Raw genomic sequence first — 506,910 nt, 5'->3', positions numbered from 1 at the left:
TCTGGGTTTGATTTCTGGGGTTAGGGAGAAGTACGCTATTTTTATTTTTTTGGTGGGATCTGTTTTTCTTCTTTAGGTCATTTTCATTTTGTTTAGTTAGAAAGCTGGCATTATCTATTCTTGCTTATTAGCAACACTCTCCTCTTGTGTACTTTTATAAGCATATTGTTATCTGTTTTCCCAAGTTACTTTTATATGTTCATTTCATTGGATGTAGGTCTGATGTGCAAAATGTATTTCACATCATTTATGCTATCATGTGCCGAAAGTGTCCGTCTGCTATGTAGATTGGACAAACGTCTCAGACACTTCGCCAAAGGATCAATGCCCACAAAACAGATATTAGACAGGATCACAAAGAAAAACAGTTTCTTGCCATTTCAACCAGAAAGGACATTGTCTCAACAACTTAATTACCTGCATCCTGCTTCAAAAGCCTTTTAAAACTGTACTTGAAAGGGAATCCTCTGAACTATTATTCAAGCTAAAATTCGACACTTTACGTGGGGGTCTTAACAAAGACTCTAGTTATCTTACCTATTATAAAGATAGCTTCCCCAATTATCACCTCTAATATCATTAGCTCACAGACATTTACCTCCCCTTCCCCTCCATGCCCCTTCTGTTCTAAATTTGATTTGTCCTTTTCATATGTGTTCTTTTTTTTTAATTGTATCCTTTGGTATATATGGTTGTGACTATTTTCTTCCATTATTTGATCTGAGGAAGTGGGTCTGGCCCATGAAAGCTCATCATCTAATAAACCATCTTGTTAGTCTTTAAAGTGCTACATAGTCCTGTATTTTGCTTCACCCCTCTTACCAGTGAGCTTTGTGTCAGAGGTTCTATAGCACTAGGTTCTGTTTCCCAGTATTGCAGACTCTTGAGATATTAAGGCTACGTCTACACTGGCCCCTTCTTCGGAAGAGGCATGCTAATTTAGAACTTTGGAATAGGGAAATCCACGGGGGATTTAAATATCCCCCGCGGGATTTAAATAAACATGTCCGCCGCTTTTTTTCCGGCTTGGGGAAAAGCCGGAAAAGAGCATCCAGACTGGCGCGATCCTCCGGAATAAAGCCCTATTCTGGAGGATCTCTTATTCCTACTTTCAAGTACTTTCAAGTACTCTTATTCCTACTTGAAAGTAGGAATAAGAGATCCTCCGGAATAGGGCTTTATTCCGGAGGATCGCGCCAGTCTGGACGCTCTTTTCCGGCTTTTCCCCAAGCCAGAAAAAAGCGGTGGCCATGTTTATTTAAATCCCCCACGGATTTCCCTATTCCAAAGTTCTAAATTAGCATGCCTCTTCCGAAGAAGGGGCCAGTGTAGACGTAGCCTAAGTGTTTTTCTCAGTGTCTCAGCTCCTAGGTTCAGATTCTCAAAGGTATTCAGACTCCTAACTCTGATGGAAATACTGGAAGGTAGGAGCCTATATTCCTTTATGGATTTGGATCCTAGAGATGAGTGATTTAATAAGAATCTCAGCTTGCATTAAAAAAATTGTTTCTAGCCCTCAAGAGTTGTGAAGAAAGCCTAAACACGATTGACTGCACACAGAAGACTCAGAAATTGGAAGACAAAAATAACCCAAATGCATTATTTAAAAAAACTTTATTAATTTTGAGCCAATCTCATAATCTTTAGAGACCTGACTCATGATTTTTGAAATTTGGCTATTTGCAATGCTGCATTTTAGTCTTCCACCTGGTGATGAGAATAGTGTTTTGAGAGAAGATGAATAGGGACAAGAGAACACAGCAGGGAGGAGTGTGTCTGTCCAGTTTTAGGGCGTTTAGTTGTCCTGAATAATAGCTGAAGCATCTTCCATAGGGGTAGCTGTGTTTGTCGGTATCTGCAAAAGCAAGAAGTCCTGTCACACCTTAGAGTGTGTCTGCACAGCACCCTAAACTTGAAATAAGATATGCAATTTGCGCTACGTAAATTGCATCTTATTTTGAATGTATTTCAAAATAGCTTATTTTGAAAAATGGCGCATCTACACAGTGCCAAATTTTGAAATAACATGCTATTTTGAGACATCTCTTAACCCAGGGTTACCAGGATACCAAAATAGCATGCCTGTTATTTCTAAAAATTTTGTAAATAACAGGCAGCTTGTGTAGACACGGAGTAGCGTGCAGAGCAGACGTTTCCTTAAAAAGACTAACAGATTTATTTGGGCATAAGCTTTAGTGGGAAAAAAACACCTTATCAGATGTGCACCTGATGAAGTGTTTTGTATCCATGAAAGCTCATGCCCAAATAAACCTGTTAGTCTTTACAGTGCCACAGGCCGGTTCATTGTTTCTGAGGCAGCTCTGACTCCTTTCCCAGCTGTGCTAGTGGTGGGCAGAGGTTTTGTGCCCAGGCTGTCTGCTTCTCTCCGAGTGCTCCACCCTTTTGCCGCCCTCCCCGCTGCGCGGAGCAGCTGGCGCCAGAGCTTGCCGGGGTTGCAGCGCCACGGCAGGCTCTGGGGTGGGGGAAGGCGCGAGGGGGCACAGAAAAGACCACGCAGCATGGCAGTGGCAAATGGAACGTCAGGGACTCGAGCGGGGAAAGCAATGACATCACCGTCAGGAGGCGTTTCAGAACAACGGAAGTACTTCCCCCGACCAATGGGAGGCCAGAGCTAAAGGTCACGGCGGGGGGGGGGGGAGCGGAGAGAAGCCGGAAGTCCTGGTTTCATTGCGGGTCTGACGCTGCTCGGGTCTGTGGCTCTGTTCTCTGCCGCTTTCGTCTCCTCCCCCCCGCGCGCCGCCCCGCTCTCTGGGTGCGCAGATGGATCCCGTAGGAGTCGCCGAGACCAGCCCGGGCCCCGCCTGGCAGAGCAAGGTGAGGGAGGCGGTGGCGGGACACTGAGTCCATCCCCCCCCCCCCCCGGCGCTGCTCGTGGGGAGCGTCAGCTTAGGGAGGAGCCGCAGATGAGTCGCCGCAGGCCCCCGCTCTCCCCCCCCCCCCCAGCGAGCGCCCCACGCTCAGGGCTGACCCGAGTCCCGCGGGGGAGGAAAGAGGGTGCCCGGGCCTCCCTCACCGACTCCTTCTAGAGCTCGGGAGAGAGGCGGTTCCTGGGGCTGGGAGCTGCCCCTCCTCTCCAGGGACGAGTGAGGTTTTAGGCTTAGAGCTCTGTAGGGAACAAGACTTCCTCAGGGGCTAGTCTGGCCTCCCGAGGCACGTTGCAGGCACAGAATGTCAACCACCTACTCCGGTAATAAATACACACTGGTTAGTCTCTGAACGCCTCGAATCTTTAGCCAGTGAACTAATTCAACGGGGTTTTACATCCCTAGAATCCACCATAATAAAGTCTAGTTCATACCATCTAGGTTTATCGGTGAATTCAAGTTTCTACACAGAACTTCCCCCCTTGCTGCTATCAAAGGCAGCAAAGGAAGGGGAGGCAGGAGCCGGTGCCCACAGGGAGCCAGCTACCTGCCCTCCTCCCCCAGAGGTAAATGTAACCGCTAATATTTCAAGTGGTTACACATTTACACAAATATCCAATAATGGGTTAACGTCCCTAGTGGTTATTTCTGAATAATAAAGTAGATCAACTTTGCAGTGTGTCATTCTTCAAGACGCTCTATATGCCTTTTTGTATAAGTGGGATTTAACAAGTAAATTGCTGTTTGTTATGTTGAATGTTTTTTGGGGGGGGGAGTTTAGCTAGTCTGTATGGCTTGTTTAATTAGGTAACTTGGTTTAGAATCTGTCACCCAAGTATACAGTTCAGGAAATCTAGTGTTGCTAGTAGCCACTAACTGTTATTTTTTTATTTTATATTACATACTACATGCTCCTTATTTTAGAACATCGTGGTAACAGACCATAATGGTGATGCCATAAGTCTATTCCCTATTTCATTTCAGCCCAACTCAGCTTTCACAAAGTTACCTCATCCTATACTTGTTTTCTATGGGGCTTTCTCCAAAATTAAGTGCACTGTAATCACAGTCAGGGCATCACTAACACAACAACATTATTTTGAAATAGCGTAGTCTGTATCTATATAGCAGGCAGTTATTTTGAAATACTGTCAAGCTGAAGGACTTCTTACTCCAACTTCTGTAATTCTCTTTGTATGAGGAGTAAGGGAAGTTGGAGGAAGAGTGCTCTATTTTGAAATAAGTGCTGTGTAGACGCTCCCAATTTTGAAATAAGCTATGCAATTTGCGTATCTTAATTTGAGTTAAGCCCTGCTGTGTAGATGCATGCTCAGTCTTAGGGTTTTTTGGTAACTTGGAAACAGATCTGCATCATAATGACAGTGGGGGTGGAGCAAAGGAGAGCTAGTTATAGAAGTTTTAAGGAAATTGTAAATTTAGTGTTCCAAGGGCTTGTCTGTTAGAGTTAATAAACTTTGAATTTTTTTGGTAAGTTAAGGACAGCCAGCAATTCAGGAGGGTGCTATAATTGTAAATGTGAAACATTTATGTAACATTTAAGGTTTAATTTAATAAAATATAAGTGGTGTATTTGTGTGTATGATTTAATTCTTACCATTCCTAATGTACTGCAGCTGCAGTTTGACACAGGTAATGAGTATTTTGCAGTATTTCCTACCTCAGTCAGAATCAAGTTATCTAAAAAATGTTGTAGACTGCTGTTCTGATGTGTAAATTAACATTTTTTAGTGATCAGATTTAGTTAATTGTTTGACAGAATGTGTGAAGAAGTATCAGTGGGAAACTTGATGTAAATCGATTTTGGTGTTATTTTAAATCTCCTTGATTTAAATCAATCCACCCTGAATATGCCCTAAGCAATATTGAATGTACTGTCTTAAACTCTGAAAGATGGTGATGTACCTTTATTAACTTTGTCTTCACTGTAATGACACATGTTTTTAGACCAAAAAAATTTAAGAATGCCCACAGAAGGACATGCCCAGGCATGTTCAACTCTCACACAGCAGATTGTGTGCATGCCAATGAAGAAAAGGACATAGATGAAATTCGTAAATCTTTTGGAACATTTTTTTAGTGCACTATTTACTCTACATTGCCTGAAGAAATCAAGAGTACAGATCTTTTCTGTGAAAAAGAGGCTCAGAGTTGGTTGCCAAAACTGATGAGCAGACCTTTGTTCTACAGCCTTAAGTCAGCAGTGAACTGAAATTAATGTTTCTGTTCAGCTAACTGCTTGCTGGATAAAGTTCCTGTTGGACTCCTAACCAGTGGCACAGTACACTCACACTTTGACTCTGGGCAAAATTCTACTTGTGAAAGTCAGTGACAAAACTCAGATCAGGTTCAGAATTTAGATCTATGAAATCTTTTTTGGTTACATCTCAGATGTCTCTCTTGGTTCTGAGACAATGTGTTGTGGCTATTACCCATCTCAGAGACTGGAAAGGAAACATTTGGTTGTGATAGTAATTATTTGGTGATTTCCCCTACCCCACATGGGATTTTATATTGACTGACTAAAAGTTGTCAATATATTTTCCTCTCTATTGCCATTTGGCAAACACATCTTTCCTTTTTGATATTTCAAAGGGTATTGAAACAGCTAAGTCTGCTCTCTAGTTTTCACTTTTTCAGTCTAATATGTTGCTGAGAAGTAGTAGTGGTAGTTTAACTGTACTAAGTAGTCTATCTATCCAGTTGCCATATTTCAACACTTTTTTTTTGCAGTGTCCATGGGGAACCCCTAAAACTGCAATAGTATCATGTTCTCTTGCTGATGTGATGAGTGAACAGTTGGCAAAAGAATTGCAACTGGAAGAAGAAAAAGTTGCTTTTCCTGAGGTGGTTACGTAAGTTAAACACCCCTAGCTATAAATCCTGGGTATGATAACTTCTCCAGAAATGTACTGTGAAAACCCCTATATTGGTGCTTTTCTGATGTATGAATCACGTGGGTCTCTTCATGAGAGATCCTCTCATAGATCTCATTCTCTCCCAAATTCATATTTCTTTCCTAACTGTTCACTTTCATGGAGAGGGCTCTTCAGACTAGTGATTTTCTACCAGATTTACACAAAGGTCTTTCAGGGATATATCATCTCATGTAGATAGATATCTGCCTAGTTTTACAAACAGCTACATTAAAAAGCATTAGCAAAGTCAGCACAAACTAAAATTTTATATAAACAAAATAAGCAATGTTACAGTAATAGTGTGCTCTGACACTAATATTTTTAGGTGTGATTTTATAAACCAAGTAAGTACTTTTAAATGAGATGAATCTTGGGGTATGTAAGACAAATCAGACTCCTGAAGGGGACCTAGTAGTCTGGAAAAAGTCAACCACTGGGCATCTATGAACCATAGTTCAGGAACTATTGCTATAGAACACTATTTTCTTTTGTCACTTCCAAAGAGAGGCTTACTGATGACAAATTACAAAATGGAAAAACTTATTATTATTTTGTATTGCCATAGTTCCTAGGAGCCATAGTCATCGACACTGACATACTAGGCATTGTATAAACATAGAACAAAAAGACAGTCCCTGCCCCAAAGATACATCTTTAGGCTTTTTCTGAAGCAGAGTAATATAGTTCTGGTGTCTCAAGTGCAGTACCTTTTCTGCTGTCTGCTGGAGGACTTAACCAACCTCTTAAAGTCACACTCCAATATTTCTAATGCAAGTATAAGTGAATACAGGCAGTCCCCGACTTACGCGGATCCGACTTATGTCGGATCAGCAGTTACGAACGGGGCTCGCCCCGGAGGACACGGACTGCGGGACCTCGCGGTCCTGCCGCCCGTGTACTCCGGGGCTTTCTCCGCGTCTCCCTGGTCTGCAGACCAGGAAGACGTGGAGCAAAGCCGCGGAGGGGCTCGGGCAGTGGGGCAGCCCAGGCGCGCCTGGGCTGCCCCACTGCCCAAGCCCCCCCGTGGCTTTGCAAAGCCTCGGGGAAGCCGGCAGCAGAGCAGCCGAGGCGTGCCTGGGCTGCCTCGCTGCCCGAGCCCCTCCGCGGCTTTGCAAAGCCTCGGGGGAAGCCAGCAGCGGGACAGCCCCGACGCCCCGCGGCTGTCCCGCTGCTGGCGTCCTCAGAGGCTTTGCTCCCCGTCTCCCTGGTCTGCTCCCCGTTTCCCCAGCAGACCAGGGAGACTGGGAGCAAAGCCACGGAGGACCCAGGCGGTGGGACCGCGGTGCATCTCGGTCCGCCGCCCGCGTCTTCCTGGTCTGCTGGGTGGGGGGGCGCAGCTAGTACATCCCCCCCCGCCCCAGCAGACTAGGCTTTTCTCCAGACGCCTGTGGCAGAGCAGCTCGGGCGCTGCCGGTTGGTCCTGCAGCGCCGCTCTGGGCGCTACTGGACCAACCCGGCAGCACCCCAGCTGCTCTGCCCCAGGAGTCCTGATTCAGCCGCTGCTGGTCAGTTTCAGCAGCGGCTGAATCAGGACGCCTGGGGCAGAGCAGATGGCCGAGGAGCGGCGCTACTGGAGCAACCCAGCAGCACCCCAGCTGCTCTGCCCCAGGCGTCCCCAAGTCAGCCGCTGCTGAAACTGACCAGCGCTGACTACAGGAAGCCCGAGGCAGAGTTGCTCTGCCCTGGGCTTCCTGGAATCAGCTGCTGATCAGTTTCAGCAGCAGCTGACTTGGGGACGCTTGGGGTTCTTAAGTTGATTCTGTATGTAAGTCAGAACTGGCGGTCAGTTTCAGCAGCGGCTGAATCTAAACGCCAGTTCCGACTTACATACAGATTCAACTTAAGAACAAACCTACAGTCCTTATCTTGTACGTAACCCGGGGACTGCCTGTACATAAGAGGTAATCTTGGATCTTTTATAGTGAAGAGAAGAGTGAAAACAAAACGAGACTTCTTGTGCTGTTCAGTATTTTTGTCACAGGTTCCTTGACTTTCAGTGACCTCTGTGATAGCTTCAGCTTCTTCTCCTTCCCATTATTTTACGCAAAAGTCACAGATAGGTCACAGGCTTATGTGAATTTTTGTTTATTGCCTGCAACCTGTCTGTGACTTTTACTTAAAATAACCATAACAAAATCTTAATCATAACCAAAGTTAATTATTGAGAATGTTTGCATTTAAATGCAGTGTCTTAACGATTGTGTATTCAATATTCTCTGGAATAAGTTAAGGGGAATTCATTATTCTCTGTGCGTGTGTGCGTGTGTGCGTGTGTGTGTTTTAACAGAATTTATTTCCTTTTTTATTGTGCTTAGTGTTGCTGAAGGGCCATTTATTACAGAAGAAAATACTGACACCTCAAATGACTTAGTGCTAGCCCAGATGCTACAAATGGAGTTTGACAGGGAGTATGATGCACAGCTTCGACGTGAAGAAAAAAAGTTCAATGGAGATAGCAAAGGTACTAACATCTGATGTGACAGTCTTGTTAGAAAAACAAATACTTTTTTTTTTTTTTTTAAAGCCCCCTGAATTGATTGACCTGCAAGGGAGTGGTGAATGCATGTAAATTTCAAACTATCTAATTTGTTTTGTTTCCCAAGTCTCCATATCCTTTGAAAATTACCGAAAGGTACATCCCTATGTGGATAGTGACAGCTCAGAAGATGAGGTTGACTGGCAAGATACCCGTCATGATCCTTATAGAGCAGGTACGGATTGCATTTACCGTGTGTACAAAATGTACTATATAGGTCAAAATTCTCAAAAATGCATCCTGAAATTAAAAATGAGAGATATTGAGTACTTGCACTTCTGAAAATTATGCTGCTTATTTATTGGGTGCCTAATTGGGAATGTAAGAGCCTAGCTTTAGGCTCCTATTTTTAGTGTGTTGGTCTCTGATTAAATGTGACCTTTATAAAATTCTTATTTATTAAAAGTTAAGTTGTCTGTGGTTCTGTGCGTTGGAAAGACAGTGCATTGTAATGAAGATTTCAATTTCCAATATGTAGCATAGATACTGATTGGTTAGTCTTAATATCAGAATAATTGAGGTTACCTGTTTGGGGGATTTATGTATTCATCATCTGTTCATTCCCAGAATATGTGCCAGACTTTAACATAGGGCTTATTTTATAACTCCCCAAGGTGTGCAGGATTCTTCACAGAAGGGACTTCTGTTTGCTTTTTAATTAGTTAAAATAATGTAATTGACTTGCTTATTGTGGGCATCATGAAATATATTATACCTATATTTGTGTATACATAAATTTTGACTTGCATTGTTCGCTGTTGGCAGATAAACCCACTACTACTCCAAAAAAGGGCTTTATAGGAAAAGGAAAAGAAATTACCACCAAACATGATGAGGTTGTATGTGGAAGAAAGAACACTGCTCGAATGGAAAATGTAAGCTCCACCTTTTTATGCAAGCATAATATGTATAAATGTCTTAATTCAGTCAATATTTGTAGCATTTTAGAGAAGTGTATGTTGTTCAACCTGTCATTTTAAATGAAGATCGTGAAACATTTGGATCAGTTTTTTTGACAGAGATAAGTATTGGTAGAAAACTGAACTTCCAGACTGTTCAAGTAATAGTGTATGTAAGTGATACAAAATGTTTATGTACAGAAATAAAATATTTTATCACGAAGATATCAGTAAGTTCAGTAACAAAAGGGGAAAATCATCAAGCTTACATTGGTAAACATGGCTATCATGTAATCCAAATTACTTAAAAACAGGAAAAGAAAATCTTTCCTGAGGTCAGGCAAACTGAATTCTTGTCACTTAGTGCTGGACATTGGCTTGTAATCTGTTTATCCTCAGCAATTTGCATTATCGTAGTTGCATCAAAGAAATTGGAAATACAGAAATGCATGCCAGTGCTATCTTTATAGGATAAGTACTTATTGTGAATGAGAGTAATTGCTTAGCTCTTAATTTAAAATGTATATTACAACCTTTTGTTAAAACTTGATTGGTTGAATGCTTGAATACTATCACAGAAGCCATTAACTGCAGCAACCACTTTTCTATTTCTGAAGCTAAGTATTGTAAAAGATGGTTCTTGAATATTGGAATCAAAATCTAGTTCATTTGCTGTATCTTTCTCTGTCTTCAGTAGTAGTGTTTTTGTAAATACTTTGTCTGTTTCTAGTTTGGACCTGACTTCCAGGTTGGAGATGGAATTGGAATGGATTTAAAACTGTCCAATCAAGTCTTTAATGCCTTAAAGCAACATGCATACTCTGAGGAACGTCGAAGTGCCAGACTCCACGAGAAGAAAGAGCATTCTACTGCTGTATGTTTTGATGCTGAGCCATTTTATATACGAAACCTTCTGTACCAACTTGCATGTCATTTTGAAATGTTTTTAAAAGAGTAATCATTTTGGCTAAACCCAGTGAGCAATGCTTGAATTAGGGAATTACTGAGAAGCTTGTATTAACTCTTCTACTGGGAAACTTTTGCTTTCTTCTAAGCCTTATGTATTGTGCTTAGATACTGTGATTGCAACTGCCATATAAATGCATGCAATATTTTGGTAGGCTTCCCAAATGAGAGTAATCAAGTTTTATTACCAGCTTACTTCGGGGATGTTAGAATTTAACCAGTTAACTGATCAGCATCAGCTTATCAATTAATGGTTAAACTCTGAATAGGATAGCTCGTTGAGTGGTTAACAGTGTAACCGATATAATTTTTATTGGTTACGTGGTTTAATATTTGTATTCCTGTTTTTATTTTGTAACATTGCTTGGGTTTCTATATCTTTTAATTCCTTAGAGCTGATCATGTACTTTACAACTAAGTATTACAGTAATTTACTGTAGTATTTAGTTAAGGAAATCCTGAGAAGTTGGGATTAATCCTAGATTCCTGGAATAGACTACTTTAAATTCTCTTAATAACTATAGATTTGGGAAGACAGGTTGACAAATTGATGAAGTTCAAATAGCATTTGGAAAACAGTCGATATTCCTGATTGGCTGAAACAGTTGATTTTGGGAGGGAAATGAATTCTAGTCTGGTGTCCTTGATATTTTTGGTTTTTTTTGTTTTTGTTTTTTGTTGTTGTTGTTGTTGTTTTGCCTGAGTTAGGTAGATTTGGGCAGATCTTTTAAACTTTATCTGCCATGGTGTTAACAGTCAGTAAAATGGGTATAAAACTTCCTCATCTGAGGTATTTAGGCTTCATGTTTGTAAAGCTGTCAGACTCAAGTGTGAAGTGTGCTGGAACTGCTCTTCTCTGTGTATTACAGAAAATATGTGGTCCTTGCCCCAAAAACCTTAAATTCTCTGTAAAATTATGGATGTGAAAGGTTAACCAGTAAGCATCACCTTAAATGGGTGATGCTTACTGGTTCCAGGTAACTGGTGGAAGCTGGAGTAGCTCCCTGCCTGCCACCATCAGAAGGCCTGCCATGGACGGGCTGCTACAGTGGACCTGAGAGCCCTGCTGGCAGAGGCTGCTCTGGTATAGTTTGGGAGCTGGTAGAGCCAGTCCAAGTCTCCATGGGCCGGGGGCTGCTCCTGCTGGGCTGGAGTAGTCCCCAACCCGGATCCTGCTTTATCGGTTAAATGTTAGGTTAACTGATTAACTGGCATTTTACATCCCTAGTTTAAAAAAAAAAAAAGTATTAAGTAAAGTAAGTCTTGTTGCTCTTTAGTGTAAAATCAGACCAACCTACTTTTGCTTTTTTTTCTCTTGGATTTGTTCATGAAAACACGTTTTTGCCAGCTGATTCAAATCAGATTATCCTTTAACTGAGAAATACCAGTAGGTTTAAGTGAATGTAGATAAATTGCTCACATGTTTACTTTTATTTCTCCTTTTCTTTTGTAGGAGAAAGCAGTGGATCCTAAAACACGTTTACTTTTGTACAAGATGGTCAATGCTGGGATACTAGAGACCATCACTGGCTGCATTAGCACAGGAAAAGAATCTGTTGTTTTTCATGCTTATGGAGGAAAGTAAGTATGTGATTGTCATGCTTTGGGGTGCAAACATGGGGTTGTCACTATTGCTTAGGTTTAACTGGTTAACTGATTAAGCAAGATCCTGCTCTCATCCCTCCAGGTAGCTGCTGCCACCCTCTCTCCAGCAGGAGGTGGCAGCAGGAGCCAGCAGCTGTGGCGGAGAGGGAGGTAATTGAGTCGTTGATGGAATTTCCATCGACTCGATTAGTTGATAAGTGGGGGAACTACAGAGCTGCAGCAGGGTTAACTCCCAGCCCAGAAGCTAACCCCACTGCGGCTCTGCCTTTTAAACGTATTAAGAGCCACTAGGCTCTTAATACATTTAAAAAGCAGACACGCAGCTGGAGGCACTGGAAGCAAGCCAGGAATCAGCTGATTCCCAATTTGCGCCAGGTCCCCCGCTACGCCTCTGCTTTCCCTGTTCCCCCAGACATGGTGCTGGAGGGAAATAGGTTGTAAGATGGCTCCCCCCAGTACAGCTCCTGCTCCTCTTCTCCTCTTCCCCCCTCCGGCTTGGAACTGCTCTCTGATAGAAGCAATGGGGGAGGGAGAGAGTGACTAGTTGAGCATATGCTTATCAGGTAGTCAACTAGTCACTTACATCACTCGGGTGTATTTCATCTTCTGCTCCTAGCCAGCAGCCATGGGGGCGGGAGGGGGGAGCTCCAGGTGGGGCTTACAGGGTAACCAATTACCCTTTCACGTCCCTAATTTCAGCCACTGCCCAGTTGGTTGAAGGAGCCAACTGACTCAGCGCCAACTGTCTTCGATTCCCTTATCTATCTAGTGATGAATGTGAAAATGGCTTCTGTCTTTACTTATCCCTCAAAGTTCAATGGCCTTGTTTCAAAAGGCAGAAAGTTTTCATGCTGTTCTTTCCTTCCTACACCCTTCTGATTTTATGTAAATATATCTTCCTTTGTGTTTGTTCACACCTTGCTTAATGTTATTGGAGACAGGAATATAGCTGCCTTCCCTCCTGTCTGGGTAAACTTGTATCTCTCTATTTGAACATAGACAATAAAGCATGATATCCAAGTGTCCTTATACAGTATTAATACATAGAATCTTTTCCCTAAATGGGGCATCTTCCCCCATCTTTTCTTGCCCCTTTATATAAAGTAACCCATTTTTGGCTGACAGTCTTCAGGATATATCACAGTATCCATAATTTCACCTACAAAATTCTAGCACACATTTCACCATGACGTTAATGACCATTTTGGTGTTAGCTTTCAAATGATATATCATGACAGCAGTGTGGGAGCTGTAGTGAATGTCAGGTGTGATGAGTTGCTGGCACAGAGCAGTGATCTATTACTGACACTGACCTTAATGGGGAGTATAAAAGTGGAAAGAAGCAGCAAAGGTCCACTAGCCCAGTATCCTGTCTTCTGACAATGGCCAGTGCCAGGTGCCCCAGAGGGAGTGAACAGAACAGGTAATCATCACATGATCCAGCCCCTATAGTCATTCCCAGCTTCTGACAAACAGTGGCTAAGGACCCCAATAATTGTTTTTATTTAGCGATGGAAACAAAGCATTAGAAGATTTTACAACAAATTAACATCAACAATTGAGTCTCTTCCATAAAGTGCTACCATTCATAAAGGTGATTAAGCACATTCTTAAAGGTACCTGAAATGTCCTTTAACCCTGCAAGAGGTCCTTGTACTCCTGCATCTGGGGTTGGCCTTTCCAGGTCAAAACAGTTTAATAGGCTGACTGGAGACAGAATCAGCAAAGCTAATAATTCTGGCATTGTCCCTTAACTCTTAAATGTGAGCCATTCTTCTTCTTCCTGCCTATATTCCAGAATAAATCAGTTTACATAAGAAACATATTCATGCGATAAACATCATCCCAATAACCAGGCCTACCATTATTATAGGGTAGCTCCATAATTATCATAAAAAGTTATGTAAAAATGGACTTAAAATTTTAACCTGGGTTTTAACACAATCCACTTTACAATAAACATCAACAAAGGGAAGAAAATAGACCATACAAGAGGGGCTAGTGGGTTGGTTGACTACAAAGATTTCCTCGTCTCATCTTTTACAGAGGTTGCATTTAACCAAGTAATGCTTAGACTATCAGTTCAATTTCAATCTAGAAATGAATAAACTTATTTGATAAACTTTCAGTCTTCCTAACTGAAGTTCTTCACAAGCTAATGCTACAATTAATTTAAGAACCAGGTTTAGCCAGGGAGCTCTGCAGTCTTTTTGTGGACAACTTCCATTAAAAATTTAACTTCAGTATTGTGTGCAATGGTTTTTTTTTTTTTTCTGCGTGATCTTAGAACACTTTTTTTTTTAAGAAAATCATTGATTGTGCTCCTAGACCTAGATGTAAATTAAACATTAATTTTGTCCTATGTTGTGGTCTTTTTCTGTCACAAGTACGAGTGATGAGGCTGATAAAGCTGTACCTCCAGAATGTGCCATAAAAGTTTTTAAAACTACCCTTAATGAATTCAAGAACCGTGACAAATACATCAAAGATGACTACAGATTTAAAGACCGCTTCAGTAAACTGAATCCACGAAAGATTATCCGTATGTGGGCAGAGAAAGAAATGCACAATCTGACAAGGTACAAAAATAGTATAGTTGGCATTAGTGTCTGACTGTTTTTGTTTTTCAAGGAAGTTTTGATGTGGGGGCCTTCATATATAAGTTAACTCGTACATGCACTAAGATGTGAGAATTTAATTTTATTCATAAAGTTGAGATACTACAATGTTCATCCCCTTATTCCTTATATGTTTTTAAATTCATGATTATGTAACTTGGAGTAAAATTAGCACATTTATTTTGTTTGTTGAGAAATTTTTAAAGTAAAGTGTCCACTATTGGTAATTTTTAACATCTGTTGCCAGACCTCTATTGTAATCACATCTTTGAAGCAACTAGTTTCTAACACTGAAAATTGCAATCTGAAATGAAACCAACAGATGTGTGGATTTCAAGGCATAATGTTGTTGGAATCCATTGTATGGCTCCAGTGCTTTCATGTGTATTCTATGTGAATTGCTACACTGATCCAGAATAATCTTGCAAAAGCATTTTAGAACTAGAGAAGGGCTAGTATGAATTTGACTTACTCTTGCAATTATCTATTTTCTGCTCTACAGAATGCAAAAAGCAGGAATCTCTTGTCCACAAGTGGTTTTGCTTAAGAAGCATGTTTTAGTCATGTCTTTCATTGGCCAGGATCAAGTTCCAGCTCCTAAACTAAAGGAAGTAAAACTGAATAGTGAAGACATGAAGAAGGCCTACTATCAGATTCTTCATGTAAGATGATGCCAGTGTCTTTATTCAACATCTGCTAACAATTTGTGGTAGAGTAGTATAGCTAGCAAGCTGTATATTTGTATTCTTTACAGTATATAAAACTTCTGAACCTCCATATCAGCAGTGTTTTGCACTAGATATATTTTGTGGCATATGAATAAACAGATAAATCAGAAATTATGCAGTAGAGAAAAATTAGACTTGGAATTAACTTGGGAAGATAATCTTAATGCTGACCAGTGGCAAGCTGGTCCTTGGTAGAAAACAGCTATTCCTGGTTAAAATGTCTTAGGTTCAGGAAAAATCAGTCTTGGGAATTCTATATCACTGTGTACATGCAGAATTCATGTTCTCTGCAGATTTCTTTGTTTTCCTGTAGAAAAATGATTTTCTGATGGGAAAACAAAAGAAAGCCACGAGCAGTCACATGTCCCTCCCCAGCAGTGTGGGCATGTCACTTTAAGTTCCTGGAGCAATTTCTGGAGGGCCAGTAACTGGGGGTGGCTAGGGTTATGGTTGGTGGCTGATACCCTGTGCTGGGCTCAGCTGCTAGTCTCCCCTAGGCTGAGGGGACGGGACTTGTTCTTCCTCTTCAAGGGGCTGGTGCTGGTTCAGACCCATCTCCTCTCCCCCTTTCCTGCCCCGATCACTCCTCCTCTGTGTGGGGGGGGGGAGGTCTGATTTCCCATGTGTCCAACCACTATACACTGGCACCCCCCACCCTGCTGGGATGCATACCCTACCAGGTCAAAACCATCTTAATCTGGAATCCCCATGTAGAGTCCCACTACCCTGCACCCAAACCCTCCACCCCCAGCAAATGTCTGTGTATCCAGATTGTCCCATACAGAGCCCTCTTGCCCCACACCTTGATCCCCACCACACTATGCCCCTCCACACTTGGATCTTGCCAGGCTAAGCCTGCCTGCCCACACCATGCTGGAGCTTCTGCATTTATTTTATTGACAGAATTTGCCAAATTTCAAAATATTGGGCATAAACTTTTTGGTGTAGAATTCCCTAAGGAGTAAAGAATATTAGCGATTTAGTGAGTGGCTCCTCTTAATTAGGTGTTCTGATCCTATATAAATGTATTATTTTAATCTCTTTAATATACCTTTGCTAAATAACATTTAAATGGCTCCATTAATCAAACAGTCTTGTTGATTTTGGGGGGGGGGGGAGGAAAGCAATGAGGTATTTGGGATGAAAGTTATTGTGGTTTAAAAAACAAAAACAGAGGAGAACTTTACTCTAAAGCCCTTTAACTGCCTCAACCAGTCTTGTATACCCATTAACGTGAGTGCTAGAGAATAAAATTATAGCTTTTAACGGGTATTGTAAATACTTAATTGCTTTATTCTCCACTTCAGCTTGATCAAATAATACATTGTCAGCTGTGTACATACTCTCAATTACTGTTATGCCTTGTTTTTCTATAGTTCTAGTGAGAGAAACTAAATGGAAACTAAAAATGTCTTATAGTTAACCCTGAGACTTGCAGAGCTATACAGGTTATTTAAACTGAAATTAATCTGTCTGTGGATATAATGTAGATGCATAAACCTGTAATGAATAGTGTAAAGCTGAATCTTAAAGGTTTCTTTCTCCTAGTTAGCATTGAAGTACTTTGACTCTTATTGGTGAAGTTGAGGAAAAAAATACACAAAATGAAGTTGTCATGATTGGGTGAAAAGTCATCTGTGACTGCTTATCTGTTTGATAGAGGGTGGAGTAAAAGTGTAAGTCCAACATACCTATCTGTCTGTTGCAGTGGGACTGGTGGACAGAATTCATATAAGTTCACTAGTTTTAATTCATTTCTTTACCATAACTGTTTTCCTTGAAATTCTGAACATTTAGTTTCTATTGAACAGGAGTAGAAGACTTGAGGTCACAATTCCTCACATTAACCGACTGCATGTAAACTTGAAATGTGAATACCACTTGGGGTGAAACAGTGCTTTGCTTTGCCTGGTTGTACAAATCGTGCTGATTAATAACCACTCATTTGAGTATTCTTTGCTTAATGGATCATTTTTCTGACTCCTCCCAGATGATGCAACAGTTATATAAAGAGTGCTGTCTTGTCCATGCTGACCTGAGTGAATACAACATGCTATGGCATGACGGAAAGGTGAGCATATTCTTAAGGTAGAAAAAAGGTGTACTTAATGTTGTCTATATGCACTATGTCAGGGGTGGGGACATGCAAAAAAAACAACTGTGAGACACATGCAGCCCCAGTTACATGGTTACTTAATTATATGCATTTTAACATCAATAGTGCAGTCTGGGAGGAGTGTGGGGAGCATAAGGCTGTTCCAACCTTCCAGACACAAATTGGGTCAGGGTGTGTGTGGGGGAGGAGTTGGAGTGTGGGGGTTGGGATGGGGCTGCAGGGTCTAGCTGGGCGGGCTTACCTAAGGCAGGATTCCCTTTCAACGTGGCAGAGGCAGGCTCCCTGGTAGGCTTGTCCTGGTCCCATGCTGCTCCTGGAAACAGCTGCACATAGCAACTGCTTCTAAGAGAGGCCAAGCAGCTCTGCGTGGTGCACGCTACATGCATCCACAGGCTCTGTCCCCACAGCTCCCATTTGCTGCAGTTTGCATTAGCAGTTGGGGCAGCATATGGAACTTCCCTCCTCTCTCCTGCACCTCAGGGCCACAGAGATATGCTGGCAAGCAGAGGCTTAGGGCTTCCGGCCAATGCTGAAGGGATTTGCAGTGGCCCAGATGAAATTAAGCAATGGGCTGAATCCAGCCCACAGGTGGGAAGTTCCCCACCCCTGCATGTGTGAACCAGTATATTTTTTCTGTTTACTTTAGATCTGGTTAATTGATGTAAGTCAATCTGTGGAGCCAACCCATCCTCATGGACTTGAGTTTTTGTTCAGAGACTGCAGAAATGTTTCACAGGTAGGGGTTCTGCAGTTGATTTTTGCTTGTGTTTTTTCTGCAGTTAAACTCTGATGTAAAAGTTTTTTTTGGGGGGGGGGGAGCTGATTTTTAAATACATTAAATTGATAAAATCATCAGTTTCAGTTTAAGTGATAGCTTATCTATACAAATTCACTTGTAAATGCTGAATGGTGTGTGTTAGACACAGAAATATGATATTGGACTGAAATTTACTATAGAAGAAGAATAAAATAGTGCTCCTGGAATCAAAACCTGCTCTGGGACCATGATGCTTGGTTGTCTAGAGGAAAAAGAGTCAAAGCTGAAGTGCTACTTCCATACTTGATTATTAATTGTAGTTCATAAAATGCACTGTGCAATATTTTATAAAATGTGGTTAAAGACACTGTAATCTTTTATTTTTAATAGTTCTTCCAGAAGGGAGGTGTATCAGAAGCACTTAATGAACGGGAGCTCTTCAATGAGGTCTCAGGTTTAAATATTACAGCTGACAATGAAGCTGATTTTCTAGCTGAGGTAAGATTCTCTCTCTGGTTGATATCTAGTTCACTTGAACCTCTTTAATTTGGCAACCTTTGGTATCAAGGTTTGCCAAGTTAAAGATTTTTTCCAGGCTAGGGAGGGCGTAAGGGGGATAGGAGTGGGACACTTACTTGGTGCTCTGTAACAGGGTTGCCAAGTGTCCAGAATTGGCCCAGACAGTCTAGTTTTTTTTGAGCTTCTGTTTGGTTAAAAAAAAACCAGAAAATACTGGACATGCAAAATGTTTTTCTCGGATGAAAGGCTGCTTGGGACATTCTTCCTCTGCCACGTCTGGTAGGGGCGGGGGAGCATCGTTTTTTTTGTGCAGTTGGGGGTTTTGTTGTTGTTTTTTGTTCAACAACTTTGGTCCCCGAGCTGCTTTTTTTAAACTCAAACCATTTTTTTTCCCCACTATGTTCGGTATTTTTTGTGAAACTATCTGGCAACCCTACTCTGTAAACACCAAGCAAGTTTCTTGCTGCTCCCAGGCACCACCCCTGCCACTTTGGGAGTGGTGGGGGAAAAACATCCAGCAGAGTGCATCTCTGGTCTGCTGTTCCCCCAACTGGAGGGGGGAAAGAGTGGTAGCATGCAGAGCTGCTTCCTCGTCCCCCTGTCAGGGTCCATGCAATGAGTCTTCCTGAATTAGGGACACCTGGAGTAAGAAAGTTACTGTGTATTTGTCAATTAAGATCATCCAGCTAACTATCTAGCAGCCAGTCACAATCCTGTTTCTTCAATATTCTTGGTTGTCTTGTTAGGATAGCTGGTAAAAAAATATTAAATTCCAATTTTTTTAGGTTGACATAAGAGCAGAGGCTGATACTTACATATAACTCATATTTTGTTTTAATTAAGATCATGGAAAGAGTTCTTAACATATGATATGCAAATAAAATGTTACCAAAAGTTTGTAAATGAATTTGCTGGTTCCTGGTATCAAAAAGGTTGGGAAGCCACTGTATTAGAGAAAGTGGTGCCCCACACTAGCTCTTCACGGGCTGCAGACCAAAATACAATAGGACTGTACTACTTTAATCATAAAGCATGTGAGTGTGACTCTATTTACTGCTCTGCTAGTACCATCAACATCATGGAGAAGGTGTCTACTTACGATGAGGCTGCTCTGAACTCCACCACAACCATTCATGGAGGAAATGAGGTTCAGCAGTGGTAGATTAGGCTTGATAGAATTGACATGGAAGTGTTTTTAGGGAAATTCTGGTCACAGACTAGACTCTGAGGATCTTTCTCCCCTTTTAAAAACCATGTCCCGCAACCTGAAAACATTGTATGCACTTCTGTTCCATTAATCTGCTCAAAGTAGATGTTTCTTAAAATGTTGATATTTCTAAACCTGGCATATTCATATCCTTGATTTAAGCTGGTGTGACTCAATCATTGGAAACATTATATGTTCAGGATATGGATCATACTGTGTGCACCAGTTACTCCTCTAAACTTGCTGTTTTAACACAATATTTTGAAGCAGTTGCTTTCATGTCTGTTTTTTATAAAAAAAAACTTAAGTGGATATATTTCTGTCCTACAGATTGAAATGTTGGAGAAAATGAATGAAGATCACGTACAGAAGCATGGAAAGAAGGTGTCTCCATTTTCAAGTGATGGAGATCCTCCAATAATATACAATGAATAGCACTGAGTGCATATAACACTTTAAAAGAAACAAGGTTCACTGCTTCTAACCAAACTAATGCAGTGGTAAATGTTAGCTTCCAAGGTCAAGGGAATGTGTGGTTGACTTGGAAAACCAAAAAGGAAAGCACAATGAGTGTACTTTGGTGCTTCAGTGTTATTGATCTGCAAGTCAGGCTCTTGGAATTTTTAGAATGGCACTGTGAGAATGGAATGTCATCCCCTCTTCTAATGTTCTGATTTAACCAACCTTTCAGTTACATTAGATTATTGTAGCTGAGTTAATAATATTTTACATGATTGAGACTTTAAATATCCTAGTTTTATTTTTAATAATTCCAGATTGGTGTCTACAGTGTAAATGGTAGGGAAGAGCAATAGTCTTCCTTCCCTTTGCCACCCCTAAAAACCATCTGGTTTAAAATTCTATTATATACACACAAGTGTAGCCCATTTTTCCATATTTAAAATTAAAAAGGAATTAAATTATGGACAGTAGTCACTTAAAAATCTCATTTCTCAATATAACCATGTTTCATACTTTTTAAAACCTAGGCTGTTGTTTTTTGGTGGGGTTTTTTCCTTCATGTAAATGGAATGTGGTTTAAGTTGCCAGTCCAAATATAATTTGATGCATATATGGTTGTGAGTATGCCTGAACTGTCCAGAGTGCTGCTCTGGCAACATGGTAGCCTTCTGATGGCTGCATTCAGTTTGTGAAATGGAGCAGATAGCTATAATCTTTTTCTCTGTAGAAATCCTTCAGAGATTGCAGGCTGGCTAAAAATGGATCCTCTTCATTCAGACTGTTGAACTCTGTGGGTTGTACTTTGTACACTCTTGATTCAACTAAAGTCAAATTAGAAATTGTAACAGAACCAAAGGTGATTATCAGAATTGATTTATTACACAAAGGAACTGAGACAAGAAATAAAGGTGAACATGTATTGAGGTTTTTCTCCTGCTGAAGTAGGTCAAAACTCAAGAAAACTCCTGTGGGTTTTCTTTAAATACTTTCTAATCAAAATGTCAACCTTTGGTTTCTTTTATATTTTATATATAAACTTTTAATCCTATCTAGATTTTCCTAGAATTTGTCTGACAAAAGCTTTATTTCTGTGAAACAATGCATTTAGAACTGATTTTATGGGGTGGTACGAAATAGAAAATCTTGAAGCTAAATACTTTTCTGTATATTTTATTGCCCTTTGTGTAATGCTACTTGTTAACAGGCTGGATATTTTGTTGCTGTGTGTGACATTCTCACAGTGTGCTGTGAAAGTGGTGCTCTTCCTGCTGGAAAATTAAGGGTGAAGTAAAAACTTGAGATCTTGTGGCTATATTCTTGTGCTGGACAACATAAAGCAATTACAGTGACTTGAGTTAAACTTAAAAGCCTTGTAAGTAATAGGTCACTTGGAATTAGTATTCAAGGCAGGACTAAACTGTGTCAGCATCATTATACAAAGCAGCGTAATCAGGTGGCTAATTCATCAGTCACCTAAGAAGATTTGAGTAATCTCGCCTCTAATCTCGGATGTTTCCAAAGGTTTAGTGACCATTGCTAGCTGCCTCCTTCTGTTTCCAAGATCCAGAGCATTGATTACTCCTAGGTGAATTCTGTACCAAAAATAATTTTCTACACTATTTCAAATTGTGCATATTTTGTCAAAATAACACAATATCACACCAATTTCAATTATTTTGGTAATTTTATTTCAAAATAGCTGTCAACACCTATGTAAGTATACAGACACCAAAACGTTTCAAGAAAAGTCTTTTGACAAATAGATTCCTTAGTAAACATGACTATTCAAAATTTTGCATTAATAATTTTAAAGTGCAATGCAGAACCTTATTTCCAGTGTCAGTCAGCAGTGCAAAGGCTTGGGGAAGAAGCTGAGGGAGAGGGAAGTAATTGCCAGGAAGGAGCCTGAGGGTGAACCTGGACAATTGTTGGGTATTGACAGAAGTAGTATGGTATGAACAAGGTTTTTTGGAAGGGAGAGACTATTAAGCTATGTCTAGACTGCCCCCTCTTGTGCAAAAAAATATACAAATGAGCCGAAGTGTGGAATATCACCATGCCTCATTTGCATAACTAATGAAGCTCCGTTTTTGCGCAAAAGCCTTTTTTGTGCAAACCTCCCCTCTTGTGCAAGAGCTGTTCTTCCTGGGAAAAAAAGAGGAAGAACGGCTCTTGTGCAAGAGGGGAGTTTTGTGCAAAAATGGAGCCTCATTAATTGTGCAAATGAGGTGTATCAATATTCCACACTTTGTCTCATTTGCATTTTTTTTGCGCAAGAGGGGGCAGTTTAGACAGAGCCTTAGAGTTGGAGAGCCTCCCACAGACCCTAGATGATCCTTAGCCTTCCACATCATCAGGCACATCTGTCACTGTTCCCATGTGTCTGCCCTACTACTCTCTCAATTCAGCCAGGCATATCTGCACGTCCCCATGTAGGCTTGCTTCTTCTCCCAACTATGCCCATGTCCCTGCACACTCAGACAGGCATAGCTGTCTTCATCTCCATTTATCTTTGCACTCCTACTGCCCATTCAGCTAGGCAAAGCAGACCCTGCCAGGTATCCCCACTGCCATTCAGCAGTGGTTCTGTGGTTGTCAGCCCACTAGCTCCTGTGTCCCTCCCCCATGTGACCTAGTCTCTTTCCACCTTATCTCATGCCTCTTCACCTGGTTAGGGAGGCAGACAGCATCTCCCTCTCCACAGCTGGCTACTACTGCCCATGAATCGGTTATCTTTTCTGGTGGCATATAAGCCTCTCATTGGCAAAAGGTGTAATTGCAGCTACCCTTTTCCTCCCTGCCAGAATCAGTTATTCTGCAGAGGGTGTTAATATGATGCTTGTGCAATGGCACAGAATTCCCCAGGCATATAACAAACACGATAGGTCACAAAAATATACCATTACAGAATCACATCTTTCTGAAAAGCATGATTATAATGCTTTTTTACTACATTCTGCCTACTGTTGTATTCAAATGGAATAAATGGGCCAAAAGTGTTAATATAACACTGTTTAATAGTGGTCAATAGATTGGTTAAATGAGGTTCCTGACTCCAGAGATTTCACCCTGCTGAGTACTATGGCACAATGCACCATTGAAAAATTCTTTTAACTGGTCAAGTCTCCAGAAAGGAAGGGGAATCGGTCAAAGTATTTGAAATGGAAATGTAAAGGCTTTCATTCTAATATTTTTGTTTCCTTTCCCTTTAACTGGAGAGTTTTTAAAAGAAAAAGACCCATGTTTGAATCTGTTAGATCAGTTGTGGCCAACCTGGGGCTCGTGAGCCACATGTAGGTCTCCCCACAGAAGTTGCCCCAGCACCCCTGAAAACAGCCCCTGGCTCCCTGTGCTCACCGGGGTAGGGTAGCTGTCTGTAGTGGCCATTCAAAATGGCGTCTTTAAGATGGTGGCAGCCAGCAGGAGCCTCATGCGGCCAAAAAAACTTTAACTGTGTTTCTTAAAGGGGCAGTCCCCTTTTTTTTGCTTGATCAAACGCAGTGGGGGGCTTCTTTATTTTCTTTGCTTGACAACTCTTCTTCTCCCCCCCAGCTCTTTGTGCTATATTATTTTGGCTCTTTGCCTGTAACAGGTTGGCCACCCCATGTTGGATGATAGCAGAGATGATAACTCTCCTTTTGAGTAAAAAATTAGTTGAGGTAGGCTGGAGCTGTTGCTGATGTTAAAGTCCAATCCTATTACTTCTCAGGTAGTTGGTGGGGATTCAGTTGGAGTTGGTAGAGGGGATGATGATGTAATCTTGTATCTCTCTCTGACTTGATTTGACCAGAACACTCTTCGGAATTAGAAAAAATGAGATGTGGGGATGGGCAGCCATGATGGTGAAGCTTGCTCTACTACTAGCTTCTATTCTATTGCCCCACCTGCTCCCATAAGGTCTTTCTTTAAGGATCCAAAAACAAAGTGATGGATAGAATAGCCTATCCCCTTGTTTTGTCCACCAGTGAGGCCTAGTGTCCAACACACCAATTTTGGTTCATTAATTTCTGGTTCCATGCTTTGTTTTTACCAAGTATAACTTCAGCAGTTCTTGAGTTATAGCATGAGGTCTTTTTGTTTAAACTTAGTTTAATTTGTCTCCTTTTCATACCCTTTTCCCACCAATATTTGTTATAAGTTATTGTGACATGAACTTTCATGTACTTTTTTTTTTTACAGTTGAGCTTATAGTTAGGTAAATTTATAGTCAGTTATTTCAACATTACTTAATAGAAGTAACTGCCAAAATGGCATTGTGCTTATATGCTTCTCTTCCAGTGATTTATTCTGTTCCGGATTTACACTGGGGTGGTGGAATTTCTAAATCACTTTAGAAACAGACTGAAACTGTACTGCATGTAAGACCAGAAAGATCTGACTCTGTAGAGGGGCAGAACAAGGATCCCTCTACCAAAATGTAACAGGTGCAGCAAGAGGCATACTTCTTTTATTTAAAAACAAACCATGTACCGTTTTCCAGACAGTATTATTTTCTGCTGCTTTTTGCAGCTAACTCTCGACAGCCTATTTGTACTGGTTGTGGAATCACTGATGGACAACTGCGTACATCCTGTTTCTAGGATGGGTTTACTTTCTGCAGAAGGACTGGATGTACATGTGTAGTCATTTCTGTACCATTGACACACTGTAAACCCTAAGAACAGATGGTCCCCTAGCCCCAGTAGTTCTTAATCTTTGGCTGGGCAGAACGGGCTCTGGAACAAGGCGGAACCCGAAGGCTTCCCCGGACCAGATGGGTCCGCTGCAGCGGCGGGCTGTAAAGGGACAGGAGGAACCGAGCAATCAAACCAAGCAGGGGACGAGCTCGGCAGGAGCCTGGAGGCCCGAGGCGAGGCGAGCGGGGGGCAGGCGCTCAGGACTCTCAGCGGGAGGGGCGGGGGGAGCTGCGTGGCCAGGGGAAGGACCCGCCCTCGGGCGGCATCGCGCCCCGTACTCGTCGCCTCGTGCCCCGGCCCCCAGGGCGGAGACGGCGCGCGCGCACGTAAGGAGGGGGGCGGGGTTCCAGTCAGTTCCAGGCTCCCTCAGTCCCGGCCTGTCGGGACCAGCTGTTCCCGGGTCACGTGCCAGAGAAGGGCGCGCGCGCCGGAAGCGGGCGCTGCTTCTGCTGCATCCGTGCCGGGGTTGCTCGCGCCGCCATGAGCAGCGGCTGTTACCTGGCGCTGTGCGCGCGGCCCGTGCACTTCGAGAAGGCGAATCCCGTCAACTGCGTCTTCTTCGATGAGGCCAACAAGCAGGTGCGAGGCCGGGACCCCTCCCCCCACCCGGCCCGCTGCCCCCGGGAGCCGCCGCTGGCACTAGCCCGGGCGGGGCGGCTCTCGGGCCTGGCGCCGCCCTCACACCTCCCCGGGGCTTTCCTCCAGGTCGGGAGCTGCCCCAGCCTGGCGCCGCGGCCTGCAGCCCCCTGCCGGGCTCGCGCGGGGAAGGCGGGCTTGGCGCAAACCGCCGCCCGGCTGTTCTCCTGACGGGGGGCGTCCTCGCTCCCTTCCGTCCTGGTGCGGAATAAGTTTTGTTACCTGCCCCGAGGCACACGCGGATGTGCGCGTAATCAGCGGGGGCGCGGTGTTTGACTCTCCCCTGGGTGGCCACCCAAAGTGCCCAGCTTGCAGGGAACGCTGCTGAATCGGGCATGCCCATGCCTCTGTGGTAGGGGTGGTGGTGCCACCAGATGTGGTGTCACACCTGGAAAACAGGTGCTGCAGCAGACAAGTAGTGAAACTCCATGTCCCTCTGGGCAGTTCTGGTGTCTGCTCCTTTCCCTACAGGACAGGCCTCTATGTATAATTTGACCGTTGATATAAAAGTTAAAGCTTATTAACAATGATTAGGGCTTTGGAAAAGCTCACTCACCTGTGGTGACTAGGCAATTTAGTGAATAAGGGTGGTGAACATACATATATGCAGTGCAGTTGCAGCCAAGTTGGATCCTAGGATATTAAGCTATGTCTACACTGTACACTAATTTCAAAATAAACTATTCCGGAATAGTAATTCTGAAATAGCTTATTTCAAAATAGCATGTCTGCACTGCAGGGAAGCCTCAAAATTAGTCTGAGGCAGGCTTCCCTAATGTAGATGTGCTATCTCGATTTAGAGCCCCTTATATTTTAGAATAGGTGCTACTCTTCATAGAATGAGGTTTACAGATTTTGGAATAAGCTGTCTGTTATTTTCAAAATAGTGGAATGGCCATGTAGATGGTCTAAGTGATCACGTAGTTATTTTGGAATAATAGCCATTATTCCGAAATAACTTTGCTGTGTAAACATACTCTTAGAGAGCAGTTCAGTGAGGTAATATATTTTATTTGGCAAACTTCTGTTCTGGAGAGAAAAGCCTTTGAAGAAGATCTTGCTGTCATCTTGAAAGCTTATCTGTCTCACCAATGGAAGTTGGTTCAGTAAAAGATATTTTTCCTACTCATGTTGTTTCTGTGATGGTCTAAATGATCAGTTTCTACATGATTTAAGCTTTCTCTTAAAAGAGAAATTAAATTTCCAACAGTGAACTTCACAAGTCATGGCAGAAAATAGGTACTGGTCACTAAACTTTCCATATGCCTCTAACTGCAGCCAGTGTCTTTGCATCTTCTTTTTCATATGGACATCCTATGCCTCACTCTTCTTACAGAGGCCTTTTATACACTGACCCTCCCACTGTTGATCTAATCTGCATGACTTCAGCTATGAAAATGGCATAGCTGAAGTTTAAATGCTCACCAAGGCATCTTCTGTGTGATAAGTTTGGCAGGGGTTGCTCTTCTAATTATTCTCTTGGCTACTTTTCTTGTCCCACTGAATTACTAGGGTTGATAGGAGAGTGCTTGGAGATCAGTTAATTGCATCTAAGCAGGCATTTCTTACAATATCCATAGACAGTAAGCTGTGTCTAAGCAGACGTGATAAATTGACGGCTGATGGATCGATTCCTGCAGTGTCAATCCACCACATAGTTGAGACAAGTCCTCAGTGCTCTATCCCAGGCACCTTGTACCTCATTTCTCACTTCTAGTAATAAGTTCTGCATCCTCTTCTTTGGTAATAGTGACAAAAGGTTATCCTAATGTCAGCCCAATTAAAAGGAAAAAAAAATTAAAATACCAGCTTTAGAGAATAAAGAAAAGATTAAAAAAATGAAATTAATTAAAGGCATTTTGACTAAGGTAACAATCTTGTAGGATAGGGTAAAATATTATAGTAACGGTGAATTTCCACTTAGGATCTCTGGATATTGTAAGAAACAGGAACTATGTTTCTTTGAGTGGGGGCTGGTGCTACTCGAATAATACATCTTGGAGATTCTTAGGTCTCATTTCCACTTAGGCTTACTAACACATCTATTCAGGGATGTGAAAGGTTAACCTGTTAACTGGTAAGCATCACCCTAAATGAGTAATGTTAACTGGAACTGGTAAGTTGTAGGGCTGGAGCAATTCCCCACCCACCCCAGGCAGCGGGCTGCTCTGGCCAGAGCAATCCCTGTCTGTGTCAGGCCCTGCCTGGCCCGGCCGCTCCCCCACCCTACAAAAGGAGTCTGGAAGCAGAAGTACCCCACCCCTCCCTGTGGGGGACCAGCTAGTAGGGATCCCAGTTAGTAGGGATTTTATATCACTAGCATTAATCTTGAAGATGAACATGTACATTCTTAAATGCATGCTCGCTTGATTAATCTGATGTCTACCATTTGTACACTTTTAGTTGTTAGTAGATACATTTAAAGATCTGATACTCTAAATTGGGAAGAAAATGGAAATCTGTATCAGAATACATTTCAGATCACAAGGAAGTATTCCAAAGTGTTTTAAAAAAAATCATGCTTAAAGGATAAATTTGAGAGTATGCACTGCAGATGGTGAAGTCCAGTTATTAAAGGTAAATATTTATAGGCCAATAGTTCTAAGTCTACAACAGTAAACTATTCATTCAAATGAAAAGTTTCATTTGGAGATACATTATCTTTTTTAACTCCATTGTGTTTTGAGTTCAATCATGAGCATTAATCCGTTGAATACTTTTCCCCTCTATCCTTCCATTCACCAAAATAAACTCCAATATTTATCCAGAAAAAATAGTAATAGTTTTTTCCACCATTTTTTAACCTGTATTTGTTTTGGTAATAAACACCAATACATTTCTGGGGAAAATTAAATAACTAAAATGAAGGGTTCTAATTATTACTTAATAGAGGCTTATTGATTTCCTTTCCATTTGACAGACACAACTTTTCAGGCATTTTTTGAAACTTAGAACTAGGTGACTGCATTGCCCTTTTTATATATCCCCTGTATGATCTTTACAAAATGCCTAAATCCCTTGGAGCACTGTGAACAAATGCCTCTTGTTGTTTAAGGTAATTTTAAATGTTAATTGGTGTGTCTCCTACTGGACTGTTAAAGAAAATATATTTTTCCTTTCTTTGTAATTTTTAAGACCACTCTTCACTTCCAAATATGACGTCTGTTGAACACTATGCTGTCTTACTAGCCTTTACGATGGCGACACCCTTCCAAATATGAACATATGTACATATCTTAGTTTGTGACAGCTCTAAAGTCTCTGCTGTGCTTAGATTTTTATAGCTTCAGCAAAGTCAAGTCTGCAAAAGTGAACAAATATGGTTGTTGTAGTTCAGCATGTGCTGCAGATGTAAAATTAATGAGTTGTAGCTCTCTAAGGACCAAAGACCTGCCAAGTTGACTTCAGATTGCTCTTCGATAAGCTCTGTTGTTCTACTCTGGGGAAGAAGAGTAAGGGAAGTTGACGGTAAAGTTTCTCCCATTGATGTCTTCTCCTTCCTCTAGCCCACGTACGAGAGTGTGAAACTTTGGCCATTAACAGGGGCAGGCACTGGAGCTATTTGTGGATCAGAATGTATCTATTACTTCATCAATTACAACTTGACCAAGTTGCCATTCTTCTGCCTTCTGTTTGGTAAACTGAAGAGATTTGATAGGCCAGCCAGAATAGATTTCAGGAGCTTAAATTTGAAGTGAAATACAAATGTATGAATTAAAATGTTTATTTTGGTGCAAGTTTGTATATATTTTTAAAAGGGTCTAAAGTTGATTTAACTTTTTTTTACAAGGTAAGTGTCCACACACACACTTGCACCAAAATAATAAAGCCTTTTAAATTCATATGTTTTGCTTTTTTAATGCAAGTGTACATGCAAACCAGCATTTGAGATCTATTTCTAGATCTCAAATTATTGTAATTTTCTTCTGAATCCTCTCTGCTTGTCTACATCCATTTTCCAGTGTGGAGACTGGAACTGGACACTATGTTCCAGTAATGGTCTCTCCAAAGTTGGAGGCAGAGTAATATATTTCTAATTTTATGAGCTATTTTCTTGTTTACATGTCCAGCTGTTGCACTGGACCATTTAGCTACTACGTCTGGAGTTTTTGACAAATGACTTAATCAAAAATTGAATTTAAGACTCCCATAGCAAAAATTCAGCAACACGCTATATTGTATGGTCTCAACCAGTATAGAATTGCTGCTATCTTTTTATATAAGATTATTTCAATGAATTTTCTTTTAGAGCTCTTCGCTTACAAAATGCATGGTTTTGCAGAAATAAGAATTGTTGAGATCATGATATGACCTTGAGTTAGCTTTGAAGTTGTGTCTTAATATTGCATTTAAAAAATATATATTAACTGTTAGGTTTTTGCTGTTCGATCTGGTGGAGCCACTGGGGTGGTGGTTAAAGGCTTGGAAGACAAAAATCCCATTTCATTCAGGTATGATCAGCAAGGTATTTTCATTTGTGTTCTGTGCTGCTCTAGGATACCATATGTGATATCACAGCTATCTTATACTGTATATATCTCTTGGTTGGACTATAGTTTGTCATATAGATACAATATTTGTGAGGTACTGGAATATCCTGATCTTGTTGCTATGTTTTAAAAAACATATTTTCATTAAATAACAAATACACATGGTAATAAGTATATTCATTGTGATCACTCAGATTTTTTTTACAACAAAAAAAAAAACCTGCATTGAAGAAAGTTATTAATATAACATTATGGTTGAAAATTCAAACATACCCCAAACTTCAGAGTTTAAACCAACCAAACAAAAAAACATGGCTCACATATCAACTGACTTAGCATAAGTTGAAATTTGGCATAATTGAACATTAGCAGTCAGATGTATTTAAAACACTCAAGGGTCAATTTATGGCTTTTTTTGGGAACCATGATGTTGAATTTACCTACTTGTGCATTTATAGTCCCAAGCCATATTTCCTTAATGTAAATACTGCATTTAATATTTTTGGCTAATATCCAGTGTAGTGTATTTTCTACTGTATGTAACTCAGACCTAGTACATGATGTAATGCAATGATGGGACGTGTAAAGTGATTGCACGCACTGAGCATGGGCACTATGTAACTGACCATGTTCGTTATATACCTCACCCCCATTAACCCAAATTTGTCCCCAGATCTCCCATTCATTTCATACCGCTTAAACCTATAATGTGATTTTATTTTGAAACATTTGCTCAATAAAACTTGTCAATCTGTTCTTATCAGTTTAATATCTTGTCTAATCTAACTACATTTCTGTAAAATAGATGGCGTATTTTGCTAATGCACTTTAAACTTCCATGAGTCACAAATTTTCATGTGCCAATGTGGCAGCAGTAGCCCAAAGAAACTACTTAACTGTGCAGTATCAGTGGAAGAACACTTCTGTGGTTAAAAGCTCTGTCCTTTTCTGACCTTATATTTATGATGTGTTAATAAAAATAAACAAATTTTCCTACTGAATACAACTGCACTCTTAATGTCATTATTAAAGTTTGTGGGTCATACCATGCTGAGAATAGGATTTAAATTCAAAATGTTCTAGACTAGCTGGAGAAATGGTCTGAAGTCAGTAGTAGAAATGTTAGATATTGTTTATTTTAGTAATCGTGTAGCTGCAACAATTTTTAGCAGTTACACAGTTACTAAAATGCTTCCTCCCCTTCCTGGAGGCAGGGCTGGCAGCCAGTGCACTCCTGGCTCCCTGTCTCACTCTCAGTGAGCCCCCAGCACTCCATGGTGCTGCTTCTGTGTCAGAGGAGCAGCATGGGGTGGCAGGTGGGAGCCAGTCTGCAAGGAGAGCCAGTTTAAAAATTAGCACCCCACGTAGACCAGCTCCTGCCTACTGTCTCTATCCACGGGAAGTCTGAGCTCCTTGCGGACACAGGCTGCTCTGGCATCACATGGAGCAGCTTCTGTTGGTGGCAAGCCCACGTCCTCCATGGACAGAAGCCTAAGCTCCCCATAGACTGAGACTGCTCCAGCATCCTGTCTGTCCGCGCCCTCCTCCCCCCACACTGCTGCCTCTGATATAGAGGCAGCAGCATGGATATTGGGGCAAGGAGCAGGTGGCTCTGCGGGATCCAGTGCTTGTGGGGAGCTGGCTTTTAAGTCAGCTCCCATCTGCCCCCTTTCTCCTGCACTGCTCTGTCTGTGGGAGGCAGTGAGGTGGGGGTGGGGCGGCAGGCTGCTCTGTAGGAACTGGCATGTGGGAGTTAAAAGCTGGCTCCCCGCAGCCACTAGCTCCTGCCTCCCCTCTTCTCCTCTCCCCGCCCCCTCTCTTATCTGTTAATCTTGTAAATGAGTAAATGGTAACATCCCTAGTAAATAGGATGAAATACAATCAGGACAAATGCAAAGTACTTCACTTAGGAAGAAACAATCAGTTTCTCAAATAACAAAATGAGCAATGGCTGTCTAGGAAAGAGTATGCAGAAAGGCATCTGGAGATTACAGTATATCACAAGTTAAATATGAGTCATCAGTATCACAATGTTGCAAAAAAAGCAAACATTAGCAGGAGTGTTGTAAGTAAGATATGAGAAATAATTCTTTACTCTGATAAGGCTTCAAATGGAGTACTGTGTCCAATTCTGGGTTCTGTATTTCAGAAAAGAAGTGGACAAATTAGAGAGAGTCCAGAAGAGAGCATAAAAATGATTAAAGGTCTAGAAAATGTGGCAATGAGGAAAGATTGAAAAAAATTGGATTTGTTTTGTCTCCGGAAAAGAGCAAGGGGGGGTTGGGACACTTTGAAGTATACAAAGGAAGAGAGTGAAAAATTTCTCTAATGCTTTTTGTAGAATGGAAGACAAAGGGGAAGTGAAATGCATCAAGTTTTCCTTGGGGAACAAGATATTGGCTGTTCAGAGAACCTCAAAGAGTGTGGTAAGAAATTTTGCTACTAACACAGGGAGCTGGAATTAGGACTCTGGCTGATCTCTGCCATACAAGTTAAAAGAGTTCCTCTGTTTGACAACAGAAGTAATAATTCCCTGACCCCTTCAGGCTCTGTCACAGAAGAGATCACTATCTTTACACTCTGATGTACAAAAAGCCAGTTTGTTTCTTAAAATCTGGTGACATCTGTGGACAGTTGTTCTTGCTGTCCACTCTTGAGAGGGACAAACCCTTCAGGATAAGCATTAGACAATTCTGAACTGAAATTTATTACCTAGCTCTTCCAGGACTACTTTTTTTTAGCCTTATAAGTGCAAACTCTTAAAAAATGAAAATGGATTTCTTAGAATTAGCTAGGAGATAGGATTATTTCTCCAAATAAAAGAGCATTGTAATGTTTTACACTAGTATATCTAATCCAAAATAGATAGCTGGTAAACTTACTCAGTTTCTGGTTTGTGCTCATCAGATTAAGTGCTTCATAGTTGCTAATGTTCTAATATTACCTATTTCAGGACTTTCTGAACTTTATTCCAGATAGCCCTCAACTAGAATATACACAAGAATGCAAGGTATGTTGTGAATTTTCCCTGGGCACTTCTTTATATTGAACACTGCGTACAGATGTGGTCACCTCATCTCAAAAAAAGATAAATTGGCATTGGAAAAGGGTCAGAAAAGGGGAACAGAAATGATCAGGGGTTTGGAACAGGTTCTATATGAAGAGAGATTTAAAAAGTCTGGAACTTTTCATCTTAGAAAAGAGGAGACTAAGAGGGGATTTAACTGAGATTTATAAAATCATGACTGGTGTAGAAAAAGTGAATAAAGATAAGTTACTTACTTGTTCCCATAACATAATAACTAGGATCTGGATTTCTAATACTCCTGTCATCTGAAGAAGTGGGTTGTGCCCACGAAAGCTTATGTTTTGTTAGTCTTTAAGGTGCTGCTAGACTATTTGGGTTTTTTAAAGTTTTTCCTGTTACTAACTCGGTGGCTACTCTGAAGCATAAGAACTAGGGGTCATCAAATGAAATTAATAGGTAGCAGGTTTAAAACAAATAAAAGGAAACATTTCTTCACACAGAACACAGTCAGCTTGTGGAACTCCTTGACAGAGGAGGTTGTGAAGACCAGGATTTTAACAGGGTTCAAGAAAGAACTAGATAAATTCATGGAGATTAGGTCCATCAATGGCAGTTCACCAGGATGGGTAGGAATAGTGTCCCTGGCTTCTGTCAGAGTTTGGGAATGGGAGCCAGGAGAAGGATTGCTTGATGATTCCCTATTATGCTCACTCCCTCTGGGGCATCTGACATTGTCTACTGTCAGAAGACAATATACTGGGCTAAATAGACCTTTGGGCTGATCCACTTTGGCCATTCTTTTGGTCTTTAGTTTAAATGAAGTGCTAATATGAAGCTGGCTATTTTGTATATATTCTTTGAACCATTGATGCACATGAATATTGACAGGAGTGAAGTGAGGTCCAGACAGCATGTTCTGTTCTTAGTAGCATCTGAGTTTCAGAAGTTAATTCCCTAGTACATTTTTTTTTCTACACATGTAATCAAACCCTGTGTGGGCTAGGGATGTTAACGGGTAAGCATAGTGGTAAGCCTGAGGTTTACTGGTTAATCGGCCCTTACTGGCTAATTGCCAGTGAACTCTGACAAGCAGCATTGAGAACGGTGGTGGGACACTGTGGCTGCGGCTACAATAGGGCCAGCAGTGGGACTTAAGTCAAAATGGCCAACTAGTTAAATGTTATCATTTAACTGATTAACCGTTTTAACATTCCCAGTGTGGGCTGCCAGTATAGGCAGGACTTTTAGACTTTCAGTACAAAAAGCATAAACCCTCCATTGCTTGATTTTAAAGGACTAATGTCAGAGATTGACTTTGGTGGATGTTGGAGTAGGCTCTCTTACGTCCTTTAGCAGGAAGCAGAAATGCTCCACAAACTTTTTATATGAACCTCTAGCTGCTAGAATGGAGGAGAGGACTACACATTCCTACTGTACAGGACCATATACTGCAAGATGGTGAGTGTACCTTAGCTCTGACGTGAGTGGAAATAGAGGATGCTCAGTACCTTGCAGGGTTGGCTCCTCATTTTTCATTTGACTGCCTCAAAATACAATTTCTCTTTCCATTTAGTGCGTCCCTCTGCATTTCAATTCTAATGGAAGTGTTTAATAGTTTTTGTTTTTGTTAGCATACTTAGTGGCAATATGACTCAAACTGGTAACATTTTACAGTTACAGTGGAGTCTGGATTAACCGACACCTGGTAATCCAACACTCCGCTTTATCAAAGTCCCCGGGAGCTGCAGGGTCGGATACTTGCTGCCCCGTCGCTCTCTAGGAGCAGCTGCTGCCTCTCCTGCCGGGGATGAAGCGGCCCCGGCAGGAGCGGCAGCAGCTTCTCCTAGAGAGCAACGGAACAGCTGATGCCGCTCCTGCGGGGGACGTCCCCGGCAGGAGCAGCATCAGCTGTACCGTTGCTCTCTATAGTAGAGTCCGTATCATCCGACATATTTGGTAATCCGACCATGTGTCGGTCCCGTTTAGGTCGGATGATAGGGATTCTACTGTATTATGATTGAATGGGCTTAGCTCTTAGAAGCTATTGTTTTAGAACTTGCACTAGTTGTCCCCTTAGTGGTGGGTATTGGAAACAGGAAATTGCTAGCGTATTGGTAATGCTAAATAGGGATATAAATGGGTGAGGTTTACTGGTGCTGGTTAACTGGTAGGGGCTGGAGCGGTGCCCCAAGCTGCTTCGGCTGCCTGGAGCAGCTCCTCTCTGTGGCAGGAGCAGGGCCAGCAGGGGATTTCGAGGGAGGTGTCTCTTCATGATGCATTTGCTGGCCCTGCAGCAATGAAGCTTCCCTGGGAGCAGGGCTGGCAGTCTCTGCTGCCTTGTTCCCAGGGAGGCTTTGCTGTAGACTCTGCAGTATAATTTTACCCTGGGAACAGGGCTCGTAGCAGTATTAAAAGAGCCAGCAGTGAAGCCTCCCCAGGAGCAGGGCTGGCAGCTAAACACTAGCATTTTTAGCAGTTACAGTTACATTTTTAAACAACTTTTTATATCCCCAAAGCTAAGTCACTTTAGTATTATGATCAGCTAGCTAATATGAATTAGAGGAGTGTAGGTGGTTGTTTCTCTCAATCCTATTACTTGGAAACTATTATCCATATTACTCAGACCACCACTATGTTTGGCTCTAATGGACATGAAAGCTGAATTTCATCTTTCCTACAAGTTGACCCTCAATTAAGGTTGTGAGGATAAGAGAATGACAGAAATACTCTTTTTTTTTTTTAAGTACCTTTGCTGTGTCTTTTACAGATTTTTACCAAAAATAGGATTTCAGTACCTTTAAGTGTAAGATCATCTCTTCATAATAGCTTTCCAATATTAATAATGAAAGAATGGCTCAGCGTGACATCCATGTGTTACTCTGTGACTGTGCAAGAAGATGAGCAAAATATCAATAGATAGGACGAAGAAGTATTTTAGGCCGGACTGAGTATTTTAATATACATGTTGTTATGATTTGGTACCTTTCATGACAGCACTTCCTGCAGTTCGACCAGTAGTAGCAGACAAAACCAATATCAGGCAAACCAAACTTGAAATGTACTAGGACAGATGCAGTTTCCCACACTCTTCACTCAAATGTTATATGTTTATGTATATGGTTATTAATTTCTACTAAAAACTGTTTATATCTTTTAATTAAAGACAAAGAATGCCAACATTTTAGGATTTTGCTGGACAAGTTCTACAGAAATTGTTTTCATAACAGATCAAGGAATTGAATTCTATCAGGTAATCCAAATAATTGTCTTTTAAAATGCTGTTTAGTGCATAAATGTCTTAATTGGCTTGTAGTCCGTGATTGTAGGACCGCTTGGGAATAGTGACCATAATATAATAACATTCAACATTCCTGTGGTGGGAAGAACACCTCAGCAGTCCAGCACCCTGGCATTTAATTTCAAAAAGGGGAATTACACAAAAATGAGGAGGTTAGTTAAACAGAAATTAAAAGGCACAGTGACTAGAGCCAAATCCCTGAAAGCTGCATGGAAACTTTTTAAAGACACCATAATAGAGGCCCAACTTAAATGTATACCCCCAATTAAAAAACATAGCAAGAGACCTAAAAAAGAGTCACCGTGGCTTAACCACCATGTAAAAGAAGCAGTGAGGGACAAAAAGGTATCTTTTAAGAAGTGGAAGTGGAAGTCCAATCCTAGTGAGATAAATAGAAAGGAACATAAACACTGTCAAATCAAGTGTAAAAATGTAATAAGAAAAGCAAAAAAAGATTTTGAGGAACAGCTAGCCAAAAACTCAAAAAGAAATAACAAAATGTTTAAGTACATTAAAAGCAGGAAGCCTGCTAAAAAACCTGAGGGTCCCCTAGATGATCGAGCTATAAAAGGAGCAATCAGGGACGATAAAGCCATTGAGGAGCAACTAAATGATTTCTTTGCTTCAGTCTTCACGGCTGAGGACGTTGGGGTGATTGATCTGAGGAACTGTCCCGGATTGAAGTGTCATTAGAGGAGATTTTGGAACAAATGGAAAAACTTAATGTGAACAAATCTCTGGGACTGGATGGCATTCATCCAAGGGTTCTAAAAGAACTCAAATGGGAAATTGCTGAACTATTATCTGTGGTTTGTAACCTATCCTTTAAATCGGCTTCCGTACCTAATGACTGGAAGGTAGCCAACGTGACACCAATATTTAAAAAGGGCTCTAGAGGCGATCCTGGCAATTACAGACTGGTAAGTCTAACTTCAGTACTGGGCAAATTAGTCGAAACAATAGTAAAGAATAAAATTGTGAAGCATGTAGAAGAACAGAATTTGTTGGACAAAAGTCAGCATGCTTTCTGTAAAGGGAAATCCTGTCTTACTAATCTGTTAGAGTTCTTTGAAGGGGTTAACAAACATGCAGATAAGGGGGATCCAGTAGATATAGTATACAGGCAGTCCCCGGGTTACGTACAAGATAGGGACGTAGGTTTGTTCTTAAGTTGAATCTGTATGTAAGTCGGAACTGGCGTCCAGATTCAGCCGCTGCTGAAACTGACCAGTAGCTGACTACAGGAAGCCCGAGGCAGAGTTGCTCTGCCCCGGGCTTCCTGGAATCAGCCGCTGATCAGTTTCAACAGGCTGAATCTGGACGCCAGTTCTGACTTACATACAGATTCAACTTAAGAACCCCAGGCGTCCCCAAGTCAGCTGCTGCTGAAACTGATCAGCGGCTGATTCCAGGAAGCCCAGGGCAGAGCAACTCTGCCTCGGGCTTCCTGTAGTCAGCGCTGGTCAGTTTCAGCAGCGGCTGACTTGGGGACGCCTGGGGCAGAGCAGCTGGGGTGCTGCTGGGTTGCTCCAGTAGCGCCACTCCTCGGCGCTACTGAACCAACCCAGCAGCACCCCAGCTGCTCTGCCCCAGGTGTCCTAATTCAGCCGCTGCTGAAACTGACCAGCAGCAGCTGAATCAGGATGCCTGGGGCAGAGCAGCTGGGGTGCTGCTGGGTTGGTCCAGTAGAGCCCAGAGCGGCGCTGGGGGACCAACCGGCAGTGCCCCAGCCTCTCCACCACAGGCGTCCGGAGAAAAGCCTGGTCTGCTGGGGGGGGGTGGGGGGGCGTACTAGCTGTTGTGCCCCCCCCCCCCCCCCAGCAGACCAGGGAGACCAGCAGACCAGGGAGATGCGGAGCAAAGCCGTGGGCAGCGGGACAGCCCAGACGCACCGCGGCTGTCCCGCTGCCGGCGTCCTCAGAGGCTTTGCTCCCCGTCTCCCTGGTCTGCTGGCCTCCAGCAGACCAGGGAGACGCGGAGCAAACCCTGTTCGTAACTGCGGATCCGACATAAGTCGGATCCGCATAACTCGGGGACTGCCTGTACTTGGATTTTCAGAAAGCCTTTGACAAGGTCCCTCACCAAAGGCTCTTGTGTAAATTACATAGCCATAGGATAAGATGGAAGGTCCTTTCTTGGATTGAGAACAGGAAACAAAAGCTAGGAATAAATGGTAAATTTTCAGATTGGACAGGGGTAACTAGTGGTGTCCCTCAAGGGTCAGTCCTGGGACCAGTCCTTTTCTACTTATTCATAAATGATCTGGAGAAAGGGGTAAGCAGTGAGGTAAAGTTTGCAGATGATACAAAACTGTTTAGGATAGTTAAGACAGAAGCAGACTGTGAGGGACTCCAAGAAGATCTCACCAAACTGAGTGATTGGGCAACAAATGGCAAATGAAATTTAATGTGGATAAATGTAAAGTAATGCACACTGGGAAAAATAACCCCAACTATACGTACAGTATGATGGGGACTAATTTGGCTACGACAAATCAGGAAAGAGATCTTGGAGTTATCGTGGACAGTTCTCTGAAAACTTCCACGCAGTGTGCAGCGGCGGTCAAAAAGGCAAATAGGATGCTAGGAATTATTAGGAAAGGGATAGAAAATAAGACCCAGAATATCTTACTGCCCCTGTATAAAACTATGGTACGCCCACATCTTGAATACTGTGTACAGATGTGGTCTCCTCACCTCAAAAAAGATATTTTGGCCTTGGAAAGGGTTCAGAAAAGGGCAACTAAAATGATTAGGGGTTTGGAACGGGTCCCATATGAGGAGAGGTTAAAGCGACTGGGACTTTTCAGTTTAAAAAAGAGGAGACTGAGGGGGGATATGATAGAGGTCTATAAAATCATGAGTGGTGTGGAGAGGGCGAATAAAGAAAAGTTTATTTATTAATTCCCATAATAGAAGAACTAGAGGACACCAAATGAAATTAATGGGTAGCAGGTTTAAAACTAATAAAAGAAAGTTCTTCTTCACACAGCGTGTAGTCAACCTGTGGAACTCCTTGCCAGAGGAGGCTGGGAAGGCTAGGACTATAACAGAGTTTAAAGAGAAGCTAGATAATTTCATGGCGGTTAGGACCATAAAAGGCTATATTAGCCAGGGGATAAAATGGTGTCCTTGGCCTCTGTTTGTCAGAGGCTGGAGAGAGATGGCAGGAGACAAATCGCTTGATCATTGTCTTCGGTCCACCCTTTCTGGGACACCTGGTGCTGGCCACTGTCAACAGACAGTTTACTGGGCTAGAAGGACCTTTGGTCTGACCCAGTACGGCCATTCTTATGTTCTTATTGAATTTTTTTACCTCTAGCCCTGAATTATTTAATATGATTTTACAAGGAAACTGACACCTAGAGATAAGGAGTAAGTGAATATTTTATTTTGGAGAATTTTTTGATGTGTTTCTCTTTGAGTGCTAAGTGCAGTTTTTTTGGACATTGTGTATGTTGTGGTTTTATGGTCACAATAATCTATTTATGCAATTAAGGGAAAATATACTCCAATGACAAGGATCTACTCAATAGATATGGCTGAATAAACGTCTTTAATTCTAGTGAAATTAATATAAATGTTAGCAAACTTGAAATTTTTTATTTATGCAAAGTAAAGCAATATATTTTAGAGTAGGGAAGTTAACATGTAGTTATTTACATGATTAACTGATAAGCTTGGGCTTATCAGTTAACCCTAATGACTACATATGTGCACACACACAACCCTTGCTGCCTCTGTATCAGAGGCAGCACGGGGGGGAGGGGGGGAACAGGGGGAGGCGGAAACGGGACAGGTGGGAGCCCAGTCCCTGTGGGAGCCAGCTCTCCAAGTGTGCCAGCTCCACAGAGCTGCCTGCCTCTCCATGCTGCCTCCCACAGAGGCAGTGGGAGGGAGGCAGTTGTGAGACAATGCTCAAGAAATAGAGGCAGCAGTGTGTGTGTTTGTATTTGGGTGGGGGGGGGGGCTGGGCAGGCAGGAGATGGTACACGCAGGAAGCTGGCTTTCAAGCTGGCTCCCTGCATGTATTGGTTCCCACAGAGTCGCGTGCTTCCCCTCCTTGCTGCCTCTGATAAAGAGGCAGCAGCATGGGGCAGGTAGGAGTCAATGCTCGTGTGGAGCCAACTTAAAAGCTTCCCAAGAGCACTGGCTCCTGCCTACTCTCCGCCTCCCCACTATGTGTAAATGTGCAATCTCTTAAAAAAAAAATCCAGCAGTTACATGCTTACCCAAATACACGTTCGTTAACATCCCCATTTTAGAGTACACAAATTCAGTGCTAAGGTTAACAGAATTAATGCCCCATAGCTAATACCATGCCACACCTGCCAATCCCTAACATGTCCAATATACCACCTTAAACCCATCTCATCCTAAGTTCCCTAACTGCTGAATTCTTCTCAAGCTTTTGTATTTGTGTCCTCTTGGAGTCACATACTGGATAAACGTTCTTCCTTTTAGTGACTAGATGAAAATACCAATGGAGTGTGTTGTTAAGGCAGTGATGGAATTTATTAAAAATTAAAAATCCATAGAATAAAGCTATGGACATTGGACTGCAGAAATAAAACCATCTGTTCTCTCACTTAAGTGAGGTAGCATTTATACTAAGAGTCTACTCATGTGAAGCAAGTTGTGGGATTCCAGCCCACTATCATGAGAATTTTGGAGTAGGGACTGTTTTCTATATGTACAGCATAAGGTGGATTGATTAAAATCAGTAATTTTAAAGATTTAAATCAGCAATCAGGGAACCTGGATTTAAATAATTGATTTTAATCTTTATTTTGTGTTTACACTACTTAGAATCTCTCTTTAGAAAAATAACTTTCTCATTGATTGCTATAGCTGTTAAAACTAAACTGTGAATATGCTATTGACTGTAATCTTTCCACTAAATTGGTAACCAGGGGGCTATTATGTTTATATGCATTTATTTAAGCAGTTATACAGCTTAACATACCTTTTTTTCTGATTCTTATTTTCGCAAATGACACACTACTTTTTTACTCATTTTGTTAAGTTGCATTTGGATGGAAATTGGAATTGCATTAAAATGCGCAACAGTGTAAAATTAATTTTATTTAATAAAACCATCTTAAGCGTTATATACATAAGACATATAAGCTTATCAAAACACATTTTCATTTAAAACGGATTTATTGCACAAATGAAGTATTAACTATAGTTTAGTAAATTGACAGATTGTTTCTAATTATCACAGGCCAGATTTTCAAAAGTATTTAGGTGCCTAAAGATAGAGATATGTGCTTAGTGGGTTTTTCCAAAGCACCATGGGAGTTAGGTACCTAACCTGCTTAGCTGCCTAGAGGAATTTTCAAAAATGCCTATGTATGTCTTCAGGTGCTTTAAAAGTGTATGAATATCTGGTCCCATGCATGTCTGATAGAGTTTAGAACTGATAGAGCTCATCTTTTCCCAACTGTATTTTTTTAATCCATACTTAATGTTAGATAAAAAGCTTTTCTTCTTTCTTTCAACTCCCAATCAGTTTCTCAATTTTGAATGAGCTAGTCCAAATGAAAAAAATAGTTTCTCTCCACCTGTTGTCTAAACTGAAACCAAAAACAAGATGGAAGCTTTTTGCACAACAGAAACTGAAAGTATTTGTGTTAGGAAAAAATGTAAATATCAGCATTTGTTGCATTTTAAAGACTGAAAAAAACTTTTTGCAATATATGACATGGGCATATTTGTAAATGTTGAGTTGACCTTAAAAGAAAAGATGTATTTCCCCAATCCTGCTATAAATAAATAAGCATGACCCTTTAATGCCTTTAGGGCTCATTGCTGCATATCGATTTAAATAGGTTTTAAAAGATAGTAAGTTTAGGCTTTAACATAGAGTATCATAAATTAAAACTCAATGAGATTTATTTTCAAAAAGAAAAATGAATCTCTTTTTATTTAAGAAATCATCAATATTTAGCCATCTTGGTGGGGCACCTAGTTCAGCTGCAAGCCAGTACTGGAATAGTAAGGTGCTAGTACTTTGTGTCTTTAGGTATTACCAGAGAAGCGAAGTTTGAAACTGGTGAAAAATCAGAATATTAATGTAAACTGGTACATGTATTGTCCAGAGAGTGCCGTCATTTTGTTGTCGACTACAGTACTTGGCAACGTTCTCCAGCCATTCTATTTCAAGGTAAGGGGGACGTTCCCATTCCTAAATTTCGTATGATACATTGATTTTTCAGGTGACTGTCTTGTTCTTCCTTCACATCACATATCAGTCTTTTATATTTTTAGTTCATTCCTAGATGTGTAATGTATTCAGTGCCTCATACATACAAACAAAAATAAGCAAGCAAAATGAAAATCTACATGACAATCTTTCTCCTATGAGTTGAGAAGGAAGAAATTTCTATTCCTATATACTTATGAGACATTAGATGGACTTCCCTTCAGAAGGAGGTGTATTAAGATGATTCTGGATAGCTGACATTAGAGGAGTAAAGCAGCAAAAGAAAAAAAAAATCAATTACAGTAAAACTCCGATGGTCCGGCATCTGACGGTCCGGCACTCCTGATGGTCCGGCACCATCAGGAACCCGGAAGTGCTCTGGGCAGCCGGACCATTGGAGCTGCTCTGCCCCCAGCTTCCCCGATTCAGCCGCTGCTAAAACTGACCAGCGCTGAATCCGGGAAGCAGGGGGCAGAACAGCTGGAGTGCTGCCGGATAGGTCCAGTAGCGCTGCCCCTCGGGGCTGCGGGACCAACCCAGCAGCACCCCAGCTGTCCCGTATTCAGCTGCTGCTGAAATTGACCAGCGGCTGACTCCAGGAAGCCCGAGACAGAACTGCTCTGCCCCAGCTTCCTGGAATCAGCCACTGGTCAGTTTCAGCAGCAGCTGACTTTGGTACACCTGGGACAGAGCAACTGGGGTGCTGCTGGGTTGGTCCCCGCAGCGCAGAGGTTTGGCGCTACCAGACCAACCCAGCAGCACCCCAGCTACTCTGTCCCAGGCGTCCCGATTCAGCCGCTGCTGCAACTGAGCAGGGCTGACTCCAGGAAGCCCAGGGCAGAGCAGCTCTGCCTCTGGCTTTCTGGAGTCAGCCACTGATCAGTATCAGCAGCGGCTGACTTGGGGACACCTGGGGCAGAGCAGCTGGGGTGCTGCTGGGTTGGTCCAGTAGTGCCGAGGAGCGGTGCTGCGGGACCAACCCGTCAGCACCACAGCTGCTCTGCCCCAGGCGTCCCCAAGAGCAGCTGGGGTGCTGACGGGTTGGTCTCGCGGCGCCAAGGGTCGGCGCTGCTGGGTTGGTCCGGTAGCGCCGACCCTTGGCGCCGCGAGACCAACCCGTCAGCACCCCAGCTGCTCTGCTGCAGGCCTCCCCGATTCAGCCGCTGCTGAAACTGACCAGCAGCGGCTGAATCGGGGACTCCTGGGGCAGAGCCGGACTATCAGAAGGGAGGGCTACGAGGGGGTCTGGGGTAGCATCCCCCCACCCCACCCCAGACCCCTCATAGCCCCCCCCCCCTTCTGATAGTCTGGCATATCTGATAATCCGGCACCCCCTGGGTCCTAAAGGTGCCGGATTATCGGAAGTTTACTGTATATATATATTTTGGTGACACAGTGACCAATGTTATCTTTTCCATTCATGTGTGGATTTTTCCGTTCATGTGCAGAGTGCATTTTCTATGTCCTGAGGCTTGTGTGAATGTGCAGACCAGTAGAACAAAAGCTAGCTGTGGGTGCTCTGTTAATCAGCTAGACAACATTTGAATCTCTCAGTAGCTGCACAACTTACAGGGAACACTGACAGTGACTGTGATGCTATCTTTCCAGAAATGTCCCTTTCCATTAAATATATTTAAAACACAACTTGTAAATCTAACCCCAGTAGCAACTGCAGTAGCCTAAGCCTTCAATTTCTGCAGAAGTGATCTTTCATTTAAAGGAAAAACTAAGTGTATAATACTTGTGCTTTTAACAGTAACCTTGCAAATGTGAATGAGTGCATTGTTCTTATCTTTAGCCTATGGAGACAACTGCACAGTTGTTCCCAAGCATCACTAGTGGCACAATTTTGTGATGCTTGGGGGAAAAAATTGTTACTTCTGCAGCTGCTGTTTCAAATCCTTTAGTCAGCATCTCAGTCTCACGAGAATCAAACCCATTTCATGTTGCTGAGGGTTGAGGAAAACTGACTGAGCTCAGCAACTGGACACTGGAAATATTCATGGTAGAGAGGGATTAGATGGGGATAGAACTGCACAGATCCTTTTTCTTTCCCACCCCGTCTCCAAAGAAGGCATACTTTCTTCTTCCAGTAGTCAGGGAGGAGGTACAATGGGTGTTTCCCATGTATCATGTTTACTGGCTCCAGTTTATATGGAAGGCATCCCCAAGCAGGCTCCTGAGACAGCAGTGTTCCAGGAGTCTTAGCATCTTCCCAACAGGTGGTTGAAGGCTTGGGCTTGTGATCATGGTATTGCCAAGGACCTTGCTTACTAATAGGTATCTGGTGAGTTTTTTCAGTTTCTCATTTAAAATGTTAATATTGTTTTAACTTCCTCAAAAGACCTTTGACAATATAAAATGTGAAAAAAAATTTTCAGGATAGGTCAGATGTAAAACAAAAAGCTTTCATGATCTATGTAAGTTATCCATGCCCACCCCAGAGAGGCTCTGTGTAACTGTTCTCATTAGAGATCTGTGGTGGTCAGCCCCTCTGAAAATCAGGCCATTCTGGTCTAGAATTCCATACTCAACTGTAAATGGGTTTGACTATGATTCTTATATTGGTTTAATTATATTGAAACGGAAGCCTAAGGTCTTATTGACTATAATTGGTGAAGTACAATGTTAAAGTAATAACTCTGCTCTTTATAAAGTGCCTACCAAAACAGGGATTGGGACACACTACAGATAGTAGTAAATAAATAAGTTGATTGCACTAAAATCTTTTCTTTTTGGAACAGTAATCACCCTTTCTCACCACTAGTTGTCATTCATATTATCACAGTGCTTCACAGAACGGAAAGAAGAAACTTTCTTTAGATTAGACTCAGCAGACTTTTTTTTTTTTAAATAGGGAGGAACAATGTCAAAATTATCCAAGTTTGAAATTGAATTACCTGCTGCACCCAAGTCCTCCAAACTCAGCCTTTCCGAACGAGATATTGCTATGGCAACAATGTATGTATCGCTGAATAATCAGTCTTTTCCTTCATTTGAAAAGTGTTAAGAATTTTTTGCAGTGGAAGTCCAGAGGGAGGAGGATGTGGTTCAATAATGGTAAAATGACTGCAGCAATTGAGTCTGCTTTTTTATCTCTTAGCAGAATATTGTTAAAGTGCATAGTACTTGACTGAATGTAAAGGAACCTGAAGAACTCTTATAAAAAGAGAGAACTGATTAGGAGACAGATAAATCTTTATCACTCTAGATTAAGGATGTTAAAGACTAGTCGACTATCAGATAAGCATTTGCTTATTGGATTGTAATGTCAACTAGTCAATTCCCCCTCTCCTTGCTGCCTCTATGAAATAAAGGCAGCAAAAGGGGAGTGGGGGAAGGGGTACTTCAAAATACACTTTGAAACCCCAAGGCGGTAGCTGCACAGCTGATCCTAGGATCAGCTGTGTGGTGGGCTGCCCCTTTAAAACACCACCTCTGCAGTGTGTGGAGATTCAAGGGGCAGCCCTAGAGCCTGGGGTTCCCAGCTGAACCCCGGGTTCCCCTGCTGCTCCTTTGAATTGTGCGGAGGCAGCAGTTTTAAAGGGACAGTGGCCGCACAGCTAATCAGCTGTGCAGCGGCTGCCCCTTTGAAACTGCTGCCTTCTTGCGATTCAGAGGAGCAGGGGAGCCCATAACATGGAGCCCAGGGTCAGCGGGGGGGAGTTCCAAGTCCCTTGCTGACTCCAGGCTCCATGGCTTTGAAATGCACAAGAGCCCACACTGGGGACTCTTGTGCATTTCAAAGTAGGCACCTGCATGCAGCCCAGAGTCAGCGGGACTTTCCACTGGCCCTGGACTGTTCCCCATTCCTACTTTGAAATGTACAAGAGCTCCAGCAGGGTTCTTGTACATTTCAAAGGAGAAATGTGGAAGTGCCTTTCGTTGACTAGTGATGGAAATTCCATCAATTAGTCGACTAATCAATTAATCAATTACCTCCATTTTAACATCTTTACTCTAGATGTAAAACTAAACATTACAGAAGGCTGGTAAATGTACAATAGAGAACAATCTTGTATGGACAGAGCTGGCCTGAATGATAGATATTTGTCACCTTATTTAGATTCTGTAAGCAACTTTACTTATGTGTAACATCACGTGAGTTGCTTATTGAAGGTAAACAATGTGACCAGGACAGACTGAGCAGACACTGTATTCATAGAAAAACCTGCTGTTTTCATTGCAGAAAGAGTCTCCTAGGTACCATTTTTCTGCTAGTACATTCATTTGTTTGATGGATAACATTTTAGTCATGTTTTTTTAGATACGGTCAGCTTTATGTTCTCTATCTGAGGCATCATTCAAGGACTTCCAATAGTACAGGAGCAGAAGTAGTTCTTTATCATTTACCAAGGTAAGTTGTGTTGTTTTTTATGTCTGTAGATATAAATGATCTTGCTGATCAGTGCATGTTTTCTCTGATGATGATGATGATGATGTTTTCATAGGGAAGGCTCCTGTAAGAAGATGCATATATTAAAGTTGAACAGGACAGGAAAGTTTGCATTGAATGTTGTAGATAACTTGGTTGTAGTTCATCATCAGGACACTGAGGTATGATCTGCCTACAGATTATTTATATTTTGTCTTTAAAGTTTGTGCTATATATTCTGGAGGCAATGGCCCATTCCTTCAAATATTTTGCATGTGCTTAGCCTTTTTTAAGTAAAGCTAAGGATGTGTGTAAATATCTTCCAGATCAGGGTGCGAGTTCATAATGCATAGGGGGGAGAAAATCTCACTCCTAACTCTAATGCATTAGAATGAAAATCATAATTCATCTTTTCAGTTTCTCATTCAAAAAAATTGGGGCATAAAAGTGCTTCTTTCAGCATAAGATTTATATCTACAGCTGGAGCAAAGCTAGTACAGCCACTGAAAGCCCTGTCACCCTGTTATTAGAAACTTTGCATTTTAATAATTCACATAGTTTCAGCTAGAAGATCTTCCCACATATGGGAAGAAAATAATAGTTCACGCTTTTAAAAAAAATTTGAAGTCGTGTGTACAAAATAATTTTTCCATTTTGCGTCGGAGCATGTGTTTATAGGATACAATTAAGCTGGTGCAACAGATTTTTATTTTGTAGCATAGTTGGTGTTGAGTACTTTTCAGATTGCAAAACAATTACCATTCTTGCACACTGTCATCTTTGTGGTCTTAACTCTACAAAACGTTCACCTTTTTAGAGGCTGTCTTCAAAAGTGAAGTTTATTTTTAGGAAAGTTTGAGAAGAATCTTACTGCATGTCTTTGAGTTAAGAGAATGGTAAAACTATTTCCGTATTGTGCGTGTTTTCATAAAATACAACTTTTAAACAAAATTGTAGCAAAAATGGCGGACGTTTACAACTCACCATGGTTATGCAGAAGATCATCAAAGGGCAATTATATGGCCAACTCCCACTGAATAAGAGTTGGTACTAAACCGCCCTTTGTGCCTTGAAAATCTATCGCATAGTCCTTTGTTTCCCAACTGCCGGGCCATGCCTTGATGATTGGCTCAGCGGGACTTTGGAACAAGTTCCAGTCTGCCCAGAAACTCCCCTTCTCCTCTCCCTGGGATTGTCTCTTCTACCTGCACCCAGCACCGTGTTGGCTTCTCTGCATGATGCTGTGTTGGTGCGGGGGATGCTGCCTGAGCCCAGGGGTGGGAGGGCCCCCAGAGGCAGGGACTGCATCATGGTGGGTTGCTCGCTAGGTTCCAGCAGCAGCGGATGGGAGTTCTGGGAGCCAGGGCTAGGTTTGGCCCCTGCAGCAGGTAGTAACTTGCAGCCACTGCTCGTGGTGACTCTGGGGCCAGACTCCATCCAGATGCCCAAGTACCAGTGGGGGCTGCTGCTGGGACCCCAGAGTCCTGACTGTAGCTGAGAGAGGGAATCTCCATCAGCACCAGTCTTGCTGCTCCCCAGGAACCTCTCTCAGGGCAGCACCCCAAGCCTGGCCAGCCCCTGTCCCAGTGCAGGAAGGGTAAGAGAGACCCCTGCTCTGCCCTGGGAGTGGTGACCCCAGTGCCCGGGGCTGCTTCCAGAGGAGCTGGCTGTGATTCTTGTCCGGGGCCCAGGGAAGCTGCCGCCAGTTCCCAGCATGTGCGAGGCGGTGGGGTTGGGAGAGGGCAGAAGAGGGGTGGGGGCAGATAAGGGGAGTGAGGGGGAACACAGATGTGTGATGGGGGCAGGAGGAGGATGCAGGAAGTGCTGAAGGGAGGTTGGGGGGATTCAGGGAGACTTATGGAGCGAATGGGGGCAGGGGTGCAATGGAGGGAAATTCTGAGGGGCAGGTCACAGGGAGGGAAAGGAGGGATGCAGGGAAGGGAGGCTGGGGGAAGGTTGTGGGAACAAGAGCAGCATGGCTGGGGAAGGGAGAGACATAGGGCAGGAATTGTACAGGAGGAGACGATGGAGATTACAATGGCAGCTTCCACACCCCGTGGGGCAGAAGTGAGGGAGAGCAAAGGTGACTGGTGGTAGCTCTTGGGGGCACCAGCTCCTATGCCTCAGACAAAATTTCAGTTGCTAAATAGGGTGCCCCACATGCCCCCTGCCCCTCTCTGCACCCCTGCCTCTGCAAGCACCACTCACCCCTGGGGAAGGAGATGCCCCACTCAGCAGCCAGAGGGGAATTCTTTTTGTGAATTTTTTTTAATGTTGTAGAGATCTGCAAACTCTGATCAATCACATATATTGTGTGCATACAGATGCAACTTAAAATAACACGTGACCACTAAAAATTAATTAACATAATAAATATGCAAAAACAATGTTGTCTGCCAAAAGTTTGTGAATGAGTTTGCCGATCTGTGGTATTAAAAAGTTGGGAACCACTGGCATAGTCCTCATTAGACACCCTGCTTGGTTTTGGGAGGAAAAACAACTGGAGATTGCTTGTGATGAGAAGCGATGTAGGTGATTTACTTGTCCCAGAGCTCAATAAAAGCCTGTTCCTGTTTTTGTCATCACTGTACATTCTCACTGATCTGGAAGCTTAGCTAAGCTGCTCCTCTGACAGTTGCTGGAACAGTTGGCATGAGAAATTGTAAACGTCTTCTTGAAAAACACTTTCATTACTGTCTAGTATAAAATACTATGCCATAAAATAGAATATGTGCAGTATGCTGAACCAATGCTCCCTTTGGAGCCTTAACTACTCCCTGAATATTTGGAGCATTTTCTGTGTAATCCTAAAATAAAACAAAATACATCAATACTAATTTAGTTGTAATTACTTTGTAGTATTTGACTGAAATAGAGACTTTAAAGACATATATGCAAGAAGGGCCTGAGTTGAGTATTAAATGCTAAACGTTGGGAATTTCCTGAGACTTGAGTGTCTGACTTCCAAACCTTAATGTTGCATTCAGGCTAGTTTTTAAATTATAGAGCCCTAGTACAGGAAAAGCTCCTAGGCAGATGTGTAATCGTCTGTACATAGTTGTCCAGTTGAAAGCAGAGCTCTTGCAGCATTGGAGTCTCAGTAGTTAATGTGTCCATGAGGAAGTACTGTATATGGTGGCTAGATCTTTACTTGAACAAAAGATCCTAAATGAGTTTCTTCCAGGCAGATTAAAAAGAATTTGCCCCATTAGAAGATGTTGCAGAGCAGGATTTTTAATTGTGGTTTTAGTATAGTATGTTAATTTAACATTTTATACAATGTGTTTATTCTCTGGTACTATCTGGGTCAAGCAGCAAGTGCTGGCGTACACACACGGAAGGCAGACAATACTCAATTTGAATAGGATTCCCTGAAAAGCAAGTTTAAAATGAATGGTATGTAACCTATTCAAATTGAGTATTGAGCGTGAGATGTCTCTAATACAGGTCTCTTACAGAGAATACATTCTCATTTGTGGCAGAATTGCATCATCTGTATTTTTAACTAATAACAAAACTCAAATCTGGCTTTAAAGTTAGTGAAAATCTTGATACGTTACATGGTTCTGTAATAATTTTGAGGAAAACATACTTCTGGTAATTTGAAGCACCTGTAAACCAAGTGGAATAAGTAACAGTTTGTTATAAGAGTGGAGGATGAAATAAATGTAAAAGCATTTGAACATGGATAACTTGTGATGTGCTCTTATATTTGCTTAATATCTTATGGACATAAAAATGAGGGGGAATTTTCTTTTCAATTGTAGACATCTGTAATATTTGATATCAAGCTAAAAGGAGAATTTGATGGGACCGTTACCCTTCATCAACTTGTTCTTCCAGCTCGATCAATACAACCCTATCAGATCCCTGTGGCAGGTAACATTATTAAACACGGTGAACTTTTTTTTCCTGTTGTGGAGGTGAGGGTGAGGATGTGTGTGGCTGTGCAAGGACTTCAACCCAGTCTTCTGAGCCCCAGCTGAATGTCCTAATCACTGGATCACCCTTCTTCTCCTCTTGTGCTTAAACTATGATAAAATGCACAAAAGTAACAATTACTCCTTAAGATAGATATTTATTCACCTACAGTTGTATCTTGAGGTACAATTTAAGTGGTGTATGGGAGTTGTGTTCAGTGTCTGTGAACTATTTGCTTACTTTTAAAATTAAGGTACTGAATTGTTACTGTAGGAGACACACTTGTTAAACTATCTTCTGATTTCTGTATGCCACATAGTGTGCTACAGCTATAAAGCTATGGTGGTGTAAAGTGTGCTTTTGCACACCCCTGTTTTTAGAGCTTGCAATGTTTAGAGTTGGTCCTTGGGCATACATTAGAACAACTGAGGTCCTTTGTAATAGTCTGTAACTGCTAACAGCACCAAGATCCTGAAACCATAGCAGAGGCTCAACGTAGCAGCATGCAGGTTCCTTATGCTAGTCATAGGTGGAATAGAAACATCAACTTACATAAATACTTTACCACCTGACGATCCTTCCAGCACTGGGATGTTCACCCCAGGTCAGATACAGTATTACCACAGCTACGATTCTACAAGCAGTGAAGCACACAGTAGCCTAGACTGGACTAAAGGGATCTTGTAAATATTTTGCCTGGGATGGGATCGTCTACTTTAAAGTGCTTAGTTCTGACCCGTTCTTTTTCATAATGTCACAATGGAAATAATGACTGAGAGAGACCTGATTTGGCAACTGGCATATATGTGTTTTGAGTACATATGTAACATAATACTATGTAACAAACAGGATTGCTTAATTTCAGAATGCAAAAACCACTGTCTAATTTGAGGAACTTAAGAAATACAGTAATGTGCTTGCATGCAGTATCTAGCAAACAGAGCAGGATTTTTATTGTTAGCATAGGTTGTGACCTGTTTTTGTTTTGTTTTTTTAACTGAGTTGTGGAATACTTGTGTGTTGTGTTGAAATCATAACTTGCCACCTAGTGTTGCAAAGTCTTTTAAACATATATCCCTAAGTAGCTTGTTGCTGTGATGTAGCTTTATGAACAAGAAGTTATGTATCATGGTTGACTGCAGAACTTGTTGCCACTTGATTCTGCTCATTCTGCCTCTCCACTTCTCAAACTGAAAGCTAATCATTAGTGTGGTGTCATAAGTAGGTAAGGTTTATTAGATGATTAGCACACATTCTTATTCATGCAAAAATTGTGTTTTCCTTTCCAAGATACAGTATTTCAGATAATAAAATGTCATGATTCACACTTGCTATTGTCACTTTTTAATAGTAGTTGCATAGTAATGCACTAAAGATACACTGTAAACTCTTTGTGACTTCAGCTCTTTAGAAGCTATAATTTGTGTAGCATTTAGCAATCCAGAAATGCTGTCACTACAGAAACCAATCTGTCCTGGAACTTTTTATTTCAGATGTTAACTTTTTCTCCCCATGTGTAGGTCCAGCATCCGTGACTAATCAATCTCCTGTTCCCTGTAAACTCTGTATCCTTTGGTTCAGTTATATTCTGGAACTTTGTCCAGATGTAATAATTTCTCTAGGCAACTACAAATTTGGAGTATTTCTGCAATTAGAAATAAAGTGAAAAGCAGGAATCAAATATTTGTTCTTCCTTTCTTGTTAGACAAGGCTGTTAATATTCTTTTTTGGTGAAAGAATAGAGTGTACTGGAATATTTCAACAAATATTTGAAATGTAGTCCCATTCTAATTTGGGATGTAAGTGACTAGTTGACTGACAAGCATAGGCTTATCAAGTAGTTGAGTCACGACTTGACTAGTCACTTCCAACCCCCTCTGCCCCACCACCTCTGTATCAGAGGCAGCAAGGGTGGGGGGGAGCAGGAGCCGGTGCTGGGGGAAACCAGCTGAAAAGCCAATTCCCCCCAGCACCATCCCTGCAGGGGCAGCAGCGGCTCAGTGGGGAACCCAGGGCAAGTGGGGACTGTTTGAGTCCCCACTTGCCCTGGGCTTCCTGCAGTGCCTCTGCCTTTTAAATGGTGGTGCAGAGGTTCTCTTACTCAATTTAAAAGGCAGAGGTGCAGCTGGGATAGCAAGCACCCCACTCTCCCCCTTATCAACTAATCCAGTAGCTGATTTATCAAAATTTAACATCCTAACTCTAATGTAACTAAGATGGCACTGTGTGATTCATAGTTTCTCTCTCATTTTAGATAAAGCTTCTCTGGGAATTAAATGGCGGTATAGAGTTTTTGAAAGCAAAAGTCTGTTATAGCAGCAATACAAAATCAAAATTAATGTTAATATTAAGAGATCTAGTAAAGAAATCCCTTAAATGTATTCAGCTGAAATGTCATAGGGAAATGAGGAAATCATCTTGTGACAAATTACAAAGGGGACAGTGTTGGAGATCTGAATGAGGCTGTTTGAGTTTAGTCATAATCAGCAATTTCTGGGGGCTTGTTTAAGCAATGCTAATATGTGAGTTTATGAAGAGATATGCTACTTTTCATATGTAAGGCTGGTGTGTTATTTTTTAAGAATTTTCTTTAACGTTTAGATTCCTCTTCTTGGATTGTCTTTCAGCCCGATATTATAATCAGCGCCAGTGAAGGTAAATTGGATATTATTTCTTACTTTTAGATTGAAGTACAGTATCCTGTTAATTCCAGTATCAGTTTTTTTAATAGTCTAAAATCAGCAGTTTTTTGGCATCTGCCTAAATTTTCTGGACCCCTTTCATTTGTGATATAGAAGTGTCATGTTGCTTTACTGACTGTTTAAAAATATTTTTGTAATTAAGACTCAAAGGAACATAAAATAAACAGTCTGCAATAGTTAGAGGTTATTTGTTACGCCATTAAACTGTATCAAAGAAAGACCAGTGCCCTTCCCTGCACGATCTCTCTCCCACCGTGCATGCAAAAACAAAATGGCATACTTCATGTGGCAGAAATGCCTGCTGCAGTATGCTGGCTCTAGGCATGGACCTAGAGTGGAATTCCATGGGTGCAAGGACCCCACTAAGGGAAACACCGATCTAAATGGAAGTGGCCAATATGAAGCTCACTAATAGACATCAGGGTTAAAGAAGCATAACTGAAGGTAAATTACATGCTTATCACTTTAATGAATCTATTTTGGATATCTCTTAAGAGGCAGAATAAGATTTTGAAACTAAGCGTAAAATAACTTGTATGGATATGGAAGATTCATCTTATGATCATGTGGCCTCACTATATGTATAATAAGTTTTGTTTATGTAAGGCTTGATGGTTGATTCTCTCACACTAGGTTATCTATGGAATCTCGAGGTGAGGCTTGAGCCTGTGGTTAACCTCTTGCCTGATAAAGGAAAGCTAATGGATTTTCTTCTCCAGAGAAAGGAATGCAAAATGATTATTCTATCTGTGTGTTCTCAGAGTAAGTCTTACTTGTACTGGTTGTGTCTCTTCATCTCATTCTTGAAGCATTTCAGGTCTGCCTTCCTACACTGTCCTCCTCATTCAAGACTAGTTCTCATACAATCACTGTCTTATTGTGAACTACCAGGGACTAAAGTGTGTGTGTGTGTGTGTTGGGGGGAAGGGTGGAATTCTGTGCATCGACTGAACCATGTTCTGAACTGAGTTTCTTATTTGTGATAATGTCTGTGCTGCCCAGCATCTCTCCCATAACAAATTGTTTGATGGCTATCGTGTGTGTGCACACTTGAAAAATATAAAATGAATCTGGTTCCTTTTTTAAATCCAATTCTTGATTTTACCAAATGAAATTTCAGTTAAGTGTAGCTCCTACTGTAACCTATGTTTAATTTAGATTTAGCTGTGTTCACATATCTGAGCTCCAGTATAGACAAGGCTACTACCACTTGGGGAGATGTGGGAAGTGTCTACACTACATTTGCTTCAGCAGCACAGCTACAATTCTATCACCTATAGTGTAAGCATGCCCTTAGTGAAAAGGGGAAATATAAACATCTTGCATTCTAAGTCATTTGATCTACTGTGCTGTGATTCAGAGCATTTCCTCAATGTAACATTCACTTTGTAGAGAATCTGTGGTAAATGTACAGAGCTCGGTAATAAATCAAGGGCAGTTCACTAGGGCTACCCCTGGTAGGCGGCTGCTGCTATTTACCTGTGCCTCCACAGGCGCAGGTGACTGCGGTTCTCATGGGCTGGGAACAGTGATCCACAGTCAATGGGAGCTGTGTGCCCCAGTATCAGCAAAGGCACAGGTAAATATAGCAGTGCAGGGGCCCACAAAGGGCTAACTCCAGCAGGCTGGTATTTGCCCACCCCTGCTCTAGTAGCTAGGGACAGACTGTTTTATCAGTGTGTCTTTGACTGTTGTCTTTCAGTGTTAAGTGAACCAGAGAGGGGAACATTGGCTGTGGTTGCTACTGTTTTTGATAAGCTCAATCATGAATATAAAAAGTACTTGGAAGCAGAGCAGAGTTATACCATGGTAAGTAATCTTCACCAATGGCTACGTAGACAGTGACTTTCAAAAAATCCTAACCCTTATGGTTATCATTTGAGTGATGAAAACTTAAGTCAGTTAGCTGCAGCAAGTGTCTCTTCACCTTTGCATGCATACAGAGTTTCAACTTTACAGCTTAACTACTCTTTATATATATTGATGCAGAACCAATACTTTAAACATTTTTAGAGCACAAGTCAGAAAATTCAGTCCTTTTAGGTGCTACTTAACTTAAGTATTTCTGGTGGACCTATTGAGTAGCTGGTTACCACTAGAAATAACCTAGACTGCAATAAAGCATCATTTGACAGTGTGTATAAGCATTAAGCTCTGCCAAAACTTGACTTAAAGTTGGGTCAAGAATATTTGTCAGAGTTAAAACAGAATGTTAACCTTTCCAGCAAAGTCACTGGTTTGATCTAAGGCTAATAAATGCTCAATTACTTAACCTTGTGTATGTACATAAAGCCTACTCAGCACAAAATAGCTTCCTGTTGTAAGACTATTCATCTTCCCTTTGCCTTGTTATAGGTGGTAGAAACAGGTCAGAGCCGAGGTAATCCCCTTCTGAAACGACCAGTTCGTACCCAAGCAGTTATTGATCAGTCTGACATGTACACACATGTTCTGTCAGTATTTACTGAAAAGAAGGTTAGTAAAGAAACATAACTTGTACATGCAAATAGATCAAATGTAAAGAACTAATAAGGCTAGCCAGGAAAATTTCCTACAGGGAAGGGTGGGATAGATGGGGCTATGGAAAGACTAGTGGTACTTATTACACTTCTTCTGGAGGACAAAAACTGTCCTTGGTAACAGACTAGTCGAATATCAAAACTATGAGGAGTAAAAAATAGGGTAATCTAGTGAGTGTTAAGTCATAAAACTTCTAATACTGGACATGAAGATCTGATGCTAATCTAAGCCATTTATCCAGAGGTGAGGCCCCTAATCCCTGGGGGCTTAATGTTGCTGCTGGATCCAGGTTCCCCCTCCAGCATTGGGGCTCCAGCCTGTAATCAATTAGCCTGGGCCCCATTAAGTGCTGGTGTATGAGGGGAATGGAGGGAGTGTCTATTCTCAGTTTTGTTTTTTGCTGTGCACGTGCAGCCCTGACTCATCCATTAATCAGATAAGTTGCCACTTCAGGATTTTAACAACCATAATTTTTCCTGTTGCTGCATAGGAAGCACCTCACAAGTTCACTATAGCAGTCTTGATGGAGTACATTCGCTCTCTTAACCAATTCCAGATTGCAGTCCAGGTAAAGTTCCTCAAACAGTAAGAAGGGGAAGTGCTGCCCATGCTTTTAAATCTTGTGTCCAGGACAAGGGGAGGAAAGTGGTGTGGGCCTTGAAATTATTATAGTAATAGAAGCAGTGCCTTTGGGTTCTAGAGACTAGTCCAAAATAGCATCTAGATTTTCAAAAAGCAGGAGAGGAAGAATCAGTAAGATTTAGAAGCATATTCACCATATGGTGAGAAGTATGTCTGACCTTAAAGTTAAGCATCTTATTTCTAATGACTACCTGACACTATGATTCTAAGGTTGCTTTTAGTACAATTCAGGACACTCAGACCAAGCAGAAGCATGAAATAAAAAATAAATGTACCATCTCCATTGGTTACTAAAGCTGGTAGCCTTGGTATTTGAGCTATAGAATGAAAACACTTAACCAGGCATGGGGGGGGGGGGGGGGGGAGGAGTTAGTATTCAACTAGAAGCCTTTTGTTTCTAAGTTCCACCTTCTAGAACATGTAAAAACCCAAAAAAACCAACTGACAACTTGATTTCCCCCCTCCCTCTCTTGCCTCCTCAGCATTATCTATATGAACTAGTCATTAAAACACTTGTTCAGCACAACCTGTTCTACATGCTTCATCAGTTTCTGCAGTATCATGTACTAAGTGATTCAAAGCCACTGGTATGTATGTTAATACAGATTTCATGATAGGATTGATAAGTAAAATTAAAACAGCTAAAAGGGTAATACTTCAAAGTACAGTTTCAAAAGTTAGGCTATTGCTACTGTTTCAGGCCTGTCTCCTGTTGTCTCTTGAGAGCATTTATCCACCTGCACATCAATTGTCTCTGGATATGTTAAAGGTAAGAATGTGTGTAAACATTCTTCTATAATCCTACATTATGAAGAACCCTATCCTGTTGTACCTGATCAGTGTATAAATGAGGCAACTTAAATTTAGTACTGTAATACAGCATAATTTTGTTTTTCCTGAAATATTAATCACTTTGTGATTATCTTGTTTGACTGTGCAGAGACTTTCTACAGCAAATGATGAAATAGTAGAGGTTCTGTTGTCCAAGCATCAGGTGCTGGCTGCCTTGCGATTCATCAGGGGTATTGGAGGACATGACAGCATTTCTGCCCGCAAGTTTCTTGATGCAGCAAAGCAGGCAGATGACGACATGCTTTTTTATACCATATTCAGGTTCTTTGAACAAAGAAATCAGAGGTTACGAGGGAACCCTAATTTCACCCCAGGTAAACTTCATCCTTTAATGAGTTGATCTAGTTTACATCTGCTAGCCAGCATCTGACTTCATTTACTGTAAATAGGTGTTAAGTTAGTAGTAGCTTACAGTTCATAATGTATGAATAGGGCTTTTGGCATGTCAGGCTGTCAATTTTAGCTGTAAGCGATCCTAGCACACTTGATGGGGCAACAGGCAGCTGATCTTCAAGAGGAGCTGTTTTTTAAACTGTCTCCCTTTGTGGACCAACTCCTGCCTCACACCCCACACTACTGCCTTTGTATCAGAGGCACCACTGTGTTGAGTGGCAGGGAGCTCCAGGGGAATGGTGCCAGCCCCACCTCCTGAAACTAGAATAGCTTCATGAATTCTTATTACTCAACTAATTGGCTATTGAGTTAACATTTAATATCCCTAAACCCACCAACAACAGAACTCAGCTTTCCTAGGGTACAGATTCCTGTAATGCTAGTTGGTGGCAGGATTTAAGTTACCATGAGATCAAGTATTTGCTTGAAAATGACAAATGTTAAAGTCATCAGTACTTTAGCAGATAACTTCTTAACTTTAATCAGAGGCTGGGATCCAATGAATGCTTATACCAAAATGAATAAGCATATGAAAAGAATAGCACTTACATGTTTTACCTGCTGTGGCTACACTGTACCAGGGAGTGTGCCTCCCAACCTACATGGCTTGACTAAATAGCCATGGAGACACTAATCTAGGCCATCAGCCACCTTTGTACACAAACAGCTGCAGCACCCCCTCTGCTCAAGTTACCATGCATCTGTCACACCAGCTACAGTATAGACATCTTAAGATAGTTTCCTGGAGTTCTAAGCAGTAGATGTTAAGTTACACATCACAGTATAAACAAACAGTCTCTTAACTTTATTAGAAAAATGCAAGTTAGGCTTTTCAATGCCCTTTGCCCCAAGGTCAAGTTTACAAGAGTGTGCATACAGAAAGAACCTTTCAAAGTTATAGTTAAGTGAACATTCTCATCAAGATGTAAAGAAATCTGAAAAACTCCACTGCATACAAAAGTTGACCTAAACCATACATAGCCCTACAGTCTCATTCCTTGTGTGAAATCATTTGAACGGAGGATGGAATTGTGGATTAGTGACTAACACTTTTAGACCCCAAAATGTAAGTCTCAACCTACCCCCAACCTTGCTAAACTAAAGACCTACTATCAGTTTCCATTTAACTAGGTGAATACTTCCCTTACCATTACTGCAAAATTTGTGCTACATGTACTTCTAGCCTAGCAGCTTTCACTACAGGCAATCTTAAACCATATCACCAAGCTGAAAACACAATTAAAAACAAAAGCTTGACAAAGTTTCCACTTTGTGCTAGATCACAAAATGGAAGCTCACGCTAAAAATAGTGGCTGCTTCTAATGAAAAAGCTAAAAATACAAGCACAAGCAAAGACAGCTTCCATGTAGGAAAAAGCTGAACACCAGTATCAGTGCAATTGATTTTTGTTCTGAATTTGTCACCCCATTTGTTTTAGCACAAAATCCTATTACATTGTACCTAAAACTTTTATCCTGTCTTGTAGGAGAACATTGTGAAGAACATGTCACCACCTTTAAGCAGATTTTTGGAGAACATGCTCTCCTAAAGCCTACAACTTTCTGAGTGTACTGTATTCATACAAAATGTATAACTTATTGCATTTAACAAGATTTTGAACTACAAATTTTATAATAAAGTATATATACAGACCATTGTGGCAAATTACTAAAAATATTACACAACCTCTTAAGTGATGGCTTGTTTTTCCCCTAAAAATAGAGCCAAAAATTGCATTGAGTTGCATTTAAAAGTAGTGTCAGTGGTTGGCAGTCCATTCTCGTACACACATTACCTTGAGTTTGCTGGAAAAAAAAAAAGCTTTCAACTTATTTCCCAGTCTCTCTTAAAATAGAAATCCTGTTAGTTTTAGTAATACTAGTCCTCGAGTCACATGTACCATTTCCTGAGTTTGAAAGCTTTGTCCAAAGCTGCTTTATCCTGTAGTTGGATTGAACCACAACTCAACCAGTGGTTACAGTGTGATAGTCATAGAACATTGCTGCAATCAATTCAGTCTTATGCTGAATGGGGCCTAAGCCACAGTTCATGAAGTCCACTGAACACTGTTAAAAGGGCTAGAAGTAGAGAAGTCTCTCTCGTTCTGTACCTTTGTATCTTTCTTGTGCAGCACGAGTCTTAGCTTTATTTACTGATGGGCCTGAGTAAAAGAAAAGGGACAGTTACATTCTGAAATCCTTCAGTAATGTGGGCAGTATTGTTAGTCAAAGTCAAACGGGATTATCTGCTTTCCAGTTATGTATTTCCCCTAAACATTGAGTCTTGGCAGGAATTTTCTTTAAGTGAGCTGATCTTAACACTATATGCCAAACTAAATTTGATTAAGTTTTATATTCAGCACAGCTGCTACTGCCCTACTAGTTAATATACACTTTCATAACAGAAGTGATCTACGAAAGCATAGATTTAAAATTCCCCTTTCTAAAACTGGTAAAAAGGAGAAGCAGAATTAAGCATTTTTCCTTTAACAGATGTTCTTGCTAATTATGACGGTTTGATAGTGAACATCTGTACCACAGGGTAGAGTGGGAAGGAGTCTCATTTAAAGATGGAAAGGAAACACTAAGAAATTAGACTTAGTAGCACTTCAGCATTACCACAATGTGTGCTACTATAATTAGACTCCTGAAAAGGGAGGGTGAAAAGTTCGCTGTAAACAGACTTAGACAGTTGTCTGTAGTAATTTGTCCTCTTACTCTAAGTAGGTGATCTGAAGTAGCTATACCAGGTATCCCTAGCTATTTTTAAAGACAGACAAGTTGATATAAATATACAATTGTGGGCTTATTTTCTCACTGAATGAAAGGGATAATTAGCAGGAGAGAATTTTAAAATCCATCTTTAACAGTCAAATTTATCCTTACCTATATAACTAAGCAGAACAGGAAGAAATATTAATCCATGGGTAGCTCCAAGCACCACCATGGCTAGATACATCCTGAAGTAGAAGATCTGAAAGATTTGGGATTTGGAGAAGAACAACACTACAATTCCTCCAAATTTTGTCAGCGTGATACCACTGAAAACCTGATAATAGAAGAAATTAAAAGTAAGTGCTTATGCAAAATATGGTAGTGACTGAGTCAATAGCAAAACATTGAGTAGGAAAGATACTCTGCACGTTGAAATATTTCAATATTTCTTGAAAGTACAATCATCCTTATACTATATCTAGAGTAGGGGTAAATTTAACAATAGAGGAAGAATAATAGGGATCAATCTTAAAATAAGTGAAGTTCAAAAAAGGACAGCAGGTAATCGAGGAAATAAGATCAAGAAAGTCTACTTGGCATCTGTCTGTAATACTACTTCCTCTTACCCCCTTAGTAATTTCACTTTATATTTAGATGTTAGAGGAACAAAGACTAGAAGAGGGAATTCTGATTTAGCTAAAAGTTTTGACTGTTTCCCTTTCTATGTGACATGGTGTGATGATCACAATAAGGTTCCATTTAATCATGGTATAGCTAGCTGATTTTAATTTCAAGAGCCTCATGTGCTTGAATTATATTTATGTCCCTAAAGACATCTGCATGGGAGCATCTTCCTTAGAAAAAAAAAAAAGTCCTCTGGTTTATCTTGACTTGCTAATAGGTGGGAAAACTGAAGTTGCCCTTATGTTCACTGAGAATTATTCTGTGGGCATGACTTCACTGCAAGTTCTTAACTCAGGCTGGGGACAACATCCAAAAAAATAACCTAATTCCCGTTCACAGAGACATCAGACCCAATTTCAGTGATGTTTCCACTCCAGGCTAGTGGTTCACTAAAGCTTGTAATCAGGCTGTTAACCTACCTATGTTAATAGTGATGACACAGGCTAAACCATTGTAGTGCTGTCTGAAACAGTTCCCTTTGTACACTCAGAAGGATGGAAGATTTCTCTTCCAGTGAATTGTGTAAGAGCCACAGCAACTCGTAGTGCTAAGAGCCATGCTCCTGGAAGTCCTAGTGACATACATTGAGTAATGCACCACCAGTGAGAACACCTACTAAGATGTTGCTTTGCAATAAGACTGATCCCAAGTAACTACAGAGATCCCCACAAAGGTATGTTCATAACATGTTTTAGCTGAAGGCAAGCTTTACTTAGGCTTTAGCCTAACTAATTTTGGTTGAAAGCACCACCAAAAGGTTAACTACATTAAAGACAACCTAAGAGAAGTTAAGAACCGTTTGTACAATTTGGAATTCTAGAATGCAGAGCCAATAAAGTGACAAGCATTTTTTTAAACTATAGGCAATGACCTCATTAATCTAATGAGTAGCTAGATTAAATTTTCTAAAATTAAGCATCACAATTTACAATCAATTCCATCAGAAGTTACAGGCTTGAAAACAAGGGTTAACAAATCTAGACTAGGGAACTGAAGCAGACACCATTATAACAGAAGTTTAACCATTGCAGAATGACACTCAGTATGATAAAAGTTGATCCTACAACATAAGACTGTAGTAAGATAACTTCCTCTTGATTAATACTGCAGTGATGATAGGAAACGAACTTCTGTTGAAGTGATTGTCTACACAAAAGGAACATTATTTACAAAAGGAACAGATACTTACAGAACTGCCCATGCGGGAGAGTGCTTCTTCTGCACGCTCTGATCTGCTACCCTTAGTGCTAACAGTGAATGCTCTTGTGACATGACTGCAAAACTCCACTGAGATACCACAGCTCTAAAGTAAGAACAGATCAATTAGTTTCCAGGTACCAATGTATCACTTCAGCCCCCCAACTGAATACCTGAGAGGCTATAACATTGTTAGGCATCTTGGATAACAAAGTGTTTTTTAAAAAGCTGGGAACAATGAGATTCCAGGGCAAATGGTGAAAGGGGTTCTGGTGATAAAACCGTGAACACATAGCTCAGAGAATGAAGTATAATTTAATAAAGCACTTAATATGCAAGAGCACCAGAGTATTGACCCCCTAGGAAACTTACTAGTGATTGATGATTACTGACTGAACAAGGGAGAGGGAGGAAAGATACACAATTAGTCTGATTCATTCTCTAATGCATCAAACCTTGAGATGTTGATCTCACTCCAAAAATAGGTCCAGTATTTACAGATTAATACCCACTGAGATCCTATCTAAATTGCATTATGAAAAAATTCAGAGAGAGAGTTCTAAGTCTCCACTGAAAAAAGGCATTTAGAATTATGTTCCCTCATTGGCACAACCTCAGAAGAAAGTGCTAAGTGCATCTCTTGGTTTAAATCCTTCCTTCAGCTGTACGTTTAGTTTACTCCATCAGTAACATTGTCTAGCATGGACAGGACACGAAGCGTCAAGAAATGAGCTGCACGTACATAGTTCGTGGCTGTCTGATTCTCATTCGCCTATAGGACAAATACAGCTAAAAAGGGTTTTTCCAGGCTTTCACTGATTTGCCACATTTCCATTACAACAGACACGGTCTGGCACAAGAGTGCCAACTGCCCTTTTCAGCTTGCTTTAAACCCATTGTTTAAGAAATGATTTATCTACACTTAGCAGTTTAAAGTGCTCCCTTCCACTGTTTTACAACCTGTATTGGTGATGCTTCTGTATCCCTTAACTATGATTGGCCATGGGCATTTTTACTTGATTCAGCAGCTGTAGTGTTTCTAGTGCACATAGATCTATTCTATAGAGGCATCAATTGGATAAAGTGTTAACCTTGCAGTGATTAAAGGTATAGATACAGTATGGCATGTGCGTGCATGCACACAAAAGACCAGGTCTAGACAATGAGATATGCATTCTGTTTTTACTACAGATGTACGCTGCAGCAATTGTTGTGGAATGAAGTTAAAGACGACATTACCAAGCTCTGTTCTTTTGTGCATGCATACTGCCTGTAAAAGAGATGGCGCACATAACCAATTTCACCCTGTGCAGTTATCCATCAGTATCTGTACACATGGGGGACTTTGCAGCTTTTCTAAAGCACAATATAAGAAATTAACCTTTTCACTGTCAGAACATCTAAGGCTATGTCTACCCTACAGCTTATGTCAGCATAATTTGTATCACTCCAGGGTCAAGGGAAAGAGCACTCTTTCAGCTTAGGGTGGCTACGAAGTCTGCAGCAGCTCAGCCATGCCACTGTAAACTCTCTTGTTTAAACGCCCTTAGCAAGTTTTGATTAGAAAACAGATATTAAGTTGCAATTGTAAGGATGTAATTCAAGTCGATTTTCCATCCATGCTCTGTACAGAGAACATTATAGTCTCTTTAAATACACAAACACCCCTTACCATGACAAGGTTAACCAGTGAAACAGCATTCAGGCTTATGCCCCAAAGCCACATCATTCCAACCATGTTGACTAGTATCATAGCAATAGTAATGGATACCACCATAGCAGCCCACACTTCAAAGCCAAGCAACACAGTTGTCACCAAAAATATTGATCCCAGGGAGATGCAGAGGTTAAAGATGGTGTCATGCACAATTGTCAGATACTGTTCATAAAAGACATAAAACACACTGTGGAAAAGAGAGACAATTAGCCATCTATTTGGTTAAAACTGTTTAGGAACTGATTCTTGGTTGCATAAGTGAGTTACTGAGGTTTGTACAAATCCACAATATATTTTTCCTAACTACATTGAAAAGTTAGATGAAAATCCATACCCTGAGAGCTAGTTAAGTTGATCTAAACCTGGAGGTAGACCACAGTAGGTCAAGAGAAGAATTCTTCCATCAACCTAGCAAATACCTCAGAGATCAATTAACTACAGCTACAGCAGCTCCCCTCCCACCTCACATCACCATACTGCCCGCACTGAAGCGCAACAGCTATGCACTGTAACATTTTAAGTGTAAACATAGCCAGAGAATACCAGAGGAACCAGACTAAGAAACAAACTTGTTTTCTTAAACTCAGGGGTATGGGGGGACGGGGGGAGAGACTATTTTCCTCACTGCTTTTTAAAAAAAAAATTATTTAAGAACAGGGCAATAAAGATTATATCAAATACAGATAAAGCTAAATCTTAAACTGAATTTCATGAAATACTAATGTTCTGGAATTAAAAGATTCTTTCAAGTTTTTTTAAGCTGGCAAATGAATCACAGGAATAAGTTTTACTGCAAATTGTCAATTTTAATTTCATTTCATCAGCTGTTTTAAACAGGTTTGAGGAGCAAGAAATTTCTCCTCTAGGCATTAAAAAGAGGTCTTTTGTTTACATACAAAGGGACTTTAGAATGAAGAAAGAACCCTGATACTTTTTCCAAATTGTGAGGAAAAGGTCAGGAAAGTAGAGGAGAGCAATAATTAGCAAGCAGGAATTTAGAGCACTGAATCATGTGAACTCAGAAGTTCAGTACAAGTAATATAAAAGATACAGGTTTTAAAGGACTGGGAGCAGCAGAAGATAAAGTGAAGAAATAGTGGCATCAAAAGGAAAATCCTAAAACCATGCATAAGTTCCTGAATGGGTGCTCCAGAGCCTTCTAGAGTTTCAGATAGGAAAAAGAAAATCATAGGACATATGGCTGAGAAAGATGTTAAGGACTAGTTGACCTCTCCCCCTCTTCTCCCCACCTTTGTTGCCTCTATCTAACAGAGGCAGCAAAGGGAGTGGGGGGGGGGAGAGAGAAGGGGTACTTAAAGCAGCAGCACTGCACAGCTGAGCTAGGGATCAGCTGTGCAGCACTGCCACTTTGAAACCCCAAGGCAGGATTTCAAAGGGGCAGCCACCACACAGATGATCCGCAGCTCAGCTGTGCGGCGCTGCCCCTTTAAAATACCAATGTTAGCTATAGAGTCCCCAGCTGATCCCAGTTTCCACTGAAATGCTATGCCAAGCCCCTTTGAAACACCAGGGTGGCATTTCAAAGGGGCACTGCCACACAGCTCATCACCAGCTCAGCTGTGCGGCAGCTGCCCCTTTTAACACCACCTTGGCATTTCAAAGGTGTAGCACTGTGGAGCCCAGGGTCAGCTGGGGAATCCCCAGTTGGCCCGAGCTCCACATGGTATTTCAGAGCAGCAGTGCAGCTCTGAGTCCCCTGCTGACCCTAGGCTCCATGACTTTGGAGTGCACAAGAGGCTCCACTTTGGACTCCTGTACATTTCAAAGCAAGCACACTCGCATGCAGTGTGGAGTCAGCGGGACTTCGTGTGCAGCCCAGGGCCAGTGGATGAGTTCTGCATTCCTCCTTTGAAATGTACAACACTTGGAAAGTGGCAAGCTGATAGGGAACAGCCAGCACGGATTTGTAAAGAACAAATCATGTCAAACCAATCTGATAGCTTTCTTTACTAGGATAACAAGTCTTGTGGATAAGGGAGAAGCAGTGGATGTGGTATACCTAAACTTTAGTAAGGCATTTGATACAGTCTCGCATGATATTCTTATCAATAAACTAGGTAAATACAACTTGGGTGCATAACTGGCTGGATAACCGTACTCAGAGAGTAGTTATGAATGGTTCACAATCCTGCTGGAAAGGCATAACAAGTGGGGTTCTGCAGGGGTCTGTTTTGGGACCGGCTCTGTTCAATATCTTCATCAACGATGTAGCTATTGGTATAGAAAGTACACTTATTAAGTTTGCAGATGATACCAAGCTGGGAGGGGTTGCGACTAATCTGGAGGATAGGGTCATAATTCAAAATGACCTGGACAAATTGGAGAAACGGTCTGAGGTAAATAGGATGAAGTTTAATAAAGACAAATGCAAAGTGCTCCACTTAGGAAGGAACAATCAGTTTCATACATACAGAATAAGAAGCAACTGTCTGGGAAGGAGTACAGCAGAAAGGGATCTAGGGTTTATAGTGGACCACAAGTTGAATATGAGTCAGCAGTGTGATGCTGTTGCAAAGAAAGCAAACATGATTCTGGGATGTATTAAGAAGTGTGTTGTGAGCAAGACACGAGAAGTCATTCTTCCGCTCTACTCTGTGCTGGTTAGGCCTCAATTGGAGTATTATGTTCAGTTCTGGGCACTGCATTTCAAGAAAGATGGAGAAATAAGAGAGTGTCCAGAGAAGAGCAACGAGAATGATTAAAGGTCTAGAGAACATGACCTATGAGGGAAGGCTAAAGGAATTAGGTTTGTTTAGTTTAGAAAAGAGAAGATTGAGGGGGGGACATGATAGCCGTTTTCAGGTATCTAAAAGGGTGTCATAAGGAGGAGAGAGAAAACTTGTTCATCTTGGCCTCTGGGGATAGAAGAAGCAATGGGCTTAAACTGTAGCAAGGGAGGTTTAGGTTGGACATTAGGAAAAAGTTCCTAACTGTCAGAGTAGTCAAACACTGGAATAAATTGCCCAGGGAGGTTGTGGAATCCCCATCTCTGGAGATATTTAAGAGTAGGTTAGATAAATGTCTATCAGGGATGGTCTAGACAGTATTTGGTGCTGCCATGAGGGCAGGGGACTGGACTCAATGACATCAAGCTCCCTTCCAGTTCTAGTATTCTATGATTTCCATCTGCTAATCACAGTAAAAAGTAAAAGACTTTAAGACTCTTTCTTAACTCTCAATACAACATGCACCTCCTCCTGTTTTCTGTCCAAAGTTACTATTCACACACATTCCTAGAGTGGAAAAAAAAAAAATCCACATATACCTGTAAGGGAACACACGGTAATTCTTCTCTTTGATACCCATGGTTTCAGTAATGTTATCTGCTATCATCCGTGCTTTTTTCATGGCATCAGTGAAGTCAGCTGAGGTTTTTAGCACTGTATGGTAAGTCATAAAGTAAGTAGCTCCAACAGAATTATTGTTTATGAAGTTGACAGCAGAGCTATATGCAGCATGTCCTCTATAAATGAAATAGAACTGAATTACTTCCTGGACAAGCAACAGGATCAGCCCCCACCATTGTGATGCCAAGAAGTGGGATTTCTCAATATAACACAAATAGCAGAGGAATCCAACTCTCTGCAAACCTATATAATACAGGCTATGGGTTATACAGTCATATGAGAAGATATTCCTGAAATACAAGATTACCCCCCAACACACAAAAAAATCACTTAAGGATCAGATTTTCTTTTGTCTTAGTTATCTTGTCTGGGAAACTGTACTTAATTTGGGAGGAGGAGGGGGGGGGATTAAGGATCATTTAACTGATAGCAGAACATTTCTCTCTTCCCACAACTTTGCTTCACAGGGGCACAACAAGGATTTGCTGGTTTTAAGTCTGTATTTCAGCATGTTTTTAAAATAAAACAAGACTGTACCCAGAGGCTTGGATGTGGAGTATACAATTCATAAATACAAACTCATGTCACTGTTGGATCCTATTTCACTTGTTCATTTTCAACAGAAATTAAACTGGTTCGCTATATTGCCACATACCCTTTCCCACATTTCGGATTAGGGTTATCAGACAAGAACATTGGCAAAAATTTCATGAAGTCTTCACCCTGAGGCCTCTGCTTGCCTTCTTGGGTCAGTGGACGGCAACGGACGCAAGATATATCGACAACTGGAAAAAAAAACCAAGAGCAGAAAACAGAAAAAGCACTCAATATCAGCCAGACAACCAGCATGCAGCATGTTGTACTATACTCCGTTTCACTTCAGTGATTTGAAGGGCTCATCCAACTCTAAAAACTCTAACTGCTAGAGAATGTAGCACGCACTCCCTCCCCATCTCCCTCAGATCCTTAACTCAATTTTCAAGTTTTGGAAAATAAAATGAAAATGTGTGTTTCATTTGAATCACTGCTGTGGGGTAATATGGCTCTCACTGCAGCCGCTAGGGGCCAGGTGAGAAGTGCCTCTCCATGGCAGCTGCTGCTCCAGCGAGCAAAGCCAGAGGAGAGGTATATGACCAAGTTCATCTGGCCCCTGTGTTCCCCAGCCAGAGTAAGGAATGCAGCAAACTGTGTACTTTCCCCTGGCTCCCTGACAAATGAGAACACCCAGCCATATTCCTGTATGAATCGGGACAGAGCGAGGTTTCAGCCTCCCCCCCCCCCCATCTTCCATAAAAGGTGTCTTGGGAGTGAGAGAGGGGCTCAGGGCTTGGGCATTCCCAGACTGGGGGTGAGTGGGGGGAGTGGAATCTCCTCAGCCAGCCCCTTTCACTTGCCTGGTGATTGTTTCTCTTTTCTGTATGGTTTATGAGAAGCTATCCCACTCCAGGTACATCCCATTTTCTTGGTATAACCAAACCTTTACCTTGCTTTAAGTTATGGTAAGAGGAAGCTGTATACCGAATATGGTGGTCCTAGCTCTTACCAATTAGGAGTTCTTGAATAGACAGACATAGACAGACAGACATTCTTTCATTCAATTGATGCAATTTTCAAGACACACGAGGGCAATAAACTGCTGACTGTATTAACTAGATCTAGTAAGGATCAAAGCAGCTCATAAGCCAGTTAGTTATTTTGGGAACAGTATTGTCCAAAAGGCATCTTCAAAAAAAAAAAAAAAAAAAAACCCACCACACAGCCTTTTAACATTTAAACTGAATTAAAATTTACCCTCCTTCCAGAAATGGCAATAATTCCAGAATGGAAAAGAATTGAAAAGCACACCTCACCCCATTAAAAAAAGTTGCACAAAGCAGGTTGAACACTGACATCAAATAAAAGGCAGATTCTAGTCTTTGTTTGGAAGAAAATATTTGAAAAACTTTTGTAAATATGATTAAAACACCATCAGAAACATTAAAAAGGAAGCACAGTACCTGATGCATTGCAAAACTGTCCACTAGTGTTGTAGACTCTGCAGCAGGAAGACTGCGGTTTAACCCAATCAAAATAATCATCGATCCATGAAGAAGGGGGAAAACCTATTCTTGTGCTGAAACACAATACAAAGGAGACCATACCTATCAATGGTGTAAGTGACACAATCTTAATTCTGGCATTTCCTAAAAAGTGTTTGACTTCACACCAGGATTCTTCTAACAGGAAATTATACACAAGCCAGGTTTTAAAAAAAGGAACACACAAGTTTCCAGCACTGTGGAGGTAAATATTTCACATGGTTCAACATCATTAGATCCACAGCACAGAACAGCCCTCCGCCACTGGAGCCCATGGGAATACCAGGTTATATTTTACAAGGACTAGCATTAGTGGGGGAGGGATGGAGATGTGAAATTTGCTGACAGCAGAGGTGTGGTGAGCAACAGGAATTTTGGGTTCCCCTCCAGATTCTGGAGGGGAGAATGTTCTAGTGGTACTTAGTGTGTTCTGCCCTGTCCCCATGTTCTCTTCTTGCCATCCAATTCTAGCTCCTCATCCAAGACTCCTCACCCCGCCAATCCCCATCTCACCCACTCAAGATACCTCATCCTAGTCCCTCTGCTTCAAGGCTCCCTATCTAGACACCAGTCTCCCTCCCAGGCTCCTCATAATCTCAACCTCTCCCCACCACAGTCCCCACTCTTCTGCTTCCCAGTACTAGTCTCTTTGGGCCTGGGAGCATGCAGGCAGGGGAGAGAGAGGACTGACTGGGCAACAAACACCCTCCACCACGCTCCAAAACAGTCATTCTCTGCTACCGTGGGGGCACACAGATATGCTAAGGGAGACTTCAACTCATCTAGATCAGTGTTCCTCAACCTGCAGGTCACAGAACAGGTGATGGGAGGTCCCCAAGTGCAGGGCCATTGCCCGGGACCCCACCCCTTAGGAGGCTGTGCAAAGCTAAGTTACATGCTTCAGCCCTGGGGTTTAGGCTTCAGACATCTGAAAGGGGTCCAGACCCCTGGAAAGGCTGGACAACCACAGCCCCAGTTGCCTCTTGTCCACTTTGCATTTGACACCAGACCACTTCCTTCTCCATGCTGCCTAGACATCAGCAGATGAATCAAGAACAGAGGGAAAAAATTCCTCTCGGTTCCTGAGACCAACACTATGCAAGCTGGGAGCAACAATTGCAGGAAAAGTCCCGCTTAGCCCCTGCGGTCACAAGCTGGAGCATGCAAGATATAAATGGAATCTTTGAAGATTAAGCTGCCATGCTCTAACTGAGCAGGTCTTAACTTTGCCAAACGTGGGATTTTTCATGGGATCAGCAGGAGGGCATGTCTCGGACATCAAAGCTAATGCATCACAAAATTTTAGATACCCACTCGAAAGCATGGAGGCACTGTCATTGTAGTAGGATTTTATAAACAAAAAAATTCCCCTCAATCTTGTTCTGGAAAACTGCAGAGCATTTTTTGTTCATGCTTTCCAAAAAGTTCAGTACAGAGCAGCATCCCACCATGGAAAACTTCCTGTTTCCGCTTGGGTTGCAGTGTTCCTTGTAAGATGACGTGCTGGGCAATGTAGCTATAATACTTATTCTAGAGATTAGTAGGAGAAAAATGCTGCACTTACTAGCTGTCAATCTCTGCTGCACTGAAGATTTGCTGCACGAGTGAATTGTTATTACACCCCACTCCACCACACACCATGTTTTGCCCCTCCAAAGACGTGTAGTTGTGCCCTTTTTCTAGAACAAAATACACAGGAGGACCAGCATGCAGGTATTTGCTGAGATAATTGAAGTAATCCATTACATAGGAGTCCTTAGAAAAGAAAACTTGAGTTAAATCTCTGAAACAACTCAGTCTGTCAATAGTTGTCATCTGTACGTTGTTAATGCTGAGGAACAGTTACATGATAGCTTGTCTAGTCAGAGGTATAAGATACGTTTCAATTACTTGGTACCGATTAAATCATTCCCTTCTGCAAAAATAAAATAAAATCACTTACATCTGGCATTGAAAGAGACTGATCCAAGCCAATCTCTACTTTGTGAGCAACTGCTATGCTGAATGACAAAATGCCCACAAACAAGGATATCTGTAAGAAATAACACACCAGTTTTAAAGTTTTCTCCAGCCCTACACAATGACTCCATGCCTTAATACTTCTAATTTTAGAAAATCAGTCATCCATTATATTTCTGCCATGCTGTAAACTTCCAGAATAAGTATACTATGTTTGATTTGTATGCAGAAACATGAAGAGTCATTTTCATCTCACAGGGAAGGTTGTGTCAAAGCCCAAATTAAATACACTACCGTATTACTGACTATGGAATGCCAACGACACACAGAGTTAACCATATCAGTAGTAAATGGTACTGGGGACTAAGATTTAGACCCTCAGGGTATGTCTACACTACCACCCTAGTTCCACGAGGAGTAACGGTAGTTCGGAATAGGAAGCCTAATCCGAACTACCTAGTCCGTGCCGTATGTAGCCGCGGGGAACGGAGTCCGCACTAGCGGACATTTAAAAATGGCAGCGCCCGGCAATATGCAAATGAAGCCCAGGAAATTCAAATCCCGGGCTTCATTTGCAACTCCGGTTGCCTACATTACCACCCTAGTTCGAACTAGGGTGGTAGTGTAGACATACCCTTAGTTAAGTCAATGGAAGTCTTTCTAGAGAGTTTAAATGGAAGTTGGCTCAAGTATCCAAATCCAAAAGAAAAATGTTTACTTCTACTTGTGACAAATGCACCCAATATCAATTACTAAATACTTTATACAAGAGCAACAATTATTTTTGGAAAAGTATACAATACTGTAAAAATTAAACAGCAACTCTAGTTCTAAGACAGTTCTCAGTTTTCTTGAATTATCTGTATTTGGTTCAAAAAAATTTATTGGTCAAGTCTCACTATAAGAAAAGGTGTACATACCACCATTGGTCTCATCCAATCTTTAAGCAGAAGTGGAGAATATATGTCTTTGAAGAATAGCAACAAGATGCTCTCAGAGGGCTGGACTCTTTCTTCTTCCCCACCTTTGAAACAACACAGAATATCCATCTGATTTCTCTGGAAAATAATTAGAATTAGAAACATATTAGAATTAATGCAGTCACCACCAAATATTGTGTAGCAATATGTGGAATCGGAATGACAGTAGACTCACCTCTTGACGCTTAATGTCCAATCCCAAGAGACTTACAAAGCAGGTAATTTGAAGAAGGAAGTCTATGAACACAGCCATTCCAGCAAAAAGAGAGAAAGTGCGGACAGCTGGCATTGTGGACAGAGTCCCTGAGAGGAGGAGGAGGAAAAAAAAAAAAAAAAAAAAAAAAAAAAGAGGGTCAGAACATTAGCTCTGTCCCAATCCCAAAATAACACACATATTAACACACAGCCAGCCTAATTCACCAGTATGTGGGAGTAGCCCTAGGGCTGATTTGCCAGTGGATGATTTTCCTAGAGTAAGGGGTAAATCAAGTGGGATACTATAAGGCAGCTCTATGCCAAGCCTTCCTGTCCACTCTCATGCAGGTGCTGTGGGAAAATATTGTTAACAGTCAATGGAAACTTCAGTCTAATCTAGTGGCTGCACAAAATAGGACCTGAAATATCCCTTTACGCCAGTTAAGGCATCCCTGTTATAGTGTTGGAAAAGGCTATAAACTCTACAGGGAGTTTGTGATGAGAGGGAATATTTAAGTTCTTTAAGACAGAAATAATGAGTTTAAGAGTCCATCTTCCCACTCCTGCAACTAACTATACATCTAGCTAGCCAGTTTCTCCACTCAAAGGGCAATTTTCTAAATCTGTATTTTGTAAGTGCAATGATGAGCAAGTCACTTTGCCTCATGTGCACCACAGTATTCTCAATGCAAATTGAGGATAATGCCTACTTTGCAGAGGTGGAGTTAGATATATTTCACTGTAAGGGTAGGTCTTCACTAACCACTGGGTCGATGGGCAGCAATCAATCCAACCAGGCAGGGGTGTCAATTTATTGTGTCTAATATACTTCATTTTACTTGGATAAGCATTTTACAAACAATATACAGTGCAACAGGTACAGTGCAGCATCTCCAAGCACAGAAAAAAAAAAAAAAAAAAAGACTAAATTTTTACCTAAGAAAAATGCTACCGTCTCTGAAAAAGATGAGAGCAATATACTAGGAGCCACGTCTCCTAGGATTCTGCCGATCTGCTTATCCAGAGTTTCACCTGGAAGACGCTCATCTCTCTGTTTAAGGAAAAGTAGTTCACTCATCAGGGATTACAGATGCATTTTATTAATATCAGCAGAACTGACTTAAATGGAGCGTGGGTGTTGTGCAGTCTTGCCTTAATCTTTGTATTTATGCCCGTAAGTGTGAAATAAGCTATTTGCATATATATTTGCATGTATATGCAACCACACTTGCGGCTCTCGGCATGTGCTGTGAATATCATTGTGGCCCCCAAGGCTTCCAAAGTTGAGTAGCCCTGCCCCAAGGTAAGAGCCAATATAGAATGCACACATTACAAACGGAAGGGGTCATCATAATACCTGAAATGCCTGGACTATAATGAAGATGTTGTCTACCCCAACAGCCAGCACCAAAAATGGAATGACTTCAATGACAATTAATGTTAGCGGGATTCCAAAATAGCTGAAGATACCCAGAGAACATGCTACTGAACTCAATACGATCAAGATGCCTGCAATGCCCAGAGAGATTTTTGAATCCACCTGACAAGTGAACAAAAACAGAACATACACCGTATTAACTGTAATTAAAATATACACGTCAAAGCCAGTCCAATCAGAACATTGTGAAAAGTATCTCCCATTCTCAGAATGAGATTAATTAGTAAAACTACTTATTTTCACTGAGGCTGCCTTGACCATGGTCCCTTTTAAACACTCAGGATGTTATTTGAAACTGAAGAGTAAAGCTGAACTTAATTGGATAGGTCTTGGTTCAAAAAGAACTAAAATACCTTAATTAATTACAACATTTTTTAAAGGGGAAGATAATGATGGAAGGAAAAGAAATTAAGTGGGACAATGATTTCCTAGTTCCTTCTCTCAAGAGTCATTTAGTCCAGTAAAAGACTAGAGGTCGCTTTTTAGGCCTAGGATTCTTAGAAAGATAGAAGCTATTTGTATCCCAGAACACTCTGGTAAGACACAAATAAGGAAACAAATGGGAAGCTTTCTAATAATGCCAACTCCACTAACCAAAGGTGAGATTAGACTATTTAAGAAAATAAGTGTTACAAATATTAGCATTTAAAGTAAGTTAAACACTGGGTGCTACATATACACACACAAAAGTTATTATGATTATGTTTTGTATTATTTTCAAGATAACTAAGCATACCAGAAATCTTTCGCAGCTTTTGATGTGTCCCAAGGCTAGTGAAATGTACAGAAACATGACGGCATAGCTGATTACAACAGTATAGATATCACTTTTACTTTCACGGTTTATCTCATCTTCAACACTCCGTTCAGCAGAGAATGAAATGGTTAAGTTTGGATTCTGATAGTTTTTCACAAAGCTGATAAACCTGAAAAGAAAAATAAGTATTTTCTTACAAATGCCAAGCTAAGGAAGAGACACACATTTCAAACCAAGGTATGGTATACCTACCCCTTGAAAGAGTTGAGATGATAGGGAAAGGATTAAAAACATCAAGAGAAGTCTTTAATGTTAAGTGGGACATATCAACCCCTTCTGAAGAAGAGCACATAATAGTCAACTCACTTCCCTATATCTCCCACTTTTATCACGAACATCTCAAACACTTCCCATTTTCCCCAGCCCCCACTTTGTAACAGCTGGTGCTGTGCAAGAAGTGGAAGACATGATTTAAGTATCTGACAAATCTGTATCCTAAAACTTTGAAACATTTCCTAGCACCAAATACCTGACTGTCAGGCTGGACTACATAGAATTGCACCAATTTAAATAAATTGGTTTAACACCACATCTTTATAAAAACGGGTACAACTCTGTGGACATTCATATCAGTTTGGCTTGCATCCGTAAGCCAGGTTTAAACCAGTGTAAGAGTGCTTATGCAGAAAGTTGCATAAGTTAAACATCTCTCTTGGTAAACATGTGTTTAGAGAAGCCATTTGCTTCCTCAGCCCCAAAACCATGAAGTTGAGGAGTTTATGAAGCTAAACCACTAACACACCAATTAGAAATGCACTCTCCTTCCCAGTCTCATCTTCCACAAATATACTTTTCTTATAACTTATTCTCTCAGTGAAATGTTGATACAGAACTGACATTTGTCTTTGTAAATCCAATCTCAGTTCCTTGATGTGACAAGGACAATTATTCAAGGAGAAAGCAAACTGGCCTTTTGCTTCTTTATATTATGGCAGAGGAGAAATTTAATTTAATTTCAAATATAGACAATTTTAAAAAGATTCACAAGGTTGATTGCTACAACCCATTGAAGTAAATCTGCCTGTGAAACTGCAGTAGTCTGAACTGACAGTTATTTCAGTGAGACATATATAAATGTTTTCACAAGAATCAGTTACCCAATAGCACTTTGCTGACAAGAGCAGATACAACTCATCATTTGTGTTTGCCAAACAAGGATCTCATCAGAACTAAACAAGTTACACAGAAAGTGAAAGCTCATATTTGATTCAGCTTTATATGATTGCTGATACAATTGATCCTAAATCAATGTGACACTTCACATTTATTCACAGAAGCATTCTGTGCTCTCAGTGTATATTTAGAATATTACTGTGTATGTTGAGAACTCTGCTAAACTCAGAGCTCTCTCACTGTCGCAGTCTAATCTTAATTATAAGAAACTTACTCTTTTTCCCAGGCCAGAGCTCTCATCAGCTTGTGTGTATCATTGTAGTAATTTCGGACAGGGAAGGTAATGACAAGAGCTGTCGCATTATTGTAGTTTTCACCTGTAAGTAAAAAGGAAGAGGTTGGAGGGAGAACACAGATCTCTCTCTCTTTGTGTAGAAGTCAAAGCACTTTTTGAAGTTTCTCTATGATTTTAATGGGGGGGTTTCTCTTAAGCAGCTCATTTCCTGTCTCTGGTATCCCATTGAATCCAACATACCAAGTCACGTGTAACCACTCCTCAGATGTCTGAAGCACCCATAACTAGTGCAGAGAAAATCTACAGCAGCACATGGGCTTGAGAATTTTGGAGTTCATCCAAAGAGAAATGTCCTTTATTTGCCACGTGTGATATCACAAACTAATAAGAAAGGTAATCCTGGAGTAGTTCATAACCTAAATAACCAATTCAAACGGGTATTATGCCTATAAATCTAGCGCATAAGTGACCAGCACTCATTCACCCCCATTGAAATTGTGTCACAATAGAAAATAAAATCAAAAGGAACAGAATTATATATTATATTATATTAACCTGTACAAAAACTGATTCCTTAGCAAAGCTACCATTTATCTAAAATGAACAAGACTGAGCAATTAAAAAAAATTAAAAAAACCACACGCACACACACTTCTCAGCATGCACATTTATCACATATATGTTCTTGGCAGAAAGGACTATGATCAGATTCTCCTTGATCCTACCTTATCACACTCACTAAATATTCAGAAGGGACACTGGGATAGTGAATAGGCCCAAATTTTATTTTGGAGGTGCCAGAGTGCTCTTTTGGAAGGAAAAAAAAAAAAATCCATCCCTCCTAGTCCCACGTGTCTATAACAGGGATCGGCAACCTTTCCGAAGCGGTGCGGCAAGATTTAACTTATTCAATTCTATTTACGAATCTGTGCACTGGGGAAGGGGGTAGGCAGAGGTAGGCTGGGTACAGCGACCATATTTTCTGAACCAGCTGCAGCTAGGAAGAATGGTTTAATTTAAATTATTAAACAGATGGAACATTTTAACTCATGTTTGATAAAGTTAGTGGATTTTATGGACCCCCTTAGGATCTGAGGTGGGGACAAAAATGCGGGGTTCAGTGTGCGGGACAGAGCTGCCAGTGTGTGGATAGGGATGGAGTACAGGATCTGGGTGCAGAAGGGGGAGAGGTTGCAAGGTCTGGGTGGGAGGTAGAGTGCAGAAGTAAGCTGGGAGTAGGATGTCTGGCCAGGGAAAGAGTGCAGTAAGTGAGGCCAGGAGGAAGGATACAGGAGTAACAGTGGATGCAGAAGCAGGGTACGGGTGGGGGTCCTGGTGGGGAAAGGGGTGTGGGGGGGGCACGCTTACCTGGCTTTGTGCTCCTTTGCAGCAGGGAAAGCCTCCAGACAGCATGATGCTGTTTCCACAGTAGAGGGGGAGCTCAGCACCCCCCCTCCACACAGCAGGGATCCTGGCGCAGTGTGTGGGGGAAGGGGGGGGTAAAGAAACCCTGACCTTCCCTGCCAGACCAGGCTCACTGTTGCTCCCCCAGCAGGGTCGAGAGAGCAACAGCAATGCATGAAGCACACCTGCTGAGACCAAGCATGCCCCACCCTTCAGCACCCCAGATGGGTTCCACGTGGCCCCTGCCTGAGCTGAAGCAGCAGCTCCAAGGCATGGAGGTCCAGGAGCAACTCTGCTGGGTTTTACTTTGGACCCATCTGCCCAGTAACAGCAGCTGCTGGAACAAAGAACAAATGGCCTGGAGAAGGCAGCAGCAGTGTGGCTGGACCAGGGGCCCCCCACTGCCAGAGTTGGTCCCGTGGGGGGAAGGAAACGGTCACGTGGCACTTGGTGGTGGGGCAGTGGACGGTGGAGTGGCCGAAAACCGTGCGCCACCAGAAGCTGACCTGGCTGCCTGCTGGCAAAGCTTCAATGGAGCTGCCTTTGAGTTCTGCTGCTGTGCCACACGAGGAACAATGGCAGAACACAGAGCCATTTCTCAGTAGCTTCTCTCCCCCTTCCTCCCCCAAACGATGGGGAAACAACAACAGAGTATTTAAAAATCCAAAGAGTCCCATATGGATCCGGTGCAAGGATCCAGCGCAGAAGCTCGCATGCCAGTGAAAGTGGGCTTGTGTGATACTTATGGCACATGTGCCATAGGTGGCCTACCCAGTCTATAAACTTCCCTAAAATAATTACTTTTCCATCAATGTTAAAACAGAGCAGAGGAGATGGTGTAAGTGATCCAAAAGAACAGAGCGTATCCCACCATCCCTCAAACACTTGTCTACTTCATTTCTTCCCTGTAAATCTTTTAAATATTTCCAATAAACCAAACACACATGCAGAGACCTTTAAGAGGCCAGGTGAAATTCAGGAGACATCATATGTCCCCTACAATTTTTTTGCTAATATGCCACAATATTAATGTTCTTCCTGAAACAGTTTTTTTCAATCTCTCCTGGTGAAAGTCTATGAGAAAGTCCTGAGATTATATTGACTATCTAATCATTCTGCAAGCAAGCAATTTACCCAAGCCTAACTCTCTGGAGTACATTTATACTGTGCTGTAAACTGGCCACGGCACAAGTAAATAGAAAGCATTCACAATGATGAAAGACAAGGGGAACAGAGCACAATTGTACAAACGCACAAAGGCAAAGTTCTAATTTAAGAAGCATCAACCTTAAATCCATGAATATCATTTGTGTCTCGGTTCTCAATTACACCTACCATCATAGCCTCCTAACACTAGCCATGGAAAGACAGGTCCACCAAACGTTCCCAAACAGGGATCATGAAGCTGGCTCGTATCATTTAGAGACGCTGGTGCCCTGCAAGATTAAAAAAAGTCAGTTTATTGATTTTTTTTTCCTTCAGAATCTGATCACTGGAGGTGGGAAGCAGCACTGAAAGTTTACACACTTCTATACAGTTTATAGTGATTACTTCGGGTATCTGAGCGACTGAGCAGTAACGCCTCACATTTATAAATGGAGCACAAAAATTTGCTTTTCTCATTATGTAAACTGCAAGGTGAAAAGTTCTGTTGGTTATTTATCATGATTTAAAAAATAATATGCTGAAAAAGTCTTCAAAACCACAACTAGATTTCTCAGGGTGAAGGCTTTTAAGATTGTTAACATCAAAGGTAAAATACTTTTGAAAGACTCTTCTCTCTTTAATGCCCTGAAGAAATAAAGACAGGAATCTACAGGTTGTTTATTTGAAGAATATTCAGCATTACCACCAGTAGGTAAGGCTTGCTCAAGCCCCTGTACAAGATCTCTGATTCTACACCCATCACTATTACACAGAATAACCCAAGTGGAGGGCAGGTAAATGTGGAAATGCAGAAAAAAGATGCTGTACTAAGGATGCTAAATATCAAGTAATTTACTAGTTGAGTAGTGGACGGATGATCAATAGGCACTTCCACATTCCTCCTTTGAAATGTACCAAGTCCCTGCTGGGGCTCTTGTACATTTCAAAGGAGGAATGTGGAACTGTGCGTGCAGCCTGGGGCTAGCGAGAAGTCACACTGACTCCAGGCTGCACGTGGGTGCCAGCTTTGAAATGTACAAAATCCCCCGGGGGGCGGGGGAAGAGAAGAGTACCCATATAGAGCCTGGGGGAGGGGGCGGGGAACACCCACATAGAGCTTGGGATCTATGCCTCTGGGATCCGAGTCCCCCACTGACCCCGAGCTCTATGCTGCGCTGCCACTTTGAAATGCCACGTGGAGCCTGGATCAGCTGGGCACTCCCCAGCTGATCCCGGGCACCATGCAAATGCTGCCGCAGCAGCATTTCAAAGGGGCAGCACCACATAGCTGAGCCTGGAATCAGCTGTGTGGCACTGCCACTTTGAAGTACCCCCTTTTTCCTCCCCCTTGCTGACTCTGATACAGGCAGCAAGGGGGCTGGGAAATCAACTAGTCCTTAACATCCTTATGCTGTACTACCCTTCAAAAGTACAAATCCAGATGGCACTATCAAACCAGGGGGCAAAAATTCAGGCATAACTGGCATGAGCACGGATACAGCATGACAAATGGAAAAAACCCCCACAATTTTAAGAGTCCATCAATACACAAGTATTTTTAAAGAATATACTTAAGTGCTCTGCTTACCGGACACAGTACAAGAAATGAGTGTGGTAATCAGCAAAGACAAAGAACTCATCCCCAACTGAATGGTTTAGAACAGAGTAACTGTTCTGAAAGTAGTTGAGCACACTCAGGATAGTGCAGTTGTTATTGTAGGGAGCAAGAGGAGCCAGGCAGATATCCTTCAGCATTACAGTCTCATTGTCATAAGAAGCAGTTATGTTTTCAATAGCATTCTGCAAACCTAACACCTGAAACAAGCAAAACTTGGGTTGATCAGAAAGAGCATTTTTCTTCTCTGTATAAGATCAAATACTTTAAAGAGTCACAGGACATTTTGGGCAACTTCTCAGCTGGATATCGTGCATTTAAAAATAAGCAAACAGCAAATGAAGCAAAACATGGTTTTCATTTTAAGTACTAGAGGAGTATGTGTCACACATTATAGGATGTAAAATCCCATTTAATCAATTAACCGGTTAAACATTATGTTTAACTGATTAATCAGGATCCCTAATACATACTGTGGTCCAGAGCAGTTGGAAATGAAGGTACATAAATTTAAAACATGGGCTGGGAAGTGGGGAAAGGTGATTAGCTCTTTGCTGAAAGGCAGATCAGAAGTTCTTGCAGTCTTTTGCTAACTCGGAGGACAATGCATTTTAGAAATGTATAATATTAGCATATATTATGAGTTTCCATGAAAAGCTAATCATGTAAGGGAAATAATTAACAGCATGCAGCTGGGTTTTAAGCCCTTTTAACACCCTACAAGTTTTGCAAAACACTCTGCATTCACCCCTCTTCTGCCCAGACAGGCATACAAAACCCAGGTTACCTGGTATAAGATGTCTTTGTCAAGCGGAGGCCCAAAAGGTACATCATTTCCTGATGGGTACGGTGAGTAGATGTGTGGCTTACTGTGTGGGGCTCGGATAATAAGTTGTTCAGTACGGAAGAAAGGTCCAAAATAAGTGTCAAAGTACTGCTTCTCCTTGCGAGCTTGGCTGTTTGGGGACGACCAGAGGTCCACAGGGTTTGTAGTGATTTTAATATACATGAGGCCAGAACAGCACATGGCAACAAAGACGACAGAGAAGAGAACAACAGGCCGTGGATTTCGAACACAGAAAGCCCCCCAGGACATGAATGTGAGCCTTAAACAGTTCTCAAACCTCTCACCAAGTCTTTCACCACAGGAAGCCTCGCCTGTAGGAACAGGAGAGACAAGAGTAAACACGAGATACAAGCACTTAATATTAACTACTTTCTTGCCCAGTAATTTTGTGAACCAGTCAGATGCTTCCAGACAATCTTAGAGAGCATTAGACTTTTTTAATTGGTTTATGGTTAAAAAGAGATAGAGGTCTTATCAACAGAGGGGGGCAAGCATGAGAAAGACTGCCAAAATACTGTTCCAGCTACAGTAGTTTCTAAATGTGGAAGTCACTGTGGCATAATTAGATTTAGCATGTCGTCTATAAACATGGCTCATAGTGGACCCATCTACTCTTGGGTTGCCTCTAATCATCCCAGTCATGGGTATTGGAGATTTTGCACTTATTTGAAGTGTGTCTGGGACATCTGTAGAATGTTACAGTCACATTAGGTCATACAGGATTCTCTTTGTCCTGTGATTAGGACAGCATAGTTAAAGTAAAAATTATTCCCAAATATGCCAAACCACTATCCATTGGCCCCATCCACAATGATGGGCCAAATGAGGTCAAAAAGTAGTTTAGCTGGGTCTCTATAGAGAATTTAGGAATAAGATTTAAAGTCAGCTCAGACATGAAGAGTATCAAGAAAGTAAAGAAAAACTAAATTGAGATGAACTGGGGCAGGAATGTTGAACTATGTAGTCTTTTGGGTTTCTTAAAATGTCTGACTCATGTGGGCCACATCTCAGAGAAAGAAATAACTAAATCAAACCCTAACATTATAACCCCAGACGTACCGCTGTCATGGCGAGAATTAACAGAAAAAGCTATATTGCTGTCGATTGGCGTGTACTCGGATACAAAATGCCTTTTTCTGTAAAAAAAAAAAAATAATAAAGAGAAAGAAAACAGAGCATATATATGGTTCTCTTGCAATAAATAAAGACAAGTCTCCCCCCCCCCACGCCCCGCTCCCAAAAAAACCCTACTCTGTACTACTCTCAAACACTACCATTTAAGCTTTCCTTGAACAGACCCATATTTACACACTTTCTTCAAGAGCCAACTCTGATGCAATACCTGGAAGACCACCACTATCCTGTAATGGCTAGGTGGAGAGGCAGCTAGGAAATGTCTATACACATGAAGCTGCACACATGAAGCTAAACAAACAGCCAAGCATACATAATAAATATTGTATACATTCCCTTGTGACTTTAGCCATCCACCCTTTATATGTTGTGCATCTTGTTAGATAACAGGAACCACATCTATTTCCATGTTCAATAGCTATTTAAACCTTTTCCACTTGTGGCTATCAAAATAATCTTAGCATAGTAGGAACATTAAAAAGCTCTCCCCTGAAAAGTCTTCCTAACCCCAAAATGAATTTCACTTATACACGCACACACAAACTGGGGAAACATAATATCGCAGCATGTCCCAAAAGTAACCAAATCAAAGCTCAAGACGACCACCGGGGATGTAAATTCCATCCGTCATTCAACAGTCACTATCCACACACAGTTAAATCCACAGGCTATTTACTAGGCTGCCTTAGAAAACAGCTGCAATACCATATGGGGAGGGGAGAGGGGAAGAAAAGATGGTTTTAGTGAGTTGCTAATTGCCTTCAGTGAATCAGCAAAATCCACTTAATCCTGTCACAGTCATCAGTCAAGATACTTAGAGTTTTGTAATCCAGAAGTCAACGAGTAGCCAGTATAGATCAGAACATTAATTTTTTGTGTTCTTTCCTACACTCAATGTGTTGCAAGCACTTGCTTCTGTTGTAGCAGATCTTGTCCAAATACAAAGTTCTATTAAGATTGCTGATCATATTCAGTGGATATATGCAAAACCTACGTCAGACCTAATTGATCAAACATCCCTGCTGGGGACTCTTCTGCTGCAGTTTGTTACTCTCAAGCCCTACTTTGCAGAGTTCTCTGCCAAGGTACAAGTTTACACTTGTCAGACGGGCTAGTCTGTTCACACTGCGCTACTACAAGTTTCAATGATTTGATTGTACCAAGGGTAGAAAAGCCATTTGTGAGATAATGCTTAGTAAGCCAGTTATATTTACCATCAGTTCAACAACTTTTGTTTTTAGTTCAGTTCAGGGTATTTTTTAGAATTCAACAGAGATGAAATCAACTCATGACCATTTGTCACAGGGCAGTTATTGTTTATTACACTATCCACTGTCTCGCATTGTTACGGGTCAGAGATTTAGACTTCTACAGCTACAAGAAGAGCTTTTGTGAAACGTTATACATGGAGTTCTATTATTCCCACCGCTAGGCATCTAGAAAGCCAACAAGGACAAAATTCCCCTACTGTTACCACAGTTCTTTGTAACCAGCCAGTGACGACAGGTCTCTAGAGTTTTCCCTCTACTGAGTGGGTCCAAATAGGAAACCAACAACTGCAGATGGCCTTGCTCAGAAAACTCAGACTTGCAAGTTCATGGCTGTGGGGGGACATTTGGGCTCAGGTTCAAGTATGAGGTCTAGGACCATCCCCTCTGCAGGGTTCCACAACTCAAGCTCCAGTAGAAGTCTGAATATCTACACTACAATTTTTAGCCCCACAGCCTTGGCTCTGTGAGCCTAAGTCAGCTGGGTCAACCACAGTTCTTCCAGGAATTTTTTATTTCATTGTAGATGTACCCACTATGTCATCTAGACATGCCCTGTCACTGTTGCTATAGCATAGTTATCAATGGTGGCTCTATAGTCTAGATGAAATGGTGAAAGTCTTTTGGAAAAAACCCTAGACAGGTTTATTTTTACTTGTGTGTAACTTTCTGAAGAGTTCCTCTTTGAGCTTGAAAAATTTCCCAAGCTTTGTCTCAACCCTCAGGTGACTTATTTTTGAAGGAAGTTCGTAGGTAGGAGAGAGCACTGAGTTTAACAAAAGTTTCTTTAGCCATATGTCTATTATGGGAGAATTAAACATATATACACTTTATACTGAAAGTTGTCAGATTTTAGCTCCCTCCCAAAAAACCCAACTACACTGGAGAAAAAAAGCTAACCTATAAATTTAACACTTTGCTAGTTTCAGTGGGAAAGAGTATCTACAAAGGACAACAAACTGAAAGTGTAAATAATTTTTAATTCATGTTAAGAGCTATTTACTGAGACTTCAGGATGTATGCCAAAGATATACGAGGTTAGATAACCTCCCTCTCCATGGCCTGACTTGGCACAACAGCTGCTGCTACACGTGTTTGTTAGTACATTTCACTGAGAATCTCACAAGGAGATTTTGCACTAGCCTTTAATCTTTCCCTTGCAAGGCCAATGAAAAATCAAGTTCCTTAAAATAGCTTGTGGCCTGATATTTTTTAGTTCTTTGCCATAACTGCAACAGAATTCCACAAATTATCTGAAAATTCTAGCATCCCCTCTAACAATTCCCAACTTTTTTCCTGTTAGAAGTATGCACGCATCCCAACAAGAACAGCTTCCTCACAAAAATCTAGTGTTTTGCTGCTATTAACCTCCCCTTGCTGAAAACCGTCCTCAGCCAAAACAAAGCTGTGAACTAGGGATGTTAAATATTGGTTAATTGAATGATCGATTAATCACATGAATTCTTATTGGTTAGTTGAATATTCTACATTTACAAGCAGCCCCTGTCTTGGGGGGGGGGGGGGGAAGGGGGCGCAAAGAGATCCGAGCTCCCAGACCTGGCACGAGCCAGAACTGATTCAGGCTGCCTGCTCGCCCGGCTCCTAATACATTTTAAATGCAGAGCCACAGAGGGGGTTAAGTCCAGGACTCAATGCAAGCCGGGACTGAATTGGGCTGCTGGCCAGTGTGCTAAAAACAAATTTACTGGCAAGGGGTGGGGGGAAAATGCATGTAGTCTATAGCATTAACCTATGAGCTTTCGCTTATCAGTTAATCGACTACACTATTACATCCCTACTGTGAACTTATCCCACATTCACTTCAGATTCCAAACTTATTCAGGTGGGCAATTTGAAATAACGAATGCCTTCTGACCCTGATGCTCTTAAAAAAAGAAGAAAAAAAAAGGAAGAAAGCTGAATCCAACAAACTACACTAATGCAAATTTAAATGCATTAAGTCAGGAAATGAAAAGAGATCAAGGTTATACAAATTAATGTGATGAAAACATTCGACAGCACATATTTATAGGTTTAAGTTTCTGACAATTTTCAATTTCTAATCCAAGATTATTTTTAAAATATACCTATATGGGGAATGCTATCAACAATGTAATACACTTTTCCTATACACTGTACATGAAAAACAAAATTGTTAGGAACATAAAATACTTTGCTTACTTTCCCAGAATACAAACTAAGAAGAGAGTAGTTTATTTGCATCAATGTTACGTTTTTTGAATTGTCTGTTTACCTGTAACACCAGACTCCAAAAATGACTGCAAAAAACACAAGTAAAAATCCCAGGTAGGAGATCCACATGATGACATATATAGCATCCAAACCAAGCAAAAGCCAAGGGGCAGCAGGTGGAGGGGGTTCAGGCTTGGGACCACAAACAATGGAACAGTCCTGACAGCTGCATGGTCCTGTAACATCATCTGTGGATTCATTACAGCCCTTGGTAGCATTGTTCATAGGACTCATTCCATGGAGAGAAATATCTAAGAGAAATTAGTTACAAATGTGAAACTTTCATTTTGTTTCAGTGTTTATTTTTGGGAATAGCAATATGGCTTCAAATATTGAAAATTCACAAATCAGTCCCCACCAAAATAGTTAGCTATTTGCCATTTGATTTTTGAGCCTTCAGGATGCACTTAGTTTACATTTTCAGAATATTCTCCACAACCATGAGGGCCAAACATTTATTTTAAAATATGAAAGCTAAGATTTTCATATAAACAAATGACCAAAGAAGCAGGGGCTTTAAGTATCCAACATCATAAAACAATAAAGTTGTTAACTTTGGCAATACAGATTATTTATTTTATTTTTATATACACACACACACACACACACACACACCCCCATCAGACTGCTGTAGTAAGTTAAAAAGTTAAATTTGTTAAGAGTAATTTTGGTGCTCAAAGTGAGAACATTAAGACAAGTAACATTTTACAGTGTACAAATTCAAGATACCTGGAAAAATTTGTACTCCTATGTAGGGGGGAAAAAGTGCTTACACTTATGGTTCTAGGGATGTTAAATATTGGTTAACTGAATAGTTGGGTAAACCTCATGAAATTCTTATCGGTTACTCAACTATTCTACGGTACGGGGGGGGAGGAGGGAGGAGGAAAGGGGAGCCAGCAGCCAGCCGAGGAGCCCCCTGCCAGTCTGCACTGCTGCCTCTGTATCAGAGGCAGTAGCATGGGGTGTCAGGTGGGAGCTGGTCCGTGAGGGGAGTCAGTTTAAAAAACATAGCTCCCCTTGCAGCCCAGCTGCCTGTCACCCTGTGCTGCTGCCTCTGATACAGAGGCAGCAGCACAGAGTGGCAGCAGCCCCTGTCTGGGCAGAGGGGAGTCTAAGCTCCTGGACCTGGCATGAGCCGGACTGCCTGCCCACCTAGCTCCTAATGTATCTGAAATGCAGAGCGACAGCCGGCGTAGGTCCTGGACCCGTCGCAAGCCAGAACTAAGTAGGGCTGCTGGCCAGCCTGCTAAAAAAAAAAAAAAAATTACTGTCAGGGGAGGGGATGAATGCATGTAGTCTAGAGCAGTGGTCTCCAACCTTTTGGGGCTGCCGGGCGCGATGGCCACGTGTGCACCAGGCACCTGGGGTGCAAGAATGACTCAGGCCAGCCCTGGTCACTAAGCAGGTGCACATAAGTGCCCCGGCGGACGCCATGGCGCCCACAGGCACCACATTGGGGACCACTGCTCTAGAGCATTAACCTGTAAGCTTTTGCTTATCAGTTAATCAACTACACTATTGCATCCCTAAATGGTTCTCAATCCAAACACTGTTTGCAGCTGAATCAGCATACAGCTGTGATCCATGCGACATCGTCCAGGACATACAGGTGGTAAATATTGCATGGCTGCATAACAAAGAGAGCTGCATATGTGCCTCAGAATGCTACACTGGTGAAAACCACTAGCTTAGGCCAAAAGTTGCTAATAAAATGGGAGAAACCCTCCCACACACATTTTTAGCACGTGAAAACCTCTAGAGAATAAGGGCCAATTTGTTCGGTCTGTCTTCACTAAAAACACCCTGATTAACCACTTTTCCTAGCTCAAGTAAACCCTCTGAAATCTAAACTCTTAATAAATACTGCTGATTTTTAAACTGCTTGCCTTTTAAACAGCTCAGCTCTTACTACTGAATAAAAAGGACGCAATTAGAAGGACTCAAAGTTTGCTATCAAAAGAATTATCTACCATTCTATGTTGTTTCAGCGTAAATGTGATCGCTCTCAACACAACACTGAGAAACACTCACCAACACGCCAAGACAAGTGCTTTACTTCAGCGTTATAAAGCTATACCGTGTATACTACTGTGATATACTATTCTTATGTTATTCTAATACATGACTGGATATACTGGCACAACAGTGTAAACACCTGCGCTCAAGACACACATCATCCACAGAAGAGAGAGAGTTCCATTTCTTACCTGAAAAAAAAGGAATGATGCTGAAAGGAGTCTGTCCATTTTCCTTACTAAACATGTACTGAATCCAATTGGTAGCATTGCAGTCTTTAACATCCTTCCCACATAGCAGCCCCAATGCTTTATCATTACTTGATGGTGCTTCCACATCTTTGCAGGCATTATACATAGCTAGAAAAAAAGTGATTAGGAAAATATAAAACTCCATGCTATTACAACAAAATGATGCAATTTGTACACCTGATTTTACATTTTGAATTCTGGAAGTCCAGATGTATTGTAAGTTCTTTACAGAAGACATCTTAAGCTTTCAACAGCAGATGCAGAGTTTACATCTAGACTAGGGAAGGAGGAATGAGATAGAACTGATGGAAAACTGTTTATCAATCCTAATGTATTTAGCAGAGGAACTTCTAAGGACATTCAACCCGGAGTTTCTAAAAAAAGGGGGGAGAGGTGACATTTCAAGAGGCCCTCTAACTACCACGAGGCACATTTTTATCATTCAACCTTTTATCTATATTATAGAGCGCAAGAGCACTCAAGTGTCTGTCCATCTGTCTGTCTTTGAACAAATTCACAAACTCTCCTGAACAGTAAGAGCTGGGGCCACCAAATATTGGAAACTAACAAAACATTAGTACATTTTATCTTTTGTAAGTAGCAATGCTTTATGAAAAGCAGAGCAACTTTACTACAGCAGTATCTAGACTTCATTTCTTACACTGAAATAAATTTGCTATTAGTCCTATAATAAACCTTGCAGCCACTATATGTTCATTGTTCCCCACAGACTTAGTTTACAATTCTTCGAAAGCTTGCAGAAGAGGGTCTATTTCTTTTTAATATCTTATACAGTGCCCAACACAATAGGGGCCCAATCTTCATTGGGCCTTTAGGCACTACCAAAATATAACAATAATGCAAAACCACTTCAGAAAGACCAGAGGTGGTCATTTTTTATTGTAATTCTACATTCACATTAATATTTTAAGCAACGTCTTATAATAAAATTTCTAAGGAGTCTATCGCTATAGTTTTAGGCAACTGCATGAGCCAAGAAAGATATTCTAAGTTACAGGCAAATGTCAAATGACCAAGAGGAGCATCTCTGTGCTCTCACACACATACTTATCGTATTGAAAGAAATCTATGATCAGAAAGACAATAGTGTTTACCTGAAAATTTACATGGCACATGAGGAATTCACAATACACCATACCCAGGAATTATAGTAACATAACTGGGTTTGCTTACCATTAGCAAAACTCTCTCCAATATAATACTCTAGTTCTGTGATGCTGGTTTTGTTCTCCTTTGTAACAGGATCATAATAAGGGATAGTTTTTGTAACATTCAGAAAGTGGACTTGATGTGGACTGCAGGTCAACTCACAGAACAGGTTAATTAAATTATAAAAACAGGATGGGCATCTGCAGGAGAAAAAAAGCCACTTAAACACCATACATGTATGTACACATAAAACACAAAGATTCGATTAAGAAACATTTACCTTTCCTGGTAAAAAGTTTCCTTCAAAAACTACTGAAGACCCAAGTTTTAATAATTCATTTAGCCTTGCAAACTATTCTACCTATCAAGACTTAAGTTTAAGTAGTGCAGTTACCAATTACAGGTTGGACCTCCCTGGTCCAGCACCTAACTGGTCCCGGATTAGGGATTTTTCTGGACGAGGGGAGGGCATTTCAGGCTCCCCTGCTGCCTCTCCACAGGCTTCCTGAATCCCCCCACAGCCCAGCTGAGCCATGCGCTGGCTCCTGGCACTTCCTCTCCCCCTTGCAATCCAGCTGAGCCACAAGCCAGCTCCTGCTCCCGCACTCCCCTGCAGCCCAGCTGAGCCACACACTGCCTTGAGCTCTCCCACCCCCTCACAACCCAGCTGAGCCATGTGCCTGCTCCTGCACCCCACTCACAGTCCAGCTGAGCTGTGCCCCATTCCCCTGCAGCACGCCCGGACTCTCTGATCCTGGAACATCCATGGTGATGCTGGACCACGGATGTAGCCGGACCAGAGAATCCTGGATTTTAGAAGTGCAAACTGTATACAATTATTCTAGCTTTTCCTTATGAAATGTCACTCCTAAGAACTCCTGTCATTCCCAACTGCAATTCACCACTCTTGTTTATTCCTTTCTTCTGTCCTCATACAAGTCAGAAAGAAACTTAGGGAATTGTCCGGTTACCACCAGAAATGGTGGGAGCTGTAAAAGGGGAAATTTAAATTTGACTCACTGTCATTTGAATGCAGTCTCTTGTCAAAACAAAAATATCTGTGATGGTGGGAGTTTATGAGGGGGAGGTTAAGAAACAGGGCCTTAAAATAAATAGCCAGTGGAATGAAGTCTCCTTTGGGTGGCATCCAGACTTGACAAAAGGGAGCTCACATTCCCATAATGTGGAACAGTAGAACCCCTCTGCCTGAATACAAGTTTCTCTTAACCATTCCCATGAAGTTTTTTTGGGGACAAGCTTTCTCCATTAACATCAATGTCTCAAAAATGCTACTGTAGGTCAGCTCAAAAAATAGCTAATATTATTTTAATGAATTAAAAAAAAGTACAAAGTACTAGTTATTTCAAGCTGTTTGTCAGCATACCTGGAGAGAAACTGCAGAGGCAGCTGCAAGTTATTTTTCAAAGTCTGAAGTTGCTGAACATCACAACAAACGCTAACGTTATCAAAGAATAAACCCGGGCAGAGTTCCTTAAATAAAAAAGGTCACAAAGTAAGTAGGGGAAAAAAGTATGATTAAGGCATTTAACTACTTCATACATCGATGTCAGTAGACGGTAACTTAAAAAGGTCACTTAAGAGAACTAGTCACTCTGTTTCTGTGACAAAGAATTGATAAAATTACCCTCTCAATTAAAAAGTTGTCAGGATATTGAACTAGACTTAACAATTTGCCTGCAAGGGATTGTGTGCATCTTTTCAGAGCTGCATAGACACTCTCTGGTCCATTCATCAGTACAGGCAGTCCCCGGGTTACATGGATCCGACTTACATCGTATCCCTACTTAAAAACGGGGTGAGGCAACCCCTCACTAGCTGCTTCCCCCCAGCAGACCAGGGAGACGTGAAGCTAGTGCCTCCCCCAGCAGCCCAGGGAGACGCGGAGTGGCTTTTCTCAGCAGACACCTCAGCTTAAGAATAAAGGACTGAGGGAAGTGAGGTGTGGGAGAATAAAACTGAGCTCTGGAGAAATGTTTGGCTAGAGTTTCCCCTACAATATGTACCAGTTCCAACTTACATACAGATTCAACTTAAGAACAAACCTACAGCCCCTATCTTGTACGTAACCTGGGGACTGCCTGTACATAAATATAGTATAAGGGTATCCCAAATTAAATGATTTACTCCTGCGGTTTGGTGTAATTTGATTGTAAGCGTCAAAAGATTTTAAAAGGCAAATTTACAAACCAACAGAAACGGACTTACTCTCATCAGCCACAAAAACATGAAATATACACAGAACATTTTGTTCAGATTACCATGAACACTGTGGTTACCTCTACAAAGCAAAAAAATAACCCACAGCAGTGAGTTTAAGAGATGTAATCAACTGTTGTAGGTTCACACTATGGGGCTAAAAATAGTAGTGTAGACACTTGGGATGAGGCTGCAGCCACCCTGGATATTTTGAGACCCTTTCCAAGTCTCAAAACTAGGCTCCAATCCTAACCTGAGCATCTACATGGCTCTTTTTAGACCCATGAACCCAAGTCAACTAATCAGTCTGAAACTTGCTACAGTGAGGTGTTGGTAGAGATTGGCTGGTTTTTCTTGAGCTGTCTAGACAACATACTCCGGAGGCCAAAGTTTAGATCCGTTACAGAAACACAGAAGCTTAGTTTAGTGATAGACAATGTACTGGCATGAATTTGGCAGAACCTAAAATCATACAGTGATGCATGCTTGAAAGTGTGCACAATTTTATAACGCAGAGTAGTAAGTATGGGCGGCTCACCTAAACATTATTAAACAAAGATGTGAAGTCACTGGCACCATTACCTAGGACCATAGTCAGCTCTGTACTGTGTGCAACCATGCAGAAAGTTATATTTAGGTCTTATTCCCCACACATCCCACCTCACAGTCTAATTACCTTCTAGTTTATAGAAGAACAGTCCAAAAGAAACATACCTGCATTAAGTCATATCCGTCCTTTGGTAATGGTATTGGTAGTCCTGTGTATTTGCAGTTGTATCTTTTATCTGCAGAAGCTATTCCACATTCCCCATACCAAACACATGATTGTGGAAGTACCTAAATAGAGGAAGTTGTGTTAGTTCTTTACTGCGTAATTATGTATCTAAAACAAAATACTTTGTACCAAAGTTGCATACGCTTCAAACCACAGGCTTTCCGAGAATTTTAAAAAATGATGGATACAGAAAATATAAAAAGTAAATAGGAGAAAGACCTCCACCTACACACTTTTATTTTCATAGTACCAAAAGCAGGGTACTATCAAACTAGAATCATATCAGTTCTGTAGATACTAGACAGTGAAAACTTTTAAATATCACAAGAAAAAGCTAACATAGGACCAGCAGACAAGATAAAAATAAGTTTAATTTCTCCCCATGTACAATATCGTTTTCTTCCTCCAGCAATAAACACACATTGCCCTGGCTTGCTGGCCTCACACACACGGGCCTAAGTGAGTGGTCAACTAGTTGACTAACTGATAAGCCTAGTCTTATCAGTTAGTCAAGTTGAATCCTTGACTTTCTTCCCACTTCCACACCAGGTGCCCAGCTCCCACTGCCTTTTAAATTAGAGACACTGCAGGGTTTGGTCCCAGGCCGGGTGCCAGTCAGGACTGAGCCCAGGCTGCCTTCCCTTACCAACTAATTGACGAGTTGATAAAAATTCTATCGACTACTCAAATAGTAAATTAACCTTATTTTAACATCCCTACTTTGTATTCCCATGGAAAGCACATCTCTTACCCTGTTAGTAGACAGGGTGACAAGATAAGTGTGGGAAACCATATTCCCAGTGTTAGAATATGTAATAGTTTTAGGGGACTCCCTATCCCACATGGGTGGTACTTTTCAAATCAAAGAACACCAAAAAATAAATTTTAATGCTGGGTAATACAGAAAAGCACCTGCACATATTAGGTAAAATGTTCACAGGTGACAGCAGTTCACAACCATTACTGTTATAAACCCTAGAGAATAGTGTGAATCAGTAACATTTATATTAAGGATGTGAGTGTGTAACAGTTTACACAGTTAACCGATGAGCCTGAGCTCACTGGTTAACATGCACAGTCACACACAGATCCCCACCTCCTGCGCTGCTGCTTCTGTATCAAAGGGAAGCAGGAATGTGGGCAGGAGAACAGTCGGCTCACCACATGTATTAGCTCCTGCCTGACCCTCCCTCCACACTGCTGCCTCTTATACAGAGGCAGCAGTGCAAGGCAGCAGGCAGGAGTTGCCTGCTCCCTGCTTTCCCTCTCTCCCCAGTGTTTAACTGCTGAAATTTTCAGCAGTTACATGATTACATAATTAAATGCACTTTAACACCCCTAATTTGCATGCTGCAAAAATAATGTGACAAGTTGATTTAAGATGAGAAAGCTGAAATACAAGTTTGCTGTCAGTAATTTGCTATAATTACAAATTCAGAAAAGATGCAGCAGCAAGGATTGTGTAAGCAAAAGTTTCACATGCCTCATTCATCACATGATTGAGACACACGAGTCATCTGGTCATGGCAGAAATTTAGGGATTTGTGCTACCCATCAGCACTTCCAATTTAAGCAGACTGTCACTAACATAAAAGCAGTACAGTGTTCCCCCTTCTCCGTACTGCTTTTAACTAGCTACAGAAAAGAACCTGAGCTCAATACTAGAAATGCAGAAAAGTTTATTGGTACTAGCTCAAAATTTACAACGCAGTAGTATATCAAGGAACCTCTTTTTGGGAAGCTTAGCCTGACGTTCTTAGAAGACCACATCCAACTGTATGCTTTTCTTCCTCCCTTTTGTTTTTTTAAATCATGAATTAAATACAAATCTTTTACTAGCCCTTTGGATTCTACTATATGTAAATAAAACTCTAGGAAACCAGCTTTCTATCACTAAACAGCTAAACTGACAGTTCATCTACTCTGGCAAATTCAACACATGTATTAATGTACACTACAATATACAATCATTCTGTTATTCCAAACAGTATTTTAAACAGCCTCTAAGTCTTTGCAAAAGCATTTGTGCAAATATATAATAGAAGCAATGTTCAACTAACACCACAAACATACCCTCAGTACATATTTCTGCAAGTTTTTCCATTCTGAAAGTTGCATAGGACAGTTTTACAGATAACTTATGCCCCATCTTTATCTTCTAAACAACCTTTACTAGTGTTTGTCATACATCACATGCTTACACTGCCAAGGACAGACTCCTCTATGCCTTGTGCTTGACCATGAATAATTTTGTTCACTAATCCGTAGGACATCTGACAATCTCCAAACGTAACAGCTAAGGACTACTCAAAGTTACACTTAAGGGTTCCACAGCATTCACTACACTACACTAGTGTTTCCCAAATGGTGTTCCACGGAACCTCAGGGTTCCGCAAAGTGAAAATAAGGGTTCCGCAAGAAAATTCCATTATAACAACATTTTATGATTTAAAAAAATATTTAAGCATTTATTAATTTTATTGAAAACAATTTTCATTTGTGTTGATCTCATGACCTTTGTTTATTATTATCCTTACTTGTGGTCTACTTTTTCAGCTCCATATACAAGCCTTATAGGGGTTTCGCAAAATTCTTTCGAGTTTAAAAGAGTTCCATGGCCAAATAAAATTGGGAAACTACACATTTTTGTACTGGATGGCTGACCTAGAAACCCACCCAAAAGATAATGGAAAAAATAGTAATGCAACATTTGTCAGGTGGAGAGAAACTGTATGTACATTACCGTGACACTGGCAGAGATGAGCAGTCCATATATTTCACTACTGGCATGCAATCAAATCTAGATGATTTTGCTCAGAAGTGTCTGTTGGAGGAGCTGCATTTGCATACCCATGCCTTGGGCCATGGACAGGAAAGGTCTGGCAGCCCCAACCTCCTTTCAATTCCCTAGCCATACAGAATCCAGGTTAGGGATATTAGATATTGGGTAAATGAACAGTTGTGTAATGGAATGAATAATTATCTGTTACACAACCTTCAATAGTCCCCAGAAGCAGGGACAGCAGCCAGTGCACTTCAGCCCCATTCCTAGGGAGCACTCCGTGCTGCCACCTCTGTGATTATAGCAGAAGCAGCAGTGCAGGGCGCCAGGCAAGACCTGGTCCACGAGGGGAGCCAGTTTAAAAACCAGCTCCCCACACAGACCAGCTGCCTGATGCCCCACGCTACTACCTCCAATAGAGGCAGCAGCACAGGGTGGCAGCAGCCCCTGTCCAGGGGGGTTGGACTCCCCGCAGACAGGGGCTGCTTCTGGGGACCAGCCTCAGTTTGCAGGGGATCCAGGTTCACCGCAAACAGAGGCTGTTCTGTGAAATGCGTAGCAGTCTCTCCTGCCCTCCTCTCCTGTGCTGCTGCCTCTGCATCAGCTCCTACTCCCCTCCCTTTGCTGCCTTTGATACAAATGCAGCAAGGAGGAGGGGGAATGCAGTATAGTAAATAAGCCTAGGCTTATTGGTAAACTGTATAGTCGACTACACACTGACATTCTTAATCCAGATACGATCAGACTCAATAACAGGGAAAAGGGTTTGGTCATGGAATCTATCTAGAAATTATGGCTCAAAGACTCACAGTTATTGTAGGTTAAATAGAAGTTTCTTCTATTGAGTGATTATAGTCCAGCCTTTCTAAAATTAAGGTCAAATCTGGATGCTTTCACAATAAAGCAACATTGGGCAAATACATGTCCTAACACCACAAAGCTACTCTGCAAGCATCCAGAATGGGAACATTTGTGAAGGCAGCAATAGAGATTGCTCATGTCCTAGTTGAGTGAGCTTACAAAAAACAGGTCTATGTAGCACTTTAAAGACTAACAAGATGGTTTATTAGGTGATGAGCTTTTGTGGGCCAGACCCACTTCCTCAGATCAAATAGTGGAAGAAAATTGGCACAACCGTATATACCAAAGGATACAATTAAAAAAAAAAAAGAACACACATGAAAAGGACAAATCAAATTTCAGAACAGAAGGGGGATGAGGGGAGGGAGGTAAATGTCTGTGAGCCCCACCCCAATGATATCACCTCTAATATCATTAGCTCACAGACATTTACCTCCCTTCCCTCATCCCCCTTCTGTTCTGAAATTTGATTTGTCCTTTTCATGTGTGTTCTTTTTTTTTTTTAATTGTATCCTTTGGTATATACGGTTGTGCCAATTTTCTTCCACTATTTGATCTGAGGAAGTGGGTCTGGCCCACGAAAGCTCATCACCTAATAAACCATCTTGTTAGTCTTTAAAGTGCTACGTAGTCCTGTTTTTTGTTTCAGCTACACCAGACTAACATGGCTACATTTCTATCACTGTAACTTACAAGTGAGGTAACATTAGTAAATTAACAAACTTTGATACAACCCACAAGTGTGCTGAAACAGCGTGCACTTCAACCATGTCTCCAAATGCTATGAATAAGCCAAGGAATGCCCTAAATAATTTTGTCCCGCATATAGAGAAATAAAGCACTCCGAGAGAATTTGTATGCATTTTGAAATAATTGGATCTGATTTAAATGAAAGACTATATTTGGTAGAAATTTTGGGTAAGGACTTAAAGAACCCCATCCTTATGGAAAATTATATTCTGGGGCCTTACAATCGACTTTTGTTTCCCCTCGACACTCTTGAGAGATATTATGACCAAGATGACGGTTTTAATGGAAAGAAGAAACAGAGAACATGTAACCAAGGGTTCAAAAGATAAGCCTGTTCATACTTGGAGGAAAATATTTAGATTCCAGGGAGGGAAAGATTCCCTAACCAAGTGCCTTGGGGGAAGAGGGATTTTATGATCAGAGCCCTGAATGGACAGAAATCAGTATCCACTGATCCACAGTAGGGATGTAATAGTGTAGTTGATTAACTGATAAGCAAAGTTTTATAGGTTAATGCTATAGACTACACACATTTCCCTCCCCTCCGCCAGTAAAGTTTTTAGCAGGCTGGCTAGCAGCCTGGCTCAGCCTGGCTTGGGGGTTCTTTAAATTCAAACCACCCTTCGACAGGGGCTGCTGCCACCCTGCGCTGCTGCCTCTTTATCAAAGGCAGCAGCACAGAGTAACAGGCAGCCAGTCAGAGAGAGGAGCTGGTTTTTAAACTCCAGCGTGGAGTGGCAAGATACTCCTTTTGAGCGAGGCTGGAGCACAACAGCTGCCAGCCCCACCCCCAAGAAATATAGAATAGTTGACTAACCGATAAGAATTCATGAGGCTACTCAACTATTCAATTAACTGATATTTAACATCCCTAATCCACAGGGCTCTACTCCCTGGAGACATTGCGGCCAACAGAGGGGACCCATCACTCTCAGGAGCCAGCATTCCTTGCTGGTAGTTTCTCGCAGCAGTGCTGCCACACCACCTCCTGTCTGGAATTATACAGCCCCACTGGGGGAAGTATAACAACACTGCCAAGACGAGCTGCCAGTACAGGGCGCTAGCTCCCAGGAACAACAGGTACATGCACCAATCCATTTGCCAGTGTCTCCTGGGAGTAGACCTCTGAGGATCAGCAGATACCAATGTGTGTCCATGGCAGTGTTCCCTCTAAGATGCATGGCAGCACAGCTCTGCAGGGGATTAATCAGTCCCGCACAGTTAGAGGCTCACAGTTCCCTGCAGGGAGGGAACACTGGTCCACAGATATCTATATCTGCAGACAGATATTTCTATGCATGCAGGGCTCTATTTGTAAATCCTCATAAACAGGGCTCGCCGAACCATGCTGTCCGGCGATCTGCACATGCGCAGATCGCCCAAACCTGGATCTTTCAGGTTGCAATCTACTCGCCACAGGCAAGTAGACTGCATTATTTGTCGAGACCTGCTCATAAACCCTTTAAGGTAAGGTCAAATTAAGATATGCAGCTCCAGCTACATTAATTACGTAGTTGGAGTCGACGCACCTTAATTCAGGTTTCCCCACTGTCCCACAATGTAGGAAACAGCTTCCTTTACTCTTTGCAGAAGCAAGAGCACCAGCCACCGACAGGGGTGACCTCTAAGTTCGATTTAGGAGGTCTTTACTAAATCAAGCTCTGAAAGATTGATCTGGAACTACCGATCTCCACTGTACTGAAAACACAGCCTAAGTGTAGACTCAGAGTTTAAGGCTAAAGGGACTATCACATCATCTGGTCTGCACCTGCCCACCTCTGTTGCAAAGTAGAGAGCTGCCAGATGTACCCTCACTGAGCTTATGGAAAGTCCAGAGTTCTTTAAATTCAGGAGACAGTTACATACATTTGGAATCTATGGTCAAGATGGCCTACCTACATTTTTCAGATATGTAGATTTTTCACATATCTACAAGACAAGATACATCTATGCCAAAGTAAGTTTCATTGTAGATCATCCCTCAGAGAGGGTATATACTTACATGCACTAATGAGATTCTAACCAACAAAACTAGAAAAAAAAAATGTTACCAAGCTTGTCAATTCCTGCCACCACTTACAAGAAATTTGCTAAACCATTTGAGTGTAAAATCCCAACCCCCTTTCAAGTTAGCAGCATGAAGCCGCAAGTTAAAACTCTCAACCACTGACAAATGACTAGCAAACTGAGTACTCCAGTACTCATGAATACTCCATCTATCTATAATTATGGTAAAGAGTGCTCATCACCTTCAACCAAAATGTTCAATGGATTCACACAAGTCATAAGTCAATGGAGGCTAGATCCTGAGTATTTAAAACCCACACAAGAGATCTACTTCCTGGACACCACAGTGCAAATAAGTAATGGTCACATAAATGGTCACCACCCTATACTGAAAACCTACCAACCACTACGCCTACTTTCATGCCTCTAGCTTCCATCCCAGACACACCACACAATCCACTGTCTACCGCCAAGCACTAAGGTACAACCACATCTGCTCCAACCCCTCAGACAGAGACCAACACCTACAAGATCTTCACCAAGGATTCTTGAAACTATGATACCAGCAGGAGGAAGTGAGGAAACAGATTAACAGAGCCAGATGTGTACCTGGAAGCCTCCTACTACAAGACAAGCCCAAGAAAGAAACCCACAGAACACCACTGGCCATCACCTACAGTCTTCAGCTAAAACCTCTCCAACGCTTCATCAGTGATCTACAACTTATCCTGGACAATGATCCCTCACTTTCACAACCCTTGGGAGGCAGGCCAGTCCTCACCCACAGACAACCCACCAACCTGAAGCAAATTCTCACCAGCAACTATACACTGCACCACAGTAACTCTTAACTCAGGAACCAATCCATGCAACGAACCTCGGTGCCAAGTCTGCCCTCATATCTACACCAGCGACACCATCACAGGTTCATTCACCTGCACGTCTACCAATATAATATACACCATCATGTGCCAGCAATGCCCCTCTGCTATATATATCAGCCAAACTGGACAGTCCCTGCATAAAAGAATAAATGGACACAAATCAGATATTAGGAACGGCAATATACAAAAACCTGTAGGGGAACACTTCAATCTCCCTGGACACACAGTAGCAGATTTAAAAGTAGCCATTCTGCAGCAACAAACTTCAAGACCAGACTTTAGAGAGAAACTGCTGAGCTACAGTTCATCTGCAAATTTGACACCATCAGTTTAGGATTAAACAAAGACTGTGCATGGCTAGCCAAGTACAAAAGCAGTTCCTCCTCTTTTGGTGTTCATACCTCCACATCAGCTGGTAGAAGTGGGCCTCACCGTCTGACTGAATTAGCCTCATTATCTCTAGCCTGCATATTTATACCTGCCTCTGGAAATTTCTACTACATGCATTGACGAAGTGGGTCTTCGCCCACGAAAGCTTATGCTCCAATACATTTGTTAGTCAATAAGGGTGCCACAGGACTCCTTGTCACTTTTGTAGTATTTAAAACAATTATAAAAAAGGAGAATATACCTTACTCTAATCTCTGTTACTGGTATACAAACTGAAGGTCTTACTAATTCCTCTGACATTGGTAGGATTTCTGTACATGTTTAGCAAGTGACATATTACCTTTTAAAATTGTGATAAAAATGGCAAGTTGTCAAAAGCAGGTGCAGTACATGAAACTACTTACAACTTATTTGACAGTGACTACATTTCAAGTTGACAGTGTACCTTGACCCTGGAAAAGTCACTCAACCAATTAACAGATATGGGGAATGGGAGGGTGGGGGGAGGATTAATTGAGCAGAATGCTCTGAAATTAACCAACTTCAGCCAGAGCATAAGAATTACTTTCAGAAACAGTACCATCAGGCTGCCTGATACCACCCCACAGCCAGGACTCCACTTTTATATCTATTCTGAAACAGCACATCCACAGGCAGAGTCTAGTTTTACACCATGCAATGGTCTTAGTTGGATATCAACTCAGACAGAAGCATATCACCTACTAAATCACTATTACCTACAGCTGTTTGGGCTGAGAGATGACAAGTCATAGTTCTACCAAAAAAATCCATTTAATGAATCAGCAACACCACACGGACTATTAGACTTTCAGCATTATATATTATATATATACACACACACACACACACACACACACACACACACATCTCCAGTGAAGAAATAGTTACCACAGAAAGCTTAATATTTAGCTTATGCTGAACTGAACATATTTGTCATCTTACTATTCCAAGATAAAGTGCTAAAATAATTCAGCATATGTAAGGAAACTTGTAGTACTACACTATCCAGGATTCCACAAACTACAACCACTAGCTGCCCACTCTCACTCCAGCATAACGTCTGCATGAACTAAATGGGTGTCCTATATCTCAAACTCTGAGACTAACATCCCTAAGGTCTCAGACAGCCTTGACCATCACAAAACAAAAACTATGATGGAACCCTGAACTTCAAGGCAAACACAGAAAACAATGATTGCTTTGTATAATTAACAATGAGGAATTGTGTCATCCTGCAACAAACATGGGACTATTATCAAAGACTGCACTCAGCTTGCCTTATCTTCCTTATCATTTCTAAGCTAAAATGTTTGAAAGGAATTCAGTGAAAAAAGATAGCAGCACCAGTGAGATACAGCTGTGTTTCCCTCCTTCTGTGCTGCTGCACGCCCTCTCTAATACACAAAAAAGAGCTTGACATGTACCATACCTAACCTCTTTTAATGCAGAATCAATACTCCTGGTGGCACTTCTAATTACATCCCTCCCCTCCCAATTTTCATGTGGGTGCCAAAAAGGAGGGATTTATTACTCCAAGGTAACAGGTCTTGCCCACATGCTCAGGGTTTAGCTGATCGCCATATTTGGGGTCGGGAAGGAATTTTCCTCCAGGGTAGATTGGCAGAGGCCCTGGAGGTTTTTCGCCTTCCTCCGTAGCATGGGGTACAGATCACAGCTGGAGGATTCTCTGCATCTTGGGGTCTTCAAAGTATTTGAAGGCTTCAATATCTGAGATATAGGTGAGAGGATTATTCTAGGAGGGGTGGGTGAGATTTTGTGGCCTGCACTGTGCAGGGGGTCAGACTAGATGATCATAATGGTCCCTTCTGACCTTGGAGTCTATGAGGACACGTATTCACTGGGAGTTAATAGGCCAAGTTTCCCAGCATGGACAACAGGACTGAAAATTGACAACTCCAACTGATAAGCATAATGGCCTTTCAGGGTCAAATAATAAAGCAGACTGAAGTTGTAATCAAGGTTAGGTTAATTTTTTTTTTTTTTTTTAGTAACTTAGGTGGGCTAGCAGATGCACTGTGTTATTGTTTGAGCTGGATTTTAATTTGACTTGGTCACAAGTAAAAATGATTTTAGCAGTGGGAAAGCTGCATGCGTATCGGGGACGCAGTACAAAGCCCCTACCTAATATCCGTCTACAATCACAAAAGTACTAACAATTCAGTACCAGAGGCAGTCCCTGTTCAGATATTCTACATTTGATTAGTGGGTCTATTTCACATCAGGAATGAAGAACACTCTTGGGAGATAACTAGGAAAGCTGACAAGCAGTTTGTCAGCTTGTAACCATATCCACTGGGCCAGTGGTCCCCAGTCTTTTGGGGCCACATATGCGCAGGGCGCCCGGGGTGCAAGAATGGCTCAGGCTGGCCCTAGTCACTATCCATAAATGCCCCAGCGGGCGCCGCGGTGCCCAGTTGGGGACCACTGCACTGGGCATTCACTTTCCCAAAAACAATTTAGCCATCATCCCTTGCCTTATAAAAACCCCTATCCTCACCTTCCACCGGAACACTGCAAAACCCAAATCAGAATCTTAATATACTGAAACAGCCATCTATTTTTTTTTCTGGAAACATTTTGTCTCTTCAGTGACTCTCTTTGTTTTCTCCTCCATTTTGAACAGTATGTCCTGACCAATACTTTTGGAATTACTATCACATTTACATAGTGTTTTTCATCCAGGCATCTGAAAGATGGGTATATAATGTCTCCGTTCTACATCTGGAAAAACGGAGGTACAAAGTCTGAGGTATAATGACTTGTCCAAGGTAACAAAGCAAGTTTGGGGCTGAGCAAGAACTGAAAAACCTGTTTATATTATGAAACACTAAACCAACTGATCACAATGTTACATTAGTGTTTATTAAATAAGTGGGGAGAAAGGAATGCAATCTATTCGAAGAGGTAAATGTTTATTCTGAATGCTTCCTTTTCACACTTCCAAGTAAGTAAAAGCCATATACCACCAACACAACAAAAAAGACCATCACCCTTCTCAACACTCATTTCCTAAAATGTACTAAATTTATATATTTGTATACAGGCTGCAACTAAAGCTGGCTGCAAACTTTTAAAATAAAGGCAAATAAGATTCTTTTTTACAAAACCAAAGGAAAACATATTAATAAACAATCTTGATTATAGACCACATTTATCCATCTGGGTAGCTCTCTCTTTCCAAAACAAAACTGAGGTCCGGTGCAGATGATCTTACAGTGCAGAATTTTCACTAAGCAACAAGTACTCAGTAATATACCTGTAATTAACATACCTCTTCTTTTATTAGAGCTGTGCAAGGCTTCCTAATGCCTCCTAGCCTAAGGCCAGGTTCACACCCCTGAGTGACATAATTACATCAATCTAACTCTCCCCTGGACACAGCTCCCACTTACAAGTATTTCTCAGGAAGGTCAATTAACTACACAGATGGGAGAATTTCTCTGTCATCAACTTAGAAAGGTCTCTACCTAAGTACTGAAATGGTGCAGCTGTGCCACTGCATTTTAAAAACCTGCCCTTAGTTTAGAAGTAAAATCATATATAATGAATTTTAGGTTATAGAGGCCATTAAAGACCACTTTGTTTTGTGCCACTTAAAGCAGGGCTACTCAACTTTGGAAGCCCCAGGGGCCACAAAGACACTCTCAGCACATGCTGAGGGCCACAACTTAAGTGTGGTTGCATATACATGCAAATGTATATGCAAATAGCTTTTTCACACAATGCTCTAGTGCTCCCAACACCTTCTCCCTGGGGGCTAGAAATACTGACGCTCTGTACCTGTCTGTTGCAGCCAGCCCATCCCCTTCCATCTTTCAATGCTCACCTCTCCTAGGAGACGCCTTGGCATTGTGGAGTGTGTTCCTAGTGGAGGCCATGTTCAAAGGATCCCATGCATTGAGCCCAGCGTAAGCCCAAACCACACCTTGAGCCACAAACAGGCTGCGGGCCGCATGTTGAGTAGCCCTGGCGTAAAGCATCATGTGAAATCAGTTGTGCTGTGCTTCATGGAGGATCACTAACCTAAATCTGTACCATGACACCCTAAAAGGTTTCAATGATGATTGTATCCTTTTTGTAATAAAAATGAAAGAGACCTTAAGCATAAAACTGTGTATTTTATGTATGTTTTACACTGAGATATCATCAATAGATATAAATATGTACAACACAAGGAGAGAAAAGACAGCTCTGATTATGGCAGTAACCCAGAAGATCTAACATCAATACCCCACACTACCACATACTTCTTGTGTGACCTTAGACAAGTTGCTTAGCCTGTGTGTGCATCAGCTTTCTTGCTGTAAAAATTAAGATACTTCTCTACCTCACATGTTGAGGATACATATAAAAATAAATGTGAAGGACTTTAAACCTACTTATGAACAGTGCTAAGTATTATATATTACTATATACCAAATGCCAGCATGTCCAGTTGATAATGACAGGATACTGACAGTAGATTACTAAATCTATTTACTGTGACAGAAGATATTTATAAGACTTCCAACAAAATTGGGAACTCAGGCCTTGTATTTGCAAATACTTACACGTTTAGCTGCATGACAACTCACAAGTATAAAGTGTTTGCAGAACAATGGCAGTCTAGTCCAATTAAATCAATGGGACCAATGGTTCATAAATGTCTGCAAGGTAAGCTTGGAGCATAATCAGTTTCCATGCTCTCCTAGTATGGAAAGCCAGCTTCTCTTGTTGGGAGATTTCCATCCTTCCAACAAGCAATATAAACTCTTTGCAAGGGAGGGAAAAGGTGACTACAAATGCACAACTATTAGCAGAACAAAAGGTCCTAACTTTTAATATTTTAATTCGGCAATGTCTTTAAAATAGATTGGATTTTTAAAACCCCCTATTTCAGTAACAGATCTGCGATTGCAGGCATGCAGCTCTGTGGGGGGGCTGGGAGAAGAGAAGAAATCGCTTGCTCCAACAAGCGCTCCGATGGAAAAGTCATCAGCGCTCTCTTCCCCAAGTGCAACTTCAGTGTCTGCTGCTTCACGTGAGCCCCGTTCCATGACTGTGTGGCCTGGCACCACCCGTGCAAACTGCCACCGAGCCCGGGCGTTTCCCAAAAGAACGAGAGTCGCTGTGACTTTCCCACCGCCTAGGGGGCCCGCGGGGCAGAGGGCGCCACGTGTGGGCGCAGCCGAGCGCCGCATCAGCAGGCTCAGCCCGGCCACAGGATGCGGCGGCGGCGGCGGCGGGGGGAGAGAAGAGGGGCGCACGCGGCCCAACAGCCCCCAGCAGCACAGCCCCACATCCAGCCCCTTCCACCCCGGAGCCGAGGGCCCTTCCTAGCCCCTGGCTCCGCCTCACAGGCGGTCATGCCGGAGACACGACTGCGGAGGACGGGACCCCAGGCGGCAGGGCGAAGCCTCCGGCCCCGCCACCCTCCCTCCCTCTCTCTGCCAGCCAGCGCCCATGGGGCTGCCCTGGCCCGGGCGGCCCCTCGCTCACCTGAGCCGGCAGCAGCACCAGCAGCCCGGCGAGCAGGCTCAGGCTGCAGAGGCCCCGCCTGGGGCTGCGCTGCTGCCTCCTCATGCCGGAGCCGACGGGGCGTCTCTGCCGGGGGGCGCGGGGAACGCTGCTACCGGCCGCTCCCGCAGCTTGTCTGGGGGCCGCGCGGGGTGGGGCGGGGCCGGGCGAGTGGCTGGAGCGAGCGCGGCTCCGCCCCCTGCCGGGCTCGGCCAAGACTCCGCCTCTTCCTGCGCTGGCGGGAGGTGCCGCCGCCTCACGCCACCGCCGGGCCTGTCCCTGCCCAGCTGACGCGCTGTCAGCCCGCCCGCTCCGCCCCCTGGGGGCTGTCACGCGCGGCGCCGGGCGCCTCCAGTCACCGCAGAGGCCGGGACCTTTTGGCGGGCGAGGGGAGCTTCCCCGGCTGGTGGCAGCTTGTTCCAAGTATTCCCCTGAGCCCCGCTGCCTGCAGGGCCCCCCATGTTGTGGCAATATCCCCTGCTCTGTGGTTTACGCGCCATGCATCTGCCAAAGTGTTTGCTATCCAAGAAAGCTTATGCCCAAATCATCTCTGGTCTTTAAGGAGCCCCAGGATGCCTCGTTGTTGATTTTTTCTTAGAATATGTGTTAACTGCTCATGCGAAACAATCTGATTCACACTGTATTTCCACACACACTTCAACACCACCTCATCCCTGCAGTCCTAGCGCTGCTGGCCTGAGCGGACCTGGGTCAGACACAGCGATGCCCTAGGGCTTTTATACCCGTGTAGGCATAACTTCTGATTAGTCTCTCAGACTTTAGCAGAGCACCATGTAGCTCCAAAGTTTGATAGAAGTTGGTCCAATAAAACATACTACCTCACCCGCAGCTAGTACGCCCCCCCCCCCAGCAGACCAGGAAGACGCGGGCGGCGGACCGAGACACACCGCGGTCCCACCGCCCGGGTCCTCCGCGGCTTTGCTCCCCGTCTCCCTGGTCTGCTGGAGACCAGCAGACCAGGGAGACGGGGAGCAAAGCCACTGAGGACGCCGGCAGAGGGACAGCCGTGGCGCGTCTGGGCTGCCCCGCTGCCGGCTTCCCCCGAGGCTTTGTCAGATGCACTTTGTACATGACTTAATGCATCCGACAAAGTTCATTCCAGTCTATGAAAGCTTATGCCCAAATAAATTTGTTAGACTTTAAGATCCCACAAGACACATTGTTTTACATTTTAAAAATAGTTTTAATCTCAGTCTTGTGCAAGATGGATAACGATATGTTTTAACACTATCTTCTGAAACAAAGTAGCTGAAATGATGGGGTACTAAATTAATTCATAGTGTAATCCTATTGAATTCACTGGCTCACATACTTTTGTTTACATAGGTGAAACATGATCGTGTACAAACTGATGACGTCAAATGGCCTGATCCATGTTGCAATCACTGGTTTGGGAGGAAGGAGTATCCAATCTGCTACTGTGTTTGTAATCTGACTCAAAGGATACAGATTGAGTAATCAGAGAGTGAGGCACACTCACCAGTAACTCACATAGAGCAACTGCTGTCTTGCAAGAACACTTGGTATAAGTGATACCCCTGCAACAAAGCATGTCAAAAGATAACTAACCATCACCATCTGTTGGTGAAAAGATGAATTGCTATTTATAAATATTAAAGTACAAGCCCCCATTTCATCAACAGTATCACTGGCCCACAGGAGACACTTGCGACCAAAGTGGAGGTGGGACAATGGTCCAGGACCCATCGTGTTATGCTGTGCTATGCTGAGTAGAAAATTGGCTACCCTTGTTGAATAAATGTAAGAAGTGCCACCACCTATCATGCTTCTTCCAGGGCCCAGGCCACACTTTTTAACTTTTCAAAGACATAATGAATCTAGATGCTGCCTGTCTTGAGTGGTACCTCTCCTTCCCTTCCCTCTTGTGGCTTGGCCTGTACAGACATTTAACTGAGTTCACATATCCCACAAAAACCACAACTACTTCCCTGAAGTTTTAAAAGTGGAATCAGCTAAAGAAGATCTACATGCACAAGTGGAAAGGCATTACACGTACATCTGTGCAACATTACTATTTAAATTGCTGGATTTCCACTAACGTAGTATTAATATTTCCATTTGTGATTTGTATTGCAACAGCACCCAAAGGACCCCGGTAGAAAGTGGAAGCTACATTATGCTTGGCTTTACTCAAATAGACAGGAAGGCTTGTTCTCTCCCTGGAGATCTTGCAATCTAGTTACAGACAAGATGCAACAAATGAGTTAGTACTTTTCAACTAAAGTTACACCCACCTCCTACTACAGTAAATCCAAACAGGTACAGCGTGCTCCAAAGCTGATCTTCAGGTTAAATCAGAATAATGATGCCAGGACTGAGAAAATTGGTGTTTGCAAGTTGGTCCTGTACATGTTCCTTGTGAACCTTTTCTGAGTTAACCTTCTTTGTCGGTATTGGAAGAGTTACACCTTTTGTTACTCTTTCAGTATAATTAATACTATGGCCACATGTTAGCTTCTGAGTTTCTAGCTGGAAGCAACAAGCCATATAGACAAGGTCCTACAAAATTCATGGTCCATTTTGATTAATTTCATGGTCATAAGATTTTTTAAATAGTATATTTAATTATTTCAGCTATTTAAAATGAAATTTCATGGTGTTGTAATTGAGGAGATATTTACCCAAAAAGTAGTTGTGGTGGGAGTTACAAAATTACTGTACGGGAGGGGTTGCAATACTGCTACCCTTACTTTTATACTGTTGATTCGGGCGACAGCACTGCCTTCAGAGCTAAGCATCCAGAGAGCTGTAGGTGCTGGATGAGAGCCTAGCTCCGAAGACAAAGCCGTTGCTAGCAGCAGCTTAGAAGAATGGCTTGATATAGTGTTGCCACCTTTAGTTCTGTATGCTGCCTGCAGAGCTGGGCCCTCAATCATCAACTGCCATTCTCGGGTCACCCAACTGTGAAGGCAGCAGCGCAGAAGCAAGGGCAGCATGGCATGGTATGGCCACTCTTACTTCTGGGCAGCTGCTGGCAGGGCACTGACTTTAGAGCTGGGTGCCTGGCCAATAGCTACCACTTACCAGCCACCCAGCTCTGATGGCAACACAGAAGTAAGAGTGGCAATACTGAAACCCTCCTAAAATAACCTTGTGACTCCCCTGCAACTCCTTTTTGGGTAGGACCTCCAATTTAAGAAACACCTGTCTCCACCATGAAATCTGTATAGTATAGGGTAAAAGAACCGAAAAGGCCACATTTCTTGGGAGGAAACTAGATTTCATAGTCTATGGCATTTATTTCATGGCCATGAATTTGATAGGATACCTGATAGAGCCTCTGCTGCTGGCAATCATCTGTTTATATAAAAAGACATAATGGACCAAATCTACAAAGGCACCTAAATACCTCGGCTGATGTGTCCCAGTGCATTTAGGCATTGAAATGTTTTCATTTCCTTAATTTGCCGCAGCCTATGCAGAAATGTATACATGTTTTGCCCAGTGCTGGTGCATCGAATACTGCATTGTGTCTTTGATAACCATATCACACTCTGCACACTTCTGTGTTTGTTTCACCCATCTATGTAGTACCCTTATTTACTCATCAAATGATTGCAGGCCCTGTTGCAATTTGTAAATGTGTCTTCTCTGTATCTGTCACTGCAGTCACTGGAACGTGTTCAACTGTAGTAAATCATGGGTGGGAACCACTTTCTAGTAGTGACTAAAGCGTGGATCTTTGAATCAAAAGATAAAGGTTCTCTTCCAATTCTACTACAGACTCGCTGTGTGTAATGCAGGCAAGTCACAGCCTCTCTGCTACAATTTCACCATCTGTAAAATGAGGCTAGTTTCCTTTATTTTCTCAGTGATGTCATTCCTAAAGTCTGTAAAGCTTTGGGGGATTCTCAGAAGGAAAGCATTATAAGAAAGCAATGTAGTGGAAGTAGTAGTATAATTTTTCACAGCTTCATCAGAGTTTGAGGAATCTCTACTCTTCTGCTGCCCATACTGTACACATTCTGTGGATAAAGAATTTCAGTCTGCAGTGCTGTCAATCTGACACAGTTCAGAAGCATGAAAATGTGAGGAAATTCAAACCGCACCTTTAACTGTGACTAGCTAACAGCTCCATGAATCCTTTCAGTTTGCTCCCAACTCCCGACATGAGGAAAAGGATGTACTTTGACAATGCTCTGTCTGCTTTTCCCTGATCAAGTGTTTTCACATTGTGGCTGTGTCTAGACTGCAGGGTTTTTTCAAAAAAAGTAGCCTTTTTTCGAAAAAACTTCACCTGAATCTAGGCTACAGCCACGTTCTTTCGAAATTAAATCGAAAGAACGCAGTTTTTCTTTCGACGGTGGTACTCATTTCACGAGGAATAACGCCTTTTTTCGAAAGTGCTCTTTCAAAAAAAGGCGCTATGTAATGCAAACTGTGCTTTTTCGAAAGAGAGCATCCAGACTGTCTGGGTGCTCTCTTTCGAAAAAGCGGCTTGCTTTTTCGAAAGTACTGGTTGCAGTCTAGACGCTCTTTTTCAAAAGAGGCTTTTTTCGAAAGTATCTTTTGAAAAAGCCTCTTTCGAAAGAGGCTTGCAGTCTAGACGTAGCCTATGACTGGACTCATGGGTTTTATACCAATTTTATGGGGGAGATGATTTCTTTAATTCTTTAGATTAGCGAATCAGAAACAGCTACTGATTCAATCATAGAAGGTAAGTTTATATGGGCCCGTGGTGTCTGTGTCCCACCAATATTCCGGAACATGAGCCCAGCTCCACCAAAGTTTGGTGTGATATTTTTAGAGCCATCCCATCCATATCTGTGCTTTGGGGGGCCTCACACTTCAGGGGCATTGGGATCCAGGGCAGCCTAGGAGGTTAATGGGGGCCTAGCGCCAGCAGCAGCAAGTGACCCAACCCCAGCCCACTTCACCCCACCTCCACATCACCCTCTCCCTAAAAGCCTTTGTAGCCACTCCACCTTTTCTGCTCCACCACTGCCCTGCCCCCATTCCACCCCTTCCCCCAAGCCTTTGTCCTACCTCTTCTCAGCTTTCATCCCTGCCCCCAAGCAATGCTGAGAGTTAGTAGGAAGGGCTGGATTGCCCACTGCTGTGGGTACCAGGCCCCCCAGCAGCCCTCCAGATTTCCCTGCACCCCACATCTCCTGAAGTGCAGGGTCCCCCAAAGTAGTTGCCCTGGTCTGTCCTATGGATTGAATGGCTCTGCTTGGACTTCTTCTGGGCACCGCCAAAAATTATACAAACGTGGCACCCATGGATTAATAGATTTTAAGGCCAGAAGAGACCACTGTGATCTTCTACTTTCACCTCCTGCATGATGCAAGCCATAGAATGTCACCAAGTGATTTCTGCATCACACCCATCATTTCTAGTTAAGATAGAGCATACCTCTTAGAAAGAAATACAGTCTTAATTTAAAGACTTAAAGCAATAAAGAATCTACCACTTTCCTAGGAAAATATTCCAGTGGTTAATTACAGCTCATTTCTAGTCTGAATTTGTCTATCTTTGGTTTCCAGCCCTTGGATTTATTGTATGCCTTTGTCAGCTAGACTAACTATCCCTCTGTTATCAAAAATCTTCTCCTTGTGTAGGTGCTTATAAACCATGATTGAGTCGGCTCTTAACTTTTTCTGGGAAAAACTAAATAGCTGCTTGAGCTCCTTAAGTCTTTTTTATTGCAGTACTCTTGTAGAAATATTTGATAAGGATGTAGGCAATCTCTAGAAAACACAATTCCTTGCAATAGACAACTGTTGTAATCGGAAAAAATGCCTAAGGCACTGCGCACAAAGGCAATGTAGACTGTCTTTTATAAAGGTCAAAATCCACTGAATACAACAGTATGCATAGCAATCATTGGTAGGCATTTCTTTGAACTGAAATGGGTGTGGAATCAGTCTATAGGGTTTTTTTTTTAAAAGGACCAACTCCTCCAAAAGGTGTATATGACTTACTGAGCAGCAACAGAGTGATCTTGTTCACATTTATTTTTCCTTCCTATGTTACCTCTCCCTGTTTTGGGACCCAATTCAAAATACATTGGGACTCAATCCAAAATACATTGAAGTCAATAGGAGTTTTTCAATGATCTTTAGATCAGGCCTTTCATTTGTCATGCTAAATTTAATCTAGATGCTCTTCAGGGTGGGAACATTACTTTTACTTGTTTTGTGGGGTGCCTAAGTCATCTCCATAGGCTTGAAAAACACTGAAGTACAATGAACTAGCTGGAACAGAATGGTGGTAAGAAAAACAGGACCAGAAAAAAACTTACTACAGTAAAACTCCAATTGTCCGGCATCCAGTGGTCCGGCACTTCCAATAGTCTGGCACCAACTGGAACCCAGAAGTGCTCTGGCCAGCTGGACAATTGGAGCTGCTCTGCACCGCTTCCTCAAGTCCGCTGCTACCACTGCTGAAACTGACCACCTGCGGACCTGGGGAAGGGTGCAGAGCAGAGAAGCTGGGGTGCTGCCGGGTTGGTCCTGCAGTGCCGCCCCTCACCCCCCTGCTCGGCGCCTGGCAGCACCCCAGCTGCTCTGCCCACCCTTCCCCAAGTCCGCCGCTGGTCAGTTTCAGCAGCGGCGGACTTGGGGAAGCCATGGGGCAGAACAGCTGGGGTTGGTCTTGCAGCGCTGTACCTCACCAGCACCCGGTTCGCCCCACAGCGCGCTGTTCCCTGCCCAGCCTCCCCGCCCCAGACACCTCACAGCCCTCCTGCCGGAGTACCTCCTGATACTCCAGCATATCCAATAATCCGGCACCCACTGGGTCCCAAAGGTGCTGGATTATTGGAAGTCTGCTGTATATTCTATAACAGTTTAAGCTTATTCATATTCAAACTCTACCCTGCCATTACATGAAACAAATACACACAGAAGGAGAGTAAATAATGTCTGAACTACAACAGTAAAGGGAAGCTGAGTAGTGTTGTCAATTTTAATTTGAACAATGGCATGGAAAAGTGTGTTCTGACAAAGCAATATACCGACTGTAGACTAGTTATATTTCATTGAACAATATAAATGTGCATAAGTTTTATAAAATGCACAGCCCCAAAGATCAAAGAGAACAATAGAATTCAGAAAAGAATTAAAATTATAACACCTCCTCTGGACCAAATGTGGAGGTGCTATCAGAAGGTGCAGTTCCATTTATCTCTATGTGTGGACCCAGTAGAGTCTTTGGGGATGTTCATATGTTATATATAAATACAGTATCAATGTCTAATGTAGTGCAACTACTGTAAAATAAGGATTCCAAACAAACATTTTTAAAGCTATTTTATTCCTTTCCCGTGTTAATTTTAAATATAATGCTATGGACCTATTTCTGTGCAGCTTATTTGCTTGTGCAATCCAGTAGAAGTCCATTGAATCTGGCATATTTAGAGTTAGCTCTTGATCCATATGGGAGAATTTATATACATAAGTTAACTGTGTGCACCTCAAAAGACCTTGATGCTTGGAATAATTTTGGTAATATACTCTTTTTAAATTCAAACACCATGGCCCACTTGATTAAACTTTTTATTATAAATAAATTTTGTGTGCACCCCATGAAACATTTAGAAATGCCTCTGTAAAAAGAATAAGGAATAAATTTATTATTAAGGTTAGAAGGGTTTCCCCAGAAATCAAGACGGCCCATCATATTTTGGGCATTAGTAATGAATTATCTATTAACTGAGGGCCAGTTTGTGGTTGCAGATGTGTGGGCTGAATCATGTGCTACCACTGTAGCTCTGGCTTTTAAAGGGGAAATGGAATATGATATTAAAAGGACAATTTAATTTAAAATGTAAGTGCCATGCTATTTATTATGGTTGGCTGAGTAAAGCAAGCTAGATTATTCTTGCAGCTAGGTCCTGACTCTGAGGCAAATTAACACTGTAGTTAATAAAATGCATTTTACTGTGGGCTGCAGCTGTACCACCTTGTTCTCTGCTCCTGCCTGTTCTCGTAAACTAACCCAGGGCTGAGTAAGGCCAATATTTGGCGAGGTGACCTTCAGGAAAGACGTAGGTGTTGCAAGAAGTGGTGGTGGTGCTATAATTCAATTGGTGTAACTGTTCCCCTTCTGTCATTACTAAGCATATCCCCTACCACATTATTAGGGATGTGTGGTGGTGGGCTTAAGCTTATGTGTTCACTGAGAGTTCTACATGTCTATGGACTCTAATGCAGTGGTCACCAACCAGTAGATCGGGATCGACTGGTAGATCTTGTAGCCTCTGACAGGTGATCCTGACGGGTTTGGCCAAGAAGCTATCAAGTGCTGGCACTTCTGCTGCCCCTCCCCCTACCGCTGTGCCTCTCCTTCCCTTTGCTTTAGAGCTGCTTCCTCCCAACCCCAGGAGCCTCCTGCTTGCTGTGCAGGGCAGGGGAGGGAGAGGAGGAGGGCGCTGATGTCAAGGTGCCCCCCTCCCACCTGTATACTATCTCCACACAGTAGAGAGGGGAAACAACAGGATTTGAGATAGAGTTTGCAGGCTGCATTTGGGAGTGGTGCAGGAGTGAGCCTGCCTTAGCCCCACTGCACTACCACCCAGAAGCCACCTGAGGTAATCAGTGCCAGTTGGAGCTCACATCCTGAAACCCTGCCCCAGTCATGAACCCCCTTGTACACCCCAAGCACCCCTGCATCTAAACACCCTCCCAGAGCCTGCACCTAGAACCCCCTCCAGCACCCCAACTGCCTGCCCCAAGCTCAGCTCAGAGTCTCTCACCCACTCCAAATCCCTTCATCCAAGACCAGAGCCTGCACCCCAACCCACTGCTCCTGCCTGGTGAAAATGAGGGAGAGGCTGGGGGAGGGAGGATGGAGTGATCAGGGGTGGGGCCTCAGGGAAGGGGCACAAAGGAGGCGGGACAAGGGTATTTGGGTTTGAGGTAGATCTTGGATTGCACTTAAAATTCAAAAAGTGATCTCATGATTAAAGAGGTTGGAGACCACTGCTCTAATGGCACAGTACCAAGGCAGGGATATCATCTCTTTCAATACCTTGAAGCCCTTCCTCCAAGCTCATCCTCTCTTCCTTCGAAGGTGTGACATTAGTGCTTGAAAGGGGTGGTGCTAGAGATGATTTCCTCCTTTTTTACTTTGTGTTTGTGGCCTGCTTCCTAGCTTGCGTGTACTCCCACAGACTGCGCACTCACTCATTGCTGAGAGGGGAGGTCATAAGGGCGTGGAGTTTGAAAAGGTCACAGGTGGAGAGGAGTATTGGAGGGAGCCCCATGAATCTTACTTTGTCTAGTGGCCAAACCAGGGACACTGTATTTCTGGAGATGCTGTCTTTTGGGTGAAATGTAAAAGCCCAGGGACTTGTGATTATGAGAGACTCCTCAGAACTTTTTCTGAGAGAAAGCTATTAGCCATGAAGTCGTGACCAAATTTTAATTCACTTTCCTACTCTCATTTCCATTGTTATTCCAGCTACGTACAGTATGCCTTAAAGCGTGGCCTAAACTGTTGTGTAGTGTTCCTGGGAGCTGTTAAATAGCAGCTGCTCTGTCCTCACCGTCATCCTCCCAGAAAGGAATGCAATTCAGTGGTGGATGAAGTGATTCATATATATCTGCCTGCATATTTCACAGAGACGTTCTGAAGCTAATATAGCCACTCCCCGATTTATGAACACACCAACTTATGACCATCCGCACTTACGACCAACTTCCCATTAACCCATTATAATATTTTCGAGTTGAGAACCATGTACATCAAGTTTTTCGAACAGCGTGGGCAGCGCGTTTAAGGGTATTTCCGACTTAAGACCAAATCGAGTTATGACTAGGTGTTTGGAACGTAACCCGTTTGTAAGTCGGGGTCTGCCTGTGATGTCAATAAAGTGTTTTAGGATCCTGGGGAAAATGCAAAGTAGCACAAAGTATTGTGATTAATATAAATGCTGACTCATTCCAATAACAAAGAGAAAAGAAAGCAGGTCTCTGCTTACGAATAATAAAAAAATTCCATTATTTAAAGTGTGTGCTGCACTGTGAAGAGGAAAGGCATGATCCCAGTGTACAGAACTATTATAACTCTGTGAGGAGGGATATTTCATTGCATGGGAAGATATGGTGCTGCAATTTCCAAGCACCATTTCCTATCTGCACTTAGGCTGTGGGTCTTTGATTGTTTTACTAATAGATAATTGAGATTGAAACAGCCTCCTTTAGAAGCATGGAGCTCAAATAAATACTCAGAATTTTTCCTGTTTTTCAACCCCAATCTGGCTGTAGGCACTTTCCCCCTGATTCTCTCTCTCTCCTTTTTTTTTTTTTTTTTTTTTTTTTAAACACAGCCCAATATGGCTCTATTTTAAAAGGGGAGAGGGATCAAGGAAACTAGTAGTGCTCTCTCCTCTCCAGGATAATGTGCACTCTTTGCTGTTGACATCTCTAAAAGAGGCCCATAGCAGCACGTATCCCAGACATTCTTCAACAGCTATTAGACAGCTGTGAAGGAAAGTGGGAATAGACTCAAGAATCAGAAAAGTCATGCAGTAATGCAGGGAGCAGACACACATGGAAAGGTCAGGAACCGACCCCTCCTGGATTTCTGCCCATCTTAGGCAGGATTTGGAGACAAGCACTCACTGAGAAAATGTGCCACCACCTCCCAGGACTGAGGAGCAACCGGCACAAATAGATCACCTGTACTTTTTGACGTTTCAGTTCCTTTATTCCAGCTGCAAGCAGGGCCGCTACTGGCTACTCTATCCTCTTTACTTCAATCTGACATCAGGAGAGGGTGAAAAAAAGGCCTGTCAGTGCCCAAATCCTTTCTCTTCTGGAGTCAGAGACACTAAATATTCCTCCCTTTGGATGTGTGGCTTGCCCAGTACTGTATGACTAATATGTTTGTCCTTGGCTCACCCACTGAAGCTGGCTGTTCAGAGTTTTACATGATTGTCTGCCTGTCTCACAATTAGCTTCTTTTTGTATGACTTTGGTTCACTCTAGTTGTTTCCATCCGCTGCTGCTCTGAAGAAACTCCAGGGAGATCCTTCCTTGTAGTGGTGGGAGGGGATTGGATTTACTCCTGAGGGGGCAGGACTGCCTTGAATCAATTAACTTCCTCCAAAACAACAAATGTAGAAAACAAGCCCACAGATCCACACTGGGCTATTAATGTACACAAGTCTCACTTTTGCATGTAACAAAGTTGAAGTCCAGTTCTGTGAAGTGCCACACCACTAGAGTCCCTATTAGAGTTGATGGGGTTTGAGGGTGCTTAATACTTCTCAGCTTCTTGCAGGAGCAGATGCTCAGTGTCATGGAGACAGCAATGCTTTAGGTATCTATGCATATAATTCTTTAATCCCATACTAGCTTGTCTACAAGATTCAGTTAGGCAGAAGTATTGCTTTAATTCAAGGAAAGCACAGTGTTAAATAACCAATCCAGCAGATTGTTCTGGTACCATCTCATACTCTTAACAGGAAAGCATTCAGCTTTCTCTTCTACTACCACCATATATAGCAACAGTAACTTGCAAGCAAAAGTACATTCATCACTTCTTCTATTAAGCAGGAGGACCTTGATTGTCCCCTACCGCTCTTGCCCCCAAGAAAAAGAATAATTTGCACTAAGTACCAGGTTCCTGGTTTTTGAATAATTATGGCTATGATCCATATGTTGAAGAAAACAGTTTGTACTAAAGTGAACTATACTCCCTCAAGCAATAGTAAAGTGACTCTTTTTTTATTAGCTAACAGAAGAATGCAGAGATTCAACTAAACGTCACACTTGCAGCCTTTTAACGGGGTAGAAGTTCATGTTTTCTTGGGAGCCAAAGTCCTGTCCACACTAACACTTTGAAGCAACTTGCCATGATCTGGAGGTGGGTCAAATGTATTTTGTTCATGGACTGACTTAGTATTGGTCTGAACTTCCTCAAGGAAAATCTGTAACATGGTTTTGATTAGCGTGACTTGGGGCATATGTATACTGACTGCAATAACTACCTTATAATGATGTAGCATGGTACAGGATCATGGTTAAAATATGTCATGGTCCTATCTACTTTACAGAACCCTTAACCTGATCATGATGTATCAGAGTCCTTGACACAATTACTAGCATCAGTCCCAGTTATACTAGAGGTCTGAATCATAGCAAGCTGAGCATTCTAGAACTGAATCATAGCATTTGAGTATTCTAGAACTATTAATTAAGGCAGCCATTTGTTATGGATACACTAGCAGGCCTATATTGTATAAACTGGTGTAATGTGCCCACATTACATTTGGCCTTCTGACATACCTGCTTATATGGCACTCTCCTATAATTTCAGGCACTGATCCCTGGAGCAGCTGCATTGCATAGTAGCTGGTGAACACTAAACAGTGTCATATACTGTGCACAGTATATACTGTACATTTATAACACTCATCCAGGCATGCTTCACAGCTAAATATATGTTAACAACATGCAACATTTGGTTTGCTCAGTGACAGTTCCCTATGGTTCTGCTCTATCCGTGGAGTTGAGCATGCGTGAGGAGGGAAAGGGCTTCTGCTCTCACAGAACTACACTGCAGAAGGCCACCGGCTGCCCCCATACTCACTGTTGGATGAACTGTGGTACTACATAGGTCAGAGTTTACTCTGAGAAGGAAATGAGTTTGCTCTCATTTGCTTGATAGCTTTTTGGGTGAGTTGTGAAGTTTTGGACCATTTTAAGGAGTTGTTGCTTAAATAACAGATTGTTTTACTATTGTGTCTCCCTCTACAATCCAAACAGAGCAGTCAAGGCCAGTGGCTAGAGAGAGGACTTCCCTCTGAGGTACGCACTGAAATAAAGCCAGTTTCTCCAGTCCTCCTTCCCCAGCTCAGGTAGTCGCCCCTCTAGCAGATGTTCTGATTTCAAGGATAGTGGGGAGAACCAGAAGTTACTTACATCCCCTTGCTCGTAATGAAGAGAACTAGGATTTACTTGAGAAGGGGGAGGGATAGCCTTGGATATGTTTTCATTTAAGTCTCCTTCTCAGGTCTTAAGCAAGTATGAGATACAGATGAAACAGTTACCTCAGCTCCATGCCAACTCCAGAGTAAGGTAGTCCAATACATATGTAACTGAAGATTCTAGTGTGGGATGCTGTGGGGTCTGCACTCACTAACTTTCCCATTGTATTGTGAATTGTTTTCCTACTGGTCAATTAAAATTTTCCTTGTTCTAAATAACATTTTTATTTCAATAGGTTATTTTGTATTCTACATTCCCGCCCGCAGGTGGCTGCGAACAGGGACGATGCTATGGAACACAACTGAGACCAGATGAGCACCCAATATTCCCTCTATTTTTTCCATCCCAGTGTGGAATAAATTTTATGTGCACTGAGACATGTGTGGATGTGCACCACCAACTCAAACACATGTTGCTGACTGTGGGCACTGTAATCAGCTGGGAGGCACCTGAATCTCTCCTGAGTAGCCACCCAAATGCGAGCACCCCAAAACTTTCTCTCAGGCCTGTTTGGAACAGGAAGGTGGACACTGCCAGGTCTCCAAACTGCCAATGCCATCACTGAAGGGTGGGTTGAAGCCTTGTGGGACTATGCTAGGGATATTAACTGACCAGCGCATCTGAGTTTCCCACCCACATCAGGACTGAATGGTTCACAGGTGCATAGAGGTATTAGGACTTGCTCTCAGCTGATGCAATCATAACAAGAGGCGGAATGCCTGTGCAATGGCTAGAGCACTTATTTGTGACTATAAGGTGTACTACAAACATTTTAGGAGCTCATACCAATGCTGGAAACAGTGATTTTCAAGTATGGACAGAACTGTGGTACAAACAAGCCTTTAGGGCCTTATCTTACTGAAGCCCATGGCAAAACTCCTACTGAGTTTAATGGTGCTCTAGTGCACCTCTGCCTTGTGCTGAAGGCTGGCCATGTTCACACAGTGGTATCTTGGACATGCTAAATCAATTCTGCAAATAGGTTCAATAAGCCATTTTCAAAACCAGATTTGCTTTAGTGCCAGTGTGGGAAGGGCTCCTCTTTGTCAAACTACATCCGACAGAACTGTGTTAGCTTTTCCTCTGCTTTTCTTTTGCTCGGAGGAGCCGGAGGATACGTTCATTTTGTGTTAGCTCTGCTGGCAGTTCATTTGCCTGAAACAAGAAACAGCATGGTTAGAAAATGCAGGGCAGAATTTCCAAAACAATGAAGTCCTAGAGGAAAGGTTCGGTGCACTAAAGAATCATTTATGTTTAAATGTAGGCTTCATTCTAGCTACAAAAGGTGAGGATGAACTTTTAGGCTAAGCCCTATGTAACGGTGACTATGACTCAGTCATAGTTCCTTCTCTGTGCTCTTTGAGGAGGGTTAAATTATTTCACCCCTTTTTTGGATACAGCTTATTTTCCTCCCAAAGGTCTGGACAGATGCATGGACATAGCATGCAGTAGAGCTGTGGTCCTACCCATTTTCTCATGGTGGTGGTATTGGCATGCAGCTCCTGTTTAAGCCCCACCTCTACATGCTGTGCTCTGGGTACCCCTAATGTGGCCACACTCACCTTCTTTGCCCTGCCCCACTTCTGCAGCTGCGTGATCTTATTAGGACCAATTCAAATCTACTCTTGAAAGAGTAATCACAATTTCTTTCTTCCTTGTGTTCATGTCCTGTAATCTTGATATATATATGTTTTGAGACCACTTCATCACAAGCTATTCAGGTTACCTATGCCGGGTCTACTCTAGGGCTCCTTTATCATTTAGTGGATCAGTTTTTAAAACTATTTCAAATTTAAAACAGTGCAGAGAGACCTTAAAAGTGAAATTTACTCCCATGCAAAGGGGTCATCAAAAGGCCTATATCATGTAACATGTCAGCTCCATTCAAGACTTCAAAAGGTTTACATGGAATGTGAACAGCTGACAGGCTCTGTGCAGGGTGGGATTTTGAGGTCCCTATGATGGTCCCATAGAAGCAAAGGAGAATGTTGCCATTGAATTCAATGGGAACAGGGTCAGATCGTTAGGACATCAGCCAAAGCCCACAGAAGTAAACAAACATCTAAACATTTATACTGTTTGTATGGGGGAAAACAACCATCCCCCAAATCAGCAGCAAATGGGCTTTGTATTAGGTTCTTAGTGACCAGAGTATCAAAGACTTTTATCTTAGTTTTTGTCCACTGAAAACAAAAATAACAGGACTAGAATTTAACTTTTAAATATAATAGAGATAGTTCTGCTGAATAATGTTCTTGGTTTGGAAATCCATCCAACTACACTAAATGGCACGTTGTTTTCCAAGTACTTCCTAAAGAGGGGGAGAGAAAAGAAATACAGACTCATTTCCTTAAGCTTTCTTCTGTCAGCCTCCAACCACTGCAAAAAACTGTTAGTAACTGCAAAATCTGTCACATCTGTTTGGATAATACTATCAAAATAAAGCACGAACTAGTAATAAAATATAAACTATTGTTTTAAAGAGATGGTCTCTGCTTCCATCTAGTGGAGTGATAGAAATGGTATATGTATTTTTTATATCCTTTATTCAAGATAATTATAATTCCTTTTAAAACGCTTGACAAAATCATGACATTTCCCAATATTAAACCTGCCTGACTATTGAAATATTGTATGCAACTATTCCCTTGATTTAAAATCAGTTTGTTCCACCTCCATTTGCATCCTTTGTCTTCTGTATTTCAGCAGATGAGTTTACTGGGAGGAATGTTCACAGAAATGGCACATTTTAAGGAACTATTAGAGAATACTATGAAAATAAATGATGAATTCATAAACATAAATATTTGTACCAGAAACCTGATTCTGAAACTTTCAGTCATTCAGTCAAAGATCAGCAAACAATACTATGTGACTTGTATCCAATCACAGCTAACCAACCCAACCTGATACAGGCTGCCCTCGTCAGGGCCGGCTCGAGCCATTCCTGCGCCCCAGGCAGAGGGCCTGTGACGCATGCGTGGCTCTGCCCTCAGGCCACAGCGCATGTGCAGCCCTACCCCCCAGCGCGCTGTGCACCTTACAGCTGCAATCAGGTGCACGGTGCCTAATTGCAGCTCTACGGGGTGCTGCACAGACCCCAGTCAGGGTGTGCGGCGCCGTATGGCAGCTCAAAGGGGCGCTGTGTGGCCCCCAACCTCAGGCACGCGGCTCCCTTACAGCTGCCATCAGGCGCCCCCATAGGCTGGTGCGCCGGGCAGCTGCCCGGCTAGCCCCCCCTTAATCCGGCCCTGGTCCTTGTTATAAGTCCAAGATACGTTCCAAAAAACTTGGACTTATAGCGAAACAACTTATAACTGGGAATTTTTTTTCCACACGGTTGACTTCCATTTGTGCAAATTGAGGGTTTTTTTGCGTGACATAAGAGCAAGCATCAGTTACTACAAATGTCAATGGCTTTAGTGTGGAACCGGATATATACCAGGGCGACTTATAGCGAGGATGCCTTGCAACAATTACTTGCAATAAACTTCAGAGGAAGAAATATTTGCACGAGTTATTCAATATATAATGTTAAATTCTTAATGGAATCAAGTAAAAGTTTGTTTGCAGGGAATCTGCAAACATGAAAAGTGCTGAATTCATGTAATAAAATTATGGGATCTGAATGACTTGTTCTCGCTCTCAAATATAATTAATAGAGGGAGATCCAGGAAATTAATTCTTCTCAAGGACCCTTTCCATATAAAGTTGAAAATAACAAGACATGATTTTAACTTGCTGTTTCTATTAGAGAGAAGCCTAATCCAAAATTTCAGCTCCATAGTTTGAATTCAGATCCAAACCCTGTGCCTCAGCCCAGCTTTTGTGCATAAATATCCATAATTTATGATTGTTCAGAATATTAACTGGTCATGGTTTCTCTCAAATATAGCTTCCATACTAATACAGAGTTTATGATTTAGTGAGATTGGATAGCTCAGGGGAGCAGTAATGATAACTGGAGCTTTTCACCTCTAGCTGACTTATGAGAGTTAGTATGACAGAATACTGTTACAATTTAATCTTTAGTTATCTTTAATCTACATATACTGAATAAGTGCACGGACTCCATCCAATTCTTCTTAGGTTCATGTTCACATTTCACATGCCACTTTGCTTAGTGGCACTAATTGGCATCCTTGTAATATGTGTTATGGAGAAACTAATGACTGAGTGGACATGGAGAATGATTTATTTGGATGAGGGTCCAGGATCATTGCAAAGGGGACCAGCAAAAGTGTAAACTACGGCTGTTCAAAATGAGTTTAGTAGTTACATGGAAGAAATAATGTATAATGTTTTCACTGGTTTGTTTTACAAGCTCTGGATAAAGCACCAAAATGTACCTTGTTCTTAAGAGAAGGATCTGCTCCTGCTTCCAAAAGTAGTGCTACTGCTTTAACATTGCCACCCAGCACTGCTGCATGGAGAGCAGAAGTCCCATTCTAGAAAATATAAACATACATCTAAACATTTGTGCTGTGTGCATAGAGGGAAACAACACAGACAAAAACAGCAGCAAAGACAGACCTGTAAATAAAGAAAAGAGAAACAACACTACAGAGATTAGACTATCAAAATGATCTGATCATGCTTAAAGTAAAGACATGGGGCCTTAAGATGAGTCTCCTTCCTGCCAGTGTAAAGGGGCTTTAAAGAGAGTATAAATGTAAATGAGAGTCAGGCTGATATTACTAATTATATTTTCAATAGACTAGAAGTATATTAAGTATGTTAAATAAACAACAAAAGGCTAATCTGGAACTCGGCCTTTAGGAAGAAAAATAAAATCATTAGTGATATATTTAATTTTCAGGCAAACCTGTTTTATTTCTCTCTTTCTTTCTAGATAAATGTAATTACTTTAAAAATATATGAATTGGAGAGTTGGGGATAGGTGACCTACTTCCTTTTTGTGGCCACAAAACTGAAAGAGCAGTAAGTAGGGTGCAATTTTGCACTTGTAGTAAGTGATAGAGTAATAGTTAACTTTATTATTAACTGACATTTATAGTTAATGTCACCTGAATGTCTGCGTACCTGGCTTTACTTGCAAATCTGGTTCTAACATCTCAAAGAGTTACACCCACCAACAGCAGCAAAACATGCCAGTTAATGTTTGAACCTGTAATCTATGAGCACATGAAAAGTGGCCACCTTTTAAAAATCTGCCCCCAAATATCCAATGTAATTTTCAAAGACTCTACATTCATTCAAAGAGAACCAAAATCAAATACAGAATTGCTTTGCCTGGAATAGTGCTCTTAGAATTCTAGTTTGCTGTGCCAAATTCTTCCCTCGGTAACATCAGTGCAATAAAGGGTAATATTTGGCACATCAATCCATTTTATTTCAGAAAAAAATAACAGCAAACAAAACTGAATTCTATTTACAGCACAGTATGCATCTTCCGCCCAAAGTATATGTAAGATTTTAAAAAACAATATTGAATTGAAAAGAATATAGATTTCATGTCTTTTTTGATTTCTCTGGGCCTGGATCTTTACTTCCTTCCCTTTGTATAGTCATAAATACCTATAAAATGGGTGTTAATCAGCACCTAATCAAGACACTCATTTTTTACAGGTGTCAATGACTACTCAAAGGCCTTTTGTTTCTCAAAGTTTATATGACAATATCAAACACATCATTACATACCTTCAACAGGCCAAGGGCGGGAGAGAATTTGAGCAATTCCTCTATAACATCATTGTACCCTTTGTTAGCAGCTTTAAGTAAAGCAGTGGTACCATCCTTTAGTGGAGAGAGAAAGAAAAAGGTTCAGTCATTATGACAGCTTTGCATGGTCTCTGACTGAATGGAAGAGTTATCCCCCCTCTGAATCCATATAGGGATAGTCCCCTCCATGCATGATCTTTGCATATCCATTTCCACAACATAATGCCATCTGTTGCTGGAAATCATGGTGGGTCATCTGTAGATCTAGGGATCTTTGAATGGGAAGCATGGATGGAGAATGGAGGAGAGGGAAAGCTGGGGACAATGTGCATCATCTTCACTTTCATTTCAATCACCACAGAGAATAGATATGAACTCATTGTTCCCCTACTCCAGGGATGGGGAACCTTTTTTGGGCCAGAGGCCCCACAGAAAAATCACACAAGTGAGAAGAAAAAAAACCCACCAAACCCCTCACACTTCCCACATTCTCCTCACTAGAGATGTTAAGGACTAGTCAATCCCCCCCCCCCCCCTCCTTGCTGCCTCTATCAGATAGAGGCAGCAAAGGAGGGAAAGAGGGGGCACTTCAAAGCAGCAGCGCCGCAAAGCTAAGCCCAGGATCAGCTGTGTGGTGCTGCTGAACATGGAGCTCGGGGTAAGCTGGGGACTCCCCAGCAGAATCTGCGGTCAGCTGTGGAGTCCCCAGCTGATCCTGGGTTCCGTGGAAATACCACACTGCAGCCCGGGTTCAGCTGGGGAGTCCCCAGCTGACCTCGGGCTCCATGCACAGCTGAGCTTGGAATCAGCTGTGCGGCGCTGCCCCTTTGAACCGCAGCCTTGGCGTTTGAAAGAGACAGTGCCGCACAGCTGAGACAAGAATCAGCTGTGCAGAGTCTGGGGTCAGCTGGGGACTCCTCAACTGATCCTAGGCTCCAGCGCAGCATTTCCGTGGAAAGTGGGATCAGCTAAGGAGTCCCCAGATGACTCCAAGTTCTGGGGAAATGGCATGCGGAACCCGTGGTAAGCTGGGGAGTCTCCAGCTGATCCTGGGTTTTGCTGAAATGCCACGCAGAGCCCAAGATCAGCTGGGGAGTCCCCAGCTGACCCCAGTTCCATGTGGCATCTCAAATTGGCAGTGCAGCATGAATCCCCTGCTGACCCTGAGTCCCCCGCTAACCCCAGTCTCCATGACGCACTGCCACTTTGAAATGTACAAGATCCCCTGTTGGGGACTCTTGTCCATTTCAAAGCCGGCATGCTATCGTGCAGCCCAGAGTAAGTTGGACTTCCTGCTTGCTCCGAGCTGCACGCAGAGTTATGCATTCCGCCTTTGAAATGTACAAGATGCCCCAGCGGGGGCTCTTGTACATTTCAAAGGAGGATTGCAGACATGCCTATCGACTAGTTGAGTAGTCAATGGAAATGGAAATTCCATTGACTACTCGACTAGTCAATTAACCGTTACTTAACATCCTTACTCCTCACACACCAGAGCCTAACAGGGCCCACACGAATATATTTTGTGTGGTCCAGCCCTACACAGGTTGGGGGGGAGCCTTGAGCCTTGGCGGGGGGAGGGGGGCAGACCCAGGCAAGCCAGGGGCTGCATCCAGCCCCCAGGCCTTAGGTTCCCCACTCCTGCCCTATTCCCACACTAGAGAACCCTTCCAAAAGGATGCATTCAGGGACCAAGAGACAGGGCAGTTCATGCATTCTGGCTCCACTGGAGCTGCACTGCCTGACAAATAGAGGGGATGCAGGGATCCCAAAACTTGCACAGAGGTGTAATGCCTCTTGCAGGTGGCCCTAGAAGATGCCAGAGGATGTAAGTCCTATTTCCATGTCCAGCATAAAATTTGCATATGTGATCTTGAGTAAGCGGCAATGTCTCTGCTTCAGTTTCCCCAAAAGTATATTGGGGGTAATGATTTTTTGCTTACCTTACTAGGGTGTTTCAAGACTACATTAACTGATGTCCAATGTGCTGAGATCCTCTGATGAAAGTTGTTGCGAAAAGGCAGAATGTAACATGGAGATAATCTCCCTTTAAGAGTCACTGCAAAAGTGAAAATTACTCACGTTCCGTGTAGCATCTCGATCGGCTCCCCGGAGCAGCATTACCCTCACTACCTCGCTGTGACCCATCTGAGATGCAATCCACAACGGAGCTGTTCCATCCTTCAAGTAAAACAAGACTGATATAGGCTTTCCTTGGTGACAGTGCACACTCTGGCAGCTCACGACTAGACTCTGGCTACTGGAAGGAGTGAACGTGGGTCCCTTAATAAAATCTTATTGCCATTAAAAGAGTAGCCCCCAAACCATGGGGAGTGCCTTTCTAAAGGAGTAAGGAACATTGTTTGGGGGATGTGGTGGGGCCTCAGCCTGCCTACACTGGGGGTGGGGAGAAAGTGCCACCTAACCCCTTCCCACCCCCAGCTCTGCTGTGGCTTCTGACTACAGCTTGCTCCTGACTCTAGTCTAGGTCCCTGACCATAGCCCACTCGGCATCTGCTCCTGGCCCAGGCTTCAGTCCTCCCCGCAACCTCAGCTCCTGGCCACAGATCTGTTCCCAGCTGCAGCTCTGCTCCCAGCCCCAGATCCACCCCCAGCCTCAGCCTCGTTGCTAGGGTGACCATATTTCCCAAAGAGAAAATGGGATACTATGTGGGGCTAGCCTATGCTGGGGCTGACCCAACCTGCTTGCCCAACCCTGCCCTCCCCACCATGGGAAGGCTGGGGCTGGCATCATTCCTTGCTGGAGCCCTGCCTGCCCCCTCCACGAGCCTCACCTCTCCCAATGCATGGGGCTGGCATTGCTGCTTGCTCCCCCGCATGTTCTTCCACACCCTACTTTTTGACTAAAGTGGGTATTTGTCCCATTTGCTCTTGTTAACCGATCAAGTTGGCAAGAGCAAATGGGACAAATCGCGGCTTCATTTCCCTCTGCAGATCAGCCTAATCTACATGGCTCCACTGACGGAGCCATGTAGTTTAGACACACCCTTGGTAGAATGGGCGGAGCATTCCTTCCACTGACACAAGCCTAGACTTTACATTCCTGACTTTTCTGACGCACAGACAGAACAAAGATACATCCTGAAATCATGGTTTCAAGGCCCAATACACAGTAATAATAAAGAAAAGGAGCTTTTCCCTTTCTTGCATAATTTCTGAATAAGTGTTCTCATTTATATTACACTAGCTGCCCACACCCTAGTATTCATCCTGTTTACACGGTAAATTTTCTTTGTGGTCCAAAAATAAAATTCAAAGACTCTCTTGTATGCAGAGTATATAACTCAAGCTAACAATTGTGATGGCAAAAACTGTCCATCTCCAGTGTACATTTCTCCCTCCCTGCTCAGTGACTCAAGTGATTCATGGTCATTTTTAAACTTTCTCCAGCAGAGAATGTTAAGCTTAAGTACCAGAGCCATGAACTGTAAAAGTTTGGAAAAGATCCAAGTACCGTCAAAACAGGGAAATCTGCACATAGAACATGTATTGTGCAATTTGTGGTTTTACTTACATAAGTAGTTGCAAAATGTGACTTCCAGCTGAGACACGTTAAGCACAGGGGGACATGCTAGCTTTGTTTTAGTTAAGGCTAAGTTAAGGTTTTAGAAGCAGCAGGAAATGATAACATTTTTTTGTATATTACAGTAGTGCCAAAGGATCAGGGCACTGCCAAAGGTAGGTGCTGTTAGAACATATAATAGGAGACGGTGCATGCTCTGAAGAGCTTACAAGCTAAGCTGACAAAAACAAATGAAGTTGGAGGCAGGGGTTTGCAGACTGCAGAGGGTTTGGGTGGTGACCTGGGACAGAGGAATGGGTTGCAGATTCTGGGAGGGTACTTGGGTGCAGGAGAGAATTCTGGTCTGGGGGAGGGTGTAGGAGGGGTTACAGGGTCTGGGAGGGAGTTGTGACCTGGGGCAGGGAGTGCAGAAGATTTGGATGGTGACTTGGGGAAGGGAGTTGGGTGCAGGAGGGGTGGGGGTGCCAGAGGCAGGTTCTGGTTGGGAAGCGCTTCCCTAAGTGTCTCCTGGCCAGCAGCCCTACAGGCTAGGCTCTCTTCCTGCTGCAGCCCCAGATCACTTTAAACTGCAGGCTGTTCCCTCCATGTGGCTCTCGGGTCCAGGAGGGGGAACAGGCTTTCACTGGCCTCATCCCCCAGGCCAATCTCTCAGGAGCTGAGAGACTGGCTGGAGTCAGTTCCTATTGGCTGGTTGTTTCCAACCAATAGGAGCTGGGGATTGAGCTGGGGATGTGGAGATCACACGAAGCCTCTCCCTCCCTGCAGAGTAGAGAGCCCACGGACTGCGCTTTAAACCAAGGCAGCTGTGTTTCTGAGGGTCCTGGCAGAGTGGTCCGCGGGCTGGATCTAGTGACTTGGTGGGTCAGATCCATCCCTGGGATGTATTTTGCCAATCTCTGCTCTAGACCAAATGATGACAAAAGAATGTCAGTGTCACAGTGACAGAGAGACCCTGTCACAATAGCACAAAAAAGGAAATGATGTCTGCGCAGGCGGAAATGATACTGTGAAAGAAGAAACAAATGAATTGGGTCACAAAGCTACATTATTAAGTAATATAAATGCTGAGATGTACATTCACAAGAGCAAGGCAGAAAGAGGGCCAGGTCATAAAAGGAGAAAGAGAAGGATGGAGCCCAATCAGTTTGACTTCACATAAGGTCCTACAAAGCCTAGGGCCAAACTTGTATCTAGTACAACACAGCACCAGGAAATACTCCCTCAGTTATATATATATCTATCCCTCAGTTATGTTAGTAGAGCAATGTTGCTGTTGTTGGGAGGAGGCACAGTTATGAAAATCACTCTTGGATGGATACTTGAACCAAGGCTCATTTTTTGTGGAGGGAGAAATGATGAAAGCCATTAAGCCATTTCTTGAATTATCAGAGTGATAAGAGCAGGCTTTTCATTTGCTAAGAAAACATTTCAGATTAAAGATGGGACCCAAACGAAGACTCCAGGGCTGAGTCTACACTGGGCCACTTATTCCGGAAAATCAGCCGCTTTTCCGGAATAAGCTGCGAGCTGTCTACACTGGCCCTTGAATTTCCGGAAAAGCAACGACGCTCTACTGTACAAAATCAGCCGCTATTCCGGAAAAACTATTCTGCTCCCGCTCAGGCATAAGTCCTTATTCCGGAACGCTGTTCCGGAAAAGGGCCAGTGTAGACAGCCCAGTAGTCTTTTCCGGAAAAGCGTGTCTACATAGGTCACAGACGCTTTTCCGGAAAAAGGGCTTTTCCAGAAAAGCAGCCTGCCAATGTAGACGCTCCTTTTCCGGAAAAACTGAAAACAGAATAGTATTCCGTTTTAAGCAGTTCCGGAAATTCATGCCAGTGTAGACACAGCCCAGGCGTAAACACCACTGAATTTATCCAGAACTAAACTCAGCACCTGTCTGCTATGTACCAAAAGTAGCAAAGGCCAAAAGGTATCTTGAACAAATCTTGGTCTAGACCAGGGGTCTCCAAACTACGGCCCGTGGGCCGGATGCGGCCCGCGAGGCCCTCTCATCCGGCCCGTGGAGACCTTTTTGTCTACGGAAAAAAAATTACGGAAATTTACGTGTATCCTGCCAAGATCAGCCGCCGCTTATGTGGACGTTATGTTTTTACCGAATTAAAATAGAGGCACGCAGTAGTGCGTTATGTTTTCCAACCGATCATTACATTGCATGTTTTGATTGTTTTTTATTTGGACCTCAAGTGTGTAGTCGGCCCCCGAACTGCTGTTTGATAGTTAATGCGGCCCTCGGGCTGAAAAGTTTGGAGACCCCTGGTCTAGACCAATGTTTCTCAACCTTTTTTATAAAGTACCCCCTTTTCAAAAAAATAAATACAGGCAGTCCCCGACTTACGCGGATCCGACTTATGTCGGATCCGCACTTACGAACGGGGCTTTTCTCGCCCCGGAGCTCACGGGCGGCGGGACCGCCCAGAGCGCAGCGGTCCCACCACTGCGTCCTCCGGAGCGAGAAAAGCTGCTCCGGGTCTCCCTGGTGTGCTGGGGGGGACTCCTCCCCAGCACAGCAGGGAGACAGGAGCAAAGCCACAGAGGTGGGGGACCCCGCCGCCTGTGCGGCTTTGCTCCGGGGCAAAGGAGCAAAGCCTCACGGGCAGCGGGGTCCCGCTGCCTGTGCGGCTTTGCTCGGGTCTCCCTGGTCTGCTGGGGGGGAGGGGGCGCAGCTAGTGCGCCCCCCCCCCCCCAGCAGACCAGGCTTTTATTGCGGGATGCCTGGGGTAGAGCAGCTGGGGTGCTGCCGGGTTGGTCCTGCGGGGACCTACCCGGCAGTGCCCCAGCAGTTCTGTCCCAGGAGTCCAGATTCAGCCGCTGTTGAAACTGATCAGCAGCTGATTCCAGGAAGCCGGGGGCAGAGCAACTCTGCTTCGGGCTTCCTGTATTCAGCCGCTGATCAGTTTCAGCAGCGGCTGAATCTGGAGCCAGTTCCGACTTACATACAGATTCAACTTAAGAACAAACCTATAGTCCCTATCTTGTTCGTAACCCGGGGACTGCCTGTAAATAAATAATAAATACTTCCAGTACCTACAATTTTCAGACACACACTTTTTTTTTCTACCATTGCAACACGTTTATTTAAACAACTTAATCATAACCAGGTGGGTGATGAAATTTTTGGGTGTGAAAAGTACAAAAATAATAAAGTGCTGTAAAACTTAAAACAAAAATTCGGTTTTCTCCAAATTTCAGTTGTGTTAATGTACCCCCCAGACTCCTCTCGAGTTCCCCTAAGGGTACTCGTACCACTGGTTGAGAAACACTGGTCTAGACTGCTAAGGGACTTTTACATTGGAATAAAAGATGCACAACTGAACAGAGGTGGGTCCAGGTCACCTGACTCATGGAGCTCAGGCTGTGGGGCTGTAAAACTGCTGTCCAGAGTTCAGACTCCAGCCACAGGCTGAATGTCTACACCATAATTTTACAGCCCCACAGCCCAAGCCAAGTAATCCTGAGCCAGCTGACCCAGACCAGCTGCAGGAGTTTAATTATAATGTAAAATTAATGCTGTCAGAGGATGACATGAGCCACATGGATCTTAACCAAGTCTGTAACAGACTCATCTATTTCTAGGTTGTCTAGGTGTCACTAGATGTACACAAAGTGCCACACCCAGCAGGTGTTTTGTGCCTACCCTTAGAGACAAGACAGAGAAGCTTGGCCTGCACTAGGGTTTAAGAGTGGTGTTAGCTAACATGTGACCTAAGTACAATGTTCTAAGAGACTAGTGTAGACAAGGCAGTGTACTCTTTAACATGGGCTAACATGGTCAGGCCAAAGCTCCCCCCATGGCTTTAACTTGACCAGTTGAGCTCATATTGAAGTATACACTGCCCTAGATATATAGAATGTATTACTTGTTTATCACCTTTTAACAAATCACAGTCTAGACAAATCTAGATAGACAGTACAGTCTCAGGTAGTCAAGGAGTAATTTAAGCAACAGCCCAGGGGATACCTGCCAAACTTCCTACCTATAAAGAGAAATCTTGTGGTTGAGGGAGGGAACAGACAGAGGTGTAGGAGGGTCTTCATGTGGGTATATGAATGGATGGTTCTATTTCTTGTGCTAAGTAACAGCAGAGATTTTTCCAGGGACAAGACACCCCGTGGCCATCAAAGAAGTTGCTGAAGTAGTTCTCTGCTGCCTGACTATGAATTGCTGGGCTCTTCTGGGTATAAAATTTTGACAGGAAATAGAGGAAAAGCTGGACAGCCTATTCACGTGTTACATTCTAGTGTGAATTGGGGCTTTTCCCATCCTCTTTGCTCCTACTTCCTGATTTCTTACCCAGCTGAAACCAGCTGGACATACAGGCTGCGTCTAGATTGGCATGATTTTCCAGAAATGCTTCTAACGGAAAAGTTTTCCGTTAAAAGCATTTTCGGAACACAGCGTCTAGATTGGCACGGACGCTTTTCCGCAAAAGCACTTTTCCGCAAAAAAGCCCTGATCGCCATTTTCACGATCAGGGCTTTTTTGCAGAAAACAAATCTGAGCTGTCTACACTGGCCCTTTTGCGCAAAAGCTTTGCGCAAAAGGGACTTTTGCCTGAACTGGAGCAGAATAGTATTTCCGCAAGAAGCACTGATTTCTTACAGTAGGAAGTCAGTGCTTTTGCGGAAATTCAAGCGGCCAGTGTAAACAGCTGGCAAGTTTTTCCGGAAAAGCGGCTGATTTTCCGGAAAAACTGGCAAGTCTAGACACAGCCACATTGACAATGCGAGAAGAGAACACTATCCAGAGATTTTTAAATGTACAGATTAAGAGTGGTGAAGATTCCGGCTAGTTAGCTTATTTGAACTAGTTCAGCAATCCTTAGATGAGATTCTCGGATGTAGAATCATGCACTCTGGGAAGCCCCATTTTCAAATATGAGTATCTAAGTGCTCAATTTATATTTAAGAGCTGATTTCAGCATCCAAGTGCAAGAAGGTAGCTGACCAATTAAGATTCCCTGTTTGAAAACTGGGCCCACTGTATACAGATATAAGAAGGGAAAATTATGGATATGTTAGGAACCTTACATCTGTCTTTACTTTCTGATGTAGTTTAAAATGTTTGCATTCTCTTGAGTCCACTTGACTTTAATGAGAATTGAATCAGACAATCAGAACAGCAAATCGCTAAGCACATGGTGTAACAAAGCACGAGAATAGCTCCATTGTCTTCAATGGAACTCCTCTCATGCTTAAAGTTATGCCCAGGGTTAAGTGCTTTCTGGCATCAGAACGTAAGTGGAAACAGGGATGGCAGAGTATTATAGAAGTACCAAATGTTTAATGGCTAAACTACAATTTACTCTGATTGTTACAGTATACATAGACAACATGAAGGAAACTCAAAATTAAAAGAGTTTTTTTTAATCAAAGATTAAGATTGATACTAAAGTCATAGCTGTGATAGGGTTTTAATAAGTGCATATGTCTGACTGATTGACCTCAGCAGGGGATATATGGAGTGCTATCTCATGCAAGTGTTTTAAGACGAAATTTCAAAGCGGCCTGAGGACATTAGGGGCATGTCTACAGAGCAGGGCTAAACTCGAAATAAGCTACGCAACTTGAGCTATGCTCCAGTTTGAAGACTCCCTTAGGGCCTTTGAAAATTCCATCAGTAATGTTAATTAAATGCCATGTCTGGTTTGGTAATGCAGAGCCGAACATTACCTGCCTTGGCTGGTTGACCTTTGCTCCTGAAGATAATAATAATCGGATGACATCCAGATAACCTCCCTGGGCAGCCAGAAAAAGTGCAGAAGCTCCATCCTGAGTAAAAATAAATAAAGTTTCTTACTTGGCAAAACTACACTAGATATATCAAAACATATTTCCCTTCCTGTGCCTTTATGCAACTTAATAACATATAAATAGGTACACACAAGCAACTCCTCCCCATCAAAATCTTGACTTAGTCCACAACAAACTAGATATAAGGTATAGGATTCCTCTAAAGTATAAAAATGTAATTTAGGCGATCATAGGTCAAAACTGACACTGAACACAAGGCTCTTAAATCACCAAAACACTTAAAAATTCATACTTCATCCCTATTGCAGCAAAATTCCTAAGTGCTTTGCTAAAGAAAAACACACTTTAGCATGTATTTAAGTTAAAGAATCTACATGAGTGCTTTGCTGAACTAGGGCCTAAAAGTATTCACTTCTACCACTTGAGCTGAACGAGTAACTCCTTTGGGTGACAGCTGCAGTAAACTCATCTCTGTTGATCAGCCATGAAAGGCGGACTTGCAATATAAACAAAAATTACGAGGGGCTTATACACAGGAAGATAGTGTGTGGACTTTGAAAACTATTTCACTGAAAGTTTTTGGGTTTTCAACAAAACCATTTTTTAAATTTTAGATGTTTTTCAGCTTTTGATAACCAAAGCATTTTCTGTGTTAGGTTTTCAACAGTCAAACTGATTTTTGGTTTTTGTTGTTGTTGGGTTTTTTTGTTGTTTTTTTCTTTTTTGGGGGGAGGGGGGGAGGTTGTTTCTTCCAGGAAGCTTTGAAAAAAGGCCATTTTCGATTGAAAAAATGTTTCAAAATGTCAACTGGCTGTCTTTTTATCTGACTAGATAAGAGTGAAAACTTGCAGTGGTATTGGGACAGGCATTCAGACATGGTGCCATCTCTCATGGGCAGTCGGTGAAGGCAGAGCTGGGGGAGGTAAAGCCCCCAGCCCCACCCCTTCTGCGAGGCCCTGCCCCTTCCTTGCCCCCAGGAGCCACACCTGTGCTCCCCCTTCCTACTACGGGGAGGGGAGAGAGTGGGTTTGTGCTCGCCGCAGCCTACCCAGCCCCCATGAAAGGCGCACCACACGGCCCAGAGAATCCCAGCCCACCCTCTCGAGCATTAGGGGAGGGAGGAGGTTGGGCCAGGTGCAGCAAGCCCTGCTCCCTCCCCCGTTGCTCCAGGGCTGGAGAGGAACCGGGGAGGAAGAAAGCAGGGCATGCTGCACCGCCCAGCCTGGCCTGTCCAGCCCTGGAGCACTGGGGGAGAGAGGAGGGCACACCACGTGGCCAGGCCTGGCCTCCCCAGTCCTGGAGCAACAGGAGGGTGGGTGCTGGGGGCACCAGCACTCTGCCCCCAGAACGCCTACTGCAGGTGTTCTAAGGCCGGAGTGTGGGTGGGGCTATGCCTGGCGGTTTGGGAAAGCAGAGTCTCTTCCCCCCTTACATCCCCGATGCCCGTGCTGTCTCTGCTGGTGCAGTTCCCAGTGAAGTGCATATAAAGGGAAGTTTGCTCCCTCTGTGGTTGAGAGGAAATGTTCTGGCTTAAATGGGTAAATAAATGAATTAAATGCTAAAGCCCCCTCCCTCTGCATGCTCCCCAGGCACATGCAGGCTAAAGAGAATATTTTAGCAAAAGTGTCTTGCTTAAATGTTGGGTGGCAAATCATTTACACTGGGACTAACTGAAGTTGTTTATACTCAACTGGGCTACTTAGATCATAGAAGATATTATTTTCCAATCACCAGGAGCCTGAATTAGCATCAGTGAGTTGCAGTGGTCCTTTTTCAGGCCCCAGATTTGGAAAGTTTGCCCTTAATGCCAATATGGATGGGATTTTATTTCCCATATATCTCTTTGGCTGGGATTCTTATGCTTTGTGTGTTTTAGGGCTTGCTTACATGGCAAGCCACAATATGAATCTAAGGTGTATAGCTTACTGTGCAGTAACATTGTGTGTGAACATTACTAAACTGCAGTGAAAGTCCTGGAGTGTGGGTGAGCATACACCTATGTGAAAGGGCAATACACTAAGCCACACACTGGGACTTTCATTGTGTTGTAACAGCATCCGCACAAGATGTTATTTCTTGGCAACCTGGTGGTCTGTAAATTCACTCCATGGCATACCAGGCAGTAATGTGCAGTATGAACAAGCCCTTAGATTATTATAGTCAATTGCACACTGGCTCCTTCCAACATACAAATAATCTATGGGTTCCTGGACACATCAAAGACTAGATTGTATCTGGTAGCTAGTAGGCAGGCACTCAAGGTTGGGTAACTGTGCTTAGCCCCTTTGATAGGCCTTGCACACCAGACAGACATAACAGGAGTCCTTCTGTTCCGGTTCCTCTTTCAGAACAAGTAATGTTCAGTAATCTGAAAATCACTCTTTATTACAGCCCCAATCAATGCCAAATGGGTTTCCATTTTAATTAGAGCTCCTTCTCTTTGCCACACTGCTAACTTTTAGTTATCTTAAACACTGAAAGTAAAATCCTGATGCTTTTGGAATAATTGCTCTGACAAGCGTAGGTTTGAAATCCCTTTTGTATGGAAGCTTGCCAATCACGTAGGCAGCCAGACATCACCACTTTGCAAATTCAATTCTGCAGCACCGTGCAAAAGAAGCTAGACTAATAGTTGTTTTCCTGTGAATTCACTTTTAATTTTTTAATGGCCTGCATAAGAGTGTTATTGCACAACTGGAGTAATCAAAACAAGCTTATAAATAAGACTGAGTGCTGCTCAGTTCCTGGAGAGATGGCAGGGAGGTTACTTTATTGCCTTCACATCTAGGTGTATGCGTTGGGTGTGGCAAATGTTATTTTCAGATCTCAGTGGAAATACTTAGCACTCCCTACTAGGAAGTGACAAACATGTCTAATTACGGCCATGCAGACTAAAAAAAGTAATTACTGTGTAATAGCAAACATGGCACAACCCTTCTGTACAGAAAGTCATAGCCAGGTACATCATACTGTGTGTTTAGGGCTTGAAATGATAAGATGTTGAATACTACTATGAAGTCAGTGGGGATGAAGGCTCTCAGCATCTCATGGGAACAGTCTCCACCAGGGGAGCACCCAGTAGTTAGCTCAGAGAACATCATAACCCCTCAGGGTATATGACTTCCTTTTTATCAGTCTTGATTTACTTGAGTTAGCAAGAATGGTAGAGGGGGAGGAAGTCATGCATTTTTGTTTTATGATAGCCAGGTTGTATGCAACTCCATCACAGTAAATCACAGGGGGATTCATCCAGCTTTCTGAAAATCCAGCTGACTGACATCCATCAGGTCATTTGTACGGTTCTCTGTTTTAATTTATTATCAAAACACTATCAGGTGACAGAGGCACACTCCCCTGATATCTTCACTTTACCTGAGGGTCAGCATGTAATGATGTTAAGAAAAAATAAGTGCAGTTCTAACTTTAATGATATCTGTTTGTCAAGAGAAAAACTAAAGGTCTGTTTCAGCACCGCTTGGTAATTTCTGTAGTTATTTATTCCAGAGTGTAAAACACTATCATTCTGATGTGATAACACTCATTTTGAACAGCTGTAAAAAACCAAACACATTAGGCAAGGAGAATCAGACCACCAGATTTTAAGGTTTTCCTTTCAGCAACAATATACCTAAGAGTATGTATTCACTAAAAGCATTTTACTTCTGCAGCTCTGTAGCATAAACACTTGATACAGTGTCAGAAGGTGTCCATCTATTACTATCTTCTGAAAGATGGTAGGTAGGTCAAGACAAGATTTTTTTTTGACAAGCGGTATCTACACTAGGGCTTAGGTTGGCTTAGTGACATCACACAGGGAGTAACATTTTTCACAGCCCTAAGCGATGTAGGTCAGATGACTTAACTTTGCAAATAGGGTATGTCTACACTACCACCCTAGTTCGAACTAGGGTGGTTAATGTAGGCAACCGAAGTTGCAAATGAAGCCCAGGATTTAAATATCCCGGGCTTCATTTGCATCTTGCCGGGCACCGCCATTTTTAAATGTCCGCTAGTTCGGACTCCGTGCCCGCGGCTACACGCGGCACAGACTAGGTAGTTCGGATTAGGCTTCCACGAGGAATAACGGTAGTTCGGAATAGGAAGCCTAATCTGAACTACCTAGTCTGTGCCGCGTGTAGCTGCGGGCACGGAGTCCGAACTAGCGGACATTTAAAAATGGTGGCACCCAGCAAGATGCAAATGAAGCCCGGAAAATTCAAATCCCGGGCTTCATTTGCAACTTCGGTTGCCTACATTAACCACCCTAGTTCGAACTAGGGTGGTAGTGTAGACATACCCATATAGATTAACTAAATCTCTTTTTCTAGTTTTGTATATATCTCCCAGTGTCATATGCAGTACACAGTTAATATCTATTTCTAATGAACTCACACAAAGCTGATCATGTATGTTGGCACCATGCTTCAATAGAGTTTCCACCACTCGTGTGTGACCATACTGACAAGCTGCTAACAGAGCAGTACCCCCATCCTACAAACAGAACAAAATACAATAAGAACAGAACAAATACAGAAAAGATGCAACAGAAAAGGTGCAACAGCAAGTGCTAACTACCTCCAAGAATTTGGCTCACAGAAGTTATGTATTATCAAGCCAGAAAATGGTTGTGAGTAGTCCTTTGAGTCTTTTCCCTATAAGTTAGACCTCAGCTCTGTCAGTAGGACGATTCTTGTTTTGAGGAATGGGAAACCAGGAAAACTCTGCTCTGTCTGTCCTTTCCCCTCCTATGAGCTTACTTCCCTGTCACTCCTAATCTAGTCTTCTTTCCTCTCACAAATACAAACCTTAGCCCTGCAAGGTGACTGCCGGCACACCCTGTCTCTGATCCAATGGACTAAGCTGCATGCTGTCAACATCAGTTCTAGCAGCCAATAGATCAGGGGTGGGCAAGTACCGGTATGCAGGCTGGATCTGCTCCTGATAGGTCCCTACCACTATATTTATCTTCACAGCCACAGGAACCGACGCTTGCAGTTCCCATTGGCCATGAATCACCTTTCCCGGCCAATGGGAGCTGCAGGAAGCGCCATCTTGGTCCGCTCCACTTCCCGCAGCTCCCATTGGCTGGGAAAGGCGATCAGACCAGAGACTATAAACACAAGCCCCCACTTCAGCTATAGGTAATGTCCCCAGGTGTCAGCAGCAATCTCACATGGTTGTAGTTTCTGAGTGTCAACCAACAGAGGGAGACATGCCCCATTAATTATATTGGTATATAAAATAAGTTCATAATTTGCTCCCTCACATGAAACTTAACTACACTCTGGGAAAGAAAACAGCTGCAGTGCCACCAGTAAAAATAACTAGCAACTTCTCCAGGAGAAACAGAATACCTATCTTGCCATGCTGCTAAACACTGGTGGCTGTGCCAAAAAAGGGTAATTCCCAGGCTGGACATCTCCCAGTGCAGATGAGTAAGAGCTGTTCCTCCCACAGGACAGAAGAGTCAGCCAAGGTGGAGGCTAAGGATGAGGTAGGAAGTCAAATGGGACTTGCAGGACAAAGAGACTGGGCCAGGGAGAAGATGCGGGGAGAGACTGAAGAGCAAGAGAAGAGCAGGAAAGGAGAGGAGACAGCAACCAGGTCTGTCTCTGGGAGGACAGCTTAGCAGTACTGATACAATACATGACTGTGATCCTAAGAGCATTCCAGTTCAGAGGGCAAGGAGATCCCTCATATGGGACAGGGAGCAAGCTCATGCACCCCAACTAACTGTCATAATCTGTACCTAAAATGTGCAAGGTAAGGGATCATATGTGAATTGGCAACACATTTGTCATTAATATCGCTATATGTAGGGGTGTTATATGAAAAATTAGAAACATATAATTAGAAACATCTTCTCAGATTTATCATCCTCGTCTCCTTCCCTGGCCAGTCTCCATATCTAGCTTCAGTGTCTACGTCCCAGTCTCACCATCCAACTCCGACTCTCTCCCCATTCTCAGTTTCCTTCCTCAGCCAGTCCCGGTTTAGGAATGTTAAATATCCGTTAATTGAATAGTCCATTAACCTCATGAATTCTTATCAGTTAGTTGACTATTCTATAGTCCCCGGGGGTGGGGCCGGCAGCCAGTGCACCTCAGCCCCACTCCCAAGGAGCTCCCTGCCTCTGTATCAGAGGCAGCAGTGTGAGGTGTCAGGCAGGAGCTGATCTGCAAGGAAAGCCAATTTAAAAACCAGCACCTCTTGTGGACCCGCTGAACTGTTGCTTTGCACCACTGTGTGATACAGAGGCAGCAGTGCAGGGTGGCAATGGCCCCTATCCTGGGGGGGCGCTGAGCTCCAAGACCCAGCACAAACTGGAACTGTGCCAGGCTGCCTGTCTGCCAGGTTCCTTTAATGCACTTTAAATGCAGAACAGCAGCAGGGAAAGGTCCCAGATCCAGCACAAGTTAGGACTAAGCTGGGTTGCTGGCCAGCCTGCTAAAAAGTTACTGGCTGGGGGGAAGGGGGATGTGTGTAGTCTATAGCATTAACCTATAAGCTTATAAGCTTTTGCTTATCGGTTAATCAGTTAATCGACTACACTATTACATCCCTATCCCAGTTTCGTCCTTCCCAGCTCTTGGATTGATCTGACTAGCTCCCAGTCCTAGGCTACCTCTCCAGACCCCTCATCCAGTCTCAGTCTCTCCCTGCATCTTTTCCCTGGCTCCTTGTCCCAGTCTCTTTGTCCTGCCAGTCCCAGTTGCCTTCCTACCTCCAGCTTCTCATGGGCTCATATTATTTTCCCCCTCCCATCCCTCAGCCAACTGGCTCCCAGTCCCATCTCCCATGTCTCTCTTGGGAGCCTGTCCCAGCCTGTCCACCAGTTCCCAGTCTCCTTGGCCAGCACTCTCCCCACCTGATCTCAGTCCCATCCTTCCCTCCCTGCCTTCCAGCTTTCAGTTCCCTTACACAACCAGTCCCAGGATGCGCCTCCCCTGCCCAGCTCTCAGTCTCAGCCTCTCCTCTCTCCCAGTCCCCGTCTCCTTGCCCAGTCAGTCCCAGTTTCTCTCCCCCCCCCCCAGTCTCACCAGATTCACTGTCCCAATCCACTCCTTTCCTTCCCTCCTCAGTCTAGCTTTCATCCCTCTGCATTCAAATACACCTGAGGGTCAGCAGAGAGGTTCCGGGGCACAAAGGAACCATCCACTACCCTGGATGGGAAAGCTGGGAGCAGCCATTACAGAGAAAGTCTTTCTGAGTCCAGTCTCTCCCCCCCACCACCCAGCTCTTTGCTGTAGCATGCTCAGTTGCTCAGTGGGGATGACACACGCACAAACCAGTCATATGCACAGGAGCTGTGAGGGGATGGAGCATGCTCAACGAGGATTGGATCTTGAAGATTTAAGCTGCTAAAAATAATTTTAAAACTCTCTATTGAACATGTTTGAACTGCAATATTTCAAAGGCTTATCACTTGGCCAGTTTTGGGCAGATTTTCATAGGGATGGCAAAAGGTGCATCCCTGACACTAAGGCTGTCTCCCACCAAAATTTCAAGTTTCTGCTCTAAAGCATGGGGAGGGAATGGAGAGCTAGAGATTTTCAAGGAAAATTTCACTACCATTTAGCACAGGGGAAAAACAAAACAAAACAAAGCTTCACTAGCCTCATTCTTTGAAATAGTTCAACAATTTTGACTATTTTTTTAAAATGGTCTAAGGCAGACAACCATCCTGGAAGAAATCAGCTCAAACAATGAAAATCGTACAGTTATAACAGGATCTTATAATGGGAAGCGTCAGGCAGCCTTAGTAATATATAATGTCACCAGCCAACAATGCAATGCTGACCACGAAGATAAAAATTTCCCTGATTTTTTCCGTGATCATCTTAAAACCTGAAGCAAACTGATTTTATTTCCCCTCTCTCAATACATATACAGTAACTACTTATGTATCTATTTTACACATGATTAACCAGTGCTTTTTAAAATCCAGCTATAGTACTTAACTTTGTAACCACCTACTGCAGTGAATTCCATGGGCTCACTACAAACTGTGTTAATTCCTTTTATTTGTTCTAAATTTGTTCTAAATTTACTTTTTATTGTGTGGCCGCTTGTTCCTATATTATGGGACAGCATGAGAAGAGGGACTGTTCTCTTCATTGTAGCTTTCACAATCTAAAAATATATACTGTAATGAGATCAGATGGTACCAAACTCAATTAATCAAATCTAGACAATACAAATTAACTCTGAAATAATCTTCTGCAGCAGACTGCATTACTCATATAACAGAAAACATGCAAGCAGGGAAACTCTTTTATGATCTTCTTGCTGTAATGCCATGTTTCAGATTAAAAGAAAACAAGCAATTAATACAAGTGAATTTTGGAAGTAAAGCAGACCAGTCTCTTACTTTTGTTGTAAATTCAGTAGAAGCGCCAAATTCAAAGAGAAACCTCACAACATCGTTGTGGCCTTGCTGTGCAGCAAAGAACAGAGCAGTCGTGCCAGACTGTAAAGGGGGGAAGGGAGGAAACACACACAAACAAATGGATCAAATGTCAATAGAGTACACACTTCATTTTCAGAGTTAAAACAGACTGAACTTGAATAACTGAACAAGAGTTGTTGTTGACTAAAGATGATCTTTGGGATTACCACAGAACTTAGGGTAAGGAATCATTTCTTATCTCAATGGCACTGAAATGTCTGATGTTTAAGGATAAGATACTGTCATGGATATTATTAGTAAAAATCAAGGACAGGTCACGGGCAATAAACAAAAATTTATGGAAGCTTGTAACCCAGACCTGGGCAAAATATGGCCCGCAGGCCGAATCCAGCCTGCCAAGTTACCAGATCCGATCTACAGACACAGTGGGGAGCCCCAAGCAGGCTTCCCTGCTTGCCCTGCAGACCGCTCAGAAAAGCGGCTGTGGGGTCATTTCTCTTTAAAAACTGCGGGTCTGGAGGGGAGGAGGGAAGGCTTCAGGTGTAACTCCCACCCCCAGCACAATCCCATTGTCCGGCTTCTGGCCAGAAACTGGCCAATGGGAACTACCTGTTCGAATAACAGGCAGCGCACAAAACACCACGCCTCCTTCCCCTCCAGCTGAGTTATTCACACAAGCACATGGCTGTGCAGCCTGTGTTGGTGCAGGGCAGGCTGGCTGGCTGGGAAACTTTTTAAGCTCTGCAAGCATTTAGCTCTGCAGGCAAGCAGGCTGGTTGGGCTGCTGACTGGTCAGTCTCCTGGCCAGAGCCTGCCTCTGGCACCCTAGCCCCTCACTTCCCCAACCCTGTGCCCCCCCCACTCAACATACCCAAACCATCTGCCCTCCTCCTGCACCCATACCTCCTCCCAGATCTGGAACCCCAATACTCTGTCCCAGATCACAATCCTCTTGTTCCCTAGGTTACAACCCAATCTCCTGCACCCCAGTCCATTCCCCAAGGACACAAACCAAACCACTGCACCCCAGTCCCCTGCCCTAGCTTACAACCTCCTCCTGCCCTAGGTCACATTCCAAAACCCTGCACCCAAGTCTCCTGCCCAAGATCACAACTACCTCCTTCACTCAAACTCCCTTCCAGACCCCATTCTCCCTCCTGCATCCCAATCCCTTACCCCAAGCTCCCTTCTGCACCCAAGCTCCATCCCAGACTCTGTACCTCTTCCATTAATATCGTGGAAGAGTGTGGCCTTCAACCACTTCAAAATCTTGGAGTGACCCCCCATCAAAAATTATTGCCCACCCCTGCCATAACCTGTCCCTGTGTGGACTGGTTTCATCCCTACTGTAATCCTACTGGCACCACAGAACACTACAAATACCCTGCAGGGAGGATAAATAGCTGTGGGGTCATGCAACTGCTCCAGCCCCGCTGCTGCTCAGGTGGCTTGGGCTTACCACTGTGCTCCAGCCCCAGAGCGGGTTGACCCAGGCCTGGCAGTCTGGCTACTTGTCAGCTGCTTCAGCAGCCCGCAGGGCTGACTGCCTTTCAGCTGCTCCGGCAGCCCCTAGGACTAACAGCTGCACCAGCCCTGTCCATAAGAAATTATGGAGGTCCCAGAAAGTCACGGAATCCGTAACCTCTGTGAGAGAATTGTATCCTTACTGATGCTTATCCCATTTCCAGTTTACCTGCGTAAAATCTATATTCCCCATTCCACTCACATAAACAGACTTCTCCATGAAGCCCTGTGAGTTCAAGTGAGACCAGAAAGCCCAAGTAAGATAGGCATGAGTCTCTCTCTCTTTCTTTCTCTGATAATTTTTGTATCCCAGATGATTAAATCTTAAGGGTTACCATGTCTACAAATGATAGTTTACAGATTATTGCTTCTCTTGTCTCACCTTCGCACTGTGCCCGCCCTCCCAATAGTTTTTTTTTCCTTTTGAAAAATTAAGGACCAGATTCTGCAGTCCAGCAGCGAGTCACCATAAAAAGCCCAAAGTGGAGACAAAGTGGATGGAGGAAAAGAATGGAGAATCTCCCCAGCAGAGGAGAACTCCTTACAGTGCACCAGGTGCCACTCTACCCCCCATGCAAGAGGAAAGAGGAGATGTATTGGGAAAGGAGTATCGGTAAGAGCAGAAGGGATGTCACACAGCAAAGCTCCTCTATACTTTATGCTTCTGTGATGGGGTGTACCAACCCTGCACTGGGCCTGCAGGGTTAACTAGGCCTACCTGGCTGAGAGAGCCCCTCCCCCACAGCCCTGTTGGGCATGCTTCAAATGGAAGACCAGTATAAAGGCCAGTGGAACAGCTCAGTCAGGGCTGACCACTGTAGGGAAAGGAGCTGCTGCCAGTGTGCTGGAGAAGGTGCAGTAGTTGGATGCCACGGCAGAGGCAAGCAAGAAGAGACTGGCCGGGGAGGCTCCCAGTCTGGAGGAGAACACTGCAGTGGAGACCAGCAGGGAAAGCACACAGCTTGGAGGATGTAGGTGGGGAAGATGCTGATGGTCTAGAACAGCGTAGGAAGTAACCCAGGGTAGGGAGCTGGCACACCCTGTGGATTCCTTGCTGAGCAAATGGTGGGATACACCCACCACTGATAGGGTCCTTGGCTGGGACCTGGTGGAGAGGGAGGGCCTGGATTCCCCCTACTTCACTCCATCCCATTAACCCTGAAGTGGGGGACACTACATCTGGACTACCACTTCTGGGCAATAGAGCTCACTGCCCTGCAAAAGGGACTGTTTGTTACTGACTTGGCCACTGGGCCCCATTGCCCTGCTGATGGGGGCTGCTACTGACTTGGCACGGTAACAATTATGGGGTGGAGCACCCCAGATGAGGCCTGAGAGGTTCAACTCCCTGTCTCTGAGGGGGCTGGGTTTACCACCCTGTGACAGCATCACTGATGCCTGGTCCCCACCACCAGCCTAAGATAGGGCTGCACAAGGAAGGACAGTAAGTGTAGATATCAGGGAGCTGCAACCAGTTCTACTATGAACTAAGCTCACATACTGTGAAGACTCAAAGCCAAAATATTTTCCATGCCTATTTCTGTCACTAAAATACCAGTAAATCAGGATGGGACTCCATTCTTTCAGATTTAAATGTGCGGGAGACAAAAATTACCAGAGAATATTATTGTTTTTATTAATACTTAGATCTTATTGTGACAATATCTTCCTGTGTTCATACCCTACACAGAACTGTGATAATCTTTATACAAGGTGTGTCTTATGGGGTATCATTTCCTTTAACCTCACCATTTGCTAATCAATATTATCATGGCCAAATGCACATAGCAGCCTTACATGTGAAAAAAGGCAGACACCCCACAGCTACCCTGCCTCTCTCCTCCTGCCAATAGCATTCACTGCACCTGAAGTGACAAAGCATTCACTGGGATCTGGGATCTGGTCATTAAGATTGCTGAAAGTATGTGGGGAGAAACTTTGCTTGAATCTGATAGTTTAAGTTAGATATTAGTGAATGTTTTATCTTTATTTTTGTTGTAGCCATTTCTGACTTCAATTCCTCATTATCTGTATTCACTTAAAATCTCTTTGTCGTTAATAAACTTTTACTTTTTTTATCTAATCCAATGTGTTTAAATTGATGTCGGAATAACTATTCAAAGTAATAAGATGACATATGGTTCCCTTAAAGGAATAATGGACTTAAACATATTGGCTGTGTCTAGTCTGGCAAGTTTTTCCGCAAAAGCACCTGCTTTTGTGGAAAAACTTGCCAGCTGTCTACACTGGCTGCTTGAATTTCCGCAAGAGCACTGACGATCTCATGTAAGAAATCAGTGCTTCTTGCGGAAATACTATGCTGCTCCCGTTCAGGCAAAAGTCCCTTTTCGCAAAGCTTTTGCACAAAAGGGCCAGTGTAGACAGCTCAGATTTGTTTTGCGCAAAAGCGCCTCTAGATTGGCACAGACACTTTTCCGCAAAAAGTGCTTTTGCGGAAAAGCGTCTGTGCCAATCTAGATGCTCTTTTCCGCAAATGCTTTTAACGGAAAACTTTTCCGTTAAAAGCATTTGCGGAAAATCATGCCAGTCTAGACGTAGCCACAGGATATGTCTAGACTACAGGTCTCTGCCGACAGAGGCATGTAAATTAGACATACCAACATAGTCTATGAAGCGGGGATTTAAATCTGCCCCCCCCCCCCCGCTTCATTAGAATAAAAATGGCCACCGCATTGTGCTGGCTCAGCTGTTTTCAGCTCAAAGCAGCAGTCAAGACAGGGATCGGTTGACAAGGAAAGCCGTTGTTGACTGATCCTGTAAACCTCGTTTCACGAGGCATAAGTGATTGGACAACAACGGCTTTCCTTGTTGATCGATCCCCATCTTGACTGCCACTTTGAGCCAATGAACAGCTGAGCTGGCATAACACGGTGGCCATTTTTATTCTAATGAAGCAAGGGATATTTAAATTCCCGCTTCATTGACTATGTTGGTATGTCTAAGTTACATGCCTCTGTTGGCAGAGACATGTAGTTTAGACATACCCATTTTGTACTGTCCAGGAAATGGCTGGGTGATATAGGACATACACCTATAATGGGAAAATGTGGAACTGGAGTTTGTTGGGATCAGCCTGCACTAAAACCAAGGCTTGTGAGAGCTAGAATATAACTGCATGACTGACAGTCAGTCAGTCTCTTTCTTTCTCTCTCTCTCTCTGGCTACATCTATACTGCACACTTATTTTGAAATAAGCTATTCTAGAAAAAATACTCTGAAATGGCTTATTTCAAAATAGCGCATCTACACCACAGGGAAGCCTAAAAAATTAGTCCGAGGCAGACTCCCCTAATGTGGATGTGCTACTTTGATTTAGAGTCCCAGGAGGCACTGGGGAGTAATTAGTTTGAATGGCCCTGGGGTGGAGATATTTTGAAATAGCAGCAGTGGAGCGTCCACACTCTTGCTATTCCAAAATAGGTATTTTGGAATAGATGTTGTTTCTTGTGGAATGAGGTTTAGAGATGTTGGAATAAGCCATCTGTTATTTCAAAATAACGGAATGGCTGTGTAGACGCTTGTATTATTTTGGAATAATGGCCGTTATTCCGAAATAACACTGCTGTGTGGATGCACTTGAGTGTGGCTTGCATGCTGGAAAATTGCTTGTGAGCCATACAGGTGGGAGCTACTTCAGCAAGGCATTGTTAGGCACCCAAGGTTGAAGGGCATTCAGTCTTGACACCTCTAGATTGTATCCTGGTATGTCACACTTTAGCACTTTTCATGAGTAGATCTCCAAGCACTTTACAAAGGAAGGTTAACATCATTCTCCTCAAACTCACACCTTTCTCCCTTGTGGCTTTTTCACCTCATCTGGAAAGGCAGGAAAAAAGGGAGCGACAGGAGGAAATTCACTTCAGTGAAGATGGCCTTTTACAAGGTCTTCTGCACCATTCAAAGGGGTTGTTCCTTTCTGTTTATTTGCTACCTGCCAAGTGATGCACAAAAATGCATTCAAAAAAATCTGTTGTTCACTCTCTTTCCATTGTGGTATAACTTTTGCAGCAGCTTGTTCTCAAGTGCTTTGCTCAATTTGGGCCTTATAGTTATCACTAGTCAACAATTTTATACTGGTTGAATCAATTCCAGAAAACTTATATAATCAACTACTACTTTGAGGCAATGATTTACAGATGTCAGCAGGGGAATTATGTCTTAGTTCCAGGTAACCAAGAGAGGTTAAAAATACATTTTTTATTACAGTAGAGACAACAGTGCCATTATTTTGATCACTGTATTCTGCAGTCAGCCAACATTAGTGCAAACTCTTGTTAAATTACTATTCTCTCAAGACCATTAGCCAGCAGAGTAACATTGCTATATGTCTAGACAGCCCACAAATCAGAATGACTATAGATTTGGCTACTGAAGGGATGTTCACAAAACCTAACCATTGACTTAAAGTTATAATCAATGTTATACAAACAAATTGGAGGCAACTGTCCTGGCCTCACAAAGTAAGGTGTGATTTAGCTGTGTGATAGTCTTCTGCTGCCAACTTAAATGAACACAGTACAAAGCTCACTGACTGGACCAGAATAATTCCCAGGGTAATTCTGCCAAGTCCATTTTAATAGCTGGTCTCTAATTTAAATGGTAATCAACCTCTCCTTATTAATCACTTTCTGAAATCTGAATGTTACTGCATTGTGAATATAAAGATCAATGTATGCATGATGTCAATAGGGTTACAATAAGGATGAAACCAGTCCACACAAACTGGGTGCAATTAGAAACTCTTGATGGATTACATATTGGGGTAGATCCTGCACCTCATTTTTCAACTTAAAATTCCAGAAATCTGAATTGTCAGGAGAACCTACTGAATAGATTCTGTTTATACTTATACTGCACAGAAACTAACAGATAAGCACTTGGTAATATTCCTCTAGGGTTTCTATAATTCCAATCAGTAATGGCTGCTTTTGCAATTCCTTTTTTAAGATGCAGAACTTCTCCTACCTCTCTCTGCAGATTGATATCTGCTCCTTGTAACACCAGTTCCCGCACACATTCTATGTGGCCATAATGAGAAGCTACCATCAGAACTGTTGTGCCAAGCTGGGCATAAAGAAAAACAAATCAGCACTTTAGACTTATCTCTAATAATAATTCAGACTGACAGAAATGGACCGCAACTTTTCAGCAGAACTGGGGGGACATATATAATAACTGATTCTAATTTCCCCAAAGAACAAAACGTGTCCTTCTGTCTTATCTCTTCACATATAATTGCGGGCTAACAATTTTTTAAAATGGATTTAAAAATTTGCCATTGTAAATTCTGTGAAAAGTAAAGAATCAAATTAATTCAAGTAATTACAGCACCAAACATTCACTCACTTGCCTTCAATGCTAATGCCCAAACCTGCAAAAAATTGCACCCAGCAATGAGCTCACTGCAGGATTAGAGTTTAACAGTGAAGTCCAAACAGGATACAATCAATGTGAAAAAGCGACGAGGAGTCCTGTGGCACCTTATAGACTAACAGATTTATTGGAGCATAAGCTTTCGTGGGGAAAGACCCACTTCGTCAGATGCCCAAGAAAGCTTATGTGCCAATAAATCTGTTAGTCTATAAGGTGCCACAGGACTCTTTATCGCTTTTGCAGATTCAGACTAACATGGCAACCCCTCTGATACTAATCACTATGCAGTGATCTCATGTTATGATCCCTATTAATAAATACTAATCAATAATATCCTTAATTTCAATATATGATTTTTTTGTCAGGGAATCTCAAAGAGCTTTGCAAAGCATCATTAACCTGTTTCATAGGGCAGAAAACAGACATTTAGAAGTGACTGATCTTGCTCAATGTTACACAGGAAGGTCAGAGACAAAGGCTTTGTCTACAACACAGAGCTTTTAGTGACACAGCTGTGTTGCTAAAAGTCAGGCAATGTAAATGCTGTTTGTCAGCACTTTTGCCGACAAAATACTTCATGGCAGCTAGAGGTTTTAAACCTTGCATAAGATACTCAAATGACTGCATTAAAATCATTGCCGCCATAGGCTACATCTAAACTGCAATGCTATTTCGGGATACCGGAGTATCCCAAAATAGCTATCCCGCATCTTCTCAGCAAGCCTGTTATTTTGAAATATAACGGGCTCACTATTCCAACGTTCCTGTAAACCTCATTCCATATGAGGAGTAAGGGATGTTTTGGAATAGTGCGTTATTTTGAAATTTGGCACTGTCTACACAGCACCAAAGTACAAAATAAGCTATTTTGAAATAAGATACGCAATTTGAGCTACACACATTGAGTATCTTATTTTGAGCTACAGTGCAGTGTAGGTGCACCCATAGAGGGCTGCGTAAAGTGATGTAAAGCATATGATCTGGGCAAGCACATATTGAGGGCCTACACTGTCTCTGCAGTCCACATCTACTCGCCCACTGTTCAACAACAGCTGAAGAAGAGCCAGGTTTCCTTTTCTTGCAGCCCAGAATGCAGCATTTGCGAGTGGTGTTTCCCTCTGTTAAGACAAAAAAGATTGAAATCTGTTTTGGAACAAGTACAAACATCATATGCTCTCAATACAACTAGCATGTCATTCTTTGATAACCATTTTGGGGCAAGAGTGTTAATTTTCATTGTTTACATTGGGCAGTTTACAAAGGTCAAGGATTCTATCTGGTTTCAAATCTCTCCCGTGTCAATACTGACTGAAAGTCATTAAACTCGATTGACTCTTGGTGGCCTAAATAATGTGAGTTGGAGATCTCAGTCCAGCTCCCAAAGAAAAGGAGTCAACACAGCGGTGAAAGTAACTTAGAATTTCTTACAGGTACTGTCCTATTGCAACCTGGTCTCTGCCAGCTCTTTAAATAGCTCCCCGTAGGCTTTTGCTGCAGCTCAGCCAGCTCTTGCTGGGCACCTGCTTACTTTTACCTCTGAGTCCACACCACAGGAGTGTCACGAATAATGACAACCGAAACTCATATTGACAGTCTCAGCAGAGAAACCAAAGACCATGAAGACTCAAACATACCAGTCTAATGTCCCATTGTGGGACTTCCTGGTTTTCAGCCAATTTCCTGGCCACCATCTTTCCTGATGTCTCCAAGTCCCAAAATGTGTACCATGGATCCGAAATGGAATCCAGCCAGCCAGGCTAATGCAGTCAAGGATAGGCTGCTAGTGAAGTCAGTGACATCTTTGGGAGGTTTTTGGCACGAGTACATTTATTTCCTGGATCAAGTAAGACCTCTGATCAAGTATGGTGTGAGTATTTGTGGAATGTGCCACAGCACTATGGGATCCTGAGTACCTTCTCCGCTTGGCTGCAGACATTGAGGCAAGGGTAGAAGACTATTCTGCTGGGGTGAGGCAGGCCTTTCCTTTGAGCCCTCTGTGCTATGTATTCTTGGTTATCACTTCACCATTCACTTCCAAGAGTTTACTGAGGGGGAGGAGAGGGCAATTTCCTTGATTTATATTCGTTCTGGTTGTGAATCTTGAGGAAAATGCCATTCTTGTTCCCCACATTTCCCATCCACAATGACTTACTCGTCGTCAAATTTAACTTGGCCCCTGACAGCTGCTCAGGCCACCAGTCTCTCAGTGATCTAGTATTTGCACATTTGGAAAGGCTGCTGTGGAAACAGCAGGAAGACGTATTGAAATTCTTGGAGGTAGGATTCTGCTTGAAAGGAGTGACTGTGAGATGGAATTGGGAAACTGGGGAAGTGGGTGGTGGAGTGATGGAAGAGCTGGCAGGCACCTTCCATGTTTTACAGAATGAATGTGATACATATGTACCTGCTTCTGCTCTTTCTTCATTTGACCAGAGTGTGTATATGCTGCCCTTGCCACAACTGATGGGGACAGTGATGGGGTTATTTTGTCTCTTCTTGTGGGGATGGAAGAAGTATCCTTTCACTGAGATGTCTTGTCTGTCGAGAGGTGGAACACTGAGAAGGGGGTTGGAAAGCGGCCCAGGGATAGCCAACCTCAGGGAGGCTGAAGACACAGAGGTCGGGTGGGCAACACGTTGTGGCCTGGACCCCCGCTGAACCTTGACCTTGTTAGCATGTAACGGCCTGGATCCCCGCCGACCTAGTGACTGCAAGGCCACCACTGTCAGGGCCCTGGGCTGGGAGGCGGTGGAGTAGAGAGGGCCCCTGTCCCACCTGCCATCCCTCCTTTTGGGTGGCAGTTTCCCTCCTGTGGGGCAAACCCCCCTGCACTTGTCCGCTCTCCCAGAGCGAGGAGACCCAACCCCCGGTCCGGCTGGGACCCAGCCAAGGCTTTGATTGCTGGTGCCTATTTGTATTAACCCCTTGTCTGTCTGCCCACCCTGACCCTGGGCTGGGCTTCACAAACTGTCACTCAGCCAAGACCGAGGCGTCCCTCATGGACTTGTGGGCACTTTGGGGAGTCAGTGGTGCCCCACCTGCTGACGTGGGACCCTTTTACAGAGTATGGTCTGTGTTTTTTGACTCTTTTTGTTTTGTATGTTATGTTATCTTAACATTGTTTTGGTAACTGAAGTCTTTAAGAAAAGATCTCATGGGGCCAGCTCCCCTCTGACATAGCTATTTGTATAGCTTTTAGCCACTAGAATAATTGTCAACTACATGAGAAGTTTCAACCATTTCATAAATCACAAGACATTTTATAAAATGTTTTGCACGTCTACATACCAAGACATGGCTGGCAGGAGGCAGAGAAGGAGCATAGAAATTAGCACAATCGGATAGAGGGGTGTGTGTCAACAGAAGTAAAGGGGGGCATGAGGTAAAAAGTTTGGGGAATACTGACTTAAGGCATCAATCATGTAACAATCAGAAGAGAACCAATGTTTGCTATTATGTTCTAAGCTGAATGGAATGCACAGAGATGATTCAAGCTGTCTGGCCAGTGTACAGGACATTAATCCTCTAAAAATACCTGGTACATACCAACTGGAATTATATCCTAAGTTAAAAACAAAGTTCTATATCCTTTTGCTTTTTTATTTTCATTATCAGATAATAGGGCAATAGTCATTTGAGAACAGGGCTTTATTAAGGGATTATTGACCAGCTGGATTTAATGACCCTTGAGCAAGGGACTCCTCACTGATCTTTACTTTCCAGGAAATGCTGTAAGCCTTGATCATTATTGCTCACTTCCTGATTCAGTCCTAGCTTTATTATTTATTTGTATGACCATGGTACCTGGACTCCATTGTGTCGGGTGCAGTATAAAAAAAATCAACTTGGATTGGTTTTATTTGGGGGAGGGGCACTATTAACTTATGGGAGATGTTAGATAAAACTGTGCTATATTTCTAACGTGAGTTAAGCTCCAGGAAAAAAAGGATAATTAAGGTATACAACTAATTCCGAACATTGACAAGTGTGATGCAGAATATAATACTGATTTGAAAAGTTATCAGCTGATAGTTTTGGTGAAAATGTGATTAACTTATTTCAATATGTCATTTGTTCTGGCACCATGATTTGATCTCCTTCACTTCATGAAGATGTTTGAAAGCATTATTTTAAACTATGGCTGTGCTGGTATTTTTGATCACATATAATTTCAGTGGATTTTAAAGGCAATATGCTGGTACTGGATGCATTTTAAACTGGCACCTATCATAAGCAAAAGTATAGAAGAGCTGCTAGAAGAAAAGATGATAGTCCCATGAAATATAGTATGGACAAGAAAATCAAAAGCACATGTAATTTATAGGCGGAGATGGAACAGAAGAGGAAAAAGGAGGCACTGTAGCCTTCTGGGCAGGAAAGTGGGAGGAGGGGAGAACACCACAGAACAGGGCAGCCACAGACAAAGGTGGAAGGAGATAGCCAGGGAAAGATAAGGGTGAAGAAAAAGAATTTGCAAGAGTTACATTAGTCAGGCAGTGAGCTAGATAAAATGTCCCAGAGGGAACAGGAAAAAGGGAAGTAGTTATGGGAGAGGAGAGAGACAGCTAAGAGGAGCAAGGTTTGAGGAGCAACGCCTGAGGAATAGGTGAAAAGGCAGGACAAGCAGAGATAGGAAAATGTAGTTACATGGGTCTGGAATTATGTAGAACATCTATTACCAGCGTCCAGGAGAAGGGGGGGGGGAGAGTGGAAGAAGGGGGGAGATTAGATGAATATCTGTGAGGCCAGAAAGGAGGAGATGAGATATCAGAAGGATAAGAAGAATAATGGAAACAGAGGGAGTGATGATGATGATGAGGATAAGGATTTTTGAAAATAGAAGACTGAGGGAAAATGAGCATGGGTGAAAATAAGAGCATTAGGAGAAGGGGTATGCTCTTCAGGGTAGGAATTGATTCTTCCTCTGTGTTTGGAACCCAGCACATTTCAGACACTACCACCACTTAAACAATACAGTGGTGATGCACAAAGGCAGTACATAAGAAAGAGCAGGTGCTGCTGTTAAGGGAGAGAATAGGAGACAATGGAACAAAGAAAAGGCTTTACAGGAAAGAGGAGAAATAATCAATCAAAGCAATGAACTGGTGCTGAGTTGGCAATCAATAGGTGAAGAGTAGGTAAATTATATGAAAATTGCACAACTGGCTATAGGCCATATGTCCAGAGTAAATGTTCTCTAATATTATCTATAAATTGCTTCTTGCTTTCTTCCTTCCTTATTGGTCCTTAAATCTCCTTTTTGGATCTATGGTTTTTTTTCCTATGAGATCAAGGATAAGGGTCAGATCCTGTGATACTTCCTCATGCATGTTCCCATCAGGATGACTCAGGAACAAGGCCTACTCAGATTTCAAATGTAAATATTCCAGTGGGATAGGAAAACCCAATTAAAACATTTTTTTAAACATTGTTCACAAAACTGAAACTGATTAGAACCAGAAAGTGAGACTAAAAAACAGTCTAATTTCACTAACTGAGTGAAATGCATGTTGTAAACAAATGATATAGCTGGGATAAAAAAAAATTGGTTTTTAAAACTGTTTAAAACTCAATGACAGGTGAGGGTTTTAAGATTACAAATAATATGTACACATGTATATTCTGACTGTCCTAAAGCAAAAGTGCAGACTAACATAGTTTTATAACTTATCGAACTATTATGTTAATAAATTTAATATATAAAAAAGTCTCATTGACACTTAACATAAGATGTATATATCCCAAAAAACTACAGAGTTTACTTCTTGTTTCCCTTAAGATCAAACAATCCCTGTTTTTCTTTAAACAAGAACTATGGAGAGTTTCACAAAGAGATGGGCTTTTGTGACCAAGTATAAAACAAGTCAAGAGCTATGATGTAAAATGGGCCTAGTAGCTCATAGATTAGCAAGTGGGAAAAAATGTAGTTCGTTTCTATATTTATACCCCCTTACTTGTGCTCTGTATTAAGTATAACTGTTCTCCTCCACACTCCATTACTACCCCTCGCAATCGGCACTCATGTTCAGTTATCCCACAATTAAACTAAATCTCAAAATGAGTCGCCAAGAGCCACGCAGACTTTAACCACCACCCCTTCTCCTTGCTTCATATACAGGAAGATCAACAACATATGAAATATAAACACTTGCAGCTGTGCCCATTACCCCCCAAGACCATCGGCTGCAAGGAAAGTCGTGGGGAGCGGGGGGAGGGGAATAGTGACTGCAGAAGGAAACGAGAGCCGCGGCTGTAAGCAGAGACAGACCCACACGGCAGCCGAACAACCAGGCCTGCTAAAGCCACAGCATCTGCAGTGCTAACGGGACATGGCAGCGGCAGCAGGAAGAGGAGGACGGGATGGGATCCCCCCCCCCCCCCAGCTCGGCAGTGCAGTGAGCAAAGCTTACCTTGAAAGACATCTTGCACATCACAGCAGCGGCTCATTCCGAGCTAGCCAGGGGGACGGGCGCAGCCGACTTTCCTCTCCAGCACTTTCTAGCCCTTCACCCACTTGGCAGATAGACTCGCTTTGCAGAGTGGCTGGAGCACAGCGTCTGCAGGGGCTGCATGCAGCATCACGGCTGAGTTAGCAGCTGCTCACAGCTAGAGAGACAGCTACACTCTGCACCGCTCACTGACTCAGGAATCCACACGTCTGTCGTCCACCCTCATCCCAGCATAGAACAGTGCAGGTCTGTGGAACCAGTGCATACATCCACCCACGTTTCATGCAAACTCGTGTGTCCACAGATGGACACATTCTCAAGTATGCAGATGCCTCCTCCTTGCCTTACACCCTTCATACTTCTCAGTGAACAGACACGTGCATCTGCTTCACACAAGCACCTGTAATACTGTGTTCAAATGTGCACACGGAAGCATCCTATTACGTTATGTTTAATGATACATATGTTCCAAATATGAATGTATGCATGACAGACACTATAGATATGCAATAACCAAATGCAGACAGACATTTGCATTGTACAAACTCACAAAAATGCAAGCATACTGAGCCAAACTATGCCCTGCTTACAAAGGTGTGGAGCTTTACTACCAAGGGGATGATCAATAAGATCAAGGATAAAACAAGACACAGGTTTTATATATATATATATATATATATATATATATATATATATATATATATATATATATATATATATTCAGAACACAACAAAAATTATAGCATCATATATATATATATATATATATATATAATGCTATAATTTTTGTTGTGTTCTGAATCTTAGGCTTAGTCCACACAGTTTTTACACCAATTAACTATTTCAGTTAGAGCTGCGATTTAAAAAAAACCCACAATAGTTAAATCAGCTCAATTCTCTAATAAGAATGCAAAAGATATAAAGGTACCTTATAACACTATATAGCTTGCTCCCCTAAATGTACAGGAAAAACCTACATAAGCACCTTTATCCAGGTATAACCACACCCATCTAAGGGGGAAAGGCAGTTACCATTTGGCTTTATAGTGGTTTCTAACAGATATAGTTAAAATGGTAGAAAAGCCTTTATATGTCCACTGATGTCACACACACCCACCACCAAATCTTCACTTCTTGACTTCTTTTCCTGTTTACATGCTCACAGTACTTTGCCACTTCTTCCAATCCATGGTGTGCATTTGTGAGTCTTGGAGCTCCAGCCCTCTTCTCATCAGAATTCTTTTATCAGAGTCTTTCCATTGTATTTTCAGTCTTATACATCCTTTCTTGCCATCTTCTTCCTCCCAAACTTTATTTGCTGGTCCTTCTTCTTCCATTTGTAGTCCCCCTCCTGTTCAGTATGAAGGTATTCAACATAAGGAAAATCTGCCTTGTGACTTTTTACACAACTTTGGAAAACTGGGCCTGAGGCTCCTTTGTGTGCTCTGTGTTGTGTAGCCTCAGACCAGACCTACTCAGACAAACCACCAGGTACAAGGTTTTATTCTGTAAAAAACCCCATATAGAACATGGTTGCAGTTCAGCAGATTCCTTTTTACTACTTGTGTCCTACTCTCAGCTTCAGTCAGTGCAGAAACTTCCTGCTGGGAGAGTCAGGAATTCCCCGGCAACAACCAGGAAGCTCTCACAACATGCCACAATGAATAGTTCACAACTTGTTCCCATGGCTACTGTTGAAGTAGACGGACCTTGGGCTATACAATCTTATCACATGTCCAGCACATCTCAAATGTGTGCTACCCAGTCTACATATCTCTGAGGGTATGTCTACACAGCAGCATTATTTTGGAATGACATTATTTTGAAATAATAAAGTGCGCATCTACACAGGAAAACATTATTTTGAAATAATGTTGAGATGGAGGATTTCTTACTCCAACTACTGTAACCCTCACTGTACGAGGAGTAAGGGACGTCAAAGGAAGAGTGTTCTTCCTTTGACTTCCTACTGTGTAGATAGCTTAATTAGGCTTTTGGCGCTATTTTGACCTCAGTTATGCAACTGATATAGCTGAAGTTGCGTAGCTTAATTCGACTTTTGCCCTGCTATGTAAACGTATCCTGAGTGTCCCAAATTCATCTTACCCCTAATTTCTTCCATGCGCACTGCCTCACCATGGCTTGGCAGCTCTTCTCACTTTTCTTTTCCATTTGTTGCATGATTGCCAGTCACTCAGTGTTGCCACTTTTTTGCTGCCATCCATGCATCTTCCATTCTTTGCAGTTTTCCAGGCCTCTCTCTGATAGCACTAATTGTACTTCCCAAGTGCACAAATTCTTTCTTACACTTCAGCTTCTTTTTTGAACATTCAATCAACCGCTCTTCTCTACTTGCATAATTTGAGTTTTCTTTGTTTACCTTCAAACCAGGGTGTTCAAACACAGATGCCCACTTTAATGCCATATTTTGTGTAGGGTAAAGATTTCTGAGGCAGACTGTAATATTCTGTTAAGAACCCCTACTCTAAATTTCAAGTCTGGAATAGGCACACAAACACCTATACCACAGGTACAGTACCTGAAGGTTACCGCCCTCCCCCCCCCTTGCTTAGCCCATCCAAGGTAGGTCATCATAAAGATAACTATCCAATTACATCTCAGGGAAAGGCCCTACTGGTGAAAGACAGGACATAACATATTCAACAGTGTGCAATTGTCAAGTACCCTTTACTGTCTCTGCTTTAATCCCCCAGGTGCAACACCAATGGATCACATCCATGCAAAGTTACCTTCCTGATGCGAACAGACACATCGCCACTTAACAAATAATTGACAACTGATGTTTGCTTTGTTTAAATACTTGATTAACTAGATATAAGGTATTCTGTAAGCTATGGGTGGAAAACACTATGTAACCTTTAGTTTATTGCTCTCATTTTGTCTCATGAAACAAAATACAGGACTATGTAGCACTTTAAAGACTAACAAGATGGTTTATTAGATGATGAGCTTTCGTGGGCCAGACCCACTTCCTCAGATCAAATAGTGGAAGAAAATAGTCACAACCATCTAATAAACCATCTTGTTAGTCTTTAAAGTGCTACATAGTCCTGTATTTTGTTTCAGCTACACCAGACTAACACGGCTACATTTCTATCATTTGTCTCATGGTTAGCACCTATCCAGGGGGTCCGGGATCTTCCCTTCTCCCATCACTTCATCCACCCATTAGCATCCTATATAATCAGTTGTAACCTATTGTCTGGCAGTGTTCACCAAGCCTGATAAGCGAAGTGACACTTCACCAGCACTGTGTGTTAATAAACCCTTCTGCTTGCTTCATACACGGTGTCCAGACTCTGTTCCAACATTTTCCAATTCCTCTTTGCTATCAACCAAAAGTGTTAGGTCGTCATCATCAGCATGCATTATTTCTCTCTCTACAGGCTTTTATCTCCTCCTAAATAACACCATAACAGGATGAAGTAAAGTAGATTCAGAACTCTGCCTTCTCAATTTCATCATCTCAAAACTTTCCGGAACTCCAAGTATGTTCTCACTTAGCTCTTGACTTTCATCTCCACTTCCCCTCCCACCCATTTGAATAATCCAAACACCAGGTTCCGTGGAACCAAGGTATATGCTTTCTCAAGATCAATAATGCTACACAGGAGTTACACCTTCCATTTGTCATTCCTTTAAACTTCTATCTTATTGTAAATCTTGCATCTTTAGTAGTCATTCCCTTTCTAAAGCCATGTTGCTCTGTTGCTATATTTTCCGTCACCTTGCCTTCAAAGGACTCCCAAGGACACTGAAAGGCTGACTCAAAGAGAGTGATGTCCCAATAGGTGTTTGAATCATTTGCATCAGTCATACCCTTCCAAAGAGACATAATCAATCCTGTCCTCCAGTCATAGGGTATTCATGCTTGATTCAAGTAAACATGTAGTAATCGATAAAGCCACTTTACTGCAGTATCTCCAACTGCCTCAATAGTATCAACAGCTATCACATTTTAACCATCTGCTTTACTATTCTTCATCTTATCCAGTTCTTCTGATGACCACCCACATGTTTAGTTTTATTCATAGACTTCCATTCAAATGAATACAGCTTGAAAAGACCTGGCAGAAGATTTAGGAGTATACTCTAAAAAAAGAAATCTAAAATAATCTACATTATGGCGGTAATGTCCCTTCTCATGTGGAGGCAAGGGTATGTAATGCCACTATCTTTTTATATGAGTAATGCACATTCATTAGGGAGAGATGAGACTCTTACTTAAGGGCTTAACTTGAAATCCATAAAAATGAGGAATTTAAAAACTGATGCTGAAATAATGTCCATAACATGCCCAACTTTGTCTGGATGTAGCAGACCTTGCTGAAAACCTGCTTGATCCAAGATACAGAACAGGGAGCACTAAGATTGGAGTTTAAAAAAATTATTTGCTTTTGTTCATTTATGTTAGATCCTTAGAGATATGGTTCTCCCTTTGATATGCACATGTCACTTGCATACATATTACTGCAGTAGTGGGCAACCTGCAGCCCACGGGTAAGCCAGTGATGGGCTACTAGACAGATTGTTTACCTGGTGTCCACAGGTACAGCTGCCTGCATGTTGCATTGGCCATGGTGAACTGCGACCAGTGGGAGCTGTGGACAGCTGTACTTGCAGATACAAGCAAGATAAACAATCTGTCTGGCAGCCTGCCAGCGGCGTACCCTGAGGAGCTGCGTGTGGCATGGGCTGGAGGTTGTCCATGACTGCATAAGTGGGACTTTCATGTGTTTATTGAAAGGAAAGTATATCACACTGAGATCCACATAGTTATTGCTACATGTCAACAACTGCAGCATTTTCTGCAGATTTTTTTTCCCTATGGCAAAACTGCATGTGATAAAAACAAACTACACGCATTTCTAGATAAAAACAGATGTATAATTTCATGCACCAGCCATACTTCCCCTCCACCTTAAAAGTATCCTGTTGTCAGACTAACCTTAAACTTCTTCAGAGATGTATGTATAGACATGGGTGATCCTTTTGGTTCTATCTAAAATATACTGAATGAATAAAGTAGAACATAGAGCTAGAATCATTCTCACTCTGATCCAGCTAATGAGTACACAGTTTTCTTTGCTCTGACGAGGAAAATACTGGTAATTTGTACAAACTCCCTGCTCCACCCCTGGAAAATCCCGGTATTCATATACTCTATTGTTCTGTGACTCTTATGCCAGCCAAATGACCTTCAATAACCAAAACACTAGCTTTCCAATAGAAGAAAAAAAGCAAAAGAATTCCTTTCGCCTGAACTGCAAAGAAACACGGAGACTGTTGTAATCCAAACTTTCTTTGTGACTGTGGTAAATCTAGATATAGATAAGGATGTGCTTTTTGGTGACTGTGGCAGGGTGCTGTTGCAAGGTAACTAAGCAACTGTCTAACATTTAACAGTGTTCAAAGACCATGGTGATAGCTACAATATAAATGCATACATGGGTAGATAGTGTATATCTGTAAGCATGTGTCTCAGTGTTGAAATGTGTTCAAATCTGGGATTGTTGGTATACCACAATCTACATCTACCAAAGACAATTTGAGCAAAATGTATCTTAATTGAAAATGTTTCTGTTCATAATTATCTTCCTTCTTACACTGTCTTTTTACTGAAGCATAGATTTATTTTTCCCCTTGTCCTCATCTGTATGGAGCAATGATCATTTAGATATTACACAGGATGATTTTTCCCCCATACATTCAGTAGTTCCTTTAGGAACTTAAGAGAAAATAGAGATCTTAATATAGCTTTATTGGTTACAGCTGTACTTGCATTGTTGTCTTTCCTGTCATAAATAATAAAATGCCTTTAATTATTTAGCTAATCTAGAATCAACATATTTTTTGGAATATTACAGAAATGCAGAAAAATTGCTTTGAGCCAGAAGTATAAAAGAAAATTAATTTTAAATTGTAATTTACTTAAACTGCTGCAAGGGATCTTTTTAAAGCCTTTCTTCTTTCATTTAACAATATGATTTGTCTTAAGATGCAAGACCTAGATTGATGGAGTATGCCATGGTCAGAATGTGGACTAGCAGTTTGTGCTGAGGACTAGGTTCTGTTTTCATCCGTGAAAATTGGTTTTCATTTACCAATTTGTGATAAATTACAAATGTAGGCACTAATTACATTTTTTAACAAGAGGCAGAAATTTAGGATTTGTTTAATTTTATACCATGAAATCTGCATCCCAGTATTGTATTGGTGGCTAATGCTGGAACAATGGCGTCTAGGTAGTATGATGTTAATCATTTAAAATATATTGTTTCCACTGCATTTTCTCAGTGAGTCAGTTATACCAGACTGACAGGTTACAGAGTCATGCAGGTTACATCAAGCCTAATAATCATCATATGAAATCATAATTAATCTCTCTTCCTCTTTCCACAAAAATAACAGATATAAATGTCCTGAAAGAATATAAATTATAACAAAAATGTATTTTCATTATCCCATCAAAAGTAACTGATAAGTCAGTCAATAAAACACTAGATTTTCTATCTGACCTGTTACAAACCTTTCATTACAAGACTGTAACATTCTGTCAGTGCTGGTATTTCCTGCTTCCTTAATCTTTATAAAAATAAAGAACTATATGATTAAATGCACTATGTCAACAGTTTGTCATTAGGTATTGATTTTGGTATGCTGTTTTAAAGAGTAATGATAACAGTAATAGTTTTTGGAATCAAAACCTAAGGTCTGAATTCACGCAAACTCTAAATTTGAAATCAAATATTTATCCGCAGAGGGCCTAATCCCATAAACACTGCTCACACGAAGTGGAGGGCTGACAAAACTGGACCCAAATAAGGCAACGCTAAGGCAGTTGCTTCCCTTCACTACCCTAAAAATGTGTCTTAATCCTATTATGAAGAGAGTACCTTTAGGAGCAGGCAGACCAATCTATTTGCCCATTGACACCATGGTCCCTCTGCAAAGATTGTCAACAATAGGACAATTAGTGCCAAATTTGGGCATAGTTTCTATGATGAGGATACTTGGCTGCTAAGAACCTGGTCACTATCTCGTATCCAAACTCATTAACCCATTCCCTGTACGACATCTAACTGATGTCTGATGAAGATTGGATATGAGATAGTGACCTAGAAGGGAAAGGCAAATTGGCACTGTATCTGAGTAAATAATGCACAAATAATTGCCACAAATCTTCATTTGAATTTCTGGATGAATTTGCCACAACTGTTTTCTTTCCTCTGGTCTAGTTGCTTTTAACAGATATTTGTGCAATTGAATTGTAATAACACAGGTGTTCATGGAAAGTGAATTTTAGTTTGAACATTCAAATAATCACAGAAAACTACATTCGTTTTTCACGAGCACATATGATAGAAATCTGCATTTAGCATTTTTGCTCCTCTAGTTAGAGAACAGAAACAATGGCAGATTGACTTATGTGACCAATTGCAGCTGAGTGACGCAGTTCAAATAGAAAGCCAAATTGAACTGAAATTTAAAAAACTTTAATAGAAGTTACCTGTTGCAAATTGTGTGTTTAGTTCTAGTTGGAAGCTCCAATTGCGTAATATAAGTGACTTCTATTTTGTTTTCTGTCATCAGTAGGGTTGCCAGGTGTCTGGTATTGAACCAGACAGTTTGGTATTTTCGCCTCCTGTCTGGTAAAAAAGTTCAGAAAATATCGGACACCTAAAATGTCCGGTACTTTTTTTTTCCCAGCCAGGAGGCGAAAATACCGGGCTGTCCGGCTCAGTACAGAGGCAGCCTGACAACTCTAATGCTTTCTGTGTTCCACAGGGGAGCTATCTGGACCGGCGCAGGGAGGCAAGATGGTAGGTGGCCTCTGGCAGCTTGTTAGGACCAAAAAGCCTCACCACATGTTTCTTAAAGGGGCCATGTTGTGAGTGGGGTTTTTTTTTTTTTTTTTTTTTGGTTCAGTATTTTTTCTGAAACCATCTGGCAACCCTATCAGCTGGGACTGTGGTTCTGGCCTGTATTTTCTTCATGCAGCTTTCACTCTGTTGTCAGACTGTAGTAGTAATAACTTGTAAATAGACAGCACCTTTCTTCCAAGAATCTCTAAGATTTTCATAAATGTTAATTAAGCAACACAACAGCTCAGTAAGGTATGTACAATTATCTGCCTCTTGCAGACAGGAAAATTGAAAGACAGAGAAGCCTTACCCCCACTAGCTCTTTTCCCTCGTATTTGTATCTCCACCAATGGTAGTAATGGTGGGAGCGTTGGGACAGACAAATTGTCATTTTAGCTGCCTTTTCATCTGGACCTGATCTGAACAGAGTTAGACAACATTGTGGTTAAAGAAGCTATGTCTGTATGTATTAGTGCTCTGACAGATGATGTCACTGGTGAAGCTTAGTAATCTGCACACCTTCTGGATGTGGTGTACTGTCCCATTTAGTGTCACTTAGACCACTTACAGAGCAAAAGAATGAGTGTACTCCATGGCCTTTGCTGAGAGCCAAGTGGCTTTTAGCTCAAGCTGTAGAGGCTCATGCACTGTGCTCCAGAGGTGCCAGGTTTGGTTCTGCTTGTCCGTGATATTACAGCTGCACCAATGAGAGGTACAAACGGCAAATTTGTAGAAAAAGGCTAGCACTGACCTGGCCATAGCAGTTAACTGACTAGCCCAAGATCACAAGGAAAATCAATGGCAGAGCTGGGAATATAATCCAGAACTAAGGTCCGGTCTCCAATTTTAAACACAAAGGGTATGTCTACACTACAGAGAACGATCAAAACTGCGGCTGTCGATCTTCCAGGGTTCGAATTAGTGGGTCTACAGGCGAGCCCCGACTTTCGACTGCCAGACATACAACTGCCCTACATTTACGACTACCTTGCTCTGGCTGCCGCCTCCACTGGCACAGCCCCCCACCAGCTGTGGGAGCAGCTCGTGCCACGCTGCCTTCCCCCGGCACAGCCCTCCGCCAGCTGTGGGAGCAGCTGGTGCCCTGGACTATAACTCCCAGGAGACAAAACGGCCAGGAATGGAACCCCCATTTTAATCATTGCACCCATAGGGAAAAAAGGGTTTGACTTACGATGGCTCGATTTACGACGGTTCTCCAGGAACCAATTAGGTCGTAATTGCAGGGCTTGCCTGTAGTTAAGACAGCTAATTCAAATGGAGAGGAACAATCTGGTCGATGCCAGTAGTCCTGCTTCCATGAGGAGTAAGGGAAGTTGAAAGGAAAGTGTTCTCACTTCGACTTCCTGCAGTGTGGACAGTGCCAAAAGTTAAGGTACTTTGACTTCAGCTATGCAATTAATGTTACTGAAATTGAGTATCCTGATTTGACCTTATCCTGTAGTGTAGACATACCCTAATTCACACTCCCTCTTTTGCTATTGAATTAATTTCATCCTTACTATATATGTTACTAAATGTCTTATTTTTGCAGATATATAAGGATACAGCTTGTTTAAAAATATTTTTGTCCCTTCCCAGTCCCAATGTTGAATTTTTCCTCATGAATATTTTTACAGCTTTCATTGTAATTCAGGTTGTTACTGCATGCTTCTGCCAGCTTTTCCCTGCCTTCTCCTCTTTCTTCTAAATACAGTAATTACTCGTTTAACACGTGCCCACTTAACACGTTTTTTGCAATAGCACAATTTTTTTTTTAGAGAACATTTTTTGAATAACATGACCATCCCCAAAATAACACGAAAATAATCAAGTGGCGGACTACTTTGCACGGCAGTGTAAGTTGGTAAAACAGTGGTCATATACACGAGTGGATGAATACACGTAGTCACAGTGCTCCTCCGCTCACTCACGTGTTTATATTTGTGTTTTAACAAACCGCAGCGACTTGTGTTGCTAGATATTTAATGTAGATGAACCAGCACCAACAAAACATTGACTTTGCCACTACCACCTGAAACGCAACCCCCACCTTTTCCATACTTTTAATGGGAAAATTGTTCCCGCATAGCATGTTTTCGCTTAGCACGAACACTTTCAGAAATGCATCTATAGTGTTAAATGAGGAATTACTGTATAGGTACATTTTATGACTCAGTCTGGCGTTAACTATTCATCTGTCCTTACTTAGCTCAGCCAAAGCAGCGAATTGAGTTGTCTCTCAGGAGTTTCCTGCTATTGTATTCATACGCTTCCTGATCTGTTGTATGAGTCTGAGAACAGTACATGACCTTATGTATTATATGTGCCCCAAGAGCTAGGAATAATAGCATCTCAGTTATGGTCTTGTTTGCCCATATCCAGTCAGTGGATCTTAACATGCTTTCAGTTTGGAATCAGTTTGAGTTTATGGGAAATGCTCTGGGCCAAATCTTCACTTAGCTAGTAGTATGGTGACCATATTTTCAGAACCAAAAATGGAGACATGTTAGCCACATTCCCTGACCCTATTAGCTATGCTCCTCACCCCATTAGCCATGCCCACCTGTCACATGAAATCCCACCCCTGGAGATAGTACTTCTGTGGTCAATATGGACACATGACTGGAAGTAAAGGGTGACCCCCTGTAAGAACTCCCCCCACTGTCCTCTACCAATAGGGATGGGTTTGGGCCCCATTAGGGGCAGAGGCTACTTTGTGGCAGCCTTCCTTCCCCTCCCCCCACTGCCTCTAATATAGGGGGACAGGCGGCACTGTGTAGATGGTGCTGGGGGGACCGGCTCCTGTCCCCACCCTTTGCTGCCTCTCAGAGGCAGCGGGGAGGAGGAGTGAAAGCAAGTAGTCAATATGCTACTTGACTACTCAATAAGCTTTTGCTTATCAAATGGTCAACTACTCCCTAACATCCCTAATCCAGGGCTTCCCATTAGGCTAGATTTACTTTTCTGAGATTCCAGAGTTAATGCATTTTATGGACTCCCTTAGGCTCTGGGGTGGGGACAAAACAGGGGGTTCAATGTGCAGGACAGGTTGCCAATGTGTGGGATAGGGATGGAGTGCAGGATCTGGGAGGGAGGTAGAGTACAGAAGGGGGAGGTTGTGATGTCTTGGTGGCAGGTAGGGTGCAGAGGCAGACTGGGGGTAGGGTTTCTGCCCAGGATGGATGGTATCTGGCCAGAAGGGAGGGTGCATGAGCTAGGGAGGATGTAAGAGCAAGCTGGGAATGCAGGGTCTTCATGGGGGAGGAGTGAGTGAGGTGCAGGGGTCTAGGCATGAGGGGGGGACGCTTACCTGGCCTTATACTCCGTTGCAGTGGGGAAAGCCTCTGGACAGCGCACTTCTGTTCCCCCAGCCAGGTGGGAAGTGGGAGGGAACTCAGCTCCCCCCCTACACACAGCAGGGATCCTGGCACAGCCATGAAGCTTCTGCACCAGATCCAGCTTTCTGCTGGGAAGGCAGGATGTGTGTGTGAAGAAACCCCGACCTTCCCTGCCAGACCAGGCTCATTGCCATTTCCTCAGCAGGGTGCGGAGGGTTGGGGGGGGGGGAGAGTGGCAGTGCATGGAGCAGAGGGCACTTGCCAAGCCTGAGTGTGTCCTGTGGGGGTGGCAGCACCCTAGCCGGGTTCCACGCAGCCCTGCCAGAGCTTAGGTGGCGGCTGAAAAGTGCTGAAGTCCGGGAGGGGCTCCTTGATGCCTTTTGCCTCTGTCTGCAAATGCTTCTTTCTCTACACCAGCCCCTCTCCCCTCCTGGCAGCAGCGGCCGCTGTAACACCAAACAAGCAGTTTTGTGGAGGAGAAGGCTGTACAGCTGGACTGGGGGCCCTGCGCAATGGGGAAAGTCCTGCAGGGTCAAGGAGGGGCTGCATGGTTGTCATGATCATGAGGGTTAGCCAGGAGCCTGGGAACTAAGGAGTTAACCTTACCTTAATCAGGTAGATTCAGCCAATAGGAATGTAGGTAGGAATTTCAAACTGGGACAAAGGAATTTTTGTTTTTTTCCCTCCTTTGTCCTGGGCAGTTTCTCTCCAGCTACTGAGGGAATCAGACAGAATGTTGCCCTCCAATAATAGACTCTTCTACTTACAGAAGAGTGGGTAAAGTTTAGATGAATCCATCGGGTTTTATTGTTTTATGGTTTGGGAATTGGGATCTGATGTCTGTGCATTTTTTAAAAATATGTTTGCTTTCCTTTGTAACTAAGTTCTAGGGCCATGGTGGAATTTCCCCATGAGTATTACTTGTGACTTTTCCATCTAGTCATGCTTGCAACAGGAACACTGTGGTGACAATAAAAAGTTATTTTTTTTCTTTTTATTAACCTGGTATTGGTTAATTTTTGTGTCCTGGTTTGTACTTTAGGGGTGAGATTTCCCAAGTAGTCTTTATCATTACTTGGGTGGTGTCAGCAGAGTTTTATCCCCAAAATCTAGGTTAAGATTTTGGGGGGAAGTTTTATAACAGAGCCTGGTAGACTAGGTTTTGGGGTACTTTTGCGGGCCCCCACTTCTGCATTTATCATGCCAGAGTGGGGAAGGAGCCTTTACAGTGGTGGTGGGGCAGTGGGTGGCTGGTAAAGAGAAAGTGACCATGCAGGCACTAAGCATAAGCAGGTACCTGTCCTGCCTGAGAGTTGTGCTGGGCTCAGGGACTGCCCAGAAACAAGATGGGATGCGCTTGCCGCTGCCCCTTTAAGCACTGTTTGTGAGAGCTCCTGCCCAGGCCTGTGGAGCTGGGGCTGTCTCGGTGGGGACAGAAACTGCATGCCACTGGAAGCCCACCCTAGCCAGCAAAGCTCCAGTGGAGCCACCTACACATTTGGGGTGGAGGGGGTGGAGGGAGGGAGAGGGAGGAGTCCTACCATGCGAGGAGCAGTGACAGTGCATGGACTCAGTCACTTCGTTCTGCAAGCCGGTGTCCCCATCAAGTAATGAAATGTCCGGTGGGGATTTCAAGACATTTCACTATTTGATGGGGACACAGGGACAGAGTATTGAAAATGAGGACAGTCCTGGGAAATCCAGGTCATATGGTCAGCATAGCTAGTTGCGATATTAGATATTGTGTCATTGAGTAGTTGTGTAACTGCATGAAATCTTAGTAGTCCCCAGGGGCTGGGCTGGCAGCCAGTGCACTCCTGGTCTCACTCCCGGGGAGAATCCTGCTACCCTGCACTGCTGCCTCTGTATTAGAGGCAGCAGCTAGGGTGGCAAGCAGAGCTTGTCCACAAGAGGAGCCAGTTTAAAAACCCACTTCCCTCACTGACCGGCTGCCTGCTGCTCTGTGCTGCCTCTGATCCAGGACACCAGCTCAGGGTGGCAGCAGCCTCTGTACATGGGGGTCTGAGCTCCCCATAGACAGAGGCTGACTGCTGCTGCAAAGCAGCTTCTGTCTGCAGCTGGCCCAGGCTCTGTGGGATGCTGAGCAGCCTCTCTCCATGGGGAGCTTGGGCCCGCCGCAATCAGTCTGCTTCATGGCAGCCTCCTCCCCAGCTTGTGCTGCTGTCTCTGATAGAGCAGGCAGCACCACGGAGCTGGTGCTGGGGGGAACCATCTTTTTTAACAAAAATATATAGTATCATGAGCTTTTGTGGATGAAACCTGCTTCCTCAGATGAGCGCACTGTCAGCAACAGAGGAAAGAACAGGAATGCAAGAGATGAAACATTTTATTTTCCCTTCAAATATTTGGTTGGTTGACTCAGGCCTACAGGACAGGAGTCAACAATAATGAAAATGAGCTTCCCAGACAAAGGAGCAGGGTGTGCCTGGCCGGGATACTCAGAGAAGAGCCTTTCATGTTTTGGAATTTCAAATCAATTAAACAGCTCCCAGTAAAGAAATGGAAAGCCAGGAATAAGAAGGAAATCCATTAAAAACAAATAAACAAAAAACCCTTAGCAGAGCATATAGCACTTTGATCAATGTGAAAATAGCATTTGTAAGTACATCAGCCAATGATTAAAATGTATACATAATCCAGTGTTTTCATACTGGCTATAAAACATTTCTCTTGGGTACAAAAGTACAAACAGAAGCTTAGCTTCCAATCATCTTCCCAATTGGTCATTTGCCTCCCATTCAAATGACAGAAGGGTTGGGCCCTTATGTATGTTCGTGTTAAAATAAAATGGGACCAGCTCTAGTAAGGTCCATAGCCCCACAAAGGACAATCAAATGTAATTTGTTTAGACAGTCTTTGATTAGCTGTTGTGTGTTCTGATTAGAGATGGACACCAGCTGCAAATGTCAACCCAGTCACCATCACTACCAAAGGTTACAGCTGGACATATCTATTGGTTTATTTGGACCCTATCTGTAGCTGGGATAGTTTGGAGGATACCAGGGAACTACTGTCTCTTGGTATAAAACTGTTTAGCCATTATGGGTGAAATGCTGACTCTGCTGAAGTCAACGTCAAAACTCCTGTTCACTCAGTGCCGGCAGAATTTTGCCTTATATGATCAGTGCTGCAAGATACCGAGCCCTCTGACCTGATCCAGCAAATCTCTTAACAGGGCTGTGCTTTGACATCTTTTGAGGGGGCATATTCCCTCCCCCCTGCTCTGGCAGGAACTCACTCTTTCCACCATTAACCCCCCTCAACCTCTGTCCCAGCAGGAGCTTGCTCTCCTCTCTGCAGCCTGTTCCCCTGCTTGCTCCCATCTGCATACTCCTGGCTCTTAAACATGTGCATGGTCCCACTGACTTCTGTGGAATTACTCATGTGCTTAAAGCTAAGCATTTTCTTCAGGCTTCAATTCAGCAAAGCATGTAAGTTCTCCACTTAACTTAAAGCAGGTGATTAAATCCTCTGCTATTATGGTTGCCAGCCTTCCAGGATTGTCCTAGAGTCTTCAGGAATGAAAGTTATGTCATGTGATGAACCCTCCAGGAATATGTCCAACCAAAATTGGCAACTCTGTATCCCTATTTAACAAAGCATTTCAGCTCATCAGAGGATTAAGCCCATTATTCACCTTTTAGTTCAAATGGGGGTACAACTTTGATTGCTTGATTCTGTTCTGACTTCGTAATTTATGTGGAATGTAAAAACAAGTTAATATTAAACACCCATTCACATTTATTCATATCTGATTAGAAAGATTAGTTAAAGATTAAGTAAAGAGTTATTTTTTTAAAATTACTCAGGAGTACCAGTGTCTATTTCTAGTATCACCGCTGAGAGGTGGATTGATTCATCAAAGGTAGGATGATTCAATATGAACATTTCCTTTCTTTTCTTTTTCCTGAATAAATGTAACTTTCCCAAATGAAATTTAGATGGAAAATGCTAATTTATAAGGGTCAGATTCTGTCCTCAGACCTGCACTTCACACTGTCCTCAGACCTGCACTTCACAACAGAGTTAATAAATGACATTAATGGAAGGTGTGGAACATCTGGTCCATATGAAACTGAAGTCAGGAACTGCCCAGACTAACACAGCTGATCTGGTTCTCCAAGAAGTGGGCATTTGATGAGACTCATTGAGATGCATTGGTAAGGACAGGAAGGATGGTCCAGTGGTTACGGTGCTAGCCTGGCTAATCGACCACTTGATTAGTCAACAAGGAGAGGTGGGGCACTTACTATCCTGCTATCCCGGCTGCTCTTCTGCCTTTTAAATGTTGTAAAAGCCACCCATGGGGCTCTTAGTACATCTCAAAGGCAGAAGCACATCAGTCAGAATTTGGGGTGAGCGGGGACTGCCCCATTCCCCACTGTGCCTCTGCCTTTTAAATGTAGCAAGAGCCCCGTGGGAGGCTCTTACTACATTTAAAAGGCAGAAGAGCAGCTGGGATAGCGAGTGCCCCACCTCCCCTTTATCGACTAGTTGATGGAAATTCAAGACTACTTGATTAGCTGATTAATTGAAATTTAACATCCTTAGTTGGCAGTGGCATTTAGTGCCTTAAATGCTGGGTTTGGCAGTAGGGGAACACAGAACCTCCTGCTCCACCAGGCTCTGGGGCAGGCAGTTTGGATGTTCAACTTGGTCAAGAGTACCACCCAGCTTACACCCTGAGTCACTTCTACCAAATCCTTGCCTCTCTAGAAGCACGGTAAAGGCCTGGCTTTCAGCCCCACAACACATGCCACTAGAAAGGAGTCAGTAGTTTCCTTCCTTAACTCATGAGCCTCCTCTACTGCTTCCTCTGCAAGGGTGCCATTCATGTGGACCCAGGGGAGTCTGTAGTCCCCCCTAAAGTTTTAACCCTGGATTTCATACTTGAGATCTGCTTAAAGCTCATGCTCTAGTGGCAGCTGTTAACTGCATTAGAGCTTGCACTGCTCCCCTTGCAGGGTGATTAAGATAACAAAAGGCTTGCCATTAAAGTAATTGAGGGATGGTTAGGTGATCATGAAAAAATTGCCTGGTGCTCCACTTAAAAGATAAGGACAAAAAAGAGTAGGAATAAATAGTGGTGTGCTCCAGGAGTCTGCCTGGACCACTGCTGTTAAACTTATTCATAAATGGTCTTGAAAAAGGGATAAGCAGTTAGGTGGCAACATTTGCAGATGACACACATTTAGGGTATGTCTACACTACCACCCTAGTTCGAACTAGGGCGGTAATGTAGGCAACCGGAGTTGCAAATGAAGCCCGGGATTTGAATTTCCCGGGCTTCATTTGCATAAAGCCGGGCGCCGCCATTTTTAAATGTCCGCTAGTGCGGACTCCATGCCGCGCGGCTACACGCGGCACAGACTAGGTAGTTCAGAGGGACAGGGAGGGGGCATGTGGGAGTACCCCATTTAGCAATTAAAATTTTGGCAGGGGCACAGCGGGGCGGTGCACCTCCCCAGTGCTACCACGAGTCATCTATGCATAGTGGCTATGCATGTTAAAGATACCAACATCTGATAGTTCTAGATTTCTATTGGGTCTAGTGGATACAAGCCAAGCCTCCTAACAGCACCAATAAATGGATTGAAAAGACCACCTGATGTTCTTAAAATAACATGATGTCTCTCCTTCTTTGATGGAGCATTTGAACCAAGAAATTTCAATAATAATTTATATTCCTATGGCTTTTGTGATCCAAACCTCTAATACTGTTGGATAACCTGAACTCTCATAGGAGCTGGTATATAATGAAGAAATGAGACAAAAAAACCCTCTTTCTTTAGGGTGTAAGAAACCTGTAAACTGCTCTTGAGGAGAAATGGTCATTATCTGCGGAGAGAAGAAAATCAGATTTTGTTGTATTTGAACCCAGGACATCCTGGCTACGTCTACACTGGCCCCTCTTCCGGAAGGGGCATGTAAATTTCAGCAGTCGTCGTAGGGAAATCCGCGGGGGATTTAAATATCCCCCGCGGCATTTAAATAAAAATGTCCGCCGCTTTTTTCCGGCTTTTAAAAAAGCCGGAAAAGAGCGTCTAGACTGGCCCCGATCCTCCGGAAAAAGTGCCCTTTTCCGGAGGCTCTTATTTTGAAGTAAGAATAAGAGCCTCCGGAAAAGGGCACTTTTTCCGGAGGATCGGGGCCAGTCTAGACGCTCTTTTCCGGCTTTTTTAAAAGCCGGAAAAAAGCGGCGGACATTTTTATTTAAATGCCGCGGGGGATATTTAAATCCCCCGCGGATTTCCCTACGACGACTGCTGAAATTTACATGCCCCTTCCGGAAGAGGGGCCAGTGTAGACGTAGCCCCTATGTAAATGAATGAGAACTTTTTCTGTGTTAAAAATGAATGTACTCTCCCACAAATGGGTGTTGGCCATCATTAGCACTAACAGCTACAGTGGCAAGCAACCCAGAAACATGTGGGTGGCACTGTTGATATGCAGCCAGAATCATTGACTGTTGGCTGATCTAAGGGATATCCTCAGTACAAGCAAGTGCTGCATGGCATATAGCAAAGCCCTCATAAAGTTTTGCAGTACTTAACTCCTCCTGAATCACTACTGAAGTATTCTAAGTACGTACACATCACGGACCAAGTATGGGGTAAATGATAGGCACCTGAGGCAGCCTCAGTTCGCCTCACGGTAAAGGCAGCCCTTGTGAGGGCAGGGGACTGGACTTGATGATCTGGCCAGGTCCTTTCCAGTTCTAGTGTTCTATGATTCCTCTTCCAAGCTCTATGGCTTGGGAGCCAGATTCCCCCATGGGGAGCCCCATCTCTAGTCATCAGCCACTGTTTTTCCGTCCAGCAGAAAGAGGCCTCTCCCCTCCTGGTCCTCAGGACCGAAATATTTCCTGCATGTCTCACGCCTCCTCACAAGCCACGAGCCCTCCTGCGTCTGCTGCCCTGCGTGCCTCGCGCCGTGCACCAGAGGGGGGTGTTGTCAGTCTCCTCGGCTCCGCGGGCCGGGCGGCAGAACGCGCCTGCCACCTCCGGCTGCCCCATCAGCGCCAGGGAGGGACAAGCGCGGGCAGGAGCCGGGGAGCCCGCTGAGCATGGCAGCGGCGGGCGCCGGGTTCTTCCTCGTGCTCTTCTCCCGCTTCTTCGCCCTGCGCCCCGCGGCTGCCCAGCGGGGGCCGCCCGACTCCGGGGCGCTCGGGCTCAGCCTCCACCCGCCCTATTTCAACCTGGCCGAGACAGCCAGCATCCGGGCCACGGCCACCTGCGGCGAGGAGGAGCGGGGCGGCAGGCCCCGGCTGGAGCTGTACTGCAAGCTGGTGGGAGGGCCGGCCGCCGCCCCCGCGGGACACACCATCCAGGTACCTGCCCTGGCCGCGGCGGGGACCCCCGGCCGGCCGCACGGGCCAGGGGCCTCCGGGGGGGCATGGCCCAACACGGGCTGCCCGCCCTGGGGAAGCGGGACAGGTACGCGCCGGGGCAGCGCTGGGCTCAGCGGTCTCTTTCCTTCCCCTGCTGGCGCTCCGCGTGGCGAGATTTCCCCTGCCCCAGCGAGAGTTTGCGTGGGGATGGGAGCGGCTGGGGGTCGAGCTCTAGGAGGGCCAGGGTCGCGTGGGCCCGCCCTGCAAAGTGCCCCCATCGGCTTCTCACCTCCCCCATAGGCTGGGGGTGGGCGGCCCTCCTCTAGGAAGTAGCCTGCAGCCGGGTTAGCATCGTGCAGCCTGCACTCAGGATCCAGCGCCGCTGCGCTCGGGGAACACTCGGGAACCCCGCTCCTCCAAATTGTATCTCAGTGCAATGTGGTTTGGCCTCCTGCTAAATCCCCAGTCAGCTTGAAGCTGTGCTTCCCTGCGTGTTTGTAAGTGTCTCCGCTGTAGCATCTGGATCCTGGGTTGCTCTGTGCTGAGGGAAGGAGCCCAGTTGCCCAATTCCTCTTCCTTAGTTTTTCTTAATACAGTTTGGACAGCAGTCGTCCTCCCCCTCTCCCCCCAGCCTGCTAAGCTGTTTGGTGCAGGGGTTAGTGCCACAAGATCACCTTGCTCCCCTGATTCCTCCCAAGCTCTGAAGAAGCAAGGGTTAGGCAGAGTAGATCCCATGCATTAAGGCTTTCACTCTTGTTCCTCCCCAGTTCTTCAATGCTGGCAGGGTAATTGCTGCATCAGGGAAGGGACCTCTGCACTGTGGCTGGGAAAGTGCCTTTCTAAGGTGTATGAAGAAACCCTAACACGTGTTCTGGCTTTTGCAAGTTCTGAATTTTGAACCTCATAATGTACCCCTTGAGCAGCTTGTGAGATGATGCCAGTGATTCCTGTGGGAGTTGGGGTGGGGGAGGAGAAGGGAAGGTTTCTGTGAGAAGAGCAGGTGAGGGCAGCGGTGGTAGAAAAGGATGATGATAAAGCTGCAGCTGCTGAATTAGCCTAGTTGGTCATGAGACCTAGGTGCACTCAATGACAGCTACAAAAAGAAAACCAGAAAGGAAAATTCTCATTGACTAGCTAAGAGAAATACACTTTTCCCAGGTGGTTTGGCAGAAACTTGTGTAAACTTGTTTGTCAGGAGGGTAGGAAAAAGAAACATTAACCACTGTGATCCTATGTAATGGACGGGCAGTATCAGCTCTGACGGTACATTAGTACAGGACAGATGGTGGAGAAAGCTTGATAAGCATTCTAGGACTTTGTTATGGAATAGAAGTATGAGGGGGAGAGAGAAAGAGTTAAAATAGAATTTAAAGAAGCTTTTACAGAGTTATGGGCGTGGCTACTATTGATAGAAGGGCTGGGTAAGAGATCAAGAGGGTGTGCTATCCTCAATTTATCAATACTGTATTACCTTTTTTCCATATCACACTATCATCTATTCTCAATTTACTTTGTATTTCTTTAATGTCTTCCATCAGGAAATCTCAAAATGCTTTACCAATACTAACAATTTACACAACATTCTGTTTTACAGATGGGAAAACCAGGAAGCAGATTAAGTGACTTGACCAAGGTCACAGGAAGTTTGACACAGGCAGGAATACCTTGGCTCTTAGTTCTGTGCTTTACATATAAGCCTATCTGTTCTTCATTACTTATTCAGCTGAATCTTTTTGTTTGCTACTCCGTTAACACAGAAACACTACATAATTTGAACAGGAAAATTTAGTAATCTCTCCCAATTTCTCAGAAGTGCTTTAATAGCAGAATAGTGTAATGTGATCTCATACTAACATTCTATGACATATCAGATAAGTAAACAAAATCAGAAAAGTAAACACAGTGAATTTGTGGTGCAGTAGTCTTGCTCTCTTGTCTTTTGTATTTTTGTATACTAATATCCACTTGTAAGTGTGAATTAATGAGATTTTAATGTATGTAGGGAGAGGACAGAGAGAAGCAGAGTTCTCTTTGTTAAATATTTACCTTACAGGTCTTGGGTTAGTGGCCAGTTGTGGTTTGTGCCTGATCCAAATTCCTGGAAGAGTTACTGATAACTCAGCCCTGGCTCAAGAAAACAAGTTGTGCTTCTTTCACTGTTTGTATAAATGTGCATACAGAAGCATTTCTCTCCATTTTTTAACAAAGCTCCATTGAGATACTTAACCTGAATACTTCTGTAGATTACCAGCAGCTGTTCTGGTTCAAGAGGAGTTGAAGATTCTTTCAAAAGGCCAGAAAATCCAGCCACAGAAAATGTGATAAGATCACAATATACATATTATCAAACACCTTTCAAATTCAAATACATGTTACATAAGGGAAGATTGTCTATCTTCATAGTTAGACTTGCAAAAATGGACAAAAGTGAATTAAATACCTATGAAATCTTACCTAATAAGATTAAACAAGCACACTGTTTAAACCTGAAATGTCATGGTATTATAACCATAGGGTCCCGAACCAAAAGGAGATTGGGTGTGTGTGTGTCACACACCTGTTGTAGGGAGGCCATGGGATTGCCACCCTCCCTTCTTTGCTGTCCTCAGAGATGGACTCTGAAGGCAGCAACCACAGAGCTTCCTGTGACCTCAGGAGGTTCCAGAGGTAGAAGTGGGTCTGATCTTCCCTGTGCTGCTGGCAGCACCCCACCTAAGTGCTCCTTGCTCCTAGTTCTGACCAGATTGGAAGAATAATACTTGCTCTCTGCAACCCTTGTCACACACTCAGCTACAGGAACCTCAGGCTGCTGCCCAGTCCCAAACAGTGTCCTACAGCAGGGGAAAGCACCCAGAGGTGGATCTGTCTGATCTCCCCTCATCCCTGGCAGCAATGAAGGAGATGGACTGCTTAGTCAGAGCTAGGAAATCCCCTTTAATGGGGCACTCCCAGCAGCACAGAGAAGATACTATTCAATTCCACAAGTCTCCTCCAGCTGCAGGAACCTCAGGCTGCTGCCCAGTTTCAGACAGCATCCTGCAGCAGGGCAGGCGCTTGGAGGTGGGTTTCATGGGAAAGGACTTATTTCATGGTCCACGAGGCATTTTTCACAGCTGTGAAATTGGTAGTGCCCTAGCTAAGCCTTTAAAAAACTCACAGATCGAGCATCACACTCCTTTAGATAAGTTTAAAGCTTATATTGATAAGAGCCACAATAAGAAGAAAATTCCAATTTGAGGTGGATACTCTGCCCTTAACTCCATCCGTTATGCCTTATTGATGTTTGTACAAGACTTGATTGTGGTTGCCCCTGCACAAGTTTGTAAGTGCCAGGGGAGATGGGCCACGGAGCTCCCATTCTTATCCTCAGTTCACCACAAAGTGAATAGGGACTGGAATCACTGCTCTATGCTAGTGCCATCAGTCGCATCCCCCACAGAGGGTTAGGAGGAACCCCACCGTTGCTCTCTGACACTAGCCTGGCACCCTTAGTGCACAGTTTCAATGCGTAGTGTAGTGTTTACTCGAGTTTGTGCTCTCAGGGAGCTCCATTAAGAATTCTTGGTGAGTCACTCAACTACCTGACATAAGCTGAGTCTGAAAAGCACTGTCCAACCTACAGTATAGTGTACAGTGTATTTCTCTTTCTCAGCATATTGGTAATGGGCCATTCACTAAACTAGGATGATTTTCAGGGAATAGACTTAGTGCAATGCTGTGCATTTCAGTGATTCCAAATAATGGATAAGGGGCATGTCTGGGGTTGACTAATAGGGGTAGTGTGCAGATATGAATTAGTGTTTGGTAGCAGACCTGGCCTGCTGCAGGGCACATAACTGGCAGAAATTATCATGGTATAACCAAGTCTTGCAACCCTATTCTTTTCTATAGGGTAGATAGGACCTTTATCTTCATTGGGTGTCAACTTGGCACATTAGCATACTTCCATAGCTTTCTTGCTGCAATTGCATGCAGCTTTCTAACTGAGATCTCCATTCTGCGCAGTTGGAATAACTGCAAGAGACGAGGATATTGAAAGCACTAGCAAATGCACACCTGTCCTGGTGATGAATTCAAGCCAAAATCAAACAATGTCTCAAGGCTCAATTTCTTGAAATTGAGACACGTGCAGTTGACCCGAAGGATTCAGGGTGGAATGCCTGTAGATCTTGCCAGAGGGAGGCAAGGGAGAATGCTTTGACCAACAATTTATTTTCCTTCATTTCTCACTCTCTGTCTTGTTGGCAAGTCTGGTGGAATGTTCTTTACATAACTGAAACTCCAGCTGTTTCAGGATCATTCTTTGAATTATGTGTTGGGAAAATTACTAAATCTTGAGTTTAGATCTTCAAGTGATGCAGTTTCTTTAAAATAACCCATCTTCCAACAAAATGCATTTTATATTCCTTATTCAGTTTTCTGTTCACTCTCATCTTTAAGGCTCTCACCAGAGCATGAAACTACCCTAGCAAGAATTGTGTTAAAACAAAGCTATTGTTGTATAGTTCTAGTCTGACCAGTACATACATGGAATTTTTTAAAGGCTTATGCTTTAATATTGTAATAAAAACTTGCTGTCTGGTCACTATTGCATATTTTCTCTAATTGTGATAGAAAATGGTATCACTAATCCTTAGTGCAATATGCAAGCTGGACCTACAGTGGCAACAACACTAATGTACAGCCTGAGTTTACAGTAGCACCCTGGTTTACCTTGCTTCTTTGTACATAAGTAAAAAGGTTGTAGCATGAGTGGAGGAGCATCATGTTGTCATGTAATCCCTGGATCCAGTTCATCAGCCTATGTACATGGGGATTTGACCACGTATTTTTTTTCTAAATGACCCTTGACATTCTCAAGAGTTAAGCCTGGACCCAGGCTGAGAAGCACAGTATTGTTTGACACAAACTCAGACTAGTTATTTTTCATGAAGTCTGTAGCATTGTATGCAAAAGCACATTTGTTTCTTGTCAGAATCAGGGGTAGCTGCCGGTGGACAATGGTTTAAATGCTAGTATAGACAGGACTAAATCGTTTTCAACACTGCAATAAGTCTTGGATGAAGAATTCTTGAAATAGTGACAACCTTAGCCTTGTGTCACGAGTGCTAACCATCTGTTGACATTGTGCTGCTGCACCTTTTGTTAATGGCAGGTACAAAATGTTCTGGTATAGACAAGGTTAATGGGCTGCCTTTGTTATAATCTCGGTGTATACAGTGAACTCCATATATGTTCACAACTCTCAGATACCACAGCATGTTCCATAGGTAAGATTGTGTCTACACTAGCCTTTTTTGGGAAGTCTCCTGCCAGTGCACTAACACTAGGTCAACTGCATCTGTGGTAGTAAAGGTGAGGGTAGAAGAGTAGGAATGATGGCATTAGTGTTTTTACCCCTGAGTCAATTATAGCTGAATAGAGTAGGTCATTAGTGGAGCTGCAGTAGTTTAGCATAATCAAGACCTTAGAATGATTGATGTATAAACATTGGTAGTAGTCATTCTCTCTTATTTAGACTGAAATAAATTGCAGTCTGAATGTAAGGATTGCAGGGTGTGGGATACAAGCCTTTCTTTAAAAAATCTTTTCTTTTTCATGACAAAGATCCAGATTCTACAAAAACTTGTGTAAGGCAAAGGGTCTGTCCAAGTTTATTGCTTTAAAGCGATTCAGATTTGATCTGGACAGAGATGACTGAAAGTTTTTTTTTTATTTTAATGTCTCTGTAAGTTCTCAGAACGCATATTTATTGTGTCTGAATCAGAATAATTTTAACTTGAAAGGACACATAAGGGGAAAAAGCTGATGTGTGCATAGTGAAAAAATGTTATTTAAACTTCCTTCTCTGCCATTTTTCTGTTTGGAAAGTTATTTTATACTTAGCTTTTCAGCCAAATTATTATGTACTAATGAAAAAATATACTTTAAAGCCCACATAATGGTCCTGAGTAAAAGGCTCTTAATGCAAAATGTAAGTGAAGTGTTCAGAAAATTAAGTATAGCAGAATTAAGAGGCAAAATGATAATCTGATATATGAATAAGATGGAAAAATTTAGGAGCAGGCAGGTAGGGTATATAAAAAGTAATGAATGGAGTTGAATGTAATGGGGAGAGAAATCTTGGGAAATTTATTTTACTAATTTAACTGACTAACATTATTTCCATAGTTTTATGAAGGAAAAATATAGCTTTGTTAACCCTATTAGCAGCCAAATTACAAGCCAATTAGATTTCTAAAGAGTATTCAGTATTATTCCTTTAATGTACAATAGGATTTATATGATATCATCAGAGAGAGAAAGGTGATCTCCAGAACTTGGTTTTAATTATGTATTGAAAGAGCTGGATAGCAGCCTCTGAAAATAACTGAGGATCTATTGGGACGCTCTAATTGTCCTAAAAGGAATCACTCCAGATTTACATGTTTTTTTTTATGATTGCCTTGGGGTGAATTTTGTCAAAAGTTCATGATTGAACGCAAAAACATATTATGCTTCCAGACCCAGACAGAACTTGAGGAAAATTTTGAGTATAAGTTAATATCTACTTTAGGCCTTGTTTATGCCAGTTTTAACAACATTTCCCACTTTTATTAACACAGTTCACCTTTTTTAGGGTTTTACACTTGTCTCTAAAGTGGTGCTGTAGCACTTCAATGAAAATGCTATCTGCTCTGACAGGAGAGCTTCAGCATAGGTATTCCTCCTCCCTGAGGGGAAGTAGCTATGTCAATGGGAGAAACTCTCCATTCAACTTAGCATTGCCTGCACTGGGAGTTAGGTCAGTAGAACTGGGGCACACTTCAGAATCTGCCACTCTTTAGTCAGTAGAGGGTTGTCTGTAATGTTACCCTGTTATCAGCTAGTTCAGAAGTCCACATGCAAAATTCAGGATGCAACCACTTTGAAATCCCTTTAAAGTTTTGGCTCCAGTGAATGGATTATAATATTTGAAACATAATGACGACACATGATGGCAACTTTAACAAACGTGTAGGATTTGAGAATGTGCTTAAAATTAAATGATTTCAATAAGAGTTAGGTACATAAATACCCTTGTGGATGTAGGCCAAAGTACTTTCTTGAATGAAGTGCAGTGCTTATTTGGGGCTTGTGTGTGTATATCTTAATTAAGAACATTACATAAGTGGGTTTTGATAATTTCACTGGAATATCAGTAAAATTATTAATATCCACTGCTCTACTGCAGATTCTTTGGAAGGAGGTTTGTTTATGATAAATAAGAAAATGAATGCTTGTGGTTTAATTATGCATTCCATTTTAATTATTAGGTAAGTATCTTTACATATAAACCAGAAATATACCATGCAAAAGCAAAGCAAAGCAAAACAAAACACCCCACAACAACACTTAAGAAAGTCTAGTCAAAGCCCTGTCTCAATATTATAGTGCAGTAGTAGCCATCATTCGTTATTTCATGGAGAGAGGTGTCTGATTCTCAGTTAGATCAAACTAAGCATAAATCTTTTGTTTTGGTGTTTTTCAGGGACAGTTTTGTGACTATTGCAATGCAGGAGATCCCAATAAAGCTCACCCAATAACCAATGCTATTGACGGAACTGAACGTTGGTGGCAAAGTCCTCCTCTCTCTTTAGGCTTAAAGTATAATGAAGTCAATGTCACTTTAGACCTTGGACAGGTGAGTACATGAACTTTTCATGGGGAAGGTTAATGGGTCTGATTGTATTCTATTTCAATATGAAGGCTTTAAAGTAGCAAGATAAAAATGTTTGAATTGAGAATCTTGGTCCACCATGTGATTCTTTTGTGGTTTATGTTCTGTGATTGTTACAGATTTAACTTTACTTAAGCAATTATCTTTCTCAGGTATGTTTCTTGGGGCTTCTTGCCACAGACACTATATTGATTGTTCTGTATTGGCATCACTGGAATCTAAACATAATTCATGAATCTTATGCAGCACAGGATCAGCTCCCTGAAATTCAGTCGCTGCCTTTTATTCCATAACCCTTCCCACATGGCTCAAGGGGAAATTCATGCTGCACTGTCTCTTGATGAAAATAGCTGGAAGAGGATTACTTTAGCCTCAGGTGGAGTCCATTAACCATCCACAGGAGGCTTTCTGTTCTCTGGTGGACCCTGTCTTAAAAGAAGAAAACTATTGATGTAGAGCAGCCCAGAAAGAAAGATACAACAGACGCGGATAGCTGGGTACTAATATAACTATTTAGGGCCCGACAAATTCACAGCTATGAAAAATGTGTTACAGAGCATGCAGTCTGGTCTTTTGTGTGCTTTTACTTTATACTATACAGATTTAATGGGGAGAACAGTGTTTCTCAGAATGGGGGTTCTGACTCAATAGAGAGTTGAAGGGGAGCTATAAGGTTATTTTAAAGTGGTCACAGTATTGCCACCCTTACTTCTGTGCTGATTTCAGAGCGTTATACCATCCCAGCTACTCTTTACTTCTGCACTGCTGCTGGCAGCATCTCTATCTTCAGAGCTGTGCTCCTAGTCAGCATCCACCATTACTTCATTCTTAAGGCAATGCCGCCACCAGCAACCACTCAAAAGTATGGGTAGCAGTACCACAATCCCCTCCTACAATGACCTGGCGATCCCCTCACAACTCCTTTTTGAGTCAGGACCCCTACAATTACAACACTGTGAAATTTCAGATTTAAAATATGAAATCATGATATTTATGATTTTTAAAATCCTATGACTTTGAAATTGACCAAAATAGACGATGAATTTGCCAGGGCCCTTCAAATACTCAGGCTTCCTCTGCAAGAGAGGCAAGTAGCTAATACGAAAGACTCGGCATATGTAAATTCAGCTTTTTTACCTGTAGGGCCAGAGTCTCAGGCTATGTCAGTATGGGGTTTTTCCGGGATACCAGTGCTATCCTGGAAAAACTCCACTGCATCCAGGGAACGCATCTGCTCTTCTGCCTTTTTTTTTTCTGGAAAAGCAGACGTGCTCTTTCGCAAGCCCTGTCTTCCTCTTCCCACGAGGAAGAAGGACTCTTCTGAAAGAGGTTTTTTTTTTTTTTTTTTCGAAATTTGGCCCAGTGTAGAAGGGCCAAATTTCTGAAAAGCCTGTTCTGAAAAAACTATTGGAAAAAGGTACACAAATTGCAGAGCACAATTTGCATACTTTTTTTCGATAAAGCCCCGTAGTCTAGACATAGCCTCAGTTGACATATATAGGCACAGCTCCATTAAAGTCAGTTGTGCACTGCCAATTTATACGAGCTGCCAATATTGCCCATGGTTTTCATTCCCATTGTGTTTTTGCTCAGTCCAGATCTGTCCAATGTGGGGTTCTTAGAAAATTTTCTTTGAACTAGTATGGTTGCCGTGTTCTATCATTTTGGCAATAAGTACTTTGGTGTGGAATCTTTTGAATTTCTGATGATTAGAACCTCTAAACACAAAACAAATTTTGAACAGGCACAAATTACTACTGCATTACACATTGTATGGTAAAGGTAAATAGCCATTGTTGACCTTACTCACACTTCTGCCAAACATTTTTTTTTTAATCCAAACTGTGGTCCTAGTCCAGCAAACACTTGTGTGAGTAGTTCTATTGAAGACAGTGATGTTACCCTCTTGCTTAAAGTTAAGCATGTAAGTTTGTAAATATAAGTTTCAGTTTATAGAAAGTTCAAAGAGATGAAAACACAACTGAGAACTGTTCTCTTGGAGTGGAGTTGAAAATAACATTATTATTATTATTTATTTATTTATTATAACCCTCGTCTCGTTCTTAGTTATTTCATATTATTGCTGTTGTCTGAATTGTGGACCCAAACTGATAGCTCTGGGGTCTACTTTTTAGATGCACAATTCTTTTCTCTAAGCTTTCCAACTCTGAAGTAGGGAAAACATTCCTCAGTTTTAGGTGGCATATCTTTCTTTGTGCATGAGATTTTGTAATCGCATCTTAGAGGAAACAATGTAAATCTGCATCTCTACTATTTTATATGCTTTTAAATATATTTTGGTTGCTTTTATTCAGTATAAAAATAGGTGAACATACTATAGACCAAAACAAGAAATAGGAGTAAACATTGAATTAAATATAGTTAGATAACACAGAAGGCTTTTTAGGGGTCGGGGAGACATCTGCATATCACATCTTTTTGTAATCTGTGACTATTAGGAAATCATTTGAAAGTTGGAGCTTCCAGTTTAAAAAGAGATCACTGCTTTTAGTTGCCTGAGTTTTTCTGTGCCCAGGTTGAATTACCATTCCTCCCATTCTTTAAAGTTGCTGATATATCACTGATTACAGCGGAAGCTGCACAGCACTTCTGTAAATCAGGTCCCACCATTGCCATTCTTAAAAGATATTTAGGCAACTAACACCTGTTGAAATCAGTGCGCCTGTACAGATTTTTGAGGATCTGGGACAACATGTCTCAGATTGGGGGCCCACCATCAGAGGCCATTTTTGGAAATTTGTGTATAAAAGTACACGGTGCTACAGAAGAGCTTCTTTTTGACTTCACTAACTGTTCATTGTCATTATTTATATAGGCTGTTCATTTTTTGTTTAATAAATTTTCAAGTTAATGGATTTTAAGGGGAGGATGTGCTCCATTAGTTAAAAACAGAAAGGCTGAGTTTTATATGAGACTCTGCCACTAACTAACTAGGTAATTTTGGCAAATCATGCTCCGTGCCTTAGTTTTATATGAGACTCTGCCACTAACTAACTAGGTAATTTTGGCAAATCATGCTCCGTGCCTTAGTTTTCTCTTCTGTAAAATGGAGTTGACCCTTCTATACCTCACATAAGTGTTCAGGATTAATTCTGCAATGGTTTTGGAGCCCTTTAGCATACTTTGTCAAGTGGAGCCGAAATGCAAGCTGGAAATAGAGGCTTTTCAGTGGTTAACCTAAACTTTTGTGATTTTGGTTTTATAGATTTTTTTTTTTTATTTAAAACAAATGTAAATGAATTACACACATATTTATATTATAATTTGGTTATTTTTCTCCGCTGCATTCTACAGAGAGAGCTATAGGCCATGTCTTCTCTGCAGAGTAAGCTTGGGTAATTGCGACGAGGAGTCCTGTGGCACCTTATAGACTAACTGAAGTGTAGGAGCATAAGCTTTCGTGGGCAAAGACCCACTTCGTCAGATGCATGTAGTGGAAATTTCCAGAGGCAGGAATAAATATGCAGGCCAGGATCAGGCTGGAGATGACGAGGTGGATCCAATCAAGGAGGATGAGGCCCACTTCTAGCAGCTGATCTGGAGGTGTGAATTCCAAGAGAGCAGAAGCTGCTTTTGTAGTTAGCAAGCCATTCACAGTCTTTGTTTAATCCAGAGTTGATTGTGTCAAACTTAAAGATGAACTGTAGCTCAGCAGTTTCTCCTTGAAGTCTGGTCCTGAAGTTTTTTTGCTGCAGGATGGCTACTTTTAGATCTGCAATTGTGTGTCCAGGAAGATTGAAGTGTTCCCCTACAGGTTTTTGTATGTTGCCATTCCTAATATCAGATTTGTGTCCATTGATTCTTTTACGTAGGGACTGTCCTGTTTGGCCGATGTATATAGCAGTGGGGCATTGTTGGCACATGATGGCATATATTACGTTGGTGGATGTGCAGGAGAATGTACCAGTGACAGTATGGCTGATCTGGTTAGGTCCTGTGATGGTGTTTTGCAGATTCAGACTAACACGGCTACCCCTCTGATACTTGGGTAATTGGTAAACCTGTTAGCCTATTCCATGTGTGAATGACTACACTGCAAAGGCATATTCAAGTTACTGTTTCTTCACCAGTGCTGGCAGGATGCAGGTTAGCAGGTCGTTGAGACTGTGTCCTTTCTGGTTGAAATGACAAGCAACTGTTTTTTCTTTGTGATCCTGTCTAATGTCTGTTTTGTGGGCATTGATTCTTTGGCGAAGGGTCTGAGACGTTTGTCCAATGTACATAGCAGACGGACACTTTCGGCACATGATAGCATAGATTATATTTCTGGAGGCGCAGGAATATGTATTCTTGATCTTGTAACTCACTTGGTTAGGCCCAATAATGGTGTCAGCAGAGTGAATATGTGGACAAAGCTGGCAGCGGGGTTTGTTGCAAGGGAAAGTACCAGGATTGGTATTAGTGTGGTATGTCCTGTGGTTGTTGGTAAGAATCATCTTGAGGTTAGGTGGTTGTCTATAGGAGACTATGGGTCTGTCTCCCAGAGCTTCTTGGAGTTTAGTGTCCTGTTCCAGTATAGGCTGTAATCTATTGATAATGTGTTGGACAGGTATAAGTTGGGAGCTGTAGGTGATGACAAGTGGTGTTCTATTGTTGGTTTTCTTGGGTCTGTCTTGTAGTAGATGGTTTCTAGGTATTCGTTTGGCTCTTTCAATTTGCTTTTTTATTTCTCCAGGTGGGTAGTTGAGGTTTATAAATGCTTGGTAGAGATCCTGAAGTTTCTGGTCTCTGTCTGTGGGATTAGAGCAGATGCGGTTGTATCGAAGGGCTTGGCTATAGATGATGGATCGTATGGTGTGTGCTGGATGGGAGCTGGAAGCATGTAGGTAACTGTATGAGTCAGTGTGTTTTCTGTAGAGGGTGGTGTCTAATTTTCCATTGTTGATTTGTACTGTGGTGTCCAGGAAATGGATCTCTCGTGTGGAATGGTCCAGGCTGAGGTTAATGGTGGGGTGTAGGTTGTTGAAATCTCTGTGGAATGTCTCCAGTGTTTCTTGGTCATGCGTCCAGATCATAAAGATGTCATCAATGTAGCGTAAGTAGAGAAGGGGTAAAAGGGGACGGGAGTTGAGGAAACGTTGTTCTAGGTCAGCCATAAAGATATTAGTATACTGTGGGGCCATGCGTGTACCCATGGCTGTGCCGCTGATCTGGAGGTATAAGTTGTTCTCAAACTGGAAATAATTGTGGGTGAGAACGAAGTTACATAGGTCTGCTACCAGGTTGGCAGTGGTGTCCTCTGGGATAGTGTTTCTAATAGCTTGTAATCCGTCTTCATGTGGGATGTTGGTGTATAGTGCTTCTACATCCATGGTGGCAAGGATGGTGTTATTGGGGAGGTTATCGATGTTTTGTAGTTTCCTTAGGAAGTCAGTAGTGTCTCGGAGATAGCTGGGGGTGTTGGTTGCGAAGGGTTTGAGGAGAGAGTCTACATAGCTGGATAGACCAGTAGTGAGTGTGCCAATACCAGAGATGATGGGGCGTCATTAGACAGGATCACAAAGAAAAAACAGTTGCTTGTCATTTCATCCAGAAAGGACACAGTCTCAATGACCTGCTAACCTGCATCCTACTTCAGAAGACATTCAAATCTGCACTTGAAAGGGAATCCTCTGAACTGGCATTCATGCTAAAATTCGACACTCTCCGCACTGGACTTAACCAAGACCCCAGCTATCTTACACATTACAAAGATAGCTTCCCCAATTATCACCTCTAATACTATTTACTCACAGACATTTCCCCTTCCCCACCTCTAATATCATTAACTCACTGGCATTCACCTTCCTTCCCCCCCCCCCCATCCCCCTTCTGTTCTGTAATGTGATTTGTCCTTTTCATGTGTGTTCATTTTTTTAAATTGTCTCCTTTGGTATATATGGTTGTGACTATTTTCTTCCATTATTTGATCTGAGGAAGTGGGTCTGGCCCACGAAAGCTCATTATCTAATAAACCATCTTGTTAGTCTTTAAAGTGCTACATAGTCCTGTATTTTGTTCTAGTATATACTGTTATCTCTCAGTCAAAGGTTTTCTGGACTATGTTCTCCTTGCTGCTCCAGACCACTTGTCAGAGATAGTCCCATGTTCCCTCACATGAGAAGTAAGGAACCCCAAGAACTGATAGGTTGGTGGCCCCGGGTCTTGTGGTATTGGGGAATACTTATAGACATTAGGAAGCAGTGGGGTTGGGAAAGATAGGTTGATGAGTTCTTGGATTTTCCCACTTTACAGATCTAGATCCACTCCTCTCTGTTTAGTGAATTAAACTTCAAACCCAGGATCAATCTGAATTTGAGGCTCACTCGTAATATTTAGGATGATACCCACACATGTGCTCCACACCAGCATAATGTATATAAAACATTCTATATTGGCCATTTGCACAGTGCTGTTAATCATAGAATCATAGAACTGGAAGAGACCTCAGCGGGTCATCAAGTCCAGCCTCCTGCCCAAGGCAGGACCAATCCCAACTAAATCAACCCAGCCAGGCCTTTGTCAAGCCGAGACTTAAAAACCTCTAGGGATGGAGATTCCACCACCTCCCTAGGTAACCCATTCCAGTGCTTCACCACCCTCCTAGTGAAATAGTTTTTCATAATATCCAACCTAGACCTCTCCCACTGTAACTTGAGACTATTGCTCCTTGTTCTGCCATCCGTCACTACTGTGAACAGCCTTTCTCCATCCTCTTTGGAACCTCCCTTCAGGAAGTTGAAGGCTGCTATCAAATCCCCCCTCTCTCTTCTCTTCTGCAGACTAAACAAACCTAAATCCCTCAGTCTCTCCTTATAGGTCACGTGCTCCAGCTCCCTAATCATTTTGTTTGCCCTCCGCTGGATTCTCTCCAATGAGTCCACATTGTTTCTATAGTGGTGGGCCCAGAACTGGACACAGTACTCCAGATGTGGCCTCACCAGAGCTGAATAAAGGGGAATAATCACTTCTCTTGATCCTAGTGCTCCTCCTAATGCACCCTAATATGCCATTCGCCTTCTTCGCTACAAGGGCACACTGTTGACTCATATCCAGCTTCTCATCTATTGTAATCCCCAGGTCCTTTTCTGCAGAATTGCTACTTATCCATTCGGTCCCTAACCTGTAACAATGCTTGGGATTCTTCCGTCCCAAGTGCAGGACTCTACACTTGTCCTTGTTGAACCTCATCAGATTTCTTTTGGTCCAATCCTCTAGTCTGGCTAGGTCACTCTGGTCCTATCCCTGCCCTCCAGCATATCTACCTCTCCCCCCAGCCTAGTGTCATCTGCGAACTTGCTGAGGGTGCAACCCATCCTCTCATCCAGGTCATTAATAAAGATGTTGAACAAAACTGGGCCTAGAACAAATACTTGGGGCACACCATTAGAAACTGATCACCAACCTGACATCAAGCTGTTGATCTCTACCCGTTGGGCTTGACAGTCTAGTCAGCTTTCTATCCATCTTAGAGTCCATTTATCCAATCAATATTCCCTTAACTTGCTGGCAAGAATATTGTGGGAGACCATATCAGAAGCTTTGCTAAAGTCAAGGTATATCACATCTATTGACTTTCCCATGCCTGTTACCTCATCATAGAAGCTAATCAGATTGGTCAGGCATGACTTGCCCTTGGTGGAACCATGTTAACTATTCTTGATCATTTTCCCCTCTTCCAAGTGCTTCAAATTGGATTTCTTGAGGATCCCCTACATGATTTTTCTGGAGAAGACATGCCCGGGGTTGTGACCCCACAAATAGCAAGGTGCAAAAGCAGAGGCCTGATTTTAAGCATTTGAATAGATCTGCTAGTTTCAATGCAATTACTCACCTGCTTAAAATGAGTGACTTGTTTAAAAGTATCAGAGGGGTAGCCGTGTTAGTCTGAATCTGCTAGATCTGATGAAGTGGGTCTTTACCCACGAAAGTTTATGCTCCAACAAATCTGTTAGTCTGTAAGATGCCACAAGACTCCTTGTCACTTTTGCTTAAAAGTGTTGTAGAACTTGGAGCTGTAATACTAAAAGCAAGAGGGTAATATGACTAAACATACTAGGGGGGTAATTGCTCTACCCTTTATTTTAACACAGTGCAAATTTCCGTGCAGATGAAGCTTGCGAACTGTTTCACACTCCTATTACATTGACCAAGAATAAGTATATTAATATGTGGAACAACAGGAGCTTAGTATGATTTGGTCATCAGATACCCACAATTAGAGGAAACAGTGTCAAACATAATACCAAATGTTTTTCAAGTGCTGTGTTCCTGCTATTATAAATTTTAAGACTCTCAGTGGAGTCTCTCACTTCCTGTATTAATATCCTTGTTTAGAAGATATTGTTTTGGTTCTCTGAACAAGGGTATTTTCTGTTCTGTGGAGAACCTTTGAAAGCTGGTCAAAACAGAAAACCACCCAGAGTGGGTCCGTTTCAGAAGAGAGTGATATGGTTTTGGAAAATTTAAATCCCTCCAGAATCTCAAAATCTGCCTGCTGTAGAAAGTAACATTTTTTTATTTTGAGGGCTGCACTTGTGTTTTCAGACTACTTAATGGAAATATCCTGGCACACTTTCCAATCTGGCTTGATACATTACAGTTACATTTTTTCCAGTCAATCACAGTTCTCTTGAAAAATAAGACAAACATAATGCTGCTACCTGAAGCAATCTCTCCCTCATGATAACATGCCTACTGTTACTGGCTGTTTGTAACTTGTTTTAAGTTACAATTTCACTGTTGATTTTGATAATTGAAGCAGGCCAGATTCTTTCAACATTGGTTTCTACGTCTTTTGTCCTTTTGAATGTAGAACGTCTTCCTGAAATTCATTAGTTTGCACTTGACTCTCTGGGATGTTTAATTTTAGCTGATGTGACTTCAGATTTGACATCCAGTTGAGATTAAACTCTTTGAAAGTCATTGCTCTAAGACTGTCCTGAATATCTTTCAAAATTCTCTGTTCTGGAAGGCAGAGGTGAAGATGCAGGAGAGCAACATAATGGTGGCTGTTAAGAAAGGGATGTCTGACAGCTAAAATGATTGTAAAAATTATTTTAAAAAAGATTTATCATTGCTCTTAGTTATGCTTGGTATCTTCACTGTGTTTTATTGACAGTAAAATAAATGTTCAAATGTCCAGACTCAGTAAGATTCTGTGCAATAAATAAAAAATGTTCTATGTAATTTATTCCATTTAATTATATTTTAAATACATTTCTATAGTAAACGGAAGATAAGGAGTGGATTGCTATGTCCAAAATACTATTTTTCCTCTCTATAAATAGAATATAATATATTTTTGAAATCATGGATTCTTAAACTGAGGTTAACAGGCAGGTCTCAGTGTATCATGAGACAATGGCACACTGGCAGATGGGAGAGGCGCTCCAAAACCCTTTATTCTGTTGCAGCACAGAGCCATCCACGGTATGGAAAATGTGGAGAAATACTGTAAAAAGTCGATTTATCATTCACCTGTCAGTGATAATTCTAAGGAAATATCTAGAAGACCAAAAAATGTTGCTGAGATGCCTTTGTGTGTACAGTAATTCCTCATTTAACACTATACATACATTTCTGAAAATGTTCGTGCTAAGCAAAAACGTGCTATGCGGGGTCAATTTTCCCATTACAAATAATGGAAAAGGTAGGGGCTGCGTTTCAGATGGTGGTGGTAAAGTCAATTTTTTGTTGGTGCTGGGTTGTCAACGTCAACATCAGATATCTAGCAACACAAGATATCTTGCAACACAAGTCGCCGCGGTTTGTTAAAACACAAAGATAAACACGTGAGTGAGCGGAGGAGTGCTGTGACCACATGAATTCATCCGCTCATGCATGTTAGCACTGTTTTCACCAACTTATACTGCTGCGCAAAGTAGTCCACTACTTGATTATTTTCATATTATTTCGGGGATGGTCGTGTTATTTGAAAAACGTTCCTTAAAAAAAAATTGTGCTATTGCGAAAACATGTTAAGCGGGCACGTGTTAAATGAATAATTACTGTAGATGCACATGGGTCAGATTTTCTGTGTGCATGTGCGCACACACACAGAGTCATCTCTCTAAGTACAGGAGAGATCTCTCTGGTCCAACATCCTGGGGACCTGAGCTGACCTGAACCAGGGAATTTGCCGGACCAGGGGAGGTCAGTGCTCCCCTCCTGGCTGCCCTGCTCCTGGGCTTCTCTCCATGGGGCCCCTGCCCTGTCGCTGGCCCCAATAAAGCTATCCAGCACAGCTCCCCACCTTGTTGCCTGCCTGCTGCCCTAGAGTCTCCCGGGGTTCCTGGTGGATACCACTTGGCTGCTGCCACAGGGTGTTCTCCAGAGATCCTGGTTTAGGCCACCTTGCCATCGCTGGCCCTGCTGCCACCGGGATTTCCCTCACTGCCGCTGCCCAGCCATCCAGCCCCGCTGCTGGGGCTGCACTGCTGCCACTTGGGATTCCGGCCAGCTGCCTCCGCCAGCCGGGCTTCAACCGGGGGTTCCCTGGTGGAGGCTGCCCAGTCACCCGAGCCCTGCTGCCACCACGAGTCTCTCAGGGTTCCTGGCTGGGGCCACCTGGCATCAGGCAGCCCAGCTGCAGCCGGGGATTCCCTGGCGGGGCTAGGAGTGCGCAGCCGTATGGCCTTTCTAACACCAGGGGTTCCCAGGCCCAGGCAGGAGCTCCCAGGCTACCGCTGGCCTTGCTGACACTGGGGCTTTCCTGCCACTACCTGGCCCCATTGATGCTGAGGGTTCTGGGCCGGGGCAGGACTCCCCAGATGCCTCCTGGCCCAACCTCAGCCCCTGCGTTTCTCTGGGGCTCTTTTGTCCAGCAGCATCGCTGGCCCTGCCGGACCACAGATGTTGCCAGACCAGAGAGTCCCAGATCTGGGAGGTTCAACCAGTGAGGGTATGTCTACACTACCACCCTCGTTCGAACTAGGGTGGTAATGTAGGCAACCGGAGTTGCAAATGAAGCCCGGGATTTGAATTTCCTGGGCTTCATTTGCATAAAGCCGGGCGCCGCCATTTTTAAATGTCTGCTAGTGCGGACTCCGTGCCCTAAGAGAGTCAGGACAATGAAGAATATATGAGGAGAAATGGTTTGTGGTAGTCCTGAATCTCCAAGAAAAAGAATAAGCACAGTGCAGTTTACTGGTTTTTTTTTTTTATTGCTGTATTCAGAATATTACTAGAACATTTGGCACCTCAAGAAATAAATTCTCATAAAAGTAAGAAATTTGTGTGTTGGATTTAGATTTTTTTATTATTTTTATTTTTTTTTCTTCCCAGAAAATCACTGCATGGCAACGTGTTGCATGTCAGGCTTTCCCCATGAATGAGGAGCATAATCCTAAAGTATTCAGTGAAACTAATTGCGCCAGCAAATGTGATGCCCTCAGCTAGCAACGGGGGTCAGGTCCCTGCTTGTCTCCGGATCAGGCAGATATTTTTTAGATTTTATTTTTCCATGATCACAGCTGTACCTTATATGGGCTATGAATAGACCAACAGCACCATGAAAAGTATTACAAAATCTCTCCAAGTAACTGTGTTGCAATACAGTAATTATGTATTTACTTTTCCTTCTATCTTTACTTTTACTATGTAAGCAGATCTCAAATATTATTGAATTAACCTCACATTACCTCTGTAAACTATTGCAGTCCTATTTTATCAAAAAGAAACTGGGGCACACACAGCAATACGAGTGACTTGCCTAAGATCATGCAAGTCAGTGGCAGAACTACAAGCAGAAAAGCTCAGCAACTCATATTCAGCATTTGATTTCCACTTTGATCTTGCTTTTATCCAGTTTTACAGCTATATTTAATGTTAATTAGTATTCATACCTCCTCCAAACCAAAACAAGAACCTTAAGCCAGTGGCATGATCTTTGAAAGACTTGAGGTTCTTACAAAATCTGCCAATAATGAAAATTTTTAAACATTACTCAATACTTGACAAATCTTGTGGAGAAGTGTTTTTACATTAGGTGATTTTTGTGGATTGAATGTGTCCTGTATGATTAACCCCTTTATGTGCTCCAATTAGCAAGCCTTTGCTGAGACTGTTAATCAGCTGTCTGGTATCATGTTGTGATGTAAAATCTCTTCTCTTTTGTAATAAAACTGACACTTTATATTAGTTGTTTCTAGTGTTTTAGCTGTGTTGGTTTCAGGGTACTAGAAAGACAAGGTGGGTAGACCAATTTGTGTTGGTAGGAGAGACAAGCATTTGAGCTTACACAGAGCTCTGTGTTAAATATGAAGTATCCAAACACGCAGTCTTTTTTTCTTAGGCATAGTTCCCACTGGAGATTTGCCTGGTTGAGGACTGTAAAATTCAGTTCACAAAAAATAATAATTGACACGTCTATAGCATCTTTCAACTGAAGATTTCAAAGTATTTAGCCTCCCAACTCTTCTGTAAAATGAATAAGGGATATATATAGGAATCCATTCACCATCATGGAAATGCAGCCAGCTCTAATGTGTAGAGTAGCAGCTCTTTTAACAGTACAGGTGAGTTCTATACATGGCATTAGAACATCAGTGGAAGAACAATATTATAGTCTCTTGAACCTGTGAAGGGATTTTCAGATTAATGTGTGACATTGCTTCCTCACAGACCCACAGATATTCCTGTGTAGCGCTGTCCCCTTGGCTGGCTCTCTCTGGTGTTGAGATCCTTGTGGAAAAGAGTTAGGAATTTTGGGGACCTGGGTGCAGGGCTGTGTATTAATGCCTCAATAATTAGGCAGAAAAAATCACACACTCTTTCCCATCCCCTGCCTCTCACTGCACAAGGGAAACTTGGTTGTGGAGGCATCCGCCTGCAGAGGAAGTTATGGCAGTACACTTCCAAAGGAGCTATGCTGCTTGGGAGTATGACAAGGAACACCAGGGGCCCTAGAGTTGTCATGGAGACACTTCATAGCTCTCCACACTTGGCTCTTTTCTCTAAGGCAGTGATTCTCAATCTGTGGACCGCTTGCACTCAGTCAGCAGACAGCTGCATCTTAAAGGGCCATAACTAATGGGGGGCAGGAAAAGCATCTGCTCCAGAGATGTGTATACAAGTATTGGGCAGTGCAAAATCAGGCCCAGTGGGGGGGCGAGGGGCAGCATGCAAAGTCTCCTCCCTGCACCAGGAGTACGCAGTGCGCAGAGGGAGCTGCCAGCTGTTCAAAATGGCTGGTGTTTCCCTTTAGGCATCATGTGCCCCTGGCAGGGTGAGCGTGGGGGGTAAGAAACTTCACGTGTTCCCCTGCCCCCAGATCGCAATTGGCCTGGGGACAGGGAGCACATGAAGTCTCTTCTCCCCCGCCAGGGGTGTGTGGCAGGTAGAAGTAACTGCCCCTTCTATTTAAGGCCCTGCCCTTTATGCCCGAGGCCCTACTCCTGGCCCCTCTGCAAAAATTATTGCCCACCCCTGGCATAGATCATACTGAGGCCTGTCATTCATCCCTTCCTCTTCTCCATTTGATCTCATTTATTGGCTTAATTACCATCTTTTAGGATGTTGACTCATAGCTCTACCCTTAGTCTCCTTCTGCTTTCTCTCTAGTTTAGTCCTATGTTTCAACATGTCTCATTGACATTTCTTCCTGAATATCTCATTGTCATCTTAAAATTAACATGGTCAAAACTGAACCCCTGATCTTTTCTGCCAAACCTCTCTTCTCCCTCCGCCCGCTCTCTGTCAGTGTGCTGACAATGCTACCATTCTCCCTGTCTCTCTAGATTTGAGCTCTCATAAAATGATTTGTTTTATCTCTTGCCTGATTATGGGTTCAATCCCACAAGTCCCTACTTGTATGAATAGCTTTGCTGTTCTGTGAAGAAATAGCCAATATGTAAGAATTATTGTGTACATTGAGGTTGGCTTTGCTCCAGTTTCCAGTGGAAAAGTGCCTGTATGAAAAAACTACATGGTTATGTCAGTCACTAAATGGCACACTTATCAGCTGTCTCAGCAGAAGGATTCAGGGTTGACTGTGCCTGAATATTGAACTACCTTTTTGCCTCTGGAAGTTGGTTCTTCCAGAACATGGAGAAGGCTCATTGGCCAAGAAGTATGGGAAACCTTACAGTGCTGGTGGGATAGCATTCCTGTTCAATGAACAAAGGATTGGAATCTCTAGTGCTGTCATTGAGGCACATTTAATGAGCACTAGCTGCATACAACAAAATAAAAAAAATACGTGATTGTGCTGTACTTCTTTGCAGGAGTCAAGGCACTGTTATTTATAATCACTGACTTTGTTATCTACACCATTGCCTGAAAGGAGCTTGAAAAGCAAAGCAATTTGTACAACAGCTGCTTCCACTTGTGGATCTCTCTATCAGTTTAGTGTTAGTGGCTAGCATAAGTGGTAAAATGACATAAACGTTGAAAGTGTATCAAGTCTTGTAAATGTAAATACAAGTGGGTACTTGAATCTATGGGAAGAATGATATTTTGTGGTTTTGGGTTGATGGATCTTGGGTTTTAGAATTTACTGCTTCTGGGTAAGCAAGTGTGGTAAGAAATGTGGTTCAGGTGCAGGCTTTTATATACTGTAGTTTCAGCTGCAAAATTTCTGGCGTGGGATTTGCCAGATATTATTATTCAGAAGTAGTAATTACTAATTTAGATAAGTGGTAGCTCTTAGATCTTGCAGAGATGTTAACAAAAAATGATAGAAATAACTTTGATTCCGTCCCTGAAGAAACCAGAAGTTTAATCTATATCAATATCACAGGATTTGGCAACAGTAACCAAAATTCACAGGATCATAAGCTGACCAATTTAAAAGAATGGCTCATTTTAGGGCTCATTTAAAAGAATTGCACACTGCCTAGAGTGATTCCTGGGTGGTGCTGGAGGCTACAATTCAGCAAAGCACTTACACGTATGCTTAAAGGTAAGCATGTGGGTAACACACATTCAAATCAATGGATTTTTAGATGTGTTTTTAAGTGCTTTGCTGAATTAGGACTTACAATTGAGGGCTGTCAGTGCCTCTTACAAGGTGATCCTCATTTTTCAAGATTGGGTCCTTCTCTGGGCTGGATACTATATGTATAGACTTCATATACTTTTCCCTTCTTCACATTCTATAGGCAGCAAATAAAATTAGATCCTGTGACCGCTGGTAAGGAGTTTAGACTACAGTACTCTTCGCAGTCAGCGTTTGTAGAGTTGGGTCATTAGTTTGTATGAGCAGAGTAGACATCCTGTTGTCCTTTGCATAATGTACAGTGCTAAGCACAATAGTCATCACTCAACAAATAACAAAGCACTAAAAAGATTACAAGGAGGATTGCAGTTAGATTGGCAAATTAGCCAGGTTTAGATCCTGAATAGTACACAGTATATTTTTCTTCTTAGTTATATTGTGTGAATTGTAAATATTGTGTTAAATGTGAATTAGAGATTATTTTGTGGTCCATAAATCAAATCACACTGTACGATTCTCATCTTGATAACTGTAAATCACATATCTAACATCAGCATTCCTGGTTTGAAATTAGTATAATTCCTGCTACTATGTAGGCTGCTTGCCAGCTGCAATAGTGTTTATTCCTATTGAAAGATAAATTAGTGTTTAAAACTAGTTTTAAAGGAAACTACTGATTGAACTATATTACAAGAAAACTCTTGTTAAACCCTTTTTTCAAGTGCTGTACAGAGGCAAAATGCTCATTTGGTTCTCACCTTTTTCAATATAAACTCCACGGCTACTACAGATGATTTTCTAATTATAAAAAGCCAGGGTCATTGTTCACAGATAGCAAGCAAGAGAACTGAAAGAGGCCCAACACCACATTGCAAAATCAAGTTGCTCAGTCTTCTGTTTCAGCCCCAAGTGGCAGGGCATATGGCCCTGGGCTTCAGCCCCATGTAGTAGAGCTTTGGCTTTGTGCCTGGGACCCCAGCAAATCTAATGCTGGCCTTGCTTGGCAGTCACCGTGAAAACTTCTTGTGGCCCCTCAGTGGGTTCTGGACCCCTAGTTTAGAACCATTAGTTTATACAACTTTTTTGTTACATAATAGTTTAATTTCAGCATCAAGTGAACAAAGCATTTGATTTAGTTTTCTATCAAGGAAGAAAGAACAAGAAGTTTTTTTCTGCAAATGTTTGGTAAATTTAAAGTAAGATACTGAAGCAACATGGTGAATAAGAAGCCCAGTTGTGCATGCACACGCATATTTAATGCTATGAATTTGAGATGTTCCACTAACGTCATTAGGACTGTTCACATGTATAAAGTTACGCATGTATGTACGTTTTTGCAGAATTGGAACCTACGCCTGTTTTGCCCCCGTCTTTTTATTACGAGAGGCTTACAGGTGCCTAGATAACAAAGAGTAGCATATCTTCCACTCACCTTCAGTGCCCAGCTTTCAGAGAGAGGACTGCAGTTTTGTGAATAAACAGTGTGAGTGAAAGAGCAAATGACAAGTTAGGTGGCTCAGTAAGCAGTTGATTCATATAGTTATCTGGTTTACACATGCAGCTGTAATAATTGCACATAAAATACATAGTTGAGGGTGTACTTCAGGTATCCTTTTCTGTCAATGTGTTTCAAAGTGCAAGTGTATCTTGGGAGAACCTTTGAAGTTCTAAAGAAAAAAAAAGATGTCAGAAATTTTTTATGAAAAATCGAAGAGTCACAGAAAACCTTTAAACGTTGATAGGATAAAATAAGGATTTGGCAAAAAACAAACAAGCAAACAAACTTAAGCAAACAAACAAATTCATTGAGATTCCTACCCAGCTAAAGTCATTTCTTGTCAAAGATTCTTGAACTTGCCTTTATTTTAAGAGTAGTCTTGTAGTACCTTATGCCATGTCTACACTAGGAAATTATTTCAAAATTACTAAATTTGATTTAAGAATGCCTGATTTAACAAATTTGAACTTGTATGTCATCACTACAGGGAAGAATCTAATGTAGTCTGAGGCAGGCTCTGTTAATGTGGATATGTTACCTCAGATTCAGAGCCCCAGGAAGCACTCTGGGGGAGGGCTCATGGAGGCCAGTAAGTTCGAATTAGTGGCACTGGAGTGTCCATACTAATATTATTTTGGACTTACAAGTTGGGAATTAGTGTTATTCTTGATGAAAAGCTGGAATACAGAGTTTGAATTCCATGGCCCATTATTCTGAAATAGTGGGCTTGGTAGTGTGGGGTATTTGTAATGTCAAGTTGGAAATTTCTAACTGTGAAGTATCCCTACCATTTGTGCCTGAAGAAACTTTGTTTGTTTCTGATTTGAATGTTTTTTTGCTTTGTCTGGATATCTGTTAGCATTTCAAGGCCATCTGCATGCATATGTCAAGTTTGAAGGAGGTTCACAGGAAAAGTCTGTATTGTATCTTCCAAGATGACAATGAGGTTTTCCGCTGTTGAAAAAACTGCCACGTTCTTTCGATTTACTTTTGAAAGAACATGGCAACAGTCTAGAAGCAGGGGAAGTTTTTTTGAAAAAAGACCACACACCCTTTGATTGCAACTGGAATTGACGAATTAAAAGCTTAGTCCCATTCACACATTGCCCAATGCATTTAGTTCGCAATGCTGTTGCTAAAATCATTTTGTTCACATTCTGCTTTTCACATCTGTTCACATTTGCTCTGTTTGAATCCCTCCACTGGCTCCTTTTTTCTCTGTGCTTCCAGCTCAAACTCCCTGATTTCACTTTAAGGCACATCCCCGTGCACTGCAGGCTACCTCTCTATTTTTATTTCCTCTCACATTCTTCCTCCTCCTTGTCTCTTCATCTTCATAAACCACTTTCCTTGGCATCCCTTTCTTGCCTTCTTCCTTCTTGCCTCTAGGTCTCGTACCATGAGAACCCCTGTACATGGAACTCATTTTCCAAGTCCAAGTTGGGCCACTACTGATCTTTAGAATATGAAGCTTTTTAAAAAATTAATGCCTTCTTGATATATTTTATTTAGTCTTGATCAGTAATAAAATAATAATCCTTTGTATTCATCCAGTGGCTTGAATCATACAGCTTGTTAATCCATTCCCCATCTTTTCATTTAAATCCATACCTAGAAACTCATTTCTATAGAATTTGTCTATATTCATATATTAATTATAACCTCCAGATGGGCTCTTGGCACTACTGGTCATGTCACTGTATTCTTTGTCCTTCCATATTGATATGGACACATTGCCCATGCTAAATAGAAACAGGCACAAACTATTTATTGAGTAGTGTAATGAACACGTGAGGTTACTGACAAACACACATTCTCTTTTCAAGCATACTTTTCCAGAGCAGATAACTTAATGATACCAGAAATTATTTTAGTTAGATATTTGATCACTTTAATGCAACTTTCTGAGAGTGGTTTAAGAACATTTAAGAGACATGAAAGTGATAGGTAGTATTTTAATGTAGAACTTTCCAACAAGTAGATGCTGAAAGTTGAGAAGTTCATTCAATCTGTGGTGATCTTAAATTATGTCTCTTTGGCAGCATGTCTTAATAAATATAGAAAAATTATACAGTGGCATGTTTTCACCTGCTGTATATTTGGATTTTGTGCAGATGTTCTGTTACTTCAAAGACAGCACATAGTATCTGGAAAGTGACATAAAATATAGTTGCATTGAGGGGAAGAGCAGTTAAAATATAGTTTCTATTTGAATCATGTTCTGACTCTTGATTTATTCAAATTCAGTTAGGTTTTTTTTGAGCAAATCTTTTGATTTTCTGAAGCTAAAACTGATAACTCTTGGTATGAAACTTTATCAGGAAAAAGGTAATTGGCGATAAGTTTTTGAGCAGTTCTAATTGAAATTTTGTCTTGTGCTGTCAGAAATTTGTCTTACAAAGGAAGCAAAAGAAAGCCGAAATGATTAGGTATTATATATTACCTCCTGTTCCCTTTTCTGTTGAAGTCTGTGGGATAAGAACTCTAGAGAGTTAAAGGTTTGCTAAGAATATATAATTAAACTGATCGTTCAAAATTGTTTTTAGAAATAATAGTTGCTGTTTTAGACCTCACTTCAGTGAGGCACTGAACCATGCATCCAATGCTTAATTTGTAATGAAATGCATACCAGGTCTCAAGTAATTAATTAGGTGCTGAGGCTCAAACAGTTGTTTTACTTTCATAACTAAGGCTACAAGGCAAAGGAGCTGGGGCTATGAACAGCCAAACCTAGTGGTGCTAGGGCTTAAATCCTGGAAGCACTGGCATAAATTAAGCACTGGATGGGTCTAGCTTAAGCATGTGAATAGTTCTGGTGCCATCAAGATAGACACATGCTTACATCCCATGCTGAATTCAGACTTTCATATCTCATTGTGAATGTCAGTGCTGTTACTTTCCCAGAAGGAAGTGGAGGCTAAGGGGGAATCTGAGAAACATCAAATACACCTCCATTGTTTGCATTTATCAGAAAAGAAAAAAAAACCACTGAAAATGTTTGTAAAGATGAGTGTGATTACTTGTCAATAAAAGTTATATAATTTATTTAACAGCAGATTAATTAAAAAAAAAGATATTACCAGTTGGCAATTTTTGAAAATCTTTTGCTTTTTTCCTAGGGCATTTAAATGCTGAGATTAATTTTCTGTGTTATGCTATTTTATTATCATTGTCCTTGTGATTTTGCTTGACTACATCATAATGATGTTAAGTATGTGACACAAATATTGCAATGGGATAATCAAAATGAGGCACCGGGGTTATTTGTGGCTCTAGTCAATGGTGAATTGAATCTCTAGCTTTTCACTGTGAATTCTGTTACTCACATCTGTGTAGTTAATCACATGCTAGACTGAGCTAGTTTGATTCAGAAACATTGACATTGAGCATAATCCAAGTGTAGCTTTTCCAGTGCGTTGGGCCATTGTGCCACATGGTGCTACTCTGCTGAACTCACCAGCTGAGAATCTGCTCTGTTGTTTTTGTAGGCATTCAACTGAAAAACCATCTGCTTTCTTACCATTTTACAAAATACAAGTTGTTAATTTAATATTAGTTTTACTAATTACTGAATTTTATACAACTTAAGCTCTTCTGTTTGCTTCTAGCATTACTTATGTTAATATCTACATGTATTTTGTTTCCAGCTCTTCCATGTTGCTTACATCCTTATCAAGTTTGCAAATTCTCCTCGCCCAGACCTTTGGGTGTTAGAAAGATCTGTAGACTTTGGAAGAACGTATGCACCTTGGCAATATTTTGCTTGTGAGTAGTAATTCTTGCATCACTGTGGTTTTTGTGGTTTTAATCATTTGTACAATTTAAAAACAAAAATCAACCTGGGGGTTTCACTGAATAAAGTTTGGCAATGTGACATGTGTTTGAAAAGGATCCAGCATAACTGTTAACTCATAATCCTAGAAAAGCCTTATTCTTAGCATTCATTAGCAAAATTAACACAACATGATTTGAAAGTTAAGAAACTTTTTGATTAAATTAGCCCAGAGACGTACACTTTAAACAGGTTAGTCACTTGTTGCCAGTAACTTTTATTCCAAAGAGCCTTAAGAAGTCTCTGCCTATGTCTATATTACAGAGTTTTTTCAGAAAAATGGCTGTTTTTCTGAAAAAACTCAATTACGTTCACACTGCAGTTGCTTTCTTTCGAAAAAAAAATCAAAAAAACTGAGGAAGCAGTAAACCTCTTCCTACGAAGAAGAACGCCTGGACGGGCATGTCTGGACGGGGAAGAGGGGTTTTTTTTTTTTGAAAAGAAGAAGCCTCCAAGAAATAACACAGGTGCCCTGGTGGCCACTCCATCCAAAGTAATCACAATTCTATAGTTCCTGTCTCCTGTCCCCTCTTAAAGCTCCAGGCACCCTGGACAAACCTTGTGACAGGAAGATGACCCTGGAGCAGCACCCTGACCATAGAAAAGTAGATTTGATATACTGGACTGCTTGATGTTTAGGTGTGTAGATCGGGACATGAGTCCTATTTATGGCTCCCCGCAGTTGGGGAACCCCAGGGCGGTAAATCCTGGGACAGTTGAGTCCAGGTCTCTCAGGCGGATGACCCTGTGTAGCAGGATGGAGTTGATGGCCCTCGCCACCTGCAGAGGAGACCAAAAAACACACAAAAAAGAGCATGAGAGGGAGTCCCTGAGCCATGGGAAAGTGCCTGCCTCTTCCCCTCCCTTCCCCCTCCAACACCCCAGGAGCCACCCCCTATGAGGCTGTCTTCCCAGCAGCAGGGTTGTGTGAGGGCGAGACGACACAACCCCCCTGGGGATGGGGCTTACCTCTCTCTCCAGGCTACCCTACCCCGCTTTCCCTAGGGACCACCTTTTCCAGGTCTTCTCCTCTCCCCCCTCATGCAGGGACTGCAGCGCAAGAGTGCCTTACCTCTATGAGGAGGGCCCTGACGTTGGACTTCCCCATGCCGAACTGGTTGCCCACTGACCAGTAGCTGTCTGGGGTGACAAGCTTCCAGAGGGTGATTGCAACCTTCTCCAGGGGAATGGGGGCCGCAGGTGGGTGTCTAGGAGGGCGGGAGCGAGCCAGGCACACAGCTCCAAAAATGTGGCCTTCCGCATGCGGAAGTTTTGGAGCCACTGCTGGTCGTCCCACCACTCTACGACCAGCCAGTCCCACCAGTTGGGACTGTATCCAGCCTCCAAAAATGCCTCTCGACTATGGTGTGTGGTTGCACAGGTCTTGCTCCCACGCATAGGGAGAGGGTCTCAAGAATGAGATCTGAGTCAAGCTTGTGCAGGGCCAGAAAGGCAGCCTGTACAAACTGCTGCAGAAACTTCAGCATGGCCATGTGGGGCCATTGCATGCCCAGGGGCAGCTCCAGCTCCATTGCATGAAGAAAAAAGCTGTGGCATCCAAAGCAGGCACTGCAAGAGCTTTGCTATCCCTTGAAGAGGTAGGCAAGCACGCAACAGAAACAGAGAAACAGCTGTTTCTTTAAGCACGTCTCAGCTAGGCTAAGGCAAGAGCACTCAGAAGCAACTGCTGACCTAAAGCCCTGCCTGAAGTGGTTCCAGGTGGCCTTATATGCAAGATAGCATCCATTCAGTATGGACGCTATCTTTTGAAAAAGCAGATTGCTTTTTCGATGTGCTTTGGCAGTGTGGACACGCTCTTTTGGAAGACGTTTTTTCAGAAGATCTCTTCTGGAAAAGCTTCTTCTGAAAGAAGCCTGGAGTCTAGACGTATCCTCCGACGAGGTAATTTTCAAAGCAGGGCATACTGACTTAATCGGATAACTAGTGGAGGACACATTATTAAAACTCAGTATAGTACTGCAAAAATGTAACATTGCCCTTGGGTTTTTCTTTTTCTCTCGTTAATGTCTTTTAATAGTGCCTTTCACCCCACTTCCAGAATCTCAACATTCTTTATAAACACATGTACAAGCACCCTAAAATGTAGCCATTTTTGTAGTGATATGTGGAAGCCATGTCAGTGCATTGCCAAACACCAAGGACAGTTTAGGACAGAATGGGAAGGAGAATGTGTTCATTTGCTTTAATATTTTTAATTTTTCTATAGTAATATTTCTGTTTTCAAACAGGCTAGGTCTACACTATGGAGTTTTTTGCGCAAAAACATTTGTTTTTGCGCAAAAACTTGCGGAGTGTCCATACCTCAAGCGTGTTTTTGTGCAAGTAAAATGAAAGACCAGAGGGTTTTTTCCTGTGTAGGTATTCCTCTTTCTATGAGGAATAACTTCTCTTTGCTCAAGAGCTCTTGCGCAAAAAGGTGTGTATGGACGGGAACAGGGTTACAGGCAGTCTCCGGGTTACGTACAAGATAGGGACTGTAGGTTTGTTCTTAAGTTGAATTTGTATGTAAGTCGGAACTGGTACATATTGTAGGGGAAACTCTAGCCAAACATTTCTCCAGAGCTCAGTTTTATTCTCCCACACCTCACTTCCCTCAGTCCTTTATTCTCAAGCTGAGGTGCCTGCTGAGAAAAGCCGCTCTGTGTCTCCCTCATCTGCTGGGGAGGAGGGCGCTAGCTTCGCGTCTCCCTGGTCTGCTGGGGGGAAGCAGCTAGTGCGGGGTTGCCTCACCTCGTTTGTAAGTCGGATCCATGTAACCCGGGGACCGCCTGTATTTGTACAAAAACAGGCAATCAAAAAAAAGCCCAGGTGCCCTTGTGGCCATTCTGTACATAGCAATCAGAGTTTCCTTTTGAGAGAGCATCCATGCAGTCTGGACGCTCTCTTTCGCAAAAGTGCATCGCTTTTTCAATGCCCTTTTGCATTATGGACGCTCTCTTGCACAAGAAGCCTATAGTGTTGACATAACTACAGAGAGATAATTTGATTCAAGGAAATAATCTATTTGAAAGCATGAGGATCCTTCTTTATAGTTTTTCGTTAGCACGACAATGCATGTTTCTATATGGTAAAATTATTCTTACTTTACTAGATTCTAAAGCAGACTGTTTGGAACATTTTGGAAAAAAAGTTAATGCTCGTATTAGGAGGGATGATGATGTTATTTGCACTACAGAGTATTCTCGAATTGTGCCTCTTGAAAATGGTGAGGTAAGTGCTTTTCAGAAGACTGGAAAATTTAATTTTTTACATTGGAAGTAAACACAGTTAAACAGTGGTAGCTTGTTAGTACGGGTTGAATCTCTCTAGGGAACCCTCAGGACTTGATCAGTGCCAAAGCAGAGAATTTGCTGAACTACAGGAGGTCAATATTGTCTAGCAGCATAACCAATACTTCCACTGCTTCCTGGGCTCTTAGAGGACACTTAGGGAGAAGTTGGAGCTAAAAAAACAGCACAGAACACAGAGCTGGGATTGGTGGCTTTAAATATACTTTATGGGACTGCAGAAAACTTGGTCACACCTATGATAAGTGGACATCAGGCTAACTAAAATCATGCTGGACCATGGATGTTGCTGGACGGGAGAGTGCCTGACTAGAGAAGTTCAACCTGTGCATTATTATGGAACATTTGCAATTTCAATAAAACTTGGCCTTTTAAGTCAATTTTTTGAACTTGGATGCCTAACATAAGGTATGTAAATCTATACAGGCAGTCCCCGAGTTACGCGGATCCGACTTATGTCGGATCCGCAGTTACGAACGGGGCACTTCCTCTCCCTGGTCTCGAGCAGACCAGGGAGAGGAAGGAAAGCGGCGGCGGAACGCGCGGCCAGCTGACAGCCCAGACGCGTCTGGGCTGTCAGCTGGCCGCGCGCTCCGCTCTGCTCCCCCCCACCCCCTCTGCAGACCAGGGGGAGGGGGAGCAGAGCGGAGCACGCGGCCAGCTGACAGCCTGGCTGTCAGCTGGCCGCGCGTTCCGTCGCTCTGCTGTGCTCCGCTCTGCTCCCCCTCCCCCTGATCTGCAGGGGGGGGGGGGGCAGAGCGGAGCACGTGGCCAGCTGACAGCCCAGATGCGTCTGGGCTGTCAGCTGGCCGCGCGTTCCGCCACTCTGCTCTACTCTGCTCCCCCTCCCCCTGGTCTGCAGACCTGGGGGACGGGGAGCAGAGCAGAGCAAAGCCGCAGAGCCCGAGGGCAGCAGGATAGCCACGGTGCGTCTGGGCTGTCCCGCTGCCCGCGTGTTCCGCCGCTTTGCTCCCCGTCCCCCTGGTCTGCAGACCAGGGGGACGGGGAGCAAAGCAGAGCAAAGCCACGGAGCCCGAGGGCAGCAGGATAGCCACGGCGCGTCTGGGCTGTCCCGCTGCCCCTGTGCTCCGCGGTTTTGCTCCGGACGCCTGTGGTACAGCAGCTGGGGCGCTGCCGGTTGGTCCCGTAGCGCCGCTCTGGGTGCCACTGGACCAACCCAGCAGCACCCCAGCTGCTCTGCCCCAGGTGTCCCCTAGTCAGCAGCTGCTGAAAATGACCAGTGGCTGACTACAGGAAGCCCCTGCCCCGGGCTTCCTGGAATCAGCCGCTGATCAGTTTCAGCAGCAGCTGACTTGGGGATGCCTGGGGTTCTTAAGTTGAATCTGTATGTAAGTCAGAACTGGCGTCCAGATTCAGCCACTGTTGAAACTGATCAGTTTCAGCAGCGGCTGAATCTGGACGCCAGTTCCGACTTACATACAGATTCAACTTAAGAACAAACCTACAGTCCCTATCTTGTACGTAACCCGGGGACTGCCTGTATTCAGACATTTAAGAAAGTTTCTGAATTTTTATAAAAGTGCTCAACACTACTCACATTGAGAAATGAGTGTTCAGCACATCTGAGATGAGGCCACCTGTTTAGCTTCATGAATATAGTTTAGGTGCCTTGCTTTGGACACCTGAGTGAAAATGTTGGCTTCGTTTTCTGAGGAATCACATTGACTGCTGTGGGTCTGGTTCTGTGAGAATTGCTCGTGGAATGAAAGTTTTCAGAATCAGACCTCTAAATTTCAATGAGAAGTAAGTCTTCTATTAAAAAAAAGAAAAGTAAAATGCTTTAAGTGTATAATATGGGGTGGCCATACTTACTGACCTGCATATGATACTCTTTTGAAGTTCGAGAGCTGGGTGCACGTGCCAAGGCATGCGGCTTCTGCCCTGCGGCAGGATGGAGGAGCTAAGGGCTTCAGTCCTGGCGGAGGCACCTGCTGGCATTGGGTCTTTACCAAAACTGGGGCTGAAGCCCCTCAGCTCTGGTAGGTGCCTCACAGAGGGCGAAGCCCTGAGCCCTGATAAGTGCCTTCCATGTGGTTGAAGCTCCTAGATCCGTCTTCCCACTGGTCAGAAGCCCTTGGCCCTACCATGCTGGTACAAGGCAGAAGCCCCAAGCTCCCCCTACTCTAGTCTGTTAGGTGGAGAACAAATGGGGATCTCTGCAGTGAGGGGTAACCCAGCCTAGTGATTGGGCCACATGCGTTGCCCTCCTTCATTTCAGTGGGCCACAAGATTGTCGTAACCAAGATGATCTCCTGGGATAGGTTAGTTTTGCTAACTGCGCTTGAGAAACTACAATTTGAGGGGGTGTGCCAGTTGAACCACAGCAGCGCTTTGGTTGGAGGCAGAGGGAGTATTCCCTTTAACCTAATGTGTATTAGTGGTTGTACCTGCCATTCTTTCCAACATAATCTTTTGCTGGAGACAGGCTGTGTCAGATCAAAACCCAAACTTCCTCATTCCTCAGGTTTTTGAGAATTGGATATTATGGGATATACCATTATAACGGGAGGTTTGTGATGAACCTTGTATCCAGATTCAAACTTCTTGAAAATTTGGAGGGGCTGGATCTAGTGTTCCAGTTTTGATTTATAATGGTCTATGAACAAGTCTTCAGAATGGTCCAAAAACGTATAGAAAAAAATAGCATTTTCCATTGCATTCTGTGGGGTTTTTTTTATTAATTTCCTGAGAATCCTGTTGAATCATCCCCCATAAAATGCTGCATGACTTTTTTTTTCGTAAGGAGTAATTTTGTAATTGGAAATGTCAGCGATACAATATTATGTACTTAAAGTTTATAGTAGCCACTTGGAAACATGAATCTTAAATCTGTTCAGTTAAAAATAAAAAGTTTTTGCTAAGTTGTAGGCACACTTTGGTGTGTTAATTTAGGTTTCACTTATGATTGCTGGGTTACAGGCATCAATTTATTTTTCTGAATAAGAGCACTGAAGCATATGTTTTGAATTATGAAACAAACCTGTTCTCTCATGGAGGGAAATTCTAAGTAACATTGTGTACTCTTTTTTAAAATACATGAACACACTCCCAAGCACTGTAGCTATTAACAGAAACTTATTCCAGGAATTTTTGTGCCTTAACCTATAAATGTTGGAAAAGGGCAATATCATGAAATTCTAATATAGGCTCTTACTTTGTACTATACACATAAAAATATTTAAATTTTGATTTAGTAGAAGAGTTACTTCTAACTGAAATATAGAGGCCTGACTTCGTAACTTTATTTCCATGAATACTAGACAGGGTTAGAAATGAACAATCTGCAAATTTGTGGTTGCTTCTATTATGGAAACCTGTAGATGATGCCCTATTGTTAATGTTACTGATTGCTATGTTTTGACAAAATAAAATCTTTACTTTTTTATTAGATTGTGGTATCCTTGGTAAATGGCCGTCCAGGAGCAAAAAACTTCACTCAGTCTCCCGCATTGAGGGAATTTACTAAGGCAACAAACATCCGCTTGCGTTTTCTCAGAACCAATACCCTTCTTGGGCACTTGATATCCAAAGCTCAACGGGACCCCACTGTAACCCGCAGAGTAAGTAGCATTATTCACAAATGGATGTTCAATGGCTGCCCTTCATTGTACAGCAGACTTTCGATAATCTGGCACCTTTGGGACCCAGTGGGTGCCGGATTATTGGATATGCCGGAGTATCAGGAGGTACTCCGGCAGGGGGGCTGTGAGGTGTCTGGGGTGGGGAGGTCGGGCAGGGAACGGTGTGATGTGGGGTGAACCGGGTGCTGGTGAGGTGCAGCGCTGCGAGACCAACCTGGCAGCACCCCAGCTGTTCTGCCCCACGGCTTCCCCAAGTCCGCGGCTGCTGAAACTGACCAGCGGCGGACTTGGGGAAGGGCGGGCAGAGCAGCTGGGGTGCTGCCGGGAGCCGAGCAGGGGGGTGAAGGGAGGCACTGTGGGACCAACCCGGCAGCACCCCAGCTGCTCTGCTCTGCACCCTTCCCCCAGGTCTTCAGCTGGTCAGTTTCAGCAGTGGTAGCAGCGGACTTGAGGAAGTGGTGCGGAGTAGCTCCAATTGTCCATCTGGCCGGAGCACTTCTGGGTTCCAGTTGGTGCCAGACTATTGGAAGTGCCGGACCACTGGATGCTGGACAATTGGAGTTTTACTGTATTACAATAAATTAAAGTTCATGAATTTCTTTTGTTTGCAAACCAACAACAAAAATTTATATGGTTCCCTTCAGCTCCATTGGGGAAGGAAGCTAAGTTGGGACAGATCAGCATAGTAAGGTTTGTGTGGAGGGGAGGGTCATGCTTTCTCAGGGTGTCCAGAACTGTACGCTACTGTGTTACCGCTCTGTTAGCAAAAGAGTTTTGCTGGAACTTAAAACTGGTATGATAGCTCCTTGCCACACCAATCTGCCTTGCCAGCAAAATTCTTGAGTCTCTGTCTATCCAAACCTTGCTTTGCAGATACCATCCAATGAATCCCAATTCCTGAGTTCCCCGAATAAGGCTTTTAACAGTGTCCAGTTGCTCTCACTGGACACTCACAGAAATTAATCAGCCCCGCCCCCCATCTTCAAATACATAGAATATACAGCAGCCTGTTAGTTCTCGTGGGGATGCATGCCTTAACTTTAATATAACAGCACTGAGATGGTTTATATTAAAAACCAAGAATAATATTATCAACCAAGAAAGATTTATGACAATAAGCAAGAGAAAGAGGTAAGTTTCTTTCAAACAAAACAAAAATAATGCTTTGTATTGCCATTAATTGAATTCTAGCAAGCCACATCTTCTCCTAAAACAGTGTCTTATGTACATCAAGTGATCAGTAACTCCAGTTCTTCAAGGAGGAAGATTCACCTCTCACATAATCAGAGGGTCTTATTCCCTTTGAAATGCACCCTCAGGAAAAGATTTTTCTTTCCTGCCACTTGTGTCCCATGCTGTTGTCTCATTCTCATGATAGCTCATGTTTATTTCAAACATGAGTGTACTTCCATTGTCTCTGGCATTACCTTGCTCAATTCACCATGATGAAACAGGCAAAACAATCTTCCTTTGTTTAGGGGTAAATTTGTTTTTCAGCTGGCTGCATAACATAATTTTAAGAACATATGATCAGCACATGTATATACACAACCCATGCATACATCACATAATGACTGTCAGGACCCCAATGTGTCACCATTCTCTATATATCTCACCGGACACTGTTCAGCTAAATATTCTGACAGTAGTGTGTCGAGTGTGCCCTTTGCTAGTTAGAACATAGGGCCTCTTAGGATCACAGAGAGGAGTGGCTCAGTAGAATGCTCCCTTTCCCCACTCAGTTCTACATAACTGCCTGCGGGTATGCCAAGGAACATCTAATTCTTTTATTTAGGGAAAGTGTTTTTTAACCCTCTATGGACGGTTTGGGATCCACAGGATTTTCATGTGGGTCTTTTGGGCTGTCCATGTACTTGTGTGACTTAGGGACCCCTTGATGCCAACTAATATGAATTACCAGCAGTATATGGGGTTTTACAGAGATTCCCTGGGTTGGATATTTACATAATAGTTCACTCAAGGGTGGGGTCTAAAGTCCTTCTAAGGGTCAGCAGTACACTGGTGGTTGTAATCATTACAAAGTATAGGTATGTGTGCTATTTAAAAAATTATGTATGTACACTGAACATTATGTACTTAAAATCTTGGCATTCAGGCAAGTCACCAGAGGGTGATACACCTTGGAAAGGCAGGAGGTAACAGACATTATCTCCCTCTCTGGTCATTTGTGTATTGTATCACTCACCGTGTACGCCTTTTTACATAGTGACCCATAGGCCAAACAAGAAATAGCAACATCTGCAAGATGAAACCAATTGCGGAGTTGTGAAGGGTGTGTGGGTGGAGAGCCTGTGTATGAATAAAGACAAAGGATTGTTCTGGTATATCTTGGGATGCAGGGAAAAGAGTAGGATCCTTCACTTAGTTTATAAGTCAGTATGTTCATCTTGGGTCATAATCAACTTTGCTGTAAAGCACTGCAAGGATTTTAGATGAGCAATATTTTAAAACACATGAAAGTATCTAGTTAATTAAGTCAAATCTCTATTTAATGTATATAATTTTTTTCATATGTAACCATTTGTTTTCAAATGGTTTCTGCTTGCTATAACTTGAATCTTTCTGCTTTGTTGAATGAAATTAATTTCATTATAAACTTATCTAAGTGCTGTGTTAGCAGAGCTGTGGTCCAATGTGAAACTGGTGAGCTGGGGTGTACTGCTTCTTTGGATTCACCCAGTGTGTGAATATTGTGACTAGTTGGTGAACCACAGGAGGGAGGCCCCAAGGAGATGCTTGTAAGACTTGATATTTGGGGTGTGCCCACTGCTGACCTGTAGGCTGACAGGTAGTTCTGCAGGCTCTAGAGGAAAGTGTCTGTATTAGTCATGGCCAATGGAGTTGGGGAGCTGATGCATGGCAGGCACAGATAAGACTTCCTCATACTAAGAGAAGATGGTAATAAAGTCTGTCTCAACCCTAGGTGATGGGCAATCACTCATTGCCGAGTATGATCATCTTCCCTGGGAGTTATGTACCCTCAGGTGGCTGATAAGCTGAACCTTGAACCACAAGTTCTATTACAGTGAGGACAGATGTTTCCAGGTATAGCAGGAGGCTGTTGACCATGACTAGAAACCAGTCTCTCCTTCCTCCTGCACCTCTTCTCCTCCTCAGCTTGTCAGCGGGCAAATTCAAAATGCAGGGGGCCATTGCATAGGACTTGTCTCCATTTGGAGCGCTCCTGGGCGAGTGTCTCTCAAGTATCAACGTCAGTGTTGCACTTCTTTAAGTTATCCTCTAGCAAGTCCTTATAACAGTTCTGTTGTCCTCCCAAGTTACCGTATCCTTCTTTCAGCTGAGAAAACAGGACCTGTTTTTGGAGGCAATGGTCTGGCATCCGAACAACATGACCAGCTCAGCGAAGTTGCTGATGGATGATCATTTCCTCGATACTAGTGGAACTGATATTAGTGCACCTGTCTTCCTATTTGATCTTCAAGATCTTGTGGGGGCAGAGTTGGTGATACCTCTCAAGGGCTTTCAAGTGATGTCTGTAGCTTGTCCAGACTCATAACATAGTGTTGGGAGAATGACGGCTTAATAGACAAAAAGCTTAGTGTCTGTTTGAATGTTGTGATCTTCAAAAACCCTGTGCTGTAAATGAGCAAAGGCTGCACTGGCACAGCTCAGACGATGTTGGATTTCTACATCAGTATCTGCCTTGGATGAAGGATAACGTTCAAGATAGAGAAAATGATGGACATTCTCTAGTGCCTCTCCATTGGTTTTAATAGATGAGGTGTATGGTACCCCATTTGGAGAGGGCTGATGGAGCACTGTGCCACAGCTTAGAAGTCCCCTGACCATTTTGTGGGGAAATAAGAGATGTGCAGACTCTCTGATGGAATAATCCATAAGAATCTCTACGCATTGGAATTTGCAGTTTCTTGACACAATGTTTATTTACCTATCAGTTATACTTTAACAACCGTGGCTCCAGTCAGTGCCATTTGCGTAGGGACTGTACCGATATGTATGGGTCTCCTCCACAACAACAAAAACTTACCCATTCCAGGTGCATGGCAGCATACATTATGTAAGCCCATGAGACTTAAGTGTGTCTTTAGGATTTCTTTAAGGTATTATCTACAGGCTAAAATAAATGGAGTACTTACGGTGTTTGGCAAGCAGCTTGACTTCAGCCTAAGGAACTTCTCTTGATATAATCAGCCTTCTTTGATGGTCAGAGGACATATGGGAGGGATCTTATAAAGTAATAAGTTTCATTAACTTGCTGACATGAAGAGGATCAAGCACTCTAGTAGAGAGCCACTGTATTAAAAACTATTGTATACACACAAATGAGCCTACCCTTCCCTCCGTACAAATAACTGCCATACTTCCTCAATTTATGCATTGATTTCATGAGGTTAGAAATTATCTGCAGTACAAGGAATGTGGTTTCTGAATTCTGACAACTTGGAAATAGTACTGTTAGTCCAGTGCAATGCCACAAAGTAGAAAGAATCCAGAGATTGAATTACAAGCAATCATTATGGAGTGAATGCATTAGGAGATACTACCAGATAAAGCGTCAGGGACCATGTTTAATTTTGACCAAGATACTAAAAGCACAAAGGTGGGGAGTTTGGTTGAGGTTAATGTGGGGGAACCCCCCCCCCCCACACACACACTAAATGTGGTTAGATGTGAATGTGTCCATCTAAATAGAACTAATTCAGGAAGTAAAAATATGGATTGAATTCTCGGCTCTACTAAAGCCAATTTATTATGTCTGTTTGGCTCAAAGTAGCCTGAAAGTAGCCAGAGAGGACCAGTGAGGGAGTCCCCCTATATCAGGAACTCTCTGCCAGCCATCTCCGCTCCCCGGCATAAGGAGAGGGAGGGTACACTTGGAGGTGATGTGGGCTACAGTAGAGGAAGGAATGGAGAAAGCTCAGCTGTGCTTGGAATGAAATAGAGGTGACCCTTTAACATGCACTGAGGATCAGGAAGCTGCAACAGGCTCCCTACAGCCTTTCCTAGCCATTGAGCAGAGCAGAGAATCTGCTCCAAAGTTTCTTAACTGTACACAGACATTACTATAAATAGTGGTATTTACACTGAGTGAGTTGAAATGACTAAATTCTTATCTGCCGCAGCCTGGGTGGCTGCAGGGAGTGGTGATGAGATCGGATACTTTTCAACTCTAGGTCACTAGTTCAAAATTTGGCCATGTCAGTGATAAGTGTAAGTGAACGGGTGGGGCTCAGTTCAGTTCCTAGAGTTCCCATGGTCATAACTCACCCTCACCCATCAGCTGGCACCCTTGTTGGCAGATACACAGCAGAAAGGTCAACAGCTGAATGGGAACGGAGATGGAACTATTCATGTGTAGGGGCTGTGATTCTAGAAACAAGACACTTTATCAGGACAGCATGGGTTACTGTCTGTGCGGTGGGTAAGGCTGACCTGGTGTGAATGGCTTTGATTAATGAATCTGGGCCTCATCCTGAAACATGAATATAGGTAGGAGTTTGGCTGTTGAGAAAAACTGGATCAGGTCCTCGATGGTTATGTTTGTTGAATATTCTGAGAAGCAAGATTTAGTGAGGAAGTAATGGTTTTCTGATTTGCTCTGGGCTGCCATCACACAAGTAAAGGAAAGATGTACCCAGACCTCTTGATTTGTTTTACAGTATTACTACAGCATAAAGGACATCAGTATTGGTGGACGATGTGTTTGCAATGGTCATGCTGAAGCCTGTAATGCAAAAAGTTCTGAAAACCAATACCAGTAAGTAAACTGAGCAGCATGCTTGTTTCACAGACTGTAAACCAATACACAGGCATTTTCAAATTGTGATTTTTTTTATTATAAAAAAGTGTGTCTTATAGTATTCTTCATAATGTTTTCAAAGTGAGGCTTGATAATGTGTATGAAGATAGGCTGAGTGATATTCTGTGTGAAGTGTGACAATTAAATGGTCCTGCTTTGGGCCTCTTCCTCCTGAGGTCTCTTCCAGCTCTAGGATTCTGTGATTCTATGAAATGAGTGGGCATTAGGTCTTTTTAACACAAAAGGAGGGTTTGCTAGACCAAGTGGTGTGTTAAACTGGTATTTCCCCAAAGTTCGGTCTCCACCCACCTGTAGATTATGGAAAGATTCTAGATCTATGGCCAGGGGGCCCTAGGCAAACATACGTCTTCTGGCCTGCAGTAGAGGGCAAGCCCAGGGTGCAGGAGGATTGGAGAATGAACCCTGCCAGCACTTACCCTACAGCAGTAACTGCTGTTCCATGGGGATGGAGCTGGTTCCCTGCTCCAAGTGTGAGATTTGGTGCGTGGGATTGCAGTGCCACTCAGGTTTCACCCTGTTGCTCCTCCATCGAGGGGTGGCTGGGTCAAATCTGAGTGACTCAATGACCGTGTGGATCAAATCACAACACTTGAAGGTGAGAGTTGGGACTAGCCCCATGTAACAGGAATCAGCATTGTGGGGGCAGTATGGGATGGGCTTACTAACCAGCCCCCCTTCCCTGAGCCTTCCCTCTGGCTCAGGATTAGTGGGCATTGTGCTAGGGCAGAGGGCATATATATTAAACTGTTGGGTCACTAAAATACATAAGAATATAACCTCAGTTAGTGGATCATCTTAAAAAAAGTTTGGGAACTGCTTCATTTTACTCAACTCGTTGGGATACTTAAAACCTGCAGTTAGATCACCAGTTTATTTCACATTGAACAGACACATAACATAGGCTAGTTTCTGACCAAAGTCAGTGGAGTTACTCCAGTTTTACAGCAATAAACTGAGATCAGAAAGTACCTTTGATTATTATGTTGATCCCAACAAGAAAGTCAGTGCACTAGATCCTATTACTAATCCCCTTAGCCAGCTATACCTTTTCAGAAAATTATGTGTAGATTCCACTGTATTCTACAAATGTCTTCATTATTGTCACTAACTTTGAAGTAAGTACTTTCAGGACTGAGGCCTTGGGTAGGCATTTTGATTAAATCAAAATAAGTACAAAATATTTTTTTTTTCCTTTTGGAGAATGGTTAATATTTAAACAGCTTTCTAGTTATTTCTGATTACATAATTGTCCTCATTTTGCATTATTTTTGTGACTAAGAAGATGTTATGATGTTAAATAGGTGTAAAAGTGCACTCTACTCACTGCACCCTCTTTTGGCAATTCTGGGGATTAGCTCTGCCCAGTTCAGCATCCCCTATTTCTCTTGCACTGTTTCAGCTTTCTTCCCACTCACAGAGGTTATGTCTAGACTACAGGCTTCTTTTGGAAGAAGCTTTTTTTGGAAGAGATCTTCTGAAAAAACTTCTGAGAGAGAGCATCCACACTGCAAAAGTGCATCGAAAAAGTGACCTACTTTTTCAAAAGAGAGTGTCCAGACTGAATGGATGCTCTCTCACATGTAAGCTGTAATTGCGATGGACAGAATGGCAACCAGGGCACCTGTGCTTTTTCCTCTTCTTCTGAAAGAACTCCCTCGTCCCCGTCTACACATGCTTTTTTGCGAAAGTGTTCTTTCGGAAAAAGGCTTCTTCCTTGTAGAATGAGGATTACCAACACCGGACAAACTCCTCAGTTCTTTCGATTTTTTTGCAGAAGAACGCAATTGCAGTGTGGACGTTCCTCTAGTTGTCGGAAAAATGGCCGTTTTTCCGACAAAACTCTGTAGTGTAGACATACCCTGAGTCACAGTAGGGGTTTTTCATGACTCAGCCCTCCAGCCAGGTCACACTTAGTTCCCCTTCCAGGGAAATCTTTCGAAGTCTCTCTTCTCGGGCAGTGTCAGGGAGTCCTCACACTTGCTGCCCTGTTTCTGTCACTCCCACAGTGACCCATGTATCTTCCTGTTCATTGTCCCAAGCAAAACCACACTGAAGTGAATGGCAAGGAAACCCAGTCCCATCCTCTACTCTGGATTCTAGGCCAAGGTCCCAAGCTTTAGGTCTGGGTCTGCAGCAACTCTACTACTTTCTTCTCTGGACTACTTCCTCTCGTGCTTCTTTAAGTTTCTCCTTCACTAACCTTTAGACCCCTCTTAGGCCTAGTAGACAGACCCTTCCTTGTGGATTTCTATTCTATTTCTCTGGAGTTTCTACCTCTTCTTCCTTCTCCCTTACATCAGAGATAGAGACGTTAGCTCCTCCCTGACACTTCCACCCTGATGCCAGCTTCCTGGCTTTCTAGAAGCCCCACCTGTTTCCTCACAGGTGAACTTCCTTCTGATTAGTGCCCTCTACATAAAACTACCTCACCCTCATTTCCAGCTTAATTGATTGATTGGGCTCACCTAGCCTAATTTCACTCTCTGAGCCAGTGTGAAGAGGTCACCCCATCATAATATGTTATAAAGCTCTAATACCTTTTGTAATGAAACATAATGAAAAACTGAGTCCAGTGTATAACGGTAACTAACTTTTTGATATAGTATAAAACAGCAAATTTGTGCCTTGGATCAAGAGCTAAAATAAGATATATTTTCAACTACGGGCTATCATCCTGATTTAATACTACTTAGGATAAGGGTTCTTAAGCCACTGCTTATTAGCTTACTTATAAATGTCCTCTAGGATGGTTGTGAAAGGGTTTAGTATTATTTGTTGACTTCTTTACACTTGATCTTACTCTTTTCACATTACAAGCGGGTTGTGGTAAAATGAGAAAACATATATCCTTTTAACTCCTATTTCAGTTCAATGAGAATTTGTTTCAATATCCAGGTTTCAGTGTGAATGTCAACATAACACGTGTGGAGAAACCTGTGATCGCTGCTGCCCTGGATATAATCAGAAACAATGGCAGCCTGCAACTGCCAACAACGCAAATGAGTGTGAATGTGAGTAGCATGAAAAGAGGCTAGTTTACAAGTAACAATCCATACAATTCAGATATTGATGTACTAATGGGAGGTATCTCCAGCACGTATACTGTGTTGGCTAGCTCCAAAGCTCCCAGCTGACCAGAGACTGCAGGTACCTGGCACTGCCTCAAACCGTCTCCTTCATACATAGCCTTCAACCGGACTGCCTGGAATATTGTACCCTGGAGGAAAATGGCTGAATCTATTTACATATTTATTAGCATTTATCTAAATTGTACCCAAGCAGGGCTCTGAATCCAGCCCCTAGATTTTGAGCCCTGGTAGGGTGGGAACGGTTAGAGGAAAATGAAACTTCCATAGATGTACCTTGCCTGATATTACAAGCCTCATTTTGATGCATCCACTAAAATATTCATAAGTTACTTTAGACCCATGCCACTTTAATATTTAGCAGGGAAACAATATATTGAGTTGGAAGATGAAACAGAGTTATTTATTGTGCATGGTTTTGTGACACAGCTCAGGTGAAAAACCCTTCTTGTCAACCAGGTACTTCAGAAAGAAAACCCTCTTTTGGGAAGAGGTGTGCTTTCTTATTTTAAGAGTGCTATCACATAATCTAAGTTCTTCAAAAGATTCTTGGATCTTCAAACTGCTTACAGGCAGTCCCCAGGTTACGTACAAGATAGGGACTGTAGGTTTGTTCTTAAGTTGAATTTGTATGTAAGTCGGAACTGGTACATATTGTAGGGGAAACTCTAGCCAAACATTTCTCCAGAGCTCAGTTTTATTCTCCCACACCTCACTTCCCTCAGTCCTTTATTCTCAAGCTGAGGTGCCTGCTGAGAAAAGCCGCTCTGTGTCTCCCTCATCTGCTGGGGGGGGGGGGGGGGGGGCACTAGCTTCGCGTCTCCCTGGTCTGCTGGGGGGGAAGCAGCTAGTGAGGGGTTGCCTCACCCCGTTTGTAAGTAGGGATCTGATGTAAGTCGGATCCATGTAACCCGGGGACTGCCTGTACTCAAAACAAAACCACACAGAAAGGAGGGGAGAGTTGCTCTCCTCAGAACACCAGCAGTCACCCTTTGTAGTAACCTAGTCACTGTATATTTGCCTCTAGTAAATGGAGGCAGATATTTTGCCTTCTTTCCTTTTCCCCTATGGGGGACTTCCTTTGCAGCCAAGCTTCCCTCATTTCAGACAAACATTTCACTCTTTTGTTCAGAAAACTGGGACATGGGACCCTTTTCTGGGGCTACGTCTAGACTGCAGGTTTCTTTCGGAATAAGCTTTTCTGGAAGAGATCTTCCGAAAAAACTTCTAAAAGAGAGCGTCCATATTGCCCAAGCTCATAGAAAAAGCAATCTGGTTTTTCGAGAGATATCTTGCATGTAAGCTGTGATGACTATGGGTGGAATGGCCACCAGGGCACCAGTGCTTTTTCCTCTTTCCTCTTCTTCGAAAGAACTCCCTCTTCCCCGTCCACACATGCCTTTTTCCAAAAGAGCTGTTTCGGAAAAAAGCCTTCTTTCTCTTAGAAAGAGGTTTATCAATGTTGGAAACCCCTCTCAGTTCTTTCGATTTTTTTTTTTTTTTGAAAGAACACGATTGCAATTTGGACATTCCTCAAGTTTTGTTGCAATGGCCATTTTTTCCGATAAAACTCTGTAGTGTAGACATACCCTATATCTTGAAGAGTCTGCGCTACCTTCTATACATGATATGTAACCACATGGCATCAAAATTGTAGCTATGGTGATAATAGCATTTGCTCTTCTTGTGTCTTCACCTCTTTTGAACAAACACAGGATTCTCTTCTCTCATGTCAACTAGGGATGTTAAGAGGCGGGTGCTTAACTAACCAAGTAGTTGATAGAATTTTTATCAACTACTTGATTAGTCAATGGGCAGCCCAGCTCAGTTCCGGCTTGCGCTGGGTGCAGGACCAAACCCTGCTGTGGCTCTGTAATTTAAAGGCAGTAGGAGCAGGGCAGCAGCACCATGGAGCTGGTGCTGTGGGGGAACCGGCTTTGACTCTGGCTCCCCCTAGCACTGCTCCTACTCCTCCCCAACCCTTGCTGCCTCTGACAAAGAGGTAGCAAGGGAGGGGGAATGCGAGTAGTTGACTTGACTACCTGATAAGCATAGTCTTATCAGGTAGTCAACTACTCCCTTACATCCCTAATGTCAACTTGGCACGCCAAAAGGCAGATGTTGTGACTTCAAGTTGTAACCCTGTTAGAATGTCAAGCAGATATATATTTATATAACTGAAGAAGTGGGGAATAAAAAGTGGTTTTGTTTTAATCAAAATTCAGAAGTGATCTCCCAAAATTGAGATAGTAAAAATGACATGAAAAGTTGTAAAAGCAGTAGATAGAAACTAGGCCTGTTGCGACTTGGTCATTGAATAAATTATAATTCATAAGGTTCTGTGCCAAAAATATTTAACATCTACTGCCACTTGGAAAAGGGATCCTTTCAGCCTGAAAGGGGGCGGGGAGAGAGAGAGAGAGAGAGTCTGTCTGTCTGTCTGTCTGTCTGTCTGTCTGTCCGTCTCTGTCCCCATCCTCGTCCCCCCTGTAGGTCAGGAGATTAGAGCAACCTTGCAAGGCTTCACAAAATTTCTATCTCTTGCAGAAATTCCTAACTCTTCTACTGAAAAATCAGTAGGTCCCTGGGAAATTGAGAGACCTGCCAAAACCTGCAAATTTTTGTATACATCCATAATATTGTACTTTTTAGCAAATAGTCAAAACTTCAAGAAATTGTATTGTGATGCATGAAGGGTATTACCTACCTGCTGTAAAAGTGACATGACTTCTATCAAAGTAGGTAATGTGATCTTACAGTAAGAGACATAGTCGTGGGCTCAGGATGCCAGTAGCCTTTGGCCATCAATGATATTGAGGTTCTTTTTGACATTTTCCATTCCCTTTCTGCCTTGTCAGAGAGCAGATTAGCCAAAGGTTACCTAGTCATTTTGGAAGATTTTGGTCCTGCTAGTTCCATCTTAACTGTGTTTAGTTTTCTGGAAGAACTTCATGTATGGACTGGAAAACGTAAATCAGATCAGAGCCTGTAGGGTCAAGATTTTGTTCCTGTCAACACAACAAAATGTGGCCCATGACTTTACTCATCACAGCCAGGATGCCACACTGTAGGAGAAAAGGTTCAGGAAAAGTCAGAGACCTTTCAGATATGAGGGACAAGAGGAATATCAGAATATGGAGGATGATCTAGAGGATCCACTCATTTAATTATACAAACAGCAAGACTGGGTAAGGAAGGCGCATTGTTCCCAGGATAGACTCCCACTTGTATCTGGCTTTTAATAGGATTATTTCGGTTGCTCTTTCTGAGCTACAAAGCACATGTGGGTAGGGCTAGGGTCCGTAGCCCTTGTTTGTAGGGTTTCCCTTGCATGGAACCTCTTTATTGTTACCACTGTTGTTGTGTTGATACTGTTCTGCCTAGTTGCCTGGCTAAAGGAAAGAAGACATTTCCTCCCAAGTCTGATGCAGAGCCACTCTGCAAGTGTTCTTACTTAAGTAGGTCACTGATCCCTTAATATTCAGATAAGAGTGGAAAAGGACAAAGCCAATGCCATCTCCATGTTCCTCAGTTATGTAAAAAAGAAAGGGTTTTCCTGTCTCCCTCTTCAGCGAAAGTTGAAGAGATCTAAGCAGGCAGTGCTTAATTTGTGCCAGGACTGAGTCCCACACCTCTAGGCTTGGCAGTTCATAGCCTGGCATCTTCAGGCGTACGACATCAGTTATGAATGTAAATACTTGCTCGAACCGTGCCACCTAATTGCCTGAGCCCTGACACTTTTTTCATGACACATTAAGCACTGCAGGTAGGCTAAAGGTGAGATTGAGAAGTTCAGTAAGACAAAGTCACAAGCTAGCCTTTGGTTTGTTACATCTGTTTGCTACTCTGATTAGTCACTTCTTTGAATTATGTTACAACTCTGGAAAAAGGAGAGGGCAAGGTTTCAGGTGCTTTGAGGGAATGAAGATAAGAGATTATGATAGGCTGATATTGTGCCTGATGGACAGATTTACAGGTGCTGCTCATTCGTTTGCAATACAGTAGTGTAACAGAGCAAGAGAAAATAATTAGATAAGAAATTCTATCCTGGGAACATCCACCACCCTGAACCCTAAACATATCTGCAGCAACTGTCCAAAGTGTTCAGCTGTTTTCAGATTAACCCTCGCCTTGCAACCAAGGCAAGAATTTTAGGTCAATATTGGACATAGACTACTTTTAGCAAAAGGCTATGACAAAATAACAGGAGATTTTGTTGGATTTAGACCAGCTTCATATAAATGGACCTATAATATTTTTCAGATTACCAAGAGGCTGATATTCACACAAGTCTATAACACACAACCTGATGTATCTCATATTTTTTCCAACATGTGAACAGTACTCCCAGGTCATAGAACTGTCTATTGGGCTGATGTTTATGTTACATATGCAGGCAAAATATGAGCTCTGGTAGGCTGTGGGTTCTTCTCTGGTCTTAGGTATTTCACTATGTTGAAAATTACTTCAGTCAGGAAGGGATCAAAAGTTAGGACACAATCTGAAGAGTTGAACAAGATTCAGAACTGGTGTGAGTACAGCTACATTATCTTCAACATAATAAACAAACCCTTATGAACCACACAGAAACCCTTATGAAACACACAGAATAAAAACACATCAGAGCTGAGATTCTAAATCCATATAAACTAGGAAACTGAGTTACTTATCACAGTCATCCTCCCCCTAATCTTGCTACTTTAAGTCAGTTGGAGTTTTGCCACGGATGGGAGTAGGATCAAGTCCATAATGCTAGAAAATGTGACAGGCTTTTTGATTTAAACATATTTGGGCAGTGAATAGTCCTCTGGTAATAGACTAGTTGTGCCTTCTAGCATCACTGCAATTGGGGTTCTGTGAGTTCCTCCACATAAGCCTTGTTATACATAAAAAATACTTCTGCCAAGTGACAGTGTAGCACTCAAACCTCAGTCCAGATGTGAATATTTTTGTAAATTAAAAAAAATATAGAACGTTTGGTCATGTTTTATTTTGAAAAATACCTCACCCAGATTGGGGGTGACCTAGTCAGGAAACATCCCTGTAATTTATTTGAGCCTCACATATATAGCTCTTCATTGAGTAACTGCACATGTGCATTCCAGTATAGGTGTATGTACACCTCTTGTGCACAGGTGTTGGAGGCTTTTCCCTTTGTAGCACTTTTTGGGGCTGAATGAGTGCTCTCTGGTGCCTTGTGCCACTGCAAACAAATATAAAGGGTCATGCTGCCACAGTCACTCTCAGTTCCTTCTTACCACCAGGCACATTCCTTGCTGGAGCTGTAGTCTTTGTTTCTTCATATTGTCCCTCTCTTAGTATAAATAGTAGCTGGAGCATTAGTTTTTAATCGTGTATGGTATATCTGTAAATAGTTATTTATAGGGTTAAGTTTTTAGAATACTGCCTTATAGGGTTATTGCTACTGAACTAGCACCCTATTCTGGATTCAAGGCCTGTCATTCATGTCGTCAGGCCTATGCCATTGAGTGACCCACTCTCAAACTGCCTCTAGTGTTCCAGAGTGGTGCATATAAGTGACAGGTGCCATATCTGTAGAAAGATCAAACCCCATTCAAAAAAGGACAGTAGTACCCGCTTTCGTAGTCTGCACTTCGCCCACCATTGGAATCCTTCTACTCCGAACAGGGAGCGACACCTCTGAGTCGGTTGGAGTGCTCCTCAAAAAGGTACTGCTAAGGGAAAAATCTCTGAGAACTGTGAACAGGGTACATACAAACACCTGCAGCAGAATGGACATGTGCAACACATCTTCAACATATCTTGAAGAACAATAGTTATGGTAAAGCAGTTGACTCTTTTTGGTTTTGAGAGGGGCATAGCCCCTCCCTCTGGCAAGCCTAATACCAAATGCTATCTTATGTCTAGAGATGATCTCAAGTTAATAGATAATTGAATTATTGCATAATGAAAGCTGACTTGTAATATTACTGTCTCAGCCTGCAACTGCCATGGACATGCTACTGATTGCTACTATGATCCTGATGTTGATCGACGCAAAGGAAGCTTAAATGTCAATGGGCGGCATGAAGGTGGAGGGGTCTGCATTAATTGTCAGGTAATAAGGTGCTTGGATCTTATAGACTATATGTAAATGAGACTTGGAAAGTATGCACAGAAGACTTCACTGAAAGGAATTCATGTTCTCTAAAGTCTGAAAAGGGATCACCTATGATTATTACACTTTTAAAATGAATGTACTACTTCAGTGGTTAAGAACATAAGAACATAAAAGCAGCCACACTGTCTTCCAATAGTGGCCAATGACAGATGCCCCAGAGCGAGTGAACAAACAGGTAATCCTCACGCAGTCCCTTTCCTGTCACCCATTTCCAGACAAACAGAGGTTAGGAACACCATTCCTACCCATCCTGGCTAACAGCCACTGATGGACCTAACCTGCATGAATGTATCTAGGTCTTTTTTGAACCCTGTTAAAGTCCTGGTCTTCACAACATCCTCTGGCAAGGAGTTACACAGGTTAAAGCACATGGAGTGAAGAAGGGATCTCTTAATGCACTAGCCAAGTAGAGGGAGGTGCAGGGGATCAGTGCTCTTTTAAGTAAGTGAGAGGAGAGGGAGCTCTTCCTCTGCTGTGGTTCAAGAGGGAGAGCTTGGTCTCCCCCAGTTCCCTTTTCTATAATGACCAGAGATGTTGACTCGAGTCCCACGACTTGAACTCGAGTCCGACTTAAGTCGCCTAGGTGACTTGACTTGAGACTCGACTTGGGTTCATTGTGACTTGAGACTCGACTTGAGACTTGCTAATTTTGTTAAATCGACTTGGTGAAAAAATTGTCCGAAAATGCCAATATTGATGGCTTGTACAAAAGTGACTTGACATTTTTTAAATTAGGACTTGACTCGAAAGTGACTTTAGGGACTTGAGACTTGAACTGTAGTGACTTGAGACTCAACTTGGACTTGACAATGATGACTTGACGACAACACTGATAACTATTATTTTTAAAAGGGCTAGACATAGACACTATGAAGTCCTCTAGAGACTTCGCTATTGCCAATCTATTTTATGTGGCAGGTGCTCAGATATTATAGTAATGAACAATGGTACAAAACTCTAAGATAAATGGATAGACAACTCCTGTTTCCAATCAAGGCTCTCTCATCCCACTGTCTCATCCCAAAGCTCTCGCATCCCTCTCTCATCCCACTGTCACTTTTCTCATTCAAACTACTGGAACTTGTTTTTTAATTTATAAATCATACCTGCTAGGATGAAAATACAGTTACCCAAGTTGAGAACAACATGGACATAGAGTCAAGAATCTGATGCATGTAAAAAGTACAGTTGTGTTGTCAAAAATAAGGAACAAGGAAAGGAAATGTCGAATGCAACTGTAGCTTGAGTATTTTTTTCCATCTTATCATTAAAAAAAGATCAGAGATTGCCCAAAAGGCAGCCAGGAGTCAATAAAAGTTCTTTTTAATAAAAAGAGGATGAAGAGATCTTTGTCTTCCACTTGACATTTCTATATAAGGCTTTGTTCAACCAATGCTGTAAGATTTGACATACTCATACTTCCTGTTAGCTCTTTATTCATGAAAGTTCATGATTTCTAAATTGCCTCCAGTACATAAAAGAGCAAACCAGACCTAAATCCATGAGTCCTGCAACTGATAATTGTTGGTAATTTGATTTTATGGAAATTAAATTGCATTAAATGAATTAACCATGAAATCCAGTTGTAACATTATCTTCATAGATAAGCATATAGATTTTACTTTACTTTTTCTATTTGTGTCATGGAAAGAAAGTGTTGGAAATGCATGCTTGAATAAACAACTAGTGGAACCTGATGCATGAGACATATAGATAGATACTGTTTTTTCAAGTCCGATAATAGTGCCCTATATAGTCTCTTCTACATCTGTGTGTCAGACAATATATTGCTGTTGAAGAGATTTATTTAATTAGAGAGAATTGTGCTTTCCATGTTCCCCTTTACCCCCAATATTGCTTTAAAAGCGAAAAGACACACAGATAACATGAAGTCCACTAGGGACTTAGCCTTTTGACACAAGAAATTAGTTGTAATTCAAATTCATGTGTGCTGTGTTTTCTATGAAACACATTAATGTGTCGAACACATTGAGATGTTTAAAAGACTGTCTCCTCTACTTACATAAAATGTATTTGTGCTTTGAATTTTATTTCTAGACTAACAGTTTAACTTTTATTTGAAGTTACTAATCTTCGTTTGAGACAAGTTAGTCACAAAAGTGTATCTTGCAATGTGGAAACAGCATGATGCTGTTGCAATCAAACTACACGTGTATGTATGTATGTAATTATAAGAAGGCAATATGAAAAGAAAATTAAAGAAATACCTGACAACAGTATAAAAATGGCAGTGCTTTTCCCCTGATATAAATTAGCAAAATGATAAAGGGATTGTGTGCAATGTCTAAAATGTAGTAATCGTTAAAAATTCCACGTTTATGTGAAATTACCCAGATTAATAACATCATAGCTGACCTTACAGATAAGGAACAAGAATTAAAGGCACTCTTTATTGCAGTATTATTGGATTTTTCCCCAAAATTATCCTGATTGTCTATAAAAAGAACTTAAATTAATCTTTGTGTGTGTTTACACTGAAGGGCTTAACTCGAAATAAGCTACGCAAATTGAGCTACGTCAATTGTGTAGCTTATTTCAAAATAGGGAGTGCCTACACAGTACTTATTCTGAAATAGAGCACTTTTCCTCCGACTTCCCTTATTCCTTATACAATGAGGGTTACAGGAGTTGGAGTAAGAAGTTCTCCAGCTTGACAGTATTTTGACACTATTTTGAAATAACTGCCTGCTGTGTAGACACGGGCTAAGTTATTTTGAAATAGCGCTAATTATTTCGAAATAGTGTTGCAGTGTAGAGGTACCCTTTCAGCCCTCTATTTGCTTATGTATTCTTCTGCTTGTTTTTCTTTCTCTTCTTATATTCTTCTCTTACTCCATTCTGCATAGCATAACACAGCTGGAATTAACTGTGAACAATGTGCAAAGGGGTTCTATCGTCCTTATGGCATTCCAGTGGGAGCTGCTGATGGGTGTATACGTAAGTCTTTTGCTGTTTGTTTAAATGTCATAATGGTATTTCCTATTCAGTCAGGGCAAGGGCTGTGTCTTTTGGGATAAAATTTTCTGAAGGGCCTAAGGTGCTTAAGTCTGATTGACTTTTAGTGAGACTTAGGCTCCTACTATGAGGCAGTTGCAGTAATAAAAGGCATGGATGAAGATTTCTGCATAGGTAGAGTGTTGTATAAATACCATTGTTGTCTGGAGGTGATGAGAGGAAGATACTTAATACAGAAAAAGTAAAGCTTTGAGTTAAGGGGTTTGTAAATAATAATACCTATCTTTCAGGGTTAATTAATTTATTCAGCACTTTGAAAATGTGAAGTAATCTGTACCTGTTAATTTCTAGTATTATTTATATTATGATGCATTTACAAGTACAATTGAAACTCCTATAGTTACAATGTGGTTTCTTTGCCAGAACAACAAATCAATGCATCTGAAGAAAAGGTTTTATTGTTATTTATTTAGGCTGCAGCTGTAATCCCAAGCATTCAGATGGTTGTGAGGAAGGATCTGGTCGCTGTCATTGTAAGGTGAATTTCAGTGGCGAAAACTGTGACCAGTGTGCTGAAGGATACTATAGTTTCCCATTCTGTGTCCGTAAGTATTTAATGAGACATATCTCTTTTTCACAGGCTTCTAATCACTTTCATATTCAACTGTATTATAAGTTACACTGTACTTACATAAAAAAAAATTAAAAAACCAGCAAATGGTCCTGTAGCACCTCAGAGACTAACCAAAATATAAATAGTATCATAAGCTTTCATGGGCACAACCCACTTCTTCATATGACAAATATGGAGCAAGGGATCCAGGGGTATGAATATATAGCACAAAAAGTGGAGGAAAGGGGAGGGAAAAAAACCCTGTCAATTAAAGTGTCTGTGCTAAATGAGGCTAATAGAGTGGGCTATATGCACTTATATAAAACGGCCATCATTGCATTGTTTTTCCACATTCATCACTCCATTTTAAAGCAACAGCCTATTTTTTTAAACAATAGAGCTAGACACTGTTTAGTTGCAATTTTGAATGGGGCAAATTTTACATATCAGATGCTTTCATGCCACATCATTTTTAATTAATGTATTTATTTTATTTTCATTATACATACAACCTTGGTCCAATACACAGTTATGACCTAAATCACTCCCATAACTTGTTCTTAAACCAGTAATCAGTGTATCAGCAAAAGTGTAGGAGGAAAATACATGTTTAAGATCATCACAGTTTCCCACTAGAACTTTCCCAAACTGCAGGCCCTGAAGCATCCCAAGGAAGTCAACAAAGCAAGGCCATTTTGAATCATGGGGAGTAAGTTCTAGAACTATTGGACACTAACGGCTCGTTTAGACTACATCCCTCTTTCGAAAGAGGGATGTAAATGAGGCAAATTGAAAGTGCAAATGAAGCGGAGATTTAGGTATCCTACGCTTCATTTGCATAATGGTGTCCTAGTGCTTTTTCAAAAAAGGGTTTTTTGAAAGTGCCCTTCTAGCCTGTATAGGACCATGTCTCTGTGGTTTCCAAAATAGCTGCTCCATAGAGTCTTCTCTAGACAAGCTTGGAGGACCCACTTTCCCTGCACTTTCCCTCTCAACTCACTCCATCTTGGAGGCAGGGAATAGCAGGAGGGAAGGAAGGAACCATAAGAAGCCTAATCCAAACCTACTGAAGTCCATGGAAGACTTTCCACAGGCTTTGAGTCAGGTCCATAATCAAAGTTGGCAGAAGAGAATATTGTGGGGTCATGTCTCCCTTTGCTTACCTGGTGGATTTCCAAAGAGAAATCTGCCCAGGAATTGTTGCAAACCTATGATCTTATTTGTAACTAATATTCCTAATACTATTCTTTATTTTAAAGGAATTCCTGTTTATCCTTTTACTACTCCAAATCCAGAATACCCTGTGACTGGGAGTATAATAGGCAAGTCCTTTCTTTTCTTGTATTGTTTCAGAAATATTTTTTTGATTATGTTGTCATATTTGGTGCTGTTGTAATAACAACTTTTTCAGTATTTGTCTTCTTACTAGAAATTCAACATATATTAATATTTATATTAAACAATCTAGCCCCAGAATGAAAGGCAGGTAAATATATTTTTAGTTGGATGTAGGCAAATTAAGAAGTTGACTTTTTTGCCTGACAGCATCATAAACAAATCCATTTTAGGATTTTCTTATACATGAACAGCTTGTCAACTGTCAGACAGTGAAAATTCTCTTACTTAAGGCTACCTTAAGAAAATTCTCTTACTTAATTCTCTTCTTCTGGTCCCTCCTACCCTGACAAATACTGCAATAATGCCCTTGGCAATGCAGCACTTTGATTTTTATAACTGCTACATGTTTCTTATTTAAAGGACAGTGCAAAACCAATTAAAATCCTTGGAAAGACTCTATTCAATTTAAAGGGCTTTCCAGTAAGTCCTGTCGAAGCAAAAGCCTCACTCAGTTTACGCAGCTAAACAGACAGTTTTATTGGCCAATAAAAGCAAAGTGAACCAAACGTGGTCCCAGCAGAGCTGGGCCCAGTAAGGCTGGCTAATACAATCAATCCTAGTATTTTATACCCTTAACCAAACAAGTCTGACGTCAGGGCAAGAAATCAAAGCGAACTTCAAAGAGGAATTGTTATCAGCAGAGAAAGAAACAGGTTTAGAGGGAGTTCGAGCTTCAGCTCAAAATAGTTCATTAACACATTCCAACAGCGCATCCTTCTGGCCCTTCCCCACCTCGGTGAAGGCCAGTTCACTCCCTCTAGTATACGTGCAGACACAAGAAACTGAAATGGCTTTTGTTATACAGAATGGCTTCTAGCTAAATATGAAATGGTTTCTACAGTCCTAACACAAGTATATATTTTCACATTGCAGAACACTGCAAACATGACTCAAGTGAAAGTATTCAAACTGCATTTTGCTGCTGATAATTTAAAAAAGATCTAGCACCCTTTTTGAGATCCTAAGCAAATACTACATTTTCTTATATTTAGCAATATTAGCTGAGATGCTATTGGTGTTTGAAAAAGGGCTTTCAATCTGTTCAGATTAATCGATATTGAACTAGTGAAATCTTTCACATATAATCAGACAAACATAAATCTATTTACATGTTTACAGTTGCATTCGACATTTCCTTTCCTTGTTCCTTATTTTTGACAACACAACTGTACTTTTTACATGCACAGCGTGCATCATATTCTTGACTCTATGTCCATGTTGTTCTCAACTTGGGTGACTGTATTTTCATCCTAGCAGGTATGATTTATAAATTAAAAAACAAGGTCCAGTAGTTTGAATGAGAAAAGTGACAGTGGGATGAGAGAGGGATATAATAGTATAGTCTTAGATCCTTCCATTCACCCAAACCTTGGTCCTTTAGAGCCAACCATCTCCACCTCATTTGATTGAGCTGAGAAGAATGACACTAGATTTGTGACCTCAAAAATAGTTTCCCTGGGTCAGATGTATGTGGATAAATCTTTCTCATTCATATTTCTAAAATGAAAAGAATAGGAAAGAGTAGGGATATAATAGTGTAGTGAATTAACCGATTAACTGATGAGCTTCTAGGTTAATGCTATAGACTACATGTATCCCTCCACCCCCTGCCAGTGAATTTTTTAGCAGGTTGGCCAGCAGCCCAGCTCAGTTCTGGCTTGCAATGGGTCCAGGAACTACCACTGCTGTGGCTCTGCATTTAAAGTGTATTAGGAGCTGGGTGGGCAGGCAGCCTGGCTCAGATCCGGCTTGGGCCTGGTCTGGGAGCTCAGGCCCACCCCCAGACAGGGGCTGCTGCCTCCCCGTGCTACTGCTTATTTATCAAAGGCAGCAGAACAGGGCGACAGGCAGCCAGTCCAAAGGGGAGCCGGTTTTTAAACTGTCTTCCCTTGTGGACCGACTCCTGCTTGGCACTTTGCGCTGCTGCCTCTGATACAGAGGCAGCAGCCCAGAGTGGCAGGGGGGCTCCTCGAGATGGGGCCTAAGCACACTGGCTGCCGACTCCATCCCTGGGGACTATAGAATAGGTGAGTAACGGATAAGAATTCATGAGGTTAATCGACTATTCAATTAATCGATAGCTATGACTCTCTGTTAGAGATGTTAAATAAGTGAATAAATTTCCATGGAAAAACCCAGAACTACAACTGTTCAAATTTTAGCTAGTAGCACCAGAATTTGAGGCACAAGAAAGACCCTTGTCTCCTGTTAGATGCTCCTATGGTTATGTAAATTGTAAATTTGTATTCCTGACACCTTTAATAAAATAATTTAGCTGAAACTTATGTGATTGCTCCTGTTTTTAAAACAGGATTTGTGTGCAAGTGGCATGTAAATAATTATATTAGTTACAGAACCATAGTGCTGGTTTTTAACCAGTATTAACCCGTGGTCTGTGAGGCTGCTCAGAAATGTAAAGGGGTTTTATGGGTTTGTGCTGAAGCTTTGTACAGCTCTTTCTTCTGTTTATGTTTGAAGATGGCTGTAAACCAGGATTTTTTGGCCCTCCATGTCAGTGTAAGTTCCATTGTTTTCTTTTTACTGCCTGAACTCAAATAATATACAAATGCCAACATTTTAAATCAAAGTGTAATGTGATCTTCAAGCCTGTAACACAGAAAATGTTTTCTTTTACAAAATGTATTGTGTAGCTTGCCAGTGCTATGGCTCTGGAGTGGTGGATGGCAACTGTGATGGAAAGACAGGACAGTGCCAATGTCGAGTTGGATTTCGGGGGCTTTCCTGTGATGCTTGTGCATTAGGGTATTTTTATTACCCTTTCTGTCAGGGTAAGCAACAGTACCCTCTTTCAGTAAATAAGACCCTGATCACATGGATGCATCCTTGTTCTATGTAGACTTTTTAGTAAATTTTTCTGCATAGTCCGATATTAATCAAAAAGTGGAAAAAAAATCCAGAGAAGGCGTTTTTCCCTCTAAATCATTCAGGGCACCTTCAGCTCACTGATATCTAATGCATGATGCATCTGTTGGATTCTGATGTGACTATGGATTTAATAATGGGCGATTGATGACAGTGGAACAAAAATGGGAAAAGTTCTGTTACCTTGGTTTTACAAAACCTTAAGTTTGGGCCTAGTTTGATTTGACAGTGCCCCCACAACTGCTACAGTCAGTATTAGAAAGCTGTTTTTAAGTACTTTTGCTATATGCCTACATACTATTGTTGGTAATAGTCTACAGAGAATGTTTAAAATGAATTTCAGTAGCCCAATTCCAAACTGAGATTATACAACTAGCCCACTGTTGTTTACTTCACAAGTAGGCCTGAAAACAGTGGTATTACTTCCAGTGTAGAGTACTGTCCCATCTGGCCCTGAATGAGAACCATATGGTACTCTCATGACATTGACATTTGGGCCAGATTCTGTCATGCTTATTCACAGTGATTTATACCTTTTTTCCACAAATAATCACTTTGAAATCCATAGAGCTAGTGCTAATCAACAGCATAAGGGTGGCAGAATCTAGCCCTTTATACTGGAGACTAGGAAGAAGGTAATGTTTTTTAGGAAGGGGAAAGAGGAATCTCTCTGCTGATACTGCCTGTAAAATTCTCTTCTTGTTTATAGTGTGTGCATGTAACTCAGCTGGTGTCCTCCCTGAAATCTGTGATTTCCTTGGAAAATGTCTCTGCCGCTTTGAGGTAGATGGACCTCAGTGTGACAACTGTCGCCGCGGCTATCATTCTTTCCCTCTCTGTCAAGGTAAGATTACAGGTGATGTGTATAGCATTGACCTGGCTACTGAGAGGCCAGACTGGAATGACCATACTTTAAGAGTCTGTCTTTGTATCGGCTGAGGTAGTATTCGTTATTGTAAATAGCTAAGATTCTCCTACATCCTGGATGGTGAAAGTTCATATTTTCCCCTTCTCCTGCTCTTGACTATTTAGAACACTAACTGCAGGCAAGTCTCCACATTTAGTAAGATCTTAGTTTTATATTTCTCTATGTCACATAGACAGATTGAACCCTGTAGTGGGGAAGGAGGGTCAATTACCAGCACAAATGCTGTTTTTAAAAATAAATGGCTATGAAGACTCTTTTCATATGGATGTTTACAGCACTAGCAGTACCACTGACATTGAACAAAATAAAATATACAAAGATGTGCTATGAAGGATTTGTTTTGTTTTTTTGAAGAGGGTCTCTGCTCGCTCATTTAGGGTACGTCTACACAGCAGGGCTAAAGTCAAATTAAGCTACGCAACTTCAGCTATGTCAATTGCATAACTTAAGTTGAAATAGCTTAATTCAGCTTTTGGCGCTGTCTACACAGCAGGAAATCAAAGGAAGAACACTTTTCCTTCAACTTCCCTTACTCTTCTTGAAGCGAGGGTTACCATGAGTCCGAGTAAGAAATCCTTCAGCTCGACATTATTTCAAAATAAAGTTTTGTAGTGTAGACAGTGAATTATTCCGAAATAACGCTGCTGTGTAGATGTACCCAGAAGTCTTTTGTTAGAGGGTCATCGATATAAGCTTTCTGTTTTATAAAATTCACAAAGAAGTTGCTTTTTATTTTGTAATTAAGAATCCGTTCTCCCCTTGTCAGTCATTCCTTATGTATTTGAGAGCAAGTGAAGGACCCTGGACTAGTCACTGTCTCATTTCGGTCATAAAAACCTATCGATGTCATTGGGATTGCACAGTTGTTTCTAAACAAAGAATTTGGCCCGGGTTTCCAATTTCCATAGCCTATGTTACTGCCCTGATCTGTACTCATCTGCTCTAAGCTTACACAAAAAGATGGCCATAATGGGTCAGACCTAGATCCATTTAGCCCAATATCCTGTCTTCTGACAGTGATAAATGCCACATGCCCTAGAGAGAATGAACAGAACAGGTAATCATCAAGTGATCCCTCTCCTGTCATCCATTTCCAGCTTCTGACAAACAGGAGCTGGGGACACCTTACCTGTACATTCTGGCTAACAGCCATTGAAGGACCTATCCTCCATGAACTTATCTAGGACTTTTTTGTTATAGCCGTGGCCTTTACAACATCCTCTGTCTGAAGTGCAAAGAGTTTCACAGGTTGACTGTGCATTGTGTGAAGAAATACTTCATTTTGTTTGTTTTATACCAGCTGTCTGTTAATTTCATTTGGTGACCCTAGTTCTTATATTATGAGAAGAAGTAAATAACACTTCCTTTTTTACTTGATCTACACCAGGAATGATTTTATAGATCTCTGTCAATGTCCCCTCTTAGTTGTTTCTTTTCCCAGCTGAGAAGTTCTAGTCTTATTAACCTCTCTTCATATGGCAGCTCTTCCATACCCCTAATAATTTTTTCTGTCTGTCTTTGTACCTTTTCCAATTCCAATACATCTTTTTTGAGATGGGGTGACCACATCTACACACAGTATTCAAGATGTGGAAATACCATGGATTTATATTTATCCCTTTCTTAATAATTTCCAGCATTCTGTTTGTTTTTCTGACCCCATCATTTTGTATGAATGATTGGGATTATGTTTTCCAGTGTGCATTACTTTGCACTTATCAACATGAATTTCATCTGCCATTTTGCTGCCCAGTCACTCAGTTTTGTGAAATCCCTTTATAATTCTTCACAGTCTGCTTTGGATTTAGTTATTTTAAATAGTTTTGTATCATCTGCAAATTTTGCCACCTCGCTGTTATTTGGGGGTATGTTGAATACCACTGGTCTCAGTAAAGATCCCTGGTGGACAACATTCTGAAAATTGATCATTATGCCTGCCATTTGTGTCTTATCTTTTAACCACTTACTGGCCCATGAAAGGACCTTCTCTCTCATCCCATGATTGCTTTGCTTAAGAGCCTTTGGTGAAGGATCTTGTCAAAGCATTTCTGAAAATCTAAGAACACTATATCTACTGGATCCCTTTTTCTACATGCTTGCTAACCACTTCAAAGAATTTTAGTAGATTGGTGAGGCATGATTTACCTTTACAAAAAACGTTTTCCCTAACACATCATATTCACCTATGTGTCTGATAATTCTGTTGTTTACTACAGTTTCAACCACTTTGCCCAGTACTGAAGTCAGACTTATCAGCCTGTAATTGCTGAAATCTCCTCTGGGGCCTTTAAAAAAATTAGCTATCCTCCAGTCATCTGGTACAGAAGCTGGTTTAAATGACAGACTGCATACCACAGTTAGTAGTTCTGCAGTTTCACATTTGAGTTTGTTCAAAACTCTTTGGTGTGTGCCATCTGGTCTTGGTGACTTATTATGTTTAATTTATCAATTTGTTCCAAAATTTCCTCTAATGACATCTCAATCTGGGACAGTTCCTCAAATTTGTCACCTAAGAAGAATGGCTCACATTTGGGAATTTTCTTCACATCCTCAGCTGTGAAGACCAATGCAAAGCATTTATTTAGTTTCTCTGCAATGACCTTATCATCTTTGAATGTTTCTTTAGTATTATGATTGTCTAGTGACTCACTGGTTGTTTATGAGGCTTTCTGCTTCTGAGGTCCTTAAATATTTTGGTTTTTTTTTTGCTACTGCTTTTTGAATCTTTGGCTAGCTGTCTTCAGATTCTTTTTTGGCCTTCCTAATTACATTTCTACACATGCTTCTTTCTGTTTTCCTCAGTAGGATTTAACTTCCTCTTTTTAAAGGATGTCTTTTTGCCTCTGACTTCTTTTACTTTGTTGCTTAGTAATGGTGATGCTTTTTTAGTTCCTTTCCTGTGTTTTTTGATTTGGGGTATTCATTTAGTTTGAACTTCTATTTTGATATCTTTAAAAAATGTCCATGTACCTTGCAGGGATTTCATTTTTGGCACTGTACCTTTTCATTTCTGTTTAACTAACTTCTTCTTCATTTTGGTATAATCCCCCTTTCTGAAATTAAATGCAGTCATGATGTTTTCTTCACCACAGGGATGTTAAATTTGATTATATTATGGTCATTATTACCAAGCAGTACATCTGTAGTCACCTCTTGGATCGGAGCCTGTGCCCCACTTGGGAATTAAGTCAAGATTTGCCTCTCCTCTTGTGGTTTCCAGGACTAAATTCTCCAAGAATCAGTCATTTAAGGTGTCAAGAAACTTTATCTCTATAGCTTGTCCTGAGGTTACATTTACCCAGTCAATATGGATATCATTGAAATACCACATTTTCATTGTGGTTTTTGTTTTTATAGCCTCTATAAACTCCCTGAGCATTTCATAGTCACTATCATTATTCTAGTCATCCTCATTTAATACGAGGCACTCTCAACTACACCCATCGTATTATTTAGACTTCTAGCATTTGTAGATAAGCACTTAAAATGTCACTTTTAGCTCTGTGTCATTGTGTGATGTAACTGCATTAGACTCTTTTTCATCTGCTTCTCATCAGATCCTACTTGTATTTTATCATCTCCTAGCCTCTCCTCCTTACTAGGACCTAGAAAATTTCCATTAATAGAGACATCCCTTAGGGGAGCATCTATCTGAACTACGTGGTCCACACCAATTGGCTTTTTCCCAGTCCTTTGTATAAAAACAGCTCTACCACCTTCTAAATACGTGCAATCTAGTTTCATTTTGGTTAAGGTGAAGCACATCCTTCCTCTATAGGCTCCCCTTTTCCCAAAAGTTCCCTCCTCCTACACAATTGCCTCATACACACACATTGAGACCCCACAGTTCTGTCTAACTGGTTCTGTATGTGGAACTGGAAGCATTTCAGAGAATGCTACCATGGAAGTTTTCTGCTTCAGTCTCTTACTTTGCAGCCTAAACTTGGCCTCCAGGACCTATCCTTCCTTATGCCATGGGTACCTACATGTACCACAATCACTGGCTGCTCCGCAGCACTACACATAGTCTGTCCAGTTGTCTCAAGAGTTGTGCAACCTTCTCACCCAGCAGGCAAGTCACCATGCGATTCTTCTGTGAGCAGAAAGAAGGGGAGAAGCATTTTGGGGCTTCCCCTGCCAATTCTTATAGTTCTCCTTTCGTTTTGAAGATTATCTCTAGCTGGGGTTCAGGAGACAGAAGGTGTGGGAACAGGAACTTCCTGGCGTTTCACTGTAAATATGTAATATAAAGTTCTTTTTCACATCCATCTTCCTGCCCAGAATGGCTGCTTAACCCAGCAATAATCCATTTGATTTTGCTGATACCTTGCTGAGCTGTTGGATAGACTTTTATCTTTGGGGGACTGGTTTGAAACTGTTTCCCCAGACTTAGAATATGTCATATAGAGCAGAATTTTATAATTTTACATACAATGTTGCTACACATATTTTACAAGTATAATAACGTTCAGCAGATTGTAAGTTTTCAAATGGTACCTCACAAGTTGTGCTTTATACAGCATTTATCTTCTAAACGGTTACAAAATGGCACAATCATTATTTTGATTTAGTAAATTCAAGAGACACTTGAATTTACTTGATGTTCTCATTGTATGCCTGTTAAAGGACTAGAGAATTCTTCGTGCTCTTAAAAAAAATCCAAAGTACTAGTTTGAGTCAACAAACAAAATGGATGGAATAAAATATACCACATGGCTCTTTTTTTTTTTTTACAGATCTGGAGTACATTAAAATAGTTAATGAAAAACATCAAGTCAGAGTTCTTCATTGGTACACACAGTTCAGTGGTTTCAAAGTACTTAGACCATGCTATAATTTTTTTTTAGTTGGAGGTGAATCAAATAGCAATCTAGTGTAGCAAATGTAGCCCATAGTGAACTGGTTTAAACTTTTAACCCTGAAATCTGCAATGAAACATCTAAAAGGAGAACTCATGCAAAAGTAAGTCACAAAAAAGATTGTAAAAGATAATTAAACATAAAAGAGAAATTTAAAAGGGGTTGTGCAATCAAAGTAAAACGGGAGACACAGTTTCTTTAACCACTCTGTAACTGTGCGCAGTTATAAAACTGATGTAATGGGACATGGCAGGATATTTGGAAAAAAAAATTTATGTAGTGTAACATCAGCGTTCCTTGGAAAACTTGTTTGGGAGGCGGGGTAAGAAAAACAGTTTGGCTTAGTATAACATTATCAATCTGTGGGCCAATCCCATTTAAGATTAAATCACTGTTCCTCCAGCTATACACACTAGTCTGGGCCAGATTCTCCTCTCACTTACTGCCTGATCCTTTCCCATTAAAGTCAATGGGAGCTTTGCCATTGATTCATTGGAGCAGGATCAAGCCCTTACACCGATGTAAGTGTGTTTAAATGAAATGAGACTTTAACTCTCAACATTTAAATTTTGTGTATTTATTTACTATATTGCTATAGTGGCTAGGAGCCTCAATGACCAAGACCCCCTTGTACCAGATGCAATACAAACATAGAACAGAAAAGAAGGCCCTTACCCCAAAGAATTTACAATATAATGTTCAACTATAGGCATTGGTACCACTGAAGAAGACATGTTTTTGGAAGAGGTGGGATGTGTTTTGCTTTAGCAGCTCTTTCCCTCACATACTGACTGGGCAGTGAGTCCTGCTGCCTCCTTTAATCCCGTGAAAGGAACACAGCAGAGTAAGACAGCTTTGGCAGCTGAACAGAGAGGAACTGAGAGAGGGAAACCAGAAACACATAAATGGAACAGAGAAGCAACGCTTAAAATAGAGGCAGATCCAGTAAAAACACCCAGCTGAATAGCAATTATATACCGACACAGATTCACAAACTATGTGCTAGTTCTTTTGCAGTACTTCACAGCACATAAACTAGTTTTTTTGCACTGTGGTAGAAATTCATTTGAGAGTTTATTGAACTAAAATCAGTCAGCAGCTTTTAAGGTGAACACTATGTATCAAATTGTTGTGCTAATAAATTACACTTGTCATTATGGCATATCATACTGCTCTACTTCCTTACTGTTTGAGGTTATCTTTTCAAAATTTATGTACTTTCCTCAAATAATTTTCCTTCAGTTTTAAGGTGAATTTCTATCCTCTGTGTAGTTTGCCAATGATCAAACTCAGTCTTTTTTGGAACAATACATTGTAGCATTACAATAAGACACTATTATCTTGGCTGACCAGGCAATTATATTCTAAGCTGCTGTTTGCAGATGTTTATTTTTGCTGGTAAAATCATTGTTTTGGCTGAATGCTTTGTGTTTGTGTGCCAAAAGTGAGTTTTTTAGAACATTTTATTGTAAAATAACTGCAGCTTTGGATAACTGCTGTATGAATAGTTATTTATCAATTCCCCCCCTGTGTAGAATGCAACTGTGATGCTATTGGATCACTGGACAATACATGTGGGCCTAACGGTCAGTGTCGGTGTCGTACAAACTATGCTGGACTTAGATGCAACCAGTGTGCTCCAGGTTATTTCAGCTATCCCAGATGTTTGCGTGAGTAACAGCAGCTGCTTGTTTTGCTTTGCTTTCTTTTTGTTTTGTTACTCAGAGAAAATCAGTTAATTCCCCAACAGTGTTTCCATAAAAAACTACAGATAGCAAAGGTGTGAGTTATTGTAGGCAGAAATAGTAAGTAGTTCCCTCCTCTCCCTGTCTTTCTGATATATTGTTATGTAGCTGCTCTGTGGGTCAGGTGGCTGAGGCTACCAACTGTAGTTCTTAAAAGCCTCATTAACCTCTCAGGCCTTGTCTAAACTGGGATTTAAAGTATGATGTTAGCTAATGTGTTAACTAACATGCTCTAAAAGTCTAATGCTTGCTGCCTTTAGCAAGTCTACCTTGATTAAGTCAGAGCCAAAAGGGGATCCTCAGCTTTAACTCAACTAGTTTGACATGTATTAAAGTAGACATTGCCTTGTAAACTTTCAAAGGATGTTAGTGTGTAGTAGCTCTCAAGTGCTAACATCACACCTTAACTCCTTGTCTGCATGAGAACTAAAAGGGCTAGATCCTGCGTATCTTTACTCATCTTAGGAACCTTGCTCACTTGATCAGTTCTACTGATCAGACTAAAAATGGATTATATAATTGATACTACAGAAACCTAGACGGGAGAGTTATCACACAGAGTGAAATATTCTGACCCTGTCTAACATGACTGTGCCGCCCCGTGCCGCCCCGCGGCGTCTCACCTAGAACCTCTCCCCTAACACCTTGAATCAATCCTTTGTCTCCTCTCAGACGTCTTTGTCTTCTGTTTCCCACTCCCTAGTGAGGCGGGAGGTGAAGGGGGGCCCGGGCCCACCCACTCTCACGGGCCCCAGCCCAGGGCCCTAAGGGTTCGGGCTCAATTGGGCCCGACCCGGCTGACGGGGGGTGAACCCTTAACGCATCAGCCCACCAGTCAATTCCCGACTCTGCCCTGGGCTGCTTCCTCCCCTTCCCGCGTCGGCACTACTTGGCACCCGGCCGTACCGATCGGGTCGCTCACCGTAGATGCCCGGCGTCTCCTCGGGGGGAGGGGGAGGTCAGGGTACCGGTCTGCCGCGTACTCCTCCAGCTGTTGCCCTTCGTCAGGGGCGATCGCCTCTGCTCTCCCCTCCGCGCTCCTCGGCCGGGCCATTTTAAAACTGGCGCCGAGGCCGTGACCCCAGCCTCTCCCAGCGGCCTCACCTCCCGCGTCCGGACGGCCTCACGTTACCGCGGCGCCGTATCCCACAGCCCCGCGGGGTCTGGCTGACGTCACCCACCGCGCCGAGGACCAGAGTGTCCTGCGCGGCTGCCGAGCAGGCTGGGCAGAGCTGGCTGGCGCCTGACACCCCGCCGTACAGTGCCGTGCAGGGGGGCGCCTCCGCTCGTTGCGGGTCTGTCCCGTCACAATGATATTGAAATAATGTGTTTGAGTAGTTTAAACATGGTTGTTATGTGCTCGATTATAGGTGTGGTTGTCATGTGTCTGGTGTCACTGACCATCTTGAACGGGTGTTTTTCTTTCCTAAGAATCAGGGTCATTAAAAATTTATTTCAGTTTGACAGCACCAGAGGAGCTATATGTTGCACAGTACGATTATAACTGGCTCTCAGGAAAACATCCAACAGCTGTTAGGGAACCAGCTGCTACTCAACAAGAACTATTGTTATTAATAGGTCCAACTTTAGACCCTGATCCTGTGAAGCCACATGCTTAACCTCATCCATAATGGGTGGCCTTACTCACTTCGGTGAGACTACTCAAAATGTGTAAGTTAAGCATGTATGTAAGTCATTGCAATATTGGGGTCAGTAGTGTGGACAGGAATGTGAAGGTGACCACAAACATGAATGTTCTCCGGGTCAAAGGCAAGACTCAGTTTTTAGCCCTTCCCAATCTGATGTTAGAACATATTGTGTGCTGTCTCCTGGCCTAGGAAAGGTCTTTGCCTTAAACTTTCTGTAACCTTAAACAGGACCAGCAAAGAAAACCCAGACCCCCTCCTCCCAGTCTGCCCTCAGATTGAAACAAAGAACAGAAGAATGATTGTAGAGAATTCCTGATAATCCTACCTGCTTATGTTAAGAAGGGAAAGATCAAGTCATCATGTAACACTTGTGTGAAATAAGGCACTCAGATTTTATACTGAGGGGTGCATAATTAATAAGCTCCTAAGTAGAGAGTGTTTTTAATAGTCTTATTGCAAAGAAGATCAGGAATGTTGCAGACACGTAATATTAAGTTTTAAAATTTCACAGTCCTGAAATAGGTTATTTCTTACTAGATGTAGCTTGAATCTTACTAAATAATGATTTTTGTTCAGCTTGTCAGTGTTCTCCTCATGGTTCCTACCAGACCACATGTGAGTCATCAACAGGGCAATGTGAGTGTCGAAGAGGAATTACAGGGAAGCAGTGTGACACATGCCTTTCAGAAGCCTACAGTTTCCCCTATTGCCAAGGTAAGGTTTATGATGGAAAATACTGTATCTTGATGCAAAATGCATACATTTGTGCCACTGTGTTTCCCAGTGCACTCCACTGTATAGATAACGTGTTAGGGGATCAACTCCCTCAGTCTTTGTAACCCCTTCTCACCCTCGTGCCTTTAGTCCCATTACTAGGGGTTGGTTCCCCAGTCCTTGCAACCCTGTTCCCCCGCAAGTGTGTTTAGTCCAGTCTCAGCACTCCTCCTTGGTATTGGAGTCCCCATAACTGCCGAGAGGGAAGGAGGACCTGGACCCTTCCTCTCTCCAGGTCCCAGCCCAGGACCCTAAGAACAAGCGTGAATGACGTCCTGTTCGGCCGGGGGGAGCCACAACTCACTGGCCCACGGGCTGTCCTTGGCACTGTCCTGGGCTCCTTCCTTCCTTCTGGCTGGGCTCCGTCTGGTCACTTCAGTCACCCCTTGTCAGCCTCTCCGGTCTCAGCCGCTTGGGGTCTCATCACTCTTCAGGACCCCTGTTCGCCTGCCTCTCTGGAGTTTCCTGCCGCCACGCTCTCTCCTCCTCCCAAGGGTGGGCGCCCTCCTTTTCAAAGCCAGCGCCCTCTTCCCGGGATGCTGGTGAATGCGCTCCTCGGCCCTCTGGTCCGTCTGCCAGTGGAATTCCTTCCTCCTATGCAAGCGGCTGCGACCTAACAGGCTCTGCAGCACTGCTTACGTGCCACGGCGCCGGGGCCGGGTGCGGGGCTTATCCCTTCAGCCCCTGTCACCCCATCACATAATGCGATAGAAATCCCATTGAAACATGTACAAGACAAATGAGGGAGATAGAGTGGATGATCTAAAAGATCTTGTTTTGTCACTCACTTTCATGCTTCATAAACTGCTTTGAAGAAATGTGGCACTCTTTAGTTGATGGCATTGTAGATTTAGGAAAAATACTCTTGATTATTCAGTGTTTTCTCTCTGTCTCTTCGCATCCCTGCCATACTTTGCAAATAATCTTGATATGATTACATATAAAACTAAAAGGTCTATGCATTGATGTTAATTATCCATTTATGCTGTCATTATTAAAGACTTCCACTCATTTTAAAGTATCTGGATCATCATTGGGCAACCTTGGTATAAAAAAGTTAAAAATTTGCAACTATTCCATTGTTTCATTAAAAAAATGATCATATGTTTATTTTTTTAATTATATAAAGGAGCCAACAATGACTGTGACCCTGCAGGTACTCTTAGTTCCCATTCTGTAAGTATTATATTTTTGGCATTTACAATAAATGTTAAGAATTGATTTTCTATGTCTGTAATTATTAAATACTTTGACTTGGAGTTTCTAAAAATTATAAATGACAATTTCCTACCTCAAGGAGTGTTGCAATGAACATGGGTGAATTATATACTACTCCTAGTCCTGATAAAGAACTGGTCACAGAACTAAAAATTAATGGTAGCTTTGGTACAAGTGATCATGACTTGCATAAAGTAGAGCAGCAACAAAACCTGATAGAGCTTAGTATAATTGGCAAAAAAGCTAATTTTTTTTGTATGTCACTCTATAATCAAGCTGACATAATATGCTGTAGGAACATAGCCAAGGATTAAAACAGAAGGAAGCAGCAAAAGTACTGCATCCATAAAATAACAAAACCCAGAAACTCGTTAATAAACTTTTCTTAACTGCACATAATTAACACACCAGGAACACACCCATTCAGTGATGATTCCCCATTTATAATTACTATTGATAATCCTGCCATTTAGATCCAGTAAAGTACAATTACCATTGTTTAGGACATTTTTTGTTCTTATTATACTTTAAAAAACCTCCTTATTATCCTTAACTCCGGTGGACACAGATTTCTCATTGTATACCTTTGCTTCCCTTTTCAATTTTCTACCACTTCTAGCTTTTGTCCATTTCTGTTTAATCTCTTCATCAATATTTGGATTATGGCATTGTGAGTACACATACCATTTGCAGATGATACCAAGTTGGAAGGCATCGTAAGTGCTTTGGAGAATATGATTATAATTCAAAGTGATCTGGACAAATGGTTTGAAGTAAGCAGGATGAAATTCAGTAAGGACAGATGTAAAGTTCTCCACCAAAAAAGGAACATTCAGTTACACGCATACAAAATGGGAAATGACTGCCTAAGAAAGAGTGCTGTGGATCTCAGGATCATAGTTGACTAAAAGCTAAATATGTGTCAACAGTGTGACACTGTTCCAAAAAAACTCCATATATTAATCTGGGATGTATTACCTGGGGTGTTGTATGCAAGATAAGAGAAACAATTCTTCTGCTCTACTCCTTGCTGATTATGCCTTAACAGAAGTATTGAGTCCCATTCTGGAACACATCAAAAAAGATGTGGACAAAAAAAGTCCAGATAAGATCAGCAAAAATGATTACAGTCTAGAAAACATGACACATGAGGGAAGACTGAAAAAACTGGGTTTATTTTATCTGGACAAGAGAAGACTGAGAGGATATGATAACAGTTTTCAAGTACATAAAAAGTTATGACAGGAAAGAGAAAAAATATTTTCCTTAACCACTGAGGATAGGACCGGAAACAATAGCCTTAAATTGTAGCAAGGGCATTTTAGGTTGGACGTCAGGAAAAACTTATTTTCAGTGATTAACCCCTGGAATAAATTGCCCAGGGAGGTTGTGGAACAGTGACATGGCCAGCAGGGCTGGATTATCTCTTCTGGGCCCCAGAGCTATTAGATTTTGTGGGGCCTCCAAGGCTACGGGGTGGGGTCAAAATGAGGAGATTCAGTGTGCTTGAGGGTACTGTGGGTTGAGGCAGGAGGATAGATGTGGAAGATGTGGAGTGAGGGCTCCAGCTGGGAGTGTGGGCTCTAGGGTAGGGCTGGGGATGAGGCATCAGGGGTGCAGGATGGGCTTCAGGCTGGGGCCAAGAGGTTTGGAGTGTTAGAAGGGGCTCAGGGCAGGAGGTGGGAGTGTGGGATTTGGGAGGGAGTTAGAATGCAAGAGGGGGCTCACAACTTGGAGGCTGTGTCTAGACTGGCAAGTTTTTCCGCAAAATCATCTGCTTTTGCGGAAAAACTTGCCAGCTGTCTACACTGGCCGCTTGAATTTCCGGAAAAGTACTGACGATCTCATGTAAGATCGTCAGTGCTTTTGCGGAAATACTATGCTGCTCCCGTTCGGGCAAAAGCCTTTTTCTGAAAGACTTTTGCACAAAAGGGCCAGTGTAAACAGCACAGTACTGTTTTCCGCAAAAAAGCCCTGATCGCGAAAATGGCGATCGGGGATTTTTTGCGGAAAAGCATCCTGCCAATCTAGACGTGCTTTTCCGAAAATGCTTTTAACGGAAAATTTTTCCGTTAAAAGCATTTTCGGAAAATCATGCCAGTGTAGATGTAGCCAGGGTGTGTGGAGACTGGACTGAAGTTAAGGTATGAAGGGGGCTCAAGGCAGGTGGTTGGGAGACATGAGGGGTCTGGGAGAGAACTAGGTTATGGGAGGGAGCTCAGCGCATGGGTCAGGGTTGCGAAGCACTTACTGGGGGCAGCTCCCCTTTGGGGCAGGGGCAGCTTCCTTGCCTGCAGGGACCACCACCTGCAGCTCCCATTGACCACAATTCCCAGACTATTTCTTCAGTTTTGCTTGAATTATAATCCTATCCTCCAGAGTATGGGCAACCCCTCCCAACTTGATAATATCTGCATATGCTCTCTGCCATTGTCTAAATCATTGGTGAAGATATTGAACAGAGCTGGTCCCAAAACTGATCCCTGCAGAACCCCACTTGTTATGCCCTTCCAGCTTGACTGTGAACCATTAATAACTACTTTCTGAAAATGGCTATCCAGCCAGTTATGCATCCACCTTGTAGTAACTCTATCTAGGTTGTATTCCCCTAGTTTATTGACAAGAAAGTCAAATTCTAGCCTAGGAATACCATGTCTACCACTTCTCCCTTATCCACAAAGATTGCTATCCTATCAAAGAAAGCTGTTAGGTTGGTTTGACAAGATTTGTTCTTGACAAATCTATGCTGACTGTTACTTATCACCTTATTATCTTGCAGATGTTTGCAGATGGATTCCTTAATTATTTACTCGATTATCTTTCTTAGCGCAGAAATTAAGATGACTGATCTGTAGTTTCCTGGGTTGTCCTTAATTTTGCTTTTAATAGCTGAACACTATATTTTCCCTTTTCCAATCTTCTGGAATCTCTCCCATCTTCCATGACTTTTAGAATTGATTGTTTACAAATCTTTCCTTTGGAAAAGGACCCATGTCCTTTCAGAATGGTTGTACAGATTTCTGCGGACAAAAACCTGGCAGTGGTAGTTGTTACCATCAGACGTCCACTTGGATAATTTGTTGGACTTGCACAGTTCCAAGGGGAAAGACTGTGCCAAGTTGTACTACCATAGCTATATTTTATTATTAAACCGAGCATTCCCCCTCTGTGTATTTAATGTTGCATTCAGTACTTTGTAAGGTTTTGATGTTTTCATAAATGCTTGTTTTAACTCCCCCCTCTCTTTCCTTAAATCACTCATCTTCCAAAGGCTATTTCTCTTAGTGGCTCTGAGCTTGTTTTTATCCTTTCTTTCTGCATTTGTTCTTAAGATACAATTATTGTTCTCTCCATAGTCAGCCATGGGTGTTATTCTTTAAAGTTTTGCTGACATTTAGCAGACTTTTGCTGTGCTTTGCTATACATTCTTTTACATAAGTATCCAAAGTATCTCCCTCTGTTCCCCTTACTGAATTCCTCTTTAGGCAACATTTCTGAACTTTAATTTAATTATTTTTGTTTTTTTCCTTTGTATTTCTTATTTAATATTATTTGCTGGAGTTTCTTTTCTATCCAATTCCAGTCTCACCCTGTCACTTCCCTTGGAATCCATAAGAACCTCCTTTAGATAACCAACTCCTGCTGTGCCCTGGAAAGCACACTTAAATTTGATCCCTTCTAGTGCCTTTGCTAAGGTGTTTGGTTGTGATCCTTGACAGCTAAGTGACACATATAATACACTATATATTACCTGCTCCAGACAAATGGAATCTGGATTGCAAGACTACATCTACACTACAGGGTCTTTGCACAAAAACCTGAGGAACGTCCACACCTCAAACTTGTTTTTGCGCAAGAAAATTTATAGTGAATCGATGGAACAGAGGGGCTTTTGCGGTATAGGTATTCCTCTTTCTATGAGGAATAACTCCTTTATGTGCAAGAGCTTTTGCGCAGTGTATGGACAGGAAACAGGGTTTTTTTGTGCAAAAACAAACAGCCTATCGGAAGAAGCACAGGTGCCCTGGTGGCCATTCTGTTAAAGACAATCAGAGCTTTCTTGCGAGAGAGCGTCCATGTAGTCTGGATGCTCTCTTGCACAAAAGCACATTGCTTTTCTGATGTGCTTTTGCAATGTGGATGTGCTCGTGCGCAAGAAATTTTTGCGGAAGATCTCTTCTGCAAAAAGCTTCTTGTGCAAGAAGCCTGCAGTCTAGACATAGCCCAAGACAAGAAACCACGGTGTTGGGATATTCTTTGAGACCTCTTTTCATTTGGCTTCCCAAGGACTCAGTTCAATTCTAGGTTTTGTCACAGATATTTTTATGTGGCACAGAACAAAACTCAGGATGTTAAGTATCATGTAATTCACTAATCAAATAGTCGATGCATTTTTGCATTGATTATTTGATTAGTCGATAGGGTGGCGCTGCCCCTTTGAAACGACACTGCAGCATTTTAAAAGGGCAGTGCTGCACAAAGCCTGCAGACTCTCCAGCTGACAGACAGAGGCGGGGGCGGAAGGGTGGAAGGGGGGGAGAGGAGGAGACTAGTTGGCTATCCTGTCGACTATCCAATAAGCATTTGCTTATCAGATAGTTGACTAGTCCTTAACATCCCTAAACAAAACTACTCTGAGTTGCTCAGACTCAAGCACAGCTTAGCTATGTGTCACTGAGCTGTTTAGGGTATAAGGCATATCACACATTTAAAGTTACACAGAAATCTTCCTTTATATACATTTATACATTATATTGCATTTACTGTACATCACTCATTAAGATACGCAACTCCAGCTACAGAAATAACATAGCTGAAGTCGACATACCTTAAGCCGAGCTTGGTGCCATCTTCAGAGTGGGAGGTCGACGGGATCATTTCTCTTTCTCTTCACAAATGGAGGAGTACTGGGCTGATCAAAAGCACCAGCAGTGTTCAGTTAGAGGGTCCTTACTAGACGCGCTAAATTGAATGCCAGAAGATCGATCTTCAGCACAGCAAGCGGAGACGTGGCCATAGCATAGACATTCTATTTCTAGCTTGCTGAAATGTTTACATACCTAATCCTGTTTCCCAAGAAATAAGGCCACATCCATTTCTGATGTCTCATGTCAAGCGAGGCCTATAGTGTTATGGGATTTCATTTGGTAGCTAATGTGGGTGCACTTTCCTGGGCCCAGTAAATTTTCACAGTTTGAAGTATACCAAGAAGAAGATGGATGGTTTGCCCAGAAATTTGTTCTGAAATTTGTCTTGGCATCTATTGTTTAAATATGAATATAGTAAAAGTTCTGTATCCTGTCTTATGGCTATAAGTTAGCATGCTTCCTTTGAGAGCTAAGTAAAGTATCCTTTTTGGAAATAAAAGTGATGTAAGCTAGTGCTTTTCCCCCTCCCGCACTGCACATTATTCACATGCCTTAGAATTTCCTGGTAGGAAAAAAATGCCTCATTGTGTATAGACATTCTTTTCATTTTTTAAAAACAATCTGGATACTGGAATGCCTAATGTTTGATTCTTTTCTGCCATTAGGACTATTGTCAGTGTCTGCAGCATGTTGAAGGTCCTACGTGTAGCAGATGCAAACCACTTTATTGGAATCTTGCCAGAGAAAACCCCAATGGATGTACAGGTAAAATTTCACACATGCATTTCTTCAGTATATCAAAGATGGTTAAATTCTTTTTATTCATCTTCATTAGCTAATTAGTGAAAAAAGCCTTCTATGTTGGTTACTGTAACCACTGCTTGATAACAGCAGATTTTTCATACTATTGACGTTTGGTACCAAATTACCCATCATGCTTACACTTGTGTTGAAAGTCAGACCCTATCCTGGCCCCAACATTTGATGGTTTTGGACCAAATTCTTCTCTGAGTTGCACTTGTATGAATCAGGTGTAACCCCATTGTGACTTCAGTGGAAACTTTAACACCTAGCGTGGTCAAATACCAGCCTGTGGGCTGGATCCTGACCCCCCACTGCTATATTTTCCCTTGCCTCTATGGGTACTGGTGATTGCAGCTCCCATTGGCAATGAGTTGCTGATCCTGGCCAATGGGAGCTTCAGAAAATGGTGTCCCAGTACGTGCAGCTTTCTGCCACTCCCATTGGCCAGGAATGGCGATCCATGGCCAATGAGAGCTGTGTTTGCAGCTATCTGCAGAGCTGCAGATAAATATATTAATGGCCTATAAGGAACTGCTGCTGTTTTATTGCCCACCCCTGCTTTACACCATTATAATTCAGAACAGAATTTGCCCAATAATTTGAAGAAAATTTCCTTTTTCCTCTAATAATTTAGTCTCCTAAGTTATCATGAGTGAGAAAGCACTCTTACTCGCTTCACAGTTTGCACAGCCTACTTTATTTATGTCTGGGTAAGATCAAAGTGTGGTTTGTACCTCATCAGAGACCAGTTACAATCACCTTTCTAGAAGTTGCAATGTTAGTAGTGGGACTTCATGGCTTCACAGTGCAACTATGTCAGCAAAAATGGTTCCTGTGATGATATTTGTCTCATTCATATTTCATTAAGCATGCTGTAAGTGTCCCAAGGGTAGCACTGGAAAATAAAGAATAATCAATCATGTTGGCAGGAGGAGTTTTTTTTCTCTTTCCATATAAGCACTTTTAACAATCAGAGAAAACATCAATCTTCATTGTGGGTAGAAAGAAAGGCAAACAATTCCTCACTCTCAATTCAGGCCTGTCTTTATAAAACACAGATTAGAATATTTCAGATTAATGTGTGGATGGCAATTGCCCATTTATGCATGGGAGTGAAGGACACAAGAAGCCCTCCTCCTTTCTCCCTTTCCTTTCCCTCTCCTCTCATCCCATTATTCCCCTGCTATTCAGGGACTGGCCAAAGTTGTATTTCTTATACTCACCTGAGTGAAGGACTTGCTCTGTGCTAGCCTAGTCTGGAGTGCAAGCCATCAACACAGTGGCAGGTGAGAGGCAATGCCCTGGCTTGTCCTTACTCTCTCTAAGCCTTCACACTTTCCATAGAGCTGTGTATTGTGCACCCTTGTGAAGTGTGAGTTCCTCTTGCATATCTTAGAACTCAGGAAGGCACTATGGTTTTCAGAAGAAAATTCACATCAATGCTCAGTGAATCGCTATTTCAGATTCTGTGGCCTCTGCTCCAAAAGTTTCCTAGAAAGAGAAAATTCAGGCCAATGTGTCTGTTTCCACAGAGTGCCGGTGTGATGTGATGGGGACACTAAGTGGAGTCGGAGAGTGTCAACAGGTAAAGAGAAATTAAGCTTGCATAAAAAGGAATTATTCTAATGTTTAGTAGAGCAGAATTGCTAGAACTATCTGTTATCCTTGTATGGACAAATAACTGGTGGCATTCCAGCTATATGCCCCATAAAACTTCCCCTGAAATATTTTTTTTGGCTCTTGAGCACATTCCCTTTAGTCTGTCTGTTCAAGGTGACAGGTGACAAAAGTATTATCCTGAAAATATCTTATTTGTTAGGTGAGGATTTTCCCCCTATTTGCATCAGAAATATTAAACAAAATGTTGAAACCATCTTGATCAAATCATTTTCCCCCAGAACAATGGTGACTGTCACTGCAAGCCTGATGTTTGTGGAAGTTCCTGTGACACTTGTGAAGCTGGCTATTACGCTCTAGAATTCAGGAATTACTTTGGATGCCAAGGTAAAATGGAAAATGAGTGTTTCTGATACAACAGTTAATCACACTTTCAAATTCCAAAGGTCACATTTTCAGAACAAGGCCTCTGTTTGAACACTAAATCGCCCATACTTGCATTTTTATATTATAGCTTGTGAGTGCTCATTATACATGTAAAGGTGCAAACCCCAGTTTGATTGTGCAAACTGAGCTCATTCATGAGCAATTACTTTTGCTTATGAATATTCTGGCATTTTCCTTAAAGCACTCTGCAACAGTCACTTATTTCCATCAAAGGGAAAGGGAACATGGCAGATGTTTCTGCAGCATACAGAGCCTCTCTGACAAAGGCTGATACTTTCCCATTCCCGACTTTGAGCAGGTTTAAATGAAGTGGAAAGCAATGTGAAGTGTCTTCAGGCTGAAATAAATGTTACCCAAACAAAACATACACAAAGACCTAAATATCACAGATAAATAGACTTTAAAACAAGGTATTTGAAAAGTATTTATTCCTTTTCCTTTGCCTTTCAGGACCTTAGATCAGGGTTATTTGTTTCTTCTGAAAGAATTAATAACATCACTGATTCCTATAAAAACTGCAGCTCCATCCTGTGCTTAGCTGTTTGTAATGTCATCAGCTGCTGCAGGAAAAAAATGTGAATTACTGAATTCAGGTCCTAGCAGAAAGTAAACTACTTTCTCCTTCTCTCCCTCCATCTCAAGATTTATGTCATGTAAAGCCTTTTCTGAGACATCCCCGTAGACTACATTGAGATTTCGATTGGTCCTTTAATTATTTGAGGTACATTTTTAGATCATTTCAGTTCTTTAATCAATCCCTTCTTCAGTGTGTGGAGTTGTAAATTATGGTCAAAATGATCAAACCTAGAAAATAAAATTAAATTACCTAAGCAAAAATGGTCAGATTTTCCAAAGGGTTGAGCACCTAAAGTTTCCATTGAGTCCAGGGAGATTTATGGGTACTCAGCACATCAGAAAAATAGGCCACTTACATTTTGTTGTTCAGATGTGAACCTTGAAGCATTCAGCTTTAAAATTTTTGACCAAGATATACATTGAGGGTATGTCAAATTAAGAACATCCTTAAGGGTATGTCTAGACTGCATCCCTCTTGGCAGAGGGATGCAGATTAGGCAGGTTGACATTGCAAATGAGTTAGGGATTTAAATATCCGGTGCCTAATTTGCATAAAAATGGCCACAACGTTTTGCCGACTCAGCACTTTGTCAGCAAAAAGTGGCAGTCTATAGGGGGATCTGTCGAGAGAGAAAGCCTTTTTCGACAGATCCCTTATGCCTCCTGCAAGGAGGTTTACAGGATCTGTTGAAAAAGGCTTTCTTTCTCAACAGATCCACTCTAGACTGCCACTTTTTGCTGACAAAGTGCTGAGTTGGCAAAATGCAGTGGCCATTTTTATGCAAATTAGGCACAGGATATTTAAATCCCTACTCATTTGCAATGTCGACCTCCCTAATCTGCATCCCTCTGCCAACAGAGGGATGCAGTCTAGACATACCCTTAAGGATGTTCTTAATTTGTGCCTGAAGTCCTATTTGCTCTTTCAAGTCTATAGTTTGTCCAATATTTTTTCAAAAATTATGTATAAATAAATATGATTGTATGCTAGTGAATATATAATTTTTGTTTCACAAATCAAAGCAACCCCTCAAAAATAAACTTTCTTTTGTATTTTGCATGCATTTGTTCTTTATTTTCTTGAAAAATAAATTGCCACTGTATTCCCACTATATGCTTATTTTAACCATCATTACAAAAATCTGTCCCATTGAATAGAAAAATTGAATGCTTATACTATTGAACCTTAATCACAGCAAACTGTAAGCATGGCTTATATTTAATATTTTGATCAGGAAAATCAATTTTATATCATGTTTAAAAAAAGAAACCCTGATGAGAAACCAGTAATAACTGAAATATGTATTAACATTTGTTTGAAAATCTCACAAGGGAGTCTGAAGAGGGAAACTTGCATTGCCACTTAATGGCAGCTAGAGGAAGTGAGATGGTTTCTGAGGATGCTAGAGGAAGGTTTCTGATAACGCTTATTACATTTTATGAAGAAAATATGGTATCTTTTCTTTACCTGACAGGCTGCCAGTGTGATGTTGGAGGATCTGTCAGTCTTGTATGTAGTGAGCCATCAGGTGCCTGCCAGTGCAGAAACCACGTAGTGGGAATGACCTGTCAGACGTAAGTCTTGCTGAGACCTTTAGGCTATGTCTATACTTGTATCCACATGTGTGATTCCCAGTTTGCTTAGTTATATTAATGCTAGCCTGCCTCAAGTTAGCTTCCTAAAAAATAGTAGTGTAGCCACAGGGTGTAGTGAACAGCAGGATAGGGTAGCTGCCCTGAGCACAACCCCACTGGGACCCCTTGGGTATTTGTACTTGGGATATCTAGCTCCTCCCATCAAATGTCACTGCCTGTGCAGAGGCTACACGACTATTTTTTAGTGAGTTAATTCAAGTAGATTTAGGGCAAAGATGTCTACACAGTCTGGGAATCGCACCCCACATGTGCAGATATAACCATAGTTCATGCTTCAAAACAATCATTTAAAACTGCCCAAGATTGCTTGGTATCTTTTCACATAACATTGCTAATAAATTAGTTGGTAGGCCTTGGTATCATCTACCCTTCTGATGTTTCCTGCCCACCACTTTTCTTTTAACTTTATATTTATGACTTTTGAAACTCATTTAATTAACCATCAATTCCATCTTTTGCAGTTCCATAGCATTGCATATGTTGTTTTAAAAAATAAAATGAACCAAGTTTCCCTCTCTGTTATGTCAGTAGAGCTGTACCAGTATAATGGAGAATAGAATTTAGCTCATTAATAGAAGCATTTTGAATTCTTCCTGTTATCATACACTCCAGTTGTCACCAGGAATGTATGAACAGGGTTCAGAGGATTCCACTGTGACCAGCCTGCCCCCGCCTCAGTGCTTCATTTTCTGAGAATAAAGTTATATTGAGATTAGCTAGTGCCTTCAAATTGTATGGAGGTGGCCTGGTGGAGGTGTCCCGCTATGCTGAGTATTAGCATATGTACCCCATCCACCTGTGAAGGTAATATCCACTGCAGATAAACTGATGTCATAAATGCACCATGCATCAGTGGCCTACATGGTGGTATGGTGAAATAATGAATTTGGGTTTGTCTTATTACTCACAGATGGTGAGGTAACACATGAATTTGTCAGATGACCAAAACATAATTACTTCCATAGTCATATTTGATGTTCAGTCAGCAGTTATAGCTGTATTTTCTGGTAACAGTATGATAGCTGACAATGAGGTGTTACCATTTTTTATATAAAGAAACTCAGACATTCGGAGAAAATAAATAGCATCCCCTGTGGTTTTTTTTTCCTTTATGAAAGACCCGAAAAGAACCACTTTTTTCCGGATTTACACCACATGAAATTTGAGATCGAAGATGGTACCACTGCCAATGGACGAGGCATTCGGTTTGGTTATGACCCTCAGGAATTTCCTGGCTTTAGTTGGAGAGGATATGCACGGATGTCTTCCATACAAGTACGTCATTGACTAAATGCTCTTGGATGACAATGCAGCCATTGGGGCTTATGATTCCTCAGTATTGTTACCTGCATATAAAGTCACAGAGGTAGTCACAATAAAGTTTTTCCTTGCAATCATCACTGCAACTTCCTACAAGCCCACTCACTCTTCCTTGCTACTTGCAATGGATGAGAGACAGACAGGAGCATACTTCAGTAGGCTTGACACATTTGTATTGTAGCAATAGGCCTGTTGAATAAAGCAACAGCATCCAAGCAAGCATGTGATTATGTGTGAATATTACAGTCTTGTGATTTATCAGAAGAGTCCGAGTGCATAAATCAAAGGAAGAAAATGTCCATCAACTGGCTTTGTCTAGGACAGGAGTTAGAAGATTTGCACTGAATTTAGAGCAAAGGAACAGAGTTATAAAACAGTAAATTTAAGTAATAAAGGCTAGTTGGTCACTTTCCTTGAATATGTGACTCTGTTATTAAATTGGTGCAGATTAGCTTTACAGTTATTAGAAAAAAAATATGTCCAGCTTTGGTAGGGTATCTAAGGATCAGTGGGGCAACCATAAACTGAAGGGTAAGTACATAACCATTGTGCAAGCTAAGCATTTTCTCTCTGTCCCTTTTTTACTCTGGGGTGGCTGTTGTTAATTTCTGTGAAATCACCCCATTTTCACTAAAGCTATCTTTGAAGATCTGATTTCTTAACTTCCACTGTACACCATCCCTTTTTAGTTTCATACCCACTTGACAATGTATGAATAATTGAGATCCTGATCCTGCAAACACACTTGTGCATAACTTTATTTGCATGAATAAAGGCTATACATTTATGCCAGTATTTGTAGGATCTAAGCCTTAGATAATTGTGTCCTTGTAGGATAGGTGAATTATCTGAACACTCCTTATATCAAAGGGCATTTTTTTTGTTTTTGATGTACCTTACCCATGTCTTACAGGGCAAAGAAACATTTATCCCAGGATTTCCTGGGGGCTGAAACATTGTTACATGATATGCTAATGCAACAACATTTTGTATAAAGTGATAATCTAAAAGGTGGCACTGTTGTCATTCAGGTGAAATAATTAGTGTGTGATAATGGCAAGAGCTGAGAGTACACTATCATGCCATTAATGTATTTTAATATGCTTCTGTGTGAAACCCAAATTTTAAATGCTGACAAGCAATTTGCTCAAGTCTGTGTCAGACCTTGGTCTTGCCTCCTCCACCACTCTTCCCTTTGCCTTAAATGCAAAAATGTCCATCCCTCTCACAGGTATCTTTCTTCTGTCTCTTCAGTTTTGCTTTTCTGTCTATACTTTCAAACTTCTACCATGTCTCAAACACTATTCTGTTAGTTAAGCTTCAGTTTCTTTTTCTTTTGCCTTCTCTCTCTCTCTCTCTCTCTCTCTCTCTCTCTCTCTCTCTCTCTCTCTCTCTCTCTCTCTCTCTCTCTCTCTCTCTCTCTCTCTCTCTCTCTCTCTCTCTCTATATATATATATATATATATATATATATTCTTTCAATATTTCCTCTTCTGCACCTCGGTTCTCTGAACTATCACTCTCCCTCCATTCAAAATAGTTGTAAAAGTTTCTCCTGTTTTTCCATCTTTTCTGTTGATCTTTCTTTGTTGCTTCCCTATCTTTCTGCCCCTGTTATACTTCATTGTTTATACCCTTGCCCTCTGTATCATTCCCATTTCTAGATTCTCTTCTCTTCTCCTGCTTTCCTTTTTTATTTTAATAAAGAAGAGGACTTATATACAAATATTCTTCTTCTCTAATGATGACTAATAAACATATATTCTAAAAATGACATGTAAGGCCCTGTCCTGGTGGCATTAGCCCTGAGCTGAGATCAAAGATGGTGAGGCCTTTATAACTGGCAACTCTATCAGGTGTTTTTTGCTTTGGAAGGTAGGGAAAGTGGAATGTATGTGTGCTTGAAAGGGAGAGCAGACCTAAATGGTGGTGGTAGTATAAAGGGACAACCCCCTGGTTATGTTGACAAGGGGGAGAGGTGAACCATGAAGAGAGGAAGCATAAGGTAGAATGAAGGAACAAGGCAAAGGGGATCTTTGAGGTCATGCTAAGTTTGTTAATTTGCTCTTCCTCCACCAATCACTGAACCTCTCTGCTTGTCTGGATAAATCTTGCAGTCTGCTCTTACTGTTGTGCAAGCTTTTTCTACATAATGTGCAGTGTGAATTGTGTCTTCTGGGGGGCGGTTCTGACAGTTAGTGACTGAGAAGAGGTACTTGGTTCCAGAAGTGTCAGTTCATCTGAAGGGCAAAAATATAACCGAGCCATCATTAAAATAAAAGGCTAAGAGGTTTGCTGGGGATCAGAAGGAAATGCAAGGACATTCTAAGACTCATTGTTAGAAATTGTATATGAGATTCAGGATTTAGATGTGTAATTCTGGATTTAATCCACGAATACAGGCGACCCTTGTTACAGTATGCTTGCATGTTGTGTGAGTAATTGCAGGATTCCAGCAGTTCTGTGCACCATTAATTACATAGTATCAATACATCTTGCATCTTGATTCTGCTTTTCTAGGACTAGCTGGCAAGACGCAATTTAGTATCAGTGTTAAACATAAGCGGAATGTTGTGTTCTGTATTCTTCCATTTGCTACCATAACTTTTCTTTCCTGTTATGGAGTTTATCCTTGCTAAATGGTTTCTGTAACTTTTCTCTCTTTGGGTGGTAGTGTGTTAAATAATATACTTTCCTTTCTTTCTTTTTTCTCCTTCTTTTTATTTTTCCCAGCCAGAGGTGGTTGTGCCTGTCACTGTGACTTCTTCTAAGCTCTTCCGCCTAGTACTCCGCTATGTCAGCCTGGTTTCAAAGAGCTCTAAAGGGAGGATCTCAGTTGCTGAGGGGAAACATTTTGACACTAATTATACTTGTAAGTTAATTATTTTTCTTGTTAGGCTTGTCTTTTTTCTCTGATTATACACCAGAATTGGTATTTTTGTACATATTTGTCTGAAAGTGTATGTGTTTATTTTCTCTAGGAATTTAGCATTGTGCTTGCATGGCTTCTAACTGTTTATCCATTTGGCACTTTATGGCTGTTTGTGTTTATTAACTTGCATTTTACAGAATGAAGTGAGGATAACTCTGAATGTGGAGAAATCAAACCTCTACTTATTTCGTGTTATCTTGAGATATATTAACCCTGGAATTGAAATGGTGTCTGGCCACATAACTGCTGGTCAATCTCTGCCTGAAACAGGTAGGTAAAATGTGAGAACTGAGCGAAAACTGAGTGTTAGATCGGAGTTCATACTGTCAGCCACGCTCAACTAATAATATCATTTTAAATGTATTATTTTTAACAACTGTGAGTACTGTGTGTTTTTCTAGTATACTTTGCTGTAACTGATGCTGCCCTTGCTTGCATGATACTTATTGACTTAACTATTAATAATTTTTAGATGTCTACATTACCAAACTTAATATTTCCAATACTGACATAGATGGTTCATGATGACAATACCCTGAAAATTTCATTGAGTTTAACATGACTCAGTTGCTTTTCGATGCTACAAATGATATTTTTATTCAAAAGCTGCTTGGCTGCTGTCTTTACTGAGTCACTAATATTTAAGAATGGGTCCTGATGGACAAATGGTGGACCTGGTTACAGTTATCAACAGAATTTGGAGTGGTTTGTTTTGGTTCACACCATTATGGAGATAAGGACTCTAGATCTTTCATGCTTGGGAGAAGTGGAAGTGCGTCTGATTTTAGGGTTTAGTTCAGGTCTATTTCTTCTCTGTTTTTAAGTATAAGATCAGTCCCTTTTATAACTTGGACCTGCAGGGATTACAGAGTATTTCTACACAGCAAATAACACCTACAGTAGAAGGTCTCAGAAACCAGTTCTATGGACTTAGGCTTGCACTAAAATGCTAGCAATAGCCATGTAGCTGTTGAAGTTTGGGCTATGAAATGTGAAGGGAGTGTATTTCAGAATCAAAGCTCCAGCCAGAGCACAAACATCTATGTGGCTAATTTTAGCATTGTAGTGCAAGCCTGAATCTGTAGACCCAAGCTGAGTCTCACTGCTGCATAGGTTGTTTTTGGTATGTAGCTGTACCCCCTAAAGACTTTGTGTGGCTACACAACAGCACAGACTGTGTTGATTGGTCAGGGAGATTGAGAGCCAGAAGCAAACATAGTATCCTGTCTGTGATCAGTGGCTTCAATAAAGAATGCTCATTATAATAATTGCAATTGATTCCCATTTCTTCTCTTCCATGAGGGACACTGCAACTACAGTGTTACTTGTATATTAGCTTTGTACAATTGAAGAGAAATCCTTAGGTTTCAGACACGAAAATTTTAGATGCTTATCAGATCCTCTTGAGTCTGCAGAATTTGGCTGGAAATCACATAGGAACAGGTGGTCTCCCAAGATTTTCATTTCCTGCTACTTTGGATCAGCTGAAAACTCCACAATGTTGGCCTTTCATTGTCTTTATTAAAATAGTGTAGAGAAAGATGGAATAAAAAATAATGAAAAGGGAAGGTGAAGCAAGCATTTCAGAACCTTCCCAAACTGTGACACAAGTTCAGGTGGAAATAGAGGTGTTTCTTATTTTTCTAAAAGACTTCTCCCGAGCTTAGTAAGAATGGAGAGGACAATAATTACATAGATTTGTAGTTTAACATGCACGTTAGGAGGTGTATTCCCAATGCATGCTGAAAATGCAGCATTGATCTGTTGTCAGTCTTGATTTTAGTGAATGAAAGCGTTGAGCCTTGAGAAAGTGGAATCATTTGGCATAACCATTATTATTTTTAATTTATATTTTGCTGTCAGGGGCTGTTCAGAGCAAGGAGATTGTCTTCCCACCCAGCAAGGAACCAGCTTTTATCACAGTCCCAGGAAACACCATTGCAGATCAATTCTCACTTATTCCAGGAATTTGGATTATCAATATTAAGGCAGATGGAGTCCTCCTGGTAAGAAAATGGCTGGGAAAATGTTTTAAATTTTTGAGAACAAAATGATAGAACCACCTCAGTTTTAGAAAGATATATGTAAAGGACGTGAAGCTCAATACTAGAGGAGAGCACAGTGTCATTTTGGAATGAAAATTCTGCTTTTCACTTAGTTTCTCTTGTTTGAATTTCACTTGCCCTCATTTTGTATATATCAGACTTTTAAATCTATCTAGACTGTGCCTCTCCAATGGATGCACTTATCTTTTAAAATTCACAGATGCTTATACAAACCTGTAGTCACTGCGTTTTGGCCTTATCCAAAATTTGGGTTAGTTCTGCTTTGAAACTCTATAGAATTAGAGTCCAATCCTGAAAAAAGTCAATGGCTCACCTTACTCATGAAAGCAATCTAAGCTTTCATGTGTTTGATGGATCAAACCCCCTGGATATGTTAATGGGGCTCCAATGAAAGGGAACTCTTTCAGAAAAAATGTAAGAGGAATTCTGTCTTTAATAAGTTGTTTGTTAAATACTGTCAACTCCTTGTATTGCCTATAAAACTAGCAAACTATCCTTGATAAAGATTCATAAAAGTTAGTGCAAAGGTCTAATAAAGGTAAAATGTTTCAAGTGATCACTTATGAAACAATTGAAGTTATGCCAAAATCAGTTTTTATTTTTTAACATTTTTAGCATGTATCAAGCTTGTCACTACACTAAAATATATGGAATAGACCATATAATGACTGAAGTACTATTAAATCTTATTTCTTGCCTATAAAAGCAGTATGTATTTGGTTTGGTTGTCTGTTCTATACATAATTTTGAAAGGAGATTTGCTGGTCATCCTAACAAATCATGTTATTTATTTTTTACAATAAAACTTCAGTAAACAAAACTTTAAAATCAAATAAACTTCAGTATGTAGATTGAAATAGATAGATACAGCAGTAGAGCCAGAGTTTTAAATTATATCTTCTTGTTATGCATGCTTGACTTTACTTAATGAACTAAAGTTGTATGCGCAGTCACTTTGGTGCACATGTGGGAATCCTATTTGCATATGTAATTCAAACTCAAGTGTTTTTTGTGCATATAAATTCAACATCTTGCATGCATAGGTGACTAGTGTGCAGAAGCAACTGTGTACTAAAACTTTTTATGTAACTCATGCTTACAACACATGGCACTCTACCCCCCTCTAGTGGTTTGACCACACTGAAGTTTGAGTGTCAGCTGCAGCCCTTTGCTGGGAAACCTAGTTCTCTTAACTCAGTGTCTTGTCACCTTTCTAGATTCAGGGCCGTATACACAGGGTGTGTGTGTGCAAAGGGTGTGAAAGCACGCCCATGGTCTCCCAAGTAAGCATGCTCTGGCCAGCCAGGGAAAGGCTGGGGCTGATTTCCCCACTTACTTGGGGGTTCATGGAGAGTGCATTCACACCCTGGCGGTACACATTTACAAAAAAACCCACGCATCTAAAGAAATCCCTGTGAACGGGCCTGAGATTACTGTACCACTTTCAGGAGTCTGATTTGTCTTACATACTCCCAAGTTTTACAAAATCAAATAAAAATATAAAAGTGTCACAGCATATTTTCACTGAAAAATTGCTTGGTTTCTCATTTTTACCTTACGATTATAAATTAAATCAATTGGAATATAAACATTGTACTGTACTTACATTTCAGTGCATAGTATATAAAGCATTATAAACAAGTCATTGTATGATATTATACAGGTGGTCCCCGAGTTACGAACGTGCGATCCTTGCTTACGAACAGCACGGTCACATTTAAATGAATGGAGTCCGACTTATGAACAGATCAAGTTACGACCAAGTGTTTGGTACGTAACTCATTCGTGAGTCGGGGACTATCTGTACATAGATGAGTTATGAGGTCCTAAATGCAAAACTCCAGTCATCTGAAGAAGTGGGCTGTGCCCACAAAAGCTCATGATACCATCTACAGGTTTTGTTAGTCTATAAAGTGCTACCAGACCATTTGTTGTTTTTTAAGTTTATGATATTATAGTTAGTAGTGACTTCACTAGCCTGTTGTAAAATTAGGCAAATATCTAGATGAGCTGAGGTACCTCCTAGAAGAGCTCTGTGTACATTTTAGAGCTGTAGATATAATTTTCTGTGTACTCTTGAATGAATCACAATCTTTGTTTTTAGGATTACCTGGTGCTGTTACCTAGTGATTACTACGAAGCACCCATCTTGCAATTACAAGTTACAGAGCCTTGTACCTATTCAGGAAGTGCTACAACAGATAAGTTAGTATATCTACACTGTATAATAAACTGATTACCCTAATTATTTTCCTTTCCTGTTGTAATTGGTAATTAGGATATCATGGTGTTTTGCTTTGTTTTAAAGCTGCTTGCTTTATCAGCATTTACCGCTAGCCAGATTTTCCTGTATCTTCGGTTCAGAGGCGACACATTTCTTGCTTGGTGGAGAGTACAGAAAAATAGCTGTCCGACAGCCAACCCCGAAGCATCCAGTGATGTTGCACGTTAGTGGAAGAGAGGTCAGACTCCTGTATCCATACTAACAGATACAAATAAGTTGTATTTTTATTGCTAATTGTAAATTAGCTAACTGTAAATTTGTTGGGATAGATGGAGCTACAAATTCTTATCATTAGTCTCAACGAAGTTTCTTGGGAGTTATAGAAGCATAATTTAGGGCATGTCTACATTGGCCTGCAATTCAGACTAAAGGAACTACATTAGTGAGAACTAAGGACCTTTAATTTTGCACTCACAGCATCCATATGGTGGGATCACAGCCGTTTCGTGAAAGTGCTGACCAGTGTGGACATGCTGTAAGATCAGAATCTGGTATATCAACTAGTCTTATTCCTGGCTGCAATAAATATATAACTGTGATGTAAGTGAGTACTTTAGTCTATAAAAGTCAAAAGATGTTGCAAAGCAGGGGTCAGCAACCTTTACAAACCAAAGAGCCAAACTACATAAAAGTTCAGAACAAATGGTCAACAAAGAGCTGTATAAGAATGACCATTTGCATGACTGAAAATATACAACTTAATATTATTGATAATTGACATAATGATTAATGATAGCACAAATGAAACATTGTACTCACAGAGTTTATTTAATGGGCCTTCTGCTGCTGTATCTTTTAATGTATTTCTTTGAAATTTACATCATAACTGGTCAAATCCAGCTTCATGCATGCATTCAAGCTGTCTTCTGTCAATCTTATAGCAAGGGGTTGGGAATAGGGGGTGCAGGAATCTGGGTTGGCGTGTATGAGAGGCTAGGCACAAGGTTGGGGTGTGCAGGGATGCAGGTGTGTTATGGCAGGGGATTGGGGATGTGGGGGTGCAGGGTCTGGGGATGTGAGGCTATGAGGGGCTCAGAGCAGGGTGTTCAGGTGTATGATGGGCTTAGGGTTGGTATGGGGAGGGTGTAGGAGTGTTATGATGCTGCGGCCAGATGGGGCTGGGCCCCAATTGGGGACTTGTTGGCCAGGATTCATTTTTAAATAAAGTAAAATATTATGTCCATCACAAAGGTTTCAGCAATGTCTTTATGTATGGAATGGGGAACCTTTTTTGGGTGGGGGAGGCAGTTGTGACCCAAGGCATGGGATTGGGGTGCAGGAGTTTGGATTGTTACGTAGGGCAGGGGATTACAGTGCAGGGGTTTGGATTGTGACCTTGGGCAGGAGAAGATTGTGATCTGGGGCAAGGAATTGGAGAGCAGGATCTGGGAGAGGGTATGGGTTCAGAAGGGGCAGAGGATTTGGGTATGTGGGGTAGGAGAGAGGAGGAAAGGGCTGGCGTACCCGAGGCAGGCTCTGTCTGGGAAACTTACCAGTGAGACTCCAGGCTAGCAGCCCAGCACATTTCTCAGGAGCCTGCCCTGCCCCCACACTGGCTGCAGGACCATGTGTTCTGTATATATGACCCTGATGGGAGGGGGGATTGGTGTTTCATGCTCTGGCTGTTCTTGAAATAGGAAGCTTCCATTGACCAGAAACCAGCCAATGGTATTGTGCGGGGGGCGGGAGCAGCCATGAAGCGCCATTTTCCCCCTCCCCTCCTGGCTCACAGTGTGTGAAAAACAAATGGCCCCGTAGCCACTTTTCTGAGCAGTGTGCATGGGCAGGGCAAGCAGGAGAGTCTGCCGGGGTGCTCTCTGCTGTGTTCGTGGGCCAGATTATTTTGAGCAGGCTCCCTGCTATGGGGGGAGAAAAGGGGAGCTGGGCTAGAGCTTCAAAAGAGCCGTATGTGGCTCCCTAGTGAGCCATATTTGCCCCGTGAGCCATAGGTTGCTGACCCGTTGTAAAGAATCGTTCACTGAAATCCTGCAGTTGCAAGATAATTCATGTACTGTCAAAGTGTTTTAGAAATAAATTGCATCATCTATCAGTAACGATAACACACAAAACTACAGGTACTCCCCTAGTTACAAACATCCAAATTACAAACATCCACATATACAAACAGAAGCTCACCTGCAACCTCAGGGGAGCAGGCAAGAGGCACAGGTGGTAGTAAGCAGCACAAGTGCTGGCCGGAGGACTCTTAGGCTACGTCTACACAGCAGAGCTATTTCAGGTATCCCAAAATAGCTATTCCGCATCTTAAGAGCAAGCCTGTTCTATCGAAATATAATGGGCTTGCTATTCTGATGTCCCTGTAAACCTATTGCATGAGGAATAAGGGACATTTCAGAATAGTGCCTTACTTAAAAATGTAGTGCAGTATAGACAGTGCCGGATTTTGAAATAAGCTATGCAATTTGCTTATTTTGAGGTAAGGGTGCTGTGTAGATGCACCCTAAAAAGAGTAGCCAGCAGTTGGAGAGAAGCGACATTCTGAAGAGGAAACCGCCACTTTTCTCCAGCCCCTGACAGCATGGTTGCCCCTGCTCCTCCTGGGTACGTCTACACAGCAGCATTATTCCAAAATAACATAGTGCACATCTATACTACAAGCCTTTATTTCGAAATAACATTGAGCTGGAGGACTTCTTACTCTGACTCATGGTAACCCTCATTTCATGAGGAGTAAGGGAAGTCGAAGGGAGAGTGTTCTTCCTTCAACTTCCTGCTGTGTAGACAGCGCCAAAAGACAAATTAAGCTATTTTGACGTAAGCTACGCAATTGACATAGCTGAATTTGCATAGCTTATTTCAACTTTAGCCCTGCTGTGTAGACATACCCCCTGAGTCTTCTAGTCTGCACTCATGCTGCTCACTGCCTCCTAGTGAGTGGAGGTTGGATGCAGGGGGTGGGGAGTGGCAGCTGGGGGATGCCCAGCAGTCCTGTACAGAATCTCCACCTTTCTCTTCTAATTAAACTTGCCTTTCTTCAAGCACCACCGTTCAAGGTTTAATAAAATCAATTTATACTATTTTTCACTGCAAGTATACAGTATTTCAGCTATATTATGGGTTAAATAGGCTTTTGTGGGCTAGCTTGGGAATCTAACTTCCATTTATAATATTGTTTCTATGTGAAAATGCATTCTCAGTTCCAAACAACTGACTTACAAACAATCTTTTGGAATCCACCCTGTTCATTAGTTGAGGGCTTTCTGTAATGTGAAATTTAGCATTTTGTGGTTTCATAGATAGATAAATGTAGATAGATATAGATAGATATGTGTACATTTGTTTTATTAATGGTTGCATCTGTTTAAAAAAAAGCAAAGAAGCAGAACAATTATGTAAAGTATATCCATTAAAAGAGGATCTCATGCAGTTATACAGTTTTGTAGCAACACATTACTAGAAAAATGTAACATCTGTATGATCTAATTCTGTGCATGGGAATAACACATAAAGGTAATTACTACTTTTGTCTCCTGTTCATACCCTCTGATACAACTCAGTCTTGAAAATTTATATTTAAACAGGAACAGTCAAACACAAAAGGCTCTAATCCTTCTAACACTTAGACATGTCCTAACTTTACCCATGTGAGTATTTCCATTGAACTCAAAGTGATTTTCCACATAAACAGATTCAAATACATACTTAAGTGTTTACAGGATCAGGACCTGAAAGAATACTGAGGAAAATACTAGTTCAGGAGAATTATACTGAATTCATCAGTAACAAAAATGTGTAGCTGTAGAACACTTTTCATGCAAGTATCTCAATACATAGAAATTTTAAATATTTTAAGTAGTTGGCTTATGACTTAAAGGAAAACTTGATGCTTCAGAAAGTGCTGTTGGTTATTTATTAGATAGCACCCTTCTTCTCAGTCAGGACTACACCAATGCCCAGTACTTGGTAAGGAGAACTGGTGGTTTTGTAATTCATTTGAGACATGAAAATAGTATTGACCTGGCATTAAAAATTCCATGGAGGAGGAATGATAATTACCCCATTTCCTGGCAAAATTTGGGAAAGTACAGTCCACCTATAAAAATTGTTTGTCTGTTGGATAGACTAAGATTCTTTTGTCCAAAACTGTGTCATAATATTCCTGGCATTACTATGAGGGCAGGTGTTTCCTGAGATGGTTACATTTGGTGGCAGGCAAAATAATCTCTGTATACAGAGATTTTATTTCTGAAAAACAGTTTGTTTGTGAAAAGTGATATAGGAAATGTTTTTTTTTTTTTCAAATGATGCCCAGCTTATTTTTTTTGTTGAATCTTCAATAGGCTGATTTACAACTGAGAGTGAACATTCCCCAAGTCGGTCGCTATGTTGTTGTTCTTGAATATGCTAATGAGGATGATCAATTGTACACTGCTGATGTGATAGTAAACAGTCCTGGGCCTGTCCTAAATGCCAGAGTCAACATATACAGTTGCAAATACAGGTAGGAATCTCAGAAATAATTATTGAATGGTTACATTATCAGGTGGGATGGAATTTTATACTTTGCAATCAAAGATTTCTTTGCAAAACATGTAAATTGTGGTGTATAGTTTTATTTTCTAGGGGTTTAAAGTTATCTGGTTTTTACATTTGAATCGTACAGTTTATATTTCTTCGGTTTATTTAGGTTTTTCATATCACTCTCCCTACTGTGGCATCTGTGCACTTAATACTACTATTTGGCTAATTGGGCACTGTATCTTCACATGAAATGTTGCTACGTAAAATTAAGTTATAAATCTATGCAAAATATGGCCCACAAACTTATGCAAAATATGGTCCACCCCCCAAACCTTCAGATCCAGCCTGCTACGATCTTCTGGGTCACCACCATCCTGTGGATCAGCGGGACCCTTGGGTAGGCTTGCTGCTTGCCATGCCCCTGCACGTTGCTCAAAGCGGCCAGCTGCTGGGGCCATGTGCATCTCTGCACTGAGTACCCCATGAGGAGGGGTTCCGCATGCTGCTCCTGCCCCTAGAACAATCTCACAGCTCCCATTGGATGGAAACCAGACAGTGGGAGCTGCCTGGGCCATGACTGTGGGCACATGCCCATGGGATGTGCAGCTCAGATGCAGGGTGGCAATTGTCCTGGGGCCTGGTGATACAAAATGGTCTGTGCTCGAGGCAGCACTGAGAGCTAGCTGGGGAAGGCATGCCACTTTCCAGGCTGTGCTGAAGGCTGCCTACCCCTAACCCCGCTCTTTCTGCCTGAGGCCCCGGCCCTTCTGGAAGCACAGAGTAGCCCTCCTGTCTTGCCTATGGGCCCAGCAAGGATGTCAGCCTTGCTGGATGCACATGGCCCAGCAGCCAACTGCTCTGAGCAGTGTTTGGGGCACGGCGGGCAGGGAGCTTGCCCAAGAGTCCTACTGGGAGCTGCTTAATGTAAGTGGCGCCTTCTGGCCAGACCTTGCACCTGGCACCTCACCTCTTCCCTCCCCCCAACTCCCTGCTCTAGGTCATAATACAAACCTTCTGCATCCCCTCCTGCACCCCTACCCCAGGTCACAACCCCCTCCTTCACCCAAACCCCACACTCCTCCTGAACCCCAATCCTCCACCCTGAATTCTCTTCTACACCCAGCCTCCTTCCCAGACCCCACTCCTCCTCCATTAACATAGAAGAGTGCGGTTCTTGACCACTTATCAAATTCTTGGAGTGATCTCCCCCCCCCATCAAAAATTATTAACCACTCCTGTTGTAGGGCAGTATGGGCAACCAAGAGTGTTTATGGTCCAGGCTTTACAGGAGGACAGAAAAAAGCAAGAAATGGAGAAAAAGCAAGCATATTTCTTCTCTGGCTTCCCACTCCAGAAAGAGAGCTGACAGCTTGGTAGCCTGGATGCATTTCAGGGAGATCCAAGCTCCCACCTCTGGAAGGTGAGATGATGGCTTAGTAACCTGGGTGATCTAGGTAACTGAGTCAGCATCTCTCCATAAAGAGCAACCTTGAAAGCCAAAGAGGTGGAAAAAGAGAAGATGTCATCTCCTCACATTGCCGCCTCTATGTCATTCACTTCTCGGCCTGCTATAGAAGGTGAGAAGTCAGTGCGGTTACCTGGGCTGTCCAGGTCACAGAGCCATCATCTCTCCTTCAGAAGCAGGAAGCCAGTTCATGCGAGTTCTGGCATTTCTTTTTTTTTTTTTTTTTTAGGACTTAAGCACTAATGCTTGTTGTGTCTTCCACTACATCAATGGTTCCCATCCTGTGTTCCTCAGATGGTGGTGGTCCACAATGATACTGGAGGAGGCCTGTGGAAAGTTTAAAATAGAAGTTAAAATAAATTTATGGAGCCTCTTGCAGCCAGCAGGTCTCTCAGGCTGCACTGCTACCCAAGCCGCGGGAAGCAACAGGCCTGAGGGACATGTTGGCTGCTGGCATGCAGCTTCTCGGCTCCCATAGGAGCTGAAAGTTTGCATGCCAGCAGCCAGCAAGTCCCTCAACCAATTCTGCTTCCCAAGCAGGCTGAGGGACATGGTTCAGGAAGCAGTACAGGCTGAGGGACATGCAGACTGCAGGCACAGCTGTATTGTTTAGAGGGGTCCATTACATGTTATTAGATTGAAAAGGGGTCTGTATGCTTGAAAAGGTTGGGAGCCACTGCACTACAGTACATACTTCAACAGACAACCTTGTATTTAAGTTTAGACTGATTGGTTATTAACACAAACACAACGATCTAATGTAATGTATTGAATTTTAATTCCATCATCAGTGTGTTCATGTAGATGAGTTGTCCAAAATTGTGGTACAAATCAGTAAAAAACAAATAACTTTTGTAAAACCCTAAGAATTATTCAGTAAAAATCCTCATGACATGAAAATGCTAGGTAAGCAAGGCCTTTCATGTTACACAGCGCTAAAGCTGCTAAAAGTGACTGATTGCTGCTCATTTCAAAGCCTATGTATAATGATGATTCAAGCAGTGACTTGAACTAAAAATGGGTTTGGGGCTATGGCTAGACCATGCCAAACTGGAAGCTCTGCTTTATACATGACTGCTCTTGCTCTCTTCCCTTTTATTTGGTCTGTCTATTGAGATGCTGCATTTTCATCAACGACTGAAGTTATTTGTTGTCCATTGTCCAGAAGAAAAGATAAAACATTGTCACTAGCACATGCAATACAAAATATGGCACTGTCAGAAGTCTAATTTTTAATTCTACTTTTTGCTACAGCTTCCTTTGTCGCAGTGTTGTGGTTGATAATATGAATCGCATTGCAGTCTATGAGCTTTTAGCTGATGCAAAGTTACATTTTAAGGCATCGTTGATAAATTTTCTTCTGGTAAGTTTCTTTTTCTAAAAATTTTCCCAGGAAAAAAATTGAGACTCTTTTCTCCTCTTTGATATGTCATGTGGTGATTTTTTCAAATGGTATATTTTAAGTTCTTGAGGATGGTGATTAGGAAACAATTTGAAGATTGCGATTGCTAGAATTCATATAAACTCAATTTCAAAGTGTTTAAAAAATAGCCTTTCTTGGCCTAGGCATCACCAATAAACTTTTACTTTATTAAATTTCTCCTATGTACAATTAAATGAAGTAACTTCTGTTAGGGTGTGTCTAGACTGCAGGCTTCTTTCGAAAGAGGCTCTTTCGAAAGCATCTTTCGAAAGAGCCTCTTTCGAAAGATCGCGTCTAGACTGCAGGCGGATCTTTCGATAGAGGAAATCCGCTTTTTCGAAAGAGAGCACCCAGCGAGTCTGGATGCTCTCTTTCGAAGACGGCCTCTTTACATTGAAGAACGCCTTCCTTCGAAAGAAGAACTTTCGAAGGAAGGCGTTCTTCCTCGTGAAACGAGGTTTACCGCCATCGAAAGAAAAGCCGCGTTCTTTCGAAATAATTTCGAAAGAACGCGGCTTGAGTCTGGATGCAGGGGAAGTTCTTTCGAAAAAAGGGTACTTTTTTCGAAAGAACCCCTGAGTGTGGACACGGCCTTAGCTTTTACATTTTATCAGTGGGCTTATTTTTTTACTCCTTACCTTTTAAATCTTTATTTCTAAAATTCTTCCAGGGAATTCCATGGCTCTCCCTCAGAGTTTCAGGTTATGAAAGCTTTCATTTTGAAACACGTGGTTTTTTCTAATAGAAATTTTTAAACCTTTGCTGCCATATATTGGTCACATGAACAGTTTTTCTTTCCTGGGTTGACTTTTCTTCTAAGGCCAGGTCTACACTAAAAAAGGAAGTCAAAGCAAGATACTCAATTCCACCTATATTAATTACATAACTGGAGTCAACAAACCTTATTTCATGTTTCCCCGCCATTCCCACAGCAGGAGGGCAACAGGAGCCAATGCTCCTGTCTGCTTCCCTTACTCCTCACATAAGCAGGAGTACCAGTAGCTAACAGGGGCACCCTCTGGGTTCGATTTAACGAGTCTTAACTAGACTTGCTAAATCGAACTCTGGAAGATCGATCGCAGAAGCAGCGATCTCCCATTTAGTGTAGACATGGCCTAAGTTTTTTCCTGTGGTTCTCATTTTAGAGGCACAAGGCCAGATTCTGCTCTCAGTGAAAATCCAGTGCAGCTCCCTGGATATGTCCAAGGAAAGAGAGTAGAATCTAGCCTACAATTGTTATATACAGCATAGGATGATAGTTGCTCTATATCCTCTTGTTGCAAGGCATTGTTCAGTGTTACCAGACACTGTCTGAAATCTTTGTTAGCTCTCCATAGCGAGTGTTGTGTCGACAAGATTCATAGCCAAAAGATGTGGAATAATACCTAGATCTACCGTGCTGACTTAAAGCAGAAGCTTTTTTATCAATTTTGTCTTTAATTCTAGGTATGAGAGTTCTCCCTTTCTGCAAAAAAAGATACTTACCCTACATTTCTGAATACTTTAGTTGCAGAAAATGTAGTTTTCCCAGTGCTCAAAAATGTGTTAGTGCTTGTAAGTGGGGGAAGAGGGACACTGCTGACTGCCAGTAGCATGCAGTTAATGTTCCAGCAGCTTAGGAATTAAAGATTCAGGCTGGTTAGGCATACCAAGGAGAGATCTTTGAGAAGCAACACCCAGTTTTGGAGCACAGAGGCTTTTTGCAGTTGGCAAACAGGCTTTTTGCAGACAGAGTCCAATAAATAAAAAAAATACAAGGGCTTCTTACAGCCTGTTTCCTTTTGTACTACAGTGAGTCAAATGAGCTGTCCAAATCCAGACAGTGAGTAATTGTCAACAGTTCCCTTTTTTATTCCCCCCTAAAGGTGTAATTCACGGCATTTGAGCCTCACCCCATTCCCTAATCACCACTGGCTGGGTTCCCATGATTTCCTACTATAAGGACAGGCTTTTGCAATTGACTCTGTATATGGAAATACATTTTTAACCCTTACCCTGCAGACTCTGTATTTCACATTCACAAGGGCTAAAACGCAGGCTGTGCTGTCCCAGTATTTCTACACTAGACTGCTGCTAACTTTGTTGCTTCTCATTTAGCATATTTTGCCTCCTTTTTAAGTAGCTTGTGCTCAAATACCTTTTTTATTTTTATCCATTTTCTTATGGGAGAAATTAGGTCAAGTTGCCTGACCATATGCCTGGAGATCAACTCTGAACACAGTGGGTAAAATTCAGGACCCAGTGATATGACTTTTGCTATTGTCTTCATGTTAGCAGCTGCTTCTGTCATTTCATTAGGCCGAGGATTTCACCTACTGTCCATAAGGTCATAGGACAGAAAATGGAGGAGTTAAGTCCTTTCCTTCCAAACTGGTGCTGTGTGCTCTGTGGACATAGCTGAAGATACTGCCCCTCTTATGCATCTACACTGTAGGGCTTAACTCGAAATAAGCTACACTAATTGAGTATCTTCATCATGCACCTAGACAGAGCAATGTACAAGATCAAGGGTAGAAGGGATATTGGTGCACGGGATGAGAACTAACAACTTGAGGTTTGCGGATGATATAGTCATCAACGAGGAAGATGAAGAGAAGCTAGCGAGAACGGTGCAGGTGCTAAATAAGGAGGGGAAGCGGTATGAACTGATTATGAATATTGATAAAACGAAGACAATGGTATTTGGAGATAAGGAAATAGGAAGATCAATTTAAATGGGATCAAACTAGAGAACGTAGAGAAGTTCATGTATTTAGGGAGCAACATGACGTATGATCTAGACTGTAAGAAGGAAATAGTGACTAGAATAGTGAAAGCAAGAGTGAGTTTGAAGGCTATGGATAAGATCTGGAAAAGTAAAGCAATTAGCTTAGGAACGAAGCTGAGCATTTTGAAAACGTGTGTATTTAGCAGCATGTTGTACGGTTGTGAGATATGGGTGATAATGAAAGATGCAAAGAGAAGAATATTGGCGTTCGAGAGGAGTTGTTATAGAAAGATCCTGAGAATAGGATGGATGCAGAAGGTCACCAATGAGGAATTATATAGGAAGATATAGCTGAAAGAGAACCTGCTGCAGAAGGTTATACAACGGAAGTTACAGCTATTCGGGCATATCAGCAGAATGAACGATGAGTGAAAAGTTAAGACCCTGGTATTCGGCATAATGGATGGTCTGAATAGGAGAGGCAGACCACACAGAGAATGGGTAGATGATATAATAGATTGGTGCAGAGCTAGTCTACAGAAACTAAGCCACTCCGCATTGGACAGGGAAAGATGGAAGGAAATAGTGAGGGAGGCATCGGACACCAACAGGAGTTGAGCCCATGGTTGATGATGATGATGATGAATTGAGCTACATCAATTGCGTATCTTATTTCGAAATAGCTACAGGAGTTGAAGTAAGATATCCTCCAGCTTGACAGTATTTTGACAATATTTCGAAAGAACTGCCTGCTGTGTAGAACCAGACTAAGTTATTTCAGAATACCGCTAGTTATTTAGAAATAGTGTGGCAGTGTAGACGTAGCCTTAGATACTGCAGTAGTGTAAACACGTAAGCTCTTCACTATTTAAAAAAAAAGTATTTATCTTCACAACACACCTGTGAGGTATGGAAATTCTATGGCAGGGCAGAGGCTTGAACCTGGGTCTCCTAGCCCTGGTCTACACTAGGGAGTTATTTCGAAATAACAAGTGGAGCATCCATACTACCGAGCCAGTTATTTTGAAATAAGGGGCTGATTATTTAAAAATAATAACTCCTGCTTTCCACAAGGAATAACGCTTATTTCAAAATAGTTAGCGTGGATGCCCCACTGCTGCTGTTTCTAAATAACCACTCTCCAGAGTCATTCAAACCAGTTACTCCCCAGTGCTTCCTGGGGCTCTGACTCAAGATAGCACATTCATATTAAGGGAGACTGCCTTGGACTAATTTCAAGGCTTCCCCGTAGTGTGGACGTGCTATTTTGAAATTATTATTTCAGGAGTTTTTATTTTGAAATTAGTTATTATGAAATAATTTCCTAATGTAGACATGTTATAGCTAGTGACCTAACTATGGATCATCTTTCCTCTTTGAGCCTGGCTTCTATATTTGCAGCTGACTAGAAAGATAACAATGATAACTGGAAATTGTACTTTGTGTGTGTTTTGCAGCACAAAATTTGCATTATACCAGCTGAAGAATTTTCTCTAGAATATGTGGATCCTAAAGTATACTGCATAGCCACTTACGGGAGCTTTTTTAATCAAAGGTAATTTGCATACTTCCTTCTTTCTGAAAGATAACTTGAAAGGACAGACATATGTCCTAAGTTGTATTTTATTGCCTTTATATGCCTTTGTTCTGTGACTCAGAGGTGATTGTAGGCCAAGATATTACAGGGTAGTATTTGATAAAAAGCTTACGTGTTAATCAAAACAGTCTGTCTAGGATTTAGTTAAAACCCTTGGTAGTGGATTCCTAGCCTATTAAACTACTATATGCTACAGCTTTGGGAGAGATGTAACGTGTAGAGTGAAATATCCTGGACCTCAGGCTGTAGAAATACATTTTTTCAAGCCTAGCAAATCATGGAATATCAGTTCTTAAATTGTCATTATTCTGATACGAGTTTTATTCTGAACTTTTCTTCACCATTTCATATCTACTTGGATTTTAGCAGCTGCTTCTCATTAATTTAGATATCAACGATGTATGCCATTTCAAAGACTGTAAATGGTTTGTCTTTACACTCAGATCTTTTTCTACTCTTTTGGCAAATGTAATGGGGCTTAAAGTGAATATAACTTGTAATTTACAAGATTTCAAAAGGTAGAAAGAAGTGTTTACTCAGTCTAATAATTCTCAAGATAGGAGCTGCTAAAATAATATTTGAATTGAAATGGAAGGAAGAAACATCAGGATGGCAATAGAATGAAGAGCTTTTAAGGTCCCATGCTTCATCTTTCTTGGCTTCCAAATGGTGCACAACACTCATTTTCAGTCCTGCTGATCCTGGAGGGATCAGTTTTTTATAGCTGGGACTATTTCCTGAGGAGTGAATATAGGAAATCTTGGACTCCAGAGCAATGTAGTTTTGAAACCCTACCCACACAGATCAGAATATGAATAAAAGGATGATTTCAGGTTGGTTAAAAAATAAATGTCTGTGAAGATATTCTGAATACATAGGTTTTGTCGAAATGCATTGTTGTTATGTTTTCACATTTGCTTCGGTTCCAGCATAAATCATTTATCTTTCAGTTTTGTTCTGTTGTTAAATATATAACTGGCTTCATTTTTAATTTTGTAAATGGGTTTAGTCTTCATGAAATTGAAAGATTAACGGCATTGGCTCAGTTTTGTCATTTTATGAGCAGATGCCATATGAGATTTCCCAAACAGGCCTGGCAAATGCACCTCTGTTCTGGGCCTGAAACAAGCCTGCAGTTCCAGTTCTGTGCCTCTCTTGAGCAGAGAATGGTGATTGCCTAGTGCTTAAAAGAAATGAATAAATATCTGTGAGTGACTAGAATGAACTTACCAAATTCATTTTCACTTGGCGCCTTTAAAAAGATTTATTTCAGTCCAGATGGTATGAAGTAAACGTGTCTCCAGATGGATAGTTAAACATATTGGGTGGCCTGTAGAATCCCTTTTGGGGAGCTATGTTGTCTATATAACTACTTGGGCTCTAATCTTGCAAATACTTGCACATGTGTGTAATTTTAAAGTGCGTGAGCAATCCCATTGACTTTAGTGGAATTACTCACATGTTTAAAGTTCAGCATGGAGGCAAATATTTTTAGCAAAAGATATTTGCTAGTAGTCTAGATTCTTTTAATTTGTAACTAATGTAGGGTTGCCAGCTGTGTAATCACACGAACTCAAACAACCTTGCCTCGCCACTTCCCTGAGATCCTGCCACTTCCTCTCCCCTTCTCAGAGGCCCCGCCTTCTCTCATTCCGTCCCCCTCCCCATTGTTCTCTCCCTCACCTTGGATGGGTCAAGGGGTTGGTTGTGGACTCTGGGCTGGGGCCAAGGGGTTCAAAGTGTGGGAGGGGGCTCTGTGCTGAGCATTGGGCCAGGGGTAGGGGTGAAGGAGAGAGAGCAGGATATGTGATCTTGGACAGAGTTTGGGTGCAGGAGGGGCTGGACTTGACGATCTCCTGCGGTCACTTCCAGTCCTAGGATTCTATGATTTTATGATTCTAGGGGCTCAGGGCTGGGGCGAGGGGTTGGAGTACAGAAGGGGGTGAGGCATAGGGGCTCTGTGAGAGGGCTCAAGGCTGGGGTAGAGGTTTAGGGAGCAGGGTGTTAGCTCTGGGAGGAGCCTTGGGTTTGGGCTGCGGGACTATGGGAGAGGGCTGAGAGCTGGGGAGGTGCTAGGGGTGCAGGAGGAGGCTCATGACTGGGACGGGATTGATGCGTGGGATGTTGGATCTGGGAGGGGCTCAGAGCTGGGGCAGAAGTTGGGATTTCAGAGGGGCGAGGTATGAGGTCTGTGGCTGAGCTGTGCTTATTTCAGGCACCTCTTGGTCAGCAGCACAGCAGGACTAAGGCAGTCTTCCTGCCTTCTCTGGTTCTGTGCAGCTCCTGAGAGCAGCTGGCACATTCTTGCGACCCCTGGGAGTGACCAGGTGGCTCTGTGCACTGCTTCTGCTTGCATGTGCCACCTCTACAGCTCAAATAGGCCAGGAATCCTGGCCAATGGGAGCTGTGGAATCAGCGCTTGGGGTGGGGACAGTTTAGGGAGACCTGTGGCCCTGCCCGCCCACCTAGGGGACACAGGGATGTTCTGGCCGCTTCTCAGGGAGTGGCACGGGGCCAGGCAGGCAGGAAAACTGTTAGTCCTGCTGCACCACCAGATATTTAGTGGTTTAAAATCTCAACCGATTAGCTTCAATAGCCTCTTGGAGACTAAGCCCAATTCTGGGAGACTCCAGGCAACCCTAAATAACCTGATCCACGAAAATGTAGTTAAGTGTTCTGAAAACCATTGGTTGTGATTTTGCATCTTGTCTAACAAATATTTGACAGGTAGGCTGTTTATGATACAAAAGTTTTGAGTAAATTTAGCTATACTTTTATTCCGTGATTTAAATTAATTCATCTTCGTTTTCCTTATTTGATATCAATTATGTAGACTGCAAAAAAGTGAAATTAGTTATTAAGTTTTAATGTGTATTCATTCTAATACATTATATTTTATCACTATTCCTACTTTTTTTAATTCATACTTTTTCTGCACCACCAGGCCTAACATTTCATTCCTATTTTATATAAGCAATTCTCCCCACTTTATGAATAATTAATATAATTCTATTTTTAGTTCATCATGCATTCCCTCAGTGTATGAAACTCCACCCGTGGCCTTGATCTTGGATGCATGTAGGGATGGGAAAATTTCAGAAGGGCAGAGAAATGTTCCATACAATCCACTGGGGGTCCCTTTACCTTCTGCTGGTGCAATTAATGGAATAACCTTGACATCATTACAGGTACTTCACATTTGAATGTATTATCTCTAAGATACAAAGTATGTTGTCAGTTATGTTAAGTAGACTGAGAACGACATGAGAATTAAAGTTAAATGCTGTTTTAGGGCCAAAATATTACAGGGTGAAGTCTGATGGATAATATTCACAAACAGAGAAACAAAAATCAGAACTAAGCTAAATTCTATTTGTATGTATGTAATAATTTAATGAAAAACTGTTTTGCTGGACTGTGCACATTAATTAAGGTATTTTATAATGTAAATAGACTTGTGGTTTAGCCATTGAAGTGTATAGTTTTACACTAATATAAGTGAGTGTGGGCAAGTTCTGTGTGTTGTGCTGGGAGATTTGTGCTGGTTTGTATGTTGACAAATGAGAAATGTATGTTTGTGGAGGAAGGTCAGGTGTGTTTAGGATTATTGTGTGTGTTGGTTGAGCTGTGTGAGTGGTTGTGTTGGTTTGTGTGGGGGTTGTGTTGTGCGGTGAGATGTTGATTGTTTTATATTGATTTGTGTGGGGATTGTACTTGAGGATTTTGTGTTCATTTGTTTGCATATCTGGGGTGCATTGGAGAGTTAGTGTTGATTGATTGGTAGGGGTGTCAAATCAGCCTGTGAAGAACTGTGGTAGTTGGTCTAAGTACTTCTTCATATCACTGCCTTCATATCACTGACTTATTACAAGCAATGTAGAGTAAGGGTAGTGGTTGAGTTACCTATGATGTCAGAATTGTCTAGGTCTGTTTGCATAGACAGATACATGTATTATTGTTTTAGTACATAGACATGAGTATAGAAACATAGGACAAATCCTGCAAGATGCTTTTCACCCTTTGGAAGATGCTGAACTCCCTCAACTCCCATTGCAGATAAGAGCAGACCCATAGTAAAAATGAATGAATTAAACAAACTCATAAGCTCATCTGTCCTTGTTTTTGCAGAACCAGCTTACTTTGAGTGGGAGAGTACCGCGTTTGGGCAGATATGTATTTGTGGTACATTTCTATCAGCCAGAGCACCCAACATTTCCTGTGCAGGTGCTTGTGGATGGGGGACACCTGTGGTCAGGTGAGCAATGCTTTATGTTAAGTCAGCTCTTTTCTCTTTGGCTATGTCTAGACTGCAAGCCTCTTTGAAAGAGGCTCTTTCGAAAGATACTTTCGAAAGAGCCTCTTTCGAAAGAGAGGGTCTAGACTGCACGCGGAACTTTCGAAAGAGCAAGCCGCTTTTTCGAAAGAAAGCACCCAGTGAGTCTGGATGCTCTCTTTCGAAGAAGCCCTATTTACATTCAAGAACGCCTTCTTTCGAAAGAAGCACTTTCGAAAGAAGGCGTTCTTCCTCGTGAAATGAGGTTTACTGCCGTCGAAAGAAAAGCCGCGTTCTTTCGATTTAATTTCGAAAGAACACGGCTGCAGTCTAGACGCAGGTGAAGTTTTTTCGGAAAAAGGCTACTTTTCCCGAAAAAAACCCTGAGTCTGGACACAGCCTTTCTGAGCATGTTAGCAAACTAGACTTTAAAATGTCATTTAGGTGCCTTCAGTGCTTCTTTCTGCCCACATGCTTTTGGCTGTCGAGACCAGGTGATCGCAGAACACCAAATTGAGCTGGATATCCCAGACCTTGAGGTTTCTGTTACTGTGAAGATCCCTAATGGAAAATCACTGGTCTTGGTAAGTTTGTTATACCTCAAGATTTGAAAACGTTCTTTTTATCTTTGGAATAGTAGTGCTTTTTTGGGTTAGAAATGGATTACTGTGAATGCAATATTTTTTTTTAAATTTATTACGTATTTTTTTGAAAGAGTTTAACAGAGGGGGCACTTTCTTTTCTTCATAACATTTTGTACCTTATTTAATTGAAAATCTTGATGACAAATTTAATCAAATGTCAATGTTTTCAGCTAGTTCTAAATCTATCTCTCTTTTATGTTATGTTGTTCTTCTCTTGAAACAGTCATTTAAGGTATGTCTAGACTACATGGCTCCGTCGACCGAGCCATGTAGATGAGGTTTCTAGACGTAGAAAAATGAAGCAGCGATTTAAATAATTGCTGCTTCATTTACATCAAAATGGCTGCCGCGCTGTGCCAATCAGCTGTTTGGCAGCACAGCGTGTTAGTCTGGACGCTCTGCGGTTGACAAGGGAAGCTCTTGTCGACTGCCCCATTATGTCTCGTGGAATGAGGTTTACTGGGGCGGTCGACAAGGGCATCCCTTGTTGACTGCAGAGTGTCCAGACTACCGCGCTGTGCTGCCAAACAGCTGATTGGCACAGTGCGGCAGCCATTTTGATGTAAATGAAGTGGCGATTATTTAAATCGCTGCTTCATTTTCCTATGTCTAGTAAACTAATCTACATGGCTCCATCGATGGAGCCATGTAGTCTAGACATACCCATAGGCCCTGATATAAGGAGGAGCTTTAGCACATGGCTGACTTTAACCATGTGAGTGGTCCCACTAAAATCAGTGGGATTCAGCATGGTACAGATGCCTCTGCCCACAAGCTACAAGTCACAGGATCATGGCCAAAGCAAGTCAGTGGTATCCTTACTCCACTGTCTCTGCTGTTATTGCAGTTTGTCTTAGATTGTAAATTGTTTGGAAACAGAATTATATTGTACTGAGAGAGAAATCCTGCCTCCATCAAATCTATAGCAAAACAATTGACTTTAAAGAGGCCAGGATTTCACTCTGAGTTTGTACAACATCTAGCAGAAAGAAACCCCATTCCAAACTGGGGCTTCTGGAAACTCCTGAAATACTGTAATAATAACAGATTATCTTTGGCCCATGACTTTAATCATCAAGTTCTGCTCCTAACTTCTTCTCAACAATAAAGTAGACACCTATTAGTCTGGGGTCTGACCAAGGCAAATGCTTGTGAGGAGATACTGAGATTCCACAGATATTGTGCCTTGCCCTCTTGGCTTTCCTGTGCCTAATTTCAGAGGTTCAGACACATACTTCTACCTACAGACCAAAGAAAGTAAGGGAATGGGCTTCAGAAATGTAGAAATTTGAGTAAGGAATCCAACAACTGTCTCAGTTCAGGATAGCTGAATTTCAAATATGAGTTTGATCTCCCAGATCCAGCTCCCTTGGGACCTGACCTGTGCTGGACATGGGAGTATTCCGGACTAGGGAAGGTCTTGTAAGAAGGGAAGGGCACCAGCCTCTCTGCTGGGGTCCTCTCCCCAGCTACTGGCACCACTGCCCTTGTCCCGATGGCTGCAGAAGTCCTGTGGGCTCCCTGCCCCTCAAACTCCGGTGGCCCTGGAAGCCCCAGCAGCCCCGTGAGCTCCAGCAGCCCTGTGAGTACTGGTGGCACCGCTGGTCTTGGGAGCTCCGGTGGTTGTCCTGCAGGTGCTCACAGCCATACCTTTCCTGGCCCATCAGATGAAGCCCCTCACACCATAGACTCCAGCAGCCTCAATGGCTTCCTGGCCTGCTGAGAGCTCTGCTGCCCCTCCCCCCCACCCTGCAGGCTCTGGAGCCCCTGCCGGCTTTCCAGCCTGGACAGATGCAAGCTCTGGTGCCCCGTTGGCTCTACTGCCCCTTTGGCCATCTCTACTCGCAGCCACCAGCAACTTCTGTGCCAGAGCTCTCTTGTCCAGCAACATCCGTGGTCCTTCTGGACCACCGGTGTTCCTGGAGTAGAAAGTCCCAGACTGCAGGGATTCAACCTGTATGATCTTCATATAAATTGGGGAGGTGAAACCCATCATTATTCTAAGTTATTGAAAATAGCTTAACACACAGGTTGGGAAAGCAATTGTTCCGATGAGTTTTCCATTCTGTCAACTTCTTCTATATGGGGGATTGGATATTATAGAAGAATCCAGGGATGATACTGAAAATGCATTTTACTGTAGATAAACACCGTGGCTCATTTCTTCTTTTTTTCTATGAAATATACAATTTAGTTTTTTTGTTGTTTTAAGGAACATGTTTTAGTTGTTCCAGCAGACAGCTACAGTCATAGCCTACTTCAGAAAAGGACTGTGAACAAGTCATTTGACTTTATTAACCAGTGTGGAGGAAACAGTTTTTATACTGAGTAAGCATCAATTTCTGAGACATTCAACATTTTGCAGAGAATTGTGAATTATTAATAATTGATTTTATATGAAAACATTTATAATATCCCTACATAGGCATGTTTTAAAATTGAAATATGGGTCTACGTTTTTCCATGACTGTGCACTATTAATCAACTCTAAAGGTGAAGTAACATTATGTATTGTACAAAAAAGGAAAAGCCATGTTATCCTTGGTATTGATGAAGTGCCTGTCACCTTGGGATATCTGAACAGAGATGAGTAGTATACTTTATTTGAAAAAATTATTTACTAAAATGGATGCCAGATCATTTCAGTACTAGTAAATTTGTTTAAATATGTCAGTGCATGTATTTTGCTATTGGTATTATGCAAGAGAACTGTGGCAGAATTTCATAATTCATTAAGCTAGTGCAGAATGTAGTCATTTTAACTTCCTAATACCAGTTCTTCCATGATTTATATTTTTCTTTCACTAGCCCAGTAACATCTTCAGCATTCTGTAAGGATTCTGTAAGGTCATTAGTAGCTTTTTACAATGATGGAGCATTGCCTTGCAATTGCCATAAAGCAGGTGCCGCTAGCTCTGCTTGCAACCCTCTGGGGGGACAATGTAATTGCAAACCTAACATCATTGGCCGTCGATGTAGCCGATGCCAAACTGGGTACTACGGGTTTCCATTCTGCAAGTGTAAGTACATTCTAAGTGGAAATATTTTGTGACTTTATGTACTATATGTATGCTGCAGCTTCACTTTCTGCATATGGGACTCAATCCTACAAGATGCTGATTAATGTGACTTTGATCCAGCACTACACTTAATCACATACTTCACTTTAACACAAGTAGTCCCAGTCACTTTTAAACATGCATATAAAGTGAAGCATGCGCTGAAGTGCTTTTGCTGGATCAGGGCCAGTGTGCTCATTGCCTTTCCAGACAGAACCCAAATGCCTCTCTCTCCTCCAGAGTTTCATGTTTTATTCTATACTGCCTAGTAAATCATAGTTTCTGATTTATTACCAGCTGTTGTGTCCCAGCTTATGGCTACAAATCCTTTAATAAATAAGCATGGTATAGAATTAACTGGGTAGCACTGACAGATTTATTGTTTACATGAAGTAATGTCAATAATCTGCATTATATTATATTATATTTATTCTATAAGGGGGCTGCACTCTGTGCTTACTATACTCGCCATACCCCCTCTCTCTGGCCACTTTCGTTTCGCTGAGAGAGCCCATTGACGCTGATGATGTGATGATGTCATTCTGTTGCCCGGCAGGAACATTCTGTTGTCTGGCAGGAAAACCTTTTTTATATAGAGAGAGAGATTATACATTGAATACACTTGTAAAGTATTGATATTCACAACAAAACTATGATTTGCCCAATGTGTAGCAAAAAGTGTTGGAAAGTATTAAATAATAATACTTATGTTGAATTTGAGAGACAATTTTATGGAAAAGGCCCAGGGTACCAGACTACCCTATGAAATTTTGGATGTTGTTACATGGCTAGTCTTCAAAAGTCTGCTTTTCTTCTTACTCATGCTATTGTCTATGTTAAAATCAGCTAAATGACCCAGTGTAAAGCTGATGAAAGGGAGAAGAGAACGAGGCCCCGTATGACTTTAACAGTTTTCAAAAAAGAGCTAGGAAATTCAAGGAGGATAGGTCCATTAATGGCTGTTAGCCAGAGTTGTTAGGAATGGTATCCGCTAGCCTCTGTCACAAGCTGAGAATGGGCACAGGGGTGGGATCACATGATGATTACCTCTTCTCTTCATTCCCTCTGAGGGCACCTAGCATTGGACACTGCATTGGAAGACAGGAAACTGGGCTAGATGGACCTTTGGTTTGACCCAGTATGGCTGTTCTTATGTTCTTACGCATGTCTTGAGTTGAATGGAATGAGAGTTATTTCTTCAAATCGAATTTGATTAATCTGTAAAACATTTCCCCCAACCCAGTGTGCAACTGTGGCCAACGTCTTTGCGATGACATAACAGGTGAATGTATTTGCCCCCCTCAAACGGTGAAGCCCAAATGTGAAGTATGCCAAAGACAATTTTTCAATTACCACCCCCTTGTTGGATGTGAAGGCTGCAATTGCTCAAGCAGAGGAATAATTAATGTGGCAAATTCAGATTGTGATAAAAACAATGGGCAGTGCAAGTAAGTTTGAATTATTGAGTTAAAATGTTATTTACTCGTGTTACAAATATATATTGGAAAATTGTTGTGTTGATTGATTCACTTGTCTTTTTAATTATTGCTGGAGTGGGCAGATGTATTGATATTTTGATGTAAAGAGATTTATGCGATGCTATCCAGGGATTAGAAAATGTGTTTCCCAGGGACAGCATGGTACAAATGTGGTTTGCTGTGGTAACTGATTAGTTGGGACTCATAAGCTTTAGCTTTATTTCTATTTCTGCCAATGACTTGCCATGTGACTCTGAGATAATCATTGAATCCCACTGTGTCTTCTAATGGCTTGTACAATGTCACCTGTTAGATCCATGAATAGAAAGCAGAACTCTGACTCCCAGACATGTACTCTAACTATTAGATACACTTCTCATGGATTCACCGGGTCTGGTCTATGCCCCCCTATAATCAGTCTTTTGGGACTAATCCTGTTATGGTGGTGGGCCACAAGGTTGTACATGCTTCCACATGGCCATGCCTATGTCCTCCAAGACTGGCCCTTTGGGTGTGAGCAATTCCTGTTTCTCTTTCTGGAGCCCTGCAGAGAATCCTGCCAAGCCAGATTCCTTTGATGAATGTACTATACCCTTTCAGAGTGCTGTACTCCCACTACGATATTAGCAAATTTCTGCCTGAGGAAAACTCACTATTTTGCCAAAGAAGTGGAATTTTGTATCAGCTGTCCATTTTGTAAAATCTGTATCAGCTGTCCATAATGGTGATATTTTGTATTTGTTGGTCAGTTAGTGAAAATCATAGAATTGTAGGTCTGGAAAGGACTTTAAGAGATCATCTAGTCCAGTCCCTAGTACTCATGACAAGACTAACTATTATCTAGACTATATACGACAAGTGTTTGTCTAACCTGCTCTGAAAAATCTTCAGTGTCAGAGATTCCGCAACGTCTCTGGGCTATTTATTTGAGTGCTTACTCATTCTGACAGGAAGCTTTTCCCTCATGTTAACCCGTATCCTCTCCACATAAGCAGTACTTGATGGTGGAAAGTAAATGATCAGTACTTGCTGAGGTAGCAGAGTTCTCTGAAAAGCACTAATCATTAAGCTGTCAAGTTAGCCATTACATATTAATTAAAATATTCAGTTCTATGGATTACAGTCAGGTCCAAAGTCCTAATTCTATGTGCAAATTTACTTTCTATTATCAGGCTAGGTAGATCGTGTACTTTAAAAGAGAGTGACAAGTCTGCCTAATATAATACTGAAATGCATAATTGTGTTTATGTGCTGTATCAAATGCAGCCTATTGTATCCAGCACTTTAAAACTATTCATTAGTTGTAAATGTCCAGTGCTTAGGTACACTACCATTCAAAACATGGGTGCTGGGAGCCAAAAACACACCATTGCTTACCAATGGATTTTAAAAACTGTTCCAGCACAGAGAAAACCTAGAGACCCAGATGTTAATATTTTTAGACTTTGGAAGTGTTTTCCTTTACAACCAGCCTTTGCTCCCCTGAAGCCCTGCACAAAAGTTGCAGAGGGAAGAGGCCAGGATGGAGATGGTGATGAGTGGAGAGGTAACAAGATCCACATTAGATCCAGTGGCCTCACCAGACTGTGCAAAGCCATACCTGACACTGGAGCATGGGAGGGAGGGGAGTTGCTGCTTTCATTGAAAGAAATGCTCTGCTATCTCATGTACTGCCTTTGGGGTTGGATTTCATTTTACAATCCCCCACTCCACCCACCGATACCCAGGTAAAGCCAAATGACTCAAGCTTTGTATGTGAGCCAAGGAGATTTCACCCAATGTTAACAGTCTTGTACAAAAAAGGCTTACAGCTCTGTAAGTTATATAATCTTTCCACTGGGAAACCCCATCTTGTTGTTTGCAGCTAGGCGCTTTGGTAAATGGCCACTCACTTCCAGCTTTATAGCTCTTCCGAATGCAGACTCTTGCCTGGTTTCTGACTCCTGTGTGTGCCTCCCTACTGCAGTTAGGGAGGTACACACAGGAGTCAGAAAATCAAACAGGATGGTTAAGCAATAGAAAATCAAACAGGATGGTTAAGCACTAGAATAAATAGCCCAGAGAGGTTGTGGAATCTCTGTCTCTGAAGATTTTTCAAAGCAGGTTAGACAAACACCTGTCGGATTTAGTCTAGATAATAGTTAGTCTTTTTTCAGAACAGCTTCAGAATATGAACCCTATCTTCAACACTTGCAGTGTTGAAAATCACACCATTCACACTGTGAATTCCTAGGGATTGCAATACTCCTCACAATTTGAGAAAAATGTGGAGCTGTTTCATTTGATCCCTATGAGTGGTGTTTAAGACCAGGTGATCACTTCGGGTCCTTTGCATTATTTTGCTTGTGACATCTCCTCTCTGCACAAACATACCTAAATGTTTCTCTTTGTTGTGTTGGTAAAGGTGCAGGCCCCGAATAACAGGGCGACAATGTGATCAGTGCAGTCCTGGTTCTTACAGTTTCCCGGATTGCATTCCCTGTAATTGTAACAGAGATGGAACAGAGCCAGGAGTATGTGATCCACAGACAGGAGTTTGTCTCTGCAAGGTCAGATACATCAAGATACTCGTGCATTTCCAAATATCAATTTGTGTATCCGTGGCTGTTTCATATTGGATGGGTATAATAAAATGAATTTATTTGCAGTTTTTAGATAAGAACTAAATACAGTTGTATAAAAATGGATTGTAGAACATGCCTGGATTGCAAATAAACTGCAATTAAGACGTTTGTAGAATACATTTAATGTTGATCAGTTTCACAGAGCAACCTAGAGTTTATGCAGTACAGGAAGGTACTACATGATATGTGTGCACATATATTTTGAAACTCTATGTACATACACATCTCTGCTTTGCATCTATGGCTTTGGCAGGAGGGGGTTACACCCACCAGGTCTCAGGCTTTTTGGTTGTTGTTGTTGTATGATATAATTGATATTAAGAATGTGAACAGGTAATCAGTAAACCAGTTATCTGGTAGGCATCACTCTTGCTGGGTGATGCTTACCAGGTAATGGTTAACTGGTTCCATGGGGAGCAGCCCACCAGGCTCAACCCCAGCCCCAGCATGGGGTTTGGGAGCTGGGAACCAGCAGAGGCAGCCCCAGTGCAGGGACTTGAGAGCCAGGACCCAGTGGAAGCCTAAGCCACAGCATGGGGGCTGGGAGCTGGCAGCTAGCCCCAGCTTAGGGCTGGGGGGCTGGAGCTGTGAAATCCCGCTAGTGGGTTAACCGGTTAACTCTTTAACTGATTGACTGGGGCACTTAAAATTCTGGGTAGTGTACGATGATTGCCATTGCTGTGATTTGCATAGACTGATTTCTAGAAATGTGAAGTTTCATAATTTACCGTTCACATGTAGCTTTGGAAGAGCCAGCCTGAGGATTTTGGCAAGGAAATCACCTAGTAGTATTCAAATCTGGGTCTGATCAATGTTCATTACTTCACAGTGAGCTACAGTAATGCCACTACATCTTTATACGGTTTAGTGGAATGACTTCTCACAAGTGCCATAGTTTTTCCATGTCGAATTGTATTTTTATATATACCCAATATTCATTGTGCTCATATTCAGTTGGGTCTGAATGGGAGACCTTCCTGTTGTTCATACAAGAAACAAAGCATTGAACAAATTATTGGCATAAAAGTTCCTTTTCAAAAGGAACTTTGCATTTGGAATACCATTTACAGAAGTCCATAAGTAACAATTTCATATTTATATTATCTTATATGTTATAAATATTTAAATATTCCTGTATGAACTTTGCTGTATATGCATGTGCATGGTATTTTGGGGATTAATCAATGACACATGGAACATTTTTATAACCTTATTCAATTGTTCTTTAACAGGAGAATGTTGAAGGTAGACAATGTGACATTTGCCGTCAAGGATCATTTTATCTGGACCCTTCTAATCCTAAGGGCTGCACTTCTTGCTTTTGTTTTGGAGTAACAAACATATGTCACAGCACAAGTAATCACAGAACTAAGGTATATTTAATGTATTTTTTTAGTTACTATCAGATATATATCCGCTCCGCACTAAAGTCATTGACGCTTGTAGGAACTGATGTGTAAGTCCTCCCATTCCCCGTTCTTAAATTGCGCAACATTTTTTTGCACAAATGGAAGTCAGCTACAGGGAAAAAATTCTCTGCTTTAAATTGTTTCGCTATAAATCCAAGTTTTTATGGAAGGTATCTTGGACTTATAGCGAGGATGGTCGGTATCCCATTAAGAAAGTATCAGATTTTGTCCCAAATGACAAACTGTATTTTATGGAATGATGAGAATGGGAAATAGTCTCTGGAAGCCACTGAAAAGTGTTGTGTTTCCCATGAGATATCGTCTCTGCAAGAAACAGTGCAAATTATGGTGCGGCCTCCTTAAGACCCCTGCAGAATCTGAAAGTACTGTCAGGCTAGAGCTGGTCCTCTATTCTGGGTGGCTATAGTCTTCAAATACTTTGTTGAGGTGCGCTATCTACTTACAATATACTTTTCCAATAAATTCAGGAAGAATTCATTTTATATCTGGCTTAGCTCAAATAAGAAATACTGGTGTATTTTGAGACCTAGATTGTGTGCAAAAGGTCCTGTGGGGATGTTCAACATACGCTCTCTATGAGAAGAGGCTCTTTCCTTCCTTTTCAGAGAGAAAAATGTGACATCAGAAGGATGAGGAAAATGGTGATATACTCATGTGGTAACATAAATTAATAGGAGGAATTATTTAATGCTGTTAAGTGTTGAAAACAAGAAGCCTGAAAATAAATAAGGGGCTATTTAAGTTGGACATTGCAAGAAGCATTTCTAGTAACAGACAGGGTTAGTGGAGCATTAGTGAAATTGCAAGTGTCAGGAAGTAGAAGAGTTAGGAAGACCTTTCTAGGCTTATTATTTAAAGAGGGAGAATTGTTTATGGGCTTAAAACAGAACCTAAAATTCTATCCTTCATTGTATACACAGGTTCTATTGTCCTCAGAGGAGTTGTGTTTACATGTAACCAAGGACAGAATTTAGTTCATCATCACAAATTAAACACACTTGTACAGAAGGTCAACAATAATCTTATGCACTATTTATGTCCCACTTAAGCCCTTTTGAGGCATATTTAAGTGAGATATAAGTGATCCATAGGCTTTGTGATGTCTGTCTCTGGAGGGATGAATTTTATCTGCAGTAAATTGTACAGTCAGTATGGTATAGCCCATAAACTGACTTTATATACGGAACCTGAAAAGGTTTTAATAAATGATGGAAGCATGCCCTAATTTCCCTTATATATTTTGTTATTAGTTTGTTGATATGAGGAACTGGCGCATGGAGACACCTGACAATCAAATTGATGTCCCTGTAACCTTCAATCCAGGCAGCAATAGTGTAGTTGCTGATGTTCAAGAATTGCCTTCCTTTGTGCACAGTTTATATTGGGTGGCACCACAATCCTACTTGGGAGAGAAGGTAAAAGACACTTAACTATTCATTTGCATAGTTCATCCTGTCTTTTTTAGAGCAGTTTGTTTTCTTCCCTATGTATTCCTAGCCCTCCTCTGACTTTTCTGAAATCCCATCACTTGGCTTTTGATGACAGCACTGAAAGTATAGTCAGTAATAATGCTGGTTTATTCGCCTTGGTAAGATGGTGGGGAGATGTTTACATGAACACTATGGTTGACTCTGTTCCTGGCCTGGCTAGTGTTCTGGAGCTGGTGTTCATGAGGCAATTTTTGAACCGCAGCTTTATCAAAACCTCTTGCTGATGTCCCAAAGTACCATTTAAGACTCACTAGACATCTTTAGAGAAGATTTTCAAAAGCATAAATGGAAGTTAATATTCCACTCCTGTTGAAAACCTCCCTCTTTTTTGTTGATATTCTGTTGGGACCGATTTAAGAAAGGTGTGAACAGTTGTAGGTGTTATGAATATTAAATGAATGTACTGTTGCTTGTTAAAGTATTATCATGTTTTTTCCTACTTAATGACTGTGTGCTTATTAACTAATTGGAACATGATAAAGTGTCCTTTGAGAACACTGTCTATTCTTTTAACCATTTGTTTCATTGAGCTCCTTGCTGCTCTTTCCACTTCCTAAAGGAAGCATCAACTTCCCGCCTATTAAACATCTCAGCATTCCACCATGGGAATCAGGTTGACCAGTTTACACATTGCTGCTGATTGCTTGCAGCCTCAGTGTCCTATAGCTCTGTCCAACTGCAATCCCAGTTGTGTTTGTAATGGTAGCTGGATATACAGCAAATAGCTTCAACACTGTGGTTGTCAAATGCAGTGTGGCATCCCCATGCCCCATCACAGATGGGAAGCCACTAGGACAGACACTTGTCATAGTCCAGGAGAATATAGTTCATCATTCAAATCCCACCTTGACTCCATTTCGAGGAAATAAGTAGTACATAGTGCTCATGCTGCCCCACTGCACACTGGTGAGTGCACCACAGGTGAAAACAGCAGATTTGATGAGGATAATTATTATTGATTTTATTAGGTTCTCTTTATATTAATTACAACTTTAAAAAGAAAGAAGTGAAGAAATGTATTATGCTAAATGTTAACATTGAAATGGAATAAGTTAAGAATCCAAGGCTCTCTAAACTTCATGCCGTTAATTTATTTTTTTTTTAAATATTGAAAGCGTATTTCTATTTTCACTTTACCCAAAGTCAGAAATTTCTGGAGGTCTCTTTTTTTTTTTTTTTTTTTTGGAAAAGAGAGAAAATCTTCTTTAGACAGGCCCATTCTACGCAAGGGGATAAATTCAAATTAAGATATGCAACTCCAGCAACGTTAATTGCGTAGCTTGAGTCAAAGTATCATAAATTGGATTTTGACACTGTCCACATGGTAGGAAGTGAATGGGAGCACACTGTCCCTATGGCTTCCCTTACTCCTCGTAGAAGCAGGACTACCGGCATTTATGGTAGTGTCCTCTCAGTTCTTCACTAGACCCACTAATTCGAACCCTGGAAGATCGACTGCAGCAGCTTCAGTCTTCTCTATAGTGTAATCATGGTCATAGAGACCAAGTGTGGAACATCTCAGTCTAAAAAAGTCAATGATTTGGAAAGTTGTGGATCTGTAAAACCAGAGTGTTACAATTCAAATTATTTTGTCACCTTAACTACAGTGACCATGGCCACTGTCTACTAAAATACATACTTACACATAAAGGAAAGAAAACTATAAACCAAAAAATAATTGTTTTATTTACAGTGGCTGTGTGTGTGGCATGCATATTTTGATACAGTGATGTGCAGCATATAAAGTATGTTTACTCACAAGAGATTAAAACTGGTGGGCTACGTCTAGACTACATCCCTTTTTCGTAAAAGGGATGTAAATTAGACGTATCACAATTGCTAATGAAGCAGGGATTTAAATCTCCCCCGCTTCATTAGCGTAAAAATGGCTGCCGCTTTTTTTCCGAACGGAGCTTTGTTGGAAAAAAGCGGCAGTCTAGACGCTGATCTTGCGGAAAATAAAGCCTTTTCCGAAAGATCCCTTATCCCTCTATGAAATAAGATCTTTCGGAAAAGGCTTTATTTTCCGCAAGATCAGCGTCTAGACTGCCGCTTTTTTCCAACAAAGCTCCTTTCGGAAAAAAAGCGGCAGCCATTTTTATGCTAATGAAGCTTCATTAGCAATTGTGATACGTCTAATTTACATCCCTTTTACGAAAAAGGATGTAGTCTAGACGTAGCCGTGAAGTAGTTCTGCTTTATCGTACATTCCTTGTCAAAAACAAAAATCTGTATGCTTAGACAAGATGGGGTGCTATGGGAATTGGCTGATAAAATGTTGCTAGCTCCATTTGCAAAAAATCCCAAAACCAAAACTGATCGCATTTTGGCAATAGTGCTCCTTTTGCCTTTTAGCCAAATGAACTTGTTTTATTAATTACTCACCTCCAGAGACGTGGGCTTGAATTTGACTTGTGTAGCAAATAAAATGTATTTGTAAATCAAAATCTAGTGCTACAGGTTGCTCTGTTGAACCTCTCTATTTCAGCACTTTCTGGTCCAACAACATCCATGGTCTGGCATAATTTTAGTTAGCTGGATGTCCACTTATCATCCTGTTTCCTGTGGTCCCATAAAGTTTGTTTACAGCCATCTGTCCTGGCTCTTAGTGTTCTGTCTGTTATTTAGCTCTAATTTACCCTTAAATGTCTTCTAAGAGCCCAGTAAGCAGTGAAAGTGTTGGTAATGCTGCTAGACAATATTGACCTCCAGTGATACAGCAAGTTCTCTAGTTAGGCACAGATGAGGTCTCAAGTATGCCAGACTAGAGAGGTTCAACCTCTACTGAACTTCCATCAGTTCTTTCAAATTCCTTGCTGCTGAAGAGCAACCCAAAATAAATTGTGTTTGATTCTAAAAGCTTTGGCCCGAGCAGGCCTTTTTAGAAAAAGCAGTAAAATGCCTGTTTTACAATCTAGACAAAATTCTTTCCTGAAATCTCTACAACTGGTCTTGATTACTTTAGTGTGCTCTTTTTACGTACATTAATGTCAGTAGGAGCTGAGCTGAGATTTCCTAGTGGGGTCTGATAAGGGGTAAGGTGGACATGCTTGAGAAAACTGTCACTAAACATTCTCAAACTTGCCTCTTCTTGCCCAGCTTTCCTCTCTGTGCAATATGGTTGTCTGTTGCCTTTTCAGTTTTATTGTCAGCTTTACTGCTGCTGTTATTCATAAACCCCTCGGGAGGTCCTGCAGAAAAAAAAAAAATTGTACAAGCCTGTCCTACGAGCCCCAAGGGCATTGCAGGAGAGTGCTGTCATCATGCCAGTGTTTGAGAGACAAGGTGCAGCTGATTTTTCAGGAGAATAATGGAAGTGACTACATGCAGTGCCATCAAATGCACAGAGTAAACAAGCTGGAAAATAGAAAAAAAACCTCTAAACTCTTTCAGTTATTGTCCTTTTAGAGGTTTCTTACAGCAGTGGTAGAACCAAAATCCACAGATGGATGATTTTCAAGTTGATGGTTACCCCATTGTCAAATAAACTGGCTATTAGAATAAGAGCCTCAGAATAATGATGTTCCTGTTCTATTCATTTCAGGTTTTGTTTTAAAAGCAAAGCATATTTGCACATTTAGGATGGAGGAACAAAAATAAAATATGTCCTTTAAAATGTATGGAGGGGTCGGAGGGAGAAAAAATGCAAACTGTTTTTAGCATTTAGTAACATGGCAGTAAACCCTTTATCATCTTGATCATTTTGTCCTAGCTTTCTTCGTATGGTGGCTACCTAACTTATCTAGTAAAATCTTTTGGCTTACCTAGTGAAGGCATGATTCTTCTAGATAAAAGACCTGATGTACAACTAACCGTAAGTATTGCTGTGTGTTGAAATCAGGAAAATTCTTAATTTCATATTTAATTTCAAGAAACTGCGACACAGTGATTTTTTTTCAGTTATCTAAAATACATGATTGGAAAATATTGTTCCTTATTAGTGCATTCTAAAATGAATACCATGATGATGCTACATTTCTAAAATTGCACTTTGTTCAAAAGTCGTTCTAATATTTATCTCTTTTGCTAAAATAATTTCTTATTGCAAGTGTCTGACTTGAGTGCAACAAAAAGATAAAATAGAATTTTCTCCTTAAAATATAACTGTTAAAAAGATAAATAATAACCTGGCACATTTGTTACCAAGGAAGGCCTTGATCTTGGAAGGACTTCTGTATATGCTTAAGTTTATATGTGGAATTAATCCCATTGATTTCACTGGGAATTTTCATATGTGTAAAGTTAAGCATAAACATTAGCCTGTTCTGGATGGGCTAAAAATACACTTCAGATCAACCAGATTTGAGTTAACTAGTTACAGGTCAAAATTAGGTACTTACATTTGTAATTTAAATCACCATGGCTCTGGACCTAGTGCAAAACTAGGAAGAGAGCTTCTTTTCTGGTTCAAATGCAGCTGTAATCTTACAAGATTTCTGTTCTCATGATATCAAGTCCAAACCCAAAGTGTACCTTCTTGGGAATCTGAGGACAGCTTCTTCAGCCCATATTTTATTTTGATTCAACCTTCTTATGTGCTGGATGAGAAATATGTTGTGTGCAGCACTTTAATACTTTCTGGTCTGACCCTCTTACCACGTCAGACTGAAGGTCTGAAATTTTCCTAGATCACATTTATTTACCCCTCACATCACCACCCCAAAGTGCATCTTTTTTATGTCATAGGGTGTGTCTACATTGCACCTGTAGCTCAAAATAAGCTATGTAATGAGCTATGTAAATTGCATCTCTTATTTCAAGTCAATTTCAAAATAGCTTATTTCATAATTTGGTGCTGTGTACACAGCGACATTTTTTTTTAAAAAAACCCACTATTCCAAAACGTCCCTTGCTCCTCATAGAATGAGATTTACAGGGACATTGGAATAGCGAGCCTGTTATATTTTGACATAATGAATTTGCTGTTAAAACACAGCATAGCTATTTGGTATCTCAAAATAGTGCTGCAGTATAGACGTAGCCATAGTGAATACCATTAAAGTATTGTCACTTAAGTTGTATCTGCAGAATGACAGAATTACTGTGCCTCAGCAAATTATACTGTACACTGTGACATTAAAAGTATTCAAATTTCAGCATGAAAGCATTATTCTTACACAGGGTCATCAAATGAAAATAGTTTATGTGGATCCTAACAACCCATTGCCTGACCGACAGTATTATGGCCGTTTGCAGCTCATTGAGGTAAGAGATATCTATGGAACAGTTTAAAATGTCATTGCATAGGTTACAGTACATTGGCATTACCAAAACAGGCTGCTGCTGGGAATTCGGATCTCCTGAGGTCACATTGATTCACATGTTTTGGGACAGTACCAGAATATAATCCTTTTGGCTAGAAATAGGCAAGAGGATTAATATGATAATGGGCACCTCCTTAAAAAATTTTTTTCAGAATGGTGCTATGGGTTATATCCCATCCTCTTGAAAGCCCTCCAAGACATGGAAATCTGGGTTCTCTAGAGCAGCGCTTGTAGCCAAGTGACTCACTCATATTGCTTAGATGGAAGAGCAGACCGCCTCCAGGGGCAGAGGCTTGGCACATTGGCTTGGTTGATCTGGCAGCTAAAGATCTAGTAATATTATGGAAAAGAGGGATCTCAAACACAATTGGTTTGCCCTTTCAGAAATCTTTGATTAATTCCTAATGACAGAAGACCTAGATATAACTCTCCTTTCTCCTTCCTTCCTTCCTTCCTTGTTTTCCTTTCCCTTCCTTTAATTCTTTTTGTTCTTTTTTTGTCTTTTTTTCTCCTCACCTTATTTTTTTTAGGGGGAGGGAGGAAATCAATAAAATAAAAATTTAATCTTTGTTTTTACGAGTTTACTCTTTACTTCATGTGACATTACCTCTTCCCCATATAATCAAAAAATATGGATAACATTTATGCAAAGGCTACTTTAAAAGTAGTTAGGGTATGTCTACACTACAAAGTTAATTCGAACTAACATCCGTTAGTTCGAATTAACTTTGATAGGTGCTACACTAGCGCTCCGCTAGTTCGAACTTAATTCGAACTAGCGGAGCGCTTAGTTCGAACTAGGTAAACCTCATTTTACGAGGACTAAGCCTAGTTCGAACTTACTAATTCGAATTAAGGGGTGTGTAGCCCCTTAATTCGAACTAGTGGGAGGCTAGCCCTCCCCAGCTTTCCCTGGTGGCCACTCTGGCCAACACCAAGGAAACTCTATTGCCCCCCTCCCAGCCCTGGACCGCTTAAAGGGGCACGGGCTGGCTACGGTGCCCGTGCCAGGTGCAAGCCTGCCAGCACCCAGCCAGCAGACCCTGCACCTGGCACGGCTTGAGCCAGCCACTCGATGCCCCCCAGCCCTCCCCCTCTTCCCGGGACCAGACTGGCGGCTCCAGGGAGCTTGCCCGGGACCGCAAGAGGCGGGCACCCGCCTGGTCTAGTGCGGACATCATGGACCTCGTCCACGACCTCTGCACTAGGCAGAGGAAAGTGGCCGTCTAGGGCAGAAGAGCTGCAAGCCTGGCCACCCAGGAGCAGGTGTGCATGAAAATCAAGGTGGTCCACTGAGACCCCCGACCCTGAGCCCTGAGCTTACAATGGCCGTACTGGGTCAGACCAAAGGTCCATCTAGCCCAGTAGCCTGTCCGCTGACAGCGGCCAACCCTAGGGACCCTGGAGGGGATGGACCGAAGACGGTGACCAAGCCATTTGTCTCGTGCCATCCCTCTCCAGCCTTCCACAAACTTTGGGCAGGGACACCACTCCTACCCCCTGGCTAATAGCACTCCATGGACCCAACCTCCATGACTTGATCTCACTTCCCTTTAAACTCTGTTCTAGTTCTAACCTTCACAGCCTCCTGCAGCAAGGAGTTCCACAGGTTGACTCTTTGCTTTGTGAAGAACAACTTTCTGTTACTAGTTTGAAGCCTGCTACCCATTCCTTTCCTTTGGTGTCCTCTAGTCCTTCTATTATGGGAACTAATGAAGAACTTTTCTGTATGCACCCTCTCCACCCCACTCATGCTTTTATAGACCTCTATCCTATCCCCCTTCAGTCTCCTCTTTTCTAAGCTGAGAAGTCCCAGTCTCTTTAGCCTCTCTTCATATGGGACCTGTTCCAAACCTCTGATCATTTTAGTTGCCCTCCCCTCTTCCACCCTCTCTCTTCCCCTCTCCCACCTCCTTTTCCCAGTCTCCCCGAGTTTTGTTCAATAAAGAGAGATTCTATTTTTGACCACAATTGTTCTTTATTTTGTACATCAGGAAGGGGGCTAGGGAAGGGTAAGTGGAAGGAGATGAGGGAGGAATGGGGTACGAGCCCCCGATGGGGAGGACTGTGCTGGCTCTGCGGGCTTCTGGGGGTGGAAGCTCTCCTGCAGCCCCCCAATTTCCCCCTCTCCCCAGATGGCAGCCTGCGGCAAGTGCAGCCGGTCTGATGGTCGAGTGCTGTGATGTGCCCAGTGTAGGCACTCAGGGCACTCCAAGCCAGGACTGCTTTGCAAGCGGGGCACCCCTGAGAACTGTCTGTCCGGGGTGGGGGTCGGGTTCCTTTAAGCACAGCCCTCGGCTAGCCTGAGGCAGCACCTCCACGCTCTAAGTCCTCCTCTGATGCCCTGCCGGCACTGCTTCCGGCCATCCTTAACCCCGGTTCAGGGTCTACTTAATGTGGACATGCTAGTTCGAATTAGCAAAACGCTAATTCGAACTAGTTTTTTAGTCTGGATGCATTAGTTCGAATTATCTTAGTTCGAATTAACTAATTCGAACTAAGTTCGAATTAGCGCTGTAGTGTAGACATACCCTTAGACTTCAATAGTTGATCATGTTGATGGATATAAACATATGTGTTGCGAACTTAAATTACAAGTGGGAAGACAAAAGTCTTTAAAATATAATATATTATTAGTATTGGTAGCAGACCCTTAAAAATTGTCTCAGGAAGTACCATATTTCTTCTCATGGTTTCTCAGTCGAATGTGTTCAGATTACAAATAATAGTAGTTTTCAATCGGGGGGGGGGGGGGGGGGGTGTTGGCTCATGTATCAACAACAAAATGAAGATTTTCCAGCCAAATTTCTCACTCAGTTAAATTTGTGTCCATTGATGGATTGATTCCCCCATTTAAGGTCATCACCTTGAACTAAAAGAACTATGTCCCTGGGCACGGGACTTCTAAAAAAGGCCTACGCTTTAAAAAAACAAAGGCTCTTTTGTGAATATTTTCCTCTTAGAGAGAATTAGCTCTTTCCTGGATCCTTATGTGGGCTGCTCAGTGACTTTCTATAAATTGGGGTAACTGAGGCAACACCAAATTGAGTCTTTAGCTTTCTCGTCTTGAGCCAAATCCCCAGTTGCCTCAGGTCCACTGCCTACAGAGTCTCACTACTTCAGCAACAATCTGTGGCACCATTTCCTTCCTCCACTGTTGGCTTTCAGGCACCAACATCATCTCCAGTTCTTTGAATCAACTCCTTTCTTTCCAGGGGAGAGATCCCTACCAATGCTCTTTCTATACTGCTCTCCAGCCGACTTCCAGACAGTCACTTGAGATCTGATACATAGTCTCAGCTATTGGTAGCAAATATGCAAAGTATGCATATGGCTTTCTTGTGTCACTTTTCTGTGTTCCCCCATTCGTTTTCCAACCCTTGATTTCCATATATATCTGCTACATACTCCCCTTAAATCTGTTTCACCCTCCTTCCCTGAGACAGCAAGAAATGGTGGGAAGTGATTGTTTAACTTCATCCCTTTTTTGTTGCAGTGTCTGTTTTCACTGAGTTGATTAGAGGTTAACTCATCCCAGACCATTTTTACTTTATATCATTAATGTACAGGGAAACTTCAGACATGCAAGTAACAATAACCTGGTATCTAGAGAAGAACTGATGATGATCCTGTCTAGACTAGATGGCTTACACATCAGAGGACTTTACTACACAGAGACTCAGAGGTTAACTCTGGGTGAGGTTGGGATGGAAGAAGCCAGCAGTACAGGAAGTGGAAGCATTGCATATAGTGTAGAGACATGCTCTTGCCCCCCTGACTACATGGGTGACTCATGTCAGGTAAGTAATTTTCTCTTACTCTTCGTTACATCATTCTTGATGTGTTGCTCACAACTATATTGATTTTAGTTAGAGGAAAAAAGACTAATTGTTAAGCAGTATTGGTTAATTTTAAGCACTTTATAGATACATTTACATACAGTTGTGATACGTACAGCTTGGATCTTCAGGCATATTTAGGCACCTACCTCACTTTGAGGATCTGGGCTTAAAATCCTTTCACTGTGTAAAAGGTACTCTGAAGAGAAATAGGGGAATTAGATACCTTCTGTGGAATTTGTGCTCATATTAGCTGCGACTATTCATGTATAACATGCAAATGTTATGTGAATAATATTTTGTGTCAAATACAAGACTAAAGAAGATCAATCTAATTTAGCTTTGCCAAGAGAAAGTTAGGCATTGAATTGATCATGGTTTTTAAGTATGTATGTGGTGGTGTAGGAGGAGATTTCTGATTATAGAAGATTCTTTAATTCAGCAAAGGCATAATGAGATACAGTGGCTAGAAGCTGAAGAGAGACAAATGCAGACTAGAAGTTATTGGTACATTTTTAACAGTGAGGAAAATTGTCCATTGATATTGGGAACAGAGTGAAATATGGAAGAGAGAAACGAACAGATTGAATAGAGTGAATTAGTTTTTTGCTCAGTCAGTCAAAAATGCTTAAGAGTTAAAGTAGCAGTTACTACAGTATACAAACCTGTAAACAATGCATTTTTAAATGAAGGTGAAAGAGTAGGAAATGGAGCTTAACAGCCACTGAGAGACTGAAATAGCTGCATTTATTATTGGTCTGGGTCTTTCATTTTTGTCTCCTGGCCACAGTAATAGTGTGACTGAAATTCTACCACTCCTAATGTACACCCTGCAGGGTGCTATCTTTATATACTACCTGTTTTTTCTCCCCTGTGTTGAGGAAAATACATAGCCCAAAGGAAGCAGTTAAACCACTGACTTAGCATAGGTCATAAGCCCTTCACATTTTTGCAGTATTACTCAATCTATGATTTACTGTTCTAATCGTCTAGCTCTGTCTGACTATGTTAGGTGGGGAGAAGGTGCTGCCTGCCACACCTTACATTAGGTATACATTCACTTACAGGAATTACAGCATGATCGGTTAACCCCAGGAACTGTTCTTGTGCTGTATAGCCTGACTCGTATAAAGTTTAAAGGTGGGGCCCATCACAGCCTCACTTATCTGAGTCAGAAGCTGAACAATAAGGAAGAGTATAAGAGAAGGTTTGAATAGTGAAAGAATACTGTTTGTGAACAGCCGAGCTAAAAGCTAAGCACAATGACGGCCGAAATACAAAGGCCGAAGAAGAAGAAGAACATAGGATGGCTAATTGTCTTGTTAATAACTCTGAGGCATTGCTTGGGGCAAGATGTACAACAGAGGGTAGCATTTCCTCACCTTCAAGGCAGAGATCAGCAGCAACAAATTCATTGGGATTTTAAACCAAGAGAGGTAATTTTTCCTCACTCTCTCTCTCTGTTTCTCTGTCTCTGTTGTGCAATTCTTTAATTTCAAACAATAAGAATGCTAATCTCCTAACCTGGAATTACATTATAATAGCACCCAGTTGATACTTTTTGTAGGTCGTTTATCACCATAAACAGCCAGAGCTCTCCTAAGAGCTGCTGTGTTGTACTTTGGAGCTTTTTGTTCATATGGGTGAATGTTGCAAAATGAAGTTGCTGTCACAATTGTCCTCAAAACAAAGTGCTTCAGTTCTCCAGTGAGCATGTTAGTGTTGTTCCAAATTATAAATATAAAGGGTAAAATTTGAAAGAGGAAAGAGCAGCGTAGATTTGTTCACATGCATGTGGATACGCAATAAAGTAAGTGTATTCAATTTTGCTTTGCCTAGGGCATTTTTGATAAATAACCCTTCTGAAGCAATATTTCTGTTGATTGAGCTAGTTTAAGTAATGAGACCAGTCTCCTCAGAAGGCAAGTGTACCAATTGCCTCCCCACCATTATTAAAATGTATCTGAAGAAAGCCAGAGCAGTGCAGACCCTGGGTTTGGGCCTTGCTCTCAGTGAAATCAGTATTAAAACTCATATTGATTGAGCTGGTGCAGGATCAGGCTTTTTGTGTATTTATTTACATTAATCCAATATACTTACTGCGAGTGGAATTTCCAGCAGATCACAGGAGAACTATCATTGTTTAAATATCAACATCTTTTATTGCTGTATTGTATTAAAATCCGTGTGCTGCTCTGGGGGATGAGGTTTTTCTCTGCCAAATGTACATTTAATAAATATGCTAATTTTCATTCAGAATCCTTCATAAATACTCATGCCAAAAGCAACTAGATCACATCTTATAGTTTTATCCTGCCAACCTTTTCTCCCGTGAGAGTTCCCATTGATTTCATATAAGCAAGAATTTGCAGGATTTATAATTCATATGCCACTTGTTTTATTAAGGCCTGATGGGAACCATACAGAGCTGCAGTGCCTGAGAGGTAACTTCTGGAGGCATTTTGGAAAGCACAGCATGCCCCAGGAATCACAGTCCCCTGTCACCTCTTAGAAGGATGTAGCATGTGATCTCCTGTACAGCCAGCCAGCTTGGCAACCCAGTGAGCAGTGGTTAGCGTGAATGACCATGTTATACCATTTTTGGGTTGCCTGGTATTTCAGTAGAGCCTCCACATGGAGCAGTCTGAAGAACACGGGTACTGCGCTTATCAATGGTCCACACATAGAAGTGTTCAAATAGCAGGGAAAACTTTTTGTACCTGCACCGTTTTCTAAACCCATGCCAGCAATGATCTCATTTCAGCATATTAGTTAGCACCTACATAATATTGGCTAACATTGCTGACAGTTGCCTCTTGCTTCTTTCATTTTTTCCCCTCTGGTTCAGCTGCCCTATTCTCCTATTTAAAATTGACTTTGATCTGATGTACAATATTTCTGCTCATGTGCTTTCAGTGGCTGAACGTTCTTTTCATGTTTCACTGGTCCCTAGGACAAGTCTGTACTTTAAAATCAAGCTGCTGCATATTTTGGAACCTTGTCTTACTCTGCCTAAACATGGCTTCATATAGCTCCAGGTAGAATAATTTTAGAAATCGTGCTGAGTTAATATAGACATTATTACCACAGTGCAAGTGTTTCTACAGAATACACTGTAGTTACCCAGGCACTAAGATTTTATGTAACCCAGTGGTTCTCAAACTGTGGGTCAGGACCCCAAAGAGGGTCACAATTCTATATTACTGGGATCACCAGAGCTAGTTTTAGACTTGCTAGGGTCCAGGGCCAAAGCCCAAGCCTCATCACCAAGTTTCAGCCCTGAGTAATGGGGCTTAGATTACAGGCCGTCTGACTGAGGCTGAAGTGCTTTGGCTTTGGCCCCTACACCCAAGGCGGTGGGACTCGGGCAAACTCAGGCTTTGGTCCCTCTCCTGGGATCATGTAGAAAATTTTTTTGTCAGAAAGGGGTTAGGGTGCATTGAGGTTTGAGAACTGATGAAACAACTAGGTACTATATAAAGTGCCTATAGGCAGCCCTTGCAGAACCTTCTGGTATAAATCTACATTAACATCTTCTTTGACTGCTTTTAAAGGCCAGTTCTAGGCCCCTATGTTTAGCCACAGGAAATGTCTTGCTCTGGGCTTTTCTGTGAGGGGCCATCCCCCTGTCAGAATAGGGAGCACCAGGCCAGCTACTCAGCAAGGCCTCAATCTGGAAATACTTATGCTTAATTGGAGTACTGTGAGTAGTCCCATTTAAATTGTTAGCGTAAAGGTGAGAACATGCGTAAGTGTTTTCAGGATCAGTGCCCAGTTGCTTTAATAGTGATGGACTCGAGTAATGGAATTTTCATCTACCACTCATTCCCTTCCCATCCCGCAATTCTGTGGTTTGGCCAGCAGATCTTTGTAGAAACAAACTCACTGTCTATTACCAGACCCGATCTGCAAAAGCTGCAAGATACAATTCCACTTTGAAAGCTTTCTTATTTTTATAAAATGATTGGAAAGGATTTGACCACCAGTTGATACACAGTTGTGGTCCCTTTTTGCTGATCTGGTGTCACTTTGTAAGCTAAAATAGTTCTTATTAAAAAAGTAAACAATTTACATGTGTATATTTTCCTATATACTTAATAGGACTGTAGCCCTGGATTTTATCGTGAGAATAAAGGATTATTTACAGGACACTGCCTACCCTGCAACTGCAATGGAAATTCAAACAGATGCCAGGATGGTTCTGGAATATGTATTGTAAGTAAGACATGAACACTGTTGAAAGTAATGTAGAAAAGCAGACAACCCACTACTGTATTAAACTGTGGAATGCATAGTTCCTTTCTTCATTATTGCTACAAAGTGATCTTTGTATAACTAGTTCAATTATTTGAATTATGTTAGCCTGAATTTTTTACTGTGTATGCATTTCGGTCCCAATCCTGCAAATACTTTGCACATGTTTAACTTTGCACAGATGTATAATTTCATTCAGTCTTTCTTCCCATGCCTTTTCCCGCAAATGTAGTTGTCCCATGCTATCCAAGTCCCCTCAATTAAGCACATGGGCCAGTATTTGTAGGATCGGGGCTTTAGTTATCTTATATGATGCGTCTACACAGCAGCGCTATTTCGGAATAATGGCCATTCTGAAATAACAATGCGAGCATCTACACAGCAATTCTGTTATTTCAGAATAAATTTGAAATAACAGACGGCTTATTCCAACTTGTGTAAGCCTCATTCCACGAGGAATAATGCCTTTTCTGAAATCTCTATTTCAGAATAGCAGACGTGTGGTCTGCTATATTTATATAGCTCCTCCCCAGGGCCATTCAAAATAAATACTTCCAGTGCCTACTGGGGCTGTAAATCGAGGTAGCATATCCACATTAGGGAAGCCTGCTTTGGACTAATTTTAAGACTTCCCTGTAGCATAGACACATTATTTAAAAATAAGCTATTTCAGAGTATTTCTTCCGGAATAGCTTATCTTGAAATAAGCTTGCAGTGGAGCAAACTTTTACTGTCATTCATGAATAGTCCATAGCACTATGCATGTAAGAGTTTGCGGGAGCTGACCCATATTCAAATAAATAAATAAATAAATACATTCTCAAAAAGCTAAGGCTATTTCTACACTACTGGGTTTTTTGGGATACAGGGTTTTTCCAGGGAATACATCTGCTCTTCCACTTTTTTTTGCAGAACAGCAGACGTGCTCTATCGGAAGCCCTGTCTTCCTCCTTCCATGAGGAAAAAGGGCTCTTCCGAAAGAGGAGGCTTTTCTGAAATTTGGCCCAGTGTAGACAGGCCAAATTTCGGAAAAGCCTCTTCCGAAAAAACTATCGGAAAAAGGTTAGCAAATTGCAGAGCGCAATTTGCATACCTTTTTCTGATAGATCAGTGTAGTCTAGACAAAGACATTGTTTGCTTGTTCACTTTGCAAAGCAAATCTTAGATTACAGTTACACAAATAAAATGTACTGGAGAAGACAGGATTGGGCTAGGGAAGAGAAGTTAGATAAATTACAAATTTTCAATTGAACTGCCTCTGCAGAAGGGTAAATTCTGATCCTGGACAACCATTTTATGTCTGAAGTAACTACACAGAAGTCATGGAACCTCAGTGGTTGTGTGAGCATGAAATTTGACCTGATGTGTTTTTCTAGTTTATACTCTTGACAGTTGAATAACACCCTCCGTTTTTATGGTTTGTTCTGAAAAATTCTTAATTGCACTCTTTTTATGTAAATAAATATCTTGCCAAATTCTCTTTCACGGTTTATATTTTGTAAGTTATTCATGCATACTGCCTACAGTGCATTCCTTTGCATTAGGCAGTACCCTCAGACTTTGTTTCAACAAATCCTTTTGGTTAAATGAGTTATGAGACAGTTCAGTGTGTTCCAGGAAATCACTCACAATGTGCTTCCTTGGGAGACAGGACAAGCCATGACAGGAAAGCACTGCAGAAAGATAGAGATGAGTTTGTTTAGATTAGCTCAAGATAAGTCTAAAAAGTGTTAACATCTCTTTTTTAGCCTAAAATATGTCATTAAGGTGCAAACACGATTCACTTCTGAATATGTTGAGTTAAATCATCCCCTTCACTTGAGACAAACTATCTGATGAGCAGAGTTCATGCAGAAAAACTTGGAGCAGAGGAAACTCACAGAGGGCATGATCCAAAATCCACTGTAGTTGATAGAAGTCTATTTATTGGCTTCAGTAGGCTTTAGATCATGCCCAGAGATGCCAGCTTCTGCCCTCATTGGTGGGGTTTGCCTGTTTGTAGGATGAGCAGGGGCCAGACATCAAAACATTGATGCACTCTCCATTGTGCTCCCTGAGTTCTTCCACCAACAGCCCAGCTTCCTCTGAAGCTATCTGTCAAAGCCTGCCCATTCTTCCCGGTAATATGGATAGGTTGTAGGGTAGGGTGGGCAAGAGAGCCTCTGTGGGTGGGTTGATCCAGCCTGCGGATACCCTCCCACTCCCCCGCCCCCAGGCCATTTCGGAACTGGGAAGCGGCAAATTCTCCTCTCCTGCCAGGGGCGCACTAAGCACCGTGTGCTCCTTGCAGGGTGGGAGCAGGAAGCAAGAGACTTTGTGCACTCCCCCTACCCCCAGGCCCTGATTGACCTGGGGGTGAGGGGGAGGGGGGAGCGTACAAAATCTCCTCCCACTGCCAGAGGTGCAGGCACCTAGAAGGAGCTGCCAGCTGTTCAGAATAGCTGGAGGTTCTCTCTAGGAGGAGGGCGGGAGCAAAGACTTCATGTGGTCTCCCACCCCCAGGACAATCAGGGGGCCCCCTCCTTCCAGTGCAACCCAGGGTGGCCTGGGGTAACTTCAAACATTTGTGAAGTTGTCCCCCTTCTAAAATTATTGCCCACTCCTGTTGTAGGGGAATCGGTGAGTTAATGTTGACAAGGATACTAATAGCTTCCACTGGAGCTTTCCTATGGATGTTTACAGGATGCTGCTGCATAGAGACACTGTCACTCCAGTATTGTCTCATATCTATTTGGCTATGCCCCCTAATTTTTGAGGGAGCAATAATGTGACTGTTGCTGCTTTCGCTTCCCTCTGTCATGCTTTAGGGACATTGTAGGATTTTTGTTCCTTTCATCTGCTAGATGCCATATTGCCAACAGCATGATGCGGCCCATTCAGTCCAATCCTTGCATGAAATCTATAAAAGGCTCCCCAAACCACATGAAACCCTTTTTCCTCCATTTCTGAAGACTTCTCCTGGCTTCAGCCATGCAGGGTTTCTCTACGTAATGTGTTAATACAGAACAGCTGGGATGTAAATTCTGGTGCGCACCAGCACGTCTCCCATGTATTGTACTAGCATACACTAACATTATGGCTACGTTATGTATTTGGGTGCAAGTCCCAGTTTGCAGACACATAGGGCTAGTGTGAGTATAAACAGTAACGTAGTCACCAGTCCCATGGACAGCGTCAGGGGTCACCTTAGTCATGCCGAGTACAAACTTACCAGAACCCTGTGCTGCCACTGTCTGTGTTATCATGGCAGTACTGCTATTTATACTCACACTACTTCTTACTGAGGTAGCACAAGTAGGTGCACCAGTCCTGGGAATCACAGTCCCAATTTGTAGAGCAGATATAGCCAGAAAGTTTCCCAGCATGCATTTACTCCGCACTGTTTCAGACAGGTATATCAATGCACACTGTGGAACTTATAGTGGGCTCCGGCAGGGTCTGTGTGACCAGTCAGTATTCATACCCCAGCTGGTGTGCACTAATATACCATGGAGATAAGTCCCCAGCAATAAGGATGTATACTTTGCAAGGGCCAGTAGTGACTCCAGAGTTAAGCGTAGTTTGCGATTTGAACCTGCAGCAGCATTAAAATCCCTTTCTTTCACCTGTTAACTATTGAATTTAGCCTTCAATTAGCCACAATAACTGGCAGAAGACAGTTGAATTTTTCATGTAATTTTTTAAAGAAAGTATTCATCAGTTTTTGAGGAGGCCACATTTCAAAAAAGGTCCTTTCAGAAATTTTGGCCCTGACTATGTGTTTATTTCATTCCCTCCGGTTAAACAGCCATAGATAGTTACTACAAAGTGCAGCTTCATACTTCCATTCTCATAACATCTCACAAACAGGCCATAGTTTTAATTGTTTTTCTTAAGCACAGAACAAATTATGGGCTATTGTGCAGGAGTGGGGTTGAATGGATCTATGTGGTAGGAGGAATGAATGGAGATGAATCGAGCTTGGGAGAAGATGGTGTGGTGGTGTGAGTGCAAGAAGAGGTGGAAAAGGCAGAGGAGCCTGCTGTTGCCTGTGGGGGTGGGAATCTGCTGCAAATCGGATCCTCAAGGAGTTTTGCTCTGAGCCATAGGAGGTTCATGAGAATGGAACTATGATCTACTGTACATCTGTTTGAACGCAGCCAAAGGTCTGCTTCTCCCTGCCCTCCAAAGTCCTGTACTCCTACTCCATGCCCACAGTTCTGGTCCACCCCTTGCCTCTCAAATCCTCTATTTCTTTTCCACATTTAATAGTTACTTATAACCCTATACTGTCATATACAACTAACAGATTATAGATTTTTCTGCTATGCCTATGTCTATAGATAATGTATCTTAATTTACCAGATTTTGGAGATCAGGTTTGGAGATCAGGTTATACATTTTACTGTTCGGAAATGAATGTGTGCACTCCTCATAGATTGAACATTGGAGTGCTAAGGGGACACTGCTGTGGAGTGGGGTGGTTCGAGTGTGTTAGAAGGTTATGGTGTGTAGATGTTAGGATATGTGATCGGGGTAAATTTGGATACAAATATTGGTGTTATTGTTTTATTTCCTGGATTTCTATCACTGCTGAAAATGAGTTTGAACAATTTCACCTGTAAATTAACAATTAATTTGTGTGTGAGCATTTTAGTTGATGCAAAAAGCAATTTCACCTGTAAATTAACAATTAATTTGTGTGTGAGAATTTTAGTTGATGCAAAAAGCAATGTCACTACATACGCATGTGACTCATTGATGCTAATGGGAATAAGAACGTCTCTAAAATGAGATTTTATTCTCTGGAGTCTCAGCATGGAAAAGCTGACTACTGCAGTTAAATTTGTTTTCTCAACATTAATTATTAATTAATTGTTCATTCCATTTAGTAAATTAAATACAAATTACATGCATATTGGGAGAAAGTGCATAAAATACAAATCTGAACAGAATCTATTAAATACCCTAGTTTTAAAATTAATTTCCTGGGACTTAAGGAGGAGGCTCAATTAGATATGTGGTTTTTTAAACACTGTTCATAATTTCCTGGATTTTGTAAGATACATTAAAATGCAAAATTTAAAAGTGGATTCAAGCCTAATGAATTTTTAATGGATTCACTCAGAATACCAAGACAGATGCACATGTAAGGGACAAAGCTCATTAAGCAACTGCACTGCTGCTTTGGCTATTTTTTGAAACAAGTGTAATAGTATTTACATAGTCTGTTTGCCCTCAACAAGTAATGGAAAAATTGTGCTTTCTCTACCACTTGACAATCAGTGGAACACATTTATTTCTATAGCAAAAGTAGTTTTGAAATAAACTACACTCTTAGGCTACGTCTACATTGGCAAGATTTTGCGCAAATACTTTTAATGCAAGAGTTTTTGTGTTAAAGTATTTGTGCAAGAAAGCGTCTACACTGGCATGTGCTTTTGCGCAAAAGCATCTGTGCCAGTGTAGACGCACTCTTGCACAAGAAAGCTCTGTTGGCCATTTTAACCATAGGGCTTTCTTGCGCAAGAAATTCATGTTGCCTGTCTATACTGGCCTCTTGCACAAGAACAGTTGCGCAAGAGGGCTTATTCCTGAGCGGGAGCATCATAGTTCTTGCGCAAGAAGCACTGATTTCACACATTAGAACATCAGTGTTCTTGCACAAGAACTCCCCGCCAGTGTAGACAGGCAGCATGTCATGCCAGGTAGGCATGCAAAATCATGCCAATGTAGACACAGCCTTAGAGATTTGGAAGAGATCAGCTATAATTTCCTGGGACCTGCTGTGAGGTCAGGGGACTGGACTCAAGGACCTCTCGAGGACCCTTCCAGTTCTAGTTTTCTATGATTCTGTGATTCCTAGTTATAATGATAATAAACCCTAAAATGTCAGGCCATAGCTAATTGTCTTGTTTGTTTTGTTTTTAAGGGCTGTCAACATAATACTGCTGGGGAAAATTGTGACTGCTGTAAAGAAGGTTACTTTGGTGATGCTAGTCAAGGTTCCTGTAGGGTGTGCCCTTGTCCTTACACAAACAGGTATTGTACAAAATAGTGTCAAGTTAAAAAAGAGATATGGGGAGGGGAGATGGAAGTTATTTATGGTAAGTAGGTATAGTCTGGGTTTTACTCTATCTTTGAGGTCTTAATCTTAGTTGAGTCATCTAGATGCTAGCACCATACGCACGATAATACCTAAGTCCTATAACTTATTTCACTGTGGTTTTTTAATATGTTTAAGATGCTAACTGTGAACCTAATCCTGAAATGAGCACCCCAAGGAGCAATAGGGTAACCCCCTTACCTTGATGGGGCTCTGCACAGACACAGTGGTGCACCCACATGCAGTCAGTTACAGGACTGGGGCCTGTTTTGTTTTTAAGCTATGTGCAGAATCTGTTCCCATACATATCAGTTTTCCCAGGGCTTTCATCCACGAGCTATTGGAAACACATGTTTCCAATAAAGATTTCTCCTTTTCATACCCTCTTTCCTTGATAGTGAGGCCATATTCCTGAGACATGGGATGGCAATAATATTTGCTGTACCTTTTGGTGACCAAACCAGAGAGGAAATAATTAGCTATGATGGAATAAGCCTTTGTGGGAGTTCATTGTGAAGCCTGCACTCAGAAAAATAACTTGTAAACATGTAACTGGATTGATGTGGGTTTGACTATGTTTGAACAATCCCACTAGCTTAGCACATGAAACATACATATAAGTGCAAACATACTCACCAAACTGCAGCTCATCAAACACTACTCAATGATAAGAAACAATTATTTTTGCTAGGATCTTAAAAAGGGTTATTAGATTTTGAAAAGTCTCAGAGAGGTAGCCATGTTAATGTGTATGCATCTAATTAAGTGGTTTTTATCCATGAAAGCTTATGCCGAAATGAATCTGTTAGTCTTTAAAGTGCCACAGGACTCCTTGTCATTTTTGTAGATTTTGAAAGCCATTAGCAGGAAAATGAACTGTATTGCATATTGTTTTGAGACATCTGTTTGTGGTGATTTGGTGATTGCTCCATGCTAAAATATGCGTATGCGTAGAGTGTATGTATCATCGGGAAAAAGGAAAAAATAATATCTCTAGTAAAACTTAGGTGCTGCGTTGCTAAGAACACAACACATTATTTGCCAGGTGCAGAGGCTAGGTAGATAGCCTTAAGTAAGAGATTTTTTTAACTGGTAAGCAGTAAACAGGCTATTCATACATAAGAAGATTCTCTGATAGGTCTGTTCCTGATAGCATTGGCTTCTTCTGCAGGTGTTTGCCTGAGGTTAGCAGGTTTTTATTCATCTTTCATTTTAAGAGTCCTGAAATAATTGGAGAAACCATGAAACCTGCATTAGTTTCATAAATCCATATTTGCTCTGATCAGTACAATTCTCTGCACAGTGAATGCTCCACTTAGCATCAGTGGAGTCATCCACTTTCCCTCCTAAGTAAGAGCAATATATATTTTTGGAAGAGAGAGTGGTGGAAGGGGTATTTGATTCTAGTCTTCCATAGATCAGATTGCCTCATCCAGGCATGTATGGCCCAGGTGAATCTCCATCCCACATACTCCATCACACAGCCAAGAAACAGTAATCCCTCCACATTGGACTTTGAAGCTACCTGGGTATGTCAGGAAGAGTAGGCCTGGTCCAACATAAGTTCTCCCCCTGGAGAGTTCTCCTCCTTCTGCCAGGAAAAGAAAAATTGTGTTAGGTACAGTTTCCTAGAAGGTTCTTAGCTTTGTGAGTGCATTGGCCATCTGCAGTCCTGACTGATTCCTTCTTTCGTAATATGCCTTTTAAATATTTCAAGTGTAGAGTAAATCTATACCAAGAATTATCAATCTCCATTATAAATAAAAATGTCAGTTATGTCAGGAAAAAGTAGACATAGCATGTGTAGGCTCTAACCTTTCAAGGACTATTAGCAGAAGACCATCTGATGATTTCCAAGTCAGGGGAGGAAAGGACAATATTTTATATTAGAACTGTTGAGCTTTCAATGAAATGACCATGTTTATATGGGAACTTGAGTACTCTTGAGGCTTTTTTCTTTTTTTGCAAAAAAAGTCTTTTCTTTTGTAGTAAAATTTTAAGAAATTAATACTGTGATTTTACTTTGAAATTTCATGTGAACCTTGACTTTTACATTCATTACATTTAAATAATTTGTATCTATGGTTGTTTAATTTTCCATTCAGTTTCAGCAGCGGCTGAATCGGGGGCACCTGGGGCAGAGCAGCTGGAGTGCTGCTGGGTTGGTCCGGTAGCGCCGACCCTTGGCGCAGCGAGACCAACCCGTCAGCACTCCAGCTGCTCTTGGGGGTGCCTGGGGCAGAGCAGCTGTGGTGCTGACGGGTTGGTCCCGCAGCGCCGCTCCTCGGCGCTACTGGACCAACCTGGCAGCACCCCAGCTGCTCTGCCCCAGGTGTCCCCAAGTCAGCTGCTGCTGATACTGATCAGCGGCTGACTCCAGAAAGCCAGAGGCAGAGCTGCTCTGCCCCGGGCTTCCTGGAGTCAGCCCTGGTCAGTTTCAGCAGCGACTGAATCGGCACGCCTGGGACAGAGCAGCTGGGGTGCTGCTGGGTTGGTCTAGTAGCGCCAAACCTCGGCGCTGCGGGGACCAACCCAGCAGCACCCCAGCTGCTCTGTCCCAGGTGTACCCAAGTCAGCTGCTGCTGAAACTGACCAGCGGCTGATTCCAGGAAGCTGGGGTAGAGCAACTCTGCCCCGGGCTTCCTGGAGTCAGCCCTGGTCAACTTCAGCAGCGGCTGAATCCGGGACAGCTGGGCTGCTGCTGGGTTGGTCCCGCAGCCCTGAGGGGCAGCGCTACTGGACCTACCCGGCAGCACTCCAGCTGTTCTGCCCCCTGCTTCCCGGATTCAGCACTGGTCAGTTTTAGCAGCGGCTGAATCGGGGAAGCGGGGGGCAGAGCAGCTCCAATGGTCCGGCTGCCCAGAGCACTTCCGGGTTCCTGATGGTGCTGGACCATCAGGAGTGCCCGACCGTCAGATGCCGGACCATCAGAGTTTTACTGTACAATAGCAGAGAAATTGTTTTAGCAGAAAAATTTGAAGCATCAATGGATAATTTGCTGCAATTTGTCTAATGATTGTTAACCTATACAACTGGTTGTTTGCATAACCAAATTACCCTTTATTCCTGAAAGTTATTTGGCCCCTGTTCTAACTAATCAGAACAGCTTGATTATCCTTTCATTAAAAGAATCATTTTATCTTCTCACAGTTTTGCAACTGGTTGTGTGGCAAATGGTGAAGAAGTTCAGTGTTTCTGCAAAGAAGGCTATACTGGAGTACATTGTGAAAGGTAAGTGACTTGTCTCTGTGGCAGCGTGTCGTGGTCCCCCGCCTCCTGCACCCCCGTAGTGGCCCGAGCAGACTCCACCAGCCAGTAGAATAGAGGGAGTTTATTGCTTCTCCAGGATACAGCACAGCACCGATGTAATCTGGTTACGGGAACTGGGGCCAGGAGGCCTCAGTGCCCCCACTTGAGATGGGTGGTGGCTGGACCCTACAATCCCAGCCCCTTCTCTAGCTCATTCTCTCCTGCTTCCCAGACCGAAACTAAAAACTGTCCCTTCCAGCCCTGCCCCTCAGCCAGGGGCGGCATTCCACCTCCCTTTGTTCCTCTCCCTGGGGGGTAACTGGTAGAACAGGTTACCTCCCTGTCCCATCAGCTACTCCGCTGGGCCGTGGTACAGACAGCAGCCAGTGGGGGTCACCCACAGCCCAAGCCTAGCAACCAGCAAGGTACCCACACTATGTCACAGTCTCTTAAAGCTTTTTCAAATGGATACATGCCTATTTATTTACCTAATATATTTACTAGAGTACCTACCGTAGCATGTTGCTGCAGAGTACTGTGTAAGCGTTTATATATTATGTGTATAATATACATGCATATATAATTAGGTGGCAACATGGATATAGATATCTATTGTTGGAACATAGAAACAGCCTTACTGGGTCAGACCAATGGTCCATCTAGCCCAGTATCTTGTCAGGTAATCCCGTGTCATCCACTCCTAGCTTCTGGTGAACAGAGGCTATCGACACCGATGGTGCATCTAGACTACATGGTTTTGTCGACAGAGCCATGTAAATTAGTTTATTCGGCATAGTCAAAGAAGTGTGGATTTAAATAATCCCCGCTTCATTAAAAGAAATATGGCCGCCGCACTGTGCCGACGATCAGCTGATCCAACACAGCACGGTAGTCTAGATGCGGCGTGTTCGACAAGAGAAGCCTTTGTCGACCGCTCCGGTATACCTCGTGAAACAAAGGCTTAGTAAGTTTTTAGTAAATGAAAATGTACCTTAGAAAAGGGATGGAAGCAGTTTCAAGTATTTAATAACATATCTATATTTCTTTTGTCTAGCTGTGCTCCAGGATATTTTGGGAATCCGCTAAAATATGGAGGTTACTGTCAGAAGTGTAATTGCAATAATAATGGTCAGCTGGTTAGCTGTGATCGACTGACGGGAGGTATGTGAGAGTAGACAGACAATTTGTTGAATCCTGTTTTCTGTCTTTCAATGAATGAATGCAAAAAGTTTGATGTAACTGAATGTAAGGAAAAACTCTGAGGAATATAGTTCAGACTTAATAACAGTTAAGACTTGAATTCTTAACACTATTGATGATCTACTTCTCCATCCCACAGCAAATGGATGGTTGAGTTAATTATTTATCCTTTTATGCCAACCTCAAAGCCATGTCCTTCCATGCTGTACATAAGCTTACAAAGCATATGTCATGGAAAAGTTCTAATGTGCCTTTATTAAATATATCTGGGACAGAGCAGTTGTAACTTAAAAGTGTACATGCTGTGAACAAGTGTACATTGTTTTATGTGGGACAGATTGTCCCCTAAGATATACAATCATAACTTCTCCTAAATCTTAGGTACCTGTCTCTTTCAGGAAATAGGCTGTATTTTTAAACAGCGTGCAGTCTAGTTTAGTACTTAAGAGTTATAAGTGACTCAGTCAACATTTTTCAAATAGATAATGGGTAAAATTTTTAGAAGTGATTAAGTTCCATTTCCAAGGGACTTAGGCACTTAATTAGACTGAAGATCCTGATTGTCAATGAGATACAGGCTCCTAAAGAACCGATGTACAAAGGTATTTAGGTGTCTGAAAGTCAATGAGAATTAGGCGCCTGTGTCATTTTCAGGCATGTTTGTGTGTCCCCCGAGGCTGCTATCTGCATCTTAAAGCAACTAAACACATTTGTAAATCTGACTTTTTGGAACGTACATCAAGGTAGCGAGATTTAAGCTCCCAGATGCCTAAGGATCTTGAAAATAGGTCTCAGAGCTCTAAATTGCTTAGCAGCTTTTGAACATGTTACCACATCTATGCCTGACATTTGCTTTATCTGTTGCCATTCTGGAATAAAGGGTTTGATTTTATGCACTCCAGGCCCTCTTTAACCTTATTTACTCCTGTTCTTTGGGCAATGGGACCTGTTCATAGAAAGTAGGGCTCTGTTCTTGATGAGATCTACTTTATTTTCATTGCTCCTTGACTCCTCTTCTGATGTCAATAAACACACTACATCTTCTCCCAAAGGCAGCTTTTCCTTCTCACATTTTAGCCACATTTCAAACCAGTCAAAATCAGAGACTACTGATTTTTCCACTCTGTGCTTCTTCTTACTGTACTCAGATTGTTAACTGAGTGGCTGAGATGACTGCTTTATCGGTTGAGTTTGGTCTAAGTTATTACAGAAACAGATAGTAATCTGAGTTGCTGTTGGCACCTGTTAGAATTTTTTGTTAGCTAATGCTAGTTTTCCCGTCCATCATCACAATAATTCCACTTTACTAGGCTTCTGTTTTTGATGGCACTGTTCTAAAGACCATTTATCCTTTTTCCAACCCTCATTCCAAAGTAAGAGTTTGTGACGACAATTTAATTCTTCAGTGAAACAGTTTGTTTTTTGTTTCTGGGTATGTCTACACTACAAAGTTAGTTCGAACTAACGGACATTAGTTCGAACTAACTTTCATAGGTGCTACACTAGCGCTCCGTTAGTTCGAATTTAATTCAAACTAACGGAGCGCTTAGTTCGAACTAGGTAAACCTCATTTTACGAGGATTAAGCCTAGTTCGAACTAGCTAGTTCAAATTAAGGGGTGTGTAGCCCCTTAATTCGAACTAGTGGGAGGCTAGCCCTCCCCAGGTTTCCCTGGTGGCCACTCTGGCCAACACCAGGGAAACTCTATTGCCCCCCTCCCGGCCCCGGACCCCTTAAAGGGGCACGGGCTGGCTACGGTGCCCATGCCAGGTGCAAGCCTGCCAGCACCCAGCCAGCAGACCCTGCACCTGGCACGGATCGAGCCACCCACCCGATGCCCCCCAGGCCTCCCCCTCTTCCTGGGACCAGGCTGGCGGCTCCCGGGAGCTTGCCCGGGACCGCAAGAGGCGGGCACCCACCTGGGCTAGTGCGGATATCGTGGACCTTGTCCACGATCTCCGCACTAGGCACAGGAAAGTGGCCGGCTTCGGCAGGATAGCTGCAAGCCTGGCCACCCAGGAGCAGGTGTGCAAGAGAATCAAAGGAGTCCACTGAGACCCCCGACCCTGAGCCCTGAGCTTACAATGGCCGTCCTGGGTCAGACCAAAGGTCCATCTAGCCCAGTAGCCTGTCTGCCGACAGCGGCCAACCCTAAGGACCCTGGAGGGGATGGACCGAAGACAGTGACCAAGCCATTTGTCTCATGCCATCCCTCTCCAGCCTTCCACAAACCTTGGGCAGGGACACCACTCCTACCCCCTGGCTAATAGCACTCCATGGACCCAACCTCCATGACTTTATCTCACTTCCCTTTAAACTCTGTTCCAGTTCTAGCCTTCACAGCCTCCTGCAGCAAGGAGTTCCACAGGCTGACTCTTTGCTTTGTGAAGAACAACTTTCTGTTACTAGTTTGAAGCCTGCTACCCATTCCTTTCCTTTGGTGTCCTCTAGTCCTTCTTTATGGGAACTAATGAAGAACTTTTCTGTATGCACTGTCTCCACCCAACTCCTGCTTTTAGAGACCTCTATCCTGTCCCCCCTCCGTCTCCTCTTTTCTAAGCTGAAAAGTCCCAGTCTCTTTAGCCTCTCTTCATATGGGACCTGTTCCCAACCCCTGATCATTGTAGTTGCCCTCCCCTCTCCCAGCCTCTCTCTTCCCCTCTCCCACCTCCTTTTCCCAGTCTCCCCCAGTTTTGTTCAATAAAGACAGATTCCATTTTTGAACACAATTGTCCTTTATTTTGTACATCAAGAAGAGGGGCTAGGGAAGGGTAAGTGGAAGGAGGTGAGGGAGGAATGGGGTACGCGCCCCCGATGGGGAGGACTGGGCTGGCTCTGCAGGCTTCTGGGGGTGGAAGCTCTCCTGCAACCCCCCAATTGCCCCCTCTCCCCAGATGGCAGCCTGCGGCAAGTGCAACCGGTCTGATGGCCGAGTGTTGTGATGTGCCCAGTGTGGGTACTCCGGGCAATCCAAGCCAGGACTGCTTTGCAAGCGGGGCACCCCTGAGAACTGTCTGTCCGGGGTGGGGGTCGGGACCCTTTAAGCACAGCCCTCGGCTAGCCTGAGACAGCATCTCCACGCTCTAAGTCCTCCTCTGATGCCCTGCCGGCACTGCTTCCGGCCATCCTTAAGCCCGGTTCAGGGTCCACTTAATGTGGACGCGCTAGTTCGAATTAGCAAAACGCTAATTCGAACTAGTTTTTAGTTCTAGATGCGTTAGTTCGAATTATCTTAGTTCGAATTAGCGCTGTAATGTAGACATACCCTAAGTTAGTTCGAATTAGCGCTGTAGTGTAAACATACCCTCTCTCTGCCATTATATTCTGATCAGCCAACTCTTTCTTCACATTTGCATTAAAATCCCCTGTGATCAGTATCAAAGTGTGTTTTAGTAGGTTGTTTTATGAGTGATGTTCTGCGCTTTGTTGTAGAACTTCTTAATTTCATCTTTTTTTGTGTGGCTACTATAGTTGGACCAGAGACCATAATAAAAGTCATACTTAATTGGCACTTCTTGGAGATTGCTTGCAATATGTCTAATCATGGCTGGATAATGGACTAGCAGGCGTGCAAGTGTGTCTGTATTCAGAATAAATTCTATCCTCTTACAGTAGGTCCCTTGTGACTCCTGTCCCCACTCTGGCATTGCTGAAGTGTCTGCTGCCAATCAGTCGAACTTACCAGATATCTAAGATGCAAATGGGAGGGCCATGCAGTTCCTGAAAGCATTCTGAAATTTCAGGCTATGATTCTTTAGTCTGCTTTATGCTGCTGTTATCGGACTAAGGATCTCATAAAAGTTTTAGTCAAACTTTAACATTGTAGTCTGACCCCTAGAAAGTTGTTGTTGTTTACTCTGGACAGCAGGGAGGCTGGTCCTGAGTGCCTCCTTCAAGGTTTAGGGTACTCACAATTTCCTTCAATTGCAACAGGAGTTGACAGCACTAGCATCTGGCAGTAAACACCTACTAATCAGTTTAAAGAACACTGGTCTGATTTACTGCCAGTATTTTACCATGTAAACTTAATTTAGGGCTATGTGTTTTTATGAAGAGGAAAGAGGGAGATAATGAAGAGGCACCATGTATATTTCTGAATCCTTTTAATTTCACATGAGGTCTAGCACTGGCTTGTCAAGGGCATTGGTAGAAACTCACCCTTATCCTTTGTGCCAACTAGGTGAAAATGTCTGAATTATTTGCATTGAGTAAAATGTCAAGATTTAAGTGAGCAGCTGCATTATGGAAGGACAGCTGCCTTGTGATTTTACAGATAATTAAATCTGCATGCCAGGAAGACATTTAAGCATGCTGCTTTCCTGAACTGGGGTCTGTCACTTGGTTCTACTTTTAAAGTGACCATGTAAAAATGACATCATCTTACACCACACATACCTATTTGTGTCACATTTTCTCTCTCTGTGACAATAAAATGTTTGTCAAGTTTTGCACTCTTTGGCATTGAAGAGACAGTTTTGCTAAGAGATAGTGAATTGGATTCTATTCCTTCCTGTGAATCATTAACAAAATGGTTTCCTGGATAACATCTGCAGGCACAATCAGTTAGGCGTTGACTCTCAAATCTTAGGGTAAGTTTGCAGATCTAGGATTTGTCTACACTTAAAAGTTTAAAGTGAAGCTGAGGCAACACTGTAAACTGAAAGTGTGGCCATGTCCCAAACGCTGGAAGAGACCTCTCCCAGGGTATGTCTACACTACCACCCTAGTTCGAACTAGGGTGGTTAATGTAGGCAACCGAAGTTGCAAATGAAGCCCGGGATTTGAATTTCCCGGGGTGCCGCCATTTTTAAATGTCCGCTAGTTCGGACTCCGTGCCCGCGGCTACACGCGGCATGGACTGGGTAGTTCGGATTAGGCTTCCTATTCCGAACTACTGGTACACCTCGTTCCACGAGGAGTAACGGTAGTTCGGAATAGGAAGCCTAATCCGAACTACCTAGTCTGTGCCGCGTGTAGCCGAGGGCACGGAGTCCGAACTAGCGGACATTTAAAATTGGCGGCGCCCGGCAATATGCAAATGAAGCCCAGGAAAGTCAAATTCCGGGCTTCATTTGCAACTTCGGTTGCCTACATTAACCACCCTAGTTCGAACTAGGGTGGTAGTGTAGACATACCCCCCATGCTCTATGTGAACCACCTTCATGAGGGGAATAGCTAACCTACTGAGAGCATGGCTTCCAGCACTGTAACCTCGTTCACTCTGTGCTTTGCAACGCTGTAACTTGCTGCATTTGGGGAGGGAGAGGGGTTTCACACCTCTGAGCCAGAAAGTTACAGCACTGTACAAAGCAAGTGTAGATATGGCCATAGTGATAGATGGAAAGGAAGGAATGAAGGGAAGGGGAGAGAAGGAGGGACAGAAATTAGTGGTGAAATGATAAATGCCCTACAATGCCATTCTTGCAGAGTTATTTTTCTGCACAGACCCACCAAGGTCAGAAGAATTTTGCGGCTAAAAATCAGCTTCAGGAGTAAATAATTTCTATTTTATTCATTTCCCAGCACTGATGGTATATCAAGTTTAGAGGATCTTTATTCTGACAGTCTTAGTAAAACCAATTCTAAACTTTTCATTTTACAGTATGTGGTATGGTCCCAATTCTCCATTATGTAGCATGGGAATTTGCAAATTGCTGGGGGACTCATCTTGCACAGTGGGGCAACATTGTTTGACAACTCCCCTTCTTCTGAGGTTGCACTAAAGAAGAGCAGCTTTAAATTCTCGCATGTGCTCCATAGGGAGCCCCACCAAAGGGAGATGAATCAAAACATCTCTCATCCTCTCTGGCCATGCCCCTATATCATTGGCACAGCCTACTTTGCCAGTAAGCACCCAGTACCATTGAGACTGAAGGAGCCTCATACTACCAAACCCCCGCCCCACTTCCACACCTGCCCCCACATTTTAATGGCCTACAGTGCAAAGCTTAAAGTTGTTTTTTACAAAGATGAAAACTAAAACAGCAAAATTTTAGTAAAAGTTTCTTGGTTACTGAATATATATATATCTCATTTCAGAATGCTTAAATGAAGACCCAAAAGATGTGGATCCTGATGAAGATTGCGATGGTAGGTAATAGTGGTCATTCACTCTAGATTGCTGGCCTCAGGCTTAGGTGGAGGACTGCTAATTGTTTGCAAGGTCACAAATTAGAAAAGGCAACAGTAAGGGCAGTAACCACAAACCAGTTCAAACAAGAGTCAGCCATGTACTTAGAGATGGGGAAAAAACATTATTGGAGAAAATGCCAGACAAGAAGCAAGTCAAATGGGCCTCCTTATTTCTGGATTTAGTCACTTTCAAATTGTGACTTTTGATGTTGTATTTTGTTATGAATGTAGTGCACAGTGAAAAGTTTTCCATTCACTGTGGCCACAGAAATGTTTTCTGCACAAAACAGCAATGATTCTCATTGTTTTCCTTTGCTTGTGACATTTTCTTTTCAGCTTGTGATAGTTGTGTCATTACTTTGCTGAAAGATTTGAGCACAATGGGTGACGAGCTTCTGCTGATAAAGTCTCAGCTGCAAAATGTCAATGCAAGCACCCACACACTTGAGCAGATGAGGCATTTGGAAACACGCACCAAGGAGCTACAAGTAAGTGACCTTCAATGAAACAAGCCTAAAGGAATAAGCTTCAGCTGAAGTGCAGACTGGCATCTGAACACTAGAATTCATGACAGTTTGTGTCAAGGTGGAGTGCAAGCAAACATAGACAAGTTGCTGACTCTGCAATACACTACTCTTCTTCCCTGGGGTTTACATTGTGGGAGAGCTGCTCTGGGATCCTACTGGGGTTCTTTGCAACATCAGTGGTTCCTTCTTCTCCTAAGCCATCCTCACTTACTTCGTTGGCTTATGCCATATAGACTCTCAGTCTTACTACTTTCAGGCAGTTTACATTAAGGATGTTAAGGACTAGTCGACTATCTGATAAGCAACTGGTGATCCGATAGTCTAGTCAACTAGTCAGTCCTTCCCCCCCCCCCATGCTGCCTCTATCAGATAGAGGCAGCAAAGGAGGGGAAAAGGGGGATACTTCACAGTGGCAGCGCCGCACAACTGACCCCAGACTCCATGCAGCACTGCTCCTTTGAAATGCCGCTTCAGCATTTCAAAGTGGCAGCACCGCGTGGAGCCCAGGATCAGCTAGGGACTTCCTAGCTGACCCTGGGCTCCCTGCGGCATTTCTGCAGAACCCAGAGTCAACTGGGGAGTCCCCAGATGATCCCGGGTTCCATGTGGTGTTACTGCTTTGAAATGCCGAGTGGAGCCCGGGAGCAGCTGGGGATTCCCCGGCTGATCCTGGGCTCCAGAGTGGCATTTCAAAGTTCAGCATTCCTCGTTTGAAATATACAAGAGCCCCAATAGGGGCTTTTGTACATTTCAGAGGAGGAATGCGCAAGTGCCTATTATCTAGTCGAGTACTCGATGGACATTCCATAGACTACTCAACTAGTCAATTACTCATTATTTAACATCCTTCGTTTATATTCGGCATCCCTCAATCAAAGAATATTCTTTAGTTGAGATCACCTTGCTGCTGGTGGAGTACATTGGATTCAAAAGACCAGCTGGTGTAAATTGATTACTTGTGAAATCAATGAGGAGATCCTCATCTTTATACCAGGTGAAAATCTGGACTCTGATGTATTTTAACTTAAAAGAAATAAGGTCCTTATTTACCAGTTCCATACTCTCTGTAGGTGGTATGTTTGGTTCAGTTGTGTGTACTTTTTTTCTTTATTTTCAGGTCTTGTTGAACAATTACCGTTCAACTGTTCTGAATCAGGGCTCAAAGGCTGGTGAGCTGGAGACGGATTTGATTAACCTGAATCGAGAGATAAATGCCCTCCAAGAAAAGGTGACTTACTAAATCAAAGTAAAAATAATCGTTTCTTTTTATAACAAAATATTAATTTGTCTACTTTTGCTAAGTGGCTGATTTTTTTTTCCTTCTTGTTAGGCTGAGATGAATTACAGGACAGCTGAGACATTATTTAATAATTTTGGTCAGACTAATCAAAAAGGAAAAGATTTGATTTCAAAACTACAAATCGTCATCATCAACATTCAGGGTAAGAGTGATTTCTACTATTATGTGATGTTTTACTTCACAAAATCTTGTCACCAAATGTACAGTATTTTTAATTAACTTCTGAAACTGTCTAAAATTTCAGAAATCCACTTTTATAACACAAAAAATTAAACACAATGGACACATTGTGGTGCAATTCTGCTAGCTTCAGTGGCAGTATTGTTGATTAATTTCAGCTTAATGCAATTAATCTAAAAACTCCCTGGTACCCTTTAATCTACTCCTATTACAAATTGGGGAAGATCAAAGCACACTGGGGAACTTTTAGTGCACACCAGTTGGTTGTACACAGACATTTAGTTCATGGCAAGATAGTGCGAGTGTAGATTTACCCTCCAGTTTTCCATGTACTGTATAGATAATCCCTCAGCAGTAAGTATAAGTTTGGACTTTATGTGCTTAAAAAGAAGAGCAGCTCTGGAATTTGTCTCCCTTGTGTACGTCTAAGTACCTTCTCTGTTTGAATGTGATATTTCCTTTTTTCAGTGCTCGTGAAACAGATAGCTGGCACAAGTACAGGAAGTGACACATTGCCTTTGGGGGATGCTGCCAAGAAACTGGCTGAAGCAGAACGGATGATGAAAGAGATGCGAAAACGCAACTTTGTACAACTGCAAATGGATGCGGAGAGGGAGAGAAGAGAAGCTCAGCTCTGTAAGAGGGTCCTTCTTGAGATCTTAGCTCATTCTGCTCAGTTAAAAAATCTTAAATCTTATGTCTGAAACATAAGAAACTACAAATGATAAAGCTCAGGGAGTGCTACAGAATTTTAGCATGGGTTGCACCTTTGCAGCATATTTCAGTGATCAGCTTAGTCAAGTGAACAGAGTGATTCTGGAGGAGGTTAAGAATGTTTAATCATGAAAAGTTACATTGGGAAAAAATCAAAATATTGTATTGAAGTCTTATTTCTAATGCATTATTGGATCTCTAAATGAATCTAAATGAGAAAGTCCTATACTCATCTGTTGACTGGCTAGTTATTAAGCACAGATAGTGTAAACACAAATTTTCTAAAATAATACAATGTGTGTAGAGAGTTCATAAAAATCTACATTAAGAAATTATTAAAGCAGTATAGTTGAGCACTCAAAGGTCAAGAAGGACAAAAGTTAAGATTGTACCCTAATCTTGTATCCTCCATGTGCTTACACATGATGATTTGGTCAATAATTATATGACCGTATGTTATTTCTGAAATAGTATATTATATGTATTTTTTCTGCAACTTTTTATGTGTGCTGTGATACCAAATTCAAGCCCCACTGAAATCAGTGGAAACTCTTCCCTAGCCTTCAGAAGGTATTTGGATCAGGTATTTGAGTGAGATAGGACTTAGCAGGATTCCCTGTGTCATTCACTGAGCAAACTGTACATAAATGATGACCATGAGATCTATTTTTCTGACTTGTGCAGCGGCATGCATCAGAGCAGCGCATGAGGCACATACCTATCTAAGGTGCTCGACAAAAATTGTGTAATAAGGGCACAGACTTCCATCTATGATCATGTTTCCCTTTGCCATGGTAGGAAATCTTTAGAGCCATTCTCTTAGTGGCTGACAGTTCTATTTCTGAGTTATGTGTGACCCATAGTATCCCATGTGTCATGCTGCTTAGTAGGAATACCTCCCACTCCATCTCTTGCCATTTCCACTGGGACATTAGGAAAAGACCATTCTCCTTTGATACCTTTCTTCAGATTGCCCCAATTAATGGATGGGAAGGCAAGGTCTCACATTCTTCTGCTGGAAAGGAAGTGCAGTGGAGAAGAAAGGCAGACATGGTCTCCCTCTGAGGGGTTTTCTCTGCAGGATTAGAACAAGCAGCTGTTGAGGTGCCCTGCAGAACTCCAGGTTATACTTTATCATGGATGCACCTTCAGCGAGAAATGGGCCTGCTGCTTGATTTACCCGTGATAATATTCTCTCAATGCTCTATAGGTGACAGTCATATAATTCATCCATCATGAGGGACAGAACAGATTGCGAAGCCCCAACTATACATTCAAATTTCAGCTGAGTTTGTGGCACATTTTCAGCATCACTTAAATAAATATTTAGATTGTTTGCACCTTTGGAGCTGATGGCTTTACTCAGTTCCACCTGGCCTTGTTTGGTGATGAAGCTGAATTAGATTAATGGTTGTTTTTTTTTTAAATCTAACATTTCCAAAAGTTCACCTTCAGCATATTTAATTCAAAAATATGTCAGTGGGAGCCAATTTCTTATCTTAAATTATCAATAGTGTTCTGTATCCTGAAAGCAGCACATTTATCACTGTTTGTGTGAGGTACCCATTACACACACTGAACTACATATGTTAAGGATACTCAGAATCTCACAAGCCTGGGCTATTTCATCTGAAACACAGAACCCACCTCGCAGAGTAAAGTTAATTTTGTTTTGTTTCTGTGAATCTTTTTCCATTCTAATCTTGCAGTGTTGGAGGATGTTAGGAATAAACGACAAAAGCATCAGCAAGAAAACCATGGAGTTGTTAAAATTATAAGAGAATCATTAAACGAATATGAATCCAAACTCAGTGACCTTCGTGAAGCTCTGAAAGAAGCAACTGGCCAAACAAGGAAGGCTGAAAACTTAAACAAAGATAATGGAGTGCTCTTGGAAGAGATTAAGGTAATAACACTTTTTAAAAACCTGGATTTATTAAACAAAAGAAAATATTTGTCTTACTTTTGGCCTCCTTGTAAAATTTGGCCAAATTTTATTCATTCTAAGCCTGATTCTCTCTTGAACAAAAGTCTCTTTCCACCTCTCTGCCAGTGCAAAGGGGTCTCAAAATGGGTGTAACAACTGTCCTATATGCACACTTAAAGGCCCCTTCATACAACCAAGGTAATGTAGAGGGGATTTCGTGTAAATAAGAATCTGGATACTTTCTGCCAGGAGTATTTCCATTTTCAGCTATAATTATTCATTTTGTCTTCTATGGGTATAGTAAACTGAGCACAGGACAAAGAGTCAGGAGCTCTAGGCTAAGGGAAGGTGCAGGTACCAGGGGATTCTTGGGGTGAAGCAGAAGGGCAGACATCTGCAGGGGAGGGACCAGCACCAGAGAAGAGAGGCAGGGCAGGTGTGTAGAGGGAGGTGTTGAAGTAGGAATAAGATCCTCCGGAAAAGGGCACTTTTTCCGGAGGATCGGGGCCACTGTAGATGCTCTTTTCTGGCTTTTCTAAAAGCCGGAAAAAAGCGGCGGACATTTTTATTTAAATGCCGCGGGGGATATTTAAATCCCCCGCGGATTTCCCTATTGCGATTTCAAAAATTACCATGCCCCTTCCGGAAAAGCCACTGGCTACGTCTACATTGGCACTCCTTCCGGAAAAGGGATGCTAATGTAGCACGTTGGAATAGGCAAATCCGCGAGGGATTTAAATATCCCCCGCGGCATTTGCATTAACATGGCTGCCGCTTTTTTCCGGCTTGGGGAAAAGCCAGAGAAAAGCGCCAGTCTAGACGTTATTTTCCGGAAAATAAAGCCTGTTCTGGAGGATTTCTTATTCCTACTATTCAAGAAATAAGAAATCCTCCAGAAAAGGCTTTATTTTCCGGAGAATAACGTCTAGACTGGCGCTTTTCTCCGGCTTTTCCCCAAGCCGGAAAAAAGCGGCAGCCATGTTTAATGCAAATGCCGCGGGGGATATTTAAATCCCCCGCAGATTTGCCTATTCCAAAGTCTACATTAGCATCCCTTTTCCGGAAAGGGGTGCCGATGTAGACACAGCCAGTGGGTCTGACATGGAATTAATGCAAGGAACGTAAGGGTCTTGGAGTTTGTATTGTCTTAAGCAAATAGCATTTCCAGTTAAAAGAGCACCGCATTGTTTTATCAAAGCTAAGTTTTCAGCTGTTTTGTTAGCACTTCTTCGACAATAGAATCAGCTCTTGTTTGACAAGAGAATCACTACGGTCAACTAAACATTACAGTTGTATGGTATGTTACCTGTTAGTCTAGGTCGTCACCTCTGACCATACAGTTAAAAATATTTACAGACCGTCCTAAACATAGGCGTGTGCAGCACATTTCATTAGGGTGTGCACCCAAAGAATTTTTTGAAAATGTACTTTGACCCCCATTAGCCACACCCCTGACCCCTGTTAACCACACCCTTGACCCCCATTGGCCACACCTTAAGAATCCCCTGGTACCTGCACCTTCCCTTAGTCCTGTGTCCTCATGGTGCCTCCCCCTTCCCTCACTACCCCTGGCCCCTTTTTCCCTGGTGCCCACTCCCTCACCACCCTCTGCCCCCATTCCCCTCATGCCTTGCTCCCTGCCTTCCTCATGCCCACCCCGTCTTTCAAGCCTTCTCCCAGCACCTCTCCCATCCTCCTCTCGCCCCCAGTGCCCTTCCCCTCTCCTCTCCCAGCATCACCCTGTCCCCCCTCCCACTGACACCTCCCCTCCTGCCCTTTTCCTCATTGTCTCCACTTGGCCCCCTGGCATTTGTCTCTCCTCTACCCTGTCCCTTGGTGCCTTCCCCTTTCTTCTCCTGACCTGCCCCCTCCCCTCAGCACAAACCCCTTCCTCTCCCACCCCTTCCTCTTATTTTTCCCCCTTCTCCTCCCATCCCCTCCGTTACCTTACCTTCGGCTTCTGCCTTCCTATTTGCGGGGCTGGAGTGAGAGCCGGCCCAAGCTAGAGGCCGGCCAGGCCCTAGCCCGGGGCACCTCAGGGGCACCGCGTCGTACTGCTGGGCCAGACGGGGGCACCCCTGGGTGTCTCAGGGGCGCTGCGCCGTGCTGCCGGGGGTGCTCCCGGGCACCACAGGTGTGCTGCGCTGTGCTGCCGGGCCAGACGGGGGCGCTCCTGGGCGCCTCAGGGGCACCGTGCCGGGCGGGGGCGGTCCCAGGCACCTCAAGGGCACCGCACTGTGCTGCTGTGCTGGCGTTCCCAGGCGCGTTGGGCACCGCGCCATGCTGCTGGGCCGCGCGGTGCTGCCGGGCCGGGTGGGGCCCAGGGCATAAAAATGGCTCTGGCTAGCTGGCCTGAGACATTAGGGTGTTCCTGGGCACACCCGGCACATCCCATGCACACGCCTGTGGTTTTAAATAGTGAATGTATCTGCACAGATAATTAAACCATTTTTGCCTTTGCTTCTGCCACTAGTTGAAATTTTTGTGTGTTTGTGATAAGATTCGAATTGAGATGATAGATTGAGGGGAAGATGAGATGATAGAGGAGTCTATTATTGGGGTGACTTTCACATACATGGATTCAAGTGCCACATGCCTGTTGTTATGATGTGCGTATGTAACCCACACACCTAGTATGGTTTACTGTCCCATGTAGTGGCACTTAGACCACTTACAGCGAGAGACAAGGGAGCGCTACAGCTTAAGCTGAGAGCCAGCTGGCTTTTTATAGCTCAAGCTGTAGAGGCTCCTATACTAAGCTCCAGAGGTCCCAGGTTCAAACCTGCCTGGTGGTGGTTACACACAGTCGTGCTACAACCACAAGGCCATTGTACTTGATATTGTAGATCTGACCTGAACTCTTTCTCCTGTTGATCCCTCCACTGGGCAGGAGGTTTTCCTTTCATTCCCCTCAGAATGCTTTCCCGAGAGGGGAATCTGGGGAGCCTTCCATTTCCCTCACTGGTAAGGCCCAAAGAAGTAGTCTAGCTCTGGAACTACTGGTTTCAGTCTTTCAGAAGGTTAGGGAGAAGGGGACCAGGTCACTATTCGGTTTCCTGCTTTTTTATCCTCCAGGGTTGAGAGGAGAGAGGCCCAGGGATCAATGCTTCCAGGCTTTGTGAGTTGATTAGGGCTTGTCTGGCTGCGTCTATACACAGATAGCCAAACAAAGCTCCAGTCAGCTCTTTGCTCTACCTGACAAACTGTGCTATACCAGTGTAAATTTTCCCAAATACCTGTGAATATCACTAAGTTATTAGACCCCCGCCCCCCAAGGCATCTAGAAAACACAGCAATGAGAGTTTTGGAAATGCTGCTGCTAACTAGATTGGGGAGATGATTATATGACTTTTTCCCCTATCCCTAATCATTGTATTGATCACATACTTTCCAATCCTCCCATTTTCCTTAGATACAAATTGAAGTGACAAGTAAACAACAGACTGATGTCTTGGATCGTCTCAACTCTGCCCAGTCTTCCTTGACACAGACTAACAGCATACTTGGATTACTGCGGAAGAGCAAAGAGGTATAATTAATCAATGTGTGGCACTTTATATTAAAAAATATTGAGTAGCAACCTACATCATTCTAACTGAAACACAATAGCATGATTGGCTCCTATGAATTGCAGACTGTGAAGAAGAGTTTTCTTTTTTCGCTTGCTCTACTCAGCTGTGCTAGGAAATGGGGATTACTTCACAGGCAGGACTAAAGGCAAAGTGCTGAGTATCAGACACTTTGTTATATGTGCAAGTGAAAATAAGTTCTTTGTTTATAAAACTACAGGAATATGAAAGTCTAGCTGCCAAACTAGATGGAGCAAGGAAGGACTTGAATGAAAAACTGAAGAGCCTTTCCTTATCAGCCAGCAAAGAACCGCTCGTGGTGAGGGCAGAGGAGCATGCCAAATTTTTACAAGACCTGGCAAGACAATTGGCTGAGTATGTTCTCATTTCTGTAGAGGAACAGTTCAAGTACATGATGTACAATACTGTAATGTACTATGCATAATTTCTCTTCCCTTTAAGGTGACCCTTAAGGCAGGAAAAAAAAATGGGGTTTGTGCTTTATTTTGCTGATTTGTGGTGTGTAAAGAAGGCCTTAAAGTTTTGTGGGATTTTTTTTAATCTAAAGTTTTGTTTTCTGCTTGTCTTTTGTCTTAGGGTACGTTTACACTGCATGCTTATTTCAAAATAAGCTATTCCAGAAGAAATACTTGGAAATAGCTTATTTCGAAATAGAGAGTCCACACCACAGGGGGGAAGCCTCAAAATTAGTCTGAGGCAGGCTTCCCTAATGTGGATGTGCTACCTCCATTTAAAGCCCCAGGAAGCACTGGGGAGTAATTACTTTGAATGGCCCTGGTGAGGAGTTATTTCAAAGTAGGAGCAATGGAGCATCCACACTATTGCTATTCTGAAATAGCTATTTTGGAATAGGTGTTATTGCTCATGGATTGAGGTATACAGAAGTCAGAATAAGCTGTCTGTTATTTCAAATTTTATTTCAGAATAATGGAATTGCTGAGTAGACGCTCACACTGTTATTTCAGAATAACAGCCGTTATTCCAAAATAATGCTGCTGTATAGATGCATCCTTTGGGTATGTCTAGACTACATGCCTCTGGTGACAGAGGCATGTAGATTAGGCTACCCGGCATAGGAAAATGAAGCAGTGATTTAAATAAACCTCGTCCCAGGAGGCATACCTGGGAGGTCGACAAATTCCTTTGATGTAGACTGCGGAGCATCCAGACTACCGCGTTGAGCCGACAAACAGCTGATGGGCTCAGCGCAGCAGCCATTTAAATTGAAATGAAGTGGCGATTATTTAAATCGCCGCTTCATTTTCCTATGCTGGGTAGCCTAATCTACATGCCTCTGTCGTCAGAGGCATGTAGTCTAGACGTACCCTTTGAGATTTAAGTCTCTGTTTTTTCCTGAAAGACTTTTACAGGCCCTGGGTACTTGAGTTTGGGCAGTATCTGACACGATGCAGGCCTGGTTGTAATTGGGCCTCGGGCTGCCAATACAATACTGGAGTGAGCATGAGTATCAAGGAGGTCAAATTTGAATATTGAGAAGGAACAGAAATTTTAGTCAACCAGTCAGTCTTGGATGCCTGGCACTGCACAGCTCATGGTGAACTGAGCGCAAAGGTTTTTGTCTCCTGTTTCCCTGATTTCAATGCTGCTGGGTTGCTTCCTGGTACAAGATAGAGCTGCCGGGATGGTACTCTGGTTTATGCTAAGATGTTACACCCTCAGGGCTGTTCCAGTAGCTGGGGATTAACTGGTTGCAACACTCTAACAAGGCCCTTACACTGGAATTGTGATGGGGATGGCACAGAGCTGGCCACTACTGAGCAGTCCGATTGGGATCATCAAGAAGCGTTTTCACTTATAGGCAGAGTTATTGGAGACCAGAACCTGGCCCCTTATTTCAAAATACTATTTGCTGTTGGTCCGTTTTTGTTGTAAAACAGTTGCATTTTTGTCAGTATTAATAAGCAGCTATTCAGGTTAAATGCTGTTTAAATTAACCATCGTTTCCTTTTTAGCTTGCAGTTTTTCAGACAGTTGTTAATTTTCACTCTGTTTTCATAGAATTAAGAAAAATACTAGCAATGATGAGTTGGTGAACTGTGCTATGGAAGCTGCTACTGCCTATGAAAATATTATTAATGCCATCAAAGCAGCTGAGGAAGCAGCCAACAAAGCTGTAAATGCAGCTGATTCAGCTTTACTGGTAAGAGCATTTTGTGGTTCAGTGATGGTAATTTTGTTAAAACAGGTGAGCTTTATAATTACCTGGGCACTGGAGTTGAACCCATGCATGCTCACTGTATACACACAAGACATATATTTTCACAGAAATTATCCATGTGCAGGCACTATTACTTTTCTGTATGTTCAGATTTTGGGTCACAATTTAGGTTCTATCCATGTCTGAATATTGGTCCATAGACAGTACACAAGATAACAGAAAACACAATCCACTAAGAACAAACCTTGCTTTTAAGGACAAGTAGCTGTGTTATTCTCAGGGCTTCACCAGTAGCACTAACGGTGAAGGGAGGTGTCTTCCTTTTTCGTAAATATTTGTTCATTTTATGTTTTAATCTAGATTAGATTATACATTTTTATTCTTTCTGGTTTGATTTTCTGCTTTTAGTTGAATTATAAAACTAATCTCACATTACCATGCTTTATTAACAGACCGTGGAAAGGGAAGACCTTGCAGGAAAAGCCAAGAGACTGAACACTGAAAGCAACAATCTATTAAATCAAGCACAGGTCACACGAAAGACATTTCAAGGTACTGTAAAAAGCGAGCTGATAACAGGAATGTTGATACAGTATTAAACATTCTCATTTAAAAGTCACTGTTTATGGTTCTGACGTAGCAAAGAACTGTTAGCTCATGCTTAACTTTAAGCAGGAGAAGTTAGTGCCATTCTTTTTATAATGGAACATGATACTATCGTTTATTTCTTTCTGCAAGAGGGTGAAGAATGGATTCTTCAAATAAATTATGGTCCACACTGTGCAGTGCTAACTCTCCCATTGCCTCCTCCCCACAATTCCCTTCTACATCAAGACCTTATTTTTAATTTCACAGCTGTCCCACTCTTAGGGTATGTCTATGCTCCAGAGTTTTTCTGGAAAAACAGCTGTTTTCCAGAAAAACTCCACTTACATCCAGACTGCGATTGTGTTCTTTTGACAGAAAGTTGAAAGAACACAGGGGTTTTTCTGACAGTGGTAAACCTCTTTCTGTGAGAAAAAGCATTTTCCCGAAAGAGCTCCTTTCGGAAAAAGGTGTGTGTGGACAGGGAAGAGTTTTTTTGGGTTTTTTTGAAAGAAGAGGCCTCCAGGAAAATATACAGGTGCCCTGGTGGCCACTCCACCCATAGCAATCACAACTTAAATGCAAGATAGCATCCAATCAATGTGGATGCTATCTTTCGAAAAAGCAGATTGCTTTTTCAATGTGCTTTTGCTGTGTGGATGCTCTCTTTCAAAAGAAGTTTTTCCACAAGATCTCTTCTGGAAAAGCTTCTTCTGAAAGAAGACCGCGTCTAGACATAGTCTTAAAGTGCTCAGTTCAGCCTGAGTCTCCCATTGAACCAGAGGGATCTGTCTTCACAACAGAAAATAAGTGTGTTTTTACATCAAGATACCTGTCTGGGAAATCCCAGGACACTGCCATTTTGTAAACATGTTTCAAATTGTAATGAGAGGTCTTTAACCAAGAATGCTACAAAAAGGACTATAAAATATATTGTGGTATTGATAGCATTTGGATGCTGACCAGGCCTTCAGAAGGCAGGCTGTGTGGCCACACGAATAGAACACTGGACTTTGGTTCTGAAGAGATTGGTCCAAAACTGGCTCTGCCACTGGCTTTCTGGGTGACCTTAGACAAATCACTGTAGTTTATCTATGCCTCAGTTTCCCCATCTGTAGAATGGGGATACTAATTCCAATCTCCTTTGTAAAGTGCTTTGGCATCTACTGATGACCAATAGTATACAGTAACTAGGAATTATTGTATTTTAGAGACTTTAGAGACTTTTGTCTCTGCCACAGATGAGATTGTCAGAGAAGTATGCAAATTACAAAGACTATTGTGTTGCTTGATGCAGTGGTTCTCAAACTGTGGGTCAAGACTTAGTGGATCAAGACTCAGTTTTAACGGGATCACTAAGGACTGACATTAGATTTCCCGGAGCCAAAGCTCTGCTGCCAAGGGCCAAAATCCAAGGGTTTCAGCTGTGGGTGGCAAGGCTGAGGATACAGGTCCGCTGCTCTTGGGTTTGGCTTTGCCCTTCCTGCCCACCATGCCCACCGAGTGCAGTGGGGTTTGGGTGGGCTCAGGCGTTGCTTCTGCCTCTTGGATCATGTAGAAATGTTTGTTGCTAGAAGGGGGCCTCGGTGCAATGGAGTTTAAGAACCACTATAGGTTGTACCTCCCTCGTCTGGCACCCTGGGTTTCTCATTGGTCCCGAACAAGGGGATTTACCAGACCAGGGGAGGTCCTTCCCAACATGACCCATGCTGCCCTGCTGCCCCAGGCTGTGGCACCAGCCCAGCCCTGCTGCTGCCTGCCCAGCTCTGGCTCCCCAGTCTGGAGCTCCATGGCTACCGCCAGGGCCAGAGCTCTGCGGCTACTGCTACCAGCCCCAAACTCTGCGGCCAGGGCCAGAGCTTTGCAGCTGCCACTGCCAGGCCCTTGCAGCTGTCCAGTTGCAGAAGCCGGAACAACCTGCTGCTCCTCCACCCCTTCTCCCCACAGGGCTCCTGGCTCAGTTGCCAGCCCTCCTGCCGCTCCTACCCCACAGCCTGACCTGCCTATACCACGAATGTTGCTGGACCACAGAGTCCCAGTTAAGGGAGGTACAACCTGTAGTTTAGTGTACCCTGAATGTCTCAGAAAGGTTGAGCATCATTGTACACATCCTAACAGCTGGCTTCAAGAACAGAATCCTCAACTACAGTAGGAACATTTTGATCTGGTTAAAACACCTATTCAAACAGGGAAAAAAAAGATAAGGCAAGATTTGGGGCTCAACAAGGCTGTATGTGATAGATGTATGTGATAGAAATAATCCATCAATCATTGCCAGTGATCTATCAGCATGCACCTACTCTGAGGGGCCGAATGGATATCTTCAGCCCTGGTTACTACCTATCCTACTCCATTAACAGGGATGGGGAAAGTATGTGTTCAGTGCTCATGATAGGTCCCTCTCTCCCACACCCAAAATGTAGGTGCAACAAGCTGAACGGGGTTACTGGAGTTATGACAGAGATTAATTTTGCTGAACATCTCTGATGCGGTGAACCCCCATTAATTCAGGCAACAGAAGGTGTGAGAACTATGTGACGGTGCAGAGTGCTGCTGCCATGCCACCACGGGGCGGAGGTAGCTCTGTATAACACCTACAAGGCTGATTCATAGTGCATTGTTTTGCAGATATTAATCCAGCACTTGAAGATATAAAGCAGAGACTGGGTACCGTGGAAGGGAAGAAGAATAGGGTGCGGACTGAGCTTGTTACTTTTCAAAGTGATCTCAAAGGCATACAGAGAGGTCAGTCATTTACTGAGCATATCTACTTTGTGTTATTCTGCCGTTGTTTAAAGTATTCACTTGATCTTTTGTACATGTGTGTTTTAGACGACATAGACAGCATCATTAGCAGTGCAAGGAACATGGTCAAAAGTGCCAATGATATCACTTCTAATGTACTGAATGAACTGAATCCAATTAAAGCAGATGTGGAAAAAATAAAGGGCACCTATGGGAGTGCTCAAAGTGCCGACTTCAATAAGGCTTTGACAGAAGCAAACAATTCAGGTGGGTTCTGTGCTTGCTGTTTGCTAGTAGGTGCTATTGGCTATCGTGTGCTGTTGGCTAGCATGTGCTGTTTAACACCTCTCAAATCTCTGTCAGAGTAACCAGCTAGACATTATGATAGTAGTAATTATTGTTTGTTTTTGGTGGCACCCACTGTGTACAAGGTACTGGGGCAAACACAAGAAGCATAGTCGCTGCCCCGAGGAACCTATATTCTGAATATGTTTTCAGTTTTGTAGAATTTGAGTCTGATGGAATAAAATAAAATAAGAGTATGTGAAATTAACCCCCTTGTTAATGATGTAATAATAAGAGAACAGTGCATGAGATGTAAGTGGCTTTTTAAACAATAATGTTATGAGAAGGTGGATAGTTAAACCATAACAATGAAAACTCTTGTGAGTTTTTGGATGGTGTATTTTATGTAAGCACAACTACATTGTTTGAAACACAGTGGACCAGATTTTCTGCCTATTTACAAGTATTTTACTCTAGAATAACAACTGGCTTCAATGAAGCTACTCTTGATTTACACCAATGTAGCCGATCATATGTACAGCAAATTTATGCAGTGTCTAGCATCCAAAAATTATGAGATTGGCTTCAAAATCATGAGATTTTTAAAAACAATAAATCTGAAATTCAGTTCTTTGTATTTGGCTTTTAAGCTTGTAGGCACTAATATTATCTTTTCAGGATTTTTTCCACAACCATGAGTGTTAGAAACTTGGAATGTAAATGAACTTTTGTAAATGAACATTAAGATTCTCATGCAGTCTGCTTCCTCCAAGAGCTGGACCTTTAATAAAATACCAAATATTATGAGACGTGTGATAAAAGTGTCAAATTTGGCAATACTGAGTCTTATATGTCTTATTTTTTGCATCTATATCTCTCCTCCTTTTCAAACCCACAATAATTTTCTCTCTCATCCCAATAACAGTAAAGAAATTAACAAGCAGGCTCCCAGATCTGTTTAACAAGATTGAGCGCATCAACCAACAGCTGATGCCAATAAGTAACATATCTGAGAATGTAAACCGCGTTAGAGAGCTCATTCAGCAAGCCAGAGATGCTGCCAACAAGGTCTGTCACAAAAACGTCTGTGTTTAATTGACAGTAGAGATTTTTTGCACACAAAGATGTTTTCAATCCCATCTGTAAAATATTTTGTTGTAATACGCGTGAAGGATTCGACATAAAAATTAATCCACTAGTTTTAGTGAGCACTTTAGAAACTGTGATGATGGACACCAGACTAAAGCCACAGCTCTATACAACAGTGTAGTATACCTTTCCTCCTGCCTCACGCCAAGGTTTGTCTCCTAGCCAAGATCATTCCTACAATTGCCATTTTGGTATTCCCTCTTCTTTCAAAGGCCCCTTGTTGTGGGTGACCCTCCGTCCCATGCAGGAGGGCTGGATGATGTTCTTTGAAGGTAATCAATGTTGATCAGAACAGAAATTCTCAAACTGGTCTGTAATTCACTGGCAATCCACAGAGAGCTCACAGGTCACATGGTGCAGCTGGTCTTTGTTCCTAACCGCTATATTTCACTAAAAGGCTGCTAAATATATGCTGCGTTCATAGTATAATTTTTTCCATTCACTGCCATGGGATGATGTGATCACAAATAGCAGGGGAAATGTCCACAAGACACTCTCCTTTCAGATGGGATACACACAGAAAAATATTTTGCCCAAACCATGGCCTAAAGAGAACTTCTCACGACTATTGTTACTATAAATCTTTATCAGTGACATGTGGAAGTATCTGACAGGCAGTGAAACTAAGGGACTAAGCACTGGTCCTAAGTTCTGGGACTTGAGTAAAGCATTAAGACCAAACTTTTAACCCAGGTGTCTAATGTGAGGCATTTATATTTACGCATAGGCATCTGAATAAGATGCCTGATTATCAGAGAAGTTGAAAAGTGACAGTTCCATTTGACCAGGACTCTTTGTTTGTTGCCTCATCTGTAAAATGAGAATAATAATTGCAATACAGAGGCTTTGTAGGGACTGATTAATTAATGTCTGAAGACATAAAGTGCTGATATAAGTACTAAGTAATAGTAATAGTAGAGTAGTACCTACACGTCTGTACAATTGTGTTGATTTACAGTCTGAATGAGCGTGGCATTGTGGCAATCCATGGCTCAGTGGTACATTATGACCACATACATGTTATGTGTCATAAGTCACTCAGCACTGACACAAACCAGTGGCATAAGGGAGATGATGCCTTTTTTAATTTAAATGTAGAAATGTCCAACCTACTGTATTTCTTTTTTCTTGGTAGGTTGCTATTCCCATGAGGTTCAATGGTCGTTCTGGAGTAGAGGTTCGACCGCCAAGTGACCTTGAAGATTTGAGCGGCTATACTTCCCTTTCTTTTTTTCTACAAAGACCTCTACAAAGACTAGATGGCTTCCAGCAGACTTCAAATATGTTTGTAATGTACCTGGGTAATAAGGATGTACGTATTTCTTTGTGATTTTCTCCAATAATTAGAACAGAAAATACATTTTGGAGCACAAAGGGATGTCACTGCAGATAACTTCCACCAGCTTAATTTTTATGTGTAGGAATACATTTATTGTGAAAAAAAATGAGTCCTTTCCTCCATGGAACAAGTAGCTGTCTCACAAAATTGGTGATTGGGCAACAAAATGGCAAATTCATATTAATGTTGATAAATGCAAAGTAATGCACATTGGGGAAAAAATAATCCCAACTATACATACAAAATGATGAGGACTAATTTAACTATAACTGCTCAAAAGAGAGATCTTGGAGTGACTGTGGATAGTTCTCTGAAAACATCCACGCAGTATGCAGTGGCAGTTAAAAAAGCAAACAATGTTAGGAATTATTAAAAAAGGGATAGGGAATATCATTTTGCCTCTATATCAGTGGTTCTCAATCACCCATCTGCAAACTGGTGCAGGGCTGTGAACTGCTGACTGCTGAGTGGCAGCTGCTGCTGGAGCTGAAGCCAGCTGCTGTGTGGTGGCTCGGGGGCCAGGATGTACCCCAACTCTGGCCCCCTGAGTCATCACCCATCACATGGCAGCTGCCGGAACTAAAGCCAGTTGTTGTGCAGCAGCTCTGGGGGCCAAGGTACGTATTTTAGTGACAGATAACATTTTATTTGCATATTAATTAATTACATACTGGATATGCAAATATGCAAATTAAATGTTACCAGTCTGCCAAAAGTTTGTGAATGGGTTCGCCTGTCCACAGTATAAATCCACGGTTTGCTGACATCTTGAATACTGCATACAGATGTGGTCACCTCTCCTCAAAAAATACATTACCCTTTTTAACTTTGGAACCTGGAACATACATACCCTGATGGACAACTCAGACAGTGACTGACCAGAGCAAGGTACAGCTGTCATTGATTGTGAATTGAATTGTTTTAACATCAATATTTCTGCCTTGTCCAAAACTAGAAGAGCTGATGAAAGGGTGGATGAAGGACGAGAAAGGAAGATACACTTCATTCTGGAAAGGAAAATCTTTAGATGAACCTCGATTGTATGCAGTAAACTTTGCTATTAAGAACAAGCTCATAAGGTGCCTCTCTGAGCTGCCAGTAGGCATCAAGGAGCAGCTTATGTCACGCCAATTGAGGCTCACCAAAAACCAAAATGGACACCGATGAGGATGTAAAGGACGATTTCTACTCTTACCTGGAAACCATTTTATCAGAGACCCCTAAAAAAGATACGATAATTCTTCTGGGGAATTTCAATGCATGTGTTGGATGAGACTCACTCTTATGGAAAGGAACAACTGGGAAAGGAGGAGTTGGCCAAAGCAACGCAGATGGAATCGTGAACATGAACTTATCACGATCACCCTTTTTGGACAAAAGGACAAGTTCCAGACATCGTGAACACTCCCACGTTTAAAGCTCTGGCATCTTCACGACTCTGTCATAGTTCGTGCTCAAGCTCGTAGTGACATACTTTTCACAAGAACAATGACAAGTGCTGATGACTGTTGGACTGATCATCGCCTCATTTGATCCACAATGAAAATTCAGATCATCCCCAAATGGAGGCTGCAAAAGAAACAGACCAGGCACAAATTAAAGGTTCAAGATCTGAAGGACCCCATTAAACGTGACCACTTCCAATCAGCCTTAGAAGAAAAGTTTCCATCAGAGTTTCTGGAAGAAATTGGGGAACATTGGAGTCAGCTGAAAGCAGCAATCATCAATACCTGTGAGGAAAACATTGGCTACCACACCAGACAGCATCAGGATTGGTTGATAAGAATAATGTTGAAATCGAGCAGCTCATCTGTGAGAAGAGAATGGCATTCTGTGTTTGGCAGAATGATATAAATTGCAAGACAAAGAGAGAAGCCCATGCTAAGGTGAGGGTGGAAGTCCAATGTAAAACCAGAGAATTCAAGAACAAATGGTGGACTGAGACAGTGCAAGAACTCCAACATTTGTGGACACTCATAATACACTTGGTTTTTTTAGTGCCATTAAGGCTATTTATGGGCCAGCTTGTGATGGCATGTAGCCCCTTCACTCTAAGGATGGAAACACACTTTTGAAGGACAATGAACCCATTAATTTTCTCTGGAAAGAACATTTTGAAGATCTTAATCATAACTCCATGGTTGCAGATGAAGTTCCTGAGCAAATCCCCCAATGACATTCTAGGGATGAGCTCGGAGACCCTCCCAATTTTCAAGAGATATACAGTGACATCAAGCAGATGAAGAAGAACAAGGCTGCAGGCTCAGATGGGATCCCCACTGAAATCTTTAAAGATGGTGGACCAGAGTTAGTTCAGCATCTTAGCCTGCTCACCTTTAAAATCTGGATAAAGGAAGAGATACCCAGAGAAATGAGGGACGCTTTGATTTAGGAAAGGGGACAAAGTAGACTGTGGAAACTATTGTGGAGTGTCTCTCCTTGCTGTTGTAGGAAAAGTTCTGGCACAGGGTCTTGCAACACATCTTCTGCCTCTGTCAGAAGAAATTTTACTGGAGTCAGAGTGGCTTTCGACCATGTTGTGGAACTGTGGATATGATCTTCCTTTGCATGGCAGCTGCAAGAAAAGTGTCAGGAGCAAAACCACCCGTTGTACATGGCTTTTATTGATCTAACTAAAGCCTTTGACACAGTGAATTGCTGTGCCCTTTGTACTGTACTTTCGAAGAATGGATGTCCTGAGAAATATCTCAGGATATGTCTACATTGCATTCCTCCTTCGAGAGAGGAATGCAAATGCAGACAAACAAAACTGCAAATGAAGTGTGGATTTGAATTTCCCATGTTTCATTTGCATAATGGCGGCTGGCTGCTTTTCTGAAATAGCGTATTTCAAAAAAAACAAAACAACAGGGTTATTTTGAAAAGAAACCGTCCTTCGAAATAACCGTTACTCCCAAAAATGAGGAGTAAGGGTTATTTCAAAGGAAGGGCTTCTTTTCGAAATAACCCCGCGTGGGCCATGTTTGTTTTCTCAAAATACGCTATTTTGGAAAAGTGGACATCCGTGATTATGCAAATGAAACATGGGAAATTCAAATCTGCCCTTCATTTGCAATTTCACTTGTCTGCATTTGAATTCCTCTTTTGAAGGAGGAATTCAATGTAGACATACCCTCAGTGTCCTAAAGTTGCTTCATGACAACATGAAAGTGACTATTCTGAGCAGAACTGGTTCCTAGAGTGAACCTTTCAAAGTACAAACAGGAGTCAAACAGGGCTGTATCATCACCGCCAACCATGTCCCTAGTCTTTATTGCCGTCATTTTCAACCTAATTGCTGGGAAACTTTCAGCTGGCGTTGAAATCATCTATAGAGTGAATGGAAAGCTATTTAGGCGTAGCAGGCTGGAAGCTAAGAGTAAGATTTCCACCACGTCTATTGTGGAACTTCAGTATGCTGATGACAATGCAGTTTTTGCCCACTCTGAGAAAGATCTTCAAACCATTTTGAATGTGTTTGCTGATGCTTACTCATGTCTTGGTTTCATCCTTAAAATCAGGAAGACCAAAGTGCTCCATCATCCTTCTCCAAATGAGGTACCATGCATCCCATCTATTAAAATCAGTGGAGAGGCACTGGAGAATGTTGATCATTTTCTCTGCCTTGGAATTTGTCTTTATCCAAGGCAACTATTTATGTAGAAATCCAATATCATCTGAGCTGCGCCAGTGCAGCCTTTGCTCATTTATGGCACAGGGGTTTTGAAGATCATTTGAACAGATACCAAACTCCTTGTCTATCAAACTGTCATTCTCCCAACACTATTGTATGTATCTGAAACCTGGTCAACCTACAGACATCACTTGAAAGTCTTTGAGAGGTATCACCAATGCTGCTTCTGCAAAATCTTGAAGATCAAATGGGAAGACAGGCGCACTGACATCAGTGTTGAGGAAGAGGCAAAGACTACCAGTATCAAGACAATGATCATCAGACAGCAATTGGTCTGGACTGGTCATGTTGTTCGGATGCCAGACCTCCCAAAACAGGTCCTGTTTCCTGATCTGAAAGGATACCGTAACGTGGGAGGACAATGGAAGCATTATAAGGACTTGCTAGAGAATAACTTAAAGAAGTGCAACATTGACATTGACACTTGGGAGACACTCACCCAGGGATGCTGAAAATGGAGACAAGTCCTAGGCAATTGTTCCTTGCATTTTGAATTTGCCTGCCAACAAACTGAGGAGGAGAAGAGGCGCAGGAGGAAGGAGAGACTGGTTTCTAGTCATAGTCAACAGCCTCCTGCTGTACCAGGAAACATCTGTCCTCACTGTAATAGAATTTGTGGCTCAAGGATCAGCCTTATCAGCCACCTCATGGGCCACAGCTCCCATGAAAGATGATCATATTCGGCAACAAGAGATTTCAATCAATATAAGAACTAAGGGTCACCAAATGAAATTAATAGGTAGCAAGTTTAAAATAAACAAAAGCGAGTTTTTCTTCACCCAGCCCACAGTTGGCCTGTGGAACTCCTTGCCAGAGGATGTTATGTAGAGGAGGACTTTAACAGGGTTCAAAAAAGAATTAGATAAATTCATGGAGGTTAGGTCCATCAATACTTACCAGCCAGGATGGGTAGGAATGGTGTCCCTAGCCTCTCTCAGAGGCTAGCAAGGTATGACAAGAGAGGAATCACATGATGATTACCTGTCCTGTTCACTCCCTCTGGGGCATCTGGCATTGGTCACTGTCGAAAGACAGGATACTGGACTAGATGGACCTTTGGTCTGACCCTGCATGGCCGTTGTTACGTTCTTGTCTATTTCTCCTGTCCTGTTGTTCTGCCTCAAAAGTTATTTCCCAGTAATAGATACCACCATTTAATCTTGGTAATGACCCTAACTTGTAACCATGGACTTTAGCATAAAAATGTTTGCTTCATGCTTCTTGTGTGTTTGTATTGTCCCTTGCATTGTGAAATCCTGATCCAGATTCAGACCTCTGAGTGTTACCACTGTATTTCTAGTGACAACCCTTTTATTAATTAGGCTTATAAGTGGTCCACTTATATAAAATTTAGTCCATTAACTCCTTATTTTCTCTCTCCAGAAGCAAAAGAGTACATTCTTATGCATGCATTCCCATTTGCACAAGCACCTACTATAGGTTTCCAATTTTTCCATGTATGTAGATAACAAATATCAGTTTGAATGTTCAATTACCCACTTGTATATGCTTTCACTGTAAAATATGGGTCATATGCAGATACATGTTTAAGTGCAGTTATTCCACACTGAATTTTACTTTCCTGATTAGGAAAAACTTCCTAACATTAAGAACAGTAGAACAGTGGAATAGATTGCCTAGAGGTCATGGACATTTCACTGGAGGCTTCCAAAACGGATCTGGATAGCCATTTGTTTGGTATGGTTAGACTTAAATCCTTCATGTTGGCAGGGGATTAGATTTGCTGACCCTTTAGATACCTTCTAAACCTGTGGCTCTGTTGTTCTAGTCTTTCCGAACATTTGACCCATGTATCACATGCATCTGACGAAGTGGGTCTTTGCCCACGAAAGCTTATGCTCCTACACTTCAGTTAGTCTATAAGGTGCCACAGGACTCCTCGTCGCATTTGACCCATGATGGCTTTCATTATGTTTTACTTTATTGAAATATTGTGTATGGGAGAAGTAAAATAGTAATTGTATAGTAGATTATTGCTTCCAGAGATTGCAATAGGAGCAATTTAATGTTTTTTCTTTCATTTTAGTTCTCTCTGAGGCATTGAGAGATTAAAATAGTATGTATATAGTGTTTTGATAACCCTTAGATGGAAGGCACTACAAAAATAAGTAAAGGAGTTGTATTATGACCTCTTTCAACACAAGTGTGTAGGACTCTTAAACTGATTTGAAATTATTATTATTATTGAAACAGTATAGCCAATGAAATTACAAAACATCCATCTCAAAATTAGTAAACTGAAAAAAGTTACTGAACACAGGGATCACTACATTAGGAAGGTAGATTTCTAGTTTTCAAAGCATTGTAGTGTCCCTGAAATGTATTTTATCGGCTCTAACATCAATCATTGATCAATAATTTGCTGTTCTGTTTTTAGGCTTCCAAAGACTACATTGGTATGGCCGTGAGAAATAGTCGTCTCATTTGTGTTTATAACCTTGGAGGTGATGAAGCTGAAATAGACGTGGGCTCATCGGTAACTGAGAGTGACACTGAGGAAGCTCGTTTAGATCGGGTGAAGTTTGAAAGGTACAAAACTCTTAAAATAAAACCCAGTCTATCCCTTTTTTCCGTATCCTATTTAGATTTTACTTTATTGGAAAATGTGCTATTCCTTTGTCTTTTCTCTTTGCTTTTAGGATTTACCAGTATGCAACGATGAACTATGTTACAGCAGCCACATCAGACAAAAAAACTTTTCATAGTAACAGTGGGAGCAGTCACACACTCCTAAATCTGAATCCCGACAGTGTTGTCTTTTATGTGGGAGGATACCCGCCAGATTTTAGGGTAAATAGAAATATCATTCTGGGTTACAATGATGTTTAATCATCAAAACTAGGGCTTTTTAAACATTGAGTATTCTATAGTTAACACTTTTGATTATTTATACCATGTTACAGTGCTTGCTAGATGGCAACACATAGCTTAAACAATATCATTTATTTACAATATATTATAATAATTACAACATTACTATTTTCATGTCTATGTAAATATTATTAAATGCATATTGATGTTTTGATTGTTTTCTTATGGCTTTTTTACTTTTTACAGCCTCCTAGTGCACTGGACTATCCTCGTTACCAAGGCTGCATTGAATTAGACAACCTAAATGAGAATGTTATAAGCCTGTACAACTTTAAGAGAACATTTAATCTTGATACTACTGAAGTGAAACCATGCAGTAGGTAAGAAATAAATACAGCAAGTGTTGTACATTAAGAAATTGAAAAACGTTATGTACTATATATTTGAGAGAGTTTGTGCATCTGTTTGTGTGACCATCTGTCTGTGTGTCCATTTATTTGTTCAAGAACTCCTCCTAAATGGCAAGAACTAGGGTTGCTAAATTTGGTATGCAGCTTCCTCTTATCATAACTTAAAGCAGGGCAACTCAACACGCAGCCTGTTCGTTTGCAGCCTACGGGTGGGAGCCAAAACAAAAAAGTAGTCAATATAATGGTCTTCTGTTGATATCAGTTTTAGTAGCTAAATTCCTGGACTGTCATTGCTCATTAAAAGTGCTGTCATTAGGGTGGAAATCGGGTAAATATTGCATTTTATTAATATCAGCAGAACTGACTTACATAGGGCCTGCGTGTTGTGTAGTCCTGCCTTAATCTTTGTATTCATAGAATCATAGGGCTGGAAGAGACTTCAGAGGGTCATTGAGTCCAGCCCTCTGTCCAAAGCAGGACCAATCCCAACTAAATCAACCTGGCCAGGGCTTTGTCAAGCCGAGACTTAAAAACCTCTAGGGATGGAGATTCCACCACCTCTCTTGGTAACACATTGCAGTACTTCGCCACCCTCCTAGTAAAATAGTTTTTCCTAATATCCAACCTAGACTTCCCCCGCTGTATTCATGCCCATCAGTGTGTGAGAAGCTATTTGCATATATATATGCATGTATATGCAACCACACTTAAGTTGCTTCCCGCGGCACGTGCTGTGAGTATCATTGTGGCTCCCGGGGCTTCCAAAATTGAGTAGCCCTCACTTAAAGCAAGGTCAGGGCTTTGTTGTGCCACAAGCTCTGGAATGGATTACCTAGGGAAGTAGTGGAGTCTCCATTGCTAGAGGTGTTTAAGTCTCAGCTTGACAAAGCCCTGGCCGGGTTGATTTAGTTGGAATTGGTCCTGCCTAGAGCAGGGGGCTGGACTTGATGACCTTCTGAGGTCTCTTCCAGTTCTATGATTCTATGTTCTTCCCTGCCCCCCCCCCCCTCGCTGTCTGCACTGTTGTCTCTCTAGCAGAGACAGCCCAGTGGGGGGATGGGGATTCAGTGTGGGATTCAGTGCTCGTGGAAAGCCAGCTTAAAAGCCGACTGCCCATGGAACCAGCTCCCGTCCCTTCCCCCCTCCCTCGCTGCCTCTGTATCAGTCCAGGCTTATTGGTTGATCATGTACTCGACTACACGTTGACATGGCTACTATCTATATATTTCAGAGAGTGTGTCTGTCTGTGCGTCTCTCAAGCAGTGGCACAATGAGGGAGGAGCGGGGGGGGGGGGGGGGAGAGGGGGAGAGGAGCAGTTGTCCATGGGCACCACACTAGGGGGAGGTGCCAATTTAGCTGCCAAAAGTTATGTTGTTGAGTTTGCTCCAGCTGCTAGGCCCCCAAGTTTCTGCCACCTTCCACCCACTCAGCGTGGCTGCCTGCAAGTGGCTCATTGTGCCGCGTACTGCAGACCGAAAAGAGGCGGGAGGGGAGTGGGAAGCAGGAAGCGCAAGCTGGGGCAGAACAGCCCTGGCGAGTTCTGCTGCACACGCCCGTCCTCTTCCTTTCACTTTTACACCCTGGCTCCCAGGACCTTGTGCGCATGAACCGCTCACATGCAACCAGCCCTTTTTTGGTTAGGGATGGGTTGCACCCCCTTTAAAAAGTGGCATGCGCTGGGGTCCCTCCCCCGCCTGCCTTCTGTCCTACCCTCTGCCCTCCTCGCACCGGTCGTGTGGTGGCTCAGCCAATGGAGTGTGTGGGACTGGTGCATGCTGGGAGCCAATGGCAGGAGGGGCTTGGCCCATATCAGGGGAGAGAAGTTGCAGAAGAGACTCTGGGGATGGGACCTAGACACCAATACTCCTCCCCTCCCCCTAAGCGGGTGGGCTGCGAAGTGTCACTGCGAGCATAACAGGCACCGGAGTGGAGAGGACTGGGGGAGGAGTAAGAGTGAAATTAGCGATTGCCAAATGCTCTTACAACAAATGATTGGGGGGCACAAATTTTGCCTTTGCCCCCAGGCACATAACATCCTCGCTAAGTCACTGCTGTCAAGCACCCCTCCACCGGCTGTGACTGCTACACCTGCAGTGAACATGGACAGACACTTCTCAGCTGGTCCTCAGCTGCTGTGGTGAGAGAGAACTGGGGTAGTCCTCTCTCCATGGGGCAGCCTGCATACTGATTCCCTCATCCCCAGCGTTACCCCATAACAAAGATATAAATGAAATAAAACAAAACTTATTTGAGTTAAGGACCCGAGCAATGCTGGATAAAACTAGTCACTGATAAATTAAGATTAACTATATTTCCTGTCGATGTGACCATTTAAAATCAGAGCAGATTGCCACTTAATAAAGCATTCACACCTACAACAACTTCAGTTCCTGTGTCCTGCCACCCAAATATTCTAATAACCAGACACACACACAAAACTGCTGAGCTCCAAAGCATATAGTATTTGGTTTCTTACATAGCCTAAAATCGCATTAAAAAGAACAATCTGGTTACTAAAAGATTTTAAATAAGGTTTTCTTCTCTAGAAACCATATCTTAATCCCACAAGAGTTAATGGGAAATTGACTTTAATGGGGTCAGGATTTGCAATAAATAGAATCTGGTCACCACTGTTACTGAATATTTTGTTTTAGGCTTTTTAAAAAATCAGATGTATTGTGGTTCTTGTTATGTCCATGTGGTAGCAATTATTTGCTCCCACATATTCTGATTTGTGATATTTCATTGTTACAGATATAAAGCGGAGTCTGATCAATACTATTTTGAAGGCACAGGCTATGCACTTGTTGCATCTAATGAAGTAAATGCTCTTTCTTTAATCTATGAGCAGGCAATTCAAACTACTGCAGATGAAGGTGTGGTGTTTTTTGCAGTAAACAAGGTAACTGGTTGAATGATTTTATATATATATATGATACTTATAATAATTAAACTATTGAAATTAATCAAGAAGGTGCTTGGAGTAAAAGCTCTAAAAACTACCGTAGTCATCTGTGAAATGGATTAGTAAATTCTGTCATGTTTTATTGCTATTGAATTTTAAATGGCTGTTTCTAAAATGCGTACAATGAAAGAACAGATGATGATTATAACACTGAACAGACAGTGTGAGATATTTTATGGTGAAGAAATGCCCCATTTTTCTCCATCTGGAACAAAACCTAATCTCAAAATATTGAAATTCCATACCAGATGGAATTACCTATCTCTGCCTGGCTCTAGTTGTAGTAGATGACAATGCAAGGAGAAACTTAAAAGTATAGGTGATGCTTCCTATAAATTTGAAGGCTTAAGGTAATGTGTTAGGTACTACAGGTTAGATCTCTCTTGTCCGGCATTCTCAGGACCTGACTGCTCCCAAATAACGGAATTTGCCCGACCATAGGAGGTCCCCTGCTACTGGCTCTAAGGATGTCGGGTAACTGACTAATCAAATAGTCAATGCATTTTACATTGACTATTTGATTAGTTAGTAGGACCCCTCTGCCTTTGAAGTGTAGCAACAGCTACTTCAAAGGCGAAAGCACGGCATGGAGCCCATGGTCAGTTGGGGATTCCCCTGCTGATCCCGAGCTCCGCACGGTGCTGCCGCTTTGAAATGCTGTGTGCAGCCGGTGCCAGGCTCCCCATGGCGTTTCAAAGCGGCAGCACCACACGGAGCCCAGGGTCAGCTGGGGAGTCCCCAGCTGATCCCAGGCTCCAGAAAGCAGTGCCACTTTGAAACGCTGCGTGCAGCCTGGGTACACCCCAGCTGGCCTTGGGCTGCATGTGGCTTTTCAAAGCGGCAGCACTGCGTGGAGCCTGGGGTCTGGCCCCAGGCTTCAAGCGGCGCTGCTGCTTTGAAGTACCCCCACTTCTCCTCCCACTTGCTGCCTCTATTTAATAGAGCAAGGGGAGAGAAATGACTAGTTGAATATCCTGTTGACTGTCCGATAGGCATTTGCTTATTGGATAGTCGACGAGTCGTTCACATCCATAACCGACTCCCCAAACCACCTTCCCTTTCTGCTGTCAGCCCCAGCCGCCCCACCTGTCGAGCTGCTGGGCTGCTTCTGCCCTGGTAGCCCAGACTGTCCCAGCATCCCTGGCCCTGCTATCAGGGCTGCCGTTTCTCTGCCCCCAGCCCCGCTACCACAGCTGCTGCAACTGCCATATCCCCAGCCCCTGCTGCTCTACCGGGGATCCAGCGTTGGTCCCAGCCCCAACCCCACTGGGCTCTGAGCCACCAGCCCTCTTGCCACTGGGGTTCACAGCCAGGACTGCCTGGTACAGGAACACCCGTGTTGCCAGAAGCGGGAGTCTTGGTTTTGGGAGGTCCAACCTGTAAAACTGATCATAACAACATCTGCTCTATTATTTATCTAAGAAGAATGCTGGTGATATATTAGGTATGGTTGTTAATTTAATAAATAATTGCCTTATTGCTATAATAAAGCTCAGTAAACATTCTGAAATAAAAAGAATGCTATTGAAATTTTATAATAAGATATAGTGATTTTTTTCTGAATTGACTGATTTTCATGAGCTTGCGTTTTTTATATTTATCTTAAGAGTAAATTCAGGAATGTTTCATGTTCTTTTCTTTTTTGCCAAAAACTTTCTTATTAATTATTGGCATGGGAGACAGTGTGGCCAAGTGGATAGAGCACTGGGCTGGGATTCAGGAGACCTAGGTTCCATTTCCAGCTGTGCCACAAACCAGCTGGATGACCTTGCGCAAGTCACTTAACTGCCCTATGCTTCAGTAGATGAGAAGCGCTAGAAAAGCAGACCTCCTTGGTCTGGCACTATTGGGACCTGTCTGGTTCTGGACAAGGGAGTTTGCCAGACCAGTGCAGGTCAGAGTTCTCTAGGGGGCACCAACCTCTCAGCCAGCTCCCCTCCTGGCCACTGGTCCTGCTCCCAGCCCTGGAAGCTGCCACGTCTGGGTCTGCTTGGCTGTTTAGGGTGCACTACTGGGCTGGCTAGGCTGTGATCTCAGACCTAAGCAGTTACTGAGGTGTGTTCTGCTGCCAGCCCCCAGTGACAGCCGGCTGGACTGCAATCCTGGCCCTGATGCTGTCAGTGCCAGACTCCCAGCCTACAGATCCTGGGGTTGGTTCTCTGGTGCAGGGTCTCTGTGGTCTTGCTAGACCACAGATGTTGCCTGACCAGAGAGTCCAGAAAGGTTCAACCTGTAGTATTATTATTAACTTTATTCAAATAATTCACAAGAGAATAAAAACACATGTGATTTTTTACATAGAGTTTTGGTTTGTTTTTCTTATTGCAGGATCACTTCATTAGTGTGAGCATTGACAATGGCCGTCTGGTTTTCAAATACAAACTTGACTCAGAACCTGCAAAGGATGTAGTAAGCAATGTAGCAGTAAACGATGGAACCTATCAGCAAGTATGTCATTTAAACAAATGATCTCATGTATTAAAGATACCGGGGGGTAGGTTCTGGAGTGGACTAGGGCTAGTGCTCACCTGGGGAACAGAGGGTGATAGATTCAAGTCCTGCCCAGCTTGGGAACAGCTGGACAGCCAACATGTCCTTTGAACCTGGGTCAACTGTCCTGGACTTTGAAGTTCACTGGCACAGACTTTTTTCAGAGGGAGGGTTAGTTCAGTGGTTTGAGTATTGGCCTGCTAAAACCCAGGGTTGTGAGTTCAATCCTTGAGGGGGCTATTTAGGGATCTGGGGCAAATTTGTCAGGGATGGTACTTGGTCCTGCTATGGGGGCAGGTGACTGGACTCAATGACATGACCTTCAAGGTCCTTTCCAGCTCTATGAGATCTAGCTCCATGTTAAAAATACCACAGTCTTTTGAAAATGTGTAAATCATAATGGCTGAAGCTAAATCCTGTTTCAGAATCTTCTGACTAACAAGTTTTGCCTTTATTTTTTTCATGATTAGGTTAGAAAAAAAAAATTAGTTTATGTGTGAATCTCATATGAAAATTTATCTTTAACTGCCCAATATCATATATTCCTGTGGGCAAACTATTACTGGCAGAATAACCACTCAAACTACTTGCCCTCTTGAGAGTGTATTGCTTTATTTAAGGATTGTAATATTCTTTTAAATGCCATTAATTTCATATTCATTTGGTATTTTTATCAGTTTTAAGAAAAAACTTTTAGCTGACCTTTATACAACCACCTCATTTTTTTTAGCTCATCTGATTAAAAGCAGTCCAATTATTTTGTGGAGCTATTTGTCTGAAGTCTTCTATGAAATACATAATCAAATCCCTTTATTGGCCATTATTTTGTCCAAAATCATAGTCGAACTATACTCTTGAAAATAGACAGATTTTTCAACAATAAGAAAACGTGGCTTAAAAATAAAAATAACAATGGCGTGTGTATTTATGGATGTATAAATTAGAGCTGGGAAAACATTACAAATAGTTGTATGTAAACATCAGTTAAAAAGACTTTGCATGGCTATGTCCCTTTTTTTGTTCCTCTTTCCTTGGATGTTTTAGCAAGTATGTTTACTGGTAGGATCATAGGCCTCAACAGCAAATTTTAGGAGAATATTGCTGATCATTCACAACAGGCACATCTTAAATTCACACACATGAATGTTTGCACCAGAAGCCTCATTCTAAAAGTCATACCCATCCAATCAAGATGAGACCGTGTGTCCAATCAAAACAGCTCAATTTTGACTTACAAATACAAAAACCAAAAGCAGTACTCCCAGTGAACCCTCTATAAGCACTTGGTAAGCAGAGATATATTTGCATGGAAAACAAATGGAATTTCAAACACCATATTAATTTGTGGAAACCACAGCCTGTTCACAGACAATTTGCTTACAAACAAGAAGGTGAAATTTGAGGAATAACTTGTATACTGTAATTGGCTAATGAAGAAATTTAGTACCTGATTTTCAGTGGTGCTAGCCATGCACACACAGAGCTTCATGAGTCAGACTGATTCCACACCATGTGGGTGTTCAGCTTTGCTACTCAACTTGGTATGCCATATTCACTAGAAGGCAGTGGGTTCCAGTAGTTAGGACTGGAAGTTATAAGATCTGTATTCTGTTCCTTTTCTGGCACTGCTTCATTGTATGAACTTAGACAAGTCATATCACCTCAGTCTCTTTTGTTGTAAAATAAACTTAATGATACTTACTCTTCTTCCAAAAGTGTTTTGAGGGAAAATGCATAATCTGACACTGAGTGATTATATTTCTTCTTTGCTAGGCCACTCATGCACAAAAATCTGCATACATGCTTCATTTAAGCATTTGTTACTTAAAAAATGTTGAAGCAATGCAGTTTCTCTGTATTTTAATTGGTATAAATCAGAGCAAAACAGACTTTTTGTGTTATGCTGTGTTTGCACATTTTGCTGTGCTTATTTATTTTTGTTTGTTTTGTGTGTGTTAATTCTCACTATCTGTCTATTTCAGATTAAATTACACATTGTGGGTTCGAGAAACATTGTTCGTATTGGTTCCTGGCTTAACGTCCCCAATATTAAGATCTTCAAGTTCACCACATACTATCTGGGTGGAATTCCATCTTTTCTCCGGGAACGGTGAGTTACTGTTAAAAATTTCAGCAGGCTCAATCTTCCTGTAGGGTACCCACTTTAAACCTCCCACTGTGATTAGTGGAAGATTTTGGTGTGCAGTATATCCTATTAGAGGACTGGGTGCAGAGTCTGTATGTCATATGTGATGTGTAAAATATATTTCAACATCCGTGAGTTGTAGAAAATCATCTGGCCCTTCATTCATTAGGATGTGCTCTGGAGACAAAACATGACAGTGAAAATTTGTGGGCAGTAAGGATTCATCTTGGACTTTTTAAATTTTTTTTAATTTCATATCAGACTATTGCCAGTGCTGGCTGACCTGTTGTACTATTGAGTGATTAAGGTGACACATTCCCTTTTTTTTCACTCTCTAAAACCAGCTTTAATATCTCCACATCTCCATTTCGAGGCTGCATGAAGAATGTGAAACATCCAAATGGACCTATACATTTTAATGAGACTATTGGTGTCAGTAGGAAGTGTTCCGATGACTGGAAGGTAAGTTACAAAGATGCTTTTAATATGAGTGTTATTCGCAGATGGCTAGAAGAAACCATTAAATCGGGAGGGGGACCTAAGGCCTGGGGGTTGGGTGGAGGCCCCGGCTTGCCTGGATCTGATCCCTGAGACTCGGAGCTCCTCCCCCTCCCCAGCATCGTGGAGCCGACACTGGTGCACCAGTCTCCCCTTCCCATGCAGGGCTGGAGAACACAAAATCTACTAGCCTGAGCTCCCCTAGGTTCTGGTGTGCAAGGGAAATGTGGGAAGTGTCTTTCTTCTTCTCAGTCAGGGGTCACCTCAGTGAGGGTGGGTTGGTTGGTTGGTTTGTTTTGCTTCTTACTAATGTGTGGCCCCCACCTGAATTTCCTCTGGCTCAGTGGCCCCCAACTCAAAAAAGGTTCTCCCACCCCCTGCATTAAATCATCTGGTCTGACCTCTTGTATAGATAGGCAATTAACTTTCATCCAGCCTTGTGTTTGGCTAAAGCATAACTTTCAGAAAGACATCTACTCTTGATTTGAAGACATCAAGAAATGGAGAATCCACCACTTCCCTTGGTAGTTTGTTCCAGCAGTGACTGACCATCTTCACTGATAAATATGTGCACTGTATTTGTAATTTCAATTTGGCAGGCTTCAGGTTCCATTCATTGGTTCTTGTTATGCCATTCTCTGCTAGATTAAAGAGCTCTAAAGAGCTCTAAAGTATCCACTGTTTTCTCTCTGTGAAGGTACTTTTCTCAGTCTTCTTTTTGATAACTTGAACAGATTGAGCTCTTTAATTCTCTTGCGGTAAGGCATTTTCTCAAGATCTCAAATCTTTACAGTTCTTTCCTGTGATATTTCAGCATCTTCTTTAAAATGTGGACACCTTCTTACCCCTCCTCATTCTCCCCATCCCCTTCTGTTTCCCTCCCTGTAAATCCAGGATCACATTAGCCCCTTTGCCCACAGCAGCAGATTGAGAGGTCATGCTCATTTGTTTGTCTGCTGTGACCCCTAAATCCTTTTTAGAGTCACTGCTTTACAAGATACAGCCCTCTGGTTTTACTCATGTGTTCCTGAGTGTCTCGCTTTGCATTTGGGTGGGTAATAAGACACATCTTGTATGAATGGACCCGGCTTACCAAGCCATGCAGGTCACTTTATAGAACTGTTCTGTCCTCACTATTTACCACTCTGCCAATCTTGTGTCATCTGCAAATACTATCAGCTATATATCTGCTTCCAGATATTGGGCCTACTAGTATTGAAACTAATGGAACCCCACTAAAAACACCACCGCTCAGTGATGATTCTCCTTTGACAACAATTTTATGAGATATCAGCCAGTTCTTAATCCATTTATCCTATGTTTTGATACTGAGTTGTTCTGATTTTTCAGTAAGAATGTCAGATATACTAAGTCAAATGCCTTACAAAAGTCTAAATACATTACATCTGTGCAGTCATCTTTATCGGCCATGGTTCCCTCTAAGCTGTGCGGCAGCACGGTCCCACAGCTGCTTAATCAGTCCCGCCCAGTTAGGCAGCTCCCTGTGCAGAGCCCTGAGCCTCTGTCTGGGTGGGGCTCATTAAGTAGCTGTGGGGCCGTGGTGCAACGCAGCAGAGAGGGAACCTTGTTATCAACCAAATGTGTAATCTCTTCAAAGCATGGAGTCAGGTTTGTTTGAGACTTTTGTTTCCATAAAATCATATTGATTGTCCTTAATTGTATTCCTGTACTTCTGTTATTTATCCGTTGTATCCTGTATCAGTTTTTCCATGGTTCTGCCTAGGACTGATGTCAGGCTCACCAGTCTCAAGTTACTCAGGTCATACTGCTTGCTGTTTTTGAATATTGGCACAGCATTAGCACTCAGGCTATGTCTACACTGCAGGGTTTTTTTTGGCAGAAGATATGCAAATCATGCTCTCATTTGCATATCTTCTGCTGATCCTTTTAGTGGAAGAGGTTATGCTGCTAAAAAGCCCTGTGTAGACAGGGCCATTTGTCAGAAAAAAAACCCTTTTGTGCAAGATCCCTTATTCCTCAAAAATCGAGTTTTACAGAATCTTGCACGAAAGGGTTTTTTTTCCCAACAAATGGCTCTGTCTACACGGGGCTTTTTCGCGGCAAAACCTCTTCCACAAAAAGGACTGGCAGAAGATATGCAAATGAGAGCACAATTTGCATATCTTCTGATGGAAAAAAAGTCAGTGTAGAGACAGCCTCATCTACTCTTCCAGAATTTCTCTAGAGTTTCGAGTTATGAATTGACATTCTGAAATAATCTTGAAAAATGGTGACTAGTGGGCCAGTCTCTACTTTAAGGAATTTATTGGGTGATGATATGTGTGTATGGGGTGATGATATAGTTTGCCATCTCTTACTTTTCCTACCTCTGATGGATCCTCTGACTTTTTCTCTGCATCCCATGGCTGTCACAACTTCAAATGTGCAAATCCATCTCCAGAGACTTTTGCTCCCCTCTCTATTATTCTTGCTGCAGCCAACGGGATGGGACTCCCTTTCGACTCTGAGGCTATGTGTCTAGATTACAGAGTTTTTCCGGCGGTATCCTGGAAAAACTCTGCCACGTCCAGGGAACGCATCAGCTCATCCGCTATTTTTTGCAGAAGAGCAGATATGCTCTTTTGGAAGCTCCTGTATTTCTCGTTTCACAAGGAATAAGGGTTCTTCCGAAAGAGGAGGTTTTTCCAAAATTTGGCCCAGTACAGACAGGCCAAATTTTGGAAACGCCTCTTCCAAAAAAATTATCGGAAAAAGATAAGCAAATTGTGGAGCGCAATTTGCTTATCTTTTTCTGATAAAACTCCATAGTCTAGATGTAGCCTGAATGCCACTTGGTCTGCTCATGGAAGACTCTTGTTTCTCCTTCTCTTTCCTTCCCACTGAAGCTGAGTCTGCTGCCACTGTACTACAGCATTCTTTACTTCTTCGCCTAATGGATGAATGAAAGGGATTCAAATCTAAATGCACTCATTCCAGTCCAAAGCTCATTCATGTGCACACCGATCTTGCCTGCCTATATTTTTCCTTTTGAATATAAAATCATATGGCCTCTTTCGATAATGTAGACACTAAATAGAACAGAGTAATGTATTATACAGGTTGAACCTCTTTGATCTAGGACTTACTGGTCCAGCAACATCCAGCAGGACTACAAATGTTGCTGGACCTAAGAGCTCATGAACCAGAGAGCCACAGTGGCTGTCAGCTGGGAGAGGGACTGGTGGCCAGCAGTCCCTGAGGCAGGGAGCGGACCCCAGTCAGCAGCTGAGGGGGCAGGGAGCAGAGCCCGGCTGGTGGGGTAAGTGACTGGGAGCATAGCCTGGAAGCCACTCTCTGGTTCATGAGCTTCAGGCTGGAGGCCTCCTGGAAGAGCCCTGACCTCCCCATGTCTAGCAAACTCCCTTGTCTGGGACCAACCCGTTCCTGAGGGTGCCGGATCAGGGAGGTCCAACCTACACTAAGCAGGCCTCAACTAATTATACTGGTTCAAATCAAGAGTAACTCCATGGATGTCAATAAAATGTTGTTCAGTTTGTCTAGTGTATGTTTTCAATTAGAGTCCATGCATGGGTACATTAGCCCGCGTAAAAGAATGAGAGTCCAATTTCATAACTTACCTTCGGCAGCAAAAAAGTGATAAATGAAAAACTAAATCCTCATGTCTTTTCCTTTTAGCTTGTGAGATCTGCAACTTTCTCCAAGAATGGAATCCTGGGTTTGAACGCTGACAGTTTCCCGTTTCACGACAATTTCCAAATTGGATTTGGCTTTCGTTCATTGGCACTCAGTGGAACGTTATTAAATTACAATATAGGGGTATGAAATGTCCATTGTTGTTTCTGGATAAGAAAATGAATGTCTGTTTGGGACAGAATTTTTTTTTTCAAAATCTCAGATTTTTGTAAAACAGGAAGGTTGTTTCCAGCCCTACTGTACTTCCATTAGGACTGGTAAAAAAAAATGAGTTTTGAATTTTTTCATTGAAAAGAATAAACATTTCTTGATGGAAACTGTCCCTTACTATGTTCCCATTTTCCAATGATGACTATTCACAGCACTCCTGTAGTGTGGGTACATTTAGGTACATAGAGATTAAATTACTTGTTTGCTAATACATGGTGGCAGAGAGAAGTAATTCCACTAGAACACAGAGTTTGGAAGAAGCTCCTATGAGCTTGAGCTTTGGGAGGACACATTGGAATGTAGGCGTAGATAGAACAATACTTTCCTCTAGCAAAAGTCAGTTTAAAAATATTTAAATAACATTTTATCTTTTTTAGTTTTTGTATCCCAAAGTCTGGGTGTGGGGATGGCTGGGCAGTCTCTTCCCTTTTCCGGGAGCTGTGTTAGTTGCAGAGCTCTGGATGGAAAAGTATGTTATGAGAAATCACTCTGGAAGGAGTACAGTTGGCCCAGAACAGTTTTGTAGGAAGGAAGCTTTCTACCCAGGAAGTCATGTTGTATTAGAGGAACTCTTAGGAAAAATGCACGCTGCCACTCTGTTCTTTCCATTTGGAATTAGGTTCATGATGATATCAGGAAAACCTGAAGCTGCCTATATTTAATGATAACTTTATATGATTATTTTTAGCCTAATATTCTTACCATATTCCTGAGAGATGGCTTTGTAGTTGTAAAGATGAGAGAAGAGGAAAAACAATCCAGCAAGAAATACGAAGATGGTTTGATGCATTATGTGTCAGTAATCAAAGAGGGCAACATGTAAGTCCAGCTTTTTATTTGGTTTTTGCATGGAATGAAAGCTTTGGTTAGAAAAAGAAAATTGTAGAATTTTTGCTTTACCAGATGTTTGGTTATAACAGGGGTGAGCGAAATGACTCACAGGTCCCCTCACCCCAGTTCACAACTCCCTCCCAGTCTCTGCACCCCCTCTTACGCCCTTCCCCCAGGCCTGAATCCTGTCCTCCACCAATACCCTCTCCAAAACCCTACACATCCTACTGCATCCCAATCTCCTACCCCAAGTCATAACCCAAATTCTCTCCATCCCATTCTGCACCCTCCCCCAGGTCAGAATCCTCTCCTGCACCCATGCCCCCTCTTAGACCCTTCACCCCAATATATTGCCCTAGGTCACAATCCCCTCCTTCACTCAAACTCCCTCTCAGACCCCGCGCCCTCTCCTGCACCCGTTTGCTATCCAAGCTCCATTCTACACCCAACCTCCATCCCAGATCCTACACCCCTTCCATAGAAAAGTGTGACCCCCCCCATCAAAAATTATTGCCTACCCCTGAGCTATAAAATGGAACATAGTTAAAACTAAATTATGTGCTAGCCCTGGATACGGATGTTCTGAAGCACTGGAAGATTCTTGGTCTGCATATTTGCATGTCAGTACCAAGTGAGTTCCAGTTTAGCTCCTGAACTTAGCAGCAACACTGATAGTCTGAGGTTTCAAACCAAAAGGCTAGAACTTGCTTTTCTGTGCACTAAACGTCTTTTTTCTGTGGTACTTATTCCCTCAATAAAGGAACTAGGAGTCACCAAATGAAATTTATAAGCAGCAGGTTTAAAACAAACAAAAGGAAGTTTTTCTTCACTCAGCGCACAGTCAACCTGTGGAACTCCTTGCCAGAGGATGTGGTGAAGGCTAGAATTTTAACAGGGTTCAAAATAGAGCTAGATAGATTCATGGAGGTCAGGTCCATCAATGGCTTTCAGCCAGGATAGATAGAAATGGTATTCCAAGCCTCTGTTTCTCTGGAGTGGGTGACAGGGGCGGGATCACATGAGACGTACCTGTTGTGATCCCTCCCTCTGGGGTATCTGGTACAGGTCACTGTCGGCAGACAGGACACTGGGCTAGATGGACCTTTGGTCTGACCCAGTATGGCTGTTCTTATGTTCTTAGGCAAGTTGTAGCTTTGGAAAGCTTCTCATACTCATTGTCTTCACATCTTTGAATGTAAATTGCAAACCTACTTAATGTAGCTCTTTTTACAGGCCTGAGAAGGAAGGGTAATATCTCTCCTAAGTTTCTCAATAGTGATCTAACAGATGATATGATTTATAGAAATGTATCTAACTTACTGGAAATTAGATGACTTCTAAAACATGCTGATCTCTGTAGGGGTTATATAACATAAAACTTGTGCGAGATAAAAAGAATGGGTTGAAAAATAGCCTGTGGCTGTATTAAAACTGTGGGCTAATGATAACTTTCAGAGTTTTCTGTACTCGCAGTGTCTGACTTGCCAAGAACTGTTTCCTTTTGGCATAAGGGGTGAAATCCTGGTCCCACTGAAGTCTACAGAAGTTGACTTCAGTGAAGCGAAGATCTCCCCAAAGAATGTAAGGCTACATTGGACTGTCACTAGCTGCACTGCTCATTTTAAATGCATTTAAACCAATGAACCAGTGCTGGTATAAAACCCATGGAAGTGATAGGAGACCAGGCCTGTAAACTCCATTCAGAATTAAAATGGAAGAGAAAGGCATATGTGTGTCAGATCTTTCTTTAAAAATATATATTCATTTACTTGACTAGTTTTTCCTACATTTTTCACTCTTATTTTTATTTGTCTTTCAGGGCAAGGCTGCTGGTTGATGATCTGCCTTTGTCAATGACTGCTGAACTTCAAGAAATAAGACTGAGTCAACCTATACAATTGGGTGGGAATAATTTTGAAGGTTGCGTCTCAAATGTTTTTATACAAAGGTACTTAACTTGGGAATCTCTTTAGTTGAAGACATTGGGGTAAAGAAAAAAAATCCTCTTTTCCTTTATGAATAATTGGAATTGTTTCTTACTAATCTGCATTTCTTCTAGAAATATAAAATCTTGCTAATGCATACCTTGTTGCATAGCAAATTCTTGTGTTTGTCCAATTCATTACTTTTGTAAGAATTAATGGATTTTGATCTTTTGATGCATTGAGCAATATGAATTTATTCCTTCATTAGAAGTTTGTTTTAAAGGCATCATTATATTGAGATACATATATTGCAAAGCCCAAAATTTTCAAACATGTATGCCTAAGTTGTACTCACCACAAATACATGTGCAGCCAGATAAGCTGAATGAGCAAACCACATTTGTATTTGCAAAATGAATAATTACATCAACAACTAGGGGTATTTGTAAAAAGATCTGATTGCTGATTTATGTTACCCAGTTTTTTCCCTCCACACAGATGTATTTTTGCAGGCCAATTTAAAAAAGAAATTTCACCTAAAGTGTTTTCAATCATCAGATTAATTCCTGTCACAGGTATTATCCCAACTGGAGCCTGCTTCTTTCTGCTGACTATTGAGTGTTTCAATGTACATGAGTGTGTGTGGTGTCCCAAAAACTATGATGTATTTTTGGTTTGTATTAAGGATGTTAAATTTTTATTAATCAGCTAATCAAGTAGTCGATGGAATCAATTAGTTGATAAAGAGAGAGCAGAGGTGCTCACTATCCCTGCTGCACTTCTGCCTTTGAAATGCTCTTGCTACATTTCAAAAGCAGAGGCACAGCTTCTGGGACCATACACGAGCTGGGACATCCGATTCCCAGCTCACGCCCAGTCCCCTGCTGTGCCTCTACCTCCCCCTCCCCCTCCCCCTACAGAGACTTTTAAGCAGTGGCTCCTGCTCCCTCCTTCCTTGCTGCCTCTGATAGAGGCAGTGGGGAGGAGAAGCAACTAGTCAAGTAGTGACTTAACTAGTCACTTACATCCCTAGTTTATATATATCTTCATTAAATCTTTGCCTTAGCGTTGTGCATCTGTGATCTACAAAGGCCAATTCCGGAGAGATTCTTTCAACCTTACAACCTACATATATGTACATGTATTCTCATTGATTTGACCTTTGCACCAAAAAAATTGGTTTTTAAAATATTTCTGGCAACAGGGTACCTCAGTTCCTTAGCGGTATGAATATAGCAGAAGTGGGATTAATCAGGCAAGAGCTCCTTTCATTTGGTGCAGTTTTCCCACTCAGTAGATCATACAATATCTTCAAGGATTTTTTCCCCCCAAGGGAGCAGCTGAGATCTTTAATTAGGCTTGGCCTGCACAAGCTGCCAGTGTTACAGCACCAGATGATTTCCTAGTAACATCACATGCTAAGGCAAAATATATGAGTTCTTCTTATAGTGATTCTGGATATGCCTGTGCCAAGAGTTTAGGATCACTAATATAAATCATGCTGTTGTGACAGGTGAAAATTGGCAGATGTCCCTAGAACACACTGTCATTGAAAGTAGATCAACTTGTAAGACTGTGTGTCCAAACAATCCTGCTTTAGAATAAAGTTTCAACAATACAGCTGGTGGTTTTCATTAACGAATAGGGATGATAAAGGGTGGTCTCCTGGAGTACTCTTTGTTCATTCTCATTCCTCATGTTTATTCCTCATTCTAGGACAGATCAGCTCCCTCAAGTTCAAAATCTAATCAATTATACTGAGAAGACTGGTGTCTCTGTGGGAGCCTGCAGGATATACAAGCCACCCCAGCCAATGCTGCTGAAAGAATTAGCAGATTCTAATGTCTCTAAGGTTTGTTTATCTTTATAATAAACTCCAATCTACATTGATTCTCAGGCTTAGGCTCCACCATCATGGGCTGCCAGGGCTGTGTTACTCCTTTTCCATCTAGCATCGAGAACAGCTCTCCTTTCTCCATATCCCATACTCAACATACCAACTCTCCAGAATGGTAACAGTTCATTAGCCACTCAAAGGGGATGCTCAGTGATTCTGTTGTGAACTATGAAATAGGTATACTGAATTATTTTATTATAGTTCTCTGTATTATAGATTTAAATTCTCTTGTGATTACAGAAGGAAAAGCACCTTGCTTATCTGAGAGGTGCTGAAGTGCAGCTAGACCAGAAAAGCTGTGTTTTATCTACTCAGCTAAATTTCATCAATGGATCTTATCAGTTTGGCAACACTCCTAACAGTCATTTGCTATATACACTTTCCCAGACATCCTTGACAGACAGGTAATGTGATTATTCTCCATTCAACTTCCAATGCTGTATTCTTCAATGAACCTGTAGGTGCTAAGGATTATGATTTCGCAATGTCTCTCTCTTCTGGAGTAATGGGATGCACTTTGATTGTTCTCTTAAGGGCTTGACAGAGAACATTTTCTCCCAATCTTTGTTTCTACAAAACAAAGCTGAACAGGTTGCCTGGAGTGAGATGCTTGAATTTAGTGCACATTGGCTACGTCTAGATTGGCATGATTTTCCGCAAATGCTTTTAACGGAAAAGTTTTCCGTTAAAAGCATTTGCGGAAAAGAGCGTCTAGGTTGGCACGGACGTTTTTCCACAAAAAGTGCTTTTGAAGAAAAGCGTCCATGCCAATCTAGACACGCTTTTGCGCAAAACAAACCTGAGCTGTCTACACTGGCTCTTTTGCGCAAAAGGACTTTTGCCCGAACAGGAGCAGCATAGTATTTCCGCAAGAAGCACTGATTTCTTACATGAGATCGTCAGTGTTCTCGAGGAAATTCAAGCGGCCAGTGTAGACAGCTGGCAAGTTTTTCCGCAAAAGCAGTAGCTTTTGCGGAAAAACTTACCAGTCTAGACACAGCCATTGAGTCTAAACCTGGCAACTTCAGTCCACATTCAGAAACATGAATGGTATAAAACATAATTATGATTCCAACCAAAAGGCACTATTTTGTTAGCAAACTATTTGATTTGTGTTTATATATAAAAAAATCTCTTGCTACATTCCATCGAACAGTTAAGACGAGACTGCTTCCATTATTGATTTCTGAGGTGGAACTATCTGAGACCAATGACTAGATTTTTCAGAACAGTGTCCTTTTATGTCAAAGTTGTTGCTTCTGTTAGTTTGCCAAGACTAGAATTCAGGTCACACTATATGGCTTCTCTGTTCAGAGAGGATATTTAATTCAGTGGCTACCAAACAGTGAAGATATCCACTACTTTAAATTTACTACAGTACTGAATGCCTCATCAGCATTCAAATACTTAATAAATCCTCTCATTTTAAAGCACTGGTCATACATGACTATATATATTTGTTCCACTGAATTCACATTAGGGATGTAAAGGACTAGTCAACTATCCAATAAGCAAATGCTTATTGGATAGTCGACAGCATAGTCTATTAATTGCTCCCCCCCTTACTGCCTCAATCAGATAGAGGCAGCAAGGGGAGGGAGAAAAGGGGAGTACTTCAAAGTGGCAACACCGCATGGAACCCTGGGCTCTGTGTGGCATTTCCACAGAACCGGGGTCAGCTGGGGAGTTCCCAGCTGATCCTGGGCTCCGTGCGGCATTTCAAAGTGGCAGCGCCGCATGGAGCCCGGAGTCAGTGGGGCCTCTGAGTCCCCCACTGACCCCATGCTCCAGGCGGGCACTTCTGCTTTGAAATGCACAAGAGCTCCCACTGGGGACTCTTGTACATTTCAAAGCCGGCACGCTGCGTGCAGCCCAGGGCCAGCAGGAAGTTGATCCATGAAGAGTTCCAACTTTGAAATGCACAAGAGATGCCGCTGGGGCTCTTGTACATTTCAAAGGAGGAATGCGGAAGTGTCTCTAGAGTAGTCGATGGAAGTTCCATCGACTACTTGACTAGTAAATTAATCTATATTTAGCATCCTTAATTCACATACAACTTCCTGCACAGCATGACAGTAAGTGTAACATTTGGGATCACATATGCATCCAGTCTTATATTGATAATGCCAACAACTTCAGTGGAGTGATTCCTTATTTACACTGGTATAAGTCAGAGCAGATTCAGGCCACCTTGCATTTTTCTAAAGGATGTGGAAAAGGTATGACAATAAGCAAAACAAGGCCACATTCTAATGTCTTCTTTGCTACTCTCTTTCCACTAAAGGTCACATTTTTCAGTCGATGTACGGACTGCATCTACGGGAGGAATGATATTTTTTGTGGGAAGTAAGCCTGAGAGCTCTTATATGGCTCTTTATGTTTCAAAGGGACGTTTTGTCTTTTCATTTGGTGCTGGAGGAAGGAAAATTAAAATCAAAAGCAAAGCAAAATACAATGATGGGCAGTGGCATACTGTAAGTATTATGACATTTGGGACAAAGTTAACTGTATGAACCATTGAAAAATATGCATAGCACTTAACATGCAAAGCCATAAATGCTCAGAATTGTAATATGCCAGGAATATGTTCATCTTGAGGAGTGAGTTCTTGAGGTTGAAGGTTCATGTGGATGACAGGTCTTAGTTGTCAGAGAGCTTATGGTAGTGTCGTAGTTCTAAGGGAATTAGTATTGTAACAATACTGGTATTATTTGAGGAAACTTTGCCTCCCCCCCACAAAAGAGAACATTAAAGTAGTGATTATGTATCTGTGGGGAGGAGACATTTTGGTATAAGGCATTATTCTGATGCCCAGTGATGTATATCTAGAAAGTCAATGGAATTACACTGGTTATATAATGGAGCAATGAAAAACAATGAACTTGGGTAACTGATGCATTGCTGGATGTGCAAAATAGTCTTTTAGGGTATGTCTACACTACCCCCTAGTTCGAACTAGGAGGGTAATGTAGGCATACCGCACTTGCAAATGAAGCCCGGGATTTGAATTTCCCGGGCTTCATTTGCATAAGCGGGGAGCCGCCATTTTTAAAACTCCGCGCAGCGCGGCTACACGGGGCTCGAACTAGGTAGTTCGGACTAGGCTTCCTATTCCGAACTACCAGTACACCTCGTGGTGTACCGGTAGTTCGGAATAGGAAGCCTAGTCCGAACTACCTAGTTCGAGCCCCGTGTAGCCGCGCTGCACGGGGTTCGAACCAGCGGGGTTTTAAAAATGGCGGCTCCCCGCTTATGCAAATGAAGCCCGGGAAATTCAAATCCCGGGCTTCATTTGCAAGTGCGGTATGCCTACATTACCCCGCTAGTTCGAACTAGCGGGGTAGTGTAGACATACCCTTAGTTTTCAACTATAAGGCATTTGAAATAGCGTGTTGTGCACCAACTTTCTTTATATTTTTGTTAGTTTCAAGTGAGCTTTCAAAAATGTGCATTGATTTTAGAACTATCCAGTCTATAACTTGGTGGATAGGATTTTCAAAAGTACCAATATAATTTAGGAGCACAAGTTCCACTGACTTTCATTGGGACTTGTGCTTCTACCTCACATATGTGATTTGAAATCCCACCCAATGCGTCTAATGTTAATTATGCTTTTCTCCTTAAAGGTGGTATTCAGTATAGATGGGAAAAATGGCCGTCTTGTTATTGATGGTCTGAGGGTCAAGGAAGGAAAATTGGCAAGTAATTCCACCTTCAGCATTAAGCCACCAGTCTATCTGGGTGGACTTCCATCCCTGAAAGTACAGGTAAATAATGGAGATTTTGTTTGTTTGGCTTTTCATGCACTGCAGATGAAGACACTGAAGTGTTGTAAAGGGAGATCATAATGATGAGATTTAGATTACTACGGTCATCTATATATGGTGTCCGCAAATTCCTAATTATAGGCTCCTTCAATCCCCACCTGTATGCTCAGTCCTCAATTTGACACAGATTATCAGCATTTCAGTCTATAAACTGATTGCAGCCATGTGCTGCCCCAATTCCCCTTTGCCTCCAAAAGTCAAATTTCTCTTTTCTCCATGAACATCCCTTTCCCTTAGAATGTTTACTTCAGTAGATACTTCAGGTGTTTCCAGCTATACTAGATTTAGTAATATTCAGTACAGGAGGGAGGGATTCCCACTTATCCCTCCTCAAATCACAGTGATTAATTATAGATGTAGAACCTGATTCTAATCTTAGGTATGCATTGCTTCTGTCACCTTTAAAAATGACCTGTTAGGGTGGGTGGGTGCGTGGACAGTATGTTGTCAGTACTTTGATGTCTCATTGGAAGACATCTGTTCTACAAATAAGATTTCACAGAAAAAGGGCTTTTCTCACAGTGTGTGACATGTTTTTCATGGCTATGTAATTGATAGGATCCTAGTAATAACCCTTCCAATATTTCAACATTTTCTAGAATGCTTGACTTTTTAATAATTCATTGGCATTGTTTCATGACATAGTACCCATTTTCACTGTATCAGGAAGAGTCTTTAGGTGGGTTTTCCACCATCAAACAATGCTGAAGAACTGCTTGGCTGATCCATTGCTAAAATAAAAAATAAAATAAACCATGTTGTTGTTGTTCATGTTTTAAATATGTTTTCAGAATATACCAAGAAAGAGTTTTGTGGGTTGCCTGAGAAATTTCAAAATGAATGGAAAGGTCATTAATACTCCTCACCAGAACATTGGTGTCCCTCCATGTTTGGATGGTTCTTTGGAGACTGGGGTATATTTCTTTAATGAAGGGGGATATATCATCATTGGTAAGTAGTGCAGCAATCACTACAGGAAGATATGTCTTTATTATATAATAATCCTAGCTAGCTAGATAATGGAGCTATATCTGTATTGTATCACAAACTGATATTTGTGTGTGTGTGTGTGTGTATCTGTATTGTATAACAAACTGATACTTGTGTGTATGTATGATATGTTTCCCTTTTTAATGTGCTGTTCTAATTATTCTCCCTCCTCCCCCTTTTATACCTGCAGATAATTCTTTTGTGATGGGTTTGGAATTTAAAATCATATTTAACATCCGTGTCAGAAGCCTCACTGGTGTCTTACTCCATACCGGAAACAAACAAGGCAACTATTTTACTGTTTACATGGAGGCAGGAAGGGTGAGTATATGATTCATTTGCATTTGCATTTTTTTACCATAACTTAGAAGAGAGAGACCTTACTTTGAAAACCACACTAACTTTATACAAAAAAACCCCATCATGGTGGTGTCTTATAATCACCTCTTGGGAGCTTGGACCCTAAATCTGTTACTAAACCAGTATGACCAGCTTCCATTATATGCACACAGGCTTGCAAGGGGCAGCTCCATAACCGTGCAGAGAATCCTCCACTCCTCAGGACAAAGAGCAAAAATCTAAAAGGGTTTAGGACAGTGGATCGTGGAACCATTAGATGCGCCCTTTGCAAAGCTGCTAGGAAGAGCACATCCATGGAGCACTGCTCTGTGCAAACCCCTGTGTAGTTTCTCCTTAGCTTTCTGCACATACCCAGCGCAGAATCTCAGCAGCTCTATTTTAGTATCTTTTGTGGCAGCTGAAGGATGTGTCAGAAAGGTTGGAGGAAACGAAGGAGTCAAGGCAAGGGGATGGAGGGATGTGTTTATAGAGTATAAACAGTGCTCTCTGAGGATACTGTAGAATCTACCTTCCTTTAAGGAAGTCTGGGAGTCCAAATATTTTGACTCTGCCTTTTAAAGTGTTGGGAGAATGCACCAGTCAGCAAGTTCAGTAAATTGTTTAGGGCAGGATATTCTTTTGTCTCTCTTTTCCCTAATAATTTGAGAGATGACTGTATTACAGGTTGCTGTCTCTGGAAATAATGGTGCTAGAGAGTTCCAGACAACTGTCACACCTCAGCAGTCACTGTGTGATGGACAGTGGCACTCGATAGCAGGTACAGTATCCTCTTGCCTGCGCTTCTGAAACTGGAAAGGGTGGGGAAAACAACAAAGACTGTCGTAGCCCCAAATTTTAAGTAATTCCATTGTTGTTTCTTCTGAGAACACCTGTTATTATTCTAAGATTGCATATAGGGGAGAAAACATCTGGGCTTTCATGTTGAATCGTTTTTCAGTCCCAGAGTTTTTGATATGTCAGTTTGACTTTGGAATAATAGTGAACTAAAACTTCCCCTGTAAATCACATTCCTGAAAGACAAATGCTTCTTAAAATAGTAAGTTAGGGCCAGTGGATGCTTAACTAGTGCAAAGTTACTGATTTACCAAATTTCTTACAGTAACTAAGAAACAACACCTTGTGCAGCTGGATGTGGATACAAAGAGCAACTCTACCATTGGCTTCTCTGCCACACTTTCTGCTAATGTGGCTCATTCACTTTATTTTGGAAGCATTCCAGGTAATATTACTTAAAATTAATCTTTCATTGCTCCTCCTGGTGTTTTGACTTTTTTCCTTTCAGAAAAAAACAATAAACATGCTATGAACCATATCATCCCCTATAAGGGAAAAAACACATGACAGGAGACTTAGCTTGTATTATTTCATCATTTTCATCCATTAGGAACAGAAGCACTCTTCAGTAGACATAGCTATGTCTACTCTGTGAGTTAAGTTGGCAAAGCTACATCAGTCAGGGGAATAGTTTTTGCATACCTCAACTTACATAGTTATACTGATATAACTTTCATGTGTCAACCAAACCTGGCATCGGGAGCAGACCCACTGCTGTAAACCCACACATCTGTTATCTTTAGAGGTCAGTGCCATCCATTGGGAACCCTATGGATTTGCACTGTATCCCAACTTTCCCATCGCTCCGAAGTCTGCCTGGCTCTATCAGGGTCTGTGCTGTCAATACCTCCTCACTGTCCTAGCCCCACAATCAGGCTGTGTCTACCTTGGTGCGATCTTGCGCAAAAACGGCTGCTTTTGCACCAAAACTTGCTGCCTGTCTACACTGACCGTGAGTTCTTGCGCAAGAACACTGACGTACTGATGTATGAAATCAGGGCTTCTTGTGCCAGAACTATGATGCTCCTGCTCAGGAATAAGCCCTTTTGAGCAACTGTTCTTGCGCAAGAGCCCAGTGTAGACAGGCAACATGAATTTCTTGCGCAAGAAAGCCCTATGATTAAAATGGCCATCGTCGCTTTCTTGCGGAAGAGAGCGTCTACACTGGCATGAATGCTCTTGCGCAAAAGCACATCTCTTGCGCAAAGGCACATGCCAGTGTAGACGCTCTCTTCTGGAAGAGTTTTTGCCAGTGTAGACGTAGCCTCAGAGTTTGGTTTTTTCTGTGCTACAGGGGTCACAATTCTGTTATGTGAAATTTGAGCCAAGAGGGAGGTAAAAAATGCTAGTGTAAAAATGAACGGGTGCAGTGAGGAAGGCAGAGAGAGCCTCAGATCTGACACTTGCTCTTTTCTGCAATCCAAGCTAGGCCTCTGATCAAAAAGGGGCAATACTATGAACATTTCAGTATTTATACTGAGTCTGATGGCCCTTCTTCTGTTTTCACCCCATCTAAATTAGGGATCCTCGGGATGCTTCAGTTCAGAGTAAAAACCGATGATGGAGTTTCATTCACCCAAAGTCCTGCTTTTCTGAATGCAGGAGGGAAGCAAAAGCAAAAAGGAGTTTCTTAGCTTACATGCCCACGCTTCTTTTGACCAAAACTTCCCAAACAGCATTTTTCTCTAAGCATCTTTCCGGGTCACATCATGCTGTCTCAGACACCTGCCTGGTAGGGATGTTAAATTTCGATTAATCAGCTAATTGAGTAGTCGATGGAACTTCCATCGACTACTCGATTAGTTGATAAGGGGGAGGTGGGGTGCACGCTATCCCGGCTGCTCTTCTTCCTTTTAAATGTAGTCAGAACTGAAGGCAGACGAGCAGCAGTCAGAACACGGGACAAGCGGGTACTCAAGCAGTCCCCGCTCACCTAGGCTGTGTCTACACTGGCATGAATTTCCGGAAATGCTTAAAACAGAGTAGTTTTCGTTATAAGTATTTCCGGAAAAAGAGTGTCTACATTAGCAGGCTGCTTTTCCGGAAAAGCATCCGTGGCCAATGTAGACGCGCTTTTCCGGAAAAGAGCCCCGATCGTCATTTTTGCGATCGGGGCTTTTTTCCGGAAAAGACTACTGGGCTGTCTACACTGGCCCTTTTCCGGAACAGTGTTCTGGAATAAGGACTTATGCCCGAGCGGGAGCAGCGTAGCTTTTCTGGAATAGCGGCTGATTTTGTACAGTAGATCGTCGTTGCTTTTCCAGAAATTCAAGGGCCAGTGTAGACAGCTCACAGCTTATTACGGAAAAGCGGCTGATTTTCCGGAATAAGTGGCCCAGTGTAGACACAGCCCTAGTGTTCTCCTGTTGCACTTCTGCCTTTGAAATGTAGCAAGAGCTCCACTGCTTGAGTCCCCGCTCACCCTGTGTTCCCCTGCCTTTCCTCCCCCCTGCAGAGACGGTGCTGGGGAGAATTGGCTTTTAAGCTGGCTCCCCCTAGCAACAGCTCCTGCTCTCCCCACCCGTTGCTGCCTCTCTCTGATAGAGGCAGCAAGTGGATGGGGGGAGTGATGAGTTGGGTCACTACTCGACTAAACGATAAGCATATGCTTATTGGGTAGTCGACTAGTCGCATGTGTCTCTACTGCCTGGTTGTGTTCCCCCATCCTCCCACCAAAACAAAGAAGGCCCTCTGCCCATATAGTCCCAACTCCTTGGCAGGTTCTCATACTCCTTTTGTCTTAGGTGGGGGCTTGAGATGAATTTATCCTTCCAGTTGTATTAACTGAAGGGTGCATTCACACCCATCAATATCACTGAAATTATTGTATTTACCGTAGTAAAGTTCAACTTGAAATGTTGGCATCAAATGTTGGCATCTGAAAATAAAGTCTCTCCAATCCTCTTACTCCTAAAGCCACCTGCGTGCTGTAGCCAGTGAAAATAGGTCATATTATTGAGCTGCTCTTTCATTTTTGTCTTTACAGCGAATTTGGAAACACCATGGCTTCCTGTTCGGGACTCGTTCCTTGGCTGTCTGCAAAACATTAAAATAAATGATAAGCCTGTCTCCAACAGCAAAATTTCAGAGGTCCACGGAGTAGTCAGCTTGCATGGGTGCCCTGCCAATTAACTTTGCCATTACATATTAAGGAAATTATTTGTACACTCATTGATTTGGATCACCTGATGTACTGAGAGAATTACTGAAGTATGGTTTTCTCTTCCCTGAGCACTGTTTCACTCATCAATTATGATGTTCAAAATGACTTACAAGTTGATGCATCTTCTGGAATGGCGGCCTGTGCTAGAGCTAATTAAAAGTCTTGGTTTTGTTGGACTTTTTATTAAATTGTATTGCTTCACATGGTAATTCATTGGGTGTGTGACATATACATAAAATATAAACTAGTGTTGTATATACACGTTGTGGGCCACACACTGAATTCAGCATCCTTGATGTAGAATTAGAATAACTCTATTGACTTAACTGGAGTTATTTTGGTTTTATGTTAGTGTAAGTGATTGCAGAATCTGGCCTAATATAAATAATTTTATTTTAAAAATATACATGTCTTTGGGTTGATGAACAGCATTTATACTGAAGCGTATATTAATGTTAAAAACAATAATATAAATATTATTATTTTTGAAGCACTTTAAAGAGTAGAACGCTGGAAGATTGTTGGTGTGCTAAAAGTTCTGGAGCCAAATAAATGCAGTGTGCTCTTTTTAAGTCTTCTATATTCTTATTTGGGTAAGAAGACTAAATTCTTCAAATATGTATTTTTTCCCTTAACTTGTTCACCCATAGCCATTGACTTCAAGGAGACAACTTGAGTAAGCAGGACTGGTGCCATATTTCTCTTCAACAGAATTTAGATCTGAAACACTTCTGATTAAGATAATTTTCCCTATGGACCTCAGAGCCAGGATAGATGCTCTGTTTCTTTTTGCGATGAAATGAAGACAAGGCAGATACATTAACACAGAGGTACCTCACACACTTACACAGCACAAGCTGCAACACCAGTTGAATCGCCAGGCCCTGGGGCCTCTGCCTCCTTTTCCCACCCCCTTCAGCAGGCCTGTGCAACATTAAAATCAGGAAAATATTTAATCTGATGTTCAAATTTTCATTTTTTGTCTATAATCCCTCCAGAACCCTGTTTACCTTGTTATGCATATGGGGCTGGACTGAGTAGATGTTGTGGGGCTTCAATCGCCAGCCTCATTCAAGCCCAGCATTTTCTACGTATTTAAGCTTTAGTTCACTCCTCAGCAGGGCTGTAGTCCCCATCTTTGACAACTCCACTCACTCCCTTCCAAGGCTTAGCTAGGCAAGTCTCTTTGGAAGCTCTAACATTGTTCCTAAAGTTAGCCATTAGGTGGCAGTATAAACAAGTCTGTGAGTTTCACCTCCAATGCCTTCCAGCCAAAGATTCAGAAGCCCTTCCTACCTGTGAGAGTTTACAGGACATGTAGAATGGGTATAACACATGCTGCCTAGCTAGATAGATTTGAGCATGACTTGCATACATTATCTTGTGGCTTCAATGCTTTAATTTGTTAATCAAACAAAAAACCCTCCATTATACCAGATCTGTGTTGAAACTTGCTCCTTTTTGGATGGTGATTCTGTGATGGGCAAAGCCAGTCCCTCTTTGGCTATGCTGCCACAGAACACTGCATGTCATCAGTCTAATTCTAGTGGGGGGTGAGGGGCAGACAGGGTGTGAAGAAACTGCACAGAGGATGAACTGTGACGGAGACTAGAGCATGTGGCTCTTTGGCTGTGCCCTTGCGGGCAGCTATTTTTTGGAAAAAAACCCCCCACTAAATTTACTTTATTTGCTTCTTTATACTCAACAGTGGTCTGCAACCCATTGATCATGACCAACTGGTTGATCCTGTAGCCCAGTGGTCTCCAATCTTTTTACACCCAAGATCACTTTTTAAATGACAGACCAAGCCAAGATCTACCGCCCCGCCCCTTCCCTGAAGCCCCGCCCTCTCTCTTCTCCTCCTCTCCATCACTTGCTATCCCCAATCCTTATACTGCTACTTTAAAAAAAAATTCCCACCATTCCTCGCAGCTACTCACCTGTGCTGTTGCTCGGTGAGTAGCTGCTCCTCAAATGAGGAAATCTAATGTAAATGTATTGTGCAGGCGCGCAGTTCAGAGAGGGCTCAAGAGCTACTCTTAGAGCCTCCGAGATCTACCGGTAGATTGTGATCTACTGGTTGGTGACCACAGCTGTAGCCTTTGCCACTCAATTGCAATCTCCTGGCTGCTAAAAGTCTAGTGGTTCAACAGGACTCAGGCAGGCTACCCGCTGGCTGGCTGGAAGGAGATGGCTGCTGAAATGTCTCTGCACGCCCATGGTGGGGACGGAGGCAGGTCCATCTACTGCTGTTGACCCCAGCACTGTCCTCACAAATCCTAGTGGCCGGGAAGCAGCCAATAGGAGCTACAGGTGGTGCAGGTGCACACAGAGACCAGATGCCCCCCTTCCCCTAAGGAGCATGCAGAGACATGCCAGCAGCCAGATGCTTCCAGGAGCAACGTGGGGCCATGGCAGGTAGGCAGCCTGCCTCAGGCCTGCTATGCTGTCAGAGCCTACACCTCACATCTCCTTCCCGCACCTCACCCCCTCTCCTGCATTCAGACTCCCAGACCCAACACCCAAGTCCTTTGGCCCAGCCCAGAGCCCCCTTCTGCACCAAACTTCCTTCCAGAGGCCACACCCCTCATCCCCTTCTGCACCCTATCACTTTGCACCAGCCTGGAGTCCCCTCTTGCACAAGACAATGATAAATTCTCCAGCAATTGCCCAGCAGTATTCCCATAATTCCTGCATGCCAAACCGCTCTCTGCAGCAGATTCTTCCTGCCTCCCAAAGTAGTGTCAGTCAGTCTAGTCCTCCTCCCCACAACCCAGAAAGCTCTTGAATTCGAAGGCCAGAAGGATGTACTGTGATAATCTAGTCCAGCCGTGGCCAGCATGCGGCTCCTGAGCCGCATGCGGCTCTTGCCCCCCAAAAGTGTGGCTTGTGAAGCTGCTCCTGCGCCCCCACAATGGCTTCTGCTGGCTCCCACCTGGGCCTTCGGCTTCCCTGTGCTTACTGGGTCAGAGCTGCGGGGTTTTAAAAATGGAGGCCAAGATGGTGGCCATCTTAAAGGAGCAGCCACCTTTAAAAAAAAATTTGTTGTTTTTGCTTGACAATTCTGTTCCGGGGGGGAGCTTCTTTTTTTTTTTTTTTGGACAATTCTGGTGCGGCTGTTCGCATTTTTTCCACCGCTGTTTTGGCTCTTTCTGTTAAATGGGTTGACCACCCCTGATCTAGTCTGACCTTCTGTATAGCACAGGCCATAGAACAACCCCAAAAATAATTTCTAATTTTGCAATAGCTAAGATTTTGTATCACAGCCCTAGGCAGATCTCAGATTCCAGACCCTTTCATTTAACCAGAGCTCGTTCTAGTGCTGACTGGAAATATATTTAGACAGTTATATTGAATAATCTTTAGTGATTGGTATTACTTAAAAGCTAACAAACTCTAATATGTACTGTAATTGTGTTGCAAAGTCAGTTCTGTTTTTCATCATTTCTGTCAGTCCCATAGTCAACTGATTGTTCCATAACATCAGCTCGTCTCAGCAACTTGTGCCAACAAGTAAAACAATCAAGAACTTGGATATATATGCACCTAGACACACACAGATCTACAATTGGCTAATAAATCCTTCAGCCAATCCATGGCCCTTTCATCTGCTACCCAACTGTTCCACCTCCAACAAAAGAACAAGTGTGGTGGCTCTCTCCTGTCTTTATTTTCTACTGTATTTGTATCCTTTTTCCCCAGTCAGCAATGAGCAGTTTTATTTCATATTGTTCTCCCCCTGCTGGGAACATCAAAGCTTTGTTTATCCTGCTGCCTCCTATGAAGTACATCTCTCCCCCATACACACAATGGCTGCATAACCATACACACAATGGCCCTGCCTCCCTGAGCAGATCCTGCATTATATTATGGCTTCACAATGCATTCCTTGCTGTGCTCTTGGCCTGTTTAATTGTGTGTGTGTGTGGGGGGGGGGGGGGGAGAGAGTGTAATTTTTAAAAATGTCTACTTCTTTCTTTAGCTCATGTCAGAAATAAAACAAACAGGTACAATTTTCTATCAATCTCCATGGCTGTGTCTAGACTGGCACAGTGCTCCACTTAGGAAGGAACAATCAGTTCCATACATACAAGATGGGAAGCGACTGTCTAGGAAGGAGCATGGCGGAAAGGGATCTAGGGGTCATAGTGGACCACAAGTTGAATATGAGTCAACAGTGTGATGCTGTTGCAAAAAAAGCAAATATGATTCTAGGTTGTATCAACAGGTGTGTTGTAAGCAAAACTCGTGAAGTCATTCTGCCGCTCTACTCTGCACTAGTTATGCCTCAGCTGGAGTACTGTGTCCAGTTCTGGGCGCCACATTTCAAGAAAGATGTGGAGAAATTGGAAAGGGTACAGAGAAGAGCGACAAGAATGATTAAAGGTCTAGAGAACATGACCTATGAAGCCAGGCTTCATGAACTGGGCTTGTTTAGTTTGGAAAAAAGAAGATTAAGGGGGGACATGATAGCGGTTTTCAAATATCTAAAAGGGTGTCACAAGGAGGAAGGAGAAAATTTGTTCCTCTTGGTTTCTGAGGACAGGACAAGGAGTAATGGGCTTAAAGTGCAGCAAGGGAGGTTTAGATTGGACATTAGGAAAAAATTCCTAACTGTCAGGGTGGTCAAATATTGGAATAAATTGCCAAGGGAGGTGGTGGAATCTCCCTCTCTGGAGATATTTAAGAACAGGTTAGATAGACATCTGTGAGGGATGGTGTAGACGGAGCTTGGTCCTGCCTTGAGGGCGGGGGGCTGGACTCGATGACCTCTCGAGGTCCCTTCCAGTCCTATGATTCTATGATTTTGCGGAAATAGTTTTTCCGTTAAAAGTATTTCCGCAAAAGCGTGTCTAGATTGGCATGGATGCTTTTGTGCAAAAAGTGCTTTTGGGCAAAAGCATCCGTGGCCAGTCTAGATGCGATTTTGCGCAAGAAAGCCCCTATCGCCATTTTAGCCATCGGGGCTTTTTTGTGCAAAACAGTTCTTCCCTGTCTACACTGGCACTCTTGCGCAAGAGGACTTTTTCCCGAGCAGGAGCGTGAAAGTATTTGTGCAAGAAGCACTGATTTTGTACATTACAAAGTCAGTGCTCTTGCGCAAATTCAAGTGGCCAGTGTAGACAGCTGGCAGCTGCTTTTGCGCAAAATCTTACCAATCTAGACGCACCCCATGTGTCTCCTAAAAGGACATTAAGTAGGACCCTTTGCAGAAGAAACCACTTGATTTTAAAATGGATAGATTTGCAAACTAATTGGATAGCATTACTCTAGGCACTAACTCTACAAGACATGAGTACTAATCTCCTTCTCACAACTGCTGACTCGGGCATCATATTTGCAGGCAGAGGTGGGGAAGGGGCTGGTCATGCTGAGCTGGAGTGCCTTGTTTCCAGCTGATACATAGTATTACCTGATAACAGTCTTCAAATACATTAAGGGCTGTTATAAAGAAGGCTGTGCCTACTTGTTCTCCATGTCCACGAAAGGCAGGATGAGAAGTAACGGTCTTAATCTGTAGCAAAAAAAGATGTAGGTGTGAAAATAGGGAAAACTTTCTGACTTTAAGGTGTGACCGGACCACTTAAAGGGCTTGATAGAAGAGGAGAGAGGCAGCTCTTAAAAAAACCAGCAACAGCCCTAGCTAAGCAGGGGCAGCTGAGACAGGGCTGCTATAACACAATTAAGGGCCAGGTGAGTTGATCCAGGCTGCCACGGGACCTCTTTAAAAGCCTTCCCTGTGGGGGAGGATACTGGGGGAGTGGAGCAAACAACTGATAAGGGGCCCCTAAAGGTAGGAGGGGAGGGACTCGGGCAGGGAGTGTTTGGAGATTCCTTTTCCTCAAGTGGCCAGAGGAGGACTGGCCCAGGGCATTGGCCCCAACACACCACTGGTTTGCCAGGGACAGAAAGCCAAATGCTGAAACAAGGCGAGTGAGACAGGGTTCTGGGACCCAGGAGTGGGAGTGACCCTGCCATAAAGTCTGGTGTTATGGTTGATGGATTTCCATTCCAAACAGCTAAATGTAGTTATGCTCCAGAACAGACTTCCAAAGGAAGTTGAGGAAGCTGGATTATTGGAGGTTTTTAAGAATACAGTAATTCCTCATTTAAAACTATAGCTCTATTTCAGAAAATGATTGTGTTAAGTGAAAGTGTTATGTGGGGTCAATTTTCCCATTGAAAATAATGGAAAAGGTGGGGGTTGTGTTTCCAGGGGTGGTGTCTGTTGGAACCGGGACATAAGGTTGGGGGAGAAAGGGGATTGGGTTACAGCAGGGAGGAGAGGTGTTTAGCTCTGGGGAAAGGGAGGAGAGAGGAGGGGGATTGGGTTGGGAGTATGTCCCTGTGACTGGTCTGCCGGGACCCGCACTGCGTCTGGTGAGTGGGGGGGTCGCTGGGGAACAGAGTGGTGAGCAGCAAACCCTCTGCCGCTTTGCAAACCCTCTGCCACTGGTGATGGTCCGGCTGGGGAAATCCAGCCACTAGCCTGCAAGCGGGGGCAAAGCAGCCGGTGAGGCAGCAAGGAACGGCGTGGTGAGCGGCGAACCCTCTGCCGCTTTGCAGGGAGGCGGGGGAAGCCCTGTGCAGCCGCCAGCAATGGGCTGGCTGGGGAAATCGTGGGACAGTCATGTAATTCAAAAAGCACGATTTTTTTTTAAGGGAATATTGTCGCAAAATGTTAAGCGGGCACGTGTTAAATGAGGAATTACTGTAGATTGGACAAACACATGCCAGGGATGGTCTAGGTTTACTTGGTCCTGCCTCAGCACAGGAACTGGACTTCAGTTCTTAAGGTCCTTACAGCTGTACATTTTTGTGAGTCTATGACTACAGCTAAAAGGGAAATGTTAATACTTGACTAATATTACTTTGCCATGCAACCAATTGCTGTTTCTGAGGACCAAATAAATATGAAAAAATAATTTAGGAGGACAAAGGCACTCGGAAACATCTTGCCTGTGTTTCTAGCATTTATCTTCAGTAACAGCATTTACCATTAATCCTAAGTGGGAAGCATTCTGATGACTTTCTGTAAGATTGAATGATCATATTATCAAGCAGACCCTATAGCTTATGGAATATGTAAGATATATGGACACCAACTCTTTTCTCAGAGACTACACTAACACACTTTGTGGTGAAACAATCCCATTTGTGGAATAAGGATGTACAATAATTCATAATTTTTAACTATCCCTTTACTGAAATCAGAGCACTGAAACATTATTCAAGAATACAGTAATCAAAATAGTACATGCAAGGGGCAAAGTAAGCTCTCTTCTGTTCTCCAAGAATGTATGTGGGCTCGATCCAAAGTCTTCTGAAGACCATGGAAAGAGCTGCTGAATCAGGCTCTTTATGAACATTTAAAAAAAATCATAGAATCATAAGCTGGAAGAGATCTAAGGAGGTCATCAAGTCCAGCCCCCTTCCCAAAGCAGGACCGATCCCAACTAAATTAACCCAGCCAGGGGCTTTGTCAGGCCAAGATTTAAAAACCTCTAGGGATGGCGATTCCACCTCCTCCCTAGGTAACCCATTCCAGTACTTCTCCACCCTCCTAGCGAAACAGTTTTTCCTAATATCCAACCTAGACTTTCCCCACTGCAACTTGAGACCATTTTCTCAATACATATTCTCTGATATTCACCCATCCTCCTTCCAGTTAAATATGCAATATTGAGGGGGGGAAAAGCTATGTAAGTATATACAAGTGTGAAACAGTCTTCATATAGCTAAGCCACAACAAATATGTCTATTCTTACAGAAACATAATTCTTACATTGCCTAAAAAACTGACAGGAGAAAAAGGTAAAATCCGTGTGTAACCCCCACACATCATCTGGGTATGCTGTGCTGCCCCATCTACTGGTAGTGAGACCACTTACAGAGAGAATGAGCCTACTCTTCAGCCATAGGTGAGAGCCAGCTGGCTTTTGGCTCCTGCAGTGGAAGCTCATGTACTAAGCTCCAGAAGTCCCTGGTTCGGTTTCACCTGTTGGTGTTACACGTGCACTGCCAAAACAAGTAAAAAGTGGTTATAGGCAAAGTAGAGACAAAAAGAGGGTTGAGGAAAGATCCTCAATAAGCACCTGCCTAGGAGGCAGGCAGGCTCTCATGGCCTCCCATGAACAAACTCTGTGACTGAACATGGTCCTGTCCAGAGGCAATCCATTCAAGCTCCATGAAGGCAGCAAGTGGTCCAGCCATTAAACCTGGCAACATACACAGTCTGTGCAAAAATCAGGCTCTGATCCTGAGCATCTAACCTGCTTCCCATGTGCCCGTATAGCCTGGCTCCCTGTTACTGAGCAGCATTCATTCCTGCCGGTTTGCCCAGCAGCAGGCTGTCAGGTTCTTTGTGGCTCCATCTCTTCTGAGGCCAGGCATTCCCCTGCAAACTCTCAGTGTGTTCACACCAAGGAGATCTGAGGGAACAGGGATGGAAAGAGGAAGAAAGATGATGTGAGGCTGCCACACACACATATTTCTTTTCTCCTTTCAGACTCTTCTTTCTCCTCTTTGCTCCAATGTGTGTGGTGCAAGAAAACATCTGGCTTCTAATGACAGATAAACAAATTTAAATGCATGCAGCTACCAGCTAATTAAACACGTCTGTTTACAGCAGCAAATAGCAATTAGTCATCCCTAAAGCTTTCCACACCTCTTCCTGCCTATTTTGCTGGCCCCATTAAGAATGCCAGCTGAAGCACGTCTCTTCTGTGGCACACTGAAAACTGGGCTCCTTATGTTTATGAAGAATGTTGTGTGACTGAGCTTAAACCCCTTTGTGCAGCTTTGATCAGACTGAATCTTTGCTTCTTTGATCCATTCTGAGAACAACAGTACTTTGTGTGTAACAAGTGAGCTAATCAACCTCCGCCCAAGTACTGTAACCTCATCCAAATCCAATACTTCCATTGAAAGAAAAGATAGAATCAGGGCCTTTAGTTCAGTTCCCAATCCTGTCCTCTGGCCTCTTGAGAAGATTCATTTCTGGCTCAGAACTTTGTGTCAGAAACTGTCTCCCGGCATCTGGCCAAAACAAAAACCTGAATCCAAGCACCTTTTAAACTGTAGGAAAGTTTGGCTCTGGATCTGAATTCAGCACCTCAGATCCATCTCAGCTTAGGAGACATATAACTAAACTGGATCACAATCACACCTGGGAAATTCACAGATCCTACCATTGCTTTCAATGTTGTGCAGACTACTAGCAATGGAACCTGGGGTATGGTTTGCTGCACATACTGTTGTGGGAAACATAAGGGAGATTCTCATCCCTTTTATGACAGAGCCCAGTACTTTGGACAGGGGGGATGGGTGTTAGCAGCTCCAGGTGAAGAACTACATATAAGCTACCACTGGCCATGTACAACAAGTTTGATTAGTCCTACACAATCCAGGTACAGTACTGTGTAGTGGATTCGTGAGTGCCATTTAGTGGAACTGGAACCTCTATCAATAAATCTCTCCTGCAACAGAGGTCAGGGCAAGCAGGGGGGAGGGATAGGGACAAGCTAGAGAAGGGCAGGCCTAAATGAAGTTATAGGGCAACTATAGCCATTGGAATGGGATAGATTCCATGAAATGGCTACTTAACTTTAAAGATGGGGATTAGCCATCCCATCCACCTCCTATCTGCTACAGCTCTGTCTTCTTGAGCTGAGGTGGGCAATGGATTTGCCTTCAACTGAGGGTCTGACAATTATGCAAGCATCTTTGATAAACAATCCTTATATGTTTGAAAGAGATTCTTTGGTATATTTAGTAACATTTCCATATGACTTATTTATGTATTTTATTGATTTTTTTTGTGCCTCTCTTGTTCTAGTAGGTAGGCCCTTTAAATTATGACAACTGAACAAACACAAATTACATACGCCACACCGAACCATAACTTTGCCAGCAAACTTTAGTAGATGAAGATAAAAATAATTCAAGTAATTAAATTAAAGCCAAACAGTTACAGTAAAGAAAATCATGGAGGTTTTCACCGTGTGTTGAAGCATTTAAAAATATGCATGAGAGCCACTATTTAAAATGTTTTAGATAATTACTGTATTACTAATCTGAAAGTTAACTAATTTATAACTTCCAATTGCTATAGCTTATCATCAATTTGGTTTTATTGGTATCACCACCATTTCTCATAATAACTTGGGTACAAAAACCCTAAAGAAAATTTAAAAAACCAGGAAAAAACTTATTTTTGAAAACCTGTATGAAAATAGTTGTATGTTTGTTACAAGTGCCAAAAAGTCTGTGGGGAGATCAATAGCTAATGCAAATTCAATGTATGGTTCTTTGGAAGAATCACTGTCCTTTAACAATTATGAACAAATCCTCACCATGGAGCCTGGCTGGCACTAACAAGCACTGTGGTGTTATTACATGTGTGTGGATCGTTTGAGTGGAGATAGACTGAACAAAACATATCCAGGCAAAAATGTTAAGACAAACTTCTAGAAGACGTGAATCAATTCTTTCTTTGGAACTCTTTGAAAGTTCAGGAATATGATGATATAACTGAATGAAGGCAAACTATACAGATAAGCTGTGTCTACACAGGCACGATCTCGCGCAAAAGCAACTGCTCTTGCGCAAAAACTTGCTGCCTGTCTACACTGGCTGCGTGTTCTTGTGCAAGTAAACTGACATTCTAATGTATAAAATCAGGGCTTCTTGCGCTAGAACTCTTGACACTCCTGCTCAGGAATAAGCTCTTTTGTGCAAGAGCTCTTTCAGAAGAGGCCAGGTTAGACAGGCAACATGAATTTCTTGCACAATAAAGCCCTATGGTTAAAATGGCCATCAGAGCTTTCTTGTGCAAGACAGCATCTACACTGGCATGGATGCTCTTGCGCAAAAGCATATCTCTTGCACAAAAGCACATGCCAGTGTAGACGCTCTCTTCTAGAAGAGTTTTTGCAGAAGAACTCTTCCGCGAAAGAGTTTTTGCGTGAGAATGCGCCAGTGTAGACTTACCCATACAGTACATGTAGATCTGTGCCTGCTTGAGAGTATATGGCTGCTGATCAACATCATACCACAAGTGTGCTCAGTAGAATTCATAGCATTTGTAGAACATGTTAGACAATGTCTACAGAACTCAATAAAGCCTGAATGTGATGGGCTTCAACTATAAGGGAGGAACTACTATGTGATGTTCCCCCATCATGCTAACTCTAATATCAAGTCTCAGAGGGGTAGCTATGTTAGTCTGGATCTGCAAAAACGAGAAGTCCTGTAGCACCATAAAGACTAAGACCATGTCTACCCTATAGAGAAGATTGATGCAGCTGCAGTTGATCTTCTGGGGTTTGAATTAGTGAGTTGAGGGAAGACATTAATTTTTAACTGAGAAGGGTGCTCCTATTGATGCTGGTAGTCCTGCTCCTAAGCAGAGTAAGGGAAGTCGAAGGGAGAGTGCTCCCATCAACCTCCTGCAGTATGAATGGCACCAAAATTCAATTTAAGATACTTAGACTCAAGCTACACAATTAACATAGCTGGAATTGTGTATCTTAATTTGTACTTATCTCCTAGTGTAGACCTAGCCTCGTGAGTATAAAACACTTTGTCAGATGTGCATCTGATGAAGTGGTTTGTACCCATGAAAAGTTTATGCCCAAATAAATCTGTCAGTCTTTAACATGCCACAGGACTTGTTTCTCCTACTATCGTGAAAGTCCACAGCATATGTCCGTAGTGCCCTTTATAATAACACTTAGCACTAATGTAACGAAATCCTACCATGAATCTACATAGAAGCCCTCATCTACCCACTCTGTTTCACCTAGTTTTTCTCCTACCTCCACTACCTCTGTCTCCAACCTCATCCAGTCTCCTCCAGTTCTGTCCCTCTGCTTTTACTCCTCTCTTGTTCTGCTTTTTCCTGCCTCTGATCTAGCCAATTAATCTCCTCTCCCCTGACTCTAGTTCCACCACCAGCTGCCCTCCTCCGCCTCCACCTAATTAGAGCAAGAAGAAAGCAAAATGAGGGGGCTATCCACATGGCTCCAGCACCACTGAGCTCCCAATGCACTTGCCAGGAAAGTCACTTTGCTAACCCTTTGAAGGTGGATGCAGCCTTTGTATAAAATTCAGTCACAATAAATAATTAGCCCACATTGCTATCAGTAGAGCTCAATAAAGGAAGAGGCTCACAAGAGTGAAAGCAATCCTGTTTCCAATTACAAGGGAAACTCCCTATTATTAATGCTTTGGTTACTCAAGTGTTTTTTTTAACTGATTTACTTAAGTGTAGTGTGGTTAGCTGCGTGCATCTCTGTGCTGATGATACAACAGTTCATCATGATGTTAATATGAGCCCCGGGTGCAGGTGAAATGGCTTTCATAGACCACACTAGTATTTCCCCATCATTCCAGCATCCTTCTCTCAGCACCTCGGTATTATCTTCTGTATTGAATGATATTTGAAGGGTTGGAGAGATGAGTGTGTACACACACTCCCTCCCCTGCAAACACAGAATGATACTGCTATGTGATATATAGGATATGGCACTCTAAGGGGAAATGTAACCCAAACACCATGAGAGAGATTAAAAAAAGGTGTGACTATAAGATGTGGATGTGTGTGGCTACAACTCTTTAAAAAAACAACCCGATGAAAGAAAGGAAGGGAGAAAGAGAGGGGGAAAAAAGAGAGAGAAGACTGCTTTCTGAAGGAAGTGCAACTGAGTAAAATGATTTCTGATAAAAAGAAAAAAAATTCATGTGGAAAAATGTTAATGGAATAAAAAATGAAGAGCCCTCATGGGGAGGAAGAGATGATTTTCCTGTGTTATGTATAGAAGAGATACTTACAAAACAATGGTCTTCAATACATTTCCCGACTCTAGTATCATGATTATTGTTGTGTGTTACACATATGTGGTACAGGAGCTTTAGGGGGTAGCCGAGTTAGTCTGTTACAGAAAAAAACAAATGATCGGTAGCATTTTATAGACTAACAAAACATGTAGATGGTATCATGAGCTTTCGTGGGCACAGCCCACTTCTTCAGATGACCGGAGCTATGAGTAGGGGATATGAAAACTCGAAATAACCCCCTTTCCCTTCTCCTGTTTATTTCGAGTTTTCATATCCCCTACTCATAACTCCGGTCATCTGAAGAAGTAGGCTCAAAATCTCATGATACCATCTACATGTTTTGTTTGTCTATAAAGTGCTACCACACTATATGTGGTACAGTTCACTAACCACTGAAGGAAGCTTTCATGGTATAGGGCACTAAGCCTCTTGGGCAGATAGTGGTGAAATAACATGGAGCACCTAATGAATTAATACTGAACAACTCACCCAGCATATGGTGTAAAAAGGCAATATTCTGTATCAGGCGCTGTTGTGAGCATTTAGGATCCAAGGACATTAAAAAAGATTAGGGTTGTTAATATTGGTTCTGCCATATTTGAATATGGATCATATTGTATATTAATTAAGATAATAAAATAATAAATGTTCTTAGTTTCACCTTTAATTATCATTACACGTGCAATTTTGAGTTTGTAATTTCACTTTAATTGCAAAATATAAGCTGTTTCTTTTGCAAAATATAAGCTGTGGTCTAATCTCTCCTCAGTCCATAGTTATGAATTGGTCCTGATGTTTTTTGATAGCAAAGATAAATGTTATCAAGTGTCCACTAATCTGAGTCCCTTGTCTGATGAGTGCCCATTTTGGGATGTGCTATCTGTCTGTGGAGGGCAGAAGCTGACCCATTAGAGTGCTAAGATGTGCATCTATCAATTGAGATAGTCGGAATCAAGGGACATGTTGGAAATTTTTGCCCTAAGCTCAGAAAACATGTTAAAAGGATGTCTATAAATGCCAAGTTTCATTTGAAAAGTCAAGTGCTAAATCTAGTAGGGAAGGTTCATATGACCAGAAGGAGAATAAATACACAGGGCAACATTTTTAAAACAGTGTGGGTTGGAGCATAAACTGTTACTCATTCTGACACACTATCACTTCCGTTCATAGGTGACAGAATTTATTTTGGGCTATTTTTCAAAGGAGCTTCAACCTGACTGCTTTACATTTTGCAGGTGCTACAGGCTGTGCTTGAAATCCTGACCCCCCATTAAGGTCAATAAGGGGTTTGCCATTGATTCCACAAAGCAAGGATTTCATCTGTGGTTCTAACAACAGAATTTAGAAGTGAGATCACAGGTGGGAGAAGTGATATCTTTTATTGGTTTGTGAGAGAGACAAGCTTTCAAACGGACACAGAGCTCTTCTTTAGGTGTAATATCTGGAACTGACATGGCTATAACAACACTGCACAGAATTAAATGGTGTGTGTATAAGTAGTCTGGTGTATCAGTTCTGTCACTTGCAAGCCAGAGTTCATTGAGGGCTCAAAATTAGAGGTCTTTTTTAAAGTAAAGGGATGTTTAGAATACCTTATAGCAGTGTTTTCCAATTTTATTTGGCCATGGAACCCTTTTAAACTTGGAAGAATTTCGAGGAACCCGTAAGGAAAATTTGTTGAGCAAAATAATAATAATAATACAAAAAAAAAAAAAAAAAAGGAGCCGCCAGACCTAAGCGCCACGAAACACCATGCCCCATCCCCTCCTAGGAAGACAGTCTGGTATATGGAGCTGAAAAAGTAGACCACAAATAAGTAAGGATAATAATAATGAACAAATGCTAAATAAGGTCATGAGATCAACATTTAGTTTAATTGCACATATTTAAAAACAAAAATCACATTTAATGTGTACAAAAAAATAAAGCTCAAAAACTAATATGAATTAGCAGTTTTAAATGTGAAGAGTGTTTTTTCTTCTTTTCTTGGCAAATTATTTTTACATTTTTTTAATACTAAAAAGTTGGATTTGCATATCTGGTGCTGCATTCAGTCAATTTATGTATTTTGTTTTTGTTGCTGCATAATTCGAGAACCCAGTTTCACACAAGTAGGTGCTGTAATAAGTTGAGGTCAGTAACGAGTCAGCAGGCCTAAATAGAGGCCTATAACATAAAAACAGCAACAGACCTGCAATCTAGTGTGCAAGACTTTGGTTCAGTAACAGGAGCCAAGAAAGAGGCCCTATTGATAAATTGTGTGATTGTGTAAGTTAGGTCGAGCATGGAAGGACACAGGGAGGTACTGGGTACAGACTGTAAGCCAAAGGGGAGTATTGGAACATCTTAATAAGAAATGTCTTGGAACATAAACTCCCTAAAAACTAATGCACATATCAACCTAGGTTCGGGACCAGGTCGAGATTGACAGCATGAAGGATAGTAAGTAAGCTCCCCTTCCATAAGGTGAGGGGTGGTAACTAGGCAACAGAGGGTGGTAACCTGGTACGTAAAGAAATGATGTAAGTTGTTTGTACCTGTCTATAAAAGGACACTGCAGAGGGTGCTCTCCGGCCGACCTTGGGGGGGGGGCGCACTAGGTTAGAAGGGAGGGTAGAAGAGGGGATTTGGGGCAGGGTGTCAGAGCAAGCTGAGAATGCGGGCTCTTGGCAGTGGGAGGAGATTAAAGAGGATATGCGGGGTCTGGGCATGAGGGGGAGGCTTACCTGGCTTGGCACCCTGCATTTGATGAAGTGGGTCTTTGCCCACGAAAGCTTATGCTCCTACACTTCAGTTAGTCTATAAGGTGCCACAGGACTCCTCGCCACTTTCTCTGCTGTATAGTTACAGTCAAAATTCAGGGCCTGTTAGGTGAAATACTCTTATCAAAACACTTAGTTTTTTTATATTAGAAGAGCAGATGAAAGAATGAAAAGCACTGGTATAAATATTATCTAATCATGATAAACACTGCACAGCTATTGCCACTGGAGATTATCTCTTGATTGTGCATGAAAATTATCCTGCTTGAATGCACACATTTAACAGATTTAACAGAGGAAGAGCCCTTCACTTTGGACTTAAGAAAGAGAAAGAATTCTCCTCACTTCCTTTAAATATAGCACCGCCAGCAGTTTGACTGAGGACGTGGCAAAACTTTTCAGACCACAGCACTATTTCACAGATAACCACCCAGCAGCTAGAAAGACTAATTTTGACAGTCAGAGACCTCTCCTGCTCCTTAGAGTATTTTAGGATTTTGTTCTGCCTTCTGAGGTATGCAACAATACTGTTGTTCTTGGAAAAGTCAACTACTGTGTTTATGTATGCAAGCCCCAGAACTAATTTTTATATATACTCAAGCAGGCACAGAACGCCACTTACTAGAGGGCAGGATCACAATCTTAAAATGTAAGTAACTAAGTCAGACAAGATTTAGGATTTCCGTAGTTCAGATTCCTGCATATGCATAGGAGCAAACTCACCATCTTTGTCACCTTGATCAGGATTATTGAGATGCACTGATTAGCGTCTGTGCCAATCTAGACGCTCTTTTCTGCAAATGCTTTTAACGGAAAAACTTTTCCTTTAAAAGCATTTGTGGAAAATCATGCCAGTCTAGACGTAGCCCATTTGCGAAATATCACCCGAATCACATCTGTCCTTATTTCCCACTCATGGTCCATGGGAAAACGCCTGCTGAGGGAGTCCACAATTACATTGGCAGTGCCAGGTAAGTACAATGCTATTAAGGTTACGTTGTTCTGTATGCACCAATTCCAACACCATACTGCCTCGGCGCATAGGGAGCATGATTGTGCTCCTCCCTGCCTGTTCACATAATACATCGTTGCTATGCTGTCCATCAGTATTCTTACTGTGAGACCTTTGATACGTGGGAGAAAAATGTTTGCATGCACAGAAAATTGCTCGGTGCTCTAGTCGATTGATATGAAGATGCCTCTCGATGAGAGACCATTTGCCCTGGATTCGTTCGTTGGCCATGTGAGCACCCCAGCCGATGAATAAGGCATCCAACATTATTTGTACCGATGGTTGTTGTCAGTGGAATGGAATCCACAACAAAAGATTTCGGGCTTTTGTCCACCAACGCAGAGACCTTTGAACATGCAAGGGTAGCCATACTGTCTTGTGAATGTCATGTTTCACAGGAACAGAAATCATCGACAACCAGTGCTGGAGGTTCCTCAGATAGTGTCATGCGTGAGGAACTACAATGGTGGCAGCAGCCATGTGTCCCAGGATATGGAGGCAATTGTGAACAGAGACACTCACATTCCCGTTGAGTATGATGACGAGATCTTTGATCACCTGAAACCTTTCCTGCGGTAAGTATGCCCTCACCGTGAGGGAATCCAGGTTCGCCCCTATGAACTTTATAATTTGCGTCGGGATAAGTGTTGATTTTTGTTTGTTCAAGAGAAGACCGAAGGATTCGAATGTGCGTTCGAACGTCGCCACCATCTGTGATGCTTCTTGCTCCGTGGAACCTTTTATTAAGCAATCGTCCAGGCACGGGAATATTACCACTCGTAGCCGACGCAGATGAGCTTCTACGACAGCCAGGGTCTTCGAGAAAGCTCTGGGCACTGAGGTGAGACCGAAAGGCAGAACTCGATACTGAAAATGATCATCGTTTATCACAAATTGGAGAAAACGCCTGTGCGCGGGATGTATGGCTATGTGAAAGTACGCATCTTGTAAGTCAAGGGCAGCGAACCAATCGTTGTATTCGAGGGACGGGATTATGGAATTCAAGGTTATCATTTTGAAGCGCTACTTCCGGAGATAACGATTTAGGTGACGTAGATCGAGAATGGGTCTCCAACACCCTGTTTTCTTTTCCATTACGAAGTACCTTGAATAGAACCCTCTTCCCTTGAACTGATCTGGGACCCTCTCTATCGCTCCGAGGGTAAGGAGACGATAGGCTTCCTGTCGCAGGAGGCCTTCATGAGATGGGTCCCTGAAAAGGGACGGGGAAGGTGGGGTGGTGTGGGGAATGGAAGTGAAGGGGATGGTGAAGCCAACCTTTATGACTTCCAGCACCCATTTGTCCAATGTTATTTTGACTCATTGGTGATAATAGGGTCGTAGACGATGATGGAAAATGGGATCTGTGTGCGCAATAACAATTGGCGGAGTTTGCATGCTCTCGACAAAGAAGTCAAACTTGCTGTTTTGAGGCGGACATGCCGGATGCTCTAGGTGGTTGTGGGCACCTTCGCTGAGTCTGCTGTCTAGGGCGGGATTGGTCAAACATGCGGTTTTGCTGTCTATGAGATGATAATCATACCGTCTCTGGTACGGAAAATAACGATGACGATGGAATGGTGGGACGTACATTCCTAGCATAAGGAGTGTCATTCTTGAATCTTTGCCAGTATGAAGTACCTCATCAGTCTTTTCCACAAACAGTTTTATCCTGTCAAACGGGAGGTCTTCGACTTTGGAGTGTAGCTCCTTGGATACCGCCGCTCTGGCAAGCCAGGACGAGTGTCTCATAGACACTGCTGTTGCTACTCCTCGAGCCGCTGTGTCTGCCACATCCATAGCTATCTGGGGATTTGCTTTTGAGCACGCGTAGCCTTCCTTGAGGATTGTCCGTAAGAGCTCTTTATCGGCCTCTGATGTTCTTTGGGCCAACTCTGTAAGCTTCGCGATATTATCGAAACTATGGTTTGCCAATAGGGCTGCATAATTTGCAATGCAGAGAAGTAACATGGCCGATGAGTATACTTTGCGGCCAAATATATCCAATTTCTTGGCCTCCTTATCTGCCCCTATATTTTTTAGCTGCGGGTTCTTAGCCCTTTGTAGAGCTGCATCGACGACCAAAGAGTTTGGTTGAGGATGGGTAAAAAGAAATTCTGAGTCTTTAGATGAGACAAAATAACACTTTTCCGCTGGTTTCGAAGTTGGAGTGGTCGAAGCTGGGGTATGCCAGATTTCTGCTGCCAATTGGAGGATTGCCTCATCAATAGGGAGAGCGACCTTAGATTGTTGCTTGGGTGTAAATTTCTCCAGAGCTTGAATTGCTTCATCGGGACATCTGATAATTGGACGTTCTGCGACTGAGCCACCCTCCTAAAAAGATCCTGAAATTCTTTTGTGTCATCAGGAGGTAAGGAATCCCCCTCAAATACAGCATCATCTGGGGAGGATGACGAAATATCCTCCAGAGATATAGGATGTGGGCGATCGTCCGTATCAGAAATTTGCCCTTCCTCAGGCTCCGACAGTTGAGCTGGGGCCGAGGGGGTCTCTAGATGAGATTTCACCCTTTGACAATCCTGGATCGGAGGTTACTGTCGTGACCCATAAAAGGTATGGCAGCAGCACAGATGGGAACAGGACTGATATCTACCATGCCCACAGGATGAATGGTGACTCCTGTGGTCAATGTGCTCAGGGGACGATCGTCGTGAGGAATATCTGCTAGCATACCTCCTGTGATAAGATCTCGGAGGGGAGTAGCTCGGTGAGCAAGACCTATATGATGATCCCTGGTAATAATAGGAATACCGGTCGTAATAATCAGAGTGACGAGACACTGATCTCCATCACGGAGAGCGCATTGTACGACTGTGAGACGCTGAATAATCTCTGACCATCGCTGAATGATGCGGCGAAAGTGAAGATTCTGGGGAAAAAACTGGTGAGGGCGAAATTGAGTGCCTTGGCCGCTTTAGTATGGACCTTAGTTGTATGGGCATATTCACGTTCTTCTGATGGTAAAGAACGGGAGGAGAGAGGAGGGGATTGACCCTCCATCAGGTGCACTGTGCTACACTGCTGCTGTGCTGGGATCCCACATGGCACCGTGGGCAGCTCTGTCTCTGCCGAGACTGTTGACAGAGAGCGACCTACCGGTGCCGACTCGGCACACTGCGGGGCGCTCAGCCGTCGGGCCCGTTCATGCTCCTCTCCGGGCCTGTCCCTCAGTGCCAACTTTGGTGTTGGCTCCGGTGCCGGCTTCTCGCGGCTCATTGGTGCCGCTTCTGGTGCCGCTAGAGTCTGCAGCTGCGCGGACGCTGCTGGTTCAAGCACCTCTGGCGGTGCCGATCGCTCGCGGTGAGACGCCGAGCGCTTACAGGGCTGAAGAGCTGGTTCTGGTGCCGGTGCCGATGCCGACCAGCTCGGAGGTGCAGGCATAACTGACAGCGCCCAGTGTGTCTCTCTGGCTTGTCCCATCACTCCGGCTTGTCCCCATGACTAATCCGGGACAGTGAACTGGCTAGAAGAGAGCGCGTAGGAGAGGCTCTTTTCCTTTTTGTCACCAATTGCGCTCTCCTTTTCTGCCCTGCAGGAGGTTCTGAGCCATGGTCATCAGAAGGCTGTAAAGCTTTATCGCACAGCAGGAGTTTTAACCACATGTCTCTCTCCCTGCATGCTCTCGGAGTCAATTTCGCACAATGGGAGCATTTCCGTGGGACATGCTATTCCCCTAGACATCTGATGCATGTTGCATGCCCATTAGATGCGGGCATCGTGTCCTTACACTGAGTACACCGTTTAAACCCAGGTGACCCAGGCATTATGCTTGATCAGCGTAACTATTTACAGTGACTAATCTAATAAAACTAAGAAACAGTGAGTAGAAAAAAATTTTTTTTTTTTGCTTTTCTGAGGAAAGAACTAACAACTAACTACTAACTAACTACCTATAAGTACTAGAATTAAACTATTTGTGTGGTTTTTTTTAACAGAACGCTTTCTCTGAGGAGATAAACGGCGCTCCGCCAGCAACCATAGGCGTTTGAGAGGAACTGGCGAGGGGGGGCGGGACCGCGAGACGTTGCAAAGGCACGAACGCCACGTGCTGCTCTCGCGCATGCGCGGTCCGGCCTGGCTATGGCTCTGGAAATCTCCGACTAGCGGTGCCAGGTTGGGACCCGACACCTTGAGTGGAGCACCCATGGGGAGCACTCAAAGAAGAATTATGTGCTTTTGGTACTGCCAGGAGAGGAACTATTGCTTGAGGGGTCTTAGGGAAATGAAAATGAAGTCCATAGTTCTATTACAGAGGATTCAAGACCCACTCTCCTTAGGAGGGTCTGCTCTGTGAACCCATATAGCTACCCCCTTCTATGTACCTCTGCTATTGACAGCATTGATTTTTGACTTTCCTCTCTTAAATAAAAGGTAGGTTTGTCACGCGCCTTCTCCCAACTGGGTCTACAAAGGAGTAATCTGAATGTAAAAAATTAAGCAAGCAGGTAATAGTGTTCCAAGCCTACCAAGACTGCATAACTGTTGCTGTGTTTGTTAACTGGTTTTCTGACAGGCATTTTCAACAAAACTCCCCCAGCCCTTTTCTCTAACCAGGAAGAATAGCAAGTGAGATGAATACCAAAATTTGACCTCAAAATTCTACCACATAAATGATACCAAAATCCTTGAAACAATCTCTCTCACCCAGTGACGTTTCATACCTTGCAGACTTTCTACTTTTGTAGAGCAGAGTTAGAGGACAAAATGATGAAAGAATTGGAATATTTAAGATATTACATATGTCTAAAGCCCCAAAGTGAGATAGAAGTGGTGTGAATAATCTTTAAATAATTCCCTACCAAATCATATTAATACATCATGCAGTGTGACAAATGTGAAAGTGTACTGAAAAAGTATTGCTAAAATAGTGGAAACATAATAACCCTTAGCTGGAGTGTGCTGTTCTGGGTTATTTATTATGTTGTGATCATGACCTACCAGCATTTTTTTTCATTTTAAACTACATGAACATTTTCGAGACACTAATTTAGACTGAGTTTACTAAGGCTGAAATGTTTGTCGTAATTATCTACAGCTTTACAGATCATTAATTTCCCCCCACAAGCGTGAAGCATAATGGCACTTATAAAAATGGTTTTACCATTTATTTGCAAATGATAAGAGAAAGAGAGAGCACTTTATCCATAAAGCCAGTCTGTTAACTGGATGTAAGCATTTAGGTTCCTTTGTAATAGAAGAAACAAAATACAGGACTAACACGGCTACATTTCTATCACTATTTGTAATAGAAGCAACCTAAGTAGGTATATTTTTCTTGCTAAGATGTTAGCCTTCTGAAAGTAACATTTTAAATTTGTCTTTTAAAAATTCTAATATTGTGATGGTACCTCAGATAAGATTGTTGTGTGGACAGAAGTTTTCCCAAGTAATTTTGGTAAACCAGGACAGCATGTAGCTGCTGCATGAACAGAGCTGTTTTTAGTACTTGTTTTTCCTTTGTTTTCTCTGGAATTATGGACCTATGTTTGGTGTCTGTTCTAAAAAAAAAAATGTTATTTTGTGTTCCTTAAATAACACACCATATGTCACAATACAAAATAGTAGCTGTGTGACTGTGCATATGACAGTGAATTTTGTTTTATATTACAGATTTTTAAAAATATTATTTTTTGATTTAAGCTGACAGTACCAGAAAGGCCAGAAGCAGTAACAAGTAAACCCATAAATTCCTCTAGTTGAATGACTGAGTAAATGTTGGGTCCAGAGCAAAAGTAAACCTGGAAAAAGCCTGAATTTTGTTAGCTCTATAGCAGTAAAAAAGAAAAGAATCAATTGCCAACTTGCCACTAGTGGAGTTTTGAGACATCTATGAGCAGCCTGGCAACTCTGAAAGTATAGCCATTTCCTGTGGATCATCTTTGGCTTATCTATCTTCCTCACTACGAGCTTTGAGAAGGCCACTGAAAAACAGGCGAGGAATGCTTGAGTGGAAAAGCACTTCACCAGCTGGCACATGTATTCACCAAATGTCAGGATTTAGCCTAAAAATGACAAATCACATTAAAAGGAAATTGTGGCATGCAAGCTATGAAGATTAGTGTGATTATGTACTTTCATTTGGCTGCTGTGCTTTATAAACAACACATGATAACAAATGTAAAGCTCACCTCATAAATATTTAAGTGATAATACACAATAGGCAGTGACTTACATTATTGCATCCACTGGTTGGTGGTATATTATGAGGCACAAAGACAAAGTGATTTTTAGATATTTACAAATGATGGCTCCTTAGAATTTACCTGGGCTTGTCATATCACTCTTAAAAAACAGAATTTATAAATAAAAGAGGAAAATGTTGAAAGTTATACATTCACTGGCTATTACTGACAGCTAAAACATTCCAGACAGGCCAGTCTGAAAGTGACATTAGCATGCTGAATTCTAACCCCTTTTCAAAATTAACAATGGAATTATATTTAATCTTAAACTAGAATGGCAAGTACTTGGAAGGACTGTAAAGTAATGGGGGCCTGATTCTAACACTCTTGCACCTTAGCAGTTGTGAAGATCACAGGAGACATCTGCATTCTTTTTATAAATATTGTGTGTACTTCTGTTTTATATGATTATCATCATGTTTTCTGCTACATGGGGGGGGGGGGGAATTTACTCAATCATGAGTGGTTTTTCACATCTCCAAGAAGACAATGACTCTAACTCAATTGCTGGTATTCAAATGGACAAAAACAGCAAAACCACTGCTGGAAATTGGGGATGAGATACATAAACTGGATACCCCAAGTTGGAGTGACCCAGGACAGACAAAGGAGCTTTGAAATGGATAAAAATGGCCAGGGGAATGCAGAGGTGGAGATAGTGACAGAGTCTGTCAGAGGGAAGCAGCAACTGTAGGGATGCAGATCTACTCACCAACCTCAGTGCTAGGGAGTGCCTGGGACAACTGTGACTTTCTAAATTTGCAAGGCTAAGGCTTAGATGAGATAGTATGTATAGAGGTCTGTGGTTTTAACCTGTTTCTCTCTGATGGTACTGTCCCGTGGTGGCAGCTCTGAGGCAACAGATAATGCAGAGTAGCCAAGGCACTTTCAAAGTGATAGATGGGGCAGAGATGAGGTAGTTCGGGCCAAGACTGCAGAGACAAGAGCAGCCTACCCAAGAGACACTGGTGTGGCCCGCCCTGCCATTCAGTTAAAGCTGAAATATTCTAGCTGGGTTAGATGGTAGAGTCTCCAGTGTAGTCCAGGCAACCCTGGTCTGCCAGCATTCTTGGACATTTCCACATCTGGTCAACTAATTGAGGAGGAGGGGAATGGGAGAGGAGTGACATGGGTAGAATGTACCAGCCACATGGTACCAACAGCAATATACTTCCCAACTTGCAGGCACTTAAGGGTTAAAACAAAGATAACTTTAGTAGGGAGAGAAAGCGGGCTAGATAGAATAAATTTGGAAAAGCCAGAAATAATAAATCAAATTATTTGAGGCAAGATTCCAACCCTGTGGCAGGCTTTAATAGTAGTCCCAAACTCAGTTCTCCTGGCAACTGGAGGGGACACCTATGGTAGTAAATGTAATTTCCTAGGTTTCTGGATGGTGACTCAAGCTGGCATTAGCTAAAAGGCCCTAGATAATGAACCCAGACCTTTCTCTTGATGTCAAAATCTTGCCGAAGGATAGATTCCACAAGAGCAGGCATGTTACTTTAAAGGTGTCTCCACAGATTGACTCCTCTTTAGACTAAGATACAGGTCACCTAAAGTGTGACAGTGGACATTTACAAAGTGAGTGTAATGAACTTCGACTCTAATTTCCTTTACTACGCTTAGTAGTTGTGAATGTCTCGTAGTTCTTAAAGGATATGAATAATGTAGCTGTCATCCTTTTTAAAAAAAAAGGTATCCTGGAAGCTACAGAGAACATTTAGGCTAGTAAATGAAAGAGTTCAATTCTTGTTTGCCCCATGAATTTTATTGATCTTGAAAAATGTTAGTCTGACAGTTGGGAGGCAGAAGATCTCTGTCTATCCCTAACAAAATATAGGACAGACAGCAGCATTGCAGGCTTCTTCATAATGCATTGGAGGGTAATTTAATTGTAATGGACTGTTGGCCTCTCTACTGTTGAGACTGTCAACATACATGTTAATGAGAGCCAACTGTGATGGTGGCTTTGCAGTTTGGGTCTCTAGCCACTAAAAACTGGACTGGAAACATAAAATCATTTCATATAGACTTCTGAAGAGCCATCATACGGTAATAGTTTTCAGCCATTACCAAACTGGGGCAAATCTGAATTTGTGACTTAGAAGTGAAAGGCACTTCCAGTATCCCTTTATCTCATTAGTGAGCCATTCACAGTACAAAGATTTAGGGTTTTTTAGAGTTAATTTGTGATCAAGAACTGGAATATACTAAAAAAATATTAGACTGATTTTAAGATTCAAAAACAAGGATACATAGGACTTGAGCTATGCAAAAATAAATCCAACTTCCAACAAAATGTATTTCTCTTCCAGTTTTCTGAGACCCTTTCTCCCAAAATCAAAGTTTCATTGACAATTACAGTAAACTTCCGATAATCGGGCACCTTTAGGACCCAGGGGGTGCCGGATTATCAGATATGCCGGACTATCAGAAGGGGGGGCTATGAGGGGTCTGGAGTGGGGTGGGAGGAGATGCCACCCCAGACCTCTCATAGCCCCCCCTTACGATAGTCTCGCTCTGCCCCAGGCGTCCCTGATTCAGCCACTGCTGGTCAGTTTCAGCAGCAGCTGAATCGGGGATGGCTGCAATAGAGCAGCTGGGGTGCTGCCGGGTTGGTCCCGCAGCGCCGAGGGGCGGCGCTATGGCACCAACCCAGCAGCACTCCAGCTGCTCTTGGGGATACCTGGGACAGAGTAGCTGGGGTACTGCCCGGTTGGTCCCATAGTGCTGCCCCTTGGGGCTGCGGGACCAACCCCGCAGCACCCCGGCTGCTCTGCCCCAGGCGTCCGGATTCAGCCTGCTGGTGAAACTGACACTGCTGGTCAGTTTCAGAAGCGGCTGAATCCCGTGGCCTGGGGCAAAGCAGCTGGGGTGCTGCCGGGTTGGTCCTGTAGTGCCGCCCCTCGGCGCTGCGGGACCAACCCGGCAGCACCCCAGCTGCTCTGCCCCAGGGGTCCCCAAGTCAACCGCTGCTGAAACAGATCAGCGGCTGACTCCAGGAAGCCCCGGGCAGAGCAGCTCTGCCCGTGGCTTCCTGGAATCAGCCGCTGATCTGTTTCAATAGCGGCTGAATCAGGGACCTCTGGGGCAGAGCAGCTGGGGTCCTGCTGGGTTGGTTCCGCAGCGCCGTCCTTTGGCGCTGCGGGACCAACCCGGCAGCACTCCAACTGCTCTGCCCCAGGCGTCCCCAAGAGCAGCTGGGGTGCTGCCGGGTTGGTCCCGCAGCCCCGAGGGGCAGCACTACGAGACCACCCCAGCAGCACCCCAGCTGCTCTGCTCCCGGCTTCCCCGATTCAGCTGCTGGTCAGTTTCAGCAGCAGCTGAATGGGGGAAGCCTGTCCGGCTGCCCCAGCACTTCCGGGTTCCTGATGGTGCCGGACCATCAGGAGTCCCAGAGCATTGGATGCCGGACTAATGGAGTTTTACTGTATTTACAAAATGTATTTCAAATGCATGATAGCATTAAAAGTTTTCAAAGTGGGGTTAAAATTATGTAACGTGGTTATGTTACCATCTCTGTTTTTGAAAAAGGGGATAATAGTGCTACATTGCTACTAATAGATGTGTTGAGGAAAAATTAATTAGTAATCAAACACTCTCTAAAAAGAATACTACTATATATGATTCTGAATTACTAAAGTGACATTAAGAATGAATGGTGCTTTATGAGGCTGGTAGGGTGGAAAGCACACATTAGCTGAGATTAACCAGTACAAATCCCATATGTTGCTCTGTGCATTCTGGTTTTCTCATTACCACAGCCCATCTTGTAAACTGAATCAGCAGTTTCATATCCCCTGTGTAAATTGTACTAACCTTAATCCATCCTCGGATCTGCTAAAGCCTTTATCACTATGCAACACACAATGAAACTTGCAGCATTGCTGATCTCAACAGCTGATCTGATCTGCACTAAAAGAATAAAATGCAGTTAATAACAACCAAGGCACTATAAAACTATGGCTGCAACTCCCACTGCAAAAGTCACATTGCCTGTTCACTGATGTTTAAATACATTACATTTCTCCTTGTACAGGTGAATTGCAGCCCTATGCTGCAAAACTATTCCATATACCTATTCTTTTCTGAAGTAGTAAGTAATTAATTTCCTAAGTCTAAAATGGATAACTAGCTGCAAAGTAGTAACAATAGCATTTGTTTCAGGACATAGATTAGTAGTAGCAGCTCTATCAAAATGGTCCAGATAGGCCTGAAGACAAAACTGTGAGGATTCCAAGTTCCTTACACTCTGGATCCATAGAACAATAGTGCTTAACACAGAGCCCTGGGCTAAAGTTATTCACACACAATGGCTGGGAAACTATATGACTTTGGGGAACAGAGCGGTGGCTGTTTGCTGCTCAATGGAGGTGGGAGATGGATGGGTTAGCCTTGAACATCTGTCGCTCTCAGGCTCAGGAAATCCACAGGCCACAAATTTCTACATTGCTTCTTGGATTCACTTGACTCCATGATCACATGGCTCCAATGAGCAGATGCCCCTAGAATCACCTGAGTGCAATTTTAATTTGCTCAGTATTCTTTTGCACTAGGTTGGAGCAAAGGTTCGGTGATGGTAATGTGACCTCAACCCCATTCCTTTTAGATGCAAGGGAAAGCCTTTTCCTCACCCTATACCTATCCCAACGATAAACAGATTTGTATTTTGTTCCACTCGTATACTTCTTAGAGGGGTTCAGGATTATGAAGATGGTGGTGTTTTGTGTCTTAAAACTGAATGTGAGAATAATAGTCTCTTGTTTGGGTGGGGGGAACTTAGAAGTGTGTTAAATTTAAATTTTGGGGCTAAGTGATAACTTTATAGTAGTACACTTGTCCATAGTAAATTGAATGATCAGCATGATTTGGATTTAAATGAAACTAAAAAAGGGATGCTCTGGCATAGACATGAGGTTTTACAGTCAACTGCAGGGGAAAATTGCCATTACCACTGCAATAGGTACATTGGTGAGGGTGGGGAGAGGTAAACTCATATGAGTGCTGATCATTGGCAGAGTGGCACAGAGAGATCTGCAAAGGCGTTGCTCTAGGTAAAAAAACAAAACCTTCCATCTCTAAGCCTAGCAATGAATTCACCCTTTCACTAGCACTAAAATTACTTTAAAAATGAAATAAAAAATGCAATGAAAAGTGAAAGCTACAATGCAGAGAAAGGCTTGAGTTTCCCAGTTACACAGCTTTGGGGGCTTAGCTGCTGCAGCCTGAGACACTATGTCTCCTGGAGAGAAACAGAGGATTCTGCACAGGGACTCAGAACTATTTATAGCTCTTCTGCAGGCCCTGCAGCTGGAGAAAACTCATGCTGCTTCATGTGCTCTGTGTACCAATGCAGCGAAGAGCGGGAGTGCTGAGAAGATGCAAAGGGTGAGGAAGGAAACTTAGAAAAGCTTTAGGCAGAAATCCCCATATGCTACATGGGCTTCCTGCGCCATCCCTGCCAACCAGCTTGTGCACAGGAGTCCAATTCGGAGGACGTTTGCAAGGGGAGGAATTTGAGTTTGGAAGGGGCTGAGTCCTTGAGACAGAGTCTCATGTGCATTGTAAGATGGAAATGTTTAAAGACCACTGTGTGGTCTTTGGTACCTGGAAGCAGCCTCATGGACTACAGGACTGCCAACCCTAGCTGTGCGTCTGTGGGACGCTGCAGGGACAAGATGGGGGAGGCAGTAGCTTTTATTGGACCAACCTCTGTTGGTGAGTCAAGCGTCCCAGCTATACAACAGAGCTCTTCTTCGGGTCCCTCTGTAGGAGTGGAGCCTAAATCCTGCTGCTCAGCCGGCCAGGCTGGAGGTGAATCACTGCGGGCTCGGGACCCAGTTGCAGGCGGGGGACACGTTGTGGGTGGTGGCTTTGCGGTGGACACAGGAGTTGGCTGAGTGGCTCGGACCAAGGTTCCGCCCCCCCCGCGCAGCGCCCTGCTGCGCTTCTTGCTGTGCGCGGCCCCTCGCGGCTTTGTCCCGCGCGCGCACACAGCCTCCGCCGCGCGACCCCTCCAGCCTCGTGCTACCCTTGTCCCGGCGGCTGCAGCAGCAGAAGCTGACAGGCACCAAGGGCAGCCGCCCCACAGTGCGCACGCGCGGGATTTCAGCGCATGCGCGTTATCTAAGTCTTTGCTGTAGAGCGGGAGGGGGAGAATGTGAACCGGCTCCAGTCACCAGAGCCAGAGCGCGGCTGCGGCTCCTCCCCCTCCCCTGGGGGGGTCTCCCATACGCGGCGGCGCTGCCGGCCGGCTCCCCTCCCCCTCCATCCCGGCGGAGGTGACAGGAGCCCGGGGAGCCGGCTCGGTCTCGTCGTCATGGCCGGGTCGCAGCCGGCGGACGAGCCGCTGCCCATCGAGGACGCGGAGCTGGCGCTGGCCGGGATCAACATGCTGCTGAACAACGGCTTCCGCGAGTCCGACCAGCTCTTCAGGAAATACCGGTACCGGCCCCGCCTGTCCCGCCCCCTGGGGCAGCGAACGTGCCCCTCCCCCCCGGGTACCGGGCCCCTCCTGCAGCGGCCCAGGCCCTTCGTTCTCCCCCCGCGACACCTGCCCTGGCTCGTGCCCCGCCCCCCCCAGTGCAAAGCGCGCGCCGCTCTTCCCACGCGGCCACCGCGCGCAGCCGGCAGCTTGCGGGCTCCGCCTGGAGCCAGCCCCAGTGAGCGGGAGCGCACAGCCACGCCGGGCCGGGCCGCTTCCTCGTGCGAGCGGCTCCTGCAGGAGGTGCCTCGTGCCATGCCGCCGCCGTCAGGCTTTTCCTTGAGGCAGATGTAGCCGCTTGGCGTTTCGTTTTTGCGCCTCTGCGCCTCTGACTGGTTCAGCACAGGTGCCGCGCCAGCATTGCGTGAGAAGTGAGGAGTCGCACGCTTCTCTACATGGCATCTTCACACTAGGGAAGCATTTTAATATATGACGTTTGCAAACGGTTCGTCTGTGTTTCCTCATCTGGCAGAGGCGAACCACCATTTTTAAATATACAAATAAGGGTAATTTCTTTCCTTCATGGGCACTTTAACTCTCACAAATGCTGATGATTAGCTGTGCATGTGCACAGCAGAATAAATAGGATTTGGTTAATATGCCCCGGTCTCCAAAGAGAACCTCCTGCGGTTTTTATCTTGTAAGCTTCTATGTGTGTGAGTGAGTTGGACTGAAAGAATATAAACAGAAGTGTTTGAATGCTACTGCGATGAGCCACAAAATAACGAGACAATCTGTACAACGTGTTGTATTTAGATTAACAAAGAGGTCTCTTTCGGAGATTCCTTGACTATAATAACAGTGGATGTTTACTACACTAGTCTTAAGATAGTTATGTTTCCTGCATAGGTGAGAGAAATTACCCAGTTCCATAATAAATCCAACTGGATAGACTTTGTTTTCAAAACGTATATGCACAAAACGTATAGACTTTGTTTTCAAAACGTATATTCTCTGTACAGCACAATTCACTTGAGACCTAAATAGACTTTAAAAATAAGCCTGTGTTGCAAGTACATCATAGTGATCCTTATTTTTTCCTTTACAAAAACTAAAATCTGATGCAAATTTTTGAGTGGACTGGTGCATGAAAACTTAAGCACTAAAAAACTGGGGCATTAAAATTAGTTTATACCAGTGGTCCCCAACCTTTAGAGGCTCCCGGGGGTGGGCGCCACTCATGCGCCGGGCGCCTGGGGGCGGGGCCGCGCGTCCGGGAGCACGCCAGGGAACTGGGATGCCCTTGCACCCGGCGCCGGCATGTGCCCTAGGGCCGGGGCTGGGGCCGCCCGAGCGCCTTGCTTGGGGTGGCCTCGGCCCCGGGCGTGCCTTGTGCCCGGGGCCGGCGCTGCCGCCCGAGCCGTGCGCCTGGGGCTGGGGCCGGCACTGCTCGAGCGCCGCGCGCCCGAGTGCCTGCATATGCCCTGGGGTTAGGGCCGCCCGAGTGCCGCGCACCCGGCGCCGGTGTGTGTCGAGCGCCTGAGGCCGGCGCCTCCCGTGCGCCGTGGGTGGGGCCGGCGCAGGTTGTCGGCTGGCGCACACAAATGCCCCGGCGGGCGCCATGGCACCCGCAGGCACTGCGTTGGGGACCACTGGTTTATACTGTGCTCCGGTTTCAAGTTGTGTGTTCCGATTGTTCATCTTGTTACAGGGCTATTTTGTTTCTAAAGTCTTTCATTAAAATCTGTTGATTTAGTTTTCTCATTGTTATAAATTATTACTATTTAAGCATCAAAGGAAAATTTAGTTACACAGATTGCTTCGATAAACTACATTTGACTGGATCAGGGTTTATCACTCTTGCTTATATTATGAATCCATAGGTTAAGAATTTCTAGCCTTGCAACTTTAACTGCAGAAGTCCATATCTTTTAAATATTTTGTTCCTAAATAATAGAACTGATCAGAATGTAGAGATGAATATGGGAGGGAAGGGAATATTCAAGGTTGACTTTTTAACCATAATCTTTAGATTTCTAGCTGGGGGCGGGGGGGAATGTGTGTGTATATATAAAAATAAAATTTTAGACTGTTTTTCTATCAATTTTCCTTTTTTGTACATTTGTGTTGGGTATATTCTTACTAACTGGGACTGAATAAACATCATTAACTTCCATGTACCTGTTAGTCATTAAGCAATATATTTTTGTTCTTGTGTGCTTGAAATGCATAGCTAATTCTAAATTAACTCCTATTGGGAGTGCTATTTCCAAAGAACAGCATTTTGCTGCATTGACAAGCCTGCTGTTTGTCAAATTTAGAGATGGATCTTAATCTTACTGACATCAGTGTCACTCAGAAAACTGTTAAGGAGCATGTGCATTTTGCATATTTATTTATGTGTGTTTCTTCAAATAAGTATTTTAGCTATGATAGAAATTGTTTAGAGTGCTGTCTAGCCAGCTAGTTTAAGATTCAGAAACAGGTCTGTGTCATTTTTCAAATGGCTTCTGGATTAGAGATAGTGATTAATTTAATAGTTGTGTAACCGCATAAAATATTATCGTTTACATTACAATTTGTTAGTCCCTGGTACAGGGCTGGCAGCCAGTGCACTCCTGGCCCCACTCCAGGGAACACCCTGCCACCTTGTGAGGGGAGCCAGTTTAAAAACCGGCTCTCTGTGCAGAATGGCTCCTGCCTGCTGTCCTGTGATGCTGCCTCTGTGGACAGGGTCTGTGACAGCATCCTATGGAGCAGCCTCCCCTGCTCCACCGCCCGCTCTGCTGCTGCCTCTATTAGAGGCAGCAACGGGGCATGGAAGGTGGGGGCTCCATGGAGCCAACTTAAAAGCCAGCTCCCCATGCATGTTGGCTTGTGCCTGCCCCCTTGTGCTGCTGCCTCTGATAGGTCTACACTGCAACACTATTTCAGAATAACTAGTGATATTCCCAAATAACTTAGTTCGTGTCTACACAGCAGGCAATTATTTTGAAATAGTGTCAAGATACTGTCAAGCTAGAGGACTTCTTACTCCAACTCCTGAAACCCTCATTGTATGCAGAATAAGGCAAGTCAGAGGAAGTGTGCTCTAGCTCGAAATAAGCGCTGTGTAGACGCTCCCTATTTCAAAATAAGCTATTTTGAAATAAGCTATGCAAACTCAGCTACATCAATTGTGTATAGTAATCCCTCATTTAACACTATAGATATGTTTCAGAAAATGATCGTGTTAAGTGAAAATGTGTTATGTGGGGTCAATTTTCTCATTGACAATAATGAAAAAGGTGGGGATTGCGTTTCAAGTGGTGGTGTCTGTTGGGACCGGGACATAAGGTTGGGGGGAAACCCTCCACTACTTTGCACGGAGGTGGGGGAAGCCCCGAACAGCCGCCGGTGACGGGCCAGCTGGGGAAACCCAGCTGCCGGCCTGCAAGGAGGGGGCGGAGGAGAGGGGGGCAAGGCGTCCGGCGACGGGGAGTCAGCAGGGAAAGGTGTGGTGAGCGGCGAACCCTCTTCCGCTTTGTAGAGAGGTGGGGGAAGCCCCCTGCAGCTGCCAGCGACAGGACAGTTGGAGAAATCATGTTATTCCAGGGATAGTTGTATAATTCAAAAAACATTCCCTAAAAAAAAAATCGTGCTATCGCGAAAACGTGTTAAGTGGGCACGTGTTAAATGAGGAATTACTGTATCTTATTTCTAGTTCAGCTCTACAGTGTAGATTCATGCATAAAGAGCCAGCAGCACGGGGAGGAAGGAAGCAGCTCCTGTGAGCTGATATGCATGGGGAGATGGCTTGAAAGCCAGCTTCCTGCATGCACCAACTCCTGCCTGCCCCCTTCACCCTTTGCGCTGCTGCCTCTATCAGAGGCAGTAGCCCTGGGACGTGCGTGGTGGTGGTGGGGGAGTAGACAGCTCCATGGATCTGATGCTTGTGGGGAGCCAGCTCTCCACACCACTAGCTCTCACTTTCTCCCCTTTATTGGGGGGGTGGAGAGAGTGTGTGTAGTCGATAAGCCCAGGCTTATTGGTTAATCATGTACTTGACTACACATTGACATCCCCCTTCTCAATTGGTTTCAGAAAGAGAGTGAAGCAGAAATCCGTGTTTCTTATGGAAACTCCCTATTTGAAAATTGAATTATGCAGCAAATGCTTTGACCTAACTAACTAATTTGAAACTGCTCTTCAGAAATGAAACTATTTTGTTTAGTTTCTTTCATCACTTGGCTTCTGAAAGATCCCATGAAGCATATTAATTGAGGCCTCTAACCTATGAATTTATAATCAGTCTTTAGGAACATAATGTGCTACTAAGTACATCATCCCAAATCAGTTGGGATCTTTCTTGCTCCCTTCCTCCTACCTACAGCCCAGTTAGGATTTCAGTTCCAAACCAATTTTCCTTCCTAACTAGACCTCCTTGCATATTACCATAGTAATACTATGTTGGCTCTCAATGAATACTTCCTTGAACTAAGTGACTCTCAGCCTTTCCCAACTGTGCTGAACTCCTTCAGGAATATAATTTGTCTTGTATTTACCCCTAAATTTTACCCCTTAAAAACTGCTTCCTTACACAAGCAGACATAAAAATACAAGTCACAGCACACTTACTGAAAAATGTCTTGCTCTCTAATTTTTACTATGTAATTGTGAAATAAATTTATTGAAATATAAATATGGTACTTACATGTAAGTGTAGTATGGACAAGTAATTGTCTATATGAAATAGTAGTTTGTACTGACTTTGCCAGAGCTTTTTCTATATGCTATAGTAAAATTAGGCAAATATCTAGATGAATTGATGTACCCCCGTAGAAGACCTCCAAGTAAGGGTACACCTACCCTTCATTGAGAACCACTGATCTGATTCACAAGAAGGCTTATTTTTCCTCAGTATTGTGAATAGCTATTAAAGAAAGAACTTTTTTGTTTCTGTGTATATCTGTATATATCTATTTGGAGAACAAACAAACTAGGCAGTTGAACTAATGTACCACATGTCAGGTCATGCAAATAATTGCAACTGGAATGACTGCTTTTGTAAACTTATTGGCATCTTGTTAGGACAAAACTTGTGACTTGCCATATGTTAAAGCAAACCTGACAGAGGGGGACCCTCAAGGCTTGAAAAAGGAGTTTGCAGACAGTTTTCCAGGATGAGTTTAATCAATGTCTGCAGTTTTTTTTAAAATAAAAGCTTAAATTCTAGCAATAGTGGTTGCCATGGTGACATTTTAAACAATCATGAACCAAATATAAACTGATTACGTGTTGCCTTAATTCATTAGACAGCTCCAGTGCCTCTGTTGGATACTTGTGCAGTATAACCTCAGTTACAAACTGACCAATCAACCACACGTCTTGTTGGAACTGGAAGTAGGCAATGGCAGTAGCAGAGATTTAAAATACATACAGTACAGTTCTGCATTAAACATAAAATACTGTGCAGAAAAAAAATGCTGCTTCACTTTTTCAGTAAAGTTTCAAAGCTGTATTAAGTTAATGTTCAGTTGTAAACTTTTGAAAGAAAAAAAGTAATGCTTTCTTCAGAGTTATGAACAACTTCCATTCCTCAGGCTTTCATAACTCTAAGGTTCTACTATAATTTTGTAAGATTGCCCCTGAATAAAAACTTACTCAGATTTAACTGAAGCTGTTCAGAGGTTTTTGACCAACACTGAAAATAATACAAACAGGTTAACTTCATTCTTGTACTTGTGAAAGCAAAATGGAATTAGACCTGGAAATCTAGTCATTGGAAAAGGGCACCAGAATCAAAGGCTGTGGGATGAGAGAGTGTCAGAGTACCAACCTGGTAGCATCAGATAGGCTTTTACACACAGAGAGAATCGTAGAATACTAGGACTGGAAGGGACCTTGAGAGGTCATCGAGTCCAGTCCCCTGCCCTCATGGCAGGACCAAATACTGTCTAGACCAGTGGTCCCCAACCTTTCAAGGTTGTCGGGCGCCAGGGGGCGGGGCCATTCGCCCGCCGGGCGCCAGGGGGCGTGGCCGTTCGCACGCCGGGCGCCAGGGGGGGCGGCCCCCCCCATAGCTGCATGCCCGGGGCCAGCGCTCCCCCCGCCCAGCGCCGCGCGTCCGGGGCCGGCGCTCCCCCCGCCATGCGCCCGGTGCCAGGCCAGCCCCAAGCACCTGGCGGGCGCATGGAAATGCCCCCGCGGGCGCCATGGCTCCCGTGGGCACCGTGTTGGGGACCACGGGTCTAGACCATCCCTGATAGACATTTATCTAACCTACTCTTAAATATCTCCAGAGATGGGGATTCCACAACCTCCCTGGGCAATTTATTCCAGTGTTTGACCACCCTGACAGGAACTTTTTTCTAATGTCCAACCTAAACCTCCCTTGCTGCAGTTTAAGCCCATTGCTTCTTGTTTTATCCTCATAGGCCAAGATGAACAAGTTTTCTCCCTCCTCCTTATGACACCCTGTTCGATATCTGAAAACTGCTATCATGTCCCCCCTTAATGTTCTCTTTTCTAAACTAAACAAACCCAATTCCTTCAGCCTTCCTTCATAGGTCATGTTCTCTAGCCTTTAATCATTCTCTGGACCCTCTCCAATTTCTCCATCTTTCTTGAAATGTGGTGCCCAGAACTGGACACAATACTTCAATTGAGGCTTAACCAGCGCAGAGTAGAGCGGAAGAATGACTTCTCGTGTCTTGCACACAACACACCTGCTAGTGATTTTTTTTCTCCTTTGCTAATCACACTGGAGAGAGGAAGGTTCTTTAAATGTGACTCCTAACTGGAAACTAATGTGAAAGATGAAGCTTCCAAGTAGGTCCAGGGACAGCATCTTGTTAAGAATCCAGCAACCTTCCCTTTCTTAGCAAAAAAAAAGGTGTTTGGCTTCTTACTTGGGTGTTGTTCCTGCTTAATTGTTTTGCTAAGAGATGAGATAAAAATTTCAAGCTGTAGGTGGGTGCCTGGGGAAGAAGTGAGGAAAGATAAATATAACATAAGAAAATGTAATAAAGTTTGTGGGGAAAAGAGATTATAGGGGAGACAGCGTAGGAGAAGGTCTGAGGGGATAGTGGCAACAAAGGAGAAGACACACAGGAAAACAGCGCCATGATCTGTGTGAAAAGCAGGGTAAAGACAAGTGAAAAGATTAAAAATAAAAGTGAGAGGAGTACAGTATAACCTCAGAGTTCATTCCCAAAGTGGTTGTAACATAAGAACAGCCATACTGAGTCAGACCAACGGTCCATCCAGCCTAGTATCCTGTCTGCCGACAGTGGCCAATACCAGATGTCCCAGAGGGGAGGGATCACAACAGGTAGTCCTCACGTGATCCTTCCCCTGAGAAACAGAGGCTAGGGACACCATTCCTACCCATTCTGGCTAATTGATGGACCTAATCTCCATGAGTCTATCAATGAAGGTTGTTTGTAACTCTGAATAAAATGTTGCGCTCATTCTTTCAAAAGTTTACAACTGAACATTGATTTCAGACAACTTTGAAACTTTGCTATGCAGAAGAAGAATGCTGCTTTCCTGTTGTTGTTTTTAGTTTGTATAACACAGTAATGTAGTGTGGGGGTGGGTTTTTTGTCTCCACTGTTGTCTGATAGCATACCTCTGATTACAAATGAGGTATAGTTGGTCAATTCATACCTAGTGTCATAATTCTGAGATTCTACTGTAATTCTACTTCATTACATTTTAAAAAAAGTAAAGTTGCTAATGTTACAATGAAGTATAGTATCCATCTCATTCTTTTAAATTGCAAAGGCATTGCTTTTGTAGTAGGATGTTGCAACATTGTGACCTAGCCACTCTGGAAGAAAGCTAGGTGGCAATGGATATGGTTTACTTAGGCTGCAGTTTTGTTCACTTAAAATATTTGGGAATACCTAACAACAAATCACATAGTGCATGTCATCATTCCTTACTTGTTTCCCCTTTCTGGGGGGAGCTGCTGTCAGCTCTTCCCAACCTGTACAGATGAGTGTTAAGTGGCTGGAAAAAAGAGGGGAGTTGATTCCCTGCTGTACCAGACACCGAGCCCCAAATCTCCCTACCCTAACATTAAGGGGTGCTATCTTATAAATCCCTTTCCATTCCTTTTTATTTTTAATAACTTTATCACTTCTGTAAGGAGTACCTATTTCTGGGCAGCTGTTATTTTTAATTACTGACTTACAACATTTTAACTTAAACTCCATGTCTATCCCGTTGGGTCTGGAACCTGATGTGGGGAAAGCAAAACTCCGTCTCTAACCACTGCTTATCTGGTAGTGAGGGGGAAAATTCCTTTCCTGCCCTGAAGGAAAAAGCTGACTAGTGTAATACAGAGGATCATAAAAAAACCTCAGTCCTGCTCTGATTCCACGGGTGTGAGTGTGAATGTTAACAGCTCACTCACAGAGGGATCTTCTCCAAAACTGACCAAGCTATAAATCTTCCTTCTCCCTTCCCCCCCTCCCCCCACCTCCTTCCCTGCAGTGTCATCTAGACGTAAAATGTCCTCCATTTGGTCCAGCCACTCTCTGTTCCTCTCTGCTCTGTTCAGGAGCACTTTTGCCTTCTTACCTTATTGACACCAGTTCCAGAGGAGGCCGTTGTAGAGGCAACAACCTCTTTACTTCTGGCCAGTTGGGCAAAGAGCAGTGAAATCATTCTTGCTCTTTGGCTTATTCCTTGAGCTTGTGCTCTCTGGATGAATTATTCCGATGTAGTTAGAAATGGGAAAAACCTTATTGAAATGAATAGGGATGTGAATGACTAGTTGCTCCCCCCTCTTGCTGCCTCTACCAGAAAAAGGCAGCAAGTGTGGGGGGAGGGAGGAAGAGGAAGGAGTACTTCAAAGCCGCAGGACCAGTTTTCAAAAAAAAAAAAAAAAAAAAAAAAACATTTCTTCTAATTTTTTAAAGCTACTTTTAGCTTGAGTGGAAACTAATTCCTTCTGTTTTTCTCTTTCTGTATGGGTGGTTTTTACTAGAAGAATGATCTCTGTGTCTTTCATCTAGTGCCGATGTGTGGGAGGCTGATTTTCTGCAGTATGCACAATACATTGCAAAGTTAATTAAGAGACGTATCTTTTCAATGCTGTTTATTGAAACTGGACCACATATGTATATTACAGAAACTAGGTTCTAGTGCAATGGTTCTCAAATTGTTTGGTCTGTGGACCACCTGGTTCAATGCAAACCTTTCCACGGACCACCAGTTGCTAATGGAAACTCACCATTAATTGCATAAGTATGACCGAGCCATTTTGCTAGTGCTGCAGCTAAGGATAATGGTTTAATTTAAATGATTAAACAGGTTAAGCATTTTAACCTTCTCATGTTACTTTATCAAACTTCATTTTAAATAAAGTAAAATATTAATTTATGTTCAACACACAAGGTTTCAATATTTTCTTTATTTATGGCAAGGATGGGGAACTTTTTTTGGGTCAGAGGCCACTGACCCACAGAAAAATCAGTTGGGGATCACACAAGTGAGAAGCAAAAACACTCCCCCAAAAGCCCCTCACCTTCAATGATGTGAGACATCTCACTCTTGGCCCTCCAGCCCAATGAGGCAATGGAAAAGGATAGGGAGAATTGAGGTTCAGGACTTCCCATAGGCCAGATTTACTTTGTGGGGTTTCCTGAGTTAATGGATTTGTGGGGACCCCCTAGGCTCTAGGGGACAAAAAAGGGGTTCAATGTGTGGGACAGGGCTTCCACAGAGTGGGATAGGGATGGGGTGCAGGATCTGGGCAGGAGGGGGTAAGAGTGCAAGCCAGGGACTGTGCAGCATTGACACTAGTGCTGGGATCTCTCACCTGGTGCAAAGAAGCAGCTGTCCCTTGGGTGGGGCAGTGGAGTTGTTTAGGCAGGGATTCCCTGCTCAATGCTGAGATGCAGCTACCTCTGGGATGGCACTGTGTAAAAGCAGCACTGCACAGTCATTCAGTGAGTTTCAGGAAGAACTGTTGGTTGACACTGACCTCAGTTCTCTGATGTGATGCTAAAAGGGTGATGTTCTGTCCTCAGCTAGGAGTGGGAGGGTCAGGTTTGTTGGAGCAGGGGGTGATTTCAGAGCAACAGACTGACCCGGGCATCCTTGTCCTCCCTAAAAGCAAGCCAGGCCTGCTCTCCCCCTGTATTAGTCCAGGGCTTGCGCTCTGTCTGTGCCCCGTTCCTTGGCATGGGTTGAGTTTTGGGCAGTTCCTGTGGTCTGTTCCTTGCACAGTCTTGCCTGTGGGGAGGGGTCACACTTTACCATGTGCCCCCAGGTCCTACAATCTTTGAGCCTGACCCCATCACATCCCAGACCCCAATTCCCCCATTGCCTCCTTGCCCTGGCTTCTCTCGCCTCTGATCCCCATTCCCCCACCCCTCCCAAGGTGGGGTCCTGGTTCTGTGTGGGGACGTTCCTGGCCAGGCCCTAGGGGCAGAGCAGCCTGTTCCTCCCCCCCCCACCTGTGGATGCCCGCCTGCCGATAGGTGGAGCAGAAGAAGTGTGTGGGTAGGACCTCAGTCCTGTGGCTCTGTGTGGGGTCCCTGTTCTGCGCAGTGGAAGTGGGTGGGGAGCCAGGGTGGCTCTCAGGGGCACTTGAGGCGGATTCCCCCACCCCACTGCTTCCTTCTTCCCCAGACCACCCGCATGCCGCCATGGCAGTTGGAACAGCAGTGGCACACATATGGGAGCAGGGCCTCAATCCTGTGGCAGGGGGTCCTCGGCTCTGCACGGGGGTCCCTGTGTTGCCCAGGGATGGCAGGTTGGGAGCCGGGGCAACTCTTGGATGCTGGGTCTGGTCTGGGCGTTCTTCACCTCCCATGAGCCCGGAAGCTGGAGCTGGTGCTCCAAGCCTGCATAGGGAGAGGGGTCTGCATTCAAGCCACGAACCACTAGTGGTCTGCTGACCACACTTGGAAAACCGCTGTTCTAGTGATATCCCGTGTTCCTTTTATTTTTTTCATCCAGAAATACATTTTGTAATGTGCACTAAGACAAGTACAGATGTGTACCACCAGTGGAAACACATGGTATCAACTGTGGGCACTCTGCTAATCAGCTGGGCAGCACCTAAATCTCTTCTGGATGGCTGTCCAAGTGCTCAGCTTACAGGGAACACTGGTGGTACCTGAATACTGTCACTGGAATCAGTAATACTAACATCTGAACAAAATTTTCCAGGTGATGGACATGGCTTTGACTATACAATAAATCACCTTGGTATCTACTGGTCATGAAAAGTAGCAATTGTGCATATGTAAGATATATTATGTGACTAGCAGATGTACATGATGTTGCTTAACTGAAGTAATTTTTTAAAAATAAAGCATGTACATTTTACATTTTATGACTATTTTTTTTTTAAATGAAGGAAAAAAATGCTGGAATGAAGTTTCAGGGGTAAGGAGAGGCAGGAGTGGAGGGGCTCAGGGCAGAGGAAAAGAGAGGGGGTACAGAAGTCAGGGCAGGTGGGAGGTGCAGGGCTCAAGGTGGGGGGAGGTTATCAGGGCTGCCTGTGGAGTGGGTGAGCTGCTGTGGTGGTGGCTCCTCCCGAGGGGCCAGGGCTGTGTTACCTGGAGGGTGGTTCCTCCCCAAGGGAGGAGTGGGGGGGGGGGGGGAAATCTGTGAGCTGGCCTTGGCCTCCAGCTGCCATCCCCACCTGCAGCCTGTCGGGGGTGGGGACCAGCCCCTAGCCTATAGCAGGTTGGGAAGGGAGGACAGCTACAGGCTAGGGGCTGGTCCCCACCCCCAACAGGCTGCAGGACAGGGGGTCACTGCCCAAGCAACATCCGCCTCAGAGAAATTGCAGGTTGGGAAGGGAGGACAGCAATTTCTCTGAGGTGGATGTTGCTTGGGCAGTGACCCCCTGTCCTGCAGCCTGTTGGGGGGGGGGGGGTGCTCTGCAGGATGCCCCTTGGTCTCCAGCTGTTCTGGGGGGGAGGGGCAGCACGTCAGGGGCTACCCCCAGTGGGCACCTCCTTCCTACAGCCTGTTTGGGGGGGCACTTTGGGGGGCTGGCAATGCTCAGTGGACTGCTTCATCCCTCAGGGCTCCTGGTGGCCAGCAGGCTGTCTGCCTGGGTGTTAGGCTGTGGGGGCTGGTCTTGGCATTTAGTGCCCCTCCTGCAGGCTGTATGTGTGGGGAGAGAAGGCTCTGAGGGCTTCTCCCCTCTCCAAAGGCCCCTCCGTAGGCAGTCAGGGTTGAGGGGTCCAGCTTCAGGGGTTGCCCTGGCCTGCAGATTATGGTGGGGAGCTGGCTCAAGGAGGGCCCCATTTTGCAATGCCCTTCTGTGGTCTGCAGACTGTCTGGGGGGGATGACGCTCTGGGGGCTACATCGTCCTCCAGTGCACCCTCCCTCCCCCACCGGAGTCTAGAGGCTGTCTGGAGAGGTGCCAGGCTCTGGGGGCTGCCCCCTTCAGATGCCTCCCTCTAGTGGCCCCCTCAGCCTGCAGGCTGTCTGTGGGGTGAGGCTCTGGGGGGCTGCCCCTGGCCTCCAGTGACTCTTTTGCAGGTTGTTGGGGGGAGGTTTGAGGCTCCGGGTGCTGCGATTTCCTTTCTCTAGCGATTCCCCTGCACACCACATCCGAGCTCTCTGGGGAGGGTCCGGGCTCCAGAGGCTGCTCCCACTTCCAGTGCCCTCCCTGTAGGCTGTTGGAGGATGAAGCTCTGAGGGCTGCCCACCCCCACCCTGCGCCCCCTGACTAGTCGTGGAAAAAGTTGAAAGACTTTCTTAAGTTCGAGGAAAAGAGGGCAATCAGTTGAAATAACTGATAACTTAGTGGCTCTCGTTGGGAGTTCAGAGTTTTATAGGCTTGATCAGTGGGACTTGAGCTTAAAACTAACCCAAATTCATTTCCCCTTCCTTGTGTTTGTCTTTTTGACTTTGAGCAGCATCAGAACAGTGTAAAAGGTATGGTTTCTGCCCATGCTCTGGATGGCATTGGTAACCCACATCCAGACCAGCAAAAAGTAATCCCTCTCTTGTAGCAGTAAGAAGAGAGACAGAGGAGAAGTCCACAATTAGGGGAAGTATGAAACAGAAAGTACAGACATGAGAAAAGTAGGAAAGATTTTTTTTTTTTCTGAGCAATAAAAATGGGATGAGGAGTAGAAATGTAGAATTTAATGGGAAAGGAAGTTAGGGACCTGTGCTCTGAGAAGCTTCATGCCCCTGCAGAAATATGAGAGATGAGCCTCTGTCATGAAGAGACCCAGAGAAGTGCCTTAAAGATTCTGGTGGAAAGCAGGCCTTTTAATTTACTAGGAGCTAAGGGAAGCTGATCTTTCAACCTCACTCAAGAAATAAATTCAGGTTTTGAGAATACAGGATCTTTCACCCAGACACTTGAAGCCGTCAGTCAGGTTTAAAAAATAACCTTAAATCAATGAGAATACACATTTAGCCCATGTAAGGTGTCACAATTTAATATCTTCCCATCAGCTTCTTTGGAGAAAATGTCACATTTAATTTGCCATATCAAAATGATTCTAGGGACTCTTGTTTTAAGACTTTGCACATATAATGCAGTAGTTTCAGTAAGGCTGTGTCTACATTGGCACCCTTTTCCGTAAAAGGGATGCTAATGAGACACTTCGGAATTGCAAATGCCACGGGGGATTTAAATATCCCCCGCGGCATTTGCATGAACATGGCTGCCGCTTTTTTCCGGCTCGGGGTTTTGCCGGAGAAAAGCGCCAGTCTAGACGGGATCTTGCGGAAAATAAACCCTTTTCCGGAAAATCCCTTATTCTTACTTTCAAGTAGGAATAAGGGATCTTCCGGAAAAGGGTTTATTTTCCGCAAGATCCTGTCTAAACTGGCACTTTTCTCCGGCAAAACCCCGAGCCGGAAAAAAGCGGCAGCCATGTTCATGCAAATGCCGCGGGGGATATTTAAATCCCCCGTGGCATTTGCAATTCCGAAGTGTCTCATTAGCATCCCTTTTACGGAAAAGGGTGCCAATGTAGACACAGCCTAAATGTATGTCCGATTCTCTTGAAATCCATATTACAAAAGACATGACTTAAAACTAAAAGTTACAGTCTTTCAACTTCCATAACTGTGGAGTTATCTTTTTACTGTACTACCGCTTTACTGTTGATATACTGTTAGTTATTCTGGCGGTCACTGGCCTGAATTTTCAGTGCTTTCTTGCCATGGCTTTCAGATTTTACAGCTATTCAAGTTGTCACTTGCTTTAGAGGCAACTGGAACTTGAATGGTAGCTTCCTTCCGTATAATGTGGTACTGTATGTAAATACTGTTTGAAAGTCAGTGTAGACTCTGCTGAGGCGATCATGCATTAAACCTACATGTTACAAATGTACTTAATTTCTGTAAGGAGCTATAAAACAAAATATTTTTACAACAATAGAATATACAGATGTACATAGGCATGGATTTGACTAAGCCTATGTATAATTTTTATGATCGCTTCTTAAAATGTCTTAATTGTTGCATTCGTTTTAACCTAAAGCGTCCATTCCTTCCAAAATACTGTACATAGTTTAAAATAGGAGCAGAAAGGATAATTCTTTAGGGGAAACTTTTCTCCTAAAGCATTAGACAAAATTAATATATATATTGAAAGTTAAGATTTCATTACTAAAAGTGAACTTCTGATATAAATAGCATTTCTTCTTTGAGTGATGTAACCATGGGTACTCCACTGTAGGTGTCGGGCTTGTCCCAGCTCTGCAGATTGAGGATTTGAAGAGCAGTAGTCAGCCGGACTGCGCGTGCACAGTTACCGTCTCGTGCCATTTTCCTCATATACGTGGACTGGCTCCCGTCAGTTCCTTTGTTGCCACTCTCGGTTGCAGATGGAGTGAACTCCTCTCCTCAGCCTGTTTAGTCAGAATAAGAAAATCCTAGTTAGTTCTTGTTATAGTTACTCTCCATTTTTTTTTTTTTTAAATTAAGGCCTTCTTTTTTTTCCATTAAGCATCCGTTTGTTTGTTTGTTTTGTTTTAGAAAAAACAGAGAGCAAGAGAAGTAGTAAGAGAAAGGTAGAAGAAAAGGACAATTTGTTATTTTGAGGGGAACGCGGTCATCCCCTTCACACAGTAACAGCTTTACTGAGTTTTTAAATATATGATTCGTGCTGCAAACCCATGCCAGCATCAGATGGGCACTCCTCTTGCATAAGATGCCTGGGAAAGGCACATGTACCACAAAAGGGCCTGTGCTATTCAAAGCTCACTGCCAGGGCTTGCCGAGACAGAGAAATGCGACTTCGCATGCTCCTGTTTGACAAAGCGTTCCAGCCTTCAGACTCTACATTGTCTGTGGCTCCTTCTGATCCTTCTTGGCCCCAAAAACGCAGGGCCTCTTTTCCAGCTACAGAGTCTTTGTCAAAGAAGCTCATGTGTCTGGCACGCTCCTTGCCATTGGTGCCCATAACTAGGGTCAGCAGTGCAGACAAGCCTTGTACGTCCGGCTCCATCTCCGCTCACCCAAAGGCTCACTTGGACCTGAAAATCCATTCCGACTCTCAGCACCCAGCACCGAAGGCATCATTGGCACCAGCAGCTGCCTCTACAAAGACCCAGCCACCGCAGTCCTCGGCACTGATACTGCCATCTGCACCGGCATGGGCCCCCCTTTCCCTCCCTGGCACTGGACCCATCGGCACCGAGGAAGGCATGAGCAAAGTCTGATAGACCTTGCAGTCCTTCTTCTCCATCACCAGCCTTCTTGCCGGCACCATCCTCTTCGCCACCGAGGTTGCCACCGCTGTGCTGCAAGTCTCTTTCTCTGCTACCTCCAACACCGGGACGTACATCCTTTCCCTGACCGGGCATCCCAGTCCCCTGCCCCAGGTCACCACCCAAACCCTCTGCAACTCCTTAACCCAGGTCACAAGTCCCTCCCAGACTTTGCACCCTCTCCTAGAGGCCCTCCCCCAGGCCAGAATCCTCTCCTGAACCTTTACCCCCTTCTGGACTCTGCACCCAAGCCTCTGCCCGAGTTCACAATCCCCTCCTTCACCTAAACTCCCTTTCAGACTCCACACTCCCTCCTGCACCCCAGTACCGTTCCCCAAACTCCCTTTTGCACCCAACCTCTGTCCCAGACCCCACAGCCCCTCAGTAGAAATGCAGCCCTTGATCACTTGCCAAAATCTTGGAGTGGACCCCCATTAACAATTATTGTCCACCCTTGATATAGCATCATCTGTGGGAAGAATTATTTAAATGTGAAATTGGAAAGATTATTAATTATTGGTATTCTAGTGACTGGGAGCCCTATTCAGGGTCTGAGACCCAGACTCCATTGTGTTAGGCTAGGGGTGGGCAATAATTTTGGTATGTGGTCCTTTTAGGGGTGGCGCCTGGAATATTTAAAGGGCTCACAGCTCCAGGCCACTACCGGGGCAGCACTGTGACTGGGCGCCGTGAGCCATTTAAATAGGTGCTTGCTGCCTGAGCCACCGCCTGGAAATTTGGTGGCCCGGGCAGCAGGATGTAAATAGAAAGAAGTCAGATGCAGTCCTCGAGACAGATCAAAATGTTATGTAAGCCAGATTGAACCCCTGGGCTACATCTTGCCCCACCCTGTGTTAGGTGCTGTGCAAGACAGAACAAAAAATTTACCAGCCTCAAAGAGCTTACAGTGTAAGCTTAAGATAAGAGACAACAGATGGATACAGGCAAGAGTAGAAACAAATGATGAGACTGTTTTAGCATAAAACAAGGTAGTCTCAGCACTTCAGCAGCCTAAGATGATTATTCGGTGAAGCTAACACTTTCTTGTTCTGGTCACTGACTTCTATTTCACTTGCCTAAAATATGGGTCGTTGTCGGAGAATTATTGGCTTTAAAATTGTTGCCAACAGTTCTTTAAACAGTGAGAGCATATTGGAGAAAAGAAGGGCACCTGGAACTGAGGCTGAAACAGGTTGATATAGTAAAAAGAGTTTTCCGGCTACTAATTAGGGATAAGAACATAAGAATGGTCATACTAGGTCAGACCAAAGGTCCATCTAGCCCAGTATCCTGTCTTCTGGCAGTGGCCAGTGCCTCTAAGACAAAAGCAGAACTAATAGGTAGAGGGAAAATCAGAAGCACATTTTCTTTCTCTAATTAGCTACAGAAGTGAGCAAGTATTTTTGGATTCTTCAGAAATGTGTTCTCAGTAATGTAGATGTTTTCAGTATTTAAGATTCATCTGCCCTCTAAATCAGGTTTCCTCTGATGCTCAACTCGTCAGTTCTCCTTTTCAGAGTTCAGTTCCAGGAGATAGAAGTTGAACCATTTCTAGCTTACCAGCGAGCTGGTTGCTTGTAGCTCTCTGACACTATGCCATATTCCTTAATATGGCAATACATACCTTAATGTATCCTACAATAGGCTATAGAAAATAGCTACATTGGACATGTAAACTAGGAAAGTAGCATTTGATGAAGCCTGCCATTGTTTTCCTTCTTGATGGCGATATACATATAAGATAATAGATTGAAAGGAAAGTCTCAAATGTATTTCTAAATTTTGTGGAATATACTCAAGAAAAATAAGGGTAGAAAAGGAAGAGTTGTGAAAGAAAAGATTGGTTGTCACTTCTGCCTCACACTTCAACTTTTCTATGACAAATGCTGTAGTCTTTCCACAAACCATGCTTGAAACTCTGATTAACATTAATTATAGGATTTAAATGGATATATCAAGGAGGAGCAGGACAAGCACCTTTCCTCTGAACAGAATAGGCCATATTAAGAGCCATATTGAAAGGAACTACATAGACATAATTGTATTGTGGCATCTAGCAGCAGTACTGTCATTAAGATCCTGTAAGCACTTGTTAATCCTGTTTTTACATTATTTCACCACAAAACACCTTGGCTGCATCTAGACTGGCAAGTTTTTCCACAAAAGCAGCCACTTTTGCGGAAAACCTGCCAGCTGTCTACACTGACCGCTTGAATTTGAGCAAGAACACTGACAATCTAATGTAAGATTAGTGTTCTTCTGCAAATACTATGCTGCTCCCATTCGGGCAAAAGCCCTTTTCTGGAAATGCTTTTGCGCAAAAGGGCCAGTATAGACAACTGAAAACTGTTTTGCGCAAAAAAGCCCCGATGGTGAAAATGGCGATTGGGGCTTTCTTGTGCATAACCGTGTCTAGATTGGCATGGATACTTTTCCGCAAAAAGTGCTTTTGCGGAAAAGCGTCCATGCCAATCTAGACGCTCTTTTCCGCAAATGCTTTTAATGGAAAAACTTTTCCGTTAAAAGCATTTGCGGAAAATCATGCCAGTCTAGACATAGCCCTTCTGTCTGGCAGCTAGATATCCAAAGTAACAGGTTTTTTCAAACATATTTCTGTACTTTCGTAAGTTAAAGCATATTGTAGAGGTTTATAGTTATGTAAACTTTAATGTAACATTGAAAATATGTTGCAAAATATTATTTAACAAATGTACTGCACAGGTACAACCTAATTTTTTGTCACTTATTCAGTAAGCTGGCTAAGGATTTTATAATATGTTCTAAGTTAGTTATCTATCATAATAAAATAATTGCCTACGTAGAATCACTGAACAAAGAAAATAGCTAGCATGGATGTATTGATTTAGATCTTTCTAAAGCATAGGGAAGTCTTCAGAAATAACTGGCAATGTTCAAAGAATGCAGTTGAGCAAATAAAGGGCATGAGAATGGTGTGATACTACTGTTTCACACAAGAAAGGTGGCACAGGAGATCTAAGAAACTAAAAACTTACTGATCGACAGCTTAGCGCCTAGAAAGATCACCACCATACTAAATACATGAGTTCACTTCAGTAATTGTTCTTGAAGACAATTCAGCTATTGGATTGTTTTCACTACTTGACATAGTCATCTTAAAACATGGAATTTAAGTAAGTAATTTTTTAAGAAACATGGAACAAAAGCAATTTTTATGTTCACTTGAAAAATATACAGCAACATGATCTTCACAAGAGTAGTTTGGGAGGGAAAAAAGCAAAAGGCAATAGGGTAAGCAATCGTAGCACCCTCCCTCTGCAATTCTGCAAACTGTTTAAAGATGATAAAAGTTCATTTCCCTTTGAGTGTTTAAGAAAATCTTCCCCCAACATTGTTTTTAAAAAAATAATAAATTATGGATGCACATTTCATTCTAGTTCTCTTAAATTCCAGAAGATTAGCAAATAAAGGAGATGCACTCTTTTTTATTCAGTAAATATCTTTTCAACACTTTAGTGGTTTATATTTCTTATGGCTCTCTATTGTTCAAAAGGAATGGTGAGGATAACAGTGTTTTAATTATGTTTCTGGCTAGGACACCAAGCTAACTGATGTGATGAAATGAAATGACAGGAAATATTAAAATGATTAGGAGGCATAGACATCAATGCATAGGAGAATATGTTGCAATAAAGAGAGACCCACTACACAGGGTAATGATATTTTTGTAAACAGCTGTAGGGATTGGCATGGTAATGATGTGGGAAAAATGCCCACCCAAATGAAAAAGGTAGAAATTATGAGATTAAAATGTGGAAATTATGTGAGTGCAAAGAATTGGAGACAGCGGATAGAATGCTGAATAATCAGAGGCAGGATTAATGCGGCGGGGGGAGAGGGGGCATGAGGCTAGAAGTATTGGTTGCTCATTGAGAAACTAATTCAGTATTTTGCAGGTTATTGTAGGGGTGTAAGCAAGTAGTTGACTACTTGCATTCCCTCCAGCTTGCTTCCTCTGTATCAGAGGCATCAAGGAGTGGGGAAAGCAAGAGCTGGTGCTGAGGGAAGCTGGCTTAAAAGTTGGTCCCCCTCAGCACCATCTCTGCGGTGCTGCCTACTCTCTCTCCCCTCCCGCCATGCTTTGGCAGCTGCCCCTCTCCATGGCCAACGGCTGCTCTGGCTGGGCATGTAGCCTGGCTCAGTCCTGGCTCACGCTGGATCCAAGAGCTACCACTGCCACGACTCTGCAGTTTAAATGTAGTAAGAGCCGGGCTGCCTGCCCGCCCGGCTCTTACTACATTTAAACTGCAGAGCCACAACAGGAGTTGTTTCTTCCCTTATCAATTAATCATGTAGTTGATAAAAATTCTGTTGACTAACAATGAATTGCCCGCCTCTTAACAGCTTTATGTTAGTGCATAGTTACTAATAATGCAATAAAGACCCCAATTCAGGAATGCTTCTATATTCAGAAGAGTACTTAAGCAGTTCAGTGGAATTTATCAATTGTAGGTGGAAGCATAATGGAAACACACAACATGGGTGACTAATTTCTACTAGTCCAGGAGTGGGCAGTAATTTTTGATTGGGGGGCCACTCTAAGAATTTGGTAAGTGGTCAAGCATCACACTCTTCTGTGATATTAATGGAGAAGGTGTGGGTTATGGGCTGGAGGCTGGGTGCAGAAGGAAGCTCAGGGTAGGGGATTAGGGTTGCAGGAGGGGATGTGGGGTCTGGGAGGAAGTTTGGGTAAAGTAAGTTGTGACCTGAGGCAGGAGACTGGGGTGCAGAAGAGGATTTTGACCTGGAGGAGGAACGTATTGAGAGGGTGCTGGGTCTGGGAGGAGATTGTGACCTGAGGCAGAGGTGTAGGTGGGGTACAGGAGTTTGAGCTGTGACCTGGTGCAAGGAGTTGGAAGGAAAGTGGCTCCCAGATAGCAGCCCAGCAGGACCTTTGGGTGGGCTCCCTGCCTGCTGCACCCCTGCATGTTGCTCAGAGCGGCTGGCTGCGGGAGCTATTTGCAACTTTGTGCACCTCACACCTTTTGGGAGGGGGCCCTCTGTGTGCTGCTTGTGTCGCAAAGACAGCTCAGGCAGCTCTTGTTGGCCAGAAACTAGCCAATGGGAACTGCAAGATCATACTGGGATGGGGACAGCATACAACATCCCCCTCCCCTGCCATGCAGAGACACACATGGCCCCTGTAGCAGTTGCTTTGAGCAGAATATGGGGGCTCAGCAGGCAGGGAGCCTGCCTGAGAGTCCAGATGGGTCACAAGATGATGGCAGGCTTGATACTAGGTCCATAACACAGGTTCTATTTAGACAAAAGTTTAGATACTATATAACAATATTTCTGGTGGCTGCTTCTTTGTTTTTCCTGAATGTTATTGAGAGGCAAATTAAAATATCTAGAAAGTTTGTTCTGAAGTGTGTGCTTTCCTTTCTTGATTTTTATATACAGGTTGAGCCTCTCTAGTCTGGCACTCTTTGGTCTGGCAACATCCATGGTTTGACATGATTTTAGTTATCTGGATGTCCACTTACCGTGGGTATGACAGTTTCGCATGGTTCCATAAAGTTTGTTTAGAGCCACTAATCCTGGCTTTAGTGTTCTGTGCTCTTACTTAGCTTTAATTTACCCTAAATGTGCTCTAAGAACCCAGTAAGCAGTGGAAGTGTTGATAATGCTGCTAGACAATATTGACTTCCTGTGGCTTGGCAAATTCTGTCAGGTCCTGAGGGTGCCAGACTAGAGAGGTTCAACCTGTGTTAGAATATTTATTTGAGGAAACCTACAGCAAGATATTTAGATTTTCAAAATGAGAGTATGTAGTAAGCATGTAACAGTTTAAACGGTTAATCGGTAAGTATGAACTTATTGGTTACTGTTACACACTGGCTCCTGATCCCGCTCCCAGGGAGCCGTCTGTCACCCAGCACTGCTGGTTCTGTATCAGAGCTAGCACCACGGGGCAGCAGAGAGCTCCTTGGGAGTGTGGCAGCAGGCAGGAGCTTGTGCATGCTGGGAACTGGCTTACAAGTCAGCTTCCAGTGCACACCAGCTTTTGGGAACTGGCTGCCATCCCGCACTGTGAGCTCTGAAGTAGAAAGCTTTTACTGCAGGGACCACAGCACAATCATGTCCCTGGGAGTATGACAGGCAACTGGCTCCCAGTGTGCACTGGCTGCTGGCCCCACTCCCGGGAAGCTGGCTACGTTGTGGGTTGTGCAGTATAAGCTTTATACTGCAGAGCCTGCAGCATGTAGCAGCTAAGATTTTTAACCGTTACCTAATTAACTGTTTTTTAATACTCCTAGTTTATATTTACAAACTTATCAACACACGATCATATTTATTTGAGGTGTAGGTTTTTCAGTTCTTGTTTCCTTTGCATTTCCCTCTGTCCTTTTCCTCTCTTGCTTCCCCTAAGCTTATTGATTTTTATGGGTTACATAAGATACATAAAGTAAAACATGGGTAAACTTTGAAAAACCTGTATTGACATAATGACATCTTGGATTTCTGAGAGCAACACAAACCATTCTAGCTTTACTGATATATTTACATACTTTATACATGGGGAAAATAAATGATTTGCCGAAAGCCAAATGGAGGATCAGTGGCACTGCAGAGACCCTGAAAGACAGAAATTTGCAGTTGCCACTTCTTGTACTGGTAGGGATGAATCAAATCCATAGGCTATGTCTACACTGGCAGCTTCTTGCACAAGAACTCTTTTGCAGAAGAGTTCTTGTGCAAAAACTCTTCCACAAGAGAGTGTCTACACTGCCATGTGCTTTTGCGCAAGAGCATCCATGGCAGTGTAGACGCACTCTTCTACAAGAAAGCTCTGATGGCCATTTTAACTGTAGGAGCTTCTTGCGCAAGAAATTCATGCTTCCTGTCTACCTTGCCCTCTTCTGGAACAGTTCTTGCGTAAGAGGGCTTATTCCTCGTGGGGAGAGGAATAACTTTTCCGGAAGAAGCCCTGTTTTACAACGCTATACTGTAAATTTACTTCTGGAAGAATGCTCGTACAGTGTAGACAGCCGGCAAGTTTTTGTGGAAAAATGGCTGTTCTTCCGCAAGAAGCTGCCAGTGTAGACATAACCATAGAGAATTATATTGAATTCTTTCCATGTTGTGCCTTTTTGTCCTTGAGAAAGCATGTATCCACTTCTTTCAAATTATGATATTTCAATTAAAAGCAAATACAACTTTTTAAATGGAACCAGTTAACATTTATATGAGAGGACAAGCATATTTTTCACACAACCACCAAAAAGATGAACAGTTTGAGTGCATCAAACTTGTATAGTTTTTCATGTAATTTAATCAGTACTAGATATATTTTGGCAATAACAATAGATTTTTTTTTTTAAACATCTTATCATTGATTAGTTATATTTTAGATGAGTAAATTGAAAATGCAATCAATATATTTTTTGAAAAAATTAGGGAAGTAAGTGGCTTATCTAATAGCCAACTAGTCATTCCCCTAGCAACTAGTAGGGCACACACCCAGTTCCAGATTCCCAGCTTGAGCCCAGTCTTAGACGCTGCGCCTCTGCTTTTTAAATGTATTAAGTAAATGTATTAAGAGCATGCTGTCTCAATAAATTTTAAAATCAGAAGTGCAGCGGAGGGACCTGGCGCGAGCCAAGACAGCTGATTACTGGCTCATGCCAGGTCCCTCTCACCCCTGCTGCACTCCAGTCTTTTAAATTAATTAAGAGTATGCTGGCTCATAATGCATTTAAAAGGCGGAGCTGCAACGGGGTTAGCTCCTGGGGCTGGGAGCTAAGCCCGCTATGGCTCCCCAGCTTATCCACTAATAGTTGATGGAAAATCCATCGACTAGTCAATTAGTTGATTAAACTAAATTTAACATCCCTAGAAAAAGTATGCTGACCTCTTGATACAATGGACTTAGCTTTTGGCTTCCTGATTTTTTGTTTGTTTGTTTGTTTGCATGAAGATATAGTGGCGGATTAAAAACCATTTTGATTTCAGAATTTGATGTAGTGAAGCAGATTTATTCCCAGTGCTTATTATGGTAACATGTATGTTTACATATAACTATATTTTTGTTTTTTGACAGAAACCACAGTCCATTAATGAGTTTTGGTGCCAGTTTCGTTAGTTTTTTGGTAAGTGGGTGAACAAATTGGTGGAGTGTGTTCATCTCACTGTTAATTTCCTTGTATGTATTGGTACATATTGTAATTTATTTTTTTCCTGTGAGGCTCAACTCTTTCAGAATATTAATGTAGTTTTAAAGTGTGCATAACTCATGATGTTGTGTGTGTATATATAGAATCGTAACTTGTTTTGCTTCTTTGTGTTTTAATTGGGAGTAAAAGATTCTATAAATTCAGCATCTCAAATATATGAAACATCATTTAAATGTTCCATTAAAAGCAAAATCCAAAGAGATTATCTTACTTCATTTAAAAAAATAATTACAATTTTCTTCTATAATAAACTGTTAATTCCTAAATCTCATTTATCGTTATTCCAGAAATGCATTTTTGTACATTAATTTAAACATCTCAGTCTGTGGACTATGTAACTTGGAAAGGCATATTAAGTAGGAGGCTTTTTCCCTCTTGCCTTAGGCCAACATGATGAAATTTTTAGGCTTGCTCATCTGAGCTGGTTCACGGAACCAGTGTAACAGCACAGTACAGCATCACTGCACCTTGAAAAGCTTCTGCTTAGTTACTGTTCTAAAGATAGCTACAGCACTTTGCATGCCTATGTCATTCAGAATTTCCATTAGACAAAAGCATCAGAAAAAGAAGTCCGTTGTCCTGTGACTTTCTTTAGGTAGGTTTAATGGAAGCTGAACTGACGTTAACCACAAGTATAGGGATTCTGCTCATTATCGCTCATAATGCATTAGGTTTTATTTGTTCTTGACTTTGAGGCATGGTATTTCTGTGGATAAATTATAGAAAATAGTATGTGCACAGACGCAAATTGCATCTTGTATAACAGTAATAGAAAATGAATTTATATAATGTAATTAGTTTCTCAGCTAATGTAATATGACAGTATTTTCTGTTCACTTGTATATTAAACATTCAGCTCTCGAGAGAGAGAGAGAGAGAGAATCGACTAATAATTTCTGATTTCACTTTCTTGACATTTTAGTGAGGCATGCTTGGATGCAATTGGGCAGGGGTGTATAAATAGCTAGCTATGTGTATATACTACATGAGTCAAGTGCAATTTAATCCTAACTTTTTTTTAAATTTTGTGGGGGTTTTCTGTAGTTTCTGCACCAATAGCTGATTTAATTGTTTTTATTATTTTGTCTTTCTAATCCATTTTGTTTTATTTGGAAGAATGCCATGATGACATTTGAAGAAGAGAAAATGCAGTTGGCTTGTGATGATTTAAAGGCCACAGAAAAACTGTGTGAGAGTGAAGAAACTGGAGTTATAGAAACAATCAAGAATAAAATTAAAAGGAATGTAAGTGGAGTATCTGTAAAATATTAGCTATTGTGTATTGTGTGCAACTGTTTGTGAAAACTTCCTTCTAGCCATCTTGTTTTTGGCATTCAAGACTGGTTTTCATGAGTGAGTTATGTCAGAACTGCTATTGGGAATCCTGGTGGCTTGTTCTCTAAAATTTCAGTATGCATGACATTGTCAGTTCAGATGTGCTAGAGCCTGGCATATTGAATTCCTAGGTTTTTAATAATGGAGATTGCCTATCTCCTAGAGCTGGAAGGGACCTTGCAAGGTCATTAAGTCCAGTCCCCTGCCTTCACAGCAGGACCAAGTACCATCCCTGATGAATTTTTGCCCCAAAATCCCTAAATGGCCTCTGCAAGGATTGAACTCACAACCCTGGGTTTAGTAGGCCAATGCTCGAACCACTGAGCTATCCCTTCCCCCCCAACACAGAGATGTGGACAGTTCCCGTAAGCCTGAGTTGTCTTCTGCAGGACCTGGATATTCTGAATATTGTTGGGTGGCCCAGTCATCATCTCTTCCATTTTAATGCAGAGGCTATCCTATACCCAGGTTGGCATCAGAGCCAGGTTTTAAGTCATAACCTCACAGATGTGTGGTGGTCTCTGCTGATGAAGCATGCCTGATCTATCCTCCCAAATGACATTTCCATCAGGTTACCAGCTGCATTTATCAGCTGTTAGAGGAGGCTCTTCACTCTAGTTCCTCACTGTAACCTGGTGACTTTGGTGTCTGGATGCCATGATTGGGAATTAATGATGAGCTCTAGGAATTTAATTAATTGGGCTATATTGAGATGAAGTTATCTGAGGAGCCACCTGGAGTCTGATTTTTTTTAAAAATTTTATACAGGGAATTTGTGACTCTACAGAAGAGCTGTGATTACTTCCAAGAAATATTGTGTGCTCTCAGCATGCTCCCTTCAAGGGACCATCTGGAATTTCTTTCAGGAAGCATGCAGTTTGATTACTCTGGATAATTATTTGTTTAGTTTATACATATTGTAATACCTTGTGACACTTTTTTAGGGGTAGCCAGGGTTGTGAGGCACCTCACTATTGCCTGCTGTTAGAATGAGGAAGGCTTGTCTGTGCTTTCCAGGGGTTAGCTTTCCAGTCTCAATAACCACAGGCAACACCAGCACTCTAGGCCAGCGTTCCTCACAATGGGCTGTGGCCCATGCCACTTTTTTTTACCTAAAGGGTGCATAGCCAAGGAGCCTTGTGGCTCCCATTGGCTCTGGTTTGCCATTTCCAGCCAAGGGGAACCACGGGAAACAGCATGGCCCAGGCTGCCACTTCCGTAGTTCCCCTAGGCTGGAAATGGCTAACTGGAGCCAATGGGAGCCATAAGGCTCCGTGGCTATGAACCTTTTAGGTAAACAAAGTGGAGCAGGCCCACTAGCAGCTTTCCAAAAGTGAGCCCGTGGTCCACTTTGAGAAACACTGCTCTAGATCTATGCAGACCCTGTTGTCTCTACAGATGAGAGCTAGGTACACTCCAACCCCTGTGCTCCCTGAGTATCCCCTTGGAGTGTCCCAGAATTTCAAAAATTGACAAATTCATTGCTTACCTGAAGATCACCACTCCATTTAATGCACAAAAGTTACACTTGAGCTTTTACTTGCTTTCACTGAACATATTTATTTAACAAAGATTACAGATTCTAGAGGTAGCAAGTGAAAGTATTGGAAACAAATGTTTACATATAAAATAAAATCCTAATGCCTTTTAGAGCCTAGATTTAATTAACAAGATACTTTTCTTGTCTAATGAAGTTTAACTCCCTTAAAGTCTTGCAGTATTTTCTAGCCTAGTTGGCTCTATGCGTACAGAGCACGCTTACAATCCATCTTCTTAATGAGGGACCCAGGGTGTACTGCAATATCCCCAGGTATAGCCCAAAAAGTTGTCTTTACTCATAAACAATATGACGTGTGTTTTGTTATTTCCTGTAGATCTTTCATGTGACCAACTAGGGAGATAAATGTTTACTGCTCCGCTCTCCCCCTGAACAGAATCTGTCACCCATACTTTTAAGAGCTTAATTTTCAGTATAGGTACCTGATTCCTTAAATAACATCTGCACATGCATCTGGCAATGATTGGATGACCACTGTATTACTGGCTATTGGTAGAGACTCCACATGCCGCTCTTCAGTACGTCATTATGTAGACATCAGACTCTTATGCAAGGGTTGGACAATAATTTTTTTTTTGGGGGGGAGCATGCCAAGATTTTGATAAATGGTCAAAGATCACACTTTTCTATGGAGGAAGTGCAGGGTCTGGGGTGGAAGTTGGGTGTAGAAGGGAGCTTGGGGTAGAGACTGGGGCATAGGAAAGGGAGTTGGGAGTATGAGAGGGAGTTTGGGTGAAGGGGGGCGTGTTGACCTGTGGCAGGGGATTGGATTGCAGGGTTGGGGGGGGGGGTGCAGGAGAGGATTCTGACCAGGGGAGAGGTGTAGGAAGGGGTGCAGGTCTGGGAGGGAGTTGTGACCTGGGGCAGAGGGGGAAGTGCAGAAATCTTGGGTGGTGACGTGGGGCAGGGAGTTGGTGTGTGTGTGGCGGGGGGGCGGGGTTGCCAGATGCCGCTTCTGGCTCAGAGGCACTTACCTAGGCTGCTCCTTGCCAGCAGCCCAGCAGGATCTTCAGGCAGGCTCCCTGCCTGCCGCAGTCCCAGGCAGCTCAAAAGCGGATGGTTGCACCATCTTGATTTCTGTGCTGTATGCAGGTGGGGGGGGGGGGGGCGGCTGTGGGCCAGATTCAAAAGCTTCATGGGCCACATCTTGTCTGCCCCTGCCTTATACCCTCTGTTAGTTGGCACTAAGGGGTTCCTGGGTCAGAAATATCACAAACAAGACTTTTGGATTAGGGTTCTATTGTGCTGTACAAACATGTAATAAGATGCATTTTTCCCCCTGAAAAGTGTACCCTCTAAATTACGCAAAACAGACACAGAAATGTGAAGTGATTTGTCCAAGGTTATGTAATCAGTGATAGAGAAGGGATTTCAGTGTTATGTCCGATTCTCGCTGCAGTGAGAGCAGAATCAGGTCCTATAAGGAAAAGACGAATTTTCAGATTCTTGTAATTTGGTGTTAGTACTCTTCTTCTCTATTGGGGTATGTCTACACTACCCCGCTAGTTCGAACTAGCGGGGTAATGTAGGCATACCGCACTTGCAAATGAAGCCCGGGATTTGAATTTCCCGGGCTTCATTTGCATAAGCGGGGAGCCGCCATTTTTAAAACCCCGCTGGTTCGAACCCCGTGCAGCACGGCTACACGGGGCTCGAACTAGGTAGTTCGGACTAGGCTTCCTATTCCGAACTACCTAGTTCGAGCCCCGTGTAGCCGCGCTGCACGGGGTTCGAACCAGCGGGGTTTTAAAAATGGCGGCTCCCCGCTTATGCAAATGAAGCCCGGGAAATTCAAATCCCGGGCTTCATTTGCAAGTGCGGTATGCCTACATTATCCTCTTAGTTCGAACTAGGAGGGTAGTGTAGACATACCCTTGCTTACTAAGGTCCTTATCTACTTCTTTTGACTACCCAGTCTTTAGGTGTTTATAGACTATTTGTTTTTCCTGTTGCATTCCAGCATGGCTTTCCCCTTGATATTTTTTTTTTATACTCACTACCTCTTCTTGTTCCCCCTCCCCTCACATTTCTTTCCTTCTCCCCCCCCCCCCCCCCTGCTCCTTCTTTCCTCCTCCTCCCCTGTTTGTTTTCGTTCTGGAAATCCAACACACTGGTCATCTGAAGAAGTGCCCACGAAAGCTCATGATTCCATCTACATGTTTTGTTAGTCTTTAAAGTGCTATCAGACTATTTGTTGTTACAGTTTATCCTGTAAAGACTAACTTGGCTACCTCTGAAACTTTTGTAATTTCATCTTTCCTCAAAAAGTGACAGTTGCTCTAGTTAGGTAAGTGTAGTATACAAAAAGATTTTAGTGTAAATAAATGTACACCTTAACCCAAAAGAAGAGGAATGCACTCTAAGAAGAATCTGAGGAGGGAATTCACCAGCCAAAGTGAGCAGCATTACCTACAATATGTAGTAAAAGAAAATATGCTGTCTTCTGCCACTAGTGGGCCTAGTTGAATCTCTTGTGCAGTTTTTTGTAATAATCTAATCTTCCCAAGATGCACCTTTACATGGGCTTTATCATTACCTGAACTTGTTATGCCATTAGACTTTCACAATTGTATAAAATGATACTTTATGGACAAGTTGAGGGTTATTGTTACAGAAAAAGGGTGGTGAGCATTGCTCAGACAAAGTAAAAGATCTATGTCCTCTCTGCCCTCAGCCGCCCTGCCTCTTCTCTGCCCTTCCCCTCCCCCCCGCCCATCCTCACCCCCAGTACTCTGGCGGGGCCGGAGCCACGCAGCCTCCTCCCCTCTTTCCTCCCTGGTGCTCCGGGGGGAGAGGGAGAGAGGAAGGGAGCTGCGAGCTGTGTGCACCCCAAGTCTCGTCACACACACACTCTCAGATTATTACAGTTGCCATACAGAATGTTTAACTACTTGCTGAAAAATCAAGGTTTCCTGTGTACCAGCAGTCAAAATTGAAAAATTCATACAATATAAATTATGTGATTTAATAAATATTGCACAGATTGTAAGAGTTTAATTTGAAATTAAAATAATTTAGTTTTACACCCTGCTTTTATATATTTCAAACAGGTTGATGGCCGAAAATCTGCACAATCCATGATGGATCGACTACAGAGACAGATAATTGTAGCAGACTGTCAGGTTTATCTGGCTGTGCTTTCTTTTGTAAAACAGGAATTGTCAGGTGTGGTGTGACTATAATAATATTTTAGTTTTTATTTTCCCATGGCATGTAGAGGGAATATTAATTTCTGATTTCTAAAATGCGAGAATGATTTACACAAAGCAACCATCTTTATCGATGTGAGTAAAGAGACACTTTGCATTTGAAATGGGGGTTAAATTTTTCAAAACTGATTCGTGCCTAAACCCCTATATTTGTTCATACAGATTTATATGTGCGCATGCACCAATAGTTATGTACAATTATTCAGCTGCATATGGAAATAGAAGGTTTTGCTGGTAAAAGGGTATATTTGCAGGTTCTTTTGACAGTTTTTTGGTAGTTTTAAAAATTGGGTCTCAGTAGTCCAAAAACAAGGCAACTTTAATCCTAAATACAAATTTAAAATATATATGATATCTTTTCACATAAGTATGCATAGATATATAGTAGGGCCTTTAAATAATGTATATTTAATTTGTATAAATTAGGGCATTCTCTTTTTATACCAATATCGAGCATTCTACTGTCTCTCCTTATATATGCCTGAGAATACTTTGCATATCCTCATGGAGGCATCTCAGGAATCACTACAAAGATATGTAGATGCCTTATACATCTATATTATACTGGCTACAACTGTATGAAAAAATTCTGTCCTACAAAGCCCAGGAAATGGGACCAGACTCATGCCTGTCCCTCCCCCACCCATACAGTTGTTGGCAATCCTGTTCCGGAAGTGGGGGAGGTAGCAAGAAATTTCTGGTTAAAGTGATTTTGAATTAACAAGTATAGTGCTACAGATGGAAAAGCTGACTGAACACTTTAAACTTCTAATGCACTAAAGATTCTATTATTAAACCGTGGAGCATGACAGTTTCAGGTACTTGCTTGCCACAGAAATTAATCTTGATTTAGGGAACACAAACCTCTCCTTGTCTCAGCTGTAAAACTATTTTGAGGTTTCATTGCATTGAAAGACATTCCTCTCCCCATTAATTTATACAGAAAGTTGATCCAGATTATGTGCTAACTGATCATGCTCCCAAGTATTTGCTTATATTATTAAAGACTGAGGGAGAATTACTGAAGAAAATTCAAGAAGTAACATCCCAATGAAAATTAGAATAATGTAAATGTCATTGGTTGAGAGCATAGGTCCTTTCATTATGGAAATACCTATTCAAAACCAGAACATTCAGTATTTCTCCAGTCTGCATGGTTGTAAATAAGGGACTATTGTTGCCTGTACCAATAAGATGAGATAAAATGGGTGACGTAATCTGTTATTGGACCAACTTCTGTGGGTGAAACATACCTTCAGATTTACAAGATCTGTTCTTAAGCTCTGTGTGAGCTCAAAAGCTTATCTCTCTTGAACAGAAGTTGGTTCAGTAAAAGATAATACCTCACCCATCATGTCTCAATAGCCTGGGACCAACATAGATACAACAACACTTCATACCAATTAGCTGCAAACCAATTTAGGATTTCTTGGTACTCCAACTGGGCAGTATTTGGCTTTCATTCACTCTTTTTGCTCATTATTTTTCCTTTGAAATGTTCCCTCCTTTCAGCATTTATACCATAATTGCATTGCAGCATCTGATTGACCGTTTTCTCAGCTTTCGGGTCTCCTCTCCTCCTCTGGTCTGCTGTTGATAGTGCTGAAGCAGCAGACGTAACAACTCGGGATAGAAAAGACCTTGCAGCACAGCTCAGTCTGTCCACTCAGAAACATAAATTTGAAATCTTAAGCTATACTCTCCTGATGCTAAGGGCTGCCTCTGTGATTCACCAGTTTCTTCTCAGTATGGGTATGTCTACAGTACCCCGCTAGTTCGAACTAGCGGGGTAATGTAGGCATACTGCACTTGCAAATGAAGCCCGGGATTTGAATTTCCCGGGCTTCATTTGCATAAGCCGGCCGGCGCCATTTTTAAATGCCAGCTTGTTCGAACCCCGTGCCGCGCGGCTACACGCGGCACGGGCTAGATAGTTCGAACTAGCAAGCCATTCCGAACTATCTAGCCCGTGCCGCGTGTAGCCACGCGGCACGGGGTTCGAACAAGCCGGCATTTAAAAATGGCGCCGGCTGGCTTATGCAAATGAAGCCCGGGAAATTCAAATCCCGGGCTTCATTTGCAAGTGCGGTATGCCTACATTACCACCCTAGTTCAAACTAGGGTGGTAGTGTAGACATACCCTAAGAGAGTGAACTGCTGACCAGTTGAATCAGTCACCCGTTAATTATTTAGAAATGCAGCTTTTAGATGGGTTAGTTTTTTGTTGTTACATACATATTTAGTTTGTATGGTATTAGGCCTAGACTTTTGCATAGGAAGAGAACCAAATTATCGAAATAAAATCTTCATGTGTAAGTTGATCAGTTCTTTGAATCAGTGACTCTTCGCTGAACAATTTGAGTCTTATGAACAATTTGCTTTTAAGTGACTCCTTGAACTAACAGTTATAAACCATCCCCCCTCTCCTACACATATTTTAGCTGTTTTCATCTTACTAAATTTATAAAACAAGTCTATTGGTCTGGTACTTAGGTGCATTAACATTGTTGCAGAGATTTAAAAATTCAAGCGAATCACTGCAGTCATAGCACAGATAATCCATTAATAGTTAATGTCAGGAAAGCTCAACTCAGATGTCTTCAGAGTTAAATAATCCACATTTTGAATAAATAAAGGCTGAGATTTATGGGTTTTAATATGTTAGCATACCAGCAGATGTGCTTTTTTTCTCAGACATTTTTTTAAAAGTGTGGTACCTTGGTAAGCATGAAGAATGATGTTCTGCAATGTATGCATCAGGGATGCAGTGATGTTATCAAAGGCACTAACCGAAACATAGTCTGCAGGGATGAGTGAAATGTGGCTTGTTTCTTTCTCCTTGCTCTATGCCTACTGCGTTATTATAGAGAGTTGTACAATCACTTGTACTATGGCAAACCACAAAAGTACTGAATATTTTATGCATCAAAAAGGTGCCCTAATTACAGAAAACTGAAGTAACATTAGCTTTGCAATATAGCTGAATCATGGTTGTGGCTGTAATATTTCATTACAATAAATAAGTTCATTTTTCCTGTTGAGATAGTATTAAAAAAAAACCAACAAACCATCATTTGGCAACACACACAGTAAAAAAGCTTAAAACCCAGGAGGTCTGTTGCAGCCCTGAAGTGCTCTGCTGAACAAAGCAATTGGAGATTAGAAATCTGATCTTAATTAAATTATTTTTGTATTTATTTCCAACGAGCGCCTTAGTTCAATATAATAGACATAGAACTTACTTTATTTAAAAACCTTTATTTACCTGCTAAAATCTGTGATCAGGCCCTCAAATCTGTTTCCCTTGCTACAGCTCACGATATCACTAATACTTAAAACAATATAGGGAATTCAGTATTTGGCACAGTATATGGTGCTGGTAATATTAACAATGATAGAACAGATTCAGATCTCTGGTTTGTCTTGGAAATAAAAAACATGAATTTCACCTTTAATCTGCTATTCTGCAGCACCTTATAGAACTGTATACAGAATGTTGATTTCTTGTTACTTCATCTATAAAGCCTGCTGACTGAAAATTCTGTAAGTCCCTGTCCAGACTAGCTTTGGACATTTCCTAGTATTATAGTAATCTCCCATTCCTTCACTCAGTACCCAATATGAGTTATTCTTCTGTCTGCGCATGGCTTCTTATGGAGAGCCCAAACATAATTTTTAATGCTTTGTGCAATTATATCACCCTGAATATTGTAAGGGCATGTCAACACTAGGAAATTATTTTGAAATAACTTATTTTGAAATAATAGCTCCCGAAATAACTATTTAGAAATAAGCTTATTCCCCAGAGAAAGGAGGAGTTATTTTGAAATAACCAGGCCCTTATTTCGAAATAACGGGCTTGGTAGTATGGACACGCTGCTTGTTATTTTGAAATAAGGGGAGTTATTTTGAAATAATTCCCTATTGTAGACCAGGACTAAAGTAAGCTTGTGACTTTATTTCCATTTCATGAACCCCGTGTCTAAGGGTGGTTAGGGTAGTTGAGAATTCTTTCACAAATCCTTCTCCTCTACTTCCTTTTGTAAGCGCAGAGAGGTTTTTTTGTCAAGAATAATACAATAATATACAAATATGCGGAGAGAGTAGATTAGTCTCCATACCTCCTTTTTTGTTCCAGACCTCCTTTTTTTGTTTCATGTCCCTATTTGTCTTTACACTCTGTAAAATTGGTATAATCGTGGATACTGAATTTTGTGTCTGAGAATCTATTTATCCCTCTACCTACAACAGTATCCACATAAATACTTGCTTACATTTCTTCCTGTATGGACTACTAGAAGACTAACCTGGAGATACTCAGGTCCTTCAGGGCAAGGAGTTGGGGTTGTGGGGGTGTAGGAGTCAGGGCAGGGGCTTGGTGGCTGTGCGGAGCTCAGGGCGCAGGAGGCTGGAGGTATGGGGGAATGCAAGAGTTTTGGTTTGGAGGGTGAAGAGGGGTTCAGGCTGGAAGCTTGGGAGTGTTGGGGGATGACGGGCTCAGGGTGGAGGATGCAGGAGTCAGAGTAGGGAGTGGAGGGAATCAGGGCATGTGGTGGGGGTGCAGAAGTCAGGGCAAGGAGTTGGGAGGTATGGGAGCACTCAAGGGAGGGGCTGGGGGTGCCTGGCACCTTCTCTCCAGTGCAGCAGAGGTACCATGTGGTCCAGCTAGCAGCTGCTCCCTGGGGTTGGCCTAAGGTCTGCCCAGGGTAGCAGAAGCCATGCTGGCCAGCAGATGGCTGCTTCCTAGGGCTAGGGCACTTGCTGCCACTCTCCTCCCTGCCGGTGATCATTCAGGGGTATAATTGTCCCTTATGCTTGCTGCCCACTGTAGTCATTTGTGAGTACAACTCTCCCTGCTATCACACCCTCCCTTTCCACTTGATGAGAAACATTCACATTCCACACACCACCTATTATTCTGGCACAGTCAAATCCTGACCATAATTTAAGTTATGATAAGAGGAAGCTGTATACCAATTTGGTCTGAGCTTTTACTGTTCTTGAACAAAGTAACTCACAGATGGACAGACGTACAGCCAAATGCACAAACGCTCTCAAATATATATTGTAGATTGCATCTCTGCTCTTGTATCACTTCAATGCCCAACTCTTCAAACATGCAGTGGGGTCATTGTCTACATTCTCATGCTTACAAAGAATGGTAGTATAAACTCAAATCCTTCAATAATTCAAGTTCAGAACTATTCCCTTGTCCATTCATTAACTGCAACCTGTGTTTAACTTCCCTGGTACTTGTTGAGCATGTGTCTCTTCTCTGCCCAATCATACAAGTTTCCACTTTTAGTTTTTAACTCTTCCTTGTATATTCTGCTGTCTCAAATGCACTTCCCATACATCTTGGCAGCTCTTGCTCTCATTTCACTGCTTCACGTTCCTCTTCTTTCATACTTTTTAATAGTCATCTTTTTTATGAGTCACTATTTAATTGTGCAAAACATTTTGGAATACAGTTGGGAAAAAAATCAAATAAGTTATAAAAAATTGTCATCTACTCTAGATCAAGTTTTGGTATTTTTTTCTTCATTCTCTATTATTTCAACACCATTTGGAATTAAACTGAAACAGGAAAATGTTTAATTTTTTGCTGCTTTCCATTTGTTAGACACTACATTCCCCCTACTCCACACTATGTGTTGGTAAAGTAGCAGAGGCTAGCATTGTTTATTTTTCTATTTGTCTGCATCATCCTTGTTTGCCTGCCTGCTACAGGGAGTAACTGTACCATAAGTTTGCCTAAAAAGTACTTTATAAACTCATAGCATTATTACTATTAACTTTTCCCCCTACATTATATATTCTACAAAACAAATCAGGTTTTCGGCCAAAGGTATGTGATAGTATTCCTTTAAAATTTTATTTTAATTAGATAATCTCAAGGTAACAGACTATCAATTGCTATAAACCCTACAGAACGTTTTTGTAGTGGTGAAGTGAAATCAGTTTAAATAAAGAGAAATTGTATTAATTGTCATTCTGTAAAAGACTGTTTATGACTTTTTTTGTTAGCTTTTCTCTGTAGGCAACCATTGAGAGATTTTATTTCTGTTTTCAGCATATATAAAAGGTGGGTGGATCCTTCGAAAAGCCTGGAAAATTTACAATAAATGCTACATGGACATTAATATGCTTCAGGAAATATATCAAAAGAAGATAACTCAGGAATCCTTGACTTCTGATGCTGCAAATGATAATCATATTGCTGCAGAAGGTGTAACGGAGGATTCGCTAAACAGACTGAAAGGTGCTGTTAGCTTTGGATATGGACTTTTTCATCTTTGCATATCCATGGTGCCCCCAAACCTGCTCAAAATCATCAATCTGCTGGGTTTTCCTGGAGACCGCCTACAGGGGCTTTCATCACTGATGTATGCAAGTGAAAGTAAGGACATGAAGGCCCCTTTAGCTACGTGAGTAGCTATATTGAAATTCTTTGGTAGATAACTTAGTAGTGAGAATGAACAACAGAGAAACAAAAAATAAAAAGCATGTTGCTTTAAAGGAAATAGCAGGTAAAAAGCTTTCCGATTTTTATTAAATCTGATCTATTATAATGAGACCTTTTTATTGACTTCTTTAAAATATTTAGATTTAGATTGTGTTGAGGGTATTCTCCTGAAGTTTTTTATTATATCATTGAATAGTTTCTATGATGGGATAAATTATTGCACTTAAAACAGAATAATGTAACCTAAAAAACACAGCTGAAATATTTAAATAGCTTACTATTTTACAGTGTCTGCCAGGGAGAATGTCCATGTCATAAAAACCATAAATGTCTACCTGCTCATTATATATACTTATTTTAATATGATGACTTTTTTTTCTATCTGTCTATTTTCCTTGTGCAAAAATTTGGGAGCATTGGAGCTTTTTACACACAAAAAGGGTATTCAGTATATTGGCCTTTGGTGGGCATCCCTCATAACAAGATTTCGTGACTCTTCATGCTGCATTCTGCTATTTGTTATGGTTTAGTTTTCACCCAGGTTTAATTTACAGCTCCTCATGAAGGTCTTTTTACTCTTCAATGCTGCAAAATTCATTCCTTTACTATCGGGGTTGCATAGGAACTACAGTTTCCCATAGCCGTAAGTCTACAGTGTCACGCTAAACCCTTTCTGCTTGGAGAGAAGGATCAGAGTGAGCTTAGGACTGGCCAGGGTTGGGTCTGATCCTGCTTCCCTTGCAGTCAAAGCCAAAAGCCCTCTTGACTTAACAGGAGCAGAACCAAGCTTTGAATGCTGGACAGAAGAAGAAACTGATCTAATAATCAGATTTAACATTCCTTGAAGATTCATTCTTCTAGTAATTTTGACATAACACATTCTGTGTGAAAATTGAGAATACTATCCTTTCTTGGTGTTTCTCCTGTCAGTTGGCCCAGGAAACGAGCATTTCCTGATCTCAACCACAGTGAGTCTGATCTAGGTCAGTTGTTTGTCAACACTTTGGAATAGCAAGCTCAGTATCTCCCCTTTTCCCTCACATCTTTAATTGCTGTTTGCCTTACAGTGTTTTTACAAACTTAACTTTTAAAAGTAATTATCTTGTTCTTAGTTCTAGAGATTTAAAAAACCCAAATCATCCAATACTTTGGAAATTGTGAGCCTCATTTTACTTTTGTATACTGTGGTGTAATTTTGAAGTAATCTGTTTGTCAATAGAGGACACTGGTTTAAAGCCAGGACAAGCAAGAGAATACTCATGCTCTTCATCTTATAATAGATTCATATGCTGTGAACAGACTGTAATCATCATTTTTCTTGTTTTTTCTTTCAGATTAGCTTTACTGTGGTACCACACAGTAGTTCGTCCCTTTTTTGCTTTGGATGGCAGTGATAACAAGGCAGGACTGAAAGAGGCTAAAGAGATTCTTCTGAAAAAAGAAGCTGCTTATCCAAATTCTTCTCTGTTTATGTTCTTTAAGGGAAGAATACAGCGATTAGAGGTATTATATAGATTATTTTTTCTTTGTATTGTAAATGTAGTTGGTTTATCTATTATGTTAAAACAATAGAGCTAAATAAATCAAACATGAAGGAAAATAAAGTGAAAGGGATTTTTTTTAAGTCCACAGTCTGATTCCGTCCTATTGTAATTTAGCTCTGGTCAACTGAATTATCAAGATCTGACTCTTGTTCTTTTGCTACTTGGTGTATTTGCAGCACCCTAATAAAATAAAATGTATTTATTGCAGTATTAATAGGTATTTAAGCTTTGAATTTGTCACATTGAAATCTGAATTTAATATTATTGAAAATATGAGCAGAATATATTTTCCTTTTGGATGTGTTTTTCCTGACTGTGCTCTGTTCAAGTATAGGTTACCCATTTCAGTAACTTTATAAAGTTTAGGTAACTTCCTTTGCTGTTTAGACATTAAACCGGAGTATTCTTAATTCTCACAGAGGTGTGAGCTGAATAGGGTTGTTTGCTGAAAATATGATTCCATAATACTGTCTGAGGATACGTCTACACTAGCCCTCTAGTTCGAACTAGGGAGGCTAATGAGGGCAACCAAAATTGCAAATGAAGTGCGGGATTTAAATATCCTGCACTTCATTAGCATGTTCCCGGGCGGTCGCCATTTTGGAAACTGACTAGCCTGGAATATCTGCCCGCTTCTACATGTGGCAGAGAAGCGTGATTCCGAGATAAACCCCTTAGTTCGAATGAGGTTTAACTGTTATCTCGGAATCGCGCTTCTCTATCGCGTGTAGACGCTGGCAGTTATTCCGGGCTAGTCAGTTTCCAAAATGGCGACTGCCAGGGAACATGCTAATGAAGTGCAGGATATTTAAATCCCGCACTTCATTTGCAATTTCGGTCACCCTCATTAGCCTCCCTAGTTTGAACTATAGGGAGCTAGTGTAGACGTACCCTGAGTTGAAAAGGTGTTCAACTACTGAAGCAGTCCCACGTTTTGGCTCTGAATCCTGTCCTTTTGATGTTCTCATACTAGTTTGAGGCAGGCAAGAGAACTTTAAACATCTTCTCTTATCTGTTGCTGCTTCATCTGTCTGTGTCTGAATATTCCCAGGGCTGCTTTAATAAAAACACTAGCAGCTAGAGCTATTCTAAATATTGTTTTTGGGCAAACTACAGCCATTCTGCTGAAATGCTATATCTGAACTCATTAATTGCTAGGGCTAGTTCAGATCTTAGTGTACTCATATCTGCTGTGGTTTGTGGTTAATTCTGAAATAGATCCTGCTGTTTCTATGGAGGAAGCCTGAATAACAAGGCTTTTAGCCTTGCTTTATTAGACAGATCAGATTTGTGTTCATCTTGTTTGGTTTTACCTGGAAATACGCTAATAAATTTCTAAATTGAGTTGATTTTGTGCTGTCCCAGGCAAACTCTTTTGTGAGCATTATTTTGATGCTGTTTGTGGGTGGGCTATATTTTAACTGCCTTTTGCTGAATCCTTCAGGCATTCCATGGGATTGAATGTGTTTCAAAGTGTTGGTGGAATAGGTATAGATATGCAAAATACATACTGCGAAGTTCATAGAAGTTAGAGTTGGTAATGCTTCATCCCAGAATATGACCTTGTATTTGGAACTATTAACATGTATAGTAATATTGTCTCTGTGGGACTAACCAGAATAAAATCAGTAAAAACATTTCTGTCAATAAAATGAACATTTATGACCCTGAATACATACAGGGCACAGATCTCGTGAGTAACAGGGTGTCAGTTTCACACAGTCACTTTAGAATTATTCCTCCATCTCAGTAAGGAGAAAGCATTTGCACTTCAGGGAAAATTTCATACTCTTGTGAATGTGAAAGACGATGACAGAGAGGTACTTTGTGAGTTCTCTTTTCTATTATTGGACTTACTTGTTTTTATAAGAAATTTTTCCTTTACAAGCAGTGTCCTGAATGGTATTGTATCCTTTGTGGCACATTGTTGCCATGGAAATGCAATACTATGTTACAAACGCAAATCACAGTTTTTTATATTAATTTATTATACATTTAATTCAGAATATCACAAATTCAATGTTGTGACTTCAGTATGTAATCCAGTAAGAAGAAGAATGAGCTGGGAAGGAGCAACCCTTTGTTGAAATGTAAATGTTTTTAAGAGACAGCAAATATAGAAAGAAATGTGATACAATAGAAGTGTATTGGGCTTAAAGTAAAAGTCGTCAGTGCCAGAAAGGATGTTTCATATGTAAAGGCCTATGGAAAAATGTAGTGTAATTCCTGATGAAACTTTAACAGCAGGACTGAATTTCATTGTATATAGACAAATCTAACGCTGCAAATCTGCCAAAGGAGTCTTCTGATTTTGAAGGTAATGTTGGGCGCTATCTAAACATAAGTCTTGCTTTTTGTCTTAAAGGAACCATATAGTTAGAATTTCATTTACTTTACCAGCTGTGAAAATTCAAACTATCTGGCTGATTACAAGTACTTTACTTGTATCAAGGATTCACAATAGCTTGTATATCTGAAGCCAGTAGTTCTCATAGTGGTTGATAGAAAAACAGAATTTGTAGGCTATATTTGTTCTGAGAGTGGCAGCACTGGGTTTTTATATTCTTTGGGCCTGTACATGCTCAATGTGTATATTCTGTAATTTCAACTGTTGGCATGGAATATTATTGCATACTGTACTGCATGTGGGTGTTACTCATGTGAAGATATAATGAGCAAACAGTTCTGTCTGGCTATGTAAACCATGAACAGATGTCAGACATCCAGATAAGAGACAGATATGCCAGACTGGGCATAGAGAGGATTGTTGTGAAAAGGTAAATTTGAGAGTTTCATGATAGTTGAAGCCATGCAAATGGTTGATGTCTCTCAGGGAGAAGATTCATAGATTCCAAGGCCAGAAGGGATCCTTACGATTATCTAATTCGATCTCCTGTACAATAAAAGCTATTTCTCCAAAACATTTCTTATAGCAGATATTTTTAGAAAAAAATTGTCTGTGATGGAGAATCTACCACAACCTTTTGTAAACTGTTTCAGTGGTTAATTACTCGTGTCATTAAAAATGTATGGCTTATTTCCAGTCTGATTTTTTTTTATAGCTGCAACATCCAGCTGTTGGATTTGTTATATCTTTCTCTGCAAGACTGAAGATCTCATTATTAGTTATTTGATGCCCAAAGAGATATTAAGACTGTAGTCAAGTAATTTCTTAACCTTCTCTTCATTAAGCGAGACAGACTCCAAGAATTCAATTGCTATAAAATAGCGGTTCTCAAAGTTTTGTATTGGCAACCCCTTTCACACAGCAAGCCTTTGAGTGGGATGTTCTTTTATAAATTTAAAACACATGCACACAGAGAGATTTGTGCTTTTGAGAGTCCACCTGTCTCTGTTCCTGTCTGAGACCATTTGTTCAGCAACTCTTCCTAAACGGTAAGAGCTAGGACCACCAACTTTGGTATGGAGCTTCCTCTTAATGGAGAGGGAGATTCCACCACCTCCCTTGGCAATTTATTCCAATATTTGACCACCCTGACAGTTAGGAATTTTTTCCTAATGTCCAATCTAAACCTCCCCTGCTGCACTTTAAGCCCATTACTCCTTGTCCCGTCCTCAGAAACCAAGAGGAACAAATTTTCTCCTTCCTCCTTGTGACACCCTTTTAGATATTTGAAAACCGCTATCATGTCCCCCCTTAATCTTCTTTTTTCCAAACTAAACAAGCCCGGTTCATGAAGCCTGGCTTCATAGGTCATGTTCTCTAGGCCTTTAATCATTCTTGTCGCTCTTCTCTGTACCCTTTCCAGGGTCTTGCCAGGAGCATGCTGGGGGTGGGAGTGCAGGGTCTTGGTGGAAGGAAGGATGCAGGAGAAGGCTGGGCTGGAAATGTGAGGTCTAGATCATTGTCTTTGGTCCACCCTCTCTGGGGCACCTGGTGCTGGCCACTGTCGGCAGACAGGCTACTGGGCTAAATGGACTTTTGGTCTGACCCAGTACGGCCGTTCTGATGTTCTTATATGTAGATGTGGCTGCAGGAGCAGAGAGGTGGTGCGGGGTCTGGTTAGAAGAGGGCAGGGGATGGAGGTGCAGCTCCAGGGGCAGGTGTGCAGAAGGGGTGCCAATGGCTCCATGTGCCAAGTAGAGGAAGACCCAGTACCTGGATCCTAGCTGTGGCCCCCTGTCCTGAGGTTGGGGGAGCTCCAGCTCTCTGCTGTGACAGAGTGGGAAGGAGAGTTTCCTTGGTCTTCGGGCAGCAGTGGGAGGCTCAGAAAGGAGCAAAAGGGTTGTAAGGATACAGTGTGTGTGTGGGGGGGGGAGGGCGGTGGATTGGGACACATGGAGAGTGGAGGGAGCAGGGGGAAGTTGTGGACAAAGGGACAGATTGGTGTGAGACCATGGCGGGCCCAGGCAGAAGGCACAGAAAGGGAGAGAGGATTGCAGATGGAAGGGGTGGAGGCTCCCCACCTACTCTGGCCTTGGGCCCCACGAAATCTTCATTTGCCCTGGCCGTCTTCTGGCTACTGCCCTGATCTGTCCCCAGCTCTGCTCCATTTCCTGTCTTTCCCGTCCTTAGTTCTTCCCCCAGCCTCAGCTCATCCCCCATCCTTAGTTCTGCTCCCAGCTATGTCTTCAGCCCAAGCTCTGCTGCAGAGCAAACTGTGCAGTATTGGAGGTGGGTGAACAGATACCATTACAGGTAAGGGGGAAGTATGACAGAAGAAGTTTGGGCACCACTTCATTAGTGAATCTGAAAAATATTTAAATAGTTTGATATTAGAAAAATTACAATTAATTAACTACCCGAAATTAAGCATTTTTTGGCTGTGCCTTGGAGGCTTTCTCATTATTGGAGTGTAGGTGGTATTAAGTAAACAGAAATATATTCCCAAACCAAACTTGTTTAAGGTAATTATGCTGATGAATGCTTGTTACTGTTAAATAGTCATTTATTTATAACACCAGTATCTGTGGCCAGTAACTGAAGATAGATGGGGATAATAGTATCAGGTAAATGGGCAAAGTTAAGGGTGGTAGTATTCAATCCTTAACTAAGGTTTATCATTCTTCTTGCTGTTGGTGTTTCACATACTAGTACTTACTTTTTTATCTGTTTGTTTTCCTCAGTAGGAAGACATGAATGTCCATACACTGAAATAACTAAAAGCAGCTGATTAATACCATCAAATAATATAAACCAGTAAGAATGAACATCTGACAGAATCCTAATTTTGTAAGCCATTTGGTCCCTACACACCAGCCAAGGGGCAGAGCCAGAGCTGACTTCAGTTTTATAGCTCCATTGATTCCAATAAAACTATGACAGCTTAAGCCACCTAATAATCTGTTCCCAAGTTTCTAGAGATGAGTAGTAGTAAACAAACGCACACTTAACTGTGTGTTTGTCACTATACGTGGGAGTATTTACAACTTTTGTATTTCATTTAGCTTTTAGCCATCAGAGTAACATGCTCCACTTGTCAGGAGCATAAGCTTCTTGCACTAAAAAATTCATATTTGCAACTAATATTAAAACGCCTTCTATCCCATTGGACACTCAGGAATTTAGAAAAAAAAGTTACCTGAAATTTGGGATGCTGTTGGTATAATTTTGATTGAAAAATGTACAGATCACCACCAAAATTAAATAGTAACCATTAGAGCTTCTTAAACCAATAATACTTAAAATAAAGGGTTAGATATATACGAGATGAAAACTTTCCCAAAAACGCTGTACTACCAATATTTTCTTTTTAAGAAATTGAATTATTTTTAATCAAAAGTACTAAGAAAATTGTTTACTCGTGTTCTGGGCTATAAACCATGTAACAATCCAGTGCAATCTTAATTTTCAGTTAGTTTGGAGTGATACCTGAAACCTTGAGAGAAATAATTGAGGTTTCTGGAACATAAAATCAGAGGAATTTCTCCAGCTCTTGAAACCTACATGTGAAGTCCTCAAACATTCAAGGCAATTTCCCCTGCTTTTAGAGAATACCAGCAGACTCATAGCTACTAGTTTGGCTCCTTTGGTACTGATAAAACTGGTTGACATTGAAAAGGGATTGGAGCACTGTAGAGAGAAGACCAGCATTGCCCCAAGTTAGCTGGCGTTAGAGAGTGTCAGTACAATGATTTGAGGTTAAATATACTACATTTAGTAAATCTTGGCTTCAATATAAATAAAAGTATTGTGTGCAAATACTAAGTAAAAAAAAAAAAGCTAAAGTTACAGTTCTCTCAATAGCTTTAATTGGCATTACATGTAAGGAGACTATTATACTATATATTGTGTAATATTTTATGCTAACTTGTAGTAGTTCTGCGAATACAAACTTATATTTGAAAATTAAATTATCTACAGATATGTAAAAGAATCTTCATTTGTTTGTTTTAACACCGCTGTCCAGAAATGTTCAGAATAAAATTTTACAAATTTATCAAATTGGACTTTTGGGATGAGGCTGAAGCTTTTTATGTGTCTAACACTTTTTTAGAAGATTGCAAAATCTGGAAAATCTAACTTTATTTTTGAAGTTTGCCTAATCACAACTGAAACATTATGATTTTGTAATGTTAGTATCAGTGTTGTCATTTGTTTTTAAAATACATTATTGGTGTGTGTAAGTAGAAGGCATATTATACTATATATACACACAGGGTCCTTGATGACATCTTGATAACCTTGAGAGCAAGCAAAGCATACCATAACTCACTCATGCAGTCTCATGGGACAATTAAGTATACTGTCATGAAAATATTTCCTTACTTTCTCCATTGCATATTCTCGCATCACATCAACAAACATTCTATACAAGAAAACTATATAATTTATACTGTGCTTGTTTACACTGTTACATTATAACTGTGGTTTACTCCCATAGGGAGTTTCTGTATATCACTGCAGCACGTATACTTTACAATGAACTAGTTTCTTAGCAACTAAAATAGTATTCCCTGATGAGAGAGAAGCAAATTAAACAAAACCACCTCACCCCATGCCAAGTCCATGAAAACCAATTAACAACTATCCTTTCATTTGGTGCCATAAGATGCACATAAAATTAGTAAGGATTCTTGGAAATTTTATATTATACTTTACTTTACTTATTTATGGGTCCCTTTCATTCTGCTTCCCATCAACACTGACTAATGGAAATACATATCGGGTTGTTTAGAAAAGCTCATCACATATGTGTGAATAAAAATAAATGGTATTGGTACATGGGGTGGGTTTGTGAGTCTGTCAGAAGTAACGGTGCTGGGTCATGCTGATTGTGAAGTGTTAAGGGGTGTATCACTCATTAGAATGGTGAGATTTTTATAATCTTTGTCATAATGTGAATCAGATCTTGACCATGTACAAACTTATGCTAGTTTAGTTACACCCTTGCAAACCTTCGCATGGTCACTCTTAAACTGGTTTAGAAATGGCTTTTATCAAGTTGATGTAGGTCAATTCAAAACTAATGAGTTGAATTAATAAAAGTAATTTCTAAAATGATTTGTGTGTGTCCAGAAAAAAGAGAGAATTCATGCTTTGATAGAAAAGGTATGAGACACATTCAATAAAAGCTTTTAGGCAACTGGAGAAATATATTGTGAAGAACATCACTTTAAAATACAATCAGAGTGAAATGTTGGCACCACTGAAGTCTGTGGGTCTGAAAATTTCACCCAGATTATGTAAAATTCCTATTACATTTATGTTTGTTGTGAAGCATACCAGGCTTCATATGTGATGTCTGCAAACTTGGCTACACATTGTTCTTTACAGGCACTCCTTCAACAGACATTTTACAGTTCTTAAAGTGAAAGTATCATGACCAGGTATCCCAATATTAGGGGCTTTGTCTTCTGTATGCAATATTCTACTCCCCTTCCCCCCCCAAAAAAAAGTGTTCCAGTTTTTCACATTTGCTATCTGGTTATCCTGTTGTAGCAGATCACATCACTCTGCATCTGAAGTAATTTCCTACAGGTGGCATGGAAAGTCAAAACCAGTGGCTGGACCATTGAATCTATCACAAGATAGGCACTATGTTTGAAGCTTGTTCTTGCCACCTAGTATGCCGTCTGGTCACGATGACATTGTGATCCCCTTAAATGAATTGTTCAAATGGGGTGCCTTGAACTAATAATTAGGTGGTGTAGTGGATTAGACCTATCTTTAAACAGGAGTAGATGGGCATGTCTTGCACCATAAGAGACCGATTCTACAAGACTTGTTGCCTGATGTCAGAAGAGGCAGTGTTGGACAGAATCAGCTTCCAAGCCAGGCTGGCTGGTCTCCTAGTACCAGTTATTCTGTGCCTAGTTTCATTGAGCTGTGTGTCCATTAGATCAGTGTCAGACGAGCTGAGCCATGCTGAGGAGCAACACTCTGCTACAAAAGAGCTCAAGATAAGCTCAGAAATGCTTATTGTGTATGTATTGACTCCTCAGCATTTTGTTCGCTGATCAAGGTGTTTACTTTAATTTTCAGCAAAGTCTTGGTAAGGTATTCCTTGAATGTCAAGTTGAGTCCAGTGTAACATCTAATTACAGTTTTTTGATCATGGTCTAGCTGGTGGTCATTCAGGAAGATATTGAGTTGTTTGATTGGCCTTGAATGGTTTAAATGAAAATAGCAACTGCATTTAGGACTTGACAGAAATCCTGATCCTGCACTGCCAGAGAGATGTCTGCATAGATAAAACACTTGGCAGTGGTGTAGGAAAGGTCCTTTGGGAAGAGATTCAAATATGTTGTGATAAAAATGGTCTACCTCAGGATTTAGTTCTAAGACCTGTAGGAGCTGGGGAGTGTGTATTTTTTGTCCAACTGAAACTTGGAGCAAGTGGTCTCTCAGCAGGAGTTCTATAGCCATGATAATATAGTAGGATCAATAAAAGTTTGTACAGTAGGCCTGTATGCTGGATCATGTCATGACCAGCAGGATCTAGAAATACTGCATGTTTTCCGCTTGGTGTGGAAGGCGTTCTCAGTGTAGAGTTTTAAATGCCGACAATTACAGGTACTATGGTTTGGTCTGAAACCTACTTGATTTGCACATATGATACCATCAGTTTGGGAGGCTAGTCTTTGAAGGATAATCATTTCAAGCAATTAGTGTATACAACTTAACAAAATACTGGAATTATTCATGAGATAGGCATGAAAACATGTGCATCTCCTTTCTAGCTACTAAAAGAGGGAAAAATGAAGGACAACATATTGATCAGGCATCTTCTTGTTTTAGGTTGATACTAAGGGTAGATTTCCCCCACCCCTGAGCTATTTCTTTGGAAATCTGTCTAATAAGAGAAAGGAGCACCTTCACTGTTCTCAGCAAACTGGGGGAGGCTGAGTTTCACCAAACACTCTGAATTCACATTTACAGACAGAAATTATGTGATTCTATCTGGGGTGTGTGTATGTGTGGTACCTTTTATATTGTTTAAATACTTTTAAGTATGCTACACAGTCCCTTCTTCCTTTACCAAGTATGCTGTCATTAATCTTCGGTTACTAACCATTGGCTTTTTCTGGCTCCACTTGGGTGCAAAGGTGGAGACAGATCCCATTGTTGGCTCAGAACTAAATTGGCTATGAAAGGCATCAGATTGCTTGGTGTAAATATTTGATTTAGCTTGGACTAATGGTATTATTCAGTGCAGAAAGCACCCTCAAGTTATGTAACCAGTCAGACTACGTCATATCACCAAGCTATTAATAATTCACTAATTCAAATACTTCATTAATTTCACTTCTTTTACCTTCTTCCTGCTCAGCTCATCTTAAGGTTAGGAATTTCGGCAATTTGTCTTGGACTCAAGTCTTTCAGGGTATGTCTACACTACCCTCCTAGTTCGAACTAGGAGGGTAATGTATGCATACCGCACTTGCTAATGAAGCCCGGGATTTGAATTTCCCGGGCTTCATTAGCATAAGCGGGGAGCCGCCATTTTTAAATCCCCGCTGCTTCGAACCCCGTGTAGCGCGGCTACACGGGGCTCGAACTAGGTAGTTCGGACTAGGGTGCCTATTCCGAACTACCGGTACTCCTCGTTTCACGAGGAGTAACGGTAGTTCGGAATAGGACCCTAGTCCGAACTACCTGGTTCGAGCCCCGTGTAGCCGCGCTACACGGGGTTCGAAGCAGCGGGGATTTAAAAATGGCGGCTCCCCGCCTATGCTAATGAAGCCCGGGAAATTCAAATCCCGGGCTTCATTAGCAAGTGCGGTATGCATACATTACCCCGCTAGTTCGAACTAGCGGGGTAGTGTAGACATACCCTCACTTAGCAGAGTATTGTGCTCCTTCTCAGCAACCTAGTGACTATTGTCTGAAGTATGGGGTCTTCTGTTTGCTATATAATAATGTTTTCTTAAATTGCTACTCACAATAGTGATTTGTCTCATTTTGAATTGATTATAATGGTACTTATTCCATTCCAATTTGCATTTATTTAATAGTAGAGTTATGAACATCTCTATTTTTTTCTTCTTAGTGTCAAATCAACAGTGCCTTGACCTCCTTTCATACCGCTTTGGAGCTTGCAACAGATCAGAGAGAGATCCAACATGTCTGTCTATATGAAATTGGTAAATAATACAACTTCAATACCATGTACATATTTTGCATGGAAATTATGATTAAATAACACCATTGTATACACTAGCTCTTTCTAGTTAAGCTTTTATGATTATGTGATGCCTTAAAAGTTATTAAATTTTGAGTGTCTTAATTGCATGGATTGTTAATAATGCTCCTTCCTATGATTTCTTAGTTGCCTATTGGATTGTAACATTTTAGGACTGCATGATCTTTGAACATACAACAGATATACAATCTGTAGTACTCCATGATTTTCTATATGTAGAAGCTACCATAGAATCAAGAGCACAGTGTACAAATTAGAGCCAGCTACTTTTTACTCTGCCTTTTTTAAATTAAGGCTTTAGTGTCCACTCCATAAGACTGAAAGCCTGCTTCTGTCCATTGCCATTAAATCAATGATTCTATGCCAATGATTAACAATCCTGCTGGTGCTTCAGAGCTGCCAGGGCTTGCATATACATGTCTATTGCCTTTTATTAACATGTAATTCAACAATTAAAGTTTGGAGATCTCACACAGGGTTGTTTTTTTTCTTTCAGTGTAACTCTTATGATTAGCAAAACTAAGAGCAAGCTACTCTAATGCATAGGAAGGATAGGAAGTATGGTGAGAGACCATCCTTGCTTTAATCATAAGATCTTCAGTTATCTGAAACTCAAGAGTTGTACAAAAAGTGGAAACTAGGTCAAATGGCAAAGAATGACTAGAAACATACACAAGTCTGTAGGGAAAGAAATTAGGCGTAGGCACAAAATTAGATTGAACTAGAGACCTAAAAGGGTAACAAAAAAATTATATAAATATATTAGAAGCAAGAGGGAAGACCAAGAACAGAGTAGGTCTCTTACTCAAAAAGAAGAGGAAAACAATAACCAAAAATGTGGAGATTTCAGAAGTGCCAACTCAATACCTTTTTTTGGTGGAAAAACAAAGTTAATAGCAATTGGACATCTAACATAGTGAATGTCAGTGGAAAATGAGGTCGAAGCAGAGGCTAAAATAGGGAGAAAACAAGTTAAAAGTTAATGTGACAACTTGGATGTCTTCAGGTCATCAGGGCCCGATTATCTTCAAAAAGTCATGAAAAATGGGAGAGATTCCAAAGGACTGGAAAAGGGTAGTTATAGTGTCCATCTATAAAAAGGTAAACAAGAACAGCCCAGGGAAATAACCAAGACACAAAAAGTAAAACTTCTGCTCATTCTGTACTGGAGTAGTGTGTCCTGTTTTGGAAGCCACATTTCAGGAAATATGTTACAGTAAACTTCCGACAATCCGGCACCTTTAGGACCCAGGGGGTGCCGGATTATCAGATATGCTGGACTATCAGAAGGGGGGGCTATGAGGGGTCTGGAGTGCGGTGGGAGGGGATGCCACCCCAGATCCCTCATAGCCCTCCCCCCCCTTACGATAGTCAGGCTCTGCCCCAGGAGTCCCTGATTCAGCTGCTGCTGGTCAGTTTCAGCAGCAGCTGAATCGGGATGCCTGCAATAAAGCAGCTGGGGTGCTACAGGGTTGGTCCCGCAGCGCCAAGGGGCGGCGCTATGGCACCAACCCAGCAGCACTCCAGCTGCTCTTGGGGATGCCTGGGACAGAGCAGCTGGGGTGCTGCCGGGTTGGTCTGATAGCACTGCCCGTCGGGGCTGCGGGACCAACCCGGCAGCACCCCAGCTGCTCTTGGGGACGCCTGGGGAAGAGCAGCTGCAGTGCTGCCGGGTTGGTCCCGCAGCGCCAAAGGACGGCGCTGCGGGACCAACCCGGCAGGACCCCAGCTGCTCTGCCCCAGGGGTCCCCAAGTCAGCTGCTGCTGAAACAGATCAGCGGCTGATTCCAGGAAGCCCCGGCGGGCAGTGCTACCAGACCAACCCGGCAGCACCCCAGCTGCTCTGCTCCCGGCTTCCCCGATTCAGCTGCTGGTCAGTTTCAGCAGCAGCTGAATGGGGAAGCCTGTCCGGCTGCCCCAGCACTTCCGGGTTCCTGATGGTGCCGGACCATCAGGAGTCCCGGAGCATTGGATGCCGGACTAATGGAGTTTTACTGTATTTACTTTGGACTTAATAGTAAACAAAAGAGTTCCATTAAATACGAAATGTAGGATTTAAGAGTGAAAACAGATCCAAGTTAGTTACTAAATTAAAATGAATAGAAAAAGCATAGCTAGTTCTAATCCACTCAGAAACTTGTTACATGCAAATTCTTACTCTAAATAGCTGTTCTTATTTCAAGTAAAAGTTCCAAATCAGAGTAAAAATTTTTGACTTGGGTCTCCAGCCTGTCAGAGTTCAAGTATCCTCTTAGGATAGGTTAGGTAATTTCAAAGGCTAGCTGAACACAAAGGGCCGAAAGCTTCTTATTGCTTAAATAGACTTTTCCCCTAGGGCATCTTTTGTTTAGCATGTCCCCTTTCCCATGCTAAAACACCAGGTTCAAAATGGTGGTATGGTCACGTTTTTCTACACCAACCACTTTTTCGACTTACAGGACAAACAAACCTATTTACAGGTTGTTAAGTTGATCACCAAGACACTAGGCATTCAGGGCACCTTTAATGGATCTCTTTAGCATATTTTAAACTGGGGGCTACTCAACACCCAGTCCATGGGCCACATGAGGTCCGCAGCATGTTTGTTTGCGGCCCATGGTACGCCTTGGGTTTATGCCGGGCTCAACACATGGTCCACGGGAGGGATCCTTTGAACATGGCCTCCACTGGGAACACACTCCACAATGGCAAGGCATCTCCCAGGCAGGGTGAGCACTGAAAAATGCAAGTGGATGGGCTGGCTGGAACAGACGAGTGCAGGGTGTTGGTGTTTCTAGCCCCCAAGGAGGAGGTGTCAGGATCACCGGGGCACAATGGGAAGTGATTTGTATTCATGCCCATAACTGTGAAAAGCTATTTGCATATATATATATATATATATATATATATATATATATATATATATATATATATATATATATATATATATATGCAACTACACTTAAGCTGTGGACCTTGGCATGTGCTGTGAGTATTATTGTGGCCCCTGGGGCTTCCAAAGTTGAGTAGCCCTGTTTTAAACTATAAACAGATCCAAACTTCACATTTCTAACTTCACATACAAGAATGATACATTCACAAAAATAGGATATACAGATTCAGCGGATCGTAATTGTAAAATTGATACATCACATGACCTGATTTGCATAAGTATCTTTGAGTTATGCATCTTCATATTCCTAAGCCAATTTTCATAAGGCATGGGGATGAGGACTGTCACATCCAGAGAAAAGCAATAAAAATGTTTAAAATGTTTGAAAACATGACCTGTGGAGGAAGATTGAAAAAATTGGTATGTTTAGTCAGGAGAAGAGAAGACTGTGGTACACTATAATATTTGTTAAGTACATAAAAGATTGTTGCAAGGAGGAGGGAGGAAAAATTGTTGTGCTTAACCTCTGATAGTAGGACAAAAATCAGTAGGCTTAAATTGCAGCAGGGGTGTTTTAGGTTGAACATTAGAAAACTTTCTGTCCGGGTGGTTAAATACTGAAATAAATTGCCTAGGGATGTTCTGGAATCTTTAATATCTCCAGTGATGCGAATCAGGTTAGACAAACACCTGTCAGGGATGGTCTAGATGATATTTAGTACTACGATGAGTTCAAGGGACTGGACTGGCTGACCTCTCAAGGTCCCTTCCAGTGTACAATTCTTTGATTCTGTGAGAAACACAGAAGGTTCTGTAACTTTGGTATACCTGTAAGTACTTAGAAGAGCTCCTTGTTACTGAATCTCCTTTCACATAAACAGCAGGTGAGTACAGCAGTTCTTTGTTACAGGGATGTGAATAACTAGTCAATGGCCTAGTCAACTAGACGCTCTCTCCCCTCCCCTTGCTGCCTCTGAGAAAGAGGCAGCAGGGGGAAGGGAGGGGAGGGGAGAAGAGCAATGTGGCAGCACTGTGTGGAGCCAGGGGCCAGACCCCAGGCTCCACACAGCGCTGCCACTTTGAAACGCTGAATGCAGCCCGGGGCCAACTGGGGTGTCCCCAGGCTGCACGCGACTTTTCAAAGCAGCAGTGCCACATGGAGCCTGGGATCAGCTGGGGCTTCCCCCGCTGACCCCGGGCTCCGTGTGGCGCTGCTGCTTTGAAATGCCGTGTGTGGGCTGACGCTGGGCTCCCTGTTGCATTTCAAAGTGGCAGCGCCACGTGGAGCCTGGGTTCAGCTGGGGACACCCTGCAAATTGCATCGGCTATTCAATTAATCAATTACTTGAAATGTAACATCCCTACTCTGTTATTAGTTTGAGAACTGAAGATAAAAATACATCTTTTTGCTTGAAAGTTTTGAAATCTGTTTTATTGATGCCCTCTAATTGGTCCCTAAAAATGTGTTTATCTTGTATAATACAGTGGTTATGTGTAACAAGGCACTTTCCAATAAAGTTTTAGGTACACTTCTCTTCAGATTTTTCAGAAACAATTTTTTTTTAAATGTTGTAGAATTCCTCAGGGTATCTTAAAATTCTTGTGCTTGTTGCAGTCTAAAATGTTCACAAACATTAGCTCTTTGTTTAGTTGAATAGCTTTACATAATATAGGCAAACATGACTACTGTCATAAGTTAAAGTTGTTGGTTTTTTTTGTTTTTTTTAAGGCTGGTGCAGCATGATAGAAATGAATTTCAAAGATGCATTTGAATCCTTTGAAAGGCTTAAAAATGAATCGAGATGGTCCCAGTGCTATTATGCCTACCTGACAGCAGGTTAGTATTTTTAGTGATCAAATTAATAGGGATGTATGGGGGAGAGGGGGACACAGATATTTGATTACAACCTGTGTGATAGTGGAAATTAATTGCACAATTGGAACTTTGACCCCTCCTTTTATATTGTCCATTTGAAAATGCTGTGGTTCAAATTTTGTAGAAAGTTATAAGACCACCATTACCATAATTACTCAGTGTATTACAAACAATAATGAATTAATACACACAATACCCTAAGAGAGAAATATTGTTTTTCTCCTTTTACACATTGAGGAACTGAGGCACCAAGAAATTGACTTGTCAGATACCATACATAAAGCCTGTGGCAGCACTGGAATCTGTATCCAGTTTTTCTGAATTGCCTTTATCAAAATACCGTGCTTTTCCCTGCATAATGCCCTGTCTCTATTTGTCCCTCTCTTTCATATCCTGAAAGCTTTAGCAGAGTTTTTGTGTGTGTGCACTTTATTACAGTGTGTCAAGGAGCCACTGGTGATGTGGATGGTGCACAGAATGTATTCAAGGAAGTTCAGAAGCTTTTCAAAAGAAAAAACAATCAAATTGAACAATTCTCAGTCAAAAAGGTTTGGTTGGCATGTATTGTCACTTCAGTACAGTAACTACAATGGACAATTATTCCAGGATTTGGAACAAAATATCTTTTTTTTCCTGGTATTAACTTGGCGAGGAAAAATGAATAGTGCTTTATAGTTTAATAAGCTACAAACAGAAAAATGGTTGGTAGCTTGCAACTAAGCTTGGCTTACACAATTATCCAGAGAAAAAAAATACTGTGGTACTAAAGCTGCAGCTCTAGTCTTTCTTCCAGCTTCATTTTTCCTACTTCATTTTACTCTGATGTGCATGTAGTTAGCTCATTCTGAAAGTAAGTCCTAAAGAGCTGCAAACTAAATTTTCACATCCTGACAACTTTAACACTGTTACTTGCTTTAATGAAAACATCAGAATTACTGTTTTTGACTCTTATTTGTCTCTTCACCTGAGAGGAATTTAGCACTACTATGTTTGCTGTTTTCAGGCAGACAGATTCAGGAAGCAAATACCAACCAAAGAGCTCTGTGTTCTGGCATCTATTGAAGTGTTGTATTTATGGAAAGCCCTTCCAAACTGTTCCTTTTCTAATCTTCAGCATATGAGCCAAGGTAGGATGCTTCCTTGGCTATGTTTTTCAGTCAGATAATATCTCTTTCTTTTTTCTCTCTTTCATGAAGACTAGGTGATTGCAACAGTAAGAAGGCCAAAATATGTATGGACGCTTGATGAGTGAGCTAAATTATTTGGATAGTTATGGAAAAGGGCATGCATTAGGATTCAATTTAACACTTATTTTTAAATACAAGGTGACACTAGGAAGGAAAGAGCTAAAAGAGTTGACATTCATAACATCTTTTAAGTTTAAAATCCAGTGTATTGAAGATAATTGTATTACTTTGACTTTGTTGATTGACTTTTAACCTAGCCACAAAAGAAACCAAAAACCACAGTGATCTATTTTTGTTTAAATTATCCTCTAAGTGTACATAACTTCCATAAATATTTGAAGATTAGAGAGAGATAGTTAGACAGGAAATTGTAACGATTATAAATCGCTCTAAATCACTCAACAGTGAAAGGTGTGTGTATATCCACACCTTCACTCTTTCACAACTCACAATTCTCTCCCCCTCCCCCTTAAAAAGTAGCAGTAATGGTGATATCCATGTGTAAAATTACAGAACTGTGTAAATGTATCATGCATCTTTGACCACCTCTCTGCCTATTGATCAATTTCCCTTAGGATTTCTGTGCAGCTTCAAATAATTCCTCTTAAAAAAAAATCCACCCACCATTGAAAGCTCTCTTCCTTCCACCTCTACATAGTGAATTTCTATGCATGCCACATATGCACTCAACACTTTGGAAATTATGTCTGCTGGAGGCCCACAGGCCTACCCCAGTAATAGTTTTTCTATCTATGAAAATAACTTTAAAGTACCTTAATTCATACCCCTGCAGGAGTGTTATACTTTAGAAAGGGGAACAATTCAGATCTTCAATCTTCTAGTTCTGGAAGGAGCTATAAAGATCTTTAAATAAAAAATTGTTTTTGTCTAAAAATAAGTTTCTAGAGGACTTTTTGTGGGTGCTTTTTAAAAATAGCTCCATCTGTGCTCTGTACATTTGGACTTCTAGGTGCTAAGGCATCTGGTTCTTATAGTACACATATATGAAAAATATTTCCTATACAGGTTTTATAAAAGCTTTTCTGAAATATAGGTAGCACATGCGGAATAAATTCACTGTGCTGTATGATATTAAGGTTCTTTTAGCATGTGATTATATTCTGCTCATACCTCATGAATAACCCAATATTCATGCTGATATAACCTTTAGATCACATTAGTTTATATTCTTGTGATATATAAATGTTAATGTTTCTAATGTCTGTTAATTTTTGTAAAGCATCTAGAGCATAAGGTGGACACTCAAAATACATTGAAATAATAAATACTAAATCTTGTTTCCCTCACTAACATGTTTCCCACACTTCTGAAAGCTAAGCCTTGTTTATTTCAGGAAAATAAAAACCTATTGTGCTCCCCCTGCAAACTTACCATGTGGTGTTAAAGGCCTACCCATAATATATGCATACATGTCCCAGTCCCATAATGGGAAACTATATAGATCTACATAATATGGATACTTCTTTTTTCTTACATGGTCTATTGAACAGTGAAATGCATGGTGCATTTCACATCTCAGACATTCAGTTTGAGGGTCTATGTAAACTCAGGTAGATATGTCTGCATTATTACCTTGACGTGAAGTGAGTCTGTTTTCCCAGTCATAACCAGTATTGCTACCCCCAAACATTCAAATATCATTATCAAGCCCCAAAAGTTCTGAGTTTTAAATAAAACAAAAATGGTCTATTTTAATTTGTCTTCTGATTGTGAGCTGTTAAAGTTCACTTGAATTACATTTTCAAGCTTTCTCTATGACATGAGGGCTAGAAAATTACTCTTGATTTAATTACCACTCAGCTTAAATGTGGGGATGTGTTGGTGCAAACACCAAATGCCACAAGACTCAAGAGGAAAGTGCAACAATTGGCAGCATCGTATAACATCGAGGGTACCTGTACACCACACGCTAATTTCGAAATAAGGTATTCCAGAATAGTTAGTTTGAAATAGCACGTCTACACTGCAGAGAATCCTCAAAACTAGTCTGAGGTAGGCTTCCCTAATGTAGACATGCTATCTCGATTTAGAGCCACAGGAGGCACTGGGGAGGAATAACTTAGAATGGCTTTGGTGACGGGCTGTTTTGAAATAGCAGCAGTGGCGCATCTACACATGCCTTATTACGAAATAGCTATTTTGGAATAGGTGTTATTCCTCATAGAATGAAGTTTACAGATTTCAGAATAAGCCATCTGCTCTTTTGAAATAATTTCGAAATAACTGTGCCTTTGTAGGCTCTCGCATTATTTTGAAATAAAGCTAATTATCTTGAAATAACTGTGCAGTGTAGATGCACCCCTAGAGACTTACTGTCTTTAAAAAAAATTTGAATCTCAGATTCTGGAGAACATTGAGGAATGCTGTCCACTCCTCCAAGCAGTCTTGTGCACCCTGCATTTTGTGAAAAACTGCACGACTGTGGTCTGTTTTATGTAGGTTCTTGTACTGTGCTCATCACCATAGTGTCTTACTGCCTTCCTGGAGTGCATCAAGCAATATGACTAACTTCTGTCATGTGTTGTTTGGTCGCCTGTCTCCTCTAGTTTGGGAGGAGTGTGTGCAGTGGAGTGTATTATTTTGGTAGGATTTTTTAAATATGCATGTTGCTGTGCATTTATATTCGAGACGGTGCAAGGTCTAAGAAATGTGCCTTGCATTTGGAACAGAGGCTTGATAGAGTTGCCAGGTGTCCGGTTTTGAACTCAGTCTGGTATTTGAGCTTTCTGTCTGGAAAACAAATTGAGACAATACCAGACATAAAAATGTCCAGTATTTTCTGATTAAGTAAGTTTTATTTATTATCATGAGTATCAGTATGTAGTTGTGTACTGCCTGGCTGGTAGACACACTCCCACTGCATGAGCGTGTCTACCAGCCAGGCAGTACACAACCACACAGTGGGGGGGAGGGACTGGGGCGGGATGGAATCCCCGGGGCTGGACTCACCCGTGCGCCCCACCGGGACTATGCATGGGATGGGCAGCACCCCGAGATCTGCATGTGCCAGGGCCAGCCCCGTTCCCTGCCAGCCAGTTCTCCCTCTCCCAGCCAGCCCCACTGCCCCCAACCTCCTCCCAGCCAACCCTGCTTCTCGCCAACTTCCCCTCTCCCAGTATCCCCCAGCCAGTCCCGCTCCCCTCCTGGCCGGTTCTCCCCCACCCCCAATCTGAGATCAAGTGTGTCCGGTATTTTTTTGAAAGCATCTGGTAACCCTAGAGGCTTATTAGTTCTTAGTTCCAGAAGATTTCATTGATTTCAGTGGGGGTACTCCTGTGAGTAAGAATTATTCACATGACTAAGGGCTTTCAGTAACTGAACTCTCCTAAAAATGTTATATTAAATAAAACAACTCTGTAAACCCATTTTATTGTTTTAAATGTTTTTACATATTTGACTATTTACCTGCAGTTTACTTTTTTACAAAAGTAAAAATAAAATAGAGTTGAGATATTTTTGTGCTGTAATAAATATATTCATTTTTGTGGATGATATGCATCATTTTATTTAAAACAAAGGTGATTGAGAGGAAGTGAACATTAAAGCTATAGATTGGCTATTTCTAGTTACAATTAAGATACAGAAATGAGACACTTTCTAATCCAATTTTTTGAAAAAAGAATACACTATAAAGGCACGTTTATTTTAATGTGAGTGTAATATATTTAAAAGTTTAATTTGATTTTTTTGCTTAGCTTGTCAGGAGGTTGATGATTCATCTTCTGTCGGTTTGAAAAATTTGCTTCTTGGTGCCATACATAAATGCTTAGGAAATTCTGAAGATGCTGTTCAGGTAAGTTGTTACAAGTACAGTAATGCTGCACCCAGTTGTCTTTATAAATGGCCCCATTCCTGATGAAGACCAAATGTATGTTTGTCAATGCTACAGATACATTAGGTGAATGATAGTAGAGGCTAAGTCTTTTCAGAGTACTCTGTGAAATATGTATCACTGGATTTCAAATTATATGCAGGTAAAAGGCTAAGAGCCAGGCTTCAGTGACATCCCATTTTCTCTTAAGGGCTAATGTTTAGCAACATTTATTTAGTTCTAGTTTAACCCCTAAATGTCTTGTAAGAGCCCAGTAATCAGTGGATGTGTTAGTTATGCTGCTAGACAATATTGACCTCATGTGATTCGGCATATTCTCTGGCTCTGCACCAGTCAGATCCCGAACAAGCTGGATTAGAGAGGTTAAACCTGTAATTTTAATGTATAAATATTGATTTTCTCTTACAGTTTTTTCAGCGAGCTGTTAAAGATGAACTGTGCCGTCAAAACAACTTATACATTCAGCCGTATGCTTGCTATGAACTTGGCTGTCTATTGTTGGACAATCCAGAGGTAATAGTAGAGTAAATCTTGAATTTTTGGAAGTGAAAAAGGGGGCCACCTATGACTGCTTTAAACAAACAATGAAAATGTGTTATTTTACAAGTGATCAGAGTTTAAGAGTTAATTTGAATTTTCCACTTTATATATAAAGAATTGCTTTAATTTTATGTCCTTAGTGTGTCGGATAACATATTATTGTCTAGGTGGTGATATCCTATAGAGATTAACATACATCATACAAAGTTCACACTGTGACATTTGCAGGGGCTTTTTGTAAACCTGTGATGCTATACTAATGACATGTTTCAATACTGCTTATTTTTAGCTATTATAATAATAAATATGGATCTGACTTTGGCCAGGAGAGCTGCATTGAAGCATTTTCCGTCCTGGCCATGAGGCTGACACTCTAGCAGTAAGATCAGTGGAATCACTCCTAGTTGCTGTCTTTTGGATAGCTGAAGTTTAAAAAAAAGAACGTTAATTGAACAACAAAAATGATTGAAGCAAGAATATTGGCAAGCTTGATTAGTTCTGTGTCAGAATAAACATCTTTAAGGATTGTCTATATAGATATATATCCCCCAGTCTTGAAATTAGTACATGCCTGGCTCATGAACTCATAATCTTCTGGAAGCTATTTTTATTGGGGCCACCCATTCCCATGTCTTATTTCCATGCTAGATTGAAGAGCCCATTATTGAATATTTGTTATCCAGGTAGATACTTACAAACTATAGTCAAGTCACCCCGTAACCTCTTTGTTAAACCTACTGGATTGAGCTCTTTGAATCTGTCACTGGGAGGTATGTCTTCTAATCCGTTAATCATTCTAATGACTCTTCTCTGAAAGCTCTTCCGTTTATGAGCACCAGAACCTGGGCAGTTTTTCATTGGTGGGTCAGCAGTGCTAAATACAGAGGGCAAGGAACATTCCTTCTCTACTTGGGATTCCCCTTCTGTTTCTCAGGATTACAATAACTTTTTCCCCCACAGTGTCACACTGGGAGCTCATGTTCAGCTGATTACCCACTATGTCTCCAACTCCTTTTCAGAATCACTGCTTTCTAAGAGTCCTTCCCTCCATTATATAAATCTGATTTATATTTTCTGTTCATTTACAAGTAGCTGTTTTAAAATATTTACTGTTTGCAAAGTGGTTGAATTCTACCAACCGATCCAAATTGCTCTGCATAAGTGACCTGTCCTCTTTATTTATCATTCCCCCAGTGTTTGTGTCATCTAAGGTCTCAAGCTTCATTTTTCTTTCTTTGCATATCTGAAAATGTGATTGTCAGTGAAAATATTTTTTGTGTGTGTGGTGAAATTGACATTTACTGACATTGACCAATAAAAATCTAATCCTTCCAAGCCTAATTATGATATAGTCTAATTATGAATTATGTGCTCACTTGTTATCTTTTCCATGGGACCCCTGTCTTGGTAGGTGCACAGGCCTAACTTTTAGAAGCTTGACTTTTCAATTCTAATATTTGTAGATATGTTTTGGATGTTATAGATACATCTTTGTCACCTTCTTATTTCTTTGGAGTCTCTTGTGAAGAGATTTGTGAATTAGAGGAATTAACTGATGATTGTAACTGCTCACCATTTTATACCATCAGAACTAGGCATGGGGGTAAGTGGATCCCAGCATACAGTGCTTCCTAGAAGATAGAGTTCACAGCCAAAGAATATGCGTGCATATCCCACAAGTGTGGATCATCTTTAGTTACTTACTATATGATTCTCAGAGGTTTAGATCTCATAAAAATAAACTCTAGAAATCAACTTGGGACATAGAAGAAAGAATTAAACATACTGAAATTAATGACTGAAAGATTTTTATCATTTTTGCAATTTATCATAAAAATAATTTTCATAAAAATTTACTCTCCAATTTAATTTGAAGTTACTCAGATTTAACAAGTAAAACAACTTTTAATATGAATTAACATTTTTAAACTCATCCATTCATCAAGCCCTCATAAGAGACTAAGATCAGTTTGTGCAAGACAGACTTCATAGATAATATTTGTATACACTGTTAAATGCAGCTATACTATTTAGAAATAAAAACTTCAAATATTTAAGGTATTTATATTCAGAAAAAATTAATAAGACTCATCTGAATCATTTTAATCTTTCTCAGTATCTTTTTATGGCATAGAAAATCTTCTGTTATATAAGATTTAAAATAAAAGAGCACGTGCATCTAACTGGGGAATAGAGTAGAAGCCTTCAAATCCAGAGATTCAGTTGAAAATATCAACAAATTTTTCATAAATTTGAGTAACCTTTGCTATGTCAAGAAAAATCGCTCATTATTGAAAAACAAAATATTCCTTTTTCTCTTCCAGATCATTCTAATAAGGTCTGTATTTATTCCATGATTATTATTGCAGAAGCGCAAGTTGTATGAAGTATAGAAATCTTCCGGTATTTCCAAAGATGGGATTCAAGTAAATAAACTGAAATAGATAAGAAAAAACAATTAAAACTGGAAATTCTTCAGAAAGCTCAGTGAATAATTGGTGTATTTTTGCAAGTTGAATTGGTCAAAAGGAGTAAATTTGAAATTCTTAAACTTTGGTGCTTTCATTGTATAATGTATTTCACTATAGTGCTCATAGTTCTAAAGTAGATTTTATTTCTTCTTTAAAGTAGACAAAAGAGTATAGATATAGAAATACATACTGCAGGACCAGTTGGGTTCTTTGTTAGGAGCTGTAAACACTTAGGGTACGTCTAAACTACATGGCTCCGTCGACGGAGCCATGTAGATTTGTTTTTTTGGCAAAGGCAAATGAAGCCGCGATTTAAATGATCGCGGCTTCATTTACATTTACATGGCTGCCGCGCTGAGCCGACAAACAGCTGATCAGCTGTTTGTCGGCTCGCACGCTAGTCTGGATGTTCCCCCTGTCGACATCAAAGCCCTTTGTCAGCATCCCCGGTAAACCTCATTCCACGAGGAATAACGGGGCTGCCGACAAAGGCCTTTGATGTCGACAGGGGGAACGTCCAGACTAGCACACGAGCTGACAAACAGCTGATCAGCTGTTTGTCGGCTCAGCGCGGCAGCCATGTAAATGTAAATGAAGCCGCGATCATTTAAATCGCGGCTTCATTTGCCTTTGCCTATGTGTCTAATCTACATGCCTCTGCCGACAGAGGCATGTAGTCTAGACACAGCCTTATAGGGCATAGTGTTTACTACTCTGAGTAGTCCCAGTAAACACCATGTCCAGTAGTATTTACAAGGTTGAGACCTTAGTTCTTGTTGACTCACCATTATACTTTAGAAGATTCTTTCTTTTCTGCCATGTGTATGCTCTCCAAAAGTGATATTTTCTTCTTTTTCTAGACTGTGCCAAGAGGCAAAATCTTACTTCTCCAGGCAAAGGTAATAAACCAACACACCCTAATCTGCTGCCCTGCAGTTAAGTGCATTTAAGAGTTCAGCTTGTGGTGCAGGTTTAATAGGGTTGCTATCTATCACCAGTGTCCTATAACTTTATACGTAATGGAACTAGTCCTTCCACTCATTGCATTGGGATTTCCTGGAGCTTTTGGACATGTACAATTTCCCAGTTATTGTGCAAGCCTTTAATAGACAAGTAGACTGGTTTCTGCTTGCACTTGGGAGGCAGAGGAGAACCTCCTGTCCCTTCTTTCATGGACTGTGCTGGGTGGAAATCTCTCTACCAGCATCATTGCTACTTTTGTTCTAGTTACTGTTTTGTAGCTTGGTGACTTCTTAAGCACCTTGAACCCCTGAGGTGGATGAGGTTAATAGTTGTATGTATTTTGTATTGCAGGAGGAATTCACTGGATATGATTTTGAGAACAGATTGCATGTCCGCATACATGCAGCCTTAGCCTCTCTGAAAGAAGTGGTTCCACAGTGACAGATGGGAATTCATTACATATCCTTTCCCATAGTTCCGCACTTTAAGATAAAGCAGAGGATAAAGCTTTTGAGAAGATTGGCTTTTCTTCTGAATACCACTGTGCCAGAGACACTTTCCTAGAATGTTGAGATTGGTGTTGTGTAGTAAAAGTATTACAATCTTAATAATTAAAAATAAAATAAGTCAGCCAGAGGGAGAGGGTTAAGTGATGTTGTGTTTTAACTCTTCATTTAGTTTAAGCCAAGCTGAACGTGTGTAGTTTGTGATTGTGCAGGTAAGGCTACAATAAGCACATATCTAATTTACTGGAACAACATTGGCTCAGTTTTGACAAATATAATTTACCAATTTAAATATGTCTAAAAGATGTTTTCTAGGGAGAACCTCCTGTTTGATAAAAATAATACCATATAAATAACTGTGGGAAAATTGTAAGTTATCAGAGATCGACAGAACTTTTTTCCTTCAAAAGCCAACGAAAAGGAGGGGCACAAAAGAAAACTGTTCAGCCAGGATAACAGCCAGTTTGTTCATTATATTTACTGAGTTAATCCAATGTCTTTATGGTGCATAATATGTGTGTATTTTAGAAAACTTTCACTCATTATTGTGATAAATTATGAACATTTTAGGGTCTTTTCTTCTGATATTTTCCCGCCAAATATTTTGTTTTATTAATGTTCTAAATGGTGCAGTGGCCTGCTAGGCTGTATGTTACAAGACTTAGCATATTGTTTCCCACTCAAGTTGCTAAATCTTGTAAGATAAGGCAGTAACCTTAAAAAATAATCTTTATTTTTAAGCAAGGATGTCTTACTGAATAGTATCACTTCACTTACTTCCATATATGGTACTCTAAACCTCAGGTGTTTAAAGTATTCATATACCTCAGTCAGCCTAAGAATATTGACAACCATATAACTTTAAAAACATGGCCAAATGTGTAATAATACTGTAATCTGTTTGTCAATCAGTGATACTCACTGTCTTTTTATGTTGTCATTTTTTTAGTATAATATTTTATGGAGATACACATTTTGTTTATCAAAAACCTGGCCGGAATAATAGCTGCTTTGTATAACTGATGACTGGATTTCCTTGGAAAAGGTTACCTTCACACCTTATCTTTGCTCTGGCCAGATTACTTTAAATGTTTCTCTAGTGTTTCTCTCTCTCTCTCTCTCTCTCTCTCTCCTCCCCCCCCCCTCCCCCCCCCCTGAATGTTTTCAAAATATAGTCCACATCTCACCTGTGAGGGTTTGCTTTAGGAGTTGCATTTCAGTCCTTGTCTATAGTTACCCAGAGATCAGTACTGCTGGAGAGTGACCTTCTGGGGTTCGATTTAGCAAGTCTAGTAAGGACTCGCTAAATTCAGTGCTGATACTCCCTGACCTCCCATAGCTGTCTGCCACAAAAATTTGATTTAAAGTACATCGGCTCCAGCTATGCTATTTTTGTAGCTGAAGTTGCATATCTGAAGTTGAATTTCTCCCCCAGTGTAGACCTGGACTCAAATGTTACCTAGTATTTGGGGGGTGGGAAATAATGCTCTGAATTCTTTAGACAGGGAGAAAACAGAAAAGATTAACAACCTTTGCTTTCTAACTAGAAATACAGAATTCCCACTGTTAAGGATTCAGTTAGGAGTAGTCCAAGCTCCCCTTTCAATTGTAACCTTGATTGTGATTTAAAAGTGAGCTTAATATACTTTAATTATTTTTATTTCTGATTTATCTGCTTTTTGTTTTTTAATCAAGGATATACTCCACTCTGGATAAATAGCAAATGAGTAACTTTACTTTACCCACGGATTTCTTATAGTGCACCATTTGAACTGAACACAACAACACACCGTCCAGAACACAAAACTCCTGCATTCACTTAGTGTTGGGATGTGAAGGGTCTGGATAACCAAGTTGTACAGTAGAGACAGTATACAAGTAGGTTTACCAAATGGCCTACTCCTGTCACCGGGCCTGTGGAGTTGGAGTGGTATGGAAACAGACTTATCACATTATGTATTCATATACAACACCTAAGCTCTGTGCAAGTTTCAGTTTCTTCAAGGAGTCAGAAAATTATCACTGAAGTGGAACTGTTTCTGTATTTTTCTCCCCTCATAGGAGAATATCTTTATTTGTAAATGTCAGTTATTTTTATATTAGATTATGCCTGTGATGAGAACAATCTCAACTGTATTTTATGTAACTTGAATGAGTTTTTATATTTTAGAGCTCGGAGGCATGGTCTAATAGCAATAATGCAATATGCATCTTCCTGGTGAATATGTTTAATATTTTATCTTTATTGAGTCAGGTATTTTTTGGTGTTTACACAGTTTTTTATCTCATTATGGCTCATTTCAAGTAAATAACCAGAATTTTTAGATGTCACCAAAATAAGATTATTTATTGTGATGTACTGTAAATGTCATTAATTTACAGAACTTGCACTTTTATATTTCTGCTCATAAAATTAAAAGAAAACACAAATCCTATTGTTCTCTTGCTCTTTAAAATTACACTTAGTGAGTGGCTTCCCAAATACAAAGATATGAAGTATTCATAAACATCCAGGATGTTAACTGTGTAACAAAGTTTTTTGGTCAGCAGTTATCTCATCCTCTGTTCTTTCATCATGGTTTTAGTCTTCTGGTTTAGAAAGTGGGTTACGTATTGAGCTCACTTCATGACATGGACATGAAGATTTGACATGAATTGTAAAGACCTTAATTTTATTCTCCCTAAAAATCTGTACCCACAGTATTTCTTTGTTTTCCAAAAATGCCTCTAGTTTTCTCTCAAGTGAGCACATTAATTTCTTCCTTTGCTGACTTTAGATGCTACTTTTGTATTCTAGCCATGCTTGGTTCTTCAATAAAATTCCCAAAACCTATTATTGAATTGCCTGTCAATTTTCCAAATATAGTCCTGTCTAAAGAGCTTATTGGACATTTTCTAAGTTTTCAAAATTATGTTCCAGATTCCAAATGCAAAGCAGTATGTTGGTAGTGCCACACAATACACACATTTTAATACTGAGGTTGTGACAGGGTTAGCTGTCCATGAAATGGCTGCACAAACCACCTCCCTTTACAGTAATGATGACAAATCAAAATCCCTGTAACAATAACAGTTATTGCCAACAAGGAAAATATATGTAATGTATGTTTAGCTGTCTTTAATTTATTAGTTGGAGATCAGCAGCCAGTGCCATCTGACCAGCCAGCTATTCTGGAACCACCAACAGTGCTCTATATGCCACAATTTGGAAATCTCTTACATACTAGACTCCACTAATCTTTAACTGTAAGAAGCAAGAAATAAATATACTCTGTGGGCCAGAGCCTCATAAAAATGAATAGAATGCGAGTCTACTCGGAATCAATGGAATAACTTCATTTATAACAAGGTCTGATTCTAGCCCGTTATGTTGCATGCACAATCAAAACATGGCATAATAAGCAGTCTGTATACTGATAGGTGAATCACTGGGACTTGTCCTGGTTTTTCTGAATTGCATGCACCTGTATAATTTTAATCTATGTCAAATCAATGAAACAATAGTAAAAAATTACTCAGCCCTGAACAACTATGTCCCATTTTGGTGCCCATAATTCAAGATGGTTGTTGATAAATTAGAGACTAATCAGAGAATACCCATCACAATGAATAAACGGTTAGAAAACATATCTTATGGTGATACTTAACAAGTTCAGTCTATTTAGTTTAACAAAGAGATGGTTAATGAGTGACACGATTAGTATCTAAATATTTATATGGAGAACAAATATTTAATAATGAGATTTTCAGTCTAACAGAGAAAGTAATAGTAATTCAAGAGTTAGAAGTTGAAGCTAGCAAAGTCAAACTGGAGATAAGATGTAAATTTTAATGGTACAAATAGATTAACCATTTATCAAGGGTTGTGGTGGACTGAACATCACTGACAATTTTTAAATCAACATTGGCTCTTTTTATTCCTAAGAGTTCTGTACTAAGAATTATTTTGGGGACATTCTCTGGCCTGTGTAGTACAAGCAGTCCCCGGGTTACGTACAAGATAGGGACTGTAGGTTTGTTCTTAAGTTGAATCTGTATGTAAGTCGGAACTGGTGTCAGCCGCTGCTGAAACAGATCAGTTTCAACTGCGGCTGAATCTGGATGCCAGTTCTGACTTACATACAGATTCAACTTAAGAAACCCAGGCGTCCCCAAGCCAGCTGCTGCTGAAACTGATCAGTGGCTGATTCCAGGAAGCCCGGGGCAGAGCAACTCTGCCTCGGGCTTCCTGTAGTCAGCCGCTGGTCAGTTTCAGCAGTGGCTGACTTGGGGATGCCTGGGGCAGAGCAGCTGGGGTGCTGCTGGGTTGCTCCAGTAGTGTGGCTCCTCGGCGCTACTGGAGCAACCCAGCAGCACCCCAGATGCTGTGCCCCAGGCGTCCTGATTCAGCCGCTGCTGGACCCCCCCAGCAGACCAGGAAGACTGGGAGAAGCTTTTCTCGCCCTGGAGGACACGGATGGCGACCCGCTGCCCGTGGGCTCCGGGGCGAGAAAAGCCCCGTTCGTAAGTGCGGATCCAACTTAAGTCGGATCCGCGTAAGTCGGGGACTGCCTGTACAGGAAGTCAGACTAAATAATCTCCATGATCCTTTTTAGCCTTGGAATCTCTGAATCCCATTTACAAGATACACTAGAAAACAATGCAACTGTTTTAAGAAAAACCAAAATCCTGTAACAGTGTTTGCAAATTGATATTCTGTCTGAATGTTAGTTCAGCCACTCCACCCAATAGTAGTGCTTCCAGGCAACTGGTAATTTACTGTGCATTTTAAATGCCTATGTGCTCAGATATACATAGGCATGTTACATCATCTGCTTGGGGAAACATATACTTCCTCATAGACTAGAGGAATATCCCTTACAGTTCTGTGTATTGTCTTTGTTAGCAGAGTATGTGTTCACAAAATGCTTGGCAGCAGTGATCACACACATATATAGAATGAGGGTATTTTGCTGTGATGAGACTGATCAAAGAGAGCCCCCTGCAAGATAATAGGGGGTTAGTCATCAATGGAAATTATATTTAGTTGGTTTATATATGGTGAAATTAACATTTGTCAACATTTCCAGATAAAAATCTAATCCTTTCAAGCCTACATACATTGTATTGGAAACACATTCCTTCTCCATCCACTAATACCATTTGATGTAATATTCCAAATAAAATACAATAGTTAAGTGGGAAAAATCCTTTTGTGCTTTAACCAGTAAAGTTTAATCTTTGAGGTTCATAGCTTTCAACATCTGATCTCAGACACCCAATGTACCTCTTTCCGCTCCAACGTATGATACCGTTTTCTGGGGCCTAACTCCTAAAAAGGTAGAAGATGAAATCTGAAGTGTTTTTGAAAAAGATGTCTCATCTAATTCTAATTGTTCAAGAGTCCATCAAAAAGACTGTTACAAATAGGAAAAGTTTAGTTACAAGATGCAAAAGGTGTCAGAGTCATGCTCCCCTCAAAAACTGCTCTGTTGCCTTCTTCATTTATCATGGTTAGTGGGGGGGAAAACAACCTCAAATCCGTTTGTTTACTGTTTTGGCCTTTAATATATTGATAATAAAGCTGTTTCTCTGCAGTTTCAAGTTGTCAGGTTCATTAGGGGTTGTGAGTCAGTTAAACCATTCCCATTTAAATAACTTAGCAGATGTACCTGGCCGGTGGTGCTCGGGTCTGAAACACAAGTTTTTTTTGAAAATAAAAGGAAAAAGTGCATGGATTATTTAAATGATTGTGTTTTTTTAAAAATACAGTGTTATTTTTATGAAGTAAATATTTTGGGATTTCTTTAAAAAGGGATTGTTTAAATTTTTTCAGTTTTATATTTGTAGTAATATTTTTATAAGGGAATTCCATAAAGTGTATTTTTTCTTCATCCCTATAAACTCATCATTTGTATGTTTTAACAAAAAAGGGCTATACTCAGTTTGGTTTCCAATAACATTTTCTTTTAGTTTTCAGACCTAAAGCATTGATTTAGTTGTGCCCAAACAGAGCACTACTCCAAATTTCTCCATTTTATCTATTTTTCTGTAAGGTTTTTGAGAAGCAATCCTATTGCAGATTCATCCTATTTTTCTGGCTGATCTTGATTCCATCTCTTCCAACATTCGTTCAGGTACATCAATTGTGAGAATTGTACTTGATTTGATGATTCTGTCTCTTTCCTGTTTGGTTTTTTGAGAAGCAATCACATTCCAGGTGTGTCCCTTTTCTCTGGCACAACCAAACCCTTGTGTTCCTTTAAGTTACAAGAGGAAGCTGTATACTGAATTTGGTGGTCCTAGCTCTCACCGTTTAGGAGGAGTTCTTGATCAAAAAGACAAACTCTCTAAAATAGTAATGGTTAATGTCTTAAGCAGATACTTTTGAACAAGTTTTACACTGAAGTTAATTTGGGGGGGGGAGATAGAAACTTCACTGTGAACAAGTAAACATGAGACCATAATGTCCAGTCCAATTTATGCTAAACTCTTCAAGTAAAAGTGCTATGGTGGATTTCTCCTTGGCTCTTTCCAAAGGCAGTGCTGGAGTTCTACATAAGTGAATCACTTATCCAGATTTTTTTCCTGTGTTCTCAGACTCAAAATGGGTGAATGTTTGCTCTTGACTGAAAGTCTCTGAAAATCCATCCAGCTTTTTGTTTCAGGTGATGCTAAAAAGTGTTGCTGTTTCCAAGAGGATTATGCAACTTTTACTGTTACAGCTTTGCAGACTTTGAATGTTATGTCTCTGGTGTAGGAGGCAGGTGCATCCAGGACACTTGTAAAGTAGCCATTGTGTTATCAATACTAAATCCTTTTGCTTAGATTTGGCTTCCAGACTGAAATCTGTATGTAGATTGCTTTGCCAGGCAGGGTGGTTACCTTAATTGTCCTACCTCTCATTCCCATGAATTTTATCTATTATTTTAGACCTCTGTTATACTTTCAAGGAGTATCCTATTTCTCCACATATGAAAATATAGTTAATCTTACTAGTCATGAATTGTTCACTTTATTTGTTGTTTCTCATTGACTGATTCAGTAGTTGGACTTTTTTTATTTTAGCGACATACTTGACAATTTGAAATTTCTCACTACAATGACTATTAAAAAACCACAGCTGTGAAATGTGATTGTGAGCCCCAGTGTGTTGTTTCATGGAGTTTTCTTATTTGCATGTTCTAACCTACTTAACTACCTAGTTTAAAACTTAGCCCCAGCCATGGTTGCTTAATTTTTTTTTATGTTCATGGCAAGAAGGATCATAACAATTGTGCTATATCAGTGCTTCATATTTTATTTTTGTCATGCAGTCCAGTTCTTTATTTTCCAAGAGTGAGAAGCCTTTGAGTGGAGTTTCTTTAGCAGGGAAATAATTAATGACACTTTTTGCCCAGACGGTACACTTCTCAGTGGTTTACCATAAAACTGGCTACCTTCCTACACACCAAACTGTAGAATCTGTAAGTTCATATTAATTTTTATTCTCTCTTTCTAGGGTGATATTTTTAACACGTTCAAAAGGATCACCTTAAGCACCCTGAGTATTCAACAGAAAAGGCATACAAGGACCCAATAGTACAACTGAAGGTATGTAATTACTAGTCTGCAGCTTTCATGAAGAATATTGTATACCATGCATATATTTTACCATGTAGGTCTTTTTCAGAAGTTAGCTTATGAGATAGTTAAATACCTTAATAATTCATTTCAGAAGCTCAAATTAAGTAATTAGAACACAAAATTAAAGTGACAAATTGGAGAATTTTATCAGAAATAAATAGGATGAAATTCAAGGCTATTAACACTCAGGCCACAGGTAGGTGTCATGACCATAGTGTGGTGACCATAGGCCACCTTTAAGGTGTCATGTTGTGCAGGTGGCATGACCATAGATAACAGTAATACAATTTATGTGGTTAGATCTGTTGCTCCTGAATGAATTCTTACTGAGTTTAATGTATTATATTTCAACTTTATAAAGAGCTTTAAGCAACAAAATAAAGACCTTTAACTGTTCAAGTCTTTCTTAATACTTTGAAGTTTCTGAACTGAAATACACAATTTAGGATAAAAAGCTAACTGCTTTTTGATGTCCTACTCTGTTGGGTTTAATTCCCCCTTTCCCCCCCACCCTGATCAACCATTGAATGAATTTCTTAGAAAGAATTTGAAATATTCAGTGTTCTGACAATCCACATGGTTCATTAAGACTGTTGAAAGGACTTAATTTTCAACTATTTTAGTTTAAAATGTTATTACTTTTCCTTATTTACAAGTCGTAAATGTGGAAAATACTTCACATCTTATTGTTTTGTAGACTTAAATTCTAACTCATTTTATCTGCCACTAAATAGTTTTATTTGATAGTAATCCCTTAACACAATTAAGGGAGAAGGATTGATCAATTACAATATACTGTATGAGGTTTTTAAACTAAGAGATGGGAGGAAAGCCGATTGGTGCAGAGAAGCACATAAATCGGATGGAGACTTCTCTTAGAGGAGAATCCATTGATAGAGATTCTCTAGTCTGTAGTCAGAAAGAGAGGAAGGGAGAGGACAAACAATGGGCCAGAGCAGACAAATAACCACATATAAAGGAATCCAAAGCATCAGGGAAGGGCAGACAAATAAACAGTGGATATTTTTTAAAGTGCTTCTACACAAATGCTAGGAGTCTGACTAATAAGATGGTTGAACTAGAGTACCTTGTATTAAAGGAGGAGATTGACATAATAGGCATCACTGAAACCTGGTGGAATGAGGAAAATCTGTGGGACACAATCATACGGGGATATAAAATATATCGGAAAGATAGAGCAGGCCATGTGGATGGTGGAGTGGCACTGTATGTGAAAGATAACATAAAATCAAATTAAATAAAAATCTTAAATGAATCAACATGTTCAATAGAATCATTATGGATAATAATTCCATGCTCCAATAATAAGAATTTAGCAGTAGGGATATATTATTGACCACCTGACCAGGACAGTGATACTGACATTGAAATGCTAAAAGAGAATAGCGAGGCTACCGAAATAAAAAACTCTATAATAATGGGGGATTTTAATTATCCCCATGTTGACTGGATACATGTAACCTCAGGAAGAGAAGCAGAGAGAAAATTTCTCAGTGGCTTTTAATGACTGCTTCTTCGAGCAGCTGGTACAGGAACCCACAAGGGGAGAGGCAACTCTCAATTTAATCCTGAGTGGAGTGAAGGATCAGGTCCAGGAGATAACTATTACAGGACCACTTGGGAATAGTGACCATAATATAATGTTTAACATTCCTGTGGTGGGAAAAACTCCTCAGCAGTCCAGCACTCTGGCATTTAATTTAAAAAAGGGGAATTACACAAAAATGAGGAGGTTAGTTAAACAGAAATTAAAAGGCACAGTGACTAGAGCCTGCAAGCTGCATGGAAACTTTTTAAAGCCACCATAATAGAGGCACAACTTAAATGTATACTCCAAATTAAAAAACAAAGCAAGAGACCTAAAAAAGAGTCACCGTGGCTTAACCACAATGTAAAAGAAGCAGTGAGGGACAAAAAGGCATCTTTTAAGAAGTGAAAGTCTAATCCTAGTGAGATAAATAGAAAGGAACATAAACACTGTTAAATCAAGTGTAAAAATGTAATAAGAAAAGCATAAAAAGATTTTGAGGAACAGCTAGCCAAAAACTCAAAAAACAATAGCAAAATATTTTTAAATACATTAGAAGCAGGAAGCCTGCTAAAAAACAGTGGGTCCCGTAGACAATTGAGATACAAAAGGAGCAATCCAGGATGATAAACCCATTGCAGAGAAACTAAACTTAGTCTGTAACAGGAAAAAACATAGAAGAAAACAGTCTGGTAGCACTTTCATAGAATCATAGAATCATAGGACTGGAAGGGACCTCGAGAGGTCATCGAGTCCAGCCCCCTGCCCTCAAGGCAGGATCAAGCTCCGTCTACACCATCCCTGACAGATGTCTATCTAACCTGTTCTTAAATATCTCCAGAGAGGGAGATTCCACCACCTCCCTTGGCAATTTATTCCAATATTTGACCACCCTGACAGTTAGGAATTTTTTCCTAATGTCCAATCTAAACCTCCCCTGCTGCACTTTAAGCCCATTACTCCTTGTCCTGTCCTCAGAAACCAAGAGGAACAAATTTTCTCCTTCCTCCTTGTGACACCCTTTTAGATATTTGAAAGCCGCTATCATGTCCCCCCTTAATCTTCTTTTTTCCAAACTAAACAAGCCCAGTTCATGAAGCCTGGCTTCATAGGTCATGTTCTCTAAACCTTTAATCATTCTTGTCGCTCTTCTCTGTACCCTTTCCAATTTCTCCACATCTTTCTTGAAATGTGGCGCCCAGAACTGGACACAGTACTCCAGCTGAGGCCTAACTAGTGCAGAGTAGAGCGGCAGAATGACTTCACGAGTTTTGCTTACAACACACCTGTTAATACAACCTAGAATCATATTTGCTTTTTTTGCAACAGCATCACACTGTTGACTCATATTCAACTTGTGGTCCACTATGACCCCTAGATCCCTTTCTGCCATGCTCCTTCCTAGACAGTCGCTTCCCATCTTGTATGTATGGAACTGATTGTTCCTTCCTAAGTGGAGCACTTTGCATTTCTCTCTATTAAACCTCATCCTGTTTACCTCCGACCATTTCTCTAACTTGCTAAGGTCATTCTGAATTATGTCCCTATCCTCCAAAGAAGTCGCAACCCCACCCAGTTTGGTATCATCTGCAAACTTAATAAGCGTACTCTCTATCCCAATATCTACATCATTGATGAAGATATTGAACAGTATGGGTCCCAAAACAGACCCTTGAGGAACTCCACTTGTTATCCCTTTCCAGCAGGATTTAGAACCGTTAACAACCACTCTCTGACTACGGTTATCCAGCCAATTATGCACCCACCTTATCGTGGCCCTATCTAAGTTATATTTGCCTAGTTTATCAATAAGAATATCATGCGAGACCGTATCAAATGCCTTACTAAAGTCTAGGTATATGACATCCACCGCTTCTCCCTTATCCACAAGGCTCGTTATCTTATCAAAGAAAGCTATCAGATTAGTTTGGCATGACTTGTTCTTCACAAACCCATGCTGGCTATTCCCTATCACTTTATTACCTTCCAAGTGTTTGCATATGATTTCCTTAATTACCTGCTCCATTATCTTCCCTGGGACAGACGTTAAACTGACCGGTCTATAGTTTCCTGGGTTGTTCTTATTCCCCTTTTTATAGATGGGCACAATATTTGCCCTTTTCCAGTCTTCTGGAATCTCCCCTGTCTGCCATGATTTTTCAAAGATCATAGCTAAAGGCTCAGATACCTCCTCTATCAGCTCCTTGAGTATCCTGGGATGCATTTCATCAGGACCTGGTGACTTGCTGACATCTAACTTTCCTAAGTGATTTTTAACTTGTTCTTTGTGTATCCTATCTTCTAAACTTACCCTCTCTCTGCTTGTATTCACTATGTTAGGCACACCTCCAGACTTCTCGGTGAAGACCGAAACAAAGAAGTCATTGAGCATCTCCGCCATTTCCAAGTTTCCTGTTACTGCTTCTCCCTCCTCACTAAGCAGTGGGCCTACCCTGTCCTTGGTCTTCCTCTTGCTTTTAATGTATTTATAAAAGGTCTTCTTGTTTCCCTTTATGCCTGTAGCTAATTTGATCTCATTTTGTGCCTTTGCCTTTCTAATCTTGCCCCTGCATTCCCGTGTTGCTTGCCTATATTCATCCTTTGTTATTTGTCCTAATTTCCATTTTTTATGAGACTCCTTTTTTATTTTGAGATCATGCAAGATCTCCTTGTTAAGCCAAGCTGGTCTTTTGCCATATTTTCTATCTTTCCTACACAGCGGAATTGTTTGCTTTTGGGCCCTTAACAACGTCCCTTTGAAATACTTCCAACTCTCCTCAGTTGTTTTTCCCTTCAGTATTGCTTCCCATGGGACCTTACCTACAAGTTCTCTGAGCTTATCAAAATCTGCCTTCCTGAAATCCATTACCTCAATTGTGCTGGTCTCCCTTCTACCTTTCCTTAAGATCATGAACTCTATTATTTCGTGATCACTGTCCCCTATACTGTCTTCCACTTTCAAGTTCTCAACTAGTTCCTCCCTATTTGTTAAAACCAAATCCAGAACAGCTTCTCCTCTGGTAGCTTTTTCAACCTTCTGAAACAGAAAGTTGTCTCCAATGCAGTCCAGAAACTTATTGGATAGCCTGTGCCTCGCTGTGTTAGTTTCCCAACATATGTCTGGATAGTTGAAGTCCCCCATCACCACCAAATCTTGGGCTTTGGATAGTTTTGTTAATTGTTTAAAAAAGGCCTCATCCACCTCTTCCACCTGGCTAGGTGGCCTGTAGTAGACTCCTAGCATGATATCACCCTCGTTTTTTACCCCTTTTAGCTTAACCCAGAGACTCTCTACACAGCTATCTCCTACATTCATCTCCACTTCAGTCCAAGTGTGTACATTTTTAATATACAAGGCAACCCCTCCTCCCTTTTTTCCCTGTCTGTCCTTCCTGAGCAAGCCGTACCCTTCCATACCAACATTCCAATCATGCGTCCCATCCCACCAGGTTTCTGTAATACCAATGATATCATAGTTGTATTTATTGGTTAGCAATTCCAGTTCTTCCTGCTTATTACCCATACTTCTCGCATTTGTATATAGGCATCTAAGATACTGATCTCGCATTTGTATATAGGCATCTAAGATACTACTTTAAAGACTAACAAAACATGTAGATGGTATCATGATATTTCACGGGCACAGCCCGCTGCTTCATCAGTCCAGGTCATCTGAAGAAGTGGACTGTTCCCACGAAAGCTCATGATACCATCTACATGTTTTGTTAGTCTATAAAGTGCTACCAAACAATTTGTTCTTTTTAAAGTTTTTTTCCTCTTACTGTATATAAATTTGACAATCTGTCTCAGTCAAGGAAACTAAAATCTCTGGTAGAAAAATCTGTTTTACCTACTCTCTTTTCTCCTCTCCTATTTTATATGCAGTGAGATGAGAAATCTTGGACTGTTTGGTTTCTAAGATAAATAGTTTTAAATGTTGTTAAAAGACGAAGATCTGAGTTCTGTAAGAAAGGAGCTCTGATACAATCCTGGTTAATAATCAGGTCTCCAATTTAATCTCTGCAGCACTTCCTCCTGTTTATATGAAATCATAAGAAAAACCCCTACGACAGTCGCAGCCTCATCAAGCTGCATTTTGCTGGTAATTTTGGCATTTCCAAAACTTTTAAAAATGTGAATGGGTATGGACATTTGTAAACGAACCATACACCTTACAACAAAAGCCCCCTCCCCCATGTAAGGAAAACTTTGACTTCTAATTTGGTTTAGAAGAAGTAATGACTTATTCAGTTTTCAGACGTTATTTAAGTAACCTGGCGAGGTCCCGATTGTGGACATGAACGAAAAAGAAAGCTCCGCATAGTTTGTCCCAGCTGGAGAGAGCAAGGAAGTCTAGCTATGAGTGTAGCGGGGCAAAAAGCCCCTCGCTGTGCGCCCTGAATCCAGCTGCCAACAGCTGGAGTCAAACGCCACAGAAAGCAGCACCCTCTTCTCTCATAGGCTGAGCGCCAGCGGAGGCCTCCCCCACCCCCCATTGGTGACCAGCCTGGCTGGCTAGGTGAGTGCGGAGAAGACTTTGTGACCTCACAAATGGTACGCCGTCACCTCCCCTGGCCACGCCCACCACGACCCGCTACCTATAAGAGGCCTGGCCTGCGGCGGCCCCCTGTAGAGGAAGCTCCGGCAAGGGAGGCGGAGGAGGAAGCACTCGCACAGCCGAGGAAGTGAAAAGGTCCAGGCTGTCGCCCCTGGCTCTCTGTCCCCGCAGCGTTGAGGAGCGGGGTGTGTGTGGTGTGAACCGCTCCTGGGGCGGGGGCAAAGGGCTTCCTGGCAGGCGCGCAGGTGGCAGCGTGTGCCTGGCCGGGCCCGCCGCGGCGGAGGCTGAGCGGGGCGTGAGCCAGCTGTTCCCAACCCACCCTGCGACTCAGCGAGTAGCTGACTGTAACACGCCCCTTTGATCGGGCTCTCCCGGCCCGGCAGTGGCTTTTCAGTGCGAGCCCCGCCTTACGGGGAGGGGGTTAGCTCCCCCGCTTGTACTTGGGGGCTGGTGTGCCCGAGCTGTGCGCTGCACCCTGCCCAGCAGAGGCTGCGTTCAGAGGGGTCTAAGACAAGCTGGTGTCCCTGAGAGCTGCTCCTTTGTGCAGTGGCAGGGACTTTGCCGAGCTAAATATTGTAACAGGCGCTCAGGTTTGTGGGTGTGTAAGATCATTTGGAAACAGAGGAATTTTACACCATTTCCAAATCACTGTTTCTCGTTTGTTGTTATAGACCAGAAACCCCCTTTCTTCGGTAGTTAGTGGGGTTGGGATTGAGAAGGGCCAGGTGAAATCAGGTGCCATGGTGATAAATCCTGGAACTAGACACGTCTCAGTAGGTCCCCACTGCGCCACACACCGTACTTACGCCGATGTTTTTCATTGTAGTTGTGAGAGTGCAATTTGTCTTCAGTTGAAGATGCATTCTGTAAAGCCCAGGCTTGTTGTTCCATATGGCCTCAAGACTTTACTGGAAGGAGTGAGCAGAGCTGTCCTCAAAGCCAGTCCAAGCAATATCACTGAATTTACAGCTCTTTACTTCAGAGAGCTAATTGCATTTAGAGAAGGTTTGTTCCTACTTGTATGCTGTGATACTTTTCAGTACATTTGGAAAGCTGTGTTATTTCAGAACGCTAACCAAACTGTCCATCTTGCTTTATATTTTTACTTCCAGAAAATCCTAATTTGGATATAACAGACTTGGTTAGAGAATTTCATTTTACTAGAGGTAAGAAGTGTGTCAAATGTGGCCTCTTAATCTACTAGGTTTTAAAATAACAGTATATTGTGATTACAAATTGGTCAAACATGTATTGTCATGCACAATCCTCTCTCTGATAATTTGACCATTTTCATTATTAATAATAAAGTACTATGTAGTACCAGTCATCACAAAGTACCTTTATCAAGTATGAGCCTAGTTCTGTGAGCTGCTGAGTGCCTTCTTTTGACTCCTCACAGGCTGGGACTCTATATAGGAATCCCTGCAAATGTGTATTGGGACTACTGGCTCTCAGTTTAGGGGCTAGTCTCTACACTCCCACAACAATTGTTTTTGGTATTTGAGGTGTCATTTCTGTTTAGCAAAGAATTTCTCTAGCTGAGATTGTAACATGAGTGCATCACAAGGGGCCACATCTCAGTTGTCGGGTACTAGGAAGTATTGCATTAATTATGTCATATCAGAAATTAGTCTGTCAGCTCATCAGTCATCTGCTTGGATTATTTTGAACTGACCATTTGCTCACCCATCAACTCCATTATGATCCAGTCATCTCACCTGTATGCCACCCTTTACCTCAGTATGCTCATCCCTGCCCCTCCCCGTCTAGTCAGTTGCACATGAACCCAGTAGATAAAGGGTGCTTCTCAGAAGCCAAAGGTCTCTTGTCCCTGCCCCTCTGTCATTGTATTGTCATGATGCCATAGGCCTGGAACATGTTTCTGATGCCACAAGTTGTCTTTGTGACGTCATAGGCAGAGCTGTGCGGAAAGGAAGGCCTGTCTCTAGCTAAAAGGACTCGAGTTGTTGGAGTAGCTTAGGCTGATGTGCTGTGCGAATAAATTGGTACTGGTTGTATTTGAGAACTGACAAGCCAGGTGATCTAAGGACTTAGGGGCTAGATGCTAGAGTAGGAATTGGCAGATGTGAGTTTTGGACAAGTGGCTTTGCCTCTGTAGCTCTTTCCTCAGCCTGCTTTGTCTATTCACACTAATCTTGTTAAGGAATGGGTATTTTGCTAATCGTGTAGTTGATATAATTTGTATCTACTGCACAGTTAGTCAATATCAGGAGGCTCCCTCTGGGACCACTGTGCCTTTGCATTTTAAATGCCCAGCAGCTCTTACTACATATAAAATGCAGAGGCACTGCAGTCACAGACCAGCGCAAGCGAGGACTACTCAATTCTTGCTCATGCCAGGTCATGCTCATGCCTGGCCACAGGCAGGGGCTGCTCCAGTAGCAGCCTCCCCTGCCTCCCAGCTGCCTCTGATAGAGACAACAGTTGGGGGAGGGGGAGCAGGTGGCACTGCAGAGATATGCAAATGCCTTATACATCTATACTGTACTGGCTGCAACACACTTTTAAGCCAGCTCCCCCCACCATCTGGTCCTGTCACCTCTCCCCTGCTGCCTCTCATACAGAGGCAGCAAGGAGGCGGGGAGCGAGTAGCTGAGTACTCCACTCAGCTACCCAATAAGCTTATACTTATTGGCAGGGCTCGCTGAGCCGCAGTGAGCCCCGCTCGCCAGCCGCGCTGCCTGACATTCTGTGCATGCGCAGATCGCCCGAACCCAGCTCTTCCGGGTTGTAATCTACTCACCACGGGCAAGTAGATTATATAGATTGTCGAGTCCTCCTTATTGGGTAGTCGAATAGTCTACTACTCGCTTACCTCCCAAATTGAGACTGTAGGCGGGGACTGCTTCATAATGCCTAACACACAGCCCCCACTCTCACTACTCCAGTAAAATCAATATTAATGCCTGACTGAAAGGTTAAAACAATGTAGTGTATTGAAGAGTAGGTTGCACCCCTGGACATTCAGTACAGGGAAGATGATCCTCTGCACTGTGTGATGCTGTGCCCTGCACCGGTGACTGCTCTTGACAGGGTTAGTCAGCGATGCCCCAGCAGGGAACATGTAATGCTCGTGGGAAGGCAAGAGAGTGGGCGGTGGGGGCGGAAAGTGGGAAGAACACATGTAAGCATGGCTCCTATTGTTTCTGCAGCTGTGAAGGGTGTGCACTTCTGCTGGGTTATTAATGATGTGTGCACAGAGAGAGATGTCAAAGCACACAGTTTATAGAGGTTTTTTTGCTATTAGTTTAAACTTGCCAAGAATAGGGGGTTGAGATTTGTTGTAGCTCCTGCTACTTTCTCCTCCTAAACCTCTCCAGATGATCTCATCCCTGTATGACATTAGGTACCAATTCATTTCTCCTGCCCTCAATATCCACCTCTTTACATCTCCCACATCCTTTCATGGTGGATATTAGGAAAAGTTTCTAACTGTCAGGGTAGTCAAACACTGGAATAAATTGCCCAGGGAGGTTGTGGAATCTCCATCTGTGGAGATATTTAAGAGTAGGTTAGATAAATGTCTATCAGGGATGGTCTAGACAGTATTTGATTCTGCCATGACGGCAGGGGGCTGGACTCGATGACCTCTCAAGGTCCCTTCCAGTCCTAGTCTTATATATCTTGAGTAGTGCCATTTTTGCTTGTGCAGTGGCCAAACTAAACATAATAAAAACAGAACTTTTCTTCTCCTCCTCTCCGCTGGTGATATGGTTGAAAAAATGGACCTAGTTCCCACAGAAACCACTCAGTAGTTCCTGTTTCTCTCAAATCTACCTTTCGATCTCTACTGCCAAAACTTTGTTCCGGGCCTCCCACTGACACACATACACACCTCTCCTGACCATACAAACATTCCAACTTCGTGGGATTTGTGATGTGTATGGCCAACATAAATGCTTTATAGGTCCCACAGGGAAGGATAATTTCTCAAGCTAAGCGCTCGATCGTAGTTGGACTGATTTGATTTTTCCTATTGTTTTGCTCACAACTCTTAATTTTTTACTACTCTGGGGAAGATGGTAGCTACAATATGGCAGAAGAGAGGGTTTAGTATTAGTGAAATTGTACATATTCTGCTCCATGATTTTTAGCCTGAATTGTTGACAGTTAAACAAAAATCCAATGTCTTCCTCTTGTATCTAGAATGAACTGATTGAATTAACTTTAAAGCAGGTGTAGTCAGTTTTGCGTATGTCAAGGTCCATCCAGACTCCAGAGAAAATAAAAACTAAAAGTTTTCAGAATCAGTTTATAAGTCTTTAGCAGTCTGATGTTGGGCCTGCAATTCGCCTCGCCTATTAACTATCCCTGCTTTAAAAGCTTGATAAACAGGTTATACCAAGAGCACCAAGAGTTTTGGAAGCACCAGCTAACTGTCCTTGTCTTCTTTTAATTAGTAGAGGGCTGGACAGAAAGACTGCCAGAAAAGAGACCTGATCTTGGAGACCTAAGTGCCGTGTCTCCACTTACTGAGGAACCGAAACGAAAGGAAAAATCCACAGACACAGAGGAGGACCAGCTGCACGAAGGCCCTGAACCTGAATACAGCAGCAAAACTACTCAGTACCCATCGACTCACAGTGACCTTGTAGAAAATGAGCCATCCCCTACAGGACCAGAATCCTCCCCTAAGGGACCGGAACTTGCCTATGTTCCAGCTGATCCTGCCCAGCTTGCTGCACAGATGTTAGGTAACACTGATTCTGTTCCTTCTTTGAAGGATGTGGCAACAAGCGTGCAGACTCTTCCTGAAGTATGTCTGAGCGCAGAGGATACAACAGCTGCACCAGTAGAGGGTGCTGCTGCTGAAGATGCTCCACTTTCCCCAGCTGCTGAGGGTTCTGCACATTCTGTTAAACTGAAGTCAGGCGCCCAGAGTCAGGCGTCCGTTGCCGCGGCCCAGAGTCAGGCGTCCGTTGCCGCGGCCCAGAGTCAGGCGTCGGTTGCCGCGGCCCAGAGTCGGGCTTCTGTTGCCGCAGAGTCCTCTACTGCCCTAAGGTCCTCCAGCAGTCAGGTTGAACGAACAACAAGTGATGTAAATCAAGCTTCCTCAACCCCCTTGCAGGATGAACCACCACCAGCACCACCACCTCCTCCTCCTCCACCACCACCAATACAGGCTGTGTCTTCCCAAAGCGAAATTGAGGTTACATCAGAGATTCAGGCTATGCCAATACATACTGATGATGAGCTCACTACTAAAGGAGAAGTTCCACCTTATATAGAGCAGTTCCCACAGCAAATAGTAATTCCCTTTTTAGAACAAGTAGCTTGTCTGATAGAGATTCAGCAGCCACTAATGCCTTCACTAAATGCAGGTCAGTTTACATGCGCTAAGCTCTTAGATCCATCTGCAGATGATGCAGAATGTGACCCTGAAAGAATGGAAACTACTGCGCAAATGGCATCAGCTGAGCAAGGTTTTATTATGTCAGGTAAGAAAGTTGGCTCTTAATGAAAGTTTCATATTCCAAGTTAAAGGTAGCTGTAGCTCAATAGCTAAATTATTAAATGCAAGCACCTATGCCACTGCAAGGCTATGGGAGCGAGATTGAACTTCCTCACTTTGGGGCACATAAGAAGTTCTGGTTTCCTCTACAATCACCTGGCCCCAATGCACAGGTATTAGATCTCTCTGCAGTTTGTTCCAAAATGTGTGACTAATTGTGAGTAAGACCTGTAAACGTCTTGGAGATTAGTATTGTCCGCATCAGAGAAATGTGTTCACAGGTGCCTTCAAATTGATTTGTTGTGGCATCAGGGATGCAGACAGCACTAGCTCTAGGCCTATGTAAGAGAGAGGTGGAGGTGTGTTTTGCCTTTAAACAAGCCTTGGTCTTGCTGCAAATGAGCCACTCAGTTTGAAGCAATGGCAGAGGTGTAAGATGTAATACTTGTGGCTGAGGAAAGGTGCTGGAGGTGGTCAGAACTTTGAATGTGCCCTGACTTTGAAACCTTTCAATCCTAGCCCTTGCATTAACATAGCCTGTTTGCCTTTAAAAAAGAAATGGTGGTGTTTGCCTGCACTGTCCTGTTCTGCAGCTGGGTCGAGGTGGAAGGACGAGGCACTTGGCAGGAGCTGCTGCAGCTGGCAAGAGGGTCTGGCACTTGTTCTGGTGAGATGGTGTTGGAACAAACTCTTCACCTGTCAAGCACCCTATGCAGACTCCCCTCCCAGCTGCAAATCCACTCTCTGGCCTCTAACATGTGCTCAGCCCATCCCCTTCTCCCAGCTGGAGAATCCCTCCTGTGCCCCCTTCTCCAGCAAGAAGTGCCTGCCTGACTCTCCCTATTATTGCAGAACCCTTCGAGCCCCTTCCAGGCCCCAAGAAAGGTAGAGGTGTTGAGACATATCAAAGCATGTTACTGAACCAAACCATGTTAAGCAACACCAAGGGATTTTTCATGGCTGAAATGAAGAAAGAAGTGTTGTGGTGGGGGCAGTGGGGTTTTAGTTATGATTGGAAGCACTACACATACTCTGATCCCCGTTTGGGTGTTGATAAAGGTTCTTTATCAAATTCTCCTTTGAAAACAGCTGTAAAAAGTAAGAGCCCCCTCTGACTTTTAGGTGGGGGCAGACTGTAGAAATTCCTCTTTGAGGATCTATAGTCAGAGGAAGAGTATGGATCTCTTTGGACATAACTTCAGCACCACTACCCTTTGCTGCAACACTGCTGCTCTCTTCATTTCAGCCTGTGCAAAAATCCCCATCAGTCCTCTCTAACATGCTTTCGTATGGCATGTGTAAGTATAGGCATGTTATATGTAAGGGTTTGCAATTAGATTGCAATTCATAGCTCCTGATACCAGCAATTTTTTAAATTTTTTATTTTATAGCAATGGCAACAACCGAAGCAGGACAACCACCACCATATTCTAATGTGTGGACACTCTATTGTCTAACTGATTTGAATCAACAAGGTCGAAAGTCACCACCACCCCTTCCTCCTGCTGGAACTGGTGCTCCTTATCCCCAAGCAACCCTCTATATATCTAGTGGGAAGGAACAACAGCCGTTCCTACAACAGCAGCTGCCACCACAAGGTCCACCGCCACAAGTATCCTCTCCAACTTATGTGATGGAAGAAGGCAAGAGGGGAAATGCACCACCCTTCATTTTAGTGGGCTCTACTGTTCAGAATGTACAGGACTGGAAATCTATTCCTGGCCATGCTGTTCTTGCACAGCATGAGACAAGTGCTGTGAGGAGATTCACTACCGTACCCATACCAGTTGCCAGACCAGCAGATCTGAAAATGGCCACTCCAAGCCCCAATTCTAATTCTGCACAAGAAACTGCTAGACCACCAACCCCAGTTTTTCTTTCAGTTGCCATCCCCTTGGATGATGTAATGGCTGCAAAGAGAGGTGCAGCTGGTGACAAACAAACAGGCATAAATCCCTTTGCAGGAAGCTATGGTATAGCAGGCGAGATTACATTTACTTCTGGCCCGGTCCGCAGAGCAGACTCATAAGGTAGGCAGCTTCATGTCAATGTGCATAGCTGAAGTTTTGCTTTACATTCAGATTTATGGCAAGGCTGATTTTGAACACAGCCTGGAATTTAGAGGTGCTGACGACATAACTTCACCTGAACCTAAAGTGCCTTGAGTGACAGCTGAAACCACACAACATATTTGATTTGAAGCCTGCTTAACACTGATTGGGGACATTGATTCCTCTTCCCATTCCCTTAGCCCATGATGCTTCACAAGGTTGGAGCTAGTGTATCTGACATACAGTGCAAGTGCAGAGGGAGGTTTAGTACATTTTGATTTTAGATAAGCTGTGATGGGGTTTGGAGCTGATTCTAGCTCTGGCCTTTGCAAATCCTGTAAATTGCTAATTAGGGATGAATAACTTATTTTCATCACCCTCTGCCAGAATCCTCTACTAGATGCATTGTAGATTTATACCCTGTTACAGTGCATGGCCACAGATGAGCACAGAGGTACAAATTACAGCTTCAAGACCTGGGCTCATGCAAAACAGGAGTGTAAATGTAATTGGACAAAGGGCTAGTCATCCCATGTACAGTCCCTGGTATAACCTCAAGCACTTGTTGATTTTTAGCTTGGGCAAGAACTAGTCCTGTTCTGTCTCCAAGCTGCAATATACGCCTTCCAATTCCATTGCATACAACCCCTATGTGCCCTGTTTAGTAGACCTATCCCAGGTGGGGGAGTGCTATTTCCAAATCTCTTTTGGAAAGGATAGGAGACGACTGTGCATGTGGATGAGTGGTATGAGAAAACATATTAACTAAGTATAATTTCTTTAACAGGTTGAAAGAAGATGTCATGTTAACTTCACCCTGAGATGGAAATCTGCAACTTAAAATAAATTAACTTAATACAAGCACTCAAAAACTAGGCAGTCTGCTAGAATGCTTTTTTTTTGGGGGGGGGGGGACACTTTCTGGAGTGTTGGCAGAATACTAACAGCTTACTGAAGATAGTTACATAATGAGGCTTCCAGGGGAAATTATAGCACCAGCAGCACAGGCAATGACACTTATACCCATAAGAATGCTTCCTCACTGTAGCAAGTGGGTGGCTGAGTTCCCCTGGCAATGTTTAGCTAATAGAGTTCAGTGCACTTTTAATGGCTATATGGAAGGCTACATGGTACCCTTAGCTAAGTGTGCATGGAACTAATTTAAAACCATCCTATACTGTTACAACAGTTCTGTAGACACTTAAGCAATGCCTTTATACTTAGGATGTCCCCAAACAGACATTACAGCTGGGAGCTGCAATGAGGTATGGGGGAGAGGGGAAGAACCACTACATAGCTAGCAGATAGTACTGTGCCACACAGAGGGCCGGTGCTCCAGGCATTTATTAAACTACAATGGACATTGAAGACAATCTAGTTTTGCTCTGTTAGACTCTTAACAGTTCTCAGCGGTTACCAGAGAGTATCCGTATCTTTTCTAAACTATCTAGTGATAATAGCTTGATTTCTGAATCTATTCTTAGAGGCCCAGTCTTTAGGAGCTCACTATGCTCCTCTTGCACAGCTTCTTACATTTAAAATAAAAATCAAATGCCACTGAACCACAAACAGTCTCCTCAGGCTATGTCTAGACTGCAGAGTTTTTCCAGGACTCTGGAGGTATCCTGGAAAAGCTGTTGCATTTTGTTGAGAGGAATAAGGGATGTTCCAAAAGGTTTTTCCAAAATTGGGCCCCATGGAGCTGGGCCAAATTTCAGAAAAGCCTCTTTTGAGGGGAGGAAAAGAGGCAGAAAAAGGTATGTAAACTCTGCAGTCTAGATGTAGCCTCAGTTCCCTCTTGCAGTAAAGGAAACCACTAGCTGAGGGGCTGGGAGACATGCCCCTGAATGCTTCTTTCTAGTCACTCTCCAACCACCAATTCCAGGGACAAGACTCTGCCACTTTCTGGTGCTCAGATTGACTTTTGAAACCCAGTCAACTGGAACAATCCCCAGTCAATTGGAACAATCCCCAAGGTATCACAAGGGGTAGAGGGTGACTGGAAGATATTCAAGTTTTGAGGCAAAGACATTCCAGGATTAATTTCACAACAAAACCCTTCCAAGTTTGAGGTATAATCTGTTCTTCTCCAGTTGATAGGTCAGTGATGCAGGAGAATCTTGTGTGATTCAGCCTTGAGTTAGAACCTTGTTCCTTGTTTGCTGAGCAGCTTTTGCCTGAGAAAGTTACAGACTTTATGAAAACAGAACAACAAGCTTCAGCTACTTCATCCTAAACCCAATCTCAGCAAGAGGACTTACAAGCAGATGCCTTTGCTCCTATCAGTTCACGCAACCCCTATTAAAAAGAATCTGAGAAATCAGAGCATTGGAACATTTGAAAGCCTTTATTTAGCAGCAATTAATATAATTAAACCCTGCCTCCAGATAGCAATTAAAATAGTGTATAAAGAGCAGCTGGAAGCACTATACCCCAGTTCTGTATAAATATGTATTTATATGCAAGAGCTAATGCACCCCAATTAAAGGGTTAAAGCTGGTGTGTACAGCAGTCTCTCTACGGTGCCTTATGGACTTCAAATGCACATGAATTTCTTCTAGAAAGTGTGGTCTGTACAGTGCATACACAGGTGCAGTTTAATTTCTCCGGTAGTTACGTTCCACGGAGTCCTGATTTTTAAAAAGTGTTTGCAATTGTACACTGATGGTGCTGCATACCTATAGTTTGTAGTGCAGTAAACAGCTTTTTTTTTTTTTAAGTCTCTTACTAGTGTTCAGTTCAAATGGCTCTTGCTTCCTTAACAAAATGAGGCTGGTAGAGCATGAAAGAGCAAATTCAAAACACTGCACTAAACATGGAATAAATACTTGAAGTAGTGTTACCAGTGTAACCTACATCGTGAGCATTTGGGGAGAGGGCAATAGTTCTGGAATCATTGACCAGAACCCAGGATTCTGAGAGTTTATTAATAGAAAGCCATCTTATGAAAGTTAAATACATTTTCACAAAAATAAACTTGCCTTCTTTAGTTTAAGCACAGAATATTGCAATTCATACCTGTGCTTTTAAACATTTCCATGCCACAGTAAATCCACCCCACAGGGCTATTGTGCCAGCATAATCATTAAGAGAAAGGATTCATAGAACACCTTCAGATGCTCTATTTGTTATCCACCAAAACTTAATAGGTGAATTCAGCAAATACGGTAGCACTAACCCATCAGAAAAACGACGTTTCTGAGCAGTTGTTCATGCAAGTAACTACCTTCAATAAATATTTCACTAGACAAAATGACTTCCCTACCCATGGGCTTTCAAATCTGTACCACCATATTTACTTCAGAAGATGCTTAATATACTGTTCAGTAACTTGTCAGTTTTTCCAAGAGATGAGTAGAAATGGGAAAATGTTAAAAACAGATTAAGACTTAATTTGCATTAGTCATGGGCTCCTTTGACATTTCAGTAAATGTCAGGTAAATTACAGTAGTTTCTGTCCCAGTAGTTGCCCGAGTAAAGCCAATCCTGTGCACCAGTGCAGGGATTGGGAGCTTGATGGAACCACCTGTAAGAGAGGATAATATTTTTTTGTAAGGAAGCTACCCTACATTTCATTGTAATGAAGTTCAAAGCTGCTTTGTTGCATCTTTCGTGTTGATTTTCAAAGTAGCACACTTAAACTACTCTGAGATAAAGCACTGAATTCTGTGACTAAAATCAGTGCTGATATGTTATGAATAGATGGTAGAAAGATTTTGTAAAAAACTATTTACTTCAAAGCAGTTTTGAATAAACCATTTTTGGCATGCATTTAAGAACAATTTATTACAGAAGGACACAAATACACCACAAGCACTGCATTCCTGAAAGCAGAAGTCTATACATTTCCATCAGCAATCTGATTTCCCCAAGATTATGGGATCATTGTTTCGCTAAGTGTCAAAAACCACAGCTCACGCTAATGCAGACTGAAAGTGACAGAAATGTAGCCGTGTTAGTCTGGTGTAGCTGAAATAAAAAACAGGACTATGTAGCACTTTAAAGACTAACAAGATGGTTTATTAGGTGATATTTATTAGTCTTTAAAGTGCTACATAGTCCTGTTTTTTTGTTAATGCAGACTGGTGATTTGCTTTCCAACAGCAATACAGCTCTCTTGATGAAAATACAGAACAGTCCTAGCAAGTTTACTGCAATTATAAGACATGTGTTTGTGTGAAGCATACACTGTAGAGCCGTTCTATGGCACAAGATTGGTCTCATTAGGGATGTGTAAGTAACCATTTCCATCTAAATAGTTAACAGATAAGCATGAGCTTATCGGTTTGTGTTATGGTCACACACTGGCTCCATGGGAGCTGACTGTCACCCCATGCTGCGGGTTAGTGTAGAGCCTGCAGTGCATGTAACCACTAGGAATTTTAGTGATTACATAGTTACCTTTTTAAACAATTTTTACGTCCCTAATTTTCATGGTTATTTTCATGCTTCCGGATAGCTTTTGCTTGCCTCTTGCTAGAAATACTGTAAGCTCACTTATTGAAAAGTCTGTGAATGTTCCCAGCTCTACAGTATATACACCATCACAGTGAGAGTTACACATTTGCAAGGCAAGATGTACTAAGGAGCCATACTATTGATAAGTACCCTTCTGTAAAGCCCTTCAAATCTGTGGATCTCTGCAGGTATCCATAGCTCATTTTTACAGATGTGAATATTAAGTTTTATATCTAGATCTCTGCAAGTTTGCAGATATTTATGGGTATTTACATCTGCGGACATGGTTATCCATGGATCATTTTTGCAGATCTGGATACCAGTTTTGTATCTGCACTGGGCTTTACATTTCTGATGTAGCATGGAGTCCCCTTTCATGGCTTCATAGTTGGCAACTCTACTCCCCTCACTCCAGCAATACTACATCTTCAGATACCCAATAGTATGTGTTCATCTCTATGTTATATCAAGCAGCCCATCTTACCATAGCCCAGATAATCTCACATGTATTCCCCCCAACAGAAACACTGCTATTAACATAACACACAATGTCAACCTTCTCCCAGTCTTTATTCACCTTTTAATGTGCCCAGTTAACCATCTCTGCCTCTCAGCAATAACTCAGACAGCAGCAACCCTCCGAAAAGGATTTTTTTTTTAAATGGGCCTGCTGTATTTGCTAAATAAAAATGAATATAGCATGTGAAAGCACCTGCTGTAAACTGTTTTATAGTTAACATCCCAGATTCCTTTTGGAGCTTAAAGCACAACAGAATAACCCTTGCTTTGTATACTCATCTGTAAGCACTGTCCAGCATAAGAGACTATTCAGGATTACTGTAAGATTTCAGATAGAATTTCATAAAATGGAAGTTTAGCATATTGGGATCTTTGGTTATTATATATTTTGCCTTTTAAAAATCAGAATGGCTGATAGCACTGTTATATTACATATTATAAATTATATATACACAGTGCATTCTATGACATAAAATGAGCTTGCAAACTGCAGAATGTTTTATCTGAATTAAAAGTGTGGTGACCTATATCTACTAGACTATGCCATATTTTTTGTAGCAACCTGAGCCAAGTACTAGTTAAAGTGAGCAGGAAGGACTGTGGAACATGCAGCAAAACTGTTGCACTGCGTATTATAGCTGATCTGCTACTAGTTCACAAATATGAAGAGCACAATGGACCACTGTGTTCATTTAGCACAAACCACAGAAATGCCCCCAATATATTTCCTATATAATGCCCCAATATTTTGAGATAATATCCACTCAATTTAAAAATTGCCAGTGATGAAGTGGATTCTGTGACCCTTTCTAAGTTGTTCCAATGGTTAATTTCGCCTCCCTGTTAAAAATGTTATTTCCAGTGGGTGATGCTGTACAAGCAAAATTTAGTTTACTGGGAATAGTGTTAGAGATTATGCCCCCGTGAAGTTAATGGGAGAGGAGGTTTAGAATGTGAAGGATCTAGGGTATACTAGATAAACCACTGAACTTGGAATGCTTGGAGGAGAGAGAGAGAGAAGAAAGTGCTAATATTACTTGCAACAGCAGTTGTGTTTTAGAGAAAAACAAAGAACTTTCCCCAAGAAGCTTAACAGTCTTTAGATCAAAGACACTGGCCAAGATTTTCAAAAGTGGACTAGTAACTTTTGGTGCTCTACTCAATACCTCATTTTCCAGAAACAACTAAACAAGCCCTAGGATGTCAGGTCTCTTTCGGGTGTATCAAACTGGGCACCCAAAGTCACTAGTCCCTATGAAAATTCTACCTACTATGAAAAGAGTAGACAAAAGGAGACAGTAGTAGATAATAGGGATCTTGCCCTAAGTCATGCTCTTCTCTACAATACAGTATAGTCTTGTTACGCACTCCCTCCTCTGACAGAGGCACAAACATACTTGAAAATATGCAGAAGGGTTCATCTCAAAGTGTGGATTGTTTTCTGCATAATTTTCTTAAATGGAGAGACGATAAGGCAATCTAGCTTTTCACGATCACACCTTGATCTTCTGATAAGAAGTGCTGAATGCTGAATGCTTTTGTCCAAGAGATGGTTTTTAGATCCTAGCAATCCTTCAAATATTTCCCCTCCACTTTTCTTTTAAGTAAACTGAAGAATGCCTGATGCAGAATGATAATGGGGAAGTTGAAAAGAAGGCTATGGGAATGCATGCTGTGCCCATCTATTGCAATTTGTATACTTACAGTCATGAAGGCGAGGAAATCTAACCAATGTGTGGGATGATTCGGTCACAAAACAAATGAGCCGTGGCATTCTGACAAGGAGGAGATGAGACCAACTGTGTCTTACTCAGAAAAATTACAAACCATTGTTCTATGCTAGTCTTAGGGCAAACCAAACCAAGCCAAGCCAAGCACTTTGAGAAAGCAAAGCAAAAACTGGAGTGACATGGGAAGAGGAAAATCAGACAAGTCCAAACCTGGGACCCTGGGCTGTCAGACGACTTGAGTTGGAAAAGGAAAAAAAGCAACTTAGTTACAACTAGACAAACAGTCTGATTAGGTGGCTTTACTACACTATGTGGGTATACGGCAGCAATGAGTTTGCTTACTAGTGGAAAGTTCTCAGAAAGGTACTTGTATAGACTCAACCCCTGAGGCAATGTGGCATTCCAGGAACATGGCACTGCTCTGGTATGACTAAGGATGTGAAGTATCGGGTAATTCACTAAGGGTGTGTCTAAACTACACCCCTCTGTCAGCAGAGGGATGTAAATTAGATACCTCGAAAGTGCAAATGAGGCTGGGATTTAAATATCCCGTGCTTCATTTGCATAATGGCGGACACCATTTTTCCCCCTGAAATGGGGCTTTGAAAAAACCCAGCAGTTTAGATGGGGCATTTTCGACAGAAATGTCCCATTTCTAAAGATCCCTGTACTCCTCAAAAAGCCCCATTTTGAAAAATCCCAGCTTTATTTGCTTTTAAATCCCAGCTTTATTTGCACTTTCCATGTATCTAATTTACATCCCTCTGCTGACAGAGGGGTGTAGCTTAGACACACCCTAATCGAATAGTCAATACATTTTTGCATTGATTAGTCAATAAGGCGCCTCCACCTTTGAAGTGTGGCAACAACAGTAGGGCACTTTCACCTTTGAAGTGTAAGTGCCGAGTTGACCCTGGGATCCATCTAATAGAGGCAGCCGGAGGAGGGGGGGGGGAGGGAGGAGCAACTAGTCGACTATCCAATAAGCATTTGCTTATCGACTAGTCCTTCACATCCCTACAATTCCCAAAAGTGGAATAAAACCATTTATGTACTAGCCAAGTATGTACTAGCTAGCAGAGCTCAATTTCTCTTAAGAGAAATAGGGTGATGAGCATCATCAGTGTCTGGTGCAGAGTCCACTGAAACCATCAGCTAGATTTTCTGGTCTAAATCCAGAAGGACAATCGCCTGGGTCAGCATACATCTATATTGGTTCGCTACAAGGTAGTGATGACCGTGAGACGATACTTGGAAAGGCACATTCCCCATTAACTTCTGAACCACGTGGCAAAGTCTTTACTCTTAATTTACTTTTCAGATTTAAACCCTCATCCTAGCGCTTCCCAGGTTCGTTCACTCATGTTTCTTTTACAGAACTTTCTAAAGCTCTTCTTAATTCAGTGAAGAATTCAAGAGCACATGCACATGAAGTTAGAGGTTACTGAAGTGGATTTCAACTAAGTTGGAAACAGTCTAGCAGAGTGACAGAAACATAATGTCAAGTCCCAAAGCTTTGTGTATATAATTCTGCATAAGAGGCTCAAAGTTGTGATAAGGCTTTATGGTCATGCATCTATTACTGACACAGGCTTTCTCGGTAATTTCCCTGTAAGCTGCATGGCCACATGGCAGCCTATTTAGCACCATACAGGCACTCAGGGAACTCCCCTAGCCCTCCCCAGTACCTCTCCCCTCGCCTGGACTTACTGGGGCCGGGGTGGCTATCCTGCCACCCCAACCCCAGTGCTGCAGAGCAGATGGGGCAGGTAAGGTCCTCTCCCCACCTTAGCCCCAGAGCATCCCTAGCCCCACCCCAGAGCCCACTCCTCAACCCGCTGTCCCAGCTCTTGTCCCAGCCTCTGTCCCAGCATTGGACTTCCCCCCTCCCAATTCTAGCAGCTTGTCTACAGAGAGTTTTAAAAACCCTCAAAAGAGCTCATTGCTTTTGAGAGCTCCCCAGTACCACAGTATTGCAATGCCAAGACACTCTTTAATCTATACATCTCAAAGTGATTAAAGCAGATGAAAAAGGCATTATCACCATTTTACAGGTGTGCAGACAGAGGCACAGAGGTGAAGACATTTTCCCAGGGTCACCCTCCAGGCCAGCAACAGAACCCAAATCTTCAGTTCCTGAGTTGCATCCTCTAGGCTAGTGTCACCAACCCGTAGATCGGGATCTACTGGTAGATCTTGGGACGTTTGACAGGTGATCCTGATGGTTTGGCTGGGAGGCTATCAAGTGCCGGCACTTCATCTGCCCCTCTCAGTATTGCCGTGCTGCTTCTGCCCTCTACTTTGGAGGTTCCCCTCACCCCTGGGAGCCTCCTGCTTGCTGTGCAGGGCATGGGAAGAAGAGGAAAGGCAGGGTGCTGATGTCAGGATGCCCCTCCCTCCACCTTATACCCCATCTCCATAGAGCAGAGAGTTTGCTGGCTGCTTTAGGGAGTGGTGCAGGGCCAGGGTAGGGGTGAGCCTGCCTTAGCCCCCTGCACTACTACCCAGAAGCCACCTGTGGTAATTGGTGCCCAGCTGGAGCCCACATTCCAAACCCCAGGCCCAGTCCTGAATCCCTCCTGCACCCCAAGCCTCTGGCCCCAGCCTGATAAAAGTGAGCAAGGATGGGGGAGGGAGGGTGAAGTGAGCAGGGGTGGGCCCTTGGAGAAGGGAAAGGACAAGCATGTTTGGGTTCGAGGTAGATCCTCGATTGCACTTAAATTCAAAAAGTGATCTCATGCATAAAAAGGTTGGGGACCACAGCTCTAGGCCATGCTGCTTTCATACAAATTGGTATCAGTTATCAGGGAGGGGAAAAGCCTATTGCTCCTTTAGAAAACCCCACCAAGTGTTACAAGTCAGAATATCAAGCACCAAGCCATGCTCTAAGAGAACTGTGTGCTCACTATCCCATCAGCAAACACTGCACTGACACCATGACGACAGGCACCTTGGACACTTCTAGATTTAGAAATGCATGTAATTTGTACTAGGCTCACAGACATTTAGAGGAAAGCTTCTCTCTTCCCTGGGGAGTGCTTTTTCCTTACTCTTTTGCTGTGAATAATTTTGACGTGAGCATACATTTTTCACTCACTCCTACGAGGGTATATTTCAAAGTTGTGTTCCACAATCACCACAAAGCTCATTTGTAAAGACAGCTTGGTATTGTACCCAAAGTAATATTTATAACTTTTCAGCTGGTGTTCCCATGAGTCTTTCAACTTTAAATTACCTTGTATTTATTTTTAAAATAGTTACCTATTTCACCATTTTCCATTGCTCTTATATCTGGCCGTAACCGGCAATTAGTTTTAGGAACAACACTCTCCATTTCCTTATCCAATTCATTCAAAGCCATAGCAAAGCTAGTGAAATTGTACATCTGAAAGAGACAAACAAAAATTGAAGGATCACTATGAAAATTTTGGCTGTTAAGAGTCTTTACATATAAAAAGAGGTTTTCAAAAAAAGAACACTGACTGATCTGTAGTAACATGCAATCATAGCCGCTTTCTAATCACTTAATTATTAAAATAGTAGTTTTAAGATGCTAGCAAGGTGAAAGTGTTCCTGGTATATGTGGATGTTCCTTTATACTCATCTAATTTGAATGAGATCTGACTAGCCAAATACATAGTTTCTCCCTCCCTCCTTCCTTCCCTCCATTTGTCCTTATTCTTCATCCTGCAGGGACTCTTACGGCCTCTGCTAAAGCAACCTTCCCTTTTCTCTGTATGCACCTACCCAACCAGCCACTCTACTCTATTCTCTTTTCTGCTTCCAAATCTCTCTAGCCACACATCTACTCCTCTGTCCTGCTCAGCCGCCTGACTTATGGGTTCTTGTTCCATGGTTGGTCTTTTGACAACTGTGCTCCTCTATGGACCCTCTCTGGTGAGCTCTCATATGAACTGCCTGTCATGCACTAACCGTGCTTCCTAAATGGATGGCAGCACTTAAGTAGCAGCAGAGTGGGACTGAATTCTCTAGGCCACTACGAATTAGGGAATTGCTCTACTTGATCATAATCAAGGATTCTGTGGTGAAGTTATGCTAAACTAGAAAGAAGCCAAGCATGCACACTTGCCCGTCCATCCACAATGTAAGATCTATATATGCAGTTCCACATTACATAGCTCATTAGAGCATGTGTCTTCATGCGAAAGTTCAAGGTCATTGCAGCAAAAATTATTTGTGGTGCATCACGAGCAAGGCAAGTCAGTGGCTAAGATGTTCCTTGTACATTTTACAGTTTAACAAACTGTCAAACCACCAAGTGTTCAGAGCCCTGGCTAACCTGGACAGAATCTGGAGGCCTTGGTGCTATCCTCCAGAGTAAAATACTTCCAGGTATAACATGCACACTCTCAGAATCTGGCAAAGGCATCTCATCTGGTTCTTCAGAATTGCCCACCTATAAGCAACATAAGAAAAAAGTTTGAGTCACGGCCATTTAAATAATTTTAAGCAAGCTACAGGACAGTCCTACAGAAGTGCTAGTGAAAGGAGACGAAGGCATGAGCTTGCAGGGAGTACTCAACTCTTCAAGAGGAGTGTTTCACAACCAGGGGTTCTAAGATGGGCTTAAGGGGGTTGCAAGTGCAGGGCTGGTGCAAGCAAAGCAGCTGCCCAGAGCCCCACACTACAGCAGACCCTGCGAAGCTAAGTCACACACTTCAGCCTGGGAGGCAGGGCTTGGAATTCAGCCACTCTGCCCAAGGCTCCAGCTTCAGATGAGACTAAAATGAAACACAGGCTCAATATCACCCTGAAATGTAAATACAAAGTATTTCTATTCCAATCCATTCATTTTATAATTATATGGTAGAAATGAGAAAGTAGGCAATTTTGTATTTTTCTCTCCGGTTTTATGAACATATAGCTTAAGTGAAGTGCAATTCTCGGTACACAAGACAAATCAGACTCCTGAGAGGAGTACAGTAGTCTTGAAAGGCTGAAAACTACTGGAACAACATCCCCATCACTATTCTGTACATTAAGGATATTAGCTTTCCAGTCTGTTAAATCATCCCTCTAGCTTCACTCCATTTAGGCTACAAGGACCCCTAAATCCAATAGTAGCCGGACTTCACCTAAGTGAAACTTCTGAGGACTGCACCAGCACACACAAGAAAGTTGACTGTAGCTGCCCTCATCTTTAAATGCAGGAGGAACATTCCGGAGCATGGAATACTCCTGCTTGATCAGAGAGATCTCTCCGGTTCTAGGAGTTACAGCAGGTCACCCTGGTATAATGGTGTGACAGCCTTCATATAACAGAGGCACACTATTCATTTCATTCAGTCTGTCAGTGTGCTAACGGGATATCCATCACTGCACACAGAGACTGGTCTAGTGTCTCAACATCTTTGACACAGATATCAAGTTTTTCCACAGTGAGATTTATCCCTAAACAAATCAAAGGCTTTATGTGAAGGTGCAGGATAATTTGCCTATGAGACCAGGGTCTCTTGTAGCACATCCAAATAGGCCCCTAAAAGACAAGGAAAGTGAACTTACATGATAGCATGACAGGAAGCCCCTAACTTACAAGTGGGTTGTGTTCCAAAAGTTATTTTGTAAGTCAACTGTTTGGAACTTGAAATGCACTTTCCCATAGAAATGATGTCTTAAATGGTGGTTAGTAATGTAGAAATACTGTAGCTGAAATACTGTATATTTGCAATGGAAAGTAGTAGAAAATACTTCTGTTGTAATACTAGCAATTAAACCTGCCTAAACTATTTTAATCAGTTTTGTTTGTTTTAATTAAAGGAAAGTGAAGTAGTAAGGTGGAGATTCTGAAGGGGACTTCTGGACATACCCTGGTCAAAAAAAGAGAAGGGGTACCTGGGGCTATTAGAATTTGGGGGGGGGGGGCATGTAGGCATTGGAGAGGGAACAAGATAGGGGTTCAGAGTGCAGGAGGAGGCTATGGTTAAGGCAAGTGGTGCAGGAGCGGAGGACTCCGATTGGGTGTGAGGATGAGGTGTTTGAGATACAGAATGGAGCTCAGGGCGGGAGGTAGGAATAGGAGGGAGTTGGTGAGGGAGAGCAGGGCATTTACCTGGAACAGCTCCCCTATTGTAGCCTAAACCTGGGGGGGGGGGGGGGAGGGGAGGAAGAGTACAGGAGGTGGCTGGTGGCTCTGCTCTCACCCACAGGCACCAACCTTCTGAAGCCCCCATTGTCCCTGATTCTGGGCCAATGGGAGATGCAGGGGCTGAGTCTGCAGGTGAGGGAAGTGGGGGAACTTCCTGGTGCTTGCAGCTCTGTTTTTGGGGGAGGGCAACAACAGAGCATGGAGCTGCATGCCCTCTGTGCCAAGCAGTGCTGAATACAAGCGTTTCAGGGGCTGCAGCCGAGGTCCCTGGTCTAAGTGAATCCCATAAAAAGATCTGCACTTTTGGTGGCTCATTTTTGTGGGCTCCCTCCCTTATCCCAGGGCTGCAGCCCCTAAAGCAATCCAGGTCTTTCTCCCAGGAGTGTGCCCCTCATGGGCACTCTCTTGCCCAATGAATATTCAATTTCTAGAAAGTGGAACATCTTCAACAGGAGAGACAGAATCCCACATCAGAACAGCCCATCAACTGGCAATCTAAGCACTCTCCTCTTGTGTGAAAGATTAGGGTTTAAATCCGTCCCTAACCAGTGGTCCATCAAATATAACAAGGTTCACCACCAATCTGCTTAGTCCTATCTTGTGTCACTTAGGATTGTCCCAAGAATGCTTACTGGATTGGGCCCTGCATGGGAGATTGGGAGAAACCCAGTTTGACAACCCTGCCAGGTTTTAGACACGAGTTAGGTGATTGAACTGGAGGTACCCTGAAATAGCTACCTTCCCCTCCTCCCCCATATTTACACAAGCCACCCATTATCTCAAAATATTTTTTGAAATAATGGGTGCGCTATTTCAGCATCCCAGTAACCCTCATTCCACGAGGATTAAGGAATGTCTCAAAATAGCACATTATTTTGAGACTTCACTTATTTTGAAATTTGGTGTGTCTGCAAAGTGCCATTTCGAAATAGATCTAGCAAATTGCACAAATTGCGTATCTTATTTTGAGTTTAGGGGGCTGTGTAGTTTGAGTTTAGTGTGCATCTAGGCAATTTTGACACCTAGAGTTATGCTACATCTAAGTGGGGGCAGGCTCTCTGCAGGACCCAAGTCTCTAACCTGAAGAGCTTTCAGAGAACACCCCAATCGCTAGCAACTTCGTCATTCTGTTTGTCAAACATCACCACACACCCTCCAGGCTGCTCTTTGGGAGGTCTTTTTTTTTTTTTTTTTTTTTTTTAAATACAAGAAACATCCCTGTACTTCTTTCCGAGTCCTGACAGTTCTAAGATATGGTCAGAAAAACATGTTTTCACTAGATTGTTAAATTAGAACTGCTTATAAGACTGACGGGGGAAAAAACATTCTTCAGCAGATTTTGCATTTTAAGTTTGTGACAACTCCCAAGATCAGACAGACTAGATATGGATGTCAAAAATCTTGTCTAGTCAGAGAAATGGAAGGGGGGGGGGGAGAAGAAACCACACTAAAAAGCTAGCTAGAGAGAACAGAATAAAATTCTGAAAAGCAGATCCAGTTAAGACTACATGGATGAAAAGGCAAAATAGGCAAGTATATTTTATCAAGTAGAAGCCAATGAGAAGTCAAAACTAATCTGAAGCTTGAGCTATGTACACAAAAGCATTTCATTCAAATGAAGCTTTGGTATTTTCAAGGTAAACAAACTAGTAGGTTGATGATAACAAGTGTGTAGGGTATATTTTTCTTTTGTCCTACTCCCAAAAGCTCAGAAGTGCAGCCTCAAAGAGAGGGTGGTAATCCCCAGAGCTTTAGCGCTCTCCTGATTACAAACACAGGATCTCTCATGTACAACAATAATGTAAATCTACACAGGCATACTTGCCTTTAGAGAGGTTAGAATGTAACAGGGCACCAGAGTAGCTAGCATCATGATCTCCAGTGGCATGGAAAGGTGAACACCTACTTTTAAGGTTCTTAGATATTTGTTTAAAATGTTCTCTACTCCTTTAAAACGAATGGTGGCAAGTATGTGTAATTACTGTAAGAATGTTCACTGACATTGGTTTAAGAGTGTTTTTCTACTGAAAGCATCAGATTAACGTATGGGGTTACAGAAACATGGAGAGTAAGATTTCCTATGAGGGTGCAGACACTAAAAATCCCTGCAAAACTATTATTCCTGCAAGTTATGAAATCCTTTTAAACATACCTTTATCTACCTTGTTTACAGGTCTGAAAAGCATCAGGTTGTAGTTTCCATTATAGATCAGACCCATCAGTGCCGTAACTAGGTACTTTTGTGCCCCGGGCAAAATATTATGTGCCTGCCTCTCCTTAGAGGAGCACGTGTCATGCTCTTTACTTTTGCAGATTATTTTTTTACTTATTGCATCTTTACGCCCCGATTATGATGCCCCCAGGGTGAGCACCCTGCTTATCCCACCTTTATTATGGCCCTGAGACCCATGGTCCCACTAGTCCAGTCTAGTGAAATAATCTGACAGGATGCAGTGAGAGGAAATCCACTCTCATGAAACTTTCATGAGAATTCATAATTAGATATCATCTTAAATGCTGAAGCACAAAGACTTTAACTCCTCCAAAACTGTTTGGATAACAATAGCCAGTATAATTATAATTAATGCACATAACACTCATAATTAATGCAGATAATACATGTCCAAACCCTTTGACTCTAAGTTCTTACTAAGAAAAAAATCTAAAGGAAAAGGCATAAAACAGTAGCAAAGCCAAAAAAGGCACCCTACACTGCTCCCAGTGTCCCATTCTGCTTTTGACATACCATCTCTTTTACTTATCTAGTACCTGTCTAAGGTTTTTCTTCTCTTCTGTATTTTTCTTGTCATTTTTTTTGAAAGCATCAAATGTAGCTGCATCAACACTGTACAAGCACTCAGTCCATTTCCCATAGAGTGCACAAAGTTCTTTTTGCTGTTAAAAAAAAAAGAAGACTGATTTTAGGTAGAGCTTAAACAAGTTTTGAAGTTAAAGTCAGAAAACCATGAAATCTAATAAGATGAAAAGGGATCTCAGAACAGATTTAAGACTGAATGCCAATCTTACTATACAGGCAGTCCCCGAGTTACACGGATCCGACTTATGTCGGATCCGCAGTTACGAACGGGGTTTGCTCCGCATCTCCCTGGTCTGCTGGAGACCAGCAGACCAGGGAGACGGGGAGCAAAGCCGCGGAGCACACAGGCAGCGGCCAGCCTAGACATGCCACGGCTGTCCCCCTGCCGGCGTCCTCAGAGGCTTTGCTCCCCGTCTCCCTGGTCTGCTGGTGTCCAGCAGACCAGGAAAGACGCAGAGCAAAGCCGCGGAGGACCCAGGCGGCAGGACCGCAGTGCGTCTCGGTCCACCGCCCGTGTCTCCCTGGTCTGCTGGAGGGGGGGGGGGGGGAGCGCAGCTAGTACGCCCCCCCCCCCCCGGGAGACCAGGCTTTTCTCCGGACGCCTGTGGTAGAGCAGCTGGGGTGCTTCCGGTTGGTCCCGCAGAGCCGCTCTGGGCGCTACTGGACCAACCCGGCAGCACCTCAGCTGCTCTGCCCCAGGCGTCCTGATTTAGCCGCTGCTGGTCAGTTTCAGCAGCGGCTGAATCAGGACGCCTGGGGTAGAGCAGCTGGGGTGCTGGTGGGTTGGTCCAGTAGCGCCGAGGAGTGGTGCTACTGGAGCAACCCAGCAGCACCCCAGCTGCTCTGCCCCAGGCGTCCCCAAGTCAGCCGCTGCTGAAACTGACCAGCGCTGACTACAGGAAGCCCGAGGCAGAGTTGCTCTGCCCCGGGCTTCCTGGAATCAGCCGCTGATCAGTTTCAGCAGCAGCTGACTTGGGGACGCCTGGGGTTCTTAAGTTGAATCTGTATGGAACTGGCATCCAGATTCAGCCTGTTGAAACTGATCAGAGGCTGATTCCAGGAAGCCCGGGGCAGAGCAACTCTGCCTCGGGCTTTCTGTAGTCAGCCGCTGGTCAGTTTCAGCAGCGGCTGAATCTGGATGCCAGTTCCGACTTACATACAGATTCAACTTAAGAACAAACCTACAGTCCCTATCTTGTACGTAACCCAGGGACTGCCTGTACAGGTTGGGCTTCCCTGATCCAGCAACCTCAGGACCTGACTGGTCCCAAATGAGGGATTTTTCCAGACCAGGGGAAATCATTTCAAGCGCCCTGCTGCCACCTCACCTCTCTGCAGCCCAGCTGAGCCACGTACTGGCTCCCAGCGTCCCCACCTCCACTGGACTCTCTGATCCTAGCTACATAGAGAACAATTTTTCTCTATGATATGGACTATGACAGGCCTGAAGGTTCTTCCTAACAGGAACAGTGAAGAAGCCAGCTGGCTGCACATCAGGATATTTTCGTTATACCTTAGGTCCTAATCACTGACAAGTGTATTCAGACCAAAAGCACAAACTACTTTAAGGGGCCAAGGAGGCATAATATGCACTTTACAGCAGGTGTTTGGTCCTGGTCTCTCTTTGCTGTGCTCAGGTGGTGGAAAGGGAGCGGTACTGACCTGCAAGTTTCCCACTGGGTGCAAGGGAAAAGGGAGCATTCCCAATATTCCAGAGCCAGCATAGATAGCTTCCATGCCTCCTTCATAACAGGTGGCAAGCCAGAGGTTAGGAAGTGTGTATGGCAACAGCATTCTAACTATTCCCAGAGGGCAGAAGGTCTCTAGGGAACCACAAGAAGCCAGTTTAAGTAGAACAGTGTTCAGACAGCTCTAACCTGAGTCAAGGCTGGGAAAGAGACTCATTGAATCAATTGGTTGCTCATCCTCAGCTTTTTTCACTGTCTCCCAGATTCCTGGATGACTGTTAAGCATCCTTCACAGAGCCAACTGAGCTTTTATTCTTCTGTCCCAAGGGTCCCACAAGTGTGGCAGGCAATACAGCAACCAGAGCAGCTCTCCTCACTTTCCTGCAATACCCATGGGCAGGCAGTGAAGGGAGCTTTGTTGCAGTTGCTCAAAATGCTCACACCCAGGTCATCTCAGGCTATGGGGAGGCACCTCCTCCACCACTTTCTCCCCACAGGAGGCCGTAAAGCCTATTCAATGCGTAATACAAGTCAACACAGGAGGCAGCTCCGTTTTCAATTCATTATCAAGTCTGTTACCACAGTCACCCTGAAGTATAATAATTTAGAGCTCTGATTTTCACAAGAGGTCTCTCAGTCACAACATGGACACCCCGGTGAGAGGGACTATGCGTGACAAATAGTTTCATGATTGGAAGACCATGCAATCCAATTTAAAGATAGGAGTGTAAAATGAGAACCAAGTGAGGCAACAATGACAAACATTTACAAGGCTAGAGTCCTGTGAGCAGCTTGAGCTTTCAAGCTATTTAAAGCAACATGAAACATAAAAAGCAATCACTGTCCCAGTGGTCTTCTACATAGTAGCGTAAGCACTATGATCATTCAAACTGCAAACACATTTATATGAACAGATAATGCTAGCTATGTATATGTGACTAGAAGTATCATGCCTTGATATAGCTACCTAAGTTATATATACTGATTAGTTCCAGACAAAATTTAAGGGTTCCTTATTTCTGCATTATGAACAAGAAGCCTGATATTTGACACTGGCCAAAATAAGCCACACAAATTAACCTGCATTTTCCCATTTACCATCTTTAATAAAAATCTTTCAGCCATTTACAGATAATTCTCTTTTGGAAGCTTTACCACAGGCAATGAAAATCAGGCAGGCTAGAATAAGGAAGGAGAAAATTGTTAAAAGTGAAAACAGGCAATGAGCAAGTAATATTTCAATCTTAAAAAAAGAACAGCATCAATTTTTAAATCTTTAAAGAGGTTACTATCTTTGTTACTAATTCCACTTAGAGCCTCCTAAAACTCACTTTTCATGATTTAATCCTCCAACACAGTTTTTGTAGAATTTTTTCTAGGATCCTCCAACACAAATTAAATCAGCTTCGCTTTATCGAGCTTCTCTTTCAGGTCCTTAGTAATGCAATGTATGAAGTTCTAATATGGTTAGAAACAGATTCTCATATCTGTTTATACTGAATTTAACTAATCAGTCTGAACCTTTATAATTTTGGGACATTACGCAGAACCCCTTAACAGTGCTATTGCTACAGTGATGCAGTAATTTTATGTTACTGATGTCATTATCAATACCAGGTTAAACTGCCCTTCGATTGTATTCCGAAGGCAAGTCCGGCTAGGATACTAGATCCAGCAAGAAAAAAAAAAGTGTTTTAACAATGTTAACTAACCTTGTGCCAAAGTCACTGCAGGAAACATTCCAAGTCGACTTGTTCTGACAACGGAGCTTCAATGACAAACTAAGCTCCAGTCAAAAGGGAAGGAGGACTTAGGAAGCTATTCAGTTTTTAGGCTTCCATGGTTTGGGGAATTCTCTTTAAACACTTCATCCCAATGTCAACACGGAGCACAATAACCCCAGCAGCTCAGAGGGTGAACGCCACGGCAAACAGCTGACAGGTTTGTAGTTGCAAAAAAGACGCTATGATCAAGGCAACCGAGTAGCTAAAGCCAGAGGGCAAAGCTTGCTCTCCTCCCTCTCCCTCCCTGCCGGTATCCTGCCTCAGACTGAGGGCAAGGTTCCCTGTAAGACGCGTAACCGCACAGCCCTTGTCTGAGTCCCGTGCAAAGGTTCGGAGCTTTCAGCTCCGGCAAGGAGCTCAGCTGATCAGCGAGGAAGGGGAGGGGGGCGGAGCACTTGCTCTCTCGGAGGAGTTGCAGAAACAGCAGCAGCCGCTGCCTGCTATAAATGGAGAAGCTGGCTCCAGCTTCTACTCCCGGGCTGGGCAAAAGATGATCTGTGGGCCGGATCCAGCCGCGAGAGCCTCGGCCAGCTCCCTGCCTGCCCCACACCCGCCCGCCTCTCAGGAAAGCTGGGTGCAGGGCCACGTGTGTGTTTCTGAACGCTGAGAGCCTGAAGGGAGGGGAGACAGGCTCTCATGCTGCCCCCTCCCACCCCAGCTCCCACTGGCCAGTTTGGCCTATAGCAGCTGCCTGTTTGTAGGCCAGGCAACATGTGAAGTGCCCCTTCTTCCCCGGGCTCACAGCATTCGGTGCAGAGCAATAAACATGGCTCCTGCCTCTCCCCTGAGCATGTACAGGTGCTGGAAGACAGGGACCCCGGCTAAGAAACCTACTGGCTGGGAGCTAGGTAAGGTCTCCCCACCAGAGCCTCCCTCCCACAACCCTCTGCCCTCCTACCCCATGTAACCCAAACCTTCTGCACCCCTGCTCCAGCCCCCATATACCTTCCCAGACACTGTCCCCCGCTACACTCCTCAGGTCACAAAGCCCTCTCAGAACTTGCACCCCAATTTGCTATCCCTGGTCAGAGCCCAAATCCCTGCACCCCCCCCCCCCGCATTCCTGCCCCAGGTCACAACCCCCTCCCAGGCCCTGCATCCCTTTAACCCCAGGTCACAATCCCATACTTCACCCAAACTCCCTCCCAGATCCCACACCGCAATTCCTTACCCCAAGCACCCTTCCCCCAGCTCATTAATATAATGGAAGAGTGCAGCCTTCCACCATTTACCAAATTCTTGGAGTAGCCCCTCCCCCCAAAAAACTGCCCACCCCTGTGTTAATGGCTTAAGGCAGTGGTCACCAACCAGTAGATTTGGACCTATCGTAGATCTTGGAGCCTCTGACAGATGATCCTGACTAGTTTGGCCAAGAGACTATCAACCACTTCAGCTCTCCCCCCCTTTCCCCCCCCTGCTGCTCATCTCCGGCCCTTTGCCTCGGAGCTCTCCCCCTCCCCCTCGGAGCCTCCTGCTTTCTGTGCAGGGCAGATGAGGGGTGCTGATGTCAGGGTGCCCCCTCTCCCACTCTTTATCCTTTCTCCACAGAGCAGAGAAGGGGAACAGGACTTGGGATGGAATTTGCTGGCTGCTTTAGAGAGTGGTCCAGGACAGGGATGAGAGACTGTTTTAGCCCCACTGCACCAGGAGCCACCAGCAGTGCCCAGCTGGAGCCTACATCCCAAACTCCTACCCCAGTGACGAACCCGCTCCTGCATCCTAAGCCCTTGTCCTAGCCCCAAGAACCCCTGCATCCAAACACTGTCCCAGAGCCTGCACTTAGAACCCCCCCTACATCACAACTACCTTCCCCAAGAACAGCTCAGAGACACTCCAAATCCCTTAATCTAAGACCAGAACCTGCACCCCAGGCCTCTGCCCCAGCCTGATGAAAGTGAGTGAGGATGGGCAAGAGAGGGACGATGGAGTGAGCAGGGGCAGGGCCTTGCAGAAGCCATGGGAAGGAGGTGGGCAAGGGTATTTATATTTGAGGTAGATCTTGGATTGCACTTAAATTCAAAAAGTGATCTTGTGCTTAAAAAGTTTGGAGACGACTGACTTAAAATAATGAAGAAAAAGATTAACAGATTTTTTTTTAGCGTTGTAGATGTCAAACACTCTGACCTTAATGATTTTTTTTAAATCCTGTGTTGCTAATACATAAATGATGAACTGTATTGAATTAAGGCCAGATCTTTGCTATGTGGTAGAGTTCTGGTTCTTATGAGTCAGAAATAGCAAGTACTTTGTGTGATGCTAGCTGTTTTAGAATGTAACCTTATTTGTAAGATCTTTGAAACCTGCATCTGTCTGTATGTTAGAAGAGATGATGATACATGTACTCCCAGGTTTCCGTGGGGTAGCTGTGTTAGTATGTAATTCAAAAACAATGGTCCTGTACCATCTTACTATTTATATATTTGTTAGTGCATCATGAACTTTTGTGGGCACAACCCATTTCTACAGCCAAGGATAGTGTTAATTTTTTTTAGTTGATTTCATATTAATTATCCCGTCTAATATATTTTCATCCACACCTATGGACTATTTCTAATATATATTTATATCTACAGTTTGTTTGTACAGGTGATGCACATCCATATACTCTCTCAATATTGGGTGTTACACAAGAAATTTCATATACCGGTAGACCTACCCAAAAGAAAGTTCTGCTTTCCAAGGATGGAAAAATCTTAGAGGGAACACTAGCTGAGGGCTAGTCTGCAGCAGCCCCTTATCACCTTCCTGTCCCAGATGCTTTCCAGGTTGCTGTAGTTGCCTGCCTTAGAGAAGAGGAGAAGCGAGTACCTCAGACGTACCTTATCCTAGGCTGTCAATCCTGCAGTGCCTGGCCTGGCCCTCAACACCCAATTGGGCACTGCCAGGGCAGAGCGCTCTGCAGCCGGCAGGGGCATGCCTTATCCAGTGCTCAGTGCTGCCAGAGGCCCGTTGCCTCAGCCACCAAACCTCAGCCATCCGCAGGAACTGGCACCTACCCCTTCCGTGGGTCGTATCACAAGAGCTGAGCAGGTCCCACCGCAGGCTTGCTGGAGACTAGATGGTTCCCAAAGCAATGGGCCCTTGCACTAGGCAGAAGTTCCCCAGCCCTGCACTGCTGCAGCCACCTGCACACAGGGTGAATAGGAAGGGCCAGGGATGGCTGGACTGCTGCCGAGCCCTCCATGCTCCCACACGTTACCCACAGGTGCCGGGCATAATGCTTTTCAGCTGGTGGCATGGGACAGATGGATGGGTCGGCAAGTTGATCCCTACAGCACTGCAGAAACTTGGCCATATGGCTGTAATTAGCTAGATGACCCTGTGGGGAGTCATGCAAGTGCTGGGTGTTCAGAGCCAGCCTAGCAGTGAACTGCTGCCCTTCTCTCTAAAACTCAGGGCAAAATGGGTTGGTACGTGCTTAATGGTTTAGTTTCCTAATTTCCTTGCATTTACGGCGCCGCAATAGCTCCTCTTAAGGTCTTGCACTTTGTACATCAGTTCCATGTGCCATAAGCCTACGCCAATGCACTGCCCTCTGACTTATTCCTAAGAAGGACAGGAAAGTGCCTTTTTTGCTTTCTGACTAGCTGCAGCCAGGCATTGACTGTGCCCAAGCTTTACCAATTCAGATTCTAGAACATGCAATGTTTATAAAAAGGTCCAGGCTTTCCTGTAAGTCAGCTTTACCCTTCATAAATCACTTTGCCCAGCCTGATATGATTAGAAAATACAGGACTATGTAGCACTTTAAAGACTAACAAGATGGTTTATTAGATGATGAGCTTTCGTGGGCCAGACCCACTTCCTCAGATCAAATAGCAGAAGAAAATAGTCACAGCCATATGTACCAAAGGATACAATTAAAAAAAATGAACACATATGAAAATGATCTTTTCAGAGGAGTCCTATACTTTATGCTTCAAGGACTCGCAAATGTCCATTTCTTTGTGCTTTCAGGCCAGGACTTGGATCCTCTGTCCTTTTACGACAACAGCCCTGGAGACTGGGATCTTTTACATTCTCTCACCTTTCGTGACTAGGAAAGCACTTTTGGTGAAGGAGTCTGAAGAGCTTCCCTTTGATGACTATGACTTCAGCTCCAGTCTAAGAACAGCTTCCATAAGAATAGAAGGAAGGCATTCCTTCCTCAACTGCATCCAGGTCTTGAAGACTAACAGATAAGTGATCTACATCTCTGATGTAGCCTGCACCCAAACACTGGAGGCAATGTGTGTGGGGGGTGTCGCTAAGGCAAAACTTCCCACAGCCTCGGCAAGATTTGAACCCCCAGGACCTCAATATAGGTTCTCTGGTACCAGGCAGGATTTAAAGACCCACCAGACTGGAAGAACCCCAAAAGCAGGGCTAAATCAAAAGACAGTAACTTAAAGAGCAAAGACCTTTTTCTGTTAGTTAATACTGGGCAGACTGAGCTGTTCACAAGGAACACCAATGCTCCAGCTATGAATGGTAAGAAAGAGCAAGAATACAAAGTATAGACAGCACTGCCCTTTATATGAAGCACTAAGGAAAGCCTTCCAGCACCATGACACCATACACATACAGCCCACAATGTACATAAACAAGCACTTGAAGTAGCATCATTACTGCCAACATTAAATTTTGCTAGAGCACCGTATTTGCAAAATTCCTCATCTTTAAGAAAAGCAAATTTCAGCCATTTTTGCTTAATTCAAAAAAAATCACCACTAGCAGCTCAGACTTCTGGCAAAACATGAAGTAAACAGTCTCTTACATTCTCTTTAGATAGTGGGTATAACTAGGTTGCATGGGGATTTTAAGATTTTATGCGGAAGCAATGGCAGGGAGAAGTGTGCAAGTGCATTCGCACACTTTTACCCTGATAGTGCAGACTTGAGATGTAGGTTCATACCCACTACAATAGCCCTTTAGTGCTTATTACCTGAGCCCCCCCAGTTTTCACCCTACATGGCTTTCTACATACCCAAATAATGCCTCTAACTATAAGTGTAGTATTCTTGATGCCTCCTCCTGCCAGAGCCCTTAGTTGCAGCATATAGCAATGCTGTGCAGTGACAGGTATGTATGGAGCCTGATGCTGCAGTGTAGCATGTATACACAGCAGTGTGTAAAATATGGGCACTACAGGTGAAGCAGACCTAGCTTTAGTTACACAAAGATAATATTCCTTGTAAAATTGTTATTTCATGCCACATATTAAAAACAAAATAATGATTCTGTCCTATATATCAGACATATCATACAAAGCATGAAATATGGAAGGTTGTCTAAGCCACAGTGATCAAGGAAAAGAGTTGAAGGAACTGAGCCAGAAGCCGTAAATAGTAACTTGCAAAGGAATTCAGTCTTACACACACTGCGATTTTAGAAGCCCTGCTTCACACCTTACCGTGCAAATAGCTTGCGTTAGATGCTTGCAGCCTTGGCGACGATCATTATTTATTGCATCAGCCCTTTGGAAGATTTAAACAAAAAAAGGGGAGATTTTAAAGTGGAAAGGTAAGGGGGTCATTAACTTCTTGATAATTAGAATCTCTTAAGTGTGACACTTACTGTTTGTGATACCAGGAAAGGACTCCATGTTCTAGTACTACCCAGTAAAGTTTTCAGCCAAAAAACCTTAAACTCTAAAAAGAGAAAGTTAGTCATTTCAAAGACCATTGCTACTCCTGATAACAGATAGCAGGGCCTGGTGGCCAATAGTCAGCAGTCTACATTTCTTGTAGCTTGCAATTAAATAAATAAAATAAATAAATATATATATATATATAAATAAAAAGCTTCAAATGTGATTCAAAAACCAGAACTATTAAAATTCTGAAGGTAATAATTTGGTATTTTTTAAACTATTCTATTTCCTTCTCCCAAGAAAGGAGAGAACATAAAAAAAAACAAATATAAAACTTGTTGCCCCTGAAATACATTTATGGAGTTTTAATGAACAGTGTTACTCAATCGGAACCTTTTGTGGTCAATTAAGTTTGTTTTAATTCAGCACTTGTTATGGTCATCCATGTGTCTGATCCCTTATACTGGAGTGGTTGTTAATACCTACCAGAAAGGCGTTTTACATATTACCTTGATCAAAATAACTCATCTAAACAGTCTGACGTGCAACAGAGAAATGGAGGATGAAATGCAGATAGTGGGAAGTGACCTAAAGGGTTGCAGATGCATGGTGGTATCTGCTTTTAAGACTTCATAGCAATATTAAGTAACACCTAAATATCAGGCATTCTAGTCACCATTAGAGATTGAGGGGAGTGCATTCTACAAACTACAGCTTAATATGTTGTTCTTAGGATGTAAATAAATAGCTTTGTATCTGGAGTTAGCCAACTATAAATCATTACACTGAATTCTGGTTTAAGCCAAACTATTTATAGGATTTTTTAAAAAATAAATTCACTCTTCAAAACTTTAGGTACAATAGATGAAGCAACTTTATCAAACATCTAATGGGATTTAGTGGAGTTATATGCATATTTTTGCCTATAATAAGTCATGAGAGAGAGAACGTCTCTTGGGAACGGTAAAGAACAACATTTTTTTAATTATTACCATCTTCTTTGCTGTTCAGTTTTCAAGGCTTTTGGGAACAGGATCTATCCAATGGATCGTGCTGAACTGCAGTGAACCAGCCATTAGATTATCTAGATACTTATGTGGCCTTCAAAACTGTAGTAGAAGCACTGCTCAGTTATCAATCAAGTTGATCTTTAAAAGTAGGCAAGTACTATCCCCATTG

The 506,910-nt window shown here is 42.3% G+C and overlaps 8 protein-coding genes and 2 long non-coding RNA genes across 26 annotated transcripts; 5 read left to right on the top strand and 5 right to left on the bottom strand.

Annotated features, from left to right (window-relative positions):
* Positions 1–2,654: 2,654 nt before the first annotated feature.
* Positions 2,655–21,546, top strand: RIOK3 (RIO kinase 3). Of its 2 annotated transcripts, XM_006117203.5 has the most exons (13): positions 2,655–2,835; positions 5,637–5,758; positions 8,137–8,282; positions 8,425–8,532; positions 9,123–9,232; positions 9,987–10,130; positions 11,676–11,803; positions 14,215–14,406; positions 14,948–15,107; positions 17,164–17,244; positions 17,936–18,025; positions 18,437–18,544; positions 20,103–21,546. In XM_006117203.5, the coding sequence occupies exons 1-13, from the start codon at positions 2,782–2,784 to the stop codon at positions 20,205–20,207; spliced, it is 1,548 nt and encodes a 515-aa protein (XP_006117265.1). In that variant the 5' UTR covers positions 2,655–2,781; the 3' UTR covers positions 20,208–21,546. The 2 variants fall into 2 exon arrangements, with proteins under 2 accessions (XP_006117265.1, XP_075776981.1); XM_075920866.2 differs by lacking the exon at positions 2,655–2,835 and having other exon boundaries at positions 5,637–5,750.
* Positions 21,547–25,242: 3,696 nt separating this feature from the next.
* Positions 25,243–59,627, top strand: RMC1 (regulator of MON1-CCZ1). 3 transcript variants are annotated; one of them, XM_006117205.4, is made up of 20 exons: positions 25,268–25,489; positions 29,921–29,997; positions 32,378–32,462; positions 32,990–33,046; positions 36,228–36,314; positions 42,390–42,530; positions 45,427–45,530; positions 46,837–46,926; positions 47,021–47,126; positions 50,712–50,823; positions 52,386–52,430; positions 53,467–53,520; positions 54,201–54,329; positions 55,270–55,376; positions 55,923–56,042; positions 56,578–56,655; positions 57,212–57,316; positions 57,430–57,498; positions 57,670–57,895; positions 59,461–59,627. In XM_006117205.4, exons 1-20 carry the CDS (start codon positions 25,391–25,393, stop codon positions 59,538–59,540), a joined length of 1,971 nt encoding a protein of 656 aa, XP_006117267.1. In that variant the 5' UTR covers positions 25,268–25,390; the 3' UTR covers positions 59,541–59,627. The 3 variants fall into 3 exon arrangements, with proteins under 3 accessions (XP_075776979.1, XP_006117267.1, XP_075776980.1); XM_075920864.2 differs by lacking the exon at positions 42,390–42,530 and having other exon boundaries at positions 25,243–25,489; XM_075920865.2 differs by lacking the exon at positions 29,921–29,997 and having other exon boundaries at positions 25,309–25,489.
* On the bottom strand, positions 58,759–106,033 carry NPC1 (NPC intracellular cholesterol transporter 1). The gene is made up of 25 exons (XM_075920863.2): positions 105,823–106,033; positions 92,568–92,690; positions 91,021–91,127; positions 89,661–89,836; positions 88,407–88,574; positions 86,198–86,447; positions 82,601–82,677; positions 81,482–81,852; positions 80,668–80,894; positions 79,269–79,369; positions 76,509–76,611; positions 75,041–75,230; positions 74,224–74,406; positions 73,803–73,917; positions 72,847–72,974; positions 72,612–72,749; positions 71,675–71,764; positions 71,297–71,487; positions 69,652–69,767; positions 68,310–68,439; positions 67,573–67,770; positions 64,242–64,473; positions 62,562–62,675; positions 60,860–61,022; positions 58,759–60,135 (listed from the first exon to the last, which is right to left on the bottom strand). Exons 1-25 carry the CDS (start codon positions 105,904–105,906, stop codon positions 60,053–60,055), a joined length of 3,858 nt encoding a protein of 1,285 aa, XP_075776978.2. The 5' UTR covers positions 105,907–106,033; the 3' UTR covers positions 58,759–60,052.
* An 11,118-nt stretch (positions 106,034–117,151) lies between these two features.
* On the bottom strand, positions 117,152–157,128 carry ANKRD29 (ankyrin repeat domain 29). 3 transcript variants are annotated; one of them, XM_075920861.2, is made up of 11 exons: positions 156,716–157,128; positions 155,560–155,715; positions 150,157–150,267; positions 148,742–148,840; positions 142,193–142,291; positions 138,214–138,312; positions 133,741–133,839; positions 126,585–126,683; positions 124,482–124,577; positions 123,170–123,268; positions 117,152–119,975 (listed from the first exon to the last, which is right to left on the bottom strand). In XM_075920861.2, the coding sequence occupies exons 2-11, from the start codon at positions 155,578–155,580 to the stop codon at positions 119,892–119,894; spliced, it is 906 nt and encodes a 301-aa protein (XP_075776976.1). In that variant the 5' UTR covers positions 155,581–155,715; positions 156,716–157,128; the 3' UTR covers positions 117,152–119,891. The 3 variants fall into 3 exon arrangements, with proteins under 3 accessions (XP_075776976.1, XP_006117268.2, XP_006117269.2); XM_006117206.5 differs by lacking the exon at positions 156,716–157,128 and having other exon boundaries at positions 155,560–155,897; XM_006117207.5 differs by lacking the exons at positions 138,214–138,312; positions 156,716–157,128 and having other exon boundaries at positions 155,560–155,909.
* A 16,201-nt stretch (positions 157,129–173,329) lies between these two features.
* On the top strand, positions 173,330–368,081 carry LAMA3 (laminin subunit alpha 3). Of its 4 annotated transcripts, none has more exons than XM_014570532.4 (78): positions 173,330–174,173; positions 181,684–181,836; positions 201,956–202,073; positions 205,253–205,371; positions 208,859–209,029; positions 214,714–214,811; positions 217,770–217,885; positions 223,921–224,039; positions 226,970–227,060; positions 227,552–227,683; positions 228,951–229,013; positions 231,568–231,606; positions 231,741–231,878; positions 232,682–232,816; positions 239,295–239,429; positions 241,730–241,867; positions 243,057–243,103; positions 248,679–248,778; positions 250,350–250,402; positions 250,716–250,821; positions 252,933–253,032; positions 254,232–254,388; positions 257,502–257,634; positions 259,228–259,370; positions 261,535–261,635; positions 261,739–261,892; positions 266,016–266,176; positions 268,916–269,024; positions 273,249–273,346; positions 276,408–276,576; positions 277,517–277,643; positions 278,106–278,245; positions 280,518–280,633; positions 281,114–281,325; positions 282,608–282,812; positions 285,247–285,391; positions 286,699–286,839; positions 288,147–288,311; positions 292,099–292,200; positions 293,508–293,591; positions 297,220–297,450; positions 301,591–301,704; positions 307,655–307,764; positions 310,979–311,059; positions 312,132–312,238; positions 318,317–318,367; positions 318,746–318,897; positions 320,054–320,164; positions 320,267–320,378; positions 320,885–321,052; positions 322,840–323,036; positions 326,470–326,586; positions 326,847–327,001; positions 328,667–328,808; positions 329,279–329,378; positions 332,040–332,156; positions 332,244–332,423; positions 333,367–333,509; positions 334,726–334,902; positions 341,022–341,173; positions 341,284–341,434; positions 341,702–341,835; positions 344,621–344,768; positions 347,160–347,279; positions 349,304–349,431; positions 349,812–349,929; positions 353,623–353,763; positions 354,539–354,669; positions 356,501–356,629; positions 358,323–358,458; positions 358,744–358,907; positions 360,788–360,977; positions 362,130–362,270; positions 363,122–363,281; positions 363,511–363,641; positions 364,344–364,437; positions 364,780–364,899; positions 367,501–368,081. In XM_014570532.4, the coding sequence occupies exons 1-78, from the start codon at positions 173,910–173,912 to the stop codon at positions 367,644–367,646; spliced, it is 10,296 nt and encodes a 3,431-aa protein (XP_014426018.3). In that variant the 5' UTR covers positions 173,330–173,909; the 3' UTR covers positions 367,647–368,081. The 4 variants fall into 4 exon arrangements, with proteins under 4 accessions (XP_014426018.3, XP_025037504.3, XP_025037505.3 ...); XM_025181719.3 differs by lacking the exon at positions 257,502–257,634 and adding an exon at positions 257,166–257,304; XM_025181720.3 differs by lacking the exons at positions 231,568–231,606; positions 257,502–257,634 and adding an exon at positions 257,166–257,304.
* On the bottom strand, positions 362,270–380,705 carry LOC102446106 (uncharacterized). Its single transcript, XR_016348787.1, has 5 exons — positions 375,951–380,705; positions 375,570–375,696; positions 373,091–373,192; positions 367,349–367,550; positions 362,270–363,061 (listed from the first exon to the last, which is right to left on the bottom strand). It is a non-coding gene; the product is annotated as an uncharacterized LOC102446106 (long non-coding RNA).
* A 1,499-nt stretch (positions 380,706–382,204) lies between these two features.
* Positions 382,205–396,630, bottom strand: LOC149525296 (uncharacterized). Its single transcript, XR_016348786.1, has 3 exons — positions 396,208–396,630; positions 394,317–394,412; positions 382,205–390,314 (listed from the first exon to the last, which is right to left on the bottom strand). It is a non-coding gene; the product is annotated as an uncharacterized LOC149525296 (long non-coding RNA).
* Positions 396,631–396,807: 177 nt separating this feature from the next.
* Positions 396,808–462,653, top strand: TTC39C (tetratricopeptide repeat domain 39C). Its single transcript, XM_075920855.2, has 14 exons — positions 396,808–396,941; positions 420,701–420,749; positions 421,950–422,078; positions 426,777–426,891; positions 433,009–433,363; positions 434,736–434,904; positions 445,400–445,493; positions 450,154–450,261; positions 450,739–450,848; positions 451,304–451,427; positions 455,204–455,301; positions 455,749–455,853; positions 459,212–459,250; positions 459,666–462,653. The coding sequence occupies exons 1-14, from the start codon at positions 396,817–396,819 to the stop codon at positions 459,753–459,755; spliced, it is 1,710 nt and encodes a 569-aa protein (XP_075776970.1). The 5' UTR covers positions 396,808–396,816; the 3' UTR covers positions 459,756–462,653.
* LOC102449577 (oxysterol-binding protein-related protein 1-like) lies at positions 455,900–501,163 on the bottom strand. Of its 4 annotated transcripts, none has more exons than XM_089776289.1 (7): positions 500,088–501,159; positions 499,456–499,554; positions 496,639–496,764; positions 492,064–492,180; positions 491,025–491,148; positions 487,738–487,808; positions 484,452–484,582 (listed from the first exon to the last, which is right to left on the bottom strand). In XM_089776289.1, exons 2-6 carry the CDS (start codon positions 499,498–499,500, stop codon positions 487,783–487,785), a joined length of 438 nt encoding a protein of 145 aa, XP_089632415.1. In that variant the 5' UTR covers positions 499,501–499,554; positions 500,088–501,159; the 3' UTR covers positions 484,452–484,582; positions 487,738–487,782. The 4 variants fall into 4 exon arrangements, with proteins under 4 accessions (XP_089632414.1, XP_075776975.2, XP_089632415.1 ...); XM_089776290.1 differs by lacking the exon at positions 487,738–487,808 and adding an exon at positions 487,974–487,997 and having other exon boundaries at positions 484,456–484,582; positions 500,088–501,155; XM_089776288.1 differs by lacking the exons at positions 484,452–484,582; positions 487,738–487,808 and adding an exon at positions 455,900–458,315 and having other exon boundaries at positions 500,088–501,163.
* Positions 464,211–481,935, top strand: LOC102446746 (uncharacterized). Of its 6 annotated transcripts, XM_025181723.3 has the most exons (8): positions 464,211–465,936; positions 467,301–467,392; positions 473,436–473,493; positions 474,359–474,537; positions 474,645–474,698; positions 477,954–478,991; positions 480,397–481,035; positions 481,844–481,935. In XM_025181723.3, exons 4-7 carry the CDS (start codon positions 474,390–474,392, stop codon positions 481,032–481,034), a joined length of 1,878 nt encoding a protein of 625 aa, XP_025037508.3. In that variant the 5' UTR covers positions 464,211–465,936; positions 467,301–467,392; positions 473,436–473,493; positions 474,359–474,389; the 3' UTR covers position 481,035; positions 481,844–481,935. The 6 variants fall into 6 exon arrangements, with proteins under 6 accessions (XP_025037508.3, XP_089632413.1, XP_089632412.1 ...); XM_089776287.1 differs by lacking the exon at positions 473,436–473,493; XM_089776286.1 differs by having other exon boundaries at positions 464,211–467,392.
* Positions 501,164–506,910: the final 5,747 nt, after the last annotated feature.

Source organism: Pelodiscus sinensis, chromosome 2 (genome assembly GCF_052426305.1).
Source record: "Pelodiscus sinensis isolate ZL-2025 chromosome 2, ASM5242630v1, whole genome shotgun sequence".
Lineage (NCBI taxonomy): Eukaryota > Metazoa > Chordata > Testudines > Trionychidae > Pelodiscus > Pelodiscus sinensis.
The sequence above is the reverse complement of the archived record's forward strand: the minus strand, read 5'-3'. Positions and strand labels throughout refer to the sequence as shown.

What these genes read in the sequence shown, in the direction of transcription:
- RIOK3 (XM_006117203.5), top strand. Translation starts at nt 2,782, where the DNA reads ATGGATCCCGTAGGAGTCGCCGAGACCAGCCCGGGCCCCGCCTGGCAG. An exon ending in ACACTGCTCGAATGGAAAAT is followed by an intron (nt 9,233 to 9,986) that starts GTAAGCTCCACC and finishes GTCTGTTTCTAG; the next exon opens with TTTGGACCTGACTTCCAGGT. An exon ending in AAGCTGATTTTCTAGCTGAG is followed by an intron (nt 18,545 to 20,102) that starts GTAAGATTCTCT and finishes TCTGTCCTACAG; the next exon opens with ATTGAAATGTTGGAGAAAAT.
- RMC1 (XM_006117205.4), top strand. Translation starts at nt 25,391, where the DNA reads ATGAGCAGCGGCTGTTACCTGGCGCTGTGCGCGCGGCCCGTGCACTTC. An exon ending in TCCAGCCATTCTATTTCAAG is followed by an intron (nt 42,531 to 45,426) that starts GTAAGGGGGACG and finishes TTTTTTAAATAG; the next exon opens with GGAGGAACAATGTCAAAATT. An exon ending in CAGAGCAGAGTTATACCATG is followed by an intron (nt 55,377 to 55,922) that starts GTAAGTAATCTT and finishes GCCTTGTTATAG; the next exon opens with GTGGTAGAAACAGGTCAGAG.
- NPC1 (XM_075920863.2), bottom strand. Translation starts at nt 105,906, where the DNA reads ATGAGGAGGCAGCAGCGCAGCCCCAGGCGGGGCCTCTGCAGCCTGAGC. An exon ending in ATTGGATGAGACCAATGGTG is followed by an intron (nt 71,765 to 72,611) that starts GTATGTACACCT and finishes TATTTCTTACAG; the next exon opens with ATATCCTTGTTTGTGGGCAT. An exon ending in GCAGCAGAGATTGACAGCTA is followed by an intron (nt 69,768 to 71,296) that starts GTAAGTGCAGCA and finishes ATTGTGTTTCAG; the next exon opens with CACAAGAATAGGTTTTCCCC.
- ANKRD29 (XM_075920861.2), bottom strand. Translation starts at nt 155,580, where the DNA reads ATGTGCAAGATGTCTTTCAAG. An exon ending in ACATACATGATCAGCTTTGT is followed by an intron (nt 133,840 to 138,213) that starts GTGAGTTCATTA and finishes ATTTTTACTCAG; the next exon opens with GATGGAGCTTCTGCACTTTT. An exon ending in ATCCTTCTCTTAAGAACAAG is followed by an intron (nt 119,976 to 123,169) that starts GTACATTTTGGT and finishes TTCTTGTTTCAG; the next exon opens with GCAAATGAACTGCCAGCAGA.
- LAMA3 (XM_025181719.3), top strand. Translation starts at nt 173,910, where the DNA reads ATGGCAGCGGCGGGCGCCGGGTTCTTCCTCGTGCTCTTCTCCCGCTTC. An exon ending in AGTTCTGAAAACCAATACCA is followed by an intron (nt 214,812 to 217,769) that starts GTAAGTAAACTG and finishes TTCAATATCCAG; the next exon opens with GTTTCAGTGTGAATGTCAAC. An exon ending in TTTACATGGAGGCAGGAAGG is followed by an intron (nt 363,642 to 364,343) that starts GTGAGTATATGA and finishes ACTGTATTACAG; the next exon opens with GTTGCTGTCTCTGGAAATAA.
- TTC39C (XM_075920855.2), top strand. Translation starts at nt 396,817, where the DNA reads ATGGCCGGGTCGCAGCCGGCGGACGAGCCGCTGCCCATCGAGGACGCG. An exon ending in CCAGTTTCGTTAGTTTTTTG is followed by an intron (nt 420,750 to 421,949) that starts GTAAGTGGGTGA and finishes TTTATTTGGAAG; the next exon opens with AATGCCATGATGACATTTGA. An exon ending in TCTTCAGCATATGAGCCAAG is followed by an intron (nt 451,428 to 455,203) that starts GTAGGATGCTTC and finishes TTTTTTGCTTAG; the next exon opens with CTTGTCAGGAGGTTGATGAT.
- LOC102446746 (XM_089776287.1), top strand. Translation starts at nt 474,390, where the DNA reads ATGCATTCTGTAAAGCCCAGGCTTGTTGTTCCATATGGCCTCAAGACT. An exon ending in GCTAATTGCATTTAGAGAAG is followed by an intron (nt 474,538 to 474,644) that starts GTTTGTTCCTAC and finishes TTTTACTTCCAG; the next exon opens with AAAATCCTAATTTGGATATA. An exon ending in GCAAGGTTTTATTATGTCAG is followed by an intron (nt 478,992 to 480,396) that starts GTAAGAAAGTTG and finishes TTTATTTTATAG; the next exon opens with CAATGGCAACAACCGAAGCA.
- LOC102449577 (XM_075920860.2), bottom strand. Translation starts at nt 499,500, where the DNA reads ATGGCTGAAAGATTTTTATTAAAGATGGTAAATGGGAAAATGCAG. An exon ending in AGAAGAAAAACCTTAGACAG is followed by an intron (nt 492,181 to 496,638) that starts GTACTAGATAAG and finishes TGTTGCTTATAG; the next exon opens with GTGGGCAATTCTGAAGAACC. An exon ending in AATGGAAAATGGTGAAATAG is followed by an intron (nt 484,583 to 491,024) that starts GTAACTATTTTA and finishes CCTCTCTTACAG; the next exon opens with GTGGTTCCATCAAGCTCCCA.